The sequence below is a fragment of the Anas platyrhynchos genome, chromosome 20 (assembly GCF_047663525.1).
Source record: "Anas platyrhynchos isolate ZD024472 breed Pekin duck chromosome 20, IASCAAS_PekinDuck_T2T, whole genome shotgun sequence".
NCBI classification, from domain to species: domain Eukaryota; kingdom Metazoa; phylum Chordata; class Aves; order Anseriformes; family Anatidae; genus Anas; species Anas platyrhynchos.
In genome coordinates, this window is record NC_092606.1 from 7420281 (window position 1) to 7926509 (window position 506229).

The 506229-nt window shown below is 48.3% G+C and overlaps 13 protein-coding genes and 4 long non-coding RNA genes across 43 annotated transcripts; 5 read left to right on the forward strand and 12 right to left on the reverse strand.

Moving 5' to 3' along the window:
* Window positions 1-9489: 9489 nt before the first annotated feature.
* LOC101794290 (3 beta-hydroxysteroid dehydrogenase type 7) lies at window positions 9490-27306 on the reverse strand. 3 transcript variants are annotated; one of them, XM_013107521.5, is made up of 6 exons: window positions 27063-27306; window positions 23460-23615; window positions 20072-20180; window positions 16038-16137; window positions 15043-15205; window positions 9490-14026 (listed from the first exon to the last, which is right to left on the reverse strand). In XM_013107521.5, exons 1-6 carry the CDS (start codon window positions 27217-27219, stop codon window positions 13590-13592), a joined length of 1122 nt encoding a protein of 373 aa, XP_012962975.4. In that variant the 5' UTR covers window positions 27220-27306; the 3' UTR covers window positions 9490-13589. The 3 variants fall into 3 exon arrangements, with proteins under 3 accessions (XP_012962975.4, XP_012962977.4, XP_027301770.3); XM_013107523.5 differs by lacking the exon at window positions 27063-27306 and adding an exon at window positions 24848-24972; XM_027445969.3 differs by lacking the exon at window positions 27063-27306 and adding an exon at window positions 23701-23862.
* A 1871-nt stretch (window positions 27307-29177) lies between these two features.
* Window positions 29178-216971, reverse strand: COL26A1 (collagen type XXVI alpha 1 chain). Of its 11 annotated transcripts, XM_072026079.1 has the most exons (19): window positions 216832-216971; window positions 216107-216285; window positions 205583-205667; window positions 204034-204372; window positions 178829-178951; window positions 169124-169221; window positions 89242-89283; window positions 74852-74913; window positions 62036-62189; window positions 59246-59290; window positions 55974-56090; window positions 54407-54559; window positions 48487-48579; window positions 46920-46981; window positions 44441-44503; window positions 40667-40711; window positions 38904-38948; window positions 37764-37848; window positions 29178-34321 (listed from the first exon to the last, which is right to left on the reverse strand). In XM_072026079.1, exons 4-19 carry the CDS (start codon window positions 204069-204071, stop codon window positions 34149-34151), a joined length of 1398 nt encoding a protein of 465 aa, XP_071882180.1. In that variant the 5' UTR covers window positions 204072-204372; window positions 205583-205667; window positions 216107-216285; window positions 216832-216971; the 3' UTR covers window positions 29178-34148. The 11 variants fall into 11 exon arrangements, with proteins under 11 accessions (XP_071882180.1, XP_038021676.1, XP_071882181.1 ...); XM_038165748.2 differs by lacking the exons at window positions 205583-205667; window positions 216107-216285; window positions 216832-216971 and having other exon boundaries at window positions 169124-169227; window positions 204034-204086; XM_072026080.1 differs by lacking the exons at window positions 205583-205667; window positions 216107-216285; window positions 216832-216971 and having other exon boundaries at window positions 203938-204077.
* Window positions 216972-217059: 88 nt separating this feature from the next.
* On the forward strand, window positions 217060-220578 carry IFT22 (intraflagellar transport 22). 2 transcript variants are annotated; one of them, XM_027445936.3, is made up of 5 exons: window positions 217060-217193; window positions 217445-217524; window positions 217614-217703; window positions 218394-218596; window positions 219500-220578. In XM_027445936.3, exons 1-5 carry the CDS (start codon window positions 217155-217157, stop codon window positions 219646-219648), a joined length of 561 nt encoding a protein of 186 aa, XP_027301737.1. In that variant the 5' UTR covers window positions 217060-217154; the 3' UTR covers window positions 219649-220578. The 2 variants fall into 2 exon arrangements, with proteins under 2 accessions (XP_027301737.1, XP_027301735.3); XM_027445934.3 differs by having other exon boundaries at window positions 217098-217244.
* A 3217-nt stretch (window positions 220579-223795) lies between these two features.
* Window positions 223796-233418, reverse strand: LOC139999142 (uncharacterized). Its single transcript, XR_011804248.1, has 4 exons — window positions 231665-233418; window positions 231047-231098; window positions 226527-226653; window positions 223796-225317 (listed from the first exon to the last, which is right to left on the reverse strand). It is a non-coding gene; the product is annotated as an uncharacterized lncRNA (long non-coding RNA).
* A 6782-nt stretch (window positions 233419-240200) lies between these two features.
* Window positions 240201-292419, forward strand: RABEP1 (rabaptin, RAB GTPase binding effector protein 1). The gene is made up of 18 exons (XM_027445874.3): window positions 240201-240550; window positions 258781-258909; window positions 261022-261225; window positions 262275-262435; window positions 268720-268839; window positions 272115-272250; window positions 273066-273244; window positions 274206-274331; window positions 276898-277365; window positions 279325-279429; window positions 280183-280299; window positions 281460-281558; window positions 282991-283131; window positions 283894-284083; window positions 284319-284374; window positions 285328-285426; window positions 286041-286157; window positions 288294-292419. Exons 1-18 carry the CDS (start codon window positions 240517-240519, stop codon window positions 288393-288395), a joined length of 2583 nt encoding a protein of 860 aa, XP_027301675.1. The 5' UTR covers window positions 240201-240516; the 3' UTR covers window positions 288396-292419.
* LOC139999143 (uncharacterized) lies at window positions 269645-276958 on the reverse strand. Its single transcript, XR_011804249.1, has 3 exons — window positions 276416-276958; window positions 270085-270157; window positions 269645-269955 (listed from the first exon to the last, which is right to left on the reverse strand). It is a non-coding gene; the product is annotated as an uncharacterized lncRNA (long non-coding RNA).
* Window positions 292420-292661: 242 nt separating the features above from the next.
* Window positions 292662-302862, reverse strand: NUP88 (nucleoporin 88). The gene is made up of 17 exons (XM_038165959.2): window positions 302562-302862; window positions 301857-302026; window positions 301573-301698; window positions 301320-301406; window positions 300603-300779; window positions 300118-300301; window positions 299575-299725; window positions 298459-298557; window positions 298202-298292; window positions 296508-296609; window positions 295739-295897; window positions 295213-295338; window positions 294666-294731; window positions 294358-294438; window positions 293889-294015; window positions 293307-293425; window positions 292662-292882 (listed from the first exon to the last, which is right to left on the reverse strand). The coding sequence occupies exons 1-17, from the start codon at window positions 302814-302816 to the stop codon at window positions 292819-292821; spliced, it is 2184 nt and encodes a 727-aa protein (XP_038021887.1). The 5' UTR covers window positions 302817-302862; the 3' UTR covers window positions 292662-292818.
* Window positions 302863-302902: 40 nt separating this feature from the next.
* Window positions 302903-307028, forward strand: RPAIN (RPA interacting protein). Of its 2 annotated transcripts, none has more exons than XM_072026081.1 (7): window positions 302903-303057; window positions 303161-303322; window positions 303658-303721; window positions 304220-304334; window positions 304505-304568; window positions 304678-304812; window positions 306472-307028. In XM_072026081.1, exons 1-7 carry the CDS (start codon window positions 302974-302976, stop codon window positions 306511-306513), a joined length of 666 nt encoding a protein of 221 aa, XP_071882182.1. In that variant the 5' UTR covers window positions 302903-302973; the 3' UTR covers window positions 306514-307028. The 2 variants fall into 2 exon arrangements, with proteins under 2 accessions (XP_071882182.1, XP_027301682.1); XM_027445881.3 differs by lacking the exon at window positions 306472-307028 and adding an exon at window positions 305222-305438.
* Window positions 307029-307272: 244 nt separating this feature from the next.
* Window positions 307273-311567, reverse strand: C1QBP (complement C1q binding protein). Its single transcript, XM_027445876.2, has 6 exons — window positions 311284-311567; window positions 310974-311124; window positions 310646-310733; window positions 310028-310123; window positions 308983-309105; window positions 307273-307716 (listed from the first exon to the last, which is right to left on the reverse strand). The coding sequence occupies exons 1-6, from the start codon at window positions 311522-311524 to the stop codon at window positions 307567-307569; spliced, it is 849 nt and encodes a 282-aa protein (XP_027301677.1). The 5' UTR covers window positions 311525-311567; the 3' UTR covers window positions 307273-307566.
* An 816-nt stretch (window positions 311568-312383) lies between these two features.
* On the reverse strand, window positions 312384-324348 carry DHX33 (DEAH-box helicase 33). Its single transcript, XM_038165960.2, has 12 exons — window positions 324191-324348; window positions 323483-323643; window positions 322547-322774; window positions 321697-321867; window positions 320587-320772; window positions 319825-319936; window positions 319301-319460; window positions 318449-318537; window positions 317784-317911; window positions 317015-317218; window positions 316176-316262; window positions 312384-314905 (listed from the first exon to the last, which is right to left on the reverse strand). The coding sequence occupies exons 1-12, from the start codon at window positions 324309-324311 to the stop codon at window positions 314597-314599; spliced, it is 1956 nt and encodes a 651-aa protein (XP_038021888.1). The 5' UTR covers window positions 324312-324348; the 3' UTR covers window positions 312384-314596.
* Window positions 324349-325149: 801 nt separating this feature from the next.
* Window positions 325150-330625, reverse strand: DERL2 (derlin 2). The gene is made up of 7 exons (XM_038165962.2): window positions 330488-330625; window positions 330234-330299; window positions 329863-329936; window positions 329327-329420; window positions 328608-328803; window positions 327947-328037; window positions 325150-326083 (listed from the first exon to the last, which is right to left on the reverse strand). The coding sequence occupies exons 1-7, from the start codon at window positions 330578-330580 to the stop codon at window positions 325978-325980; spliced, it is 720 nt and encodes a 239-aa protein (XP_038021890.1). The 5' UTR covers window positions 330581-330625; the 3' UTR covers window positions 325150-325977.
* A 146-nt stretch (window positions 330626-330771) lies between these two features.
* MIS12 (MIS12 kinetochore complex component) lies at window positions 330772-331923 on the forward strand. Its single transcript, XM_005027329.6, has one exon. It carries the CDS (start codon window positions 330918-330920, stop codon window positions 331542-331544), a length of 627 nt encoding a protein of 208 aa, XP_005027386.2. The 5' UTR covers window positions 330772-330917; the 3' UTR covers window positions 331545-331923.
* Window positions 331924-334702: 2779 nt separating this feature from the next.
* CAMKK1 (calcium/calmodulin dependent protein kinase kinase 1) lies at window positions 334703-420649 on the reverse strand. Of its 11 annotated transcripts, XM_072025954.1 has the most exons (18): window positions 420239-420451; window positions 419977-420139; window positions 419374-419461; window positions 385935-386468; window positions 378225-378272; window positions 377109-377162; window positions 372408-372459; window positions 371749-371882; window positions 371167-371203; window positions 369431-369452; window positions 367847-367935; window positions 355248-355447; window positions 354423-354476; window positions 353332-353405; window positions 349548-349635; window positions 346690-346818; window positions 345563-345666; window positions 334703-339396 (listed from the first exon to the last, which is right to left on the reverse strand). In XM_072025954.1, the coding sequence occupies exons 4-18, from the start codon at window positions 386376-386378 to the stop codon at window positions 339324-339326; spliced, it is 1602 nt and encodes a 533-aa protein (XP_071882055.1). In that variant the 5' UTR covers window positions 386379-386468; window positions 419374-419461; window positions 419977-420139; window positions 420239-420451; the 3' UTR covers window positions 334703-339323. The 11 variants fall into 11 exon arrangements, with proteins under 11 accessions (XP_071882055.1, XP_071882053.1, XP_071882054.1 ...); XM_072025952.1 differs by lacking the exons at window positions 419977-420139; window positions 420239-420451 and adding an exon at window positions 420530-420646; XM_072025953.1 differs by lacking the exon at window positions 420239-420451 and having other exon boundaries at window positions 419977-420230.
* Window positions 386349-387770, forward strand: LOC139999118 (uncharacterized). Its single transcript, XR_011804209.1, has 2 exons — window positions 386349-386488; window positions 387593-387770. It is a non-coding gene; the product is annotated as an uncharacterized lncRNA (long non-coding RNA).
* A 6860-nt stretch (window positions 420650-427509) lies between the features above and the next one.
* P2RX1 (purinergic receptor P2X 1) lies at window positions 427510-436845 on the reverse strand. The gene is made up of 13 exons (XM_038165944.2): window positions 436521-436845; window positions 433881-434028; window positions 433343-433414; window positions 432999-433068; window positions 432598-432694; window positions 432151-432231; window positions 430874-431015; window positions 430274-430404; window positions 429868-429958; window positions 429261-429326; window positions 428650-428742; window positions 428267-428314; window positions 427510-428017 (listed from the first exon to the last, which is right to left on the reverse strand). The coding sequence occupies exons 1-12, from the start codon at window positions 436655-436657 to the stop codon at window positions 428270-428272; spliced, it is 1173 nt and encodes a 390-aa protein (XP_038021872.1). The 5' UTR covers window positions 436658-436845; the 3' UTR covers window positions 427510-428017; window positions 428267-428269.
* Window positions 436846-443283: 6438 nt separating this feature from the next.
* Window positions 443284-486947, reverse strand: ATP2A3 (ATPase sarcoplasmic/endoplasmic reticulum Ca2+ transporting 3). 2 transcript variants are annotated; one of them, XM_027445887.3, is made up of 22 exons: window positions 486664-486947; window positions 473573-473590; window positions 472997-473079; window positions 469256-469360; window positions 468748-468886; window positions 466331-466411; window positions 465666-465751; window positions 464378-464842; window positions 459220-459308; window positions 457330-457432; window positions 456853-456984; window positions 455364-455489; window positions 454007-454225; window positions 453195-453530; window positions 452904-453124; window positions 452023-452225; window positions 451849-451934; window positions 451216-451349; window positions 450880-450997; window positions 450199-450316; window positions 448265-448337; window positions 443284-444874 (listed from the first exon to the last, which is right to left on the reverse strand). In XM_027445887.3, exons 1-22 carry the CDS (start codon window positions 486779-486781, stop codon window positions 444799-444801), a joined length of 3129 nt encoding a protein of 1042 aa, XP_027301688.1. In that variant the 5' UTR covers window positions 486782-486947; the 3' UTR covers window positions 443284-444798. The 2 variants fall into 2 exon arrangements, with proteins under 2 accessions (XP_027301688.1, XP_071882128.1); XM_072026027.1 differs by lacking the exon at window positions 448265-448337.
* A 960-nt stretch (window positions 486948-487907) lies between these two features.
* LOC110354081 (uncharacterized) lies at window positions 487908-498483 on the reverse strand. 2 transcript variants are annotated; one of them, XR_002405537.4, is made up of 4 exons: window positions 498413-498483; window positions 492274-492341; window positions 489962-490089; window positions 487908-488849 (listed from the first exon to the last, which is right to left on the reverse strand). It is a non-coding gene; the product is annotated as an uncharacterized lncRNA (long non-coding RNA). The 2 variants fall into 2 exon arrangements; XR_011804317.1 differs by lacking the exon at window positions 492274-492341 and having other exon boundaries at window positions 498413-498480.
* Between the last annotated feature and the right edge of the window lie 7746 nt (window positions 498484-506229).

The window sequence follows — 506229 nt, forward strand, 5'->3', positions numbered from 1 at the left end:
AGCAGCCGGGTAAATTAGCCTGCAGAGGAAATCTGCTGGGTGCTGCTGCAGCTAGCCTGCTTCCAGTACTGGAGTGAGCTTGTTGAAAGCTGGCATGGGCACCTCGGTGCTGCGGTGTAGACATATCCTTTGGGTGTAATAACAATAGAAAGATGAGATACGTCGTTTTCAGAGGTTTTGGAGCAATAGGGTGTTGAGATAATACAGGCAATCAAGCTCAAAATATATCTGGTGGTGGTTTCTAACCCTACTGGTATTTCTCCTCGGGGTTCAGTGTGTTAGAAGAGGCCAAGGGCATGTTTTAAAGTACTCAGAACCCACAACCAGGAGTGAAGATTTCCAAGGATTTTAGCACTCGTTTAGACAAACAAAAATCAGTCTGAGGTACAAAGCTGCTCTGCAAACTGGGGGCTGAACTTGTTTGGAAATTCGGCTTTTAAGTGCTGCCGATTTACTATTCAGCAAGACAAGATCTTTGTATCCTTTTCAGCAAAGCAAATGATATTTAAAGGTGCAAATGCACACATCTTATTAAACAATGTTTCTGTTTTGCCGGGTTTCCTTACTCCAGGATGGAGACGTAGGGCTGCTATCCCTACAGACGACTGACTTCAACCCTCAAAACTGAATCTTAAATAGCAACCTCTTCACTCTTCCCCTTAATCTTGGAGATGCATTAAAATACTCTGAAATAGAAAAAACACATGTGTGTGAGCACTGGAAATCCCAGTGAAGCCTGAATCACCCTGTATAGCAGCACTTTCCAGGGACACTTATTACCTCTCCTCTAATGTCCTAGTACTCAGTAATTGTAGGAGCATAGCATGCTACTGCTAAGTGTTTTTAAATTAGGATTTAAAAACTTCTCCTGTGGCTACCCCTGTTGATTACGAATCTGTTTTTTTTCCCTACCAAGACCCAGAATTTTGGCTCCAGCACCCTCATCAGTTGTAATTACTGTGCCCTTTTACATGGAAAATGTGATCAACTTCAGCTTGTCTGAGCTGCTTCATCCATCTGCACCTGTGGCTATGGAGGGAATGGCTCATGCTGGAAATTCTGACTTTATCAGAGCGGCAATTATTAATCCTAGGGAACTGCATTTAAAAATACCTTCCTTTTATTAGTATTATTAAGAGAAGTCTTGTCCTTGATGACCTGCTAATAGCTTATCCTGTTAATTCCAACATAAAGTATGAAAACCTCTTTAGTTTGAATCAAAATCATGTTTTAAAGACATAGGAGTATAGTTGACAAACGAATCTGGTTCACTGGGGGTAAATATGGCCAAGGTATGTCCTTTGACTGCCTGCTCTCTTTGAATCTTATTTAATTCACAAAGAAAAACAATAGGGTTTTTTTGTTTGTTTGTTTTGTTTTTGTTTTTTTTTTTTTGGAATTCAGTGGACTTCTGATTGTGTTAATCTCAGGTGGTCTTTCTGGTTCTAGGATTCAGAGTGAGCTCGATGGGCTCTTACGAGGTTCGCAGCCATCAGGAACTTGAGCTAACTTTGCCTGCGTGTCCTGCATCTTGCTGCAGCTCAGACCAATGTTGGGATTTAACCTGTGGCTTTGGTTTCAACACAAAAATTTCTTCCAGTCGGGTCAGGAGGAACTACTCCAAGGTCTGATCTTTTAGATGACTGTTCCAGCTGCTGCTTTTTACCACGGATTAATTGAGGTAAAAAGACAAAAGTTCACAGTCTATGCAAATAGGTACAAACACGGGGAGAGAACAGGAACAACTCCCAAGCCCTGCAGCAGCCCTGGAAGGCACTGCATGTCCCCTCCTCCTCTGCAGCACGTGTGCCCCTGCCCTAAAAGACCCGTGCTCAGATTAAACCTGTCCAAGAAGCTAGGGCATCCACCTGCAGCAATCGGGTCGGGCACCAGCTCACACTGCTGGACCCTGATACAGTTCCCACCGTGCTCTGCCCACGTCTGTGCAGCCATCCCAAAGCCTGCAAACATCCTGTGTTTGCAAGCCTCAGAAATCCGCTTGTGCAGGGGAGAGGTGTGGCATGAGTGCTCCTTTTGCAATAACAAGCTTGTCTTTCCACCGATTCTGCCTGGGTGGCACAGTAACCACAGGCTCTCATCATTAGCAACAATTGGTGGGTCCCAGATTTAGCTCTGTCACCACAAACCCTGTCTTTTGCTCGAGCGGTCTCCAGCTTTAGCAAGTGGCAACTCCCTTAATTATACATTTTTATCTCCTCCACCCCAGCTACTGCACTCGGGGCTGGGGGAAGGGAGGAGAGAGCAAAAAAGGAGGAATCAAAGGGGAAAAGTTAAGTACCCAGGTGCAAGGAGCACCGCAGTCCATCTTAGTGGCTATAACTCCATTCCCTGCAGCAGTTTTAGCAAGGGCCTTGGCCAAAAGATTTTTCCTTTCTGGATGTGGGGCCGTAGCTTGGGGTGGTATTTTGGAGCTTTTTCCCCCCTTTTCTTCCAGCTCAGAAAGGCTTTTTTTGCAGCACCTCATCTCTGTCTTGGCTTGGGGTGAACCCAGCTTTGTCCTAAGCCCACCGCCCTCTCCTTGGGCATCCTCCTGCCCCGGCCGGGGTCTCTCCAGGGCTCTCATCCTTCCCTGTTCCTTTCTTTTTCTTTTTCTTTGCTGCCCCCTATCCCCCAGCCTTGCTCTGCCGTCTATCACATGAAGCCATAATTTGCTGCATAGGCATAAAATACTGTGAACTGCTGCACCTTTTGCACATGGATAGGTCAAAAAGAAGTGTAGCAATTTGCTTGAACATGTGCACGGGCAGTATTAATGCAGATCAGTTGCAAGAAATAACGTAATACAGATTTGCCAACGTATGTATTGCATAAATGCTGACAGGTGCTGACAGAAGTGTGTGCGTAAACATTTAATAGCACTGTTAATTCATAGCACAACAGTTGCTGTTGGCATGGTTTGGAATTTATTATATTTTGCTATTTATTCCTAGTCAGCTTGTTGTCCATCATCCTTCCAGATGGCATGTCTACCGCGATTCCTTCCTCCTGAAATTTGCATGATGCTTTTCCTGCGAGAAAGGCAGGGTGGCTGATAGCTCAAGTTGCGCTTGCAGACTCCAAAGCCTCCTTTCTTGTTCGATACGAGCCCACTTCGTGTCTGCAGAGAATTCCCCTAATCTCTTTATATCTTAATTGCTCTCTGTGAATAGGGGGAAATAAATATTTCATTCCCTTATAGATGCATTTCCTTTTTCTGTTTTTCTTTTATAATCTATTCAGATGTACGTGGTGAAAACCTGGCCCCACCAAAGGCAAAGGCAAAATCACCACTGATTTCAGTTCAACAAAGATTCACCTTAACTGACTCTGCCTAAAAGTTAGGTACCTTGTCCAAGATAATCATCTAGGCTCCTTTTATAGTCCCTGTCGAAAGGTACTGGCACCTCCAGCATCAATTCACCCTCCCGTCTCAGATAGCTATCTTGGGATGGGATGGGATGAATGGCCCTCCGTAGGTGCAGTTTCTCTCTCCACTGACTGTGGCGGAGGCTGAAATTTTGAAATTATACATAAGTTTCGAGTGACTATTTTTTTCTTGTCAGTGACAGGGATGACTTCTTGCGATGTGGTGGTACTCCCACGTCCCGGCTGAAGAATGCCAACCTGCTGCAACACTGCCGATGTATTTCTAGCTGGAGCAAACCTTCAGTGTGATTGGCCTCAGGTATTCCTCTGCAAACACTGCTCAGGTGGCCTTGGATTGTGCCTTGCTCTGGCCACCTGCCAGCCCCACTGCATTAAGTCGTGACAAATTTCAGAAGCAGCAGCAGAAGTGTGTGTATGTGTATATATAAAAAATATATATGCTGAGCAGTGCTTTGCTGGTTTTTGCCAAGGGAAAAACTGAAGCAGAAAACTGGAGTGTGGGTTTCAGGTTTTGCTTTTCTCAGTGGAAAAACTGGACACTATCAAATGACACGAACAGCTTTCCAAAAACATTTTCTTTCCAGCAATGAGTGCGAATGGGGCATTTTCACCATTACTGTCTAAAGGTAGACAGTAACTGGGTGGTGTTTCAGGTGGGAGGGACAGTAAATGTCTGCTTGGGGGTCTCAGTGCATCTCTGTTCATGCTGGTCATCCAAAGCAGGGGAGCTTGAATGAACAAGGGTGTGTGGCAGCCACTAAGATAGCTGCCTGATGGGATTTCACCCACGATTGAGGGTGCTGGTTAGGAGGTGCCATTAATGAGGACACTCTCTGAAGAAGCAATTGCCTTAAGGGATTCATTTAATTTCAGCAGGATCCCCATAGGAACTGCAGTGTGGCCTCCTGGCTGCAGGGAGGGAATTGCCACCTGCCAGGTCAGGGTGGCCATGTGTGCTGATTTACGGCCCTACAAGCCACTGGGATGTCCCACTGACAAATGAGAGGGAGAGAAGTTTCTTGGCTTTAACGGAGTCGCCACATAGGAAAAGTCAACATGGAAAAAAAATCAAACCTTTGTTCCTCTGAATTGTGAAAATGATTTCCTCTGGGTGTAAATTGGCGGGGGATATTCTGATTTATCAGGTAAGGAGCTGGTCTAATGGGCAGTAAAAGCTTCAAGTTTTGGCTGTAACTCGGGTTAGTCCTCTAGGTAGTCACACAGGAGGTTTTGCAAGGGGATCAGAAGGTATGGCTCTTGGGAACCCCAGGAAAAATAAACATAACCCAAAAAGCTGTGAGAGATTGTGTGACAGCCTCTGGTGAATGAAAAGTGGCTGAACACCAGGTTTTTCTCTTTCACAGCCATAAAAACCAGGCTAAGGAGGCTGTCCATTACATCTCTTCTATGGTATCACTCCCTGTGTTTGACATAGCTCACATGATCTACGAACTGGAGCCTGGTTTTGATTTAGCACTGTTTATTAACCTAACGGTGCTGACATATTTTAGTGCAACATATAAAATCTAAGGCTTTTTCTTAAGCTGAGGAAATGAGGTTATGTGACATTGATCCAAAATGGAGGGGAGCATTTTAGGTTTCACTTTAACAGACAAGGGGAACGAGGCAAGGGAAGTGTAGTCCTTCTGTCCACCCTGCCAAGTCCTCTGCAAATGGGGCAGAAATACCAAGTTTCGGTAAGTCCTGCACACATTTAAAACCAGCTGTAAATGACTTCAAAATTTTAATTGAGGCAGTAAGAAAATCAAAATAACAGGTAATGCTTCAGATACTCAGCTCACGCCCAGGTCTGAAAACACTTGGACACAGATGCCCTGTGGCTACAGTTAAAGTACAAGACCTCGTCCCTATTTTACCAAAGAGAAAACTGAGGTCAGAAGGTGGGGGAAGGATGATTCTGACCTTATGGTGATTTGGGGGGTAGAAAGGATCTTGGTCTTCTTGATTTTGGGCTTTTGCAGGTCCTTATGGAAAGCCACCAGTGCCTGAAATGTCAGTTAAGGATAACATTACTAGAATTAGGGAACTATAGAGCTTACTGGCGCAAAATAGTGATCTACGGACAGGCAATGACAAGCCATTAATAGACCTAGTAATATGGATTTGCATTAACTGTTTGGAGGTATTTTGTAAGCACCTTGGCCGCGTGTCAAATCACTAAGCCCGTACATTGTTCCGACATCGGAGTTACTGTTGTTGGTGTGAGTCCAGAGCTGCTGTGGTTGTGCAACTCCACCAAGTTCTTGCTTTTCTCCTGGTTAGCTTTTGAATGGAAGTCCTTTCCTTGATTTTGATAGCAGCTATTAAGTTTGGCTGCTCTCACTCAACATTGCCATGCTTCTCGGAAATAGGTCAGTGGTTGTGTAACTTCCATTCATCCGTCCATACAGAGCAGTTAATTTCCATTACTGAGGTTTCCCAACATCACAACAGAGTTGCATTAACGTGGCTTATCTGTGATAACCAGTGCAAACTAGTGCAGGAAAATCCACGAACAGAGCCAGTCCTGTTTAATTCAGCCTGGTGACTGAACATTGCACCATTACACTCCACCAGCGCCGCGTTGGGGTGCAGCCGCGCCATCGCTCAGCTGCCTGCTCCTCCCCACACCATTCCCCTCCTGAGCTATGCTTCAGTGTTCAGCCTCTGCTGGGATGCCCACCGGCTGTATTCTGATCCCAGTAGCTGCTGGGGTTGGCTATCACAAGTTGCCACCATGTTGTAATTTCACCAAATTCCCTCTATTCACACCGTGGCTGTGGTCAGCCAGCTTTGTCCTGCAGCTGGCCCAGGAGCCTGCTGGTGCAGTCCTGCCTTTCCCACCACCCCAATCACCCCGTGAAGAAGGGCTGAAGGAGCTTGCACGTTGCCCTGTGTAATCTTGCTGCTAGCTGACGTTTCTCCTCCTTTTCCTATCATTTATCCCAAATCCCTTCCTTTTCAGATCCCTTCATTTCCTCCTGCTCTGTTTTTAAGCCTTCTCTTATGTGACTTATTGTCTAGAACAGCTTCCCTCTGTGCTTCTCTCCTCTTTCAAATCCTTCGTTAAACCACAGCCGCTTCAGCAAGTCCTCCTTTTCAGAGGCAGTAATCCCCATTTATGCCGTAGCCCACAAACATTATCTGGTGTCATGTCAAGCATGTGCGCAGCCTCTAAGGTAGCCTGGTGAGGTTTCTGAGAGAGAGCAGAGCTTCTAAATCCCTTTGAAATGTAATAGAAATCAGGCACCTAATTCTCATTGGTTTAAAAACCCCAAATCTTCTCCTGGGGCAAGGCGTGCGTATTGATCTAGGTGATGTGCTCCGGTACCACTGCACAATGCTATGTGAGTTTTATATTGAACCATTAATCATCTGAATGCACAGCAACGTACAAGTTAAGAGCATGTGCCCAATATTAAGATGGGCTGATTTAGATGTGTCTCGTGGGGCTGGTTCTTGCTCAATTGCTCATTTCCAGATGTGATTTTTGAGAAAGGCAGAGCTTGCAAGTGCTGTGTCTGTCTTGTGTTAAGGATCCCCCCATCTTCAGGACCTATCCCCGCGTAAGTGGGATTACTCCTGGCGGTGTCAGCAGCAGCAGGACTGTAGACACTTTGCTTCTCACTTACTTGCTCACTGTGAAGCAGGTTTGCTACTAGCCAGAGCAGGTGAGTTCCCTCTGTTCCCACTGAGGCTGTTGCTTCAGAAGCCCTGTACAAAAGGTGACTTTAAGCATCGTGGAAATGTCAGGAATTGTTAGCCAGACATGCTTCTCAGAGGAAAGGAGATCTGAGCTAGGATTTACGAGGAGCGTGGTACAATCATAAATGGGTTTAGGGCTAGGACTAGACTGGAGTGTGCCTACAAGGTAGCCAGGTGAATTGTTGTCTGATGGGCAGAGCAGGTGGGAACAATTTAGGTGGTAACATTTTTGTGGGGAGCCAGTCAGGTCTTAAGTCCTGAGCACTTCTGAGAATTTGCAGCCTCCTGATTTTTGATGCATTACATTTGTTCCTGTTGTTAGCGATTAAATCCCCGGGAGCATCGTTAGAAGTAGTCTGTGGGTAGATGGGACTCTGGCTCTTCCTGGTGCAGCTCCCAGGCGACCTTGGCCTGAAAAAAAGTGCTACCCAAGTAAATTCAAACTGTCAGTCATGGGCAGCCCTTAATGAAGGTTGTGTTAGATTCAGCTCAATTAGAAACCCACTTTGGGGGAAAGAAAAAAAAATCTACCGTGTCAATGTTTATCCAGTAGAGTAAAAGGCGAGTGCTGGGAAGGAGCTGTGGTCTGCAGGCTCATGCTGGGCTCAGCTCCCCCCAAGCCATGGCTGACAGCAGATGCGACGCAGCACGTTCATGGGATGTGTTCTCCTCCATTAAAAAAGATGAAAGGTAAGAGAAGGAGAAGAGGCTAATTCTGATCAATTGCCAAAATCATAAAATGCAGAGAGAGAGGAAGAAACCTGCCGTAAATTACCCCGTGAGTCCATGCTGGAGCTGGGGATTAAACCCAGGTCTGCAAAATTCCAGTCAATTACTGCGAGCATGAGGCCACTTGCATCTGCTGACTCCCTGCTCCAGGTACTCCTCTTCTGAAGCAGCAAAGCTACTGCAAAGTGTGAGAGTGGCAGAATTTGGGCTAGTCAGCACTGCTTTTCTAGGCGATGCAATTCACGCGAGCCCTTGAGTAACTAAGGGGTGGCAGGATCACGTACCCTCCTGCTGCTGGGGCCCTGCAAGGAATCCATCAGCCTCGTGAGTTCTTGGGCAGAAATACTGCACTGGGTTTGCCTGAGTGGGGCTCACTGGTGTCGTTTGTGCAAGCAGGGTGGTGACTGAGTGACTGGAGAGGATGAACGGAAGCGAGGACAAGCTTTCCATTACCAAAGATCTGGATTTATTTCTGTTCAGTTGTTGCAAGTCAGAATCCATTCTTTTCATTTTTATTCTTCCTTGCTGTGACACCTTTAAAATCCACGGTACATTTAACTTTTGATTTTCATTTAATACCCTTTAAAGTGATCTAATGCAGACAGATTACGGATGGTGAGGGATACTGTCCTTTGGTGGAAATACCCTATTTAATAAAATATTGGAAGACAGATTAGCTACTCTGTACATTAAAAAAGAAAGATATCCTAAGTTTACATGCTATCGCAGTAAAACTTTATAGGCCTATCAATTTTAGACAGTCACAGTCACCTGAAGTTTTCAAATCACTTTGCAGAGGTAGCTAGCTATCCTAGTTTTGAAATCAGAAATAGTTGTTGATGCAGTTTGCAGTATTTAATGTAGATCTATGTAAATTGCTAGGGGAGGGGGAGGAGAACAGTTTGATCTTAAAATATAATTTGGACTGTTCTCATCTTCTCTTGTAAATGCTGTTTTGATCATTTGTTGCCACCTCCCAGTTTTCAAACATCTCAAGTCTCTCAAAAAGTTCTGGTACTTTTAAAGATAAGGATCAAATTTTATGTATTTTTGTCTCTTAGTTCTCATGCCTTTGACATTCAGGTTTGCAAACTTTTCCCCCTATCAAAGGGCTTTAACGTCTTTCCTATTTTATTTTTAAATGAAAATTGACATTCTCGTTTGATAATGTGACTCTAAGAGCCAAGACTTTAAGAAAAATGCCAAATACCACAATACTTATGGGAATTTGCAAACTTATTATTAATAATGGGCTTCTCTCTCTTCTCTTAAAGTCTCCTGAGATTTTGATGTTTTATCTAAATCCACCCAGATTCTTGTGACCTTTGAAGGTGGTGAGACAGTGAAGAAGCACTTCCTTGGGAGAGGAACTGGAGTAAAACGTGGATCCAGTTTCCACGTTGGACCTCTTTTAAACATCAAATATTTTCAGGTCTAAGGTTCTGTGGCCTGGAGTCTTGTTTTTCCCCCACTCCTTTTTGCTTTGCTGGTAGAATTAAGAATTTGATTTAACGTTATATGCCTGAAAAAATAAAGCATTTAATTTACATTTTACAAGGCAGTTATTGCAGGTTAATTAAATATCAATTGAGTGTTATAGGCCATATTAAGATTTATTAATAACCCAGGAGATAAATCTCCTTGGAATTCAATTAAATGAAAATCACATAAAAATATATGTGCAATTTTATTCATATAATACATAAAACTTGTGAATTATAGTGTAGCATTGTACAGTAACCTGATTAATGGAAATTAATTGCTGAAATAGAGAAAAATCAATTTAAACTTTCTGTAGCAGATACAGAAAGCAAGGTATACTTCTCCCGTACCCTTGGAAAGCTGAGTTTATTCCTGCAATCACAGTGTCGTGCTCCATACTGCAGGATGAGTCTTGGCCATAACTGGGCTCCCTCTCCTTTCCCCTTCCTTTTCTCAGCGTTTTAGGCTTATGGAAGGGAACAACTCTGTACTGCCACTGTGTTCCCAGTGAGTTAATTGTAAGACTGAAGGTCTGAGAGATGAAAGGCAAGGCAGACCGGCATGCTGGTGGGTATCCCTGGCATGGGAAGTGCACGTGGGTTCGTGCCTTGTGTCATGGGTATGATGGTCTCTGTCTGCAAGGGGAAGGCGTGCAAGTGTGTACCAATGGATGTCTTTTGCCCTCGGTGCTTTTTCAAATCTCTCTTTAAACATTCGTAAGATAGTTACCAGCAGAAACTCTGCTAGCCAAATTGCCTGCAAGCTCAGAAGCACACGGTGCACCGGGCTTTTTCCAGGATTAGTGAGTATATCTAGTCCCGTTGGGGAAAGCGAAGCTTCCGATATCAGAGATGAGGTTGAGAAGCTGGACTTGGAAAATATCTTTCCAATATTTGCTGAACGATTGAGGCCTGGCGTGCTGCCATCTGTTCCCAGCGCATCCTGTGTTAAATACTGTCAATATGAGATTATGTTCCAATTACGGTACCAGACTGACTGGTTTAACTCCTACCATGAATCTATTTTCCTTTATTACTATGTACTAACTATGTGACTGATGTACCAGACACCAAAAGAGATGGTCTCTGCCCAGAGGGCTTTGTCTAAAAGAAACATGCCCGGAGAAGACAGAGCGCAATAGAAAATGCAGATGAATGAGTAACTCGGTTAAGATTTTCTTTTTAATTTGGGAATTCTTTGCTTGTTTGTGTGTTTGGCTTGAGTTTTAATGTTACTAAACTTGCTTCTTTCAGACGTTGCACAAGAACAGAGACTTCCATAGAAACTCAAACAGGGTTAGGCATGCGGCTCTTTGAAGTGTGTGTGTGTGTGTTGGGGGGATGAACGCTCAGTACGCACATGGGAACATCGGCAGGCGGAAAACAGAGGAAAAACCACGTTCCAGCTCAGACAACTCCGCCAGCAGACGCCATGGCTCGCGCTGGGGAAGTTTAGCCAGCTTTAAAAAATAGCAGGTGCCTTTCTGTCAGTGCACTCCCTGCTCATCCTCCCTGCTCCTCCAGCAGAGAAGCATGCATCTGTCTCCTCTGTGCTTCATCTCTGCTTCTCCCTGCAATAGTTGTCAGGGATATTAGCATTAAATACTTACTGCCTGGCTTAACTAAGGGGTAAGATAGGATTTAATTTGTATGGCTGAAATCCAATTATATAATGGAGCCCCTGGGGGAAGCAGTTATACCTGCTGAATCTCTTGGATGAGTAATTGTGCACAAAGGCTCCTTTCCAGAAGTAGAAACAGATCTGAAATATTTTTTTTCCTCTTTTTATTTTTTTTTTCCTACTTCTGCTGCTGTTACATAATAGGGCTGGGACCCTGAAAAGAAAAGCCAATGACAACCCAGTGCAGTAGAAAGAATTAAAGCACTGCCAGGAGAAAACAAGTTATAATCTGATAAAATCAAGGATCTAACAGGAAGTCTGCAGCAGCATTAGCTTGGAGGAGCCAAACTGCAGTGCAGCCAAAGGAAGCTTACTCATCTTTTTGGAAAACAGTACAGAGGCTTTGCTGTCTAACTTTTTCCCCCACTTCTACTATGTGCAGGGAAAGGGAATCCTCTGCTTGCTTTTGTCAAAGCTTGGGAGGTGGGTTGGTGTAAAAAAAAAGCTAAGTAGGTAAATTATTCAAGTCCTTTTGAAAAATGCTGCCATTAACTACCTTTAAAAATGCCTGTTCCTTATCCTGTGTGTCATCTGTATCCTGCTAAGCATCAAAATCATAGGTGATGATGAGCAGGATAGGAAGAAAAGCATGATAAGGTTCCCAGAGAGGTTTCTGAAAGGAGGCGAGCATACATTGGTCTCTAGGGTAGTATTGGGACTTGGCAATTACACCACTCAGTACCTTCAGTAACTCCAGAGCCCACAAAGGAATAAAGCAATGGCTCCAAATGGGACTGACAGCATCAGCTCTTGTACTTAGCCAAGTTTTCTCGAAGGTCAGAGTACCATATTTCATTATATTTTGTAATAAAAAGCAAACTTTTATTCTTTTCTGAGTTACCAGTGGAAAAATAATTTTCTTGGTCTCTTTGATGATACACCTATACGAGGATAAAAAGATGAATGCATCCAGGCAGCAGAGGGAGGTCCAAAACTCCAAATGCCACAAACTGAGGACAAACCTGGATGATCAGGTACCCCCAGCCCATCCGTCAGCCTTGCTTTCTGGGTAGGTCTTCGGATTCTTTTTTAAAATAGCTCAAGCCAAAGCTGTTGCAACACTCGAAATCACACGGCGAAGGTACCTGTCTCACAGACTTGCAGCTCCACCCAGTGGCTCTTTTTTGGCAAGATAAAAACAAGGCTTCAGAAGCATCAAAACCTGTTGCAGTCGACGTTGTCGTACTGCAGAGATGCTCTGGCAAAATGCATGAGAAATTGGGTATATATTTCTTTGTCAAATTCTTAGCAAGCTGTCATTTACCATTTAAATTATAGCAGGAAGCTGCCCAGCTAATTGTTAATGAAATAGAAAACCCAGCAATCTTATTACTCCCTTTCTGAAAAACTTCCCAGCGCAAAGGATTGAGTAAAAAAGTAGGGAGCTGATAACTTACACAGTTCAGCTTCCCACATTCTCTATGAACAGATTGTTTGCCCTAAATTTATTTGTCATTTGAAATTATTCATGAATTACCTGAGCAAATGATTTGAGATCTGTGAGCTCATTTTCCCAAGAATTCTCTTGTGAGTATGAATTTCGGTGAAGTTAACTTGGCAGCTCACACGGTATCGCTTCGCTTTCCTTCCTGAGTAATTGCTATGACTAACAAGAAGCAAATCTTGATCATTTCTATCAAAGATATCATGCTGAAACTTGCTTTTTCCAGGAGGATTAGGGAAGTAATTAAAATAAGCTTTTATTTGTGCATATGTACATTGTAACTGTAGGAAAACTCAGGAGGTGGTTACATGTTCACAGACTACAGGAATACTTCAAACATTCTCAAAACAACAAAACCAATTTTAAATTTTAACCAGTATTGTAAAAATAGCCCATTCCTCCAAGCTCAGGTGAAAACTGAAATCTGTTGTGCTTAATGTAGGTCTGTCAGCCCCTCTGCATGCCTTACAGGTAGAGGAACTGGCAAACTGATCCGACCGCAGGCTTTGCTTTTGTTGTGAATCCTCTGTAAGTGCCCACCCCATCCGTGCTAGGAAAATATCTCTGAAATATTGTTCCCCCACAGACTGTAGCTCCAGTGCCACAGAATGAGTTCAGATGCACTCTTCTGCCCAAAGTTCAGGCGTTATTTAGCATAAATGCAGCCCCCAAGACTTTCACCCAAGTTGCTGTCTGCCTTCTGTGCAGCAGCTGAACACAGCCTTTAATTTGTTTTGCTGCTAGAGTGCTACAAGGTAGGAGCATTTGAGTTACAACCTATGTGTAACCACCTCTAAGCTTGGTCAGGTGTCCAGGCACATGGTTAGGATGTAAGGTAGGCTATTCATTGTCAGTACAAGAGACTGCAGGCTTATTTTATAGGAATAACATTTCAAAACAGATATAATCATTCATATGTTAATAATAACAGGAATAATCCTAAAAAGAGGTAGCATTTTTCCCTTTTCCAGAGCTACCTCTTTTCCATCAAGCCCTAAAACAGAGCAAGAACTTGCTGGGTTTCCTTGCTCTTCCAGAAACTATCAGGGAAGACCCCTTGAGTGTGTGAGTCGGTTACAGACATCCCACCAGCTGCCTGAGACCACAGCGTGTTGTGAAGTTCAGCAATGAGCTCGCTCTCTCTTTACCCAAATGTGCTGCTTTAATTCTCCTTCTCGTGAAGATGGGGACAGGATAGGTTCCCTGCAGCTGCTTTCAGCCACTGCGCCGTTCTCTGCTTGCTCTCCTGCCAGGTGAAGAGGGGTTTGTACCCAAAGTGCCTGAAGGCTTTGTCCGTCTCATAGGAGAAGGTGGTGACTATTGTGTTCAGTAAAGGCAAGTTTAGGAACGGCTGCGGCTTCCAGAAAGGGTACAAGAGGACCTTGATTATCCTGTGCAGGTGTATTATCAACCACATCTTCCAGTAAGGGATGTGCGAGCCCAGCCTTATTGAGGGGTCCATAGAAGACAGGATCTGATGCCTGACCAGAAAACCTTTTCTTGGAGTGTCATCATAGCAATAATACACTTGACCGGCGAGTAAGTCTGGTCTCAGCTGCAGGTGCCTTGCTGCAAGAACATGCATCCATGCAACATTCCCTGGAGAAATAAGAGGGGGAGAGAGACAGGCATTCAGGAGGAGCTAGATTTGCCTGTTTCCTCTTAAAATGAATGAGTGCATTGGGTCTGCCTTCTTCGGTGCTGCGAAACAGGGAAAGCACTCATCGTGTTACTCAGCTGTACTGCCGAGAGACAGAGTAGTTAATCCAGACCTCCAAGAGCCTTTAAACCTTTGGTCTCCCCTTTGTGCTGGACAATTAATGTTCCTTGTGATACCGGTTCACGCGAAGCGAAAGGGCAGTGTTTTGTAGTGAGAGCAGGATGAATGGGAGGCAGAGCTTGAGGGTTTTATTCCTGGCTCTGCTGAGAGCCTTTGAAGAAGTCACTTGATTTATCTAGGCCTGGTTCTTCCATTACAGCATTTTCAAACTACTGTTATCTGCACTTTTGGAAAAAGACATATAAGTGAGCTGCACAGAAATAACTAAAGCCCTGCATGATTTAATGGTGAGTTACACTCCCCTGTAACGCATTCAACACCACAACAAACTATTTCAATAGGTTTCATGTGTAGTCTTTCGTGCTTGCAAGAATCACTTATGTATTACAGTCTTTTTATTTTTTTTCCAAGGAATGTTTTTCCTAAGTTATAAATAGTTAATGTAATTTCTTGTAATGAAAATATGTCTTTTCAAACAACAAAAACATTTTTAAAATATTCCCGAATTTCTGTCTTCCCCAATAAAATCATTGAAAGGTTACCAAAAAAAAGTTCCTATTATTCTTTTCTGCTATTTTTTTTTCTAAACATTTTTCCCTACATTGAGGGGAAGAAAAAAAAGAAAGCCCTTCGCAAGAAAAAAAAATATTAAAAATGTAAACATCTATATTAAAAATTCTTTTAGCAAGACCAAGCTTTGTGGTTATAAAAATATTTGTGTTCAATCCCCATACTCATCTTTCTGTCATCAGGAGTTATGGGTAAGCTGCAATGGAAGATCTCCTGGGACCAGAACAGCCAGGCAGCACCACAAGCAGAGAGATCAGTCACTCACCCACATACGTGGAATTGCGCTCGGTGTTTTCAGGCTCCAGGTAGTTCAACACATCATTCCTGGCTTTGGCAAACAAATACAGGTCTCGCAGAAATGTTGCCTTCTCCCCATATACTGTGTTCGCACGGATGATGCAGGTTGTGAGTTTGCCACCATTGCTCAGCTGAAATATCAGGGAGGGATGTTAGTGAGCAATGGATTCAGAGCTAAAACCTTCCACAGTGATGTTGTGTGTGTCAGATGAAACCAAAAATCTTGGGGAAATTGGGCTAGAGGAGTCAACCTTTACAAACTTTGGCTGGACAGCTAGGGCCTGGTTTGGATCCTTAGAAATGCAATGAGGTGCCCACTTGATTTTATTTATTTTTAACAAAGCACACCTGCATATGGGTGGTGTTCACTCAGAAAGTTCAGGTGGAGGGTGCTAACAGCATTAACTCCTTCTGCAGCTGAGGTGTGAAGGAATATTTGCAACAACCAAAACTGGGCTGACCTCAAACTGTAACCAGGAGAGAGAGCTGCTCCAGGCAGGACAGAAGTTGCATTTTTATGTTCTGCTTCATCCTCTAGAAGGACTCATCTGTGTGCTGACTACTGGGAGTCCGAAACAACTAGGCAGCCAACTTAGGTAGGTGGCTGGGTCTGGGTAATATTAAATAATAAATACTGTTAAATCACTCAGGCATGTCTGAAAACACATTGTTATGTGCAGTATGAACCAGGTGAACCTGGTTTTGTAGGTCTTAAGTTTACACAGTGCTTTTCAAAGCCCCGCTCCTTTTGGTGGAGTTTAAGCATAGGCATGAAGGGCAGCACTCTTTGATCTTGCAAGTGCTTGGCAGGCAGGCTCAGCCTTTGGTAAACTCTGGGGATTTTGGTATGCATATCCAGTCGAGGAAGCAGTTGGATATGAGCTGTGGGACCTTTCTAACCATCTGTCTCCTCCCACTCATCCTGTGCTGCAACACCAGGGGTGCTACCATTGATTTTTGTACCTTTTTTCCATTGGCTTCAAATACAAGTTTTTCTGCCATGGCCTTCGTCTTCCCGTAAGGAAGCTCCACTTCCCCGCTGTATTTGGTGTCCTCGTTTCCTCTGGAATAGATTGCAAGATGCTGGGTGACTGTGGAGGTGGAGCTCGGGGCTGGGAGACGTTTGTCATAGCGTGATTTACTCTGCAGCCCCTGCCCTCCAGGGACTTACCTCTGGTGGGGAATTGTATGGGTCTAAGATCCTTGCTATGGTCTGGGAGAAATAAATACCAGGCAATTCTGCAGGGTTAGGCAAAAGTGGGTTCATAGGGCAGGTTTGCATGATTTGATGTCTGAGAGTTGGATTTGCTTTTGTCTAATACTGTGTGATTGAAGCAAACAATATGCTGGCAGGCAAATTAGAAGGCAGTGCAGTTACCTTTTTAAGCAACTCTCAAGTGGCTGAGCAAGGTGGAAAGAGCACAAGATGATGGAGGGCAGGAAAATGAGAGCAATCCTACTTTTTTTTTTTTTTTTTTTTTTTTTCCATTAGAGGTAGCAAGAAGCCTCTTATGAGCTATAAACTAAAAGAAGCTGCTGCTGCTTAATTTTCTCATATTGTAGATTAGAGTTGGGAGACATTTGCTGGTGATGCAAAAGCTGCTAGTGGGCTTGTGGAAGGTGTGCAATCACCAGATTTGTGCTGAGGTTATTCCTTCATCTTCCCTAGCAGATTGTGCTTGAGGGAAGAGCAAAAATGTAGGTCCACGATCTAGGGCAAGCAGGGCTTGGAGCCATCTGGGGACCCTTGGCTGTGACTGCGGAGGAAGGCAACATGCTCCTCAGCTGGCCGTGCCTCCTAACTTGCAGCAGTGAGGAGGGGAGTCAATGGGATCCATCAAATAACTGCCCTCCCAGGCCTGGAAATAATTCCAAGGAGAACCAAGAAAGCAGCTACCATTTTGTCCAAGTGTTGTAATTAGCACATTAGTCCGTTCTAGGATTTGGTTCAGAATTTGCGTTCTTCTCATTTTTAAATAATTTTCCTCTATATTTTTTCTCTCCTACAGAAACTCACGCTAGGCAAACACCAGGCTTGGGATACCCCCATGCAGGGCAGTGAAGAGCCATCGTGCTCCTGTTGCAGGTGGGCTCAGAGCCACTTCTGGAGAGGCCTGCAACAAGGTCGTGCAGCCAGTCTGCAGCACGGGTCTTTTTGCCAAGCTCTGGGCCTCAGCAAAGCAAACTCTGACTCAGGCTCCCTCTCTGACCTTGGGCAACTTGCTTGCTTTTTTCTGTGCTCAGATCCCCACATGTAAAACCCGGATAATGCTGCTGCCTTTCTTCTGCCTGTTTGGCAGTCTGGTATCTCGTGTGTCAGATATCCCAGCTGAGATCAGGGCCGTCTTGTGCTGCAGCAACAGAAATAAATTAGGAGCTTCAGAAATACAGCCTCCCCGTGCACCCCTGGCTTTTATCACAAAGCCCTCCTCCTCTTCCCTGTGTTTACGGGTGATGAGCAGGAGACAAACCAGAAAACAAGCACGACAAAAGATTGATTGTGCGCGGTTTGTTGTGACCCCAGGAGAGGCTCAAGACAATTAGAGGGGTTATCTAGAAGTTCTAGTTTTAATTGCTTTCTTTTTATATCTGAATTTATTTTTTGCCTTGCAAAGCTTTTAAAAAGCAGCAGCTTCACCAAGGGGCAACCTGCCTGTCATTCCTGGGCTGCAGAGCTCTGCTCGTATTTGCCTTCCCCCACCCCTTTTGAAGCTTAGTAGTAACAAAGAGCTCAGCATAATGCTCTTGCTTTTCAAAACGATCACAGATAACTGAACGCTAATAAGACTGGAGCAGCATTGTCAGAAGGTATCTCAGCGGTGGCTGTCTCAGAGGGATTGAGACTGACAGAGGCATTTTCTATTATTGTAGGATGCTGAGGTGTGAGCATTATCCCTGCACCCATCACCCTGTCCAGACACTAATCATCCTTTGTCTGTGTCAATTCCCCAGCATGTAAAAGTGAGTTAAATAAAATTATACAAGGAACGAGAGAGAAAGGGGACAGAGAAAGAGAAAAAGGAAGTAAGGCAGGCTGGATCATGCTCTGAGAGGGAAAAGAGCAGAACAGATTGGGTGGGGATGGGGAAACAGCACCTGTGCTTTCAGTCTGGACATGGACATATTACATTGCCTTGCAGTCATCACTGGGTTCCCTAGTGGGACAAGTGGCGTAATTTTTATGTGGGTGCCTCTTCTCCCACTTTAATTCCAGGAGCTTAAGGTGAAAATCATCAGAGAACAAGAACCACTCTCAAAAGCAGGCTTTCTCCCAGCACGATGGGAAAACGTGAATGTGTTCTGTAAAATGAGATAAAGGCAGTGATTTTATTTGTGTTTGTGACAGGGAAGGATTGGGAGTTGAGAGGATGGTCAGCTCCGTGAATGAACCTCAGTGTGGATGGGTATCATTACTTGGGCATCATTACAAGGCCAAGGACTGTCCTCTCAAGCAAGATTTGGGGTAGATTTCTCAAATCACCTACTCACATGCATCTCAAATCACAGGGCTAAAAATTCAAACAAGGACATACATTCATTTTTAGAAGTGATTTAGATATGTTAATGACCAAATTCCATAGCCTTTCAATAACACCAGATCATTTTGTACTCATGCTCCCAAGTGGGTTGAGGTTTCCTGCTCTCGGGGATTTTTTTTCCATAAGACATTTATTTCTATGGATTTGGGTGCTTAAATGCTGTTCAGAACTGGGTTATGCCTTAGTTTACTTGCAAGTATGAAATTTAGGCTTGTAGGTCATTTTAAGTTATGTCTTAAGCAGCCTTTTCTAGCTAGGCTCAAATTTCTAGAGCCAAGAGACTGAAGCCAGCTGTGTCTAGACTGGCTGCCTGTAGAGACAAAACTTGGTTTTGAGCCAGTTCCCCTTGCACACAAGTTTCCATGGTTTGAGCAGTCTGTATAGATACAACTGTGCTTGAAATCAGCAAACAGCCTTACAATGGTGTGTATCAGACTTGCCCCTATCTCCACCTGCCTTCAAATGTAATGTGGCTTCAGCTCTTGGTCTTCAGTAATATCAGCCCAGTTCAAGGTGCAAGTCCTCGTGCCCCATGAATACAAGAGGTACCCAGATCCTGAGCAGGAATGTCAGCTGGTTGTGAAAGGCTATTCTGGATATCAAAGAGAAAAAAAAAATACCCACCCCAATATTGGCATCTTCACATTGTTCCAAATCCCACCTTTTGCCCCAGGAGGGCTTCTAAGCTCTACTACATCCTCTGAGTCTGTGGGTTAGTCTTGAAGGAGCCACATGCAGAAGAGGTGGGTTTAGCATGTATCAAAAAGCAGAAAGTCCAGGAGTTAACCCTGGCAAACGCCTCCCAGGGAAAGGTATTTTGAGGGATAGGGTGCCATTACCAGGTCAGAGCCTGGTCACAGAGAGTGCAGCTACACAAGAACACTGCAATTGCACACCAAATGCAGCTGTGGCCCAAGACTATGTTAACAAAGTACCCTCCCTCTGAGGTCATGCTGAAATAGTCCATATGCATTTGATCTCTTGTTACTAGGAGCTTGGTGCAGGTTCACTAGCAATTCACTGTGGAGCTGAAAAAGAGGAAAGTGGGTTGGTGACAGAACACCTGCCCTTTGGGTCAACTCAGTGTGAAGTGAGTGAAAACTCAGACCCAATAGCAGGGTGAAACTCAAGCTTGTCAAACCCTGAGCAGCTCAGATCTAATACCAAAACTGATTTTAGGGCTTAGAGGAGCAGGTCCATAGCACATGGAGGACAGCCTGGAGGTGCAGCTGGGTCCTACATCTCTCAGTCAACTTTCTGGTCAAGTTTTGGCTGGGAAGGGCTGTGATTCTTGAAGATGAAGAGCAAAGAGGGATTTCTAAGGAGGAGTAAAAGAATCAAGAGGAAGAAGAACACATGTTGTCCTTTGGAGACACAGCAAAATTCTTCAGCTGTTTGCAGCTTCGTTGCTGTTTAACTGGAAATCCGGAGTGATTCAAAAGATTTGTTTGGCCTTACCTGCACATGGGCTCACACAAGGTGTTAGGTCCCACCGCAGCGATGGAGCTTGTGTAGACAACATATGGGATGTTCAGGACACAGCAGGCCCTTAACACGTTTTCAGTACCTGAGGACAAACATCATCTGCCTTGCTTTGGTTTCTGTTATGCAAGTCAAATGAGATTTCCAGACTTGAGACTCTGACTTGGACTAGATCCATCCTTTTCATGGCCAAAAAAATGTAAAGCCATAGGTCAAGGTTGCTGCTCCTCAGGTACATTTGCACCGGTATGGATGTTTTATAACATGAGAGCCACAGCTACATCTTTAGCTATAAAGTGGCTTAATCTCTATGGCTATTAGCATCTGACATAACTTTGACTTAATAGTTGTTAAAAAAAGAAGCTGACAGCTTGGCAGAGCAAAATTCCATGTTGTCCATCTTTTTTTGATACATGAACAGACTGTCAAATGGTGAATTGCAGCCTTCTGGCAAAATAATTGGTGTTTTAGTTGCATACATGTATACTGCTCTATGGAAGTGACTGTAGGGTGAAAAAACATTGCAACAGACTCCTCCTGGTAGCTACAAAACATTAAATAAAATAGTAAGTGCAGCTTACAAGTCCACATGAAATCCAGATGAAACTGAAGCATGGTTTGGTTCAAGAAAACCATGGGCAGAAATCTCATAATACATTTCATACAGTCCTAGGCTGAGTCTCCCATGTGAAACAAGGAAGCAACAGAGCAATTTGGTACCAAAAAGCCCCCCTTTTTTTGTCATCTTTGTTCAGATAAAGTATTTATTCCTTTTTAGGAATATAGGAACAGTATCTGTCTAGGGGAATAAGGACAGATTTGACAGTAAAAATAGTAAAATCCAGCATTGATCTTAGCTTGCAATGTTCCGAGTGTCATTAGTTTGCACATGTTATGGACAACCTAGTGACTTGTGTCTTGGTTTTTCAACTTAAAAGAGCTGAGAATTTGCTACTTGAGCGAAAGCTGTAACTGGTTTGCTTCAGGTAGTGTGGTAACCAGACAGCAGTCAGGTTAACTAGTACTGAGGGCAGCATCTATGCTTCTTCTGGCTGAACTTGTGGGTCAGTGTGTGGTTTTGTGTTTTTTTTTTTCTTTTTTTTTTTTTCTCTTAAGTGATTTGCAACTCTTCCAGGGAGGGTTTTGCAATTATGATTCAATCAAGCTGATTCTACAATAGCCTGAATGACAACAACAAACCCATGGATGCATATTGATGGGCCTTCAAATCTGATAAGGCAGATCTTAAAGGAAGCTGCCGATAGAGTTGGTTTCGGGAAGTCTCTGCACTATTCATACCTGGCTAATCAGGATCTGCCCTTGAGCCGTGCTGCGGATCTTGCTCAGGAGGGCTTGCAATTTCTATTCTTGTTCTTAAAGGCATGATCTTAAATTATCAAGGAAATCCTGAGTTTAGGATAATTTCAGAGAGCATGAGTCAATATGAAGACCTGGTAGAAAACAATTTACTTATTCATTGGCCTGTCACTATACAAAGTTTACTGAGAACCCCTGTAGATAAATATCACTGGAAACAGATAAGTTAAAATCCATTCAGCTTAACAAAAAACAGATTAAAGAGACTGACTAGATGGAAAAAGCAATTCTTGTAAGAGAGGGCTCCTCAGTCTAGTCAAGACTGTAACACGATTCAGAAACCAGTGGTTGAAACAGAGAAGGAACAAAGCAGAACAAAGGTGTAAATTTTTGCCAGCACTAGTAATTAGCGGTAGCCACACTAATACTCCTAAGCATCGTTATGGCTTGCTGAAAGACTTGATAGATAGCCCATTAACTTGCTGTCCTTAATTCTAGGCAAAAGTCCTTTGAAAAGGCATAGCCAATTTAGCCACAAATTATTGGGCTTAAGGCAGTAATTGGATGAATTTCTGTGGCCTGAGCTGCACAGAGGAGCCAGCTAAGATAATGTAGTTGACCTGTCCTGACTTTTTTCCCCCCTTCTATGAAGTTTACAGTAGGTGTCAAACACAATTCAGTTTTATTCTTTTACCTGCTACGATTAATGGAAAAGTTCAGGCTAATCTCTGCATTTAAGACTCTGAGCAGTCCTAGTGGAGGCCGCAGCCTGAGTTTGGGGAGGCCCACATGAAGCTATCCAAGGGAAGGCACAAGTGCAGAACAGATCAGCTGCAGGTGAGGCTCCTGCTGAGCCGCCTCCAACTGCTCCCGAAGAGGCGCTCAGCCACCAGTCACGTTGCAGAAACACGGGCTGTGCGGTGTTCTGGTGCTGTCAGAAATATCTGACAGAGGTTTGGTTTGCTGAACAGGGGAGTTGCCCGAGTTCACTGTTATCAGTGGAAACCTCAGTGCACTAAAATACCTTGCTCATAGCAAGCAGACAATGAGGAGGAAGATCTCAGCCATTAAAAGGCAGCAGGAACCCTCAGGCTCTGGGTATTCTTGGTACACACACACAATACAGGCTCTTAAAAGCATCTGGTTTTGAAAACAACTACAGCAATGAATGGATGGAATTTAAATGTTGCCCTTGAATATATCAGAAAGTAGGAGTAGCCCTAAGCAGTAACCAAGTGAGATGTGTGCATGCATGTATATACAGTATGTATGTGTATATACACATATATCTGTAAAATTGTTTCCTTGTGGTTAACAGCTATTCTAGTAGCTAACAGCCTGAGGTGCCATTGGAATTGCTGCTGTAATAGGGATTTCATTATCTTTATAGCCCATACTTATTTCACAGATTTATGATCAAGTTTTCTTTAAGCAGATCTTGCACCTAACATGAAATCAGCTCTTGGTGATAGAAAGAGTCATGGAGATCTTGGCTGTGTGTGGCTTGTAGATATGTAATAGTTGCAACCTCTGTGACTATTAAAAATAACATCACTCCCTTATAGCATGGATGCAGCTCAACTGATAGCTACCCTGTACCCCCACCTGTGCAAGACTATTTTCTGACCCCCAGGGAAGCCACAAAGTATTTAGAACAGGGGTTAATTTTTGATCGCTGTCTTTCTCACATACCTGTAGTGAGAAGAAACTGTTTAGTATGTTCTGAATCAGTATTACTAGTGAAAGTTATACCCCTGATTAGAATAACTTACACAGTATCTGGCTCCACATCTGACTTCATTAGATTTAGCTTTACAGCTGTGCAGAGGAGCAGCACAGCCTGCCCTGAGCAACAGAGGGAAAAAGCAGAAACCCCCCTGCTGGAAGTGCACCTTTCTCATCTCACAGCAGAGTGGTGCTTGTGGCATTCAGGGGACACAGGAGCACGAAGTCAGAGCGGATACATATGTTGTAGCCTCTTGTATGACTCCACACCAAGGCGTGTGAATTTAAGTCTGTATTTAATTGCCTGTTTTAAAGAGCTTACCCCCAACGTTGACAGCTTTCATTTCCCAGAAGGGCACAGTGTTTCTGTAGTCCACAATAGCAGCTGTGTGAATAACCACGTGAACACCCCGCATGGCAGCAAGGAGCAGATTGTAGTCTCGAATGTCTCCTTTCATCACTGTCACATGAGTGGTAGCTGGAGAAGAATAATATAAGCATAAATGCAGGGGGGAAAAAATACAAAACAGCATCCTCACCTTCTTGCAGGATGAAGATCCTACTTGGAAAGCTTTCCTCTCTGCAGGGCAAGCAGCAGCACGCCGACAACTCTGCCATTTGAATACATCACACCAGGGAAAAATACATCCCCGCTTTCTGAACCCCAAGAAACCAGATCTGCATCTGGTTTAATTCAGCACAGCACTTTGCCAGTTTGCACCAACTGCGTGTCAGAATAACTGCAGCTGTCATTGCACATCTCTTACATGCAGACAAGGACAGAGCTGAGCGAGGCTGGGAGACGGCTGGCCCGGAGCTGCAGCTGGCAGCGGGACTGGCTGCTGGACATGTGAACGGGGAGGCTGTCCCACACAATTTCCTGAAGGCAGAAAACTTCTAGAGTGTGGTGGGAATAACACCAAGCAAGCTTGAGGGACATTGCACAAAGCTTTATTTAAATTGCAGATAGTATAGGTGGGAGTGGAAAATAATGTAACAGGTCAGATGAAGTTTCATAGGGAATTCCTCTCTTTGAGCCATTCAGAAAGCTGGTTTGTTGTTTTTTCCTTCTCCTTGTCTCTCAAAATAGCTGCTCCATACACAGCTATTGTTGGCATCTACTACTAGTTTTCATGCTTTGAGATGGTGTTGTAACATCTCAGTGGGATTTTTCCCTTTTTCTGTGGTTGGGAATAGGCCAGCAAGAAGCTGGGTCAGGAAGCTGTGCTCCCCAGGACTTTTGTAACAAGGCAGGCAGCCACAGGGCTGCCTTGGGGCAAAGGTGTCTCCTCTGCCCTGGGCTGGGGGCTTCCAGCAGAGCCCCACACAGCCAGGAATCAGGGTAGTGATTTCTGAAGGATCAAGCACAGGACCAGCTCAGGGAACAGTGTGTGACTCCAGCTATAGAAGTGTTATGACCTGGAAACCCTCAGTGAACTACTGTAAGTACAAGGGGATAAAAGATCTTGTCAATTCAAAGGAGGGTGAAAACTGAGGATGCTGGGTTTGCATTTGCCTAGAAGCATAGGACATAGGGAAAGGCAGAAGTTTAACAAAAGCATTAAGATGATTTCTTAAGTAGCATCACCAAAATTTGGTGAATTAGCCCATAGCAGTAGGATATTTAATATTAACAGAATATTAAATTCAGCACAAATAGAGGGGAAGAGAAGGAAGATATTGCCCATATAGCAGAGAGGATATGCTTGCCTGGAGAGCAGAGGAAGATGCTCCTGCTGAAAGGCTGTGCTGGTGCTGAAGGGGGAGTAGAGTCAGCAGCCTCATGGTGGGGGCAGCTTGCTTCTACTTAGCCATGAGGAAAAGCCTGCTACAAGTTGGGCTGAAGTGTTATATAGCTCCTTTCTAATCACTGTCTTAGGGCAGCTGGTGCAATTAAGACCAAGGAGAGACCAACAAGGGCTCAGCTGTAAGGAGGGAGGTGGCAAGCACCAAGAGAAATTTTCAAATTGATAACACTGGTGAGTGTTATCTGGGACTGCTAACGGGGTAATGGGTGTAATTGCAGCTTTATTGCTCTATCAGATAGTTTGGAGGACTTTTGGAGGAGGTGTTGAAATAGAACAAATGAAACACCTGTGCTTAGAAAGGAGGTAAAGAAGAGCCAGGGAATTATGGAACAGCTTAACTTCAACATGAGGAATTTCAGGACTTAAACAACATGTGTGTAAGCACCAGTGGGATAACCTGGAGAACAGTAGCAAGTGACACAGATCTGGCAAGAATGAATCATGTCAGATAAATCTCCTTTGTTCTTATGACAAGCTAGCAGGCTGTGTGGATGTAGTGGAACAGGTCAACGTCATCTATCTTGATTTTAGAAGGGCTTTGGAAACTCTGTGTCATTCTCATACGCAAGTCAGTCAAACGTGGTCTAAGCAAGCCACACGAGGGTGAGCACAAAGCTGGCTGAGTTACAGCTCCCAGGGAGCTGCCAGCTGTGGGAGGTGGCTGCCCTGAGGCTCTCCAGTGCTTATTGCTGTATTTGGGTCTTTTTATTGTTTTCATCAAGAACCTGGCGTATTTGTTCATTAAATCAGCAGATAACATCAAACTGGGAGGGACTCAAAGTACGCTGGAGGATTAGAGTACAAGCTGATTGTAACTAATGGAGTCTGAAGGAAAAAAAAAAATAAGGGTGAAATATGAAAATATGATAGGGACAAAGAGCAGATACTGGGCTTAGTAGGGAAGAGGCAGCGGGCCCAACCCAATTCATGAAAGGGTTAGGTTGGGCTTGATTGCCTATTGCCACAGTCATGCAGCTGGGCAAAAGGCATAATTGTATCAACAGGCATAAACGGGGAATAGATTGTGGGACAGAAGAAAACTCCTGGCTTCTGTCTTGCCCTTGGTGCCACCTCTCCAGAAGAGAGCAGTGCCCAGAGATACAAAACGGTGAACCACGGAGAAGGAATATCAGCCCTTTTAGCCTAAGGGCTAAAGGCAGGGATTATGGGAGCTCCTTAATGGTTAAACAGCTTTCCCCTTCAGTTTTGGGTAATTTTAATGCAACTGGCTACATGAAGCCCGAGGAAAGCAGTATGGTGATTTCGTCTGTGGAGGAAGTACTTCTGATAGTGACGTTTCCCTGAGAATCTTTTAACTTGCTGAAGTCCCTCTCCTCCTTATCAATACCTCTTATCAGATAGGAGCTCCCATGTCACTTTTTTTTTTTTGTCTCATTCAAAGCAGGCTGAGGGTTTGGGCAGCCCACCACCAACTGCAGAGAACTGTGAGCTGTGTTGGCTTGTTTGGGGTGGATGCTCTCAGATCCAGTAAAACGGGTTGCTTTTCCCCAGCGTATCTCACTGTAATCAGCCCTGCTGAAACTTCAGAAGGCAGCACTCAGGATATGATCAAATGGATTAATTTAGTATCTTGGAGCATATTTACTGAGCCTCACCTCTTCCACTTTTTGCACAGCACAGTCAGACTATAGGTTTCTCTCAATTATTAATTTATTTCACGGTATCTCTAGCAGACACTGAGCTTCTGAGCACTGATTCTATTATTGTAAGGTATTTGGTTGTCGTGTCAGAATTGCTAACTGGTTGGAGCAGGTCAGGAGCATGGGGGTTTGAGTGGGTGAGCAGAACCAACTGGGCAGCCAAGATCCTGTGTGAGGTCCCCAGGGAGTGTTTCTTCTTACAGCTGGTACTTTGTGGGGACTCGTCTCCTCCCTGTGATAGACCGACTGCTGCTGCTCCCTGTGGAGCATTTTGCTTTGATGTGGTGCAGTGCTGAACCCGCTCCCCTCCCCACCCCCCCAAGCTGGAAGTTATGCTCCATGCAGGCTGCTTAATCCAGGTTCCTTCCCCGTAACTGGCATCTCCAGTAAAATACCCGCTGTCTTGAAAGAGGGAGGGTTATGGCTGCTAAATACAAGATGATGCCCTTGCCTTACCTGGGATGAATTTTTCTTCTTCTCTTGCTCCTGAATCAAAAACTCTGACCTCTTTGATGTAGTCTTGTTGAGACAGGAGCTCTACAATCTTTTCACCAATAAAACCACATCCTCCTGTCACCAGGTAGACCTGGGCTCTATCCGTTTCTGAAGACATTTTTGTGGTTGAGGAGTACAGAGAAGATTGCGGCCAAGATCCTATCGTGCGCTGTTGATCCCTGTGTGTTTTCTGAACGAAGTCTGAAGTTTAACCTTCACAAAGTGTAACTGGCTGAACATTAACTCCAACCAGTAAGCCAGGTTTTTGTTGGCACAGTCACACAAGCGCTGCCCCAGACACACTGATGCTATGTACGGGCCAGTTCTGGGCTTTCTGACTCAGCCTTTCCCTTCCACCCTGGTAGCGTGGGATCAGTGGGACACCTCCAGCTTATCTTGGTACGTGGCCAGTCTCAGCCCAAAATAGTGATGCCAGGTGTTCTCCATCCTGGACAGCCCTGGCCCATCATAGCCTAGACCTCTCTGGGGGCTGTGCAAAGGCTGCATGTCCTAGAGATGCACTCAGGGCATTCAGCTTTTAGTATGAAGCTACAAAAAGATCTCACGTGCGTGCACTAATGACTTTGTATAGATGGTGAAACAGCAGCAGATTTAGCCAGTGCTTTGCCACATTGTGAAAAACACAGGCAGGCTCAAGACCAGGCATTTGTAATGTCACAGGCACCAGCTCTGACTTTTTGGTCCTCCAGTATGGCTTCCATGAATTCATTCTCTGAGTTGGACTGTACACACATGATTGCACATTTAAGAGGCGAAAATCCACTTAATTTGAAAATGTCTAGTAGTAAAGGCACTAGCACAGCCTTTGGCAAATTGTTGCAGTAGTTAATCACTGGCATTGATAAAGGAGCGGATGGACTGCTGTGTGTTATCTGCCAGACAGCGGCCAATACGCCTTTGCCTTACTACACTGTAAAGGCTGTGTGCTATCCAGCGTGTCATGTGGATCAAAAAAATGGGATTGGGTTTGTCTAAGGGTGCTTGATCTTATCCTGAAATGGGGGGCAAAACTCTGGCACAGCTGTTGGTCACTTTCCAACTCTTGCACAGAGTCACAGAGGTAGCTAAGTTGGGCCTCATCAGCTGCCAGTCTTTCTTTAAAGCCAAGCAGATTATTTCCTGAAGTCTAGTCAGGTATCTTCCAATCTGTTTTTGAACCAACTTGTCACCTTTTGTTTTTCTGGACTGGGTATACAGTATCCTGAGAGAGGTAGCAAAGGCAATCAGTCATGCAAGCTCCCTACTTACTCTTCCTTTATAATACACACGGGTATTATAACCCAGGGAAGCACTGTATGGGAATGTCTGGCATCAGGTTACCTTGAGCATGTCCTCAGCTGTGTTGCAAAAATACCCTGCATGAGGTGGAGGCCTTGACTCCGTGGGCATTTCCCACTGTTTACAAGACTTAGCTTTTGCTACAGGATTGGCATCTGCATATCTACAGTGTAATCTGATCAGTAGGGAAACAAATTAGCTGCAATTTATGCATCTTGTTTTCTTTAGGATGCAAAAACAAGTTCAGAAACCAGACCTGTCACCTCTGACAGACACAGCCCAGGTCCTTCGCTCACAGGGGAAACCGTCCCTGTGCAGCCAGCCAGGGACTTGCATCTAAATGGGTAGCTGTTCCCAGAGTAGGAAGCATTTTAAAAAAGTTCCCAACCACATCTTTGACTGACGGTCACATGAGGTGAAGAGTCTGGGGTGTGTGTGCATCTGTGTGCGCGTGCCTGAATGAACCCAGAGGCAAATTCAGAGACAGCAGAAAAGCAAAAGCAGCTGGTGATGGAGGAGGCCGATGCCCAGTAGGTACCAGAGGGCTGCAGGGAGGCGGAGGAGGGCAGCTGTTGCTCTTAAATTCAACAATTCGAATTCCTTGAACTGTAAGAAAACAAGGAAGGGAGGCAAGTTGCAAGTAACAACATATTTTTAATGCCTGCTCCTAAGCACTGTACTCTCTCTGGCTGTTTCTCCTGTTCCCCCTGCAGCCCCAGGATGCAGTTCACTTGAACTTGCTGTGAACGCCGTAAATACAGGACACCTGACATCGTATTCATTTACAGTATGTTTATTTCTCAGTGCATTACATGAAAGGTCTTTGGTATTTGTGGGTTCTTGAATACTGTTCCCACTCTGCTCTGTAAGAAAATGCTGAATACAAAACATTCCATATACAGTAACAAAACCCATAGCAAATAAAGAGAAATAGATATCTTGAACAATAACATAGCAATATGAAAACAGATAAGTAACCATGCAAGAGGTGGAACAAACAGGTTGTGTTTACAACAAACATTAGAGCCTGCCATAAATGAATTCATCGTGTCAGAAGAAAGTTATTCTTGCCCTAATTCAGAACGTACACGACTGCAGAATGCTGCATATGGCGTAACGACCAAATGGATGTATAGCTTATTACAATGGGAGAAGCTGGGACCGTTTGCACACATACAAAACACACTGATATAAATAAAAAAATACTGTGTAAAATAACTAGTGAAAAAGTTAACATTTCCTTCTATGGGTGGGAATGTGCTTTGTGGACAATTATAGCACCTTTGAATTGCTTGGTTTCAAAGCAATCACAGAAACGGCAAGTAGTTTAAACCCTATACCAACAAACACCAGAATGGAATGTAGTCTCAAATAACACAGAAGCTGTAAACATGGAAGAGAATGAATTTCCACTAAATTGTATTGAGAAGTAATTCCCGAGGCTGAATGTCTTTTGGAAGCCTTTGTCACAGTGGTTAGGTTCTTACATTAAAATAGTTCATTGCAGGGACTGGGACTGAACCTGAATCCCAGCGCCAAACTTTCAGAAAGCCACCTGTGAGCCATAAGCTCGGCTCCTCTGAAAGCAGCACCCGTTCATGCTACCTGCAGAATTGGATCTGATTTTTACAGCCTGTCCCTGTTCCTGTGGAAGGTGATGGCAAAATTATTGTGGAGTTTGGTGGGAGCAGACGAGGGTTCTTCTATTTTTTTCTTATTTCCCTGGGTCACTATCGATTCTTTACAGTAAGTGCAGGTTGGATACTCTGGAGAGAAGCATTCTCCACCTCCCCCGGAGTACCAGATTGCTGGTGAACATCAGGGTGCACAAACTGCAGCGACTGTCAGTTGTGCAATGTGCTGCTGCTGCTTCTGGTTAGCTCAAGGCAAGGAAAATGCGTTCCTACTACCAGAACTGAGCCAAGTCAAAAACACATTGGAGTTCAAAGAAACATTAAGAATTTCAATGAAGTCTTAGGAAAAAAAAAAAAAAGGAAAACAACACACTATGGTATTGCACAGTATGCATGTAAGATAAAGCACTAAACATTTCATTAAAATATATCTCTAAATGAGCACGCATCTGAAGTAAATCCACTCTCTAAGTTACATAGACATGGCAAGATGCATATATGCCCTGGCTAAAATGAATCTTAGTATCCTGCCTAAGATGGAAAATGTGGTTGGAGTGGTTTGCTTAGGCATGAACATCATTAATGTCAGCATATGAGGCTGTGTTCACCTTTAAAGCGTATTTGAATTGGGACTGCACAAGAGTGTGGTCCAACTGTTGTGTAAGTATCGAGGAATGAAACCCCAGCTGAGAGAGAAAGTCCAGTTGGTGTAATCTAATGTCACCCAAATTAAAGATACAGTACCACATAAAAGAGGGATGTAGCTAAAAAAGCAAGAAGTGTGGGGAGCAAAAAAAATGACATAGCTCATACAGAAAACTGGAAAAATCAATAATTAAAACTGTTGCAACCCAAACCTAACCAATCTTGTGACAGTTAGCTTGGCAGGAATAATTGCAAACAACTTCAATTAAATTTCCCATCATCTTGCCAGTAATTTGTTTTAAATAATTTCTTAATTTAAAAATCCCAAATCCTAGTCACTATGAATGAAGAGAGTACTCATCAACCTAATGCAATAGCTTTGCATTCACGAAGGCAAACTTGGAGGAAGAAAAATTTCTCTTTCAATTCAACATGAAGGCTCCAGAATACCAGGAACATGAAAAAGGCCCCATTGTACTCCTCCAAATTCAACCCTGTAGCTGCAAGAGCAGTGAAACAAATTTTGCTGTTTCCCTGTTTAAAGATTGCTTTGTTTTAATTTAGGTCCTGAAGGGGCCATGAGAAAAGCTTCTTAATGCAGTGAGCACCTCTAGCTTGCACCAACCTGCCCCGCACAGGCATTTACCTTGCACTGTGATTTCTCCTCAGTCTTCAGGGTCTCACCTTCCAATGCCTGCAGGAGGCATAAGGGGATATCTCCCACGTAACGGCCATATGATCAAGACCAAGCTAGTCCCTGTTCAACAAGGAGGTAATCAAGCACTTCTCAGTTCCCACATGGCAATCAGCCTGTAACTGGGGAGACACCTTTTTGTGTGTTTAATTCTTAAATGGGAAGATTATTCCAGGAATGTACCAGTGGCTGCACCAAGTTCAGCTATGCTAAGCAGATGCTCCAAGTCCCCTTCAAACTCTTTCCCACAGGGCAGTGAATGCAGGGATGTGACCTGCTGAACAGCCCCTTCAGTCAGTTGCTGATTGTTGGGAAGTTGAGCTGCTTGTATCTGTGAGCTTGAGGCTGAGACCTGGTTGCCAGCCTTCTCAAAGGCACTGATTAAATTCCACATTGTTTATATACGTGTTGTAATTAGAGGTAGCACTGGACTTAGAGTTACTGCTGGATTTGAAACTCAGACGTGTTCAAGAGACTTTCTCCTCAAAGGATTATGAATACAAGACCACTGCCTGAGCTCAGTAACCTGCTTGACTCAGATGTTTTGACTTGTTTTCTTATCTTCTGACTATATCACACTCAATCTATAATTCAGAGTGCAGGTAGACAAAGGAATACCGGAGCCCAGAGCATCAGCTCTTGGCAAACCTTTGTGTTCACTTCAAAAGTTGGAAGAAAAAAAAAAGTTGGGGAAAGAGAGCACCTGACTATACCTTGCCTTCAACTCCCAAAACTTTTGCAAGGCTTTGGACTTGTTTCTTTGAAATATCCAAAGGAAAACTTGAGTGAGAAACAACGTGAACTACACAGATTTATTGCGAAGCAAGATCCCACCAGTGGCACTGGTCGAGCAGTGTGAGGATTCAAATGCAGGGTAAGTGCATGTACTGCAGCCTTCAAGCCAGCTTATGCCCTGGCTGGTTTTTATTTAGCTGTATAGCAGTAAAAACCTTCTCTATGTGGACAAGTTTCTCTGCTGCCTGCTCAGCATCAACTTGCACCATTTTGCATGTTTTGAGAGGGATGGTTGGATTTCTGAAGAACAGGGCCAAATGAACCCATCTGGTGAATTCACTCATTCAGGAGTAGCCTTTACCCTATTTATTTCTGAAAATATAATGCTCTTCAGAGGAAAGATTTGGATGTTGTGATGTCTTCTGTATATTTACAATGTATACAGAAAGTTAATTTAACGCGTGGCTAATGGGCTGGCAGAGCTCCTTCATTTTAAGGCTCATTTCCAGTGCAGCACGTGCTTCTGTTTTTACCTTAGGATGAGCACTTTGGGCGGTGAGGGTTCCTGAACTCATGGACCATACAGTTGTTGGTCTGCAACAGCTTTTGACAGAAATAATTGTTGGAGTATAGTTCGTCTTTTTCAGCTAGCTGTATCTTGCACTAGGAAGCAGACAGAATGAGACCAATTTACATGACTGACACCATCAAATGAAAACCACAATTTGCTCACTTTTGTTTTGGGTGGAATTTGAAAACTTGGCAGAACAGTTAAAAATATATATACATATAAATAAAGGTAGTACCATCAGTTCTGTTGATTAGTCTTACCCTTTCCAACAAAATTCACTGTCTCCATGAATGACTTGTCCAATTTGGTTTGCACAGCAGGTGCAGTGATTCATTTGTCACTGAAGGGCAGGTCCAGCTTCTTAAACCTGGATGCTGGGACTTTCCCCAAAAACTTGTTATTGCAAAAAGTAAAATGACTTTGTACTTAGCTCCTTAGTGCAAGATAAGCTCTTGACAAGACTAATTCCACAGACTGTGATTTGCTATTACACTGTCTCCACATTCAAATGACAAGGATTTACCCACAGAATAATAAAAAAAAAAAAAAAAGTGAAAATACTTTTCCTTATTGATGTAAAATTAAGAAACTATTGTGAAGTATTTGAAGTATTCTTTTCTGTGAATAGTTATTGCTACGACTTAAATTATTTTTTTCTGGATGTATGCACAAACTGAACACAGTATGGGAAAATTCTTCTGTAATTCCATCATACCTCATACATACTGCTCTAAATTTTCACAGAACAGTCTATACTTATTGAAGATAGAGAGTCAATATACGCCATGAACATTTTCATCAAAAGTCCTTGCTCAGCCTGTCACAAATAAAAATAATGTCATTCACATGCAATCAGCAACATGAAAAGCCAAGATTTTGATGGTAAATTGCAAACAGTAATCTGCATTTTCAGAGTAACAGCTTAAAATGTTCTTTGAATTTTCCAATTTGTTCTTTGCTTAAAAGAAATCCTTGCAGGTGAGACTGCTTTAATGGCCTGTGAAAGTGGTACCTTCAGCTGAAGTCAGCATGACACCACCACATAAAATAAAAGCGGATGCCACCAGCTATACCAACGGACAAGACTAAGGTTTGGCTTCGAGTCTAATGGGATTGAATGTCTCACTCAGTTCAGCAGGGCTTTACTGAAGTGACTTTCAAGGGCTGTGGGGAAACAAGGGGAGGATTAACTGCTGGAGACACAGTCAGGAGGTGTCACTTCTGTAGACAGCTTCTGAGGATACCTGCCACCTGGTATTCCAAAGGCAAAACAACAAAATCAAGAAAAACATTCATAAGACCCTCTCTGAGCTATGGATAAGACATTCCCTGCAATAAGGGCATAGTGTTGGACAGGTAAGGGAATCCAGTTGCCAGCACTACAGCCTCCTACCCACTTCATCTGCACTTAAGCACTGGGATACTGTATCTTTAACTGGTGAACCGGCACGGAGGACACGCAGATGCTCCTACTTCATCCGATTACTTCTCCTTTTGGCTTCACCGTCATCCAGCAGTGAAGAGAGGATCTGGTAGGCTTGTGGCTGCTGGGGTCCTCCACGTTTGATCTTGATGCTGGTTCGCAGAGGGGAGCCCGGGATCACATCTTGTCCAGAGCCTGGCTCAATGGAAGACAAAGAGTCTGTAAGGAGAGAAAGTCACGGGAGAGCACTATTTAAAAGGGGAGGCTAAGGAAAGAGTAAATGGGCCTTTCTGAATGACGCCTCTTCTGGAAGAAGTGTTGTCCCTCCTGGTGTCTTTCCATCCACCAAGGAACTGTGGCTCTACACTTGCTGTCATCATCCTACTCCAATATTAGGCCTTTTCCCTCTGCTCTGTATAAACTCCTCAGGGTAAATACTATTATTGCACACAGCACAGCAGGTCCTGTTCCCGTTTGTCACTCCATTTACAAAGCAGTGTTCTTTTATTGATCATAATCTACCTTGGGCTACAACTACTACTCAGCACTGCCCACAGATTCCTGTTATTGAAGGATAAGGCATTGCCAAGTGGTCACAAGGAAGTGCTGTTCCTGGGGGTGTAAGTACCATTTCACTCCTTGTAAAGGTGCACATTTTGAAAGGCTTGAGCCACCCGAGGCTATAGACAAATTAGCAATAAAACTGGCAATAAATATTAGCTGTCCACTCTCCCAGCATGCCTCGTGTTAACATACACCTCCTCTTTCTACTGCATCCTGCCCTACAAAGCTAAATATACATTTGACTACGGGACACTTTTATTTTCCCAGCAGCTGGCAACAGATGCTGATAGCATGATGCTGCCTCACCCTTTGGAATGCCCCAGTTTCTTTTTCCTTTTGCCTTCAGCACTGGACATGGGTGTGTTTCCCTGCTAAGAGTCCAACCTCACAAGCCAGACACCCAGTTTTGGTTCATTCACATGAGGCAGCATTTCTATTTCAAGGGAGCGCTTGGCTGCAGGAGGATTTGTGCTGTGCTTGCTGGAAATAAACAGTGCCAAACAATCCGGGCTTTCTTGTGTCCTTCTGGGCTGCTCTCTGTAGTTTGCTAGGCCAGATAATCTCAAGCTGCCCCCTCATTGCAGAGCAGAGGTTTGTTTGCTGGTATGTTTTGCCTTGTTGCTTGGGTGGCTGTGGTTTTGGAAACCACGTTGATTGTGAAGTTTCTAGGGAAAATGAGAGCATGCGATTGGCATTTCTGCGTGGGTTTCTAAAGCTGGGTGGAATTGGGCTACCCAGGAACCTGTGGTAAAATTCCTGACACCTATGGTGGGAACCTGACCAGATAGTTGGTGCTGGGTGATTTAAAGTTGTGGTGCTGTTCACTGCAGGGAGGTCTGTGCGCAGGGAAATCCTATTTTGTTATTTTAGATGTTTTCAGTTTTTTATTTATTTTTTAGCCATAGTCACATAAAGGGATGAACACAAGGAAAAAAAAAAAGCCTTACTTTCCGAGTTCTTTTTCTAAGTGGTATTTTTGTAGGGCCTCAATATGTCTTAAGTTAAAGAATGGAACTATTTCAAAAGCACAGAGTAAAAATATAATTACCTATACTGTATTATTGGATAAAAAGGGAACTATTTATATAAAGACATGCAACAGAGGTGCTTAAACATGGCCTAAACTACACTATACAATTAAAGAAACATCCACTTTTTTTGATATACTTACATCAGTATAGAGTATATATATATGGATATAAGTAACTGATCTCCATCCCGAACACTAACAGAAAATACGTATTTGTCAGTAAAAATGGTTTGCTGAAATAGCTGTGTCAAAATAGCAGCACCACATGCCTGGTTGCTGTGGTACTGCCAAATATAATGTATAAAATTGGTAAACAAGGCAGCTCTGCTGGGCAAATTGGTATGTCCCCCAGTTCAAGCCCCAGTGTCTATATAAGCTGCCCAAAGAGCTGGTTTTTTGTTGTTGTTGTTGTTTGGTTGGTTGTTTTTTTTTTTAGTAGTATAAATGAGGTACAAAGAAAAAGACCATGGCGGGCCAGACCCTGGGTCCTGTATCTCTGTGAAATTCACTGACTGTACTTACAGATTAGGTTCCCCTTCCACTCTTACCAGAAGACCATACATGCTGGGCATGGGTTGCTGCCTAGGTAACCTAGTGGGCATCCTCCTGGTACTTCCATCATGTCAAAGCAAACAAGCATAAAAACATCTCTTCCTGCCCTTGGTCTATAAAAATCTGGTGAAAAGCTGAAGCAAACCAGGAGTACTGTAGAGGTAAGGTCAGGGTGACTGCGGTTAAATCATGGGCTCATGATTCATGATTTCCCGAAAAGCTCTTGCTGCTGCTGCCCATTGCTTCTGGAAATAGTACTTTGGGCCTCCAAAAGACACATCTCCATTGAACAATGCAGAGCAGTGCAGAGACACAAGCCAGTTCAGCCACACAGTGTAGCACTCTACAGCAGCACTATTTTCTCTTTCACGTGCCCAATGGCATTTTCATCTGAGCACCGTGCTGGCTCCAGAAGTGGCTGGTGGGCTCTCAAAGCCTGCTGCCTTACTGCACCATAATAGGAGTGCTTTATGGCACTTGCTTAGGAACCTCAGACAGTTTAACTATGAGTTTGCCACATCCATATCCAAAGGCCACTTCGGAATAAAGGTGGATGCTGATCTGAAGGAAGGTGTGGTAGCAACTCGATTTTACAAGCAAGGCCAGGAAGGAGGTTCCACATCTGTTGCAATGTGAAAAGTGCCGTGGGACTTAGTTAGAAATGCTCAGCTTAGTGCCAAAGAACAAGCTTGTTTCTCAAAGGCTGGGATAGTAGCTCCAAGTAGTAGTATTTTGCCACTGCTGTGTTTCTGAAGGGAAGAAATTGGCACAGCAACTTTAGCAGCTGTGCAAGACTTGAACCTCAAGTGGCACGAAGGGAGAAGGCTGACCTGTGATGACTGCATGGCCCCACACTGGTTAAGGGGAGAAAACACTTAAGGGGTGATGCCAAGTCCTGCAGCAGTGATGGGAGAGCAAATAGCCTCAACAGAAAACTTACATTCTATTTGAACAAGGAACGTGTGAGACTTTCTTTAACTGTGATTGAGAAAATAGGTTTTATGTAAGTTGTAATGGCAAGACCTTCACGAATCATTTGTTTTCTGGGTAACCTGCAGCACTGTTAGGGCTTTCTCTGTAAACTACAGAGCTATACCAGGCAAGAGCCTCAGTGGTATTAAGGTGACTTAGAAGACAGTATTAACAGCATTAAAAGATCTTGGCTAACAACCTGAACAAGCACCTCCCTGAGATGCTGGTAGATGATCATGGGTGCAGCATGGATTAAGACACTGTTCACTCTAAACTGTAAATAAAAATTATCACAGGGGAGTCATTTCATCTGCTGGGGTAAAGCCAGAGTAACTCGGGCAGGTGGTGGAGGCTGTAGGTCCTCAACAGTTGCAAGCATCCTTTAAGTCATGCTGGGTACCTAGTTTTGAGAAGGCTGCTTAAATAGATACCAGACAGCTTTTGACATTGACAGAGAGCTTAGGAGACTGGGAGGATCATCATCAAGCAGCTGCCTGAATAGAGTCCCGCTTGTCTCGAAAAGAAAACTTTAGCCATGCTTACCATGAATTCCTATCATGTGCTCAAGAATCAATACCCTCTCAGCTAAAATCTTCAGAGCTTCTCGAAGTTGTTGAACACCTTCCCCCTGCAAGAAGGAAAAGAAAACTAACATCAGTATGTGTGTGCAGAATAGGCTTCTTGTTCATGATGTTGGCTGAGTAACACCAAACTATGCAGTGTGAATGCTTAAAAAAAAAAAAGAGAAGTAGTAAAAAGTGAGATAAGCTGCAAGGATTAAGTTGGAATGCAGGAGAAATTCATATTTATAGAAAATCTCCTCAGTTATACCCCACACTTGCAGAGCCTCTGGCTCAAAGCCAAACTTTTCACTTTGGTTCGTGTTCTTGCAATGGGCCAAACGCAGGGTGTAGATCTGTGTCAAACCATTACACCAGGCAGCTTATGTTAATAACTACCTGGCCGACCAACTGCACTACCTGGAAAACAGGTTTTGCTCTCCTCTGACATTTACTCTGAACGTCAGGGAGTTACTTGGGCTTTCCCTTCATTGGGACACCAGGAAACTGTTTGGCAAGCACCATCCTGTTGTTGCCTTATAAACTGGAACAGTGGCGTGTATGCCCATCCTGACGGGCTTCATGCTGCTCCTCTTCAAGTTCCTAGGTTGGCCACGTGCTGTCTGAGCCTGGTCACTTACTTTTACATATGCTCAAACTGTATTTCATTGCCCATGTTGTCTTAGATATGGGCTTGAAGGGACAGATGGATGCTGGGGAGTATTTTAGGGTGGGAGAGCAGCAATGTGAGAACTCCAACTCTCTGCACATCCAATTTCATCTCTTCTGGGAGGCTGTTGCTGTGCAGTGAAACAGGGCAGCCTTTCCCTACCTTGTAGCAGCTCTGTGTGGGATAACAAGCACTAGAGATTGAGGAGGTGTTCAGCATGCATGGTGAGGAGAGCAGCTGACAATATGGCCAAGCAAACCACAAAGACCTGGCTTTCTAGCATGCAGTAAGGTGAAAGCCAAGGGTCACATAATTTCTGCTGCACTTTTATGACAGGACCCTTGTCCCTCTCAAACCAGCCCAACAGAGGGAATGTGGTTAAAAGACAGTAAAGAGATAAAAAGTTAAAAAAAAAAAAAAAGGCAAAACAAAACAGTAGAAATACATGCTTACATCAGCACCTTTATCCCCTTCCTCACCCTTCTTGCCTGGTTCACCCTAAAAGAAACAAGAAAGAGAAATTTGTCTCCATGTGACTGAGGATGCTGTCCAGGATTACTTGTATCCCTTCCCTCCAAAGGAACAAATTAAAGGCAGAAGAGTTGAAGCAGCAGCAAACAAACTGACTGCCTGGCACTTCATGAGCTCTGTCCTGGCTCCCACCAGCGTCCCAGCAGGTCCCCCCCTATTTCTGACATCGATGAACTTGGCTGGGGGTGGCCAGGCTGCAGGAGGGGCTCACTGCCATGGCCTGGCCCTGCCACAAATCTCAGCGAGCAACGTCTTAGGCCACAACACTGAGATAAAAACACCGTTCCCCTCCCCCAAACATGCATAGGCACATCTTTGATTTAGACCCTAAAAATCCTCCATTCTGCTTTCATTAATTAGTCATATCACTTTCTGCCTCTGAAGATGCTCATTAAGCTTTTCTTGAACAAAGATCCCTACGTGCTGTGAACATCGGGCTGATGTTCCCCCTAACCAGGAAGTTCGTGCGTTTCCCAAAGAACAAAAGACACGAAGAGATTAAACCACAAGCTAAACATAGAGGAAAAGCCTAACAAATTGCTGCATAAAACAGAGTGGAAATGCCTGGGCTCCTCAGACTTGTTTGACATCCTTGAGATATTTGCAAAGCAGGGAGTGGGGATGGGAGGCAGAACTGAAGAAAAGGCTGTGGGAGTTGCACAAAATGATGAGCTGGAATTAAGGAAGGGTGAAGAGAAACCTCACAGCGAAACGAGCAGCTCTCTGGATGCTGCCAGTCAAAACAACCAACTTGCTCTACTTGCTCACTTGCAGCCAACCTTCAACACCACTGGCGTGTTTGCACGCTAGCCACAGGTGCCTGTGCAGACCTCTCCTGCGTGTGTCTGTTCAGCTATCGCCAAGGAATCATTTGGCCAAGTCTCTTAATCTCATTAAAGGATTTCCAGCTCAGCTTGGCAGATCAAGGTGCAAGAGGGCGTTGAGAGCAGCTGATGCACTTTGGGCTAACCGTGCCCACCTTTGGGCTCTGCTACTGCCAGGACCCTCACAGGGCAGGGAGGAGGCTTCTGTCTGCCAAGCTGTGGCTGGAGGGGGATCTGCAAGCACGTCTCTGTTGGTGTGATGCCTTCATGACCACTGCTTTCCACCTCTGGAGAGCAGGACTCGAGTCACCAGTCCTTTCCTCCACTTTATGCCACTGACTGCCCTGTCGACAACATACCACTAGCAGAAGCCAGCCAGGTAAGTCTGCGGAGCAGAGCTGCTAGCTTGCTGTGCGCTGTGCAGTCTCTCTCTAAGAGAGCCTAGAGCCAGCATTCTCCCCACCTAACTAAATCAATGGGAATCTGTCTGCTCTGTCCTCTGTGATGACTTTTTATGACTGACTTCTGGCTCTGGGACCAAGCCCCCAAGCTGGCAGGGCACCAGCTCCATCCCTTGAAGCACCCAAGGTGACGAAACCCATCAGATCGGTCTGATGCACTCTGCATTTCAGTGCTATGCCTAACACACAGGAAGTGTACGTTTCATTTGCAGAGCAACACTAAGGTAAGGCTTCCTATTGAGCAAATCTCTGAGCTGGAGACAGCTGACCTGGTTGTTGTGTCTGAGAGAGCTGGCTGAACCAGCTGCAGTCCAGCTAGGTGGTGTTTATGGTGCCAGGTGTGCCAGGCAGGCACCAAAACCATCTGAGTCTTGCACACACCCGCAAGTGCATCACTTACAGGAAATCCCTTAATGCCCCTCTCTCCAGTCAGACCTGCTTGCCCCTGTTGGAAATAAAGTAAGTGTCATTAGGAGATATTTTGCCATTTGACAAGAACATAGTGTCATTTCTACTAGTGGAATTAAGATGGCTTAATGAAAAACCTTACACTTGGGATAATATGGAAAAAAAAATATCCTTTCCCTTGACATTATCACTTAAAGACAGCAAAAGAGGGTCATGGTTTTCTGTCAAGCATCAGCTCCAAATCCTATCACACTTTGGAGAAGTTTGACTCAATACAGAGCTACTCCGCTCAATACCCTCTCAGTAAGATGATTAGCAATTTTTTTGAACTTTACAGCAGTCAGTTACATTATAGCAGGAAGGAATTTGGCTGGAGATTTGTTTCTTACAACGCTACAGCATTCTTCTCTCTAGTAAAACGGACAGGCTGATGCTGCCCAGACAGCAAACAGAGCCCAGGACTCCCACCGAGCGCTGATTTAATCTGCCTCCTGCTCACACACATCCCCCTGTTAACCCCAGCCGCTACTGATCAAAACACACATAAGGAATTTTGGTTGATTTGTTTCTTTTTTTCTGTTGTGCTAATTTTCACATTGTTCTCAGTGCTTCATCTTCTTTTTCTTTTTGTAAAACTGAAGCACTTTGGAATGGTGTGTGTTGGTGTGGGGTGGGATGAAATGCCATCAAACCGAGCAGCTTTTTTCTCCCTGTTTTCCTCCATAGCTTTAGTTTCCCACCCTGGGGCAGGGCAGAATCACTGACCAGGAGAAGACTTATAGATTATTTTGTGAGAAAGCAGGAGCAGGAGAAGAGGAGGCAAAATTTAAAAGCATCTTTAGAAATCTATTGATGAAACAACCACGTATTTAACCTGGCTCTTCTTCCCTAAACACACACAGAAACAAACCCATCCTTTTGTTCCTAAAAAACTATCTAGCTGGCGGCAGCTTTTTGTAGCATTTGCCAAAAAAGGGAGAGCTGCTTTTTTCTTCTGTCCATCCAACCACTGCTTTGTGTAACACAAATGGGCCTCGGGCATCTCAGAACCATTACCGGGGAGCCCTGTGCAGCACACAGCTACCAGCGCTACACAAAGGCCCACATCGACACCAGGAGCACCAGGAGGAAAGCCCAGTTCCTCAGGTGCTCTGAGCACCTTCAAAGGAAAATGCTCAGATTCTGCACTGGAGGGAGTAAGGGCTGCAGAAAAGCACAGGCAGGCAGCAAAGCACAGAGCGGAGACATAACAACACGCTGAAAATACATAAACAGGCTGTGCTCTGTGTCCAGGAGGAACAGAGAAGGATGTTATCAGCTTAAAGTGGATCAAAGGATATTTAGGCTGAACGTTAGAAATATCTTTCATCCCAGGCCCTCAAGACCTGTACCTCTGAAGACTGCCTGGAGATGATGTGGTGCATCCCTCACTGGCACTGTTTAAGAATACGATGAACAGAGGCTGATCGCAAGCAGCACGCACATAGATGTGCCATCCCGGGGATGTGCTCAGACTGCTTCAGGTCTCTTCTACATCTGTTCTCTCTGAGATTAAGCAGGAAGAATGTATAATAACATTTTCTCATACCTCAATAGATATTGTCAACCCTCCTCTGCTTTTCTTTGCAGCTGCACAGCTCCTCCGCTCTGTGTAAAGCTAGCCCTAATTTGTATCCACCAAACCCAAATTGCAGCATGTAGTTGTCAAAACCAGCATTCAAATCCACACTCACAAAAGACAAAAAGCATACAGAACATCCTACAGAAATTCTGCCAGAAAAAGCTATCAGCTTTGCTTTGCATGCTAACAAAGAAAGGACAGGAAATAGAATTCACTTTTTCTATTTAGCAAGGCATTGTGATACTTGAAAATCTCATTTGTCCCAAACCTAGAAGGAGAGTTACAATTCTGAATATCTACAAGGGGAGAATGAAATCAGAGTCTAAAGCATGCACCTGTACTGAACAGACACAGTGCAACACAGCTTTTGGTTCAAAGGAAGTATAGTGATAGTCCTAGCAATATGGCTGAGCACAAACTAAAGCACAATGTTAAATAAATCACTGAGGAAGAGCTCTTATCAGTTTCCTGGATGGAAACTTGATGCTTTGTCATATACCGTGCTTTTTTCTTTTTCTTCTTTTTTTTTTTTTCTTTTCATTTCTTTCCTTTTTTTTCTTTTTAAATTGAAAATTAGCATCTAATGGTAATGAGCTGTAGTAGCTACCCATTATGAAATCTCATCAGTTAAGGTTTTAGTCTCGGATAGAACCTTAAATTCTTGTTCCAGAATGCATCAGAGACTGATCTATTAGTGAAGCAAATAAATGCCTGAAGTGGATGATCTGCACAAGGAAATTGTTATTAAAATAATACTGTCACTTAAAATGGTCTCTATCTTTCAGGTGGCTGTAGGTGATTTTTTTATGTAAGAGCAGGAACAAAGCACCCCACAAAAATGTGCGAAGATACTCAAATAAAACTGAGCTTTTTGGAAGTCTGTGCACTCCACCCTCAGATATCCACTTCTCCTCGACATGAAGTGCTGCAGGTGAAACAAGCCACCTGGGCCCTGCTCGCCTTGCACACAGCCTGGATGGAGGAATGTAACCTAAGTCTGTCACTAGCTATTCTCATGAATTTGGGAAGTCATCACATTGGAGTTAACCTGTTTGTATTTGCCTTTCTTAGCTCTTTCAGACTTCCCTCTGCCTTTTGAATTGGAAGAACAGAAATGAAGGAGAAAAGGAGACGCTGTCAGATGGGGGAAGCCCATCACCCACAGCCACCCACTGCAGACAGTGACCCCCACACTCACCTCCATCTATTGACGTGGCAGTGAAAGTGGCACTTGGAAGAACGGGGAATTTGTTTCCTACAGCACAAGGCTGTGCCTGTGTAGCCACCGCTCCAGACACATCATTTTACAGGTACCAGCCAACATTTTTATTCTCCATTTTTCTTTAATGCTTTGACTTTGTTCCACACTAGGGTCTTAGCAATGCTCCACAGTCCATCTGTGCCCACTGCTACATTTGGCAGATCTAATTGCTGAATGAGCCTCCACCATGTACTAAGTTCTCAGATGATTTTGTGTGCCTAGTGTTCTGTGAGGCAATTTCAAAGACCATGGCCTTTTGGAGAGTAAGCTTAAAAGAAACAGCTGTAGGCCTAAGCGCCATCTGAAACCCTTCCTGGTGCTGAATGCTGGACTGAGAATCTGACATAGATATATCCTGCTTAGGTTTTTCTCCAGTGTTCCCTAAGCTTCACCTGTTTGGAAATAAATTCAAACAGCCCTTCTTGCTACAGTCATTAGCACTTCAAGGCCCATCAAAGACTGAGGTATAGCACATTTTCTAAACATATTAAGAGCATCATTTAACCTGGGGAATGGCTTTGGTTCAGGAAAAGTCTGATGAGCTTTTACCGTGTTACTGTCACAGATGGAAGAAGTCAGACCATCTAACATACTCCAGACTAAAGAGCTTTGGTTGGCAGAAGAAAGCTGGCTTCTGCCAGGCTGAATATTCCTTGGATTTACTACCTGCATCTCTTTAAGGAACACCAGACTCTGTGCAAGCAATTCAACCTTTTATCTGTTCAGTAACCCCTCATCTTGTTTTTTTCCAGAAGACCTAGAAACTCTGCATTTAGATTTGGCCATGGCTGCAGTCCCATGGAAACTGAAAGACCTGTTGTATGTGATTTCTAAGGCATTAACCCAGATCCTGCTGGGAATCAATCCACTATGTAAAACCTTACTCTCTCTCCTCGGTCTCCTTTGGAGCCTTTTGGCCCGGGTTGTCCTGGAGAGCCTGGTAAGCCCTAGAAGAGATGCAGAACAAGGAGAAATTAACTCATATCATGAATTCTTTATGAAGATGTAGTGAAAACATTTCCCGGTGATCCTCAGCTCCTGAAAACCTCATATACCCTTTAAATGATTGGGCTGGATTCTCTTTTGCCCTCAAGCAGCAACAATGGAAGCTCATTTTGCAGATATTCCGAGCACTATATTTTCTGCATATCCCCTCTCTTTGGGTCTTTTAATGAACTGCATGCTACTGATGTAGCATTTTTTAAGGGGTCAGTGTGACAGGATAGTTCTCGTTCTCAGTGACTGAGAAGAAATTAATAAACAGATGGTATGGTTGGCCTAAAAATCCCCACTACTTTCCTCCTCTTCATAATTGCCTCAGTGGGTGGCATGAGTAAGCATACATACCTGAAAATTAATTGGATTGTGCAGTGGAAATTATTTTGAAGCGATTCACTCACCCTAATAAACAATTTTCAAATTAAGCCCAATCTCTACTAATAATTTTGCTCCCTGGGTTGAATAAATCTATAAAGCAAGTCACCAATGGATAAGAAGGGCATTGTCTCCAGACTTCCACTAATTGAACTGCTTGGCAAAAATATATCCAAATTCTTAAATTACACACCCAGTGAAGCCACGGGTATAAACCAGGCAGGAAGAGCACAACATTGTTTGTTTATATTCTGCATGTCAGTTCCGCATGACCATATGCAAGATGCTTTTTTCCACCTCAAGTGACTTGCACATCTCCTTGGAGACTGCAGCAAAAGAGCCCCATGCTCCACACCAGACAGCTGGCGATTTAAGCCAACCTGCTTAACAACAGCCCCCAGACAGCACCAGCAGCCAGAGAAATGGGCTGTCTAGGCACAGCTGCAAGGAGCCTCATCATCTGGTTATGCAGCTCAACAAGATCAGGGACTAAAGGAGGAGCATTCTCCCAGCTTAGAATCAGAGATTCATAGAATATCCGAGTTGGAAGGGGCCCAAAAAGATCATCAAATTTAGATCCTGGGTCCCCAAAGCATGCAGCTTCAGCTGGGAGGCAGCAGTGCTCCCCATTAACACGTTGCTCCTTGCCTGCAGTCAATCCTCCCCAGAAATTCAAGCCTTGATTTAGGAGGTTAACTAGAGCTGGCAAATGAGATAGGGCACAAACCAGACTTAGCCCCATGCCAAACACAGAGCATGAACAGAGCTCAAGTGCCCATAAGTAACCTTTGCACTTGACAGCTCTCAACACTGAATTTTACTATACATTTACAGAGGGAAGCTCAAGAACACTGAATTAAACAAATCTGTTGTAAAAAATAAAAAAATTATAAAGCATGCTGCATGTGGAAAGCCAGACTCTATTACAGAACCTATTTATGAATTGCGAATTACCTTATATTTAATCACGTTAAACTGCAACCGTCATTTTGCTGCCAATTTTCCCACTGTGTTCATATCTATCTGGAGTTTCTCACCGTTCTCCAGAGCATTCACTAATTGAAATGATTCTGCTACACTGGCAAAATTTCACTAACCTGCTCTCCGTTGCTTCTTCAAAGTGATTAATAAATACATAGTAAAAGTCTCCTTTCTCTAATTTCTAGCAATCCCAAACCTGTCATATCAGGATCTGAGTTACATCCATCGTCTAAATTACTTAACCTTTCCCTCTCTTCTGTTCTCTTCAGTCACTTCATCTCCTTAGTCAGGTCAGATACCTTTGAAATATTTGATGTCACTGGTTTACGTCCACAGTAAGAAACATCCTTCCCCAAACTGGAGTCCCCTTGTATCAGCCAGCCACCATTTGGAGCAGCTTGGCAGTTCATTATTCATCATAATTTCTTTTCTTTTAACCTTTTTTTTCATCCATATGAATACTTTGCCCTTCTATCATAAATTCTTTTTAGTGAGGTTATCACACTCCAAGTTTATCTTCCCCACCACAAATTTTTATCAATATCTAATCAATCAAATTGATCTCAATTTGTGATGTTTTTTATTGGATGGAAAGTGCTATTTCCAAAAAATTAGGCTTAAGAAATTCACTTTGGTGAAATGGCGAATTCTCATTGATACATTTTTATCCTTTTTATGTGTTCCACAGGAAACACAGTATTTTTCTATCACAGTTTTAGTAAAGCCTATGTCAAATCCTTTGCATCAACTCAGGCTACAGTAAAACATTTTGACAGAGTAACAGCAAGATGTGTTGTTATGATTAAGGGAAAGCCTGGGAAGTGCAACCATTTCAACTTCTTATCCTACTTCAGGATGAAAAACAGGTATTAAAATCACAGAATTTCACTGGGACCAAGACATCAGGTCCAAGATTCATAAAGTACTCGCTCTCTTTCAGCGATGAGAGGATTTTTCACACCTAACGCCCCCCTCTCCCCCACAGCCCCAAAGCACTAAAACTCTTACTTGTGATCCAGGGACTCCGATGGGTCCTGGGGGCCCTTTGGGTCCTGATGCGCCTGGCGGCCCTGGTGGGAATCAGCATTTGAGACAAGTTTAAGGAGACTTGGAAGGACCCTGAATTCCAAACACATGCACTGCCTTTCATTGTTCTTCATCTCTCAATGGGTGAGAGCCATTCGTCGGTCACAGGACTACAGCACAAGCGCTTCATCATACACCGGGTTCCTGGACACCCCCATCCTGCTATAATACATCCCTATGCCCTAGGGAAGACCCTAGAGCTCTGGGAAGAAGAAAAGGTGAAAATAGGGCAGGAAGGATGTCAGCAACGTGTTGCATTTCCATTGCTTAAAATAAAAACTCTTTAGAAATCTTAAACCAGACCCATGAAACAGCTCCATCAGAGCAAACTGCTCTAGCTGCTGTTTCTGAAATGGAGGGGGTCCTGTAGGTGGAAAGTCTGCAAGTTGCTGGCTCCCTGGTTTTGTCAGAACGTTGACGATGAACATGAAGGAGCCAGGGTTTGGACACAGCATGAACAGGAGACCAACTGTGGCAAAACAAAGTGCTCTTTTGGTCTTTGCATGCTTACTCCAGTGGCAAGAAATTCATTTTAAATCTGTTCCACAGAAGTGGTTGCTTCCAGGCCATGTCAAACACTGCCTAAACAGGTCAAATTGTTTTATACAGTCATGAAACAGATTCATTCCTTTCGGAAAAACGATTATATTCCAACAGTAGCTGTTAAATTGTACCTGCAAATGGGAGACAGGGTATTTGCTTAGTCTGAACTTAGCAATACTCCTCTCTGCTTTAGCTGTCACAACCCTTGAGATGAAACAATGTGGACATTGCACACAAAGTACAGCTGAATCAGCCTCAATCATTAATGCCCCATACAAACGCTTAAGTCAGAGAATAAAGGATCTGAAGGATAAATGAAAGGCCCTCATAATGAAGGGAAAAGCCTTCTCTGCGACTGATGGGAGTTCACTCCTAAATATGCATCATACAGGGAAGTGCTGATGTTTGCAGGAACATTATCATTTAAGCCACCCATCAGCACTGAGAAACAGAAGACTTGCTGCTAAATTTTCATCCCAGCTTCTGAGCTCAGTTACGCTGGTGCAAATCTGGAATGGCTCAAAACAGATCCAAAGTTTGCATAGATATCACTGAAGACAGCTGCCCAGATCCTGCTCAGTAGAGCTCCACAGCAACAGGACAGGATTGCACCAGCAGTGAGAACAGCTCTGCTCTCACAGAGGAATTCACTGGACAACCCATTCTTAGGGACACTCCAACAATTCCCTTCTCAGGATGTGCCCTGCCAAAGCAGTAAGGAATTGTTATAAAGTTAAAAAAATAGAAAATCTGCTGCTATCCACAGATAAGAACTGGTTACTTCTTGCCACCCTTCCACTCCTGGACCCGTGGCTCCACAGCCCTTCCAGTGTGGACCACTTGCTTTCCCTACAGGCATCCCACAGACCACTTCACTCTCCAGCAGAAAACTCTTTCATTCATCTTCCCCATCAGCACAGCTTTGTGGCTCAATGGAGTGTTTTACCTGGTGGCCCTATGGGCCCTGGGGCTCCCCGCGGTCCTGGCAGGCCAGCCATGATGGTGTCTATGACGGTGGAGGCCAGCTGGGGTTCTCCGTCTGTGTTAAAGAGCAGAACAGTTAGCGGCCCCGCAGCAGGAGCTGCCCCGTCCCAGCAGGCAGGACTTCTCTCCTAAATCCTCTGGCGCCTGTTGCTGGTAAAGGGCAGGCAGTGCTTCTGGATACAAAATCTGGGCTTTTTGCACAATTGTCCTTTTGCTCTCTGAGGGCACAGGCTGCATCCCTCAGACCTCCTCATCTCACCTCTGCTAGCCCCTGGAAAAATTCATCCTTTCTGTCCCCAAATTGGTGTTCACACCCATGCAACCCTACTTTTGAATGCTGAAGCAGTTTAAGAGTAGCTCTGCACTGTACAACAATATCTCACCCCAGATTTGCCATCTCCAAAATGCATCTGGTTTCTGGCTACCTGGGAAATCACACATGGATTTGGAGCTCCCTCACGCCTGGCATCAGTGAACCGCTGAGAAAAGCTGGCAGTCGGCAGCGTGCCCACCAACCCAGCAAGCTCACCCTGCCACACAGCTGCTGGGAGACACCCCGAGGTCTGAGGATGAAGGAAAGCTCAAGGAGAGGCTGTGCTCTGCCCCTTGCACATAAGCAGAAAACTCTCTGGCCAGCCTGTGTAGGTCTCCAGAGCTCTGGGGAACAGGAGGTGGGAGCAGAGCAGGGAGAGGAAAGCCATTAGCAGGAACTGGAGGAACTCTGTGCTTTTCCATGTCTTTCTCAGTCACATCCTGGTAGGAATAAAAATCAGCCTGTAGCTGCCTACATCTTCCCTCATCTTTGAGCCAATGGGGTTACCACTTCAGCTGGTAACTGAATAGAAATGAACAGAACTATATAAAATAAAAACAACCCTTATCACTTACTACAACACCAAACCCACAATCAACAACCCTGTTCCCTGTGGATGTGCTCTGCAGCATGCTGGCAGTCTGTGGGGTACCGTATGGCAGCATCTTGCATCTCAGCATCCCGCGACACTATTTGACAGCTGTGGAAACCAAGGTGCAAAAATTCCACAACTGGCCAAGATGCTAATAACACAAAGCAAGGAAGGGAACCCCCACGTCCTGATGCTACAGAGATTCCCAATCCATCGTCCTGTCGGGGCTATCGGACCCACAGCAGGTTTCCTGGTGCATTCAACCTGGATGAAGATGTTGACTCCCGGTCACTGGAATGGTGAACCCTCGGAAAGTCCCCATTTTCCACAGCGGGAGGCCGCCATACCAGAATAATGCCCATCTCCTCCTGCCCATGACCTCAAACATACTGGTGTTCCCTTTCACCCACCCCTTCAACTCATAATGCTTAAATTTAGGGAACTCTTTGCAGGTGTAAAAGACTGCAAATGGCTCGCTGCTGCACTGGTGTGAGGATCAGCTAACACCAGCAGGATCAGAGTGATGTTTGCTTACTCTGCAGAGTCCAGCCCCAACGACAGAAGGTGAAACCTCCAGAAATGTTAGCAGACACATCGTGAAGCCTTTTCAATTTCTGGAGTGCTGGCAATGATAGAGAAGACTTTCAAGCGCGGTGTTTGAAAGCAGCTCCTAGGGAAAACTGTGAAATCTCTTTACCTGCCAGGGATGACAGAACATCTCTGCAACATCTTCCTGGCAGCAGAACAGCACGAGATCTAACCCAGATCCCTCTGAGAACCAAATTTCAAACCTAAAGCCTGAATGCAAACAGGTATTTCTTTGACTATTGTTTCCAGACCCATCCATCTTCCCTTCTTTACAGCCCTGTAAAAAAACAACTGAGACTGTTTTCATGTTCAGAAGGGAAGGTACCCAAGTGAAGTGTGTAATCCAATTAATTTGAGTTTTATTTGACCATGTCAAAATCCATCACAGCTTTGGAGCGAGATGAAATTGGGAAATGAGCACTGAACAGCAATTGCAGAGTCTTTTGTTTTTCAGAGAACAAGTGGTCAACAAAACCAAACGCATGTCCGCTGAGGGGGAGAGAGGATGGGCTACAAACAGGATTTAATCACTTCTGGAGGTAAACTGGGGATAAAGGTTGGGTTTCAAAACATTCCAGCTAAACAATACATTATTGCGCCGACAGAGTTATTTCCCACAAATCCACCCATCCTGACATTAGACCTATTAGACTCAAGTTATTTATGGAAGGTGATTCAGTAACTGTGACACTGAAGGGAGCTCTGCTCAGCAGCCCCTGAGCTCAGCGGCTTCTGATTTGCACAGAAGCATGGACACGTGGGAGACCAGAGAGGCTCCTTCCTAAGCTGTCTGGCCATGCAGAACTCACCAGGATTAAAGTTTTCTTCCAGGAGCTCTGAATGAAACATACTGTGAATGAAATGGGATTAAAGCATGTTAAAACACAACCCTCACGTGTTTAAGGGACTCTCTCCATATTCTCACAGAGCTGCAGGAAAAAAAGCTCTCTGGTCTTCCCATCTCCCTACACGCACGGGGAGATTCTGGGGCTCACTGGTGCTGATCCCTTTTCTACACCTATTTCATCAATGGCACGTTGGGCACACAGGCAAGCCTGCTGCGCTCCAGCTTCCCCTTGTAAAATAGGTTAACGTTACCTCTGTGTCCTTTGCAAACTGAAATCTTTGTGATATAAAAAAACACAGCCCTCAAAGATCTGTTCCTTTTTCTTCCTTTTTCATGAAAACCATCTCAGCTTTAACACCGAGCTGACTCTGGACCACATACCTGAGCCACTCATTGCCAAGTGGCAGAGAAAGAAGCGATGCTTGCAGCAGCCCCAGCAGCGGGGCAGGGCAGGCCAGTCTCTGGCCAATATCTCGTGTTTCTGACTCAGGGATAAATTCCCCCATTATAGGCTTGATTTGCTGAGACAGGATGGAAATGAAGTAATCCTGTCCTAATTTCTTTCTGCTACCTGATCTGGAGGGAGACAACTGGGACCAATTTCTTCACCACAGCACAATGAAACTGTGAGAAAACGTCTCCCCATTTTGGGCTTCTGCCTGCTGATAAACACTGCCAACAGGAACTTGTTGTGATTAATAAAGGCACACGCATTAACCATGTTCAGGCGGAACCAAACGCCGTGCTGCTGCTAATAATCCAATACAGCTTTCTCACATCTCTGTGGGTGCACATGCCCATTACAAGGAATATGCTTCCCTCTGCTGTCAGCAGCTGGAATCTTGTGTTTATAGTTTTCAGATGTGCTCCATTAAAAATAATAAAAAAAATAAAAACAAAGAAAAACCTACCCAGGATTTACAAGGCTAAGCTTTATTGGTTGTTGAGGATCAGCTTTCCACCAACCCCTGGTAGGCAAAATCAGCCAGCGTGTAAGGAAAATGGTAAGTTTTGTAAGAAAAATGGTCTCAGTATTGCAGTAACTTTACCATGACCAGGCAGATGACTTAAACAGGCAGGGAGACTTGTATAAGACATTATTTTTAAACAAGAGGACTTGCTATAGATTTTGGGCTTAGAGACCCAACGTTAGTACATCAACAAAGCCAGCTTGCTCCTGCACGCGTCAGTGCAATCTTTGCTGTACACATCTAGAGGAGATTTCATCTCCATGGACCACTGCAGAGTCCTGCCTCACACATCCCATGCCCTGGAAGAAACTGGATGAATAATGTGACCCCAGTGGGCAGCTCTGGTGCTTGCTACTAAACCCCAAACTTCGGTGATGACCAGTGAGAAGAGCTGACACTGCCCGGCTTGCTCAGCCACCCACCAGGACCCATGGGAGGGGGCAGAGGAGACCCTGGGAGCTGTGGGAGGGACAAAGATTTCTAAATTTGTCAGATGTGAGGCTTAGGATAAAGCTGTTGGTGGCTGGCAGAAGGCATGGCAGCTGCATACAGGGAAAGACCAGCGCTGTCTTCTCTGCCCAAGCACCAGTTCGCGTGTAACACTCATTTATTTAGTCAGACCTCTGCTACAGACACCACCAGGGAGCACACAGCTTTCTGCTTCTTACATGACCTGGGTTATAAATCCAGGAGACAGAGAGCTTGAGAGCTCCATCAGGGCCAGTCTCTGTAACAGCAATATTTTAATTCCACACAGGATTAGGCCTTAACTTGGAAACCTCTACACCATCAGCTCCCTAGTTCTTCCGAGAGCAGATAAATCAAGCCTCAGCAGCACACACTGCTGCGACGGGGTCCTGGCTTCTCCTGCATACCAAGAAATCCCCCACAGGTAGAGAAGCACAGGGCTGCCCTAAGGATGGAGCAGTCACCATCTACTCACAGACTCAAGTCCTTGGGAGCCTGCTGCTGCCCGGTGTGGCTGAGTTAATGCAGGTATTTATCCACTCATTTATCTGCTTCCCATCTGGGAATAACACAGAGGTTTCCCTTCTCACACATCAGCTGGGAAGGCCATGGAATCTCTGCCTTTGCATACTTGTAAGTCTATCCAATACCTTGTAAGAAAGAGTTGAATTTAAAGGGTAAAAAAAAAAAAAAAAAGGTACCTGGGGGGTACCAAAGCCACCCTCCAGGATGCTTGGAATAAAAGGCTGAACATAGAGGGGCACCAAACAATGCAGCCACTGCTTGGTGTAAGGCAGGGAGGTGGCTAACAAAAAACTTCCCTGTTATAAGGTTTGTGAACGCAGCAGCTCAGTCTGTGTTTTGGGAAAAACCTTCACACTGAACCACAATTAATTTAATCTTGCCCATACGCGTTAAGTAACTGAATATGAAATAGAGCTGTTAAAGTTCTTCCCTCATTAAAAATACATCTGTTCACTTTCAGGAAAAAGAATCTGGAGAGGGGAGTGGGTGGAAGGAAAAGGAAAGCTCTAGAAAACTGTCAGACACAGGGAGACTTACTAATCCTTGGCTGCAAGCAATACAACTGAGCTTTGAAGCTGGACATGAGCAGAAGAGCTGGGGGAAAGGCACAGCTGAAGTCTGGGGGAGTGGAGATGGGAGACCAGGCAGAGCTGGGGCTCCAGGGGTTTACAAGCCAAGCAGAGATACATCTGAGTCCTGCTTTATCATTATTAGATGCCAGGAATACAACACCAGATCAGAAGAAATCAGATCAAGCCCAGGTAGGATTGCTCAGATAAGAGCGCATGATGTGCATTTCCAAGAAAGCCTTTTCTTGCCACACACAACACAAATCAAGTAAATATATTTTTAAATCACCATAGGCTCAAAGAAACCCTGACCTTCCAGCCATAGGGAAGAGATAAATTACAGTGCTGGTCTGGGCTTTTGAGCCCGCAGTTCCGTGTTTTGCATGGATGTGGGATAAAGTTGCTGTGCCAGAAACACCGGTGGGGAGACGTGTCTGCGGGGGCAGGAAAAGAGCTGCACTTAACAGATGTCCCTGTTACGTTATATAATTTCAGAGCTGCAAACATTTAGTAGTTGTGCATTTCTGAGCATCCCTGAGCACCATAACGCTTCAACAGCAGCACCAAGAGGCCTTACAGCTATGCAGGGTCATTGCACCAGCACCTCGCTGGGCAGACACGCTGTATGTCTCTCCCCATGTGTCTCTCACATGATGCTACCTGAATGAAGCTTAAAGGACACTGAGTTGCCTCCTCAAAGCTATGATAAACCCAGAAAACCAGGCACAGGGAACAAACATGAGCCCCCCAAGCCCTATACTCTGATGTTTGTAGAAGAGCAACAACTTAGCTCCTCACTATGGTGAACCCACCTAACTTTTGACATGCTTTGCATTTAGCAGGAACGCCCAAGAGACCCACACAACAGAGGCAGCTCATCTTTCTGCTCCCAGGGAAGGCAGGGCTATGGCAGAGCCCAACAGGGAGGTGGGAGGAAGATCTGAGCTGCTCCAAGCCTGTCTGTTCTGCTGATGTACCAGAAAAAATGGGAACAGTGAAAGAAACTTACTTTCTTTTTCAGCCGTGGGCTGAAGTGAGTAGAGAACCCCTTGTTGGAAGGTAAGAGGGAGGCTTGGGGTGGCTGGTGGCCCTGGAGGCCCCGGGGGACCTGGGATCCCAGTTTCTCCTGGAAGTCCTCTTGGTCCTTGAGGTCCCAATAGCCCTGTGCAGAGGCAGGAGAGGATCTGTTAGTGCATTTGAAGATGTGCTGATGGATGCTACCATGTAAAAAGCAGCAACAAGCCCATTCACTCCTGGAAAGAAGAGAGTCTAGATGGTGGCGATTCCTCCAGGACAGCGGTGAAATGCTACCTGAAAATAACTATCACTTCCAGACATGATGGAGGTGTAAAACATGCAGAGAAATGAGAAAGGAATGACAATTCAGTCTTGGGGTTGTTTCCATTAAGCAGCAGATATCCTCTCATCCAGTCCCACCATGGCCTGAGATTACCACAGCATATTCTTGCCCTATTAGTAAACGGAAGCTTTCTGTTCTGACCTGCAATTGTGTGAGTTAGAGAAAAAAAAAAAAAGGAAAATTGGGAAGCTGTTGCTAATTCCCTTTGGCTTCTTCCTCTGCAAAGCAGACGGCCTTGCTTGGCTCAAAGGTGCCGCAAAGTTTAATTCCTCAAAGAGTAAAATCTCCCCTCTCCCTGAGGCTCAGCAAGAAACTAAAGGCAGCAAGGCCTGAAAGCAAGCACAACTCTTTCTCTTCCCCTGCACGTACACCTGTATGTCACCTTACCACCAGGAAAAGCACAGAACGAACACCAGAAACTCAGTCAGTCCAGCAGCAAATCTGTTCTGCTTCCTTTGGGACTGGAAGGCTCTCGCTGCAAATGGAGAAACCAAAAAGCAGACACATCCTTGGCCAGACTTGAGCCATTGATGGGTTGCCAGAAAATGCCAAAAAACTGTTCAAGGCTGCTCTCACATTTTTAGGCATGCTCCAAGTTTCAAATCTTTCCTGAGCTCAGATTTACAAGGCACAGCCTTTGAAACGCATGCAAAGCTCAGAGGCTGAGGTCTGGCACCTATTGTGCAGTATCACCTTCATCAAAAGATTTAGGAACATTTTGGGGACGTAGAAAGTCTCCGAGCTCAGTAATGGAGCATACTGTGAAAAAATGGCCTCATAACCTTTTCCCTTAACGTACAATAGCATCATTAGTTTGACATTCTGGCATCTGACAGCTTGACACAAATGGTAGAGAAAAAAGGCAGTTAAAACAGGCACACAGCGAGGAGGTTGAACAGGCAATGTTCTTCTCCGAAGGCCGACAGATCAGAGACGGGTTTACACAGCTCCCGAGCAGGATGAGGAAACATGATCCTGATATTCTGCTTTCTGGGAAATCCCAGGGACCATCATAGGTCTGCATGCAGCTGCTTACCCACTGTAAGGGCTGCTGGCTGAGTTCAGTGCCCAGGGGACTTGCAGGAATGGATTTAATATAAACCAAAGATGCTCAATATTGTGTGTTTCCCAGCCTTTTGTGATCTATTTGCAGAGACAATTTGCACAAAGTGAAATACATCCCAGCACGCTGGCACTGCCTTCCCCTGGGACTTACCTGGTGGCCCTGCTGGGCCCCTCTCTCCGGGTTGTCCCTTCTCGCCTTTTGGTCCCGGCGGTCCTGGAAGCCCAGTTGGTCCAACCGGGCCTGGAGGACCAACCTGTCCTGGCAGCCCTGAAAACGTTCAGAGAGGAAATTAGTTGGAGGCTAGGACACTACTGAGGTTGGAAGGTCTTTAGCAACCTGCAAAGGGTGCTAAAAAAAAAGGCGAGGGACTCACAGATGCAATGGGGAGCAATGCAGCTTGGTGCAGATAACGCAGATGGGGTGTTTCTGGTGGCAGGAGCCAGCCAGTATATAGGGGAGAAAAGCCAGATAGGACCTTGCTTCTCTTCTTCCTCCAGTCTTCAGAGGCACAGGAGCATCCCCACACCCAAGGTCCAACCCCACCAGCCAGCAGGACACGCTCCTCCAGCTGGGTCCAAGCTGACCTGAGCCCACAGCTGCCCCTTCACCAGGTCAGAGCAACTCTGGGCTGGCCGGTCCCTGAAGCTCCCCTCTGCAAGTGCCATCCAGAAGTGCCTGTCAGCTCCACAGTAGTCCCAAAGTATCAAAATACACCAAATATATTCACAAAAGCAAATCAAGCCCTGTTTCCCTTTTGTTCTGGCTCTTACACAGGGACCGCCCCGAGATTCTGCATCACAGATGTCTCCTTGTTTTCCCCTATTTTCATTTATCTATTGAGTGCACCACGCTGCGCACAAACATTTTTTCATTCCCAACAGAAACGAATGCACCCACGCTTTTGAAGTAACGAGATGTTATTAATTTATACCGATAAGCAGGGTGCTGAGCAATCCCACCTGGAAATATCACTTACAGTAAGTGCAGCCCCTTGGCACGGCTGCTCAGACCCCCTGTAAGCCTGAGAGAGGTGCAGGCAGTGTTTGTAACCTGCAAGTGACTATTTCTGGTGGCAATAAATAAACCCTTAGTGCTGCTTCCTTTGCACTATCAAAATAGAAACAACACTTGGCAATTTTACAGTATTTTTCAGAAAAACACTCTGTGTCTTTTGCTCACAGAGGCAGTAGCTGCCTTACAAAGATAAACTTAAATACTGGGCAAACATCACTAAAGCCTTTAATACCTCAGAGAGGTGTGCGAGTTATTCCGTCTACTCCGATTAGGTGGTTAATGGTTACAATAAAGACATTAGCTGACAGAGTTGGGAGAGTCACAGGTTCCTGGTTTCTGGTCTAGCTCTGAGTATTTGACAGTGGTGGCAGACATAAGCTCCATAGCCAGAGGAAGACCTGAATTTTTTTGGTGCATTCAGATTTCAAGTTTTAGTCTCTGTGTTATGTACGAGCATAACCCAGCAGAGCACAGATTAAATTTTGATTTATTTTTAGTCGGCATCCTTCCCCAGCCCTGGTAATGAGAAGAGGTACTGGCCCCTCCAAGACCAGAACCAGGAGAATCCGTGGCAAATGGGGAGTGGAGAGGGTGGATGGGAATGGAAGGAGAGAAGGAGAAAAGGAAGCAAGCTGCCAGCTAGCTCCTCCATGGCTGCCCCAAAGGGAACAAGGCTACATAATAAAAAATAAGGCTCACAGGATTTGCAGCTCCAACATTTGGAGTTTCCATGCAGTTTCCAACCTAGGTGTGGGATAGCCGCCTTGGGGCACAAAACTGTGTTTCCCCAGACATTTATCCAAACCGTCTGCATTTCTCAGAGCAAAGCAAAAATCCCAAATACCAGACCCCTGGAAAGAGTCCCCTTCCTCTCTTCTTTTATTGCCATTCTGGAGAGATGGCTAAAATATATTTTTCTTACAAAAATTAAATCTATCCATCTCTAATCCATGGTGGAACCTGACAGACTGAAGAAAGGAGATTTCAAAGGTTATGTGTGGGAGCACATTCCTGTACTTTTGTTTTATTCTGTTATCAATGAAGGTCTAATTTAATACAAGTACTGAACAAAGAATTAAGGTAAGGTTTTCATTTGCATCAGTTTGCTTACCCACGGGACACAAACTGCAGACTCTTCTGTGAATAGAGAGGCTCTTTTAATGGATCTGGGTTAAAATCCCACCCAACACAGCAGATGCTGTACTTGGCAAGCTCAGGCAGGTGATCAGGAGCCCATTTAACAGAGCAAGACCATTAGCTGAGAGAAGTGTGAACAGCTTCTTCCACCCTACCAAAACCCCCAAACTTTAGCACAGCGAATCCTTCCCAGCACAGAGGGAAGAACAGCAGAAACAGTGCTCTGCAAGCGAGACACACTGGGGTGCTGAGCAGGGGTCAGAACGTTTCCTCAGTCGTGTAAGTCAGACTCAATCCTTCAGTTCAACCTTTATAAATCAATCCTGTGAACCTCTGCAGACCAGGAGCAATCGTTTGCTGCTAGCATCCTCAATCATGCTGCAGCAGCGGAGCTTTAAAGGAGCTGGCACTCACTTCCCTGAAGGTGGAAAGTGCTAAAGGAAAGGCTGGGAGAAGCAGCGCTGAGTAACGTGTCAGGCAAATGCTCATACTGGTGACAAATGGTGTTACCAGCATGAAAGAGACAAGTGCAAAATGGAGAAGAAAGAGGGATGGATTCGGGGAAAAGTGGTAGGAAAACCGAACAGGCCAAATCTTCAGCTGGCATAAATCAGCTCTGCTGCAGTGACATTCATTGCTTTCAGAGAGCTGGAGCCCCTGGAAAGCATTCATTTCCCAAAATAAATGAAAGAAAAACCCAAGGGGAAAAAAAAAAAAGGTCGAGGGTAAGCATGCTACTGCTCGTGACCAAATAAGATGTGCAGAGACCTGGATTTTCTTCCCAGCCCTGTCATTAACCTGCAACACAACACCTGTTCCCCTTCTTTCCCCGAGGTCTTGTCTATACGGACAGGAGCACATTATTATCCAAACAGAGCTCAGCAAATCAATACCCTGACCATCACCAGCAGCTTTCAGTGCCCCTGGCAGGCGATCCCAGTGATAATAGTGGTGCTCTCACCCTACACTCAGTGTGCCCCATTTGCTCTTGCCATGTGTCCCTCACTGAACTGCCTCTCCCTCGGGCAGCGCTTCCCAGCCTTCGTGTGCCAGGGGAACCAAACGTCTCCACGAGGATAAACCTGGTGTTCTGCCTCCCGTGATCAAATAAAACCTGAAGAAGAAATCCAGCCCCTGTATCTGTGAGGTGCCAAATACCTGAGGACTCCTGGCCACAGGACACTTCTGGTTTTGGGATATATTACATACGGGACCGGGCACAGCAACATTTTGTGCTTTGAAAAAGGAAATAGCAGAAACCATTCACTTACCCTGCGGTATTAGCTGCTCCTCTGCACCTCTGTGTCCTTTAGGCTCTAATTAAGATGGTGAGGGTTAAAAAAGAAAAATAAAAAATTAGGTCTTTTGCTGCCAACTGGCTCAGGCAGAGCATATATATTTTCTTAATTCTCAGTAAAACGTATCCTGTTGATTAACAAGCTGATCAGAAAGGCCAGCGGTGCAGCTGTCTCAACAGCTCTGATTGCTTTTAAATGATTGTCTGTTCTCGGCCCTGCCACTCACAAAAGAAACAGCTACCCCAAGAAACAGTAGCAAGTTTTCCTGGACCTCAGCCTGGAGAGGCATCAGCCAACTCGGAGCTGTAAGGTCATCCAGAAACACTCTCATTGTTCAAAGCAGCCAGTCCGTATCACCCGTCTTTGTGCTAGGCACCAAGATCCTGCCCTCAGTCCATCGGGTTTAGAAATTTGGCAGCACACAGGCTGGGACTTGGATTTGCTTTGGCTGAAAGAGTAGAAGCAGGGCAAAGCAGGCGGTATTTCACAAAACATGCTGGGGAAGGGGATGGGAGGGACAGAAGCATAGCTTTCCACAACCCCAAATCACACAGGGCACTCGAGTTTGACTTCCACCTAATCTACGATCACACGTAGTGAAAGATCTCCTGAGGTCTGCAATCACTGCAAGTGAACCTGGGGTGAGCCTGAAGCAGCAAGTGACAGAACCATGCTGAAATCATGAAAAAAGGGGCAGTCCCACCCTACACCAACTGCATGAAATTCCCTACATTTCACCAGAATCCCCAGTGCATTTTTTGGCTGGCTTTGAATTGTAGATGCAAACTGATGTTGGGAGGGAAGGAAGCCAAGTGTGAACCCTGATCCGTGAAACATCCCCACAGCTCCTTAGCAAAGCAAGCACTTCAAGTCCACAGAGCTCAGCTGGGGCACTGAGGAGGCAATTACATGTCAATAAGCAACTTAACTGATTACTTCTAATTGCTGAAAGACATCGCCCTGACCTGAAATGCCTCAGTGCATGCCTGATTCCCAGTTATTATGCTGGAGTTGTTATTCCACGCTAGGTTAAATAAATCAAGGCTAGAAAAACACAGGGCAACAATGAGTAAGGACTACACCTGGTGGAAGCAGGCAGGCAGGGCTGTAACGCCTGCAGCTGGCTGTGCACCCAGCCTGGCAGCCTGGCTGAGGAGACAGAGCACTCACGTACAGCTCAGACAACAGCATTGTGGCTTTTGGAGGTGCTCACTAGCAACCTGGATTTACTGCCGGGGTACAGGGTGCTGATATTGGGCCATGGAGGCAACCCGATGCAAGTGCTACAAGAGATTGTTGTGTTCTGCAGCGCTGCCAAAAGTCTGGGGGAATGGCATCCATCGCTGCTCGCTGAGCAGGAGGAGGTTATCGCCTGTACAGAGCCTCGGAGAGGAAAGGACTTCGAGTGGAAGGGACAGAGCCGTCAGTGCTTCTGCGAGACTGACTTCAGTACAGCGAACTGCAGGTGCAGAGATACTGCAAGAGCAGAAATAAATGACATGGAGGAGGCAGAACGAGCACATAATGGACACTGGGGGAAACTGCTTTAATTCAGTTCCTGGCAGCCGTCGCTGTGGTTCTGAAAATACTTTGCAGAACATATTGTTAGTGAACCTCCCTCCATGTTGTGGCATCCTGTCAAATTATAAACATGGACGACATCTGGTCTATGTTGGTTGCTCCAAGTCTGCTGCAGTCATGAAGGGCTGCCATAATAAACTGCTCTGACAAAATAAAGGGGGAAAAAGAAAAAAAAAAAAAAAAAAAGGAAAGTAGGCCCTACAGAGGATAAAGAACTGCTCAGGGAGCAAGCAAAGCAACTGACAGACAGGGCTTTGGAAGCAGAGAGCAGGGATCTTGAATTGAGAATGCCAAGGTCAAGGAAATTCAATGCGTAGTGATCTGTCTAGCCAAGTGGGCTCAGAGGGAGATTTCTTGTAAGTGTATTTTTTTTTCATGCCACAAGAGGGATCATAAAACAGCCCATTGTGTTTATGGCAAATTTAAAAAATATAATGCAGAGTGCAACTGATGTTGCTATTCATGGGAAAGTTTTTCCTCCTAATAAAAGCAAGAATTACCCCTGGCCCAGTCCTCTGCCGCCCCACACAACTCCCCATGGGGAAACACTGCATTTAGTGCTCGGGAGGTGAACACAAACGATCCCCCTGTTCCCCTGCTGGCTCTCTGGAGTTTCCTCTGGAATGTTTCAATCTGTCCAGGCCTCCAGATCCACAGGGACACAGGCATTGTTAAACCCTCAGACTGAACAGCCCCTGCTTTGGAGGAACCGTGACTCTGGGGCTAACTAACGATGGTTCTGACCCTAATGCTGAGGATGAAAGCTCTCTCACTGCCTCTCCACAAGGTGCTTTTCCTGCTGAGCACAATCCCACCTTGCAGCAAGCACTTGCAGCCTGGCCAAAGGTACAATGGTGAGGGTGCAAAGCAAACAGCAGGTTGAGCCACCTGTGTCAGCAAGGCTGCCCGCCCGTACTCATCCCACAGCACCAACAGCTCCCTGTTGGGTCACACCAATGACAGCAAACATTCCCCCCCAAAAAAATAAAAAAATCCCATTAGTAAACCTTAGAGTTAGAAAACCTTTACAGGGCTGAGGGAAGGCACTGGCAGACTTTCCCTCTGACCCCTCTCCTGTGAAGCTTCCACCACTATGTCAGATCAGCACGGGCTATTTCATAGGCACCCTACAGGAACCGTAGGGTGGGCTGACCAACTTAGCAGAGAGCAGGTCGTGCTTACCAGCAGGTCCCACTGTTTTCCTCAGGACGGTCCCGGGATTTAGCAGGGGAAAGGCGTCTGGCAGCAAGTCATCGTACCAGGTGGCTGTCGTCCCCGTGATTGGCAGGTTGTTTTCTAACGGGGGGCTTCGCTCCGCCGCCTCGAGCAGGAGGATCTGGGTAGGGGATGCAGAGAAGTCAGACAAGGTCAGTGAGATGGTTTCACTCACGGTCTCAGTTCTGAGAGGTCTTGAAACTCCTCTCCTTGCCAGCAGGAGCTGTGGATAACTCTACAGCACAGACTGCAGGGTTTTGGTGTTAAAGCTCCATTGGTTTTCTGAAAGAGGCAAGAATTACCCCAGAAATGAGCTGGGTGACATTGCAAGAGGTTCCTTAGAGAGGGCTTTGCTGCTTGCAGAGATTCAGCCTCCAGTGCGGCTGTGTCCCCGGCAAGGACCGGGAACCCAGGGAACAGAGCTGGGGTGAGGACACAGCCTCTCACTGCTAGGTTGAGGTCGGGTCAGAAATCACCGAGCTGGGACAATGTGAGGGGCCGTGGGATGTCCTGGGTGGCAGCCTGAGGTGCCTCAGGACAGCTGCTGGCTGCAGGCCACAGGACAAACGCTTAATGAATTAAACGAAACAGAGAATGTGAAGCTTTTAAAGAGCTGAAGTGCTTTAATTTGGGAGCAAATAAAACAGAGGCAATTTCCTCAAAAAGCTCTGCTTAGCAGTAGTAGGATATTATTAAAACTCACAACTGCTTCTATACCTTGTAAACACACTACCTTCAAATAAATCCCCATCCCAACGTGCGTCCCTGAGCTCCTTGGGCCATTTACAACCTGAGCTCCTTGGCAAAGCGATCCCGTTTTCCCCGTACAATTCAGACGGCTGTTCAGCGAGCTGAGCTCCCCCAGCCACTGGTGGCCCGTATGAAACTGGAAATGAGGTTTTAGCGTGGCTGCAAAATCCTCCACGTCCCCAAGAAGTGGAGGGAGGGAAGATGCAGGTGGACTCTGCCCGCTGACAACCTCAGTTAAAGTGAAGCCCGCGGGAGCCATCACTGCCATCTGTAATCAACGTTTTTATTAGAGCTTTCTCAAAATGCGATTCTTTATAAAGTATTTTTTCTATTTTAATCTGTATGCTTCCCAGCCACTAATCAAGGACGGCATAACGAGGCAGTCTGCAGATGTCATTTGCAAAAGCAAAACTATTCCTTCAACTACCAACCCACTGAGACCAGTGGCCTGGATTGCCAAGCCCCCACGCTCTGCTGCAAATGAGTTTTGTCCCAGTTGCTAGACATCACCTAGCTGCTAGACATCATCACCCCATCAGCAGCGCTTGGGATGCAGCAGCAGCCCTGCTGCCTGCCCAGAACGGGTGCAGGATGCCCATCCTGGAGCAGGGCTGAGGCTCCCAGAACCAGAGTTTTGCTGCAGACATCCCACCTAACCAGCAAACTCACCGGGAACCGGTGATTAGTTATTGCACTGTTTCTTCCTGTTTGGAAACCACCTAACCAAATACTGATTTACGGATAAGGGAAATAAGAGAGAAATCAGCTCAAACTTTCCACTAAATCCCTAGAAGTTTCAGCTTTTACACGCTGCGCTCATCTTTACATAATGAAGTCACACTGCAATTATAAATGAGAGTGACTTGGCTCCACTCATTTGTTTTTAACTTGCAATTATTGCAGGGTTTATCACTTATTTATTACAAGGCCTGGTGAGAGCCAGTATTACAGCAATGCCAGGAATGATGAACTTCCTGCAGAATGCACTGGCCTGACAGGGGTGAATCAGAAACTAATTAAACTGGGAGCTAGCTTAAGTGCAGGGGAGCTGTACCTCAGCTGCTGCAAACAAACAAAATTCCTCCTCTTTATTAATGGGTCCAGAGACTCACTTTAGTAGTAATAAGAAGGCAAAGAGGAATTAGGCCACCCCACGAGCCCTGCTTCCATCCAACAGGCTTCTCTGATGCCAGGCAAGGCAGGAATCGGTTCGGTGTCTCTCACACACCGCTGTGCTTCTGCCCAGTGATTCACTGCTCAGGCTTTGAAGGAGACGTGCTATCAGTTCAAGGAACACTCAGCCATGTGCCTTACCACGAGCGTGCTTAATTCCCATTGACGTGGGACTCAAGTGAGCATTAAAGACGTTCTCCGAATCAGTTTGTCCTGTTATATTGCTCTCCTGCTTCCCCAGCAACATACCTGGATGCCGCTGCCAAAGTACACTCAGCAAGAGAGGCAAAACTACGCCTTGGGGTGGTGCGTGAGAGGGGCCAGAGCCAGGCCAGGGTTAAGGTGCTCCTGCTGGGGGGAAGAGACCAACATGGGCTGTCTTGGGCAGTATTTTATCGTGGCCCAGCGGTGCTGCAGGAAGAGGTGCCCTGAAAGTGACAGCAGCACTGGGCAGAGACCCGCAGGCTGCGGGGGTGCGCGGCCCTCGGGGGCAGCGTGAGCGGAGCTAGCACAGCTCGGCCGAAGGTTGCATCTGGAGTGGAACAGCTCCAAATCATTTTTATGGGTGATAATAAAAACGTGTTACCACATAATCAACACTAAACAGTGGCAACGGTATTCTTTTCATTAAAAAAACATGGCTTAAATGAGCGCTGTGCTGATAAACGCCGGAAAAGATTTAAAGGCGTGCACAGAGTAATGTAGTGTGATCTTTTATATGCTGACTGTGTGTACTTCATGGTCATCGGGGCTCGAGCCATCGTAACAAGTTTATTTTCCCAGGGCACAAAGTGATAGAGGTTGGGAAGTCTCTGGACTTGAAATTGCTGAGAAATTCTAGTTTTTATGACCAGGACTGAAAATGTGCCCAGAAGATGTAAAACAGCAAGAGGACAGCTCACATCGTGAGATCCAGGGAGCCAAAGCGAAGGAGGAGAAGCACGAGGGATTTAGTCACACTCAGAATCTCAAAGCATACACACTTCTTTCAGCAAGGAGTGTCCTTTTATAAGCTAGCACAGCACACAGCACAACCGGGGTCCTTCGGCGTTATTACAATAGCGTTGGAGCCATTCATCTATTCTCTGTCACGTTCTGTTTTTCTTAAAGCTGCCATTGCCATAGTCAAGGGACTCGAGGAGAATTCCCACTTTCATTAAACAAAAAAAGAAAGTTTCTAGCCCTCTGAGTAAACTGCTGGAAAATGATACCACAGGGGCTCACAGCCAGAAAGCAAATTAGCAAAATGTGCAATGTATTAAAGGCCCAGCAGTAAAGTCTTGGTGTTTGCTCATCAGTAGGGTTGAGGTGGACAGAAGGCTAACACCAACTGAAGAAGGCACAGCTTTGCTTGGGAATCCTCACTGCAAGCAGTGCCCATGTCTGTTACTATTACTACTTGCAATGCAAATGTTATTACAAAAAAAAAAGGGAGTGGAGGCAGAAAACACCCCAATGACACCAAAACTTGTATCTTGATGCCAAGGATCACGACAGTTGACACGACAGTCCACCCAACCGAGCAGAAGCGGGTACAGGGAACTTCCCGAGGAGCAGCACCTGTGGTGGCAGGGGGGCAGATCGCTGCAGGAGACACGAAGACCTTTCCTCCCAGTTTGCACGGCATTGCGCAAGGGGGAAGGATGGCCTCGAGTCAGCAAAGCACTCAGGCTTTTGTCTTTTTGCACGTACAGAAGCGAAAAGTCAAATCTGAGCCGAAATGGACGTGTTGAACCGGAGCCTCTGGCAGCAGAGGTCCCACCAGCATGAGACGAGGGCTCGCCTCTGGTTTCCAGACCCCACCTCTCAGATGCAGCTGAACTGGGTCAGAAAGCTGGAAGGATCTGAAACGCTGGGGACGCGTCCCCTGCCAGCACCGCAGCGGGAGACGGGCCCGACGCAGGAGCCGGCGTGCGAAGGCGAAGGGAGCGCGGGAGGGATGACGCACTGCCCTGGCCCAGGAGCTCGCAGGCCAGCGCCAGAGGCAGAGGTTATTGCCTGCAAAAGTCACCCCTGGGCTTTCCGAGCCCCGCAGAGCCACCGGGCTCACCTCTGTACAGCGTCTGGCGCTCGCCCTTCTCCCGCGGCTCGAAGCCTGGCTCTCCTCTGCGTAGGGCCCTCAGCAGGGACGTTAGTGTTACGTGCCTGAAGCTCGGTCCCAGCTTACTCAACCCAACTCCCCCTCTTCTATTTGCCAGCATAAACTTTCTAAACTTCAGACACATACCACATTTCTTGCGTCAGATCAAAAGCTCAGCCCAGGGACAATGGAAATGGGAGGAAGGTTTTCATCTTCTTGAGATGTTCAGTGTCTGAGGATTTTTTTGGCTTGCAGTGGCTGTCGAGAACCCTATTTTGGTTGTTCCCACACATCAAAAGAAGATTTCACAAAAACAGCCTCCTCCCATCATCTGTCCTCTGCTTGCATTCCTGATGTCCTGTAACTAGTAGGTGCTAGAAATGAGGAAAGAACAGCCGGGCGTCCAACGATTTCAAAATTGATACAACAGGGCTCAGAATGTTTTTCTTTGGATAAAAACCCATGGAAATGCAGGGGGATCGTTTGACACAATCCAGATGGATATTATTAATTAATAAACAGGGGATATTTGCTTTCTTGAAGCATTGACAGAATGAACTCCCCTCCATCTCTTTCTGAAAAGGAGGGAAAAAAACGTGCACGAATCTAGCTCATCAGCTAAAAATTCCAGTGTAAAATAAGATTCTCTTGATCTTGTAAAGACACAAGCTGATTAATAATGGTAATTGCATAACTTGTTGGACATATCTTTCTTTATAGCAAATTATTTGGCAAAATGTAGGAGTTTTTTAATCATTCATCCAGACACAGAGCTAAACAGGGAGTTTTACAAAGCCTGATGGAGAACGGTATCTCTCTTGCAGCATTATGAAACCTGTGAACGCAAGGCTCCAATGCAGACACAGTTGTTTGGTTTCAGAAGCCAAGAGACATTCGGTAAGAGTTCGCTACAATCTGATGAACCGGGTACCCAGAGAGAATCTGGGTGACTTCATCCTTATAGCATCTTAGAGACTACAGCCAAAGGGGACAAGATAATTAGTGCATGGAGGAGTTCTCGGGATATTGATAAATTATGTAGGGAGCAATAGCTGATGTCACTGGACTGACCCAGCGTAGACCAAAAGGTAAGCTTGATATCATCAGCTATTGCACTGAAGATGGAAATTTGGACCAAGGGCTTCTGCCAATCCATAGGTGATGCAGCCCATGCTCTTTCTGTGGAGGCATTTGATTTCTTTGTACAGTTCTACCAGACTTACAAAAACAGAGGATGCAAAAAGTGACTGTTTCAGCAGCAGGTATCTCCTATGGGGGAATCACAGCAGAGACAACACACGAGCACGAGCTAACCTACTAGTTCAGGTGAAACCAAGGCAAAGTCCATCAGACCATGGAGGCTTTGCCCCTCAGGCTGCAGCAGGACAAGGATTGGCACTCACTCACCAGGTCACTGCCCTCAGAGGCACCCAGGGAGCTTCTCTGCTGCCACCACCACCTGGGGGTTCACCTTCGCTGCTGTACGGCCGTGCAGCTGGCCATCGCTGGCACCCCTACGCCTGAGAGCCAGGGGAAGGAGGTGGATGTGGAAAGGATCCAGCAATCCTCCCAGTGCCGTGCTAAGAGCTCGTTGCAGAGTGAAGTACACAAAGGAGCTCAGAGTGAAATCGGATTCCCCACCATTACTTTAAAACACCTGATAAAAATAAACTGCAGCTATAACCTTCCACCCTCAAAATCACATCATTCTTCTCTGCCCAATTTATTGCTTGTCACCTGCTGGGGATGTAGCACTGTTACGGACGTGGAGCCAGGCCAGCCTGAGATGAAGTCAGTCTCCAGAAAGTAACATCTGTTCTCAGCAATGGCTTTGAGATCAGCTCTCTGCTTCTCGTCAGGTGAGAAGCCCTCGGCTCTGCCTGAGACGTTCACATCAGCCAGCTCCAGCGGGCCGAGATGCCTCCTGCACTCTCCTCCTGCGCTGGGCTCCACGTGAAAAGCTGCTAGAAGAGAGCAGCACAACTGGAAGAAGTCAGAGGTTTGGGCCTTTCCTTGTTTGCCTTGGTGCAGGATGAGAAAAGGACCTTAAGCCACTTTTCACTAACAATCAGATTTTCGTTATGAAGCTCCACCAGAATTCCTGGGTTATTCCTGACTGGTTCCTAGCAGGGTTAGCAAATGATCCGAGCACTTATACAGCCTTTGCTGTTACCTACTTTTTGGCCACAAGAGTATTTCACATGAAAAACAAAGCTTGCAGATGTAATACCCTCAGGTAGTAAATATACTCAAAGTATTTCTTAATGCAGATGTAGGATTCACTTGGCAAATTAAGTTGCATGTTAAAGGACAATGGAATTTTTCAAAGTTATTTTATGAAAATGTCAAACATATTTGATTAAAAATGCCAAACCTGTAACTAAAAAACTTTCCAGGAGGGGGTGGTGGAGAGGGAGGTCTTTGAAGCCTTTTTGTGGTTCTGGCAAATGATTTACAGCATTTGCCAAACACATGGAACAGCCTTAGGGGACCAATTTCTCCTTTAATCCAACAGTGATAAGAAATAAGATCCAACAATTACCAGGCTTGAGAATGAAAGGATTTTAACTGTCATTCTGGAAGACGGAAGCATGCCCAAGTCAGAGAAAGGTCAGTATCTGAACTGCCTCAAGTGTCCTTGGCAGAAGCGTGATGATTGCTTGCTAGAAAAATGCCAAGGAGATAGATGTGAAGCTCAGAGATGACCTTTGATACAAAGTTTGGTTTATCCACTAGATTTTGTTTCATCATCTCCCCTTCTTAAGCATCAGTTTGAAGATGTGTTTTAGTCTTAAGGACAAAACCTGACCTACAGAAACTCACCAATTAACTTAAGCATTTTACAGGGAGTGATTTAAGTTTGCTCGTGCTACAGCTACCTGCAAATTAACCTAAATACTCCCTGAATTCAATGCATTGTTGGAACTGGAAAAGCAGATTCTGCACAGGGTCACCAGGAAACCTCAGAGATTTCCTAAGCTACTTTCAATAACTGCTAGTGGCAATCAAATATACAACGTGGAATATTCATGAAAGTCCTTGAAATACCAAGCAAGCGTTACTGTCCGCTCTTTGGGAGCAGCAGCAGCCTCACGGCCAAGCAACTCGGGTTTTGCTCCTGGAGTTTCTCCCAGCTATGCTACAGTACCTTAAAACATCTTCTGTTTTGCAAATATTTCTGCACTACAGCAGGAGATTGTTTCACATCTATCAGAGAAGGAAAAGACAAACCCCACAAAACATCACAGACAGCTGCTTGGAGAAACAGGCAGATATAAAATCATTTCATACAATGATTTCAGCAAAAAATTCCAAGTAATGGTGCTTTGTAATCAAAAGACATGGGTCGTGAAGGTGCTGTGTGGAAACCTGAGCTACATAAATGGGGTGATTTCAGAGAAATAGCAACGGATCGATTAAACCTCTGTGTACAGTACAAAGATTTTCTTTAAAACCTTTCAGAAATTCCTACGTGGGGAATCACATTACAAGGACTGTTTTCATGCAAGAAATACGCATGTCATTTATCAATCACACAATGAATCAATCAGACACTAGATATGTAATGCTATCTCCTGCTTTAAAGCTGTGAGTGAAATGCCACGATCCTCTCAAAAGCGGTGTCAGGAGATAAGGCTGGCTTATATCAACGCAGATCAAATGCTGTGCTCGAGCTCCAGCCGAAAGTTGGGATTAATATCACACTGCCCATAACTCCACGGTGCGGTTTATTAAAAGAAACTGGGGGTTGTGGAGAACAAAATGAGCAGAAAGCTTTAGGCAGCTGCCTGCTTTCCTGCTAGCACTGCTCACAGTGGGAGCAGTGCTGCAGCGCTCTTGAGTTTCAGCACAATTTGTCAGGGCTTTGTCCTGTGTCACAGGAGGGCAGCATCAGGCTCAGGACGGCCAGAAAGAAAGGACTGTACCCTCTTCCTACTTAGAAACTGGGCTGGTGTAAGGAGAAGCCTTGTATTTGAAATGAAAATGGGTTGTGGGAGGCTGTAATCATGTTGTATAGGATGTCACGGGAGAGAAGTAAGGTTTGGCATAGCGGGGAGGGGAAGCTTTTCCCCTTCCTTGCATACTTTCTTGCCCTTTGCCCCATCCTCAGCACCATCTTCCCTGATGTAGATTCCCCAAGCTTGTGGATTTCAAGCTCAGCACCATCAAGCAAACTTTCAAACCTGTGGCACCAAAATGGGTCTGGTATCAAGCAAATGGAGCGTGCCAAATCCATCCCATGTTGATGATGGGGTAACTCGAAATGGGAGAGATGAGAAGGGATCCAGACTCATCTCCCTTCACCTCCTTTTATGCAGCAACATCTCACGCAGCCCCAAGGACAACCTACAGCAGTGTTAAGGAGGGCACAAGGCACGTGAGGACTTTGTTCTGTCCCTAATGAGTCATTTTTTCATTCTGTTTTCTCACGTCTCATTTCTATTCCAACTTTCACATTACAAAAATAGGAGGGCTCCTTTTATTACCTCATTTGGACACTGACCTTGCAAGTTGGATGAACCAACTCATCCTTGCATTAAGAAAGATGAGAGCTGTTCTCGTTACAGCCCCATTTTTATGGGGACAGCTGTGGTAGCCTGCAGAAGAGGAGGAGGGAAAGAAGAAACAACAGACTTGCAGCCTCTTCTTCCACGGCTGAGCTCATTTCACATACACTTGCCCTTCACAGCCACCGGAGGACAAACACACATTTAACATGTCCTCACACATACTGGGAAGGGCTCTTGGCTCCTCCTCCGCTTTGCAGAGGTGTGAAGAAGAGCCTGTTTTTCACTTGTGCCTAGCCTGCTCTATTAAAGCAGCATTAAATTCCTATTATATTCCTATCTATTAAATTCTGGGTTGAAATTCAAAAGGGCAAAAGCAGCAAAGTCATCCATGGGTGACCTTTTCTGATTTACACTCCGCAGTTGCAAGTCCCCCCCTCACACTGCTGGAATGCAGACTCCCCGTCCATTTGGGATTGTCATAAATAACCCAGAGATTATCTCCAAGTTTCCCACACAGGGTATTCCAGCCACAGCCCGTGCACAGCAAAGGAGCTCTGTATTTTCTCATACCCAGTGAGACATTTCTGCATCCCTTCAGAACTGAAAGCTTCCAGGGGGCAGCTATCCTCCGGGTATCCTGTGGCCACTTTCACTGATGGCGTATTCAGATACCATGGACTTCCTTCTACTTACTTCAATACAAGTGCAAATGGGCCAACAGGCAAAAAACAACACAAACAAATAAACAAAACAGCAAAAAACAAGAATCCATCTTTGTGTTTTCTCCTCCCACTTGTACTCTTACCTTGCTGTAAAAGCAAGGAGAGAAAGAAGGCTGTGGAGGGAAATCCTGCCCCAGAACTGGCTCTTTCCCACCTTGGAAATGTAAGAATTAGAAGGAAACGTCTTTCTCTGAATGTGAACCTTCCATATCACAGAAATACTCTGTGGCTGCTCATATGGCTTCTACTCTGGCATCTTCAGGTCCTGACATTACTGAGCATAAGTTGTTTCAAAACAAGCATCTTTCTCCAAAACCCAGAGCAGGAATAGAAGCAATACTAAATGCATGTAAGCACCTTTTTCAAGGGCGCTGGCACTTACTGCATTACAACAACTGAGGTCACTACATGGCTGTGTAGATCAAACTGAACTTAAATTAACATGGAAGAAAGAGTGAATCAGCACATTTCTCCTGTGTACGGCCTCTGTGCTCATATAATGTTGCTTCACTCTGCTTTTAACTGCTACACGCCACCAGTTTTTGCACAGCACCCACAGCTTATCAAACAAAGTGGAAGCCCGAAGATGAAAACATCCTTCCTAGGCTGTGCTGCAGAATATACTCTCCTAGCAGATACACGATTTTAGCTCACCACAATACAAACAGACAACTCATTGCCCTCCATAAAAGTAAACCTCTTGATGAGCTTTGCTCCCAGCTTGGGTCTCTGTGGGAACACAGCAGGGTCAGAAGGAAACCCATCACCGCAACAACACGAATTGCCTCATTAGCTCCCCAGAGCTAAGGTGTTTTCCTTGCCTTTGGAACTGGGTAAAAAAATCAATGAATATAATTAGCTAGAGAAAGGTCAAATCGGAAACACAAGTTTTTCAAGCTATAACTTTTTAAACTTCTATGAGGATGAGGTGTCACACACAAATGCTCACATTTAGCATGGCTAAAATAGAGCATGAAGCACTCTTCCTGCAAGCCAGACAAGCCCCAAGCAGCAGCACTTGCTTAGCATTACGAGGTGTCTGGGACTGCAGAGTGCTGCAGCACTAAAATACACAGACACGATGCACCATGCCCAAGACAGCTGATGGAGCTGATCAACCCCGCTGAGGTGCTCCTCGTCTGCTGAGCTCAGGCTCCACCAGCTGATCGTGTCCGTGATTCTGCAGACTTCCAGCTACCTGGAGACTTGGAGGGCCACGGCATTCATGAGGTCCTTCTGGCAGGAGCCTGTCACTCCGCAACCTGTGAGTCTGAGTCATCCAAAGTGCTCAGGGAGGCAGGAGAAGGAGTTGGACTCGATGATCCTTATGGGTCCCTTTCAATTCGGGGTATTTTGTGACTCTGTGACTCTAAGGTGCTCTTTGCTTGTCCATGGCTGGAACGAAGCCAGTACCTAAACCCTTCACAAGTCCATCTGGTAACACCTTGGCACTGGGCTTTGCACGCATCTGCCTCGCTGATGCTCATGTCAAAGGGTTTGCAGGACTGCAGAGCCTTCAGCTGTCGACAGCACTTGTTGGCTGCCAGCTCGGTGCTCCCTCCTGAACACAGGGCAGGTTGCAGCGTGGTGGCTGCCAACACCCAAAGCATTTCCTAGAGACCAGCACGCCGGATTTGCCAGCCAGGGGACAAATGCCAGTTGCTGCACAAGTGCCCTAGGTCATGTTGCTGCCTTCACTAGAGCTCCCATGCACAAGGCGAGCAGGCAGCACTTCCCAAATACCAGGGGCATCAGGCAGGTGGTGCCCACACCAGAAAGCGGATTGCTTTTAGGTGACAAGAACCTAAAATCACCTGTTTTAAACCAGCTGCATACCTGCATAACAAACCCACTGACCTGGGGGCACTTTTACTGGCAGCCAAAGACTTCTCAAGGGGGTTTTGGGCAGGTGGGAGCTGCCTCCTCCTCTGCCAAGTCCTGCCAGGGCCCTGGCTGAGGCTGGCCTTTGTCTCTTAGGCTTTGTCACCCGGCACAAGTGCTGAGCAGCACAAGCCAGCAGGGCGCAGGTGCTCTGATGTCAGGACTTCAGAACAAGTCTTCGGTTATGAATTTCCAGGGAGTCAAATACAGAAAGTCCTGGAAAGCGAAGGAAGGTAAAGCTGGCTACAGGCTGAGCATGGGAGGGCTGATTTACATCTCTCTGAGGCTGGTCCATGTCTTACTTGGACTCGAGACTACATGCAGAGGTCGGTCACCAGCCCCTCTCTGCTCTCTGAACGCCTCCAGCTCGCTGCTGCCAAAGAACACCCACCTGCCAGGTCCCGCTGCTCCGAGAAACAGCCCAGCTCGTCTTTGTCCTTTGCACTACAACAGTTGTTTCCACTCGAACAATACAGAATTCCCCACATCTTCATCCCCCCTCCCCTTTCATTTTCCCCGAAGTGAAATATAACTGCGAAGGCTTTGAGGAAGTTCCAGACAACATTGCTCACTTCATTTCAGCTCAGACAATTCCCAAATTACCAGAATCTCATGCACTGGCCTCAAAATCACCACACATCCAACCTCCCCCCACCAAAGGTTTCTCCCCAAATTCTTTTATGTCACTGATAGCCACATGTTAATGAATAATAAGAGCAGCACTTGCTTAAAGCAACCAAAGCATCGCATCTAACAGCCAGGATTGGGCTGGCACAGGGACACCACAGATCAAAGGGGACCAGCTCAGCTTTTTTGTTACTAGACTGGAACAAGTCATCTGAATCCCAGTAGGTAGAAATTAAAACAATTTGCAGGGAAAAAAAAAGAAAAAAGAACAACAACAAAAAAACACAACAAAGTGAAGGTCTGCCCTTAATATTTTTCTCCACTGAAGTATGCACAAAAGCTTCCCATCCTTCAGAAGAGGAATAAAAACACAGGAATGGATAAGAATTGAACAGCTGGCTGAACAACTGTCCTTAGAAAATTCTGCATGTCCTTACTGCTCTGTTTTGTGCCCTACAAGGGTCAGGTTCCACAAGGCATTGGAGTGAGCAAGACCAGAACTGGAGTCTGCTCTTTCCCTAGCCAGGGGAATCGCTGCTCTATGTCCCCGTGGTATCAAGCAGCTGAAAGCAAGACATTTATCACACAGCTCCATCCGCCCGCTGTTCCTGGAGCAAAACCTGAGTGCTATTCAGGAGGAGCTGAATTAATGCTCACACAGACCCATCTTTCACCAGCCGCCAGCAGTACAGACGGGGCTGAGTGCCTGTATCTGCTTCAAGTGTTTTGTCCTGCACCACCCAGGCACCTCCCTTTGGGCTTGTTTGAGGCAGACACATGGAGCACTTGCTGCAAAGCAAATGGAAACAGCACGAGCAGCCTCTCTGGTTATTAATCCCAAGAGCTGAGCTGAGCGAAGGAGATGAGCAGCTCTCTCCTTGCACACCACTTGGTGTCACACCAGCTGAGCTCTGCTGTCCCTGCTTGCTGTGCAGACGGACAGACACCTCCCCTCTCCAGGGCTGCTGACTCAACTTTTTCACTGGCAACGCTTGGAAAATTTTGCCAAACGGAAGAATAAAGACAATAAAATCCTTACCTTGGCCTCAAGCGTGTTTAGCCTCTCGGTCATATCTGCTAGTCTCGTGCAGTTCATGCATTCTGGAAAGAACAAAACAGAATGATGTAAAATCTCTGGGTACTTTGCATTCTAATCCATGGCTTTCACTCTGCGGGCCCTGATCCCTTTTTGATCCAAGGCACACTGGAAAGTGCTTCAAGATAATAAGTTATTGGGGGTGAGGGGTGGAATAAACATTCGACATTATTATGCAGGTAAGCAGCCACAGCCACATTATGAATGTTGTTCGGGGACATCCGGTGGTGCAGTGTGAAATCAAGTTACCAGCTGGTAGAAGGTAGGCAAAGAAATTTTTAGTTTTAAGACTTTTCCTGGTGCCAACCAGCACGACCAGCTGTCACCAGCAGAGACATGGTCTGTCACTGGTACAAGCCGGCGTGGCACGTACCACCTCGCAGACCCCGGCTGCACAGCTGCTGCTCCCACTTAGCTCGGTGCTCTTCTCTCCTCTGCTCTCAATCCTGGTCAAATCCCGAAGAGAGCAATGAATGCACAGAACACCCGTCTCTGCGGAGCCCTGCTCCATCCCCAGGCCCTGTAACCACTCCCACAACAAATCATCAGTCCCAGCAACAGCGAGAAAAAACAAAAGTGACCCCAGGGCTGACGCAGAGCAGACCTGCAGCACGAAGTGGTTTCCATCTCACTTTGCCGCATAGAAGCAACAGATCGGCAGCAAGCACCAAAGGGGTCTTGACAGGATGCCTTACCGAGAACAAACGTTAGCTTAATGGGCTCTGAGTGCAGTTTAAAATGATTGCTTGGTACAAAGGACATCACTTATCTAAACAGGAGGCCTGCTGCTTTGCCTCTGTTTTCATTTCAGCAGTTTTAAAGTGAGTGAAGGAGGATAAAGCCCTGAGCAGAGATTTAATCAACAAGCACTTTCCCAGCACGTCACAGCCGTGTTGAACGGCCTGTTCCCAGCTCGCAGAGAAGCGTTCCAGCCTGGCCCGCTCACCTATCACAACTGCTCAAGTGCAATGGTTTTTAAAAAGGGAAAATGACTCACAGCATGAAGTCTGACAGAGAACAAACCAGCCTTACTCAGGTGACACATCGTGGGACACAGCTCATGTCCCACAGAGGAGAATCCCTGGGTGCATTTCTGGGCTCCTTGAGGACCAGGGCCAGTTCACAGCGATGACCACTGATGCAGGATTTATGCCTGGTATTTCCATAGGGCTGGGGAGATTGACCCCTAAGTCTTGAGCCACTAACAAACCATGCAGGTGTGGCTCAGGCTGAGGGTGCACTGGGGATTTGTGTAAGCCCAGTACCTACCGATGGAGAGCAATGGGTGAACCAACATCCCCAGGACACCTGGGACTCAGTTCTCATCCCTAACGAGTGTCCCCTTTTTGCATGAGGACCCCTGAGGAACCTCTCAAATCTTCACCCACGAACACTTTCCAGTTTATGAAGCACATGGTATGCGCCGATGGCTCTCAGCCACGCTACGATTTTAATACGTGGCTCGGAGGGCCAGGAAGTTTGGCTGTTCCCCTTCAGTGATTTACAGCCCGAGCAGATTGTCTGAGTACTAACAGCATCCAATCACCCACTGCAGAAACCTTCCAAAGAAATTCTCTCCTTGACCCCCTGGGGGCACAGAAAATCTCCGTGGGGAGCTGAGCACCTTCCCAAAGGAGGCAGACACGCAGCCTCCATCTGGTGGGCCCTTACCTTTCGCAAACAAAGCATGTGATGGTTTGGACACACTGCGATCGAGGGCTTTCCTTGCAGGTCAAGACTGACACGGACCGTCTTCGGACTAACAGCATTTGTTTATTTTTATTCTCTGCAATCAATTTTGGGGATCAATATTTTTGGCCTGAACTGGCCCGTGAACACACGAGTGCCACAGGCACACTGTCCCCGGGGAAGGAAGCGGGTGGGGCTGGTTTGGTCTGCATCTGCTTGTGGTGTGCAAAATGGGGAATTATGTTCTGTTTGTAACCGGCTTCATGCTTTTGATCTTGCTCATCCCCATCGAAAGATAAGACTGAATAAATCCAGAGCTCCCAAGAGCCAAAAGGCGTACCAGATGTGTTACAGAGCAAATAAAATATGGAGTCCTAGTCTCCCTTCTGCTGGCTTGCACATATTAATAACCCCCATAGGTTTCAGAGAGACTAACTTGACCCGTCTGAAAACCATCTCTGGGGCAGATTTTGAGATGAATTGGTAAGTTAAATTCTATTTGGAGAGCTCAGCTTACAGAAAAGACTTGTACTACCCCTCTGCACAGGGGCGAATCAACCAACTCAGATGAGAAGCAGCTCTGATCATCTCTGCTGCACACTGGTCCAGCAGCCCCTCTGCTCTTGAAGAGCATCTCAAGCAGTACTCTTATGTGCATTTGCTGGACAAAACGTTAGATTTAAATAAGCAAAATAACAGAACTCTGATCCTGTCCTTCTCAAAGCACCTGGAAACCCGGATCCACACCCAAAGTACTTAGCCTGGACCCAAAAGACATTTAACTAATCCAGTAAGTGGAAGTCCTAGTGCAAAAAATCTTCTCACTGAGGAAAAAGAGTCCTGCCAACAAATCCTTGTGTAATTTATCTAGCTAACTGGCAGATGGACAATGCTTACAAACACGAAGAGTGAGATAAATGCTTGGTACTTCTGATACAGAAACTACAGTCAAAGCTTGCTTGCAACACACCAGGGACCAGCCTGCTTCAAGATCTGGGGGTCATTATTTGTCCTTGTAGAGAAGTCTGAGGATGATGGTGACAAATCAAGCTAACAAATTATCTTCCCTTACTACTATGCACTTAAGTATTTACTTTCTAATCCTAATGGCTGGTGGTTCCAAGGGCTTGCACTGCAAAGTCAAAGCATTCTGCTTTAGTAAAGCTAGCCTGAGAATCTCACATCATTATTCCACAGACAATGAATACAACGTTGGGGCAAATACACACGCTCTCTGACCTGAAACTCCAGAGCAGACGCTATCCATATCTGCAGAAATCCATCACTTGTTGCTACACAGAACCACAGTTTATTTCCCCCAGATTCCTAGCTGGCAGATTTGTATTTTTCCAGCTAAACTCTGAGAAAGGAGTTGTGATTTCACTCTATGAAGCCCAACCTTAAAACACATGGTAGGATTTGTTTTAGAAATATTCCAGCAGGGAGGATAAATAATTGAGATAATAAGTGTAAGACTGTACCAGCATATCGTGTGACACCCAGTCTGTCTCCACAACATCTTGCTGTCCCTGTCCTAGCACACCTCTGCCTTCCTGCCCTCCTGTTCCCCCCCTCTGGCTGCGTGGATGAAGCAGTACAACTGGAGGGAAAGGAAAGATGTAACATATCAGAGATGGGATAGACTCAGCGTGCTGGCAGATAGCAGGTCACATACCTTGTGTCAGTGGTGACCTATTTAACTCTGACCCAAAGGCTGCTGCATTTGATCGGTCTTCAATTAAAGGCTGAGAGCTGGCACCTCCTGCGCTGCACAAACAGGCACCGGGCTCTGGACGTGCTCCTACGACAAGTGACTGACAACGGTGAATGTCTTCCTCCAGGTGCTTGCTACGCTTGGCATTTCCACATTGCTTGAGCAGCATGAACACAATATCATGATTAAATAGGTGCATATTTTGCCTGCTCGAGGCTGAAAGCCCCACAAGTCTTCCAGCTCCTCACTCAAATCGAGATTAACCAAAAAGGCATGATAACGGCTTTATACCGATAGGGCTCTAATGATTTCAGCATAATTATCACAGTGGTACTGAAGCGAGTAAAAAAATCAGGCCAACTTTCACCATGGGGCCGCAGGTCAGAGAGTTCTGCGAAACGGCAAAGAAACCTCTTGGCACCTCTGCCCCATTTCTCAGCCCTGACAGCCCGCGCTCATTTGTATACCCAGAGTCTCTGCAGAATATTAAAAGGGCTTTTGGTTTCCCTACAGCCAGATGCTCAGTAGATATAAATTGCACAGCTCAACTGAAGTCAAGGGATCAAGGCTCTGTCTCTCTTTTTCTTGATAGATTACTCCAGAATTCATATTTCAGAGAGGAGGCGGAGGAGGTCGTTTATAGCATATGAAAGGGGAGAGAATTCTGGAATCACAAAGCCTTTGTTTAAACAAATAAAACCTTTGCAGCCAGCTTTTTCAAGGTCATATTTTGCCATTACTAGAAAGTCGAACCCTGCAATGCAGTGGGGTGGTTTGGAGTATACTGCGCTACAAATCTGTAACACACAAGCTGAGTAGGTCCAGTTTGGAGAAAATGTTGTTCAGTATTCTCTGAACAAATCTGGAAGAGCATCAGTGAAGTCAGCTAAATTAATCCAGGCAACTGTTTCTTTGCAAGGAGAAAAGAATGAAGCTCAAAGCTCCTGAGGGGAGCAGAAAGCATGGCTAACTTTACAGTAAACTCTGTGAGCAGATAGGGAATGAGAAGTGACAAAGACATCCAGGATCCAGCAGCGATGCAGCAATGTGTTTCACTCAGGTGACAACAGCATTGTCACCATGCCCAGGCTGTCCAAGTCCCATTATCAGGCTCAGCATGAAACACCCACCAGAGGTGTTGTACTTGGACACTTCAAGATAAACCACTGGACCACTGCCCCTTCCATCCACTTGTTCCCACACACACGCATACGGCCTAGCCAAAAAAGAAAAAAACAAGCAGTGATATTTGCAGGCACCAGAAGAAATCTCAAGTCAAATTCCACAGTAGAAATATGAAGACAGACCCCCTGCGCCTACCTAGGTGGCCCTCGGTGGGGGACAGCCAGCCTGGGCTTGCATCTCCACCCCTCTTTAATTTGTCTGGTTTGACCCTTCCAGCCTTTTTACATGGATACTGAGTTTCCCTAAGTAGTTTATGTTCTGGCCCTTTGCAAAAGCTTTCGCCAGTGCTTGTGAAGGATAGCAGGCCCAAGCCATAAATCACAGCCAACCTGGGATCTGTTTTTTCAACACGTTTCCTCTAATGAGAGTCAGATGTTGGCTAGATAGACTTTATTAATTGTACTTGTTTGGTATCAGTCATGTCTTTAGCTCTGTAACAGAGCTGGAGCAAGCGAAAGGCTGACAGCAACCGTGGAGAGGAGGAGGAGCGCTCGCGTGGCCCGGTAGCCTCTGGTTTGAAGAAAAAATGGGAATCAAAGGTCGGGGGAGCTACAGGAGGGATGGGACCCTGACATGATGGTGCAGGCCCGGCCACCACACAGCCAGCAGAACCAGCCCACGAGGCTGGAGCAAGGCCTGCTCGCCACAGTCAGCACCCCGGGTTTTGTTTAACGCAACATCCATAGGACCCAGCTGCCACAATGTCTTTGTTTACTGCCATGGCATTTACTCGTTGTATACGTCATGAATTTACACCTTTTGGCAAAGGCAGTGGTTGGGAAGGGGCCGCAGTGGCTGGGGTCCCACATAGCAGTGGGGCTGGGATCCGGCTGAGGCAACCGATGGGGAAGAGCCGAGCTCACCACATCCCTCCTCTTCCCATCGCTTCACATCAAGGCCGTCTGTCCTCTCACCCCCTCTCTGGGGCCGATAGCTACCCAACACCACGAGCCTCTCATTCCAACAAACAATTCCTCTGACCCCATGTTCAACACCAGCACCACCAGCCCCACAGCACTGCCGCTGAGCAGGGCCCTGAACGTAATTAAAGCACTTCACAGGTAACGAGCCTCAGGCCAAGGAGGCTCAGAGAAGTTTAAAGATGATCTCATTGACCAAATAACGATGTTTTGTTCTCTCCCACAGTTTTCACGTCAGGATTTTACAGGATGCAAAGCTTTAGTTTCACTCATAAATTGTAAATTATTAGGCTGCCTATCAATATGAAACAGAACATCTATAGAATATTTCTGCAATTTTAGCATCATTACGGATAATTCATTGTCCCTACCAGGAGACCCTTATCACTGCCAAAATTTCTCCATTTGTGATCTCTCTCTCTCCATTTAATATATATATCTATCTATTTTAATAACCCTTACCCTTAACTTTACTGGCTATCTTTAAAAAGCAGCTCAAATTTCCCTTCTTATGAGAACTGCTATCTGATCTTTTTCTGCTTGTAAAATATTCATACTTAATTTTCATGTCTACTTTTTTCTACCTTCTTAAACAGGAAAGGGACTTTTTTGTTCCCCAAAAAGCAATAAATATTTCTTTTATCATGAAATTCTGTGATTTTGAAGGCTCTGTAATAATAAATAAATAAATAAATATAAGAGCAAAACCGAGTGAAAAGGAAATTTACCACAAAATGTACTTTTGGAATAACAACTACTATTTGAGAACCCAGATAAAATCTGGTATATAGCTTCAAGTGGAAAAAAATGGGGTGTACTTTGCAAAAAATTTCTGCAGTACTTTCTCTAGATTTTTTTTAACTGATTTTCAGTTTCTTAGTGACGTTTTGGTCTTTGGTCTCAAAATGGTATTTATTTCAAAACTCACCTAAATTAAAAATGAAATTAACTGATTAAATAGTCTTAGTGAAACTAACTGGTTCACTCTGGGTCAAATGAAATAATTTAGGTTGACCCAACACCATATTTTAGTAATTATGTTGTGTCAAAAAGAAACCCTAAATATTTCCATTTCAGTTTGTCCCAAATCATTTTTCTTTCCAATTTTTGGTTTGGCAAATAAACCCAAAAAAATCTCCATTATTCACCCAGGTCTATTCTTAAACAGCTCACATCACTCACATTGTTTTATTTAAAATTTCACACATGCACACTCCCACACCACTAACTAATTTTATACATAATTGCTCTCAGCCTGGGGATTTGTGCTCTTTCACAGTGCCAAAGATCTATTTTGCTGGTTAGGCCTGTGCTCTGTTAGCATATGGAATTAGATCATGATCATTTATTCATAGGCAACCATGAGCTGTGAGCTCCGTGTTCAATCCATCTTTATCTGTCAGAGGAAAGTTTAGCAGGGAAAGGCTGGCTTTTGGGGCAACACGTTTTGCTAGAAATGTATTATCTATTATTTTTAGAAACACCAAGGACATTTTACTAATATAGCCTGAAGACTGAAATGACCCCGACGAGGAGGAATTTTCCCTATCCAGCACGGGTTTGTTAAAGCCTTGCTGTGTGTGAGCTGCAGAAGATGCACTCCCAGACGATGCTGATGGCAGCGTGGTGCTCAGGGCTTCTTGGTGCCGCACCAAACCTCCCTCCTGGCAGCTCCCCCACTGGCCGTCACTGCCTGGCTGTAAAATTCACCAAAGCAAATAAAATGCCAGAAAACAGGCATGTAGATAGCATCAATAACATGTATGGACAAACCTCTCACAGCAAGATGTGGCTGTATATGAGTGCCCCTGACCTAAAAGGAAGGAGCCCACAAGCTTTCCTGCCAAGGCAGCTGAGTGCACCTGAGCCCCCAGGGGCTGGGGCTTTGTCCTGGGTGAAAAAACCCTCCTGGAGATGCTCCACTCCGCACTGCAGCCAAAACGCAGTGTCCCATCCCCACAGTCATCGCATCAAACTCATTCCTTTGGCACTGCATGTTGCAGATCAGGGAGTGATAGTTCATGGGACCTGGATAACTCATCCGACCCCAGCCCAAGCGTGCATGGGAACCACACTGTGCCTCAAAGTTCACCTCAAAGTGAGATGGTCCCACATCCCTTCCAGAGGAGACTGCTTTTTCCTGCTGGGAGAAGTGATCAGGGGAAAAACGCGCTCAAAACACGGCATAACGTAACACAAAGTAAGGAAGCAGACAGGACGAAAGGAATCAAGGCTCACCATAAACTCTGGAGGGACTCCTATAATATCAGCTCTGCACCTGCGTATCACAGGTCAGAGAATCTCTCACAGTCTTGAGCCAAACAATGTGTGCTAACTGGACTATGTCTCTCAGAAAGACACTCTAGAGCCAGACAACCTAGGTTTCTTTAGCAAACTGCATCCAAGGCTAACCCCTGTGTTAAAAATACGCATCCTGTTGCCAGTTTGGATTTCTGACATCAAATTCTACCCCTGCTTTGTTTTATCACACTTCAGACTGCAAGGACTAAAGACACCTCTAAGGTTAGATGCCTTCTCTCCGCGGAAAGTCCCTGTAACCCATAAACATGTTACATTTAGGATGCTCCATCAAGCACTGGTGTTTCTTCATCCAGAACATTAGCACTGCCTTCCTTTAGCCAAGACAAAAATTAGCTGAAAGACCAATAAGGAAAGCGTAGCTTAAGCTGCTGAAAAGAATGGTCTGAATTCAGAAGAACTTTTCTCCCTGAAAATCAAAACTCCACATTTGCCCACACTTACTATGGAGAACGCACTCTGATTATTCCTGTTATCAGCCCCAGGGGCACTTTTGCAAAGCCTCTATTTCCCTGATCAACATTTCAGCTTCAGGCTCGAGCCAGCGTGCTTCATCCATTCTGCCATGCCTGTCGCCCAGCGCTGCAGGGACAGGATGCAGTCCAACAGGATGCTCAGCCTCTTGAGGATCATTACTCTGCCTGATTCTGCTAATTACCTTTTGCTAGCTTTTGTCTAAATCCCTCTGAGCTCTGCTATGGTCCTCAGAGATCTGAGAAGAAAGAGGAATCCCTTCCACATCTCCCTGCAGCTGCAACTTCGCTCTCTGGGACACCAGGGAGAAGCAGACCCAGCAAATCCCTGATATCATCTGGTCCCCATAACGGGAAGAACAAGGTAACAGTTGCATCAGATTAGTGATTAGCGCAAGGCTGTGCAAAGGAATTATTTTTTTTTGGTTTTGTTTCCATGTTAACTTCTGGATGAAGAAAAATTAGCAAAGGAAATATCCAGCTGGGGTCAGCCAGGCATGTTTCATTTTCAGTTTCAGATTTTTAACTCTTCGAAATAGCTGCACCAGACTACTTTTCTAACTCATTTTAGGATGAAGAAATCAGAAGATATCCATCATACTGTGCTGAATCAAAATGTTTTCCAGAATTCCTTCATCCTGTTATTTTAACCCAAAACTTACCAAATGCTTCCCACAACTGGGGACCCAATAATTTCCTGGTGGAACCAAGATTGTCCTCACCATTTGTGCTTCCTCTCAGTTATGACACCTACACAATAACAAGTACCATCACATCTCCTCCAAGACATCGTGCTAGTGGTAATTAGAAGAGCTTCATTTTGAGGCTCTAGTTGCCCCCGCCTCGAAGTTCTCCTACAAAATGCCTTAAATGGCACATTTAGACTCAGGAATGAAGGCCCAGCATCAGGGGAGATCTCTCCCGGAACACGGCGAGCACTGGGTAAGGCTGCACGTCAGCCAACCTTCTCTCCCACGCCATTCACCCCACGCACTCAGCCCCAATATTACGTTTCTCTTACAGCTGTGGAGGATTTGACAATGAATTCTGAACCTCCCTGAGCACTGATGGGGAACGGGGAGAACAGCCAGAGCCTCCGAGTCCAAAATGGACAAATGTGGAGTGGTGCAATTTGTCTGCAATGCACTGAGCAGGAATCGGAGATCTCTGGAGAACCTTCCTCCCGCCCCAGCCCCATACCTTCTTCTTACAACAGAATCGGTGATTATTCCTAGGCAACAATACACTGGCAAATAAGCTCAGACCAGGGCTTTAAAACTGCACAGCTGGAGGACTGGGAGGCTCAGTGCACATTCACTGGTGCCCACTGCCACGTGATGCCTCTGGCAGCAGGGCTGATGTTGGCACTTCTCAGTTTCACACAAGTACAAATGTTCTGGGGTGAAAAGAGCTCCCGGACTTCATAGCCACCGAGAGCTTAGCCCCAACAGCATAATCAGGAAACTTGAGGGTACTTAAACAAACCAAATCTCTTAACTGGTTCAGTTTATCCTTCTCCATGAAAGGTATCTGGAAGACACTCTCAAGCACTTCACCGAAGCTGATTGCTCGAACCCAAACCATCACATGCCACAAATCCTTTAAACTTTGAACAGCTGCCAGGCACTCGTTTGCTCGCAGCCATGGAACAGCTTTCTTATCAATAAATGAGGATTCCTGTGTATGCAACACCCAGTAATGGCAATGGAAATGACTCGGTCAAATGCCTCTGCTTTGAGATTAGGAAATGCCCAAAAGGTTTTAGGCAGCAAAAAAGTGCTAAGTGCAGCTACAGTACAAGCAAGATGCACATTCAAAATAAACAATGGAGCAGTCCCCTTCCAGAAGTGTGAGGACAGCCAGTGTGGGGTATGCTATAAAAACGTCGACATTTGCTATAAATTGTTGTGCTTTGAGACCCAAGATGCTACAGCACTCCTCAATAGGAAATAACTGGGATATCTCCAAAAGCTGTTGGTAAATGAGGACTTTAATGGTGACAATTGCATCAGAATAAGAGCAATCTCCTATTTTAGCCCAATTAGTGCTGTGCTAAATCATCAGCCAAGGCCCTGCCTTTTGCAGTTGAAAGAGACACATCTGTGAGGCTCTTCTGTCGCATGTGTTTTATATTATACTCTAGCACAATATGTATAAACTAACGCTATTCTACACTTACACAGCACCTCATCTGGAAATCTGAAAGCGATTTATGAATGGTGGGCATCTGTGACATTTTACAGATGGAAATTGAGGCACGGAGGGATTCAGTAATTAGCCCCAGACTTGCACAATGAGTCAGCTGCAGAGCAGAGCCTATTATTTGTTGTGTGGTAACATCTAGTGTCCAAACACACAGGGACAAAAGTCTTTTTCCCCAAATAAAGCATGCAGACATGCCCAAAAATGCCACCCAGGTCTGCATTCAGACCTAAGTTCTTGCTGAATACTCAGTCTGAACACATATCCCAAAGCACAGCCTCCCCTGGCAGACAGATCCCTCTGTTCCCGAAGCACAAATGCAGACCAGAAGAAGGGTTAATATGCCTGAAAGTTTGTCTGCTTTTTCCACATCAGTTGATCTAATAAAAAAGATTGATTCTCCCTGCAAATCTGGCCTCGCTTTAACAAATCATTTGATTTGACACAAAGGACTATATTCAGATAGTTTAAATTCCACTTCAGTCCCTGGAAGTGCACTTTCTGATGGACTGAACGCTTGGAGACAGCCAATGGGAAGCACCAGGCAGAGACACCCACCTCGGGTAGGGTTTACATTGTCTGAGTGTGGCCAGAAGCATCTGCAGATCTCTCCGTGCTGTAGTGCTTATGAGCCTACTAGGAACGTCACGGTGTTAGAGAAAACAGACAGCCCTTCCTATACCTCCTAGAAAGACAGCAGCAACTCACATTGCTGAAGCACTTCCAGCATGTGAGCGTAACACCACGTTACCTTCCCACCTTGCCCAAGGCAGCGGGCAAGATGCCTGGAGTGACACTCCCAAGGTGTGGGGCTGCAGATCACCAAGGGGGAGAAGAAGCCCATTAAAAATCCAAGCAATCCAGACACTTGGGTTAGAAAAACTTCAATTGCTTTAGTTTGAAAAGACAGGAAAGCATCTGCAGCCAGATCTCTGCTGCAATTTAAAACAGATCTAATTTGCAGCTCCCCATTATTCCCTCTAGGTACTGCCTGTATCAAAGTTAATGGATGTTGAAGTTGGAAGGAGCTGGTTTTAGTGCTCCTGTCCTCGGTATACCTGTTCTCTACTTATCTGGCACGTTTCCTTCTAGAAAGAAGAAGAGCAAGTCTTCATGTGGTGTGGTGCCACACACAGCCTACACTGCCCAGGGAAGCTGCAGAATACCTCCTGCATGTTTCATTGTCCCTTTCAGAGCAGTCATCTCCCGCCCCAGACCTTGCTGAGCGAGTCCCAGACCCGCTAGGAGCCGTACATCCCTGCCTTGCTGTCTGCCCATACTCCCAAAGTGTTTAGCCTACCCAAAAACTCAGTGCATCATTAGGAGGCTAAATGACTAAGAGAAAACAATAGAAGGAAACATCTTCAAACACAGGATGTCTGGAGGAATCCTAGGCCAAATTGCTGATAAGGAGGATTTCTTGCACAGAGGAAAAATATATATGTATATATATCCCTCCAAAAACACAGCCAATATCCTCCAACCCCCATTGTCAGGCTATCAGAAGAATAATAGTATCAATTAGATTTTGCCTGGAAGAGAGCAACGAGGTAAGCCACATTTTAAATAATTTAGTAACTAGTCTCCTTCGGGGTCCCAGATGTGCTGTGGGCAGGACCGTTCCTGCCTCATATGGCCACAGAACAGGGCAGGTGTTGAAAAGTATACGGCTGCCTCGAGGGAGGAATCAAAGCACAACGTGGAGACACCAAGGAACTGAAGCAGCAGCCCCAGACAACAACTGCAGGGGAAGAGGAGTAAAAATCCTTCACCTGAACCAGGGTTTGCCAAAGATACCTTAGAGGGGATTCTACACACCAGAAAGGTTCTTTAACTTCTTTAACTTAGCAGTGAACACCTAGAAAAGGTGCCATTCTTGGCAGGTAGAAGTCACCATCACCTCACTGACTGCAATGAAGCTGCAGATGACTTCCACCAGCTCAGGACCAGCCACAGGTGGCTCTGGGGGTTCATCAGGCCCCTGGATGCTCATTTCGTTTTTGCCAAGCTCTAGAAATGTCCCTTTGGGATCCCACAGGAGAGATGTCAACCTCCTGTTGCTCCTGGGTGAACAAGCTGTGAACTCCCATGTTTGGGACAACGAAGCAAAGGATGAGGTGGGAATCCCCAGGCAGAGAAGGCTGAATTGTCTCAGGGCAGTGGGAAACCAGATAGTGCACAGTCACCTCCAGGTTTATTTAATATTTAATAAACTCTTCTGCAGGGCTTGTTATGAAATAAGGTAAAAAGCGCTATTGGACAGATGATAGCAACACACTGCCTGAGATGATAAAAGCCAAGAAGGGATCACAGCAGGTAAGGACTTGGCAGTAAAGTCACTTACAAAAGACAATCCAGAAACAAGATTAGCCTGTAGTGGGACCAATAATAAGGAATTCTGAAGATTTAGATATAAACCCTGCTGACACAACACTTTTCCCATGTCCTTGGACAAATTTAGTTCCTTCACATGGGAGCACCAATTCGAGGGTCGGTGTGATTCATGGTGCATTCATGGGCCTGGACAGAGCCAAGTTACAGAGGGGAGAAGAACCGGATCAAGGATAGAGGCAAGAACTGAAGGATCCTTCTCTCCCAGAAGGGCTGGGGCTGACTTCTCTATTCAGACATTTATTTTTTTCCTGATACAATGAGAACTAAGAATTCCAGGGAAGGACCTGATGCTATCGGCAGCCAGCAAGGAATGGCTGTTGGGCACCTTCAGCCTCGGGGTCCCACCCCAGGGATGAGGCACTGCAGGTTTGGAGGCGCAGCCTTCCCAGGCTGCCATCCCTGCCCTACCTGGCCAGCACCACTCCAGCTTGTGCTGAACAGCCACGGTTAACAAGGAATCAGGCCTGTTCTGTCCCATCCATGAGCACAGCACACAAAGAAAGAGGAACTACAGTTGGAGCACAAAGCACATCTCCAGTAGAGGTGGGAGCAGGAAGACAGAAGCTTGGCCTCATTTAAGGTTTCATTGGTGCTTATGGGCTCTGGGACACTTATTTTTTCTGCTGAGTGCACGTTCAGGGAGGAGAGCAAAGAGGCAGATCAGCATGAGCTCTTCTTCCCCTTGCCACACTGCTGCTTTCATAAAACCAGCCTTGTTGGAGTGGTTCGTCTGCTCAGCACATGTGCTGCTCCTGAGCTGGCGCGATTTTCATTGCCCACAGAACCTGCACACAGCTATCACGTACAAAGGCTCCTGCATCAATCCCTGCTGCTTTTTGATTAACCATGGATGGAGATTGACAGTCGAGTTTAAAACCTCAGTTGGACTTTCACACGTGCACCACAGCACTTTTACACTACTTTTCCTGCCGGCTCGGAGGCACGCAGTCCACACAGCACAAAAAACACAGCGATGCTTTGTTGCTGGCCCCCTTCAGCCTTGAAAACCACCTCAGTTTTATCAGGAGATGCTGCTCAGAGGCACCAATGTGAGTGTCACCAAGAGACGTGGATGTGAGGAGACAGCAGGCTGCTGATGACTGATGAGCCTGTCCCCTTACAGGAGAGCCTGCGGTTACAAACAAGGTCATGGCCATATTCCCTCTGAGAGCTCTGCAGGCTGACCCCACTCCTTGTGGCACCTCTCAAAATACCACCACCAAAGGTGAACAAGGAGCACGATGAGGTCTGTGAAAACAGGACGGAGAGCTTTCATTGCAAGGAAGAGTGCACACAACAGGCAGAGCCCCACAGACACCCCACCAGTGCTTCCCCAACAAGCAAAGGGCATCCCTGGCTGCACAGCCCCCTGCCCGGCCGTGCACCCGCTGTGCTCTTAGGCTCTGCTTTTCCCTTGTGTTCAAGTTGCCCACTTACGGTCCTGGTTGTAAAAGTAACAGTGCTGGCAGCCAGATGAACCTGCGGGGGGGAGACAAGGCAATTATCACCGGGAACATGTCAAACCCTTGCCCTGCGCAGCATCGGTTCTGCAGAGAAGAAGTTTACTCAGCTTGCGGAGAAAAACTTGGTAAGGAATGAAAGCGCCTTCGCTCTCCCCGCTCGGCTCGTTTGCGCTCGTGCCAGCATTTCCCCCCCTTCCCACCCACAGCAAGACATGCAGGCACAGACACACACACTCGTGCTCTCGAAGTGCTGAAATAAGCCTGTAAAAGAGCCCCATGCCTCTGCTGGAAACGATGCTTCCAAAAAATGCAACCACAGAAAAACCTACTGAATGGAACAGGCTGCAGCAAGCCGTTCTGGTCAGATGTACGAGGGCCTTGGGGTTTGTTTTGGTTTTTGTTTTGTTTTGAGGATTGCATGCTCTGGGGAAAAACTGCCCCAGGTTCAAGGAGGGAGAGCAGCAGTCGGTGTTTTGGCTGAGCCATGGGGAGAAGAGCCCAGCACCTTCCCAGCTGCTGCAGTGGGTGCTAAAAAACAGATTTGTGGCAGAGAAAAGGGAAGGAACCAAGTCGGGAGGGGAAAGGGATGACAGCACAGCAGCATCTCCTACTGTCCAGAAAACCCAGGGACACTTCAGAGAAGTGGGTTTGCCCATGAGGTTACCTCGCTTCTAGAGATTTTTCTATCTCCACATGTAAAACCAGAGATGCCGACTCCAACCGCCTTTGTAACCACTCTGAGGTCTGTGAAGACCTAATTATTTAAGTCTGTGAGCCACAAAGCACTTTCATCTGGAAAGCACAATAGATGAGCACATCAGCATCTATGTATTCCTACACAGAAGGGTAAAAAAAGGAAAAAGAAAAACGCTAAACAAGCTGAGGAAATAATTGTCTTGGTACCAAAAGTTTCCCACAGCCCTGGCGGATGACGGTCACACTGGAGCGACGTGCATTAGTCATGATCAGCACACACAAAGTCGTCTTGAAGATACTAACTACAAACAACTGTTACAAGATTTTACAAGAGTGTGTTTGTTGTACCAGTGTCTAGAAACATCACATTAAAAACAAACAAACAAGATCAGATAATTGCTTCGAGTATGGTTTTGGTTAGGTTGGGGTCCTGGATCTTTTTGCACATGTGCCTGGAAAGCCGAGCGGCAGGCTTGCTGACTGCCCTGCTCCGATATCCACCGGCAGGACTTGGAGACGTTGGTGCAATTCCACCCGTGCAAATCTGGACAAAGCCAGAAGGCCCTTAAGACCCTCAAATACCCAACTAATACCCACACAGTTCCCCTTGGAGGGCCGGTGCTTTATACCAGTGTTACATTCCTCCAAAATCTACCTTTTGAGGGAAGGAAATGCAGACTTGGCTGCTGCTGTCACTCTCAGCAGCCACTTCCATAATGCTGGGGCAAGCATGGGAGACACAAATGAACAGAAAACTGCCCTGAATGAAAACCAGCCCTATTCTGTTTCTTTTTTCTTAAAGAAATTCTGTCTCAGAGGAGACAGAAGTCCCTCACAGGCTGCCCAGTGGAAGGAATCTTTTCACCTGGTTTAATCCAAGATGCAGGGTTCAAGTCACACTTACTGTGCACAGAGATGGCAAATCAGATCAGGAACCCAAGGGGATGCTCCCAACGTGACCACAGCACGTGCTGCACCACTCACATCACTTCCAGTCCCACCTGCTCAAGCCCTGGCAGCTGGGAGGAGATAACTTCTGCTGAAAAACCCCGTACAGAGAAGATGGACCCTCCTGCGAGCATTTGTGATGCCAGCACGTGTTGCAAGCTCATCTCTGGCTGCAGAGGAGAGAGTAGGATCGAGGACATACCCTAAGCTAGGGCAGCAACCGGGCTGGACCAGAGAATTTCTTAAAACACGACAGAGACACAGTGCTTAACCAGGCAAGACTTTTCCTGCTGCATGGAGAGGGGCAGTTTTGCCTCTACGTGAGCAGCAGTTGTAATCTTCCACTGATGTGGAAGAGAAAATTAATCTAGCCATCGAGTGCCAATGCCAGCTTTGAGGACCTAACATATGAGCAACCAAATGAGGTTTTCATGAGATTTCTGGGAACTGGTACGCGCAGAAAATGGGCATGAGATGGAGTGAACAAGGCACTTTGCTACAGAAAGCCTTGCATCAGCACAGAGTGTTCAAGGTGCAAGCCAGAACAAAATCCGCACAATGACATAGTTTTGCATTCTTAACAGAGTGATACAATAACCAATATGTAAGAAATTTTCTTTCATTATTCTACTATTAACAGAAACTACAAACCACCATGTTCTACTTCGAGGGGCAGATAATGATTCCAGTTCAGTCCCTTCCAGTTAAAATTAGATAGATGTTTTATGCCTTCTGCAAGATCTGCAGAGTCAACAGAACCACCAAGGGCCAGCTCCAGAGGTGTCCTGTTACTGACTGAAGACCCAGCAGAGTTGAACCACATCCCCGGAGCAGCATAGGAAGCATCTCTCTTTGCACAGCAGTGCCAGGCTGAGATCAATGACATCAAAAAATGTGTACATGATCTTTTCTGTAACAGCAACAAGAAAGAGCAAACTAAATCACAGGAACTGCAGAAAGAAAGGCCACTCAAAGGTAGAAATCTATTCCACAGCCCTGTGCAGGGAATCCATTTCTGGAGAGCTGCCTAAAACTCTGCATCCGCCTTGTGCTGGCTCAACCCCCACTGCTCTTGGCAGGTGAGATAGAAAATTGGTTATAAAATGAGCCCTATATTTTATAAGTTTCATAAACATTTTTTTAAAAAACTGGAATATGAGGTATTCTCAGGGATCCCGTGCCAGAGAGTAATGTGGTCTAACTTGGAAACAGAGTTACCACCTGTTCATGGCAACTACTCTTTTAATCTTCATTTCTGTTTTATGAGCTGACCAACACTATTTTATTAGCTGACAATTAGTTTAGGTTGATTTAATTAAACTGAGTTGATTACAAGCCCTCTTCCTTCCAGGGCAAACTTCCTGCAGGACTGGGGGCTGGAACAACCTTGACCCTGTATCAGTAAAGCTGTATTCCAGATCTCCTTGTCAAAAGCGGTCACACGACAATTCAGGTCAATGTATGTCGGTGGGCACAGAGACATTTGAGGTATTGGGTAGGAAAAAAAAGGCAGGATCTGGCTTCCTTAAGCTTAACTGGTGTAAAAACTTGCCGCCAGTTTCATACTGAGTGCATGCATACCACACAGATGGACAGTAAACCAGATGGGGAAAGAGAGATGAAAAATAACCCAATTTAAATACCCCTCATATTTATTATTTTACAGGAAGATCAATTATTTAAAGCATGTGGCTGCAGAGATGCCTGAGTCAGTGGAACAGCAAGGGCAGAGCAGGGGAGGGAGGAATGGCAGGCACGGTATGGGGGGTGCGTCTTAAGCAAATACTGCTACTGCAGAGTGGTTCATTTAACTAAGTGCAGAGATAAACACACGGTCATAAATGAGTTACTGCTTGATCTAAAGCTTGAAGTTGATGACAAAAATCTGTTGACATCAACAGGCCAACACGTCATGGGCATCTTGAGTGGACACCTCTGAAATAGATGTTGCATATTAGGGAAAGAAAGGTTTTGGTAAGCATTTACTCTTCTGTGAACACATACATTAATACATCAGCATTCAGCATAAAGTTTTGCATCTGCAAAAGTCTGGTCTACAGTGAAAAAGGTAGGTTTGTGGGTAGCTTTACTCACACAGGGAATGGCTTTACCTGCAAGTCAGGTAACAGACGGACTGAGAAGAGAGAGCATCCATCCATTCATCCAGACGGGCTGTATAGTTATATCTAGCTTGTTTTAAAGATTCAAAGCAATAATTACCCACTATCAGCAGCATTAACAGCCTTCTGAGTATTGGCCCTTACCAAGCTGAGCTTGAGTGAAATGTTCAGGACGAACTTCACGTCACGGTTTCACAAGGCCCATTTTGCAACAAGGCAGAACCCAGTAGTTAATTATACCTCAGAGCTTGCAGTAGAGGTTGTGGCAACAACTCAACCTTGGAGAATGGATAAAAATGACTGTAACAGTAGTAGGCATTTGGGTGCAGTTAAGCACAGACAATGTTGTAGTCAAATGGCCATCCTGCATGATATATGTTGCCTTTGACACTTACTGAACCTTGAAAAGTGAAACGCCACTACTAGTTACAACTCCCTGGCAACAGGAGCCCTAATAATTCTGACTAATTGTCATGGAAAGTTACTCTGATTGCAAATTTGACAGTTATAAAAATCCAATTTTGGAATTCCAAACAGGCCAGGAACATAATTAGGCTCCACATTTTAACACCCTCTTGATCAATGGTGGGGTAATGGAGACTCTTCCAAGAGCTTTGTTTTGAAATGAATGGCGCCATATTGATGAAACAACTTGGACAGAAACCAGAAATTAAATTGAAAGTTTAAACAATGCAGCTGTATTTTATCATCCTGTATTGTCAAGCTTTAACGAAAATAGCTCCTAAACAGAGCCACATGTTTTGCCTGTTGCCCAAAAACTGAAGGTGAATTTTAAAACCCTTTCCTAAACTGCAGGATGCCAAGATTTTTCAGCTAGAAGTTATTATTAGGACGCTACAGTATTTCATAGAAGTCTTGACAACAGTTTTGCATGGTTTCTGTAAAAGCAACTTCATTTTTTAAATCAGAGATGGCTTAGATGAGTGACGCTTCAAAAAAATGGAACCTCTGTTGTACATTTCTTTTTGTTCCCTATACATACGGTACTAGCAAAAATAAAATCTAATAATTATCAGTAGAACAATCAATATAGGGAATATAAAAACGATTTCCCCCCTCATCCTACGTGTCATTAATAACATTGTCAGCTGCCTTCTAATCTCAAGACCTGGAAAGAGATCAAGTGTGGGTGTATCATGTGTTTAAGTGTCACTGAGAAAACTGCAGTCAACTCTTAGTCTGAGAGTATCTCTTGCCTTTGAGGATTGAGATAGGATGAAGAAAACCATCACTGTTACTTACAACGCTCTGAGAACCAGATCTTTGATAACTCTAATGAATTGGTCAAGATACAACAGACAGAAAATGTATAACAAGACAGTCTTTTTAATATCCAAGCTGGATTTGTACAGCTGGAAAATTAGGAAGAAAGTTCTGTTTTTTGGCTTTTCATCTGCTCAAATAGCCTAGCGGATTTTAGAGGTGTGCAACACATAGAAATTAAATGGTATTCTACCACGTTTATTTACTGCAGGTATGGTATCATGTTGCAAGACTCAGTTCCATGTTGTGTGAAAACCTATTGAAAAACCAACACCACATTAAGTTCTTCCAGCCTTCCCTGTAAACATCTAAATGTTCAATCTCAGGTTTGAATCCCTGTAATCCCAGAACCAGGACAGAAAAAAAGCTCTAGGATTGCAACCCTCCAGCTGAATAGGTTCAATGGCTCAACTCTCACATGTGCTACAAGAATGAGGTATTTTAATTGGATCTATCAGGAAGCTTGCAGAGGGGTGCATGCGACTTTCATCTCAGTCCACCGGATGAAGGAAGGGAGAGGAGACGTAAAGAGATAAAAAAGCTGAGAACAAAGAAGTCCGCACGGTGTCACTCAGCCTCTCTCATGCTGGATAAACATGTCTGTCAGATCCTGACAAAGAGAGGTCAGGCTAAAACCTCCGAAAATGGTGGTCTGTGAGGCTGAGTGGCTTTTATCTTCCTGTGTGTTACAGGCTTCCCAACAGCACACGGAACGACTCAGTTGGATAGCTTCCATGTATTTCTGCACGCTGCTTTTTGCTTGTGTGCTCCTCTGTGTAATGTGCAAGCAATGCACATAGGTATTATATGTTTTCGTCAGTGTGACACCTGAAAAGCTGGGACCAAGCAGCTTCAGAAGGATTAAAGCTAACAAGGCAGACAAAAACCCAAAGCAAGTTAAATCCCACTGATGATAATCTACGTGCTATCCAGTCACTTGTAACACTTCAGTAAGCAGAATGCAGCCAAGCACCCTGCGTCGCAGCATTTCCAAGGTGACTTCAGGCCTTCAGAATGTCACCTACTCTTCCCCACAGTGTGTTTCACCCATCCACACACTCACATGCAGCGATACGGAGACCACTCCTGCTGGAAGACCTGCCCATTGCTCACTGCACGCCTGCTGCCTGGCAGCACAGAAAACAGAGCATGGTGGGGAGGGTTACGGGCAGGCCACTACGCTGAGATACGACTGTTGTGACAATGTCAGCAGAGCAGCCTTCTAATTTAGATCCCTGTCTACTAAATGCAAAGGTGATGCATCCTTTCTTTGTGCATATTTAGTATGTTAACTGTACTACAGAGGCTGACAAAGTCGCTGTGGTTATGGAGGTCACATGTTCCTTGGGCAGACCATGAAAAATGAGCTTGTGTTCATTAAATGGTATCTAAAATGTCGGAACTAGGAGATGGTTTTTAATGAGGTTGCTACTCCCATTCATCTGCCACTGTTCAATATCTCATAGCTTTTTATCTCTCTTAGCAGACTAACAAGTCTGTAAAAGCAGCAAGATAAATGCCAGCCAAATAGCTTAGCTGCTGTAGCCAAGTATGTGAACATGGACTTCAGAAGTGCACCAAACTTTACAGCCTAGGGCTTTGCTCAAGTGGCTCAAAGGAGGGCTCGGAGGAGGAAGCACCTACCTGTACTGGTCTGTGCTGCAGCAAGTTTTTTCTGCAGTCCTTTCATGGCTAATGAACAGCCAACAACGCTTGATAAAAACAGTGTCTGCTACTGATCAAGTACTGGTTGCTTTGTATCACACTTGAATCTAACAGGAAGAAATGTCCAAGAAGATGTATTGTCTAAGTTCAACGTTTTATCAGAACCATATGAGCACACAGAGCCCAAGGTCCTGGTCAAAAGCCAAAACATACAAGCAGGAAACTGCAAACGGGTAAAATGTGACACTCAAAAAAGGGGTAGTTACCCTTATGCCAAAAACAAAGGCATTTTTACCATGATGGTGGTGTATCTGGAACACCTCTGCCTCCTGAAACAGAACACAGTGGCTGCTTCAGGGCCTGTGTGCCAGGCCCTGCCTAATGGAAACCCTCGCTCAGACCACCTCGGGGTGATGGACTCCAGTGCCTTTTCTTTACACATTCATTTACACAGATGCATACACATGTGCACATACCCTCGTGTCTGCGCCGAGAGGAAAACCGCTTCCATCACAGCTATTTTTACGCTCTTCAGACTACCGCTGAGAGCTTTCTGAATGATTTCCTTCATGATATGGACTTGGGCTTCAGTGAAGAACCTTGTCTGGTGTTCTCCTTAAAGACATGCCCTCGTGCCAGAAAAAAAAACCCTGCGGGGCAGAGCGGTTTCACACTGACTTTCCAATCACCCCTCCACCTTTGCTGTCCTCTCTCTTAGCCGCACTCTCTCTTGGCCAGTCATTTTCAGTCCGAGTCTCTGGTTTTCAATGAGGCCAACTTTGGAGTCAAGATGCAGAGCAATGGAACCGTGTTCCACCTAAAATGGATGTGGCTTTTCCGAAGCAAAACCCTAGCTTCTTCTACAGTTTCATCAGCTCCCAGCTGCTAAGAAAACAAGAGTTTCAGCAGCACTTACTGAACCCACATTTAACTCCCAGGACAGCCAGCTCAAAGTACCCGCTGGCTTGTGGGCTTCGGATACCTGCCACATGCACTTACGCAAAGAGTGTCTAAACTGTCTGTGACAAGAACATGAGGGGAATATAATGCACTAACCATCACTAAGCTACGCTAGCACATTTTTTTATGTGCTAAATTGTTGTTTCCAATTAACTTTTAGCAAGAAAACATATCCTGAGTGAGCCTGTCACATTCCTGCTAAGGCACAATCCACCACTGCCCACAGTGAGAAACACTGCAGGGCATCAGGAAATGCCTCCAAATCCCCCCCAGTTCCTCACTCCCTAACCCCCCAGCACACACAGCACTATCCCAGCACAGCCCTGCAAAACTTATTTGCATTCTGCACCTTGAAAAATAGCAGCAGAAGATTCCTGCTGGTCCCTGATCATTTTAAGTTGTGTGTCCAGTCAAGGTAGGAAGTCTTACGGCAAAGGCACTGCCACTTCCACTGCCACGTATGCAGAGGCCACAGTTCCCTCAATACCATGCCCCCCATTGCTGAAAAGTAACATAGCTGTTGGAAAGAACTGGAAAATAGTTTTTAAGCTTCATTAAAATATTTCAAAAAGTTACTTTGATTTAAAAACCCACCTTAATAAAGCCATATTTATAGTTTCTTTCCACAGTCTTCATCCATTTATACAGCTGCAGTTCCTCTAAAAGACAGTTCAAAGAAATGCAGCTCCAGGCACCCAGTCAGAGCCTAAAAATCCATTGCTGAGTTGCCCAAGATTTTACTAATAAAATTTGTCTTCAGCAATATAAATTGAAAAGTCAAAACAGAAACCTGCTCACAATCTACTGCAGTGGGTTTTTCAATCCGCAACTCGACTCCGTGAAAAAAAGGTGTTCCACATGCCCTCTGATTGCTGGGGGGAGATAAGGAAAAAGCCCGGTGAGTAGGTGCTGAAACCTCCCAGAAACCCGACCATACCCTGGGGTATTGTCCTCTGCTCAAAGAAGCAGGCACTCTGCTTGTGACCCCAGATCAGCGTAACCTCTTCGTGATTTGTAGGAGAGCAGGCCAGCTTGCAGAGTCTCCTTTCACTGTCATTCTCTGAGTTAAAGTTCTCACACAAGCCCTCTTTTTCTACCAAAAAAAAAAAAAAAAAGATTTCGCTTCCCCTTATCGAGGTACAAGATGCCCCAAAGAGAGACAGCAATCTGCGAGAGCCCAGCACACCAAGGGCAGCTCTCCTGGAGCTGCTCCAGGCAGCGGCAGGGAGATCTGTGGCAGCTTCGTGGGGTAATGAAAAGCACAAATAATATTTCCTACTAGTACTTGGGACACAGCCTTCTGGCTCACCCAGTGAACTACAGGTCAGAACATAAGGCTGAAAATAGTAAAAAAGGGTTGGAATTGCTAGACTCATCTCTCCTAATAACCAAAAGCAACAAGTGTTATACTCTGCAACTACATTATTACAGAGGGTGCTCAGAGCATTTAAAAGAAGGTATTTATTTCCCTACATTGCTATCCTTCAGCTACAGAAGACTCAAAGGCTTTACAAACTGTTTTCCGAGTGAGAGAAATACACTGCACAGAATGTGGGGAAGCCATCAGGCAATTCCCGACCTCTCGTTAAGAAAGCCCCCCCAAAGGCAGCCCTGAGTTCAGAGAAGCAAGTCGGCCCCATGCCCAACCAGAGCAGGGCAATCCCCAGCCAGGAGGTCTGGAACAGCCACGCCAGCTTGCATCTCATCACCAAGCCCTCAAGCCACATTTCATCCCTCTCTTCCAGTCTTTTGGGACAGCTCCTCCCGTGCCTTCAGTGCAGCAGGCACACGGTGCCAGGGCCATGCACACTAGGCAGGAACTCTCCCTGAGACGCGTGGTAAAAAATAGGCAGAGCTCCAGGAAGACACAGCTGATCTCAGAAAACACCGTTTGGGTAGCCCTGCTCTAGAGAGGAGAAATAAACCAGGGAGAGAAAAATTTTCTGCCGTTAGTAACTGTTCCTTGCATAAGACGCGTTTTGCCAAATCCATCAGTGCAGCACTTCTTCAAGGCCTCCGTTATTCCCATACAAAACCGGGAATGCTCGGGGCCACAGACCTGCATCTGGCAGCTCCCGCTGTGCCGGAGCTCGTTCAGCACTTGCACGGGGCCCTGGCCCGAGTGCTCTCCTGGTGCTACTGGAGCACTGCTGCTGAATAGCAGCGCGCTGCTTAGCTTGCAAAGCCAAGCAGTGCACGAGCAAAGCAGGGCTTGTGTGTTGTTTGTTTTTTTATTTTAAAACCGTACAAGCTTATTGAAGGGCCAACATATGACAAATAGGACAGGCTTGTCAAGAGTGCTACCAGAGAATGGGGACAAGCAAATCATTCTGAGCTGGCAATGCAGCCTGCTGACTGCGAAATGCTGGAACTGGACTGCTCAGCAAATGCCCGTCAGACCAGCAAGGCTGATGAGAACAGCAGGACTGGGGACAGCAGGGCCGTATCTTTAACGTCCAGACTTTACAACCTAAAATTCTTTAATTTCAGTTACTATGAAATTCCAGCGCTCCCTGATAACATCTAGAAGGCAAACGTTGCCACAGCACAATCTCCAAGGAAGCAAATTTTAAAACTGAAATGACCTTTGAAATATTTGCCTACATTGCTTTTGCCAAGAAACCTGGGGCAGTTTCATCTTTCATCATTGCTGATTCCCAGCTTTTGGCAAATAGCACACGTTAGGTTGTTATTAATAGTAGTATTTTTAAATTAGTGTCTAAGAATCCATTTGTGTCCTCTGGTAGCGAAGGAATTTGAAAGAAAAATAAATAAATAAATAAATAATACCCCCATCTCGGAAATTAGAGTTCGCTAGCAAGCATGCCTGGATTCAATCTATAGCTCCTCAGAAATCACAAGCCAGTGGAAGATTAACCCAAAATCATAGGATGGGAATGCACATGGATTTCTCATTCTGCTTACAGGAGGGTAAATTACATTTTTTCATCTCCGAAGCTTGGTTGATGTTTCAGTTGGTCCGTGGTTGAAAGGCATCTGCCCAGCCACCTCCCATTGCCATTCGGACAGGACAGATCGCTCCGTTTGCGTTTCCCTTCACATAAGATAATGTGTCCTCAGCTCCCTCCCATTCACAGCACAGGCAGCAAAATCCTCTGCCTCAACACCAACACTGTCCATGCTTTTCAAAAGTGAAGGCACCTTCCCTGCTGCTTTCCCTGAATAAAAACCATTACTGACAGGGTTACAGTTCCTCAGGGACACAGACAATTGCTTTCCTATTTCTCACCTCTTGGATATATGCATCTAACACCAGATGTCTATGGAATACTTCACTCTATAGAGGGCTACCAATTCCCCTCATCATTTTTCAATTAACAAGCAAGTAGGTTTAGCACTGGCCGGGACATGGGGTGTTCTGAGCACGCCGCAAAAAAAATTCAGAAGGAAAGTTGTGCAATGAAGTCACACCTCATAAGATAACATGAACAGGAACCTTAAATGCCATCATTTTCAGAACATTTTTTGTGATGACATTTCCCCCACATGAACCAAGACAACCTCAGGTTCAGACAAAGCACAAAACGTTGCCCAAGCTGTGAGCACTTGGCTAGCAAAATACAATGTACCACTCCCCCGGAGAACTTGGCCTTGCCTATCCTGGTCCAGCTGTTTTATTTTGTGAATTAGAATCTAAATGCGTAAGCAAAAGAACCACACGAGTTTAGGTTTGCTGATGCACAAGGGGATTTTCTCTAATAATCCCATACATCATTACGGAAGCTAGATGTGTGAACGATGATCCCCTAATATCCTCTGGGGAGAGCTAGGAGTCTCGTATTCAGCAGGCCATTCAGGGGGGTGCATCTGTGGATATCAGAAATATGATTAAGTGCCTTAACTAGAGGAAACTGTGTTTTCTTTCTTGCCTTTTAATGAACAGCTCAGAGTCCGGAACATGGGGAAGAGATAAAATGCCTGAAAATAGTCAACAATGCACCAAACGAACCTGGAAATTTCAATTTGAGTTTCTTCCAGCTACTTGCTGCCTATAAGGCTAACAACAAATTTACATCCTCCCTCTCGTACCTTAACCTGAAGGGCTAATGGGAGAAGGTCACACCTCACAGAACTGAGACTCTCCTAGCCAGGACATAACCATGCAAAAGGGTAGTGAATATTTTGACATATCAAAGGTGGATCCATGACAACTTACACCAAAGCAGAACCCACACCTTTTACCATCAACTCAACAGACAATTCTCCCATTCTATGCATACAAACATAAAGTCTTACGTTAACCGAGTTAATGATGTCATGGCTAGTAACTCTTCCCTCCTGACTTCCAGTTATTTCTCCGTGTTTTTCACAGATCATAAATTGCAAGTTCACTAACCACCACTGGTAACTGTATGGAGTTTTTCCCTTTTCTTTCTTCTTCCCACTTTTTTTTTCTTCCCGTAAAGAGCTTTAGTTACATGAAAAAAACTTACACTGATTGTGACTGAACGTAAGATGGCCATGGGGACACTCCAGAGTTGTGTAACCTCTCTATAATGGGTTCACCCACAGCCTTGAGACATTCAAGACCGGTGACTCAGAGCACAGAGCTGGTACTGAGAAACATTATGATGAGGGATCTGATAAAAACAACATGAAAGATGAAGCAGAAAATCTGCTTGCATTTTTTTTTTAATTGGTGTGGAAGGACAGATCACAGTAAGCATCGAGGCCAGAGGACAGGCAACCAACAGCTCAACTTCTGCGAAACAGGCACCAGTTCTGCCACTCTGACTTGGTTCTCCGGTAAAACATGCAGATCAAAGAGACAACTTGTGGAGTTTCTCTCTCTCACGGCCTACATTAATTATTACTTAATGAAATGTAACATTTTTCCCATTGTGTTCTAAAGAAAGCCAAGCAACACTGGAATACAGTTCTCATGGCAAGGCTACTTGGCTATATTGCATATTCTACATATGTCATCATATAGATTTAACATATGGGTCATTCTAACAGTGTAAATCGGGAGTAACTTCGCTGGAGCCAACAGAATTACACTGCCATATAGTCAGCGTGAGACAAGAAATGGGCCTGCTGCCTTTGAAGCTCAGCTATCTGACTGGAACACTGGATTATGTAATGGGGAAGGCTCTTTTTAAGACCAGAAGAGGTGAGAAGGAAAAGCAATGTAATAGAATGCAAAAAGTTTGCATTTCTTGACTTTGACCTCATTGCCTACTTGTGCAAGCCACAGAAGTTACTTCAGAAACTCTGGGAGATACTGGAGTTGGACGGTGCTTTTCTCTCACGCTTTGTCCTTACAAAGGTGAAAGGGAGATGCAATGGCATGGCCTCTATGCTTTACTCCTTTTTGCTAGCTAAAGAGTCTACAGCACGTAGCATAATTCCTGTTACAGGAAGGAGAAGTTAACGCTGAATCTGGAGAAGCCAGGGAAGTATCAAGAGATTTCCAACAGCTGACGGCTGCTCTGGAGAAAAATCCAGCTGCTCCTTTCCGTGCTGTGACCTGTTAAAGTTGGAACAGCAAATTTCCAAACCAGTCTGTAGCCATGCCTGGAACAATGAAGCGTAAATAAATTAAATTCTTATCTCGGAAAAGCTTATGAGTGTCTCACTCCGTATGCAAGCTTTTCAGGAAATGGGGGAGGGGGAGAAAAGCTTCCAAAAATTCAGCACTACAATTATTTATACTTTCTGCAGTCAGAGAAAGGGAAAGGGAAAAAATGAAAAAAGAGAATAGAAACCTTGTGACGGACAGAACAAGCACCACTGTCTCTAGGGGAGCAGGAGAAGGCCTTTGGATTCTGGCACAAGCCCTCACCGAAGGTAAGAGGAACTCAGCCACGTGTGCAGCCGTGAGTGGCACAGACTTTCTGTGTGAGCTCTGCCAACAATTCCCCCACAGAAAAATCCACTGAAGGGTATCTAGTTCTGGAAATAACAGTGCATAGCCTGCACACATGGTCTCAAAACAATATGTGCACAAAGCAGTGCCAATTCCAACCCCAAAAGCTTATATTCCCCCCAGCCACGGGAACGGGCTGGCAGGAGAGAGGCAGGACAGGAGGTCACTCAGCAGCGTGCTTGCTCTGCATCAGAGCTGGACTTCCATAAACTGCAGTCTCTTGCCTTCTCCTCTGAAAGGACGTAACTTGCCAACAAGTGTTAAGGCCTGAACGATCTTTCCAATGCTTTCACGTTTTACGTGGTTGCTGAGCGGTCGCAGTGGCTCCAGGTTATGGAACGGGAACATCAAGCAAGCTTGCGGCAACGTGAGGCAGCTACACGTGTTGGGCAAACACCTGAACGAAAACCTGGAGGGCTACTGCAAACTGCTTACACTACGGCTATTGGAAAGCTATCTTCTTGCAGACCAGAGCAAAACCAACGTTAAGCCTGCTGCTTTTACCTGGGGATAAACTTTACCACATGAAAATGGAGTGCAAGATGTATAGACAAAGAGCAGTTATGAAACGAAACAAATGTCTCCTGAATTCAGTCATTTCCCAGAGGGAGCAAAAGTTAATCACATAACCTAAAGACCAGGCAACTGCATTTAAAAGTAATGATGCAAACCATTCTTGAAAAATAAAAACTAGATCTTTGCCTGTCCTTAGATTTTGACATTAAGACCATTATTGCAGCTTGACCTCTGTGTCACCTGAGAGAAAAAAAATAACCCTCGCTATCATAAAACAATACTGCTACAGACACTTGTATTATATTTATCTTATAGTTTTGTGAAAATATTTCTCCCAAGAACTCTGTTCAATATCTAGTGCTTCCTTAACTAACCAGAGATTCTCAGTCAAAAGGAAGATCAAAACTTCCAATCCAAAATTCTTGATTCTGGACTAAGCTTTCAGAAGAAAACTATGGAAAAAAAAAAGGCAATTCAGTAACTTTTTAAATTTAGACTAAATGTCAGTTCTCTGCCTTAAAAACGTCAAAGGCAAATGTTCAAACATCCTCCCTAATGCTAATTTTATTAATACTGTCAGCAGTTCTCGGTATCTCAATCTAGGACAGTGAGTCAGGCAGCAAATCAATCCAATTGCCAAATCTCCAGAGAGAAAGAAACAACAGAGGAAGCAGGCCAGAGAGATTGCTGATAACAGATATTTAGTCTCCATGTGGGACAAATACTTTGCTACTTCCTCACACTCCTTTTGCTCTGTTACACGGGGGGCACCCACTTAGTTGTGGCTTAAATGCCTAAATTTAGATTACGCTGCCTGGAATCGTTATATGGGAAGAATTTTTGCCTTCCACTCCTCGAGCTGGTTCTCAGCTGACTCGTGGGACATCTCACCACGTTGGGGGCTGCGACTTTCCTTACTGGAAAGGATGATGCTGTCTCTATGGTAAGCAAACACAAGAATTAGTTCAGATAACACAGTCCTTCTGAACCTTTATTTCTCCTGCAGCCCGTTCAGTGCAAGCATACCTCTGTACCCACACCTGCAGGTCCCCATTACAACAAAGAACAATTCCACACACAACAAGATTCAGCAATTTCTTGGCAGATCACAGTGACGCTGAGAAAGATGAGAAAGATGAGACCTGAGACCAGGTCTCATTTTTCAACTGTTTGAGCCACTCAGACAATTTGGCTATGAAAACTCGGCTTTCCCCTTTGCTCTTGTTGGTAGAAAAAGAGCCAGAGGAAGGTTTTGCATTCTGGACACAGAGATCTTGCCCAGCACCCCAGGGCTTTTAGACCTGTTCCCGACAGTTCTGATTTTATCAGCTTGGCAGGACACGATGGCATACACTGACATCCTACTTCCCCCAGACAGACGTACTGCCCTGAAATCAACCCCTGCCTACATTGCAAATGCAGGATTTGTTTGCACTAATTTGGGCACCTGAAAGCTAGACACGTAAATCCGAGCTAGCTACCCTGGCCTCTCTTCAAGCTCAAAGGCAGAGAGCAGGTACTGCCCATCTCCCTGCGCCAGACCTCCCAGCCAGCTCACACAGGTGGAGGCACCGATTTTTCTGCATGGACTGTGCGAGGAGCGTAGCGTGAACTCCAGCGTTCACACTTCACCCAAGGAGCTCGCAGCCTTACGTGATATATGTTAACCTTTGCTTTTTATGTTCACTGCTACCAACTTTTTATGCATGCCTGCAGCCCGTAAAAGATTTTCAGCTCTTAAAGCAAACAGGCAGCAAGGACTGCCGATGCAGCATTAACAAAAAAAAAGCAACGCAGAAGAGTTTGAGACCTGCTGGGCACTGTGTGCCTAATAAACATACTTGCATCTTCTTGTCAGCATTATTTTGCCTGCTTGGTTATGTTTAGCTAAGGGACTAACGAGAAGCTTCTACACATGCCTGCATGGGGAGGTTTTATTTCCTTTTCATGTGCGAACGGAGCTCATGTTTGATTTGCGCTGACCCTCCTTCCCACACAATGCCAGAGCTCCATCGCCTTGGCTGCGGGCCACACGCTGCGGTTGGAGACGCGGTCCCTCAGGTAATTATCTGAGGAACATTTACATGGAAATCGATGGTACAAACTCACAGCTGTCTGCCGGGCTCCGAGTTTGGCTGAGCCAGAAAGGGATTCAAAGAGAAAAACCAGTTTCTAAATATAAATTATAATTTTATTATTAATATTATTATTGTTATTATTACTAATTTTATTTTCCTTATTTTTTCTAGGCAAAGAAGTGAGAGAAAGGTGGAAAGTGGTTCTTGGTGAGACAAACCTTAGATTCCTCAAGATGTCTGGATATTTTGATCAAATTACTTTGTGCCTTCAGCTGTTATCATGCAGGACTGGGCACTCTTTCAAAGGGAAATTGCACAGAGACTAAAGCATACGCTCATTGGCACAAAAGATCAACTCATCTGTTAAAAGAATTTGGACCTCTTTGAGAAAGTTAAAACGTTTTGCACCAGTTATTGTGTTAAAGCGCTACAGTAAAAAGAATCCAGTAAACCCAAACACAAAGTGCAAAATTAATAGGTAGGATATCCGCTGACTCATTGTGATTTTTTAGCAAGGCCTCCAGTACATACAGCCCAGGGGCTTTCCCTTGCCATACTTGGGCTGACTTCAGTCAGTGTCCTTAAGATCCTCTTTCCAGTTTCCCAGGTTCTTATGTGCTTTCTTCCAGGGAGGGGGGGAAAGTTGGTATGGCCTCACCCAGCTGGGACGCTGAGTTTCTGGGTACAATCAAGGCAGTATTGTAAACTAAAAAAAAGAAAGTTTTCCTTGTTTTAACGTGACACTTTGCAATGTGTCCCTCACAAACTTGCTATTCAGAGGACAAAATCTTGTTAGAAATCACCTTGGTAAGTGAATAATTAAGATTCTGATTACAGTACCTTTGAGGGCACTTAGAGAATCTCCTGCTGAGCCACTGATGGTCAAGTTCAAGAATTTTTGGAGGACAATGGGAGACCAGAAGCCTGGGCAGAAGGAAGTGTGATGCTTATGTTTAAAAATGGAAAAGAGAAGCCATTTCTATACCAATATGCAGAAAAATACAACACTAAATTATCAGACTATTTATAAGCACCTGGAAGATAACAATCAAATCACATAACAACCAACACACATCTGTCGAGAACAAATTGTGTCAAACTAACTTAATTTCCTTCCCTGATGAAATACCTGGCCCCTTGAGGACAGAGACAAAACAGTAGTTTGCACATATCTTCATTCTGGTGTGGTTTTAGCCCTAGGTTGTTGTTTTTTTTTGTGGCATCTTCATAAGGCAAGTAAGGATACAGAGCCTGCACGAGTCTGCTACAGGGGATGTGGGCAAGCAGCAGAGAATCACCCAGCAGTGAGCAACATTTCCCTGCCAAAGGGACAGGATGCAGTGAAGGAGGCTCCACAGGGCTCTGCCCCACTGCAGGTCTGCTTCATCTTCTAGTAATAGTGAGAAAAAGAACAAACCTGATCAAAAATGGAAAGCTTACTAAGGTAGATTAGTTGACACCATGTTAATAACCAAGCATTAACGATTAATGATTGCGTCGGCAAAACAAACCCAGTGAGAAAGAATCCAAAGCATAATCTGAAACAAAAATTGAGATTTTGTAAACAATATAAGTGAAAATTATCTACCTGCAAGGATGCTTATTATTTGTACATTACACAAAGACTGGACTACAAATGCACTGACAGAGAAAACTGAGGACAACTCTAACAAATTAGTGAAGTTGCCTGAATAAAAAGAATAAAATTCAAACTGAGCCAGTAGTACCCATTGTCTGTTCACAGGATGAAGAAAGCCTGGCTTAGCACTGGTTCTGATAAAAGGCCCTCGACAAATTAAACATCAGACTCCCACACCACACCATCAGAGACTACAGTGAGCCCCAGACAGGGCTGGACAACAGGCATTTAGACTGCAGAAAGGAGGCTTCTGCTCTCCTTAGCAGAGATAAAGCCTCAGTTATATGCAGCTCGGGTATTTCACCCCATATAAAAACGAATTCCTTTTGGTTTTGTGTGAAACAGAAAATAAATCAGCACCTGTTTAGAGAGACACCACTGCAGCAGCAACAGCAAGCCTGGGAGAGGCGAGTTGTCCGACCATAGGGCAGGGACCTCAGCAGTGCTGCTCAGCCTACTCGATTTGTTTGTCCCTTACCTCTCCAGCAACCCTATTTTAGACCATTGCCTACACACGCCCTCAGTTACCTCCTGACTTTTTGCTAACGAACCAGGACTACAAAGGGGCTGTCGGGCAGAAGCCGCGGGCTGATGGCTTCCCTTACTCATGGCTGCAGGCTGGGGAAGCGCGGGCAGGCGGCTCATCAGCCGGCACATCCCAAAGGAAGCCCCATCAGTGCAGAGCTTCCTGACAGCTCCTGGCCTCTCTCTGGAATGTGTTTAATTTAAAAGAGAAAAAGAGGGAAAGAGGTGGGAGCAGGGGGGGAAGAAAGGAAGAAAGATTCCAGGCCTAAGATTTATGGAGAGCCAAGGCAGTGGGAAGAGGGAATTAATAACTAAGGGTTATAGGGTTTTGTGTGCAGATGATGATAACACACTGGGCTTTACTTGGAAATTCACAAGATATAACCAGAACGGGGAATGAACACGAAGCAACCAAACCCATCTGCATGGCTGGATCCAAAACTGAGGCTCGCTGGTTCCCCAGTACGTCCGTGTGCCTTTTCCCTGCTTCTTTTCAGAGGGAGATGTGTTTGAGGTTGTTTGGGGACTGGGAGCTGTAATCTGCTCCTCCAGTATTTTCCTAGGGGCCGATCTGGGAAGGAGCAAAGACTACTCAGGTACTACCCGTAATTCTAAATGACTTCGTTTTTCAAGTGATCAGATCTGCAACAACAAGGGCTTCAAATAACGTGATTATAGTAACCAAGGGCATGACACAAAGGTAAACAAGAACACTTCACATGGCTTTTATATCCACATTCCCAAATCTTTATCTCAAACAGGAGCAAGAAGAGCCAGCTGTAACCTCCACCTCCTGTTATCACAGTAGATCAGACAGAAGAAACGCAGAGCTGAAAAGAATCAGTGGCAGAGCTGGCCCATCACCTGCACTATCAGAGCTCTCCAGTTCAGGTTTCACAGCCTGCAGGCATTTGCCTGTGCTCCTGTTTAGAAACTCCTCATCAGCCACCCATTTCCACTGTTACAGGACATTACGGGACAGAAAGTCCGGTGTTGTAAATGGTTTTAGTCCCACAGTGTGGCCACCGACTCTCCGGGCCAGGCTGAAGCACGAACCACGGCTCAGGGGGCGCACTCCCAGCCCTCGATAAATGGCTTAAGAGGAATGCAAGGGATTTACAGTCACTGATTGCCTATAAATCAATTAAATGATCTAATTTCAGTCACAAGTACAGAGCGCGGTGAGGTTACACATGGAAAGGAGCAGGAACGCCTTCTCCTTCTTACAGAAAGCGGGATGCGGGAATAAAGCGACTCTTTCAGTTCTGCTCTGCGAGAACGGCGCAGGCAGGGCAAGAGCCTCACGTTTCACAGCACGAATTCTTGAAGCATTTTTTCGGAACTCATTAACAACCCACTGAAATAAGGGAAAGCACTTCATTTTGAAACCATTTCACTGAGCATCACCCTCCCCAAGGAACGCTCCATCAGCCGGGACAGGCCCGACACCATCAGGGCATCTCTTCCCCTCCTCCTCCTCCTTTTCTGCTTTCTGGAGATAAGCATTACTGTCTGAGCCAGCCAAGGAAAGGAAAGGCATCCAGGCTCTTTAAACAGTCAAACACCAGACTTTTCTTTTTTTTTTTTCAGCCCCTTTATGGAAGGATCTTCAGTTTGAATGCGATGAGGACAACAACGTATTCTTGCTGAACTCAGGAACTCTCTGGTGGCCCTGCCTTTCATTGAAGAGCCTCAGAGCTAAAAGCTCACGTTACTTGAAGATGATCTCAATTGAAGTATTTTCTGCTGCGTGCGTTAGCAGCTGTCAAGCACCCTGCTCACAAAGCCAATACGTAATATTCCACCGCAGTTTTTATTAATGGTATCTCATGAAAGGTACAATAGCATCTCGTAGCTGAAACGCTGGAAAACACACCTTAAGGGACAGTCTGGCAGAAACGTTGGGAATGGCAAAGAGAGATCTGAATATATATTTTTTTTCTTTTCTTTATGATAAAAAACTAGATTACAGAGATTACAATGTCATTTTAAGGCTTGGCCTGATGGGACCCAGAAAGGAATTGGATTAAGAACAGATTGTTTAATTCATTATGTTTAATTCATTAACCTATAAATATTATTCTCCCAATTCTCTGTGAAATGGGAATACATAAACTCCCTTTAATATACAAGAAAACAAGATGTCTCGACCGAGATCAGGGTCTGTGGAAGAAAATTGCTTCTTCACATAACATATAGTTAAACTGTGTAACAGCTCGCCACGGATGGACTGCAATGCCGTGCCGAGGATGTTGCACTTGACTGCATTTTTCACGGATTCAGAAAGGGTTGGACCAAGTCACAGAAAAATCCAGGAAGGCTGCAAAATGGAAAGAAAGTGCTAAATGGAAAGAAAGTGCATGTCACCAAGTGATAAGATGAGGGGAAATGGCCTCAAGTTGCGCAAGGAGAGGTTTAGGTTGGATATTAGGAGAAATTTCTTTACTGAAAGATTTGTGCAGTGTTGGAATGGGCTGCCCAGGGAAGTGGTTGAGTCACCATCCCTGGAGGTCTTCAAGAAAAGTGTAAATTTAGAAGTTAGTAGCATGGTTTAGCAGTGGGCTTGCGTGGGTTAAAGGTTGGACCAGATGATCTTCGAGGTTTTTTCCAGCCTGAATGGTTCTGTGACTACGAAATCAGCTCAGAGCTAAGGACGTGATTGAAACATCACATGTTGGATGCAGGCTGGCAGAGCAGTGCGAAGTACTGCTATGCACTTGCCTTTTTACTCACATTTTTCCATTGGTATCAGCTCCTGGCCACTGTCAAAGTCAAGAACCGAGGTTGTAAAGATATTTGATTTGATACGATGTGACCAATGTGATCCTCCTATCTTTATTCTCCATCTACTATCTTTAGCTTCCAAGATAAGAATAATGGATATGGAATTTCTGTTCTTTAACACAAATTTCTGAAGAACAAAATGCTTTATGTGGTTGTTTTTTATGTCTCCCGAGACTCTTTTAGGGACATCAGCACACTGAGGCTGCCAGCACAAAGGGAAAGGAGAGAGGAGTAGGATGCAAGTGTTGCACCTTACCAGTGACCTCTTGGACCCTCACAGGAGGGTCCTAAAACATGCAGCTTTTGAGGAGACAGCTGCTAAGGATTTTGCAACAAACAAATCCCATTTTAATTCTATCGTGATTTCCCTGCTCTTTGGGATAAGGAAGACAAAAAGAGGGATCAAGGAAAAAGTACCTGGGAAGTGTCTGCTCTAGCAGGACTAAACCTCTGTTGCTCTCTTTCTAGCCTGTAATGCCGGGGGCAGAGTGCCAAGTGGCATCATGTCAAATCCTCGTTGTAGGCACCTGGTGGAAGCTCCACGAGCAGCTGCTCCAGGAGGATGGGCTCAAAAACCATCAGGGACTGGGACTATGGCCAAGCCTTAACGTTGTGCTGCTTCCTTTGATCTGTTTAGACAGTGCTTTCTAGACGGCAGATGATGCCTGGAACAGACCCTCTCCGCCTGTGCACAAAGTCACCAAATCTTCCAATTTATACTTAAGTTCTGCAGAGATTCAGACTGAGGGGGAGAGAAGCAGCATTTACCTTCCAGCTAAAAGCAGCTAGCTGTAGGGCTGAGGGATGAACCTGCTCAGGGAGGAAATGTGTAAATAGCACGGACACGAGTTACTGAAGGAAGCACAGTGCTGCAGGAGGCAGAGGCTCGGGGAAAAAGGGCAGTGCCTGCTGAGCAAAGGGAGAGCAGCTGTTGAGCAGGGGCTGTGTGTGGTGAAGGGTGAGACCAAGACCTGCCGGACTCTCCTAGCAGATGCAGACTGTCTGCCTCAGGCCCAGTAATGCTCAAAAGTGGTTGACAGTGAGGAAACTGCAGTTTAACTGAATAAAACAAGGTTTATGGGTGTCCAAGAGTGTACCTGAACCCACACTTGCTATAATAACTCCAAACACCACGCAGATGCGTCACCAACTGCAGAATAAGGATGGACAAGTACACGCAGGCTCACCCAACAGATAACTGCTTTTCAACAGGGGCTTGAACATGTGTGGTATATGAAGGAAGACACCACTAACAAACTCGTGGCTCTAGTTTTGGGGCAGGAAGACCTTGAATGGGTTGCTGGTGGCTACACACCAGCCACTCAGCTCTTCCCCTGCCATTACTGCAACATTTCTCAAGCAAGATGCAGAAAGGCAGGCAAGCAGATACATATGGCCTGGCTAAAGAGAGTTTACGAATTTGAAAATCACCTGGGCAAATCCAGACAAAGATCGCTGCAGGAGCACTCCTTGTGCAGTTACCGAATTACAGGCAGGAACAGCAGGACCACAGAGGCCGCTCTCAGCTGAGCCGTGCACAGGCTGGGGCTGCTTCAGACAGCGAGGCTTTCAAAGGCAGCAGTAGCTTCAGCTGATTCTGAATGACCCCAGGAGTTACTGGGCTAACACATGCCTTCACCTAAACTGGGAAGAAAAATAAATGCAGCACAACAAGGAAGGCTGGAAGGTTTGGTCAGGGGAAAACACATTTTTGCTCCAGGTAAGGGATTACCAGTCTCTCAGGAAGGCCTTGTGGGATTTCCAGAAAATTTCACTGTAGCAGTAAGAAGCAATTCAGTTCCAGTAGGAAAGGCTACAGCTACAGGGCAGATAGAGCTACATGTGTTTAGTCTTCAAAGGTTTAGTAATTTCAGCCACTTGGCCAGGCTCGCTTTCTCATGTTGTTTATCCTAAATGATTGTTTGGAGATGCATCCAAAAAAAAAAAAATCAGAAACAGAGTGGTCTGGCGTAGACAGTCATGGAAAGGCTCCGTTCCTGAGTAAGCTGTAAATAGACTCCTGCCTTAGTAATTCATTATGAAAGAACTCATTTTCGCCAGGACTCCAGGTTAGGGGTCAGCTTCTGGGGCCTGAAGGGCTCAGCAGGTTAGCCACAGACTCCTTGCCTCCAAGAAGAAATGCCAAGTAATTTATTTATTTATTTATTTTTCTTACTACTTTTTTCATGCTTTCTCACCCTTGGTCAGAGGCTTCCAGAGAAGAAGCAATCAAAATGAAGAAAGCAATATGTAGTGCCTTTGATAAATTACAGTGCTGGTGAGCAGCTTCACCAGACAGGGCTTGGAAGATGAAATTAAATTCAACGCTGTCTCAAATTACTGACTAAATGAGGCAGCCTGGGAAACAAGCACACTGGATGGACTTAATTCATAAACCACATTTTTTTTTCTTAGTGCCCAGGAGTCAAAACTTACGGCTGTGTTGAAAATCCCAGCTGCTCTTTGAAGTTTTCCTGGGCTGCCCACAGTAAGTACCAGGTATCGGTCACTGGCAGCCCCCAGAACTGCTTGCTGACATCAGACACAATGAAAAATATGAACTATGTACCCAGAGGCATTAAAACGTCTTTAGAGACCCGGTCATCTTTTTCATGGCAATATTAAAGATGATATTTGTTTGGTAAGGCCTAGATGCAGAAATCTGCCCAAGAAAAACCCTTTCATGAAAATTTGTCCTGTTTTTAACTAGCTGGGCTTATTTAGGGTTTGAGCTCTTTTTTAATACGATGATGGAAGAAACACGGATTCCCATGCCACGTTCCCTGTTATGATCTACTCAGAGAAACATCCCAATATTAATGTCTACATCCCAATATTAATGTCTACATCCCAATATTAATGTCTACTCAAGTTCACCAATTACCGAGAATGCCAGAAATCATTTATTTTAAATGAAATTAAAAAAAACAACGCACTCAAGCATTTCTTTTTTTACTTTTTCTAAACGTGGACCTCAAAAGAAATAGAAAAGCCCTTTAAAAGGACCTTCCTCTAAACTTCCCCAGGAGGAATCCCTCGCCCTCTCTTTAGGGGCACCCACTCTGCAATTCTGCGAGCGAGCTGACTGAGAGGGGCTAAAGCTGGGCTGGTGGCACGGAGCCTCCCCCCATGAGGCTGCACATGCCTGGGCTGAACACGATCCTCTCAGCATAGGTGGCTGCTTCCTGGGCTTCGAGGAAACTCTTCTGCATCCCAGCAGAGCAAAGGAAGCCAAAAAGAAAGACACATTCCAAGCTTTCCTCTTCATCTGCTGCTTTTCACCGAAGTAGCTTGGTGGTGGCCGGGGGCTGTGACATGGAGCGAGTAAAGCAAAAAAAAACAAAACAACAAAAAAAAAAAAACAACCAAACAAAAAAAAAAACAACCCACAAAAACAAAAAACAGCCTCCAAACGCAGAGGAAACAAGGAAACAAAACACTGAAAACAACACTCAAAGAAAATTACAAAGAGCATCTTGCATTTGTTGATCTTTCCTAAGGTTCACTGACTTCAGAGTTTCCTGTCTGCAGACTTAGAAATAACACAACTTTTGTAATTTGTCTTAGTCACTCAGCATAGGGCCTCTGTTCTCAGCTTGTACTTCAAATCTGCTCTGCAATATATACCACATGAGTCAACTGTGTGCGAATAGCAGGCGCTTCCCAAGAGAGCACGTGTGTGTGTTTTGGGCTGAAAGTCACCAGGATATTTAAATAACTTGGTAAGTATGCACAAACATCGGTAATTCTAGTGTAGCCATAAAAATTACACAGTATGGAAATATACTGAAAATGAAAATTGGTACCTTAGCCATAAAACCTTAAACTAGCCACGAGTTTGATTTTAGGAGACCAAAGGTATCTTTAAAAAAAACCATCAGCTTGTTGGAATAAACTTTGCTGCGAACCGCAGGAGAATGTTACAACTCAGCTCGCCCCGTGATTTTTTTTATTTTAATGCTGAGTTAGAACAGATATAACCTCAAAGTTACTGAGCCACCGCTCCCCAACTGCTACCATACTGCTTTCCTGTTGTTTCCTTTTCCACCCTTTTTTTTTTTTTTACTAAACCCTTCTCCTTTCATATAATATTTCCTACCTATGCAGTCTGCGCTGCCAATGTATCAACAAGCTCCTTTTGTTCAGATCACTTCTTGCTATCGATGCTTAAAACTCACATCACACTTTAGAGAAGCTGCAAAGCCATTACCCTGAATCTCAGATCTGCGACTCCCCAATCCCTGCCCTTCGGTATTCAACTCGTGCTGCTACGGCACGTCCCTTTTGGCACAAGCCAAATTAAAACCCCAGCAAGAGCAACGCTGCTGGGGGCCAGATGGGTTGGACCCTCCCAAAAAGACCTTCCCCTTGCTGTGTCACCCCACTGTCTTTAAAACCAAGACTTCAGAAGGAATATGTATTTTTAGCCTTTATTCTCAAAGCTGCATCTCTCAGCAAAGCCTAATCCAACCCCATCCCTCTACAGCTCTGACCCGCACATCCACCCTAAGCTGGGGATGGCCACAGCCCATTTTCGGAGATCCCAAAGCACGCTCCGCCTTCCTCTGCTTTGTGTCCTCAGCCTGGGAAAGGGCAGTCACGTACTAAAGGAACGTGGGACCGATGGTGACTGCGAGGCTTTACAAATTCAGGGCCACGCTCACCACTTGAAAGTGGCTGCTCTCAAAGACCCCGCTCAGAAATTCCTTCGCTAACTGGAACCGCAGGGGAAGCTTGGGATGGGCAGGATTTCATCTCGTGAGAGCATCTGGCTGAGACCAACATCAAGGCTGACCATTTTGCCAAAAGCACTGGGAAGACTAAGTCACTGCAAAAATAAAGATTAAATCTCACAGTTAATGAAACGAAACCTCAGCACGGCACAAGGCAGTGACAAGTTCTCTCCACCCCAGCCCACTTCTCCTTGGCGTAGCTGATGGGAACCTTGCCCCGTCGCGAGGCTGGGAACATTGCTCACACCAAGCACTGACGTGCCTTTAAACCCCAAATATTCACCTGCAGACCCACAACTGAGCCCAGCGATGGCTGATAGAGGGCTCCTGCCTCTGCCTGTGGAGGGGGAGCAGAGGGGAAGCACCCTGCAGGCAGTTCTCAAGAGGAGGAAAACCCCCAGGCGATTCTCCCTGCCTCCACCCGAAGGATTGCTTTCTGCTACCAGTCACTGTAGGAAAAGCTCCACAGGGGAATCCCCACACCACGAAGCTCCTCGGGACCTTTGTCCTTGCTTGGGCAGGGCAGCAGAGCTGCCCAGAAAGCAGGTTTGCTCCCCAGCTCCCAGATGACCTCCTTTATGACCAGGGCTTTCTGTGCCACAGTTTTTCTAGCCGTAAGACGGGAACAGCAATGCCATCTTTCGCAGTTCAGGGATTCCCAAAACCCTGTGTACGGGTGAGGTATTCCTGTTATAATTCAGACCTGCTGACAAACACTGAAGCTTTACCATGACGGATGCCTGCCTGGGTACGTGGTGTAGCCATTCTTCATCGAGCTGCTTGCGAAGTCCACGGACCCAGCTGCGTTCAATTTGATGCTTACACTTATCCAAGGCTATTTATACATCGTGGCATTCTTAACCTCAGTGGCTTTGCATCTCCCCACATCTTTCAATCGCGTAATTGAGCTGATGAAAAGGTCCCTGGTGTATTTATTTCACGATACCATTATCAAAACTGTACAGCACAGATACCCAGCGCTGGTAAAGCTTTGGAAAGGGAACTGCAAACACCAGGCGACAGCAGTGCTCCAGCCAAAGTCATCTACTGTTGCCATTCACACGGTGAATGACAAACACAGAGGATGAATTAGGCGCACAGCACACTGTTCAATTAGCCAGGCCAAGAGCTTTGCAATAGCTTTCAGTGCTGACAGCTCAGTGATAATGAAGCTTAGTTACTCGCTGCACTGCAAAATGCAAAGCAGAACATCCAACCTGGAGGAGGGAAAGAATAATGTTTGTCTAATTTATCATGTTTCCAACTGACAAATAACTTCGGCTCATAAAAATAAAAAGGAAGTGAAGCTTTAATCCCCTCTCCTTTCCTGCTCGGTGGAACGTTTTTAAAGCATCTCTCCGCGTTCTGGACCACGGATCGCTGATCCTCCTAAACGCCGCAGCGTATTAGTGGTTTCACACACTGGCCCAGCCCTGTTCCAGCATATTCAAACCATAAGGCAAGCAGAAACGGGGCATTTGGGAGGAAGGGAGACGCAGGAAATACCCTTGAAAGCAAGGGAGATGGGGATTTTATCCCACTTCATAACACAGCAGAGAATGGAATTAAACAGGCTGACCACATAATGAGGAGCAGTTCTTAAAAAAGAGAGCAAATCCTTCTCCTAAGCAAGAGCATTTGTATCGCATAACCTTGGGACACAGCCTACACGTCTATGTTTGGTCTGGTCTCCCTAGGTTGCCTGTGATCAATGGACAGACGAGTGAAATCACCTTCTGGATCTTTATCAGCTCCTGTTCTGAACGGACCCCCAGGGAAACCTTTCCTCCTGCTCTGATTAGAAAGGGAGCCGTTGCAGACAGGTCTGGTCACTCACGCCGACGTTCCTGACGGGAGGGCTGCGAGTCCTTCCCGGCAGCGGCCGAGAGGCTGGGGCAGGCAGCCCACATGCTTCTGCGAGAACAGGATTTATCCACACGTGCTTCATTCGCTGGGATTTTTGTTCAGCTTTTTGATTCGAGGATCCAAGGGTCAGCATGAGAAACAGGAGGGTGATGCTGGCAATCGCTGCCACCAGTGTGCACAATCTTAATGCTCACTCAGAACAAAGATCCGCAGCTTCTAGGGTTCAGCACACTTGAGATAAACAAAGGTTTTTGCCTTATTGATCCCTTTTATACAGGCAATGCTCTGCTGAAACAATGCTCCCTGCCCTGATCCCGCAGACACAGACCCTCCCTGGATCTCCCTGTGCATTTCATGCACTGAACTCAAAGCATTTTTTTCTTACACGCAGTCAATTTCTATGGTTTGAACTACTGGAAGCTAAAAATCATCACTTGTTTCACGAGCAGCTACTCAAAAATAAAAGTGCCGTCAGTGACTTGCAAAAGATGCCATGGTAAGGGCAGTGATGGGGCAAAGCAACCTCTGGAGTCTGGTGTCCCTGTGGTATTACATAGGATGCTGTTGGCATGGTTTTGGTACCAGGCACTCAGCGATTCTTCCAGGTGTTAAGAAAAAATACACATCGCTCAGTGGCACTGCCTGGCAGCCCCTCTGGTGAGGCAAGGCTGGTGATATCCTGCTGCAAAAGTGGGGGGTGGTATCCTCTGTTTTGAGCAGTCACAGGTAAAGACTAAGCTACTTTCACAGGCTAGCAAATAAAGAACTTCTTTAAGTTTTTGTTTGTTTGTTTGTTTTTTTGTTTTAATTCTCATAGAGTTATGCTGAAGATTTAAAAAACTCAAAGCTCTGCAAAACAGCACTCTTAATTACAAGGTAGGATTTGGGTCCTGCTCTTCTGAGATACTCAGTTCAATGCAGACAATGCCAAAAGTCAATGCTCACCCTTTAAAACCACTCTTCTCTGTCCACCTCTGCCTTCCCCTCCTCTGTGTTCATGCTGAAAACATAAAATAAATGCAGAGTGGAAGAGGGAGGCAAACTTATTTCAAAAGTCTGCAAGTAGTCTGCTGTGATGTAGGTGGGATCTTGATGACACCAGTTACAATTTCTTCAAACTACTGCAGAGAAGTATTCCCATACATCAGGTGTATTTTCTTACTCCTGTATTGCTCTGTTAAACTATAAGTACCTGTCAGTCACTGAAGAGCTGAATCTAACCACGCACAAAGGCAAAGGCAGACAAAACCAGGAACGGTGTGTCTGAAAGGTGTGTCTGAGGAACTTCACGGCCAGGCGATGCAGGTGGACGCTCATCTCTGTCACAGAGCAGGCAGCGATGCAGAGGGTCATTTCGGATGCACATGGCAAAGCCTGAGATTAATCCCTGGCTCTTCTCACCACCATCTAGCAGCTTAGCCAAAATGTCTTCCCAAAATCCTGCAGCACTCAGCTGCTAACAGATGCAGCAACTCCATTTATGAGCCCCTGGACAGAGGAACATGGGTGGCAGGACCGAGCAGGACAGCCTGGGGCATCGAGCACAACTGCAAACCTTACATACCACATTCTTCCTCCCTGAAATCTTCCTGAGGAACTTCTGCAGCTTCTTAAGAATGCTTCTAAACATGGCAATTTTCAGCAGAGCTCGCTGAAGGCTATTGCCCCACAGCCTTGTCCCAGCATCCTCCCTCCCGTCAGAGCAGGGAGGACCCAGGCACAGCAGCCATGTGGGGCACAGCACCCGTAATTCTGAGTTGTGTTTGCTCCCGTGTGTACAGATTCTCACTGATGCAGCAGATAACTTCAACAACCTCCGCAGAGCTAGAAGTGATCTACCTATAAACACGTAATGCGGGAGCACAGAGACAGAAGTGGCTTAAAATCTCATACAACCTCCAACAACACCAGGTCCTCCTCACTGCTCCATGCTCTCACCTATGAGAAAAACACACGGAAAAGGGCCACAGTCTCCTGCTGTAGCTTTTTTTGCTCTGACAGACAGTGGCCAAAGGAAATTACAAGAGCTTAGATGAGTTACTAATGTCAAAATTACTAATACCACTGTGATCAGAATGGAAATTTTCACTGGGCTGTGGAGGGTGGGGAATGAAGACTCGCACGGACTGGAATCCTACAAGAGGCAAGAGATGAAATTCAAGCCTGACCTCAATCAAAGTCTGCATAGTCCAGAAAACGCCACTAGGACTTTCTCCAGAAATGAACAGCAACGAAGAAGAGCTGTTTGGAATGGAACATTATTAAATCATTTCTGGCAGCATTTTGGAAAGAATTACTTGCATGTTGGCACTTTTACACCTCTGCTCACGGTTCTGGTAAAGGTTTTTGGAGCCCACAGGCTCTATCTGGAAATTATTGCTTATATGATCTTTGATATTTCCTCAATCAGCCAGCCAGCTGGAAGGTGGGTACGTACACCCACACTCTAAATCTGAAGCGACTGTACCTTGCTGCTGAATTAATTGCCTGAGCTGCTCTCACTGCAGGAGCAAGTCTTGTTATAGGGATTTATAGGGCTTCTGCTGCTCTCGCTTCCTGTCAATGGGACAAAGCACGCACGGTGAACGCTTGTTGCTGAATTGAGATTTAATCAATAACTCTCCTGTGTTAACTTCGGTCTGACTTCTGAACTCTTCCTTTGTAAGAATCTTAAAGGAAAAAAAAAAAAAAAATCAAAAAAAAACAGCTCAAAGCCTTCCCTTCCTAAGCCACATACAGCTTTGCTTTGCACTGTGATGGTACTGAAGAATCTGCCAACAGGCAGAGTTGGAAATCAAAATGGATTGAAAATAATTGCAGTAAACTTCTGTGACAAAGCAGGTGTCGCTCATGGCACGCCAAGAAGCAGAGCTGGTGTGCTGCCTGTCCTGCCTCCAAGTGCAGGTGCCACAGGACACGTACATGCAAGCCTTCAACATTGAGACAAATGTGTTAAAAAGAAAAAAAAAAGAAAAAAAAAGAAAAGAGGATTGTCTGGACAACAAAATACTCAAGAAAAACAGCAACAGGCCTGGGACTGCAGTACCAGAAGATGCTGACCTTCCTGAAGCTCCCAGCGAACCCTTCCCATGGCTGCAGGCAGCAAGTCGCCGGCCACAAAACCTCTGAGAGCAGAAGGGAGGTGCTCCAAGCGCGGTGGGAGTGGGAGATGACAGTGGGGCCGGGCACGTGCGTGGGTGGGCCCCAGGTCAACCCAATGACATCAACGTCCCCAGCCCCTGCTGGCTCCCTGCCCTGCAGCTGGGAGCTGGGGCTCGCCAGCAGCTCCCTCCCCAGCACGCCCCGCTGCCCGTCCTGCAGCTCGCGAGCCTCTTCCACGATGTTTTTAGGCTGAGCGTGGCTTCAACACCTCCCGAGGGCTGCGCTGCAGCTCCAGGCATGGTCCTGGTCCTGTGGGGACAGCTCAGCCAAGCAAGTTCTCCGCTCCCAGCGAGGAGACTCCAAAACGCCGTCCTAAGCAAAGCTGGGGACGAGAGCTGAAGGGAAAGGCACCCCACGTACCTATCACCTATTTAGCTTCTGCTGAATAAGCCTTTTCGTCCACATTGCCCAACTGAGAGGAATGGAGGCTCTTCTGAGTGTAACTCAATAAATTTGAGAGGAGGGAATGCCAACACACACTTCCAACTCCAACCGCTAAATAAGGAAACATACGTGGAAATTACAGATGAACAAATTCTAAACAGACCTGGGGGAGTTTTCTCCTTTTCATCCAAAAAGCCATAAATGTCACAGGGCCGAGCAGCAAATCATTCAAAACAATGTAGCTTACCAAGCACGCTGTCAAAGCAAAAATCTGAGTCACTTAAACAACTGGATGCTATTTCAGGACTTTTTTTTTTTTTTTTTAAAGGCTCAAATTCCTCTTTTGTACTTGCTAATAACGGGCGTGTTTCTTGGCTAGAGCTGATCTGCAGAGGTCTGATTTGTCTTTTATTTCATTCTGAAATGCCTCCCTGACCTCCAGCCGTGGGGCCAGGACCCTGGGAGGCCATCTGCCCAGCCTCTCCTCCCAAGGCAGCATCAGTTGTGCTCTTATCATTCCTGACATGTTTGCCTAAGTGGTTCTTAAAGATTTCCAACGCTGGAGGCTCCACGACCACTTCAGGCAATCTGTGTGTGTTTTATATAAATCAGCAGCTCATCTCAAATTGAATGCTACATTTAATTTTGCTCGCTTAGGTCCAACAAAAACGTTTAAAACATGCATGCTAACATTGAAAGATTGGAGAGCACATGCACATAAGTGCCCGCCGCCTACGCCGTGCTCCCCAGAGCTCCCCAGGATCACAGCACGATGCTCCTGCTGTTACAAACCAAGGACAAGTCAAAGGACCCCGAGAAGTACTCGGACCAGGCAGGTACACGGGTTAATGACTGCAAACTGTGCTGTGGCTGAATCACCCAAAGCTACAATTACGCAGAGTTTCCCTCGGCTGGGGAACCTGCTGCACTGCGGACCACAAAACCTGGGGGGATCCCAGCGCTTCTCCAAATCTCTACCTCATTCCACATAAACATTTGTATTTTTATCGTGCTGCCAATACAAATTCTACTCTCTGTAGTTTGACTTGAGAATATAAAACCCAACGCTATTCGTACAGCTGTTTGACCAGTGCCTTAAGGAATGTGCAATCACTTTATCTGCCTGGTTCATCAGTTCCTTTCCCACTGTTTCCAGTCATTGAGCACTTCACTGAATCCAGTCACTGGCCAGGCAATGATTTCCTTTACAGTTCGCTCCTGCAAGCCCATGGGTTGCACTGCTCAACCCCAGCAAGCCCTGGGGGGCTCCTCTGCACCCTGAGCCCTTTCACACCAGCCCATCAAACAGGGCTACACTCATGGCTGGGTTTGGTCATTTTTCTCCAAAGAATGTATTCCTTGTTTCTAACAAGCGCAAACTCTGTCTGCCAATATCTTCTTTCTTTAATAAAAAATAATTGATTTTCTTTCAAGATCATCATTTTCTTTCATATATCTGGGTATTTGGTCAAAAAGTAAAAAACACGTAAATAAAAGCAGCACAAAAACCTTCGTATTATGGGAATCACTGCCAGACTCAGTGTCAGAAATCGTTAAGCATCCCTCAGAAATTGCTTTTTGCTAGCTATTCTTCCCCAAAATTATCAATCTATTTGGCAACTTAAATATTATTCCTTACCATTTTGATTATGATTTTTTTTTTGTTTACCTTGCATTTGTTGTACATTCAATTATATACGCAGTAGATCTGGGCAACGCTTTCTCTGAATTGATTTATATACAGCAAAATCCTTTTTTTAGCCTCTGTTGGTTTATTTAGTTACTTCCATTCTAATCCCAGGTTGAGTTCCAATCTGACAGCATATTTTTTCTATTTAACGTAAAACACCATTTGCAGTAAGCATTTCCTTCTAATCGTAAAAACACATTCTCGTGATAGAGCAGCAGTTGTGCCAGACTAGAACCGCTTGGCTGACAAATTAATTCGGGAGGTTTCTATTTACAGCCTTTTGCAGAGATTTCTGATCTCTAAGTTTCAGCCACTAATGATGTGTTAATTACTAAAAGCATTGATTAAAACATTGTCTGATACTAATCAGAAGAAAACAGTGTGAGATGCAAGACATTTGGTGAATGACAAGGCTCTGCCACTTATCACAGTTCCCCCAGTGATGCAATGAGAGGGACTTAAGTTAGACAAGGAGGGTGAGATTTTGGGGAATTCTCGGGGTTTTTGAATCCCAGTGAATTTGGTAAGGGCTGCACATGCTCAGCAATCTCCAAAAAGTCAGGCAACAAACCAGAAACAACAAAATCCACAGATTTTCATGCCAAAGGGGGACTCATCCTTTCCTGGAAAGTTTTGCTGCTCTCGAGTGAGAACCAAATTATGGATTGCAAATGACTTTTCTTCCACATCGCCCTAAATAGATATATATTTGTCTCTATCTATAAAAAGGAGCTAAATGAACCAGGAAACTGCAGACTGCCAAGTTTTAGATGAAAGAGGTACTGCACATCAAACAGCGACCCAAGCAGACTGTCCAAGAGGGGGTGAGTGACGCCTGTTCTTCCACGCGCTGCAGTTACATGGCATATTGCACCCAAAGCTGCTTCCAGCATCTGCGATGGCACACAACAGCCTGTCGCTTGCCTGCTCGCTTCCTATTCATCTGCACAGGAATCAAGGGCAGGCGGCAGGGGAGCTGGCAGGGTGGCAGGGTGTATGCTGTTCTTGTGGACGTTATACGCAGCTGGGATGGTAATTTAGAGCCTTTCTACAAAGAACTGTGATGGGAAGGTAACTGTTTTTCCTTCCATGCCAGATGAAAATCTAAGCTTCCTCTAAAACATGCTGAGTCAATGTGGAGTACGGAAAAGGAGCGATATACTGTCCAGACTTGCACAAGGGATTTCCTTGTCCTTGGGCAAGCAGAACGGGAGACTGGCAGAGCGCAGTCCTCCTGCCCAGTTCGTGCACAGTCTGAATTTGTTCCAGACATCTGGGCTGCGGGATGTACATTTGGACACAGGTCAAGGACAGCTTGGAAAGAAAGGTGCTCCAAAAAAAAGAGACCACACATCCAAACCCAAAACTGCGATAGAAGGGAAAATTTACTGTCTGGAAAAAACTCAGCTGTGCTTTATACATCTGGTACATGAGATACACTTTATGACAGACTGAACTGTATCTTCTGGATTAAGGCTTGCCATGTAACTTAAAGTACTTGGGTTGGTTTGGTAAGCCTCACCTGGGTCTGCCTCAAATCACCACCAGTGCACTCAAGCATTGTGACATTTTCTTCAGGCTGCTTCCACTCTGCAGCTCCTCCAACACGTCGTTGTCTTTCATCTTACAGCACCTAAAGCAGGGCTATTTTGAAGGTATGCGAGCAACACACATAAGACCCCAGGTTTAGCACCTTGAGTTACTTAAGGTTACACAAATGATCCTCCTGCATTCTGTCTGCATAACAATCTTCGTATAATAAGTCACACAAAGAACCTGGTTCGTAGTGAAGAGGAAGAACTGCAATGGGGAATAGGAGGCAATCGTTGACAAAGAAGTGCTGCCTGCAAACATGTCAAAACATGGGAATGTTCAGGAAGAGATAACTGAGTGCCAGCAACACCTTAATTTGATTTGGTGAACAAGAAAAGAGGGGTTCAAACAAACTCCAGGACTCATACTAAGGCTTAAGTTGACCATGGCTGGACTGAGGGAATAAGGAATGGCTCAGTGTGCCACCTGCTAGCTGAGATGCCAGCCACAGTAAATATAACACAGCTGCCTCTGTGAGGAACCGAACACATAAAACATCACTGTAAGAATATAACCTAAAATGGGCAGACCCATGCTGCAGCTTTCCTAGAAGCCCAGTTTCTATAGCAGGCAATAGCCACTGCCTGTAGGAACGTGTAAGAGGACAAGCACATAGTGATACTTGCACTGGGAACCCTCCCAGCCTCCACTGGTTTGTGGTTCAGCAACTTCCCTCGACTGAGCTCAGCGACACGGTCCAGCCTGTGCTCCCACCCAAGCATGCACTCCCTGAACAGGCCAGCAGTTTTTTCTGCTTTGGTTGCACTGCATTCACTGTTTGACAGTATTTTTCATGAAAGCAACTGCAAATCTTCCACAAAAATTGAATGCTTGCAGTGTGAGACAGATGGGAAGTGCCAACGTGCTAGGTGCCTAGGGCCATTCTCCAAAAAGGTGTAACACCGCGCCACCCCTCCTGGGATCCCACCTCATGGACTGCAGAGACCCCCCAAAGAAGGAAGGGCAGCGACGGACTGCTGCTGGAGACACAGACGGGAGAGCAGAATCCACAGAGGAAGGGCAGGGGCTGGAAAAATTTACTTCTGACATTTTTTGGGGTAAAGATTCGGGGTACTAAATTTGAGCTAAAGATTAGAGATGTTGCCACACATCGTAAAAAGAAAAAAAGAAAAAAAAAACAGAGGAGAAAGCCAGGGTCTGATCATTCCCAAATTCCAATGACTCAGATGCGGGTTGGGATGACACTAATGGCACAGCAAGGCAGGGGTGAGCATGTGTCAGGAGAAGAGGAACTCCCTAGTGCGACTTGCAGAGCAGCCAACATGAGCAAACACTTGTGTTCCTAATCTTCAGAATCATGCTAGGCATAATTACGTCCATCAGATGTTTGGAGGCATTCTGGTCTTATCAGCAGATCTGAGGAACTCACGACGAGATAGTATGCACTTGAGATAGGAGCATAGAGGCTTTTGTGTTATTTTTTTCCCCCTTTTGAGCTGCTAGATTCAAAGTCCCTTGGAGAATATTGATGAGGAATTCACAGCATGTCTTGCATTAACCGAAGAAAAGCAGGAAATCCTCCAGGAACAGCTAGAACAGCTAAAACTGAAATCCAGGCAGGTGCAGGAACCAAGTCAGGAAGGCAGAGCTCCACCAGATCACTGTGGCTGCAGAGGAGCAGGATGCTGTACGGTCATGAAAGTTGCCCATGTTCACCTTTAACAAGGTATCCACAATCAGGCTCATCACAGGAGCAAACAGGAGATCTCTGCGAGAAGCAGGAGGGGTAAACATCCACGAGCAAAGCTCTAGCCCTGAGCCTGGAACAGCCTGCACTTTGGGTGTTGTGGCAGTAGGACCTATGAAGGAAAGGCACCCAGAAGGGTTGGAGTTCAGCTACAGAGCTAGGCAGAAGTTTGGTGTTTGGGAAATGAGACCAAACAAACTGAAGGTATCTGTGCTTATTTGGTTTGCTTATGAGTGCAGTGCACACACAAGCGATAATATTGGCCAGGAGAAGAATAGCCAAGAAGTTACAGAAAAGGAACTGAACACACTCGGTGCTGGCAAATAAACCATCAGCTCTGGTGAACTGACAGGAAGAACCCAGTCCCACGGGGTGAGAAATCGCTCAGTTTCTACTGACATCTGCTGACTGCTAGCTCAGGGTTCTCACCGTAACTGGATCCCATCCTCCACGAAGTAAATGACTCAACACCTTCGAGGAAGGATCCTATACACAGCAGTGCAGCCAGAATCAGGTGTCTGGCCCCCAGGGCACAGCTAACACGAGGAAGAGCTACAACAGCCTCTGCTCTTACACTGCACACATCCTCACACATCAGAGCACCTTCAGCAGCACCATTCTGACTCGCCTTTGTTTTCTTAGTCTATTTCTAGACAAGAAGCAAAGGGGCAAGATCAGTGCCTGTACATCACCACAAATCTCCACTTCATACTTCCACATTCCTGGATACTCAGGCAATTCTCCATCAGGCAGTAAGAAATGGTTTGTTCCAACACAGCATTTAAGATATTCTCATCTTGTATTAACGGGGCAGCCAACTCACCTGCAGCCTTTCCAAGTCTCTTGTGCACCCAAGTGAGTTCTCCCTATGGGTGTGAATCCAGTCAGTGAAACCAGTGCATAGCACGTGTGGTCAGCATTGGACCCCAGCCTCTTGAGGTTTTAAAACCTTAAGCTTTATAACTGTTTTTAAATACATTAAAAACAGAAACGATCCAATGGAAAAAGGAGATCCTATAATTGAGTTTGAGACCAACAGGCATGCTTCTGAATAATCAGAGGATGTAATGTGAAAGCAGTCAGAAGATTCTCAGATAAAACTACGATGTATGGAGCTTATTCAGCCAAGTACATCTTTACTAATCATTTCCCCCTATCTTAATTCAGGCTGATAATTTGCAATTACAGTTCTGAAGGGCTCCAAGTGAAAAGCCCTTTTATCAGATGTTTCTGCTGTTAGTCAACTTTCCAAGAGGGAATCAGATCCAGATGAAGGTACAGAAAAGTCCAAATCAATCAGCCTTTGACAAGAATTGTAGCCCTCCAGCAAATCCAAATAAAGCATCTTGATTTGGGAAGACATGAATGCAATTAACTGAGGAATCCACATTCATTTACTTCCCTTTGTAAATATTGTTTATTTCCTTAACAGGTTACAAAAATGGTGACACACTGAAAATTCAACAGCCCTAATCACTGGGCTAACAAGATCTAAATGATTCCAGGTCCCCCAAAGGGAAGTCAGCTACTCTCAGATACCCACGGACTGATTGTCCCTGTCAGAGAAGTATTGGCTAAGGTTTATTAACCCATAAAAACCACTGTCTGAAAGGGGCATTGAAAGTAAAAAACCTTGGCCCTCCAAAGTTTACATTTTTCCTATGTGAAGCATGCCAGCTCTTTGATTAGCAGCCAAGAAAACGGACTCCATTCCATTCCAAGTCTTAAAAAATTGTATGAAACAAAACATTAGCGAAGTGATTTTTCCTTGTTTTAATGTGGTTTTCAACATTAGGTTTATTGTTTTGTGGTTTTCTGCATGGAGAGCATATGCTTGCAATATGTTTATGATATTCTGGGTTTTTAAAGCTACAGTATAGCCATTTAAAGAGAGAAGATCCTGCAATTTTAGGAATCCTCTAATTAGACAACAGCTGATGCTTTCACTGTCCTAAGTGCCTTTGCAGGAGGTAAGACTAAAGGTAAAACAGATTCCCTGTTCCTGGCTGGTCAGTCAAGTACTTTCTCTGCTTTTGAGATCATGTTGTAGAAGCATTCTGGCTCTTTTACAAGTTAGCAATAATCATTTGTCCACCTGTTAGAAGGCACTCACCCTTTAGGTCTCAGTTAATTCAATAAAATAGCCACCTCGTTAGGTCTTTCAATACAAGGACAGCACAAGTCCTCTTAGGGTTGGGATGATCACAAGTGGATCTCTGATGGATCGGACCCAACGGCAATAAAACCAGAGAAAACGTTTTGGTTCTATCTCTCCATCTGCGCTTGCTCTTGGTATTTGCTTAATAACAGTCAAACCCAAGGAATGGAGAATCTCAGCACGTGGGCTACAGATATACCTAATGGTGTAAACCATCATACTGCAGAGAACTGGACTTTCTGAGAGATCAAGTCTTCTGCCTTACACACATACCAATTAAAAAAAAATACAAACCTATCTGCCACAAGTACTAAACATGACACAAAGATTTAGGTTGGATGGAACCTGTGCCTTCAGACTAAATCAGGAGAGTTGTCCACATACAGATTCAAAATAAAATTTACACGTGGACCCGTGTGATTCCCATGAGTTTTTGTGCTTGGGGTATTCAGCACACCACCTAACTCCACACCAAAACACAATGCCAAAATTTCCGAGTGAAAATAAAGGAAATAAATATCAACTGTAGAACCTTGGGGTACAGACAGAATCAGCCGCAAGAGGAAGAACAAGAGCCAACAACTCCTGAAACGTTGGCTCCAGAGGTGAGTGAAGGAAAACAGCTCGTGGAGGAGTAGTTACTCCATCTCAGAACGACACCACGAAGGCAATCAACACGGAGTTTGGAAGACAGTCCCATACGAGGAACGGATAGCATTTATCTGCCTGTAGGCTAGGTGGCCTGGGCAGGTGGAGGTGCCCACGGTCTGGTTCCATTCCCTGCAAAAGGAAGCGGCCGTGCTTAAGGTTATCTGCTGAAGTCTGACACCCAAAACCAACAGCACAAAGCCAGTGCTTGCTTTGGGAAGTTTGGCTGCGAGCTGTCTTCAGTTTGACGGAGAAGAGCACTGTAACCTAGCAAGTAGCAATGGTATTCATGGTACAACCACACACAAAAGGGAGACAACCACATAAAACGGAGGTAGCATTGTATCTATCCACTACAACCAACCCAAAGTTGTGGAGTGACAGCCAACCCTGTCTGCAACGTGAAGGCACTAAGCACAGCTAGCAGGTTCCTTCACGTCCTTGTGTCCCCTAAGCTCTGATCCGAAATAAGCAGATGGGGGAGAAACTGCTGACATGACACTCTGTGCACAGCCACACACCCTTCCCTCACACCTCCCCCAGATAGCCTGGCTCCAAGGGCTAGCGTCAGAAAAGGAAAGAAGCATTTAATTTTATAATTTCTGTTCCAGTGATTCACGAGGTGCTTTTGCAAATTGCAAGAAAACACCCTATGAATCAGTCAGTGACAAAAATAAGTTACATTAATCCATAGTAGTAATATGCTCGGAGTGCTAGAGTTTCAGTAGAAATGAGCTCATTTGTTAAGCTGCCTGCTCAAAGCATATAGGATGGCTTTGTGCCGTAACATTGTCCCATAAGACAAAGGCCCACTTTCCTGCTGGAAGAGACCACATATCACACACCAGATCTCTATATTCAATTTGAGACATTGCAGAGTGGCATCCTACTATTCAGCCGCCCTCCCAACTTCTTCATGCCAACAGCAATCTCTCGCCTACTAATTGTGGCGTTTGTTCTACATCAAAAACACTGAATTAGTCAGCTAGAAATGGGCCAAGATCCAAACCCCATAACCAAGGGCAGTGGTCATGGCTGCACAGGAAACTCTTACACTTCAGGATGAAGAGAATCAAGCCACTGATTCTAAAGGTGAAGGTGAACTCTTTAATTGCAAGTCAAAATTCAAGAGCAAGACAATCATCACATCTGGCTTTGCAAAAGCTAACAGCAGCCCTAGCCAAAATGACATATGAACGTTAGAAAACTGGAGTCTGGAGTCTGGGGCTCTTTGTGCAAGCAGCGATCTAGACTGAAGTGCTGAAATAATGATTCTCAGGGCGTCTTGCTTCGCTTCACTGCTCTTGTCCCAACAGCTGAGCCCAAAAAACACAAAGGTATGAGCTGCAAACAGACATGCCCGCGGAGATTAGGGAGGCTGCTCCCTGTCTTCATTTCAAGCACCTACTGTCAATTCTGAATGACTTAAAAAACAATCTATCCGATCCCTCAGAAAGCTTGCTTCAAAATTCTACAAAACACTTCAAATTTGAAAGAAAGAAAGAAAAAAAAAAGCTTTGGAAATGTCCAAAAATTTGAAGGGATCCCGACACTGAGTTCTGTGCCTTCCCCCTTCCTATCCTATTTAAATAAGACTCTGTAAAACAACTGGTACCTGTAAGAAATAGCACTGGCAACCTGAATACAAGCGCTGCTTCCAAGTCTTCTCTGAAGCATGACTTGACATTAAACAACTTGCACCTCAATTTCCAACAACAGCTTCATTTTAAAGAACTGCTGGAAAATTCATGATCAGGTCTATGAAAAATTACAGTAACTACTATGAACACATTCCCAAATGAAATGATGGTCTCAGGCCAACTCCACAGTCTTCGCCTTTGCCCTGACCACAAGTGAGGAATGGTGCAGCCAGTGTCGGATTCTGCTGCGTTTTTTCTATCTGCTGCAGCTCGGTAACCATAGGACGACCTGAATTTTCCCCCTTCTAGGTAGATGTGGGGATCATCACAACCTAATGACTAAAAAAAAATAAAAATCCTCCTTTCAGGTATCTAATATCTGATGCTTCAGGTATTCTGCAGTTACTGCTGCAATAAAATCTGGTTTTAGAACAGCAGACAAGCGAACGCAGGAAAAAACGCATACAAGCAAGTGGTCATACAATGCTCTATTGTGAAGACTGACTTGCAATTTTTTAAAAATAATGCTGTTTTATGAACTGTTTGGGACAGCATACCATAAACTAGGATTGGCTCCCCTTCTCCCTAGCGTCTTCATAGCATCGTGTCTGTATTAAAGCAGAGACCGAGAGGCCAGGTGCAATCTGTATGGTACGGCTCCGTGCTCCTCCCCCGTCCCGCACAGCACCCGGCTGAACTCAAAATCTGTCTCGTAACAGAGAGAACATAATTTCAACAATGAAAACAACACTTCGAGCAATAATTCGGATCCAGTCACATTATTAAAACGTAGACTTTTAGAAAGCATTCCCATCTCCACGTTTATTACGCTGCGTGGTTTCAGATTTTGCTTCCCTCTGAAAGGCGGCTGGTGCTGGCTGCCAGCTCCCAGCCTGCTTCACCGAACGGGTCCTACAAAATGTGGGAGCACCTGGGATGTAAAGGATACCACGCTCTGTAATGTAAAGGATACCATGCTTTGTACTGCACACACTCCTTTTGGTTGAGGAAAAACATTTCTCTTGGTAGGACATTTTTCAGAGTGAAAAAAAGAAGTTCGCCTAAATCCAAGTCTGAGAGAAATGTGGCGTGATGTTTTTGTGAGAACACGGGCCCTAAATTTGGGGTGAAATCTGACCTTAGATTGTTCTTCTACGTCTGCAGATTATTTTGACTGCGTGGACTATTTTTCCCATTTTGCTGGGTAGCATTTTCTCGTTAGCTTTTCAAATGTTGCTCAGCTTCTGACAGTTAAATGCCAATCCTGCAATTCTTCAGAAAAGCAGTTCTACGTATAGAGACCAGGTTCACTACTTCATCCCAACTTCTGCAATTTAAGGCTATATCCTACTTAAAAGCAGTGGTTAAAAGCCTGTGATCCTTAGACCACTAGAGGTCCATAGAGCTGTTTCTGCTAAAGCTGTGAAGAATGCACGACTTAAACAATAGTTTTATTCCTCTGGCCTTGCAAGTTTCAAGTGTCTCATTTTAAGGGTTGAACTTCTCTGCACACATCTGGATGGTTGGATTATTACATGTAAAGTTTTAATAAGCCTCTTATTTTGAGGCGTGTTACACTGGTATAATCTCAACCATACACAAGTTTACAGATGATACCTAGGACAACGAAAAATGAAAAAAAAAAAAAAAAAAAAAAAGAAAGCACACTGCAAAGTAACCTGCAGATATTACAAAAGGCAACTGAGCCAGATTTCTTTGTTCATTAGCTGAGCAAAATTTCTTTTGATGTGAATGGAAGATTAGCACTATTTGGTACCAAAGTATTCAGGTCACAAAGATGAGAATCGATGCTAATATCCACAAAATGTCTAATCCAAGAAAGCAAAACTAGCCCAAATACACAACAGAATGGAAGCAATCAAAAAGCCATAGCCTTTTCACTACGGAGATCTTTTTTGTTCAGACTCCTTCAGTCTCCTGCAGTTATTTTAATGAGAAAAAGCTCTACAGTTTTGCATGGAAGAGGTGCGGGGCTGTAGCAGGTGGGAAGGAGAAGAGCTGTCCCCAAGAGGATAGCTCATGGTAAGCCCATACTACAAAGAGTAACTAGGTCTCAAGAGACAACACAGAGTTCAAAGGATGTTAAACATTGTCTGAAAACACATCCTGCACTGCGGCCATCCTTCTTACATTTCACTATTTCGCAGGGTGTTTGCAGGACAGCATTCTCCAGTTTTTCTCCCTGTTCCATGTCCTTCCCACCTGGAGCTCCACCACGCTGTGCAAGCTGTCCCAGTGGGGTGCTGTGAAGGGGCTGACACTGTCACAACTCTCACAGCCTTACTCCAGGTTAGAACAAAGAGCAGGAGCAGATCTTGTCAGAGCCTCTTCCTTAGCAATGGAGAAAGCAGAAAGAAATTGGAACTAGCTGGCAAGAAGAAGGTTCCCGTTCTCTATTAAAGCGCCTGAAGACTTGCGTGACAGTCCATCCCTGTAATGCTACCATGCCAAAGATAAGCTAAAGATCATATGTGAACTCATGCGCAACTTGTCAAAAGGTGCAGAAAAGATAAAACAGGTTTAATTTTATGCTACAGGGCAAAAGTAAAGGAAAACACATACATATCATAGGTCTCTTCTTACTTTCTCCCTCTGGTGCCCTTCTGGCATAAAAATGGACCCTTCAGTCTCTAATTCCTCTCTTACTGAGACCTTATCATTAGCTTACTCATATATTTCCCACATAATTATAACTGTAGTATTTAGGGTAAGAAGCACTCATAAAATCCCTATTAGCAAGGAGTGTTTATCTTTTGCACTCACAAAGCATCTCCCAAGTATCAGAAGAGTTAATGCTTTCCCTCTGTGCCTTCAGTAAAAACCAGGTTATTTTCTACAGCTGCACTGGTTACAGAGCAGCTACAGCGAATGCCTCGGTCTTTTTATGTCTCCAGCAGCTCTTTAGGCACTATTATAATTAAAGGGAAAACAGCACAACTCTCCTTTGAACATAACTTTTCCACAGGTAAGCTTTTGTTGTTGCTCTGAAGTTTAGAAGCTGCAACTCCCGCTGAAATGCGCTGCTGGGTTTTATGAAATCAGCAATATTTGCTTGCCAATGCAAAGATCATAGGACTGTCCTGGAGCATGAGAACTGAAAACGAAACAACGTAAATAAGGAAAATATCTGATCCTGTGTAGCCTTCCCACAAGTAACTTTTCTCGATGGAAGACAAAAGCAGTGCTTACTGTAAAATCTGGCTGAAATAGGGACCTTTCATCATCCAGCTGGGAAATTCAAGTGGCAGCAAACAAAAAATCAATAGCAATAATTAAATTGTTTAAAAAACAAGTCACCTCCCAATGTTACAAAACAACTTTGGATTATTAAAAGCAGAGGAGGCTTAAAATAAGAAGTTGTTTGACACCATCCCTTTTTTTTTTTTAAAGAACAAATATTCTCATCTGCTCTCTATATGCTAACCTATGGTTTCAGTAACGTCTGTTCCTTCCAAGGTAGAGGTTAATGACAATGTCTGAAATGTGGTAATCGGACAATCTAAAAGTTTGGCTTCGTACATGAAGGATAAATGGCAGGAAACTGGAGGAAGAATAGTTTTAGCCAAAACTGGATGACTGAAGACCAAAAATACTACCGTAAATAATTCACAAAGGAACACAGCCAGGGTATAACTATGTAAAGGCTTAGATCTTTTGCAGGATAATAAATTAAATGGAGATGTCTCTGATAGCTTGAACAGCGCAGCACAGATCACTAATTGCAAGTGTTTGCAAAAGGCTGAGCACTGAAACACAAGCATATGGTTGGAAGGGTGGTCTGATGACTGCAGCGAAGGTCTCAGTTTCTATTCCCCACTCTGCGACCAGCATCTTTGGCAGACCATAAAAACATCTTTTAATTTATCTGTCGTATTCACTGAAAAGAAAGACTGAAACGCGCGTTCTTCACCTAGCTGTCTGGGACGTTAGCAGGCTTTGTATTTGAGAAGTTTTGAGCGTGATAAAATATCAGAAATTTTCAACATCTTTTAGTTCAATTTCTTCTTTTTTCCTTATTTTTCTTTTGAATTTTGAAGAAAAAAAAAAAAAAAAAAAAAAAGAATGCTGCTTCAAGGCTCTAGGCCTCTTGACAAACCTCAGGAGACAAATCACACAATAAAACCCAGCCGCTCAGGCAGCTGAACTCCAGGCAATTCCATCACCCAGGCAGACAAGAGAAAAACACCCCTGGGCTCCCCAGAGGCTCTCCCTCCTCCCTCCCCCAGCCCGAGATGCTGCATCTACCTTAAACCGTGCCAAGAGCAATTAAGATAGTGCTGCCCCATATCAAGGTAAGGGATAAATCCTAACATCAAGGGCCCAGAGAGTAAGCAGTATGCCAGCAAAACATTTTAAAAATGAGATGACCTGCCATATATCCACCTGGCAAGGATGCAACTACCCCGAGTACAATCCACCCATGAGAACTTCACTCTTACAGCTGCAGCTCAGCACTGCCACATCCCACAGGCACAAACCCCATCTCCAGCACTCAGTGTTGGTGCTGTTCCATAAGGTCTAGCATCAACCCCACTTTAAAGCAGCTGTGGAGACCAGCTGGATGTCCCCACTGCAGTTTTAGCTAGTAGCTGACTAGGGGGTCTGGATGGAAAATGGCAAAAGATTAATTTATTACAATTTAGTAAGTTCCATACTCAGCACCCAAAGCTGTGCTGTTCGTCTGCACTGTCTCATGTTTATATCAAAACATCAGACTTGGTGTTTGCAGCAGGCAGAGAGGGTACAAAAAGCCAACTGGGTAAATCAATGAGCTGCAACTCACTAAGCTGCAGTGATGATAACAGTTGCCCAACTATACTCCTGATGTAATTCCAAAAAAAGCATACTCGTTTTTTAGCTGCCTTGCAAGAACCCCTGCTTCAAGCTGCTAACAAGATGTGCACCGTGTAGACACTGATTAGGGGGAAGGGCACGACAGTGTTGTACAGAGAAAGGCCTTGATCTAAGCTTTTTCAAGGTTGCAAAGGAGAATACCATTGTGCCTTTAAGTTGTTTTATATTTAAGGAAATTTTCAGAAGTAAAAGGAAACTTGGAGGAAGTTTTTTTGTTTGTTTGGTTGGTTGGTTGTTTTTGTTGTGTTTTTTTTTTTGGGGGGGGGAGGGTGTTAATTTCTTTTTTCACCTCTGTTAGACCATCTAGAGACTATCCAGTATAACATCTTCGGCACAGCCTGCTTGTGAGGGGGACTTCTGAAGGGGCTTCTGGCAGGAGGGGGTAAGCCAAAAAAAAAAAAAAAAAAAAAAAGAAAGAAGGAAAGAGCTCTATCTGATCACCCAGCCTGGAAATCACTGTGCCTGCACAGCCCTGTTTCAAACCTAATTATCATAAAAGCTTTGGGGAACATTATTTTCAAAATGAAATCTTCTGTCAAAACTTTCATTAATAAGTTATATTTTTTAGTATATTTCTTAGGGTATCATTTTACATAGAGTGCCCAGAGATCTTGCAATGTGGAACAGATTCTTTTTAGATGAAGTACAGTATATTGTTTTAGGATTGTGGTAACTTAACATTTTACTTATGTTTTTGAACCAGAAAAGTTCTCAAACTTTACATATACGTATCTGAGAAATGCATTTCTCTTGGGCAAGCTTACGAACAGCTTTCTTTGGGGCTGAGAACCCAGAAGAGGAAACAGTAAAAGCAGAAGTTAGCAGATTAATAGGAGAAGAGAAAAGAGGAAGAAAGGGAAAAAATATGTATTTGCCGTAAGGAAGATCACAGTTAGTATCCATAAGCTTTTTTGCCAACTCAAACTCACAACGGCATTAGCAATCTTTCCTTTCTCTCTGGGTCCGTCCTCCCCACCCCCCCAAAACAAAACAAAACCAAACAACACGCATTACCACCATGCTGTAATGCCATAGCAGGACTCAGGCACCCAATCTGGGAACACGAAACGCATCACGGGAGCAGTCCTACGCAGTAAATAGCAAACAGTGGAAGTAATTGGCTCATTTGTCTTACTCCGTCCTCACTCACTAACCAGACTGAAGAAGGATTTGGGTTTCACAGACAACTCCAAATTGCCAATATTTGGGTGGTTGTGCCGCAGAAGAAAGAAAACCGCTGACATTGCAGAGCTCCCGGTGGCGTGGATGCTCCCACAAGGATGCCCCGCAGCATGCCCAACCTTGCCTGCCCCAGGGCGCTGCAGCAGCTGGCAAATCAGGCATTTGGCTGACGGATGGCTGTCCTGCTCAACCCTGGCTCGAGCGAGGAGATCAAGCAGCTGGGAGGCTGGTCACCAGCATCACTTTTGACTGTCTGGATCCCATCAACAGTTTTGACAGGTCTCCCACAACAACAACGAGATCCCGTGGAGTCAGCGCTTTCTCATAGCAAACAGCTCTGTTGGGAAACTCTTGTCCAGCTCTAGATGCAAGATGAATTGTGGAAGGCTCAGAACTATTTGTACCCTCAGGATAAATCTATATTTAAAAAAAAAAAAAAAAAAAAGACCAGATGCTATCCACCATGAAAGCCATAAAATCCCCCATCATCCAGGGCACATTCATCAGGTGGCACAAACGCAGCTGAATGAAATGTGGCCATGATTAAGCCGCATTTTTTTTAGTTGTGCTGTGGTTCAGGACAGCTTCCTTTGCACAGTGCAGATCCAACAGTATCAGAACAAAGCATATGAAAGGCTGGGGCAGAAATTTCTCAGCTGCAGAGATCAAGATGTGGAATAAACATTTAGAAGATGGAGGGGAATCAAGAGGGTTGGGATTTAGACCCAGGACACAGTGCTTTATCAAAAAGAATGTTTCTGCAGAGTTTCTTAAAGCTTTTCAGACATAATTAGAACAGAAGTTCCTTTCTTTTCCATCCCCCAAAGACCCTATTCTATACAATGAGATTTTTTTTACAGCGTGGAAGACTACTAGAGAGTTCCCTGCAGACAACAGACTTTAACATCTCAAATTAGGAATCAATAGCTGGGCACTGCTCTGAAACTCAATACATGCAGGTTTTGTGCACAAATGAAGTGATTTCTATAGATAATACACCTGCATCCCACAAAGAGACCAGAACCCTTCATGTCATTGAAGCCTTGCAGAATTATGGATGCCTAATTATCCCCAAGCAATGAATGCATTTTTGCGTGTTTGGACACGTGAATGAAATATCCTCACCAAAAAAGAGCCCGTTTGGGGCCTGAAATTGGTAAGTCTTCCTTATGGTTCCACAAGGTTGCCTTAAAGTATATCTTAAAAGTACAGAGTAGGCAGGTTTGCTTTGGATCAAGAAGCTGATCTCTGTCCCAAGGGCACCAAACTGTGCAGTAGTTGCTATGGTACTGCAAGTATTTTTGTTTGTTAAACAGTAGATTAAATAGTCACATAAAATGATTAGACTGCACGTTGGATCATTCCCTGGGAAGGCTTAAGTTACAAACTGGCTTTCTGGGGAAATTATTTAAGCTTTTCACTTTTAAAAAAAATGTTTTTTTCAATCTTAGGATGGTGTGTTTAAGAGACTCCATTCCCTACTTCGATTTAAGCTTATTTGTGCAGGCAGGTAATATAACAAGGCACTTTTATACCTATTAAAAACATTGCTGCATCTGTTGGCTGCACGCAGTGAGCTCTTTAATAGCTCCGGTATTATCATTACTATCATGAATGGTCAGGGCTTGGATTACAATTCCTTTGCAAGATGCACGGATGTCTTGCCTTGGGTCATAACAGTGCTGCAGTAGAAATTAAGGATGAAGTGCGAGTCTGCATTACCAGACAGAACAACAGATTCCCTTAAAAGGCCGAGTGCACATGCATTGTCTCCAAAATAAGCTTATTTGGTTACAGAAGTTACTGGGAGATATAAAAACTTTTGCTTATTTCCTTTACCTGCTTTGGCATTGATATTGCTCTCCCTTCATGAGATCCAAGCACTACTATGAGAGAGATCCAAAACTAAGCAGAAGTATTTAATGGATGATAAACGAGCCCTGGACTAATTGCTCAGGTGACGTAAAGGACTTGGGAGCAGACGGTCACCTAGCATAAGTCAGCACAAATGTCAGCGAAAGATGTGATGGTTACACAAATGGACAATCTGTCCCTCTATCTCACGAATTATTACCTTTTCTGAACAGTTTACCTGAGCTGCCAGCCTGGCCTGGCAAAGCACTGCCAGATGTAAAGAAACATGTTGTAACTTCTAAAGCTGACTAACAAAGAGCATCCAAATATCTTCAGAAACTGTAAGAGGTGGCTGATGGCTTGGTCCAGACGGTAACTTGGGAAGAACACAGACAATTAGTATTAAAGACCCAGTCCTGATGCAATAGAAGTGAATCATACATATAAATATCAACAGAGATAACCTCTGGTTGCTGAACAAAGATGTCTGATTTCAGAGGACTCCATGGCTTTTTTCCTCTCTCTCTCAAGAAAGGTCAATCTAAGCAAAATAATATTAACATTAAGCAAGTACAGCTGTAGATATCAGATAAGAGGAGTTCTGAGGATAATATTTGGCATATATTACACTGTTTCATCTGTTTTTCCTGTACCCCCATAAATGATGACAGAACTCTCTTCTCTGCAAGAGTTCCCACAACCAAAGGCATTGATCACTGGAGCTTCCAAAAGAAAGGCAAGAGGAGCCAATACAGGCTCCAAAGAAAACAAAACATGTACCAAACTCACAAGAAAGAAGTCATAAAATTCCCATCAAAAATGCCAGTAGGACTGAAGCAGATCAACTGCAGACAGACCTGGAAAGTTTACTGCTGAGTTCCCTTCTCGAGCACGGGTGTAACAAACCAGACGCTGAACAGCTAAAGTTACAGAACCAAACACTCGAGGCAGGAGACAGGAATAGCTCGGGCGTTTATCACAGCTAGAAAATGCAAATTAAAATGCCCTTTCCCCAAAAGCTACAGCTTTCTGCCTTGCTTCAGCCACCTGGGTCCATGGTCACCATTCAAAGCCCCAGTCCCCGCTGTAGCTTTGCCAACATCCTCCTGGGGTTATTGCTTTGGAGTAACCTCACACTGCCGTTTCCTTGGGACGAACACCATCCTGCTCAAATTCAATACTCCCCATCCAGCCTCCCCCGGAGAACAGGGCTGTTCCAGATGACTGCACGGATGTGAAAAATAAACTGGAGAACGGGAACACCCATGTTCAGAGAGGACAAGACTCGCAGGAGTCTGACAAGAAGCGCTCTAAATAAGTTCAAAACAGATATTTACACAGCATCTTGGCCTCCCATAGAGAAAGGGCCATCATGAAAGTCTTGGCACCAGATTTCTGAAGTCTGCTTCACAACTAAGTTTCCTTGGAGGAAGCTAACTTTGCAAACATCATTTTCTTACAGCAGCTAGCGGGGATAGGCAATTTGTTGTAACATTCTTATTTCACAGAAGAAGAAACAGACAAAGATGAAAGTCAACATTTTCTGGTGTGGAAAATGAACTTGGGAACTGCAGAGTTTGGGTGTCTTTGCTCGGGATGCCTGAGCAGCAGCGGCAGCAGGGGGTGGCGTGTGTTTGTTTGTTTAAGGCTCTCTCTACCCCAAACCACTGATGGAAACTGCTTGGAGTTGGCTACTCCCAAACCAGACATCCCAAAGTTATTAGCTGCTTTTGAAATGCTGGCCTGAGCACTTTGGTCCACAGCACACGCAGGAGTTGGTCACAGAGCCACAAAGCAGAGCTGAGGAGCCTCCGCTTCACAGCTTGCTCGCAGCCCTGGGTCGCAGTGTATTCAAAACGCACACAAGCCAGCTCTTGGATGGCTTCTGAGGAGCTCTGAGAGCAGGCAACAACTTTCAGCTCCATTTCAAGTTTTCCAGCCTAACTGGACCCTTTCCCTCTTCTTCCATTTTTCTCTTTGAAAAGATGAATTCCTCCACTTAGTTTTAATCCTATTTCTCTTCCAGAGCTGCCAAAACACCCAACCCGGCTCACCTCAGCCAGCAGTTCATTTCTTTGGGGGGCGAACAAGCAACCGAACCGAAACCCCTCCTGCCCTGTGTCACCTCCCAGAGCCATTCAGACACAGCTGGGCCAGCGCTGGAGGCGTCCATCCTGCGGCCAAGAGCTGGCGGCGCAGCCAGGCCTGCGCACCACCACCAGGCCCGGCTCAGCTCGGCGGCCCCGGAGAGCAGCCCAGCAGCTCCTTTATTTACAACCTGCTGACAACGGAGTGGAAATTGATAGAAGCTGCAGGCAGCGAGTGACTCCCTGTCTGTCAGCACCGAAGGGCAGCTCCTCTGCTTACTCCTCCGGACAGAGCTCGTTAACTCCTTTTCCCTCACGCAGCCCGGGACTCCCAGGGGTGCTGTGGGCCGGCACCGTGCCCCCAGCCATGCCAGCCTTACGCTCGTGTTCTCCAACCACCTCCACCTGAGCTGTTCCTGGGGCAGAGAGGTGACAACACGCCAGGTCCCCCCGTTTTGACATGCAGCACACAGGTGTGTTTGTAGGGCGGGTGCTATACCTTCCGATTTTATGCACGTACCAACACAGAGCACAGTTGAACAACCTCACCGTACTCAGGTGGAAGAAATAAATCGATGCTCCTAAAAGCAAGGGGCTTGTCTGCACACACAGGCTCAGAAAACACTATCTGCATTAACTACGAAGTCTGACCCTAAAAAGTGAATTAGCTGAACCACACTGAACCCTATATAGGCATCTTTTTCCCAGTTAAGTAGCCGTCATTCCGTTTTAGTTAGTTCCAAAGAAAATCAAATTAAGGTTGATTCAATTCTGAATAAGTGTTTATGCAATTCTCTTCAAACTCGTATCTTCAATTAATGCAGATTATGTAGACAAGGCTTCTTATAAAATTCAATAGTTATGATTTCAAATACATCAATATTGTTATTTTCAGTCCTAAGGGGGAGAGAATGGAGAAAAAAATTACATTAACTCTAAAGACTGCAGGCTAAATAAAAGTTACCTAAATATGTGTAAAAATCCTTAATTCTCATACATACACAAAGGAATCAAACACGAAATCTGAGTTAAAATCAGAATTTCTCTAAACTGAATTTTAAACCAGACCACCCGTTTCCACCAAAAATGTGCTAAACAAGGGAAACAAGCTTTCCTCCCCACCCTAAAAATCATTAGTGTGGTTTGAAGTCTTTCAGTCCTCTCCCTGTCCCACTGCCAACATAACGCTGCTAAACGACTCTCGCTTGTACTTCTGTGCATCAGGAGGCATTTCTGCAGGGTTAGCAGAGGTGCCTGGCACACCCGGCTCACCTCCTGTCCTGACCACTGCGTACCAGCCCATGTTCCCCAGCTCCCTGCCATCCCTCCCTGATTTGGGGTGCAGTGCCTACCCCACGTTATCCAACCTTGGTGCTTCTGAGGCGTGGAGCTGAGAGAAGAGATGGTGCTGGAGACCACAGTGCCCCAAAGCAAGCCTGTGCTCCATCACCACATGCAGCACCACGGGTCTGCCAAGTAGGAAGCAAGGTACCTAGAAGGGGGTGATACACCCTCTAATCCACCTACGCTACTCATGAATTTGGTCCAATCTCAGCTTTTATATGCAGCTGAAAGATACACACCCAAGCGTGCCATCCAACCACCTACATACACACAGGCTTCTACTGTTGAGCTCTGAGGCCTGAACTGGCCTCCAGGTGCTCCAGAAAGACATGATGTCCCTAGATTACATCAACCGGCCACTGGATCATAACCACCAGTCCTCTGCAGTCATCTCAGGCACCCAAGGGCATCTGAAACTGGCACTGCCTACCTCCATTAGGGAAAACAAATCGCTTTCACTTTGGCTCTTGGACACGCATCTTAAAAACAAAACAGTACTTGGCAGGGTGTTTTTCTTCCCATGACCATGTTCAATCCCTAGCTCTGATCCTTCTCATGCAGGTCAAGTGAGCAACCAAGTCCTGAAAAGACCATTAAGCCCTGACATTTTCAGGACTTGTTCCTACAAGAATACTGTGAGAGTCCCAGTTCACCCAGGAGATGCACCAGCTTTGTGCCAATGTAACTTCTCTGAAATCAGATTACACACATACAGCCTCCAAAAGCAGACAAAGTGAATATAAACACAAGATACAACTCCGTGGTAAAGTGGAGTAATTCTGAAGTAAATGGTTTTAGGTAATCTTTTGTCCCCTGTGGGTACGTGCTGTGAGATGAGCCATTGCAGCCACAATAGCATCGCTGTCTCAGTGAGGAGACATGTAATAAGAAAACTGGACAAACACCAAACTCCTCAGCAGCAGCAGCAGCCTCTGCTCGCTCTAAAGGCAGGCACTGAACAGCACCAGAAGATCTGTGCTGAAGACCTGCCTGTGTACGGGACCTGTGGCAATCAGTCTCAAACAGAAGTGAATCCCATAAATTAATCCCATTCACTCAGCCTTCTGTTGCCATGAACAAAATCACGACTTACCCCCCAATAAAATCAAACCTGCTGTATGACTACACTGGGTCCAACGGGACATGAGAAATGCAGAAAGCGCCTTGTAAAAAGAGCTCCTCTTGTTTAACCAGACTTGTCCAAGTCACAGAGCAGTTGGGTCAGGTTTGAGCTGTTCGGAAAGGTACAAGCAGCATTTTTAAGTCCCATTTGATGATTCTCAAGATGCTAATCAGAACAAACAGACCTTGATTTATGAATCTTGCATTAAATCCATTGCAACTGATGAGATGCTCACCCTGAAAAGATGAGCTGCGCTCTGCAGGACATGCAGTCCCAAAGTAATTTTTCAAATCAGCTGAACTAAGACAGATTAAAGCTCCATATGCCATTAAAAAAAAGTTAACGTTTATGGAGCAAACACAAATTTTCCACTGGACAGCTGTTTCCCTGCTTGGGGAAAATATATGTTACTAATAGGAATTATATCCTGTTTCCTCTCTACTGCATAAAACATACAAACAAATTATATTTCAGCCTAAAGACATATTATTCATAGACCTTTTACTTCACTGGAATATACAGTTCAATTCCAAACCTGTAATTTTAAATGTTGGCTGTTTTTCTAAGTAATTCACCAGAAGGGGGTCCCAAGTCCCCTTGTTCCTCCTGCCAGTAAGAAAAAAAAAAATCCCTGCCAACTTCTACATAAATTGGTGTAAATCAGAAGCCACACCACTGAAGTGCCCAGGCCTGACTATTCCTTTCACATTGGAACTGAGCAAAAGTAAGGAAAAAAAATTAATAATGCAGGCACATATTGCACGGAGCCTTTCCTCCTCCAGGGTCACACAGCTGGTGCTAAACTGGTGGTAGCAGAGTGTGGAGGCCAAAAACACCAAATGCAGCATCCAGCAACTAGGGAAAATATTACTAATGATACAGCATTCGAAGGGAGAGAAAATCTGCTACCAGGGCATTACTGCACGAGCCCTCTGCTGAGCAGGGCACAGGGCACGACTCAGCGCGCATCAGCTAGGACAGGATGACTTCTCAGCTGCAGTAAGTGGTGGCATGGGACCCCAGGGCCGCACGCCCATATTCCTGTCCCCCAGGCTGGTTCTCAGCTCGATTCCTCTTCCTTGGCAGCTTGCAGGAACAGATGCATGGAGACAGAGCTCGATCCGAGAGGTCTCGTTGTCAGAAGCTCCAGTCGAGTCCAGGGGAGTATTTCGCTCTCACCCTCTCGAGGTCACGGGGGCTGCTTCCTTGCTCTGCATTATGTCAGTATATTTTATAGCAAGGAAGGGTGGAAATAAATACCATCAAACTAGCCCTGCCTTTCCTCCCCCACGCTCCACACAAGAAAATCCCTCAATCCCTACAAAACAAGCGGAGCCTTATGCCAAGCCCAACAGAGCTCACACAGACATTGTTATCTTTTGAAATGACACCTTCAATTTAATTATCTGAGATTAAATCATCTCTAAGCTATTAAGCAAAATAACTCAGTGGTGCCAAAACACTGCATCACTCCATGACTTCTCCTCTCTCCTAACCCCCTTTAAACCTCCCCTCTGCCGGGATATAGCCTGGATATCCAGCACGGCAGAAGTGCCCAGATCTGCAGTCATGCCCAGCCTCCCCAGCTCCAATTCCTGCCCACACTACTTGCTAAGTTTCCTATCTTCTTCATGTCTGACCTTAGCTCCACTGGTACCAATTCAGAGCAGTTCCTGGGGCTTCAGGGGTAGCAGCAAGCCAAATATAACACGCTGGATCATAGGATGTGCAAGCAAGAGTACCTGAAAGTGTACCAACTTCAGCTGAGAAAGTGCAACAGGAAAAGCAATGTTCAAGGCATTTTAAGAGGCTGCAGCCTTGGTTGCTTCCCAACACGCATGTCCTGCTCCCCACTGCATGCTGCACTTCCCCATATAACTCCATACCATCTGATGCCTACTATGGTTTATTATACACACTTCTTAACATATTTCCTGCATCCTACAGTGCTCTTGGAAGCCACGTCACCAGCAACATCGTTTCTGACCAGCCCAGAGATCAACACGGGAATGGCACATTTTAACTCTCATTGAATTTGGGACTCTGTAACCAAAATAAAAGCATTTTTCTCCCTTCCAACACCACAGATACCTGCTTCTGTACTGACAGAGAGGGATGTAGCAGAGTGGCCCAGCGCCCAGCACTGCCACCGAGAGCAAGGACAGAGATCTCCTTGGTCTCACCACACAGCTCCGGATCACGGGAGGTATTTGCCAGGAAAGAAACGATTATTCCAGCCAAGCTTGTTAGAGCTAGAGTCCTTCGCCACATGAAGGCATGCAGAGCCACATAACACTCTCTGAAAGGGCAATAAACAACTGCAATCTTCTGCCCACAGGGAGGAGCACGTACAGCCCAGGCAGTGGTTCACTTGGCTCTTCGATTCACTTGGCTCTTATAAGCTGCCAAATCAGAGTTTGGTTCTCTAAAAGTGATCTTAGAGGAAGGACAGTCACCGGACAGACAAAGGACTGGATGTGAACCATACGCCAGTTCTGTCTGGACCCCAGGAAGGCCAATGAATTCAGAAGCCAAAAGTTTGGGACAACAGCTACACACATACAGAGCGGAAGGGCACACAAGCCTACGCCAGGTGTACCACATTAAATTATCAGTAGTACTCCACAAAGTTGGCTTGATCTAGTAGAAAAAGGTCGGGAGGGATAATTTCATGGGAACAAAGCAGCCTACAGTGTTCAGAAATTTACCCTTTCTGTTCCAAGGGAAGAAAAGACAAACTAGATTAAGAAACTGGTTTTCCATCAGTATCTTCAGCTGATGGCCTGTTTGCTAACCAAAGGCAAGGCTTTGGAGGCACGGTACCCCTCGCTGTCCCGATCCGTACAGCACATAAAACATGCTGGAGCTTGCTTTTCCTGCCTCTTCTGGTACAGGCACACACCCTCCTCCGAAAGATCTCAAGTTGTTCATCATAGCAGGACAAAAGGGCGGCCACCTAGGCTCAAAGCATCTACCTGCTGCAGGCACCAGCCTCTGCAGGATAAGTGCCAGGGAGGATGAATTTTTGGAAGGGGATGGGATCAATTGCTTTGAAAGGAAAGGGGAAACCTCACTACATTTTTGTGATCTTTTAATTAAAGCAGATAGTAGTGTTTTTGGGTTGGAGACCCTGTTCTGCATGTATAGCACAACACAGACGCAATGCCGTTATTCACAATGCAGATAACTCTGCTTTCTCTTCTTCTTATCTTCCAGCATTTCCTATGTCTCAACAAGAAAATTAATTACTTGACTGGCGTCTCTGCTGTTTGCTCTTTCATATTCCCCCCTATCTCTTCTTACAGAAGAAAGGTGCTGAGCTGTTTGGAGATGGGTAAGAGCTTGTCATTTCTACAACAGTTTTCCTTTTTAAAATGTTTAATATTCATTTTTCTGGAAAAAAAGAGGTCCTGGCACAAGAGGCCTGTGTGTTAACTGCATGACACTGAATTGGATTTAACTGAACTACAACCCTATGAATGAGCGTGCCTGCAAGTGAGAGGCAACTGATGGGGGGCAGAGTGGGAGGAAAGGAGCAAAACATGATGTCAAGCCTAAGAACTCACCCGTCTGAGTTATCAGGCTGCTCCAAGTCAGCAATTTATTTTATTAACATTATTCCCTCTGGTCTTACATCTTGGTTACCCTGGCAACACATTCCCAAACTCCCTGTACTATTCACGTGCTTAAAACCAGCACATACTAAAGAAAAAGTACTGATAAAGCAAGAAGCTCGGGGCTCCAGCTAATGCTGTCATTACTCGCTTCCACTTCTCAAGCCTCAAGATCAATGCCTCCAAAACCAGACACAAACCAGACAGAATGGGGTACAACACAGGGAAGCTGGGACACCACAAGGTAAGTTGTCTCCTATGAGATCCTGTGATGAATAAAAGAAAGAGGAGGAAAAACAATTTTTTGCCAAGATACTTTCTCTTTAAAACATTTCCACAGGTTTAGCACCACAGTTGGTCTATCCTAAAACTCGAAGGCCATGCTCAGGGTGTTCCTTGCTCCCTGCAGAAGCTGGGCCAGGCTACGGTTGTAACATCCTACCTCACTGCACAGTTCACACTTGGCACAGGCCGAAGCTGACATTTGGATAACGCAGCGCTGAGGGTATGTAGGACTGGGCTGCCATCATTCTGGGTGGGATTTTAAAAACATGGCTGAGAGAGAAGCAAAAGGAACAGACTCCTGCTGAAGCTATCAGGCAAGTAGCCACTGCCAATTCCTCCCCACACAATCATACCGCAATCAAAAAATACCGCCAACCTCCCCAGCTTTCAACAAGCTTTGTGTCCCTGCTTCCCTCATCACCTGTGAATGTCATCTGCTGCTCAAAGCCCATTAATATCACCAAACAGGAAAAAGCCAGTTAAGGGGTTTTCATTCTTTCACTTAGGGCTGGCACAGAGTTTTGGTACAATCAGATAAAGAGGCTCCAGCAGCAGCCCTCTATTTCCCTGGAAAAGGAGAGGTGCATCAGTGACAGCTACTTCTCAACATATTTCCTGAGAACTATGAGTGTCATCTTACATAAGCACTCAAGGATAGGCTCGTACAGTGGGCCACTACTTCTGTCAGGTTTCCTAAACAAACCAAGGGTGTAAGAGATGCAGCCTGCTGTACCAGCATCCAGAGCGCCTGATGACCTTGTAGCTCACCTAGGACTACAGATAAGTTGTTTTTCTTCCTGTAAGTCTTCTTGCTTTTTCTGCCCATCAAATCTGCAGAGACTAACCTGTGTGCAGAGCATGACAACCAGCGCACAGAACATTTTCAGAAAAGTTCAGGATACGTTGTGTGGTGTCCAGTTCCAAAATGGCATAAATTACATCCTGGAACGCATTATGTCCTGCTAAGTTAGACAAGAGGAAATGTGGTATACAATGAAATAAAAGACATCCTGGAACCTATTACATACTCAAAAGACAAAAGAAAGGACATTATAGGATCGACGTGGCTAATAAATGATGTGTTGGCATCTCTTTTCTACCAAGATGTGGATTAACAACAGATGTATTACACTAATGTCTATTTGTACACTAATCTAAAACAACTGCATTGCTGTTGCAGACAGGAATTTGATAAATGCAGCCCCCATTCCAGCTCCATGAGTGCCGCTGAGCTTTAGGAAAGGTGGGGAGGGCAACGAGCCCCTCCCAGAGCTTCCCTTTGCAGAGCTCAGGCCCTTGCTCTCACCTCCTCCTCCTGCTGTCTTGGTCCCTGCTGATCTCCCACCTGCAAATCAGGATCTGAAGGATGCTGCGAAGGACAGGGGTTGCCTTGCAGCTCAGCTGCAGGAGACTTTGGAAGTTAGGACTACTTGGCTTGTTGAAGGGGAGTCTGCTTCTGAACTCTAGAAGCTACAGGGTTAAATCGTAGAGCCTCACAACTTCCAAAGTATCACTTTCCCCCTCACAAGCCAGCAGGCCTCCTGCATTTACATAAAGCCCTCCAGGGAAGGCAGCTGCAGAAAGCATGCACAGAAGATGCCTTCCTCAGGTGGCTGAGGCACAGGACAGCAGATCCTGCTCATTCGCCCTCTCATTCCACAAGGAGCAGCTGGAGAAGAGGTAGAGGCAGAGCCTCCAGCCCACTAGGACAGCTACAACCGCTTGCTCACCTTCCTTCAGCCTCAGTGGACAAGCACAGGAGAGCAGCCTCTGCACTTCTGGAAACCTGGAGGGAGGTGCTGAGAATGATGGTGATGCTTAGCCAACCGTCCTCGCAGTGCAGGTGAAACTCCATCTAGTGCCAGCTGCAGAAGAGGCTTCTCCAGGCACCGCTGCTCTCCTGCAGCATGGCAGGACACGAGACTGCCCGCAGCACATGAGCTCTGAGGGGTCACAGTCCTGGGAGAATAAAGTCACCTCCAGTTCCCTCTGATCATTCCCTATTAATGGTCCAGAAGGGAACAAACAGGTGTAGGGTACAAGTGGAGGAGCTTGGCATACCTGACCCTACAGACAGGGACATCTTACTGGTACCCAGAAGCAGCTGGGAACGATGGCACCAGTGGGAGCTGCTGAGAGCCAGCAAAGACTGGGCAGAGAAAAGCAGCTGAGGCTGGGAATTGGGAACCCACATCAGCACCACCACCCCAAAACTGCATGGTTTGCCTGTTCCTGACCCAGGCTGTGCCTTAACCAATGTAAGGGAACAGGAACAATGGGTCAGGGGGAGGGGGGAAGAAAAGAGAAGAAACAGAAGCGTAAAAGTGAAGCAGAGAAAGGAATGCAAAGCTGGCTAGATGAGAAAACCTAGGTGAATATATCTGATCCTTCCTCCCCAGCCAGCAGAGGCTTGCTCTGTAAAAAAGATTTTCTCTGAAATAATTTGCATTTGCTTCCAACCTTAGTGCTGATCTGTCACCAGTCACTCAAAGCTGCACTTCAGAGCTCAGATGGAGATTATGAAAAAATGTGATAGGGTCTGTTCCCACCGCTCATAGCCTGGCTTATGGTACAGCTAAATGCACTGTTTGGGGAACAGGACTGCCCTATAGAGCCACATGGTTACATGGCTCAAAATGCCAACACGGGTCATCAGGTATCATACAAATAAAGAACGTGAAAATCTCTAAGCAAAAACACAAGAAAAACGAGTGTATCCACATATCCGTATACATTTTTCTACGTATATTTCCCATTTTATACCAACAGAAGTCACTGTTCTGTGTCAATCAATCCAACCATCTCCTTAAGGTCAGCATCACTATGGGTTTTACGCTATGCTCCATTTACAGCTTTACTTTTCCCCACAGCTTCCTTTTTTTCCCCCTGAAAGAGACTATTTCTACTAAAATTAAACACAACCCTCCATGCAGAACTCCTAGTGAAGATGTTGACAGAGATGAGGTTAAGATCTTATTGATGTGAAGCAGAACTTCCTACCTTAAGAGGTTATCTGTGCACACACAACTAAACGCCATCTCTGAACAGAAGGTTGCAGAATAGGTGTGTTCTCCCCAGAGATCATATTGCTTCCTTTTCCCATAAAAATCCTACTAAAAAATGAGGCCAAAGAGAATCTCATTCCAGGCCATGGTCTCTGGCTAAATAGCTCTGGTTCCCATTTTCATTTTTTGCATTTCTCCCACTTTCCCTTCCCTGGATGTACGTCAATGCCCTTAAGGTGCTGAAAAAACTAAGTTACTCCACATGGAGCAGAAGTAGGAAAGCTCTCCAGCTTCCACACAACTCAACGTCCCAGAACAATCTGAAATTTTGCTTCCTACATCACTTGCAGGAAGCAAGCACTTGCAGTGCTTTGGAGCAAGTTAATTTTCCCTAGGGCAACAGGGTTTGCAAACTTCCATGTTCTGAAACTTGTTGGAAGGAGGCTGACGCTGACACTGAAGGATGTACGTGACACTAATTGTACGTGAGAAGCACACGTGGTGGTCTCACCAAACGCCTCTCCTTGTTGGCACGTGGTCAGCACAGGGACAAGTCTCTGCTGGCAGCCTTATTCATGAGGCGATGGTTGATTCACGAGCTCACAATGGGGCCAGTAGTCAGGATTCTCACTGATGGGACAGGCAGCCTAAAGGCTGCACTACCACATCCTATGCTAGGTAAGGCTCAGAAGGTTTGCTTCTGTCTTGCAGGCATTTGAAGGAGACACCAGGAACAGAGGATGGCTTTTACAGCAGGTTCAGAATCCTTTATCCAAAGAAACCATTCCTCTGCTGCAGTATGCTTCCTAGAAAAGATAGAATAGGGTGGCAAGAAGACTCTTGCCTGAAGCAGCCTTTCTCCATACACCTCTTCCAGCCCCTGTACAACGCCTGCCTCCGCTCCCTGTCCCCATCAGCCTAGGGAGGTGACCAGTGCCAGCCAAGTCTCAGCTTTCTGCCTTTGGAGCTGCCCCAGAGGGACATATCCCTATATTCCTGGAAAGGGAGCAAACTCTACCCGGGCAAACAGGAACATGAAACCAGGCTGCAGAATTGGAAAGATGGGATGAAAGGGAAGGTGTGGTGGGAAAAAAAAATAGAAAAAAAAAAGTAAAAGGCATAGGGACAGCAGGGGGGACAACACATGGAGGAATCTATTGCATCCTGCCCCATGCTACACAGTTCTGGCTGTAGCCCTGTCCCTAAGCGTCAATTACTTCATGTGAATGAAGACCCTGGCCAGGGTGCTGCTATAGAGCTGGATCTCTGCTGCTTTCCATCTGCTTGCACTTGAACTGGTCAAGAGTCTCACACAGGAAAAAGCACCTCCAAAAAGCCATGAGCATGGGAAAGCTGGGACAGAACAAGTGGATATCCTAGAAGCGTGAGTGAGGACAAACTTTGGCTGACAGAGTATTTAGAGCTGTATTAACACTCTCCTCCTAGTTTAATAGCTAAAAAAAAAAAAAAAAAAAAAAAAAGTCTATGTAGAAAAACAATCACTCCATTAAAACTGAAAGAGGGCCCTGAGGCCACCTCAGCCTGTGTAATCTGTTGGAAGGGTGCAGAGTCTGGAAGTTTTAATTCCTTGAGTACTCCTAATACACCAAAGTGTTTTGGTGGAAGCATCTACTTCATGGGCTCGCTGTGCACAATCATCTTGTTTATTGATCTCTGAAGATGTTATAACTGTTTGTGGTGCAGTTCATTCAGAAGTACCACAAGGCTTGTCACCTAACTGCACGCTGCATTAACCACTAAGGACATCGGGTGCCTTGCAAGTTGCATGCAAAATTCACCTTTGCAGACAACAACACAGCTGGCTGCAAATGCAGAAAAGCAGTTAATGCAGTAAAAAGGTGAATCCCTTCTGGGAGAGGCAAAGAGGCCAGAAAAAAACAATTTATATAAATACAGCCAAACAAAAACAAGTCTTGATGTGATTCCGAGAAGCAGAAAAGCAAAGAGACCCCAGGCAAATTGAGACTTTCTGATCGCAAACATCAGGCCAGGACAGGAAAGTTCCAGAAGAGATCTGACATTTAGGGAAGGCAGGGAGGTTGACTTGGTCACTGTGTGTGTGTGCTATCCAAAAGACAAGCAAGTGGGAGTGCCCTGAGGCTTATGGCTCGTCCACCTAAGCTTGTAGATGCCAAAGAAGTCTCTCCTTTGCAGCAAACGGGGACACGTCATGTTAACGAGATGCACACATGTACACCCCCTTGGAAACCAGAGTGTTGCTGCATGCACTGAAAACAGGGTAAAACTGGTCTTCGATATACATCAAAACCTGTCTCTATGGCAGCACGCAGAGAACAAGCTCTATACCACCAACCGCCACCACTGCTCGCCGAGCATTAGAAATCATCTCCAGAGAGCTGCAGTGCAGACAGCTTCCAGGAAATGAACTAATGTGATTATGGGAGAAGAAAGATCGTGAGAGGCCCAGGTACGATAACAGAGATCCAGACACAGCTACCGGCCTGAAGCAGAAGCCTTACCCTCAGGGGGACATGCAGATGGCGGAGCAGCTCCCTGGGGAGAGTGAGGTGTGCTTCAAGCAAGAGCAGGCGTAGGATTTGGACCTGTGAGCAAAATCCCCAACTGCTATCTACGTGGAGAGAGAAAAGAATCTCTAGACAGCAGCTTGCCGTAATGGAGATGACTGACACAGCTTACCAAGAGAACTTGAGCCCAAAGACCAGTTAAAAAGGAAGAATGCTCTTGCCAAATTCCTTCACTTGAGGACTGTGTAATTAGGCCAGGAAAAGCACAACAGAATATGCTACAGAGAATAGTCCTGTACTGGCTGCTTAGCCCAACAGGCCTCTTCCATCTCCAGAGTCTGCATTTCATAGCAGGTGCCCAAAGGGTATAGATTACACCAAGTGGTAAGCCAGCAATTCCAATCCCATCATGAAATTAAGTGCAGGCCAAGTGTGGGGAAATATATATTAAAATTTAAGCTAATAGACTAAGCTAAGCCTTTTTTAACATGGGAAGACTCCCCGTGAAGTCACTGGAATTCTGCCCAAATAACTGATGGTGGATGGGACATGGGACTTCTGCACGTGCTTTCTTGTGCAGCACCTGCAAGAGCCATCCCCTGGGCTTGCAAGGCCCTAGTCCCCAGCTAAGGACTGCCCAGAACATCTTATCTACACTCCACCATTCACGTGCAGAGCTCGTGATACTCCAAACAGAAGTTCAACTTGCATAACCAAATAGGCAAGTCTGCTGTAAATACAGCCCAACTCACTCTTAAATACAAGGCCCAGGCAATGCCACCAGTGACATCAGTTGCTGAGGCCAGAAGCAGTGAATACTTCTGCAAATCAACTATCTGGGCACCACAGTGGAGTTTCTCTCTTTCCTCCACCACCCCATAAAACAAATCTATCCAAAATAGTGAGCTTGATTTTGAAAAGGCTGCCATATATCACCCCTTGTGTGACCTTGGCTGAGTCATGACTGGACCCACGAGTCTTCCTCTCTAGTTCTCTGCTCTAGGTAGACGGCTACACTGCTTCCCCTGAGACCCGGAGAGGCAGAAATAGGAAATGAAATGGAGAACAGGGAGGAAATTCCATCTCCCAACACAAAAAAATTAAGAGGCAGTCACAGAATTCTCCTGGTAAGAGGTAAAGAAATACGTATGCAAGAGTGAAGGCTAGAGACACAGAAATATCTTGTTAAATTTTTACAGTTTAACCACTGAACAAGCTACTTTCTCTCCATAATTTATACCTGAATTGTGTGTCTAGACATGACATCATTTTAAGGTATGCCTTGTGTTCTGTGGTAAGTTTACAATAACCAGAACTTATAATTGCCGTGGTTCAGGTCAGCAAAAGAGGAAAAAATATCCAAAGCCCCTTCTAAGCAGCTGTTCCTGGTAATCATTTTAGTCTGTTGTTTTCTGTCAAGAAGACAAGGCCTATCAAATGCTAAAAGCCAACGTTAAACCAACTCCCCTTCCTAAAAGTGACGAATACCATAGATAATCTTCAATTCTCAGGCAGCTTTATTTGGTATGGTTCGTATTAAAAGAGCGAAGGACAGCCAGATAAGCAAGGGCAATATAAACATCTACTGCCTGCCTAGGGAGATGGATGGCTCCAGGCACACCAGACCCTGCTGTATGCCCACAGGATAAACCAGTCATTTCAACGCAGGGAAATAAGCCGGGGGGTCTCAGGTGGGATAACGACAAATACCGGCGCAATCTCACTACTGAGACACAAATCCTGAGGCTACGAGGGCTGGAACCACAGCACAGCTTACACGTATCAGCAGCGAGCCCCGCGGTGATAAGGGCTGCTGGCCAAGGGACTCGAGTCACATGAGGAGCTGCAATCACTGCCCTGGAGAGAGTGGCCTGAAGCGTCCTATATTGCATCAGTAAAGTGGAATTTAAACAGTAGAATGCAGGGAGAACAGCCTAACCTGAATGCTAATTGTCATTTTGGTCCTGGTTTATTTTTTAAACTGTCATAGTAAGCACAGACATGCTAGGTGTCAGAGCCTTCCAAGGAGGGGCAGGAGCTAGAATCAAAGCACTCAGGATGCTGTCACATCCAAGACAGCCCAAAGGTCCTAACGAGATGAGAAAAATGAAGCATCATGCACCTGTAGATCCGGGGTGTCCAATAAGTGGAACTCAGTCTAGAATATGCATCTCAAAACGTACAAGTATGTCACGTGATTTTTTGTTTGTTTTTGAAAGCACAAACATGAAGATTCGTAAGAGTGAAAGATGCATGAAGGTTACAACACACCATTCCTTTTCCTGTTATCTCAGTAAGACAAATTATAGCCCGGGAGGTATCAAAATAAGGTCAAAGATTTAGCTCTTCTAAGACCCACTCAGGAACAGGGAAACGCTTCAGCTAATAGCAAACAGGAGAGAGCTTGTGGTACTGCACTAATAGGACTAAATAAGAGGCTGATTACAGTACCCAGACTGAAGCTAGCTTCTACTCAGCTAGCTCGCGCAAATGCAGAGCTATCACATCCCTGCCTGGACCAATCTACGTGGATCTGATGCCAGGTCACACAAGAATCTGTGCCAGAGCAAGGCTTGTGGCTCCCAATGGTCCAGGCACCTTTTAAGTCATCTGCACAGCATGGACTCACACTTGGACCTACAAACCCCATACAGCATCACAACGTGGGGCACGTGCAGAGCAAGGAGCAGCCCACACTGTGCCACACTGCTTAGGGCCATGGCAAGAGCTGGAGAGCAAAGGAAAATATTGACAGGCACTGGTAACGGCTGCCCTGAGATACCTGATGCTCATGAGCAGTGCTGAAAAGGAGAAAGCAGCCATGGCTTTTCAGAGCTAGGTAAGTAGAGAACAGTGGTGAGAACACCATTGCTCACAGGATTCCAAGGGAGCAGGCACATCCCCGCCCAAATGGTGCAGCTGACCCATTAAATCCTTCTTGTCCCAACCTGAGTGTACATTAGGGTCTACAGGTGGCTTATAATGAAAATCTGAAGTCAGCAGGGCTGTTCTGGCTCCAGTTTTTGTTAAAGATGTTGAACATCAGCCCAGGTTTGGTCAATAGGTTACGCAGGTTTTCAAATCGTTTCAGCTTGCAGTGACCAAAGGCTGACTTAACTTTACCAGAGTGTATTCACGTTGACAGTTCCACAAGCTGCCATAAAAAGCCAGGTAAAGATCTGAGTTTCTGCTGATTTGAAATTTAAGGAATAAGCAAGGTACAAAAACACATGGATTGAAAGAGAGATACTCACTCACTCCAGGATCAGCACAACTCCTAGGCTGAAGGATTGATCATCTTCTTTTGATATACTTCAGGAGAGTGGTCTTCTTCCTCTTATCAGCTTTCAGCGAGTTAGAAGAGTGAAACTTACTTTAACTCTTTCTCTCATGCTTAAATCAACAAAGATCAAAGCTTACAGGCAGGCTTCTACCACAAATCATATTCTGCAACCAAGTTTCATATTCCAGAGTTGACACTATTCACATTTGTCCAGGTCTGGGAGACCAGTGCTGAATGTCAAGGGACACTCATTTTAGAAGAAAATCTGCCACTACTCATTAAGAGACATCTAAATCTTCATTCAGATTACCTTTTATGTGCATGAAGGATCTTGTTACTTACACAGTTCTGTAAAGACCATAGACTTTTAAGGTTATCTTCCTAATTACTACTTCCAGTAGGCATCCTGCTTCCCTAGGACAAGTACAGGGCAAGAATGATACCTATTTACACACACATCATACTATGTATGAACTATTCACATGGTAAGAAGAAGGGTTTATTTTCCTGTGTAGCTAATAAAAAGCTGCTGTCTTGCTGTATGAGTGCTATTAAAAAAAACAAGAATCTTGGTGCTTATGTTAGACAAACCAATATCCACCCTCTCCATCTCACCCAATCTAGATGCAGTAGACATAACTTATTTATGTTTCCACAAGGACTACCCAGCACACAGGGAAAGGACCACGTTCAAGGCATCTCTGTGAAACCACAGTGGGAGACGCACTTAGCAGATAACAGAACTGGAGCTTGCTGGCAAAGCCACTGTTTGCTTAATCACTTGAGGGTAAGTTTGAAAAGATCAAATAAGCCAAGTTTAGGACTAGCTTGTTCCCCCTATATAATGGGCTGTAATGTTTTACAGTGCAAAGCCCTGCAGCAATACAACTAGCTGCAGCGTTCGGAGCCATCGCTACACAAGCAGTGGGAGCCATATGGATTTAACGACTCTCACCACCAGTAAAGAGAAAACCAGAACCTTGGTTGTTTAAGCACGAACTTCCACTATTTAAGTTAAAAAACAACACTGGCTGACAACAGCAACAGGTTTGTATCTGTCACCCAAACTGGCCACTGGAGAAGTACTAATTAATCAAGATACTTCCCAATTTCCATCAGCATCTCACTGGTACCACAGCAGTTTCTAATGCTTGGGCTGTAGACACACTTCTTTTGCAGGAGAACAAGGCCTGCCACCTCTGACAGAAGCTCTGGCACTTGACCTAGGAACCCACATTTGGCACCATCACTGGCAGCAGGAAACAGCCCAGTTAAGATCCCACTGCCACAAGCAGGCTGGCTGGGATCAGCATTCCCCAAGGTTTGTAAAACGAAGGACTACCCAGTAATCAGCAAAGGCCCCTGCACTTTCTGTAGAGGATACCCATGAAGGACAGCTTGGGCATTACTACCACAGAAGTTTCCATTTACAAACAAAAAGCCACTGAATTTTAAATCCTCAGTTACTGGCTCTGTATTCTTCTTTTCTGCTTGTGTCTATATGAATACATTCCTCGTTACATTTACAGGAAAAGAAAAAAAAATCAGGAATTTCTTCAACCTTCCCTTGGTATCTCCACAACCAGGTAAAGACTAGGACCTCTTCGAGCCCCATATTTCTTCCAATCCTGCTGAGTTTCTCAGCATTGCTCTCCAGATGAATGCCAGTCAGTGCCGTGGGCAATCCCGCACCCTGCTCGTTACCGTAATGTTCTTCTGTCAGATCTGCCTTCGGTAGGGGCAGCAGCCACCCGTGGCACTGGGTGAACAACAAGTAAAAGTCACAAGCATAATTAATTTTTGCATTATTCATTTGATGGTACTAGCAACGAGAAAACCGCAAGTGTTATAAGAATTTTTCCTGTCAAGAACGAACACATGTAAGATGTGGTTGCATCTGTAGTATGACCCTGATGTTGCCTTTCCTATAGGCTGCACCCATTGCTACGCATCTTGAAACATCTGTGCCTTTCCAGTGACTGATTATCCAGAGACACGCAACAGTGCTCGGTATCTGTAAGAGGCCGGGGACTGAACCCTGACTTTATTACAGAAAAGAGCTGGAGCAAGCTGCTTGCCAAAAATCCAAACTGTAGCCAACAAGTCCCTCCAGGCTCACTTGGAAAGGTCTTGTAACCTCATTGCCGTATGCCTGCTGGGCTCAAAATGAAATGCAAACTTGCATGTTACTTGTGGATTTGGATGCATTATCCAAAGAGACAAATCAGGAGGCCGGGCAAGAAGCATGTTATTAAGAGTCCAGAAAAAAAAAAAGAAATTACCACAGTCTTTAATGAACTTCATCATATGGGATTTTTGCAATGCCATTCCTTAACGTCTTTCCTGCTCTGGTGTTGAGGAACCAAGTATGACCTTTCCAAATGGGGGTTTTACACATTCAAGCATTCTGATGAAGTCCTTTAAATGTTGTTTGAAAACTAGTTTTGGGGTATGTAGAAGCAGAGCTGATGTCTTCAGAAAGTTCACCAGCAAGCTCTACCCAGCCTTCACTTACTCTGGAGCTTTCATTTATTTAAGAACTGCAAAGTTTCAGCAAACACATACAAGTGCTCCTCGTACTGCAGTGACGACCAGGATGTCCAGCAATGCTACGCTCGTTAGGGAACTGATTAAATGTTTCCTACTGTTCGTAATCATGTGCATGCAGTCATTAGAACAAGTCTATGCCTACTTCTTGTCCAGTTTTTGGGGAGAAAAAAAAAAGACAAAAGTTAATATAATTGGTAGCCAGGAAGGGCTACTTCTAAGTAAGCTGATTTGTTCTGATGCTATTTTTAGTTTCATATGTAACAGGCACCTACCAACACCTCTAGCTGGTAATTAAAGCTACCCAGTTATTTAACAGCATGGCACCTTCAAACATTAACTAGGAAGGGCATACTCCTTTCCTAACCAAATACTTTCCTTTACAAATGCAACAGGCCTCTTGCAGTATTTATAGTGCAACACCAATTAGGACCAACTTTCTAACTAATTGAGCGTTCACAAGGCTGGAGTTATTGTAAGCGCTGAAACCTGACCCCTCTGAGGAACGCTGACACGTGCAGATACCCCTGGTCCATAGCATACCTAACATTTTAAATGCTGTGTGTCAGGTGGCTTCATGGATGCCTTAGTTGTAAGCATTACATGTAGTCAGAGTACTGGTAGCACCAGGCTCCAGCATGGCGTTTCTTCTCTTGAGTTGACAGCAGAGCTTTATTTCACCTTCTTCTACATCTGGGATCCTGCTGTCTTCCAAGTCTCCATCCATTCAGAATCTGTGAACTCATTATTCCTGCCTTTGTGACTGTCCTTGACTGAATCTCACTTTATGGATTTTTGCTCAACTCCACAGCTTATGATCAAGGTTTGACTGCGCATTTTAATCCTAGTCTACTGCATATTCCTGGTACTGCTCAGCCTGCAACACACAGAACTGATTAGAGGTTCTCTCCATTCCTCACACCAACTTTTAAATGAAATATCAAACCACACCGGACTGAGAACAGTCCCATTTGACACCTCCACCCAAACTGACACAGTCTGAACTGTTACCAATTACACTGCAGTTTCTTCTGAGTGAGCTGTGTATTTTGAAGTCGCTCCATCCAACACACATTCCCGTAGCTTCCCAGATGGAGCTGCACTAGCTTTGCTGCTTTTATGCTGCTAACTAGCTCACAGAGAGAAGACATTACCTCGGAATGACATGCAATGAGCAAGCTTTTGTCTCACACTTTTTAGTAGTAAATTGAAATTCAAGTCTACTAGAAATTATTCTTCAGATGGACATCTTTGGTTCCCCTTTCATTAACAAGGTCTTGAGGAAAGAGTACAGTCTGGGATTCAGCAACATGGGACGGTGATGCCTACCTCTTGTGCTTTCACTTCAAAGTCTTACAGAAAAGATGAAATCATGCAACCCCAAACTTTTCTGGCAAATTCATCTCTGTTCCTATTCCTGGGCTTGCAATCCCATTTCCAGCTGCAAGTCCCACTTCTGCAAGCGAATTTCCACTGTTCGTGAATTTTGTCATAAGGTGCTACGTGTGCAGCCTTTATGTGAGGTGACACCTGGTGAAACTTCTCACTCATCACACATACCACTGCAGATAAAACAAGATGCTCCAGGCTGCTGGAAGGAGCTGCAGGTCCTGGCTTCTGACTGGGTCTGCCTGCCTCCTTGTTCAGCCAGACCCCCAGTTCATTAACTTTTCCAACAAAAGGCCATCTTTCATTATGACTTTTGTGACTGGAGGAGACAAATACAAAATCTCCTGTGGCTGACATGTTACAGTTCTAGCTTGTAGGACTGGCAGAACAGAATCTTGATTTTTTCCCCTGAATCCCCACTGAATGACAGCAGTATATCCTCTCCGGCAATGTGTAGAGATGGATTTGTAAAAACATATTTCAAGGCACCAGACACCTATACATTGTAGCTTTTAATCATCACTGTTAGGTGATACCTAAAACTCCAAGCAAACCACTAGGTCAAAATGCTTCTCTCGCTGTCAGGTCTTACACCTCGGTAGTGCAGAACACCAGCTTAACACATGCCCAGAACCGCAGCAGGAAGGCAGAAATGCTGGGCAGGTCCATGGAGTTCAACCTCTTGGAGAGAGCACCAGATCGGATGCGTGCTGTCACACAAAACTTGCTGCAACGTCCCTGTTTAGAAGAGCTCTTAAAACTATAAGCTCTACTGCAGAAACACAGCACTTAGCCCCTCCATACATCCCTTTCAGAAGGTTATTCCTTCCCAATTACCACAGCACACTCACAAGTCTCCTGTACCAGGCCTGATGCAATCATCATGCTCTTGGATTAGGTTTCTAAGGCATACACACAATATATCCCTTTCTCTCAAGTTGCAGATAGTACAGCTTTGAGGATGGGGCAGAAAGTAATACCTGATTCATCTTCTGAGGACTCTCAGAAGAAAATAATTTTCAGCATGGTTCCCTTTGAAAAAGAGTGAATCTGGTAGACGACCAAATTGTGTTCAGGAGCTCCCGATGTCCTTTGAGAGCTACCCCCGGAAAAAGATATATTTTATTTATATCTGTCAATGAAACAACTGGCACAACTGAAACCAGAAGAGCAGAAGTGTCAGCTTCTCAAGGGACTACAATAGAGGTGGCCCACCAACGTAAAACATGTCCTAAACCAGAAACTTCTCCATGCCATTCGGTTCAAAGAGTTAAACAATCAGAGGCATGAAACAGTGCAAAAAAAAAAAAATTACTTTAAAAACTAGTTTCAAATATTTAACTTGCATTACAAAAAACATGGTGTTGCTTGCATAGCAAAGCATCCCAAAATAGCTGCAACAATTCAGGTCCCCTTTAAATGTTTTCTGCCTGAAGGTTTGTGTGGATGAGGCTAAACCTGCTCAGGTGCCACACTTGCACACACTCACCAGTATCTCGACGTTTTCAAACAACTGAGAACTGAAAATAGTTACCACAGAAAAGACACAAACGCTATTGTACTGATTGCTTTAATTCATTTAGTGAAAAACCTACTTTAAAAAAAAAAAAAAGAATCCCTAAGGTAGAAACAGCAAGATCCCCAAAGACCAGCTCCAGTCCAGCTTGCTACCAACTCCCTCTGTGCTACGGCCTTCTTAAGGCTTTCTGCTCTGTAGTGCAACACCTGTACCCTTCTGACCATTTACACGTGAGAACAGCTCGCACTGGCAACAGCTTTGTTTAAAGTTACTAGAAAACATGAAAAGAGTGCATTGGCCTTGAGAGGACACAGTGGATGATCTAATATGTCCCGTCCATCTGCCCTCTGTGGAATCCTGGCAACGAAGCCCCCTCTTGTCTCAAGGAATTTCCCTTACTCTCATGTCTTTAACCTCAGCAGCACGAGATACTCCTCCATCACTCACACAAAGTGACAGCTCAATATTAGAACAGCTTTGCACAGGAATCCAAAAACTCTGGTGCAAAACATGTTCTCATTTGTCCTGCAGTATTTGACAAGACAGAAGTAAGGGATGGCAGCACGACACTGAACACAGTCACACCTAGAGGTGAAGCTTACATACAGGGATAAAAGCCAGGAACATTCCCCTCATCTCCCCCTTAATCTCACATGCAGGATAACGAGGTAAGTTAGTTACTGGACTTGTAAGAAAAGAGATGGCACTCTGCATGTCAGGCGTTACTTGGCCCCTCAAGTATTCTCTTGGAAGAAATCCAACAAGTCCTTCCTCAAGGAGCCATCCCATTCAACACTCTGACAGCAGCATTAAGTCCACACATTTCATAACTATTCTCTTGAAAAGCAGTGGGGAGGGAGCTGTAATTTCTTAAGTGTTTAATTTTTGAGCGCAACACAAACCAGCTGGTTAAATGGGCAATGGTTGTGGAAAGTCACTGAAAGAAGACCCTGTTCTTTGTTGCCACCCCTTCCAACTGTAGGCACTTCATATTGACGGCCTAAGCCTCATTTCCCATTCCTGATAAAAACAAACAAGTTATTGCAGCAGCAAAGAAGCTCAGATACTGCTTCAGCGGGTGGTTTTAATTCTCCTTCATTGTTATCTACTTTTTACTTGAAAGGCATCAAAACAAACAGTGGACACCAATTAGGAACCATTCCTCTCTTTTAGCACTTCCATATGCAACGGGTAGCGTGGTGTGTGCTACAAAAACCGCTGCTGTAAACACACCCCACCCTTCCTCCACCACCTCGGACAGGAATTTCTGCAACCGAGAGAAACAGGGTGGAGATTTGGGGGGATAATGTTTTTATGATTTTTGTACTCACCACATTCACAGGACTGACAGCATTACATGTCACGGCCTCCTCTTTTCCAAAAGGAGGACAACGCTGGCAGCAACATCGTGAACTTCCCAGCACGCTCCACATCAGTCCAAAGTCTCCTTGTCCTGGACAGAAGCGATGGCTTAGCTAAGTCCTACGGCCTTCTGGCTTCTTCACCTGGCTCTGAACAATAGCAACCTGCTCTGTTTACACAAAAATGCTTCCTCAGGCTCATCCTTCCTCTATTAATGAGCCAATGACATCAACACATCCCACTGGAGGGGGATGGGAAGGAAGGCAAGTTGCAAGAAGTAGCAGCCATCAGAAGATGTCTCCAGATTTGGGTACTGGCAGTCAAAAGGACCCAGCCCTTACACAGAGCCCACCGCCTGCAGAAGCAGCAAATATGCCACATGGGACATCTCCCCAAGCTCTCAATGCCCTCGTTAGCACGCTCGTACCTTTTAAACCTCAGACTTCTCCAAAACAGCAGGAGCACGTTTTACACAACGCTTACGTTAGGATAACCTCTATGAACTGGTCTCCAAGGCAGATAGATCATCCTGAAATCTGCAGTTTATGAAGATGGAATATTTAAAAAGAAAATAGAAAAAAGGAACATCTACTGGATAAATTACTGTATCCTAAAACACATACGATTGAAGAAGGAAATTACAATGAAGACAGCACTATCCAGACCTTGCATGGACTCTCCAGAAATCAGGCCTCAAGTTTTATTCCTAAGTAATTCAAAAGCTTATCCAGGTATAAAAGTTACAATGGGTAACCGATCAACTAGAGATGTGTTTATGACTGCTTATACAAATCTAACAATATTTCTTAAAGGATTTTAAGTCCACTATCACTGAATCTTTGGTCACAAAAAACAAACGAAAAAACCATACAGGACCCAAAGTCTCCATGCTTCTGCTCTGCTGGCTGTTCAAATTGCTCCAGTCAGGAAGTCCTAAACTTTCTCCCACTGCACCCACCTGTCCCTAGAGAAGAAGCCTATTAGTCATACCTGCACCCACAGGCAAGCAGAAGTTGGTAAAGAAGCCCCACATGCTTGTCTCTTTTTAGACAAAAATTAGCAGAAACCTGCCAGCACAGTGAGAAAGGATCCAGGCAGGGAAGAGAGAGCCTCGCAGCCTGGTCCCGTACTAGCCCTATCCATGGTAGGGTTACGTTCACTCCCGAGTAGAAGTAATGAATAGGAAAGCATTAGGTATAAATAGATGTGTCTGTCATTTGTGAGTTAAGAAATACATAGTGCTAAGAGGAACAGAAAATATCTGTTATGTTTGAGAAAGCAAGCAAATAACTTATCAAACTAAAAAAAATAAAAAGATTCTTTCCACACCACAGTAATTTGATGGGAACTAAAAAATGGGACAACGCAACAGTACGGCATACAGCTTTTCTAATTATGTTAAAATAACATCTGTAGATATTTAGCACTCCAAATATTTTGACATTAGGTGCTGAATAAAATTCTCCCTGTTCAGATTAAAAAGGTCCAAAAAACATTAAACGACTCAGATGCTGGAATGCAGTGTCAATGTCTTTGGAAATCTGTCAGGGATTTTATTTTATTTTATTTTTGACTGTATATCGAAAGAGAAGATGAACATTTAGAAATTGTTTAAGTAGTCACACAGCACTGATGCCAGAAAGCTCTCTCAGCAGGCTGCATATTCTTCCAACTGTGACCACACACTCCAGGAACTCCTCAGAAAATTTGATCAAGGGTGACACATGTTCTGCCTGCAGCCAGAGGTTGCTGCATGGTCAGCAGGCATGGGAGTGGATCAGAATCGGGTGACACACTACACAGTCAGGAGACTTCTGGTGGCCCTTCTGCGTTATACTGAAGAGGAAACCAGGAACACAAGCATCTGGAGGTATATTATATGGAGGAGTAGGAAATATATGCTATTGAGGAAAATATTAGTAGATATTATCCAGCCCCAATGTATTGCAGGTACGCAAATACCATTCCTCAGAAAGCCACCTTGATGCATCAGCAATTCCATCAAGGATGATCAACGTGTTTTGATGCTTTTTTTCCACAAAGAAAAATCTTTGAAGATAAGTCTACAGAGTTAGTTACCACATTTTACTACCTACTTACCTCTTTATTAATTAGATGATTACTAGGAAGTGCAGGTTGTAGTCAGAACATTCACAGAGCAAACGTAGCTAACAAACATTAAACTTGAGATGAAAAGGTATTTCCAGAAGTAGGTTTACTACGAGGAAACACATTTTTCTCTCATATTGAGACCTTTCTTTCAGACACATTTCACTAACGGAATTAAAGCCATTCCCTAGCAGAGAAATACACACACATGCAAGAATATGTGCTAGATCCAGACTTGAAAGGAAGCAGCCTCAGTTTGCAATGCATTTGCAGCATTAACTGCCCTGTTAACCAGACAGCACTATGCTGATAACCTCTGGGAAGATTTCCCCATTTAAATAAAGTTTTCGCTTTATGGCAGCAATAGACAGACTCCATCGCTTCCAAATGGCGGTGGCTAGAACCAAGAGGGAGTAACAGGAAGGAACTGATGTACTGGAAAAGAGAAAACTCACAAGCTCAGCTCCTGAACAGAACTACTGTGATGGTCAGTGTTACTCCACAGTCACCATGTTGTGCTTTCACAGACTGACAGGTCTGTGTTTAACAATCCACAGGGAGCAAAGTAAGACCTGAGTAATGAGGTCCCACCAACGCCACACTCAACATTAAAATTAAAGACCTAAAAGTTTGAAAGCCCATGAAAGTGCTCTAAAAGCTTTAAGTCTCACAGTCTCTTCAAATTTTGTTATAACTGCGTTTGCTAGCCTAAGATTTTCCCAGCAGTTTTGTTCCACATTTCTCCTCCTGAATCCAAAAAACTTTCTGAAGAGGCAGCAGAAGGGTTTTGTGCTCTCTCATACCAAGAGGAAAGGTCCTATTTTCTTATGCTGCTTTGAAAACTGTAAGCCCATGGGAAATTAACAGGTTTGGAAAATATCAGGATAAGATACAAACAATAGTTTTAATTAAAAAGTAGATTAAGAAATCCAAGAACTGGAAGAGGTGTGGGAAGGAGTAAATTCTCAAATTAAAACATTACTTGAACAAGACTGCTCAAATTTCCTATCCTCCTTGTATTCCTATGGTGTTTTACCAAAAAAAAAAGAAAAATAAAACACCACATACTGAACCCACAACCAAAAAGAAACATCAAAACGAAAGCTTGGAGTCCTAATGGAATCACTTTAGAGGTGCCAAGGTTAGTCTGGAGCTGCTTCTTGCCCAAATAGCTAAGCTGTCTCCCATCAATCTACTTCTGGGGTAAATAGGATACTGGCTACTATCCCAAACTCAAGCAATGCAAACAATCAAGAAAGAAATCTATGCGATATTCATAAAGTAAAATAAGATATTGCCTAGCTGGAGAGCTCTAAGGCTTTGCTGAGCCCCTGAACTTCTTAGGGACACTTTTCCTCTCCCAAGAGATTACACTTGCCTTTGAACTTTCAGCCATATAGAAAAAAGGCTGAGTTGAAATGTCAGCATCATCTTGGATTCAAATCAATCAGCTTGATGCATGATTGCAATAGCTAAACCACTTCACCTCTGCACTGCCCTCGTCCATATGTTCTTTATATCAGCAGTCAGCAGACTGGGTGGCTCAGTGGATTCATTTCCTGTCCTAGGCTTGGGCTCCAGTTTAAACAAAACAAAACAAAAAAAAGGAAAACTGAAAAATAAAAATTAGCATCTACTGACAGTTAAATTCACCAGACTTGTTTGCATCAAGTCTTTCTCTGTCCAAGACAGTTGAAACAAACCCTTCAGTATGTCCTGGTACAGCTGATGAGTTAGTCAAAAATCTGTTCAACTAGCTGGTCACAGCTCTACAAAAACAGCAAAAGAACTAGAAACCTTTCAGATGTTGACATACCCTTGGGTGAGAAGGCGGCAGCAAAGGGACAGGGGGAGAGCCCTGAACAATGTTGGCTTTAAAAAGAAAGCAGATTACCAAGGTGGGGATGGCTGCTTCTAAATTAATAGCCCACTGAGAAGCAAAATCTCCACCCACTCTCAGGGCTGGGCTTCCTCCAGATGATGCTCTTCTTCAGCTCCAGTGCAAGAGTTAAATTCCCAAGATAATGTAAATCTAAACAACGTGCAACCTTCAGCATTAACATAGGTGCCTGCCAGCTGGTGACAGTTAAGTGGTTACTTTCTCAAGCTAAACTTATTAGCTAAGGGTCAGGACACTTTGTAGTGCTCGAATTGCTCTATTGGCATGCAGTCTGTTACCAGGGAAGGAGAGATTTCTTATTGTGGGTGTGTTACAGCAAACCAGTCACATCAGGAGTCTGCCATCATCTGGGGCTGGCCATCCCCACTGTACTGTCACGTTTGGAAATATCTGCACTACAGCGTTTGAGTGATTGCAAGTTCTTTGACTGTTTCCTTGCTTTGTCCTCCCACCACCTTATCTTCCTCCATAAAATGCTAAATGAAGTAAAACAAAGAAAAAGGGCAATGAAGGCCTCCTAAAAAGACAGCTAGTAAAAATAATCCATCTTCCAGATAGGCTACAGTGGCTCCCCCAAAGACACTGTTACAGAACAGGACAAAAAAGGATGAAGCATCAGCCCCGCTCCCTGGGGATTAAAGCAGCAGGCAATGGCTGGGATGCCTCAAGCTGCAAAAGGCACTGCCAGTCCACAGGGACCCCATAGCTGTGCCCACGCACATACAGCTCTCCAAACTACTCTGTGCTTGATCAGTCCATTATCTCCTGGCTTAAGCTGCCCTGTTCACAAAGATGCAACCTTTCTACTTCAGAGAGCACTGGAAAAGCAAACGTCTTCTTTCTGTCTCTGGAAATAGGCAGCATCTCGACGCAGAAGTGCAAAGCCATTGTGGTTGCCATTCTGTTGACAGTGGAGACAGTGGCTGTCAGAAAATCAGAGCATTTGCTACACAGCAAGAACACAAGTCAAAAATAATGAGGGCCCAATCTGCCTTTAATCGCATCTACCTCACAACAACTTCAAAAGCTCCAGCTGCACAAATGAAATATTGAGATGAAATCTAATTGATACCCAAAACGTGACAATATTTTGAGACTCTACCCCGCTAATTTGCTGCAGCTTCACGATTGCACTGTTCTTGTATTGTTTGTGTGGCTCTGGTTTTTGTCTGCTGTTTGCAGTAAGACCCACACTGATGTAAGCACCCTACCCTCTCACCATTCACAGTGGGAGAGAGTGCAGAAAGGAACGAGTACAAAACGCTTTGCAACAGGTTGCCAAATGTACCAACTAGTACTGCCAAAAGGCCCTAAAGAAGTCTTTTCATCCTCTTCTACTTACAGTTCCAGGTGACACTACCATTAAGGACTTGTATAAGGATCAAGTTAAGCACTTTGATTTTAAAACTGCTGCCTCTGGACATTCACTAGAATCAATATTGCTGCTAGAAAGTAAAGTGGCACAACTCTGCTCTACTAGAAAGGGCTCTTTTTTCTTTCTTTCAAGAGTATGGGACTGTCAGTAGCTCCAGATGTTTTATGGAGGGGAAAAAGTAAAAAATAAAAGCTAAAAAAGAGCTCCTACATGAAAGTGCGAGCTTGCTACTGGCTTTCTGCTCGCACTCCGCAGCCCGTATCTGAGCCCAAATGCACAGTTCCACCTTGAAAGCCGGCCGTGTAAAATTGTCACCTCGTTCCACAGCCCTGCTCCTGCGAGATCACTGCTGACTTTCTCAAACAAGCTTATGTTGGCTTTTTATTTCCACTGAACTCTGCTGAGACAGATCTGGCACAGCGGGAGGGAGCTGGATTCTCTCCTTTACACCGGCAGCACCACTGCGCTGTAATCGCTCACACCTGTCCAAACCCACAGGCAGGACTGGGCTGCACACACGGGCTTCTCGGGTCCCTGGTCAGGTCCTCAGGCAGGCTGAGCCCCAGCTACCTGGGGAATAACAATTCTGCCCCCATCTTGAGCATCCCTCTCCCCTGCCGCGACAGGTAAAAAGCCAAGCTGAACGCAGCGAGTTCTTTCCCAAGCTCACTTCTTTCAGCAGTGTGAAATGTTGAATTTCAGCTAAAACACAAAGCTCTCCCCTGCACCCTTCAATTTAGGGCAGCTCTGCCACACCTTAGACTTCTCTCGAGCTTCTGGGAAGCTATTGTTTCCTCAACAGCCTGAAGGGAGCTGCTGTCTGTAACCATCTTTGCAACTGTAACAAGACAACTTCCTACTTGGAGATCTGCCTGAATTGTGTGATGAGCACAATGAAAATAAGCTGTAGCTACAAGCTGCAGTCTTATGAGATGTTCTGTGCTCCCGGTGACCCCTCGCCAGCTAGCAGGGGCTGGCAGCAGGGACCTGATGCAAACGAGCAGAAAACCTCAAGCCTGTTTCTCTCCCATCCATAAACCATGAGCAGAGACTCAGCTGATGCTTTGTGCCTACAAATGAATTTTGGTGGAGAAGCAGATCTTGTTTCTAAGTCCCAGAAGCAACAGTTAAAGCAGAGAACAGCAGGAAGGAAAATATAAAAACATGCCCTTATTATGCATCATGATGAAACAGGGAAAAGATTTTCCCTTCTAGCTCTGGAAAGAGCCCTGTGTTTTCTTCTACGTGAAGGAACAGGCACCAAACCCAAAGCTGTGTTTTATATCCACTGTGCAACCTGAACGCTGTACCAAAAAGGCAGGGAGAGGGTGAGAAGAAGGAGGTGCCTCGTTTAATTCAGTCCTCTGGAAACACATACCGTGTCTGGACCTTACAAGCATAAATCTTACAGGCAGCCATTCAAGGACCAGCTTTCATCAGCTACAGCAACTGATGGTGATGACAGCGGACGTGGAAAAGACACAACATTGACACGGTGAAGGCACATTTCCTGAAGTCGGGACACCAAATACAGACACATCTATAAGGAGGGCACCCCTGAGTATCCATTTATTTATTTTTCTTCTTCAGGCTTATTTGCAAGCATTTAGCATAGACTTATTTCCAAGATCACCCTTTGGACCTTGTGTGCATGCCCTCAGATAATGAGGAGGAGTGAAGAGAATAGGCAATTTGCTCCTGTGTTTGAGAGGCACGAAGCAAATGAACAAACCCAGCTCAACCCATACTGTCGATCCACACGTGCCCCTTTGTGCTCTGTAAGAGCCGATGCGTTGCTGGATGACTTACCCTCTTCGCAGTTGCTCCCCGTGAAGCCAGGACAGCACCTCCACTCCAGCGTGGTCACAGTTCGGTAGGACATTTTGTACGTGGGCCTGATAAGAGTCCTGTAACTAACACAAGCAAGCAGTCAGTAGGATGCACTTTTCTACCATGTCACAGCACATCTTCCTTCCCAGAACATCCTCAGCGCACCCAGTCACCCCCAGCTGCAGGAAAGAAAAAAAAAAAAAAAAAAAAAAGACGCTTAAACTAACAGAACAAGTGTTTACTACAGCATGGATATGATTCTCCAGCCCTTATTTTTCTCCTTAAGCCCTCATACTCTTGGCCCTTCTTCTCCCCTCTCCCCCAGGTAACACCAGTGTGCTTTATGGTGCTCTCATCACTAGGAAGTTCTTTCAAGTAGCAGAGATGATGACTCATTTCCCTTGCTCTATCTCCATGTGGATTCTCTGATGTTTAGCCTTTCTTTGCTAAGTACTCAGAGTTTCCAAGACATTATTTCCACAAAAATTGCATAAATCTGTCAAATGTCTTCCTTTCTCCCACCCTTGCCATTTAGACCTGGGGTCTACTAACACACCTGCATGCCACATCATGCCACAACACCACAGCAGCGATCTGCATGCAGCCTTTTCCCAGTTAGCTAACCCACGTCTCTGTTTTCTCTGTCTGAAATAGGGTCACACTCTTCCTCAGCACAGCCGAGGTTCTGCAGGACACCTTCTGCTCTGCGGACAGCACACAGCATCCTCGGGGTTCCATTTAAAGCCATGCCCCACTGGAAACCAGAAGGCTGTCTGCAGACATGAGCAGATCATTGCAAGGCACCAGCTTTGCCTTCTGGAGTCAATGCAAGACTGACAGTCGCATAAGATCCAGCTTTTGTTTTAAAACACTGGCCCTTCAAAGCTGACAAATCGGAGTTTTTCCCACACGCGGCCAGACAAGTCACTGCTGCTATTCATGCAGTTGAAAGAAAGCACAGAAGTTGTACTCTACAAGTTCCCCTCAAAATTCCTACTCGTACTTAACGGCCAAAGGAATTTGGCAGGCACAGGGAGAGGCTGAAGCACTGGGATTACGGCGCTGCAGACTGCAGCTTTCTGCTTCTCTCTCAAGGCAGGGCAAACGCAAGCCCAGAGCCTCCAGGTCTCCACAGAGAAGAGCATCCCCAAGCAGCACCGAGAGCCTCCAGGTACACGGTCACAGCCTGCCCTGCCTACAGCTCTGCCCCAGCTCAGCTGTGCAGAAGGCCAAGCCAGGGCTAGATGTCTCATGAACCTAACCTAAACGCCTCTGGGAAGCGCAGCAGGCACGTGTACATCCGAGACAGCACAGCAGTGACAGCAGTGCTGCTAATCTGAAGAGCAGTAACATGCACTTACCAGGAGAGGCTGCCCATGTATGGCTTGGAAAACAGGCAGCATCTCACTCGTGGGTAACAGGCTTTGGGGAACTCATTTCTCAGGAAGCTGTGGCTGATTATTTATGCCAGCTGCCAAACACAGAAACCAACTTCTCCCATAGCCACTGGATAAGAGGATCTGCACGAGCTTCTTCCTGAGCACGCAGCTGCCTGCGCTGGGAACAGCATTGCCCAGGGATGGGAGAGCAGTGCTGTCTCCCTTGAACGTTGTCTTCACCCTCCAAGTTGCCAAGAAGCACACCAGTTACTGCTAATTCCAGCAACTGTGATCCAGGCACTTGTCTAATAAGGGCTGGACAGAGCCAGCTCATTCCACTTAGCACTTCTCATCCCTGTATTCAGTGGCATTCAGGAGTCTGCAGCCACAAGCAACCCCAAGGACTTGGCACCGTGTTGGTGTACGTGGTGTGTTTTGCATTTGTTTGGGTTTTGCTTTTAAAACAGAAGGACCTAAGTCACAGAGGCTTGAAATCTCTTTCTGAGCATCTCTCAGAACAGCTCTGGCAAACTTCAGGAGCTGAACCCAAGTCTCCCAACTCCCAGTCTTGGAGTTGGACTTGAGACGTCTTTCCACACTTAAGCCCCGAACCATCAGTCAGAAGTTCATGACTTTGTCACTAACACCACAGTTGGATTTGACCTTGAGATGAAAGTCTCCAGTCCTGTTACCAATGTCTGGAGCCAGCCAGTCTCCAACCACACCGTGATTTTAAAACCATGTTTCTGCCAACACCAAGATGTTAAAGCTCTCTCAAACTTCATTATGAAGTGTGGAGAGTAGCTTGAGCCAGACTGGAATCTTGGCAGCAGTTCTGTGATGGGGAAGTAGCTGTAGTTTTAATCCTCAAACGAGAGAGGACTTCTCAGGGCATGACAAACTTAGAGCTCAAGCATCACAGCCTACCACCCACCCTGAATTTCCTGGAAGAGTCCTGCCGTTTGCAGCTCTGTTCAGCATTGTGCAAGTCAGGCACGTGAAGGAGTCCCAGCTTGCTACCTCCACTTTGCTTTCACGTTGCTCTCCTCTTCAGAGCATCATTTGGTGACATGGCACCAAGGTCTGCTATGACAATCTCACCACATCACACCATGGATATTTCTAGCTGCTGTTTGAGGAGGGGAGTAAAGAAAACTCCTCTAACAAAGCATAACCTGTGCTTCTGATAACCAAAGTATTCCTTTCACATTTATGTTGCTCTTGCACTCAAAGGAGAGGAAAAGCCATGCAAAAAGAAAAGAGGGTGCCTTTGAAAGATAAGCCTCAGAATGAAAATGTGTGGAAAACATAATGGGTAGGAAAAGGGGCTGGTAGGGGAATAGGAAAGCCTGTCCCTTGGATGCCACCTGGGCCACAAACACTGGCACAGAAATACTGCAAAACCACGGTAAGAGAGGAGGTTAGGACAAGCTACGACCTGCACTTCTTTTGTTCCCAGGGAGCTGAAGGGCATGCTCAGCACACGCAGTCCCATTCAGCAGAAGACCTCTAAGCACAGAGAAGCGAGCTACCAACACCACTGCAAGAACACACATCATTTACCAGCACTCTTGCTGAGGCTCACAGCCAAATCCCAGGGATCAGGGCAGCATGGGAGGAGGAACCCAAAAATCTCAACCAGCAGCCATCATCATTACTAGATCAGAAAGGATTGGGAAAGCCAGGACTCCAAGCGTCCACCTTCCCCTGCAACTATTCCCATGGCAATGAGGTATCAACCCAGTAGATCCAACCCTGTCTGTGGTTATATAGCTATCATCTTTTGAGCATTGAAAGTCCTTCTGAGTTAATAAATAAATAAAGTGCTAACTCTGCATTAAAAGATCAGAACAAAAAACTTTTGGTACTTCTCCTAATATCTGGGGCACATGGCCTGATTTACGGACATGCCAAAAAAACTGAAACGCCTTGTGGAAAATCAGCACGTTCTGAAGTCACACTTCCAATTTGTCAGGCTGCATACTCATATCCTGAAATGCTTGGCTGCCCTGGAGAGATGGGAGGTTGGGAAGGGTTGGGCAAGTGTTGACATAGAAAAGAGTATCCTGTGGGTATATCCCCGCAACATATCCAAGGAATTCATTTCCCCAAGAAGCTAGTAAGAACACATCCGATTCCCAACACCATCCCACTCCAGGCAGACCATGATAACTACCCCCTAAAGCCTACCAGGCACTGGTTACACCAGGTAGCTTCTCTACAGATCACCCACAGGATACCTTCACCCCAAACCAGAGCCACAGCAGACACAGGGGCAGGGAGTGCCTTTATCATCATCTTGGTACTTACAAGCATGGCAGAGACTACTACACTCTGAATTTTTTGTTCCCTGCAGTCCTGCCAGCCTTCCCAGCACAAAGCCTGCAGATCCCCAGGTAAGAACATAACCAGGGTTTCAAATACGCTCCTTCAGACACCAGACAAAAACCCCAACCTGCAGCTGCAGGACTGCTGGAGGCCATTGCACATGCCAAGCCTTTGCCAAAGGGGAGGAAGGGAACTTGTTTTCAGTTTGCTCTTTTCTGGTTTGAAGAACTTATCAACAGCCTAAAACCCAGAAAGCTGGCACCTATATGCCTCCCATCTCATGCTAGGCAAAGCACTGACCCTGTAGCAATTGAGCCTTCAAAAGCAGAGCAGACTGAAATGGATGATCCTGCAGAATTCCTTCTTTATTATTCAGCAAACCAGCTTGTAAAATACCCCAAGGAGCAGAAATGCGCTCAGTTTAAATAAAAGTTTAAACTTTTTTTAAACTACATCCAAAAATATGGAACAGCAAGAACAATCCAGGCAAGACATTAAAAATACCATCAAAAGCACATACCTGTGATAAGCCACACCACATAGAATACCAAGGGGTGAAAAAGATGCAATGGCTGGCAGTCAGCAAGGCACTGTAGCTCATGGGGATTGTCTTTACTGCAAGAACACTCTCCCCTTCCACCTCTGCCCATCTCTGAGCAATGTTCAAAGACGACTGGTAAGAAACTTGTTTGAGGTTTCAATGGCTCTTGCTGAAGCATGAGAGCCAGGTAAGACCATCCCTGTACAAGTCAGCTATGGGTTTCCAGAAAAGCGTCCAGATTCTCTGAAGCCAGGCATTGCTACGGAGAGTGGATGTTCAAAGGCTAGAGTGAAATGGAGCTATATGACCACTAAGCAAAGCAAAAAATAGATAAAAACCTCACACAGCCTTGCTGGGAACAATCATTCTTCTAGGATGAATCAAGTAAGAGGAGTCAGAATATCCTACCATAATCTGAAGAAGCAGGCTTCTGGATTTGATATATTGATTTTCATAGAAACAGTTTGTAGAGGTAAATTTTTGCCTTCCAAAGGTAGTGCATGAGCTGTCAGGCTGTTCTCACATGCTCTTAATTCCAGAGATACTATTTTACTGTCCACAATAGTCACACACACAGGCTCTAAACAAAATTGGGCTCATTTTGCCCCATCAGGGCAAGAAATTGTCCTGCTCTCAAAGTCATAAGCCATAGTAAGGCAAAGGAAACACTAACTCATAATATTTTCTCATCTCTCAGGAGAGGTAACATCACTTGACCAAAGGCACAGGAAGACATAAAACCTCCTGCAACTAAACCCAGGTCTTAAATCCGTGCCTAGTCTATGAAACCATCATTCTCCATGAGCCTCAGGGAGGGCTGAGTCCCCAGTATGGTAGAATTGTGCGTTAGCCTACAGGTGCTGCAACAGAAGGACTGCTCAGAAGAAGGGTTACCATTCGGGTGCCTGGGTTTACCGGCAGCTGGGTGCAACCATGAAGGCAGACTCCCAGCGATTAGGTTGCCACTGAAACACCAAGCAAGAGACTTTATCCCTTCCTTCAGACAGATGAATAGCATGCAACTTTTCTAAGTACATTAGGAGCTTCAGCCAGACTGCTGGAAAGCTGCCTGTTCGCTTCGTAGTGTGACAAAGCAAAGGCATATCCTACGGCACGCAGAAGCTGAAGCCTTCACAACACAAATGGAGAGAGTTCAAGAGCAGAAATCTGCTGAAGGAAAGCCTCCAGCCAAGACCACTCCAAAGCAACTCAGCACCCAAGCTAAATAAAGAGTCTGGGGTGGGGGGCAAGAAGAGAGCAGCTCATCCCATCCCCGCCAAGATGACGACACTCCTGCAAAAGAAGCACAGCTGCCAGCTTCCCAAGAGCAAGTGAACAGACAGCGAGGACATGGCGCAACCAAAGCTGCTGGGCTGGGGATCTCACAGATACTCCCCTGTCAAATGCCTGACCCTCAGCGGCAGTTTGTGCAATGAGGAAAAGAAACATAGCACGAATGAATGGGAGACAGGAAATTGACTAAATCCGTGTCTGGCCACGCTGATGTCTGCTTGTAAGCAGCGTCTCTCTACCAGAGAGCCCCTCTCAGCTGTCACCGTGCAGTTGAGAGATGCCTTTTTTTTTTGGCTGGCGTCCCTTTTGCTAGTGAGCAGCCTGATAACGGGTGCTGGCAGAATGAAGGCTCTCCCTGATACGGTTGACTCCCTGCAAACAAGGAGATGAAAACAGTTTATTTCAAGTCACAGCTGGGAAAAATACTATAAAGCCAAAAATAATGCCAATAGCTTACTGACAATTTGCTCCCAATCAAGCATAACACCGCGTGAATCTGCCTGTGCATCCCTTTCAAGCGCAGGCACCAGAAATCTTGCTGATAGAAGAACAGAAGGGCCAGAAGATCATTAAGTCTGTCCTTTAGGCAAAAGGGAAACTTATCTATGTAGTACCTGAGCGACCACAGGGACACAGAGAGCGAGATCACATCTAGCCATGGACAGACTTTGAGTAAGCCTGACACACCCCAGAGACCAGACTTGCAGAAAGCTGAAGCCACAGAGGTGCTGATACAGAGTAGGAAAAGAGGAAACAAGTTATTTGATGGGAACAAAGCATTGGTTGGGTAAAGTACTCTTGCTGGAGCTGTCTTCTAGTGCAGATACATGCAAGTTTATGGCAGCACTGAGAGCTGTAGATAAAATAGAGAAATTCCTTCATATTACAGGAACAAACTTGAGGACTGGTGAGCTACAGAAGGCAATAGGTAATAGGTTTAGTGACACAACACATTTTTCGGTTCCCTACCCGTGAAGCACATGCAGGTTTCCTCCTGAGGTTTGTGATAGTGTCCTGTCCTCACACTTCCCATTTGATACCATTTACTGCTTTCCTCTGTTGAATGTATCTGAGAATATCCTTGGTACCAGGAATTGAACCATTCTGGAATTCAATTCTGCAGTGCCAGTATTAGATGAAACATGAGCACGGGTGACCTTTGCCATTAGAGGCTAAAGGCACATGGTGGCTAAGTGGACAGCCCACAACTGTTATACCACTTCTCTCATTCTTTTTTGGGGAAAGAGTTGGTTTGAAACACAAAAAGAGGCAGTATTTGCCCTGACTGCAGTGCCAATAGTCACAGATGCTTTTGCCCTGCACAACAGACTCATCAAAGGAAAGAAAAAAATGAAAAAAAGACTCCTAAAAGCAGGGCAGCAGTGTCACCCAAAGCTTTCAGACATGTGAAGGTAGCTTCTGGGATTTGGGATAGTTCTTTGTTTTGAAAAACTAAGTATAGAATGACTCTCAAGCCCAGTAGTTACTGCAGAAACTGACACAGGACACCTGAATTTAATTTTCTGCTCTGAGGAGTATTCTGTTCATCTTCAATGTGAGCTTTCAGAGACTTCTCCTAGGAAGTCCCGCAGCTTGGAGGCTGGTATAAGCTTGCCTTTCTCTTCAAAGTCAATTTCCATGGAAAAAGAAGGAAACCACATAGAACTTCTCCACTGTTAAGGGAACTTCACTAACAAGTGAGGTGCTGAATAGAATAGGCACTCAACTGCCCTGCAACTTCAGGGAATTTCTCATTGCTATCCTTAGGAGTTTTCATCTGAAGATAGAAGATAGGTTTCACCTGAAACAGGAGAGAGAAAAGGGTTTGTTTTTTTTAAAAGACACAGTATTCATTTTATTGAAGGTGATGAGAAGTTTAGCTGTTAAAAAATAATAATTTCAGCTTGACTCCTAGACTAGAGAAAGCCAGTTATTCTCACATCCCTAGGTGCTGGCAGTGTGACACAGGCAGGCAACAGCACAGACCCACGAAGTAAGACTTCAACCAAAAATTTGCATGCACAAGTTGCACACCACAACATCCATCAGTTTCAGTGACTGTTTTTCATTCTATCAGAAGTCAGATGCCAAAAAGAAGCAACCACCTATAAAAGATGTCTAGGATTAGGATAATTTATTTGACAAGCCACTAAACTCTCGGGATGCCTGTGGCTTTGACTTCATTGCCATTTGTTCCTGGGGCTTGCTGTCTCTTACAGAGAGAGCAAGTAAATGATAAGGAGCTGGCATGTGCTGCTCCAGCTTTACCTTTGTTGATAACTGGGTGGGCTCCAGCACTTGCCAGCAGCCTTCTGGAGGTTATTGGGAATGAGAGGTGCAGGGTCTCTCTCTTTTTTATGTGTCACATGATGCATAATTAGGACAAATTATATACTCATACCCTCAGAAGGGTGCTGTTGGCTCTGGGTCCTCCCGCTTGTAAAGGGAGCAGAGCATTAGCATCTTCCCATCTCTTCTGGAAGGTTTCTTCCAGTGATCATCTTCCAGAAATGCAGCTCCCATCAGCTGAGGTTTCATCAGCTAAGAACTTAAATATTAATAACTCCAGCTTCCTTGTGTTATTTTTCACATAGAAAGAAAAATTGAGAAGTCTGCTGCCATTCTGCATTGTTTCCAAACAATTGGACTCGTCAAGCAAATGAACCAAGCTACATTTCAAACTGAAAACATTTTGTGAATAACAATGTCACAATGGCAGACAACTCCTAAAGTCTCGGGGTTAATAATGTAAGAAACAATGTATAAGAGTAACTGCAGGAGCCCGCAAAAAGGATTTTTACCAGTAACATGATCAATTGTTTAGTACTCGTGAAACTGCAGTTATATTAACAAGGAAAAATATGCAAGATTTTTGGCAAGTTTGGGAGACAAGGTGAAAGCTCACAAGTTTCTAATGACAATTATGTGTGTAAAACGTCTGGGAAATTAAAAAGCTTCAACAGAAGTTTGGCCATGACAGTGTAAAATATTAAGTGTTTCAACCACAGCCTTGCATAAAACAAGACCAAAGAGACACCAAAGCAGATATATTACAAGTGAAAAAACTTAGACTGACCAGTGGCCAAATAGAAACTAGATAACCAACTGTGGTAACTGCCACATGGAAAATGTGAATTCCAGATGAAAAGAGTCTCAGGAGCAGATCAGCGCATGCAGGAGGCACATAGCCCAAGAAGATGGATCTCTGGGTATTTCTGTTGGTAGTTCAGCCATGTGCTGGCTAGGTTGTTGACTAAGAAGACCTCAAGCTGTGGCTGAACTGGAAACAACAGCAACAAAATTACTAGATTATAAGCTCGACTATATGGGAAATTCATGTGGAAGTGAGGTGTACATCTAGAGGACAATGACTTCTCTGTGCCAGCTCCCAGATGGGTGGGTAACGTTATTCTGCTCTGAGGATACCTTCAGAGAAGGCAGGACCCAACACCACAGACACTGTACACGGGAAGGTAGCAGCTCAGGATAGCTATTGCACTTTTTTTTGTTGTTTAAATATGGATCCTAAGACTGTAAAGGATTGAAAGACCAAAGTAGGCTAACAGCAGACTACACAGAAGTTGACAAGCCACTATCTCCAAGCTTTGTTTCTCATCTAGGGAGAGATGACATTGTGCTTTCATGCATGTCTCTAAAGGATATGGAGACACAGGAGTAAGAGGTGCTGGATGGGAATTCCTCACTGAGAGGATGCTGCCTTTGTCCAGCACTACCTGCAAGGACTTTGAGCAGAGCTTTCCAGTATATGTAATCTACATCCCCCTTAAAGACTTAGTTACGAGGACTTGATACCACCCAGTGCCATCGGGACAGTATCCCCGCTAACCCTGTTCAGTCACACTGCACTCTGATGGACTTTGTTTTGCTTCATGCCTAACAGCAGCCTCCTGCATGTGGATGTACAAGCTGGCATTACAACGTAAGTTAGAACTGTTTCACATGGCTTGCCTCTAATACTGCACTTGCTTACATGCATACAATGGGCATTCCTTAGTTCTACCATCATGATGTAGAAGATTGTCTGACCCACAGAGCCCACTGTACAGTACTTAAAAACCTAGGCAATTTGAGGAGAAGTGCAGGGAAGCGTGTACAGGCAACGTGAGACATGAAGATTTTTACCTCACTAAGTTGGCACAAGGTCCAGGCCACCGGCAGCTCTGATAAACTCGCTGGATCACCGTTTCTGAACCATTCTGCACTTGGCAGGAAACTGTCCGTGTGACCGTGTAGTGACACCAATGCCTGTGGAAAGAAAGGACAATGTTAGCTCCAGTAAGACAGCAAGCTAAACCAACGTATTTAAGACTGCTTAACTAACTTAGTTCCCTTTTACAACAAGATTACCCAACCAGTAGGCCAAGGGAAGCCAGTAGATGCGATTTCCCTTTTACTTGAGCAAAGCTTTCAATACTGTCTCTCACGGTATCCTTCTGGACAAAATGTCCAGCACACAGCTTGACAAGTTCATAACACGATGGGTGAGCAATTGGCTGATGGGTCAGGCTCAAAGGGTTACAGTAAATGGGGTGACATCAGGCTTGTGGCCAGTCCCAGTGGGGTTCAACTGGGCTAAATGATTTGGATGAAGAAGCCAAATCCTAAGTTTTTGGATGATACTAAATTAGGGGAATCTGTTGACTCCTTGAGGGCAGAGAGGCCTGGCAGAGAAATCTTCACGAGTTAGAGGGCTGGGCAATCACCAACCACATGAAATTTAATAGGAGCAAAAGGCACATTCTGCACCTGGGACAGGGCAACCCTGGATATATGTACAGACTGAGGGATGAGAGGCTGGAGAACAGCCCCACACAAAGGCATCTGAGGGTTTTGGTTGACAAGTTGAATACAAGTCAGTGTGCCCTGGCAGCCAAAAGGATCAATGGTGCCCTGGGATGATGCATCCAGCACAGCACTGCTAGCTGGTCGAGGGAAGGGATTGTCCCACTCTGCACTGCTGCAGCTTCACCTTGAACACCTTGTGCAGTTCTGGGTGCCACAAGAGAAGGACATAAACTATTAGAGTGTCTGAAGGAGGCCAAAGATGGTGAAACAACTGGAGAGGAAGATGTAGAAGTGGCTGAGGTCCCTTCGTTTGTTCAGCCCAGAGCAGGCCGAGGGGAGGCCTCATGGCGGCCTGCAGCTCCCTCACGAGGGGAGCGGAGGGGCAGGCACTGAGCTCTGCTCTCTGGGGACAGTGACAGGACCCAAGGGGATGGCATGGAGCTGGGACAGGGGAGGGTCAGGCTGGGGGTTGGGGAAAGGTTCTGCACCCAGAGGTGGTCGGGCACTGGGACAGGCTCTTCAGGTGAGCAGTCACAGCACAGTGCCCACCAGAACTCAAGAAGCAGTTGGACAACGCTCTCAGACATATGGTTTAATTTTTAGGTAGTCCTGTGCAGAGCCAGGAAACGGACTCAAAGATCCTTGTGGGTCCCTTCCAGCTCGGGATATTCTACGATTCTATGACTGCAGTAAAAACAAAGTAACTGGGGGTGGGGTTGCTGCTTCTGCCAGCCATAATGAGCCCAACTTGCAGTCTTCCTTTCCCACCCCACCTCCTCCTCCCCATAGCTGCAGAAAGATTCCCTGCTTCTGCCAACCTGAACCACAAGAGATCCAGTAATGCCTCTTGCTTGGTCCTCAGAGGCCAGGGTTTTACAGTACATAATTTAGTTCTGTAATTTATCATAAACAATAGGATTTTAGAGGGGAAAAAAGGAAAAAAAGTCTTCCAAATCTCCTGATAGTCAGCTCCCATTGTACTGGTCTTAATTTCATCCTGCTCGTTATGGTATCGCTCCCCAGCCTCCTAGCACTCCGAGCAACATCTGAGCTGGAAACTTCTGCTGCTGGTGCGGCGGGGTTCACTGTCAGCAGGGCTCGAACAAATGGGCTGCACTGGAGAGGTTGCAGCCTAAAAACAGGCAAGACAAAGTACAGGGGAGGGAGGGACTGGAGTACTGTCTTGGCTCATAAGGGAAGAAAATAAGAGCAAGAACTCCACCACAAAGCATGGGAGAAGGCAGCAACTGCAGTGCCAGCCCTGGGAATCAGCACCTATTCAATCCTTCCACCTTCTCTTAAAGACCTTTTTAGGTTCAAATGTTGTGCTTGGGGAGTGCAGGGGAGGAATAGGGCACTTGTATTTTCCCCTTGTAAACATCACTCATACTCGCCCAATTCTGGTTCATACTTTTGCCTCTGTAACTGCAGAGGTAGCAGCTTTGAGAGCCACCTTGCCACTGCTTGCACAGGGGCAATAGGCACATCCCCTCCTCCTCCCCCATCCCACCTCCCCAGTGGTGGTCCATTTTCATTACTATTCATCCTATTTGCTGTGTTTCCCCCCTCCTTTTTGGATCCCCCCCCTCTCTGCAGGAGGCTCCCCACTCCATCCCCATGAATAGGAGGCAGGGCTGCCAGCAGCCCAGCCACAATGGGCCGGCCGGGGCCAGCGGGCAGCTCACCCACACCTCGGCTACAGGCAGAGGGGCGAGCGGGGGCACCCGGCCCGAGGGGGGCTTCCACCCAACACCATCAGGCCCAGCAGAAGCACCAGGGCACAGCCACAGAGCTTTTCTTGCTGGTGCTGCTCCTGCTTGCTGAAAATCCACTTGCGGTCCTCTGCTTCTCAAGAGCTTCCCAGACTCGTAAACTGAGGTCGTAGAGAGCCCCTTCTGTCAGCTTTATTGAGGGTCTGTGGTAGGTTTAGGAGCAGTCCCTAAAACCCTAAGTGGAAAACAGCATTAAATATTTGTTGCCATGTGCTGCATGGGACCAAAGATTTCACTGCAATATGGCAGGGCAACCAGAGCAATACCTTCTCCCCACCCCAGATGTTATATCAAACATTTAAGGAATGAGAAGTGCTTCCGCCACCAGATTGCTCCCAGTACAGATGGAAAGTGACAGCTGCTGCGCTCAGGGTACAAACCCTGGACTAGCAGAGGTGTCTCTGCTAACATCTACAGCAAGGAGCCAGCGGGCAGTGTTACTTCACGATTAGTCCAAAAATCAGATGAACGAAGCCTCGGCTCACAGGATGACAGCAGGTATTTGAACAGGCTCGGCACAAGGCTTAGTGGGCAAAACCAGGAGACACACAAAGACAGGAAGAGGAGATTGGAAATGCAGTAACTCAAAATAAGTTGTTATTGCTGATGGTTTTCCTTTCAAGCATGTGGTGCAATTGGCCTTCATTTCATCTCCCTGAGCCCTACCCACAGGGTTTGTTCAGAGGGGCACTGCTGGCTGAGAGCTGCCCACGCCCTGGGAACAGCCGTGTGAGTATGGAGGAGAAGAGCAGCCAGAAGGGGCGAGTACGAGAGGGGCCAAGGAAACCACAGCTCTATACAATTAACTCAAGTACATGCTTTTAGCACAGCGCTTACAGCTGTCAGAGGGACAGCACAAGCCTTCTGCACAAGCCTCAGGACAAAAGCATTTCACGTCAGGCAAAACAAATTGCGCACACACAGAACCAGACAGGATAACGACAGGAGCACACGTCCTGAAATTACGAAAACCAGAACTTCTCACCAGCATGCAAAGAGGAAAAGAACTGGTCCAGCCACAGGGGAAGAAGGAAGCGGCATTTCACACACTGACAATGTGCACCAGAGCAAGGAGGGCCACAGATACTGACAAATTCAGCACACAGTTACTGCTTCCTGAAACACAGCACAGCTATCGAGGACTCCGGGGCCTTTCCGCACATTAAAAGCATTTTTCTGCCTTGCCAATGAAATCCAAATAAGTCAAGTATTTATTTATACACACTATGCTTTAGCTGTTTTGTAGCTTGTGTACATGTGCCCCTCTGGCCTTCTCCCATCACCGAGTTCCATTTGGGAAAAAAACAACGCTGTTCCTGCCAGGCCTTTCATTAAGCGGGTGCTGCCGGCATGCACGCAGATTTCCTTTCTGAAATGGCCCAGAACTGCTGGGGTCTCTCGCGCCTTTGTTCTACCTGGTCCTTGGAATAAGCTGCTGAGGAACAAACAGGTCACACAAATCTGGCGGTCGTGCTGCCGCTGCTGCTTTGGAGAAGCCTTTCCTTGAGCTGAGACTCACCAGACACCTCGTTACAGCCTCATGGCAGAGCCAGGGGCAGCAGAGGGAGGTGTAAAGGCTGCTCCCTCCCTTCAGAGTGTAACAGAGGGCTGCACGTTGGCAGGGGAAGACACCGTGTTCCCAGGTTCATTTCCTTGGCTGAACTATCAGGGGCCTGTTAGAAAAGGAAGGAATGGGGGAACTGCAGGCAGTGAGAACCTTCCCCGAGGCTCCCTGTTCCTTTGCTGCAGCCATCACCTGGGCTGACCAGGACTGGCAGCCCACGACAAAAACACATCCTTCCCTTGGGGCCTGGAACAGCCTTCCACGGTCTTCAGAGCACGATAACAGTGACAGAGAAATGCAACCCAGGGACTCTTCCCTCAAGCAGAACCACCAAACAAAACGGCCAAACCCCACAGACACTCGTGGTCTGACCTGAACACAGATTTCTCTCATTTCTTTGCTCTTCACTTCCCATAAATAGCATCACTTTCCTACAAATGCACCTTACAGGGGTTTGGTTTCTATACTGGCATAGAAGCAGGGGAGACAGAACAGGAGCACAGTAAATCATGATATGCATTTGGAATATAGAACTCAGGACTCAGTGTAGATACAATAGCACAGTGACTATGAGACAGACAGACAGACAAACCTACCCTGAGATTTCTCTTCACAAGCCAGAAGTCCGCAAGAGCAGCCTCCAGAACGCAAGCAGGCTTCAGACCAAGTGACGAAAGGCCCCATCATGGCTTACAGAGATTATAAATGACCCTTTATATTATATACAGATGCTAGCAAGAAAGGTTTAGGACTTTTACTGGCACGCATCCAGGATGGCAGAGAATATATTACTGCTTATTCAAAAAGAATATTCCAACCAAGCAAACTAAATGATCCAAACAGCAGCTCATTTAGGGCTGGGGCTGCTGGATCTCATGCAAGCTCATCACCAACATATTTAGCACAATGCCCTGCAGTGCCTCATGGAATTGGTCTTCCACCGCTCTGCTTGGAGAGGAGAGTCTCACAGTTGCTCTGCTTTCCCCAGCCATTTCCAAATGGACACCATCCTTTCACAGCCTATTTAATCCTTGGAAGACTTTCACAGACAATTGAAGATCTGCAGATCGTGGCCTGTGAGCTCCCAATTGAGCAAGTTTCGGTCCAGGACTAGACCAATATCTCATGTCTTGATCACGGCTGACAGCATGCTGCTCCGGAGGGAACACAAGGGCTGATGCCAGCAGATATCCAACTGTATTCGCTGCAGAGGTTCAGGATGTAGACGTTTCAGGCTAACTAAACATTCAGTGGCTTGCTTCTATTTGAGGCTACTCTGGAAATTCTTATTCTGAGCTTAACTAGACTCTCAGGAGATGCTGGAAGGAAGTTGCCCACTCTGCTGGCTCGGTAGAACCACTGACACGTGGCTTTAGGCACCAAAGAGGCAGGAAAGACCAGCCTCCCATGGCACGCACAGAGCAGGCTAAGAGACTCTCCCAGGGCTGCTGGACTCACCGGAGGCTTGAGCTGCATTTTGCTTCTGTGGGCAGACACCAGGGAGGAGGCTGTGTTCTGCACCCCAGCAGCTTTCTGGGCTCTGCCCCCTCTCAGCAGAAGCCTCATTTGGACACCCAGTTCTTCCCCTGGAGACTCTAATCCTACAGCACGAAAGAAAAGGGACTGCAGAAGGTGGAGCAGCAGAAGGTAATGAATTAGCTAAAATACTGAAGCTCCTGAAGAGCCATATACTCACAGATCCAAGCTTAACTCCAGGCTAGCATGACTGAATTAGCTTAGAGCACTCATTTTACGGACGGGAAGCCACCAGACAGCAAGCCTCCTCCTCCCCCATCTGGCCATCTGCATTTGCACAGCGCTGTTTGCTAAGGCCACCACCCGAAGGATGCAGAAGGGATGCTCCCACCCTCTCGCCCCCTGTAAACGCCTAAAGATTTGCACTACAGCAAGCTGACAGCCCCATCCCCAAAAGCAACGTCTGTTTCTTCCCCAGCCCAAGTGGCTGGCTTTGATCCAATCTCCTCGGACTCCTGGGGGTCCCCGGGGGGCCTTCCAAGGGGCTTGCGAAAGAAAAGGCAACGGGTTGTTCGGAGGCTTCGTTTCACCGGACAGGCGAGCACAAGCTGAACGATGTCAGGAACCAGCAGGCTGAACTGATCGGGACTCAGCAAGCAGCCTGCTTAATCAAGAGCATGCAGCTCGAAAATGAGAGCAGCTACATTCCTGCCTAATCACTTGACAGTTCGGCTCCGCACACAGCTGACTCGTTGCTGCGCCCCGTTAGGGACAGACCTACAGCAGGCAGCGATGCCACACACAGGACCTGCTGGCTGACGTGGTCGCTGGAGGGAAGGACAGGGTTACAGCTCCCGAAAACCACGGCCCCGTGGCACAGCATGCTCTGAGCAGCACGATGTGCTGTGCTTTCAGCGGAGAACGCTCAGACTCCAAACAGAGCCCCTTACGCTGGTTTCGAGCTAACAAAGATGGAGATTTCACGTCTTTTTAGGGCTTCTGATAAAAACACATGCCATAAAGCACCACACAAAAGCTCAGATCATCAAGCCTTAACCAGCCAAGAAGAAAGCAAGGTATTTCTGGAGAAATAAATATCTTTCTATGCACAATTATTTCATCAGCACCTGTTGCATGCATTTGGGCATGAATCTACCCTCCCCATTTCCAATAAATCCTATAGATGTCTCTCAACAAGCTTGGCATTTCTGATGCCTGCGATTTGCCCTACAGCTCTGTGCTGTGTAAACAACTGCACTGAATTATCTTTCTGTTTCCATAAGGATAACACACTGTGTGTTATACTTAGCAGAGATCAACATTTAGGGCACAGAAAACAGTAGGAGTGTTTTGATAGCTAGATAGATTTCCCCGAGTTTCCTCATAACATTTTTCACTGGAGCTATCAGTTTCCCTGCAATCATGGAGAGGAATTTCAATAAAATCAGAAGGTCACCGACTTTCACTGGGAAAAAAGTTGCCGTTCTGACTCGATGAAAGCAAACCGTGCCCTTTTCTCTGTGTAAATAGTACAGCATCCTCCCTTGCCAGGACAGCAATCTGTCTGTTGTGTGCTGGAGCCCATCGTTAGGAGGGGTTCGTTACTTAGATACTCCACCGAGGCCCGGAGCTTAGGTTGCCCTGTGCATGCCAAGAAAACTAGCATTCAAAGGCTGCCAGGCTCTCCGTGGCATCTCTTCCTGAACCATCCAGTTTCGCATAGCCGCATTATTCCTTTCTTATTCACAAACACACACCTCCCTCACCACGCTTTGGTTCCCATTGGGATCAAGTTGACCAGCTGCCTGTGACCAGATCGCTCCCTGCTGCCGTGATCCAGCTAAGGAGGAGACAATCCCATCGCACACCACTGGAGAGCTCAGATAAAAATCAAGCTGGGTTCAAGCATCTCCTGTTCTCAGCCATATCTGAGCTCTCCCTGGGTAACTAGCTTTGAGGATCCAAGGCTGTCATTCGTCCTGCCATCCAGAGAAAAGCCAGCTGCAGAATTCAGCTGTGGGCACCAGTGTCTGTGAAACGAGGATGTTTGGAGTCAAGGGACAGAGTCAGGTCTGCAGACTGATGGACCACTGCTAAGAAATCCACAGAAGGCTACCTGGCAAGTGTGGCAGGGGCCGCATACAAGCATATAATGGCAAGGTTTAGTTCAAAGCAGAGTCTGCTCTTCCTTTACAAAGTTTCCAGGGGTCTGCAAATCAGAAGACATGACAAGCCACAGTAATCTCGTTGTCAATATTGATGTTTTACGCATGCCTTACTCCCACTGAATGCTTCAGGCATTAATAGAGGTTACCCTGACTCCTGTGAAAAAAAGGAGAAAATTTTTGTAACAGCCTATTCATTTTGGGAAACGAATAAAACTGGAGGAATGCTAGTGCTTCTGAAGCCAGACAGCAGCAGCCATCTGAAGTAACATAGAGCCAGAGACTCAAACAGGAATAAGAGAAGTTCCAGGTCTCCCACTCTGCTGCATCGGTCAGACAAAGACTGGAAGGAGCTCCAATCTTTCTGCCCCCAAGTAAGTCTGAAAAAGAGACTATAAAAATCAGTTCTGCCTAGCAGAGTCAGATTGGACAATTTATCTAGGTACCTCCCAATAGCATAACCCTTCCCCAGGGGCCAATATGTTCTGTGCTCAGAGCACTTCAAATACTCAGTTGCCAATAACAGTCTTAAGTTCTCCCACACAAAGTGGATTATCAGAGACTGCTGGAGGGAGTTCAGTCCTAGAGGAATCTTTACCTTAGGAGGAAAACGCAATTCAGTCTGCACAACAGCTTTAATCTTCAGCAAGTTCTGCAGCCAAGCGCATTTAACTGTGCTTTCCTTCCTTTGTTGTGTGCATGGTTGACCTTCCAAAACAGCATTACCTCGAGGGCTGAACTCGCTTCAATTCATAGGAAACTGCACAAAGTTTTGCCTTATCCTTCTGCAGCCATTGAAGTTACAGGGGCTGAGGGAAAAACCTCTCCCTGCCGGAATTACTGAAAGCCTAGAAACTGAATAGCCAAACAGCACAGAGCCGTGGGTGCAACTCTGTTTTGAAACAGCGAGAGAACCCAGCTCCCCCAAGCAACGTACAGCTTCCTCAGCCGTGAGGCCATCCCTCTCCTCTTCCAGTCCCACCTCATTCAGCAGGCACCTTCCAGCTGCTGTAACAAAGCGGGGCTCAGAAGGTGATGGCCCTCCTGTTACACACGGCATTCATTCCTGCAGCTGATCCACCCTCTCCATCAGCGCTCACAGAGATTAAAACAGCCACAGATGGGGACCTGGAAAAGGTTGAGCAGGCAGTATGAGAAATAAAGCCAAGTCTCACAGACTGCGATCAATACCCACACTTCTGTGCCCATGTATGTCTACGGGCACACACAGGAAAGGGCTCAAGGAGGATTTCTCTAGCATGAAGTCCCTGTGCGTTATATCCACCACCCAGCTCCTCTCAAATTGCTAGTGGCACGTTCTGCCTGAACCAAACAAATATGGTTGACCCAAAACATAATTATCCTCATCAGGAAAATGAAAGAGGTTAGCCCATGACTGAGTGCTCAGAAATAAAAGGGGGGTTCGCTCCTTTGAAGCGCTTTGCTTTAACAGGCATTCTTTATGCTCTTGACTGTTTTGTGGCTCCCTCCCCCAGGCTTATCACAATCGATGAGAAGACAGTAGTTTCCAGTGCTCACAGAGGGAGGGAAGAGGAAACGTACAGAAATATCTGTGGAATCTGTCTTTGTTAAATTAGACTGACTCAATGGAATTTGGCATTTGATATCCGTGCAGCGTGGAAATAATGCACAATTACAACCTAGTATGTCATTTTAGCAACATAAAAGCTCCTTGAAATAGAGCTTTTGAAAAGAAGAACCTGAGCCTAAGCATTTTTGCGCAGCTGGATATCACAGCTGTAGACAGGTCTCCTGCCTTCCAACATGCTCGCTGCTCTGGTCCGGTCATTCCTAGAAAGCTTAGCCTGGGAGGGAAGGATGAAGTTAAGGGAAAAAAACTCCATAAGACATTGATTAGAGGTACAAAGCTGGCACGTAAAATACCAAATACTGGTCTGAAATATACCTGTGTTTATAAAGAGCACAGTTGCCATTTGTCTGTGTGCCCTCCTCTGAAAATCTGATCCAGAGCTGCTAATGCTGAAGACAGCAGCCCTGATCTTCATTACAGCGTAAAACCAGTTTTTAATCCAAGTCAGTACCTCTAAATTGCACCAACAAATTCATTCAGAATTAAACATCAACTTTGAAGTAGCAGGAGATGGAAGGAGTGCGAGTGACAATGCAGGACAGACTTATGCCAGCTTGCCTTTAAAATCTTTGGAGAGAGAAAAACATCAAGAAAACCAGCATAACGAGTCAGCAACCCAGTAACAATGTCCCATGCTTTATGAATGCTCCTGTTGTGGCTACAGAGCCTCCTCCACCACCCATAAAGCTCCAACCCCTGGCTGTCAGAGTCCCCTTGCTATGTTACATCACAACAAAACAATACTTTGCACAATGTGCATCCACCAAAAAGGCTAGATCAGTCCCCTGCATTTACGGGCTGTACTAGCTGCTTTTCAGCATCTCCTCCAAACCAAATACCTGAGCATGCAGGGCACGCATACATCTGCATGCCTCAACAGCTAGTCCATGTGGATTGAGGAGGGTCTGCTCCTGAATCTATTTTTTTTTTTTGCTTATATAGCTCCAAGCAGGCAACAGCACATCTTTGTCCCTCAAATTCAGCCTTCTGTTGCCAAACTCACAGCACTTACCAGCAGCAATGAAAGCCACATGCATGACAGGAACACAGGGACTCAGCCTAGACGAAGCAGTGTTTTTCATTAGCATTATACTGGCACCAAAAACCGCAAATTACAATGAGAACAAAAGGCAGTGTCAAAAGGAGAGCACCGAGTGTATCAGAGGAGAAAAAAATAAGGTGGTACAAACAAGTTGTTGCTCCGTATCAACTGCACCGTGTTCATCTGCCCATTTAACGTGCACGTTCCAGGTTCTTCCTGGGGCTGAACAGTAGGGATAGGACTGTCAGCAAGGAAAAATACACTCTTTGGAAAGCTAAAGAGAAAGCTATATTGCAGGAGACCCCACAAAGCATTGCTTTTTCTCTTTAAGGGGGATACAGATTTGTTTCCCTGAGCTGTTTCTATCCTCAGAGCACTGCCCTGTGATCTCACAGCACGACAGGCTCAAAAAGGCATCAAAAAGCAGAGCACCAGCTTCAGACTCACGGACGTTAGGGTGCAACTGGAAGCGTCTGCACAGGTAAACAGCATCAGGTAAACAGAGCCCAAAGCACTTCTAGCAGCACTTCCTCCACCTGCCATCTCTCCTCTTTGCCTGCACTGTTACAACCACTTCACTCAGTCTCGGTCCCCAGTTTGTTCAGCAACACTCAAAATGCTCCGTGGGCCCTGGTACAGAGGAGACTACACGGCAGACCTTTCTAGAAGAGCAGTTTGATGAGTGTCTGCCCATCACTGTGGGGAGCTAGGTTTAATGAACCAAGGGAGCCTCCCCCAGGCTAGCATGAAGTTGCACTGAGTGTGCAGGCTCAGCTTTTTTCCCCCCACCTCTTCTGTTTCAGGTGGCTGCCATACAAAGAGCCAGACATAACATCCTCATTGGAAGGGCCAAAGAAACAGCACCAGCCACAGCCTTTCCTTCAATGCAAACTGTAAGAAAACCCTACAACTCCCTAAGGTTTCCTCTGCTGGCAGAGAAAGTTAGCAGTAAGACAGTCTAGACAACTCCATCTACTCGTACTGCGTCAAGACCAACAACCCTGCTTCCCCTTTGATTTGCCAGCTCAGTCACTCCAGTCTAGGCAAGCTACTGAAGTTCAGGTGCCCATCAGCCAGCGTCTGCATTAGACCTGAGACAGGGGTACTGATGATGCTTCTGGAAAGTATTTGTGGGGCAGCTGTACCCAACAAACATGTTTGTACTGCAAGAACTAAACCCCTTTCTTCAATAACTGCTCTGTGGATACACCAGGTCATCCTGACTAACAGATGGGGTAGGTGAAGCCGGGGGGCTTTTGCTTGCCCAGCTCAGAGCCTCCAGAGCTGAGCCAGGCGAGGCCCCACTTCGGAGAAGCAAAGCCTCGCAAAATGCTCTCTGGCTGGGCATTCACAGCGTTAATCAGTCTGAAAAACAAAACCCAAAGCCTGCGTGTTAATTTGCTATTTAAATTGAAAACTTTTTCTTCCATGTCTGCCATGTCTGGCACAAGGCTGTCCTGGGCGTTACTACAATAAAAAATAATTTGGAAAATAATCCTATTGTTCCAGTCACACCCAGGGGAGTTTCATGTGTAGGGAAGTAGGAACATCAAAACTGAGATCTGCTGCGTGATCAGAGAGCTGAGCTTGCCCTTTACAGCAGTTCGTTTTGAATCCAGTGCATGCTGGGGAGCGATCCCAGCGAGCTGGGGCTGGAGGATGTCTCCATGGCTTTACGGTTACTGATTCCTACTCGCACAACCAAAAGCTTTCAAAAGACATCTCTAGTGCAGCAAAGTATCAATACTCTTTGCAAGCACGTGTCCACCCCCACGGTCAGTTCAGTGACCCTGTCCTTCCCTCCACTCGTTCCCAGTGCCCATCTAAACAGGCAGTGTTTAAAGAAAAAAAGAAACCCAGGTGCCAGTCACGAATGTTTTCACCATGCAAAGTGGAAACCATGCCCGGCGCTTCATGTGAACGTGGATGCAGTACTTACAGGCACAGGATATTCAGCCACAGCAGCAGCCTCTGCTCACCTTGTGCCAGGCTCCCCCGCTTACACTTGGCCCACTGCGTTGGTCCGGCACCGTAAAAAGTAACTGCAGAGCATTTGCTGCAGCTCAGCTCTTCACAGTCATCCCAAACCCCTGCAAGCAAGGGCTCTGCTCTGCCTCAGTGGGTTTTAAACTCCCTCTTATCCAGATGGTGCACGTTAAAGCACACAGCCTGCTGCACGTAGATGGCTACAGACAGACTGTACGAAGGCATCTCGAAACAAAGTGCTTTAATATATTTTCAGTTAAGAAGGATCTTCTACCTTTGACACATCTTTCTAAGTTTTTACAGGTTTTTGAAGTAGGCTCCATATCTCCCTTCCAGCCAAGAATAATTATTAGCTCTTTTTTGTGCAACCAGGTTTGTTCACTAGAAAAAAAGTCTTTAAAAAAAAGTCCTCCTCTCGTGAACAGAAACACTAACACCTTTCCCTGTTATTAAAAAATTCTTGAGCAATCTAAGAAACCGCTTCAGTGCCTCAGCACTTTGGAAACCTCTATTTGGAAGGGAGATGGTCTTGAGGGAGGAGATCTACATTTCGGTATCCAGGTGGAAAATGGGTTTGATTTGGCCAAGTAATAACAGACGAAAAAAAATCCTATAGCCTGTGCACGCACGGTAGATTCCTTCGGAATGATAACAGTGCCTTAAGCACTCCCCAGGACGCACACGGGAAAGGGGATGGGGAGAAAGCAGCACCGAGGCAGAGCAAGGTGACAGCAGGAGCCCTGCAAGGGACACAGAGGGTTGGGCAGGGAAAAGCCCTGCCTGCTGCGTGGGGAGCTGCAGGAGTGGCACGTTGCGTTAGATGGGGGCTGTAGGGGTTTGCTGCTGTTGGAGTTTAGAGTTACCTGCCAACGCAAAGAGGCAGGACAAGCCAGCTGTCTTCTCCAAGGCAGGGGAAAACCCCACAGTGTACTTTCAGCCAGGAACTGGGAAGGGTGTGGAGCGAGGCATGCAAAGGACGCGTGCTCCTAAAGCAAAGGCCTCACCGGCTGCTGGGACTGGAAGCATCTGGAGCTACTGGAGAGAGAAGTGAGAGAAGCCTCGCTCTGCGGCAGCTGACAGGACACACACACACACATCCCACTTTAAACACACACTATCCAAAACTTGGGATCGACTTGAAGCAAAGCCAAAGACAGCCTGCCTTCCTCCCCCTCCACACAGACCTGTACAGAAGGAGACATCTGGTGACACAAAGGTGTGGAAGATTATTTGAAGAAAAAACAGTTATGACCTCAATTTGATTGATGGGTCACAGGTATTTCATATTTTTACCATTTTTCCTTCATCATTTGGAAAGAACAGCATCCTGCTGCTTTACTTACTGCAGGCAGACCAGCAAACCCATGAAAGACACACGGCTGCTCAGCAAGTGCCCAGCCTACAGCTTATTATCATGCCTGAGCACACACGCGAGCAGCCTTTGCACACCACAGCTGAGATTTCCTTATGCTTTTTCTCCCGCATGCACACACACATGGCAGATTCCCTTTACACCTCTCAGTGCAGCTCGGGGGAACTATTTACATGGAGCATTCCAAGTAGAAGAAGACAACACGTGTCACTTCTTGTAGCAGAAAAAAATGGGATGAGTTTGGATTGAGAGCACTCCCACGTGTACAAGTCAAAAAGGTTGGTTGAACCCGAGAGCATGGAACAGGGCGAGATGACAGAACAACTACTGAGCCATTTCCTCTTGCAGTCAACGTGTCCGTAGAAACACCCTTCAATTTTTCAGTCATTACTGGCAAAATCTGAGCCTCGAATTCTGTGGGCTGTGTGCAACTCCAGACAAATGCCTTTGTTTTGAAACACACAAAAATACACAACGGAGCTCATGGTGGCACCCCGCAAAGCGAACCTTGCCTCCTTAAGGCACAGAGACGCTTACATGCACATCAGTAACCCAGGCGTGGGCAGCACGAGGCGCCTCCCTGAGTCCACCAAGAGATCAGGTGAAGCACCCTTTCCAAACCCATCTGTTTTTTAGCTGTATTCAGCTCCAAAGCCAAGTAGCCCCAATCATATCCCACCACATCAACTTTCCCACCGCTTCCCCCTGTTCCCACCCACCACAGACAGTCACAGCTCCGTCCTCACCTTCCCAGACGCCCAGCAGCGACTCCTCCAAAAGGTACCTGGGTGCTGGAAGTCTGTTTGCAGTGAAGTTGTGTGGTGGTTTCAAGAAGCTGCTTTGCAAACCTTAGTGCAGATGCCTTTAACCACTTGGCAGGGGCTGCCAGACAATTAGAGCTTGATTGTTTCAAAGGCCATTACCCAAGAAGATGAACGTGTTGCTGCAGTCCTTGCAATAAGTTTCCAATGGCTTTGGTTGCAGAGGTTTTGAAAGGGTTTTAGCAGACTTTCAGCTACACTATCAGGACTCAAGCGTTTTTCTGGTGCTTGGCAAAACAGGATCTTATTATTTCTGCAACACGCACTCAAAGCTTATCCGCAGGCCTATAGACTAATTCCTGCAACTTCGTAATCCAAAATTTTTGTATCATTTGTGATATACATTAGCGACTTCCAGTAACAGTGGCCCGAGAGACAGCGTTTTACTATGCGATAGTTCAAACCATTTGGCTCCGTGCTGCAGCCCGAAATACACTGCAGGGAGGCTATATATTTTGCTTCAGGTTATGCTGATTTACAACAGCTCCAGGCCAAGTGCTGCAGCATCCTACAGAGCCAATTTGCCTCTTTCGCTCTCATACGTAAGAGGCAGCATGGGACCAGAGAAAGCTTGCAGCATCACAGCCCAGAGCTGCCTTTGCCCAAAGGCTGGTGCTGCTTGGTAGCACCAGCTGCCACAGGGCTTTCATCGCATGCCCAAGGGTCACCGCTGCTTCCACCGGTGCGTAATTAATTCAGCCTCCAAAGCTCTCTCTGGAGATGGGGAGAGGAAGCACCACAGCCTGTGCCACTGCTGCTCACCCCAGCCCCGCTCAGCACCTCCCTCCCCAGCCCCCAAACCAACCTCTTTGTGTACGCCAGGCACAGACCAACTCCCAAAGAGTAATTTCAGTCATCTGGGCTCTGAGAGGTGCATTAAACAAGGAGCACGACGACCTCCATTCTGTAAGAGTGGAAGTTTACACAAGTGCCAAGTATTATCATGGATAGCTTTTATTATAAACTTCTACATGCATTCACATACAATACGTTGGATTTTGCAGCTTTCCATCTAAGATCTAACCACACCCTCATGAAGTACTCCCCAGAGCCTTCCTTTACATGAAGGGAAATATTACTATTCCCTTTTTAGTCAGGGGAAAGAAAAAAGTCAGAAAGAGGAAACGTACAAGTCTCGGTTCCCAGACTCTGTGCTGCTCTATAGAATACACTGAGCATTGAAGGGAATGGTCTTTTTCTTGGGAAACAGGGTTGAAAACAAAGCCTTATGAATCAGCCAGCTGATAATTAAAAGCAACCAAATCCAGATCACTTTAAGCTGCACATGAGAATCTGGACTCCTCAGATGCCGAATTCCTCTGCCGACCAGAAAAGCCAGGGTCACTTGCCCAGCTGGTCACCATTGTTCTGTCCAATAAAGTTCTGGCAGGAATGCATGTTTAACAAAATACAGAGATTAGGCATAACAAAGAATGCGGCTCCCCCCTCTCTGTTTAGGTTAGTTGGGTTTGCCATGTTGAAATACTGAGGCTTACACATATCAGATTTTCTCTGTCCTGTACTGCTAGCGCCAGTGACAGACACAAGCTGACAGCCCGGTTCTCAGGATCGACACTATTTTAGCTTTGAGTTCATTAAAAGCAGCATAAAAAGCTTGCCTCAAAGCTGCAATGACCGTTAAATCAGTGTTTTCTTGGGGCCGTAAAGTACCAAAAAAAGAAAAGCTCCCATTACCTCCAACACACCAGAAACAGCAAGTTAGACCAAGCCGAAGAATCAAGGTGACAGATTTCGAGTACCTTGCAACAGGGCAGCTCATCTTCAATTTGCACAGATTTCCCACAAGAAACCCAGCATCCAACAGGCAAATGCAGCATCAGGAAGGCAAGGATCTTCCTAACACCTGACTCAGCTCCTGACAGTAACCAAGACCTTTCGTTCGATCTCCAACCAGGCATGCGAGATTAGCCAGATGCCAAAACGTCACAAAACCAAGTCACACAGGGAATCTTACAGAGATCTTCAGAAATCTTGTAAGTCTTGTCGGGATGCAGCTTTTACCAAGTCAGACACCATGTGCAAGGCAGCTCTGGTACCTCACAGGGCCAGCAATTTCTCAAAGTAATATTAGGTGGACAGAAATTTGTGATCCATAAGTAGATTCTCAAAGGATATAGCCCTTGGAGAGCTGTGTGCAAGAGGCCAGAAACAGCCTGGTTGCACCTTAGTTATCTCGAGGATAACATCAAGGATTTCTGAGCTGCCGTGTGGGGTGGGTATGACAGCTTGCACTGCACCAAGTGCACTTTATAGGTAGGGAGCGTCTAAAAGCCTCTTACAATGGCAGTCTCTCCTCCCTTTCTGCCTTCATAAAAAGTTGGAAAATAATTTTCTGTGAGAGCCACACATTAAACTGGAACAGGTATGGCTGAGATACGGAGCTACCAACAGCCTGATTCAGGGTTTTTCTTCTAGGAGAGCCTTTTTAGTCATCCTAGCACAGCACCAGAAATCACGTTTTAGCTGGTGTCCCTTTCACTGCCACCTGAAAATGAAAACAACTCCAGGTTTGTACAAGGTAGCAGTGATGAGATGAGCAGCCAGACAGCCCACCCTGAGCAGGGCGGCAAAAAATAGACCAGGAAAGCAAAAGAGAATCAGGCCAGAGGAGAGCCTGGAAGCCAAGCAACCTAAAGGAAGAGGAAGAGAAGTGGCAACAGATGAAAAAGCCTTTTCCTGTAGAGCAGATGAGCAGCATTTCCCTCGCGGTGGAAGGGGGCGTTCACGCCAAGCCCTTCACACACCGAGGCACGCTGGAGAGCTGCTGGTGGAGCTGTCACCCACTGCTGCCTCGAACAAGGATTGGAAAAAGCTCCCTGTGCTCTACTGTGTTTACAGCAATAATGAGAGCCTGGAGGAAGGGGTTAGGAACATCTGAGTTTAATAAGGGCTGAGCAGCACACAGCAAAGAGAAACGGCTGCCCTTCCGTTCAGGGCTACCACACCCCACCAAGCTCCGCAGCACCCCGCCAATGGCAGGCTCGGTGCGGAGACGTTATGTCATCCCAGCAGCCGCGGCAGCCCATCTGCCCCAAGCCTTTTCGTGATGAGAAGAAGCATTTTGAACCAAGCTGAGAGCTCCCCGCACCACTCTTTTGAAGGGCTAAATAAGCACAGCCCTGGGGGGGGAAGAGCAGATGGAGACTGACCCCGGGCACAAGAGAAGCCAAGAAGAGAAGGGAAGTTTTTGTGCCTTAACCGAGCAACTCCATCTCACAAGGTCATCGCAACTGGGCAAAATGGAGATCTAGCTCATTTAGCACCACACTGCTTCCTCTTCTTAGTCATAAAGAGCTCCAACATCCCAACAGCTCAGCAGCATCCTGCTCTATATGACAAACTGCAATAGAAGACCAGTCATTTAGTATGCAGCTTCTGTGGTCATACTTGCTGCACGCCCTCTCTCACAGCCTGTCTCCAGAACTGTCCTCCTGTGACGCAGGTATCTTTCCTAAAATGCCTTTGTCTCCAGTGTCTGCGTGATACTCTTTTCCCACCTCATGTATATGAGGTTTTTTGTTTGGTTTGGTTTTCTAACCTATTTTCAAGTATTACGTTGCGAAGCGGAAAGCAGGAATTGAGGATTGTCCATCTGCAGAGTCAAGAACAATTTACTCAGTAGACCTTGGTTACAGGACCGTGTCCGTGGGGATATTTCCCTACCCCATGACTTCACTACGCTGGCGTTTCTGAGATGCTCTGTGCAAACACGTGCCTGTATCTAGTGCAAGTACTGCAAGGAAGATCACTTCCATCCAGTTCCTAGGGGCAGAAAAAGTTGGAAGCAATTAAAAGGACGTCTGACTCCATAACCTGATGTCAAGATTGGACATGAACAGATGCGTTTCTAGGCAGTGGTACCTCGCATTGTAGTTGAAGTTAATGTTTTGACAAATGACTTACTTGCTCAGCACAAAGCTGTATCGCCGCGTACCGACAGCCCCAATCAGCCCTCGCAGGACAGACAGGAGACACGCGGCACAGAGGTAATGGGAAGAGTCCTACATGAAAGAAGCTCACAGATACCTTCTCTTCTCAGCTTCAAAGAGGTTTCAAGATCAACTGCTATAATTGTCAGAGGCAGATTCTCTTTTCCAGATAAACCACACAGATATGAAGGAGTAGATTGATCTGTCCCAAATGCTACATGTCTGGAAGCTGCCTTCCACTTTCATCTCAACAGCATCCACACCGCGGGCCTGAGTGAAAGCCATTTCTAAACACATAGGAGAGGTTTCTCCTTTGCCAGAGCTATGATTTCCCTGCTTTGGAAGCTGAAAATGAGCCTTAAACCTGAAATTGCCTCCCTTGTCCTTCCCTCTCAAAAATACATGATTATTTCCAAATAGCGTTACAAGAAATGCTTCCACCCAAGCACACTCTTTACATATTCATCCGTTCATTTCCAAAAGGAGAAAGTTAAAGACATCCAAAAAAAGCCAGAACATCTCAACCAGATTATTCCACATAATAAACCGCAAGTTAACAAATAATTGTTTCTTCCTAAAAAGGGAATAAGGAACAAAACCCATATGAACCAACATCACCTTTCCCTCCTTTGTTCCTTTCTGTAACGCTACCTAAGGACTCTGGTTCAGATCAGTGCCACTTTGTGCACAAATACACTGAGAAGGAGCTTAAATGTTATTCAATTATATGAAAAGTTGAAAATTCACAAGACAGTAACCCAATTAGTAACATTTCATTATTTAATTTTTGCAGCTATAACCCTTAATAGAATCTTTGCGATAGCTTTGGCACAGGCTAGCTTTAAGCTCAAAGCTTCAAAATAAACATTACGCTTCAATGGAAGCAAATTTAAGCACTGCCTACATCTAATTAAAAGTGAATTGAGAGCTTTGAGCGTATTGCAGAAATGAGGTCCAATGAATTTTAACTCCACACTACAGGAGAGGCAGCCTACGCTTTCCAAAACAATCACGTTTCCAGACTTGCTAGGTCTAAAGCAAGGAAGCTAACCCATTATTCTAACTCTTTAGACCTAAAGCACTCAGTGCTTTCAGTTTTTCATCATTTTTTAAAGACATTCATATTTTTTCCCCTTTATCAAGGCACAGCCCAGTAAGATAAAGCAGACGTGAGCTAGGATCCAAGATTCAAGAACCCCAAGCAAAGCTGTGAAGTTTCTAACCTGACATGTTTCAACTAGGATTTTAATGCACTAACAAGCTCAGCTTTGAGAAACTGAACAAATAAGGGTTATTGAAAGAGACACGTTTGTTAATTTATCCGAGGGGAGCACAAGTTCACTGCCACCCATTGCTTTGCCTCTCCGCTGCCTTTTCCTTCCTCGAGCTGGAAAATGAAGCATACATGAGAGGAAATGATTCACACAAGCATCTGGAAAGGCAAGACAGTAGGAGATTTCCTAAATGAATACAATTTACTGCAGTAACTACAGTCACGTCTGGTATTTCAAAGCCATTCCAGTGTTGCTAAGTCCTTACACTTCCATCAGCTTTGCTGTTTTAATTGCTTTGCAAAGCTCCAGCACTGAACCCCGCAAATCAGATGAAGATCAGATGGCTGCAGAGTCCAGGAAACAAACACCGGATGGTTCAAGGGTTTGGTGATGAGCTCAGGACCTTCTGACCTCTTGGTTACCTGGGTAGGGCACTTCAAAGGGGAATTAGCGCCGAGGACTCAGCATGACACAAATCCCAGTTTGTTTGCTTGACATCCCCACACAGTCTGTGGCAAACCATAGAAAACCAGCGACCCCAGGCAATGAACGGGCTATTAGGTGATGGAGGGAATGACTCAGAGAGCAAGATTCTCTCAGAATAGGGAAAAAAAAAAACACATTTCTCCAATATGTATACTCCACACCCACTTAAGAGCCACAAGAGGTTCAGAATGTGGGGCTGAAATTAGGTTCAAACAACTTTTCTCTGGGAAAGGGAATTAACAGAGAGCCATCAGGAAAACTGCAGAGATAGCGTCCTCAAAGTGCTCTGAGAGACTACATAAATCAGGACACTCGTTTATAGGTCACCTTTTAATGTCAAGAACAGGCTTCTATCGCAGGAAGACACCCACACTTACTTGAAAGCACAAAAACCTCACCTAAGAGGCTGCATTTCTTTATGTTACAGCTTAGTTGTGCAGTCCTTTAGATAGGGCTGGGGAAGGCCAACCCCATTCCTAGCAAGTGTGGTTGTAGGACCACGCACAACACTGGCAGGCATTTTGAAAAGAGCAGACCTACGGCAGGTCCACCCAAACACCTTGACCTTGAAAGCCAGCCATTCAAGTGTCCTGTTAGGAGACTGCCCGATTCAACGGGAATTTCAAACAAAATAGCCAGGCTGCTGCACTATACAAGGCCAACAAGCACTGCTGCTCGGACTTCAGGCATCAGTACTTGTGCATCCCCTGCAGAACTTGACAGCAATTCAAGCACGTGCCAAGATAGACTGCAAGCATCTTAACCAATAACCAAGATCTGACACTAAATCCAAACAGAAAAAAAAAAAAAAGAGACAAACAAGCAACATTTCCACCAGAACATTTCCATAATTTCATTCTGAAGGACGTGAATACGCCTTCTGCTTCCCCCTCCATATTTCCCCTACACACACCAGAGGCTTTTCACATTGCTCAGGGCCTCAGCAAAAGCATCCAGCAGTCCTCAGAGCCTTGGGAGCCCATCTCCAAGACAGCCTGCAACCTGGATACCAAGGCCTAAATCAGCTCTCAAGCTTGGAACGGTTTCCTACAAAGACAGGATATTCCAGCAAAATTGTTGCTGTTGTTTGTTTTTTTCCCTTGGAGAGATCCAACTTTCTTGACAAATCAACTTTTAAAAAAGTGACCTCAGATTGCCAAACAGCTCAATCATGTCTTCACTTGCTGATTAAGGACAAAAAGACAACTGTGGGAACAGGGAGGGTCTCGCATCAGGAGCCATCAGCTGCAGAGCATCACATCGGTACGACCGGGAGCTGCAGCAGGACCCTTTGGTGCTCTGGCCTGCCGGTGGGCATCCAGGAGGCACGCCAGAAGTCACTGGACAAAGCCCGAATGGGAGGTTTGCCAAAATTGAGTCTGCAGAAAGGAGGTGAGAGTGGCTGCTGTTGCCTAATGGCAGGCAGGTGCTGTAAGGTCACCCATTTGGATGGCAAAGGGGGCACTGAACAGTGCAAAGAGCAGTTTGTACCGGCCAGACTCAGTCCCCTGAAAAAAAAAGTCTTCACATCCACATAGATCAATGTCAAATTTTAGAGCAAAAAGCCTCGTCCTTCATCCAGCACCACATTCAATCCAGACAAGCACAGCTACCCCCACCTGAAGCTGTGCCCTGCGGGAGGCTCCCCACCAAGGTCCAGCTCTGTGGCTGGGTACAGCTTTCCCACAGGGACTTTCCCAGCAGAAAGTGAAGCTGTTAGACATTTGCCAACAACAAAACTCCACCACTCAATGGGAAATTCAAGCACGCAAAGATTGCTTCAACGTGTGATACTTGACTAAGTACTCCAATTTTTTATTTCAAAACATCCACCAGTGATTTTTCCCTCCCTTCAATTTATTTCCCCCCCTGCTTTAAACCAGAACGGGAGATACTCGCGTGGCAGAGTTCCACCGGACCAAAAAAAAAAAAAAAAACACAAAAAAAAGTAAGAGATTTCCCAACATCATTGTTTAAATTAGCCTTAGATGGTTTTATACAGCCCTTTATAGACTTGGAGAGGGATGTGATCCCCCGGCAAAGGGTCGGCTATCCAAACAACTGAGGCCTGGGAAAATCAAGCAGGAGTGTGAATTGGGGAAGGCTTTTGGTGAGCAGCGACACAGTCCTCGCTCATGTAAGCGTGGTAGCTCTGAACAAAGATCTGCAGGCTAATAGATATGTAAGACAAATGACATGTGGTTCTCATTGCAGCTCATGCTCGGGGAAGGGGGTACCTTGGAACGGCTCCAGCTGGGATAGGTTTATCCCATTACTCTCCTATAATTTTCTGCTGTTTCAAACCCTTTGACAGTTACTGTAGTTTAACATCACACCCCCTACAGACTGAGGCCTGTTTGACAGGCCAGCAAACAAAACCACCCCCACTTGGAGAAGAAATACGCACCATATGTGCGGGCTGTGCGAGGCTAGCACCCACTCTCGTGCTCGTGACACGGCGATCGATGCAAATTGCCGCGCAGGAGCCCCAACCCTGTGCCTACCCCAAAAAGCCAGGGCCAGCAAACCTCCTGCACGGCAGCAGGACTCCACACACCGGCTATTAATGAGGGGAGGGGGAAGGGGGGTGAGACAGGATGGACGAGCCCTGAATATTAAATTCCCAAGTTCCCATTTAAGGGAATTGCAGGAAAAAAACAGTGAAATTCAAGAACAACTGGAATCAGGTTAAGCCACTCTCCCGCTTCATACAGTGCGGCTCATTCATGTGAACAGCTGTTTCACCTCCAGAGAAATACCCAGAGAAAACAGAGGGGAGGGGGAGAAGACTAAATTGTTTGCTCTACTGAAGCAGCAAGATACAGTAAATCAAGGCTGATTTATATTGTCTACGAGAAACCGGCTGGGGAAGGGGAGGGGAGAGAAGCGTGAGCTTTGGTTTTAAACAGCTATTTGAGAGCTGGGGCTCTGGAGGACAGCTCTGTAATTAAGCTCTTTCCTTTGTTGAGCTGACCAAGTTGTTGCAGCTGAGGGCGAGCACGGTTCCCTCTGCCGGCACCCACCGTGGCAGGGGGCTGCGGGGACACGCTGCCCACCGCCCCCCAGCCCTCCCCGGCAGAGGGGCAGGCAGGAGGGCGGCTTTGGGCCAAAATTCAGCTTTCACTCACCGCTGCTGCTCCGTGCCCCGGCAGGTAGGGAGCCTGTCCACGCAGCCAGGATGGAGCAGAGCAGCCCGGCACCCCCTCAGCCCCAAAAAAACCCCTCCGCTGCTACTCACCGGCGACTGGCGAAGCCGCTGCCCGGCGAGCCGGAGCTCTGCTCGGGGTAGTTGTGCTGCAGGCTGGACGCCGGGAATTGATAGAGGAAGCCCGTTCCCAGCGCGCATCCGTGCAGGCAGCAGCACCAGGACAAGAAGAGAGCGAACCGCATTTTTGCACCGCCGGGGGGGCTCCTCCTGCTGTCCCCGCTTTGCTCCTGGGGCGCTGCGGGGGGCACCGGGGACCCCGCTCCCTGCCCCAGCCCAGCCGAGCCCGGCGGCTGCTGCCCGCGCGGGGTCCGGGGCTGCTCGGGGCGCCCAGGGCGCACTCCCAGCCCCCGGCTGCCTTTTCAAATTTGGCGAGGTTGGCCCCATTCCGTCAAAGGGGGCGTGGGGCTTCGGCGTTAACCCTTGGCAGGCCTCGCAGCAAAGCCCGCAGCCGAGGGGAGGCACCGGCGGCACCCCCGGCACCCGGGCACGGGCAGCGCCTGCCCGGTAGCGCAGCCGAAGCGCTGCCCCCGGCTTCCCTGGCTCACCCCAAGCCCCTTCTGGGGAACCCCCGGCACTGGGGTGCGGGAAGAAAGCTGCCCCGACACAGCCAGGCCGGTGCCTGCTGCCACACTGGGGCAACGGGGTTACACAGGTGATGTGGGAAACAAAATCCTGGAGTCGTTAGGGTTGGAAATGCCCTCCAGGGTCATCTGGTCCAACCATCCCCTACCACCAGTGTCACCACCCAACCACGTCCCACCTCTCCTTGAACACCCCCAGGGATGGTGACACCACCACCTCCCTGGGCAACCCGTCCCAGTGCCTGACTGCTCTTTCTGAGCAGAAATGTCTCCTCATTTCCAACCTGAACCTCCCCTGGCACAACCTGAGGCCATTCCCTCTGGTCCCATCACCAGTTACCTGTGAGAAGAGGCCGACCCCAGCTCCCCACAGCTTCCTTTCAGGGAGTTGCAGAGAGCAATGAGGCCTTCCCTGTGCCTCTCCTCTTCTCCAGACCAAACACCCCCAGTTCCCAAACAGGTATTTTGATCCCACGGAGATAATATGAAAACAGCTGGGCTCATCTCCTCCCTGGGTGAGCACCTACCCCTTCCCCCACAGTGCCCACCTCCAGAGCCTGCACAGAGATAAATAGCCCCTGGCTGGAGCCTGTAACCAGACAAGTTTAGACTGCAAATGAGGCACCAGGTTTTTAAACAGCCACTGTCATTAATCACTAGAGCAAATCACACAAAAAGGAAGGGGTAAAGCTGCAGGGCAGCTCAGCACAGCCTCCCTGGGCTTAGCCCACAGCTGGTCTCGAGGAGTCCCAGCCCAAAGCAGAGGATGGATCAGCACCCTCTGGGCTCAGAGAAAGCTCAATGGGTCCAGCCCAGCAGTTTGTGAGCTCAGCACAAGCACTATTTATTTGCAAAAATCCCCCAGTACCTGGGGCTGGGACATAGCAGGACCATTCGTCCCCAGCCCTGGCTCAGAACCACCACAGAACCTTTCTCTACTTCAGTTCCCCTCAGCAAGGGGAACTTCTCTTCCCTTCCACTCTAAAAAAAAGCTTGCCCAAGGGCGTTCAGCCACTCTGAGCCATTTTGCTCAGAGCCAACCCATAGGAAACCTCTGTTCAAATTGGCAGGGCAGTGAAAAAGGAACCTTAGCCAATCTCCCCTCTCAGTAGGGGAGCAAACTGCTCCCAAACTCACCTTTCTCTTATGTGCACACTCAGGAGCTGCTGCATTTCCAGGACGCTACACAACTCTGAGACTCCTCTACCCGTTAGGCAGGGTGGCCATCCTCACCTGTGAGTGACCGCCCTCAGCTGCAGGCACACAGCCATCCTGGGGGCAGCTGTGCCAAGCCCCCACTCCAGCAGATTACCACAGCTCCAGGCTGTGTGCTGAGGGCCCGTTTCATCCTCTTGACCCAAGTGCACTCAGTTTCCTGCCCTGACAGGCTGGGATCAATCATTTATTGGGATTTAGCTGAATAGCACCAGTGGTTTTGTGACCCATTCTCCTGGCTTGGGTTAGTCCCTTCAAAAGCTTTTAGCAGCCTTCATGTTTTAACTGTCCAAAAAGGTTTTATTTCTGGTTGTGTGCAAAATTTGCCGCTTCAGCCTTCACTGACTTTGCAAGACCCTAGGAAGAGATATTAAACACAGGTGATTAGATAAGATATGATTCTGGCAAATTGTTAGAGACATCTGTAGGAAGGTAATACTCTTCCTACTTCATGAACTGAGACACTGGAGACCAGAGGTCAAATGACTTTGCTGAAGGCTGCAAAGAGCAAATGACAGCGCCAGAAATAGAGTTCAGATCTCCAGGCTCCCATTTCTCGTGCCCTCTCCCTAACGCACACTTGCCTCTATTTTGTGTGGCTGATTTAAGATGAAAATGAAGAATTAACTTCCAAGCTGTTTTTGGAAAGAGAGAAGAAAGGGTGATATTGTCTACTGTAAGGGGAGAATTAAAGATGACATTTCATTTTTAGTCCTTTGGATATGCATAATATAATCAAACACGATAGCAGTAATAAATGGATATTTTTTCTCCCCACGGTGCTTATGAGTGCAACATATTCGAACAATTTCTCAAAACTATGTTCATAAATTGGAAACGCAGTGATGGAGGTAACAAAGACAGCCAACAAAAACATAATTCATTCAATTTATCAGAGGGACTAGTTTTGAGAAGAGAACCCTTGAAATATGAACGACCCTATTCTTACAAACCAGAGATACTATATTTCAAAAGATAAAGCTACACTTTTTAGACCTGTGCATAAGCATGTTAATTAAAGATTTGCCTAGACAATCAGGACTAAATAAATTACTTGGAAGTATTTCACCAACTCAATTCAAGATAGAAGGGGCAGGGATGCATGCTGGAAAGCCAAAATGGATGGAAGCATAGGAGGAAATGGAAAGAGGCAAAGGCCAGGTTTTCAAAAAGCAGCCCCAGGAGGGCCTTCCTCTTGCACGCTGCTCACTTTCTATGCAGGAGACAGTCTTGAACCACTGTGTCAGAGAACTAATCTATTGGACATGTGGGCACATGAGGTTCCACATGGTCTGGAGCGTTTTTCAGCTCCTTAGTCCATTTGGCATACCTGGGACATAAAACATCACAAAATGTTCTGTGAAAATATCTATAATCTCTTTAAAGATATACACCACATGCAAGCCAGACAACAAATGAAGTGGGGACAATAAAAGGAACACTCAGTGTTTAGTCTGATTTTTGTTCAGTTTAGAATGAAAAAGCAGTGAAATGATACAGCAAAAGAGGAATTTCTTTTCTACAAGGTCTTAAGGTGGCATAGAAAGGTAGCAAAACACTGTCATACCTGTAAGAGCAAAGCCCAGCCCAGAACTGTAATGTCATCTCAACTGTTCAGTGTCATTCACAGTATTGCCAAAGTCAATAACAAGCTGGAAAAAAAGAGTTAGATTATTGTTAGAGAACAAAAGAATCGTGGCAAATAAATTTTGAGGCCCATCCCTTGCATTTTGTGAGTGCACTTTTCATGTGTATACTAAGATGAGACCAAAGCAAAAGCAGCTTTGTTCTACTTGATAAAACCTTGTGAAGTTTTACAATTATTAAATGTCCTTTTGATGTTCGATAGAAGTCAGCGATTAAGACCATCTAAACCCAAACATCATTTGGATAAAACCCTTGCAGCTTCCTAAGGAAGCTAGATTATTTCCTTGTGATCTAACAAAGCAATCAAGGAACTTTGGAAAATCAAAAGAGATGGGTAAGAGCTTAGTGACAGTAAGAGTTAAACATCTCTATTATAAGTTAAATTATGAGATTACTGAGTTTATTGTAAAACGTCTATTACTGAGGCGTCAAACCAAACCTGAACCAAACTGAAAATCTAGAGGACTGTGTATTTTTTCTAAGCTAGGAGGAAGGCAGTGTGTTTTTTCCTCAAGATTTCTTGAATCTGACCTGGCATAAATCAATCAAAATGCAATAGACCTGAAAACAGTCACACAAGCAGTTGGGCATATGGTAAACAGAATATCCAGTGGTATTGTATGAAGCACAAGAATTGATCCAGAAGTCATGACTTTGGCAAAATTAATTGACCTTAGAGAAGAATTTTGCCTGAGTGAAGCACTTGTGTGGGTATTATAAAGCAATATAGTGGATAAAATATCTTAGATTGAAACATAATTCAGCAGATGGAAAATTATTGATTTAAAAGATCAGCGAGACAATGCCAACATGGAGTGGATTTACACATATTCTGAGTATTATTGTGTCCTGGGATGAAAAAATTATGTGATCTTTGATGTCAGGCAAAAAATCCCCCAACTGGCCATGCAGTGACGCTCTGACCTGCACGTGCACAAGGACTCTGACACACCCCTGACGTTCAGGATTCACCAAGAAAGCTCTAAAGCAGGGAGTCCCACAGGTGTGGTAAAGCCAATGCACAGCAGCACCAGGACTATTGCGCTCAAACCTGCCACAGCGGAGACACAAATAGAAGCCAGGAAAGACTGGAAGTTGATTAATGCCTCTTCCTTCTCCCTGCTAGAAGGCAGGATCTATTACACATAGATTACTCTTGGCACAAATTTGTCTGCCTTGTTCTGAAAGGCCTCAAGACAGAAACTCCCCATGCTCTTCTGACAACATATTCCAGTGCTTCCCTCTTTGTACGGGTAGTTTTTCTTAACATCCAGCCTCAGTCTGTTTTGTTGTAATTTAAGCTCTCAATGTCTTACTTTCTCCATTATGGACATAAAAAATGATCCTGTCTCTCTTTGAGCAGACTTTTAATTCCTCAAAGTACTTTTCAAAACGTTTGAACACCTCTCCTTGCCTTCTAGAAGCAAAACAATCCAAACTTCTTAAGACTTTCCCTGTAGGTCATATGTTATATTCTTCTGATCCTTTTTTGTTATTTTCCCCTAGTCTTTCAAGCTGGTCTACATCTACCTCATAGCACAGCACCTGTAACCTATACCTCTGTGCAATATCTTTTCTGCACAGCCCTGTTGAGGATTTGCTTTTTTGGCATCTGTACATCATTGTTAATCCATGTTTAATTTGGGATCCTCTACCTTTTTCTGAAGAACTGCTGGCCTGATTTTCCCCATCCTTTATTTGCTAGTTAAAACTATTTCTGCCAAAGTGCAGTGCCCTGCAGTTGTCCTTAATGAGTTTCATCTTATTCTATTCAGATCACATCACCAATTTATCAAGACCATTTAAAATTTTAATCCTGCCTTCCAGTGTTCTTGCTTTCAGTCCCAGCTTCACCTCATCTGCAGATTTAATAAGCGTTTTCCCTCTCCCATCACTGAGATCACTAAAGAAAACATTGGGAGGTCTGTCTTCATGTCGATATCTTCAAATTATGTTCCTGATCATTAACGGTTCATTAAGCATTATTCAGTCCCAGAGGGCTGCCTGCTTCCTTGGTGCTGTACAGGACATAAATACCAAACTTACAAACTCTCCAAGCCATGGACAATCCTGAACTTCTACCACGAAACAAAGCACTTTATAACACGTGGTGCAAGAAGCTACCAGATGGCAAGTCTGCAGTTTTCAGTGGAGTCACTGACAGCAAGATATCCAAATCCAGTGCTATCCAGACACTTATCTGATTTGAAAATCTATCTTGACTCATGGATTCTCTCTGAATCCCAGAGAAGCAGGGACTTTCATGAAGAAAGAATGTTTCGGTTTTGGACTCTGGCCCTGAAATCCTCCTCCCTATGGATCCAGACTGTCTGACTTGAGCACCCCACCATGACTGGGAGTCCAACATCCCTTTCGTATTGCGCAAGTGACTTAAACGGGTGTGGGCTGACCCCTTTCCTAACGAAAATAAAGGCAAACAAAACACGAAAGTGCATCTGGAGAGGAGTACCCTCCTCCCAGCCCCTGTACACCCCAAAAACCTAAAATGACCTAAAGTTTCACCCTAGGTGTCTGCAGGTAAGGTGGATTAGTACCAGGCTCATGCTTTCTCCCTCTTCTCTCCTTTGCCTTATTCCACAGATTCCTCACCTGACAGCCATCTGTCCTTGCTCACCAAACTTTTTGCCAGTCAGTGCCTTCCTGCGCTATCTTTGCCTCTGGTGGACCTCACCACCCATGTTGTAGGGCCTTCTGCTGCCTCGGTGCTGCAGGTGTTTCCGAGCTTGCCCTGGCATGGCTTTCAGCATTTTATATGTTACTGGTAAACAGACAACCACAATCCGCTATCATACGCGTATTTTCCTTACAGATCTACCCTCACCTTATTATGCTCTAAAGCTTCTAGTTTCAAGGGACCCCACCAGTAACTGACATTACATATTTCTTGAAGCATTCACATGAGCCTCTCCCTTCTCTGTCCTCATTCTTTTCCCAAGATTCTGTTTTTTAAATTAAGTCTCCTTGTTTTCATAGACTTTGTCTGTTTCAACGTGATTAATCCTCTTCATTATTTTAAAATCATTGACTGAATCACAGAAAGATCTCTTTTTAAACAAGATAATACCAAAGCTCTTCAGTCTTGCTTTATAACTTAGACCTGAAAGGCACAGTATTATTTTCATTCTCCCTGCTTTATCCCCTTAATCATATCCTTCTTAGGTAGAGTGAGCACTACTGAAAAGAGCACTCTGAACAAGAACTCACCAGTGTTTTATGTAATAACAGTAACACCTCTTTTGATATATACTCTGTTCTTACCGTAATGCAACCCAACATCCTGTTCAGTGGTTGGGGTCTTTTTTCTACAGCTGTGTGTTAGGCTGAGAGCTCTGGGGATTATTTAAAGAGAATATTCTCCAGATTTATCAATTTACCATTATGAATATTTTGCTCCATTCATCCTGAGGTAAGTAAACCCCAACGCTGCTCAGTGGCACTGCCTTGCTCTTTAGCTGGCTCTCTACCTAATCTCCTCTCTTGAATCTTACAGATTCCTCCATGGAAGCAATAAAATGGCCACTAAGGTGCTAAATGCAAAAGAATCATTGTAGGCATTAAAGGCTAAAGTCACTGCAAGGCAACTGGATCCAAGTATTTCTTGGCTATGCACGTATACACTAATGCTAGCTTAGGTGTTCACAGAATGCTCTATTGTCACTAATGGATACCACACCTAAAGGGCCTGGTATTCAGAATCCAGCCCTCTCCCAGGGCCCCTGAGTGGCTATGTCAAACCAGCTTTAGTCTGAGCACCTTCCTGAACCAGTTGCATACAGATTGCCCTCCCCTCCTGGCTTCCATTTCTAGACAACCCAAACTGGAACTTCTGAAGTGTGCTTTGCAACTATTCGGCTCCTCACACAGACTGCAGGTCTCTTTTTCACCACAGGAAAAGCTTCATCTCTCTCTGCTTTCTCTTCTGCCTAAGAGAGATCAATCTCTCTACAGATGCAAAACCAATCCCTAAGTAATCCTCTGGGTTTACACAGGCGCGTAGCCCCTCATACCACCAGGTCCCAGGCAGGTTGGATACACAGGCTACGAGCAAAAGGAATCTGGTTCAACTCCCTGACCTACAAGAGCTCTCTGTCAGTGCCTCTCTAAAACTAGGTTTTAGTGCTTTGTTGCATATCATGGCTATTGTAAGGATAATAGGAATGGAATAAAAAACAGCATGGTATAAAATAGTAGAAATCATTAAAGAAAAGAAGAAAACAAATAAAGGAAACAAGATGAGACATAATCTAAAGAGATAGATAAATTGTTCTTTTCTTGGCAGAAAGGAAATGATGAAGTCTATAAGACGCTATAAAATGTTTAGGCTGATTGTTGCCTGAAAAAAAAAAAAAAAGAAAAAAAAAGAAGTAAAATCTTTCAACCAGACTAAGGAGAATTTTGGTGTGCAGTGGAATGGTAGGACGAGACTATCAGCCTCACTGTGTGCCTGGAAAGAAGTGTCTCACAGCAAATATGGTTTGGCTCAATTCACATCTTTTGTATTTAACTCTAAGATTGTTGTGAAAAAGCCACTGCAGTGCCCCAACCAAAGGGTGATGCACTATTTTGCATTGAAAACAGGTGTTCAGCTGGCTGGCTTTCTAGCAGAGCACAGCAGATTTGTCCCAGATTTTCCGTACATGATCTCTAGGTAATACTTGCCTTTTCTTCACATGTTTCAAGAAAATTAGATAATTACTTTCCATGTTCTGAGACTTCCCTGAACTGACTGACAATAGATTTGCAGAGCTAAGCTGTACATTGGGTGGAGAGGGAGTCTGGCCAGCTTACAGAGGAGGCGAGTGGACTTTGGAAAACGCAGTGCTGCACTTCTGGAGCATCTCTGAGAACAGCCACAGCTTGTAAGACGTGCCCAGGCTCACTGCAGTTACACCAGTGACCTGCTGAGGCGCAGTCTCTGGCTGGGGAAGACAAGGACAAGCAGTCTTGATAACCCAAGCACTCATGTCCTTAATTTTGAAGCTGTGTTACATAAGGAACTACATTTACTGAAACTTCCCTCTGTGTTTATTCATTTTAAATGGCTTTGAGACATAGTTTCTTCAAAAGACCATGCATAATCAATCTCCATTGTTCTGTATATATTTGCAGAAGATAACGACTTCATTAAAATATGGCGGGCTATTAACAGCAGTAAATATCCAGTGCTAAACCTTAAGATGTAATGCAATTAAAGAAGAAATACGAACCTAAGGAGGTTAAGTGCAATCTACCATTGACAGTTACATTTGATTTGAATTAAAAAACACACACAGAGGGTAATAAAGGGCCTCCGTACATACTTGGATAACAGGAAATCCCCTGGATGTAAAAATAGTGAATTTAAGAATGGAGAGTATAAAGGTCTAGTTCAAATTAAAGATTTTATGACTGAGGACTCCATTAAATCTTTGAACACTTACAGTAAAGAGTCTGGAACACTTCCAGTCCAATTCTTTATGTTCTCACAAGTGACAGATTATACTTCTGAACTTATACAGCAAAAGAAAGAAAGAGTGATTGTATTAATCCATCTAAATCTGAAGCTTGTTAATTAAGATGAAAACTATAAAAACCTGTGCTTAGGTGAAGAATAGTATTTTTATAACCCAGCTCATGATAACCTTGCTAGCTAAGCCAAAAGTAAAAGATTTTAATTCTCAAATTATTGAGAACAGTAAAATAATGAACCACTTAATACTACGTGATCAACAATCTGTACTAAATAGGAACTCTTTGGTACTCCTCAGTCTATTTCGCTTTCTGTACTTCCAAGTCATTCCTCATGGTGTTTAAAACACACAGTACAACATGCTTCTTCTAACTCCACTCCCATCTGCAGAAATGCAAGGATCCTCAACTGCAGCAAGTCCACAGTGGCAGGCCATGATCATGTTGAAGTGCCAGTCTCACATAACTGGGTATTTATAACTCTAAGATATTAGGGAGGACCTTGCAAGTGAGTCACACTGGAAAATAATGTACTACCTTTCCCAGGTTTCGAAGGGAATTGAGACAAAATTATCAACGCTTTTTTTTTTTTTTTTTTTTTTTTTAGTTGAAGGTGTAGGGTTAAGCATTCATCACTGCATTAAGCAAAGCAGCAAGGATTTGAGATCTTGTTTCAGACTCCTCAAAACATACTAATTACTGGTATAAATCTGCTGTCTCTAATGGCAGCCTGCCAAGGGTTAATTGAGCCTTAAATGAAAATGAATGTGAGATATCTGAAAAGACAGCTGATGTGGCCCAGAATGTTAGCAGAAACAAAATGCCTGGAAGGACTGTGGGGTTAAGAAACTCCTGGGTTTGGCCATAAGCTCCAAAGCAACTCACAAGTCAAACAGAGAATAAAAATGAGAGAAAACAAAGTCTTCCTGTTGGGAGGATGTGTTCTCCTTTAGGACCACATGGCAGTCCCTCTAAAAAGGAATCCACCCTTTATTTGCTTGCTTCCTTGAAGTTGTTGAGGATCTGGCCTAGGGTGAATAAATAGAACAGACAATGTTAATAAATGCAGACTCTTTCCAGACCAACAGGGGTGGCAGACACCACAGCTGTCAATGGAAACAACATTTACTTTGAAATTTTTGTATTGAAAACAAAAAGCATATGGGTCTAATAGAAAAGGTTGCAAGAGCTCCTGCGAATCACAGTTATCCCCTTATTGTCTTGTCTTAGCCATCCAGCACCCACTACTCTACCACCTAGGAAATGTTTTTTACCACGTATACAGTGAGGTTTTTCACCCAGCCCACCAGGGCTGCCGTGCCCTCTTCTAAGAGCAAAGGGTGCCCAACACATCCCTGCACAATATTCCTCACCATCAGGCTCTGTTTTTCTTTGACTGCTTTCACCAAGAGGTACTGAGAACACCCAATGTAAGAGCTCTCACTAATGGTACACCCATATATATGCCCAGCACGTATCTGCACAGTAGCTGAAGGAAATAGCCCCATTCTTTTCCCATTTAGCCATACCTCCACTGGTCCTTGTTCCCTTTTCTCTGTTAGTAGCACCAGGCAGTTGATTCAACTGAAAACTATTCTCTCTCCTTTCTTTTTTTTTGTTTTTTGGGGGTGGGATAGGGGATGGGGTTTTTCAGCTGAATTCAATTCCCTCTAAACTGGTAACTGGAGCAGGACTAAACAGATTTGCGGATGTGAACGGAGGCAATTCTATTACTTTGGGCGGGTGGTGATACAAGTTTATGCCAGATGTAAAAGACTACGTATCCACAGCACAAATTAAGAGTCCAAGCTCTGTCAACAGGCAATGAAGATTCTCCTAAACAAATGTTTCTGAAGGGTAATTCAGAATACCTAAACCAGAAGCCTAAACCAGAAGATTAGGCAGTATGAATGTGACAAGACCGTAATGTCTTAGTACTGTAATTCCCACAAGGAATTGAAGCTCTGTTTACTAATGCAAATGATCTGGGTTAAAGCAGAAATACTTTCACTTAATGTTTTTTTCCATGGAAAAATTGAAACTTTCCCCTGCTAGGGGGAGAGAAGACCCTCTGAAGGGCTCTCCTGCTAACACAATAAACATCTGCGGGTTCTTTCCTCTCAAACGCTATTTTTCTAGGGTGTCCCCCTCTGATGAAATAGCAGTCCCGGTAGATCATGGCAAACAATCCTGCATACCACATCTTAAGCAATGGTACTGTTCAGAACAGATCCATTTGGTCTGCCTTAATGCAGGCAAGTTAACACCACGTTATTAAATGCACCGAGGTCACCAACCTCCATCAGATGATCTGCTTGATCCTTTTCTAGACAAAAAAGAAAAAGAAAAAGAAAAAAAGTTTGGATTCCATACAGAAATCTGAGTCCTCCAAGCTGGAAGTAGTAGGCCTGGCCACTCACAGCCCACCCACCTACAGATCAAGATGGACTGGAACAACCTCCTCCAAGAGCCAGAAAAGTGAAGGGGGCTGGGAGGTGGGAGGAAGAGTTTCGTATTTCATCTACCACTTCTAATAGAAAACAGAGCGTGGTGGGGGGTTGAAAGGAAAATGGCAAATCCCTGGAGATCCTAAGTGCTGGCCTCTCAAGTCAAAGCTGTCAATCACACCACGTCCCCTCCGACTCGTGCTTCTGGCAGGGAGGGAACAAAAGGAGGCAATGGACTGGCACGTTCAGCCACTAGGTGTTACTGTTGCTCCACAGAAGGGGATCGGAGCAACCAGAATAAGCAGAATGAAACCTATCAGAGGCATCTGAAACAGCTTTAGCTTAAGAGGTAAGCCATCAGAGCTAAATCTTTAGCTTCACGTACCGTGAACCAGAAAAATTAGAGCATTTTGGTGTGTTGTCTTGGAGGGGTCATGGAGGTAGACTGCTGCTCCCTGGGTGTTGTTTACACATCATTGCGTAAATGCAGCAAGTCAAATTCATGCTTGGGAACAACCACTGGCTTTGATGAAGGAACAGAGGGAGAATTGGGCCCCTAGAGATGTGGCTGATTTCATGTCCACTGGTCAGAAAAATACATTGGTTACTGAGTTGTCTGCTTGCCTGCCTCTTCTGTGAACAGCCACAACCTGCCTGAAAAAAACTTTGCACTGAAACTGAAACACATCTTAACCAAGCTAGCTCTGCTGTCAGCCAGGTGGGCTCCTCAGGCAAGTCATTTAAATTTTTTATGCTTTAATTTCTCCATCTGTGAAGATCCTGATCTCCTCTGGAGAGGACTTTGAGATAACAGATAAATCAGAGCTGGTACTGTTCCTCTTAATGTAGTCTTTGATAATCTGTTAGTATGAACCAAGCAACGGTTTTGCACAAGCCTTTTCAACTGCTTCCAGAATAGGTTTTCAGAAAGAGAAATACTGAACTGATCACTTATACCTCCCTGGTAGCCACTTCTAAGTGAAACAGTCTCATGATAAAGAGCAGCACCCCACCGCACCCCTGTCCATGTACCTTAATGTCCTGTTCCTGTTTGGTCCTTTTACATAGCTCTACTGAAACTCTATTATTTTTAGGATAAAATAAAATTATTTTATATATTTTATTAGATTTAGGACAGCCACATTTCATACAACCCTTCAGCAGCCTACCTCAGTTCACCTGCTTAATCAATTAGGCGTTGAATGTTGGATGGATATCACTTCCCTGAGCTTCTTCAGCAACGTGCTTCCAGTTTACAACAATACTGTTTTTATTGTTAAGTTTTAATAACAAGCTTCAGCACACATGAATTGGTGTTTCTTTTTTTTTTTTTTCATTCTATGGCTTGCCCCCAAAATGATTGGTATAAACAAACAGGATATATAATGCAGGTCTCCACCTGCATCCATTAGAAAGCTGTTTCTGCACACACACACACAGTGTCATGCAACACACAGCAAACAGGCAGAGCGTTTATTCTCATGGTAAGTCTTGCCATGTGGTTGTACTTCTAACCAAGGCATTATTTTCACACACAACTTGACTGCTCCAGGGTATGTTTCCCAAAGCTTGGAAATATTGTTACAGTGCATTAAACAAAGTACCAGTACTGAACCACAAACTTATGAAAGATTTTTTGAGTTGTTTTCATAGGAAAAAATTTATATGCCACATTAAACAAAATATAATGCAAACTTAAAATACTGTTCTCCAAAAGACTGAATGATTTGCAAACACTAAAGTATTCTCTGAAAGGTGACTGGCACTGCATTTTACTGCTGCTTCCAGTAAAACCTGTGGGCCTCTAACTTGGAGGCAAAGTCCTCTTATCTGCAGTTCAGGCAACAAGCATCACATGCCACAATAAGGCAATCAATGTGTCTTAGTTTGAATTCTCACAGAGATTTCTAGAGTGAAGAATAGTTTAGTGAAATATTATTGATAGCCTGCAATTGTTTCTGGCTGTTGAAGGAAGAAGGAGGATCTGTCCACAGAGAATCATCTGGAGATGATCATTTTTGCTTGCTACCAAACATTATGGTGGAAAAACTGCCATCTAATAAATGCAAGACTTATAGACCATTACCAGTATGGTCTGGAAGTAGTTCACTTACAGCTGGAGTTTTCTCTCTTCTGTAGTCTAACAAAGAGTTTGAAATAAGTGAAACAAAATGGCCTTGCCGATTTGCACACGTGTAGTCTCGGCAAACAATACATCAGTAACTAACATAACTTTACTCAGGCCTACGGCAGATGCTGATAACATCAAATGTACTTGACTTAGATGCCTTTCAAAATGTCACCCTGAGTGGCTTGGCAGCTTAATTCCCACTTTCTAAAGTGACTTAAAACCCTAAATCACATGGATAAATCTGAAAATTGCAGCCTTAGACAGCTGTGCTCTCCTTACTCTTCAGTGGCTAACATAAACACACAAAGATGCTATCTGACACCTCATCTAAAAATTAATCCTAATTGCTTTCTGGGCAGCTGCACAAACAGCCAGTTTTACCTCATTTCACTCTTACCTCTTGTTCATTATTTTCCTCTTCTGCTTTGCTGTCCAAAATAGGTTTCTTTATATCACATTTCTCTTCACATGCTTGTGGACATGGCATTTAATGGCATGCGCCAGCTAATAAGAGAAATGTGTTAATTTCTTCTCTCTGGGTCACCCTTTCTGTTTTTTCTTCAGAAATTACTATGCCTGAAATATGGAAAACAACACAGCAGCAGAAAACTACAAAATGTCTTATTTAATTGTGAATTTGGTCCTGACTCACAGGACGATCTTCACAAACAGAAAACACCCAGTCAGCTACGACAGAATCATCTCCACTGCTAGGACCAACCACCTCCTTTTGCATCGTCTTTGTCCAACCAGCCTGAAAACTATGGCCTGTCTGAAGTTTATAATCCCACAAGAAGCGCGATGCCACTGCCACGCTGAACAGCCATCAACTACCCCATGAAAGCAGTGAAAGAGCCAAATCAGCCAACAGTGCGATAGAAAAGGCTCTACCCCTCAGTGAGGGCGCAGAGCTATTCTGGTTCACATTTATTGGTAGTACTAGTAATAAACATTTACATTATGGTAGCGCCTAAAGGCCCTATTTGAAAGCTCATCTAAAACTGTTATTGTACCTGGGCACTAAACAGCTCTGAAGCAGCACATCTGTCTGCCAGATGGGTGTTTGCTGGGTTTTGTTTTTTTTAACTGAGGATTTGCCTCTTAAAAAAGCCTCACGCTTACCTAAGAAAACTTAATAAGAAGTTTCAAGAGATTGCTGCGCTGTTCACTCAGGGAGAACCCGCAGCTAAATCTGCTGCGAAACTCCAGGCTGGGACAGCGCCTCCTCACACGAGCGAGGGACACCACAGCCCCACTCGGGGGACACCGAACCTGCGGTCCCCCGGCTCACAGCGCCTCAAATCCGGCACGGGAGCACCTCAAGGACCAAGCCAGCCTCCACACGGGGAGCTCCGTCACGAAACGGCAGCGAGAGGCCGCCTCCATCCCCCCGCGGGGCTCCCCCTCACGGCGGCGGCGCCAACGGCAGCGCGGCCGCGGCCGCCATGTTGAAGGCGAAGGTGCTGCTGGTGGGGCCCCGCGAGGTGAGCGAGCCCCCGGCTCGGCCGCCCCCCGCCGCTTGTCCCCGGGTCTCGGTGTGAATCTGGAGCGGCCTCGCCGGGCCCTGAGGGTCGCAATCCCTCAGGGCTGCCCCGAAACGCGGAGGCTGCGGCCGGGCAGTGGTGGGAGGGGAGGGCGGGGGTAGGGTCGCGGTGAGCTGAGGTGAACGCGTTTGGTTGTTGTGGCTGAGGCGTGCTAAGCTCACAGGTGTTTTTCTCGCTCTCCTTTCTGCCAGGCTGGAAAATCCGTGCTAGCAAATTTTGTCTCGGAGAGCATAGAAGGGATCGGCAGCTACGTCCCGACGCAAGGAGTGAGGTGAGCAGACCCTGTGCGCTGCTGCCCTGGCAGCCCGGCCGTGTTCCTGTCGCCGTGACCATTTGTGGGGTGGCTTCTTGCTTCCACAGGATCCTGGAGTACGAGAAGCCCAACTTAAACGGTAACAGCAAGGGAGCTGCGTGTCGTTTGGAGCTGTGGGATTGCAGCGGCGATCAGAAGTAAGTCCTGTATTGCTGCTGCTTCCTCCAGGTTACTCAATTCCTAATGATTCTGCTTACACAACGTTCTCCTGCTTAAGGCCTAAAACCAGTGATCATTTTGAGTTGAGGAATATCCCAGCCTCTTTACCCTATTATATTTTTTTATAGCTTTCTCCTGTAGAGCATCTGATGCTTCCAGCTGACGTTGCAGTTTGTTTTGGATAAGGACTTAGCATAACAGTGATGTCCATAGCTCCTAGAATGGAGTATGGGTACAGCAGACAGACAGAGGCCCAGTCTGCCACAGACTGCCTTTCTCTGTTTGAAATTATTACCTGATGGACTTCAAACAATGTATTTATATGGTTGAAGCCCTAATTGCTAACTGATACAACTGAGAACTGGACAGATCTGTCTTTAGAGAAAAAAAAATATATATATGCATTTGACCAACCACTGCATTGTCACCAAATCATGGCACCAACTAACATGATAGGTTAACAAAAATATTTAGGATGTCATAGATCACTGGAAAGATTACTAACTAAAGTAACTAACTAAAATAAAAGTATTAACTAAAGAAAAAGTACTGTAATGTGTTCTTGCGGAGAACTTTTTCTCTTAAGGAATGAAAAAAACCTTAAGTTTGAGTATGTTTCCATTTTCCAGCTATTAATCTTACCATTTTCTGTGCACCTGTTTTTCAAGGTTTGAAACATGCTGGCCAGCTCTGATGAAGGACTCTCACGGCGTAATAATAATCTTCAATCCTGACATGCCCAGTCACCTGAAAGAAATTGAAATGTGGTACTCCTGTTTTGTGCAGCAGCAGCCACTGCTTGATAGTCAGTGTCTCCTGGTTGCACATCACAAGCCAGGCAGTACAGAGGACACAGAAAATCTATCCTTAGGTAAGAAGATGGAAAACACGATGTACCAGTCAGATGAGTTTTTTATTGATCTCTTTATCTTTAAAATTGGTGATACCTTATAGCTTGCATTTTTCATGATGATCTTCCAATCTAAGAACTCTATTAGAGTGCTTTGCAAAAACAAAAGTATTGAACCTCAAAAGCCAGCTAGAAGGTGAGCAATATCCATGTTTCCCAAAAGGAAAAATAAAGACAAGCAACATTTGAGTGACTTCCCTAATGCCATATAGTGAGTATGCAGCTGAGCCAGGAATTGGAATTCCTGATATCTGTAGCCATAAATCATCACTAGCAGTTTTTCTTGCATTGAATTTTACATTCTGTTTACTGACACGTTTAAGCCTGCATTTTATTGATCAAAATAACTTTTTGAAATAAAAGGTTAATGAGCTTCCTCTTAAAATTAGTATAGGTATGTTATTATATATGGCAGAATTACTTGTGGCTGTCTTTACATATGAGAATACATATTTCCTCTGAATAGCCTATTCCAGTGCTCAAACAGTGTTCAAAATTTGTTAAAAGTATTAATGTATTAATATATATTAAGCTTAACATGTATCGTACCATAATTTTGAAGTAGTCAAAGACTATCAATTCAATAGTAAAATCGCAATTCAGTGCTGAATTGTTCAACTCTGCCTAATCAAATGTGAGACCAAAACCAATACTTTAAACCTTAGTGATAGTTGCATTTGTTGTAATACCAACAAGTTTTGATACATTTCTTCCTCGCATTGTTTGATACCTGGGGTATCAAACATTGGATACTACCAGATTCCAGCAGACTCCTTCAGCATGAGCTGTCCCTTGACCTTGATCGTAAATGCTCCTTTTCTAAAAGGAATACATCTTAACTATTTTTTTTTTTCACCTTCAAAGCTCACCCACTGAACAAGCTGAAACTAGTACATTCCAACTTAGAAGAAGATCCTGAAGATGTTCGGATGGAATTTATGAAATACTTCAGAAGCATTATCAACATAATAAATGAGAACAGAGAGAAGGAAGAAATGTCAATTATCTCATAACGTTAAAAGAAAGGGTTGTTTTCACTTTGTAAGCCATGCTAGCCTGTGAAAAGGTTCTCACAACAAGAATTTACCAGTCTATAAATGCTTCAGAGAAAACACTGCACAATTTATGACTTAACCAAAAGAACCAAGTGCTGACATCAGATGAACTGTGGTGCCAAATAGATGGCTGCACATCTAGGAATTTGGGTAACTTTAGCTGCGCTTTGGTTCCATTTGGCATCAGAGGTACAGGAAGGTATTTTTTAATGTGTTATTGTAGACCAAAAGAAAAGGGTTTTTGTCATCTCCTCACTTAAGAATGCCTTTTTGTAAAGGTACTAGGAGAACAAAGCCTGACAGAACATAAGATTTGTGGAGTTCTGTTGAAGCATCTGAGTAAAGTGTTCATGTTAGCTGTGTTCCTGGAGAAGTTATGCTTTTGGAAGTCAGTTGAAACTGACTGGAGTGGAGATCTGAGAAGCAGTTGTGCTATGGAATCTAAATTTTAATGTTCCAAATTCTCCTTATCTTTCTGTAAAGCATCTGAGGAGAACACATTTCATATCTATTGCCTTGGCAAGGCAGAGTACTTTGCAGTCTTTCTCATGACTAGGCTTTTCTCCTATTCCAACAAAATTATCCTTGTTTGGGACAATGTATAGGACACTCTGGGAGGGAAAGAATCGAGGTCTCAGTGTAGTGGAATTACTTTGACCTATGCCAGGAGCTCCAATAGAGGGGAAAAAAGTGCTGCACTCTCCAGAGGAGGAAAAGCTGTTTCCAAACTAATATTACTGTTCCCTATTGCACTAAAATAAGTGGTTTCATAGATGATTTACTTTCTGGTTTGTTTGGTTTGCACTCATCCCTATTCTTAGTGTGTTTTGTTGTGGAAGACATTTTTTGTAATATAATACTAAAGCAATAAAAACACTTTAAAATGTGTCCTTTTTGCTCTCAAAGGGAAAGTTAATTATGTTTTATGGAATTCTTATCAACTTGTTCAATTTTTAGTGAGAAGAACTGTGTTAAGTTTGCAATATATTTCACACTAATTAGATCTAACAGGAGAAGTTTGAAAAAAACTTGTCACAGACCCAAATAGATGAAGAAATGATGAATGAAAAACAGAAGCATCTATCAATGCTGTTGCCCTTTTTTATTTTTCAAGAAGAGAACTTAAAGGAGAGAGGGCCTGGGAGCAGGAACTGCAGGAATCTCTCAGAAGTATCCACTTTTCCCTTGTACGGTAACTCACCTTGTGAGGTGTTGGATCAATGGCTTGTCAGAACTACATCTGACCCACTGCACCAATTTTTACTGGTTGTTTTGTTGTATGTTGCATGTCACCCAGCTGTATTTGAGCTGCAGCTGTTACAGCCTTTGTTCTCTCACTAACGTCTTTTAGTTAACATCCATTACAGAAAGTATGTTAAAAAACGAACTACTTAATGCATTTTATTTCAAGACAACAGGAGTAAGAGTTACTTGTTTTTTTTCAGTGATACAAGTTAATCAGTCCACTATTCCTATTTTCATAGTTCTTTCTCTTCTGAGTTATAAATAGTCTGTTCTTTTGCAAATACTCTCAATTTACCAAGATAGCGAGAAGACATGCCTCAAAAATCTACTCATTTACACATCTTTCTCCTGGCCTTAGCATGTGATCAGGGCTTTCTCTAGCAAACTTCAGTGAGCAGTTGGAGTGTTAAGCCCTGTCACAAACGCGTTAGCAGTAGCTCAGGTCTTTTCCTGGCCAGCTCAAAAAGTCTGCAGCACTTCAGGCAAAAAATCGTCATTCCCTTTCTTTTGTGAACTCAGCCCACTTCAGTGGGATTTACTGCAGTAGTCTAACAAAGATTTGACTGTAGCAGCTCAAAATAAGTTATTTTTATTGCTTTCAGGTAGGAGATGATTTTTCATTTTTTCATATACCACTTGAAGATTTCTACATTATGCTCAAAATCAACAAGCACATGGAGTCTGAAAGCCTCTTTGTTCCAGTTGTATGTTTTGCTCCCCCAGGTATTTTTTTTGCTGATAATTAAGCTCTTTATTTCAAACAAAGGCAAGGGAGTCAAAGGATTAAAAGAAGATCTTTTAAACAACTGTAAAATGAATGCAGCAAAGCCTACTGAGCTAAGCTTCAGAGAATTTAAATTTCAATGATATTCTGGTTTGCTCAGATTGGTAGCAAGCATGTGGCTCATGAAGTTGGTACTGGTAACTCACACCATTCTTTTACTTTGTGCTTGGTGTGTTCACAGTATTTGCTGCCCCAGCCTCTTTTAATTGTCAGATAGCTCTTTCTGTGCTGCTAAAGCTAAAAGCTCCACTTCGTTCTGATGTGAAAATGAGGGGTACTGAAAAAAAACACCAGTGAGAGGAAGGATACCGTGAAAGAAAAAAGTGAAATAAGCAGTAAGAGATGAAAAGGTTGGAGTCAAATAGTGGGAGGTTGGCATTTCAACATCTACATTTTATTTATATGACTTTTGAAACGGCTTTATATGTTTGCAATCAGTGTCATAGGGTGGTCTATTGGAGACAGTTATTGGAAAATTCACAGTCTAACTAGAGAACAAGTCTTTTATATGCTGCCTTAGATTATTTTTTTTGTTGCCAGCTGTGTGGCGTTGGAGCCAATTTTAAAAATATACTGCCTGAATACAGCTTCTCCCAACAGCAGCATTTGGATAAGGCTGTTGTGAAACCCAGCAAATCTAATTGGACTTGAAATGTAAACCAGTGCTTGAGTGAGGCCAGGGTTAAAAAGTCAATGATCTATTCACCACCTTGCTTCACATAAAATGTAAACCATGATCTTCATAGATTCATAGAATCATCTGGGTTGGAAAAGACCTTCAAGATCACCAGGCCTGACCATCACCCTGACCTCCCAAGTCCTATCACTAAACCACGTCCCTTGGTGCCATATCCACATGTCTCTTAAATATGTTTAGGCATGGGGACTTCCACGGGCAGCCTGTTCTAATGCTTGACCACCCTCTCTGTGAAGAAATTCTTCCTAATATCCAATCTAAACCTCTCCTGGTGCAACTTGAAAACGTTTCCTTGTGCCCTATCCCTTGTCACCTAAGAAAGGAGACCCACACCCTCCTCACTGGAACACCCCTTCAGGTGGCTGTAGAGAGCAGAGGTCTTCCCTCAGCCTCCTCCTCTACAGATTAAACAACCCCATTTGCCTCAGGCACTCCTCCTAAGTATTTATTCAGAAATGTAGTTCATTAATGATTTATGAAAGGGGTCCACAGAGACACCCAGTTAGAAGAGGGGTAGGAGAATGTCAGATGCAGGACAGACATCTGTTAGTCTCTGTGCACTCTGCACGCCGCCGTTCCACTGCTATCAGTAGGTCTGCAGAGCTTCAAAACATTCCCACAGCACGACATTAGCCAGACTGGAGCTGTGCAGCCTTATTTGTTTGCCTGAAGCGATGCGGTTAGCAAGTGGCTCCATCCATACTTCTGCTTGTGAGAGCAAAGAATTACCCAGGCAAGTTTAAGGAAACCAGGAACATGAGGTAATCAGCCACAAGTTACACAGAAAACAGTTAGTTGGCAAGCCACAGGTTTAACTAGGAGTAGGAGCAACTTAGGAACAAAAGAGCAAGCTTGCAGCAAAAGCACTATATTTTAACCCTTCCACACTGAGGATCTTACCACCATGCCTGGAAGTTTGGAAAGGCATTTTGGATGACCTTTCCAAGAAGCGGAAGGGTAGGTAGAGAATCCATGAGGTCTTGTCAGTTCCACCAGACAAGTGCAGCCTTCTCTAGCTGTCCTCAGTCCCTTACAGCAAACAGTTTGTCTCCCCTTCTTGTTCATGCCAGCAGCCACGCACACCCAAGCCCTTACTTTGTATGAACTGTGCATAAACTGGAAGCCTCTGAGTTTCTTTCCCTTTGTGTGTTTTCTTGTCCATGCTGGAATATAGTGGCTGTTTTTTCCTGTAGCTTTGCTGGGATCACCTGCATTGACATGGTCTGGGCAACTGTGGGTGGATCAGGACATACAACTGAGCCATCATGAGCCATCTTAAGCCATTAATGAACAGAATATTTTAAATATTAATTCACTCAAATAGGCACAGTGTCCGCATTGTGGCATCCAAAGACCCCAGGATATGACGTTCTAAACGTGAAGTAAGAAAACAACCTGTTACTTACACAGGGGTTATTCTGGTGCAACATTATTTTGTCACTTGGCATTAAATATGGATTATCCTGAAAGCTTAAATCACTATATTTGTGGTGTACAGAAATGATTTTCAAGGCTTTACTGCTGTGTAGCTACAAACAAGTTTATACCTAGAGGTGAGCTCTACTGAAGTTCACACTCATCTACCATTAAAGTAGCCAGTACATCGTTGGTTTGGGCAGTTGACCTGTCTGGAAAAAAAGTCAGTATGGAAATTTGATGGGGAACAGTCAGACTCAGAATAATTCTGCAGGATGCAAAAAGCAGAATTTTAAGACGTTGGAAACATGCATAGAAGGTTGATGGCTGTGGCTATCATGAAGACTTTACTTAAAACATTTAAGTTTTTCAATTATAAAATAGAGTCTGTTCAATTTGCCTCTTACAAGCTGATTCTACACACGCAGAATATTATGAAGCCCAAAACTACTGTGATGATGAATACAGTCACAGGCACTGCAATCCAGATGTGTGGCTTCCAGGGCAAAAATCCTACTTGTTTACAACCAAACTTTGGGAGCAGTGGCAAAGTCGAATGAAATACATTTGGACCTTACCAAAAAAATGTTGCTTTCCTTTCAAGTTCTGTATTTTGAAGGCCAGGCCTTTGGTCTCAGTTGTTCTCAGCAGTATTGTTCTAATGGACACAATAGACATAAGAAACCCTATGTTCCTATTTGTGTTATTGAACTGCCAAGTGACTCTGAGGAAGTCGTGTAGGCCAGCACATTCAAGAGTGCCCATCCATACTGAATTTTTGTATGCTCAGCTAGAATTATGAAGGGAGTCGATGTGCAGACGCTTGAGGAAGCAACTTCTAGAAGGTACCCAGGCCCTTTTAAAATCAGATCTTGAAACTACTCAATTTCTCAACTTGCTTTGTACCTTGCTTTGAAGGTCACTTGCAAGTATTTCCTCTATCCCCTTTCTAGAAGTCTTCACTGCTAGAGTACTTCAGTGGTACAGCAAAGGTTCCTCAAAAGATCCATTTACTTTTTTGAGAAGTTGCTTTTCCTGAGATGCTAGAAGAATACTCTGCCAGTAACTCACATAACTGTAGTCAGTACTCCTCCTGCACACACAGACACTATTCCACTTGTGAGTAAAAGATACCATATGCTACTAGGCCAAGCAGCTCAGGGAGATAATTCATGTGTAGGAAGCAGGCCAGTGGTAAGGTCAGGTGTATATTTGCATTGCCCCAGCTTATGTTACTTACTTAGCACGAGATTCCCCCTTGAGTGACTGAGATTTACATAACTAGATGTATCATGAAGGTGCCCACTTAGAATTTGCTGAGAATTCATCCTCAGAAAATCAGTCCTCTTCAAAAGCAGCATTATCTGGAATCCTCTTACCACTTCTTGTAATCACCAGCTGAAGGAACTGGCTCCGTGCAGTGTACTGTTTTGGCCACTCATGCTTGGAAAGCTACGATGAATGAGAAAAGGGCCACCTGCGTGGCTGAAGAAGAAAGAAACAATTGCATGAGAAGTATTTGGTGGTTTTTTGTTTGTTTGCTTGTTTTTCATTCTAGCAACATAGGGAGAGAGATAGTACTTGCTCAATATCTGTAAATATTTCACAAAGAGAGAAAATTGACTATTTACCTGACATGAGATAACACAATCATCAGAGCAGGGCAACTGTTGTTGAAAGTCTGGACCATTCTAAGTGACACAAACTGAAATATAAAGTACTTTCTTATCATCTGCTCCTTTAGCTAATTCCTCCCACCTCTCCCTGAATTGTAGGAGGAAATAATTTGACCTTGAATGTAAGATAACCTTATGTTTACGCTTTTTTTTTTTCTTGACAGAGACAAAAACAAAACAAAACAAAACAGGAGAAACCTAATATTCAGGATCACATTACATTTGAGCATTATTTTAACTAAAAACAGTTTTTGCACAAGAATATACATGGAAAAACTAGTCACTATTCAAGTCTGGTCTGGAAATTGAAGAAGGTTTCTAACAGAGTATCTCAGTAAGAGATGGGAAAACACCTGGTTTCAGAGTAGCAGTTAATTAATAACTTGATAAACTAGGACTGATCCTTCCAGCAGCTCTCTTATGAAACCAAGGGGCTTATTTCTTTTTTACTAATGCAAGCATTTTTTATTTATGAGGGTATTTTCCACAGAGGTGACAGTGAACCGACCATCAGCTCCGAAGTTCGTTGAACCTTGAGAAGCTTGGGTTCTGATTCATATGCTCCAACTGGAAATCAGAGGTTGTATTTATACATATGCAGAAGAAGTAAAGCAATTTTATCAACTCATAGTAGAAGAAAGATAATGCAAATTTTCTCATGAGTCTCACTTCAGAGTCTGCTGTCTGAGGATGGGCACTAGAGTTTGCTTGCATAACCCTTAGACAGGAACACAAAAAAGCCATATGTTTTGCTGAGTTCCATTGTCTCTGCCTTCCTTTGTAAGGAAACGGGAGCCTATTTCTCTACTAGTTTCATGAAATCTAACTGAATCCTGGTAACATGTCTCTGAGAATTCGCTCAGAGGGACTACTAGACGAGGACACACCCTCCACTGCTATGTTGCTGTTACATGAGTTCCAGACAAAAGCATTTATTGTGGTTTGGCAGCAACCATCTATTCCTAAAACCCCGGGACTGCATTGTTCTTTGCTTGTCAAAAGCTGATTTAGTACCTACAGGCACAGAGTGCAGGGTTCATCTTTTTAGGAAGGATCTTCATGCTCCCAGCCAGTAAGACAACTTGGAGGAGTCACACCAATGTCGACGGTGAAGACCAGGCCCTCAGTGGAGCAAAAGATCAGCCCTGCAATTAATATTGAAGGATTTTTAGTCTGACCCTAGGTTAAGTGGTAATACTTCAGAAACTGAGTAACCAACTGCCAGTCCCATAATCATAATTCTGAGTCATTAAATAAAGATATGTCTTGGGGAAAAAATATTGCTTAGGCCCCAAAATTGTTATGTTGCATTTGGAATCCTAATAATGGCAGAGGTTTGACTGACGCTCCTAACGATACCAGGATCTTGCAATCTTATCTGTAGCTAAGATAATGAGCCTGGGACCTACACAAAGGTATTAGGAGGCCCTTCTTCTGCTCAGAATGGCATATCTTGACTTTTAAAGCAGATCATTAAAAGTAATATCTAATGAAAGCTCCATCTGTTTTCCATTGAGCATACACATGGAAGCATTGGCTCTCACCCCCCAAGGCTGCATGTCGTTTTGCAGCACACAGTGCTGACACCTTCACAACGTAACAAGCCAACCCAACCCTTGATGCAGTTCCGTTGCCCACAGAAGTTAAATATTTGGTATATCTGGATCTGTTAGAATAAAGCTGAACTTCTGGACCTTAAATTTCTCCAGCAACTGGAGAGAGGTGCAAAACTTAGGTCATACAGACCTGCATAGGTCTGAGTTTGCAAACCATAAAGGTTATTTTACAGAGCACTAGCAACAAAAGCTAAAACTTGCACTCCGTGCACCCTTCCCTACTCAGCTAAATGGGAATTTCCATGGCCTGTTAAGATATGGGGTCTATGACACAAACCTGGGCCATTCTGATCCTATCTGTTAATGCCCTTTAGACATTGCTACAGTTTTCACTACCATGAGTTCACGGAGGCCAAACAGACACACACACATTTTCTATTACTAAATAATTTGTTTGCCATCCACATAAAAACCTAGCAGTATTAGATAAACATTTTATCCTAAGTGCCATTGAAGACTAGTCTGTCTTAAGAATTTACCCAAGTGTAGGTTTTCTGCCCTCCTAGACAGGTCTTCCTCCCTTATTCTCTATACAGACATGGCTACCTTACACAAGAGTTTTTTAGGAATTTCGTAACTTCAAGACTTATTCTGTGAGATGGGGTTGAAAATAATAAGAAGGGACAAGTGAGATAAACAACCAAACACACAGCTAGAGAGCACATTCTTATAGCCAGGCTAACAGTCAAAGTTAAGTATGAAGGTGGAATCACACGACAATGAGATCATTAACAACACTCGTGTGGTGATCAAGAATGCGTGTACACTTCTGGTGATATGAGTGCCTGTGGTTGCTCTTTCTTATGTCATTTGCTGAAGTCTAATATTAAAAACAAAAACAAAACAAAACAAAAAAACAACTTTGGGACATTTATTCTCAATCGTCTGCAGTTTCTGTTAGACTCCGGAGACTCCATCTGATATTTTCTTTTTCTTTTACACCCAGACATGGCTGGCCAATATCCACCATCTTTCCAGTTAACAAAGACTTGGAAGACTTCGTCAGAAGTTGTGGGTCATCTGGCTTCCTTTTGTCAGCCCTGAAAGGGGCCAGAAAACAGGAAAGATCCCTTCCAACCTCAATCTGCCAGGCACAGGGGAGGTTCCTGGGTGAGAGCTGGCCACCACGCACACCCTTGCAGCCCCCTGGGACAGGGTGAGGCTCGGAGGAGGCAGGGAACTGATGTGGAAGATGAGTTTAGCTGCATTCCACTCCAGTTATCTTTGGCTGCCGATATGTTTGGGGAACAAGGATGAGCAATGTTCAGAAATCACTCATCTGAAGAATTTGAAGGACGTCTCTGCACCACTGTCTGAGAGAGCTGCACGTGGTGTCCGAGCGTGGCTGCTCAGCACTGAAATATGGTAATGGGGGGTTTAAAATTTCCATTGCTGTCCTTCTTAGGACCCTCCAGATTCAACTCAGAATCAAAGGCTTAATCTGCCACCATCTAATCTAATGAAGAAATCTGGCTACTTTGCAATGGAAGATGAGTGAGCCCTGATCTCCATCTCTTGTTCTCTTTCCATGTTAGCTCCTCTTTAATCATAAACAGATGCTACCTTTTATATTGGCACAACAAACATATCACATTCATGTCTGATCTGCTTCTTGCCTTCTTGTCTGATCTATTTCTCTTACCTCTGAATTATTGCTCTCCTTTTTCATTTTTAAGTTAATTTACATTAAGCAAACTAACCTTGCAGAAGGTTAAAAAAACACAGTGAGAGAGACTTCCAGAGCTGTCTGGCCTACAGGGCTGTTCTCAAGTTGAATGCAAAAAATTGGATACGTGCCTTTTTTCTTCACTCTTTGTGACTTTAATGTATCAAGAAGGTTTGAAAGAAGCCACTGTGATTTTTTAAAGCTTTTTTTCTTAGATCCTACTCACTTTTTCTAATAGTAATGGAATCATTTTTTTCTATAGGAGAAAGAGAAGTTATATTTCCATTGTAAAAAATAAGCAGGCAGTTTGAAGAGCTAGTAGGGTTATTAATTGGAAAGATAATTAGAAAGTTAATCAAAGTTATGCAAGTAAAATGAATAAAATCAAGATGGACTCTTCTCATCTCTGAGAAGGACTTGAAAGAAAGGTTTTGTGCTGAAACTCAAGGAAGCCTACGGTTTTGCAGATCAGGCCACAAGAAACCCCTGTTGAACCTTATGACCAGATGCTACCAACATTTGAAAGATCAACATGGAAGAAACAGGGAAAGATTTCAGGGCTCTTATTTTGTACAAACAAGCTAAAATGGCTGTGACCTCCTCACTTTTTTCATGGTGTCCATAACTTTTATATGACCCCCTTAGGCTGTGCAAAAGATCATTCTTTTATAGTCAGTGAAACTGCTGCTAACCTTCCCGTTGCCATTCTCAGTTCTTCTATTATCTTGGAAGCTTGACCAGTTCCTCTAATTATCTATGATTCACAAGAACTTTCTCCTTGCTTAATATGACATATCATGACGTAACGACATAAATGTACCATGTTGCACATTTAATGACATAAAATGCTAAGCATACACTGTTGATAAGAATTTGCTCTAAACAGCTAAGGAAGGAAACAAGTGAAGGCTGGCTTCAAAGACAAGCTCCTGCCTCCTTTACTGAACTTGGCACAGCAGACCATGTGCACAGCTTCACTGTAGTTCTATGGAGAAGAAAAGAACTAATGAGCCTAAGGGATGTTCCTGGAATAAGAACAAACGTGCATAAATTGACCATGGAAATTAGCAGGTTTCTTCCTATCAAAACTAGGAGATTCTGGAGCAGTCTCCCAAGTAAAGTAGGTAACTGGGAGGATAGGAGACACATCAAGGAGGAAAGAGTACATTTTTTGAATAGCACAATCTGTTTATGAAAAGGATTGGGAACTTGGCTCCCTGCAGAAGCACAAGACTGGACTCAGCAACCCAAAAGGTCATTTTCAGTTCTATGTTTCCTTCCTTCCTTTCCAAACCAGAACTGGAGAGGTCTGATTCTAAATGAACAATGATGTATTCTTCATCTGCACTCACCTGTGCAAACATGGAAGTTAAAATGTATGGCACCTCTTCTCCATGTCCAACAAGGAAAAAATAAATCTAATCTCATCTGGCCAATACCAAGAATAAATTAAAGATGCTTTAATATGCATTCAGTGAAGCAAAAAATACTGCATTTCGTAGAGGTTTACAAATAAAACATATCCTATATGATTGGTCATAAATAAGTAATACCTAAGGACATAATACTCAAAAAATACATTCTTACATTTTGTTTTTGTAAGAAAACAAGATTCACATTGATATTTGTTTACATCGGTCAGCCCCAAATAACCCTAGAACTTGTCCATAAATCCCAGTCAACTTTCACAGAGGGCATTGAAAATACTTAATTCAGCAAATTTTGTGAAAATAGATGGCCAAATGAAGAAGACAGATTATTCATCCCTCACTGAAGAAATAGGCTAAGCATGAACTCAATCCCCATTAAACACCAGAGAATTCTTGCCAAAATGCAATCCAAGATATAAATCCATAAGAAAAAAAGGTTTCACTGTTTACAGAACTACTTGTATTGGATGAGACCACAGAGAGATAACATCAGTATGACAGAAACTAATCACCACTCAACAAACCTTTTGGAAACAAGTCAGCAAACACATCTGCTTCAACAGAACCAGAGCCTCATGTGACAGGAAGCTTATTAGAGACCCTGTCTCTCATTATTTTGTTTTTGCTTATAACTTTCCCAGCATGAATATTCAATATTGCAAAATAAAGTGGTTTCCTTCACAGACCATCCAGAATGGAGAAAGAAATGGGGCCAGACATTCCAGATCCTGAAGAAATTGGTGCCTGTGGAGCTATGGATTTCTACCAGCAAAACATCTGGCACAAAGTAACATTAAACATGAATAACTTGCTTCTTTCCTCTTACCATTGGTGTGAGGCAAGAATGACTCCACTGAAGTTCGTTTGATGTATGAAGCCTGCAAAGAGGAGAAAAGAGAAGAAAGTCAGCCCTTTAAGCCTAGCAAGACATCTTAAAGGAATGTAATTCAAAATATTTTATTTCCTCAATAGCATAAAATTGTGAGCTGTTTTTCCTGGTTACTACACGTGAAAGGGTTGCTTTGTAATATTATAAAAACAGTTTAGGAATTCCCATTTGATGCTCCTTCATGGCTTCGGTCATAGGTCAGGTAAATTCTGGGGATCTTTAACACCACTGATCTGAAAATCTGGCCTGGTGTGGAGCCAAGGCCCAGGAAGGGTCATGGGAGCCCCATGTGCTCAGCCTTTCTTAGCTTTTCTTTAAACACTTCCTTAAGTGAAAGGAGTTAATCTCGAACACCTCTAAAGTAGATGGTCTGTATTGGTCTGCCCTCAGTGTGCCTCTGTTACCTCAGTTATTAGAGCGAAAAGCATGTAGGCCTCCTCTTCACCGTGCCCAGTGGCTCATGATTTGGAAGGCTGGGGCTGAGGCACAGGCATGTCCATTTGTTGTATGGCATCGGTCATACAAATGACAACAGCTCCCATTTCCCCTTCTTACTCTTCAACTCTGCAGGACTTCCTCACACAGAAAGCAGGACTGGCATTGGGGCCTGGCAGTGCTGAGCAGTGGGATACCATTCATCCCCCCCGGCCAGCGAGGTCTTGCATGGATGTATCTGCACTGGGACCCTGCAGGAGCAGAGAGGTTTTATACAGAAAACAAAACAAAACAAAACAAAACCTCGCCAACAGCTACACTTTGCAGAGACATCAGGCAGTACCTTCCCTCAGTGTCTGGGTGACCGCTTCTCCCTTCTCCATCACCTTGTGGGCAGATAAAAAGCCTTTCAGGGACACTTTAAGTCAGCCTTGCCATTTCAACCCAACAGATGCCAAAGTGATTTTTATACTCTTCTGCTCAACTAATTGCCAAGCTCCAACAAAGGGACTTTAATGGGTTGCACCAGGCAATAAACCATCTTCTACTGGCACCAGAAACAGGAAAGTAAGAGAGGGAATGTAAAGCTGGAACAAGGCACAGACCCAGAGCAGGTCCAAATACTTGCAGGAACTGATTTATTCGAAGATTTGATACCAGATGTTCTATTCAGACAACTTTAACAAAGCTCCACAGAACATTAAATGCTTCTCATGTTTTCAGCATTCAAGCCACTCCATCTGGGCACTTCTGCCACAGGGCACAAACAAAACACTGTTTAATATTAATCAAAGAAGTGAGTCTTGCTCTGCAAGTCCAATATAAAAAGGGTAAGAGCAAACACATGCTAAGCTGTTCCTGGGAATGCTGAACACAACGGAGGGGCTGTCTTGGATTATAGTATTTCTAACTTATGCCAGCTCAAAGTCTGGTTTTAGGGAGGATATATTACTGATATGTTACTGCAAACACTGTGCTAAACTGGAGCAGTCTGCATCTTTGATTAATAAATATACTGTTAATAGTATATCCAAAATTCCTGCTTCCTTGTTTACTTAGGTTTTCAATAGACCGTTGCACAACTACTATTCCACAAATAAATTGCACGTTTTTACTTGGACATTTATTTGGATGTCACTTCTTCACAGATAATGTTAATTGTTGCCTTTTCCTCAGACTTCTGACCATTTTTAGCCTTGCAGTCTCCTTGTTCTCCTATTTGCTCCTTCTCTCTGGCCTCCCCAAATCCTACAGCCATTTGTGATAAGAACTGCAGCTCATTGCACCTTTCTGTGCAAAATCTTTTTCTGAATCATTTTAATTCTTAAAACCCAGGGGTACCTACATTTGTCAAGCTATATACAAGGCTGTCAAGACTGAGCAGGGGCAGCTGAAGTCACTCCTCCCTTACTTTCTGAGCTGCCAGTGCAACATCCCAGCCCCTTGGCTGATTTCTCTCTACAAAGGGGAAGGATTACAGGATAAGGATCTGGCCCAATTTTCTCGTTCTGGCATGCCTCATTCCCTTCGTAAAATCAATTTGTTTACTATATTCTTGCCCAACCCCCATTTATTGCTACCTCCACCTTGTCCTGCTTGTGTCCTTTACTCTCTCAATCATCAATAAATCCAGCTCTTTTTTTTAGAAGTTGTGACCTTCCAGTTGTCTCATGTTTTCGTGACAGGCTGACAGCTTTGCCAGTCTTCCTTCAGAAGTCCCTTCTGTAACAGACTCTAGCCTCTTTCTATTTAGATCGCCATGGGCCCCACCAAGTGTAGCTTGACTATGGGATAGGCAGAGATGCTTTTGTATCAACGACATTGAAATTTTATGTATTTACTCTGATTAGACACTGGATGGTGCTCTTTGCACTTTCATGCCAGCAAAAGCACTTTAAAAGTAAGCGAACGCCCTCTTCTCATGAGAATTGTAAAAATTCCCCAGGGTCAGATACAGTTATACATCTAAGCCTCTAAATCCTGTGGGAAGAGCATGTTTTGACTACATAAAATGTAGCTCAAGCTGCCGTGGAAGAAGCTCAGTTAGGTAAGGACAAATGCCAAATAAAATGTCACTGCCTATTACACACAAATCCACCAAGTAGCGGTTTTCACATTCCTCCTCAAATATTTTATTTGCTAATTGGTTCCTTATCAATGTTCCCCATAGCAACAAGAGAAACCTAAGTGGCACAAAGTGGGCTGAATGACATTATGTCTGCATGTAAATGTAACTTGGATTTTGCATGGAGGAGATGATCTGAAGGAGGTTAACAACATAATGTGAAACCTCCTGTGGTCTCAGAGGAGAAGAGAGCTCCTTAATGCTGTGTGAGTGGTGAAAGAGAAAGGCAGGAAAGCATATCCCAGCAGCAAACATTTTTGAAAGAATCAAACAGAGTTTTTGTAGAAAATGAGTCCATTTGATCTCTTTAAGTGTTAAGAAATATTCATTTTACAACAGATGTTTGTCTTCAGCTATTTTCAAAGGTGGGAAGCTTTTTAAATGTGTAATGAATAAGTAAAGGGAAGAAATATATTTTATGGAGGAAAAAAAAAAAAAAACACTATAGGGAGATAGGAGATATAAGTTCTATTTTTTTCCTACTGTGCTGAACTTCTGTGTATCCCTGGGCAAATCATGCTATCTCTCTGGGTCTTAGCTTCCCAACCTTCGAACCTGAGATAATTCCTTCTCTTCTCTTAGTACACTAGAAGAATCTTTCCCCAGTGAAAGGAACCGTAAAAGTACAAAATATTTGGTGTGTTGGCATATAAGGGACACAGCTCTGGAAAGGACACCCTACTAAAATGAAGAGACAAGTAAGAGAAACCATTGTAACTCCAAGGAGAAATCAAGGAAAATAGGACATATAAGGTTCATAATGATGGGATGGCATAGATGAGAAACAGTTGGACTAGCTGGGTCTACCCTCTCACCTACATGTGTGATTTAAGTTTGTACTGACAAGTATTTAGGTAAATCCATCTCTGGACATACAGACACAGGCAGAGCCACAAAAAAGGCTCAGGAATCACTGAAAAGTCCTACTTGGAAGGAGGTCAAGCTAGACTTTTGGAGCATCCAGAAATCCTATCTGGACCAAATTGTTCAGAACGGTGGACTTATTCAGCTGAAGGATTTGCAGGGATTTGGTAATTCTGTGAAACCCTATCACATCTCTTCAGCTTCAAGGTCCACTGCTTCTGCAAAGCCTGCTCAGACTTCTTGGATAACACGTTCTAAATATCTCCAGTGACTGTTCTCAGGGAGACATAGTGAGAGTTAACAGTGGTTGGATTAATAAAACGCTCCAAAGCAAGCACTGCTGTTGAAGTCTTAACACGGAAATCTTTTGGCCACACCATTTAATACAACACACATGGGACAATGAATTTTATGGTACTTGCAACATTCCCTCCTTCTCTTGGCAAGTGGGCAAGGCAATCATTAGAATTTATGGGATATCTGATCTGCTTGTGCCTTAGAGAGAGAAATTGGGATAAAAGGCCCAATCTTGAAGATCTGAGAAGACTCACTGATGTTAATGAACTGGTCTTCTCAAGATCAGGAAGTTGAATGAATGAGATGTTAACATGGTCTGTTGTTTTGAAAAACACTGCTACATGTGATACTTGCCACACTGCCACTTTAGTGTTCCCAATTCCAACACATCTATCTTAAACAGCCTCAAAAAGCAGAACCCTCTATTGTTATTTTAGCTTTATGAAGAAAAGTATAATCCCTTGGAAATTGAGACAGACAACAGAGTTCTCTCTGGGGTTCCATTACCCTTGTTGTCCCCACTGCTGGATCTTGTTGGGCTTTGCTGGGTGAGGTCCGATGAGCATGTGGTGACTGACATGGGCCTTGCTGGTGCCTGCTCTCTTTTGTTAGAAATTCCTGCTACAACAACAGGGCTGGCAAGAGGGACTACAAGTGTTCAGCCTCCAACTACTGCAAAATGAGGTAGAATATCTCCACTTAAATCACTGGTGAAGGCAGATCTGGGCTCAGGATAAACATAAGCACAGTCCTGCTCTTCTCCCTCTGTTCCACTCCAACAGTTCTCTCTATTACAAGGGCAGAGCAAGCTACATAGCACCAGCAGTTTAAACCACCATGGGAAGGTTTGCCAGGATTGCCTGAACCCCTTTGCATCCTTCTCTGGGTGTCTGTAGACAGATTCAGATGACTGTGTTAATACAGACATGAGTCTGAATGGTTTATGGCATATTTTTAGATTTTTCAATGAAGCAGCATGGAAGCACAAAGTGGTGTTTTTGTGCCTCCCTGCAATGACAACTCTAATGAAGTATTGCTGAGCAAAGTTACCCAAAAGACTATGCTCTTAATGTGTCGTTTGTTATGCACACGTAATGAGTTTCTGATTCCTTGGTTATTTTGCAATAAGAAAAATTGTTTAGTTTCACGGTGCATCACAGTATTCAATGAGCTTGCCCCTTGGGAACCCAGAGAGCTTTTGAATCTTAATATAGACATCTTTCAAATAAGATCATTAATGTGCATATATCTAGATTTAGAGCCAGTGCAAGCACTTCAGTTTTTGCCTGCCATATTTTCTTTTCTGGCTTCTTTGCTTCCCATATATTCAAAGAACTTTACCACATGGAATCCTTTAAACGATCGATGGGATAACATAATTTTTCAATTGCTCTTGAAAAGGTTTTTAACCACATAAACTATTCTAGGGTTTGCTAAGAAGTTACCATTGCAAATAATGTAATTGTTCCAGACTACATTCCTTGCATTGCAGTATAACTTTTGAAGGAAAGAGCATGACTGGTTTGGGATTTTTAACCAACCTCTTTATGGTAATACTTAGATGAATGTAAATTTTCTCCAAAAGCTTTGCATTAAAGAGAAAGAACCAAAGCCTACAAACACTCATGTCTGCAGGACTAATACCTAATGCTAATGAGCCATCAATCTCAACAAGAGGAAAATAAATATTTAAACACTGGGAAACTCAGGGCACTTTTTTATTTAAGCTTTTTTATTTGCTTAAATAAAAAAAGGAAAAAAAAAACAGTTGACAAATTCTGGCAAACCTAGAAACATTTAAAGTACAAGCAATAACTTCTGGTTTCCCTCTTTTCTTTTCCTAGAAGGCCAAGTCTGTTACTTGCCTGTTGAATGAACCCAAGGCTTGCTGCTGGGAACGGCTGAGTGCTTCCTCAGAAATGTGTGCAGTTTCTGTTCTCTCGGGCTTCACCTGCAATAAGAACAATTTATTTTTTTTTTCTGGTCATATGTTTACTTTCTCCATCCAAACCATATCAGGTCTTTATTGTTGCATTAATCTAAAGGCAATGTCTTTTTGCGGTTTGTCCAGTGAAGGAGACCAAAACCTTCACTGTGTAATGCCTGCTGGTTGAGTCACCTGGGATACAAGCTGTTGCTCCAAAGTTAGCTCTCCTAGTTGCTCAGGCAGACAGTCCTCACTTCTGCAATTTTCTTCACTGTGGAATGGCTGCGGAGTCTAGCTTGGCAAGCAGCTTCCCAAATCTACCTTGTTACTCAGCTTTCTTGGATGAATTGAATTAAACAGTGGGTGGTTTATGAGATGAACTACATTGGGGAGCAGGGCCTGTAATTCGCTGCATACTCCTACCATGCAGGGCACAATGGAATCAGACTAATTTGTGGCCAGCAGGCCAGCACAGCAATATAAATAGGAAACAGCACACTTTGCTGGAACTTTTTGATCCCTGTTTTAATTCTGTTCTACAAGCCAGCTTCTCATTTGCCACACATCAGCCCCTTTCCACTGAATTCACACCAGATGTAGACTTGGCCTTGCAAGTCAAGAACTTCAGTTTCTCTTTTTAAAGTCTGTGCTTTTTGTAGAATCGGCTTAGTTACGGTACAAAACAACGGTATCTTGTACCATTTGAAAGCAAAGGAATTAGCTCTGTATTTTATTAGCTTTGCTTCCCAGTAAAACAAAGCCGCTGTGATCATACTCCTCACTGGCCTGATCACAGTCCCAGTCCCCTGATCACCCACATGGAGGGACTGGCTGTGACTTCTTCCTAAGCTGTGTACTTTGCTTCAAGTGGATGTAAAGCATATGTAATTGGGTCTTCTCCTGACACAGAGTTGGGACATAGCCAAGGTAACTCAACCGGACCTAGGATTTGGGGCTAGTTACACAGATAAAGGCAGCAATCATTACATTCTTCAAAGCATAATGAAAATACATACTTCGGTTGAGATTAAAGTGCTGCAATGAAAGAAAAAGGGATAAAGCAAAGCCACAGAAAAAGATCTTTTTACAAGTTCAAAAAAGTAGGAAAAGTTTTAATTTTGAACTTAAGTGTTCAAAAGGACTGAAGGCAGTCAACCAGAAGACACAGATCTATCAGGAAAACAGATTTAATTAGCTCTTCTGCTATTTATTTATTTATTAGGGGAAAAAAAAAAAAAAAAAGAAAATGCTTCTCTCCTGGATGTGTTATGTAAATGGGTTCACTATGCCCTACCCAACCAAATTACCACGGTCCCCTTCAGTTTACTCTGGGTCTCCAGACAACCACGGACTGTACACACTTGCTGCCTGTCACTGGATGTTACTGTTTAAACAAAAGCTGCCAACTTATCTTCTGCAGTAAGCCTGCAAGATTAAATTTCAGGCAGAGTGCAAGGTGACAGCTCCTCCTGCAGCTTGCTCTAATGAGCACACACCTTTCTGCCTGCTGCTTGTGGTACTAATGCTGAAAACGCCTGTGCTAGACTTTTAGGCCAAATATATTTGATAAAAGTGCATGTAATTCTAGGAGCTTAATTATCGCTGGAGAAAATTATTCTGATGAATGAACAAGTCTCTGCCCACCTGCAGCTCTCTGGAACTAACTCAAGTGTCATTGATTCATTAACACAGCACTTGTCTAACATTTACAGCATGGAGATTGGGATTTGGGCCTTTTGGTCTCTGCTGGTTCTGCCACTGCAAGAGGCCTGTTTCCATGACTGCAAACTGCTGTTAGACTTCGCTTTGTGCTTTTCAGGTTTAGCTGAGTCATGTTGGAAAAGCCTTTGAGACCAAGACTATAAGGACTACAAGTGATTAGCACTAAATAGTACATTTTGGGAGGCACAAAGGAAGTTACCCAGTTGTCCCAGGTTTCAAGACATTGTGAATAGATACTCCATACACCTTTGGATTTGTCAAGTCCAATTGCCATCCAGAAAAAGGAAGAAAGATTAAGTAAGAACTATACCGATAAAACTAGTACATTGGAGAACAGGAGCGGAAAAAAATATATATGAGCTCCTTGAGGAGTTATCTGTCCTTCTTCAAAATTCTGTATAAAACCCATTTAATATTTAAACTTGGGAGTTTTGATGCAGATTTTGTAATGTTTTGATTCCAACAGTCAATATTTTTGTGGTGGAAGTGACGGAAGGGATATGCCATTTATCCTTTCATAAGTGTTTGTAGGTAGACAGTTATCAAGCTTGATATTATCTTACTCTCTTTGCAGCAGGGAGTGATGCTTAAGGGTTTGATCCCTGACCAATTGGCACGAGCAGTTTTGCCTGGACACCAAGATGAAAGTAGCTGTTAATATGGGTGGTTGGGGGCACTCATTGTAACACACACAAGGATAAAGTTCCCAGACTTCAGTTCCCACAGTTAGGACTGGATTTTCTAAATGATTTATTGTGCTGAATGCTTATAATATCCAGCTACTTCTAAAAGAGCATACGCAGGAGCCAAGAAATTTTTGAAATGGAGCTCAAGTGATAGAAACTCAGTCCTTTGAGCATTTTGTCACTAAGCCAGCAATTCTGTGACCATTTGTCAATTCCAAGTTCTCCAATGAAAAGAAAAGCCTCACATCTCACACTGGAAACATGGATTAAGTAAGTCTTTACTTCGGGACCACTTTTTACAACAGCAAAAACTGAGAAGATTTAATTCAACTTGGGCAAAATAAGTAACTTAATCAAAATTGGCAAAATGTATAGGAATAATTGTTAAAGACTCCCTCTATTTCACTTTTGTATTTAAGTGAAAATGTAATATGAAATGCAGAATGTAATATGTCTTGCCGTAACAAATTGTTTGATAGCAAGGCCTAAAGAAAGGTGGCTAAAAGCAAGGGGTAGGAATGAAGCCCTGTGAGCCCCAGCTTAAAAATGTCTGATTTTTTTATGTGCAATCTGTAAGACAACCAGAAAGATCTTGATCTTGGCAGGATTTGTTATAATACTATCCACTGCAGTGTTGTTTTCTGTGGGTTTATATGCCCCTGAAGGATGCACATGTCTTTCTGTATTGAAAAAGGCTGGGTTTGAGGTGTATTTTCCCCGTCAGGTGGAAGGATTCACACAATGTCAACACAGACCAAGGCCTGACTTGGGGAGGGGAAGAGCTCCCGTGACTGGACTCCAGACTCCATCTCCCCAGCCCACGCCTGCATCCCTCTCCGCATTAAACACCAGAAGAGCATTTCGTTGGTGCTAAAAGCTAAAACACTTTTACAGGAGCGGCCCCAGGGATATTCCCCGGGCCGGGCAACCCCGGAGCCCTTCTCTGGAGGCCACTCGGGGCCGGCAGAAGCCGGGCGGGAGCCTCCAGAGGGCCGGGCGCGGCCCTTCCCTTCCCGCCCTGCCGGCCGTGAGGTGACAAAGCACCGGGCACGGGGCCGGGGGGAGGCGGCCGTACCCCGGCCCTCACGGCCCCGGTGGCGGCGGCCGGTGCCGTGGTGGCACCGCGGGCGCCTGCGCGGCGCTCCTCCTCCTCCTCCTTCTCCTCCTCCTCCTCCTCCTCCTCCTCCTCCTCCCGCCGGCGGCGGCCGCTGTCAGGATGAGGCGGAGGAGGCGGAGGCCCAGGCCGGCAGCTCCCGTCTCTCGCCGGGGCCCCCTGGCGTAGCGGTTCCCGCTCCGACGCCGCGGCTGGAGGCGGAGGAGGCCGCGGCGGCGCCGCCCGCCCGCCGGAGCCATGGCCCAGCCGGGCCCGAGCCCCCCGACGGACGGTAAAAGGGGGGGGACGCGGCCTCGCTGCGCTGCTCCGGGCCGGGCCGCCGCGGCCTGCCCAGCCCCGGGCTCGCCTGCGGAGCTCCGCCGGCCTGGGTGGCGGCTGCGGGGAGCCCCGCAACCGGGGGGGGGGGGAGGCGGCCGGGAGAGGCCCTGTGGGGACGGAGGGGCCCGGCTGGGGGCTGGGAGGCCGTGGTGGGGTAGGGGCGGCTCCCCCAGCGTGGTGGGGCCGGGGGAGGCCCGGCGGGGGGAGGTTGGTAGGGCCGGGGGGTGCTGCCGGGCAGGGCTGGCGCGGTGCTGTGGCCGCAGCAGGTGCTCGGGGGCTGGCCTGGCGCTGGGCGTGCAGCCACCAGGAGCCCCAGAAGGCTGAGGTCGGGATCCCGGCGGGGAGAGTTGGCTCCTGTGCTGGAGGAGACAAAGGAAATGACAGCTCGCCCCTCGGGAGGAGCCCTGGCTACCTGTGTAGGAGCACGATAAGCTGTCCTGGAGGTTTTTGTCAGCAGGAGGTTATTTGTTTTGGGAGGGATTACAGACAAGGAAATATGATTTTTTTTTTTTTTTTTCCATGGATTAGGTTACAGAGCTGTGTATGGATCAGAAGAGCTGTAATCAGTGCTTGGTTTGGAGATGGGATTGAAGGGACAAGTCCATCTGGGCATCCCAGAGCGTGTGGATGTGTGGGGAAAGGGCAGGAGAGCAAGAAACTGAAATTGAAGCTGGTCATGCTGGAGGAGGGCTGGGGAGAGATGCACAGAGCCTTGAAGGATAGGTGCTTACCCGGGCATGGCGCTATGCCAGAGCTCTCTCTTTTTTTTTTTTTCTTTTTTCTTTTTAGAGAGCAGATGAGTTTCCCTGGGAAAGTACTGTTAGAAAAGGGCAATCATGTATTCTTAATTATGCATATCTAGGGAATTGTGTGGGCTTTTTTTTTTCTTGGTGCCGTTACACAAGAAAGTGCTAATAATCTATGGGGATTTCGGTCTACCTTGTCAAAGTGTTAATGATGGAGGTGCTTGGATTTTTTTTATTTTTTACTTATATTTTTCTCCATTAAGGTCAATAATTGCATGGTCGTCCTGTGAGAGCACTAGGGGGAAGGTGAATTTACTTGCTGTCGTGACTGTAAGGTTGCTCTTGGTATGGGTTACTCGTGTGCTTTGTGGCAAATAACCATTGTTTATTGTTCTTTAGCCTTTTCTTGTGAGAGCTACAGAACAGCTTGCGACGATTTTTCTTCTTGGCTCTTGCAGAGAATCTGGCTGTAGGTGTGCAGTGGAACTGAGCAAATGTTTGCTGCTTCTTGACCAGGAAAGGTAGTTGTATGTTAGCTGTGTGTTAGAAGTTACAAGTTGGATAGAATTTTGTTCTTGCTGTTGTTTAAAAAGACACAAAGGTGCGAGTAAAACTTAGTAATTTGGTAGGTTGATGAAGTCTGTCTTGTAAGAGGTATGGGTTGCTGTCCTTCTCATGTCTTTCATCTGTGGAAAGATGAGGATACTGTAAATAAGACCCATGGTTGGGAGGGAAGTGGCTGGAAGTTGGATGGATTCTGAAAGTTGTTGCTGTGTCCTCGCACTGATGAACTTAGAGCTTCTAAAATGGCTCCTCTCCCCCATCCTTTGGCAGTGATAGGCCCAGTTTTTGGTTTTCTTTTCATCCACTTTTATCACTCTACTGCAGTTCTCAAGCCTGACGGGCTTTTTTTTTCTTTTGTGTAACTTGCAAAAAGTGTGCCTTGAAACTTCTCCGTTGTGTTTTAATATGGAGAAAAAGTAGAAGTGATTTATTCAGTGTTTTTGGCCGTCCGCATTGAATTTATTGCTCAGAGGAGCAATGTAATTTCTGTTTTAAGGTTACATGTGACAAACCAGCACTGGATTAGTATGGCCCTTCAAGAAAAAGTTACAGCTTTTGTATAATTACTGACATTGGTTGTAAATACTGTGCGCATTCTTTACCTGTGCAAGACGCATTGGCTACATTTTTTTGTTGTTGAAAGCAAGTATAAAAGAGTCTCATTAAAAAAATAATAATGAAACAATGTGAGAGGAATATTATATTAGAATATATATTCAATTCTAAAGCCCATACTGAAATGAAAATGGTACCAAAAGAGAGGTAGAGTAACACAAAGAAAGAGGAGAAGAATGGATGTTGGGTCCTACCCTGTTTTTGTACTTTGGCTTAGTATAGAAGTTAATAACCCTCTAATTCTTTTGTATGGGGTAATAGAGTTTCCATATGATAACAATCGCAAAAGGCTAAGTGCAGAGTCCTCTGGCTGCTCATGTGGCTTGGTGCACTGTGCTGTTAACTCTTAGCTGATTGTGGCAACCTCTGCTGCAAGTAGGTGTGTGCTCATTGATCCTGGTCAAGGTGGCTTTTTTGTGGATTTCTTTTATTAACATGTGTCATCTAGGTGATATGACTGGAATGGTAATGCCTGATTTGTAAAATAAATAAATAAATAAAATAATAAATCATATTTTTAAGGTGGGCAGCTTCCTTGGGCTTATTTCAGATCTGGATGCTTGCCATCTCTGAAAATAAGGTTACCAAATAAAATGTTTTGACATAGTTTTTCCCTGTCAGATTGTTTGGGGTTTGATGTCTCTCCTTCTTATATCTGGAAGATGCTTCAGTGAGGGAGCTGCTACTACATAAAGCGCTAATTCTTCAAGACTTAATTTGCATATCCTTGCTGTTATTATTTGCAAATTATTGAACTCTCCTTACCGCACTAGTGAACTTAAACTGTTCGTACGCTCAGGCTGGTAAATAGTAACCGCTGATATTCTGTGATAAGGGAAACCCTTAGTGGCATGGTCTGTTGAACACTAGAAGAAAAAATCACCAGCCAGGTGATCGGAGTCACTTTTTCTTACTCCTGTGCTCAGGCCAGTAAAAATGCTGTCTCTTTTTTGTGGTCAGAGTCAGATGGCAGCTGTCAGCGCAGAGAAGCGCTCAGCTGCATGCAGGAGGTTGGAAGACATTGCCATCTTGGGTTTAGTACCACTGGCAGCACCGGGGGCTGTGCTGCTGCCTCGTACCAGTACCGTGGGATCCTCCCGACAGGAGCAGAGATCTTGCTGTCGCTGTACTTCTCACTTGCCTCAGAGGTTGGCCACTGCCAGTGGAGGGGTCTGGAATGTCACATAGACGATGAACTAACGAAACTTAAGCCTTAGCCACTTACTATGGTTCTAGTTATTTTCCTTACACATATCACTTTTAAAATGAAGTTGAAGTATCTAAATATGCTATTACTCATCTCAAAAGCTAGGTGTGGTTGGTAAGGGACTGATTTTGAGCACTGCAGTTTAGCTCTGTGTTGTTGATGTAACTGTCAAAAGTTAAACTCTTGTCTCTTGGGTACTAACTGCAGAATTGCTGGTACTTTCCAAGAGCCCCCAAATTCCTTCCCTTTCATTTTGCTTGCTTTTAATTTAGCATGCTATTTAACAGTTATTAAACAAACATGTTCAATTGAAAAAAAAAATCAACACAAATGAACACATCTCTTTTTCAGTTGTAGATTTTTCTGTTTGTTCAGTGGACCCATCTGGAATTTGGCTTCAGAAGTGAGGCAGACACCTCGAACATACACCTCTTAGAATTTCTGAGGAAGTTTTGATCAGCTCGGCAGGTCGGTTTGCTCTGGAGTGGAAATATGCACATTCAGGGTGTCTGCTTTCCATATGAAGCCAAGTCCCAAATCTCTCTCTCAATTTTGAGAAATGTTGTGACCCTGTTTGTTAAAATTAGCTATTGACTTGCCTGAAGGCAGAGTGAATATACTTTATGACATGGACTGTCTGTCTCTCTCTTGTATTTTAAGCACTGGAAAATAAAAATTCTCTGCCCGGTTTTATTGCTTCTTGGCCAGTTCACCACCATCATTGACAAGATGGCCTTCCGAAATGTTTTCTGTCCTTTCTGGCCTGCTGCCTCAAGATGCTTAGCTGCTTTCCCATAGCCCTTTGTGGGTGGAGCGGATTCCCACTGCGGAACTAGTTTGTGTGTGCTCCCTTGGAAGTGATTGAGGAAGGAATTTTGTTTTAAAACTTTTAAGAAGCTAAAACAAACAATGTCTCCCAGCGTGGGAGTGGACCAGATCCCATTGGCTTCATAACGGGAGATGGTTGAATGGCAGGCTTTCGCTGCAGGCACTTTATTAAAAAATTCTTCTAAGATGTGAAGTTTTCTATATTAGATATATATATATGTATGTATATAATTCTGTTTAAATAAAGGTTTGTATTTAAAACAAAAAGCATGAGGTTATGGCTTTGCTCTGACTGAAGTCTTCCAAGATAAGCACTGATAGCACTGATAAGCAGCACTTACCAAGCAGACTTCCAAACTGTACCTGACAACAAGGCTGGGGTGGGAAAGAAAAACAAGACAAGGAGTAGCTGTAAATGCCATTCTGTGTGTGTTTAAGAGTAACATCTTTCTTTCCAAAGGTCTAGTGCTTCTGAGTGGTTCGTAGTCGTTACTTGCAGAGTTGTTTCCAGTACCTGCGCCAGTGGAGTCTGAGTTACTGGTGCTAGTCTCTGCAAGTTACTCTATAAATAGGATAAGTGTTGTGTAATTTTAGTCATGGTATAGTCAGTTAAGCATGATGATGAATTATCTCTGGAAAAATGTAAATCATTTGACATCTTTATATAAATTGGCATAGGAGGAACATGTGAGGAGTGTACCCTGAGGTAGGATTTCTGTATTTTTCAGGAAATACAGGGTTGCTTTTGAGTACTTTGCTGAAATATCCCTGGTGCTTGAGAAAAACGCTGGCTTGTTGTGTCTCATTATTAATGGTGCGTATCGTACCTTCAGAGTGCAGAACTGCAGCACATCCGTTAATGTAATGATGTCTTTCATTTGCATAGTAGCTTGTAAGTACAAAATGAAGATGGATGGCCTGACTGATGTATTTTCTTTCTAACCCAGCAGCATTTCAGCCCGTGGCCTTCAGACCCCTGTCACTCAGGTGCTCCTTCTGTGCTGCCTTCCACAAACCCCTTAAAAAGTAACTCTGTTGTGAGAAGGCTTTAAGTCTGTTTTTTTTTTTTATAAAGGAGGCCTGGGGGGTTCTAGGAAAACAAAACAAAACAAAAGGACTGAAAAACCACTGATTTCACCTGTCAGAACAGAGGAAACCTCCCTAGGTATCCTTGACACCAGGAGGGCCACTTGATGTCTGTCTCTGTAACTGCTTTCTTCTTAGCTTATAGTGTGCCCAAGTCAGTTATTGAGAAAACTTCACAAATTGCTGTGTTTTGTTTTGTTCCTGTTTTCCTTTTTTCCTACTCATGTCTGCTTCTTTCAGCCACGACTTCTGTTGGCAGCCAGCTGCCTTGCGGTGCCTCTGTTCTCCCTCCTGTCCTCATCCCGTGCTCATCTTCTGTGGTCAAGCCCCTCCACATACAACAGAGAATAAAATGAAAGCTTTCATGTCACCCTTCACATCTGTTTCCGTCTCCCCTGGCAATTTCTGTTTCCACACAGCTAAGTGACTGGTTAATTCCTCTGAAACATCGCCTTGCGTGACCTTTGGATGCTTCCCCTCCAAGGCCAAGCGGCTGTTTGACCGTCCTGGACAACTGCTGCTGCTCAGCTCATCCTCTGGTTTCCTCAGGGCTCCTTCCCACCCACCATCACCTCCTCTTCCTTAAACACTGCTCTCCCTCCTGCAGGCCTTTTGCTGCCTCCCGTCTGTGGACAACCCCTGTTTCTGCTCCAGCCTTTGTTTGCTCTGCTCTCTGGTTGGGATGTCCTCAGTATCCTTCCTCCATGCCTCCATTCTGCTGCTGGAGAAAATTGTAGGAGTGCACTTTCTTCATGAAAAATTTCTTCTTTTCTTTTCCAGGCAGCACTGCTTGCCAGCTATGCTGATTCTTAGCTTGTTTGCTGTTCTGTTGTGGACTTTTTTTTTTCTTTTTAAGATCTTACCAGCTTTTATTAAAAAGAGAAGGTCTTCTCTTGCTTTCCTCTTGGTACAGAGCAGGTACTCACCTGCTTTTTAGCCCCACTGCCTTATGCATCTCATGCAGATTCAGTGTTTTCTCCGAACCAGCTGTAGAGTTTGGCAGGCGTTGGACCTCAGCTACTCACCTATTTATCATGAGATTGGCTGACATCTGATTCTTTATTACCTTGGTTTCTTTATTTGTAAACCAAAGCGGTTATATGCATCACGGATTGCAGAAATTAATTGCTGGAGGTTAACTGCTGTTCTCCTTTGGAACGGTAGAGAAACACAAGAGCCCCAAACCTCACCACCAGAGCAGTTCTGAAGACGTGGCTTGGGTAGGGAGCAGGGCAGGCAGCCCGCTGTGTGACTCCTCACATCGTGCTGCAGGCTGCTAGAGCCCTGTGTTGCCTCGTGTCCCCACCATAACTGCAAAATAGATCTTAAGAGCTTAAAACAAACAAACAAAAAGTCTACCAAGCCTGATTTAATAAAGAAGAGAGGCTTGTTGTGCTGTGGTGCTTCACACCAAGGGAAGAAATTTAAATTTAGGTGGGAATTTTTTTGTGTTCTTCTCCTTGTTTTGTGGCTTCTGAAAATAACCTTTCCAATAAAATTGTTATGTCATTTGTGTTCTGTAGAAATTATACATGGCAAAGAAAATCAGAATCAATAATTGAAAGACAGCAGAATTGTTTCTGTGGATGCTCCTGAGGGTATGGCTTGTAGGTGAGAGGAAGCGATTAACCAAGGATGAGACCAACCCAGCTTTGTTGATTGAGCAGTGTTGCCAAGGCTTTAAGAAAGTATCCCGAATAGACTGCGTGATTTGTGTTGCTGCTTTTGTTGATGCATGTTTTTAATTTCCAGCCAGTTGCAACAAGGCTTGAAACGCTATTTAAATGGCAAAAAAAAAGAGAAAAATATGCAAAATTGTAAAGAAGAAAGATCATTCTTTCACCTTCCTAAATTTTTGTCTAAATGCTTCCATGCAGAACTGTTTACCCACCGCACCCATGCCTTGGCAGGGTAACGTTGTATTTGCACGTGTGGTTACCATTGCAATGTTCCTCAGCAAGAGATCTTTGTGCCATGTGTTAAGTGCTGCTACAGCAGTGCTCTGTGAAATGATTGGGTTGGCAACGGGGTTGGTTACGTTAAAGAAAGAAACACAGAATCAAGTAACTTGCAAACACTAACTTGTCTACAAACACAGAATATAGAAATATTCCTGACATCTGTATTTGCACTGGCTTAATCTATAGAGGGAAGAAGCACAGATGAGTGCTAGAAGTTACTGTTCAAGCAGCTGATTATCTTAACCATCCCTATAAAGGTCAGTGTCTGGTGTCCCTTCAGAAAATCGTATTTCCTAAGGCCTGCTGAAGATGTCCTAGACTCCCATTGACTACAGACACGAGGGTTGGAACACCCATCTTACATTAGCGGTGGGCTGTGCCAAGATCCCTGATGTAACTGAGCTGTGCTGTTACTTGCTTTATTTTGGTGGAATATGAAACTCGAGTTTGGCTCTGTTCATTCAAAGCACCTCATAAACTGACATCTTTATGTCATCTGTTACATTTTCTTTTAGGGATGATTAATTGGTTTCACGTAATACTTTCTTAATTGTCAGCTCACAATGCCTGTTTACATTTTTTCTTTGTGTGTGTCTAGAGACGTGTACTAAATTAATGGGAAAGCAATTAGCCAGACTCCAGATTCAGTGCTTGACTGACACCTCTAACTGTGAGCATTACAGCTGTCTGCCTGGTCTGCACAGCTCCTGCCTGACTTCTAGATGAAACCAGGGATGAAGATGCTAAATCCCTCCATAGTGTAGAAAACCCTGGTGGATTCGCTGGAGGCACGGAGGCTAACATTTACCTGATGATATGCAGGAGGGGTTGTGATGGCTCGTTATAGGGTCTGATTTAGCTGCAGTTTTGCACTCGTGTCCTTGCTTTCAAATAGAAGTAAATGTGAGCCTAACCTGGCTGTGGCATTGAGCTGTTTTCCCATATGTTTTTCCCTCCAGCTCGGTTTTGTACCAGTCTGAATGCGCTTACATGGGAGACACCAGTTCAGTTGGGTTTGTTCAAACTGTGTGTGTAGAAACATGGGTGGGAAATGTGAGCTTTGGAGCTGGTGTTCTGGCACAGGTTATGTTGCAACTGCCCCTAGATGGCCTGAATGGAAATCAGGATTTGGAGAAGGCCATTTATCGCTTTTATGACAGCCATAAAGTCTTGTAAAGAAAGAAAAAGGGGAAAAACCCAACCCTACCCTACACTGAGCTCGGTCGCCAGAAGGGAGCGCAGGGCAGAAGGCAAGCCAGGCTCCCAGAGTCGTGTTCCCTCCTCACCTTTGTGCCTGCTTGACACGTGGGAGCCGCTGCTGGGCCACTTCGGCTCAGCCACCCGGTGGAGAGCCGCTCGCTGCTGGATTAATGAGTTAATTGATTCAGTGAGTATTAGAGCTGGCACAAAGGAAGGGGTGGGGACCTCCCGGCGGCGATACGGATGTGTTGTGCAGACTCCTGTTCATGGTTTGAAGCAGCCTGCAGCCTCGCTGCCGTGTTTGTGGTGGTTCTGGTACGTGTCAGCCACGTGACGAGCGTGGGCAGGGTCCCGATGGGCTGAAAGTAAGTGGTTTGACACCTCTCCGTCCCCAGCTTTGTGCTGTATCACCTCGCTGCACAGCCCCACGGGTCCTCGTACTGTGCTGGGGCTAACCCGGGGTGAGGTGGGGGCCTGGGTTACCCAAAAAGGTTAACACCAGGGCTTCAGCTTACTTCAAATGATCATAATAACTGCAGGTTTAGTTAAGTCCTCATGTTGTTTTGCTTATTCCCCAGGCATATATATATATTGAAATGTTGCAGTGTAAATGAAAACTTCATGCTGGAGGAGGAATTTCTTCCTTTTTAACTGCTCAGAAATGCGTTTAGTGACAAGTGGTAGCAAAAAGTAGAAATATATAGACTGATGGCAGTGCTTCCTGTCAAGAAATAGATTATGGAGACTTGGGGGAGTAGGAGGCTGTTGTTCTCAGGGAAACTATTAAATTGCTGCAGAAACCTTACTCCCAATGATAGGGACTGTATCCTGTTCCTTATCAAATAAAGATGTTAATCATCTTTTATTAGTTGTCATACTGTACTTATCACCACGGTGTCTCCATAAATACATCTGGCAGCCGCATTTTCCAGGCCATTTATCAAGATTTATATCCTGGAAGTGGTTACTCTGAGGCACCATGTGTTCATGCCTGCAAGGGGCTCTTCTCACAGCTAACACTTCTGAAATGACTCTGCCTTGAAACCGGGTCCTAGCCTGGTCCTGTCCTCAGTTCGTTCTCTGGCTACCCGTTTGGGCTGCCAAATGTTCTAGGAAGGGGCAGGGAGCCATGGAGAGAAAGGAACTTGATATTAACCCCTCTTATGGTGCTTGTTCACAGTCCTCACACGGGACCCAAGAGTCCCGTGTGAGGTCCTGCTGTCTTAGAAGCTTTTGTGGTACCTGTAACCATATGTGGGTGCTGTCTGGTAGCTGCAGGGGTGGGAAGCGTTTGTGTGCTGTTCCTGACCATGTTGGTTTTGAAATTGTGCAGAGGCTGACTTGCTTTCGGTGGTGCTCTCCTCACACCTGTAGAAATGGTAGAGGAGCTTTTTGGTTTTCTCATTGTCTTCTGTTGGTCTGCCTGTGTGTTTCTCTCCCCAGTCAGATATTTCAATTTTGTTATCTTTCTTGGAGTTTCTCGCTCTGCTGGGTCATGGTTAGTTTGTTCCTTCTGCACAGAGATGGGGTGGCAGGGTGTTGGGATGGTACGTAGCCTGAAGGCTCCCAAAGCCACACCACAATTAATCAGCCCTACGGCAAATGGCAGCACAGCGTGAGGTCTTGCAGGAGTGGTATCTGGAAGAATTTGGAATTAATGGGAACGGGTATGTTTTATACATTCACTTACTTCATCGCAGCGAACAATGCAGTGGGGTTGTTTTGTTGCTCTGGGAGCTGAGTCACACTTTATTCACTTTTTTTTTTCCCTAAAAGAGGACAGCCATTAATAAATCTGTGAGCGATGTGACAAACATGTTAGAAGGAGTCAAAGGGATTTTTTCTCCTCCCACTGCAGATGAGTCAGCAATTACAGTATTGTGAAAGAAAATCAGCACCGAGTTTGTTGTCTGGGCATGGTAAACGTTTACATCTTAAAAACCATTTATACTAGCGGTGTTCTGAGTGCTGGCTTCTGTAAGTGGTCTCCTGCATAGTGGAGTGAGTGTCAGAAGCTTTCCCCAAATGCCCGTCCATCTGAAATGAGAATATTTGATCAGCACAGCAGATTTCTGGTGGTTTACTCAAACAGGTATTAAGCACTGTTTCCATTATGTCTTTTTGCAAGGTAAGATCCTCTGAAGACCTCTGTCAGGGGTAATTGCCACGTGAAGTAGCGTTGTCCCATTTTGAACTTTGGCTGTTTTGTACACGTGATGGTTAGATCTGGGAGCGTGGCAAGGCTTGGCAGAAGCCTTCCTGCACAAACATGAAGGCTCATTCATATTCTCAATGTTACTTTGGTGAAGAAGAATGGAGCTGCCTGGCTGTTTATTGGGACTTCAAAATACTACAGGAGGGGAGTAGCTGGCGCTGCTGGAGGGTTTTATTTAGGGGCTGAAGGAACCTCCTCTGTCTGCTTGAAACACCTTTCTGCTGCCTGCCTAGCTTACTGGTTAGTGAGATAGGACAGCCTGATGAAATAAAAGGAGTGGCAACGTGCACGTGAACGCTGACGTGTTTGACAGGTGCATTGTTTAAGCGTAGACACCGTACTAAATGCTTCAAAAGCTTTGCCAAAGGATCAAGTTGGACTGTGACTGCAGGGTATGTAGATCCAGACTAGCTTTAAGCTGATAGTGGTATAATCGTAGCAGCAATGACACTCAGCACAAGCTGTGAATCCTTTTAGAGAAACCTGACCAATACTTGGATGCTTAACCTTTGCTGTGGTTTGTGCTGTCATCACCATGCTCGCTTGTTTGCTCAAGCAGTGGCTGGCCTGGGTAAATGTACACAGCCTGTAGAGTAAATAAACCCTCCATAAACCCAAGAAGTCATTGAATTTTATTTCTGCCAAGACTTTTTTTTTTTTTTAAATGAGCCTCTTATAAGGAAAGGTTATAAAAATGAAAAATTGTCAGTGTTACAGCAAGGGAGAATAAGATAGAAGCACAGAGAGATCAAGGAACATGCTGGTGACTGAGATGAGAGTAATAACTCAGTTCTCTCTTTTTTTTTTTTGTCTCTATAGGTGAATTCAGTGTCTCTGTTCACTAAGCTGTAACTTGCTTGCTGTTGGTTTACAGGGAACTCAAACTCATTGTGTTTCTGAGCAGATTCAGTGATGGTGGCAGTAGGATGACCACGTGCAGCCAAAATCCTTTCTCTGGCTCACCATCCATCATGATGTCTAGCTGACTTTTCCTACACCGTGATTGATCCACTGCTGCCCTATTTAAATTACCATTTAATTGATGGGGCAGAGAGGGTGGTGTTACTCTTGAAAAAATACTGATAGTGTTTTCCAGAAGCTTTGAGGGATTGTACTCCTCACCTTCCAAAGTCTCAATGGCAGGAATTAATTAGAGGAAAAACTAAGGACAACAAAACCCCACGTTCATTGGCTTGAAACTTGCATGGAGAAGGTCAAGTGTGTGCACAAAACGGCAAAAGGTTGGTTAAAGGGTAAAGGAAAAGGACCTGCTACTGTGGTGAGGGGTGCAGGAAAAAACAGGCTACTGATGGAGGTAGGGGACTGCCCTTGGGAGTTGAAGGTGCTTTTGGCAAATGTAAAATAAATTACTGGGGAAAAGAGTCCAAGCCCACTTCTGTGCATACAACCCTATGTAAATAGCTGCATTCCCGTGATACCTGATGCGAGTGACCGCTGTTCCATTGCATTCTGATTTAAATAATGTTTAGCTAAGCATAAACTTAAAACTAGACTTAAATTACCTGGGGCCAGAATGACTAAATGTGTGGAAGAGGTGGGGAGCATTACTCACCACGTGAATCGGCCTTATCAAGATTGGGAGGAGGTAAGTTGTGATTCCCCTTCACCGAGGGCGACGGGAGCATCGGGGATTTGGACTCCAGAACAGCAGCTGCCCGGTTTCGTGTCTGAGAAGAAAGGCGAAGGAGGCAGTAACAAAGCAAGGAAGTAGTTAATGTATTGTGTGCCCCATAGGAAGGAGAGAAAAAGAGGGAAGTGGTAGTGGAGAAAAACGGAGAAGGAGAAACAATGTCTTCGCTTCTTTTTCCCCTTATAATTCTATGTGACAACATTCACTGTGTAATCATGCTTCCAGGACAATTTGGGTAAAAATGGTTGCACATGGAAGACAGAGGACAACAAGTTGCCTTACTAGCAAGTACTACATGGCATTTTTGGTAATGAGCATTTGACCTGAACCTGGAAACGCTTTCAGCGTTGTTTGCTGGCTGTGCACCTGGACGCTGATGTAGAACAGCAGTGCCAGCTGTCGCTGCGCTCAGGGTGGCAGCCACCCCAACCCCAGCTGGTGGGAGCAGGAGCGGGTTCCTCGGGGACACCTGCAGCATGCAAGCAACTCGCTTCAAATGCCGTGGAGATGGTCATACAAACGGCTGCGTGGGTTTTTACAGTACCACATCGAAAGTTATCTACTTGTTAATTAATCTTTGGATAGCTAGAAGTCACGCAAAGGACCCTTGTTTTCTCTAGAAGAGACTTCTTCCCATCTCGCCTTCTCCATTTCTTTAGACTTTAATTATTTAAGTGTTGTGTTTCTTTGAGGTCCTTACTGTAGCATGTCATACAGTGCTTAAAGCAAGGAAAATAAAGAATAGGAACAGGCATTACTGAGACTACAAGTTACAGTGGAAAAGTTAGATACTATTTTCATAGCATAATGCCAGCTGCTCTGCTTGATGTTACGTATTTATAATGTGGTTAGATGTTTAATGTGCAGTGCTCAGTTGAATGTTTTTGATACTGCAATTGTTGATTTACTGCAATAAAAAGTTATTATAACTGATATGCTGCAGCAGGGCTTAGTTCAGCATCTTAAATGATACGTGCATTTGATTCCACCACCAAGTTTTAATGAACGTAGCATTAAATTTGTACTGGATTCTTGCTTGCAAATGTTTAGTTGGTACAGAAGGAATTAGGGATGTCAAATAACCTTCAGCTGTACCATAAGCTATAAGTTGTTGGGCAGATATAACAAGGTCTCTGAAAGCCACAGTGCCCAAAATACGGAACTGCCTAAAAGTTACTTCTGCAGAATTGCTGGTAATGATATTGGCAAGCAGCAGCGCGTCTCCCGTAGCACAGCTGCAGGATCGCCGTCTTTCCTTCTCTTTCTGGAGCCTGGCTGTCAGCACTGCGTGTAGTGACGTCCTCAGGAAAGGAGATCTGTGACAATGCAAAGGGTTTTGTTGCCTCTGAAAATGAGTTCTCTGTCCTTAAATAAAACTAAACGAGTGTATGCTGACCAATAAGCTATAGACGTTTGTCCAGAAGAGGTAAATGAAATGCTTGATGCTTACAAATGCAAGTTTGGGAAAGCAAATAATTCTTTTTTTCCTTCTACACCACTCCCACCCCCTTTTATTCTCCCCTTCAGTTTGGTGTGCTGTTGTTCAAGTGTGTAAAGGAAAGCTTTGCTCCTTGAAGAGAACACCACTTCAATTTCATAAATCGGGAATTATTTCTGTTCAACTCACTTACTAAAAAAAAAACCTACTTTCGGGTGCCACTTACCAAACAACTGCATTCTTTGGAGTATGTTTTGCAAGTTGTTTGTTTTAATCAAATCTTTAAAGAAAATAAAACTAAGAAAAGCTGTCTGCAGTCAAAATACATGTACTGGTGGCAGACTTCTAGACTGCAAATTTATGTAGCACTGTAAATGTGGCTCCAGTATGGCATTGTGGTGGATAAAATTTAGGGCTGTTAGGAAATAAGCATGAAGAAAAAAACGGTTGAGACAGAGGTATGGAAAAAATAAAAAGATATGGCTGCCCAATCATAACAGGAAAAGGAAGAGGTGGAAAGTGACACGAGTGACTTATGTCTAGCAAATATTTTGGAGGCAAGTAGTTTGTTTCTGATCTGTTTTTCAGATTTCAGCTGTAGGACTGAACTCTTGATGTCATGTTTGACATCCTAAATATCAAGTGGAAAGCTTTGTGGTATTAATTTTATAAATAGACCTAGTACTCAAAAATAAACTTGGCGATAATCGGCTTTGTCTGTCTTAATTCAGGAATGGTCACTACATGTTTGCATAACTGGGAACTGTCATAGATAAAATTTAATCCTTTTGGGAGCTGATCTGTGAAGCAGCGTTTAAGTAACTAGTCACATACAGGATGTGTGCTTGTTCGTGTACTTGCCTTACATTGAAACCTTGCCGTGTGTTGGTTTAAGAGAAAGTTTGGTCTTTTTTTCACTGTAGTTTCTTGTTACGTGCTCCAATAGTCTCGTAGCCTTCTCGTAAATGGATGACTCCACTCATAAGTGGATTTTGCTGCCCTTCTTTTGAGTTCTTCCACCTGGTCAAGCCATGTAATAGCGTGCAGTGTGTTTTATAACGTTAAACAGGTAGATGGTGATCCCTGCTCTTCACATGAAGTACCTATACAACATCCGTGTAGTTCATTAGAAACAAAGCTAGTAATGCCATTGGTTTGTCTGGCTGCCATCAGTAGTCCCCGATACCCTAAAAAAAGCCTTATTTGTAGAGTAATGGTTGGCCACAGTAATTTCTTGTTTCATTTGCTTGCTTCATTTTCAGTTCAGCCCATCAATTTTAAACTCTTATCAGTGCTGTTTTGTGAGTTACCAAGTGGGTCTGTAGGGTTTTTGTTTGCTTCTTAAAGAGTTAGGGCCCAAATTGGGGAGTTAGGCCTCCCACACTGCCTCTCTTAGGGCATACAGAGTGCTCCCTGCCTCCTGGGGGCCGGCATGTAATGGCGGCTCCTGTCATAGAGCTGTTTGCTGTGTGCTTCATTGATGTCCTCAGCCACTGATGGCTGCCTTTCTGTGTACGGTGCTCCCATTCATGAACAATTCCAAAATGAACAGTTTTTGGTGTTTTGTTTGTTTTTTTGTTTTTTGTTTTTTTTTCTTTTTTTTTCAGCTTTAACCAAGCCAGCCTATGATGGCAAATAAAAACTTTTCTTTCTCAGCGCTTTTACAGAACTGAGATGATTTGGGCCTAACTTCAGAGCAAGACTTCAGCTATAAATGACATTGATCTAATTGAAAATCTCTGAATGTCCCTTTCCTGCCAGTGACTTCAGTGCTTTTCCAGGCAGGCTTTAATCTGTGTAATGTGTCCTGCGTCTACCTGCATCTGGCAGTTCGAATTTGGGTTCGTTCTAGAAAGTGGAGCATCTGTTTTGCTGTCGTACAAACCATATCCACTGAAAAGACAATCTTTTTGTGAAAATATAACCATTTTCACTTAGTAGAAAGAAGGTAGTTGTGATGATGTCTTAAAAATAACCTGCTTTTCTTTTTACACATACGCATTTCTGGGGGTTGACATATAATATGATTTATTTTCCTCGGGTGCATGCATCTTGTGTTAGTGAAACGTGGATAACGCTGGTGTGGGGAAACTCCTGTCTGTGGAACGTCAGGATCTGTCCTGAACGTACCTCATATAGGTGGTAAAAACACTTTGAGCCTAGTACGTGAATGAAAGCAATAATGCTAACACAGTTGTGCCGATGTGTGGCCTGCAGATCTCACCTGTCACCGTTTGCTCTTCCCAGGGCCTACAGCTGGCCTGGCAGCAGACAGCGCGCTGTTGTGCCAGGTTATTCACTTTTTTCTTTTTACATGCAACTGGCATGCTGGAGAGAAAGGCCACACTGTAAAAACAAAAGCACTTTAAGTTTCATTTCCATTTCCTGCTTGGTGACCCTGCCACCCCTCTCTGCTTGGGCGGGAGGGTTTAGGAAGGCCGAATCTCTTGTTTCCTCAGCATAAAGTATCTGCTCTTGTGGTGTCCTCTGCCCTCCATCCTCGGCAGAAGCAAGTCTCCTCTTCAGAAGAAATGTAATTTGGTTGTTTTGCACAGCCAAAGTTCTCTTTCTGATGGGAGCAGTAGCACAGCCGCTGTTGTGAGGTCTTCAAAATGTCGGTCATACAGCGAGCGATGCCTAGGTTCCTTTTTGCTTTTTTTTCAACTTGTGTGTATGGCTCTGGGCACCTGCCCGGCTGTGGCACAATCCAGCCTCCCCTAGGTGTTAGAGCCTGTCATCGCGTCCCTTCAAGAGCCGAAGCCATGGCACCAGAAGCGCCTCCTCCGAGCCTGGCCTCGCCTGGCTCTGAGGCGGCGGCGTGGTGGCTGTGGGGGCTCCGCCAGGTGCCTCCCAGCCCTGCCGCCCAGCTGCCTTGGCTTCCAGCATCGATCTCTGGAGCCAGCGGGGAGTGGAAGCGTAGGCTTACCCTTCTGCAAGAGATCGAAGGCAGCTCTTTAGCCTTGGGAAGTGCTGTCGAGCCTGGGCCTGGCTCCACGCATGCTGTTTCAGTCCTGGTTTTGATCCAGGCGCTTTCTGAGCTCCTTTGAAGCTTTCCTCTCAGTGAGCTGTCTTTGCTGCAGGTTTCTTTTGCATTCTGGAGAGTTCCCCTGTGCAGTTTGCCTTGCAGAATCCCAATAAGAGAGGGTGGCCAGGAAAGCTGATGTCTTAATACTGAAAGTTCAATTGAAAAAGCAAAACTAAAAGTACTTTGGTTCTGTAGCTACACATACCTTTTATCCAGCATGGAGTTGAGCAGATAATTTAAGCACTATGTTTTATAATACCATAGGCCCTCATAAACAGCAATCAGTAAAACATACCAGTGCTTTTAAAAGATCCTTTTGTTCATGCCTGCAGTTACTCTAAGTCATCTGGTACTAAAAATAAACATAACACACACAGCCTCAATGGCGTTCACCAGCCAGCATTTTACCACTGTAAGCTGTAGATCTGCTGCCACCACTTTGCAAGTCTAAATGTTTGCTGCTGCTGAAGTTGTGTGGCCACTGTACTACGTTTTCTGTACTTGGTTTTAGTGGTATGTGTTTTGGGTGGGCTATGAAAGCGCGTCTGATGGATCAATATTTTGTGTATGTAGTCTGTGCTGTGTAGGGACTATAACTGAAACAAAGTGATTCAGCTTTTCTACCAGACGGAGTTGGAACATGTCCATAAAATGCTTTTGCAGAACAGATAGAGGATTGCTTAGAGGAACGCTGTTTGCTCAGTGCATTGCCGCATGGAGGTGGGTTTTGTTTGAGCTCATCTGCCTCTTGTTTCTATTTTGAATTTGAGTTCTGAGGTGTACAGTAGGAAACCCTCTGGCACCTAAAGCAGGCCTGTGCTTCTTGAGGTGCGAAGTAGTTAATATTGCACATAAAGATCAGTATTATAGGGGTGGCGGTTGTGCTTCTCACTCTTTATAGTGTCATGTAGCGTTGTGGTGATCATGTTGTAACAGTCTTCAGTGCCTTGTGGACTTAATACTATTCCTTTTGTTTGCCATACCACCAGGTCATCTGCTAATGCAGTAAATACTGGAAAATGCTGATATATATGTGCTCACTTACGGATTTTTACCTGTTGGAAACAGGAAGCGTTTGATCTGATGATCAGTTATTTCTCCATAGATTGTGGTCATCTTCTGGCAGTTTGGTTGAATGTAGTCTGAAAAACGTGCTAGTGGAAGTGCAGAACTGAAGGCAAGAGACATCAAGGCATCATGTTTTAGTTTATGATTATTATTTTTTTTTGTCTGTAGTTGTTAGCTCAGCGGCTGTCGTTGAGTTTTCTTCAACCTCAGCCTTTGAGAACTTGGTGCTTCGATGCTCGGCCTTCACGGGCTTTTTGTTTGTTTGTTTTTTCCCAATTGCTTCCTTCGGTGTATTTACAGAAGTATGATTTTCTTTGGGGGAATTGTTTTCTATAGAATTCCCTGCCACGTGCCCAAATAGCTGTGGAGATACCTACTGCGATTTGACGCTGCAGTCTAAGAGAACTTACCTTCCCTCTGTGCTTAAAGGACTCTCACTGGTTGTTCTGATGTATTGTGGGGCAACAGTTGAACTAATTAATAAATATACTTCAAAAAGCAAAAGCCTCAAACCTCTAAGTTGCAGAATGGGATGCCTTAACTGTTAGTGACGTACCTTATCTTCTGTTTTATTTTTAGTTGCTCTTCTACAACGGGTGGCAGAATTGGAAAAGGTCAATGCAGAATTTCTGCGCACAAAGCAGCAACTCGAGCAAGAATTTAATCAAAAGAGAGCGAAATTTAAGGAGCTGTACTTGGCTAAGGAAGGTAAGTTCTCTATTTTCTGGATTGTTTGAAAGTTTAATTAAACTTTAGCTGTACATAAAGCCTATATGAAGAATAACCTTTGTAATGCCAACTACTGCTTCCCATTTGCACATGCACACCACAAATTTTTTTTTCCTCCGGTTAAGGATAATCCTAGTTAGGATTTAAGAGAATTTTCTTCCAATACTGGGATATTGGCTACATATCCATTATGAGATAACACATTGCTTTTGATTTGCCAAAAATGAAAAAGTAAGGTCTTAAACACTTATAGTAAGAATGTAAGAGATGAGCAGGGAGTAAAATTCAGTTGGTGGCTCTTTAGCTTACAGGAACAAATTTTTGGAATTAATTTAAAAATTTGGCTGCACAGACGGGAGTCAGCCGAGCAACTTGTTGTACATCCAGACACATCACCCCTGAATTTAATACTAACTCTAAAGTCAGTGTGCTCATTCTCTCTGAACAGCAGCTGAAGCAGAAAGATGTAGTCTAGATGATGTGCTTTTCATGCTTTGTGGCTAGCTTCTTTCATACAGTATTAATTTGTCTTACTTTTCAATCTGAGCTAGAATGTAAGCAAGAAAACATTGTAAAAATTTTAATACTAGCCAAGGGCATTTATTTCAATAGCACGCTGTAGGAAAATTTGAACCATATGAGCTCAAATATCCAATGAAGACTTGGAGAGTAGTGATAGTTGCTGTTCTGAGAGCCAAATTGGTTTACTTCTAATTCTGATGATTTTCTGTCCTTAACATATGAAAGCAAACCCAAAAAATAATGCATTAGGACTGCAGCTGCTTGTATTAGCTTATGAGAGCAGAAATACAACAGGCATAATGAAGATCAGATCATACAGAAGGCCTATTTCTTTGTGTTTCTAGCAGCTGGATGAAAGGAAATTTGAGATACAAGATGCTGCTGATGAGATCAGCAGTACTTCTCTCAGTACTTCTCTCTTTTCCAAACAGTCAAAAAATAGAAAATTATGATGGTTAAAAAAAACAACTTTCATATATACCAGAGTGAAAGGATACCAGAGAAGAATATACAAGCAATTACTTCTCCCCCTCCACCAAAGCTTTTTCCCCCTCTTTGTACTCTGAGACCCTTTCCTAAAAATACATGTGGGACAGTGGCAGGCTATCTTTAACACTGTCATTTAGGAACTAAATAACATAGATGCTATAGGATTTTGTGGTGGTGGTGGTTGTTGTTGTTTTAATTCAAGGATTAATGTCCTTTTTAGTACTCAATTAGCTTAGAGTTTCATATTCTTTTTCAAGTAGTAAGGTCTTGGGCACCAGGCTTGATTAATAGAGATAGCTTGTTGGTTTTGTATGCTGGCCAGATGTTTCTGCTAAAAGTTACTGCCGTTGAAATAGGCTACATGGGCATAAAACTATATTTTCTGTTAGTAGTTTTAGAATGAATTGTATAATATATAGCACTTAAAGCTTTTGAGGTTTCAGTTAATCTGAAGCAAGAGGATAATATGAAATTAGTTTAATCTCTGCTTCTGGTTGCAACAATTAGGGAAGTAGTGGACATTCAGTTGAATGCATCTCTTTTTCTAGTGGAAACAGGCACAATAAATAGCAAACTTGGCTGCTCAGTTTTCATATATGGGCTCCAGGTAGTGTTCACAGAGTGGACAGAACACTTTGTATTCTAGACTAGAAACAAATTTGGACCAAGTTGGTGCCAAAAATGGGGAAGAACTGTCTTCTCTGTTGGTTTTATCTTTTCCAAATTCATTACCAGAATGAATTAAATAATACTGAACTAATTAAAAGCACAGTTCACCTTCACAAGGCATGTTCATTCATAGGTTATAGCTACACTGTCTGATTTGTGGCTGCATCAGCAAAAAAAGAGTCACTTTTCAAGTAAAAGTCAAATAAAAGACAAGGGCAAATGAATTCAAGAAACAATGTTCCCCAAAGATACCTGCTAACATTTGTTCAGTTGTTATAGGTAGATGCTGTAATATCAGCGCTTCCCTCCCTGCCCTTGTTAGAGCACTGCTCTTTGTCATAGCAACTGTGGATACTTTTCAGATTGAATTTATTTTTAATCAAGCTAAATGGAAATAATAATACTTTTCAGAGGACCTGAAAAGACAAAATGCAGTGCTTCAAGCAGCCCAAGATGATCTGGGACAATTGCGGACACAGCTGATGGAAGCTCATGCTGAAATGGAGAACATCAAAGCTATAGCCACTGTCTCTGAGAATACAAAGCAGGAAGCTATCGATGAGGTGAAGAGACAGTGGCAAGAAGAAGTGGCCTCACTGCAAGCTGTAATGAAAGGTAACAACCTGACAAGCCACTGCCACTGAGATCAGACACCTCCTTGGCATGCATTCTGTGATTTATGTATGCTCTCGTACAGAATATGGAGAGTTGTTCTTCGTGTCTTGGCAAAACTGAGCTACAGAATGGGCAGATCAAGCATAATTTCTAGGCTTGGCAAAAGGAGCTTGGTTCTTCTTTTCTGGTAATATGGAGATAAAAGTTAGAAGGATTCATGGCAGTGGGAATTTCCACATGTATACAAAACATTTCTGAGGAACTAGGAATGTGATACTTCATCCTTCATGAAGATAAGTATAATACATGTGATTTGGCAAGACTGAAAACAGCTTTAGGCTGACAGCATGATTCTCTTCTCTCCTGTGTAAACACAGTTCTGCTGTCAGACATTTGTGTCCCTCCAATATCATCACATGGACTTTTCCCCAGGCTAGTTACTGCATGTGTTGCTGGTTTTCAGCTGTGGGTCTTCGTGTTTTGTTTTTTTTTTGTGTGTTTTTTTTTCTAGATGCTTCTGAGCTATTCTTTATTATCTTTGCATGTTGCAAAACTGTTCTAATTTCTGAGACAAACTATGTTCAAGGAATAAAATATAGGATGTAAACTGGGGACAGATTGTTGCCATAACTGGCTGTTTTCTTCAAGGTTCACAAACAAGATCATAATATCCTGAGTCTACAGTCTATAGTTGCATTTTAGAGTGAGGAAGTAGGATTTCAGTAGTTTGTCTGGATAATGTGCTGAAATGTGCAAAACATATTGCTAAATAGGATGTTAGATAGGTATGCTGTTTTGAAATTAGGGACTGTACAGTTTGGAGGGCTGGTTTGTTTGTATTCTAGCAATGGCCCAAACTGAAATGTAGTTTCTTAGTATCTTTTGCTTTTCTGGGGTAAGAGTCAAAGGGAAGAGAGGGGAAGGAAGACTTAACTGTTGTCCTACTTTTGGTCAACTATGATAAATCATTGGCTGGCTGGAGATGAAGTTCATAAAGCTCTGTTGTGTATCTTGCATTGAAAGTAAGTTTTGGAAATGCTGTTTTATAGAGACTGTTCGTGACTATGAGCTCCAGTATCATCACAGGTTGGAGCAGGAACGAGCTCAGTGGAATCAGTATCGAGAAAATGTGGAACGGGAAATAGCAGAGTTAAGAAGGCGTCTGTCTGAAGGTCAAGAGGAGGAAAATCTAGAAAATGAAATGAAAAAGGTATGTTGAGATCTAGCTCTTCAGTTACAGTTTCAAGATGTATTTGTGTTATGTGTGGGTTCATTCCTACACCCTGCTGTAATTCCCCATAAGTACACACAGCCCAGTTCTGCCAACTTTCAGCTCTTTGTTCATGGAAGTCGTCATGATCTTGCTTTTGAATCCACAGAGGTGTTGTATCTGATGATATATATTCAGTAAGATGGTTCAACTTGAGAAGATGGTAAGGTTTGGTTTTCAGTTGGTAAAAGCAAGAGGCCTTGTAAAGTCTTTTGTTGTTCTGTCAATTGAACTCAAGTAAAGCCTCCCTTAGATTTTTCTGGAGTGACTGCAGATTTGTAAAGCTTCCTTTACTTCCTGCACCTTTGTTTTTTCTCTCATATCTCATTACTACTGAGGTTTTTAATGGGCACTATTTCTAAAATGTCTTTGGCCTTTGTTATGAGGTTAGCCATCTTTGTGCAACACCATTCTGCTGTTTTCCTAGAAAATACTGAACCTTGATGCCATAAAACAATAGGCTTTTGTCCTGGTTTCAGTTAGGACAGAGCTAATTTTCCTCCTAGTAGATGGTGAAAGGTAATTGCCCTGGAGTTTGGAAAGGTTTTGTTGTTGTTCAAAGATCTGTGACTTTGAACATTTCCTGGAAATAAGTTGAGGTGCCTTGGAGTATGTTTGGATTTTCTTGTTGCATTTGAAAATTTAGTCTATATGCTCTCCTTCAGGTGGGAAGGAGAATGAACTGGTCCTGATAGATAGGTTTTGAATCTTTGTACACATCGTATTATTAACAACTCGTGTTTAAGTGAACCTGTCTTCTCAGCATGCTTACTGTAGTCTTTAAGGTATTCTAGGATCTTAAAATGTAATAAATAGTCCTGTGTTGGATGAAGAATAGTCTAACATCTGATAATGTGCAACGTCACTGCATTTCCATGTTTCTGCTTGCTGTCAGGAGAAGTGGAGTATTGAATATCACAAACATGCTAAATATGTTACCTAGTCCTACTGTATAGTAACAAGCAATCAGTATTACTGTTTCAAAATGGAATTTCCTTTCTAAAAACTATAAAAGAGATTCTCAAATATTGCTAGTTTTTGTTGAATGTTTGCTATTCAGTAACACTGTTCTTCATGTAGTCCTTGATTTATAAAGGTGGAAGTCTGAGTAAAGCCCATTTGACAGTGTTATATTTGCAGAACTACTGCTTCTGGATTTAAGACATCACCTTGTTTAGAGAAGGTTTTAGCCCTAATAGGGGAAAAAAGATTTTGATTTAACGCTGGAGGAATTTGATCAGTGTGGTGGGTCCCTTACCAACAAACCCAGAAAATGCAGAGCTCATAGTGTAAAAGTCCTATCAGTGCATTACCAACAAACTGCCAGTAACAACTTTCAGAAAATAATCTCTCCACTGAAAGTCTTCTGGTAACTAAAACCTCAGCAATTTCTCTTTTTTTTTTTTTTCCTAGCTGGCGTGGTGATCATATAACAGTTAGAGCTGCAAGTTGCTCAGGTGGCAGCTCACTGAGGCTCAGTAGCTTTGCTGTGAGCCAGTTAGCACTGAAAAGTTTGGGACAGCAGATAAATAATGATTTCAGCGGCACTTCTTCAAAGGTGGTATCAATGTTTCCTGTGATCCTGAAGGAAAAGGTGATTGGCTTATTAATCTGTGATTAATATGAGCTTGGAAAGGTTTATAAGCCTGTAGAGGAACATACACTTTATGTAATAAGAGGGGGAGGGGGAAAGCTGGTCTTCAGAGTGCAGCTTGAAATAATTGCTTAAACTGCTTTGCATGGGGCTTTTTAATCTTCTTTCTCATTAAACCCGTGAGGTTTTTCCTCAAGGAGACTAAGAATTAGATCAAAATCAGGAAAAGGACGTTCAATTTCACCTAATAACAAACAAGCAAATCCCAAGCCCCCCAAAAGCTGTGTTTGACTAGCAAAATAATGAATATTCATGCCACAGCAGTCAGTGAGGAAGGATGAATTTTCTCGATCGTTTGGGTGTACTGTTTGAATACTTGGAATCAATTCCTCATGCAAAATGGTATTGCCATCCAACGGGGAGGTATTTATCCTTTGTCCTTATAAGGATGAGGGATTATAAAGATGGATTTATTTTATGCTAAGGCATGAATTTATAAAGAGTTTCTTTAATAATTTCATCTTCAGCTCCAAGGAATCTCCAAACATCACAAAAATTTTAAAAATGTTGCTTTGTGTTGTAAATAGGCCCTATACCAGCATATAAAATACAACAGCTCTTAAAACCAGGAGAAAACAACACCATTGTCTAGCATTGACAATGTGAGGTGAGAAGAATGGACATTGCAGAGACAAGGTCACAAGTGTTGTGTTTCAGTCCAGGACATCAGCCTTGTTGGCTCTCTTGACTTGGTAATATCTCAGTTCAGCTGTGTTTACTTCAGTTATAAAATCCATTTTAAACAACAGAGAACCTATGAAATTCAATATTGCACCCACATACTTGATAAAGGTTATGCTTGTTGTCTGCATGATTTTCGCCTTAAGGAGATAAAGGGTAGATAACAAATGTTGCTCCAAATCCTGAAATCATCTCTTTGAATTTAACGCCTATTTATTCGGACGAATGTACAGATCTGATCTGTGTGCTATCAGGCTTGCAATGTGCTTGGTTTTCGTCACGGTTTGGGAGCGCTCAGGTCAGGTGGGTAATGTTTTGATAAAAGTCTAATTTGAGCTGTATTTACTAGGTTGTGACTGCCTTGCAGGCAGTCTCCAAGTCTTGTCTGCAAACCTGGAGTTTGGCATTCTTGAGCGTCTCCTTGTCAGAAAGAGCGTGTCTGGTGGAGCACAGGCTGTTGTCTGGAAGCAGCTGTTCTGCTTCTCCATGTAAATATATTTCAAGCTGCAAATTGCCGAATGTCTGGAGGAAACCTAGGTATTTTGTGATTTTTATGATAAAGCAACAGTTTCTAGGAAATCTCTGCTGAAAACTGTGTGCATGGTCTATAGATCTCCGTTCCCAACTCAGAAAAAGTAAATACCGTTCTGTAACAATAATGTGCCTACCTGGTGATTAATCTTTGAGAAAATGGATTATTGATTGATAAAAATCTCTCTTCCTGTTGCTTTGTGATCCCAGGTAGGTTCTTTCAGGTAGCACAGAAGCTGGAAGAGGTCTGTCCGTAGCAGCGTGTGCTTCCATTAGGCTCTCTGCTCAGCAGTGACTGGGCTCCTTCTGGAACATGGCTCGGTGGGGAGGCATCCTGCAGGCTGCCAAGCTTTGGCTAGTCCATTTTCCTCAGACCTCATCTTCCATCCAGGCAAGGGGCTGGTTTTGTCGTTGGAGCTGTGATGAATCTAAAGGCCATTCCTGGTACAGCTCTGTCACTCTGGGAGCAGCAGAAGTCCACAGAACAAGCAGGTGCTTTGTGTATCGAGTGAGTGAGAAGGAACAGACCTGTCCCAAAGTGTGCTTGTTGGGCAGGATAGGGGAGATAGGAAGGGGAGGGTAATTTGATTTCTGTGGCAGAAGTGGCCATAAAATCTGCCGTTCAATTCTGCTTTCATTGTTCGTGATAACACTGGAATAAATTTAGGTGAACTGTAAATATTAGTCCTGCTTTAAGGAGAGATTCTCAGATTGTCTGTGTATCTGTAGGGAGCAGTCAGGTATGCTACTTCCCTGAGATTTCTCCAGCTGAAAATGTTGGTTTTAGTAGCAGTAAAGCGCATGCAAGATCGCTGTGTTGAGCTGCCAGATGAATGATGCAATGTTCGGGGTGTTGGCTTGGGCTCCTTTTTTAGGGTGTTCTGTCTGTGGGGTCATCCTCGTGCTGTGGTCTGCAGATCCTCTGTGCCAGGCTGGGGGACAGGACAGCAGGCTGCTCTGGTTTGGGGAGGGGTTGAGGATTGGTTGCAGAGGCAGTTTGGGTTCTGGTTGGTTGGTTTTCATCAGGTGATGAATAAATACAAGGTGGTAATATGTGAAAACTAGGTCTGTGGCAGTCAATTTTGGAGGAAAAAGAAAAGGAAGTGCACATTTTAATGATGATACCTCTGGAGGAGACTGAATGGCTCCTTTTCACAGAGGCAACGTGATACTGTGACACCTCTTGCCACGTGACGGCATGGTTTATGAGACTGTTCAGTGACAGCTCCAAGTAGGTTAAACTCTGCGTGTGCTGTTGTTACATGGAGTAAAAAATAATGACATGGCATGTTTCATTCAAACCTGACTTTCAAAAGCATACTTACCAAGCAAGACTCCTATTGCTTAGCAGAGAGAGGCTGTTTGGAGTATTTATCTTAGTATCACACTGACCTTTTATGTGAATCCTTCCCCATATTTTTTAAGTAAATATTTCCAATATGATGCAAGGACAGTGTCAAACTTCATTAAGTACATTAAGTAAAAACTAGAGTACTTTTTCTATCACATGGAATTTGATACAATTTTGTCTTTCTAGTTACTTGCTGCTGAGCAGTCTGATCTTGTTTTAGGAGGATTTTCTGCCTGTTTCTCCAACTGGTTGGTTCCACCATGGACATGTTTGTTGCTTTATATTCAGCATTGAACAGTGTGAAATCAGACTGGTGACAAAATGTTCCTGTAGTTATCGTGAGTAATTAGGAAAAAGCTTATTCAACAGTCCTCAAAAAGTTGGGCTGTCTATGTGAGCCTGCTATAGGTAGCTTCAAGTGAAAGAATTGATGGAATAAATGAAATATTGAAAAAGAAAAATCTGTGAAGTTGAACTTCTGCTCCCATCTGTTCAAAAAATGTGACTGATGAGTTAGTTGCTGGCTGCTAGTGACGGGATATGTATGTTTGTGTGACACTGTCACATGTCCCCAGTATTGAATTCACTGGGTCAGGTGATGTCCCTTGCTTTTCCTCGCAGATTTTATTTGTGTGCCTTGGACAAACAAACCAGCAGTGACAAAATATAGCAGAAGTGAAAGAAACAGGAAGAAATTTAGTTTTGTTTTGCCTGTAGAATTTTATTTGTAGCTTTTTTGACCCCACAGGCCTGGTAACATTTGTATGATTGCTATGTATGCAATAGTGTTTTATGTATTCATTTTAATTCATCTCTAAAACATCAAAGCTTTCCATTGTCTGCTCTTCTTAAAAGCCTTATTTAGTATACAGTTGTCAATAAGCTTACCAGGAAATGAAAATCCAGTGAGTAGCCTCTGAAACCTACGTTCTAGTCTAGATTTAAAACAAGACATGAATATTTTTTTCTAGCAGTTACCACATTTGATCAGGCTGGGAGAAGTGTCATCCTTAGGAGGCTCTGCTTTAGGACACTGTTCTCTGCCCTCCCCCTGTCCCTTCCTGAACTCCTCCAGTAGAAGGCAGAGAAAAGCTGAGCGTTCTCAGCCTCCATACATAAAACCAACCCAAATCAGGTGGTTTAAATTTTTCCTGGCATGAAGAATTTTACTGCGGTGAATATTTGAGTCTCCTTTTTTTTCCTGAGTGTTCTGCTTGTGGAGTCTGTGGGAGCTGTCGCTCTCACTTTGAAAAGCTTTGCTGGATACATGAAAGGAAGCCTGCACACTGGATGCTATTTCTCATTTTAATTCTTGCTATTTTAACCTCGTTCTTTCTCTATTCCCCCTCATCAGTCTCCTCAATCTGTTGACCTGGCTTTGATCTTTGCAGAACTGTTTTCTTGAATATATCACGGGTTTTGATGGATGGTCTGTATGTGGTTTTGAAATACTCTAGTATGGTAACACCAAAAACGGATGCTGCATCAGTAGTAATTTTAAACTGAAGAATAATCTTCCAGAACAGAACAAAGCTGCACTATGTGTTAGTGTGCAGATCCTTTTCCTTTTAACTGCATAAGTAAGTAAATGAATGGTCAATCACTCACCATGAAGTTCTCGTGATACACTTTTTTTTTTTTTTTGTGAGCCATGTGGCAGCAGGCCACAGGACAGCTAGGCCTTTAGTAACAGAAAAGGATACACATTTTGAAATGCATGTGCCTCAAGATTTGAGAGTATTGAGATTTAAAAGCAGATAACTCGTGGCCCAAATCCGTAAGTGGATTCAAAATTTAGTTGCTTTTTCTGAAGGGAATAACATCTGCCTGTTGTCATAGAGGCGATAGCTGAACTAAATAAGGAGTATTAAGACAAGTGTTGAAAGTGGAAGTTTAGTCAGCAGTTTTTACTGTCATGGAAACTTCCTCCAAATGTCTCGCAAAATGGAAAAATTGTGGTGAAAACTATGATAATGTGTTATTCATAATTTATTGCATTAATTTCAGGCTCAGGAAGATGCTGAGAAGCTTCGTTCGGTTGTGATGCCTATGGAGAAAGAGATTGCAGCACTAAAAGAGAAATTGACAGAAGCTGAAGAAAAAATAAAGGAGTTAGAAGCATCAAAGGTGAGGAGGAATTGTAACTGTATCCTGATTTGTGTCTTGCATCCTACTAGTTTGATGCAGATAAATAATGGCAAATGTTGTAAGAGATAAAAAGGTATACTTTTCTACTGCTTTGCAGATAACATTTTTGACCTCTATACGTTTTTCCTATCTTTCTGTTTTCAGGGTTGTTTTATATTCGTGTGTCATCTCTGTTTAGATATAACTGCTAAAGTTCAGCTCTATTGAAAATGGAAAAAAAAAAAAGCTCTAGAAAAATAGCTGCTTTGCACCTCTCCGACAGCCTGGCCTTTAGATTACTGTCATGCTTAAAGCCCCCAAAAGATTTGCATTTGGCAGATTTTTTTTTTAATCTACTACCACCTAGCATCTGCTATATTTCATCTTCTAATCCTGGGCATAAAGCTGAGGCAATAGCACCAGAATTCTTGTATCTTAAGCTTTAAGCAAAGCTCAGATTCATAGAAAGGAATACCAGATCTTGCTGATAAAAAAAAAAAAAAAAATCAGTATGAGCAATTTCCCCAATGTGCCTGTATTCTTCAGAACCTGCACTGAGCTTTCTCATCAGCTGTGGTGGTAAATAATAGCTACATCACATTAAGATAGTTGCATATAATGTACTGTCTTATACAGGCATGAAAATGTCTTCTGTAACAAGTATTTCTATTTTTGAAGTCAAATAGGCTGAAACTGCAAAATAACCTACAATTTGGATGTTTCTAAAACATCCAAACACCTTCCTTGTGCTCTTCTGGATCATGTTCATTGAAAATCATCCCAGTAGGTGCTCAGCACCTTGAGGTCTGTCTTTGATTTGAGGAAGTGGTGTAATTCATTTAACACTATTAATTGTACTAGATTGATTGCGAGTCCATATAGAGATTTTTTTTTCTTCATAGATTCTTTATGCAAATTGCTTTATAGGTCACATTTTGAGACCGAAATGTTGCCTAGGAATAATAGTTCTCCAGGTAGTTCTGTTTGTTCTCTTGATGCAAATAATATTTTTCTTTTCATTGCCAAGGTGACAAAGTGGGAACTTTCTCTTTTCTTGCATGCTCTCAAAACATGAGCACAGTGCTCTACAGGATGAGTAAAATGCAAGCACATCTTCTGAAAAAAAAAAAAAAAAGAGAAAAATGAGTTTATCCGTGCTTATAGTTTATTGGGGTATTTTTTTTAAAAGAATTCTCCCTTTAAATGGTAATTCTTACAAAAAATCATTTAGGCCTTAATTCTTACCTGTGGTCAATTCAACTTCATTATTCCTTCAGTCTGAAGTTCCCAGTAATCCTGTTTCAAGCACCTTTTCACCCTAAACAGAGAGCATTGCTGTTTCGTATATAGCAAGGAGGGGTTTAAACATAGACATAGGAAGTTGTTAAAGTACTTTAATCTACAGTGCTATAAAAATACAAGGCATTTATTTGCATGATTTGTATTACGAGACTGGTGTGAGAACTGGCAGGTTGTGCAGAATGAGCAGTGCAGTTGGCTTTTCCATTGCTCGTGGTGAAATCCCTGAAGTCTGCTTTAAGTAACGGTATTTTTTCAGTGTCAGGTACTTAACTGGATTGGTGAAACAATGCTGCTTTTTTTTTTTTCCACTGTTCTGCCCTTCCCAATGGCTATTCTACAGATTTCTCCATTTCAAAGGCTTGCAGAGAGAAAACTTCTGTCCTAGGGCAGGAGAAGCTGTCCCCACCATTAATGGAAATTAGAAGTAGAAGGGCTTTGTTCAACTCTTGAGTCATTGCCTGTGGCTCCTCTACTGCATTGAGGAAGATGATGAACAACTCTGTAGTGAGTCAGGAACTGCCTGAAGGCTTTTGTTGCTTTTGATATAAAAACTCTGTGATTCCTGACTCAGAAAACCATAAAACCCTATAGGGCCATAAAGAGATCTTTCAGCCCACTCCCTGCTGCAAGATGGGATCTGTTTCTACATGCATCAAGTTTGGCAGATATTTATGTAGCCCTATCTTAAAAGGCTCTCACTGGAGGTTCTGCAGTCTCTGTGGGACATTCGTTTCAGTTTTTTGTTAGCCTTTTCTGTTTAAAAAAAAAAACAAAAACAAAAAAACTAACGTATTTCTTCAGTCTTTCTTGTTGTAATTGTTTTTCATCCCATCCAAACAGATTTTCCTTCCTCTTTAAAGCAGGCCTTCGTGGGTTTGAATGGTTGTTTTTTCTGCCCATTCCTAAGTTTTCTCTCTTCTGAGGTTTCGTCCAATCTTGCCTCATAGTCATATTTTCTGACTACTATCTTTACGCTATTTTGAATTGTCTCCACATCTTTCTTTGGGTGTGAAACCCCAAACCAGATGCAGGGTCAGCAGTGAATGCTTGCAGCCCAGAAAGCCAACCATATCCTGGGCTGCACCTCGAGCAGCACGGCCAGCAGTGCAAGGGAGGGGATTGTCTCCCTCTGCTCTGCTCTTGTGAGCCCCCACCTGGAGCCCTGCACCCAGCTCTGGGGCCACCAGCACAAGGAGGACAGGGAGCTGTTAGAGTCAGTCCAGGGGAGGCCATGAAAATGATCAAGGGGTTGGAGCACCTCTCCTATGAATACAGGCTGAGGGAGTTGGGGTTCTTCAGCCTGGAGAAGAGAAGAACGCTCTGGGGACACCTTGCAGCAGCCTCCGTGTACCTAAAGGGGGCCTACAAGAAAGCAGAGAGGGTCTTCTTACAAGGGTCTGTAGAGATAGGACAAGGGGTAATGGCTTTAAAGTGAAAGAGGGTAGATTTAGATTAGATATTAGGAGTAAATTCTTTACTCAGAGGGTGGTGAGGCACTGGCATAGGCTGCCCAGAGAAGCTGTGGATGCCCGAGCTCTGGAAGTGCTCAAGGCCAGGCTGGATGGGGCTTTGGGCAACCTGCTCTAGTGAAGGTGTCCCTGACAGTGGTCAGAGGTTGGAACTAGATGATCTTTAACGTCCCTTCCAACCCAAACCACTGTATGATTCTCTGTGCTGTTTGCCTCTCTACCACTTCTCAGTGGGATCACCTCACTGTTGGGATCCATCTGTGGAAACTCTAATCAAGTCACTTAAATGTTTCATTTTGTGGAATTTTATAAGTAAATGATTTATTCAGAAAAAAAAAATGCTACTTGCATACTGATAGTTGAATACTTTTGATTTCTAGGAATAAACTGCTGTCTTCAGCAGCTGTATGTTACTGAAACAGGTGACACGATGACTTCTAACAAAAAGGAAATGCCTGAGAGTGTTGCTTCACTGAGATGGTGGATTTCCCTCTTTTTATTCAGGTTAAAGAACTGAACCATTATTTGGAAGCTGAGAAGTCATGTAGGACTGACTTAGAGATGTACGTGGCTGTTCTCAACACACAAAAATCAGTACTGCAAGAAGATGCAGAAAAGCTGCGGAAAGAACTGCACGAAGGTACCTATGTGCTGATAATCCTTTTGACTCTTCTATGTAAGGATGTTACACAAAACAAAATAAACAGTATAGCTGTTACTTCTCTTCTGATCTTGTATCTGAGTTGTATTTGGGGGAAAAAAAATGGGATGGAGAGGAAGCAGTGTGTTTATATGTGAAAGCCCCTGAAATGTTTATAAAAGAGTTGACTTTGGAGACCTCTTATGATGGAGAGAAATAATATCCACTCAGTCGCTCTGGGGATGCTGTTATGCAGTTGAATTTGTGTTAGATTCTCATAGTATTGCAAGCTTCATTCTTACTAAAGTGATTTTACTGGTGTCTTTTATTTGTGTAGAATTATGAGCATTATTTCCATAATGCAATAATCTATTGATACATCTCTCTGAGGTATGCCAATTCTGAACGCCTGGTGGTGGAATAGATGTGTGAATGTACGTCCATGGCAGTACAGCGCAGAGTCACTGTAGAGGAATGTAAAGCTGAACCTTCTGTTGAAATAAATAGGGGCTTAGAAGACAGTCTTTTAAAACCAGCACTAAAAAAAAGAAAGTATGAGAACTCATGAATGAAGTTAAGATAATAGTTTTCTAATTGGGAAATCTTGCATTTTCAGTGATACATTCCTAGTCTCAAGACAGCTTTAGGAATTAGGAATTTAGAAAATGTCTTATTTCTTTCTACATAGTTGTTGAACAAAGCTATGTTGACTTTGATTAGAACAATAATTACTTTTATTCATGAGAATGCCTTGTTTAAGAAGACAGGTTAAAAAAAAATGCTGGTTCAGAACAACTCTTTCTATTTTTGAATAGTCTGCCATCTCTTAGAGCAAGAGCGACAACAGCACAACCAGTTGAAACACACATGGCAGAAAGCCAATGACCAGTTCTTGGAGTCTCAGCGTTTGTTGATGAGAGACATGCAACGTATGGAAATTGTTCTGACCTCTGAGCAGCTTCGACAAGTTGAAGAACTGAAAAAAAAGGATCAGGTTACTTGCTGCTTACCTCTTTTTATTTTATTATTTTTTAATTACAGTACTGTAACTTTAATGTGGTACGGAAAAGTACGGAAAACACGTTGGAAGCAGAAGTTATTTGTGTGCTAATATTTCCAAAAAATGACAGCAGTCAGCTTTAATAATTTTCCATTTAAATGACAGCTGAGAGTTGTAACAAACTCTCCATTTATGTGAATGTTTTAATACTGTTACCTATAGTAACTTTAAAAGTAATGTTGCCAGTATTATTAAGTGAAAAGGTATTAATATCAAGAGGTTAACCTAGTTGTTTTCCATCACAGATGACAGTTTCTTACTCCAAGATTAAGGATGTTAAGATAGCAAGATTCACTTCCTTCTAGTTGTTTATTTTATTTATTTAAGACAGAACCTAGTTCAGGCATAAATTTAAGAGCTTCATTTTGAATTCTCTGATGCAAGTGATTGTGTTCATGCTTTATGGCTTAGTGTTCTGTGAGGTCCTTATTTGATTCTTTTTGTATATATTATTGCATTGTTTGTGATCAAAGCACTTGTTTTCACATTTATCTTGGAGGTTTTTGCTTGTATACCGGCCATTAGATGAGTGCATGTTATCAGGTTCTGTACAATAGCCACTAACAGCTATTTTTATTGTTCCTTATTTGGTAATTCCTATAAGAATTTGGATCTAAATAATACATTCTATGGATAATTTTTTTTCTAGAATGTATGTTGGACACTGAACATGAAAAATAAGTCAGTTTGGGTGCCTTTTGAAATGAACACTAGATTTTTTTAAATGAAAATAACCCTTATGAGACAAATAGAGGAGTATTTAGCCAAAAGAGAAAAAGTCTTTCTGGTGCTGTCTTCCTTTGTAGTTCAGTGTATGATGAAAGCTAATGTTATGACTACAGTGGCAAAATTAAATCCTGTTTATATGCATTCACTATTGACCATTGATTTCTAGGAAGATGATGATCAGCAGAGACTTAGCAAGAGGAAGGAGCAGAAGCAAAAAGATTCAGATGATGAAACGAAAGCTTCATGTTCTCTAGCCCATGAGGAATCCCTTACCCAGCTCTCTAATGAAGAGGTAAAACAACTGAGTAGTTCAAAGCAACTTCAAGTTCTTTTGCATTCCTCAGGGTGATTACAAATAGAAATGCAAACGTAGTGACTTCGTTCTCTGTCACTTATAATTCTTAATAAGCGGTGTAAAATCTTTGGAGATGCACTTGAATATATAAATTCAAATAAAGATTGGAAGACAATACTGTAAAATCCTCTGAGAGATGCTGTTAAAACTGTAATTTACCTTTTGCATTCCAGCTGTTAAATTCTCTTTGGATTTATATCCATGTTCTAACACATTTTCAGAATTAAATTCTAATTAAATTCAGAATTGAAATCTAAATTTTCAGAATGAAACCAATTAAATCTGAACAGTAAGCAAACATTTTGTAGCTAATTTGCTAACCTGCTTCTTCAGTTGAGTGCGTGCCTATGTGTGTTTTAAGATACTTCCAACTGTGTAAACTGAGGGTTTTGACCACATCTGTTCTACAGCTGAAAATTAGGGTTTTTTGTTTGTTTGCTTGTTTTTAATCCAAGCTGGTAGATGGATCTTAGCACCAAGTTTTCGCTGAAGCTGCTTGAGCTACATTAGTAGCTTTGTTAGACAGCTGGACAAAGTGATACTACAAGATGTCATTGGTTAGCAAGTCGTTTTGGTGTTGTAGGAAGTCATACACTGGGACAAGCTGAAATAGTATTTGAGATTTGCTTAAACTTTTCTTTTGTGAAGAAACAAGTCCAAGGAGCACACAGATTGGAACTTAGAAACCAAATACCAGAATGGGTAATTATTTCTCCTTTTCCAATGTATTTTGCTTGCTTAGCTGATAACCCTAACAGGTTCCATTTTGTTTTTTTTAAGTCAAAGTAAGGACAAAATAATATAAAGACTGTGTTTTGCACTATAGAAGCTTGTTTAAGCCCCAAGAGACTTGAGAATTCTCAATGTGAACTGATATTTTGTTCATTTTATTTATCCTTTTTAAAGAGAGAAAATGTATATATTCCAGGGTCTGCCATTCATTGTTTATCAGTGTTTTGTAACAGTTCACAATGCAGAAAGATGTTCAAAATCATAACATCTAAATGGAGCAGAGGTACCCTTTATAATACACCAAGGATACGTTTTTTTTCTGTTTCATATACAGTGTTCAATACTAACATTTCTTTATCGAGATAGGTAAATGAGAACAATTGATGACAAACAAAGGTTTTGTCTTCTGATGTTTTCTGTATAATTTCAGTTCTTGGGATACATTTTAGTCCATTAAGTACTGCATTTATTTTGTTCTAGGAATTATATGCAATGGGAAATCTTGTATTTTGGGGAAGGATATGGTTTCCAAAGTCATTTAGGATTTGTTTTCAATTGCTATTTATGGATTTGTTTTCTATTGCTTCTTAGAGCCTTTTTAGCTGCACAGAAAGTGTTTTACAAGTGGCAATAAATTGTATTATCAGTCATGTCTTATATCTCTGAATTTAAATTCTGAGCTCCTCTCTGTTGAGCATTTAAAAGGCTTTTCAGCTTGCAATACAAAAAAACAATTTAACTATATCATCAATCAGTTGTCTGATGATGCGATTTTATATAAGTCTATACTCTCTTGACTTTTTTTCATGAATTTCAACTCGTATATTTGCATTTTAAAGTAAATACATAATGTAAACACATGGAAGTAGCAGCACCCTACTAGTCCATGCTGGACTTATTTTGGAATTCAGTATTTTTCTCAATAGATTTATTTTCAGTGGTGCTTCCTTTACATGTCTAATGGCAAAGAAGAAGTGCACTGGAATGGATGGTATTTTGAAAACAGTCATGCTTCTTAAATAAAGCATTGCTGCTCTCTCTTTTCAGTGCTACAAACAAAAATAGATCAAGAGACTTAATGTTCCTTGTACAGGTCACAGGACAGTTACTGTGGCTTTTGGTATTGACATTCCCCAGGATGCCTTTCTGTTTAATCCCAGCCTTTTGCCTTTTCATTTTTTTATTTTATTTGCAAAGAATATTTTAAGTATCATAAGAAAATATTTTCCTCTTGCAATATTTTATGAGACGCTCAAAGTAGAAAAAAGAAATAGAGGAAAAATACTCACTTGTCACTACAGAGTAGATTTTAAATACATCATTCTCCACTCTTATGTTGGTGTTAAGTCTTTTCATTTTCACATGGACAGACTTCTGAACTTAGTTGTGGAAGAGGAATAGGATACTTGTGTTCTGTTCTAGAAGTGTTCTAGAAGTTCTAGAAGTGACATTGCAAGTGTCTCCCTTTAATGGAAGAAGTGCCTTGTTTCAAATACTGGAAGATATAAGGTGACTGTGTCCTTGCTAAGAGCTGGCAGGAAGACAGATTCTTACAAAAGCACTCTTAACAGAAGACTTTTTAATTGCAGCTGGTACATTTCAGCTCTATATCCTTTTTTCTTCAGTCTTAAGCTTGTTGATCAGATGTTCTTGCCAAAGCCAACTTAAACCTCCCTTTGCTGTGTATATATGTATATACTTGCCGTCCAGCATTCCCCTTGTACTGTGCTCCTAGAATGTTAACTTTTTCTTTCTTGTTTTCCAATTCCAGGTGCATTTAAATAGCACCCATGGCTCAGTCCATTCGTTGGACGCAGACTTGCTTCTGTCTTCTGGTGAATCCTTCAATAAATCAGAAAATGATATGTTTAAAGATGGACTACGGAGAGCACAGTCAACAGACAGTCTGGGGACATCTGGATCTTTACAGTCCAAAGCTTTAGGATACAACAACAAAGCAAAATCTGCTGGGAATCTGGATGAGTCAGATTTTGGACCACTTGTTGGAGCAGATTCCGTCTCTGAGAACTTTGATACAGCTTCCCTTGGGTCTCTGCAAATGCCAAGTGGGTTTATGTTAACCAAAGATCAGGAAAAAGCAATCAAAGCAATGACGCCAGAGCAAGAAGAGACTGCTTCGCTTCTTTCCAGCGTTACACAAGGGGTAGAAAGCGCTTACGTGTCTCCTAGCGGGTACCGCTTGGTGAGCGAGACAGAGTGGAATCTTCTGCAGAAAGAGGTGAGTGAGTGCCCGCCCTGCTGCCACCTGTGTCGTGGGCTGCCTGCCGGGGGAAGGCTGTTCAGCTCCTGCTGCTTTGCTTTCCTTGGAGGGCAGTCATGGAAGAAAACACGCAGCATCATAGGTAGCTACTCGCTTCTCTCTGGAATATTTCTCTTGTTAAAGCAGATTTAATGTAAGGGGTATCAACTGACTGCTCATGGTGAAGTCAGCTTTATTCAATGCAGAGCATTTTTAGGGGAGGCTTTGGCAGAGGTTGCTGTTGATTTCATGTGAGGGGGGAGCTGGGGGGTGACTGGGAAAGGACAAAGACTTAACAAAAGGATCAGGGCTAACAGTGCTGCTTTGTATGCCAAGGATATTTACTGAGAATTACGCATGGAGTGCGACTTAGAAAGGAGCAACCGAGATATGCATAACACACACAGCTACCACAAAGGAAGCTTCAGAAAATTGTCAGGGATTTGCATCATCAGAAACTAATTTTGGTGAGCAATGAGCAGCAGATTAGGCTTAACGCTGTGCCAATTTCAGTATGGGTGACCAAGGAAATATTGCTTCTGGGTGTTCTGCCTGGCAGGTTTTCAGCAGCTTTATACGATGCCAGTTTAAAGCCTGTGTTTGGTTTCCTGCTGAAAAGAGGAATATTATTGGGGCCTGGATTTCAGAAGGAGGGAGGCCAAGTAATAATGCTGTAGGGGGAAGAAAGGGAGGCAGAAGAGATGAGTCAGAAATGGGTGAAGATGATGCTGGGGGAGGGAAAACGAATGTAAGAATGCAGGTGGAAGAGGCCAGGCAAAGGACAGATAAGGTGAAGAAGTGTTGATATTTTATTTCCTCAACTTAATGGAATTCAGCTTATCTGCAAATCGTTACTTAGGGGGTCTTAGGTTTAGACCTATTGTAAAATTGCTGGGTTTTATGTTGCTGCTAGTTTACAATGACATAGTTTCTCCCTCTAGATCCTACAGTCTCAGAGCTGACTTCAGTCCTTTACTTTGAGTATTTCCTTGCCCCGATGACATTTTACTCCAATCCTGTCTTAGAATTAAGGGATAAATACCCTGCTTCCCACGTATTTCTGGAGGCAGGAGCACTGGTGGGGCTTGTGAATGCTGCCCCGTGTGGGAGGGACGTGAAGCAGCAAACACAAATCAGACTTCAGCCCCGACGTGACTTGCAGTAGGAGCTTTGAGAAAACTCCCATTTGTCCCCTCAGCCAAAACGGCAAATAAATTCCTTGTTTCCTTGCTGCGTACCCTAATACTTTTCCCCTTCCCATTTTTTGGAAGTCTTTCTGTTTGTTTTAAACTTTTCTTCTACTTGCTTCTTTCCCAGCTGTTCCTTTAGCTGATTACTCAGTCTCTGATACTGAGCTATGTTCAAGGAGGATATTAAAAAATAAATAAATCTGGATGGCTGTTGTAGCACCATTAGTATATGCTGTTGCAAAAATACTCAAATCCCAGTTTCAGGGAGAAAAAGATTAAAGGAAACCCTAACCCAATGAACTGACTTGCTTTTTAGTTGGCTTGTGTTCATTTAATTAAAAACAAGCAAAAAAATGTAGTGTCATGTTTATAATTTGATTTGTAACACAATGTAATTGCATGAAAAAAGGCTAAAGGCTGTTAAAATCTGTTCTCCAAAATGTCTGTTTCTATGCAGGTAATTATGTGATAAAATTCAGAAGGACACACTAAATGACCTGATAAACTCTTGCATGTCATGGCTTATTGCTCTTCACTAATAGTGGGATTTGTGCCAGGAAAATCTATGTACAGCAGCTGATTTGTTATCCTTTACCTCTAGAGCAATTTAATCTTGCTGTTACATGATTCTGCTGCTGTCTTTTATCAGTAATATTTTGTGAACACACAACACACCTGAGAGTATGTATCACTCCTGCATTCCTTGCATTTTATAGCCTGTATTGGAGGTGATAACTCTGTCCTCTAGGTGCAGAATGCAGGGAACAAGCTGGGCAGACGCTGTGATATGTGCTCCAATTATGAGAAGCAGTTGCAAGGCATCCAGATTCAGGAGGCTGAGACAAGAGACCAGGTAAGGTTTTTCTTCTAGCTTTAGCAAGATTTTTGCAGCTGCTCTAGGAATGAATAAGTGTGCAATGATGAACCACTTGCTGTTTTATTCATTGTTTTTAGTTGAGCCAGTGCCAGCACACTTGAAATTTAATTAATTTATGTAATTTTATTAACACAACCTAATCTGTTACTGGTGTGTGGCCATGAACACCAAATATATGTATTTCTTAAATATTTACCTCGGAGAACCACTTTACCCAGTGCCGTAAAATCATGAGGTAAAGTCACCGTTCTATAAAAAGTGTTGTGCTCATGCTGAAGCCAGTGTCTTTCATAATTTATATTCTAAAATGCTTTTCATGCATTAAATTATATTATCTTTGATACTGCAAGAGTTCTTAACAGAGAGGACCTCATCCTAGCAGCATAAAATGACCGTAAAGTACTGGAAGAGGTTTGTTTCCTAGCATATTCTGAAGAACAATTTTCAGATGGGTACAGAAGGCATGAGTCATGTTCTGCTTTGAAATAAGTGTCTGAAGTCATTACGTGGCAAAGGTCCAGTGCAGCTCGATGTCCCATGTTTCCTTATAGGTGTAATCTCTGGTGCTTGGTATTTCAGAGCAGCACAGGAACTTCTGAGTTGCATAGGATTTTTGAGGGATTTGTTTTGTTTTCTGGGAGTGTGATGAGTCAAGTTATATATGTGTTCAGAGAATAAAAATTCCCCAAAATAATGTAAAATTAAATTTTTTTTGTTGTAATGACACAGGTGAAAAAGCTGCAGGTGATGCTGAGGCAAGCCAATGACCAGCTGGAAAAGACTATGAAAGATAAACAAGAATTGGAGGAATATATGAAACAAAGTGCTGAAGACTCTGGTAATCAGGTACAATCACTTCATAATAAAGTTGCTAGGAATGAAGAAACATTATTCAATAGTATATAGCAAGAACTCATCTCCTCTTGGATAAGGGTGAACTACCTGCAGCAGAGGCAACAAAAGCGAGAGGTTCTAGGGTTAGTTATGCTCCATCTGAGCCTGCCCTTGGTTCTAGCCAAGTCTGACATGTTACCCAATCTTGGTCCTAAGGTTTCATCCCCAATCTTGAAATCCCTTACAGAGGTGATCACTGGAATTTGAGTAGTGTTTGAATTTGTAACCTGTCTATGAAATCACTCAAACATGCAAAAGTAACCGCGTGTTCTTTGTGCGTGTAGAGTAGAACTATGATACCACACACTTGACACACAGTTCATAGACTTGTGGTGAAGGCATGCAGTTGCTGAGTCTGAGATGTGTACAGATGGATATTTGGCATACTGAAGCCAAATAGAATGTGTGGTAGTCATAGCTGTAAAATATAAAAATAAAATCTTGAGCATATTAAAGGCTATGATATTAGGTAGATACCATATACAAGCCATTGGGTTGGCTTCTCTTGAGTTGTAAGACTTTCCCTCTTTCATCCCACCCAATGTTTTAATTTTTTTTCTTATTAAGGAAATAGCAGTCATTAGATGAAGTCTGTCCTAGATGACATGAATATGTTTTTCTTTTTGATGTACCAAAAGTAATCATAACTAAGTAGCGTTTCATCTTACTTCACTCTACAATTAAGTTATTTTACAGCAGCACATGCTTAACAGTATTTGGAGATCTGTGCTTTCAGAGAAGGGTATATTTTTAAAAACCATTACCATAAAGGAAATTTTAAAAACTTCATAGCTCTGCAGTTTCCCTTCAGTGTCTATGAAGTGTCTTACATTGAGGCTTGATGAGAATTAACTGTTTTGTTGTTGTTTAGAGTTTGGTAAATAGAATATAAGCTTACTATTGTTGTAAAAGCATAGCATCACTTCTGATTTGAACTGTGTTACTATTTTACTGAGTAAGCAATTAACAAAAACTTCAGTAGATTAGTTTGAAATTTAGAAGTGTATGTTATCAGTGATAACAGGGAAGAGAACTTCAGAGCCTATTTCTTCTTTAAAATTTTTCATGCTTTATATCTGTCTGTATGTTGTCTTTGTTTCTTTGTTTTTCAGATCTCTTTGCTTATGGTTAAGTGTCAGAAGTCGGAGAATTTCCTCAGTGAACTGCAGCAGGCGTTTTCACAAGCAAAGAGAAGTGTCCAGGAGCAAATGGTAAGACAGCTCAAGTCAAGAGATCATTTGAACAATGCTGTTTGTCTAGCCCTTGGGCCTCAGAGTGTTTGTAAAAGACTGTTTGTCTTGCTGTCCAACTAAGCTTGGCTGGAGAGAGCTGTGAATCTTAACATGTAAAGATAGTGACCAAGGGAGCTCCGATATGGGTGCTGACCCTCGAACAGTCTGTAGGGTCAGTCAGTCACACTTTGTGTGTATATCCGTGTAGATTAATAGGGAGCTGACTAGACAATTGTGGGTTTTTTTCCTCATTTATTATGTATATTTAATGACCATTTAGTATCTTATTTCACGTCAAATCTAAAGACAGTATATTTTTCTCAAGACATTTTTTTTTTAGGATTCCTCACAAGTAGCATTACTGGTGAATATTTTCTTCAGTTTGAGATGAATGCTCAGTGTTCTTACAGGTCAGACTTAAAATACCAGCCCTAACACCCAGAAAGAGATATGTATGGGAACTTTTTTAAAACTATTTTGAGCATCTTGTAGGAATTATGCCAGAGGACAGGAATAGGACCTCATTTTCTAGGGCAGAACAAAGTCTGACTTCCTTAGAGCAATCCATTCCCTTTTGTATTAGAATCAAGTTTCTTATTTTTTCCTCCCTTATGCAGCAGTGCTGGGAGGAAAGCATTCATTCTCCTGAATCCCAGTATTGCACTTCTGGCATCCAGGATTGCCTGCAGTACACTGGGAGTACACTTGCAGAACCGTTCTGTGTGCTCTTCTTTGTGAGACCATGCCTAATGGAGATGCAGAAGATTCAGAAAATGTATTGATCTGGGTTTACTTTTCAGAAATACTCACCTATAATGCAAAGGGCAGCATTTGTCAAAGTTTAAGTCTCCGTGCATCCAAACTAAGATTTTTTTTTTAAAAAAAAAAAAGTTCACTGGATGTATTTCTTCTGTAATGCAAGCAAAACTGTGTTTTCTTAATCCTTGTTCTTTGCAAGGGATAAGCTCTTCTGATGGCTTCCTAAAAGATGGTGGGAGGCAGACAAGTACCACTGAGAATTTTAGGTTGAATATTTAATTTTTCAGTATCTTACAGCTGAGTTGCTAGATGGTTTTAATAAACACCTCTGCCAGTTTCTGGAACCATATTTGATTTTATTTTTTTCCCTGCCTGAATAAGCACAGCTAGCAAACCGGATAAATACGGAAGAAAACTGGGAGATTTAGCAGTGCTGCTTGCTTCCTCTCATCTGCCTGCACAGTTAAGATTGATCTTGCTTTCATTTCTGGTGCAGAGGCTAGGCAAAAGAGAGGACTGATTATGCTGATCCATTTTGTTTCCCTTCTTTACAACAAATTCAGTCTTTTGAAAGCAGTGATAGTAAATGGGGCATGAAGAGATGTGAGCATGACCCTAACTGAGATTTTTTTTTTTTTTTTTTTTTTGGAAGGCTGTCCTGACACAGTCAAGGGAGCAGGTTTCAGAAGAGTTGGTGAGACTGCAAAAAGATAATGAAAGTCTTCAAGGAAAACATAGCTTGCATGTGTCTTTACAACAAGCTGAAGATTTCATTCTGCCAGAAGCAGCAGAGGTAAAACACTTTGAAATCATTTAACACAATCAGTGCACAGAACTTCATGTCATTGAAAGAAGCTTCTTTATCAAAAAGCTGCCTCAGAACAGCACACTGAACAATAATTTGGATTTAAACCCCATAGTCTGTGATGTACAAAATCATCTGATCACAACTGGTGCTTGCGAGCTGTTCCCTGAGCAAGCTTCTGAGTGTAGGTAGATAGATAATAATTTAGTTAACTGCGGCCTGACAGCTGCTTTGTTGTCGGAAATGTTCAGGTGTATCCTGGTTCAGCTAGTTTAATCTGTGTTGTGTGCACACCTGCCCAGTCACCATGACTCCATGAGCAAGTATTGTCATGTCACCATGACACCATGACTCCAGAGCAAGTATTGATTCACCAAGTAAAGCTAAGTCAATCCTTTTAATTTCTGTCGAGGCATTAAGGTTAAAACCAGTAATAGTCCTGAGCCTTGAAGAAGTGTGAGCCATCCTGGCCATGCTCACTCACACTCGAGCACATCGAGTTTAAAAGATAAGGTCGGTCAGGAAATGAAAAGCAGTGGTAGACGGTTGTAAATAATCCTGTGGAGACAGTAATGTTTACAAGCTTCTTATTTCCAAGTCCAAGCAAACTGTTTGCAGTTTTGTTTTAATGTGTTGCATTCTGGTATGGCAGAACAAACCTTGGGGTAGTACTACTTTGTGCTGGCTATAAATATGGTACTTTGTGTGTCTGAAGATCATAATACAACCCCTTGCTAATCATTGATTCAGGAGCTTCGGGAGATGGTTTTAAAATATCGTGAAGACATAATTAGCGTGCGGACAACAGCAGATCACCTTGAGGAGAAACTTAAGGCAGAGATTTTATTCTTAAAAGAACAGATTCAAGCTGAACAATATTTGAAAGAAAACATAGAAGAAACTCTACAGCTGGAAATAGAGAATTGCAAGGAGGAAATAGGTGAGCAAGGATAAAACAATGTCAAAATGAGTAATTGAAGACTTGATTTTGTGATAGAATATACTTAACCTGAATTTTTAAAACTTCCATGTCTGATAGAGTATTAACCCAAGCTGTGCAGCTGAAAAACAGTGCACGCTTAAATCTCCGTTGAATATTAACAGAAAGAAACAGGAGCTGTCCAATTTCTTCTGCGTTTTTTTTGCACTCAAGCTTTAATGTTACTGTTTTTCAGCTTCCATTTCCAGTTTAAAAGCTGAATTGGAAAGAATAAAAGTGGAGAAGGAACAGGTAAGGAGTCCTTTCACTGTGGGGTGGTTTTTTTGTTTGTTTGTTTGTTTGTTTTGTTTTTTTTTGCGTGTATACGTGTATTTAAACAAAGAGAATAAGATTTTTTTTTTTCTGCTAGTTCTATCAGGACTTTGAAAGTGACACTGTCTTGGTGTCTTTGTTGCTATCAACGTCTTTATATCTGAGAAAATGAACTTTTTTCCCAACTGCCTAAGAGGTGTCAGTAACACTTCAGATATATTTTTGTGTGTGATGTTTAGTATGCCTAGCATTGGGGAAGAGAGAGGGCTGAACTAAGGAGAGAGTTCTGAAATATTTAACGTTATTGTTCCTTCATCTCAGCTTGGTTGTGGGCTGGTGGAGGGCTGGCTTATTTGTGTATGTAACCTTTCCTTTCTGTACTAAGGAACATCAGTTTATGCATTTACAAATATTCTTTCTGAAAGGACTGACATTGTACTAGACGTTCTCAAACTATTTCAGCTTTTGATATCAGCTAAGAATGTACGTGCACCTGTGCTCTAGGTAGTTTCTGTGACCTCCTCAAAGGAAACACATAAGGTCATGCCTGGAACTTTGAGGGACGGAATTGCTCTATTGATGCCAGTGTGGGATAGGGACACATTCATAGTTCTGTTACTTAAAATGTGTTCTGTCTGTTTATTAATCTGCAAATGAAGTATTAACATATCTAATTCCTAGCTAATGTTAGGTTATCCAATTAATAACCCAAATATCAACCCTGGTCAGTTCTCTCCAGCTCCAAAAGGAAGATTGGGGGGGGAGAGAGAGATTATTTTCTATCTTCATACAAGAAATTATTTAGGTTTATTTCTGAATCCCCGGGAGACACTTGGACTGTATTTCCTATATGGAGGGACTATGAGAAATTGAAGTGTCAGGAATTCTAGTTCTAATCTTTTGTGTTGTGCTTTTGTTTTTTATTTGTATAGTTGGAAAGTTCTTCACAGGAAAACCTGCAGCAGCTGGAGAGTCTGCAGGAAGCAAAAAACACTCTCGAAGAACAGTTGAAGAAGGAGACGGCAGCAAAGGTAGCTATGTCTGGGTGTGAAGTATATGTGCATCTTATTTGATGATATACCTGTGGGCAGAGCTTATATTACAACAAAAGAACAGAAGAGGAAGTTTTTGAATGTTAAGATTGTCAGTGAAATCAACTCCATTGGGTGCAGTCTAAATCTTCATTCCAATCACTTTGCACTTAGATTTTTGAAGCACTGCATCTGAATTGTTGCTGATTTGCAGCAATTCAGATTTGGGGTGTTTTCCAAAACTAAAGACAGTAAGAGAATAATATTTTCACCAGCAGATTACTGCCTTTCCTCTACAGTACGTTTTCATTAGAACTCAGAAACCTGCTCTTTCATCTTGAGGTCCCTGGACATAGTGCTGTGAAAAGATGTGAGGCTTTTCCATGTTTTAACCAATCTGATAATGAGTAAATTTATCTGATTGGTACTAGCTCCATATTTCATAGCTCAAAAAATTGAGGTGTGGAAAGAATGATAGGATTAATTTCTTGCCAGGACTCTGAGATTAGCCATGCTTCCTTGCTCTAGTGTAATGTTCTATTCAGTTTATACAAGTTTCTCCTTTTTTTTTTAAATTCTTTATGTTATACTTAAACTGAATTATTTGTTTTTAGGCAAACCTTGAACAGCTGGTGTTTGAAGAGAAGAATAAAGCTCAGCGGTTGCAGACTGAATTAGATGTCAGTGAGCAAGTGCAAAGAGATTTTGTAAAGCTTTCTCAGACGCTTCAGGTAAGGGAAGTGCAATTCATAAGGTGCTACTTCTGTTTCTTTACTTGTCCAGGGCTGATTAAAATAAGAAATAGCAGTTGTAAAATTTCCTTCTGTTGGTATTAATGAATGATTTTTTAATTACCAGTGTAGTAAACTGACCAAGTATTCCTAGGGTTATATTAGTATTTTATTCTAATTAGGCATTCTATTAGGGATTTTATTCTGATTACTTAATCCCAGCATGTTGTTATCAGCAAAGGTACATGTTTATTGTGCTACATTAAACTGTAAAGAGCCATAAGTGATGATAAGTTTAGGCCCTAGCATTTCATTGTCCATCTCCTGACATTTTTCTGTATGTTACATTCCATAGCAATTTAAGGTGTGTATATTTGAGGATAAAATCAGGAACTTGTACTGTTGGATCTGAATATATGGAATTGTTCCTCTTCCTGCTATACTTACTGCTTTCTGTTTAAACTATCTAAAAGTCTTATCCTTGTTGTTGTTTGCGTTTCTATCCTCCCATTTCCTCCGAAAAGTAGAATCTGTGGTGTGTGATGAGATATCAAGAGGTGGCTGCAGGAAAGTTTTGGCAGGAGCGTTCCTGGAGACTAATTCCAGTTTCAGTTTAATCACTTTTAATGCCAACTGTAGAGCCAAGGGTCCTGCAGTTGTAGTGTTTGCAGGGTGGCTGTAACCTCAGAGAGCCAGGTTAAATAGGTTTCACTTTAAGTGTCTGGTTTGGGAATTTATCCCCCTAACACTGCTAAAGTCACTGTCCAGCTTACTAGAAATCTTGCTCACAAGTGGTATACTGAAGTTCAGCACTGTCTCCCCTTTGGGTTCTTGCCCAGTTCACTCAGTGAAATTCAGCAGAATTAGAGATACAGATTATTTTGAGTCAAGTGTTCAGGTTTATTTGGAAAACAAAAGCAGGAATATTGGAGACTGTCCATCCAGCTCAGCTCTGCCTAGTAAACAATAGGGAACTGTCCTCTTGTTCTGGCTGTTTCTGGAGGAGTAGGTAGTACAAGGGAGGCTATTGAGTTGCCCTGGCTGGTGAAATTGTTTCTTGCTTGTCATCATCCTGCCTCTCTCTCTCTTCTTAAAAGTACTGAATAGACTGGTTTATGCAGTTCTTAGAGCAAAAACATACATGCCACTTTGAAGATATGTGGTGCTCTTCCAAAACTTGCAGGTAGTGTGGTAGGCCTTCCTTCAGTGATGAGCTCAGTGAGTGTTAGAGCTCTGTCTTTTGTCTCTTCTTTCTGCCCTTAAGTAGTTATTACATGTTATTTTATTATTATTATTATTTATTTTTTTTTAGCACTTAGCAAGTCTTTATGCTAAGAAAAAGCAACGGTTTGTGCTGTCTCTAGTGTCCATAGCACAAGGTCTGCTGCATTACACAGGAACACAAGAGGAGAGGTTACTGCTGGATGAGGATTTGGGTTTCTTGCTGTCATTTGTGTGTGAGGTGTCAACTGGCTGAGTTTAGGTATCAGCAATGGAGAATAAGAGCTAAGAATCAAGTAACCAATAGCTGGGAATTTACAAAAGAAAACCTAGATGCTGATACAAAGAGCACAGAAAGCTGAATGACTGCCTGTGCACCTCCACCTCCTTCCTCTCAAAAAATATTGTGATCTCTTTGCATTCATTTACATGCGGTTCTTTCTGGTGCACTTCTTCAGTGTGAAGTGGCTTATCAGACAAGCAAGTGACAGGATTATACTTGGATGTAGGAACATTTCATCCAAAAGCTTTTCAGCTTTAATCTTGAGAGGTTTGAAAGCATGTGCCAGGCAGGTCTGTATTTCCTTTACATTCTTTCTGTGAATGTTGTGGCTTTACACAGCTCCTCTGGTTTGCCTGGCCAGGATACTAACAGTGGCTGGTCATTAGGCAAAACACAGTGACAATGAGGGCTTGCTTGGGCCCCCCAGAGAGTGTCTTTTATTTTGAAAGCAAAACTGTGTTATATGTTGCGTCGTCCCCCCCCGTCCATTCTTGATTCTAAATTAAGTTTGTGTTCCTTCAAGCCTTGTGTCTTTCAGCCAATGATACGTCATTGGCTCAGCTCTGGTTATGAACCTCTGGTCTTGCTCCGGCACGTTTTACTAGCTTGTTGTGTCTGTTGGTTTTCTGTAGGTGCAGCTGGAGAGGATCCGGCAGGCAGATTCCCTGGAGAGAATCCGTGCAATCCTGAATGACACAAAACTGACGGACATTAATCAGCTACCTGAAACATGACACCCTGATGAGCGGGCTCCAAGGCTGCATTTGGGGTTTTTAACTCATCTTTATAGCAACATTAATTATTATTTAACTCTAACCGAAAGAGCAGAAGACAACAGAGGGGAGCAATGACTAAGTTTTGTTTCTAGAGGGGAAAAGGTTTCATACTGGGCAGGAAGAGAGCTCGAGAGTGACTTGCTGTGTAGGAAGGAGAATTTTCTAATGGAAACACTAATGAGTGTGGTGTTTCGTGTTCCACTGAGTGGGATCAGTCCTTACATTCTGAAAAACTTCCCCTCTTTCAGCCAACTTTGTAACCTAATATAGATTTTTTGGAACATTTACCCCCCTGTTTTTCCCTTTTTTTTTCCTTTTCCCCCATTACTGTGATCAAAGTAGCTGCTGGAAACCATATTGTCCCTCCAAAACATCAAAGAGCAAAGTGGTTGAAGTTTTTCTGTTTGACTAGTCAGTAACAGTATTCAGCTAGCAGAGAGAATGAGGTGTAGAGTATGCTGTATGAATATTTTATATTAAAATATGACTTTATTAGCAGGACACTGGATATTGATCTTATTTTATAACTCAGTGCTTTTTTTTTTTTAAACCATTGATTTTGTGTTGTAGAATCTGAATGCTGCTGAAATGTGGTGGACATGAGTGAGCTGTGTGTCTCCTGAACAAAAGAATGCCAATCCAAAAAAAAACCAACAAACACAACAACAAACAAACAACCAAAACCCTGAAAAAAACTGTACTGAGAACTTAGCTCCTTGAAATATTTCCTTTGAATTCTGATCCTTTGGAGAAAAAAAAAGCACAAGACATGTACTGTTTTGTTATATCTTCTCACCAGTGTAAGTTAAAACATGGAATTACAGCTAGTTCTTTCTCATCTCTAAAGCTGAACAGTACGTTGGCTTGGGGTTTCTACAGGTCTGTTTTGCTCTAGTGGGTGGCTATAGATGTGAAGTCACTAGCTTTCACTGAAAATGGTCAAGGTAAGATGCTGAAGGAAGCAAAGTCAGCTTGACCCACCTCTCCTGGGTCAGCAAAACAGTGACTGCACTTGGTCACAGAGCACAAATGCATGGCAACTGCATTGTTCTCCTGGTTCAAGTTTGAAAGGTACAGTGCATCTCTTACAAGTATGGTATCATGTTACTGCTCTGAGTTGATTCATACACTGTCCTGTATTTCTATAAGCATACATTTAAATTACACAACAGCAGAGGTAAAAAAAAAAAAAAAAAAAGTTGTGATCAATCAGGCTTTAGGTTTGAGTTTCTTATTATATAAATAATATGGTGGTACCACCAGCATTACTCCTTTTTTCTTCTTTTATTGGAGATTCATGCATGCAGTTGGATAGCAACGGTTTTATGTATGGCTGTGGGTGTTGGAAATGGACATGGAGTTCTTGGACTGGTAGTCCCTTGTTAGGACTCAAAAGAAAGGAGGCTGAGAGAGCAGCCTTGTTTTTGTCCAAAATTTATAACTTAAGCTTGCCTCTGTTGTTTACTGTGTTTTCTTTACATACTTGGTCACAGATCTGATGGTGATGAAGAAAGACAGAAGTGACAGAAAATGCTCCAAGCTGTAATGCACATGACTGTATTTTTAGCAGTGTATATCCTGCTACTAACATAAAATTGGAAGGAACTGGTGATTTCAAAGAGGGTTGCCTTAAAAAAAACAGCCAAAAAGCAGCATACAAGCTCAATTGCTTGTAATTTATTGCAAGAATTAAAGCATTTTATTCATCCTAGAAATTAATTCCTTTCATAATCCTGACACCCAACATTTTTCCTACGTTGGTAACAACTAGACTAGTAGACGGCGGAGTTATCATCTTCCAGGTGACACCTTATGTCACATAGCAGATGTTGAAATGTGGCTTAGGTTCTTTATTAATTGGCTATTGCCAGATTTTGGGTTTGTTAACCTCTCAATTTGCTGAACAGCAAAAAAAGAAAAAAAACAAAACAAAACAAAAAACAGGTGACAGCAGCTGCCTTCTGATGCATAAATCTAATACCAGATGTTTTGTGTTCAGTTTTCCAACGGTTAGCATACTGTTCTGTTGAATAAATTCTTGGGAGCATGGGGGGGGAACAGGCCTTTGCTAAAGAGCTGCAGAATGAAGAACATTTTCCTGTGTTCCCTTCCTTCCTGAAGATTAACTCTAACTGGTTACTGACACTTAACCTGTGCAGCAGTGCTTCAAGGAAGCCTGTTGTTTTGTGGCTAATCTCAGCAAGCTGAACACTTGAGGAATTGCACCTGAAGATCTATGCAGAAAAAGACTTTTTAGTTGAGTTTATGGACTGTTGTCTTAATGCAAGAGCTGCTAATGGCATTCCAACACCCCGTTCTGGTCCAGCTCTCAGTGCCCCTTCTCAGCAGCCCTACCTTCCTGTCTGTTCCTGCCTTACACTTAAACAACCCTGGCCTTAGCTGACCGGTTTAAGTTGTTTTGATTAGCGCAGGGTTGGTGTGGCTTTTCCCTAGCGTATTTTTACAGATTGTTGCCCTGGCTTTATGTAGGTGTGGTACGTTGCAGGTGATGGCTGCCTTTCCCAGTCTGCAGAGGGACAGGTGAGTGGCACCTCAGTCTGTGATCGTTCAGAAGCACAGTAACAAACACATCAGCCGCAGAAGTTGTGCATGTGTGTCCGTATACATGCCTGGGTGTTTTTCTCAGTGGACAGCGATGGTGTGTAGGGCTGGTCTGAAGAGGCTGGAAGCACATGCAGTAGGGCACAAAGGGGGCTGATGAGAACTCACCTGAAAGGAGTGGTGCTGGCTGCTGAGTTCCTTGCTTGTAAACCAGGCACTGCATGAGTCAGTGGGGTAACTTCCTTTGGTTTGGAGAGGAGGGGTCTACGGTTACTGTGTGGTGGTTTTCCTTCTTAACCACTTCACACCATCATGCACCCTTAGTCCTGTTTAAGTTCTAGCTATGACCATTTTCCTAGTTGGAAGGTAAATGACTTCTTTTTTCCACCAGCCACTGATAAAAATGTATTTTTAAATTCGAAGCCTGACTAGCCACAGGAGTGTAGATGTGCTCACTACAAGCAGCTGTCCTGCTAACCCTGAGGGGAACTCACTCCTTGGGAAGGAAAACACAGCTTCAGAAGCAGTAACTCAAGCTTCTGCTGAACTCAAATTTAAGAAATATAAAGCAGCCTTTTAAAAAAGTGTGCCAAATTTGCAGAGCAAATTTAAACCACTGTCAATTAAGTGTAGTTAAAAGCTTTTTCTGTATTCACTCAACGGATTCTGGTGTCTCTGAAAACATCAGCAAGTAAATGCTTTTCCCTCCAATTCCTGGCGTCCTGGAGCTCAATTTGAATGGGGTGGTAGGTTTGCCTCACACAATAAATTTTTGTGGTTTTTTTTTTTTCCTCCTTTTTTTTGTAACAGGCACTACTTCTAACCTGGCAGGTCAGCTCTGATGCACAGGGTGAGTGGACTAGAAAGCCGGATTCTGTTTGTGCAGACTGTAAAAGGGATGAGAGCAAGTTTTGTATGCATTCCTATACTTGTATAGTCTTAATCTGTACAAAAAAAAAGCAACAAAAAACAAGTGTTCTTGCAGCATGTCTGGTAACCTCGTTACCTAACAGGTAATAACAGCCCTCCTTTCCTTACAGCTTTATTTGGCACCTCTTGCTGTGCCACTTTTGTAGCAGTGCAGTACTACTTTTCAAAACTGAGCTTGACCACGTCACCTTTTCTAAGGGGAACTGGGGGGGCAGAGACAACAATTATTTATTGTCCGCTAAAGTTTGTCTACAGCAGATAATTGGTCTTTTAATGTTAAGACGGACTTCAGAGCCACCTTTTGATGAAGGCAAACAGTGTTTGGAAGTTAATACTGCATTCCAGTGAACCAAGCCATTGGTGTCCTGTGCAATTGTGGATGTAGAATTCTGCTGTCTACAGGATTCAAGTGTAACCATTTGTTAACTGTACTGAAGGTGTGTCCTTTATGAAGAAAGTGTTCCAAATTAAAAAAAGCTGCTGAAGTGTGTGCGCTTCTCTTGTCTTTCTACTCTGCCTTCTGCCACAGGCCTCCACTGCAGTAACTGTGCCACGGACCCAGGGTAGGGGATGCTTCCCAGAGTAAACCCAGGGAGTTTTCTGCAGGAAGCAGCCATGCTTTTCCACACTACTGAGCTAGCTGTGAGTATTACACTGTAATAACTTCAGGTTTAAAAGAACCTACTGCACAATCTCCTTCCAGGAGAAAAGCAAGAAACACAGCATGTAGGGTATCTTATCAAAAGTACTTTAATTCTTAGTTATCTTTACAAAATAATAAAGAAAAGGCATATTGTCCATCTTACAAATGTTAAATATACAAGGGGAATTACCAGAGAAAATTAAAGCTCATCCAGCTTTTCATTGTAGGTTCATCTTCCTGGACATGTTAGAAGTTCACGTGGCTTCTGATGTCATTAATCTGTTTTACCATTTCCCTTATGTGTTCTCCCCTTCAAGAAAAGTAAATTCAAGTCAAAAAGCTGTAAAGTCATTTTTGTTCGAGACCACTTAGGAAGAAAAATAATTCATGTGGTAGATAGAAGCAGAGCATGGAAACACTTGCAGCTGATTTTGTTAATTATAGGCATCATACAGAGCGCCACAAGATCCTCAGACAAAAAGCAGGCATAAAAGCAGACTTAGTTTAGTAGTAGCACAAGATGGACCAGTACCATTGTCATAAGCTGGCATGCTTTATGCTTTAGGCTCTCTCTACAAACTCCAGCTGGTGCAGCAGTCAGCCCCCTGCCCCCATGCAGTTAAACTATAAAACTATAAACTATAAAGTTAAACTATACCCTACAACCGTGACTAGGACAGCCTATATAAGTGCCAGGGCTTGAATTCTACAGGAGGATCCAAGCTTTAACTTACTCTTCTTTAAGAACGGTTTGGATGCACTTGCTCTGGTAGGCACTGAGGGTGATGCTGGGTTTTCGTGGGCTAGTACCTTTTTCCATCTTTTTCTGCTGGTATTCCTTCTTCATTTTAACCTAGAAGTCACACACAAAAAGACCCGCAGTCAGCATTGGTTCTGCCTGCCACAGTGAAAGCCAATTATAGCTACAAACAGGTGTCACAGTGCAGTAAATTCTGATTCTGTGTGGGTTAAAATCAGCTTGCTTTTGCATTCTTCCACAACGTGGAAGGAGGTAGGAGCATGGTTGCACCTGGTCTGGGAGGTCTTTTCCAACCTTAATGATTCCTTGAGTCTACAAAGAGAAAATTAGTGCTAGGACTGAGGAACGGTGTGGAGACTTTCTTAGGGTTTACACAGGGTTCCAGAGGCTGGTTCTATCTGTATTAGTAATAAGGTTCAGAAGTTATTTCTGCATGATGTTGCTAATTTAATGAAGGCATGAAGCTGCTCTGTGCGGAAGGACTGTATTCTAATTCAGCACAATTACTGTGGATGAAGTGTTACCAATAACCTACCAGCCAGATATTTTATCTCACCTGTCTGATTGCATTGCTCAAGTGCTGCAGCTGGTCATGTATTGTCTGCAGTTCCTTCTTCATATCTTTTTCGCTGTCTGATAGAACAGGAAGCTGAGAGTGGAAGCTACGAAGTACTTTCTTCATCCTTCATATACAAAGCAAGAAATGTTGCTTAATTAACTCATCTGTTAAGAATAATTACACTCAGACTCCACCAGTCTTCTAACTGCGAAGCATCATTTGTCATTCTTCCTAAGTCTTAGAGGTTCAAGACTCTACTCTCCTCTTTCAGCTAGCCTCACGCAGCATTTCTAAACTGCAAGCGGGCTCAATACTGAAAGTCACCATTGAGCAAAGGGAATTTCAGAAGCTCAGACTTCCACCAAACCAGTGAGGCACTTTCCCACCTACTGTGTTCTTCTACCATGCTGACAAACATCTGTTAACAGTAAGTAATCTGTGATGAAACAGAGTAGTTTGCACTCACCTATTCATAATATCTTCTTGTTTCTCTTTGGCTTCCTCATACTTGTCAGCCAACCGTTCAGCCATTTCCCGCAAACTTTTCCTTTATGCAATTGAGAAACATTTGTTTATTTCTTACTTACATGGAAATTAGTCCATATGTAAAAACAAGCAGAGCCTGAAAAAACGGGAGTTGGGAATGCCTAATTAAAGCCAGAAGTGCCTTCCCTTCTCAGATAGTTTCATACAGGGCCCTACATAAAGTACCTTTTGCATGAAGTTGCATCATTCTGGATTTTGACTTGATAGATGTAGACAGATTATACTCACTTTTCTTCTCGACAGTAATTAAGATCTTCTAGTTGCTTCTTTTTCTGTCCCAACAGCAGCTTCACTCTTAAAGATAAATATATACATAAAATCGAGCCACCCATAACAACAATCCAGCTGAATCTGTATTTAGGCCATATAGAGAACACACAGAAATAATCACTACTCCTGTAGTATGGAGACCTAAAGCCACTGAGACAGGGGCAGTGTTAAGAACTAACTCTACTATTTTGGCCCAACTTTAAATAAATCAACAACTATAATTGAAAAAAGCAGAGATTTGTTTAATGCATTTTTTCCTTTTAGCAATTTTGTCAGGATTATTGCTGAGGTCAAGGGATTTCCTCTGCCATGCCCAAGCACAGACACACTGACTTCACTCATCCACACCAAAAGAGCAGTAGTTCATCTCTTTTTACTTTTTTTTTTAAACACATTTTCCTCCATTATAGTGGTTAGTCCAGCAAAGGAGGGTTAGTGCTAGGTATTTCGTGTCATTGTTCCACCAAACATTGTACAGCACTTTTTATGAGGGACTTTTTCTTACCTTTGCTGAATTTCCTCTTTTGCCAAATCTTGTTTCAGTATATATTCTTCTCTGAACACTTGTGTGGCTCTGCTAAGAAGCTGAAGGCATTCTTCAGGGGGAGGAGCAGCATCTTTATCACCAGATCTGAATAAACAAGAGAGTTTTTTCTTCAATCCTACTCTTCCACGTTCCTTGGAAAGGTTAAATTAGAGCACTTACAGTAAGGGCTTTGGGGGCTCAGATATGGAAATGAGGGGCACAAGTAAATTTCCCAATGAGGAAATCACGAGCTCTCTAAAAATGCTCAAAACCCACTGGGACAGCCCTGAACAACCTAATGTAGCACTGCGGTTAGCCCAGCACTGAGCGAGGTGTTTCCCCTTCCAGCCTGAAGGGCTACGTTATTTGATGCCATGCCTGTACTGTGGCACAAATCTACAGAAGCTGCATCCCTGTTACTGCTGTTCAGTCAGGAGCTGATGGTGAATGTGGTATTCCTAGAGTCCTCCCTCTTCACCTTCCCTAGGGCATGGTTTTTACTTACTTCAGGAGCAAGGGATTGGCAGTACTCCGCTGCAGGATGCTTCGGATGTGCTTCTCAAACGAATGCTGTGAGTCAGCCAGGATCCGGAGAGGGGAAACGGCAACATCTTTGTCTTCCCTGGTACATAGTAGAGGAGGGGATGCAGGATGGACTGTACTTCTGCCAGAGAACAGCAAATACAGAACACTCGTAAGGCTTACACTACACCAGAGTTTAAACAGTAGTTAAAGTAAGGAACTCATCCACTGTGGGATTAACATATTACAGCAGCAAGTCAGAAGTGGTCCAAGAGGAAATATTTCAATTATGTGATAAATCCAGGTTGGAGCTCAAATCCACACATCTTTGGTCATAGCTGAAAAGGTCAAGAATCACAAATATCTTACTTAAAAGTAAAAAAATAACAAGGCAAGCAAGGATTCAAACGGCAACATGACCCAATCTCTGAAGAGTTTCAGATTTGCAGAATCCTCATCTAAAAGTAAGTAAGAAGACTACAAGGTCAACAACTTTTTGACACAGTGTTTGTCTGAATCCTCATTAGTAGTGATACAGATCAGTTATATCCCCTCTGACCACCTTATCAGTAGTAAGCAACTACCCTGAGAACACTTAAGTGCTCTGCCAGGGATTGTTCAGCAGGTAAACTGCATTGTGCTTCATTGTGCAGAAGTCCAGGGTGAAAGGATCAAAAGAATAAATGGGGGAAAAAAATCCTGACTTTTTTATAGGACAGTCATGGGCTTCAGCCCAATTAAGACCCACGTACAAGAGCGGCCTTGTAATACACTCGTAGGTATTTGTGATGCAGATCATCGTAGGCCCCAGGATGTCAGAGACAATCCAAAATCCTCTGATTGGAGCAGGTTGCCTGAAGGGAAGAAAACACAAGCATTACTCATTCAAGAAAAAACATTCTTTGTTCCTGAAAGTTGTTGTGCAAGTTCTTTTGGAGAAGCTCTATTTATAGCAATCAACTTAAGCCAGACCCATGTCACAAAGCAAAGAACCACTCTTCTGAAGGAGTCCTGCAAAATAATTATTCTCATGCCATGCAGTCTGACTGAGTCAGATGTTACCCAGCAAAAAGTCATCCACCCTGAGAGAGGGAGCACCCGTACAACTTGGCTGTGAATCAGAAGCTAAAATCTGCTGTGACCCAGGAAACTTTACCCCCTTCTAGTGCAGGGCACAGACTTCCTCAGGAAAAGACTGCTTCTGCCCATACACAGGTGCTCTGCATACCACCTCGTCTGCTCCAAACGCCACTTCCTCAGGTGAAAACTCACACCGCTGGATATTTGTCACCTGTACTAACTTAGGGAGCCCTTTAGATTAGATGACTGATGTCTACTGTCCTGGTTTCAGTTAGAACAGAATTAATTTTCTTCCTAGTAGCTGGTGGAATGCTGTGTTTTGGCTTAGGATGAGAAGAGTGCTGATAACACCCCGATGTTTTAATTGTTGCAGAGCAGTGCTTACACTAAGCCAAGGACATCTCAGCCTTTTGCTCTGTCCTGCCAGCGGGCAGGCTGGGGGTGCAGTAAGAGCTGGGAGGGGACAGACCCAGGACAGGTGACCCAAACTAGCCAAAGGGGTATTCCATACCATCTGACGTCATGCTAAACAATATATAGGGGTGGCTAGCTGGGGGGAGGGGGCCGGACTGCTCGGGGTTAGGCTGGGCATCGGTCAGCGAGTGGTGAGCAATTGCATTGTGCATCACTTGTTTGTACATACTATTATTAGTAGTACTATTATCACCATTGTATTATTATTATTATTTTATTATTATTGTTATTATTATTTTCCTGTCTTATTAAACTGTCTTTATCTCAACTCACGGGCTTCACTTTCCATTTCTCTCCCCCGTCCCAGAGAGGGAGGGGGAGGGGGAGCGAACGGCTGCGTGGTGTTTAGCTGCCGGCCGGGTTAAACCACGACATCTACTAATAGAGTATTTTTTTGTATCTTCAATATTTTTAATACACAGCATTCCACAGAAGCGATCAGGCTGTATTAAAGTGAGATGACACAGCCAACACAAATATCACATTTCCCAGCCAACGATGCCTCTTAACCCTGATTAGGGTACCTTACCAGCTAAAAAAAAAACAAGCTGTTCTATCAAGGCACAGCTTTGTCTTTTAACCTGTGGGTAAAAGGAACACATCAGTGTTCAAGACTCTCAGATTAATTGAGCCCCAGAGTTTTACTGGGACGGGTAAATGGAAGCAAAAGTTTCTGCTGGTTTGAAAGGTAATTTTCAGACACAAAAATTTAGCTCATGTATCTAACTGTGCATTAAGAAGCTTGATGCATGAAATGCTTATTTATATTTATTTGAATTCTGTTATGGTGATTTCATTATTTTTAATAAGAATGCAGCAGAAGACAGCTAATCATAAATACTTTTCCAGAAAAACTCACTGATTTGGAAGCAACAGAAAGTTGTTTTTTTACCTGCATGGCAATGGTTTCGTACAAAGAATATGTTCAACAAAGCACTTCTGTTCTGCACCCAGCTCCTGTAAACTGTCTTTATCTTCTTCATCTACAAAGAGATTTGTCTGAATGCAATATCCACTGTGTAGGGTAAGGTATTCTCAGTATTACTCACACGTTCCCCAGCTTGTTACTAGCAAAACGAAGCTGTTCAGACAGTACAAACAGTAATCCCTTTCCCTCTTTCCTCTATGTGCAACAGTCTTGCCACTCACCTGAACCAAGGAATTTGTGCAGTTTGTTGATCCACGTCAACCCCACGCTGTGGACACCAGCTTCATGTGTGCAGTGGTATCTAGAGGGACATTTTGGATCTGAAATTTAAACAGCGAATGTAGTAGATGGCACTGAACGAAGAAAATCTCATTCTGCAGCTGTGTGCTGTTGAACACGTGTATTGACCTCTTGTCCAGCCAGCATTAACATCTCCTTGCAAGTACTGACTAGTGCCTATCCACAAAATGAGCTAGGGGCATCAGCCACGTTGTTAGAATTCTGCATATAAACCAATTACTCTTGCAACACCTGTTACTAACCCGTTGGTGCATTGTTTAGAACTACTTGTATTAGACGACATCTCTGTCCACCAAACTTTCCAGGGCAGATCAGTCAATGGCAGCCGACCAGCTTTCAGACAGGCTTCTTGTTCAGAAGGACCCAAACCCTTTGTCCTGCCCAACCTCCTGCCCCAGGTGACAGGCTGATGAACAGACACAAACTCCTCCTTCAGGATTCATCCTCACAGTATATCACTTGTTTACACACATAGAACAGAACAAGCACAACAACTTCTGCTTTCTAATCCACAGCTGAAATAATTTAGTGTTTTGTAAACATCAGTAATCCGCCCATGAGTAAACAATAAAGCACATCCCAGCCTTGCTCTTTCTTTTAGTGATCTGCAGTATTTGCCATACTCTGCAAGATCCTATTTACAAAACAAAGATCTACCAAATGGCTTTTCACACATCAGTGGAGAAGCCCCCTCGTAGATACACTTTACAACAGAAAGGACCATCAAACACCCGTTACCTTTCTGCCATTCATTTTAATACAGCAAGTGGATAATAAAAATGATACCAAAAAACCCCAATGGTGATAATAGGTACTGAATGTTCAAACCTGCTTCAGAAGCAAGGTTCAGAGGTTCCTAAGTTCTTTTATGGCAACTTCCCTTTTACTCTGCAGATTTTCCACAGCTTTATTGAAGACATCATGCAAATGCTTTTTGTAATGCTGCTGTTTGAGACCAATGGTAATTTAAAAATAACTTGATCCTAAATTCATTAAATAAAGCAAGCAAAAGACAACAACCTGAACCACCACCCTACCTTGATGCAGTTTGATTGGGCAAGAGAAATCAGACTCCAAAGGCTCTTCCTCATCTCCTGATGCCAGTTTCAGTGCAAGTTCCAGCTCAACACATTCAAACACGTACAGGGAAGGAATAAGATCAGATCTTGGGTCCCATGACTTTTCCGACTGTAAAGAGCATTGAATTCTTCTATGAGTCAGCACTTAAATAGAAATACCAAAGCAAATAGCAGTAGGAAAGTGTTACGTAATATAGGCATGTGTAGTAATCGTTACAGTAATTAGTTTAAGTCCCCTTATGTTTTTCCACTTAAAAAGCTTCTCTCTGACACATGATTTCTTCAGAAGATCCTCTTTAAAATAGCTCACAGCAAGTTTGATTGAAAACTTCTATATTTACAGGATTCACACAAGCGATATTTAAAACAAAAGTGAAAGAGGATTACGGGGAATGGCTGTAGGAGGACGACTCACTACTTGGTTACAGAAGAACACAGCACCTGGCATTCACTGCTGTCTTGAGCTGTGACTGGGGAAGCAAAACAAATGAGACAAGGTACCTGCTCGTCATCCTCTTCTGCATCCAGTACCACACAGTGATAAAGCATTCCCGATTCAGTGGCAATCACCAGGATGTTTGGAACACAAGGCAGGCAAAGGACAGCACAGGCATCGTAGCCGTAATTATCTTCTGCAGCAGGGTGCATGGGCAAAGGGCCGAGCAACTTGCCAAGATTCCCAGTGCTGGAATAAAGAAGATGTGCTCACAACACTAGGTGTAGAAGGAGAGTTCCCCACGACTGCCTGCAGGAGTCTGCTGAATAATAACTATAGAATAAGGATGATTAAAATAAAGAACAAACACGATGGAGTTCTAACACACTGTTCTTGGAGTTATGACTACTAGCACTGCCACAAAGAAATGACACAGAATGGAATACAAGAAAAATCAGCCCAGCATCCATTACAGAGTCCCAGCCAGGTGAAGAGATGGCTCTCCAATGTACAGGAACCCCATGAAACATGAGGATGAACCCAAGCCTACCTCTGTATCAGGCTGATGTACGTGAGGAATGTCTCCCCATTTTCATATAAGATGTACAGCGGGTAAGCCAGCACCTCGTCGCTCCCTCGCTGTCCAAGTACATTCTTTGGGACTGGCACCAGTGGGCCAAAGTCAAACGCCACCGCAGTCTCTCCCAGTGACGCTGTGTAGGCTCTCCTAGGGACAGGTCAGAACAAAGCCTGGAGTCAGCAGTGACTGGGAGAAGTACGTCGAATTACTTCTGAACACCTGTCCATCGGTCCTTGATATATGCTGCTTGCAGCAGCAAAGGCACGCAGGTAACATCCTTCTTAAAAGGCCTCATTTCTGAAATGCACCCACCAGCCAGCCCAGTTTCACTGAGCAAGAGGCCCTCAAGTTTCTCCTTCCCAGTTAGGCCAAGGAGGAAATAAAAAGATCTGTTTTCTGCATTCCCCACTCAAAAAGCCCTTCTTAATCCTTAAAGATAATGCCTATTTTTCAAATGACTATTCTGATAAACACTGACTGTACAGTTTGTTCCTTCTTTTAGAAAGATCAGGAAAATAGTGCAGCTACTGCACTAGAAAGAAGTTCTAGCACAGAAGTCTGTGATCAGAAGTCATGAGAAAATTCGTATCAGAATTTAAGGTGGATTTATCACTCATTAAGGACACGACAAAGAATGCAGAGCTTATTCCGTCAAAAGCATTTCAAAATACAAGAAGCCACACAAACCCTTTGTTGATTGTAAGAGTCTCCTCCTCTGAATCTGAAAGAGTAATCACTTTGATGGGCGTCTGAGGTATCTTCAGGCTGTAAATCCTAGAGGAAAGAAAGAGCAGTAATGTTCATGCAGGAACACCAGCTGATAGGGGTCAAAAAATCCTCCCATCCTATCTTATATTGCTGCTTCTTGTAAGAAGGACAAAGCACAAATACCTAGTGAAAAACCAGGCACGCCCCAAACGAGAGCACAAGCAGCTTTTACCTTATCGTGTTATCTGAAGTCAAGAGCACGATGTGGGGCTCCAGCGTCTCGCAGGGATACCACGCGGCGTGCTTCAGAGTCAGAGACGGCGAGCTTGTGAAGAACCTTTCAGCGATGGGAATGGTGCTGAAACAGAGAGCAGACACAGGCCCAGTGACAAGAGCTACCTCTTCGGGTGGGGGCAAGAGGGGCTGTGCAAACAACCAAAAGGCTCCAGCAGCGTTAGCAGGAGGCGTTAAAGCTGGGCCCTCCCTGCAGCATGCTGCCAGTGGGCGCCAACCCACCTGCAGTTCACCGTCTCCTTCCCACCCTCGAACTCGGAGCTCTTGCCCCAGCGTTTGGGCAGCTCCAGGACCGTGAGCCCCCTGGTGCCAACGAGCGCCACATGGTGCTGCGTGGGGCTCAGCAGGGTCTGGTACACCTCGAACAGTGGTGGGTTTATGCACAGCAGCGTCTGAGGAGAGAAACGGGGGTCAGTCAGTGCCAGAGGGGGGTCTGTGCTGGGTGGGGGTGTCTGTCAGTCAGTCAGTGCTGGGTGGGGGTGCCCACCTCACAAACAACCTCCTCGTCTCACCTTCCAACCCATGCCCCTCTACGTACCTCAAAGCCCCCCCACTCCACCTCACAGCCCCACTCCCAGCCTCAAGGACCCACCCTTCAGCCTCACAGCCCCTCTTCCCACCCCACAGACCCCTCAATTCCCTTCCCACCCTAACACCCCCCACCCCTCACAGAACCCCTCTCCCCTGATAACCCCAAATCCCCCTCCCAACCCCACAGCCCCCCCCTCACCTCAGGGACCCCCCCCACCCATATTTCAACCCTCCCTCACCCCACAGACCCCTCAACCCCCTTTTTCACCTCAAAACCCCCCTCACACCTCACAGACCCCCCCCTCCCCGGCCTCCCCGACCCCTCACCCCCCCCCTCCCCTCAAACCCCCCCAAACACCTCAGAGACCCCCCCCACCTCACACCCCCCCTCCCCACCTGATAATCGCTCAGCCCCGGCTCGGGGCCACCGAGGCGGCGGAGGCTGACGGCGTGCAGGGCGCTGCAGTCCCCGTCCCACAGCAGCAGGTCCCCGTCCAGCCCCAGCAGCAGGTTGCGGCTCAGCGCCGCCCTGGGACCGGCCCCGGGCCGTGAGGGGCCGGCGGCGGCCGCGCGCTCGCGGAGGCGTCCGAGCACTGCGTGCTGCGGCAGGGCCGCGCGCCACTGCTCCGCCGGGCCCCACTCGGCCGCCATCGCCCCGCGCACGCAGCCGCCTCCCTCCCCTCCGCCGCCTCGCAGCCAATCGGCGCCGCCACCGCCCCCCGTGACGTCAGCGCGCGCCGCCGCTCCGGACTACAAGTCCCGGCGTGCCGCGCGGCGGCGGGCAGAGTGAGGCGGGCGGCGGGCGGTGATGGAGGAGCCGCTGCGCGGGCACCGCGAGCTGTACAAGGCGCCGGGCCTGGCAGCGCCGCACTGGAAGGAGGCGTACCGCCGGGTGGGTGAGCGCTCACGGGGGTACCGCGGGGCCCTCCCCGCCCCTCACGGGTCCCTCGGGCGCTGCCTGACGCCCCCTCCCTGTGCTCCGCTCCCCCCCGCAGCGCTGCGCTGAGAGGCTGAGGAGCGGCCGCGCCAAGCTGCTGGAGCGCTACCGCCGGGCCGGGGATGGGGGCGGCACCGGGCCGGGGGCGCTGCTGGTGCCGGAGGTGATGGAGATGGAGTGGCGCAGCCTGCAGGCGGCCAGGCGAGGCGACGCGGCGCAGGTCAGTGCTTGGGGTCAGCCCCTCTCGGCCCCCCCCCCCCTCCCCGACCTCCTCTGGTATTTCTTGACCTTGCCCCAGTGGGGCCGGAGCCGCCTCCCGCAGGGTGGTGAGTTCGGGGGGCTGCTCCGGGCCCGCTGGGGCGGTCTGTGGTGTGTCCGGCTTTCCCCACTGCATGTCTGTGCAAATAGAGGCTTACCAACCAGGAAACTGAGCAGAGTGGACTTCCACTCACAGCAACGGGTGGAAGAAGTGAGAATGTGGGGTGGAAGCAACGGGTGGAAGTTATATGAGAATGTGGGCACTATGGGAGAACTACTGACTGCTGTGCCTTTCAGATGCTAGAGGACCCCTATGAGCTAGCTGTGCTGGATGAAATCCAACAGGAGTTGATCTTGCAAGGTAACTTCTCAGCACATCTTCTGGCTCCTGTTTGAGTTGCACAACTCCTTTCTGGTAGTTCCTTGAGACTGCACTTTTCAGTTCTCATAGACCACGTGACAGAGGGGAAGAGCTGCCTTAGAAGTCTCTGTAGCCTCTCTAATGCACTGAGACCTTGTTGGAGAGCTCTAAGAGTTACACAGCATTCTAAAGACTGTGAGGAACTATCAAGAGGCTAGCAGAGACAGCACTGTGGCGGCTGCGACCTGTAGGTGCCTGTATAAATAAACTCAGAATACTTCTAAATGGTTGGCTGGAAAGTGTTACAGTCACCTAGTTGAGATCAGATAAAGGATGAACCATAGGAAAAAACAGGCTAACAACAACAGCTGCCTCAAGCATAGAAATCTGATGCAAAGAAAGAAAAGTTCAGAACAGCCAGCAGCTACGTGCATGCGTCACTGCTGTCAAGAGTTTGTTACAGACACCTGAGGATATATACACGTATATCTCTTTCAGAACAACTGGTTATAGAAGAGTATGAGCGAAGTCTGCAGTTTGATGAAGAATGTCTCAATGCAATGCTCGATGGCTTGGATGCCAGCAACAAGATCATCTGCCCGGTGTGCAGAAAGTAAGAAAGCCCTCAGCATTGGAGCAAAATTCTGCACTCCTACAGCAGTTTGTGCTCAGAAACAGGCAAATAGCAGTAGGCAAACAGGCTGCTCTTGGTGTGAATTTCAACAAAACAGAAAAACGAGCAATGTTCTGGCTGTTCAGGTGCTCACTGTACGCTCTTTCTAGGAACACCCTGACTGTGAGTTGTCACTCCATTTTCTGCCAGTGTGGCTTGTACATCCTCACACGGGTAAGCTGTGCTGGGAGTGATGTCTTAAGTCTGCTGCAAAGAGGCAGCTTTAAGTAAGCTACAGACAAGAACTTACGTATAAAATCTATTCTTAACCCATTTTTTCCAGGGTATGACGGAACAGAAGCTTCGGGCACTTCTAGAAAACACTTTAACAGAACACAGCTACAGGTGTTTGCACAACCCGGAGTTCACAGTTACCGGTGGGATGGAGGAGGAAATGAGTCTCCTCATGACCTGTCCGGTGAGTCAAGTGTCAGGCTCCTGTCTGACACCACGCCTTTCTGCCTGGGTCCATTTCTTGATTGCAAGGGTAGCCACAAGTCCAGTGATCCTGGGAGTTGTGTTGCTGTTGTCCCCCCAAACTTTCTTGGAAGTGGTTTTACATCTGACCACCAGTAACTGTAAAAGAGCTGCCTACCACAGCTTACCTTCCCTGCTGAATTAGGGGACCTTTCAACAAGGCTCCCTCTAGCTCAAGCTCACGACTTCTTACAGCTCTGCTGCAGAAGTTGAATCCCTGTGCACACAGCATGTGTACCTGCATGGTGGGCACAGGGTTAGGAGCAGAGCATTTCAAATGGTTTTGAACGTTAGTAACTGGCTTTGTACGTTACCATAGCTTGTCTAACTTAACCTTACCTTCTGTAAAGGTCTGTGACTCCTGGACAGTTCTCCTGTAGGCTGTTTCAGCTGCTGCTTTTTCACTGGAAGGACTTCAAGAATAATAACCCACTCAGAGCTGCTACTATCTCTTAATGTATACACTTGTATGTGCTGTGTCAAAATACTTAACAAGGCAGTGCTACTGCCTTAACCTGCACTTTTGATGGCACAGCACATGTTTTATAATAAATGTACTTATTTTCAGGCTTCTTGTCATTTTTAACGGTGGTGTTTTCATTGGTGATCTCACAGCTTGCATGGGACTTGAGGTTCAGGTTTTGGTTGGTAACAGCATTTTTGCTGTATCCTTTTGTTGTAAGGAACAGGTAACTGCCTACAGGCTTAACTGTGGTTGTATACTTCACCCTGGACTATTGAAATATTTCATTGGAACAGCTTCTGTAAAATATGCAGTTTCTAACTAAATATCTGTGGGGACTTATCCACCCAGGGAGGAATGGATTCTGATTGCTGCTTATCCTTGCTAGGCTTCCCCTTTGCCTTGTCTTCTCCAGTGTACCAAAACTCAGTTCTGTCTGAGTCAAAGTTTCCTCTAAGACAATGGGGTTGCAAAGATAAAACTTCTTGAATGTGACATCTATTTAGATGTTGTTGTAAGTAGCAAAGACAAGTGTGTTTGCTAATCTAAGTACGTAACTTGGATACATGTATTTTGAGGCAAAAACTATCAAAACCCTGTAACCAAGGCTGGCTGATAGGTGAGGGGGGATGGCTTACCTGCAAGGCTTCATTTTGGGGTAGGAGGGACCTTTAAAGGGATGTTTAGTTCAGCCCTATTCCACAGGCATATGCCCTAGAGTAGCTTGCTCACAGCCCCACCACCCTCATAGGGAAGAACTTCTTCCATAAGTCTCCCCTCTTCCCATTCAAAGGCTTCCTGATAAAGAACCTCCCCCGTCTCTCCTGTAGCCCTCTTTAGATCCTGTGACGCTGCTGTAAGGTCAGGGAGCTGTCCCTTTTCCAGGCTGACCAACCCCAGCTCCCAGCCCCTCTCCATAGCTGACCAGCCCCATGCCCTCCTCTGGCCTTGCTCTGGCAGCTCCCTGGCCTTGTGGGGGGGAGTGGAAGGCAGTGCTCCTGTGGGGGGGTCTCACAGGAGTGGTACAGGGGGCAGAATCACCTCCCAGCATGACCAGAACCCTGCTCCTACAGCCAAGGTGCCCAGGCAGGTCCTGCCCCTTCCTTTCCACTTACCAGAAACTTGGTTCTTTTTCAGCCACCCCTCCTTCCTCCCCAGCCTCCCGCACAGCTCTGCTGAGCCTTACCAGCTGAGCAACACCCTTCCAGCCTAAAAGGTAATCCTGGACAAAAGTAACAAGAAACAACCCCTGGAGAGGTACAAGTCAGGTGCCATCAGGTGTTCTGACAGTCTCTTATCATTTTGTTCATGGATGTGCTCAAGCCTAATTAGAAGCAGCTCTTCACTGCACTGCCAGCTGGCGTGGACATGGCAGAGCACCTTCTGCAGTTCTGCTCTGCCAGAAGGACTTCCTGGGACCTTGAGGCAACAACTGGAGACACCAGTTTGAGCAGAAGGCCACAGCTGCTGCCCTGCAGCAATGCTTTTGCCATGAGCAGCCACAGAATTTGAATCATTCTGCTGGAACTGAAGCATTCCAACCTTCCTGTGGTATTTTTCTGCAGCAGATGTATTAATACTGATCTAGCAGGTTATTGCAGCACGTTCCTGTTTGAAACAACTCAAAGTCAGTGTTTGAGAGCCTGAATTCTGCTCTACAGCACAGGCAGCCAAGACTTCAGTCATACCCCACCATAACCGAGATTTACAAACATCGTTAGCGCAGCTTGGCCAGCAAAATTCCTCCTACAGCCACAACTATGCTGGCAGAAAGGCACGCTGTGTGTTTGAAGGTGCTGGAGTAGCTCTCCTTGGAGAAAACAGGGACAGCACGCACCAGCTCTGCAGGAAGCTTTATTAACACCATCATGGGCCTGGACACACGAACATCATCATTATGGCAACTCTCTGGTCAGCACAAAGAAGAGAGACCACCCCTTTTCAGTGACTCGTTGAACAGACTTTATTCTTCACATTCATTCTTAATTGTATGAAAACCACCAGGCAGGGTGAGGCAATTCTACACAGTAATGTTTGAGAACTTGATCTGGGCAGCAACATAAATACAAAACCCAAAATACAAGTGAGATTCCTCACTCTCCCATGATGCGCACTTCCAAACTCAAAGGTACTTACTCTCCGTAGCTGTCGTGAAGATACATTTGGGCGTTATTGCTGGCTGGAGCACTGCAGTGTAATGCCCACAGCTGAAGATTAGTTTCCTAGCCTAACTTACTGACATTTGACAAAGCTTTTAAGGTCTTCCAGGAATTTAATGTACTCCTGGTGCTCCAGTGCAGTGCTGAGCTCAATTAACTCATCAGCAAACGCGTTGTCCACTCCTCGGTCAGCCAGGAAATCCATCAGGTGATCATACAGAGCCTGCAAAAGAGCGACAGAAAACGTCCTTAGCAGAGCACACCTGGATACGGGTTGCTGTTGGAATGTCCCAACAGGCAGGGAGACCTCTGCCACCTCCCCATCCCCTCCTCAGCAGGGTGAGAGGCCTGGAGGAAGGGCACAAGTCATCAAACCTTGGGCGTATAAACCCAAAGCCAGCACACACAGGCTGCGCCCTGAGGTTGATGAACAGCCTGCAGGGCCAGGAGATAAAGGCTGTCAAGGGCAACGCATCCGCAGTGCATCCACATCCGCAGTGCATCCGCAGTACCGAGCTCTGCCTCTCCCCTCTGCACAATGCAGTGGCCTTGGGGGTAAATTGCTCTAGCAGTATCTGAAAGTGTCGTATTGGATGTAACAATGGGTTTGAGAGACTAAATCTTTTACCATCACCAAATCATTTTTTGGGGGTTTTAATCCTACCTAACTATTGCAACTGCAGCACCTTGTTTCAGAACTAAGGTTCCTCCCTTGCTCCTCACAAGAACTGCTGCTGTTCTGTGCAGTGCAGTACTGCTAACGGCTGCCATACTGCCTTTAAACAGAGAGCAAATCACTCCTTTAGCGAGCAAATCATTCCTTTCGGTCTTCTGCAATCTGAGTAGATAGTAAATCATACAGACTCCTAAATTAATTTGCTGTCTCAAGTCAGACAGAGGGGAAAACAGTAGCGTGGAATATTCTAGAGCACGCTGACCAATTTGAATATGAATGCCTCCCAAAGAGATGCACCCGAGGAGTAAAGCTTTCATCATATCACATGTGGCCTCCAACTCAGCTGTAACCTTTTGGAAGCCTGGCATTACGAACAGGTAAGCAGATGCCAGATAGCTGGATGTTTGTTCTTAGTGTCACTACTATGAAATCATACACAAAGAACCTAGAAAACCAAGACATCTACACCTGGAATCTGTAAGCAACACTGTTCAAATCACAGATGAAAGCAGATTTGACCGAGTATCAAAGCACCTCTAAAATATGTTACAACTGCTAGGAAATGATCAGCTCACAAAACCTGGCAGAGAATTAGCTTCAGCTTATCGGTCCCAGTGCTGTGTGACTGCTGGGACCACGTAATAATCCCCAGCTTGCAGGGGAACTACTGCCTCGTGGCAAGCTGGGAGAAAGCAGGGGAATCTCCAGGGTGACACATCCAGGACAGGACTCATTGGTAAATCAGCAGCAGGAGGAGGCCAGGCAAGAGCAGCTGGAGTGCCCCCTGCAGCCTTCGGCCATGTCAGCACTTACCCAGTCAAGGGAATCTGTATTGAGGGTGTAATTGGTGTCCTTCCAATCTGCTTCTCCCGTGGGCTGAAAGCTGACCTCCCTGATTGTGAAGATGTCGCTTTCCTCCTCTCCCTCCTGCCCAACCTGAAACAGGAAATGAGATGCAAGACATTCATTAGCTCTAATTACAGGGCACCATCAACCATTGTATCCTGAAGCCTAGAAATACGACACTGCAGGCAAAACCAGGCAAAACCTCAAGACCGGTACTGAGGCCACTCCTCTCCCCTCAGTGTGTGCCTGAAGACGAGCACACACGTGCCCAAGAACAGAGGAAATCCCACAGGAGGCAGCCTGCCAGCTGCTGCTGCCAGAGACACCTGAGGAAAACCAGCAGCCCAACTATACAGAGATGTACGACTATACAGAGATGTACGAGTCTCTTCTGCGTGGTTCTAAACCAGTCTTCAGAAGTTTGCCTAGCCTTTGTCAGCTAACGCTGCTTGCACAAGAGATCTGTTAAGGTTTACAAAAGAAACCACAGAGGTCAGTCTGAAGCCAAACTCAATTCAAATTTCTCCCTCCCCCTTTTTAAATCTCTGCCTCTCTTTGTCATAATGTATTGTACCAGTAAGATTTGCATGTTACTGCTGCGTTGTATTAAATCTAACTCGTTTGGGCCATTCCTGTTTGCCCCTCTCAATGTGTCACTCTGTTAAAGAAGCCATGCTTCCCTTCTCTAATTTCACTCAATAAGCTGGCCTACAAGCAGCTGATCAGAAAGGCAGGTCAGGACGTAAGGAATGCAATGGAACATCTCCCCATCCCCAGGGTTTATCCTTGCAAAGATAAAGCCTCCGAGTTAAAAAAAAAACAAACAAAAAACAAACAACAAACAGGTAAAAGGAGACTGCATTTTCTGTAGATTCAGGAAAACCAAGAAAACTATAACCAGTAGTTAGACCCAACAGTGGCAGAATTAATTACACTGCAGTAAGAAGCAGGAAATGCCCGTGCAGCGAGCCACAGCTGGCTACAGCCGACACAGGACCAGCTCGATACTCACCTCGTCTTCGGGATAATGGCAGTCAAGAACAAGGGTCTGTTTTGTATCATCTTTAACTACTTCCACAACAAAGTTTGGAGTTGATGTAATATCAGGCTAAATAAGAAAAAAGTTGCATCAGCACTGGAGTCTGAACAAGAGCCCAAGTGACCACAGCCCAGCCCAGCACCACCGCATCCCCCTCTTCCCCACATCCCTTCAGCCTCCTTCCCCAGCCTCGCCAGGGTCCAGCACGGCCTCCCCTCCCCGAGGTCTCTCAGCTCTTTCTCTGCTCTGCATCTGGTCACAGAGGGAGAAGTCACTGGTCACAGTGCTCGCTCAGCACCAGTCACTGCAGACCAAGCCACCTGCCTCGAATTCCACCACTCCTTCACAGTTTTTAGCAGGACTTTGACTAAAAGTCTAACTAAACCAGACTGAGATCCTTCTGCCCAACACCACCATGCAAGGGCTACTGAAAAACAAATCTGCCTTTTGCAACTTGATACTCCCAAACATCAAGGGGGGGGGGACGTGACTTAACACTTTCTAGCGTTCTACTTTCTAGTTCTGCCTTCTAGTGTTCTGCCTTCCCCCTGTGCTCGAACCCACCAGGAAAGCTCCCACCGCCACCTTTACCTCCTGCTCATCGGGTTTCTGATCTTCTTGCGTTTCTTCATCCACCGAGGGTGGGATGCTGTTGTTGATGTTGAACGTAACCGTTATCCTTCAAAAGAAACAGCAGTAAGGACCTTAAACACACACAAACACCCATTGTGTTTCTCTGATTTAAAAAGTTTGCCTCAGGCACAGAATTAGCGCTGACGAATCCGCACGCCCTGAACAAGGCTGTACTACAGAGACGCTCCGTAACGAAGTGGACTCTGATTGCTCTTGTGAGCATTTTTTAGGTTTTATGAGGCCGAATTTGCTGGTTTTAGGGCCGGGGGGAGGCCACGGCGCTCACCTCTCGCCGGCCACCTTGCGGAGCAGCTTGGCCTCCGTGCCGTGCACCTCCAGCTCCCAGCCCCCGGACACCTGGGGCAGCGCCTTGTGCTTCTGGATCTTCTTCTCCTCCTTGATCTCATCCGCCAGGAACTGCGCGAAGGCTTTGTCCCCTGCCCACGGGACGAGAAGAGAGAGAGAGAGAGAGAGATAATGTCACCGCCAGGGGACAGCCCCGGGACACCCCCCCCTCCCCTCCACGTGCAGCCCGGCCGCGTGTCCTCCCTCCCCGGTGTCCCCTCACGGTGTCCCCGTCCCCTTTCCCCCCTCACCCTCCGTGTGGAGGCCGCCGCAGCCGCAGGAGACGCCGCCGGCCGAGCCCCGGTGCGGGCGGAGCAGCGCGGCCCGGCCCCCGCCGCCCCCCAGCTGCCAGAGGGAGCGGGACGGGGCCGGGGCCGGGGCCGGGAGCGCGGGGCCGGGCCGGGGGGCACGGGGCGGGAGCGCGGCCGCCAGCAGCGGGCGAGGAGCGGGGAGGGCGGCGGCGGCGGCGCGCAGGGCCCGTGCGAGCAGCATGGCGGGGACAGGCACGGGGAGAAGGGGAAGGGGAAAGGGAGGAGGCGGCCCCGGAACTGGAAGCGGGGACCGCGGTTCGAGACCGCCCCCGGCGAATCGGGCGGGAAGAGGGGGAAATAAATTGAAAGTACCACAAAAAATGGGACAGGAGGGAATGAGCGAACCGAAAGCAGATGAATTGTCACCACAGTGAGGGTGGGGCGCTGCTGCTGGCACTGGGAAGCGAGGATGGGGCAGCCCGCCACAACGCCCCATGCCCACGCTCCCACAGCAGAACCCAGAGGAGGGCTCATAGGGGGTCAGAGGCCCACTCTCGGCAGATCCGGAGAAGGAAAAAATTAAAAAGTACCACAAAAAACACCACAAAAACAAACAAGCAAAACCAAAAAAACACCCTAGTGAGGATGTTGAGGATGTGCCACTGCTGTTGGCACTTGGAAGCAAGGACAGGGCAGGCTGGCGCGGTGCCCAGTGGTGTGAGGAGAACATGGACACCACACACCGAAGCACCCTGCACTGCCCCTCGCTGTGGTAAAAGCCAGCTTTTGGGCAGCCCCTCACCCATTTACTCAGAGCACCACCATTGTTTGTCCCAAGGAGGCTGGGCCAAGGCCCTGTGCCCCCCCTTTGGCAGCTGGCCTGCTTGCCCCCTGGTGAGGCGGCCCCAGCATGAGGCCACAGGCGAGGCTCAGGCTCATGGCCCCGCGCTAACTTCACACCCCCGGCTCCACGCTGCCCGGCATCGCCACCCCTGGCTGCTTGGAGCCAAGGCAAAGCCACAGGAGCAGGTACGACAGGGGCCTGTCCTGCCTCTTCTAGGCAAGCACCTTCCCCCGCCTCACAAAACACTCCCAGGACCTGGATTTTTGCCATCACTCTTTATTAAGGGAAAAATATACAAACCAGTTACTTCTAAATCAACTCCCATCCCCTCCCTCAGGCTGTTTAATTAAGACTGTCCAAACAAAATGTGCTTTTACTCCATTTTTCCATAGAGATGCAAAGTCTGTAAAACCATGGAATAGATACAGAGTGCTTTGATAATTCCCTGCAGTTTGTGTGAGTTACAACAACTGAAGTAACAGCTTACTCCTGAAATACCAACCCAAAGTGTCATGCACACAGAAGTGACAAGTGTTGTCTGTGTCCCACAGTCCTTTTTTTTTTTTTTTTTTTAAGTACCAAAGAACAATACTGCAAACATTCAGTATCACCCTCTCCAGGAGCAGGCTGAGCCGAGACACTCCAGGTACGCCAGGTACCTACTTAGTTAACTACCACTTTGGGAGACAATTTGAAGATCAGCACAACTCAAATTCCAGTTTTAAAAAGAGGTATTTGTCCCAGCTTTTAAAGAAACAACCAAGGTAGGTCCATACTGGGAGACCAAAGAGAAGGCATATTACAAAGTACTGTGTGACCATGATGCATGTAACCAGAAGGACATACCATGACATGCAAAATGCAGTTTGTCCCCGCAGATCACAAGCAAAGCCAGCAGCTTTCCCCAGAAAAATACTGTCAAGGGCTTGCCAATATAATAGCCAATATGACTGCATCCCTGCGCAGCCTCATTAATATGTTATGAGCTTGTATATTTGATATTTGAGGGATACAAGGACTAACCACCACTTTAGTCAGAAGAAAATCCTATCATAGCCTGTATGAACTAATCCCCCTATAGTACAAAATGACACTGCATGTACAGAACAGTTTCCTCCCCCATCCCTTCAGACACCTAATCTTCTTTAGTTCAACTCATCCAAAAATCTGCATAAATTAACAAGCTATATCAACAGACTCTGTTGAAACTGTAAATTACCTCTCCCAGAGAGGTTATTCTACAAGTATATCCTTTAAAAACAATTTATTTTTTATCCCACAACAGCACACAGTGAGAATATAACACAAACACTTTCCCTCAGATTAAAGAGGAAGTTTGCCCTTTGGAGTGGTTCTAGATCTTAAATTCTAGAATTAAGCAATAAGTTTCATATTGTCAGTTTTCTACAACTGAAAAAAAAAAAAAAGAAAAAAAGGTAGATGCCAAAAGGATATGGAAGAAAATACAAATAAGAGGTACTAATGGCAGAACTATGATTGTTGACAATACCATGCTCCAAACTTCTAAGGGAGGTTGAAGAGGGGAGAAGCACTGGAGCCTGAGCAGAAGACAGGAATGTTTGCTGAATCAAGGGCTTTTAATGAAGTCCAGTCTCTAAACCACATTTTCATTCTTGTTTTGCTGAATTTGCCTCAAATTGGCCTGATTAGCTACTGTGGACGGGGAGCCAACTCCAAAGCTAGAAGCAAATGGACAAGAGCGAGTCAAGACAGAAGTGTCTGCTGAGGAATCACATGCCCCAACAGCAAAGGGGAGAACAAAGAGGACGTCCAATGCACAGGTGGCTGGACAGCCCCTCCAAGGCTTAGAAACAAACAGTGAAGACCTCTCTGGGGTCTATCCTCATTAGTGGCCTTCACACGATCCCAAATAGGTGGTGAACATGACATGTGGGCAGAAAGATGTGTGATGAGGTAAGACAGTAGCACCTCCCTTCTAGAAATAGTAAAAGGAAAAAACGTCATTTTTCCCCCTATATATAGGGATTTAAAAGTAGACATTTAAAATTTTCTCCTTTTTTTTGGCAATAAAACCTGCTAAAGATACAAGCACAATCATCAAAAAATACCCAGTCTGCTCAGAAGAGCTCTTAGGATTTCATTTCCTCTTATACAACCTGTTAAATGTCAGTAAGTGTTAAAAACAGGAGTCTGAGAACAGCTCCCCTTTCCGCCCCCCGCAGTAGGGATTTATCAAACGCATGTACACACACGCACAGAGAACACACTACATTCCCCTCTCACAGATTAACTGTGAAAAGGACGATTGTTCTAAACCACGGAAACGTGTGAGGTCTGGCTCTCACAGAGAAGCCATTTTCCTCGAAGGCTTTTACCTGATTGGCAAGGCCAAGCTCTACCGTTCCTGTACATTCATTACAAAACGAGAAACAGTCTTACAGGGTGAGCCTAAAAACGGTGCACGCCTGGTGGTCCCAGACCTCCAGCTCAGTTCTTGGCCGTTCTCAGCCTCCTGCGGAAGTAGTCGGGCGCCGCATCGTACAGCCAGTCTGCGTCCACCACGCACAGGTCCCGCATGTAGCACTTGTTGGTGTGAAGCAGCCCGTTGTACACCACGCAGGCTGGCTTGCAGTGGAAGAGCACGGAGGAGGGGTGGATGGCCACCAGCTGGTGAGAGTCCACGGTGCTGTAGGTGCCGTCCGGCTGCAGCTCAGCGGCGTTCATGAAGAGGCTGTGAGCCAAGCAGCGGCGGATGTTCCCGGTGTCCCCGCGGGAGGACTCCATTGGGATCGAGAGCTGGTCAGCAGCGGGAGAGAGAAAATGTGGCTGGTAACGCCTTACAGAGCAGCTCAGGGACCCCTCACATCACACCCAGTAGGGCCAGCCAGCAAGCCGGGGCTCCAGCTCCAGCTTATGCATCACTTCCTGATACTTCTTCTGAAGGCTTCAACCCAGAAAGAGGGGATTTAGATCCCACAGAGCTGGCTGAGGTGCTGCCCTAACCTCACCCGCAGGCTTTCAGGGAACCCTTTCTGCCCAGAAGCGCTGTGTGGAAAGGACAGGCTGTGCCTGCTGCTCCCTCTGGGCCGGCATCCACGTTCTGCAGAGAAACAGCAGCCTTGGCAAGGTCTGAGTGCTCCTAACCCTCCAAAGCTACTGGGCCCATCCAACCCGCCCCAAAAGTCCTCCCTCCCTCCTCAGCAGCTTGGAGGAGAGCTGGAGGCCATGGCATCATGTGCTGCAGGGACCTTTGCCACCTAGTGCAAGGAAATGCTCGCTGCCAAGCATTACTTGCTCTCGCTTCCCGTACAGATCTGCTTGCCCAGGACTCCAGCTGGGAGTTATTCTCACAGAGCGTGCTTGTGCTGACGAGTAAGCAAGCGTGTATGGGCACCCTCGTGGGGAAGCACAGCCCTGTTCTAATGGGCTCCTGAGATCAGGAGAGACTGTGTCATAAATCCAGCTGGGGTGTGAAATACAAAAGGCCCGCTGGGAATTCAGCCCAGGTAGCCGTTAAGCTAATCCAGGCTAATAGCAGAGAGATGAATCACAAAACAGGTCGAGACTCTCCGCCTCTAGGAGCGAGTTTCAGGCCAACCAGCATCTGCAGCAGGATGGGGAGCCGAATGGCAGCTCCCACGCTGTGCCTTGTGCTGCGTGGCTGGCAGGAACGGTGCTGGAGTGCGAGCTGCTGCTACCCCGACTGCCTGACTCCATGGAGAAGCCAGTCAGTGGGGGCTGCAGAGCCCAGCATCACTCCGGGGCACATGCAGCACAGCCCCGTCATGTTACAGCAGCAAAATTCATGAGGAATAACCACCCTCTGAGAAGCCTTCCTAGAGCTCCGCTTCTCCTTTCACCTCTCCTTGGCACTCTGAGCCCTGCAGCTCCAAGATTTTGGGGCACAGCTGCACAGTCAGGAATTCTACATGACTACTCATGAGAAACTGAAAATACCACCATGTTTTCTTGCTTCTGGGACTTGGTGCACCAAGAAATCAGTTTGGGGACAAAGAGAAGGATACAAACAGATGAAACAGGCAAACACAATATGGCAACAAGTTACCTTTACACAAATGTCCCTGAGTTGAGCTCTGATGTCTGACACAAGCATCATGTTCCTGCTGTTGACAAAGTTCTCTTTGCACCATTCCTGCAGCAGAAGCAGAAGGAGTTAGGAGGAGCCATTTCTTCACCCAAGAACAACAACAGTCTTTGGACCTTAGGCAAAGCAGAATCCTCCAAACATGGACTCTCACAGAAAAAAGCTGCTAACCCGTTTCCTTGTCAGATTTCCACCCCTGACTACCTCCCTTTGTCTGCACTCCTTCCCACAGCACCAAGAGACCGACTGCTGTTCTCTTCCTAGTAAGGGCTGCTCTGCAAGGTCACTGTGTTCTGCAAACCAGCACTTGATATCCCACAGGTGGTGAAAACAAATTATCCAAGAGTAGCAGACGTTGCACAGAATGGGGTGTGCTAGCCTACAGATCTACAAATCAAACTAAGAAGTTTAGAGAGCAGGATAAATCAACATCTGTTTTTAAATATAGTCAGTGTTTGTGCAATTACAGGGGTATATTCAGGTATTTATCAGTCACGATGCTCTCCCACTCCCTCCTGTTTCCAGCTGTAAGCAGGTAAGGAAGAAATCCAGCTCTGTTAGTACAGAACGGGTCTCACACAACTCTGATCATCAGATCTGCTGCAGCCTTCTGGGGAGAGACAGTGCCCGAACAGCTTTCTCCCACTACCCAAGTGTAAAGTACGAGCGAGAGCTTCCTTCTCACAGGTGCTTTGGAAGGATGCATTTTGTATCAGCTCTGAAGGATGCAGGCGTCACTGCTGCATGCCAAAAGAACCCCTCACCGCCACGACCCCTGACAGCACCTCAGAGCACCCTACCTTGTTGCCACTGACGTTTTTGAAGGCCCTGTACACGTTGAGCAGGGTAAGATGATCGCCCTCACTGGAGATGAATTTCTTCCTGACAGACTGCACTTCTTCCCGCCGGGCTGGGGGGTTGTAAAGGACGCTGTCCACCGAATACAGCGCTATGATGGTCAGAATCTCTTCTGTGCAGTGGAACTTCGGGGCCAGAAGGATGGTCTGCAAACCACAGAAGAAAACTGATTGACCAAATGCACCCCAGATGGGCACTTTTCTGCTCACTGACAGCCGAAAGAACTTTACCAAGCACCGTTTAAGGCAATTCCATAAACATTTGGACTTAAGGACAACTGTAAGTCTTCTTCGGGGCCTGCCAAGCACCTTTAACAGAAATTGCTATGCTCTTTTTTGAGACCAACCAGCTCAGATTCAGTACAAACACTGTGACTAAAACCCACGACAGTATCAGACACTTCATGAAACTGTCAAACAGTGCTACCAGCAATCCCGGAAACTGCAAGAGAATTGACCTTGTTTCAGCTTCAGAGGTGCCAAAGGAAATAAAATAGCTTTTAAAAATCTCCTTTATGTAAGCAACAAATGACAGGCAAACCAGCACAGCTGCTGCAAAGAAAGCTGTGCTCATTAATGTACCACAAATACACCAGTACAGCTGCAGTCGCCCCAAATTCAAGACCTCGTTTTAGGGGTTTGAAAGAGAAATGTTAATGGTACTGGGAGAAGCACATGAAATCAAAGTGAGCTGGGTTTTCTGCAGCGTTACTTTTGAGAACTTTGGTTCCAGCGGGAAGGCAGCCATCTTCTTTCCCATGGGAGTCAGGACAAGATGATCTTCCTTTCGCTCCACAGCCCCCAGCAGGTCCAGCTGCTCGATTGCTGCTTGAATAGCATCTGTCAGAACAAGACGGTTCAGGCTGTGAGATCACATCCCTGCCAGTGCCAACCAGAGGGATCAGCAGCTACCATCACCACCCTTTTCCCCTGAGCAGAGGGACAAGCACTTTCAGTTTATCAGTTTAGAGAAATGAGCACCCCAGTGATCCAGCAGAACAATCACCTCTTCCTATTTAAGTAGCAAGAACAGAGGCAGACCTAAAGCTGCTGTCTGCAGCTTTGAGCAGAGGCCCTGGGAGATTCTCCCTGGCAGTCAAGGCCAAGTCCTTTATGATCCAAAACTGCTCCTTGCTCTGTTTGCAGGCTGGGCTCTCCAACTCTGCCATAACCATGGCTGCTCTGATGAGACTGAGCACAAGTGATGAATGAATCAAGATTTTGGGACCACCAGGAGCAGATGCACAGAGAGAGACAGCTCCCTTTTCACAGCCCTGGCCTTCTACACTCCATCTTCTCAGGCTGGCACAAAGACGTTACTTTTAAGCAATCCCTTAGTGACTCATTTTTTCCAAAACTGCTTTTATAAGCACTTACCAGGAGATGGTTTGGACATGAAGTCAAAGGTGAGTACATTGGGAATTCTCAAAGCCAGGAGCTGAAGCATCACGCTGGCCAGGTTACACCTGCACGGGCAAAAAACAACAGAGATTATCTCAGTTTACAGGCAAAGAACAGTGAAGGAAAAAAATAATGAGAGAAAGAACAGAATCCTCAGATCTATTCAGATCTGTGCTGTAACTTGACAGAGACCAGTCCAAAGCTGGCTGGTGAAGCCTGACTTCCTGAACAGCCATCCCCTAGACCCAGTTTTGCTGTCGAGTTTTTACACAGCTCCATCTGTAGCAGTACAGAGAAGAGGTGTGGCAAGAAGTGGGACAGCATCAGGGTTCTGTTTGTCAGGGAATATCAGGACTCCAAGCACGTAATGTCATGCAAGCACAATTTAGGACGGGTCAGACAGAAGGTTTATTACCTATGGTTGTAGTGAGAGAACTACAATCATCCCCCCCTCTGCCCATGTTCTCTCTTGATGACTATGAAGACCAGACTTAAATATTGCTTCAAATGAAAGCAGCAAGGGAAATAATTCTAATGTTAACAAAGCCAGGTGTGCATTCTTTAGGCAGGATGGACTCCAGATAATAATGTATATGTTAATAAGATCAAGTACTCGCCTGGAGATGGACTCAATCAGCCTGTTAACGGCCTGATTTGACAACATGGAGATGACTCCTGGTGGAGCCTGTAGGAGTGGCACACCCAGCATTATCTTCACTGGGAAGTAGGGGATGAATAATCAGGCTGCCAGCTTTGGTTGAAATTAACAACTTCCCAGCCAGACCTCTCAAATCTTTGATATTAGTAATTTTACCACCACGTTCTCACCTCTGTATCTCAGGTACTGTCATTTTGTCAAACTTCTCAAACTCGTCCTCTGTGTAGAGCCGGTAACAGATCCCGCTGTCCTCCCGCCCTGCTCTCCCTGTTCGTTGCCAGGCCTGGGCCTTGGACACCCGCTGGACTGCCAACACTTCCAGACCAATTTCTGAGTGTGGAAAAGAATTGTTTCAGTCAACATTTGCATAACACAGAGCTCTGAAAAAACACAACCTTGTGGAATTAACAACAAAACATCCCAGGAGTCTCCCATACAACTGCTGCTCAAACTTTTCTTGATGTAGCACCCTGAAGCAAAGCTCATTATCATGCACTGTGTCTGTGAAGACTCATATTTGATAGAATTTACCCCCACATGGCTGGTACTCCATAAAAACACACATCTAACACCTGGGATGTTAATTTAAACAGTGCAGAGGGTGCTTTGTATCAGCTGCCAGTGGGGTATGTTGCCTCAAATAACTTCTACAATACTGCAAACAATCTCTCCATTGTCCCTAGAAGTTCCTCACCTGGGTTGTACTTCTTTGCTTTGACCATGCCTGTGTCCACAACATATTTTATTCCTGAAATGGTGATGGAGGTCTCTGCAATGTTGGTGGAGAGGATCACTTTGCGGCAGCCCTACAAGGAAGAACAAACTAAAACCAGTCAAAAGCCATCTCTGGTTAACTGCCATGGGAGATTCCACTAGTTTCAGCCAGTGTGGGTCAAGCCTCCATATCACTATAGCACACTACAACCACACACCATGTTTGTTATGCCAGCTCTTGTAAATAAAGATAACCACTAGTTCCTAATCAGTTTTTAAAATATGTACCTACAAGTCTTGCAACAAAGCACACCAAACAGAACAGTTATCAAATACGGCTTTACAACATTTTGGTTTAATTTATTGCACAAGCAGGGAATCTGAATTCCTGTTTATCTGCTGAATAGGAAACAAAAGGCCCAAGGCCACAAATTTCCTCTTCTTATGGTCCTGCCAAATACGCCCAGGTGTTTAGCTTTCTTAGCATTTGGCTGGCGTATTAACTGCCACAGCTTTTTATGCGATATAAAGTCATATGAAATGGGGCAAATTTCAATTCCTCTGCCCCTTTTTTCCTCTCCCTAATCATTCCCTCTTTTCATAATCCCAGACAAGTTACTGTACACCTCTGTTAACACCACCCCAGTTGCATTGCCTTACATCACACTGGAACCATTCGGCCTGAAGTAAACAATCATGCAAGCAAATAAACTCACCCTGTTAACCCATCACATTGCCTCACCTTGGGCGCAGCCTGAAAGACTCGGAGCTGTTGAGAGTAGGGCAGAGAAGCATAAAGAGGCATCACCGTCATCTGCGGGCAGCCATCAGGGAGGTGCTTGGAAATGTCTCGACAGGTTTTGGTCATCGCTTCAATCTCTTCCTGACCAGTCAGAAACACGAGGATGTCCTGAGAGGAGGGTGCTTCCTGGAGCCAGAGGAAAAAGCAAGTGAGAAGTTACAGCAGATTGGAGAGGGAGGGAGAACTGAGGTTGTACTGACAGCAAGTCTTCCAAGATGGCCAGAGAGCAGGTCATTGAAGCACGTACAGAAGAAAGACATAGAATGTGTGAGCTGTGGATCAGCCTTGAGATCCCAAAGGATTCATCAGAGGCGAAGGGAACAGCATTTTGCAGGGTTCTGTCTGAAAAGGATGGAGGAAACACTCGTATTCACGTATCTATTTCATTAACTGTCCAGGACATGTAAGGGGTAGCGCCACCAGGCACAAGACAGAAAGCTCAGGTGAGAGGAACAGGTAGGTATTAGGCAGGAACGAACATCAGAGAGCTTTGCATTGCAATCTGCTTTCAACTCCAGCCTTGATGTACAAGCCCCAGAATCCTACCAAGATCACCTTCAAAGCATTAGATGCAGGGTAATAAACAGATTGATTAAACGATTTAACTGCCTACCTGGCAGTTGTGTGTTCAAACACCCTGTCACAAAATGCCCGAGTTGTCATTTTAATACATCCCTGCTTGCTCTGTACGTGCAGTAAATTGGAATTTGCCAGTAAGTTAGGATTGTCTTCATGCCACTGCTCGTTTATGCCCGAATTTCCCTCCACAACCCAAGGCTCTTTATAATTGTCACAAAACTACAGGTTACATCTTTTCATGTATTTATACACCCACTTGCCATGTTTTCTGCTGATGTGAGGGCTTCTCTCCATCTCCCACATTTGCTCTGTGGTCGGGGCTGCTCTAGAAGACCCACACCCACCTCAAGGACACCTCTGATTTAGCAGAAGCAAGCCCAAGCCTCTCAGGGACACCTCAGTGCCTCCACCACAGCAAACTGCGAGCCCCCACGGCCCCAGGGGGGCACAAACTTGATGAGAACACCATACCTGGTGGATCTGGAAGACTGACACCAGTGCTGCTTGGAGGTAATCGCTCTGAGGCTGTTTGGTGTAAAAAACCTGAATGGGATGCTGCCTGCCCTCTAAATAGAGAACGGGAGCTCCGTTGAAGTACTGGGAGAACTCGTCAACATCCATCGTAGCCGACATGATGATCACCTACAGTAAGAGCAAAAACGGGTTAGCGCTGCAGCTTGGGCCCAGCAGAACACCTACCAGTCGAGGACTAACCAAAAGCCAGCTTCCTGAGACTGCGATACAGGCTCAGAACAGCAGAAGCACAGAGTTTGGGACAGAAGAGAACAATCTTTCCATGTTACAGCCATCAGCTTTGGTATGACACAAGTGTAACATGTTGGTACGATAAAATGAGTGGAGTCACGTTAAAATTCTCTTCTGACATTTAATAAACAGAGCTGAGCACCCAGAATGCTGGGCTGCACAAGAGTCTTTTGAAAGAAATTGTACTGGGAACCTACAAAGTCCCTTATACGCCCTCCTCATCAAAGCCAACATGCACTCACACGCTTCATTGTGTACTTGCACCCATCTTCACTAGATAAAAAACATCTGCTTGCTCCAAATTATGACCAGACACATGTGCAACCTCCCTCCCCAGTATAACCATGCCATACAGCTGCAGTAAAAGAAAGGTCCTGTATCCAGTGCACACTCAGGAACACACCATAAGTTGGCCACTCTAAACTATTCGGATTTAAAAGAACTGGAAAATATTCAAGACTGAAATTTCAAGCACAATGGAAAAGCCCAGCAGCTACTCAGAGCACAGAGGCCAAACCCCATCCCCGCCTCTCGCTGCCATCCCAGCCAAACATACTTTTAGTGGCAGTTTGCCCAATTCCTTTCGTTTCTTTTGGGCGGCTTTCACCACTCCGAAGAGCACATCCGTGTGGATCGTCCTCTCGTGGGCCTCGTCCAGGATGACGACGCTGTACTTGCGCAGCAGAGGATCCCCGATGGCCTCGCGCAGCAGCATCCCGTCCGTTAGGAACTTGATTTTTGTCTCATCAGATGTCAGGTCATCGAAACGCACCGTGTAGCCCACCTAAGGAAGCAACCATAACAGAAGCATAAATACGACGGGATTTACGTTTCTCACTGCTGTTGTACCTCACAGCAGGACCACAAAGCATTCTGGTCAACACGTCAGCCAAGCCAGGACTGTGGGAGAATTTCAGAAAGCCTACAGCACATCCGCAGACTGTGAGCAGTTTGTCTGGTAAATCTAACGCTCCACACAAAGGAGGGTCCCAACACCGCAACCTAGCCACTTATTACACCAGTGAGCTTTTTCCCAACTGGAAGTTCATCATAAACGCTCCACGTTTCCTCTCTTCCCTCCCCCTGCTAGGAACTACTGCATGCTCTCTGAACGCTTTTATTTAGAGGAAGTCCTCCTCCTCTCTCCCACAGATCTGCACGGATTTGGCACTCTGCTCTCCTCGACTTTTGGCACAGGGAGCAATAGGAGAGGCCTAGGAGGGGAATGCAGTTTTTCTATTTGTTTTATTCACATACCAGATTTTTTTCAAACAGGAACACAGTTAGTAACCAAGAAGTAAAATACTGAAATCAAATACAGGTTCCCTTGAGCAACAGAAACAGGCAAAAAGCTACTTTTTTGTAATTCAAGCATATTATTACACATAGACTACCTACCAGCCCCGTGTCTCTAGCATTTTTACCATACCCATGCCATTCATGACACTTCAGTGCCAAAGCAGCCCTCTACAGCCCCCGGGAGGGCACCCACCAGCTTCCCCAGCTCCGTCCTCTTCTCATCCGAGACTCGGGTGGCCAAGGAGATGGCAGCCACTCTGCGGGGCTGCGTCACCGCGATGACGCCTTGGCGGCCGATTCCTGCTTCGTAGAGGTACTGAGGGATCTGGGTGGTCTTCCCGGAGCCTGTTTCTCCTGAAGAACACCAAGCGAATAGAGATTGTCCATCAAACAAGAGGTCCCAGTTCAACTTTTGGGTTAACTTTTAGGTGTTTCAGCATGGGGAGAAGGCAAGTGGAGCCCACAGATAAGCAGCAGCAGGGCAGGGGAGGAATCCAACGCCTCGTCCCCTGCCCAGATCTCGTTATTTCACCCAGGCTCCCCCCAGCCCCCCGGGTTACGCCGCACACCCCACACCTGCCTGTGGGGTGCCTGAGGTGATGGCTGCGTGCACAGAGCGCTGTGTCTGTGTGCGTGTCCTCGCCCCCCCCCCAGCAACTCCCAAAGCAAAGCAGTAATCAAATCCAAGCTGTAATTAATGACAATTTAAGGCTGTCACAGCACCAGCGAGTTAGGGCTTGGCACCCTCTGCCCCCCCGAGCCCTGAGGCAGCGCCCCAGCCCCCCCCCCACACCCCCAACCCCTCACACACCCCCTCAGCCCCCCACACACCCCCTTTAGCCCCCCTCACACCCCCCCAACGCCCTCCCCCACGCCCCCCGGCCCCCCCCCGGCGCCCCACCGATGAGCACGGCGCTGTGCAGGCCCCGCAGCTGGCCGAGCAGCGCGGCCCGGGCCCTGCAGATGGGCAGCGAGCGGCGGGCGGGGGCCAGGCCCGGCCCGGGGGGGGCGGCGGGCAGCATGGCGGGGCCGCGGGGCCGGAGGGGGGGGGGGAGGGAGAAGGGAGGGGTCACGTGGTGCGGCGCGGGGCATTGTGGGAGTTGTAGTCCGCTGCTCTGAGGTAACTGAGCTGAGGGGGGGGGGGCGGGGCAATGCCCTGACCCCACAGCAGCCCCACACGGTGCCCAAAATGGTGTAATTCTGTAAGTTTAAGGTCTGTTTAGGAACAAACCAACCACAACGCTCCCTCGTGTATCCGTGAGCTTTAATGGAGAATCCAGGGACAAAGCACTCCTGGTTCTGTGTGCCCTGCCTCACAGCCCGCCTATGGGCAAAGCATCGCCTCACACGACCCCATCGCTCTCTGGCACTACAAGCAGCCCTAACCTTGTTCTTAACAGCAAGAACAGCGAAAATCTGCAACTAAGCAAGATCAGGTGTAAAGGGGGAGCCTCTCCTCCTGCATTGGGAAGCTGCAGATCAAACTCATATTTTAATCTGTCCCAATATGATCAGAGCTACTCAGCACAGCCAAGTCTAAGAGTGACCGGACCCCACAAGCTGACCTGTGCTCTGAATGCCCCGCGTGGCTCCTCACACAGGTATTTGTAACTCAGCACAGCTCCAAGCTAGATCCCACTCAGTGTCACCGACTCACAGTGGACAGATGCTCCTACCACAAGCTTCATGCAGGGACTACACGTTGAACACACTGAACAAACGATCCTTTGTCTTGGCAGTTCGTAGAGGCACTCCTAGGGACAGCTTGCATTAATGTTCTCTTCAGGGGCCTGCTTTTCCACCTCTGCTTTTTCACCATCTGCCTCAAGACTACAGGATTATCATACAAGAGTAACAAAAAAGCATCCACAAGACATTTTATTCAACTCATCATCTGAGATATTTGAGCAGTTCCAACTCCAGACAAGCTCTCTTCCCTAGTGCTCCAAGTAATAAAATGACTGCTGGAAGTGTGCACGTGTGAGGGAGGGCTGGATTTTGTAGAACTACCTCTTTAGACAAACCAGTAAGACTCAGACCTGGTTATCAGAACACACAGTCTTTGGGGGAAAACCATCAAACTGTAGTCTCAGCCTGCAAGTGTGTTCACAGAGAGGCACGTTCCAGAAATAACTGGCAAAATAAAAAGCCTGTATGCTTTATGCTGAATGCTGTATTTCTTACAACTCAAACAAGGCTGGAGACGTTAACATCCCAGACTAAGAAACTTTTGCCATTGAAACAGGGACTTACACTTCCAACCATCTTGTAGCTGTTTTATCCAAGAATAAAAAAGTTAAAAAATATGTTTTGTTTTTTTTGTCCCCTGCAAAGTTTCCCATATAGTTTCCTGTATCAAATAACTTGAAAAAATGCTTTAGAAATCACTTCAAACAAGTACTTATGGTCTTGTTAATTGAAGTTGACAGGAAATGGTTTCCAGTTTTAGTTTTTTTGGCTCCACTGGATTAATATTTGCATTACCAGCACAATAAATTCCCCGACAAGGGAAGACACTGGTAGCCTGGAAGCGTCTTGGATTAGACTGCCATTTCATAAAGTGCTTGTATTCAAAACCATAGAGCTGTTGAAAAGTGTTCTTTCCACAACGGGGAACGAGGTTCTCCCCGGTACAGAACGTCAGGTCAGTCTCTGCCAGCTGTCGCTGGGGTTTGGCACAGCCCCCTGCTAGCCTCCAAGGCGTTGACCTTCTCCCCACGCAAATCCTCCTGGCCGTTCTTCTGGCAAGGGGTTGTAATTAGGATCGTCTTCTGGCGTATCAAATATTGCTTTCCTGGAAAATATATTTTTTTTCTTTAGAATACACATTTCACAATAAAATCCAGACTGCTCAAATTCTACACGCGTACGCTGCCCTCCCTCAGAAGCTGCCTGCCAGAGCACCGCTGATTTATACCCAAGTCACACGTGCTCTCCAATTAGGAGCCATCTGGAAGGAGGTCTAGAATTATGTGGCTAAATCAACCGAGACTGATGAGATTTAACTGGAAGTTAAAACTTCCATCTCCAGTGTAAGGCAGAATTTCATACAGCTAGAATGTTTCCTCAAGACTGGCTAAGAGAGAAAAACATGAACAGAATATTGAAGTACTCTTTATGCCTTAAGAGGCAGACAAAGTAAGAGTCAAAACCAGTCGGTATTATCTCAATTTCACAGATAGGACGCAGGCACTGACAGGCAGACTTGAAATCCACAGAATATTGTATGTTTGAGACAGCGTTAGAGACCAGGAGTTTCCAATTTACAAAAACATAATATTCATGCTTTATCTTGTATGTTATTTTAACCCTCATAACTAGTTTCATATTCCTTCCTCTCTTCATAGTTTTTTTTTTTTTTTTTTTTTTTTTTTGTCCAGAAACAACAGTGTAGTGGGTGCTTTCAAACCAAATCAGGAAAAAAAAATAAATCACAGGCTGTGTAAGAACAACTATCATATCCACGACATCTGAAAAGTAATGTTTAAGACAGTCCTTAGAGTAGCTGAGGGGATTATTTCTCTTCACAGGAGTGACAGGCCGTTTCAGAGGTATTTTCAGAGTAGGGAAAATGGAAAATACCAAGAGTATTAGAGGATTACAGCTGACACATCAAAGAAAATTAATGAATCTGGGAAAAAAGTCCACAAATCTGGACCCAGGCGAGTAATGAGCAGCCTTCTGAACACACACATAAAGGGATTTAACTGGCACCCTGAGAGCAGGGTGACACTTTTTCCACAGAGGAAGAAAGCCACCGAGGCAGCATGCACTGCTCTGGCAGCTTGGCGATTCCTCCTGCACACAGCTGGGTGTGAATATGGGAAAAGAGAAACCTCAAGCACTCTCCCATTACAAACCTGCAATTGGGCTCCTCATTTGCCTGAGGCTGCATTTTCGGGCAGGCAGCCTGCACCACGCACAGCCTGCAGCCAGCCAAGAGAAGCACAGAGCTACCAAAAGAGACCGGCGCAGCTGTTCCAGGACAGCTCCTGCTGCATGATTGCCCAGAACAGCTGCTGAAGGCAAAGCCCTACTGAACAAGGAACTCTCCCTGCACGTGTACTCGACCAATCAGTTAAATGAGCCTAAATATGGCACTTTAATTACTGAGAAGAGAATCAGCTCAGCTCCATTCCAAGAGCCTCACAGACCCCGCCTTCTGATGTCAGCTACATCAGCTTCCAGTTGCAGCCCTTTGTGCAAGAGGCAGCTGAACAGTGCTCGGTGCTATAAACACCGACACCTTCTGCAAAGGTTGTGAAAGGAGGTTGATTTACAGACAGCAAACATTAGCTGCACCGCATTTCACAATCGCCCTGCTCATACCTAACTGGACTTGCTCCTCACAGCCCAGTGAGACGCATCTCTGGTGCCACCAAGAGGCAGAGCTCAGCAAAGCCTACCGAGTGTTACCAAAGACATCGGGGGTTGCAGGAACCCTTCAGCCCTTCCCCTCAGGCTACCAGCCACCTACACACCTGTGCGCCATCCCCTCCTCTGTTTGGCAACAGGAGATAAATAAAACAGTGAGTGCATCATTCCGCAATTCTGTCTCAAGCTGCCTTCTTTACCAGGAGTCAGCTGGACTGAATTACGAAGAGCTTTCACGCCAGCCCTGTTTTATACCCGTTCCAAATGAGAAACCAGTACTTACAGGACAGATGGTGTTCTCAGGAGCCTTCCTCCACCAGGCTGATTGGGAAAGACATCCTCTAAGAAAAAATATATATGCCCAACTGCAATGCCTAATAAAGAAATATCAAATGGTTATTTCTCCAGTGCTTCTTTATGACTTACAAGAGCTTCACAAGAGTCTTCAGGAAAAATAAACAAAAAAACATTGATTCCTTCACAGGAAATATTAAAATATAGAAACACAAAAAACAAGGAAGCACGTTGACATCAGATGATAAGCTAAGCTTCCACAAGGAAAGCATCTGTCACTGTAAAACATCCTGACATTAAGGTGTTAATAGAGTTATTACGACTAGCAATTATAAGAGGTTCTATACCAAAAGTCTCGCATCAATAATTAGATTGTGCATCTGTGCTGATATTATTCCTTCAGCTTCAGACTTCACTGATTCCTAGCAGTAAGGAGCCAAAGCCTCAGAAGCTCTTTTAATCCTTGTTACAGAAAAAAAAAAGTGCTGCAACGTTTAGAAATCAGAGAAGCCTGGTATAAATACACTAATATTACATCAGACTAATGGTAAGCCACGAGAAAGCATTTAGCCCCAGGTTTTTTCCCCATGCTCCTTGTTTCATGTAAAACATCGGCAGGACCAGATCCTTGTGATTGAACAACTCCTTACCCAGAAGATCCACGATGATGGAGTTCCCCAAAAGCAGTGAAAAGCCCATCAATACCCACGGTAGAAACGGGGCTTGGAAAATGAGCAGACCAAAGAAGTTCATGCGGACGTAGGGGTTCCTGCGGCTCCAGACATACACCAGCATTATCGTGAACGCCTGGCCCAAGAACACCAGGTTTACAAACAGGCCAAAAAGCTGAGGGGTGGTTAAAGGAAACAGTTCACCAAGTCGTTGTTCTCAAGTGAAGCACAGAAAGAATTCATCAGCTTGATCTGTAATCCCACGTTTTCCATACAATTCTCCCTTCTACATTCCCAGGTTCAAGTATGTTGGATCTATGGTCAAATTCAACACTTACATCAGGATTCAGTGCCCACAGCATGAATAATCTCTTTAAAATAGAGTTTATTGTGAAATCACTGAAGCAATAGCATTGCTTAGGTAACCTGGGCACAATTATGCACTTGAGCAGCGCCATCCTCTGAGGATCTCATTTCTGTAATCGTGCTGAGCAGCAGAAGGTAGAAGACCAGACCAGTAATTAACAGCATTAAATGTTAATTAAATTAAATGACAACCAATAAGCATTAAAAAACACTTTAAGAAGTACTACTGTTCCGCAAGCTACAAGACAAACATGCTGTCATCTGAGAACTAAGAGAAATTAACAGCGTGGTAGATTTCCTGAAGTAGCTTGGAATAAAACCAGGAAGGATACAGTCATTAAAAGTCCTCCAAAAAGGAACATAAATACAAAATCTGCCGTCCGACCTCGGAAAGAGCCTTCTTCAAGCATTCGGCAGTAACGGTATCTGAAATCGCAGGTCAGGAAAATTTGATAGCAAGTGAATTTAAAGAGAGAAGGTTTCAATTATGCAAAACACGCACCTAAGCTCAGGCATCAACTCAGTCCATTAGTTGGCTCTCTCTGGACACCTCAGCAACGAGATCAGACCCGGGAGTAAAATGTTACAGGGGAGAAAATTCCCAGTTTCAGAGCCAACTCGCTGCAAAACCCATGAAGGATCAGGCTTGTACAACAAAGCCTTGATGCTACAGAAATAAATGGCAGGCCTCTTGGCTAGTTACAGAGATGTTGCTGATGTCCATGACACGGGTGATGTCAGCAGTGCTGAGCTCCCGGCAAGTCCAGCGGAGCAGAACTGAGCCTTTGGCTACCCGCACACACAGTGACACACCTACACTCCGGAGCTGTGCTTTCTAAGGAGAGGACACAAACCCGATGAAGGATACAAAAAGATCATGTTAAATAAAAAATTAAAGCCAACTGGTCCAAAGAATAAGTAGTTTGTGATTAACCTCCATACCTGGAAACAAGACAGAAACAAGGTATTTAGACATGACATCTCATTTTTACATCCTAAATAAAAAGAAAAGTAACGGTGCAACTGAAACATTCATTACAGTAAATGAGATTAAGGCTCGGGCTCCCATCCACCGATCTCTCTTCATTAGCGTTTTTAGTTTTTAACGTACACCTCTGACAGGAGGAGCCAGCGCGGTTTGTGAGCCTCCATCCCCCAGCAGACAACCCCGACCAACGGGCACCTTTAACCCCCTGCCCCCCTGCCCCCCTGCCCCCCCCCCCCCCAGGGAACGCTCACCTGAAAGTGCTTAAATATGAGCTCGGGGTTGAAATACAGCTGGAAGGGCGTGATCAGCTCCAGCTGCTGCAAGGGAAGAGCAGAGAGAGGCGCAGTGAGCGCCCCGGGAAGCTGACACGGCCCCCACAGAGCACCCCCCACTCCCCTCACAGCCCCCTCAGGGCCCCCCCCAACCCCTCAGGGACCCCTCAGGGCCCCCACATCCCCCTCACGGCCTCCCCAGCCCCCTTAGAGACCCCCCCGGCCCCACGCACCACAGCGGCGGTGGTGAGCACGCAGGCCGTGGTGTAGGCCCTTGTGACGGGCGGCACCTGCAGGTACTCCTGCCGGAACGTCTGGTACGCCATCTTGGCGCCCCCCGCCCCGCCGCCGCCACTTCCGCTTCCGGCCCCGCCCCTTCCCCCCTCCCCTCCCCCTTCCGCCCCAACCTCCTCGCGCCGCGCTCCCATTGGCCGAGCCCCGAGCCCGCCCGCCCCGTCCCCGCCTTTCCCGCCCAGGAGAGCCGCAGCGGGCGGGGATTGGGCGGCGCGGCCGGGTGCTGCTCGCTGATTGGCGGAGCCGAGCGAGGCGGGAAGCGGCGCCTGAGGCGTCCCTCAGAGCCCCCTCAGCGCCCGTCAGAGCCGCCCGCGGCCCCTCAGGCTCCCCTCAGAGCTCCCTCAAGGCCCCCCGCGGCCCCCCGGCGCCATGTCGGTCAGCCCCATGGCCTACGAGGCGCAGTTCTTCGGGTTCACGCCGCAGACCTGCATGCTGCGCATCTACCTGGCGTTCCAGGACTACCTGCTGGAGATGATGGCGGTGGTGGAGGGCGTGGTGCTGAAGAAGCTGGAGGCCTCGCCGGGCGGCAGGGTGAGCCGGCTGGACGTCAGGAAGAGCACGGAGAAGTTCCTGCGCTTCATGAAGGAGCACTTCGACCAGCTCTTCGGCAAGATGGAGGAGGTGCTGCTGCAGCTGGTGCTCAGCATCCCCCCACATGTGCTGCTGCCCGAGGACAGGGTGCACCGGCAGTACCCCTACAGCCGGGAGCAGTTCCAGGCGCTCCAGGACGAGGCCTCTCACCTGCAGCAGCGGTGCAGGGCCGAGGCGGCCGCCGGGCAGGCGCTGCGAGCCGAGCTGCAGGAGCAGAAGGCCGTCCAGGCCGAGCTGGAGAGGATCCTGCAGTGGTTCGAGGGGCTGGAGAACACCTGCAGGGAGCACGGCACCAGCAACGTCAGGGAGAGCTTCACCTTCCTGACACAGAACTCGAAGAAGCTGCAGGACGTGCTGAGAGAGGTCAAGGAGAAAAGCAAGAAGATAAAGAGGGGAGATGAGTGACTGGGATGGACGCTCCGAAAAGGAGGCAAAAAACGTGCAGACAGCTCGCCTGTAACGATAGCGGCTTAGCTTCCTGCAAGCATTGCCCCGATGCCTTTGCTCCTCTGATCCTGCCAGCACCTGGACTGAAAGCTGCTGTGCTTCTGCTGACCTCTGTCAGTGTGTGCCGACTCGGCAAGTACGGGAGTAGGGAGCGGAACAAAGCCTTGGTTTTCTGCCGAGTGTAGCTCTGAGAGTAGTGACTGAAAATGAATTTTTGGTGGGATGACTTGACAGAGGGTATCTTTGCGGCCTTAATGTTAACTTTGAACACAATGTAGCATTTGTTTATTTTAATATTTACTAAAAAAATAAATAAATATAGCCATAAGAATGTCAAAGTGTGATTTGCAGCTGACAGCCGTTCAGGTCAAGATCTGATGTGAAAGATGAAGGGCACGGAGCTGGGACAGCCCAAGGACAGGCCCCGGGCACATCGGGCTCTGGCAGCACCAACCCCACACCCCTCTGCAGACGCCTTTCCCTTTCTGCTCCCTACAATGACATCAGTTTTGTGTTTTTTTTTTTTTTTTTATTTTTCACATTTTAACAAAAGCTTTCTGCATCCCAAACAAGTCATCTTACCTGCTGCCATCCTGAGGTAATGGCCTGGGATCCTCTGCATGCACGCGCACCAACCCCTCCTCCTGGTGTAAATATCTTGAGGTGGAAACATCGGCAGCGAGGTCCCTGGGGGACTCACATGCATGGGACGGGGAAATTCTTCGCAGCGAGGTGCAAAGGGGGAAAAAAAGGAGGAAAAAGATCCCTCCTAGTCCCCATCCTGCAGCAGGGCTGAAGGGACAAACAGGACAAGGAGGAGCTGTCCGCAGGATGTGCCCTCACACCCTGCTGTGACCATGGCGAGCCCCCCGCTCTGCCAAACGTTCTGGGTTTTGGCCAGCGTGGGACAAGAGAGAGCAGCCCTGCTCCAAACAGCCCTGAGAAGGTCCCGCTGCTGGAACAAAATCAGACCCAGAGCAGAGAGGACAGACAGCGTGACGGGGTCTCCCTCTCTGTGTGGCTGCACTGCTCACCCTCCCTGGCTTCCTCCTGAAGGCAGTAAAAGAAATGGGGCGCAGAGAATGCGCGTTCGGATCGCGTTAGCGGCCAAGCGTCCGATTCACTCGAGTGAAGAAACTCGGTCAGAGCTCAGTGCCGGAGGCTCCTGGCGCTTGCTGCTGCGCTGCGGAGCCTCCCTGGGAATTGCTTTAGAAAAGGAAACGATGAGCAGCTTTCCCCTGCTCTGCTGTACTCTAGGCAAAGAAAAAAAATCCTTAAAATACGTGGGAACAAAGGGAAGGCTTTCACTTGTAAGCTCTTCTTTTTTCCCCATGGTTAAACAACAGGGAAGAGGAGCGAGATTAAGCAGCCTTTGCCAGGGGGAAGCCTTGGAGGCAGCTTGGAGGGTGGGGAGCAGCACAAACCCCAAGGAGAGCGCTTTGACAAGCGGATTTTGGCAGGCTGGAGCTGCGCGAGGTGTGCGGGCCCCTTGGTGGACCTGCACTGGTCTGGGGGCAGTGGGCATGGGGAGCCCTCTCCGCGGACAGCCCGTGCTCCCCGTGCTATCGGCGGGGATTTTCTCTCTCATTTCCCTGCAGAAAGGAAATTCCCCCGCTGCCCTGCTCTGCATGGCCCCAGCCTGTCATTCTTCCTGCTACTCCGATTATTATTCCTTCATGTCACCTTAATTTCTAATAATTAGTATTCGGCACAGCGCTGGGGGAGAAGTCAGTTCTTAACGAACATGGTCATAGGCGTGACGTTATAATTTACTGCTCGGGCAAGCCATTTGGAAACACAGTCTGAGAGGAAACAAGGAGGAGCAGCTTTCAGGCCGTTACCCTGCCCCGATTAAACCCAGTCCGAGACCCCAGCGAGATCCTAAAATTAACAGAGTACAGTGGGGAGAGGACAGCGAGCACGGCCAGTGACCGGCCCGGGGGAGCTGATGCAGCAGAGGGGCCCGGGCAGCAGCTGAAATCCTTGTGCATTAACAGGGTCTTGGTGTCATTCTCTCACACCTCTGTCCCCATCACGGGGCATTTCTGCTTCCCAAGGCGTGTCCCCGATCCCACACCACACCCCCGGCGCAGCCCTTACCTCCTCCGGCTGGTCGCGATGGCCGCAGCCCCGCACGCCCCTGCCCCAAGCTGGTTTCAGCCCTTCAGCTGCTCCCTTGGGCTTTGGTGTGCTGGAAACACGCTAGAAAACCCAACTGGGGGAAAAACGGGGATAAAAGTTGAAAGGGCTGGTCCGTGGCTGCCTTGAGCACAAAGGAGCGAAGCAGCGCGTCCCCTGGCCTGGGGAGAGCTGCAGCCATCCTCGCTGACACCCCGGGGAGGGGCTGGCCCGTAACGAGAGCGCAGAGACTGGACACGTCCAAAAACGCACCCCTGTGGGAGACATCAACACACGTGGCTTATAAAATCCACCCAACCCCCGATTTTATTTTATTTTTTTAATTAGGGCTGCATCTAGAAGGTGATGCTGGCTACGTCCCTGGTTGCATGTAAGGTTTTTGTGAAGTTTCCATAATAACCAGCGGGTTTTGCTTGCCGAGGAGCAGCGGGGACGTGTCCTAGCTGGGAGGTTTGGGTCTCCCCGCTCCTGTCACCAGCCGTGGCTTGGCGCGAGGGGACAGGGAGCGGGGTCTGCAGCGTGCACGGTTCGTCCTGTGCAGCTTGCTGGGACCTGGCTGCGAAGGCGTCAGGAAGGCGAACACAGCCCAGGGCATCGCGGCACACGGACAAAACTTGATCAAACCCGTGCAGGTCAGCTCACTACGCCCAATTTGTGACTTGCATCCTTCTACATTCAGGCTCACGAGGTGCTGCCAATTTACAGACCGATAAATTAACGTGCTTACAATTAGCCGTTGGGTCTCTCCAGGCAGAATGGTACTGGCAGAGCCCCGCTCTCCTGCAGAGCACGTGGCAGGAGGCGCTGGAAGCGAACACCTGAGGCAAAACAACTCCATCCAGGGAGGGGACAAGGCCGGAGAGGAGCGGCAGGAGGCTGGGGGCAGCTCTGCCCTGCAGCTGCCGAGAGGCCTCTAACGCCAGAGAGCAGCAGCCGCCTGCGCACTGCCCCCTCAGGAACCACGCGCACACCAAGCCTCCTTTCTACAGCCTTTATTGTCAGTTTCTTCTTGGTTCTAGAGTACAAAAGCATGCAAAAAATAGCCTCTCTATTCATGGTACATATTTACAGTGTGACGGCCACGCGCCATCGGGGTGCCGGGTGCAGGTACCTCATGCTGGAGTCAGAGCGGAGCACGAACAGAGCCAAGGAGTTAACACCGAGGGGAAGGAGAGACTCAAACACCAACAGGCCAGGCGTAGGAACCAGGTGCACAGCAGCGAGGTTACGGCACAGAGGATCGGAATTACATCCCGAAAGGTCCCAGTTTGTCTTTTTGCTTGAATTTACAGAGCTTTCTGGAACACTTGGTGTGCTACCAACGTCTGCGGTCACTGCCTGAGGGCCCGGGTGTCTCAGCAAACACCACAGCACGCACACCCTGGTAAGGGGGGGAAGTTTGGTACCCAGAGCAGGTTAAATATACACAGGAAATAATCTGTTACCAGCCTCCAGACCCCCTGCCAGACATGGCAGGGCTCCACACCACCGCCTGCAGCCCTCCTTCCTCGGCAGACGCCCTCCTGTTCACCCAGCTCCTGCCCTTCCTCTGCCAGCACCGCCCCACACCGCTGAGATCGCCTCTCCCAAAGCAGGACCCCCTGTTACTGCAGCAGGACCCCCTGGTAATGCAGCAGGACCCCCTGGTAATGCAGCAGGACAGCCACACCAAGCAGAACGATGGTGAAAACAGCGAAGATGTGGGCTCTGCTCCTGGAAATCCCCGGTGGAGGTGCTGAGCACCATAAATAATCCATTTAACTCGCACAGCCAGGCTGCTCAGCACGTACCACAGGGACATGCATGGAGAAGATACACAAACTGCCATGGTGTCCATGGCCAAAAAAAACCCAACCCCAACCTCTCTCTGCATCGAGGACAGTGCCACAACCCCCGGTGATGCCCCAGGCAGGTCCCATCCCCGGCTGGACCCGCAGCAGCGCCCTGCACCGCTTCCTCAGTGCCAGCTTCCCACTGAGCTCTCCTCTTTCAAACCCCAGCGTGTCTCTGATCTGCAGCGTGGATTAGGACACACTGCTGATGCCACCAGTGTGGGACACACCTGGCCTGACCCACCCTCTGCGTTACAGCAATGGGAACCTGGCAGAGACGTTTGTGGCACTTGGCTGTCCAGAAAACCCAGCTGCCGTGCGGATTGCTTCTTGTATCTCAAGGCACTGGAAAAAAAAAAAAGCACACGCGTGGTGCTGCGGGTGATTTTGTTTCCCTCGTGCCTGGAGGTGTGCACTTGCTCCAGAAGAGAAATCTCCCTCGCAGTGTCTCGATGCAGGCCCAGCAATGCTGCCCGGGGCCGGGTGTGCCCTCGGGAAGAGGAGCCCTCTGCACACCCCAGCTGCTCAGAGCAGTCAGGAGCTGGGTCTCACGGGCACAGCACAAACGTTGGATGTGGAGAGGAACAAAAGGATTGTTTGCTTTTTTAAAGCATCAGCGAGTGCCTCCAGCAGCTCCTCACACTGCTCACAGGAGCCCTGCCACGCCGAATCCTATCCCTTGCTCACAGAGAACTGAGACAAATGTTCAGACAGCCATATTCACACATTCAGACACCCGTATTCAAATATTCGGGCACCCAGCTAATGCTGCTCCTGCCTGCCCTGTGCAGCTCTCAGGCTGCCGCCCGCAACGCACCTTCTGGAGGTATAAAGGGAAAACCCCCACGGCTGGCAGATTTGCTGGAGAAGCAAGGGTCTGACAAAAGCTCAGCTGGTTAATTCATTTTGTTTCCTGTGGGAATGCCTCCAGAAGGAGGCATTTTCACCAAAAAGGGAAATGATAATCACAAAAACACACCCGTTCTCCCCCATAACCCTCCAAAACTAAAGCAGTGCTCTAGTTACCGCCAGAACAGGACACAGCCGAACTGTAATTGATGGCTTGGTTGGTCTCACTGAGGCTGAGAACAGCCTCCTGCAGCCTCACCCCATTACCACACCCCGTGGGCATTTTTAGAGTAACCCCAACAACCAGCTGGGTCAGCAAAGCTCTCCCCCTTCCCGAATTATTCTTACTGTCTGTTAAAAACAATAAATAAAACCACACTTGCAGCCTTGGAGCTCTTTGAGCAGCACCGAAGTATTTCTTACACCTCAGCAGACCCACATTGGGGAGAGAACTCCCTTTGCTCCTGGGGCCGTGCTCCTGCCTCTGGGGCCAGTCCCCAGGGACCTGGTTAGAGATCCCATTTCTCTGCAGCCCGCAGAAACAAGCAGCGTGGTCCTGCTGTGCACCTGGGGCCAAGCTGGTGGCACCCTCATGATTTATCCCCAGTGCAGACCCTCTTTGCCCCCAGACTGGGACGGCCACACACACTCACTCCAGGCGCAGTGTCCCCTCCACGAAGGCAGCTCAGGCCGTCCTGACTCGTCCCTCCTGCGTTTCAGAGCCCCCGGTTCCCTCTCAGACCTGCTGAGGCTCCATCTCAGTCTTCCTTCCCTCTCCCCAGGTGCTTCAATCTTCGTTAGGAGCCAACATGGCTCAAGCACGTGCTCAAGCGCTCCGATGTGTGGGGACGTTGCGCGGCGCTCAGCGGGAGCAGAGCCACAGCCCCCGGAGGCTGCTGAGCGTAGGAGCATGCAGAGGTGCACATCCAGGCTTCATTTAGTGCCTGGATGCGATGAATCCAGCCCCAGAGCAGCAACACCTACAGGATCTAATCCTGCTGCTTGATTTTAAAATTGAAGGTCTCCTTGATGAAATGCCTTACCTACAATGCTACTTCCCAAACCGCAGGGCTCGGCCGATATTTACAGGCAGGACGTGGGGCAGAGCCCAGGCTGGTGACAGCTCCTGGGCTCCCTGCTGGCACTGCGAGGCTGCTGGGGAGGAGCTGAGGGGAGGGTGGGGAGGTGGCAGGCTGGGGACAGCAAGCAGAAGGCACTGGGAGCGAAGCTCAGCTGCAACGATGTTGGGGAACAGACTTACAGCAAACAGAACGGGAAAACTGCTATACACTGCTAATCCTTGTGCACATATCCCCTGGCACAAAAAAATAGGGAACTAAAAGTCCCAAGCCCTCACAGTTCACCTAAAAAAAAGGTCTGTAAGATGATTATGCAGGAACCAAATTTAATCGTGGCCTTTAAGTACAAGAAGAATTCAGTCCCATTGGCTTTCCAGGGCACGTTCAGACCCTCTAAAGCTCCAGGAAAAATATTGACGTGTCTCTTGATGGATGGATGTCACTGGCTTTTACTCTTGGAGTGCAAGAGTGAAATTCCTGATTATGCACAGTCTGTATAGTCAGCAGCCACTGCAGTGACTGCATTTGCCCTTTGAGTGCCATCTCTCATCTGTTGTCAAAATGTAGAGATGAAGCTTCTAATCCCAAGGTTAGAAGCAAACTATGGATAAAACAGCAGCATCAGCACGTGCATAACAATCAGTCCTAAAATAAAATTAAATCTAACGCCTTAAGAAACAAGACCAAGGTTTGAATTGATCTCATTTGCGTTCTGTAGCTTCCCTTACTCTAAAAACCCTCCACCAACGTTTTCCATCCTGGAGAGCTCTCCCAGTGTGGGCCGTTTATCAGGAAATCAGTTTAAAAGCATCAGGTACGCAATTTTAAAGGAGCTAGGAGATGAGTGAGAAAGGAATTCACCCCTAAATGACACAAACGCCAAACCTGCCACTTTTCAGCATTCAGTACACGCACACTCACAGGCCTGGCTGCAGCTGATGGAGTGACCTCGTGGCTCTTTGGGAAGAGCCATTTCATCAGCAGATGTCCCCAGCACATGAAGCCTTTATGTGTAAAAGCACATCCCGGTGCTCCAGATCTCTACAGCATCCAGAGGCTCCTTGCACGTTCCAGGGAATATCAGGTAAGTTCTCGTCCTTTACAATGCTGCCCTGAACAAAGTGATCAGTGTTGTCAGGATTTACACCGTGCAAAAATTCAGGGATGAAAGGGGAAGGAAAAAAGAAAGGAAAGGAAGAAAAAAAAAGAAAGGCAGAGAGATCGACAGTGCAAACTCCAAAAGGAAGATCTCATCTCCGTTCAACTGCTGTCAACAGATATTCTGCCACCAACTCCAACAGGAGCAGGACCGTGTCCTGGTATACACAAGTGCTTTACCTGTGCATTAACTACAACAGTCGCCCTCTGATGTAAGACCTGACATCGATGTCATTTTTTTTCCTGATCTTTGAAATAGAGAATGCAAAAAAAGCAAGAAAAAGATCTCCAGGGCAAACAACCCCAGAGACAACGTTTGGTTTTGTTGCGTTACAAATAAAACCACATTCATTCGTCAAGACACCCATCTACAAAGCTGACACGTGAAGCACAAGTGGAGAGCAAGGCACACATGGAGGAGCGCACGGACACCTCGCGGGAGGAACGCAGCTGCCCACGAGGCCGAGCCAGCCCTCCGCCAGCTGAGCTACCCCAGGATCCACTCTTTTCTTTATTGCTGCTCTTTTCCTCCTGTTGGCTTTGCTAGGTTGGTTGGTCAGGTTTGTTTTTTGCTTTGCAGGCCCCAGACTTGGCGATGAGGGCGGATGCGTGCTAGACAACACCGTGATGGGCACAACAGCAGCAGCACGGGAGCGAGCAGCCTGCGGCGCCACGTGGCTTCAGGACGTCGCTTCATCTTCACACACGTCAGGCAGCTCCGGGTCCCTGCCTCCTTCTCTGCTCCCTTGTTTTCTACATGAACAGCACAGAAACAGAGAGGTTAGAGGCACGCATCACTGGAAAAAAACTAAAACATGAAGCTGGCTGTGTTTTTTCCACCCGGCTCAGCATTAATACTAGGAGGGAATAGCAATGAGCCAGCCCGGTGTGCTGGTGCCGTGCAACCAGCTCAGCAATACTGCAGCTTGAGGCACTGCAGCGCTACAGGACTTTGCACTTCACTTGCTTGGTCTCCATGCCCTGGGCACAGAGCTTTATACTTCCCTGGATAGGCCCGTGCCAGTTTTCTAAAAGAAAGAAACCAACAAAAGCCTCTGACAGCCCTGGGACAGAGCTGTCCCCACATTCAGAGTGTGCAGCATTTCCCTGCCGGGAGGCCGAGTAATGCCCTGTCTGCAGTGTTTTTAAATGGTTTGCTGTAGCTTGTGTTGGAGGTTATTTTGCTATTTATCAGAGTTAATTGGATGGACTGCTAATAGAAGGGTCTATGTAACTGGTCTGAAAAATGATCTTATAAGAAGCCCTGGCTGAGGCTGGGTGGCTGGTCATGCAGAATGAGTGGTTTTGGTCAGCCCAGAGCCGTCACAGGGTGAAGCTGCAGAGCAGCTCCACTGAACCACCAGATTCAGCCTGAGCCCAAACTCCAAGGTTCAGTCTCAGCCTTTCCAAAACCCTTCTGTTACTGCTCCTTGTACGTGGGTCTGAGCAATCCTGCTTAAACCCAACTGTTTTCTGCTTCTCTCACGCCTCCCTCCCAAAAGGAGGAGGAGACACCAAAGAACAAGAAATGGCAATAATAAAAAGTATGCATAAGCATTAGTGTCACACACACACAGAGCTACTGCAGTAAAATTGCTCCTACAGGAAGGAAGGATGGAGCCAAACGCTCTCACTACTGCACAAATCACACAGGCTGAAGGGAGGACACATATTTCTACAGCACCTAGGGGAAACACAAACACTGAATTACCTTAAAGATGGATGCAAATATATAGATGTGTTTAAGAGGAATCTGTCCCTGAGAGCAAAACAATGAGACAAAGGAAGAAAGTGATCATGAAGATGATGGCAGCAGGCAAACGAGCTTGTATTTCTGCACCTAACGAGCCTAGGAAGCAGAGTGAAACAGCGGATGGAGCAGCAGTCATGTTCACTCGCAGCCCACAGGAGAGATGAGGATGGGCACTGGCAGCACTGGAACAAATCCGCTCCAGCTCCCACCACTGCTGAACGCTCCTGGCGTCTTTGCCAGAGCAAAATCCCATGCCTCAGTCCTCAGTCAGACCCCAATAACACCTACCTGCACTGCGGGGCACAGCTCTTCCACAAGGTGCAGTTGTCTCTTTAGAGTGAAAACTGATGTGGCTTTTGGTTGGGTTTGACTGTTCTGACAGAATCCACGCGTCACCTACCTGAAACCTTCTGGGGACTACAGAGCCTGACACCAGGCACCAGCTGCTGTCTTAAGTGGAGACGCCTGACAAATTCAAACACAGCCTGTGGCCATTTCCTTGTTAAAGCTGATGCTGAAAGCCTGGCTGGCCTAGTGGGATCTTTGCAGTGTGTTTTTGACCTGCCCTGTGTCAGCAAGCCCCAGGACCTTCTCAGCACAAAGCTCCCACGATGAAGGTACCTCTGTGCTGCTTTGGGAGAAGCTACTCCTGGGCCTGAGACCTGGATCAGCTGTCAGCCACATTTTAACCACTTTTCCCTCCTGTCTTGTTCCTACCCTACGTGGTCACAAAGTCCCTATAGGTAGTGACGACTCTCTCACCCTTTTGGGGAAGCCTGGAAGCAGGACAGGCTTTTAAATAGAGCCTGATCACCCATGCAACCACCCTTCATCAATAGCAGTAGCAGCCGTAACAGGAAAGTGAATTGGGTCTGTCAAAACACCGCAATTAATTTGATAGGTAGTAGTTGCAATAAATGAGCATAATAAAATGTAGTGAAGCCAGCGCTGACTCGATTAGGAGAAATCTGGAGCAGGCAGAAGAAATACGGCGAACACTAACAGAAACCTAGAACTCAGTGTTGGACACCAAACCGCTGGCTTAAAAAATACCTCTGTATTCTGCAACTGGGGAAATTAATAAACGACAGGTATCTTCCACAGACACTGGGCAGAACCTGGCCCTGCTCTGCAGATCTGCAAGGCACGATGAATGGACGTGCCTTTTGGGAGTGTCCTGGATGTGCCCTGTGCCTTTTGGGAGATGCTGCACGCCAGGCAGGGCTGGGGGGGGCTGCCCCATCCCAGTGCTGCCCGGACACCCAGCCCCAGCCAGCCCTAAAGTGAGAGCTGGCAGCACGCACACAGCCGGTAGGTGTGCAGGGGTGCTCCTGGGGGAGAGGCAGATCTTGTAAAAGAGCTTTTGAAAGGGGGCACCTTCCTTTTAGTTCCCTTCTGGCTCTCTGGTCTATATGCCTGCCATTCCACCAGCTGCCTTTTAACTTTTCAGTGCTGCTAAACACAGCTGTGAACAACACCCAGCAGAGCACTGCCTCCTCCAGCTCTGAGGAGAGCTGAAAAAGCTTCCTCTCCTGACAGTAATTATTCAAAAACTATTTCAAATCTCTGATGTCTTAATCGTGTCCTCTAAGGAAACAAAGGCTGTGACAAACGTGGAAGACCTCCTTCCTTGCTGAGACTTCTGCCCATGCAACTTCTGCGTGAAGCATTTCCGAGAACGGAGCCTGGCACACGCCTCATGGGTAGTGCAGAGATCAGGCAGAAACTAAGGAAAATTCAACCAAGGCATTTACTGTTTGTTTCCTCCTCTCTGAGTCCTCAAGAGTGAGGCGTTCAATGGGCTCCTTTTTCTTCCTATCTTCTTAAAAGTTAGATCCATTTTAAGGAACACACATAGTAGGCATCAGGCACCAGAAAGCAGACTCAGCTGTCACAGGATTTCCTGCAAAATGTATTCTCAATACGGGCACAGCTGCAAGACACTTGATGTGCCAGTGAGCAGGGCTCAGACAATTTCACATGCAGCCTAATTAAATAAATTGAATGTGAAACTGGAGAGATTTTCTAATTACTTTTGTTTTTTCTTACACAGAAACACAAAGAAGTCATTTTCTACCTGTAAGTGGAAGGAGCTGCAATATTACAAGAGCTGATTCACCTCTCTAGAGACTGTGTCGCTGGGGAGGAGAAGCCCTGTGGTGGAGATACTGGGAACCCAGAAAGCAGCTGGGTGGAACTCCGTGTGGACAGGAGAGCAGCATGGCTGTGATGCTGCCATTCTTCTCGGGGTGGGGTTCAACTAAACCAGGATGCCAAATGCGGTGATATCAAAGCAACCAGGAGAAACTGCACCCTCTGCTTGGCCTTCCCCACCAGTGAGGGATAGCAAAGACCTGTAGCATCCAGCACGGCTTTGGCACGCTGCAGCCATCCAGCTGAGTGCGGTGTTTCTGATAAACGTGTGGGTACCGGTCAGAAACAGCAGGGCTCCAGAGGGGGTTCAGAACCTGCCCTGCTATGTGCGTGGAAACAGTGCCTGACATGCAGTAACTGCAGAGCCTACACGCTACAGCAATATTATCTGCTCCTGCTTGGTCCTGGAAATGTAGAGCCATCCAGACTTACAGTGCTGTGTTCATTGAAATAAGTTATTTGTAACATTTGCACTGATATTAGATTTTATATGAGTAGTAGGGGTGATTTAACTACACAACAAGCCACTCTGAATTAAGAACTTGATGGCATGGGGAACGACCTCAGCGTCTAGCTCGGTCTGCCCCTGTGGAAGTAACACTAATCACGAGAAATCACCGAACAATGAACATTCCCATTTAGACACAATTCACTTTAAATCAATTTCACTAGGTTCAACAAACCTATTTATATCTAATTCACCTTAATTAGATTGAGCCAGTCTAGGATTTTTCAAGGTTTGAAATAATAATCCACATTCCTTAAAAAAACCATCCCTGCTGTAGCATTTAATAACCGACACTATTTGTTGAAGAGCCCCAGCCAAGGCCTTGCTGTTAAACAGAAGGGTTTGGAGATGGGCTCTCAAAGCTCCAGTTGTGCGTGAATTAATTTAGGATCAAGTCAATTGTTACTGACAAAAACTGGCTCTGGTTGCATGAGGCTGAGAATTAGGTACAGGGGTTAGTGCAGCAGAGAACTGGAACATTCAGAGTGTTCATTAGTTTTTTTTCTTTAAAAACAAACAAACAAACAAACAAACAAAAAAAAACATTAGTTTTTTTTCAGAGCAGCTCTAAGCATTTATCCTGCTGGGCAGAGGCCAGCCTGGCACGACCGCAGACCAGTGCCTAACCTGATGTGTTCTGGTAAACCAAGGGCACTTGACACAGCAGCACAACAGGGGAAATTAGATACGGTTTTCAGAAGCCTTTTGGAACTGTCCTGCACAAGGAGACTGAAACCAAACAATGAGTAGAGATGGGGAAAGACGCTAGTTTTGCGTGAGCTGAAAGGAATTGAACTGTTATCCTCAGAAAGGATACAAAAGACAAAATGGAGGCATACAGCTTGTCTTGAAGGTCAAAAAAAGATTTTTAAAAATGATTTGATCTTGATAATGTAGCTAACCAAAAGCTTCACAGCTACATTTGATCAAATGAACTTTACTTGTTCAGAGCAGATAATGCAGTGCCCTTCTCTCTCCACGCAGGAACCAGCCATAGCGTGGCAGGGCTAAGTTTTCCCAACAGCTTTCAAGCACCTCAGATGAAGGTGGAAGGAAACATTTCTTTTTTGGAAACAGACTCAAGTTTCTAGACCAGCCAGCCTTGAAATATCAATTCAGGCATCAGTTTGAAAAGAAATCCTGCCTAGTTCTGAACTAGAGCTGGCCTGGATAGGGGTTGGCATACAACATGTTTTTCTTCGAACTTAGTAAGCGTTTCTTCATCTCAAAGCAATGCAATGCACTGACCAGGGATGACAGTGAAGATATGGTCAGGGACTGGTGTCAAATTAGCGATAACTACGCTGGAAGGCAATGAGCCAAAGGAAATAAAGAGAGGACAAATCCCTTATGCTAAGCTTGTAAGGGAGCTGTCAATGTGGTGCTTTTCTTACATGCCCCGCAGTGGCAGGCAAGGTATGGGGTGGTGCTTTAACTACTGAACTGGTGTTTGGTATTAACTGCTCCTGGAGACTAAGGGCAAAGCCTTTACTGGAGTCTTCAATACACAGCTGGGCCGTTAAATCCCTACACACCAGGGAGAGAGACTCAGATAGATCTGCATTGCCTAAGGTACAGCGAGGCACTTAATACAGCCTCATGGGAGCCTGCTGGGGGTGCTGGGATGATTTGGAGTGGAAAAGAATTGTTGTGGGACAACACAGCCTTGTTAACTGCAGTTAACAGATTCTTACAGATTCTACAGGGTGAGAACACAAAAATAATTGTCCCAGGTGAGGCTGACGGCCCAGCTGTCGCTCATTGGACTGGTGGCCCAGAATCCTAACTCTGAATATGATGGAGAAAGAGCAAGAACTGAGTAAAAGACAGCAAAATCCTTCCCCTCCTGAGCTTCTGGACCATTGAGTTTAAAACTTGTTGATGAATCTAACAGACATCAGTCTACTCCCTTTTTAATTTCAATACAGCCATTAATATCCAATGTCCCGTTGCAATGTGTCCCACCATTTCGTAACTGGCTGTGTGAAAAAACACTTCACGTTTCCTCAAAGAAAGAAGCAATGTGAAAGTGTTCTCCACTGTCTGCCCATGCGTCTCCAGGGTGTCTCTGCCAGTCCAGACACCCAGACTCAGGCCCCAGACACACCACATCATCTCATTTCTAGCTTATAAAACACAAGCTGCTCATCTGGTGCCTTTTCTATTATCCGTAAAAAGGAGAAGAATTAAACCATCCAGAATATATCCAGACTAGACTCTAACCTTATTTTAGCTCTCCAGTCTCTGACTGATCTTTGATCACAGCGCTTAGGCCAAACACATAGATGTAGAACTACATCTATGAAGAGGGCCTTTAGCCTGATTTACTGCATTGTATTTTAACTGTAGAGGACTCAAAGCAGAATTTATCCTCAGTATTTGATTCAGGAGTAAGTTTTGTCCTTAAATGTTATGGAAAATATTAGTAAATGGCTTCCCTTGTCCTCCCCATGCACCTTTAACCTGCATTTGTGGCAGAGCCAGGCACGGCTTTATATACATACATTAGTAAGTTCCCTGGAGCAGACATGGACCTCTCCTCCCGTCTGGTCTGGACCTCGAACGGATTTCCAAAGGAACGTTTTCGTAGCATGGCCTTCACTAGGATCTTTGAGGAAGAAGAACAGAGCAGTGAGAGCAGCAGCACTGACATATCACCCCCTTGAAGTTAGTTCAGAAGAGTCTAACAACAACTGCCTTAATAATTCAACAGACATTTATCAGTGTTACAGCTAGGGCATGAACCAGAGAAACCCACAGAACGGCTACTTCCCAGGAGTGTCCACATCATCCCCTTTAGCAGGGAGCTCAGAGCCCTGGACACAAACCATTGCTGACAAGAGTTGAAGCAGCTGCTGCTGCTGCCTGACATTCCTGGTGGTCCAAGCCCGGAAGGAGGCAGCACCAGAGCTCTCCTGGGGTGGCACTGCAAGGTGAGTCCTGCCAGCTGCCACGTGTTCCAACACACAGGGTCTGCTGCCAGGGGGAAAGGATGGTTTTCATTGGGTTTTCACTGCCCCAGCCAGTTACCTTCATGCCACACCACCAGAGCTGTGAAAATGGGTGCTCATTGTGCTCAACACCTTTCTCCCTATCCCAAGGAACTCCAGGTCTCCCCACAAAGGCACCTTAACCACAGGCAGCTCCCCCGACCAGCCCCCCAGCTGGTTACCCACAAACTGCCAGAAGAGCCTTAAGCACCCACGGATGGTGCCCAGGGCTGGCAGGTAAGGGCCAGCTCTGTACTCTGTCAGTAGATGTCTTCTCCCTGCTTCTCTGGCCAGCTCACCTCCAGGTTTGGAGCCTGTGTTTGGAGGCTCCAAATGAGCTGTCTTAAATCCTCTAGATAATGAAACAAACCACACCTGGGATAATTCTGGTGTTCTGGGATGTCTGATGCCAGACATGTTGGGTGTGTGACCCTACAGCTCTAGAGAGAGCAGACAGGCAGGCTGAAAACACGACTGCTCACATGGTCCAAGACCCAGAAAGCTCACAGGGAGTTGAAACTCAAGTTTTCTCATGCCAGTAGCACATGTGTACCCTCCAAAACTCCTTCACCAGCTGAGAGCTTCAGCAAGGCATCGTACTCTAGACTTAGACAGAGGAAGTGGTTGTGGTTTATACATACCACAGCTGGCAAACTCGGGATGGTCTTCACTGAGTTTTTCACCTCCTCCTCCGTCACCTCCACCACGGTACAGTGCTCTTCTTCCAGCGGCAGGGGCTCCTCCCCACTCTTGGTTAGCCAGGGATGCACCTACATGGGGAGGGACACAGACAGTTCTGAGTCTTCCCTCCGGAGCAGAGAGTGACAATGTTGGTGAGGAGAGGGTAAAGGACACAGCACTGCCGACGGGGGCAGTTTGCCTGTTGGTTGTGCTCCATTTTCCACTCAGAGTGATGCATCCCAGCTCCCTTGGAAATTGCTGCAAGATGGTGCTGGCCAGACAGCATCCCCTGAAGCACAGCATTGTCACATCCAGTGCCACTGTGCCAGCGTCCTCTGCGGCAAGTCTGAAATGCTTTGAAAATGGGAGCTATCCAGAACCTTTTCATCTTTCTCTCTCATGTGTACCCATTTCATCTAGGTCTGTGTGTGCTCCCTACCTGGGGTAACCAGAACCATTTATGCATCCGCACAAAAAAGGATTGCAGTGCCTAAAATGGAGCACCCAGGTCTGGATGCTGCTGCCGTGCTCGCCTGCCTACACGAGTAGTAACGTGGCCAGCACGTAGACCTCAACACACCTGCACCAAGGAGGCAGGGAAGTTCCCCACCAGCTCTCCCTGTTCCCCCAGCGCTGCCCGACGGCACTCACTGCCTAGTGCCCTTCATGTGAGTTGCACGCAGGTGTCCAGCACCTTCTCCAAGGGCTCAGCACTGAGCTTCTCTGTGGTGCTTAAGTTGTGTTTTCCAAAGATCATTAATTGTGCTCATAACAACTCCCTTCAAAGGCACAACATCGCATTCAGCCTTAAGCAAAACCTCTGCACTAAGCCCATATGCCCAGCCGTATGATCGATGTTCCTCATATGAACAATTTGCTTGAGATATTTGGATGTTGAACAGCAGAGCAGTCAGGGTATCTGTCCCCGCCTAACTCCCTACAGAATCCTACCATCGCCTTCTGGCTTTTGCTGTGTTTATTTTCAATGTGGACATCAGAAATTTATCAACTATAAATGATTATATATGAGGAGCAACACAGGGCTAATGCCCAGCTACACCAACATGTTTGCAGTCCCGTCAGTATTTTCTGTTACATGTAAGCAAGGTGAAAGGGAGAGAGGAGGAGGAGAAGAGCGTGAAAACAGGAAAAGGAGAAGGGAAGAAACTTGGGGATGAGGAGGAAGATGAAGAGGAGGCTTGGAGCAGCTTTTTGAAAACATCTGATGGTTCGTGGAGCCAAGACTGGAGCCCTGATGCCAGGTGGCTTGGCTGTGTGCTACTTCACAGCAAAGAAGCTCCTTGGGGTTGGTCTGTGAATATGAACATGGAGGGAGCCTGTCATCTTGTCTGCATTGCAGCAGCTGCACGCAGCCTCTCCTGTACTCTCTGGGTTGAACCCCACCAGCCAGGGCCTTCAGTGATGGCAGCAGTTTGGCAACTGTGCTGCTGAAGGTTGGTGGCCAGCTTGTGGCCAGGTGGCACAGCTACGCCACTGGGCCTGAGCCACCAAGCTGCAGGAATAACCTCTCCCAGAGGGCCTGACCTGTAAACAAGGAAGCAACCAGAAAATATTCCTCTATCAAAAAATTGACCGAGTATGCAAACTGGCTGATTTTTTTTTTTTAAAGTTCCTTCCCAAGACACATCACATGATTTTTTTTTTCACCTGGACTCATGTAGCACTTCAGCCCTTTTACCTTCTCCATGCTCTCCTGAAAAGCTCCCCTCACTCCAAAGCCTCCTCTGCCACAAAACTGCTTGGCCATCGTCCTACATGAGGGAATGGCACAGAACAGCTGCCCTCTCTCCACTGCCTCTCACGGGATGATTTCCTTGGTGGTGAACATGAGAAAAGCAGTGCTCGAGGCACTGAGCACAGAGCCCAGCCTGGCACTACGGACACGTGCTCTTTCAGCATCAAACACAAGTCCTCAAGCACACCAAGCGCCTTCCCTGCACAGCTGGGATAAGATGCAGCACTCTGCTCCGTTCTTCTCCCCGAGGGTTTTTATGGGGCTTTGGTTCCACATGAAGAGCCTGCAAGGGCTGCCAAGTAAAATTGCTTCATGCAGCTCCAAAGCACTTCCCGTCAGCTCTGGCTGCGGCCTCCTGGGCACAGAGAGAAGAGATGTCAGCTTTCTGCTCAAAGTTCAACCTTCCTACCCTCATCTTTAGAGGCAGACGTGCTGGTGCTGGCCTGAGACAAAGCAGAAGGGTTTTGTGCCCAGCAGGGGATGCTGAAGGATTCCTGCAAAAATCTCACGGTGTTGAGCAGGTCCAAGGCTGCGCTGAGGGGTGACAGGAGGACAGAAAGCACGTGCAAAGGCAGAATGAACCAAACCCTACAGTGCACTGTGCTCTACCCAGGCCTATTCATCCTCTGTGCTAATAAGCTTCCTCCGAGTAATGCTGATGGAAACAAACATGTGTGTGTGTGCCTTGAGGCTGCTGCCACGAGTAACAGTGCAGGAGGGCACTGCCAGCCCCTTAGCACTGGTCTAATGCTCACAGTGAGGCCTCTGCCGCTCGCAGTTCCCATGACAATGCTAATTCTCCTGGGGATTTGCTGAAGATCATGCAGCTTTAGAGTAATTTTAATTTAAATAAGTAAACAAGAGGGCTTTTGTCAATATTCCCCAAGCAAGCAGCAGTGACAGAACAGTGACGCCGTAGAACGAGCGCGCTGCCTTTTCAAGGCAGTTTGCCAGAAAGAGCTCCCAAAACAAACACCAGGAGTGGCCCTGGCTCATTAGGAGGTGCCAAAGGAACAAAAAATCAGCTGAAACAAAAGGCTGTAATATTGATGTCCAATTTACCTTAATTTCAGGGACTGTTATCCTCGTTTCTGGATTTTTATCCAGCATGCGTAGGATCAGATCCTTGAGCTCATCGCTTATCTGTGCTCTGAGAAAAGAAAACAGCAACGTACAGTTATAAGAGAACTTTAAACGCTTAGGGTATGCACAGCCCTTCCTGCAGTTACTTGTTAGACAGTCTGCTCTGATCAGAAGGTATTTTCTCTGCAAACTGGCCCAGGAAAGGAAGGTCTAGGTGGCTTGGTTCCTTCTCAGGCATGATGGTCACTGCTAAGGGGTTCAGGTCTCCTGTTCTGTCTGCTAACACAGCTGCAGGCTCTCAAAGGGCAGGGCAAGGGATCAGGCAAATGGATTTAAGGACATTTTTAAAGACAGCACATTATTGGGGAATTTCAGAGGACAGATTCTGTGAAAACAAAGTGCTGTGGAAGGCAGAGCTGGAGCTGGGTTCCGTGATACCAGGGGGGGCAGAACCTGATGTGCAGAACCTGCACCATGAGCTGTAACGTGCTGGGACCGGAATCTCAAATGGGGACCTTTCTGCCCAGCTAAGCGTGCAGGTTGTTGGTGAAACTGATTCCACAAACACTGGCGGCAGCCAGTTTGTAACTCAGTATTTCCTACCTTATAGCTCAGCCTTGGGATATCAAAATAGGGAATGAACAGATGTGACGAAGAGAGAGAAATGCATCTGAGTTTTTAGGACCATTTCTAAGACTAAATGAGTGCCTGAACCCAGAAGCCACCCCTATTCTCCTAAAGCCCTTGGCCCTGCTGGCTCTCCTGCAGTCTTTCTTATCCAAAGACTTCGCTGACTTCTGCTGTTAGTGATGCAGGCGACGTCCTTAAACACACTCGGTCTGTATGATCAAAGTGCTGCTGACATAAAGTGCCAGCGTACGACAGGAGTGCGTTAGGTGCTGAAGGTCTGTATCACAAATGACTTGCAGGGAGATGGGATCTGGCAGCACGAATGCCATTCCCCAGCAGGGCTGCATTTCCGCGCTGCCCTCAGATTCAAAACACTGCTGAGAACCTGGTGCTGTGCCCACCTCCTCCCTGCCTTCCCCGAGAAGAAGAAAGAATAAACTACCATAAACCTGAATGAGGGATATTTTAGGGAAACAGAGCTGCTGTTCAATAATTTATGAATACTTTATGTGCACTTGGGCTATGGGATCCTTAACAAACAATCCCAAGGGAACGCTGCTTGTTCGGGGGGAAAGAGCAGAAGGTGGGTACAATACAGCCCAAACAAGGAGAGTGGCAGGATGAGCCCCCAGAGACTTGAGGCTGTACCCCAAGTGACATTTTAGGTGGGAATGGGAAGGATTGTGCTGCTCGAGATGAGATCCAGGCACAGAGGAGCAGCCATGGAGGGCGGCAGTGCCTGCAGCAGGTCGGACCAAACAGGCTCTGCACGGAGACAGCAGCACAACGAGGTTTGTGAAACACAGCAGCAGACCTGTGCCAGAACAGCAACAGCTTAACAGCAGGGCAAGGCTGTATTTTAAGATTATATCATCAGCTAACGAGTTTGGTTACCAGACTGATTTCTACGCAACAGGACTGATGCCACAAGGAAAAGCCCCGTGAACAAGATCACCGAGTCCCAGGTGGGTTCCAGGTCGGTAACACCTTGAGCTGCCTTACCCTGCTTCTGTTTTCCCTTCTCTCCGTTTTGCCAGGGTGCACATTGTACCCGACAGCATTTTTCCCTTGAAAAGCCTGTGTTATCTGGAATTTGTCAGAATTTGTCCTGTAACAGCTCTCAGGAAGATGCCAGGCACCACAGAGCTCAGCACCTAGCTGGGAGGGCTGCCAACCCCATACAACATTTTACAGGGTGCCCACGGACACCGAGGGCAGAGAACATTGCCCTGAACTTCAGCTCCTCACCAGCAGGAACGAGGCACAGCTTCTGGCTCTCTCGATACATGCCTGGACAGAAACTTCTCCAGCTTGCTGTTAGTGGTGCCAGGATCATCGGGGTGTGAGCTGTAGCTAACCCCACTCACCCTGTGTCATGCCGAGGGCTGACAGAAGTGAATGAGAACTGTGGAGCAATAAATATTTATCCCCGTGTCTCTAAGGGAAGGGACGGGACGACAGCGCAAGTACAGTCAGCTTCATCTCTGTCCTGCGGGTTGTCAGGAAACAGGCAATGAATTTCCATGGGCTGTCTGCACAAAGGAACGTGGCTTTCGTAGCCATGGTGAAATAAATCGCAACCAAAATATTCCCAACCGTAACGAGGTGCTAGTTCCACGGGAGGTCAGGCTGGATTCAGGCCAGTGCATTCCAGCCCTGCGCGCCTCCGCGTCGCTGCCTTTATCTAACAAATAGACCCGGCTCAGACAGGCGACAACACCCAGCAACTCTGCTACCCAGCAGCCTAACGGGGGTGGAGTTTGGTTTTAGACGGAGAGCAGGTCGCCGAGAAATCCAAATAAATCACACGGCTGGAGAAAACGTCTGAATGAAGAAAGTGCTCTTAGCACAGCCCCGTTAGCCCATTAAACGTTAATAGCTTGCTGCACAGACAGATGGGCACGGTCGCTTGTGAGCTGGCTGCGAACCCGAACACACGACGCTGAGGACGGGCACCCCGCCAGCACCCCAGCAAGCAGAGAGAGGGCTGCCAGAGAAACAAACATTTTTTTTTTTTTTTTGGTGCTACTGCTGTTAAGACAAAGGGCAGCCCTGGCTGCAGACCAACCGGTGGGAGACCAACGATGCAGCACAGCTCGCCTTCGTGCCCTCGGTGCCTGGTTTCCTGCAAAATCTCCCCAACAGCACCAGGCTGCCAGAATTGCTCCGTACCAATGACTGGGGCTTGTGTTTGCCAAGATACAAGTGGCCACAGGTCCTTTGGGGCAGAGGGGTACTGCCCATTGCTCACCGTGCCCCTATCTGCCTGAGTGGAGATGGCTCCCCCGAGCTACCCGCAGCGCCCGTGCCTCACAGTCAGCGCGGAGGTAATTAACACAGACCTGGGCTGTGAGTCAGCCAGCCAGAGCAGATGGCTAAAATAGGACAGCCTACATGGCCATTTCCCTCTGCACGCTCAGAAGGGAACCTGGGATTGCTGAGGCAGAGGCCCAGCCCCTCACTGTAGGTGTCTTAAAATTCAGCGAGCATCTTGCAAATCATTCACGTAACAGTTATGATAACAGTGGTTATTTGCACATTATCTGGGGCTGTCTGGAAATATCCCTCCCTCCCTCTCTAATACCAGATGTGCCTTTCATTAGGGTCTTAATTCCTTGATGCTTGTTTTAAATTAAGTAATTTTATCTCTGTTTTTTTTATTAGAATGAACTCTTAGGTCAAGAAGGGTCAAATTTTCTTTGCCTGACTACTGTGCTGACTTGGGAAGGAAGACAAGAACTCCAGCGTTGGCTGCTTCATCTGATAGCGAGCAGCAGAAGCAAATTAATCACTATCAGAGTGCCCAGCGATGGAGGAAATGCCGAGGAGCAGCCAAAGCATTCAGAGGAAGGTTTGGTGTCGCAGCGGCATGGACTGAGCACACACCAAGCGTAGCCACCTCCTGCCAGGCTCACCTGGCAAGACCCCAAACGCTCTCCCCTCGCTGTCTGTAATGCTGTAGGGCTTTGACAGCAGCGGTGGCACAGAACTCATGTGAAGGACCCAGGAGAACACAAAGAACCTCACCTGCCTTCATCTGCCCCTCTGCGGTGACCCACCGGTCACCTGCTTCATGCTGCACAGTGAGCAAGGCTGAAGTTTATTTTACAGCACCTGAGGAAAGTTTACTTACTCTTCTGGAAACTCCACAGGCTTGTTCTTGATCCTGTTATGAAGACCTAGAATATATTCGTCGATAAAAGGGCACTGCAAAACAAACAAAAGATTTTCCTGTTGTCACAGGTCTTGGCACCACTTCAGTGTTTGTCGTTCAAGCAGCACAAGTGCACTCTGTGTGCGCTATCTGGACTTCACACAGAGATGGAAATGAGTAAAACCTCTCCTTGCACAAATTGATTTCTTCGTTTTTTAAAAAAAAAGAAAAAAACAAACAAACAATGCAGAAGAACAGCAGAGGGACCTAACAGATCCAGAACCCAACTGTGACACCCCTCAGCTCATAGGTAAGTAATATAATCACAAGATTATATCAGAATATAAAAACAATGTTTGCACCTCAGGATTTGGCCCAAGTAAGACATTACAGACACAGCTCAGAGACCGTTTTCCACCCCGGCTTAGTTCAGCAGTACCACACCAGCAATGGAGATAGTTCTGCTTCTGCTGCCTTCTCCAGGCACTTTTACCCCTGAGCTGAAGGCTTTATGCCCGTGTGCTGTGATCCTTGCTGGGACAGGAGGTTCAGCAACACACCTGCATACGGGCACCACACACACCTGCCTTGCTGCTCGTCCTGGGAGCGAGTGGGTGGGATTGGGAGCTTGTGACCACCGGCGAGGGGAAGGCCATGACAGGACACGCAATTTGCCAAAGCCAAGCCGGGCTCCATCTGGCCCAACACAGCTCTGGCAGACAAAGCTTCCTGTAATCTGTTTTGCTGAAGCGCTCTGCAGTGGCTTGGGATTAAATTTATGCCTCCCTCCAAGCTTTTTCTGGCTTGTTTCTGAACACAGGCAATCCAGACAGCCCCCCACAAGCCGCTGTTTGTGCTACCAGTGCTGCTCTGGGCTTGTAGCATGAACAACTGCTGAGTTAAGGGGGCTAGAAACCCTTTCTCACAGGCAGGGCGATTTGGGATAACTGGAGCTTGCAGAAAGTAGGGCTTTGCTTCTAACATTTGCCTTTATTTGGAAAGGAATGAGTCAAAAGACAGGCGGGCAGGCACTGCCAGGCAGGGCCAAGAGCATCTGAGAGCCAGCTTACCTTCCCGTAAACAAAGCAGTACAGGGTGATCCCCATGGCCCATACATCAAGTGCCTGAAAGAGAACAAGGGCAGGCAGTAAATTAGATGCAAGCCAGAGATGATCTGAACGGGCTGGATTTTCCCACTGACTCACGGAAGATTATTTGTACACGTTTAACTTTTACTATGCTTAATTTTATTGCAGAGTCTCTCTGAAATTGGGCTCCTAAAGGCAGCTATAACCGTCCTGGGGGAAGGGCACTGTGCCAGGCCACACGCTGCCACCCCTGTCCTCACCACAAGGGCAGCAACAAGCTAGCAGCCCCTTGTTCTTACAGGATAAAATGGTTCAAGGCCGGACCTCAATGAGGAGCTGAACCTCAAGCCTTCTTCTGAGAAAAAAATAAAAAAATAAAAAAAAGCCCCAAATCAAACCACTGGCCCCTATTCCCACGCCTGCATCACAGCATTCACCGGTGCTCCTCACTTTCAGGGTACCATGACATGATGTTGGTGACCAGCTCTCCCCTTTGAATCTTGACTGTTTTGGTAAGGAACGGGGAGTTTTGGCCTTTCCTCTTTGGGCAGGGGAAGGGTCCTGCTGGACTCAAACCTGCCTCCTGTCTCAACAAGGGCCTGCAAAGTCCATCTACCCGCTGCACAGAACAACTGATGGGAGTTTTGCCTAACCTGAGCACAGAATTAGAGCTTTGATTTACTTAATAACAACCCCAGTCTGCAGCACAGTGCCCGGGTGGACAACACAAAGGGTGCAGGCGTGGTGCTGCCCTCTGTGCTGTGTCTGAGGGGTCCTGGGCAACTCTGGCTGTGACTAGACACCTACCTTTCCACTGAAACTTTTGCCAGTGTCAGAAATGGCCTCTGGTGCCATGAAGGCTGGCGTCCCTGCTGTGCTGGAGAGCTGGGCGTCGTTCCCTTCAAACTGGTTACTGACTCCAAAATCCGCGATTTTGACGTGCCCATCGTCTCCTAAGAGCAAGTTGGAAGGCTTGATGTCCCGGTGAATGATCTTCTGGTAGTGCACTAAAAAAAAAGACAGCAGAATGGGCTGCGGCAGGAAACACACCCACAGGACACCTTGCCAGGGGGATGCAAATAGCAGTGCAGGCCCACACATCCCTGAAAGGTGCTGCTGTGTAGGCACGTAGAATGGAGCACAGGTGCCATTTGCTCGAGTTATTCCTTTCTAGTGCCTCGCTGGGATGTTCACCAGAGCATAACGCTCAGAGGAATACATCTGTCACCAGCAATTGCACAAAAAACCCACGCGTGAGCCCAGAAACAACCCAAGCAGTGCAGAGCAGTCAGAGAAGCGAATCGTTCAAACCTTGCAGATTTGTGTGGCTTCATTGGACCAGATGATGGGCCAGGCAGCCTGCAGTATTAAAGACTGATGGGCTCCAGGTAGAGAGGCTAATTTTCAGTTCACTTAATTCAAAGCTGTGGTGCCGTAAAGCTAAGCAAAAGGAGCAGAACCACAGGCAAAATGAAACAGGCCCGGAGGAGATATTTAGGCAAAATGTGACAATGTGACAAACGAGGCTGGACAACTCAGAAATCACGGGGTGCTTCCAGGTCGAAAGACACCTCTGAGCATGGAGCAATCCTCAGCTGCTTGGTTCCAGCATGCCAGAAAAGGCAGGTTCTCCCCAGCCATATATCGTAATGAGGTGAGCAAATAAGCTTAATTATTTTTTTTTTGCATCATCCCAAATCTCCACTACTGCTCTCTGGCCCCTTTTCACCCAGATCCATGTCCAAACCTCTGCCCCGGAGCCCTTGCTAAGCACAGGCTGTTCCCACACGTGCCTCTCGCTCTGCGGGGCTGCCTCAAAGCCTCCAGCTCTGTCCCAGCTCCAGGAGGTCAACTGCAGGCACCAGCGGAACTGCTTGTACATCCAAAATGAAATAAACCCCTGCAAAGAGCTTGGAGGCCGAGACACACTGAAAATGAAAAAAAATAATAAAAATCCCTCTCCTTACAAGCTATCTGTGAAGCAATATTGCAGCTGCAATAAAGCCGTCGGTGGGAAGATGCAGCGGGGAGTTGTAGGGAAGTGGCTGACTTCTCATGAACACGGAGAGAAAATTTACACCAAAAAACTCTTTCAGAACATGAAATGGCCCCAAAAGCAGAAGCGCAGAGAACACAGGAGACTTTACGGAACAGGAAAAGAAATGCTCTGATCTTCACCACCTTTCCCAGACTTCTGCAAGGACCTCTTCAGATTCTGAAGCACTGCTGATAGGTGCCACCCCTGGCACATGACAAAAAGCCTCAAAGCCAGGCAGAGACCTAGGCTCACCTTCACATAACTCATCCTGGCAGCACACCGAGGCTGGATGGGTGAAGTTTTTGGGCCAGCAGCACAAACCCACAGGTTCAGTGGGATGCTCCATCCCTAAGAGCTGAGCTCGAGCCACAGCAGAAAAAAGCTGGCTGGAGAGCCTCAGCTAACAGCTCTGGTGGCTACAGCCTCTTCCAGATGTGCAGCAGCTCTGTGCTCGTGCCGTGAGGCAGTTAGCGTTGTACCAGCCCGGCTAGACAGTCAGGATAAACAGCGAACACCCTGTAACAGCAGCAATTACGAGCAGACATCTGCTGTGCAGCACGGCTGGTGGCAGGCTGACATTTCCTCATGGTAATTGAGGGAGAAAAAAAAAAAATCATGGCAAAAAAGGAGAAAACGAGGAGGGGGGAGAAGCGACATTTCCCTTCAGGAAGTGGTGAGCTGCCTCTATGCAGGTGTCTGGGTGAAGGCTGCTGAGGAACACGCCTGGCATCACAGAGCTGAGCTCCCCAACACCTCCAAATACACAGAGCACAAAAACGCATGGACCACAGAAGCTCACCCCTGGTCTGAACACGGAAGGATTCACACAAGGGAAGCAGCTACTCTGAAATTTGTATTGTTTTCCTCCCCCCCCGGACTATTTAGCTCATAAAACGCCCTCCCTGCCTTTGTGCAGCCCCGTGCACACAGGAGCTGTGGGGTCCTGCCGGCTGCTCCGTGCTTGTTCAGCGCCCACCTCGGTCCGGGCACTGCAGCAACACGGACGTGGAGTGAACAGCTGGGAACCCAACCTCGCTAAAACCACAGCCGAACACGAGGGGCAGTGACCATTTGTGCCTTCAGGACAGGACCTCCACGTGCTTGTCGTGAGCTTTAGGGACAGGGACAGTCTGGCCTTACAGGAGCAGAGCCCAGCCCAACGCACCCCGCGCTGCTTTGCCGTGAGGTGTGGGTGACAGCAACGCAGCTCTTGTGCCAGCTGGCCTGAAAAACTTGAGCTATCCCCGGAGCCTCGCTGCTGCCTGCCCGCCTTGTGCAGGGGAAGAGCCGTGAAGAGAGAGGGACAGGAATTGGGCACCGAGCTCCAGCTGTAAGTGAGTGAGTGAGGCTCCATCACAGCTACTAACATGAACAACATCAGCTCACATCTGCCAGGAAATGATTTGGTATGGAGCTGCTAACCTGATGAAGGCAACTTAAAATCCCTTTTCTGCTCTGAGGAAGCACAATTCTTAAAGTCCCTGGCAGCTTACAGCAGGGCTGGGAGGAGGCAGAGCAGCCACGCCGTGGGACATCCCTGCGGGGACACAGGCACTGCTGCCACGCGATGTGAGAGGAGCCAGCAGGTCCTTATTAAACCGGTGAGATCCGTGTTTCCAGTACAGCATGCAGAGGAAACGGTGCTGTTATCCCTGCAGAAATGCAGAGGGAGAGCTACGCACCTCAGAAATAAAACCCAAGCACTAACAGTGCCCTCCAGACTGCCAGGAACAGCACAGGAGGGACAACGCTGCGAGGAGCTCACAGCTCGCTGAGCCACCCTCGGGCAGCTGAAAGCCACAGACAGTCAAAACAGAATGAGAAGCAACCCCCAGCACACACCAACCTGCTCATTTCACCAGCCCAAGGTGTCTGGGAGCAACTTTCGCCCCCTGCAGATTAAGAACAACAGGGCTGAAAGGCAGCCTCATTAAAACCACTGCTTAGTGTCACTGGAGGGCAGGACAGAGACCCCAGGAGCACACCGCTTGTCCTGGTCCTCAGCACTAAGGGCATGTTTGGACATCGCTGCAAGCAAGCAGGAGCTGGGCTGCATCGGGCTCAGTGCGGAAGAGAAAGCAATTTCAACATCTACATAAAAACCCCAAATGTGCTTCAAAGAAATGTAACTTTCATTATCAGCTTTGCTGCTATCTGTACTGCTGCACCTCAACCTGTTCCATGAGAGCTTGGGGATTTCTTTTTATTTCTTTTTTTTTTAAATCAGCCCAGGACCTCCCCTTAGTGCCCTCCTTGGGTGCTGTGTAAGGAGCATCCCGTTGCTGCTCCCCACCTCGCCACATACCATGCACAAGGGGGGCACCAACAGCCAAAACACAGCGGTTCCCATGTACAGGTCCTTGTCTGCATCCTTCCCAAAGCTGAAATCGATGCAGAACTGCTGAAAGCAGAGCTGGCGAAAGCAGAGAGCTTCGCTGAAGTCGCTTCGACACACTGCTGAAACCGTCCCTGTCGTTGCTGTTGTCTGGAAATGATTTTGCCCTTAAAAGCAGAGGCCAGCAGCTCGCTGTGCCGACTTCCCTAGGCCCCAGGCTGCCCTGCACTGGCTGTGCTGACAGACCCAGTTCAGGGAAATCAATACTGCTCCATAATGAAAACGAAGCCGTGTAAGATATTACCGAGCCCTCAGGCCAGAGGCTGATTCTGGAGCACTCTGATAAATCTGGTTTTATTAGAGCCATCCTTCACTTCTGTGGAAAGGTAACGGTATTGCAGGCCTATCTGCATCTGGAGAGCTATCCCATGGATTTGTAGGGCATCTCCTAGGCAAAGACCCCAAAGTGCACCAGAAATACCTCTCTGCTGAGCCTCACAGAGCAGGCACGACAGGGGAGGGCGCATGTGCTATGCTTCCACCATGACTTGTGTTAGCGAGGCTGCCCACAACCCAAAGCTGGACTTGGTCAAACCCTAAAGGCCAAGGGGGAGCTCAAAGGTTACAGAAATCACCCCTAAAAGTCAAGCCTGGAAAGCAGAAGCAGTAAAAAAGCAGCTGGGGCTTCCTGAGAAGGTGCCTGTGACCTGTGGCTGGTCCCAGGATGGATTCCCTGCAAGCCTCTCCAGCTGCACCTGCATCACTCAAAGCCTCCCAACAGCTCCAGCCAGCCTGCACCCACTTCTCCCTTATTTATATCAGCCCCACAAACACAGTATCTCACCTCGGTCCTGTACCACAAGGAGGAATTCCTTCAAGAGGCTGCTGCAGCTGCCTGGCTGTGCTCTGCCATCAGAGGGCTCCAAGCCTGCAAGCACTCCGGGTGCTGAACCTCTGGGAGGGAATCTGTAGTTCGGGCTACACAACATGCCCTCGTAGGGCACACTTTTGGCACTTGCTGAACGTCATCTCCATGAAAAGCCAGCGGGTGATGTGGGAACGGTGGTAAAGGCAAGCACAGGCTCTGAACTGGGTGGGCAGCCCTGCAGCACCACTGCTGCTCACTCCTCTTGGTGGGACACGCCAGCTTTTTCTGCAGCATGCAAGAAATTCTCCTTGTTTCCAGATACCACAGGCAATTCAGAGATGGAACAGGCTGCCCTTTTCATTCCGAAGCAAATACCTGGGACCTGCCTGCCTATAAACAGCCAGAGAAGACCAGGGGGAAGCAGAGACAGCAGTGCTGGGAGAAGAGAAATAAGAGATTGTCCCCTGGCCCTTTTCAAAAAGGTGCCTTTCACTGCATTTCCTTCTGCAAACCTCAGGGCTCCAGCACATTAATACTAAGTTGCTAAAAGCCCATTTTAAAATTATATATATAAAACTTTGCAATGCACTGACACATCCTGCAATTTGCTGAGGCTGATGCTGAATTATACTTGATTAGAAACAGAATCCTGTTCCCATCCAAGGGCAAAAGCAACCCATATGGTGCTACTGCAGAATCTGCTTAGTATTACGCTCACATCACTCCTGTAGCAAAGAAATGATTTAACACCCTCCCAAGGAAGCTGCTGCAGGATCCAGAGTCTAAACCAGAGGCTGCTCTTCGAGGCGAGCCTCCCGGCTTGTCTGCAGAGCTCCGCACAGAGCCAGGGGAATGGATGCAGTTGGGTGTTTCCTTCCCCCACTCCGCTCATTTCAGGGGTCCTGTTTGTGGGCTCAGGTGGGGATCCTGGGCCTGATTTTCCCTATTCACCACTTTGCCACTGGCCTCTTGCTGCACCCATCAAACCTCTGTCACTTCAATGTGTTGCTGACCAAGGCCTTTAAAGTAGAGCCTGATGGATGAGTCCCACTGCCCTGCTGGTTTGAGGGAGGGATCCTCAGCCCTCCCAGCTGGGACAGCGTGTTATGGAGTCACTCGGGCTGCCTTTACACCTCTCCTCTAACCACATCAGCACGTTTGTATCTAGACAGAGCTGCCCTGTCCGTGACAAAACACAAACCTGTCCCCCTCCTGGTGGTGTCACTCACAACACCCAGCTCCCCGCAGCTCAGAAGCTGCCCCTCGACACGCTGGGTGTGAAGGGGGCACCAACCTGTGCAGGCACCACACAGGGACGGGGAGGGAGCAGGTCCCCAGCTCACCCAGGAAGGAGGCACAGCTGGGTTAAGGAGCTCGCTGGGAGGTCACAGGAGAGCACAGCAGGCTGGGAACCCACCTGATCTCCATCATGGGTTGGTGATGGAACAAATCTCTGCTGGGCCTTGCCAACACAAGGCCTGAGGAGCTCACCCCTGCCAAGAGCCAAACAGCCCAAACCCACCTACAGCACTGCCGCCGGATAGCCCCCACCTCTGGCTCACGTTGCAGTCGATATCCTTCAGAAGCCAGAAGCCTGTGTTTACTTGGCTGTTGATTTATTTGCTTAACTTTCCTTTTAAGATAATGGAAATTAGACTCACAGATTGATGACTGAGTAGATTAAGTCTTATCTCAGGACAGGTGGCTTTGATCAGCATGTCAGGCGTCTCGTTATTGCTCCAGGCTTAGCACACCAGGACCAGAGCTTCCCAGGCATTTGTATGGGTGTGCAGCAGAGAACTGATCCTGGAAAGGTAACTTCCCGATGCCTCTAGCTGTGTATGCAACCCTCCCTTGAACCCATACAAGCATTCCTCTGCACACAGGACCAGAACTGCTACCCTTAGCATCCCTAGGCACAGTGGCAGCAGGGAAATTGTGCTTTTTCTACAGAACGTGGGAGAAAATATTTTTTTCTTCCCCTTAGCCACGCTGACAGCAATTGCTTCAGCATCTCATGAGCCAGACGGAGTAATTAGCTTGCAGCTAAATAGCAGAAGGGATGGCCTCTGTGCTTCATCTTGACTATGCGAGTCAGCAGGGTTTTCCCCTGGGTCAAGCTTGCGTGCTTGCTCTGCGCTAAGTGGCTGCTCCTGGTTACTGTCAGGGCTGGGCTCAGACCTTCCGTTTGCTTATTCTTATGCCTTACTAAACAAAAGGCTCTTACTAAATAAAACTACTCCTGTCCCAGTCCTGAACCCAAACTAGGATACCCCTGGCACACCCCTCATCACTTCTCCCCCGTACCTCAGCGTCCACCTCCCACCGCTGGAGAAGAGTTTCAGGTGTCTGCTCCTCCTGTTGAACCAACTGCCTGCTCACAACAAAAAAAAACATTTCTTGCCAGCAGACAGCAGCCTAACAATGGCAGAAAACCCTCCCATTACACGTTTCACCTGTACTTCCACTGGTCAGCTGCCAGAGCACAGCGGCGTCACGCCAAACACGCCGGCACTTCAGCAAACTCACCGTGGGGTTCTTAAATATCAGCCCAGAAGGAAACTTCACTGCCTTCAAGAAGTCCAGCCTGTATTTGGCTATCACCACAGCCAAGGTATCAGGAGCAAAGCAGTAAGCAGAGCACAGCAGGAGACCTGTCCTTCTCTGGAGAAACTGCAGGCTTTAATGGGGGGAGGGAGACAGTAAATCCTACAGTTAGCATTTTCAGCCACATTTACTGTAGAAAACAACTCTGAAATTCCGTAGTGCTGTCATTAATAAGGCCTGGGGGGCTCAGAATCGCTAGCTTTTCCTAATGGATGCTCAAGGGCTGGCAGGACACTTGGCTTTGCAACATTGGTTAAAGAGATGAAGACTCTGCAGCCTCCAAAAGACACCCCTGACGCAAGATGTGATGGAGGTTTATAAAACCAGGGGGGGCATGGGCAGGGCGAGATTCTTTCTGTTCACTCCTGGTACCGGCTGAAACCTGCAGGAGCAGACTCAGCCCCAGGAAGGGGCTGCTTCCCGCAGCGTGTAAGCAGGTAGCAGATGCTGGAGATTTACACAAGCTTAAAAAGGGACCGAACACATTAGTGGAAAAAAAAAAACAAACATCACAGGCTGTTAGATAAAAAAAACAATCTCTGGCTGAGGAAATGCCCGAGCCACGGGTGCTGGGAGCCCAGCTGTGGCTGAGCACGGGTCTGGGTGCAAGGCACCTCGGCTGACCCCATACAGCTGCCCGGCCCTGCAGAGCTCCCCGCTCACCATCCAGCCTTTGGGATCAACTCCTGCTGTGGCTGTGACTCCTCCAGGGACTCCTCCCCTCCCAGCACATCCATTCCTGCTGAGCGTCATTAGGAATGCGAAATTTGCCTTTCCAGGAGGGAGACTGAAGCTTAAAGAACCCCAGACAAGCACTGCGAGAGGCAAGTTACAAGAGGGAAGGGAGGCAACTGCACGGAGCCCCAATTCAGAGCCACTTAGGCACCCGCTGTACTTAACGACACGGATAATCCAGCAAAACTTTTCTACCCAAAACACTTAAGTACGTTGTTTAATTACCACTCCAGGGGCACTTACAGCACACTGCCTCCACGCTTCACGAGGGTGCCTTCAGCACCATTGGTACTGGGGAAGTCTTGCAAGCAGGAGGAGGAGCACTTTCCTTTTTGGCCCCATCACTAGGATGTGAATTAAAGCGTGCACGTGCCTAAATGACTCCTGAAGCAGTCTGCACAGAGCACAGGTTTAGGACATGCACAAAACCACAGCAGGCGAACTGGCAACGTTACCACACTTCAGCTAAAATATTTTCCCAGCAGCTAAGGGACCGGAGGAAGGGACACTGACCTGGGCACACCTCCCCTCCTCTCACACCTTGATGGTTCAATGAGGCTGAGACCGTGTTTATAAGCAGAGTGCACTTCCTAGCATGAAACTTACTACAAATAGAAGCTCAGCTGACAAAGCAAGGTGGCCCTGTGCCATCCCAGGCTGAGGGGCTTTCCCAAGAAGCCTGGCTCTGCTTGGGGCATCCCTCCCTGCCTCTCAGGAGCCTACAACCCACAGACTTCCCACCTGCTCTCATCACACTGACCAGTCTCCTCCAGATGCTTCTCCCCAGGGCTGCTGAACCAACAGACAAGCGTCGTGAGCAGCCTGCTCCCTGCAGACAGGCAGTGACTATGCACCACCCCCTGCACTTGTGAAGTCCAGCGCACATTTCCCACCTGCCTGGCCTCTGCAGCCACCTCCCTGCACCGCACACGGCCTGGATTAATGCAGGCTCCGACAGGAAGCCACTTTGCAGCTGCTAATTTAATAAAAACCCAGCCAGCAAGGCTGCATTTGCTGCTGTGACGCCTGCGAGCTTCTAGCAGCTGCATGGTTATCGACTCCCCCAAATTACCTAACAATTATGTATGCTTACATTAAAATTACCTTGCAATCTCTAGATTGCCTGGCAACACTTCTCCTTCAGCGTGCACAAACGGTGCACTTTCCCCCTGTAATTACACAGTAATTGCCGTGCATTTACCCACCAGTTCTGAGACAACACCATTTTTAACTTTCATTTGCTAATAAAGTAAGTGCTTACTCAATAGCCCCAAACGAAGCATCCCATTGTTCCCGTTGCTGTGAGTGCTTGGGCATCCTATAATTTATTGCCCAGATCCATCCTCCCTGCCTAAGGAAACACAAACTTTTTTTTTGGCTTGTCTTCTAAACTAAACTTTCTTCTGGTGCCTACTGCAGCGCCAGCAGCATCCAGCACAGCACAGCCTGGATCTCCCTGCCGAGGCACACAGGTTCTGCTATAGCGTGAATACTGATGAGAATCAAAAAGCTGTAGTCCTTGCCCTTCAAACTCTACTGCAAAGCAGTCCTGAGCTCCCCATTCCCATTCATATATGCATTTCCACTGACTTCCAGGGGTGACCTGACTGTTTATGGCAGCTTTCAGCAGATGGAAGCTTCTGGCCTGTCACAGGAGAGCAGTGACTGCATTCCCAGCCACCTCGCGGTGAGGTCAGACAAGCCAGGTGAGGTGGTGCTGCATCTCGGTGTGGGGATGGAGCAGCGCACTGCAAACTGCCCTCCTCTGCTTTGGCAAGGTCCGTCATGCTCGTCTTGCTCCCTGCAGGTGTTTGAAACCTGCTGAAAACTTGAATGAAAGCCTTGGGAAAGCGAGGGGCTGGCTCTGACTCTGGGGAGCTGCTGAGCTTGCAGGGGCCACCTGAGATTTGGCAGAACGAAAGCAGACATGGCCCAAGGCACGACAGCAGCACGAACTGTTCCTTTCATGTTCGACGCAGCCGCATGCTGGCTCTTTGAAAGCACATTTGAAATAATTCCCTCTCGTTTGTGAGAGAAACAAGCATTTACGGAGGTTGAGCCAGCTGAAGAACCTCTCACCTCGAAGCACACCAGGATGCAGCACAGCTCTCCGGCTCACAGGCGGCTGGCCTTTCACGCTTCACATGCTGCTCAGTGACTGGGGATGACACCTGCTTGATTAAACGGCCTCGGCCCGCCCTGCTGGCTGCCCTGACTTCAGATTTGCCTCCAGAATCATGCAAGTAAGCCAGATATTTTAAAAGTCGCCACGCCTGAGAGATGCCAAGCTGACCTAGGTCAGCCTCAGGGAGCTGGGCACAGCACAATTACCCCACAATTAACCCTAGGGTGAGCGCAGCCATAACCTGTGCATGGTGTAGAGAAGCTGCTGGAGGAGAGCTGAGGATGCAGCCCCCTAAAGCAGGGGCCCACCCACCCCAACACCCACCCCAACACCCACCCCAACACCCAGTCTCCTGCCAGGGTCAGTAGCCGGGGGAAGAGCTTTATGAAGACAGATGCAACACGTACAGTACCCGCGTTGCCAGTGGCAAACCGCCTGCCTTCTCCCATGGAACAGCCCTCGATTCTCCTTTCTCCTACAGAGCTGTCTCATCTCGTCTGAGCCTGTTCCGTTCTGGCACTTGCCGTCTCATCTAGCAATAAATGTCAGGGTTTAATTACCTGCTGTATGAAAGTAATTCCTTCTGTTTTCAACTTGCTGCCTAATTATTTTGTTTGCTACCCCTCGGTTCTTTCGTCAGAGAAGATTCATTCCGTGTTCACCTCTTCCCTGACACAGAGGGTTTTATAAGCCTCTCCCGTACGTATCCTGTGATAATTTTTAAAACTGAAGTTCTTTAATCTCACCCCTCTGTATGGGATCATCCCGATCACCCCTTCTGTGCTATTCTTAGCTCTAGAGAGCGGTTTCTGAGACAGGCTGAGCACAACTGCACACAGCATTCACGGTATTCCCTGCTCGTGTCTAAGAGCTCTTACACATCCAAACAACTGCATAATGATATTTTCTGTTTTCTTCTTTATTTCATTCCCAATAATTCCCCAAATCCTGCTAGCTCTGTTGACTGTCACTAAGTAATGGGCTGGCATTTTGAAGAGAACTCTCCCAAATGAAGACCGAGTGAGAACAGCTCATTTGGAGCCCGTCACGATGTACATATTTTTAGTGCTGTTTCTCCCCCTCAGACATTACCCTGCATTCAGCAGCATGGATTTGTATCTGCCATTTTACCGTACCAGCACTCAGTACCACGGCATCCTCCCGCCAGTCAGCTCTAACAATGACTATCCTCAAGGAGGTATCGCCACCAGCCTCCCATATTGCACTCCATCCTATTTCTGGTCGTTAGGAACATATTGAACAGCCCAGGCCACGTTACGGATTCCAGTTGAACTGCACTAGTGACCTCTCTCCACTGTGTACCTACTTGCCTGATCATCTGACTAGTTATTAATCCAGAAGAGGTCAGCCAGCCAAGACGACTTAGTTTCTCCTGATTGGATCTGTTAGCAGAAGCTCATAAAGCTGCTTGGTTGTTCACGTGTGTTGTAGTGACAGGATCACCTTATCTATGTTTTTGCTGACTCCTCTGGAAAGCTAACAGATTTGTGAGGCAAGAGTTCCCTCTGAAAAAGTTCTATTGGCTCTTCCTCCTCCCACTCAGCCATCCAACCATGGCCAATTCTTTAGTCCATCAATGTTCAGAGAAACCAGTCAATGGTGAGATCACCAAACACTGTGGAAAGCCAGGAGCTACAACAAAGACAGGAGAATCAAAAAATGCCAAGTGCTGTTCACCAGCACCACAACGTGCCCAGCGGGTACACGAGCTGTGGCTGCAGCCCAGACAACTCGTGGTTACATCTCTCACACGAGGCTGTGCTACACGGGGACCTTCTTCTGGAAGAGAAGGTTTAGGCGAGTGTGGGTGACCAGTGGAGGATCAGAGCTGTACCTTCTGGCCTGCACACAATGCCGGTACTGAGGCTCGGAAGGAGTGAGAATGTGCAGTGCAATGTTTAGAAGCAGCAAGGGAGTAACGCCAGCAGTCAGACCACAAAGCACCACGCTCTGTGACCCTCAACCCCATGGGTGCTACGGACGTGTCCTGCACCCATAACTGCCCAGCTCTGCTGCACGTGTTACTCTCAGAGGCCTATTAATAGAAAAGAAAGCACCCGGGCAACTTAATGGGCATCCTCCCACTGCAGGCACAGGTCATAAGAGAAGGCCAGACATGAAACCCTAATGATTTTCCAACCCTAATGATTCTATGAAACCTGCAGCACAAGGTTTGCAGCTCAGCAGTGAGCAAAAGGCACCACCCAGCAGCCTCGCAGCCCTTGCTGCAGAGCGTGAGGGGTTACACGGACACAGCAGCTCTGTCAGGGTGCACGAGGGAAGCACCAGCCAACTCTCACTGCTGCTGCTGGGACTGCTGCCCCTGCCAAGCTGGAGACAGCGATTTGTCCCGGCTGAAGCTCCTGACTCAGTCCACGTCACTACAAACGCCTCTTTCCTAGCTTTGCCATTGCTTTCAAAGTCTATCTCCAAAAAGAGATAAGAAAAAAGCAAGCCACTGTTTTCCCAAAGTCCTTTCCAAGGAGTGCGTGATCCTGGCATCGGCGTTACAGCCTGACAAACCCGAGCTGAGCACAGCCACCAGCTGGCACCTGCAGTCAGGGGGGACCTCGCTGGCTCGTTTGCCAGCCCCCTGCTGCTGAGGGGTTTCTCCCTGGCCCACCAGGAGGCTGACCCACGCGCTCTGTGGAGGGCCATCAGTGGTGGAGGTACTCACAGTACTCGATGCCCAGGACGATGTCTCGGAAGTAGAGCCGGGCCTGGTCCTCGCTGAAGGGCTGCTCGCTGGGCACCTCCATCACAGGCCTGTTGGGAGGAGGGAGGGCAGTAAGTCCTTTGCAAAATGGCAGCAACACTCACTGCTGGGGTTTTAGGCTCATTCTGCATCATTTCGGCCCCAGCAGTGAGGGGTGGGCTCCCAGCAGGTCCAGGACCAAGGTCCAGGAGCGGTCCCTCTGCTTCAGACCCTCAGGGAGCTCCGAGGGCTCCTGGGACTCAGAGAGGCCGTGGGGTTTTGCCCCGCACTGCCCTGTGAGGTGTGAGCCACAAGGTCCTCACTAACACCAGGATTAACTGCAGGTCAGCAGCTTCTCCCCTTCCCTTTGGGTGTCCCCGCATCAGCATCTTGTGCTCCTCAGCATCTTGTTCAGCATCTCGTGCCCCCCAGCAGACGAGCAGCAGGAGCTCAGGGCTTCGCTGCGCCGTGGGGTTAATTCTGCTCAGCAGCTTGACCCCGAACCTTGCATTTGGACACACACCCACTGAGCAGGCTAGGTTTAAATGAGTGCTCCTCAGACACCGTCCCTGCACGTCAAACCCTGGCCAAGAAGAACCCATCACCAAAACCCGGCTCTGGGGCTCTTCCCCTCAGCGAGCAGCAGCAGAACCTGCAGGCAGCGTTCCCCTCTGCCCCCCTGCTGCCTTTGGCAGACGACCATCTCCCATTCACTTTTCTCTAACCACTGCCTTCCCTCCCTCCTCCTGCACATTTTTCTGCTGATGATGTGAGTGAGGACTGGCAGAGCTGCTAATGGGGTCTAATTGCCTTCTGCTAGGGGCGGGCAGGCTGTGCATGGCCAGGCAGCACGTTCCCTGGCCCCGGCTGATTACAGGAGGTTTTTTCTCCCCCTCTCCTCCTGGAGAGTCAGCAGCCCGGTCACCAGGGAGACTGGGAGCCTCTCACCAGCAACCTGCCGGAGCTGGCGGCGTGCAGGAGGCTCGTTCACGGGGCTAGAGAGAGAAGCAAGCCCTTGGGGGATCTCCCCCACCCTACGCTCAGCTCTCCCAACCTTGCTGTGAGCGCAGAGCTGCAGACCCAGCCCAGGTGCAGCAAGAGGTGGTGAGGGGACTCCCGCTGCCTTATCCCTGCTCCTGCTGGGGAAATGTGCCACCAAAACAGCCTCCTGTGATATATTAATGCTGGGGGCAAAGTGAGGCAGGGGGCAAGTGAACGCTGATGGAACTTCTGAGCCCTACATCAGAGGAAGCTACAACGGGGCTGCTACCCCAGTGCTGCATGCCCTAAAAAAGCTTTTCTCCCAGGCATCTAATAGGGGTGTGGCACCACCTTTGTGTTCTGGAGCAAAGCCTGACAGCAGGGCATTTCCTCCCAGCCCATTACATCCCACAGCATCCCCCCCGGCTGGAAGGGTGCGAAGGCAACTGCAGCTGGAGCTCTGCTCTCACCTGCCTGCAGCCAGCGCTGTGCCCCACTGTGCACATGGAAATCCCCATTTCACCCAGGAAGCTAACAGTCAACACCAGAAATTTCAACAAAAGCGTTCCCAGGAGGACTACTTACCCTTTCCTTAGGAGGTCAAACACTGCAAGGAAGGAAATCAAACCATGAATGAATCGCAGAAGAGAGAACCAGGCTTATTCATATTTTAGCACCTATAAAACACATCCCTTCCCCTACCTGCTAAATCAATTTATCTCCCTCACCTTTCTTTCTTCCCACATGACAAGGACACCAGGGGATGCAAAATGAAAATATTCATCTCTTCAAAGACAAATCTCCCCACCTCCTGCCAGGGAGGCAGCGGGTGCTAATTTACCAACCACACTTCTGCTGTTCCCGGTGTCAGCCCTGGCTGGTTTGAGCCCTGCCTCGTTCAGTACCTCCGGGGAGGGTGTTTGGTGTGAGATTTCTGCTAAATTGCTGATACCAAAGGAGATGCTGTGAGAACACATTGCTCCATTTCAGCTGTGTCACTCAGCAGCACAGCTACACCACTATCAGAGAGGTAAATGCTCCCTGGCAGGGGCAATTGCAGAGGGTTTATTGGCATCAGTTGAGGCTTGTAGGGCATGTGGGTTTGTGTGTCTGAGCAGGGGTTAAATGGGGACTTGCCCCAGCCCTGGGTTTTTTTCTGGTCCTGTGGCAGCAGTTACTGGGGTTTTACCAAGTACTGCTTGGTAGCAATGCTAGGATATGAAGCAACTTGCAGAAAACCAAGGAAGATGTTTGAAGTCTCCTAGACCCAGGCTGGGCCCCTTGGCTCCCTCGGAAGGGAAACGTTCCTCTGCAGCCCCTGCCCCGCTCAACTCCCAAAAAGCTGGGGTACAAAACCACAGGGAGCATGACAGCAGCGGTGAGGGGAACACTGCCTTGGGAGCCAGCTGCAGGCTAGCTGAGGAAGTTCTGCCTCCTTCTACAAACTAAAGCAGACATTTAGTGTCACCCAGCTCCTGCCCTGCAGAAGCCAAAAGCACCCAGCACTACGCTAGGGCTATGGGGCTCCACACTAGGCCCACGGGGCTCTGACAGCAGCAAGGCTGGCCCTTCAGAGGCAAACGGCTTCACTTGCTAGGCAGAGATGCCTTGCAGAAGCAGCTTAAAAAGCATCCCATAATTATTTCACGAGAAGCAGCCTTTAAGCCTGTCTCATCAGGGAACACTACCAGTGAGCAGAGATTTAACAAGGGCAGACGTCTCCATCTCAGCAGCTCTGCACCCTAGATCTTCCCAGGCCTGTCCCTGGGGGTTTTGCCCAAATTGGGGCACCCCCAAGGTTTTAGGGAGAGGAAGACAGGATGGAGGGCACTTTCCCACCCCTGGCATAAATGCAGAGTCAGCTGCGACCTTCCATCGGGACACCAAGGTAAGGATTAGGCTAAGAAGGTCTCAAGGCTCATCAGGAGGTGAGCGTGTCTGCAGGGGGCACAGGGAACATCCTGAGACAGCTTTCTTCAGTCACCACCAATATCCACAGCGTTCGGAGAGATGGACCTCAGACTGAGAGAACAAGAAGCTCTCCTGCACCTTTCCCTTCTCTCCTGGCTCTGGCATACACAGAGGGGAGGGCAGAGCTGCGGTCACACCTTTGTAGTGCCATTATGTTAAGGGGACGCGTGCAGCTCTGTAGCCCTGCCAGTTCAGCTGCCCTTACAGGTGTTTAACTGTTCAGAAGAAATACCTCTGCTCAAGTTGGTACAAGTTTCCTCCTGGTACTGACCCCGAGTCCCAGCACGAGTTACTTGCACCACTAGGTCTAAAGCCCGGACGGTTCTGTTAGCGTGTAAGGACTCACGTACCCATGTACAAGTTGTCCTCTGCAGGATCATCGAGGACCTGCAATTGATAACAGAGAGATAAGGGGAGAGGGGAGTAAGAAAACAGCACGGAAAGAGTTGTTTTTAATCAAACAACATCTTACTGCTCCCTGTGTGCTGTGCTGAGCTGCAGAGCATTAAGAAAGACTTGTGCTGATATTTAGAGATTCCTGAGAGGGGGGCAGGGTGTTGGAGGACACGAATTTTCCTGTCACCAGGAAAAAAGGGTTTCTGCCTATATTTGTAGAAACTGCTTATCCTGGTCTGAGTTCAGCCATTATCAAAACCAGAAACGAAGCGTGGCATGTGTGCACCTTCCCAGGCCTGCTCAGAGCTTGCTGCTGTTTCCACCAGCACACCCAGCTGCCTTCACTCAGCACAGCACCAAAGTGTGTCAGTTTGTCATACACGACTCTGTGATCTTACTCAAAATCACCAACCTAGCTGTTGAACGCCTGTTTTAAAACAATTTTGGCTGCAGTAGGAGCAGTTGGAGAAGTGTCCTCCTGCCACAAGACAAACCAGATCTGTTTCAGTGCGGCGTAGGCTGCAGCAGTAGCTCACCTCTATCAGCTTAACGATGTTGACGTGGTCCAGTTTCTTTAATATGGCTATTTCCTGATAGACTCTGTCCAGCGGTGCCATCGGCTTTGGCTGCTCTCCAGTGGATGCTTTAGACCCTCTAGGAGGAGGCCGACCTGCAGATGTGAGAACAGAGTCAGGAAGTCACTTGGCATGCAGGAGAGAGCAGCTGCTGCCCCCCTGCAGGATTCCCCAGCTGCGGGGGAAGATCTCATCACCCTATTACCACCCCAAAGCATTGCAGTCCCCACCCTGAAGAGGGATTGCCAAGCCACACTGAGACCAGCTCCTGCTGGCTGCCCAGCCTGCTCTGTCTGCCACCGGGGCTGGGTGCTAAGGGGGCAGAAGAGCCCCTGGGAGGAGGGGGCCTGCCCTGCCCTGCCCTGCCCAGCTCCCAGCACTTTGTCAGGCTTCAGAGGTAGCGAATGGGATGAGCCAGCACTTCAAAGACTCCAAAAATCAAAGCCAGGAACCTAATTACTGAGTGCTTTGAATTTATCCATGCCTGGCTTTTCACTACTGCACTTTAAGCAGCCCCCAGCTCCCCGGGGAGCTTTCGTCCCGCAGCCCCGGCAGGCAGCGCTGTGAGGCAGGGGTGTGCCTGGCTGGGGACAGCAGGCCTCCAAGGGTGAGATACCCACGTGGAAATCCGTACTGCTTCAGGAGCTTCTTCTTGGAGAGGACTTTCATAGCCTGGAGGAAGAGGAAAAAGCAGTGTTAAAACCAGCTGAGAGCCCCAACACTCGGTGCTGTGAGGCCGGGGCTGGCTCGGCTCGGCTCAGGGCAGGAGGCTCCTGGTTAGAGACGGCCACCACGGGCACACCCTGCCACAGGCCTTCCGAAATGGAGCAAACAGCAGCGCCTTTATCTTTTTCCCATGGAAAAAATAACTGGGTTTGATTTATTTTAAATTGGACAGAAGAAAATGAGCCCGATTTCCGCACTCCAGGCCACAGCTTAAGGGAAGAGGTGGGCTCCTCTAGCAGAGCTTTACAGACCTTGCTTTTTGGATGGTGTGATGGCCGTGCTGCAGGTTGGAGCAGCTTCCAGGCTACTCCACCTGATGTTTTGCTTTGCCAGAAGGTCTACGAAGCCAAAGAGCTGGAGGATCACAGCCACGCCACTACCATCCCTTCAACCTACACCACACGCCCGGGGTAGGTGAGGACACAGCCCCCAGCCCAGCTCTGAGTGGGGCCTCGTGCTTTCTCACAGACCTTTTTTTGCCCCGTAAGGCCTTTCTCACTGTCCCAGAGCCATGCAGGGGACGTGCAGTGTGCCCCACCGCTGTGCCCCCAGCTCCCTGAGCACTAACAACCTTTCCGAGGGCTGCTCCCAAAGCCCTGCGGTGCCCAGGAGAGCAGCACGTCAGGGGACGGCTCCATCCCCTCGCAGGGGTGATTACTCCCGTTAATTAAGCATCCAAACCTCTCGTTCCCAGCAGGGTGAGCCCGGTGAGATACAATTAGCTAAGGACTCCCATGGGACACGGTCAAATGCCAAGGACTTGTGCACGAATGCCACGGGGGCAGGCTGCGTGCGCTGCCCCTATTTAATGCACGCAGCAGGGGCAGGTCAGCGAGATGTTTTGGGGAGCTCCCTGGAGCTGCTCTTGCTGCCCTGGCCACCTGGGTCTTGTCTGCCCTCTGGCAACAGAGTTCAGAGAAACAAGAACCCCAAGACGCAGTTTGCTGCAGGAAGCTCCCGGCTGCACCACTCTGTGGGGAATCCAGCCCCAGGAGCTGAACTAACGCCCGGCTACGGCTGCATCAGCCCTGGGGCAGGCTCTGGGAAGGGGGGAAGGAAGCATAAGGGACAGAGAGGAGCTCTAATGACGACACAAACTGCTTTTGTGGCCAGAAACAGAGGGCACAAGAGCTCTGGACGTGCTCACACCACCTCCAAAGCCTGGGTAGCTGCCACCACGCGAGCAGGGCTGGCTCAGAGGAGGAACTGCCCCCTGCACTCCCAGACAGAAACAAACCTGGTCGTGCTGCAGGCCAGAGGCACTGAACTGTCAGAGGAGCAGAGATGAGCGCACACGGCAGAGGAGCTTCACTAATTACAGCAGGAGCTGGTGGGATGAGGCTTCCCTGCTAATTGTGGCTGCATGAACAGGCACAGGGCTGCTCCGCAAACCGCCCCTCTGGGCTCCCAGCCTCAAAGTGCCAGCGACATTTCCACTGGCAGGCAGAGCTAATTACTCAGCTGATGCCTTCCTGATAAAGAATCAGCTCAGAGCCAGGCCAAGGGATGTTCCCTTCGCACTGGTAAGCATTGCTTCGGCTTCCTCAGGAAAACAGGGAGCCTCGGAGACTTCCCTACACGTGCCCTGTGCCCACTCTCCTTCTGAGTGCCACATGGACACAGCCCGTGGCATCGCCCTCTGAGAGGCAGCAGGAACCCCGTGCCCTTCTCTACGTGCCTTTCTTAGCTCAGGCTCCTGCTCTCCCTCCTAGCACCCCGCAGCTTGAAGCTCACAAGAGAGATGCTGTGTGGGTAAAGAAAAGCCTAAACCAGACAGGCTCAGCCGCCCAAAATCTGGCTCCCCCTTTAACCCTGGGCGATCCAGCTCCTTGCTACTGGAGGGCACGGGCTGTGAGAGTGAGCCAGAAATGATTTCCCTGGTCCTGAGCGCACTGCAGCAGAGCTGGCAGGTATGTGACGGGGTGAGGAAGGCAGGAGCTGTGCCTTCCCGTCCTCCCCGTCCCAGCTCTCTGGGAACTGGCAGGGTTCAAGGCTTGCTGCTGGCCACTCTTCCTCGGCAGTAGCACTTCGTTCAGCTCTCTGGGCTCATCAGCCTGGGAGGAACTTGTCCCCAGCATTGCCACTTGGTAGGAAAGAGCCTTCGATGCAAAGGTTGGGAGGTGGAGGCAGGCAGAGCACACCACATAAATCTTGTTTCTTAGGAAACCGGATTAAAAGAGGAAAAAAATGGAAACTCCCTGACAACCTCCCATGCTATTGCTTTTGTCCAGAACCAGCGTAACAAATGTCCATCATAACCACTCTGCTCTGCAAGCTGATTTAGAGATTGGAAAGAGGAAGGAGCCATGACCTGAGGCATGGTAGAATCAAATTCCATCAGCACAATGACTCCGAACTCCCTCTCCGCCTGGACACGTTTGCCTTTGCTTTTTATTTGCTGCTCTTTCGCAGAGCTTGGCTTTTTTTTTTTTTTGGCCTTTTTTCCCCTACTCACTGTCAAAGCATCTCCTGCAAACTGTGACACCGAAACCTTTCCAGCTGTGACGAGCTCCTTGGCAGAGCCTTGCAGGTGCTGCTGTGACTCCTTCACACTCCCCAGCAGCCAGAATCCAGCGCCGTGGCGGGGGCTCTGCTCCGGGAGCCAGCTCTACCGCCCAGGGGGCTCCTCCTCGAAGGGGGCAGCGGTCACATACCCAGTGCTGGCTGCTCCATTTCCCCAGGCTGTGTTCCCTGCATCCGCTGGTGTAAATCAGCAGCTTCGCAGCAGCTCCTGGAAGCACTTTCTCATGGTTAACGGAAGGTCAGACAGCCCACAGGATAAATGCAGCCCATCTACGTTTTTCCCAGATGTGGCAATCGGAGTTTTTCCTAGTTCTAGGCCAGACCCAAAACACATTAAAGCAAGAGAAATCTTTCCACTCACTTCGTCAGGAGCTAAATTCAATCCATGGTACCTCCAAGTTCTGCAGTTAAGCAAAGAACTAGCAAAGGGCCCTGTGCCCCAGCACGGATCGGGTTGTCACGCTCTGAATTACACCCCAGAATCATTTATTCAGCTTTAAAGTTTGGCTCCTTTTTATCTCAGCACGCTTGCTTGGAAAATAAAGCAGGCAGCAGCGTCCTGGCCTTGTGCCACGTGAATCAACCAGTGGGGCTGCTGACCAAATGCCAGCCGAGGCCGGATCTCCTCTCGTTAGCTGTTACTGCCTTCCAGCACTGCCCCAGCTGAAAGATGGGCACACACACGGAATTCAGGCGTCAGCATCACAGCCTGTCCCCTGCAGGGCAGCCGTCTGCCCTCTCCCCTCCCTTCTGCTTACGTGCACAGCAACGAAATGCAGGTGGCTGCAGGTCCCTGCTGCAGGCTGCCCCAGTCCCTGCCTCGACCCCACAAGAAGAGGGTTGGGGTGGATCACAGGGCACATTCCTGCGGTGCTGGGCAGCAAACCGGGCAGTGAGGTTGACACAGAAGCATCCTGACACGGGAGGCACTGCGGCTGCAGTAGCCTTGGAGTGTGTGTCGAGATTAGAAGAAGAAATGGAGATTAAGCAGGGATTAACTAACACACATCAGGCTAGTCTGGACGCAGGCTTTCACTTTTGGCTTTGATTTGAGCAGCTCCATCTACATCCCCGGCATTAACCAGCATCCAAACCACAGGGAGAGGCAGAGCCCACGCTCCCCTCCTGCAGTGGGAGGGCTGCCCTGCCCCTCTCAGCAGCACTGCGACTCCCACCATAAAACTCAGTGCCAAAACACACAGGTCACGATTTTCCAAGAAAAAAAGGTGATCACAGCAATAAAGGGGACGTGATGAGCTGCTCCGTGCTGCTGACCCTGGGCAGGCCGAGGGCGCAGACAGAAGCAGGGCAAAGCCGTGTCACTCCAGGCACCAGAGGGAGCAGTGGGAGGGCAGCAGAGGAAGGGAGCTGGTGGAAACAGCAGTGCTCCAGGGCGCTGGGTGAGTCAGCCTGGAAGGCACCGGGGATGGAAAGAATCACGGAGCCTTCCTTTGCTGGGCCAGCTTCAGGGCACCCCTTCCAGATTTTTGTCTCATCTCTTCCATCCCTCATTTCACGGTGTTCCTCCTGCAGTGTCACGCCTGATGCTAGCACAGAAGGGCTACAGACAGGCACACAACTGCCCCCCAGGAGCAGTGGGGAGGCATCCTGCAAGGGGGTAAGACCCCGCAGAGCCAGGCACTGCTCGGCATCATTCTGCTGAACCCTCCGGTGTCCTCAGGAGACAGGCGAGCTCGCTGCAGGCTGAGCCTCCGACACACAGCAGGTGCTGCACCCCACTGCCCACACACGCCTCTGCTTCCAGGTGACCTGCTTCACAGCCAGAAATGTCAGCACAGCTCAGCAGCACGCTTCTGCAGCCTGCCTCCGAGGTCCCTGCGTGTTGCATAACGCAGCCCACCCCGTTTTCCTCTCCCCGTGTGTGCATGCAGGCAGGTGCGCAGCCAGCAGCACGTTGCTCCATGCCCCACGGGGAGGTTTGGTGCCTTGGGTGCTGCCCAGATGAGAAATGCATCTGCTAAAAGCAGCGCAAGGGGGATGTGGCCCTCAGGGGTGCAGCAGGGAATGAGGAGCAGTGGCAGCAGCAGTGAGCAAAGCAGAGAGACACTTACGTAGTACTTGTCATCGTTCTCGTTGTAGGCCAGCTTTACGACACCGTAGGAACCCTAGAAACAAAAACACGTGGCACCGTCAGCTCAGCACCTTGCCTCCTTGCTGCTCGAGGCTGGCACAGCACCACCTGGCATGTCACAGCAGCCCTGGTGGCACCACGGGCACTTGCTGAGGATCAATAATGCCCGGAGGAGGAGGGGTGCGATAGCTCATTGCCTCCTGCCCGTCTCAAGTCAAAAACAGGGAGGGAGGGAGGAGATCGAATCATTTCAGCTGACGATTTCTGGTGCAAGGTTGGAAACTTTGCCTGGACAGCTTTCCGGCACAAGTCCATTTTCAGCAGGAGACTGTGGCAAGGTCTCACCCCGACAGCTGCCCGTAGGATAAAGCAGTGGGACGACCACCACAGCCCTCACAACACCGCTCCTGACTTCACGGAGCGCTGGGACGAAGGTCCAGGCCCCACGGGAGGTGGACAAGCTGCCCAGCTGATCCAGGCCAGCAGGTCCAGCAGGGCCCTGCTAACCTCAGGGTGCAGGGAAGGGGGCAGGAGCACGCCTGCTGCTGGGGGAACACCTCGCACTCCTTCAGTCAGGCTGAAGGAGTCTGGGGTCTTCAGGGGTCTGAGCTGCTCACCAGCCCAAACCTCCAAATAACTTTGGAGGAATCTCATCTGAGCCCTTCTGCGTCTTTGAAGCAAGGACTACAACTAAACCAGCAGCTTGTTCACAGAATTAAAAACTTAAACCAGTCCTGGCGGGGACCAAACACCTGCCCTGATTTTTTTTTTATTTTTCCCCCTTGTTGGGCTGTATTTATGCCTCACAAGCACTTAGTGTCACATTCGGTAAGCAAATCCCTTGGAAGAAAGCCAACTTAACCACCTCCAGAGGGAAGGAAAACAAATGCAGGTTCAGAGGAAGTGGTTCCACTTCGACCTTGAACAAAACCTGCTGGAACCAACAAGGCAAACAGACAAACATAAAAGCCCCAAAGAAATCAAACACGGGTTTCCGAAGGCCTGACCAGTAAGATCCCTGGGGCTGGTGCAGACTTTCCACCCGTACCTATGTGTGCATGCAGGTCCCTGCGAGAAGCAGGCTCCAGGAACGTACCTTGCCGATTTCACTCTGCAGCTTGTACTGGTTTAACTGCACGCAGTCCTGCGGATCAAAAGGAGAAGAAAATTAGGGTATCGGTAAAAGAAAATGACAGAGTTGGATTCGGTACCAAGCAGAGGCAGCGTGCTGAACAATGGAAGACTGAGGCTCACTCCAACTGTTCCCTGTTCTGCTACCAGCACGGCTGAGGACAGAGCTGCCACGGCTGAGCTCCAGCTCCTGGGAGCAGCACCTCCGGCAGCACCTCAGCCCCAAGGGCACCAGCGGTGCGCCAAGCTCAGTCCCACGAACCCTGGCCCTTTACAGTCCCCAACCACATCCGACAGCAGCTTTTGTACCACGGGGACAGACACACAGCACAGCCTGGCTGCACACGGAGGGCCCAGGTGAATCGGGGGCTGCTCTTTGAGGGAAAAACGCAGTCACAGTCCTCTGCAACACAACTCAAGAACAACAGATTGCCCTCAGCTGACAGTACTGAAATAAAAGCACCCCAAAGCAGGCCTGGTCTCGGTTTGCAAGCCACAGAGCTCCACAGCTCCAGGAGCTGACGGGTGGTGGGTGCAGGCTGATGGCCTTGGCGGGGTTGTAATTAATGCGCTGCTAAAAATTGATGCACGTGCTAAATCCACGGCTCCCTTTAGCACTGCACCACCTAAAGGAAGATGCTTTTTTGTCCACCGAGGTAGCGAGAGCTCTGCAGCTTCATTGTGCTTGGGGCTGACCCCTCTGTCCTCATTAAGTACAAGAAGGAAATCAGGCTTTGTGCTGGTGCTGGGTGACCCCCTGCAGCTCCCTGCTGCACGACGCTGCGGCAGCTGAGACATGAAGGAGTTAAAAAGCACCACCAGCGGGGAGATCAGCCATGGGCTAATCCCTACGCTGAAGCCAAGGTGCCAACCAGCTCCTGGCACTGGAGGCCACAGAGCTCAGCCCACCGGGTGCTGAGGAGTCAGTCCAGGCCAGGAGCTTGCTCTGTGTCTGCTCGGCTCCATCTATTTCCTTCAAGCATCTCCTCCTGCTACCTGCTTGTCGGCAGCCGGGGTGTGCCTTGGCACCGTTTAGCTGAGCCCACGGGGCTATATTCTGTGGATACAACCAAAGCCCTGACACACGCGTTGGTAATAAAGGCTCAATTTCCCCTGCCTTCCCTGGCTCTGAAGGTCAGGCTGCCCTTTCAGCAGCTCGTAGCGGAAGGAGGAGATGTTGAGGAACAGAATTATTTATGGCACCGCCACGTTGCTGTGGGTTTGTCGGCCTCACAGAAAAACAAGAAAAGAAACCATGTGAAATCCATCGCGCCCCGGCAGAGCTCCTCCCAAAATTCAGGTGAGATCCCGTTCTGCTGGAGCCCAAGCACCTGTATTTCCACAAGCCTGCCCCACAAAGGGCACACAGCAGCACGGAGCCCACAGCCAGGGCACTGGGCACTGAGGAGCGGGGCCCAGGGGGTGCAGAGGCTTCGCCCCTCATCCCCCGGAGCACCACCAAGCCCCGTCCCTCAGGAGAGGGGAGAACAGATGCTGCAGGCTCACCCTTCTGCAAACGTTCAGCCAAGATGTGGGGACGCTGCAGAGGTTTTTGCCTTGGTCCTGAGTTACCCCAGCACTCAGCGAGGGGACAGCCCTAAGTGCCACGGAGGGAAGGGAGGGGAAGTTTCCGAGCGGTGTGCGGGGTGTGTGCTGCTTTGGGCCACGCTGCCCCAGTGTGTTTAGAAACCACAGCTCTCTGGGACTGCCAAGCATTAAAGCAGGCTGGCAACCCACTCCTAGCCCCCACGCCTGGCACCTTGTGCACAGACAGGTTGCTCGGACCTTTTGTAAGCCTCAAGATACCCCTGGAGCCTACAGCAGCAGCAGCGGGACAGCAGCAGGGGTGCCAGGCACCCCCAGCACACATCAGAAGGGGCAGGTGGCACAGCCCTGTGCCCTCCACCACCACCACCCCGCTCTGTTGCGGGTGCAGCAGGCAGCAATTGGGGCATTTCCCTCCCACGAAGCACAAAGCACTTCCAGAGCAAGCCATCATCGCAGTGAAGGAGAATGAAGAACCGGGGAAATGATGACTTTCTAAGCTTGCAAGCAGCGCCTTGTCGGGAATACAGGCAGTGATTTAAATCTTCATCTTGTTTCCAGCGAAGGAAGTTTTTTTTCCACCGCCCTGACAGGGAGAAAGAGCCAGCAGTGAGTAATGGAGCCACAGCAGTGCATTAACTCCACCGCTAGCAAAGCTTATAAAATCTTTCCAAAGGCAAAACCCAATCCATCAGAACTTGAAGCAGCAAGAGGGGAGACCAGCAGAAGACAAGGCGCAAAGCACAACGCCAACGCCACCGAGACGTGAGAAGCAGGAAAGACCCGGTGAATTTTAGGGGCCTGCCCTCCCCAGAGGGACGCAGCACCCCAGGTAGGGACACGCAGGGGACAGCTGCCCCAGGCAGCAGATTCACCTCCCGGCCTGGGGCTGTGCTTGGTGCTGGGATGATTTTCACCCTCTAAGCAGCAGCAGTTTCTGGTGACGGCTCCCAGCCTGTTTGCCCCATGCTCAGCCTCATCCAAGGGCAGGCTGCTGGCAGGACACGGCCCTGCAGCACGGCCCCCGAGCTCTGCAGCAGTCCCCAGCCAGACCCACAGCTTCTGCCAGGCTCTGGGCACTTGGAGCTCCACTCAGCAAAACCCAAACCACATTACAGCTGCTTTTTACCTTTTTTTTATTTTATGTCCTTCTCGCAGGAAGCCCATAGCTGACAGCTCTGGTGACTCCTGCCATGTGTCACTGCGGACTGGCAGTGTTGTTACTGGTGTCTGGGCTCCTGCAGGGAGCAGGACAGTTGTATGATGCCTTCATCAGACATCAACTCCTACCTCTGGGCCAAGTGTCCCTAGAGAGAACATCGTATGGCCCAAGCATGTCCAAGGTATTGCTCAGGAGAAGGAGGGGAGGTCAAAGCTACAGAGAAGACAAAAATCAATCACAAAGTCACAAAGCAAGGTAAAGGCCAGAGTTTGGGCCTAATCCATGAATCCGCTGTTGCCAGAGCTGTGACAAACCCCAAGAAACAGAACTGAGCCTTCGCTGCCCACTGAGGGGGGAGGGAGTGGGAAGGAAGAGGCAGGGCTAATGCCCAAAGGACGGCATCTTCAGAAAGGGTTAGGCTGGCCACACATACAGATACCGGGAAAAAAGTCTGTCCTTAAAGGAAGCCAAATTCAAGTAGCTGAGTTCCATCGAGACACGCTTCAGAGAGAAACACGGGAAGGAAAACTGGGAACTACGAGCCGCTAATGATGACAATGCGGCTTTAAAATCATCCCGGCTGGAGGAGGAAGCGAAAGCAGTCCTAAAACCAGCCGAGGTGAAAACACAAGGCAGACGGGGGCACTGGGGGCAGCAACCAAGACAAATCAGAAAGCTGCTAAGGGACAGAGCAGGATGCACGGGGAGCCTGGTGCCCATGGAGGTGGGAAAGGCAGGTTTGAAACGTGCCCCAAAAGAAACACAGGGGCTGTGCAGGCAGCACGATGCCAAAGCTCAGCACCAGGCTGGGCTCAGCCTCCTGGCAGCTGAGCTTCCCCAGCCCCTGTGAGCCCAGCGGGACAGAGGCGGCCCCGCCGCAGCTCTGCCTTCGGGCTTTCTCCTCCTCTCCACCCTACACCCTTAAGACCGAGCTTCAGGTAAATTGGAAATGTAACTTTTAAATAAAGGTTAATTAGTCCTAGGAAAAGCAATTAGCAGCATCCGGGGGGGATTCTCCTTTGAAGGAAGGTTCCCCAAGTGCCTTCATCTTTTTGAGAGAACCACAGCTTGAGCCCCACAGCCAGACCTCTACGAGAAACGGGGCCGGGGACTTGTGGGGCTGCACAGGGAGGCCAGCAGTGCCGAAACCCTGGCCCTACGGCTGTCCCAGCCCCTCGGGGGGTTATCTAGGTGCCCAGCAAGGAAATCACAACCTGGTGGAGAAAACCTGGCTGCTCCCGGGACTTGAGGGAAGGCCTGGGTGAGTCAGCCAAGCAGGCAGCAGGCCCACAAAAAAAAAAGTGGAAAGGCAAGGGAAGGAAGGACGGGGCAGTGATTTATGTTCTGTGCCTCTGGGGCGAGCTGTGGACTTGGAGTGTAGGAAAATTCCCTTTTTGTGCTCTGCGCTCCTGCTTGAGGACACGGGGCCACCAGCACAGCGGGGAGCTGCAGGAGGAGCTGCTGAGCCCCGGCACAGACACCGCCGGGCTGCCAGGGCTGCCAGGACCACGCCGGGCTGCCAGGATGGATCCAGGGGAGAGAAGGGAACGTGTAGAAGAGAGGAAAGAGAGCTCAGCAGAGACTGGAGGAGGATAAAGCAACTGACAGTGTAGGCAGGTCTAGGGAGAAAGTCTGAAAAAAGACATTTCTAGCTCTGGCTGGCTGCTCACCAAATGGAAGTTCTCTCAGCTGCCTCAGAAGGTGGGTTTGGGATGGCCAAATAAAATAGCAGCACTGCACCTGCCAACACACGCTCCCAGCAGGCAGCACCCAAACCTACCCCAGGTGGGCCACGCTCTGTCAGACGGGGTGATGGGGTCACAGGGGGACCTACGATGAGATCCCGTAGGGCTGTATGATCTCATTGGCAGGCTCTCTCCTTTTCCTGGGACACAGGAGGGCCGGGCTCATCCGAGCAGTGAAGCCAAAGGTACGTTTTGCAGCCCTGTGGAAAGGCTGCGATGCTCTTCTGCCACGCTGCCAGCACCACAGCTGGGCAGAGGCAGCACGGGCCGGCGACCTAAATTCTGGGCCCTGTGCTTGAGCTGTGCAGAGAGATGTGCCTTTAATAGCTTCAGCCGACTGACTGTGTGCCACAGCTAAAGGCAGAGCCGCTCCCTTGGTGGAGCGAAACACAGAGAAGAAAAGCAAGGAAAAATCCTGCCGGCCTCACGGGCACTCCCCGCAGGAGCATGGGGCTGGGGGGACCTTCAGGGGATGGGCCACAGAGCCTATGAGGGGAGCGAACCAAGCAGGGAAGCTGCCTCACGCCCCGTGCTTTGAAAATTGCGGCTCCATTTTCAGAGAGCTGGGGCAGATTGGGTTAATTAATGCACAGCCCCGCTGCCGGGACAGCAGGACGAGTTCTTTCCCTCACCGAGTTCCTACGGCAGCTGCAGGCTCGTCAGCAGCAGCTGCAAGAAACCAGCAGCTGCCAACACCTCGTCCCGGGGCAATTAGCTAATTGGTGGCTCTGCTTGGCGGAGCATGAGCTGTCTGTACCAGGTAACGAGCCCTGGGCCTGCTTCAAGCCCACCAGCCCCGACACAAGCAGCCCCCCTGAGGTTGGGGCTGGCAGCAGGGGACAGGGACAGAGCCCACTTCGGCTCCAGAAGCTGGGAGCCACCGGGAAGGCTGCTCTGAGTGCAAGGACAAAGCAGGCACCCAAAGGGCCCTGCGCAGCTGGGAGATGGACTGGGGTACCAACAGGGTGCTTGCCTCGAGCCAGGTGAGCAAAGGGGTCACTGGCAGGGAGGGCAGCGGCAATGCAGGCACGGGCGAGGTGTCAGCAACCTGCCAGCCGCCCTCCTCGCTGGGGGTCTGTGCAGCAAAACCATCAAGGGATGGCAGAGTCACGGTGTGCTTAGCAGCAGCTGCTGTTGTTACTCACCGCAGGGTTATTTTATTCCCCATAGGGCCGAAAGCCCCAACGCTTTGTCCCCAGTGGCTCTCACAAGCTCTGCTCCATCTCCTGGCTCTGCTTGTTCCTCCCAGCTCACGTGCGAGGCTCCGCTCACGGCTCGCAACCAAGGCACCAAATAAATGCATGGAGCAACCTAAAATCTGCTCCTTGTTTCTCTTCCGAGTTCCTGCTGCATCTCGACCAGCCGTGCAGCTCGTGTTTGGACTGCCAGGGGCCCCCCCAGCCCCAGAACGGGCACCGCGCTCTCAGCAGCACCTGGCGGGTGGCACAGCGGCTGCTGGAGCTGGGCTGCACACAGGCTGGGTGCTGCTCTTGCAGTCACGAATTTCATGCTTATTTTTCACTAGTGAGTGGTCAGCCTCAGACTTCTGAACCTTCTAACCAAGTGTGCATCTTCCCAGTCCTCTTGCTGTTTCTCACAGGGCACAGATCCCAGCCCCACAAGCTGCTCCTGAGGGCCCTGCTGGGGGAGCGAGTGCCACCTCGCACCGTTCTTGCCCAGCCTCCCCTCCGCCCGCTGCCGCAGCGCTCCCCGTTAGCAGGAGTGATGGCTTCTGACAAGCACGGCACTGCTGAGCATCTGCTCTGCACTGGAGCAAGGCTCCAAATAGTCACAGCAAAGTGACCTTTAAAAGCAGAGCTGCCTGACTGCTGGAGGATGCAGGCTCCGCACCCACATTTCTAACCGAGCATCCCCGTCCCAAGGCAGCAATGATTGCTCCCTGAGATGTGAATGCCGTGCAAGGAGATGGAGAATTTTCGATTTCCTTTCAGCCTGGAGCATGCTAGACTCGCCCTGGACTGCAGATACTTGGAAGCAGATCTTGGACAAGCCCCGCTCCCGGCACAGCCAAGCACCGCAGCAGGGGAGCTCCAGCACAGCGCTCACGGCCGCTCCCAGGAGCTGGCTCCTCACCCTCCCGTCCCTTTTATTAAAGCTCAGGGCTGTCGTCAGAGGAGCTGCAATCTCTGCAGCTCATCTCAGGCAGAAATCCACTTCCCAGCCATCACCCACCTCCCAGCTACTGTGACTTGCAAACGGTCCCAGTGGGCAGTGGCTGATTTGCTGGTGCACAGCACTGTCCTCTCAGATGCACAGAGAAAACACCTGCCTGCAGGAAGGAAGCACTAAGCCACCTGTGTTAGGCTCCGGGTCTCAATTCCGGTGATTTTGGCTGCTGAGGACACAGGGCAGGACCCGCAGTGGGATTTAGGCATCACAGGGGGGGCATCGCAGCACCCACAAGCACTGCAGCGGTGTGGCAGCACCCGAGAGCGACGCTGGGCACCAGGCTGCACATTCCCTATGTAAAAAATCCTCCCAACTGGTACAACTTAACATTTTTGCTTCAAGTAACGCCCATTTTCTCCAGTTCTATCACCCCTGAGTTCCCAAGGAAGCCATGCTGAAGTTTCAGTTCCATCTGCAGGACAGGGCCAGGAGGGGCTGCAGCCAGCACAGCAACCCCTCGGAGGGACGGGGCCACGGCCCACAGCTGCCTCTGCTCTTACAAAGCCGTGCGAACGCTTCCAGACAAGAGAAAATCCTGACAGGAGCAGGAAACACCAGTGCATTTAAGCTCTTTATAAAATTAAATCAGGCACTCAATAATGGCAAAACATAATAGGAGATACATAATCTCCAGAAGCTTAAATCCATAAAATACCAGCGGCAAAGCTGCCTTGACTGATAAACCCCCAAAGGGCGCGCGCTGCAGGGACACAAAGCAAATCCGTTTGGCCACAGCCCTTTCTCTGAGCAGCCTCCCGGGGCTCCTGCACACTACTGCTACACAGCAGAGGGCCCGGCCCCTCACACCGGGGGTCCCAGCCCCACGAGGGCCGAAGAAGCCACGTGTGAGGTGTGGGGATGGATGTAAAGGTGTCCAGCCGTTTCAAGCCAGCATAATCCCTGCTTTCAGGGATTTTTTCCCCTTAGAATAAAGGCTGCTCTCAGATTTCCTGCTTCAAAAGACTACAGGCTGCTGTGATCAGTTACAGCTTCCCCCAGCAGCAGTTAGGGGCAGAACACGCAACGTGCCTACCTCAGCATCCGAGATGGAGACGCGGTTGGACTCGATCGTTGGTCTCCTCATTATCCGCGGTGATGGCCCCGTGGCATAAGCACCGAAACCCGGGGAGTTGCTTGATGCCAAATAACCTCCCGACGATCTTTCCTGGAGAGACAGCTTCCTGCTGGAGAGGACAGGTCTAGCCAGAGGTCTCTTGGAACCATGCCTCCAGTGAGCATCGTCTGGCCGTTGGGAGGGCAGGAACTCCTTCGCGCCCACGTCAGCGCTGACTCCGTTTCTCTGGATGTCTTTCATGTTTTCAGCGAAGACCGTGTCGTTTTCTTCGCCGTTGTCCTCACCGTTTTGGTTACTTCTATCTGGGCTAACGGCCACAGCGATGGCTGCGACGCGCTCTGCCAGCTCCAGCTGCGTGTCCGGGCAGTGCGTGCCCGTGCCCCTGGTTGGGGAGTCCCCCATCGCCAGGCCCGGCTCAGGCAGCGCTGCGCAGAGCAGTGACACCAGCGCTCACCGGCAGCATGCGGCACGAGGAGCAGCTCCACGAGACACCTGGAAGGAAGCACAGAGAGGTAACGGTGCTAATGGTGCTCAGCAGACACAGCCGAGGCAGCTCCTGGCTCCTTCCCCCAGCAGGACAGGCGAGGTGTGAGCGGTGTCACCCAGGAGAGGCAGGGCTGAGCACTGCGCTGCCTGCAGGAACTTCCACGAGCGATAAGGCTGAGATTTTATCTGTGTGACACGCAGGCAGAGAGAACTTCTGCAGCTCCAGCGGGGCAGCCCACGTTTACAGTAAGGGGAAGTGCGGCTTCTCCCCAGCCAAGGGGAAAGGGTCAGCCTGATGGCCTCTTCAATTCTTACTTACAGGGGACAAGAGCTGCTGGTACGCGGCCAAAGGCAGCACGCAGCACACCCAGTCCACAGCCATGTAGGGCTCCCCAGCAGGCTCCGTTGCCCTGCATGGCCCCACGGTGTCACAGAGCTGCCTGGAAGCCAAGCCACGGCCACCGACTCGCTCCCCAGCAGCCAGTTCCCCTGTGCAGCTCCCTCACCAGCCGAGGTGGGATTTAAAAGCGGGTCTGTGGGTCTGGGGTCTGCTCTGGCCCCCGTGGCTGCAGCCTATGTGCAAACACCCTGCAGTTTCAGTGCTCACCATACATAAAAGCTGCCCGGAGCTGCAGCTCACCAGAGCTTTGTGCTCGTCGGCACGTGGGCTCTGTCCTGGCCTTTGGAAGAGGCCTGCAACCTCTGGTTTGTGTGCATAAATACCCACACAGGGCAGGGAACACTCACAGGGCCCTGCTTTTACGCTGGCCACGCTCAGTTTACTCAGGGAAGGGGAGGCCAGGCGAGTTCAGGAGGCTGCAGGCAGCCACCAGGCTGGGAACACCGGCAGGCTCCCCAGGCAGGGGCAGGGAGCAGAGGTCGAGCCCGGCCTGGAGCTGCCCAGCGACGCTCGGGTGAACATCTCCCGCTGGGTGCTGCTGCAGGGAACGACCTCTGAGTGCCCTGCAGACGCACAGCAGCCAAACTCCAGCAAATCTTCCATAGCAATACAGAAACTGGAGGACAATTTGGATGACAGGCATAGCCCCGGGTTGCATGCCAACCACGCCATGCACCGAGTGTCACAGGGAGGAAAAATCCACCCCCAACACGATCTTTCTTCCCCACAGGCCCGCTGCTCACCTCCCTCCTCTCCGTCTCCATCCCGGAATAATCTTCCCCCCTTCTCCTGTCTTTTCTGCAGCGTGTTTGAAACAAATTGACAGGAACGTCAGTCACTTGGAGCAGTAATGAAACGGTGAAATCAGCTTTAAAAGCTTCTATTAAAACTATATTTAAACCCTTCAATCCCTGAGCACAAATCCTTTCAGAGCAGGAGGCAGGCAGCGGGGGGTGGCAGCAGCAGCAGGGGAAGGGGCGCTGGGCTCCAGCAGCCCCCAACCCCACAGAAAAACCAGTGTGCCAGCCCCTTTGCAGGACCTCCCCTCTCCTCTCCAGCCTACCCCCACTCCAGGTTCCCCCACAGCCCCTGTTCCCAGCCCCATGCCCCCTAACTTGTCCTTATTACCAGGCTGCTCCAGAGCCAGCTGCAGCCCCGAGCTGGCTCAGCACCGATCCCGTCCTTCAAAACGCACCCGTGTGAAACCTGCCGTGCTCTGCTGCCAGCTGAGCTCTGCACTTGGAGAGCTTCTGGCCTGACACAGGGCCAGCAGGTCAGGGCAAATGGCCAGCCTGCAGCTGCCCCACTGCCTCCCAAGCCGCCTTCCTTGTGCTCCACCTGCAGGGCTGGGCTGTGTCGCTCCCATTCCTTCTGGTCACTCCCCAGACAAACGTCTGTAACTGGGGACCAGGGAAGCACCAAGCGAGGGGGCAGCACACAGCTCACCTGCTGGCCTCCCAAAGCTTCAGTGAATCCTCGGGTAATTCCCAGCTTCACACCAACCCCATAACCAGTCCACCAGATCAAACCGAACAGATCCATCCAGCATCGCAGCACGACACAGCGCTGCTGGAAGTATTCTGCAAGAAATCCAGCGAGGCTTCGAGAGAGCCATTGTTCATCTGTTCAGTTGGGCTTGGTTTGGATTCTACTGGTTTGAAGGATTCCTTTCCACAGCTAAATCCTCCAGCAGGCTATCAGAAAAGAACGGGTTGTGAGCGAGCAGATCCGTCACACCCAGAGCAGCCTCACCACGCAGGATGCCCTGGACAAAAGGCAATCACTTCTCCCAAACAGCGATCTGCTGCTGCAGAGCTGGGCACTGTGCTCCAGACAGGAACTGAAGCTGCAAACAAGCTTATATGAGCAGAATTAATTCACTTACACATACCTTATTTACTGGGTCTCCCTCCAGCTATTCCTCTCCTGCAGGCAGACAGCCGCCTCGCCGGTGTTTTCCGCAGCGTATTTATCAAGCGGCTGCACGTTTCCCTCACAGGCACCGAGCAGAGCACGGCAGAAGACAAGCTTTTAGAGGGAATCTGATTCTGGAGAAATGTCTCTGTATTGTACGTGGGAGCAGGAGATGAGCAAACGTAATTAATTTTGCTGCTCCATAACGTATTTCCAAGCACTGTCTGAAAAAGGAGAGGTGGTAGAGCTGGTTTGCTGCTTGGTGTTTCCATTTGGCTAACGGGAAACGTTCTCACAGGAGGGACGGGGAGGTTACAGTGCCCTGGGCTCAGCATCTCCAGCTTCATTTCCTGATTTTGCTACAGGCTGCCCAGGAAAATGACTTGAGAGCTTCACGTGCCACAGTTCCCATGCTCAGAGGAACGACGCCGCGCTCAGCCCGCCCCGTCCCGCTTCCCCTTTCTGTCCCTGAGCACACACTCGCCCCGTGCTCAGGCACCGGGAGCCAGACCTGCAGTTTGCAGGGGAAGCAGCCAGGCAGCAATCCTGCCCCTGCTCAGAGCCAGAGACCCCCTCAGGTGCCCGCAGTGCCCTCCCCAACAGCCTGGGGACCGGAGGCACAGCGTGGGGCACGTCACACCGCAGCACTGCTTGGAGGCCGACCCCATTTGGTGCCTCTTGACTATGCAAGACCCAGAGGCAAAAGAGAGGTCCCAAAGAGCACGGAGGGCTTTGTCTGCTCCTTTGGTATGCAGCAGCAAGGTCAGGGGGCAGGGCAAGTTTTCCAGCCAGCCACGTACTGGGATGACCTGCAGACGGATGCCACCGCCAGCACCAGCACCCTTCAGGGCAGTCCCCCAGCCCTAGGCACGCCCAGCCCTCCCTGCCTCACCTGCTGCTTGGTTTCCTCCCAATGCTCCCCCGCAGCAGCACAGCACGGATTAATTATCTGCTCTGGTGCTGTCAGCCAGCACCAGAAACTCCCTTTAAGGAGAGAAGCGGCGAGTCCGAGGCTGGGCAGCCAAGCCCTGAAGTGCTCCTCAGATGACATTTTTGAAATATTAGGTCAGCGAGTCCCTTTCAGAGCCCGGGCTGTCTCTCCACACCAAACACCGCAGCCTATGGCTATTTCCATCCCGGAGTGTCTCCTGAGCTCCCCTTTCTGCAGCTGGGTCTGCAGGACTTTGGGCACTCCTGACACGAGGGAGATGCACGTGCATCACCCCGATGCCAACAACCTCGTACACACACCCAAATCCCAACCAACCTGACCAGACATCTGCAGGACGTAGGAGCTGATGGGGGATTTGCCTCTCATGCACCAGGACAACAGCCGAGCTGCCACGAGCCCCATGTGAGACACCAAGAACCAGGGAGGTTGTTTCATGTACCTACAAAGCCAAAAAGAGAGCACGACCCTGCAGAGATATCAGGGCAGCCGGACAGCAGAGCAGCCCACGTGCCTGGCAGAAGGGTAACCTGCTTCAGGTACAGGCCCCTGACTAAAACCAGGAGAAATTCCCACAAACCAAAGACTAAACAGGAAAGCAGTGTTTGTGCTTTTCGCACACACCATCCACGTGCTTTTCAAGGCCCTCGTTGCAGAGCCCAGCCATGTCTTGCTGAGAATCACTCCGTCCTGCTCTGACCGTTCACGTCTTTTTTCCTCTCCCCAGTCCTTGGCAGTGAGCCTGGCTGTTGTGCCACAGCTGAAAATTAGATCATAAAAGAGAGGCCCTTTGATTGCTCCTGTGAAGCTCCTAGCACAGCTTTAAAAGCAACCACTGAATGACAAGAAACGGCATTTCTGTGATTCCAGCTCGTGTGAGACACCTGAAAAGCAGGGCTCAGGCCCCTGCCCCATTTCCTGAATGACAACAAACATGTCCCGGCCACTTTTCTTTACCTGGGAAATGTGTCATTTCTGCCTCCTTTTGCTTACTGTCTACGTGTCTTAGCAAGGCAGGGGGGTTGAAAAGGCGTTTTAGGGCTAGCCCGGTCCCCGAGCCACAAAGGACAAGCACCCTGAGGACACATTATTCCATCCTCGCCCTCCTCTCCCTCACTGTCCCCTCGGTGATGAAGCCAGCTCTGTGCTTTCCTGGTCCTGGGGCAAGGCATGCATGCAGAGGTGAGACGGCGGGGTTGAGCTCGGCAGTGGGCTCCTGATATCATCATATAAAAAAAAAAATTAAGTCTTTACACCATGGAGGGTGTTATTCCAACTCTGGAGTAACTGCTGGCACGCTGAGCTGTGTTTTGGAGCTGCCTGGATGCTGAACCAAACCCTCCAGCCCACGGCAGGAGCGCTAACAGGCACCCTGCGCACGGCGCGCTGAGCTCAGGGAGCTTCACAAAAGCTTCCCCGACTGCATTCTACCTCCTCGCCCCACGTTCTAATTATACGATTCAATACATTTGCATAATCAGATGCAATTAGACTAATTGCACATGTAAGCAATAATCAACCAAAAATTACTCCGAAGGAAAAAGTTTCTGCTTCAGGAAATTCCCGTGGCAAGGCCGCCCTGAGGACTGGCGGCTCCACCTGGCAGTGACGCTCAGCACATGGACACAGCCACCGAGAGCCCCAGGTAAGGGGGTAAAACAGGAGCCCTTCACTCCACGGGGTGCCTTTGGGGTGTGTTAGTTTGCAAGTTACAGCCCAAGAGGCACGGGAATGGCCAGTGGGAGGCACTGAGCCTGCACAGCATCACTGCGAGCAAAATGTGTGCAAGAAATGCTTCCCCTCACCCCTACCATACCTGGGAGCCGGCACAGCCCAACAGCACTCCTGCCACTGACCTCAGATTAAAACAAATCCCGTTTGCCCTTGGGACAAGAGACAAAAGCCTTGCAGGGTGAGGAGCCCGGCCGCTGTATGGGACTGACATTAGCCCCAGACACTGCAGACGGGAGGATCAGGGAGGTTGGTGTGAGATGAGAGCACTGAGCCTGGTCGTGCTGCCTGACCGTGCCACGTGGGATCTTTTGCCCTACCTCCACGAGACCCTGTGGGCAGTAATAGGGAGGAGTTGGGCCAGGTGACAGGCACACAGCTGAAGGATACGCACATCATTCACGGTTTGGTATCTGAAGAGTAAGAAAGGAGAGCCTGGCTTCAGAGCTGCTCGTTCTTGCTCCTGTCTGTTTCTATCCCGACTGACCTGGACCTCAGAACCTGCACTCCAAACCTCCTCTTCCAAAAGCCATCAGGAGTGCAGGAAATACCCCAAACACGACTTGTAGCTTGCACAGGCAAAGCTGAACCCCATAACCCCTAGGAAAAAAGCCTTTTGGCCAGCACCACCAAAAGCTCACCCTGCTACAGCCTGAGCACCGTGTCCTCGCAGCACGGGGGCTGCCTGCAGGGTCGGGGCACGATCTGTACACCGAGGGAGCGGACCCGGAGGCGAAGCTGAGCAGGGAGGAGGAGAAGTGGCCCAGTTACTGGCACCTGCTGAGCTGAGAGGCAGCGCGAGTCCCTGGAGAGGGGCAGCCGTGGCAGGGAGCAGCTTGCTGGGGGTGGCACTGAAACAGCCGGCGAGGGGGTGCTTCAAAAAACACCCGAGAACGTCAGAGTACATGAAGTTTGAGAGGGCTGGATTGTTTTAAAGGTATTAATGAGCAGGACAGCAGCCAGACCCAATCGATTCACAAGCAAAATAACCACCTCAGAGTCAGGAGTCTAATATTTAGGGTCTTCATTGCTTTTCAAATGTCTGTGCCATGCGAAGGTAAATGGCAGAGCAAAAAGCTGCCTGATGGAAAGGGATTTGTCTCAGATGAGCCACCTGCTGCTGCATCCGTAACGATACCTGGGAACTGGCACAGAGAAGTTGCAGCGATGAGCAAACTGAAACCAACAACTCAAGGGGAGCCGAAAGGCGTGCTGGTCCTCACCTCCACGGGTACATCTAACCCCGTCACCTCCTGCAGCACGGAGAGAAAGGGAGGAGGAGAATAAGGGAGAGACAGAACAGAAGGCACAAGGCACGGCGCTGAGCGAGGCAGCACACCAACAGCTCCGCAGGGGCAGACAACAGCGGGCATCTGCCCCCTGCTTCTAGCGTGAGGTCCGGCTTTCACTCCTGAGGAGCTGAGCTGCCAGGAAGGGCTTCGGGAACCAGGGGACCTCCAGCCAGGCAACCAGATCCCTCACTCTAAAAAGGGACCCTGAAGAATGGGAAAACAGCATAGGCTGAGGTCCGGGACCGTTCCCTGCTGGGGCTGTGTGCTGGCCTGCACGAGCAGGAGCCTGCGGCGCTGTGCAGGAGGTGTTGGTTTGCGCAGGTGAAAGCACAGAGCAGGAGCCACAGGCACCACACACTGCGCCTGGCTGTGCCTACCTCCTGCTGACCGTCAGGAAGAGCCTTCCTGCTCCCCTTCCAAGGCAAATTTGCTCAATGATTTTACTGTTGCACAGTGAACAGCATTTTTTTTTCTTTTTAAAGGGAGTTTTCTGTATCGCAGCTTGTGCCCGTTGCCTCCTGTCTATTCCTCGGGCACCGCAGAGGTGAATCTGGCTCTGGCCTCTTTCCTGTCTCCTCCTGTCAGGCTCGTACACACAAAGCCTTCCCAAGGCACACAGAGCTCCCGGACTCCAGCCCCAAAGCAGAAGTGATCCCTGTCCCCTGGGCTGTGCGGCAGGGCAGCAGGTTCCCCCGAAGCAAAGATTTCCCCTGCCAAGGGGAAAGGCACGGGTCCTCCTGCCAGGCCTGAGGTTGCTTTTCCCAGTGAGCTGTCAAATCTGGCTAGGTTTCCTTTTGGAGAAGGGATGTGTAAACAGGTGGTTGTGCAAGCAAAGTAACCAAGGTAGCTCGTTTGCCTCCGGGCTTTTCTCTCACCTTGATGGAGGCCAAAGAAGAGGAGCACACGTCCCTCAGAGTGCCAGTGGGGCTGGGGCTTCTCCTGCCTGCTGCCAGCAGTCACCAGACCTGCTGGCACCTCAGGTCTGAGCGTTCCCCCTCTGCCCGGCTGGACTGAAAAGCTGCAGAGAGCAGCAGCAGGGAGACAAACACGCCGCCCTCCTCCTGCAGGTAGGAGTTTACAGAAGTCTTGGTCAGGAAACAGGTTGCGTGGCATTGCTGTCAGCTCTCCGCATCGCGCCTGCTCGGGTTACAGGCAGAGGGGTTCCCAACACTGCTCCCAGCTCACCCGCACGCTGCTGAAGTAAAGAAACAGGGAGGAGGGAAGCAGCAACCCATGGTCGTGCAGACAGGCTTCTTTTCCAACAGCAGTGTCTCTGCACGCTGGCACCCAGCCTGCTTCCAGCTTCCAGGCTGCTGCTTTCCTCCCCTCTCCAATTTATTTGCCTCACCAGCATTTTTCCTCAGGCTCCTGCCTTGCCTCCTCCCCAGCAGCCCCGTCCCGTCCCAGCTGCTGGTTTCCTCTGCTCCTGAGGTGCTGGCAGAGCTCAGATCCCCTGGTGCTGCACAATATGGGAGGGTTTAATGGTATGAAAGCAAATCGCTGCAGAACAAGGCCGGGGTAGTTTAGGAGCAGCAAAGTGGGACTGGGGAGGATGTACACAAACACAGCTCGGCAGCACAAACCTTCGGCAGCCTCAGATCTCCCAGCACAGACAGCTGCTGAAGTCAGTGCTGTCTGAGGAGCATCCACACTAAACGGAACAAGCCGCCAGACAGAACAAGCTCACATTTAGACATGTTGGGCTTAGAGGTTTATCTCCCTCCCAGATAAGGAAAAAGCTTTCAGCTGCCTGTGAGAGATGCGGAGGTATTGCAGGGGCTATAACTAAGTCGCTCAGTTCTGTGAAAGGCCGCAGTGAGAAGTCTCTCCAGCATTTTAAAAACATTAATTTCCAGCGGTTGCAGGATTGCCAATCTCCGATAAAAACGCCCAGCACAGAGCACAGCAGGCTTCCTTCTTCCCAGCGGTTCAAATATGAGTGCAGCTTTCCATTCAAGGTGATCTCTGCAAAGAGTTTTAATCAGGGAAATAATCCCAGCACCCATCTCTAAGCACCCACGTGCTGAAGGTCTGCAGCATGCCCCCAGACGAGAGGTGAGTCGGGGAAGAGCTACACGGAGCGATACAAAAGCAGCGGCAGCTATAAGACAAATGGACTTCAAATTCAAACCCAGAGCTCAAATTATTTGCTGGATTTCCACATGAGTAACTCCCACCTTTTGATAACCCTCACATCTTGAGAAACCCCAGCACGGCCTCAGTTAACCTGCACGAGGCCAAGGGCAGAAGCGGGGAGGCTCCCCGCAAACAGGCTCCAGGGATGAGAGAGAGCGGACAGCCACTGGTTGTCCCCCTGGCTTGGAGATCTGAAGGGTAGCAGGTTTCCCAACTCCTTTGAAGCCTTAAGCTTTAGCTCTCTAAGCCAAAATGCACTTTCAAAGCCCCAAGGTCAATGACTGAAGATTATCCAGTGAGGCACTAGGCAAAAGCTGCGGCACAAAGCTGTTCTCCTCAGCCCCTGTAATGCTATTGCAGAAGTTCGGGCACTTGTCAGAGCACAAGAAGTCCTCGCAGCCTACCCGAGACATTCTCCAGGTGCAGCTTTACCTGGAAAAACACATGAAAACACCACCCTGGGGCTCCCGCTTTGCACTCCTGTGTTTCTGGCTCTGCGCAGCAAGCCCAAGAGCAACAGGCAGCCACGGCTGGGGTGCCGGCAGCCCTGGGACCCCACGGCAGTGTCCCCATTTTCTGTGGCTCAGGACAAGCACCACAAGCTGTACCCGACAAGCCAGATGCTTTCTGAGGCATCTGCAGAAGATGTGAGCCATCCCTCAGCTGTGTCAGCTCCACAGAGCTGCAAAGGAGAAGAAAAAAAGGCACATTTGGGGCCAGCAGGTGCCAGAGGAGGAAGAGGAACAAACCTGCTGGTACGAAGACGTGCCTTTGCTGAGGGAGGTGTGCTTTGGATGGCAGCACAGGATGCCAGCCTGCTGCACCCGCTGGGCTGCCACAGCTGTACCTTGTTCTCCCGAGAGCTCAGCAGCCTGGATGTCTGAGCTGATCCCGCCTGTAAATCACATCAAAGCCTGCGGCTGGGCTCAGGGCAGCCCGAGACACTCGGGGCTCTGAGGAGGCTGCCCTGCAGACAGCCTGCCGCCCCTCTGCTCCCGGGGGAAGGCTGCAGAGAGCCAGCAGCCTGCAGTCTTTCCCAGCCAGCACAGCCCGTCCTCGGGGGAACAGGGTAGAGAAGTCAGCCAGCACCCCCTGCTCCACCCTGCCCCGAGCCAAGAAGTGGGGGAACCCTTTCACCTCCTGCTGGCAGCTGGAGGGAGGAGGAGAGCCCCGCTCCCAGCTCAGAGAAGCACACTGAGCTACCAAGGAGCTGCCAGAGCCCAAAAAGCAGGGACAGAGCCGACAGCGATGGCAGAACGCAGGGAGCTGCCCCTTTGCAGAGTTAAAACCTCCTTCCTGGTCTCCAGCTGGGGCTGTAACACTTCTGATGCACACAGCAGGCAAAGCTAAAGAGCACCACCCTAAAAACCCCACGAGCAAACAGACCCCAGCCCCCCTGTCTAGAGCACTGCAGACAGTGCCACTTCGAACCACAACCTGAATTTCGCAGTTTGCCTCCAAAAATCACTGAGGCAGGGGAACACAAATCCAGGTTAAGAGGGAGGGAGGGAGGGAAACAACCACAGTCTGTGCAGTTTAACAGCAAGCAGAGACGTGGAAACCTGGCACGTGGATTGCAAACGCACTCTGAGCACTGCTCGTGCAGCGTGGCCTGCCCCATGCCCGGCAGAAAAGCACAGAAAAGGAAAAGAAAACCTAAAGCCAATGGACTCGGACATCGGCAACAATACCTGCTCCAGCAGCCGTCCCAGGAGACATCCCCGTGGCGCAGGTCGGCGTGTCGCTGGGAGATGAGTTACACAGCGCTAGCTACTCAGATATCCTCCTGGTTGCCAGGGGGAGAGAAATCAAAGAACAAAACTGCTAACAGCGCGGAGAAAAGGGAAAGCATGCGTTTAAAAGCCTTGCTGGCTCCTCGCCAGGGTGCTCAGCACCTTCCAGGACGCGTCTCGGAGCAATTAGTCTGGGTGCAGGCACCGAGTTTCGGCGCACGCTGCTCGTCTCTGCGCTGCAGATGTCGGCTCCGCTCCAGCAGAACACTTAAGCACACACTTGAACTTCAACTACAGGCCCAGGCCGTCAGGAGGGACAGCGTTCCCGTGCTGAAGTGTGAACAGCACTGAAAAACGCAGCCTCAGAAATGAAGAACTAAATTCATGTGAGCAGCTGGGTGACCACGTGTCACACATGTGGGACAGGAGCTGTCCCAGGGCTCCCGTCCCACAATTGTGCTGGCCTCCCCACTTGCACCCCCAGCTGTGCCTGAGGCCAAAAGAGCACTGGAAATAATTCTCACTACATCCATCCCCTAGGGGGTCCCACCTCTGCCCAGGTTTCTTCCGTCCACCTGCACAAGCTGCTCAAGCAAGATGTGCCCCGTGGCCGGAGCCACCGTGAGCCCGCGCCCTGGGGACATGCAGATGCTCCAGCAGTGCCAGGACGCAGCTCCTGCTCGGTTCCTCTCCCACCACCCCGCTCAGCCCCAAACCTGCGGTCCCTGCAAGGGAAGCAACCTCACCTGGAAGGTTTCTGACCAGCAACACCACCAAATCACTAACATTTGCCTCTGGTATTATTATTATTACATATCGTGGATATAATCACCTACCGCTTTGAGGTTCAGCAGCAGTTTTGCAAATTAGGTAGGCTGTAAACAGAACACAAAGACACTTCTTTTGAAATTAATAAAAGCCAAACGAACTGGGAAGCTTGTTGAGGAAGCGATAACTTCCTCTGTACCTGAATTCTCCAAGACAGGTTGCTGGGCAGGTCAGCCACGCTTGTGGCCCAGGAGATCTAGCTTAGACAGTCACAGAGACCTTAAAGCCCACAAGCCTGTGAATCACTCCCAGTACCTCCCACAGGACACTCAAAGAAAACTATTTGTGGCTTTCCTTTCACCAGTTCTGTCTAACAATAAACCCCATTCCTCTGCTTCCTGCTTTTGGAACGGAGGCCCAGCACATTTCCCTGGGCATTTCCCATTTCCATGCTATCTGCACCTGTCCTGACCCACCTCCAGACACTGCCCGGTCCCCTGGGGTGGGACAGCAGGAGAGGTCGGGGTGAAATGGTCTGGGTGAGATGGCTCTGCAAAGGTTGCTGAGAGAAGCCCCAAATTCTCATTTCTGACTTCTGGCTCCTTTATTTGCCTCTGTACTGCTCCTCTAACTGGACACGCTGTTGGAATAGGTCTAATGCCAGCGTCATTTGTTACGCCCCCATATCACTTTGCTTGCTGATGTATAATCCACTGCCAGGTTTATCTAAAGCCATTTGTCATTGTTCCCCCGGGTTCTCAGGTATCCTATCCACTTGTTGGAACACGTGCACGTTTCTGAACAAGCAGGTTTCAAGTTAACCTCTTCAATAGCCTTGTAATGGAAAAAGGCAGTTACAAATACAGGTTGAGAACAGCAGAGTTTATTTGCACAGCAATCTGCAGAGCGGTTCAGGGGCCAGCTCCCATCCAAACAAGCTTTCATGTGCTGCTGGTGGCACGGGGGAATAGGCTCAGACTTGTACTTACAATGGGGACTCGCTCAAGTGCCCTGAGAACAAAGCCTGAGAAGTCTGACTGGAGGCATGAGCTCACGCTGCCTGGCTGGGAAACCAAGACCCAAATTCGAGCACTGCTACAAAACTCGGGCTCAGTTCCTGGGATGCACCTTGCTTGGCAGAGAGCTCTTTCAGCTTCTGTCTCACAAACCATCCCATCACGTTCTTTCCCATGGCCTTGATGTAATTGCATTATCTTTTCTCCCACAATCACTCTTTTTTTAGATACTTTATAAAAATACCAAAGGGAGGGGTGGAAATTTTAAGCGCATTGCTACCCCTGCCATTCTGGAAGCACCCACAAGGAGAAGCACTTCATTCTCAAGTGAGTAAGGCGTGAGTCAGCTGATGAATAAGCACATCAGCTCTCCAAGTCTCACTCAATTCATGACCAAATAAAATCGTTTCATTACCTAAATCACTTGTCCACCTCGTATGGTAATGCCGCAGCACTCTGAGGTCCTGCAGGGGCTCCCATTTCCGAGCAGGTAATTGCTGCTGATCTCGTCACGCTACAGCAGGCAGCGCACTGCCAGGAAACCCTGCGCCGGGGAGTCAAGGAAAGCCAGGTCATGAGCTCGCATTTTAAAGAGCTCTGAAAGTCCACTCCTGAGACACCTCCAACCTCAGCTAACGCCTGGATTAAACGTGCACAGGCTGCTGGTATCAGCCTCTTGCTCGGCTCAGCACCCTGCAGCCCCAGCCTCTGGAGGCAGTGGGGCTCTGTGCAGGCAGGTGCCAAGGCTCTTCTGACATCCCTCTGTTGTTCTTGCACAGCTCTTATACGAAGCTGCAAAAGCATCAACTTAAAATGGTGCCTGAACATCCCGCCAGTCCTGAGGAAACTCAGCACCTCCCAAAATTAACGTCACATCCTCACCAACACCTTGTGGGGTGCATCCACGGACAGGGAAACAGAGCACTGGGGCACAGGTACTGTGGAGATGTGAGCTTAAGATCAGAAGTGGGCCTAGCTCTCTCCCCAGAGGCCCTGGCACAGCTGGGCCACCACCAGGGAGTAAGCAAAGTGTGCAAAACGTGCCCCAAAAGCCCGGGTGACCCATGCTGGCAGAAACAACTGGGCTGTCGGATCCGTTTTACAGTCCAGCCTTTCTACGGGGCTGCTCATTGCTCCACATTCAATTAGCGCAGCACAAAAACCTTCAAAAAGTGGAATAACTTCACAGAAATAATTGAAATTGGTCTGTCAAACTAAAGGCCATGACCAAGGGCTTGGCACCACACGGCTGCAGCTCTGCTGCCATTGAGGGACACACAAAATTCAGGTTCTGTGAAGCTCTCAGCAGACACCCGGATGAACACAGCAGGGTTTTCACAGAACCGGCCAGCCCTGCCTTTAGACATAAAGGAATAGAAAAGAAGAGAGATTTCTCACCAGGGAGAGAGCTCACAGTTTGCCTGTGCCAGGCTAATGATGTTAACGGCCCTCAGCCCCACCGGCTGTCCTCCGCGGAGCCGAGGCTGCTTCGTCTTCATCATTCCCTTTGGCACAGAGGAAACCTCGCAACAAGCTGGTGCTAAATCCAGCGGCATCCACCGTGAGGTCTGCCTGCTCCCGGCTGGGATAACCTCTCTGCCTGCCTGTCCCCCTCCGAGCCACTCTCCCGAGCACGGAGGAGGCAGCGAGACCTCGCCAGCAGCCCCCAGCTCCCCCAAAGGCGCTCAGTGGCTGCCAGAGGGCTGCGGGCTGCATCACCACCTCTGTGCTGCCAGCACCTAGCTCTGGCTGTGCAGGCAAGCAGCCCAAAGGCAGCCAGATCCGCTCAGCAGGCCAGTGGCTGCACCTGGGGAGAGGGAGGTAGGGAGAAAGGAGCTTACTTTTATCAGGACACCTCAATCCCTTTCCCTGGGAGCGCGCTGCGGAGGTCCAAGGGCAGCCTCACCCCTGCTGTGCTCCCTCGGCTGCCTGCACCCGGCCGGGCCGCTGCCAGGGCCACCCTCACGCACAGCTGCTGCTCCTGCCTGGTGCTGAGCTCCGAGGGGACCAGGGAGAGGACATGATCTGTAGGAAACCACCCAGAACCAAGCGGTTCATGGAGACCCAGCCCTCCCAAACCCATGGTTTCAGGCTGAGGGTTTCGCCCTGCTCCAGCTGGAAATCTGCGGTGAGGTTTTGCTGACCTCTGCACTGCGGCAGCACAAGGCCCAGGGAGGCTGCCCACTTCACACGGGTTTCTCACCCCTGGAAGGCTCCTGCACGATACCAAAGTCAGTAGTGACAAAACTCCCCGAGGATCAGCTGGGAGCAGCTGCCACTGCCCTGGATCTGCTCCACGCAGTGCTGCCGGCTGCAGCCAAGGCAACTTCATCGCCTCTCCGTCCTTAAACAGCCTGAGCTCTCCGAAGTCATACACTCACAAACATTTCAGCTCTGTTGAGGGAGCTCCGTTTCTACAAGCATTCACATGAAAAGCAATCACTGCGTGCATTGAAGAAGAGGTGAAATGAAGAGAGGAAGGAGCCTGTGCAGTAAATAATGGAACATTTCTCTGACGGCACACGGGGCAGCCTGGTTCTTGTGCCATGCTGCCTTCAGGCCCTGTTACTGTGAACATCTGCACCTTTGTTTGCAGTGCCTGGCTTCCCCGTGCTGCTGTTGCATTTTTCAGAAAGCCCAAGCCAGGCACAGCACTGGTGGCCTGCCCATGGGACACAAGTGACCGGTGAACCATTTACACTCTGTCCTTGCTCCTCTTTCCTGCTTCCCCACCACAGGGCTGCTAATTCCTGCCCTCCCCTGGCTATCTCTCGACCTTTAGAGAGGGCTTCAAGTCAGGCTGTCATTGACTCTGTCTTGGTACAGCACTGGTGCAGTGGGACTTGCCCTGCCATCCCTGTGATAGGAACCACAAATGAAATGCAAAATCCTACTCGCACAGGGTCTGGTTCAGAGCTGCATGGAAAGCTGCCTCACTTCAGCAGCATGCGGAGCAGAGCCATAACCAGCACGAGCAGAAGAGAGCTATTTGCACAGCTATTTGGGGAACACAGCCGTGCAAAAGCACAACTCTCCAGCCGAGTGTCTTCGCAGCTTCCACCAGCCCAAAAAAGCGCACACACGTGTACGTGTGCATCAATCGAGGGGCTCTGGCACAGGATGCACCCCAGTGCCATGGTGACGGCTGCTCCTGCAAAGCTGTAACAGAAGGGACAGAGCCGGAGCCAGGCAGGGCAGCGGCAGCTCAGGCTCACAGCACCCAGCGCGCTCTGAATTGAATGGACAGGGCCAAGAGGAAGAATCTGGCTGGAAGTTACACAGCAGCCAAACAAAGCTCTTCTTGTCCCTTTTAACAAGAGAGCCAGCAGCCCCTCCTGGCTGGGTGGTTGAGGTGCACTTGGGAGGAACGAGCCACCGGGGGACTCAAAGGCAGAAGGCTCCTGCCCACCATGCACAGAAGAACAATGAAGGAGGAAATCAAACCCAAGCGCAGCCACAGCAAACCAGCTGAAGAGAACCAAGCCGAAGGCACCCCGACGCAGCTCCCAGCAGCTGCGGGGGCTGATGGAGCCCCTCCAGTGCTGCTGGCTCTGGGAGGCTGCAGGGAAACCTTGTGGTGGACAGGCAGAGGGCCCCCAGGGGGAGAGGGCTCCCCAGGAACCTCACTGACAGGTAAACGCTGGGTGGAAACAGCAACCTGACAGAGACAGCAGCCTGCTCTCCTCGCTGGGTGTCAATCACACGTTCCCCCAAACCCCAAAATTAGAGTTAAATACAACACCGCCGCCTCTGCACCAAAAATTATTCAGTCCATAAAAAGCATTTTCCTACGTCTCCCTCTCTCATGACTCGCCGCAGGCCCCCTCATTCCTCTCCCCCCAGAGGAGCAGTTGGGTTATGGAAATGTTCCGATGGCAGCAGTCTGCAAAGTTGTTTGCAGGGTAATTGAACGACCCCCTCGGCTGGATGCTGCAGGAAGGGGCCTGCCTCAGGCTGTTAGAGCAACGTGAGGGGAAGGGGACTCTTCCCAATGCCACCGAGCACAGCACCAGCTCAGGTGCCTCATGAAACTGCACGGAGCTGAGGAGGTTTCCCCGGCACACGCTGGGAACTGGGCAGGAGGGAGATGGTGCTGAAGCACCTCCTGCAATATCTAACGATGGCTCCAGGAGGATGTGGAGCTGGCTGCGTGGCACGCCCTGCGAGCCCATGGATTCAGAGCCATCTCTGAGGAGGGGGCAGGTCACTCACCTCCTTTTTTCCTGCTCTGCGCTTTTCCACTCCGCTCTGGAGGAGGAATCGGCGCTGGAGAGACAGGGAGCTGGAGCACTGCCAGCAGCCTGCCGCCTGGCAGTCACGTTGTACTCCTGACTGGCACCACCTCACCACACAGACGCGCTGATCTCTCCCCACAGCAAGGCCAGCAGTCCCACGGCCGGGGCTCGGCGGGCTGAGCATCACCAAGCATCTCACTGTCCTGCCCCCGTGCAGACCTCACTCCCCTGCACCCGGGGCCACGCTGTCACGTCCCACCTCTCAGAGCCCCCAGCTCCCAGATCCCACCGGCAGCACCTTCACCTGCAGCAAGGTTTAACCAAGACACGTCCCGGCACACGCCTGGCTGGAGCACTGCTGAGAGCCTCAGAGCTGTGACACCAACCCCAACGTTTCAAGTGGTTCTTAATCAGCTACAATAATAAATAATACATAGGCTTTCAAGTGCTTGCTCATTTCTGAACGTCTCCCATAAATACCTGGCCAGCAAGGCAGCCTTCGAACAGCGGCGCCGGTAGCGTTTCCCTGCTAACCCTGTGCTATTTACTTAAAATAGAAATTCAGGAGGAGAAACCTGGGTTGAAAGGCAACGGGATCGTTGAAGTATTTTAAGTAGTCAGACCTGCTCTGAACAACAAATACTTAATACAAGTGTTTACTCGTTTCTCCATTTCTCTTTTATTTTAAAGAGAAATCTTTTATATCCCGGTTTTAATCCCTTCAGCCAGCCGGGCTGCTGCTGAGCAGCCTTGGTACCAAACACAGCTCACTGGGCAGGCTTCATCCCGCCAGGGCAGAGGCTCAGCGCTGGGGCACGCAGCCTCATGGAAAGCAGCACCAAGATGAAAGCCTGGCCTCAAAACCCAGCCTGAAGTGGCCTTCACTGAAGTACAAGAGCTTTGTTTTCAATGTAGGTGGGATTTCTAGTACAGGGTTTTGAAAGCAAGAGTTGTATTTAGAAAATAAATAAAAATCAGTGCAAATCTCACCCAAAAACCACAGCAGAGTTGCCAAGACCATTGGAATAGCACCGTGCCCTCCAGGGCCTCCAGCACCTGCTGCAGAACAGGCTGGGGATGGTCGGTGCCGTTCGGCTCTTCGGGAGGATTAGAGGAGCTCCAGTCCTTCAGGGGGTGACCGCGCAGGCTGACCGGGCTCCTTTACAGCCCTGAGCCCTGGCCCCCAGCTGAACACCCCAGTGTAGGGGACGTGCAGCCCTCCTGGGGACACTCCTCAGTGCCCCTGGTCTTATGCTGGCCTCTGCAGCGCAGCGAGTGCCCTCCTCCCGGGTACACCCAGCAGCACCCACCCTTCCCATCAGGGCCAACCGGGCCTTTAAAGCTCCGCATTTAGAAGGAAGGTGCAAAAAACCTACCTCAATATTCCTGCTGGTACCTAATCCCTTCAACTCTCCCGGAGAGGTGCTTTTCATTTCCAAGGAAAAGTGAGTTAATGTTCTTGCCAGCGCTGTTAATCAGAGCAGCAAAGCCTCTTTTCATCGTGCAGGGCCCAGGTGACTGTTTCCAAGGGATTAGCTGTTACCACTTTTAGTTCAGTAAAGGGTTTATCTCCGCCACGTTCACAGAGGCCGGCTATGAAGACATTCGCCTGCCGAATTCCCACAGGCTGACACCTCTGAGCGGCCGTGGGGCGCAGAGCACAGGCGCGGAAGGCATGAAATAATTGCTAGGAGCAGGCAGTGCTCCCACCGGGCTGGGGCACCAGAAGGCAGACAGCTCTCGTGGAGGGATGCAGCCACCAGGAGAGATGGGGCAGGCATGGGCAGATTTTCAGAGGCCCTTCCAGGGCACGCAGCAAGCCTCTCAGACATCTGTCTGCTCGTGGCTGCAGCAGCTGCTGGAGGGGATATCTGGGTGCCAAACCACGTATTGCAGAGACCCTCTGAAAATTGGAGGGGCCGAAACCACTTTTTTGGACTTTTGCCACCAGCTTTAACGTAGAGCACAATAAGACTGCTGAGCAGCGCGAGGCAGAGCAGTGCTAAAAGCAGCACCGCTGCGGCCACCTTGCAACGAAGACAACCGGTGAACATCCAGGCTCTGCTCAAGCCAGCAGAAAGCAATCACGTTTGAAATCTAGATTTCTGTGCACTATTGTTCCCTCTGGCATTGATCAGGCATTTCAGTTCCTAACTAAATTTCCCTCTCTGCCTGCTCCATCCTCGTGAGCAATGACTCAGGTTTTTGTCTGTGCCAAGAAGAAACGCTGCAGCTTTGGGGCTGCCACCTAAACTTTTCTGCAGACTGAAGGGAAATTCATATTTTCCTCTTGCTCATCAAGAAAGCAGGCTGGGTTGGGGCTGGAAGGGCTTGTAAAGCCCCGGACACCCAAGGACAAGAAATTCCACTGGAAGCTGCCTCCCCTGCTGCCCCCAGACTCACAGGAGGCTCCGCTGGCATCCTGTACCAGCTGCCCAAGGCTACACAGGAGTGCCTGCAGCCCCAAGAGCTTTTTGGACAGCAGTGTCAAGTGGCTGAGTGAAGAAGCAGCAGAAAAGGGCTCGAAGGAGAATGCCTGAAGGTCCCGGCGAGCAGGACATCCATCACCAGATGTTTAGCAGAATAACAATGGCAGTTTTCACAAAGAGGGGGGGTGGAACAAAGGAGAAATGAGACGGACGGGTGCAACCAATTTCCTGGTGTTTGGCATGCTCTAAAATTAGTGCTGTAATGGATCTCATCAGCCAGTATTTAGTTCCCATCCTAAAGACACGAATTCCAATAGGCAAGCTGCAGGGAGAGGAGCGCTGGCTTGGCTGAACAGCCAACCCCTAACGCCAGCAGCGATGCAGATGCGAATCCAGCAGCCCCACTCCTGCAGCCCCTCGCTGCGGGTTCCCCTACGAGCCAGCTCCATTTGCACACCTGCTTTGCTCCGCCACACTTCACCCCCACCAGCCCGTGCAGCAGGGCTGCCCCAGAGGCTGGCTGCATTTCTACAACCTCCCAGGACAACCTGGGGAGCGCAGATGTTCCTCATCCCGAGGGATCTCACTCCCCGAGGAACAAGCCCGGCTCACCTGGCACCGACCACCCGATGCAGCTCGGAAGCAGGCAGGGCACCAGCACTGCCCGGGTACCTGCAGGAGGGTCCCGGGCGCAGGCAGGAGCGCTGGCGTGACGCACCCACTGACCTTTCAGAGTTTCAGAACAAATCCCCGATGGTGGAGGAGAGCTGGCAGCTTCGCTCGGCTGCAAGGCGTCAGAGATATTTCAGGCAGCCAGATATTCCCATGCAGAAACCTAGAAAAAGTCACCTCCTCGCTCCCCCAGCTGCCTCTCCTTGCATTATTACTGACATGGATGTGACTCACTGGAGCTGGGTTTATATTAAACTCCTGAAACAGATTGTTTGGCTGTTATGTAAATCCAGTAAATGTTAAAATACTAGAATAAATCAGTCAAGCAGCTACTGTAGCCAGCTCTCCAGAGACATCTGAGAGAAAATTTCTTTTTTTAAAACAAGGGAGAGGTGGAAGAAGATGATAAAAAAATCACAGTAGCCTTTCAGGAAAGGCAGAGGCGAGCTGGTGGCTGCAGGCCCCCCGTCGGTGCTGCCACCAGTGCCCTGTTGAGGTCGGGGCTTCAGCCATAGGGAGCTCTAAAATCCAATAAACCCAAAACTGGACATGAAGGTGCCACTTCCCACTCCGCTGTGGGAAGAGGGCTCTGCTTTAGGGCTGCCCCTCTGCTGCAGAGCCGGGGACATCTGCCACAGGAGAGCAGCCCCCTGCTAGCGGTGACGTCCGCGCACAGGAACAGACTCTAAAATTTGCAAACACCAGTATTTCTACCAGAAACCTGATTCTGGGATTTCAGACTAGAGGCCAAGGCGTTAGTCACAAAAATTATCTGGCAAATAATCTGCGATGATAAGCAAAACCAGAGCGTATCACCATCTGCTCACAGAAATCTCCCGAGGCAGAAGCAAGGAACCTCCAAACTGAAGCTTCCCTTTGCGCCTCACTGCTGATAACCGAGCCATCGTGCTCTGAACGCTCCTATCCCTGCACTAGCCTCAAAAAGAAAGTCAGAGCTTAGGATCCCAAATTTATTTGTAGCTAAAGGCACTTTAGTTGGGCTGCCACTTGAACAGGGCACATAGTTTGGCCCAGGTACCTGCTTGATTTCAGAGTCTGGCCCAAGGGCTGCGTTCCCCACAGGTATTGGGAGCAGAGGGGACCCGCGGGTCCCACCGGGAGCCCCCGGTGTTAGCACAATGCCAGGTCCCTCACCTGGCTGAGCATGGGCAAAGCACACACAGAGCACGCTCAGCACATGCAGAGCACACTCAGCACACGCAGAGCACGCTCAGCACACGCTCCACATCTGGCTGCTGCGGGGATGAGAGCACAGAGCGATGCAGTCACAGCACTGAAATGAAGCGGAAGCGATCTCGGAGCTCTGTTTAATTAAATATAGTCTGGGAAAGTCTCTGCTTTTGTTAAACACTACCTCAAAAGCACAGAGCGCTGAGTAATCCGCTAATGGGGAAAAACATACTCTTTAGCTACAAGGTGTTATTATTATAGGCTTAATATCAAAAGGGCTTGTTCGGCTTAGAACACGGGGCTGGAGGAAACGCTCGCAGGCTTGGCAAGACTCAGCAACACGACAGGGCTACACTACAGACCCACAGGGGCGTGGAGGTTCGTGGGGAGAGGGAGGTCGTTAATTGCAACAAGCTCCTGTGGCATGAGGAAGCTCGTGGCTGGCACTACAGTGTGTGTGAGCTGGGCACGGCTGGATGCATGGGGACAGATCCTCTGCACAGCCCAGAGCAAACTGGGGCATCCATGGGACAGAGGTGGCAGGCGTGTCCTGTGCTGTCCCAGGCACCTGCAGGGACAGCCGCCAGCCCCACAGTGAGGCCAGGGAGACCAGCAGCAGGTGATGCCCTCAGCTGGGACCAGAAGTATTACATACAGGTGGCCACACATCCTCCAGACATAGATGAAGCAAGCCCAGGCTGTCAGTGAAACGCTCCCCTGGTGCCCCAAATACCAAGGGCACCTTCACCAGCACCCCACATCCCACACCCAACTCCTACCCTCGCTGCGTAGCCCTGGTTACTGCTCGCTCCCATCCCCTTCTGCAGGGCAGAGGTGATGGCACACACACCCTTAGGGAAAAGGCTCTGGAGCAGCAGGCTAAGCAGCATCACTGCCCAGCCTGCCCTCGGCAGCACCCCCAGGAGGCTCCGTGCCACCGCAGCACAGCTCCCCCAGCACGCTCAGCACCCCGCGGGCACAGCCAGCCACAAGCAGGCAGCTGGCTCCCACCTGCAGCCCCCAAAGCACTCCCAGTCACACCAGTCCGGGACTGCTGAGAACCCACGGCACGTACGGCTGCTTTGGAGAGCACTCAGTGAAGAAGAATCTCTCACTCGAAGTTGAAAAACAAACCCCTTCCATCTTTTATTTGCTAATTAAACGCATTCATTGTAGTTAGAACTCATTTTTTTGTGCGTAATGTTTTGCCCATCTGGTTGATTAAAAAAAGAGCCCAGGCACCCGGCTTCATTAAGCTAATTGAGTGCATTCAGCTATTGGTTAATATTCTGAAGCACTTCACAATTATTCTCCCCAGTTATTAAATCTCCTCCGAGGGTTTTATTCCCCGTGCTACACTCGTTGTTAGCCAGCACCCAAGTGGAACTGCAGTCGCCCAGCCCATGAGCACACCCGAAGGTCCTGCTGGCTCCCTCAGATCCGGACCACGGGCAGAATGCCTGCGCCCAGCTGAAGATTGGGGGATTATTTGTATTTTAGGGATTTTTCTTTGCTATATGAACCGTCAGTATGAACTCTGAAAGGGGAAAAATGGTCTCAGGATCTGCAGTCAGGTGCAGGTTGACCCCAGCTGAACTGGTGCAGTGGCACACCGCCCAGCCTTGCTGGCAGGAGTCATCCTGAGCCACGATTCCTGCACCAGGCTGTGGGCAGGCTACCTGTGCCCTGGACCTCCCTCCCACCCTGCTGCTCTTCCCGAGCTCTCTGCTTCTCTGCAGAGGAGGTGCAGCAGCTCTGCAGGTGTCCCCACAGCCCAGGCCGCAGGCAGCGCTGCCTCCTCAGCCCTGAACCACGGGAGGGCTGCCAGCCCCAGGGGGTCCCACCAGGAGCCTTCAGGGCCCAGCAGCGCAGGCTGATGGAAATGAGGGCAGCAGGCAAGAGACCGAAGATGAGAGAAGCAGCACCAAGTCACCATGTGCTGGGAAGAGCAGGACTAATTAACACAGCCCCTCACCACAACGTCCTCCCTGTCTGTGCAGCCAAGAGTTTCCCTGGCAGCTTGTGACACGGCTTTGAAGCCTTAACCAGCGCCAGACGCTCGAGTTCAGGAGAACAAAGATCTGGAAGCTGCTGTGTGGCAGGGTAGGAGACAGGAACGACAGACACATGGCATATGCGTGGCTCATCTTCCCCACAGGGTCTGGTTTCAGAAGGAAAGTAGGTTAAAAACCAGAATATGCTTTCATTTATAAAGCAAGTGCTGATTTACATGGCTCTAGTCCCACCTCACGGCCCCAGCTGATGCCAAAATCTCCCATCTCAGGAAGGAGCTGCAAGGGAGAACAACAAAACACACGCGTGTTGTGGACTCAGGGCTGCTCTTGCTTCCTGAACAAGCACTGAGTTTGAGATGTGGGTCAGGAGCATCTGGAAGAGCTGACAGGTGATTTACAGGACAAGCCCGACTGAGCCAGGGCACCTATCTACTCCACTGGGGGCTAGTAGCACATGCTGGAGGCAAGGTGGTACAGACATAAACAGCTTAAAAATGAGCTCTGCAGCGTGACACACATTGCACAGAGCGCACTATGTGCTGTATGTGATGGCCACACAGAAGTTCAGGCATCTCCCCCACCCGTCCTGCAGTGTTGGAAAGGATAAACCCCCAACAACCCCACTGCCCCATGGCAGACCCCAATGCAGAGCCCCCAGGAAGCAAACACAGGAGCTCTGCACAGAGCAAGAAGGAAAAGCAAGGCGAGAAACTGTCCTAGTTGCTTCGTCAGTCCCAGCCCCACCTCTCTTATTTGGATTTAGAGGAAACAGCCAGAATTCACTCTCCTGGTATAAAAGGTGGTTACACTTCCAAGAAAACACTTGGTGGTAATTTAAATTGAAGGAGGAAGAAATTAAGAGGTTGATACAGCTGTGATTTGACACAGGCTGACCTGGGGCCTGAGGAGAACCTTAATGACATTTCCTTTAGGCCAGCCTGCTCTCCTGGTTTCACACTATAATTAGTTTCCCCTTCCTGACAGCCAGGCAGAGAGCCTAGACCAGCACTTGAAAATTTGGCCAGTGAGTACAACTTCTCAATAGCGTGGCAACAGCACCAATTAGTGCAGAGCTCGCTGCCCCACTGTGCTCCGAGCTGCAGGACATGCCGACAGGCACGCGCCAGCTCTCAGAGCTTATCAGCAAGGCAGGCACTTCAATAAAGCTCAAGAAATTGTCCCTAAAAGGCCAGTGCTTTAGGGGGTGCTGAATTCCCTGGAAGTCTAGCCCCAGCTGGCACCTGCATGAACAAACCTACCAAGTCTGTGCTAGCTTTAAGGAGCAGCAGCACAGAAATCCAATGCAGTGACCCAGGTCCATCATTTTTAAGGTGTGATTGTTCAAGAGCCAGACAATGAGCACCCATGAAAACAGCCCACTTCATAGGCTAATTATACTCCCAAATTCAAAAATGGTATTTTGCTCCTTCCTTTGTACTCCAAGTTCAAGGTTTCTACCATCTCTGTGACCCCGAGGCATTCCTTCCATGCCTTTTTTAAGCCACAAGGTGAGTGTCACCCAGTTACAGGTCTCCAGCAGGTCTCAGAGGTTCCCAAATGTCACACACACCACAGCTGACTCAGAAGGGCTCAAGGCACTGGCCGCACACACAGCTCCTCACCCAGCTCACCCTGCGATCCCTGTGCTTCGAAAGCATCACAGGTCCCAGCAGGACAAGAGCCATGGCTGCAGATTTCCAAAGGGACAAACGCCAAGCTTCACTTCCCCAAATTCCCTTTACCCAGGATGAAGCAGGCTCCTGTCACCAACTCCAGTCACTGCCCCAGCACAACAGGGCACGGAAACTGGTCTGTGCCCACAGGGTGGGGATGCACCGTCCCACTCACCCATTTGGGAAGAGAGCAGCAGCATCCCAGGGGAAGCTGTCCCCAACTGTCCCCTACCTCACGTGGGACAACCGAGGCAGCCGCTGCTCCCACCTTCCTACCGCCAGGTGAGCGGGATGCCCCAGGCCATGCTTCGTGCCACAGCCCACAGCAGCACCAGACCTACTGTGTTAGGTCCGCTAGGGATTTACACCCTCCCAGGAAACCACCCCAAAACCAGAAATCCCTTCAGCAGTTTCTTGCCACCAGCCCATGCAGCAGCCAGCACAGGACGCTGCTGCCAGGGAGAGACCTGCAGCAGCACACAAGGGCCCATCAGATGGGACACCGACCCTTCCGTTTGCTTCCCTCGCTCCCAGGCTCCCTTTTTGCTTCCCTTCAGATGTCTGCAGCTAAATGAACCCATTACGGCACAAATTCTGTTCTTAACTCACCCCCCGGGTGTTTTGCTGACCCTACTGAGAACTATATTTAAATGTGCAATTTCCTGGCTGGCTAGGCTCATTTGCAGTCCCTTCCCCCAGATGCCTGTGCACGTCTGGCCCTGAATCCACTTAGCTTCCACCAGCCTTTAAATCAAAGGAATTAAGAAAACCATATAATTAAAACCCTTCACTTTATTTTTCTTGTATCGTTATTATATGCCTAAATACTTCTAATTCTCATGCCCTCTGGTAGGTGAGCTTGAGAAAGGCTAGAAAAATGACAAGTTTCTAAGCAGACAAGAAGGTAGCCAGAACAAACAGCTTGACAGGAGAGAGACTGCTCAGAGCACGTGATTTAATGTGCTGCAGAGCCGGATGCAGGCCCTGCCTGGCACCGAGGGCAGGAGCAGCTGCTGCTCCCAGCATCTGCAGGAGGTGGTGCAGCCCAGCAGCTGCCCGCTTGCTGCGTGAAGGAGCAGCTCCATCCACCCAGCTGTTCTGTGAGGAAGGTCCTTCCGTCAGCACCGGGTGCTCTGTGTGCCCACGAGGCGTTGGGGTTGCTCTTTTCAGAGAGGTCTAAAGACAGGGGGCATCCCCTCATTCTCTTCAGATCCCCCCAGGCAGCCTCTTCCACACCTCCTCCTGCTCAGCAGTCTCTGCTCCAGCCCTTGGCTGCCTGCCTGCATGCAGGGGCTGCTCAGGAAGCCTTCGGCTCTGGTGAGCCTCCAGAGGTCTCTCTAGCTGGATGGCAGCATTGGGAAGGGCAGGAAGAACCAGGCCCTGCGAGGTCAGAGGCCACCAAGACAGTCCTTCAGCCTCAGCTCTGTCTGACTGTAGGTGCCTCCACCTCGACACTGGAGCTCCCTGCTGCCAGCATGGCTCATCCCAGGAGACACCAGGGCTGAGGAAGGGTTCAGAAGGCCTTGGAGAAGACAAATTGATGCTGAAAAGCCACTCCAACAGCAGTAAGCAAGCTGTGGCTGGGATGACCTTGCTACAAGGTGCTCCCTGCAGAGATCCGAGCAGGCTGCTGGCGAGTGCAGGCCCCGTGCCTGCTCCTGCTGCCCTCGGGGCTTCCCTCGGGCCCCCGCAGCAAGGCCAAGCTGCTGGGGCGTGGAGGTGGAAGGGTCCCGGGCTGCCTGGGCACCAAGCAGCCCCCAGAGGGGGCAGACTCTGCAGAGGGCTCAGAGCAGTGCCCTTGTCTGCTGAGACAGCTCCCCCACAGGCAGAGAGCCGGCCAAAATAAACGCATTAAAGCAGAGCAATGCAAGCCTCTTCAGTGCCTCTTCCCCACAGCCTTCCTTCAGAGGGGAGCAGCTACACACGGACAGAGCTCTCTGCTGCCAGACTTGCAAATAGCCATCAGCTAGGAAGGACGCTGTCCCCAGGAGATGAACTGAGCCATCCTCTCCCCTTGCTAGCAGCCGCACTGACAGCTTGCAAAGGAACTGCAGAGCTCCTGAACGGGCTAGAAACCAGTTTAATGGTGAAGTGTCAGCACATTTCTAGGTTAATAAAACTGGGGGCATGGGAAGAGAGGGAAAGGAGACTCGCTGTCTTAGAGGCTGGAATGCATTTCACAGCAAGAGATCGTTTCAAGGCAAGGAAGTATTTCTTCATAGCTGAAGAACTCCAAATATGAAGGATTCTGAGAGGTTTCCTTTCCTCCACTAGCTCCTAATGGACTTAGCACTTTGCCAAAGCCACAACACACCTCAGTGAATCCAGGTATTAGTACCCAGCTCACACCAGAAATGCAAAAACACCTCGGCACTGCAGCCACACCGCTGATTTCTGCTTTTCCACTCTGACCTGCCTCGGCCTTGGGAGCTGCAAGGGCCAGGCCCCCTCCGGGAGCAGAGGGAAGGGGCATCCCGGGGAGCTGGGCAGGCGCTGAGCCAAGCAGCCCAGCAACACGCTGCCCTGGGGCCAAACCGGACACATTACCGCTAACAACCAGCCCCAGGCCCCGTGTCCTTAGAGCACACGGGTCATTAGCTCGGATTTGGAGGCTGGTTCCACTGCTGGGGCATTTCAAGCCCAGTTACACCTCTGCCTCATGCTCTACCAAGACAACGCTGGTCCCCACAGGGCTCTTAGCACTGGTCCCTTTATGCTCCTAGCACAAGAAGCCACGAGGCAAGCAGACAGGTGCTTGAAGAGCATGGAGAAAGCAGCACTGGCTTTACTCACTCATCCGGTGGCCAGGAGCAGGTGCTACAGCAGAACCAGCTCCCCCAGGTGAGGTGTGATCACACACTGCCCTTCCCCACCTGCAATTATCGTTCTGGATGGCCACTTTTCTGTTCCTTTGAAGCAGCAAAGCGAAGGCTCAGATCCCTACAAAGAAGGCCAGCCCCGCTCTGCAGCCTGACTTCAATCAGCCCATCTGGCAGTAAGGAATGAACTCCTGCAATCGCTATGAATAAGTCATGCCTCTTCACTACTGCTTCAAGGCAAATTGCAAGCACTGCTCCCATCAATACTGCATGAGAAAGGAAAAGGCAGAAGCCTGATTAGAGTATGGAAACATGCGGGAAGAGATGCCTGATCTCTGATGTGTGGTGCACAGCAGTGACGTGGCCTGATTTGCCAGCTGAAAGCACCGAGGCTCACGAACACCACCACACAACAAAGGCAGGCAAAGCCCACACAGCACCTTTACATGCTCTGGGCTGACCTGCACTTCCAGAGGGAAAGCTGCAGCCCTCCCACGTTTGCATGAAGCCTTCCCCTCTCCTCATATGCTCCCACTTCCCCAGTCTCTCCTCAGCCAGCGCTGTGCACGAGGCAAGCCGAGCCAGAGGTGTTCTCACAGCTCCACCAAGTGCACCCAACACGTGCAGTGACCCCAGAACCCCATCCGCAGGCAGAGGCACACGTTCCTGGTCCCTCTGCATTCAGCAAGGCCCAAAGCATCCCATCAGCCACAGGAAAACATCAAGAGCTCAGTGGATGAGCCTTCTGATTGCTGAGCCCATCAGAGCAGCAGGGCAGGCTAAGCCCGGTGATGTCCCTGTGTTGCCACTGCCATGGTGAGGAAGCACAAAGGCAGGAGCTAGTTTGGAGCACGTTAACAGAGCTGGACACAGCAGCAGAACAGCATGGGGCTGGTAACACAGCCAGCTGCAGGGGAGTGCACACACACACAGCGCTCTGCAAAGACACGCGGGCACATTTTTCCCTGCTGCTGCCCCATTCCTCTGCTTTAGCTATTGCAGCTGTGACAACCTGCAACTGGGGGCTTCAGCAGGCTGTGCCCAAGCTACCTGCATAAAAGCAGGTGGAAAACCTGTCCTCACCAGCTCTGCCATGTTTTTAGGGCTCAATTCTGTTCTTTAGAACAGGAACCCAGCCACTACCTAGGGGTGGGAGAGGGATGGGGACACCCGTGGTAAAGTCTTTCCTTATCACGACTAGGAGGGCTCAACAGTCCAAGTTGCTAAATATGCCACAAAAAACGCAGGGCAAAACCAAACTAAACTATAGGGTTACTCATCCCTTTGCTGCGCTCACCAGACTGCAAGGTAAAGTTGTGAATGAGCTCTGCACCACAGGTACAATCACAGCCCAGCAGCAGCTGACTGCTGAGCACTGCTCCAATGCAGCACCAAGCTGCAGGTGCAGGGACTGCAGCCCAGGGCACAATCTGACCCTCCTGGGTATGACTGACTGGCCCCACAGCCACCAGCAGTTGTGAATCCAGCACTAACACATCCTCAGAAGGTGTTATTCAGCCTGGGCCTCCACAGCACATCTTTATTCCTTGTTCCCACCCCAGCTGAGCCCCTCATGCCCGCTCCGTTTAACACCCTTGCTATGTACTCGGCGTTCGGGTCTATCTGTGAGCTGGGGCTTTGTGTTACCAGGGAAATCTGCAGCAAAGAGAAACCGATTCAGTCTTCTGTGTTAATTTAATATCCTACGAACCAGACCAGCCCTCTCCAGTTCAGAGCTTTGTGGATCTGCAGGACTTGCTTTTATTTAGCATACCTAGAGCTCAACAGCCGCAGCAGAAATCAGCGTAAAGCAAAAGCACCAGAGGCAAGAATTTTTTCCCTCTGAAGCTGAAGAAAATGTTATCTGCACAGCTATGCAGAGCCAGGAGTCTTGCCGTGTACAGTTTAAGACAGACCAAACAGTCCTCCAAAACATGCCATCAGTGCTTTGTCAAACACTTATGGAGTCACTCAGCTGAAAACACCAGCCAGCCAAACCCAGAAACATGCACAGAAGGGTTCTGGAGCTGTCCTCATCCTCCCACCTCGGCACACAGCTCTGTGCTTCCCACCACTAAAGGTACTTCTACCCCACCCCACCCCACAGCAAGGGCTCCTGCTGAGAGCCCAGGCTCTGCTGCCAGCCGAAAAGGATGGGACGGGATCCTCCTGGCTGACAGGAATGAGAGCAAGCGGAGGATGCCAGGGAAGGCGACTGCAGAAGGGAGCAAAGAAATTAGGCAGTGAGTTTGGCACAGTGCTGCCACTGAGCTCTAGGATCAGCAGAACTGAGGGCTCGGTTTCTGGGCGTCCCCGCTTGGACGCTGCTGTGCTGAGAGCACAGCTTGGGACCAGGAGGGAGGGGAAGGATGCCTCCGTCTCCAAAACGCATCGATTGAAGCGCTGCTCCAGCAGAGCGGCACATCACAGCCTCACTGTTTATACTCACACCAGAATAATTAGAGCAGTCACTGTTAACTAGCTAACAACTTCACCATGAACTCCGAACAATGCTGAAGAATTAATCGCAACACTTCAGAGCCTTCCCTGCACACAGCCACCAGCCTGCAGAAAACACTGAAACTACCCCAGAGACAAGCAGGCTAAATTAATCCCACATGGCTTCTGGCAAAAAAAAGAGATACGTAGCTCTCTCAGAGGTACTCACCCTAAAATAATGCCTGCTCAGGGCAGCCACCCAACAGAAACAAGTCCTCAAGCAGCCACACCTTTATCACAAGGCATGACTCAGCTCATGAGCTGGCTTCCATCAAGGAATAAAATACAGGGATTTATTTTCAGCCAGGTCCACTCCCTAACCCAGCAGGTTTCTGCGATGCGAAGCTCCCAGCTGCCCTGGGACAGCCCTCCCTCTCAGGCTGTGCCCTCAGAAGGTTTAGACCTTTCAGGAGAACTTCCCCATCCAGGGACACGAGCACATGGAAGCAATGAAATCATCTTCCAGTGTCGTGTACTTGACACTTATGACAAATATTTATACTTCTCCATCTGTTTCTGCCCATATCACTTATGCTAAAAATAAAGCTGAAGACTGTAATGGAACAGAAGAATGTTTCTTGTCTTGACCCACTAAGAAATGCAACCACCAAGTCCAGCCTGCAAAGCCCTAAGCGAGTTATGGATGCAAGTTATGAAGTGCTTGGTTGCACCCTGTCATTAATGGTAAACACTGGGAGATGACTGGATTTTTATAGGGTACAGGACAAACAGGCTGGAAAACACCACCTCAGCTGCTGAAAACCAGGAAAATGGTAAAGTCTGTCAGACTTTCGGATGGATTTTTTGATAGCCTGAAGTTTAATTCTGGAAAAAAAAGAAGTTACCCCTGTTAATTCATAGCAGCCCTGGAAGCAAGGCAGAAGCCTTCCCCAGCAGCCTTCAGGGTCCTCCTGCTTTCCCACACCTCTGGTGTCATCTCCTCCACCCTGTGCCTGTCACCTGCTGACTTCTCCCCCAGCCCAGCAGCAGGGCCCCCAGCTGCAGGACGGGCAGCTCCGGGGCTGAAGCCCGATGCACCTGGTGGCACAGGGCAGGATGCACAGCTCCATTTCTTGATCATTCTGCAATAAATTCCAAAGCATCCTGCTCTGGTGCAAGTGTTCCTCACTGGACACATCCTTCTGTGACCAAAGACTCAACCCCTAAAACCACCACCCGTGGCTAACCACACAAGTCTCCTGGGTGCTGGCACACACCCGCATGCCTACTGACACCGCACGGAGCAGCACAGACCGCCCTCCCACGCACCTCTGAAGTCACTGCAGTGCCTTTCCACTGTTACCCTTCAGAACGATGTCCTATCCCCATTTATCAGGATTTTCTTTTGAGCACTTCAGATGGTTTTCTCCAGACATGCTAAGCTTAACCGGCCTTAATTAAAGCAGCACGCTTGATGATGTGACTGTTTGGTACCCCTCATTTCTCCACTGCAGCCAGAGCTTTGGTGCTTTAGCTGCTGGGCTTCAGCTCTGCCACAAGGACGGAGTTATGTCAGCAGCTGCTCCTGCACGCTCCTCTCATCCTCACCACGTTTACAGCCGGATACTCCTCTCGTTTAACTGCAGGTTTGCTGCTGGTCATTCCCTGCACGTTGGAACAACTGGCCTTGAGAAGCAAGCGATGTCCTGCACCAAAAAAGGACTGGAAATCAGAGAAGAGGGATGTGAAGCCATGAAGAAAAAAAGGTAAGTGGAAGGATTTGGGTGAGGGCTACTGCTACTTTTCCCAAGACACATCTGCTTTCCTATCTGTTAAGACACACGCCAAGAACATTTTGCCTTACACCAGATTTCTATTCCACTTTTACACTGCCGACCCGAGCCTTGCTTTTGGCCTGTGCCTGATTGGGTAAGTTGCCTCCTCACAGCCCCTCAGGAAAAGCACAGACCCCGCTACCAGACTTGGGCACCACGGGTAGCGCTGGGTGGCAGCAGCCAGCAGCTGCCAGAGGGACACCACAAGTCACACACCCCACAAGCTAAAGGGCACCAAAAACTACCCAGAAGCAGCATTTGCTCATCTGCCCTCACAGGCGTCAGGAAAGCTGCTACAACAGCCTGGTGCTGCCCAAAGCCAGCCTCAGGCACACTCTCTGCCCTCCTGCCCCTTGCCTGCTCCCCCTGCTCGGCTCTGTCTGCGTGCACAGTGGGGCTGTGCCACCTCACACACCAGAGCCTGCCCCCAGCGTTCATCGGGGTTTCCAGCTGTGGAAGGCACCTTCCCAGGGCTGACTAATTGCATGCATCGATTTCAGATGTTACCAAGCAAACTGCCTTGCACACCTCCAGCACAGGAACCATCCTCACACCGAGCTCCCCGCTACCACGTGTCCCTTTCCCCCCACTAGCTCCAAACGCCCTGCTTTGCACCAGATTTATCCTCTCAGAGACACACTCTGGAGACTCAGAGCACCCTGCTAATGGCCCCCAGGAGCCTTCCAGCTCCCCCAGCCTTTGTGGCAGCTTTTCCTGAATCCTCTTACCACAGAAGTTCCTCCTTCCCCTGCTCCAGGTAGCAGTGAGTCTGCAAAGGCTTTTCTACAGTCAGCACTGGTACCTCACAGAAGATTTGGCTGGCAGACAGCGATATTCCTTCCACACAGCTGGGGTAACACGACGTTCAGCAGCCTCAGGACAAGCACCCTGACAGGCAGAACCCCGGCGAGCAGACTCAGCTGAAGCACAGGGGCACACTCAGCACGGTGCCACCTCTTCAAACCCAGCCAGTGTGTAAACCACACAAGCTCTTGCAGTGACTGCTGCCCCGACTTCTTCCTCCAGCAACCACTGCTGCTCTGCTGCCCTTTGCAATACCTCCTCTGCTGCAGCAGGACCGGAGTTATGCCAGGGCTAGCAGGAGCTCTCGAACTGCAAGGGAGACCACCACCCACACAGATGCTGGGGAGAGAAAGGATCTCCACAGCATTTGTCACAGGGCTGCAATGGTGCACTGAGAAGAGGAGATGAGCTGAAAACTCTTCATCTGATGCCTGGGCCAGCACTGCAGTCAGGAACTCCTCAGGTCTGCAGTACTACCCCACTGCTCCCTGTCCAGCTCCAGCAGCTGATGCCAAAGCAAAACACACACACAAAAAACAACAAAACAGATAAGCTGCTCCCCACCCAGAGCCTCCCGTCTCCTTACGCAGAGAAGTTGAAGAGTGTCAGACCGTGCACAGACAGGCACTGCCTGTGCTGCTACTGCTGGCGTGCTGAGAAGGACAAGAATTGCTTCTGCATCTGGTGTACAACGCTTATCGATGAAGACACACGTCCCACAGCTTTCTCAAGAAAAATGAAACCTCTTGAGGACCCCCCCACCCCACAGCATATCACAGATGTTCTTCCTCTTAGAGGAAAGGGGGTGTTTGGTTGAGGTTTGTGGACACACAGCCAGAATTCAATATGCTTGCACTCACCGAGCTGGCAGCTGCTGCAGACCGTACTCGCTGCAGGGTGGCACGCAGCCTCGCGGGGACCCCTCCTCCGCCGTTCTCTCATCCAGACCTAAAGAAAAACAACCTGAGACCCGTCCTTTGATCTCTGCAGAAGCATTTCGTTCAGAGATACAGGAGCTTGATAATATTTTATTAGCCTAGAGGACCAAAATAAAAAGACAGCTTCTGCGGGAGGAGGAAGCCCCCAGCCAAGCCCTGCACTGCAGGCTGAGATTCCCACTGTAGCTCTCCCACAAGAGCCCCTGGGGAAGAGAAATCCCCTAAACCCTTCCCAGCAAAGTAAAATTGGGCTTTAAAAAGCTGGTTAGCACAGGAACATTGTGACAGGCCAAGACATTAAGGGCTTAATGAACTCCTAAGTTAGGAAGGCACTGGCTCTGAAACCCACAGCAGAAGTAAGGCACAAACGAGTTCTGTGAAGCAGTGGGAGCGCCTCACCATCCTCTGGGGCAATGCTGGGGCAGGCAGACACCGCTGCCCTGAGGGGTGTCCCAGAAGGGCTGGGCGAGGCTGGGGAGCAGCTCTGCAGGGCCAGGAGCTGTCCTGCAAGATGTGTGTGTGTACCTGTGCCCAGCACGAAGCACACCAGCTCGTCAAGGAGACATCCCAAAAGCAAAGAGAAGAAACAGCCGGAGACAGCTCCAGAACAGAAACACCACAAGGCAGGGAACGCAGCTTGTCCCAAAACTCTGACCGCCGGGACCCAGCAAAGGCCTCGGGCTCTGCTCTTCAGGCAGAAGAGATAACAGCAGATAAGGGCTCGCCTTATCTGGCAACAAGCCGCCCCACAGCCCGGCTGCGAGACCCCGGTGCCACCCCCCTTTACCTCAGGAGCCCCCCTCAGAGCCCCCCCGCCGCCCTCCACAGCCCCCCGCTGAGGAGACCCGCGGCTGCCCGCCTTCCCCCGGCCTCTGGGGAGGGAAAAAAACCCCGAGGGGCTGCGGCTGGGGCTGAGGGGAGGCGGCCGGGGCGGCCCGAAGCGGCGACAACAGCGACGGCGACAGCAGCCCCGTCCCCTCCCGCGGGGCCCCTCAGCCCCGCCTGACAGGAGAGGGGAGAGCCCGCGCCAGGCGCGTGCCCGCCCTTCCCGCCCAGCCTCGTGCACGCGCGCGCTCACCTGCCCGCCGCAGCCCGGCGCCGCCCGCAGCTGCCGCCCGCAGCCCCCCGCCGGCACCGCGCCGCCCGCGCGCCCGCTCCCATTGGCTGGCGGCGGCCGCGCCTCCCGCCGGCCGTTGGCGGCGCCCTGAGGTGAGGCGAGGCGGGGCCGCCGGCCGCCCCGCACGGCTGGGGAGTTTGAGGCAAAAGCATTCGTTTTTTGGTCCCTCCTCCTTTATTTTGATTTTTTTGAAGTGTGGTGGACGACCAGAAGCACGCCTGGGGTGGGGGGTGAGGACACCGGGTGGGGGAAGCCTGGCAGGGAGCGCATGGTCCCCATGACCTGGGGGTCCTTCTTGCTCCAGGCTGAGGGACGGGCTGTGAGGGGGCAGAGCTGTGTGATTAATTAGTTAATTAAACGGTCTTCGTGTGGATTCTGACTCTGTGTGCTAATTGGCGGGGCGCACCGGGCACAAACCTGCAGACAGCAGTGGGGACAGCTGGGTGGCTGCTCCCCGTGCTGGGTGCTCACAAAGGCGGGCTGTCACCCCAGGGTGCTGCCACAGGGACGCTGCCCCCCTCGTCCCACAGTGTCCCTACGGCCACATGTCCCCTCAGCCAGGCTCCAGAGCGCTAGCAGCCAGCCCTGACCACGTATGCGCTTTCTGAAGTTTTATGGCATCGGATAGAAACGCTCACTGCACATCAACAGATTCCACTCGAGGAGTCCCTGCAGGCAGACGCCCTCATTTCATGACTCACGTTTTGGCTCTATTTTCATCCCCACACAGCTCTCTCTTACCTACTTGGCCCTGAGAGCCTGGGTCGAGGGGTTCCCCCTGCAGCCAGCCACGAGGTGCGATTCTTGCAGGACTGGTGACACCGAAACTGTGCCCAGTGACTCGTGGCTGGGCTCTGCTGTGACCCCATTCACAGCCAGTGTCCCCACCAGGGATCTTGGCTTCAGCCTGAGAGCAGCAGTTGGATTAAATCCTCGCCCTGACTCAACCTGCAGCACACTGCTGCTCCTTCCTGCTGTGACAAGCGGATGGAAAAGTCCTGCCCTTACTTCCAGCGGGTTTCAAATAACCCTCTGCTTTGGAAACAAATTAACTTATTAACAAGTATTTCATATCGCAAAATAACTCAACATGTTAATAATACAGCTTGTGGTTTACTATAAACTTTTTGTTTCCCATTCCAAAAAGACCTTGGTCAGGTTGTCTTCACAGTGTTTAGAGAAGTACCAACATGTAATTAAGGCACAAAATCACTAAAACACCAAAATTCTCTGCAAGTTGTGCAAAGACCATGAACTTTTTCCCTTACTCATTCTGTGGATACATGTCTGTTAGTCAGACATACCCTATAGCAACTTACTGTATGCATCGAAGTCTTGCATTTTCTGCAGAAATGTGCTTTGTCACCCTGGTAGACCATGTGCAGCTGAGCAGAGAACTACGGATGAATATGTTTGTCTGGGGTTAATGCCCTTTCACTTTATTACCTAAAATATTTATCAGATCTGCTAATATGCAGTCAAAATATTTTGAGCTGAAATGTTTTGATTTTCCCTTGGAACCTCAGAGAGCTTATTTGCCTACTATTAATCTTTAAATTGGCTTGTTGGCAATTTTAATGGATCCCATTATATGACCACAACTTTCTCTGCCCTCTTATTTATTTTGAAAAACAAACAAAACCAGTCTGTTTTCTCTTTATCCAGCCAGCTAGAAGGTGAGTGCATGCGTGGTTGTAAGCTTGATTATTAGAGAATTGATACATTCAGCTAAATGATCCCTGTGTTAGAAACCTAGGAAGGATCATCAGGGAGAAAACCCAGTGGAGCTGATTCCCCATGAGCCAGAAACACTGGGGCAGAGAAGGGCTTTGGGATCTCGTGGACAGCAGCGTAATGTGAATGAGAGGAAGGTGGTAGGGCTGACATTTTACAGTGACCAACAAATATCTTTTTGATTTTGCAAGTTTTTACTATTGGCAATTTGAGGGTTCATCCCTTTCAAGGTATTTTATTTATAGTTCTGCCGGTGTTTCTGTGGTTTAGTGTCTTTAAGTATTATTGGGTCCAGTCTTGCATTTCAGGTACACAATTCCTTTCTACAGCAAACACAACAAAGAAACAGAACCAAAAATATAAACGATGCATCGAGGGAATGGTTACCGAAGGAAAGCAGTAGGGACAGTTTCTCCACCCTTGGATAGATCACTAGCATCTGGAAATACATTTTCTTTTCCTTTTCCATGCAGAAAGCCCATCTGACAGAAATAAGGAAGCAAGACAATTCTAGGACCTGCTTTCAACAGCAAAGCCTGGCACAAAAGGCTGCCAGCATTTTGTGCTTCCCTCCCAGGCCATGTTTGCTCTCTGCATGGGGCAGTGGAGCCTCATTTTGGGTAAAACCAGAAGCCCTGACTGATTCTGTGGTGGTCTTGAGCAGAAGGTGCTCAAGGTCATGTCCAACAGGAGCCGTGCGGGGCAGCACAGACCCACTGTAAGGGGGTGCAGCAGCCTGCAGGGTTTTGCCAAGATGCCAGCTGGGCGCCAGGGTCAGGGTAGGAAAAAAGGCATCCTTGTAGCATTTTGGGGTCCAGGTATGTGTTCGTGGTGCTGTGCCCTTTGAGGAAGGCAGCAGTTTCAGGATCACACTGAAGAGCATTATCAGTCCCTCAGCGCCTCAGGTCTGTCCTTGCACAAAGAGCAGAGGCAGCGCTCATGGGGCTGCCTGGGGACAAAGCCTCACTGGCTTCACATCCAAATCCTGGCACTTTCTTGTTCCAAATCACCTAGAAGTATGAAAAAGGCCGATACAGTGATGGCATCCACCTCTCGTAAGGCCTTGCAGGGTCCCATGCACACAGTCACACAGCTGGGTTTTATCCCTGGCATCCCGCTCTGATGGGACAAAGCCCCACGAGGCACCTGGCCAGGGCCCTGCTGAGTCCTGGAGCCTGAAATCCCCACACAGTGCACCCCCTGTGCCCCAGGCAAAGGCTGATCTCTGCTTTTCCTGAGCAATGAAACTTTCAGCCTCCGGCTCTTCTTGTCATAAGCAGTGCCAAGAAGTGTTTTTGGGGGTTTCAGAGGTCATTTGGGCTGCTTCACTTCTGGCTTCGAGATGTCAGGATGATGATGTTAGGGAAGTGCTGAGGATCGTCCCCTAAAGACCTGTCTCCTTTAACATCAGTCAGCTTAAATCACCAGGGATGTCTGAAACAGTTTTAGCACCAACATCAGGGGTTGAAACTATTGCCTCTGGCAAAGACTGCCAGCACTTGACCTGATGCAGTAACCTGGTTAACAAACCTCAGTCCCAGGCTGCTGATTCTCCCAGAAAACAAAACCCACGTGCCTCAGTTTCCTTTCCATAAGAGACAAGTGATTGCACTGCATGGCCAGTGCAAAAGAGTCCTAAGTAACGTTTATCTGATGCTTACACCAGGATGGCTGTAACAAGGTTAAAATAAAACTTTGGTATTTCTGCTCAATAGTGTCTGGGGGTGGACGGTTGGCATTTAGTATTTCCTACGTGTTTTTGGGGTGCGGGGCCTGGAGGGGTGGTTAACCTGTCCTTGAGCTGCAGACACAAGAGGGAGACTTTACATTTCCCCAGACATTTCACAGGTGAGCTTAGGTAGAAAAAAATGTTGCATTTCTTTTAAGAACAGCTTGGGCCAAATGTCTTCGCGGTGCCGCAGCAGTGAACAGGATCCGTGCTGGTGCCAGCAGCAGAGCTCTGAGAGCTGCAGCCATCCTGATGCACCGCTGCTAAAGAGCTGCTCAGTCGACTTCACGGTTGCTATATTCAGAATCCATTTGGCCACTTTTGACTTTTACGCTTTCTAAAAGAAGGCAATAAAGCAATTAGGAATAGATAAGAGAAGGAGAGAGCACTCCACCAAAGAAAGCGAAAGAAAATAGCGTGGCGTAATTAGTGCAGCGGAGCTGGCAGCGGTGAAAATGAGCTGTAATAACTGTCGTGTGGCTGGCAGTGGGGCTGCAGGCTGCCCTGCACGTGTCCAACGTGGTGATGGCAGAGAGGGACCTTTCCCCACACAGCATAATCTGGCCTGAGAACATGTGTCATTGGGACAGAGGGAAATAAAATCATCAGTTAGTGCTGTCAGTCCTGTGCTTCTGTCAGCCGGGGGATTTATCCAGCTGAAAACACTCTCCCAAATCAAGAGGGAATGGGAATTAGTGTAACCAGAAAGGCAGGTGTGTGTTTTTTTTTTTAGGGAAAAATTCAAGAATGTCTTATCTGGAGGGCTAGGTTAAAAATAAACAGGAGCCCACTCTGCCAGAGAAGGAATGAGCGGGCTTAGAGATAGGGGGGATTGTGGAAGAAGGGGCCGCCTCTTTCTTTAGTGTTAATCATTTTTAATTTGCATCGTTATGGTGTCTAGAAGCACCAGGTGGAAATCGGGGCCTCATTGTGCTGGGAATTGTGCGCAAACATCATGATTAAATGTTGCCAGCTCTGCAGAGGTTGCAATACCGTCCCTCATCTCTGCAGAATCACTAACCAGCACAATTATTGCAGAATAAGTTTTTCTGCAATTTCCCTTCCAGAATAGCTGTGCCACTTGATTTATGTCAGAGTAACCAAGCCCAAGGGGAGGAAAAGATAAATTTGTTGCAGGTCCAACCTGGTAACCTTCACCAGTAATAATAACCGCTCGGAGGCAGAAGCTGCTCACCACGTCTCTGCTCACATTCAGAAATTATTTGCTTGCGTCTCGGTTTCCCTTTCTGTAACACGGGAGCAGCAGCACTGCCCTCCTGGCTCAGGGGAGGCAGTGCTTAATTTGCCAAGGGTTACTTTTCTATTAGGACTTTTCTAATAGGTAAATGATGCTGTAAAAGCCCAAACTCAATTAAATAGAGTTTTAAATCAAACAAGCAAACACGCTCAATTGTCACAGCATAATTAGGAAGCAACACAACAGGCATTGAGGGGTCTTCGCACGATGACCAAGTCCCGTTGGGTTTCTGTGATGCTGTGCTCACTGCTCAGAGGTCAGAGATCTGCATGAGGCACTGGGCACGTTTTTACAGCTTCAAATGGCCAAATGTATGCCAAGCACGGGAACTTTCATAAGAGCACCAGCAGGTCAGAACCGAGGGGCGAGGATGGTCCTGCCCCTGCTGGGGTCTGCGCTGAAACACCTCCGTGACCGGAGCTGCCAGCACACCGCAGGGAACTGCTTTCACAGGACAACCTGAAACCTCTCATCACATCCATTTCTCAGCACTTAACGTCTGCAGACCTTTAACTGTTCCCTACAATCCTGCATTCAGCAATTTGCCATGGGTTTTACCAAACTGAAAGGCAATGGGAGAAGGGGCTGGGAGCTGCAGTGCTCAGCAGAGCACCGTGCCAGCCTTTCCTCCATGCTCTCCCCGCTGAGCACCAGCTCCAGCCTCTCCTGCACCAGGCAGGGCCCCAGCAGTTGCCGTGGGCTTTCCCAACCTTTTCACACCGCACAGGGGGCTGGTTTCCATTCACAGCAGACATTTGTTCATTTCCTCCAGGCTCTGCATGGTCTCCACCTGAAAGCCGCAGGCCCTGGGGTCACTGGCTTGGATGAGGAGCTTGTGTTGGTGAAAGAATTCGAATTACAGCCTCTTGTCCTGCTGGAGGTGGTTGATGAGGAAAAGGCAAAGGCAAGGATTCCCAAATCGTGTATCTTACAAAGCAAGCATGGAAAATAAACCCTCCCATGGTGTTTAAAGCAGTCTTGGGACTTTCAGGGATCCCAGCTCAGAGGTTTTGAATAGCAACTGCAGGGAATCATTTACAAGTAGCATTTCTCCTAATTTCCTATTCTGCCTTTTAATACTTCCTTGGGAAAGAACGGAGGCTTTGCATTACAAGCAGCTAGAAATATAAAGCAGCCAAAACCAATGCCCTGCTCCACCCGCAGCCCTGCCCTGGCTATTTTCAGTTTTGCCTGCAGATCGACCCCGTTTAAGCGGGTGCGAGAGGTGAACCCGAACGCTGTCGCTGCGCTGCCTCTGATCCTCGTGGATGTGAGAAGCGGTCTGCCAGTCCCCTCTGCTGGCTGCGCCTTGCTGGGGAGAGCTGCACCACTGCACAACCAGACAGCTCCCAGCAGGAGAATGGGTGAAAAAAACAAAGCAACAAACCCAACCTTAAAAATAGCCTTAAAAATATATATATTTTTTGAAAGTTGAGGCATCCTTCTGAGAGCAAATCACCTCCCCGTGGGGGATGGACAGCTTGATGTTAACTGCTGCTGACCTCATGGCCAAATTTCAGCTGCTTGCAGCCCATGTCCCATAGGACTCGGGACACCGTGTGCACCCTGCGTGCTGCTGGTGCCCGCTCCCGTCCTGCAGCGGGTGCAGCATCCCCACGGCCCTCTGCTGACTTCCCCAAGGCAGCTGCAATCCAGTTCTGAAGTGACCGAGATAAAATTTTAGCTTCTGCAAAGTTTCGAAATGTCAGCTTCTCCAAAAAAGTGGGCAGAAGAGAGAGCGCAGCAGGTCTGAGCTGGTGCACCCCGACAGCCCCGGGCAGAGCCAGCAGCGTGGGACAGGGGCTGCTCAGGGCCGTTTTGCAGCTGGGGGCAAAGAGCCCAGAGGGGCAGGGGTTCCTCGGGGTGCTTTGGTAGCTGGAGGGAAGGAGCTGAGCGGGGCAGCGCTGCTTGCCCTGCTGGCGTGGGCAGCAGCAGGCAGAGCTGGCGCAGGGCAGCAGCTCCTCGTGGCTCCCCGCCAGCCGGCCTGTCTGAGACGGAAACCCAAGTGACGATGCTGATAAGAAGCCGTGCTCGTGGCCAGAGGCCCAGGGGCCCCGCACGGGAGGGCAGAGCCCGGGGGAGCCTCCGCCAGCTCCATCGCAGAGGCTCGGTGCTCCAGCCCGCTTTGCAGGGCTGTCCTGCGTGCACAGACTCCCCAGTGCTGAAAACCACCGCGTACCCCACATCCTGCCCAGGGCAAGCATGGGCGCTGCAAAAAGATGTAGTAGAAAAACTAAAGGTTTATTTTTCTAATAAAATACATTCTCACAAAATAACCCTTTCTTTCCCATGCTGGGGGACTGGGGCATGGTTCTTGCCAGCTCTCCTTCCACTCCCCTCTCCTCAATCCGGAGCCACTCAGGGGCACTGCTGGGGAAGGGAAGGCAGCGATGCTCTCCTGTAAGGGCTCGGGGTGCAGGATACCCCAGCACGGCCCTGGCACCCCAGGCAGGGCTGGTGGAGGTCCTGTGGGTGCTGTAGCAAGTGTAGGGCCCCTGTGCCCCGTGCAGGTGTCACCCACCCCGGCATCACAGCAAGCCTTGCCAGATGCAGGGCGCTGGGCCGGCCAGATCCTGCCCTGGCTGCAGGGTGCTGCGTTCACGTGAGCTGGCGTTGGATGCTGCTCCTGCTGGCCTTGGGGCCGGGGCTGGGGATGACGGCTGTGTTTTGGGAGAGGAAGAGGAGGAGGAGGAGGAGGAAGGTGCAGGTTTGTCGGTCAGCGTGGATGCTGGAGAGAAAGAGGTGCACGGTGGCTTCGGTGTCCTGCCCCCAACTCGCCTCCTGGAGAGATGCTGCTGCCTAAAACCCTAAAACCCCACGTCCATCCCACATCCCCACCCTGCCTGCCCCGGGAAGCATAGATGCCACATCAGACATTACAGCCCACTGCTGTTTCCCACCCCGTGCCCTTCCAGGGCCTTAGGAACCCCTGAGACCCATAACCATACACCAGCTGGGCTGGGGAAACCCCGCTCACCTCTCACTGCGTGTTGTCCAGCTCCTTCCCTTTCTTATGTGACTTTGACTGGGGGTTAAAGAAGAGAAAACAATAGTTCTTTTACAGACCTGCCCCCTGCTAACACCAGGGGAACAAGCAGCTGGGAAGCACCAGCTCCTAACCCCCAGCATGCGAGCTTATTCTCAGGTGAATTTGAGGGAACCTGCTTTCACATCCTATGGAAGGACAGCAAACATCCTGTGGTCACAGGGATGGTCTCAGAAAGTGAGTGAGTCATGCAGAAAGTAATTTTGGAGGGGAGACTCACGGCTCCCAGCCTCGGACAGCCCCAGGGGCTCGGGGCACGCACCCACGTTCACCCACCGAGAGCCTCTGGCAGGGAGGGATGTGCCGGTACTCACAGGCTCCTGTTCCGCGTACTTGAATTTCTTCTGCTTGTAGTAGTCCCGGCCTTGGAGGAAATGCAGCAGGAGCAGGTCGCAGAGCACAGAGGCCTTGAATCAAAGCACAAGCAGGGTTGGGGCTGCCCTTCCAGCTCGCCTGTGCCCTCTTGTGCTCCCAGTTTGTCCGGGTTTGTCCCACAAACTGGGGTCACTTCTGCTTCAGCCCACTGCGTGGAGCTGCTGAAGAGCGTGAATCCTCCAAAAGTCCATTTAGGGCAGAAAAGAAGCTTGCTGGGACTGACACCGGGCAATTTCAACAGAAATTAAATGCTTCCCCTTTGGGTACACGCAGTGCACGCACCCTTTGAGTCGTGCCAAAGTCTTTAAGCATCATAACGAAACAGGATCTCGGGGCTGCGCCTTGCTGCTCACCACCTCCCAGACCCCCTTAGCAATGCATCCAACATGCGGCTGTCAGGAGGGCTGCCCAGCAGGACATCGGATCCCTTCAGCCCATGGCCACGGGTCCCTGCTCCCCACGTTAACGGGGCACTGGGCATCTCCTTCCCGCTCCTGCTCATCACCAGGGCACTAATCAGACACAAAATAGGGGCTGAAACCAAACTTACCACTCCAAAAATACCAATTCCAGAGCCGATTGTGGTCATGGTGGGGATGATGTCAAATTTGCCTGCCTGTAAAAAGTCAGAGGGAAGTGGTGAGATGCTGCAACGAGCTCACGGCAGGAGAAGGCTGCGATAGCCACAGGTAGGGCTCAGCTGAGGAGCCTGGCAGCAGCTCCAGCCACGACATTTCCCACAACCCAGAGAAACAGAAGCTGGTTAAGAGCTGGTTTTAAACTCATTCGTCAAACAGAAAAATATGGTTGTTTTGGGTTTGTTGAAATTATTTTGCTTCCTGTATTTCTAACTAAAAAAAAGAGAACGCATACCCTTTAAATATTGCCAGTGGGAGTGCCACAGGGAAAGCTTTCTTTCCCAGTGGGAAGAAAGAGAGGGGAAAATAAAATAAATAAATAAAGATAAACACAAGTGTTCTGGAAATGTCAGTGAAAGGTTTCAGCTTTCCATGGTCCTCCCAAACCCCTGAAGTGGGTTTGTTCTGGGACAAAACCAGAGGCTGAACTGCAGCTGATAGATGTGGTCCATACAACGGCCCCATGAGACCCGGCGCTGCATTACGGTGCTGCTGACACCCTTGCCCACCTGCCCTTACCTTGCCGTTCACCAGGATGTCGAACCGGATCCCGAACACCTTGTACAGGGTCCTCTTGTCTGTCCCATCTTCTTTGTAGTATTTGGCGTACCTGTGCCATGAGATAGGGAGCGTTAATGGCTTGTTAATGGGTGTCTGCCACCCCCTGCCACCTCACAGCACTGGGACGTTGGTGGGATGCAGAGCAGGATGGGGTCTGAGAATGCTCCTGACCCTCTTCTAACCCCCAGAGGGACTGGGTTATTGCTTCCCTGTCCCATTCCATCAAGCACTGCTGTCTGGCATTGCAAAACCAGCACCTACGTTGGAGGACAGTCCTGGATTTACTGCCGCCCACCGAGTGCTGTGGCATCCCCCAAACCCCCACCTTCAGACCTTGCCTGGGGAGGCAGCGGGGTGCCTTCACCTGAAGTTGAAGCCTGGCGAGACGTTACTATCGTCATTGTAGAGGCCATGGAACTGGTAAACAGGCTTGCAGTGCCGGACAGGCCAGTCGAGGTCGCAGTTCCAGTCGATGGTGATGCCCACCACTCCGCCCTGCAGCAGGGACAGCAGCACCGGGTGACGCGGAGACACCCCGGCCCTCCTCCTAGGTGGCCCCCCTGGGTGCTACAGGGTGTCCCGGCTCTCCAGCAGGCTGCATGCCCTATGCTGAGACTCTTCTTTTGGCCCTAAATGCTGGATGTATGACGAAGTTCGTGCCCTCTTGCTCCTGAGCACCATGCATGGTTGGTCCTGAGCAACGATGATCTCTGTGGACCTTCCTTGCCTGATTTTGCCCATGAGTTTTGCTGCCCCATGGCTTAACACATCAATCACTAGACCCTTTCAATCATTACACCAGAAAAGGCCACATCTGAGGAGATTCATTATCTTTAAGAGATTTAATTCTGCCACTGCCATGCAAGGCCCTGGGAAATCCCACCCCTGGTTGCAGCAGTGGCAGTTTGGCCAGTCCTCTGCCCCCCTCCCTGTGTCCCAAGGCACGTCGCTGAACATCCAGTACCTTAACGGCCAGGACAGTGAAATTCTGGCCCGATTCCTTCACCACGTAGCCCAGGCCAAACACGGGGCACAGGGAGTCGGTGACTTTGTGGTACGTGCACTTCTTCAGGTAATCCTTGGTGACGCTCTCCACCAAGTTGCGCCTGCGCATGAAAGCGGAGCGGGAAAGGCCCTGAAGAGCCGAACAGTTTGGGTGGGGAAGGAGCTGTGTGCGACCCCGCTCCAACGCCTTGCCCAAAGCTGGGACACTTCCGAGCTGGGTCAGGCTGCACAAGGCCTCGTCCTCCATCCCACACGGAGCACAGACCCTCTCCTCCTGCTTCCCCCACCCCAGGGCCCTGTTCCTCCTGAAGCTCCCTGTGTGGAGGAGGCCTCCCTGCTGTTTGCTCTCCCACAGGTGTCTCCACGTCAGCTTTGGGTTCACTGCTCTGCCTGCAGCCCCTCCCCACGTTTCAGCACAGATCCACCACCCTCACTTCTTTTTGCAGCCCCTGCTTCGTCCCCCAGCCCTCCCGCGGCCTCCACCACCCCTCCCAGCCGCCTCTCCTCCACGAGCAATGCTCTCAGCACAGTTTCCATCTGGGACAAATCACCAACAGTGCATCCCACAGCACCCACACTCAGCCTTTTTTTTTTTTTTTTTTGCCATCTCCCCCAGAAAGGGTGAAAAGGGTGAAAAGGGACAGATGACGTCTGGCCTGCCACCCGGCTCTGCCCTTTCTCCTAAAAATAGCCTTTCCCCGAAGCCTCCCTGCCCCTGATGGTTTTGCAAACCCCGTGCCCTGGTCAGTCCCATCCCAGCCCTTCTGCTCGGCAGTTCATTAACAGCAGCGATCAAAGGCAGGAAATCCCCCCTGACCCCAGCTGGCTCTGGCCACCCTCTCCTCCCAGGCCCTGCTGTCCCCCGCCATGTCCCCCCTGCAGCCCCCGTCACCACCTCGCCCCGCTGCCGGTGAGGGTCCCACCACCCCTTGTGGGGCAGCCCCACACATGCTGGGGCGTTTAACCTCGGCTGCAGAGCGGTGATGCGACTGGATTAGCAAGGAATCCACCATGCTCAGCACAAATAGCTGCTCCTAATTTGCCCCAAATCAGCTATGGGACTGGCGGTGTCATAAATCTTAGCACACTCAGCTGGTGGTGGAGGGGGCAGCAGCTGGGCCAGTGCTGGGCTCGCTGGTGAGGGATGACAGACCCATATTGTGCACCCAGCTCTGCCCCCGATTTCCCCTCCAGGCCATGGCCAAGCAGAAGTCCTCCCCCCAGCGCTCCCCGTACCTGGACACCTTGAACCTGGGGAAGGTGATGCTGTTCTTGATGAACAAGGTGAACTTCTCCGCTTCTGACAGGAGGGCAGGGCTGAAAAACAAGCGGTGGCACGTGTCCATGGCAAGGAGGAAAGGACTTGGCATATGCCAAGAGGTGCTTCACAGCCGTCCATGGAGGCTGGAAATGGAGAACAGCTCGTGGGCAGAGAACGGCTGCTCTGAGGGTGGCTGGGACACACGTGGAGAACCCAGCAGAGAAGGGGAGAGCCACCAGGAGCAAACCAGGCCGGGAGGGACACAACCCCCTGGGGACACCAGGCAGCATCTAAAGCCACAGGGTCTGCACCAACCCGGGCTGTCCTGGCAGCAACCTGCAGAGTCCAGGCTTGCTCTGCCCTACACCGACTGCTTCTGGTCCCAGCCAGGTGAAAAATGGGGTGACAGCATCTCTGCTTACTTGGGAACGTGGTAGTCAACTTCAACAGGGCACCAGCCAAAGATCTCGCAGGTCTTCACTGAGCTGTTGAAATTCACACACCTGCCCGTCCTGAGCCCTGCGGAGCAGAGAGAGCTGCTCGCATCCCTGGGTCCTGGGAAAACCCAGCTCAACACCGGGATCTGGGGGACCTGGATGGGGTTCCAGCCCTGCCACGGCCATCCAAAGCACCAAACAGTGCCCCTTTATTAGAAGGGTAATTAACTGTGGCCAATTAGCTGTTAGAAAGCTGTAAGTCTGGGGGAAGTGTTTAATTTCCTTCCTGATTAAAGGGTAATCAAGGTGGTTTTTTTTCAGCTCAGACATCATTTGGAAGAGGAGAGCAGGGCCAGCCCAGGTAGGACCCTCTTTTGTTACCGTACCTTGTCCCTCGCGGCTGTAGGTCCCCTTGCTGCAGTTGCTGTCCCTCGTGCAACTCCCGGCATCCGGCAGCTGTTTGGGGAAAGCCGCTCAGCTCTGTGTCCCACCAGCACCCCCCAGGGCTTCTGTCTGTCCCCCCATGGGGCAACAGCCTCCTCCATACACCGCTTCCAGCCATGGGCATCCGAATTCGGCAGGGGAAAGGGTGAGGGGTTTCTTTTTTAAGCTTTAAGGCTCACGCTTTTACTAAACTTCTCGCTCTCAGGAGAATTGCTCCATCGGTGCCACCACCTCAGCCCCCCGAGTTACAGACACCGTGACTGCTGAAGGGAGCCAGGGCTCTTACCTCCGGGCAGGTTCCTTGTTTCTGTCCAGGGGTGATAATGAAGTTGGTCATCACCACGAAAGAGTTGTCCCCCTGTGGAGACACAGCCAAGGAGCTGACAGCCAGCACGGCGTTTTTGGGGAGCAGAAGAGCCCCTTCCCCGTGGGACCCCAAAACCACCAGAACATGGCTGGGTGGGTGGCTCCTTTCTACCCTGAATTTGTGTCCTTGGGTCCCACCTTGGGAAGCTGGTGGTGGCCTTGGAAGCCATGGTGTCACCAGTCCCCTCTTGCTGCCCACATCTGGAGGCACCGGAGGAGCCTTCAGCCTTGTGGGGGCAGCATCAAATGTGCCCCACCAACCAGGGGGGGGTCCCAAGCATCGGGCACTCCCCGGGGATGACATGGGGAAAGGTTTGTGGCAGGAGCCCCCTGCTCTCCACCGGGGAGAAGCTGTGCCATGGGTGGCCCCATGGAAAGCTGGCACCGAGGACCCCACCAGGCCCTGCTGTATGGGGTCGGGGTGGGAGCAGCCCCCCCAGCCCCTCCTGCCTCCTTACCTGCGGTGGGAAAACGTAATCCACCACGTCCCAGATGTGCGGGCCCAGGACGCTCTCGTTGGTCAGCGTTATGCCTTTGAGCTTCACCGACACCGAGCTGACGATGCTGTCCTGCGACTGGTAGCCCTTCTCGTAGAGGAAAACCCACCTGGGAGAGGAAGGTGAGGGGTGAGCGCAGCGGGGACAGGACGGGACGGGGTGGGACAGGGCAGATGCAGCGAGGACTTCCCTGTGCTCCAAGGCATCTGCAATTACCTCCCAAATTTCCTCTTGCTAGAGGGCCTGGGGACGTGTTGCTGAACTCTCCCACTCCATGCTCACGGTGTGTGGGAGCTGCAGGACCTGCCCTCACTGCAGGCTCAATTATTTGGGAGTTTGGGATGCATTTGGTGGCTGAGGGCAGGCGAAGGCAGGTAGAGCCGGGTCTGGAGGGCATTTAGGATTGAAGCCTTGCTGGACTCAGCAGCCCACCTAGTCCCTTCTGATCCCCTGCAATAATATTCTCCCCAAATTGCTGCCTCTGGGGTTGGGACATGGGTAAGCCAAGGGCCCCTCCAGGGCCACCATTTCCCCATCCAGCCCAGGGAGCTGCAGTGCCAGGGGCTGCGGGCAGCATCCCTCGTGCTGCATCGCCCAGCTCGCTGGGGCCAGCTCCTGGCACTTTTTAACCCAGGGCATAAAGAAGCTGCCGCTGGATGAAGTCTGACTCGGGGAGCCTATAAACACGGCTGAGTGACCATGTCGGGTAGCGCTCCCAGCACTAAAAAAGGAGCGCTCTGCTCTTTGTCCCTGCCTGGAGCTCTGCCCTGCAGCTGCCGGACCTTTCGGGGACGGTGCTTTGGGGTCTGCAGCCCCATGGGTGTCCCGAGCCAAGGGAATAGCACCCTGGGCTGAGGGCAGAAACTGGGGCACTGCTGCAGAACTCGCCTTTTTCCACCTTAAACCTGTACTGGGTTATACTGGGAGGACAGGGTGCGGCCCCATCCCAGCCGCCGAGCCCCGGCAGCAGGGCAGCATCTCCCCATGCTGCCGGCACCTCCTTGCGCCCCACCGAGGGGACAGAAATCCCCCGGTGGTGTCACCCAGCCTCCTGCCCCATCCTGCCATCATCTCAGCCTCCTTGCATGCAAACATTTCAGGAAGCCAAAGCCACAAGGCGCAGCCCGCCGGGCTGGCAGCGATAGCGCCTTATCGCAGCGCTGTCTGCAGCGAGGGGCCGCTCCTTCCTCCGCGCTCATGTCCCCGCTGCCACCACATGGTCATGCATCCTGTGCCTCCTGCCAGGGGCACGGAGCTGAGATAACTGCAAATAAATCAATATCTGCCTGCTGAGCTTGCTTTCGAGGAAGAGCTAATCTCAAAGAGTACGGCTCGGGGCAGGCAGCAGTGACATGCAAGCAGCCGGGGTCCAGCAGGACATCCCGACCCCACCAAGGCAGCAAAAATATCAGAGTTATGGCAACACCTCCTCCTCTGCCCCTGCTCATCACCCCTTCAGGTTTTTCTGCTGATGTCTCCTTGCTGCCTGGCCCGTTTTAGCCGGGTTACTTAAGCCACGGTTCCCTCGGAAATCCTGCTGCAAGCAACTGCCCCTGCCTGTTCCCCCTTCGCAGGAGCGGTTTGGGCTGAGAGCGCCCTGGTGAGCAGGGCAGGGGCGATGTGGGGTCCCAGCGCCATGGTGCAGCCCCTGGGATGCTTGTCCCCCCTTCTAGAGGAGATGGGGTGAAGCTGGGATTGCCCCCACAGCTGCCAGGGGCTCGCTCGGAGCCCCAGGTGCGACCACGTCTCTGCTGTGCTGTGCCAGCCACCCTGTGCTCCCCAAATACCCATTTTTTCCCCCAGTTCTTGCTCTGCTCTACCCGCAGCAGCCGGGCACCCCTTCTCTGTGCAAACCTCCTACCATGGGTCCTTCCTGGCCACCAGGTGCTGCTCTCCAGCCCGTTGGGCACAGTGACAATTTCTGCATCATTCCCAGCCCCATAACGCGGCACCCTGTGCCCCACCACCTCTCACTACCACATCCCCAGTGCCTTCTCCCGCTACAAGAAGGATCCCAAGGGCTAAAGTCAGCTCTGAGCAGCCCTGTGAGCCCCAGGGCACCTGAGGACACATGCCCTCGTGCAGCTCCAGCCCTCCTGCCCAGCTCGCTGCCCTTTTTTTGAGCTGCTCTTGGGGCTGCCTCGTACAAGCAAAGCAAAACAGGGCTTTGGAGCGCGGCCGTGTCCCGGCCCCACGGCAGCCGGGGAGGGGACAGGGAAATTTATGGCCCTGTCTGCAGCCGCCTGGGTCTCACAAATCACCGTGCTGGCCCCAGCTGCCTCTTATTTCATATAAAGAAAAATAAAAATAACAACAGATTCTCAGGCTGCTGGCCAGCAGCTGGAGCAGCAGCTGGAGGCGGCTCAGCGAGCGCTGGGGCTGGGCAGGGCTCGTGCCTCCGAGCAGCCGGGATGGGGAAGACACAGGGCTTAGCCCCACAGCGGGACACAGGATGGGGTTCCCACAGACAGGGGATGCGATACCATCGGCAAAACCCCCTCGTGTTGAGATACAGGGGAGACAGGAGCCCCTTCCTCCCCGTTCCTTTCTAATGTGGCGGCCAAGCGCTAATTTGGGAAAGCGTGCCCCGGCGAGCCTTACCCGATGATGTACGCCAGGACGATGAGCTGGATCAGCCGGAAGGTCAGTCCCACCTTCTTGTTCCTCACCAGCACCATCCGAGGGGTGTCGTACTCGAAGAGGAAGGAGGACACCTTCTCCATGCATTTCTGCCCCATGGCTGCACTGGGGCTGTGCCACCACCGGCCCCGCTGCTCGCCGCGGCGCGGGTTGGGCCGTGCCTGCCGTCGCTCCTCTGTTTGCAGAGAGATAAAATAAATAAATATAAATAATAATAAAAATGCTATCGGTGCTGCTCCGTGCTCGGCCGGGCTGTCGGGCTTCCTCCTCTGCGTGGGGACGGGGTTTCCTGTTCCTATAAGCGCTGGGCTGGGTGCAGCGGTGCCCTACATGGAGCGGGGGTGGGACGGGTGCGGGAGGGTGCAGGGGCCCTCCCTGGGGACAGGGAGGGAGCAGGGAGCAGAGGGGGTCTGGGCAAGGACACAGGGGTCCAGGGGAGGATTTTAGGCAGTGCGATCAGGGCATCACCTTTCTGCCCCCTTGATTTTTGGGGTTGCGCATCTCCCATCCTTGTCCCTAACCCATGTCCTGCTTCATCCCCCCCAGACCCCACCCGGACCCCCAAGTGGGGGCACTGAACCCCAGAACTGGGGAGCCAAGACCACGGGGCAGCCAGACCCCTGGCTTGGCCCCCTCCCACAACGAGGTCGCCCTGCTGGGGCTTGGCTGCTTCCCAGCGCTCGCCCAGGGGCTGATCCAGGCACATTTTGAAGCATTTTCAGCATTTCCAGCATTTCCTGAAAGGCCCCTGGGAGCGGGGCTGGCGGGCACACCCTACAGCGAGGGATGGATGCTGCAGCACCGTGGTACGTGGCCAGCACAGAACAGGGCTGGAGCTGAGTGTGCCAGGCTGAAATTTGGGGCCTGACATCGCCGCAGTGAGGTTTGGGCTCAGCGCTGGGCAAAGCACAGAGCTTGTGGGTACGGGACCCCTGGGGACGGGGCACTGGTGGGGGATTCCTTTGTTGGGGAGCACTGGGACCGGCTGGGCGGAAGGGGGGATGCTCTCCCCAAAATCCAGACCACGTCTGCTGACACCACCTGTCACAGCCCAGGGCCCTTGGCACGGCGTCGCCCCATCGGCACAGCCCCGACCAGCGTGAAAGCAGCAGAACGAATCCCTTGCAGTGCTGGGCCATGGGGAGCGTGGTGGGGAGGCAGGCCAGCCATTAATCCGCGGCCTCTGGGCACCCCAAGGAGCTCGGGTCTCCAATTCCTGCGCTCCCACGTTTCCAGTGGCACGGCCCCATCCCAGCTCCCCACCGCGGGGCTACGCGGGAAGCTGTCAGATGGGCAGCCAAAAGCAAAGGCTGATGCTAATCGTGGCAGATTGAAGGCTGATCCTGCTATTGAGCGGAGCAGACAAACCTTATAAGCTTAGATATCTGTCAGGAGAGCAGCAAATAACTTACTGTATGAAACGAGGCCTTTTAGGGAAGGCTGCTCACCCTTGCCAAGGCCATGGGGATAATGAAAATAGGACAGCTAAATTTAACAGCAAAATGACTTGTAAAAGAGTCACTTCTAACCTTCCTCTGGTAGTTGGAGTCAATAAAATGGTTAGAGCATGGATTTAGCTAAAATAGTTTCCATCGGGGGACAACGGGCATCTCCCAGTTTAGTCCCTCCTGGAGCCGTGGCGCAGACCCCGTGGCGGTGCCGGCGCTGGGCATCACCCGCCCGTGAAACCCCAACATTTGCAAACCAGCTCCGAAACCTCATCTGCTGCGCCCAGCTCACGTCACCACCGCGCACACTTCGCCCCCGGCTGCTCCCTCCCTGGGTTTAATGCTCACTAAATTGCTTTACAGCAGGGGTTTAATGGCCGGGGGCTGGCATTGCGACGTGGCACAGGCGGTGCCAGCTGGCCGGCAGGCCCCGGTGCCATCCTTCCCCTATTTGCAGTGACGTTTCCCCCCATGCTAATGCCGTGATCTCTTATCAACGCCCTGTTTGCAAGGTGCTGACCACAGGGAAGTGGTGTGCCCTGTCCATAAATTAAATGGTGATGGTGTGGGACCTACCCGCCCAGGGAAGGCACTCACCTGCAGAAAGATGCTGAGTTCACGGGACCGTGGTGCTGTGCAGGTGCTGGGGTGTCCCCATGCCGGGGGAGGACTTTTGTCTCCTCTCCTGTGGCTAATATCTTACTGCGAGGGTTAGCAAAAGATTTACAAGAATAAATCAGTGGAAATGGTGCTTTGTGGGTAAGGTGCAGCCCGGGGGTTGTGGGGACCTCGGGTGGCTCTGCAGCTTCTGCAGTGCCCGGCCACTTCCTTCTGCACCAAGCTGGGCTTCGTGCTGGCAGCACCCAAAATTGGGACCAAGCAGGGCAGGAGAGGGACACCGTGGGGGCAGATGGCACAGCCAGGTATTGAGGAGGGTGAGCTGCGCTTCGGGAGGTGAAGTGCACACAGCAGGAACGCATGCAGCCTCGGTGACCCTACATCAGCACCCAGCACCAGGCCTGAACGCTGCCCGTGGTTGGTGCTGCCCAGCCCCAGCACCGTGCTCGGCCACATCCAGTGCCCCCAGCAGCTCCCCTGGGCCAGAGCTGGGGGCATCGAGGGCTGGAGGCTGACCTGAGGGCATTGCTGGCCATGCTGCTCCTCCGTCCCTATTCCTTAAACTCTGCCTCTGTTGGGGCTGCCTAGAGAAAAATACAAAATGAAATAATAATTAAAAAAAAAAAAGGTATTTTTAAATTTTTAACAGACATTTGGAAATGTGAGGGCACCCTCACTTCAAGCTGGGACCCCGGTGCAGGGGATGGAGAGCCGCCGGGGCACAAAGGGGGGGGTCTGAAAGCCTCCGTGCGGGGCACGAGCCCACCCACACCCCAAAAAGCAAAGCCAGGGTCAGAGCTCCCAGGGCTTTCCAGGCTCTCAGGCGCTGCTTTTTGAAAAAAAAAAAAAAAAAAAATCATGGGGGGGGTTGGAGTGGAGAGGGGGGAATAATAATAGATGAAGCTCATTACACAATCCAGACTCACGCTTGGCAGCTTCCAGCACGGAGCTCCGAATTTCAGCACAAAAAATGCACAGCACGCTGCAAATCTGGGGGCCGGGGGGGAAGGGGGAGAGAAACACGGTGGCGAGTAGATGTAAAATATGGTGGTGGGTGCAAAGGGGACCTGCGTTGGCCAGGTCACCGGGAAGAGCCCCCGCGCGCTGGAGGCCGTTCCCAGCGATTTTGGCTGCCGCGGCCCCCTTTGCCCCTGCCAGCTGGAGGAGATGCTCCCACCGCCCCGCCGCCGATGGGGAGGGCGGGGAAAGAAAAACCAAAAACTGGCAGATGTGAGCGAGCGAGGGCTACGAAACGGCATGTTCAGCTTTCTTTCCAATTTTAACTTGTCCTTGACCTCCCTTCGCTCCTTCCCAGCAGCGTTGGCTCCTCTCCGCGCCCGCCCCATGACGCCCCGGTGCGGACGGATGTTTTCGGTGGTGCTCAGCCCGCGGCAGCGGCGTTTGCATCCCCGGTTGCCGTGACAACCCGCATCCCTGGCCGTGGGTTTGGCAGCTCCAAGGAAATCGGATGATGCTGGGATGCTGTGGGTACCGGCGGGTTTGGCGCACCCCTTCCCATCGTAGCCACGGGCGCACGCTCAGCCACATGGGGTATGGAGAGCCATGGGGTTATTTTGGGGGTAAAACCTGTTTTGGGACTCACCTCCAGCGACATGCACGACCCCATTGGTGAAAGGTCCAGGGATGGGTTCAATGCAAAGAGGGGGATTTGGGGGATTTTGTGCTCACCGGTGTGCGCCGAGGGGATGCCGCAGCCTCAGGAGCAGGCGGCACGAGGGCTACACCCAGCACAGCTGTGGTGGTGCTGGTCTGTGCTGGGCTGGGGACTGCACGTCTGGGGGGATGATGCCAACCAAGGTCCTCTTCCAAAATCCAGCCTTCATGGTGCTCCACGTCTTGGGACCCCATCAGCACCGTGGCACCTTTCTCCTGCTTGCAGCCTTTGGAAGGGGCACACGGGGCCACAATCCCCCAAAAATGCATGGGGACGGATGCCAGCATGAGCCCGGATTTGCTCCGAAGCACGACCCCGGCTGTGGCAGGAGTTTCCATTCAAAACACGACCACGGGGAGAGCCGTGGGTGATCTGGAGATGGAAACACATGGCCCCGAGCGTCCTGTTCCGCTCCCCAGAGGAGGCCGATCGCTTTAATTATCCTTTCCTTATTAATTATTTCTTTCGGAGATGATGGCAGGGCTTATTCAAACCTACGCAGCCGGGGGGAGCTAAGGTGAGGACTATTCTGGATGCAGTCAAAATTAGCACTGTTATTTGTATTCTTGTGCCCCACGAACGATTTAGCTGGTACTTTAAACATTCCCCACAGTCGTATCATGCCACTCCTTCCATCTCGCCTTTGTCGTCCGATGCCAGAGACAAGCTCAGCTCCATTTCTAGTTTGGCTGCTCTGAAAACCCACAAGAAATCCCGATCTGGTGAGCACAGCTCCTTTTAGGGCTGAAGAATGCCCTCAGGCACCGCGCGCAGCTCCGCGGGCTCCCGGCCGCCCCCCAAATCTGCCACGAGCGGGCAGGGGGGGAAACAGCAGCACCACCAAGCACCAACCAAACAGCAAACAACAACAGGAAACCCAGAGTCGTCCGGTAAAATCGCTTTTATTTCTGGTATTTCCGAAGTATAAAACACATCAGCCCAATATTGTACGGACAGAGGGGCCGGTGTGTGTGGCTGCGGCAAGCCTGACCGCGGCCTCCCGGCACACCTGGCTGGCCACGGGGCACGGCTTGGGAAGGGGAAATTTAGTGGAAAAATATCTCTCGTATAACAAAATAGGAAACCTCGTTTTTCTCAGTTCTATCCCCTCCTCCCTCCCACCCCAGATCGAATGCTTTACCTTTTGCTATGAAGCACGAGCTCATTTTTCTACGCCGCGCTGTTCAGGCAGCCCATAACCAACCCAGAGGCACGTTCCCAGCCCGAAGCCACCCAGCGAGGGCTTGCTGTTGCCTCCCCTGGGCCCCACGTGCCCGCACGGACCCAGCAGTGCCCACAGCTGGGACAGGAGCCCGCGGGACCTGAGCCCCCATCACTGCTGGTCCGTGCAGATTTTAGCTCATTTAACGCCCTGCTCCTACCAAAAGCTGAGTGGCACCAAGAAGGCAGGTCCAGGGAGCACAGCTGCCCCCCTGCATCCCCTTCCTCGCTGCAGACACTAACCCAAAAAGCCCCCGTGAGCTCTGCACGGGGTGAAGCCCTGCTCCATCATCCCACACACCCCAACACAAAGTGCCACTGCACGGGGGGAAAGAAAAAAATCCCAGGTGGGACCGAGCAGGGACATCCAACCCTCCGGCACCTCAGATAAAGGACAGTGGCCACGCCAGGACCAAAAACCACAGTAACACCCAGAGGTGGTGCTGGGAACGGCTGTGCTGGAGCACCAGGAGCGATGTGATGCTAAGGGGGCTAAACTCAGCACCACCTCCCACCAGCAGGGCCACCGCCACCCGGCATCGGGCTCGTGCACCCACCGAGGAGCTCCGAAATCACACAGGGTCGGTATCCAGACCCTGAGCAGAAGATGCAAGGTGCTGAGCCTCTCGCTGATGCTTTTTCCCTTCCTGCTGCACCCCCTGCCAGCACCACCAGCTCCTCCAGCCACGCTGAGAATTCATCCCCTGCCTGCCCTCGGCTGCTTGCTGCACCTAGCAGCAGAAGGAAGCACTGCCCTGCTGCTGGTCCTGCTCCTTCCCCAAGCAGAAAGGAGATGTGAGCAGGTCTGTGGGTATTTATCACCACAGCTGACCCCTGAGCCTCTTACCATGGGGTGGAAGCTGGCCCCAGGGGATGAGCAATTAAAGGGTGGGGGAAGAGAGAGATGTGGTTCAGCTGGGGGGAAGGGAAGCGGGATGCCTGCTCCACCACCTGATTTTCAGATGGATTTAGAGGTTTACGAGGAAAAAGCAAACACGGTTTGCTACTGCTGGGAGAAGCCTTGCCTGGGCCACAGCTCTGCTTTCTCACCCGTGATGGTTGGGGTTTGGTACCTTGTGGCACAGCCAGTGATGCTAAAATAACCCAAGGCTGGCTGCTCTGCTAACAGTAAAATAACCCAAACACGACCTCTCTTCCCATTGCCTTTCTGCTAATGGGTTCGGGGATGTCTGCTCCAATCACCCCCCTCTCTCTGGTGTCAGAGGAGACCAGATGAAAACCACCTACAGGAGTTTAACAACGAGTTAAAATTTCACCATTTCATCTCTCTGACCTGAACCAGAGCTCCCGAGAGAGCCTGAGGCAGAAACCCCCGCAGACACGTCCCAGGGAGAGGCCAGCGGGCAGCTGAAAGCCCCACTGGGAGCAAATGGACGGGGCTGGGGTGCTCTAAATTGGATCCAGCCTCTCCCAAATTAATTTCCAGCCCCAGGGAAACACAAAAACAAACCTCTTCTGAACTCCCTGAGCCGGTACCAGTTGGGTCCTGGGTGAAATTCCTGCTGGTTATTTCCCCGAACAGAGGGGTGGAGGTGATCTGTACCAAACCAAGGTGAAATCCACCCATTTGGGGAAGGGAAAATCCACATTTACTTACTAAAGCCTTGTTTTGAAGGTTTAGGCAGTACCTGGGGCATGCCCCGCGCCCCTGTGCCAGGCTGAGTCTCGTTCATGGGAAAATCGCCTTTAAAAAGGAATTGGTTGCCCCCATGGGATCACCAATGAACTCAATTAGACATCGTATGTTTGAAAAATAAAACTTCTTCAAGACAAAGTATAATAATATTTTTAAAAAATCAGCAACAACCTTCTTCTAACCACAGAGTAACTATAAAGACCTTTTTTAAAGAGCTCCATATTAAAATTTCTTGAATACATTATATATTAAATACAGTAACAACATTTCATGCAAGGTTTTCTGTACAAGTAGATCAGCTCAGTAGTATAACAATTCTGTACATTCCCATTGGTCTGGGGGCTCTGCTCATCTTCGTCAATGCTGGTGATGGAGAAAAGAAAGGAAGGATGACTTTTGGCACGTACTGTCCAGAGAACGATGCACTCTTGCCCACGTGAAAGAGGAACAAGAAAAGCGCTGGAAGCTTTTAAGAGGCAAAAAAAAAAAAAGTAAAATAAAAACCCCAAGAGCAAAGAGCAAAATGCTATCCCGAAACCTGGCTCTAGTGCTGCCGCATCCTCCAAGCTGGGATTTAAGAGGAAGCTCAGGCAGGAGGCCGGCTGGCCCGACACCGTCAGGAGGGGTCGTGGGGAGAAGTGAGGACGGCAGGAGGGAGCCCTCGGGGGCTGGAGAAGAAACCACCCCCAGTGGCTTCCCCCCTGGGTGCCCTCCTGGCCCCCAGCAGCAAAATCCCAGCAGCAAAATCCCAGGAAACTCTGCTGCTGGTGCCCTACAAAAGGGATGCCACGAGAACACCGCTCCCGGAGGAGGACCATGGGGGGCCTTGGGGGTGCTTGGGGGCACTGCTGGCTTGGGGGCAGCTCACTGCTGTCAGGGCTGTGCTGTCCCCCGAAGATCTTACACTCTACACACTACTCCTGCCAGGAAAATAGCTGAAAATCAACCGAGTGAAGGAGCGAGGGGCAGATATGAGGAAGGCCACGGGGCTCATCCCCTGTGCCTGGAGCGGGCACCTTTGCGCGAGCCTGGCTGTGATTTAGCCACTACAGGAGGGACCTCAGGGGGCATCGGGCAGAGGACGGGCAAGCCACCACCTCGCTTTGGTGTGGGATGAACCTGAGAAGGAGCAGGGCTTTCCACGGCACGGGGATCACACCAGGGAGCCCTCCAGCCTCCACCGAACACGTGGCTGTGAGTGCCTCAAGGCCACCGGCACCTGGCCTCGCGGCTACCTTCAGGCCACCACCGTGTGCCCCCCCACCCGTCCCTCCAGCCGGACCCCACGGCACCCTGGCGACCCCCCGTGAAGGACACCTTGACCAAGCTTGCTCCACCAGGGCAAAGATTTGAAAAAAGGGGGTCTCCAATTCTGCAGGAAGAAATCCCCAAGGAAGAGCGTTGCGATGACCCTGTGGCCCGTGTACAGCTCCATCCCCAAACCCTATGCCAGATGTCCAGTAATTGCACTGTTATGTACAGGAAAAAGAAAGCTACGAAACAAAACAAAACAAAACAAAAAATCGGTATTTTTCTTTTCGACGATTCACCCGCTTTTGTCTGGTAGTCGGACACATGCATGTCCTGCTGGCTTCTAGCGATGGTCACGCATGCAAGACTTCAGTCCGAGTTACAAGTTAGGGGTCCTTTAGCTAGGAGTGCCTCCTTCGTGTCGTTCACTTCTTGTCCTCTTCTCCTAAAATGAAGGAAAATGAGAAAAAGTATTGGCGGGGGGCTGGAAGCAGAGCAGCTCCCCGCTTCTGGCATCAGGAGAGGGTCCTTCCTGCTCGGGCTGGGTGAGGAGGAGGAGGATGGTCCCTGGGGGAGGAAGGGCTCAGCATAGGGAAAAAGGACGAGCCAGAGGCAGGCAGCTGGGAACGGGATGGGACGGGATGGGATGGACAGGATCCCTCGGTCTTGCCCCCAGGGAAAGCAGAGCAGGAGGCTCTGCTCTGCCTCCCCCGCTGCGTCCCACTGCTCGTCCCGATGGACGGATGGGTGCTGCTCAGCGGATAGGCACACGCACTGAGCATTTACACCCACGTACAGCTCCGGGACAATGAGCAAGGACCGAGCTACCCATAGCACTTCTTGGGGTTTTGCAGGTGCAGCTCTGTGATGCTAAATCAATCCATTTTCCTGCTTGGGAAACTGAGGCACGGCCAGCAGGTGAGACGGCTCCAGTCCGTGAACACTTAGCAGAAAGCAAAGGAGCAAACCCAAAGCTTGGGACTGCCACAGCCCCAGGGCTGCCCTTCTTCAGCCTGAGCTCGTGGGAGCAGGCTGCAGACCTCAACTCACACCCACCTGATCCCTGATTTTCAAGCAGCCAAGAGCAGATTATGGAGGTGGGAGAAAACCAGCTGCAAAGTCTGTGCAGCAGAGCTACTTGCATTTATTTCCTTTTTCTTATTTCTTTATTTATTTTTTAAAGACAGCACTTCCTGAGAAGAATTATACAATCCCTGCCTATAAATCTTTGGGCTGTATCCCTGTATCTCTCACCCCTGTATCACTGATCCTATCTCTGGTGGGCTGCTGCCACTGTGCCCTTGCCAACACAGGTGCTGCCTGAGCTTACGGCCAGGGAAGTGAATAAATAACAGTGGAGAAAGAAGGAAAAAACAGAACAACAGAAAATAAACTTTTCCCCAACTTCTGCCAGAATACCTTCCCAGAGCTGGCTGCAGGATTCCTGCCCGAGAAGACACGGATCCCACCAGCAGCATCCCCTGGGTTGACCCAGCACTGTGTGGAGCACGCCGGGGATGCTGCTGGAGCCCAGGGCTTGTGCTAAAACTTCATTGCAAAACCTCCAAGCCCTCTGCTCCGAGCTGCAGGGGCATTTCAGGCAGCCGGGTAGCTTGCCAGCCACATGGCTTCCCCCACATGCTTTATGTCACAGCACAGGGTGTGCAAGGAGGCAGGCGCGGGGCAGGGATGGGGACAGGAAGGGGACCCAGCTGCGGTGCCAGCAGCGACCGTTTAACCACAGCCTCGGGCCCCCAAACCTCGGCGGATGCTCTGGGAAATGTTCCTGCAAGCAACAGAGCCAGCACGCAGCGTTTCTGTAAGAACTGAAGCCAGGAATGGGTCTGGCACCTGCACAGGGTCAGCGGGACCCCGTCCCTCGCTGTGGGCTCTGCCCCAGGGACACGCTGTGGGGGCTCAGGACCACTCACATGGGGTGGTCACAATGTGCTCACACCCCTCTGGATCCTGCCTCTCACCCCCACGTCCTTAAACTCCTGCAAATCTGCATCCAGCCTCCGGCAGCCCGGCTCCTCCGAGATCTGCTCTGCACCAGGCGAGGCTCTGGGATCGTCCCCTCGTTTTTGGCTTTAGTTTTAGTGTGCTACTGGAAGGGGTGATGCTGGAGGGATGCAGCCCAGCACCAATCCCTCCCTCCACCCAGGGAACTGCTGCAGCCGTAGGGCTCTAAAAATCTCACAGACCCTGCTGCAGTGGGGAAACCCACAGCAGAGACCCCAGGAGAAAGGGAACCCCCCCGTCCCCCATCCCCTTTTGCAATGCCGGGGCAGCGGCACCGCGTGCTTCCCTCCGCTCTTCCGTTTCTAAAGTGTGTGCACACATGCCAAAAAAAAATGGGAAAAGAAACCAAAGCAAGGCAACAGAGCTGTAAAACCCCATCCAGAGAGACTCACACACTGAAAGGTGCAGCACATCCCGTGCACACACACACTACCCTACAAGGGCACGCCGGGATGCTCGGGGCGCTCGCTGCGCTCCCGCAGCAGGGACAGCTCCAGGGAAAATGGGGCTGGGGCAGCCCCTGGGCTCCTGAGGGAGTTTTAGGGACTGCGACTGTCCCCAGGGTGGGTCCACGGGGGGTCTTGCTGTGGCTTTTTTGTGAGCAGACACGGAGATTTCAGTCCCTGCAGGTTTTAGGCTGGCTCTGGTTCAGGCTGGGATGCGGAGCCTGGGTGGCAGGGACAGCGGCACGCTCACAGCACGGCCTCCTCTGCCAAGCGCCCTCCTCTCGGAGCACTCAGAGCACAAGGATGCCCCGGGCTTTGCAGATACGAGGGGCCCAAATCTCCCGTGGAGGTGGTGGGGACACTCACACAGCTGCAATCCCAGCTGCTGTGGCAGGAGGCTGCGGAGCGTGGTGTCACTGCCGGGGAGGGGACAGGCACCAGTGGCACGGCCACCACCTTGCAAATCCTGAGAAATCAGCCAGGAGCAAAGCCAAAGAGCTACAGAAGTGCTACAAAAATAGCCAAGGTGCTCCTCGGGCAGGGCATCACCTCGCTGCCTCGGCAGAACTGTCCCCAGAAGCACTGCTGGGGCGTTGGGGTTTTCAGGAGCAGCACCACTGCCACGGGCAGCTGCCAGGGGAAGCACCCACTTCTCGACTGCCCCGGCTTTTATCATGGCACAGAGGAGCCCCTGCCGTGGCTGTGCTTCCAGGCTTGGAGCCAGCGCCTGCAGTTTGTACCTCCTGAAACCCACTGAGGCAAGAGACTACTGCAAGATCCAGGCACAGATGGCTGGAAACTTCCCTTCTGCACACCGCAGGGCTCACAAAGAGCAACACGCTTAAGAAACAAATACCAAAAACATTGGGGCAAGAGGGGGTGCCACGTCCCGGTGCCAGGAGCAGAAACCTGCGAGGGCCAGAGGTGGATGTGGGCAGCGACCCCGCGCCCTGCCTGCGAGATGGAAGCGACCTGGGGCTGGGGAGAGGAACACAAAACACAGAGACCACGGTGAAAGCCACGAGCCTCAGCTTCCTGCAGCTCCAAGGACGAGGAAACCCAGCGTAATGGAAACGCTGCTTATCTCAGGCTGATCAAAGGAGAAACTTTTCCATGCAAAACCCGAATCAGCAGAACCCACAGCTAAATATTTGCACCTGCCAAGTGACCGCCCTTGGCCACCCCTCGGGTTTTGGCCTCTCTGCTGGCAGCTGCAGGAGGTCCCAGGTTGGAGACCGTCCCCGAGCCCTGCCCTGCACAGGGCTCAGACTGGCCCAAACTCCTCGCCACCTTCACCCAGACGTGCTCTGGGTCCCCCCCGACACGACCAAGGCTTGGCAGGGGATCAGACCCCAGGGGACGCCCACCCTTGCTCTGGAGTCCTGCAGGTTTTCAACTGGTGCTCCCCGCTCCACGTGTTTCTTACCGTCCTGAGAATGCCTGGTAAAAAAACCACAACACCACATTTAAAAGTGGCTTTAAAAAAAATAATTAAAAAATGCATCTGCCCAGAGAAACTAGGATGATGTGAGATTTTAATGATTTCTTTCAAATGTGATGATTTAAGCATGATTCTTCCCCGTAGCCATGACTGAGTAGCTGCATCCAAACCCTTGTGGGATGAGACAGAGTGAACCACGAGCATGCACATGCTGTGACCGAGGGGATCAGGGTGCTCGGAGGAACCAGCACTGCAGGAGCAAGGCCTGGGGGGGACAGAAGCAGGGAATACTCCAGGCTGCTGTGACAGGCTTCAAAATGATCACACCTTCTCCAGAAACCGCCTCCAGACACCCCGCTATGCTCGGAGCTGGGCTGCCAGAGCCGATGCAAAGCCCTTCCTCCAACAGCGCTGGGTTGTTATGAAGGAACACAAAGTGTGGGAGCAAGAAACACTCATCCCCGGCTCACAGATGGTGGAGCGAGGACCAGGGGCATGCAGGGATGAGGCAGCCAAGAACTGAAGCAGCTCTCCTACGTCCCAGCCCAGCGCCACGCCGTCATCGCTGCTACACGACAACACATGCCTGGCTGGTGCAAAGCATCTAGCAGCCCATCAAGAGGGGCAACAATTGAGTAAAAATAACCCAGAAACGCTTTCCATCTGGTCGGTAAAGGCAAGAGCACCTCCAGCTCTCAGCAGAGCCTGGCAGGATGCTGCTGTGGGCACCCCCAGGGGCGCGGTGTTTTCCTGCCTGCAGTCATTCCCCATCCATCCTCTAAAATGCCCCAGATCCCTCCCTGGCAGGGCTGACTGCACCTGCCTTTAGCCCCAAAATGCAAAAGCAGCTTTGGACAGTTTGCACGGGTCACTGGTAGAAGGTGAAGGCAAAAGGAAGGGATTGCTAGGATGATGGTTGCTTAAGGGGTGGCAAAAAGCCTTGGAGCAAGGTGACGATGTGGAAGGACCTCCAGCCCCTGCCCAGGTTGCTCATCTCTCCCCTGGCTACTACCCTCACCCCACAGGCAAGGATGGGGTTTTCCTGCCTTTCTCCCCACTGCTATACCCTATCAGGTAGGAAAAGGTGGGGGACTGTAAAAAACACCTTTAAAAATGAAAAAAAAGAGTCTGGTTTCGTAGCAAGAGGCCACCCTGTAGCAGGCACAGCGCTGCTCAGCAGCCCCATGGCCCTGAAGGTTTAGCTCAACCCAGAAATGACCCACAGCAGCATCTTCTGCAAGAATTTTTGCAAGAAATGAAAGAAGAGGATGATATCATCCTCTCAGCAGGCTGTCTAAACACATGCTGTGATTTATGGTGCGTGGGAACCACTACCCCGGTGCAAACGGGCTCCCATTGTGCGTGCCCTGTGCCAGACCCCAGTGGCAGTCCCATTAAAACCAGTTTGCACAGTGCCACAGCTCCCATTTGGTCTTAAAATAGACGTGGCAACATAAGGCAGGGACAGCCACGGAAGAGTGGAAAAATCAAGGGGAAAAAAGGAAGGATTCCTGTTGGAAACCAGTATTGGACTCCTTTTGCTTTAAAGGAAGGGATCCAGTTCCCCGAGGTTCAAGAGGAGCTGGATAAACACGCATGGCAGATTTATCTGTTGTTCCAGCTCCCGGGGAGCATTTCCAGCAGACCTGAGCATCAACTGCTCTGCCTGGCGTGGCAGCTGGGGAGGAAGGGGGTCGGAGGAAAAGGCCCTTTTTGGCAGCGGGGAAAGCGGGGCGCAGGGACGTGCAGGCACAGACACCACATCAGCAGGGGGCACGGGTGAGGTGCCCACCAGGCCATCGCCCGCCCAAGCAAAGCACCACGGAGCCAGCAGCCAAGCACCCTGCAGCCCCTGCTCACCGTCCAGGTGGTTGCGGGACAGGTACTTGAGTCCTTCGTCGAGCAGGATAACAGGCAGGGAGATTTTCAGCACCACCACCCACTGCGGCCAGCTCAGGGGGGTGACCTGGAAGATGAGCTGCGAGGCAGAAAAGGATTTGACGTGTTAATAGGGAAGGAGACAGGATTTCCTTTTGTTTAAAAGATGAGCTTCTATCGCATGACACAGATTGAGAAAAAAATTTGTCCCAGGTACAAGGAGGGATTTCCTCAAGGTTTGTCATGATCCCAAGAAGGGTCAAAAATGGTGCCCCTCACTTCTCCCTCCGATGGGAAAAGTGAAGCACAAGCTAGGACTGGGTGCACATGGTCACGGAGGTGCTCAGCAGCAGCACGAGGGAGAACAGCAGCTCCTGGGATCAGTGACCCTCTTGATGCCACACACCCTTGGGAATTAATCATGACTGGACTGCAAAGGGAGACGATGCCCCCAAAAGGGGCTGAGCCTGGAGGCAGCTACACGGCTTTGCCTTGAGGAGAGGGTCTGACTTGTCGGGCCATGGTGACTCCCGGGCCCTGTGCTGGTTTGAGTCACAGGACCTGGCCCTGAGGGCACTCCAGACCCCAAGGTTGCCCCAGGAGATGTCCTCGCCCACAAGCGGAGCCCCCAGGCTGCACAAAGAGTTGGCACAGGGCACTCACGGGCATGGGCTTGACGTAGAGGATGAAGAAGTGCAGAGCCATGGACATGACGATGGCCCCCAGCAGCCAGATGTTGAGCCATGGGGGCATCCGCAGCAGCGACTGGTTCTCGGAGACACTGCGAAAGCAAGGGGACAGCGTCAGTGCAAAAAGCCTCCTGGTGCCCACACAGCCCAGCTCCAGGCTGTTCAGCTTCAGGCTTTGCCATCATTTGGATCCAGACACCCAGCAGAATGGCTCTGCTGAGCCAAAACAAAGCCCTTGGCCACTGACAGATCCCCCGAGAGACCCTACAAGAAATGGGTTGTGTGCAGGACGATCCTGTAGCCTCCCCACCTGTTCAGAGCGTTGCACATCTCGATCGTCACCAGCACGGACAGAGCCATCGTGGTCGGGTATCGGGACTCGAAGATTTCGCAGTCAACTCCTTCAAAGATGGGGTTGTCCTCGGTGCACCTCATGAAGTTCCTCTGCCAGCACAGGAAACTGCTCGTAAGAAGCTCGTGGTAGGGGAAGGCAGGGAAGGGGAGGAAGGAGGCAAGTGCTTCGGGGCAGCTGGGGAACCTTATCAGGGCCACCAAACATCCAACAGCTCGGAACAATTGACAAAAATGTCCTCAGCTTCTGTATCGTGGCTTAGAGATTTTCATGGGTGGTTAATAGGGTGCTTGAGCATAAACAGATCTCCAGCAAAAAATCCTTTTCCACTGCATGCCACACTGGGGTGAGGTGGCACACGGTTCCCCAGCATTCAGAGACAGCAATGCAATAATTGACCCCATTCAGCGTGGGTTTGGGACCACTTTCAGCTTCTTGGGATCAACTCCCCCCCATGCTAGTTGCTACCAGAATTGAGGCTGGAAACAAGGCCCCGAGGGGGTGAATTTGTTTCCTGAACACCTTTTCCATCAGGAAGGTGGGAACGTCACAACCACAGATGAACAGAGGCAGGGGCAGACCCCGACTCACCAGCTGATGAAAGGAAACCTGCGGCCCCTCGGCGTCGTACAGGAACCACCAGGTAGCTGCGCCCACCGTGGCCAGCCCCACGTACACTGCAGCCAAGACAGAGATCCCTCAGTTGCAGCCCCCACCACGGCCCCCCACGCCCCCTGCCTCATCCCCCTGCCCACCAGGGCTCACCTCCGATGGCCAGGTAGCGAAAAAAGAGCCAGCCGCTGATGAGGGGCTCCTTGGGGTTGCGGGGCAGCTTGTCCATGATGTCCAGGTCCGGGGGGTTGAAGCCCAGCGCGGTGGCCGGCAGCCCGTCCGTCACCAGGTTCACCCACAGCAGCTGCACGGGGATGAGGGCCTCGGGCAGGCCCAAGATAGCCGTCAGGAAGATGCTGCGGGGGGAAAGCACCAGAAGCTGAGTTAGACGAGCTCCGGGGGCAGCCAGAGAAAGTGTGTGGTGTAAGGGGGGAGCAAGCAGGAACACTGAGTCCAAATGAACATTCGAGCAAAGCTCTGCGGATGAACTTGTGGCCCCCAAGCCAGCAGCCTGCAAGCCTGGGCTGAGTTTTGCAGCTATGATTATTTTTGCTGGTAAAACGTGCTCTGCAGCTGGAAGGAAACCACTGAGCTCGTTCCCAGCACGAACACACCCAACACACACTCAGAGGTTGGTGAGGCACTGGAGCAGGCTGCCCAGAGAGCCTGGGGATGCCCCATCCCTGGAGGTGCTCAAGGCCAGGTTAGACGAGGCCCTGGGCAACCTGATCTGGTGGGTGGCATCCCTGCCTATGGCATGGGGTTGGAACTAGAGGATTTTTGAGGTCCCTTCCAACCCAGGCTGTTCTATGTTTCTATGAAATGCAAGGGCAAAAGATGCTCGAGCTCTCCCTGCCCTCTGCAGGGCTGCAAACGCGCTGCAGGGGATGGCAGGGAATGGCCGGCAGGGACAGGGACAGGACCTGGTGAGGAGGGCATCGGTGCCACCTGTTGCCACCACCCCACACACAAACACCCACCTCAGGTGCCCAAACCCACGTCCCCACCGCTGCTCCCCGGGACGCGGTGCTCACCAAACGACCTCGCCAACGTTGGAGGAGATGAGATAGCGGATGAACTGCTTCATGTTGTTGTAGATGGCCCTGCCCTCCTCCACGGCCGACACGATGGTGGAGAAGTTGTCGTCCGACAGCACCATCTCAGCAGCCGACTTGGCAACGGCCGTGCCGGACCCCATGGCGATGCCGATCTCGGCTTTCTTCAGGGCTGGGGCATCGTTGACGCCGTCGCCCGTCTGCACGGAGCCATAATTAAAGGGGTGCGAGGGGAAGGGCCGGGCAGGGAGGAGGAGGCCGGGGACTCACCATGGCGGTGATCTCGTTGAAGGACTGCAGGTACTCGACGATGCGGGACTTGTGCGCTGGCTCCACGCGGGCGAAGCAGCGGGCGTCACGGCACGCCTGCCGCTGGGCCTCGGGGGACAGCTCGTCGAACTCCCGGCCTGTGTAGGCCTTGCCGGCCACGTCCTCGTTCTCTGAGAAGATGCCAATGCGGCGGCAGATGGCCACCGCCGTGCCCTTGTTGTCGCCGGTGATCATGATGACGCGGATGCCGGCCTTGCGGCACATCTCGATGGAGGAGGTGACCTCCTTGCGGGGGGGGTCCAGCATCCCCACGCAGCCCACAAAGGTCAGGTTGGTCTGGGGGGGGGGGCAGCACAGACCACGTTAAACCCTGAGAGAACGCAGCCACGTCCCTCTGCACCATGAAACTGTCCCAGGTACAGCGATCCCAGGGCACTTGGGGACTTCTCAGGGGAGGAAACCCTTGGGACATGGCCTGTCAATGGACGCACCCCGTGATCCCAATGCAAGGGGATGCTCCCACCCCCTCCAGTGCTCCTCACACGTTTCTACTCTGCTCCCATCCCTCCTGGAGGTCCCCAGATCCCTCTCAGCAACCACCCCATATGGATGGGACAGCATCATTGGCTTTGGGATCAGCCTCACTGCACACAGCTCTGCAGTGGGGTCTGCAGAGAAATTGCTGAGCTACCACACCACCTGGCACCACTGGGGAAACCAAGGGAGAAAACGCTGCTGGGGCAGTGGGAAGGGGGTGGGAGAACTTTGGGAATAAGGAGAAAAGCCCCTGGTGCCGGCCGGGCACTGCCTACCTCGTAGTGGACGAAGGCGGCGGAGTCGTGGAGCTGCATGGTCTCCCTGCGGACGGGGGAGTCGTGGGTGGCCAGGGCCAGGCAGCGCAGCGTGTCGATGCCCATGCCCCAGTCCCGGATCCGACTCAGGATCTTCTCCCGCACCGGGGCCGTCAGCGGGACCCGGGCCGTGCCCACGCGGACGTGGGTGCAGCGCTCAATCACGCTCTCCGGGGCGCCCTGAGGAGGAGCAGGGGGCTCAGGAGATGCCTGCAGGGGGGTCACTGCTGGTCCCCCACCCTCATCACCCTGGCACAAAGCAATTCTGTGCACAGGGGATAAATCCTGCCACAGGCAGAGCATCACCCCCCGAGTGTGAGCCTGGGAGTGAAGACTGAGAAAGGGATGGACATGACAGGAACACGAGCCCAGAGATGGAGCATCTCCTGCCAGCACTGTGCCGTGGGGTGGGGAGGCACAACGGTTGGGAAAAAGAAGGAAATCTCCCCAAATCTGAGCGCACACACATCCTGGCGGCACGGCGCACTAGATGGCAGCCTCGACTCGAGCACACGGCCAGGAAGGATGAAGCTGCATCGGGTCAGAAGGCATGGGATGTGCTGTGCGGGCATCAGCCTCGCTCCCTCCAGCCCAGGCTGCCCACTATGCTCCCAACCCCCTGTCCCCAAAGGGGCAAGGGCCGAGGAGGCTGCCAAAAATACACACTTCCCACAGGATGCTCAGCGTGTGCTTGCAATGCCTTTGTGATTTAGGGAAACACACATCTCACCCTGTCCTTTTTTGACTCTTTCTGAAAAGAGTTTCATCTGAAAAGTTTCCCTTTCAGATGAAACCTGCAATCCTTCCATTGCGCCCCTTAAAACAGTGGGGCAGGACGGTGGCTCCACTCAGCCCCAACCTGACCCGGAGGGCAGAGATGACCCCAAATATCTCCGTATGGGAACACCAGGACACAAAGCTGCTCAGGGGCAGCGCAGTGTAATTCCTGCTGCACCTCCTCTGCTCCTTTCTCTTGGGAAGGAAATGCCCTTTAAGTACTATTTTATTTGTGGTTCCAGTGGAAAGCTGAACCCTTTGGGCATTGTTGGTGTCCGCAGGGTCCAGGCATAAAAGCAAGAGCTGACTTTTGGGCTGGGGAATCTCCCCTGCCCTCTGGAACCAGGATGCTCAGAGGTTTTCCTCCCTCTAAACCCATTTTTCTTCGTTCTTTTCTTTTTTTTCCCCCATTGTTTCTGCAAAGACTCCCCCCTCCCTGGCCACACCACTTTACCTGCTGGTTAAACACACAGCAAGGCAAGAAACAACCCCCAGAAAGCACCGAAACCTGCTGGGGTGAGCACGGGGACCCTGTCCCTACCTTGACGAACATCTTGCTGCCGGCAGAGTTGTGGCCAGGGCTGGTGGGCGTGCAGTACACCGACATGGACTTGCGGTCGCGGGAGAACTCCAGGGTGCACTCCTTCCTCATCAGCTGCTTGATCACCTGCGGGGACAGAGTGGGGCTGAGCCAGGGCGGCTGGGGGGCTGCCACAAAGCAGAGAGGTGGGGGCCCTTCCCCACCCACCAGGTGGAAAATCCCTCACCCGAGCGGTACCTCGAGGTCTGCACGGTGAGGGCTGTGTCAGCAGGCAAGGCAGGGTGCACACACACATGGGAAGGGGCACGCCAACTGGCTTGTGCACCCCAACACCCCAAAAGCCAGGCCAACGTTATTATTATTGTTGTTGTTGTTATTATTATTATTATTATTATTGCCAACATTATTAATTTCAGAAGCCAAACACACAACGAGACAGCAGCCAGTCCTCGTCAGACCGATCCCCTTCATGCACCAACATCAGCATCACGGCAGCTGAGCCAGCTCCTGGAAGGATGCTCCCAAAAAAGCCATTTACAGGGCATTCGAGGCCAATTTGAGCTATTTTCCAGTAAGGGGAGCTGGGATGCTGATGCCTACCTTGCTCACTGGACTCTCTGCATGGCTGCACTGTTTGTGCAATTATTATTTTGTGTTGCTAGGAGGGTGTCGTTTGCGACTGGACACAAACAGCTGTTTGCACAGGACTTTTACAGCTACTTAAATCTCGATAAATCAGCAAAGGGGACAAAAAAAGAGCTGCTTTTGTGGCAAAACCTTGCAAGTTCAAAGTTAAAAGGGCACAGCCCTCCTCACGACGCTGTGCGCAGGAGCGAGGTGGGCACAGAGATGTGCAGGGAGATGTGCTGAGGTTTATCATGCACGAAGGGGGATGCTGGCACCTGCATTTGCTGTCTGTGGATACAGCAGGCAGGCAGCGAGGCCAAAAAAACAGTGCAGGAGCAAACGGGGATGAACACAGCAAGCACACGAGGCCGGGAGAGGCAGAGCGACAGCGCCGTGTAACAAAGCAGCTGCCGGACTGCCAACAGAAGGGAAACTCCATTTTCCTCCTCAAAAAGCAGTCCAGGGATTTATGACAACCTGCTTGGACCTATCCACGGGACAAGCGGCACAACCGAGCGCCCTTCCTTTGAGCAAGCAAAGACGTGGAGAGGCCTAGCGGCACGACACCAAATCCAGCTGGGAAACCAAGGGCGTCTTCACAGGAGCACGGGGAGACCCCAGCGAACCAGCAGCCAGAACAGGGGATTCACATGAAAACCAGAGGCGTTTCCCAGAGCAAGTCCCAGGAGTGGAACTGGGGTTTGGGTCGAGACCCCGGGGTCAGTACAAACCGGGCACCTGAGGATTTACTGAGGCTCGTCCCCCCGTCAGCCCAGCAATGGCACCCTTGTGCCCGATCTGCCCTTTTTTCAACCCAAGTGGCCGTGGCTCGTCCCCAAGCCCTCCCTCCCTCCCCGCTCACCGAATTGCAGGCGTTGGCTCGCTCCACCTTGGAGAGTTTGCTGGTGTCGGTGTCAAAGACGTTCATCTTTTCCACCAGGCACGTCAGGGCTGTTTCGGTGGCTTCCCCCACCTTCTCGTAGACTTTTTTTGACTAGAGAGCAGGGAAAAAAACGAGCAGAGCTCAAGCTTTGGAGCACAGCCCCATAACACATCTCCAGCCCAGGATGCTGATGCTAGCTGGGTCATCCCGGAGCATGGTCCCCATGCAGGGGGACAGGCTGAATCCAGGCGGGGGCTGTGGGTAATCCCCAGGGATGGAGACCAGGAGGTGCCACATCACGTTGGCAGCATCCCTGCTAAGGATGGGCTGCGCTTGAGGGAGTGAAACCCTTGGGCATCCATCACAAGAGGCCAATCTCCACTGATTTTACCCCAAAAAGGCCCGAAGGGAAGGGAAAAGCATGTCAGGAGCCCGTAGCGACCTGACCCCACGCACCTCGTTGTAGTCCAGCGAGGAATCGTTGCAGAGCGCGCAGATGGTGGCCAGCTCCACCAGCCCGTCGTACTGCCCGCACCGCACCGGCTGCTCGTCCTTCAGGCTGCGGGGGGAAAGCAATGGCTCAGAGCCCGACGCTTCGCCCAGCCACACCATAAATACTGCTTAGCTTCTCCCCACGGAGCCCGGGGAAAATATTCTGCAGAGAGGGGGAAAGAGCCTGCGTAAGGCTCAGGGCACGGCGATAAACGCTTGGGCTCTCGTTTTGTGCTTTAAGAAGTGGGGCAGGACTACGTGCCAATGGATACACCGAGCAAATCACCTCCTGAAGTGCCCCAGAATAAAAGGGGCTGCGGAGGAATGGTAAGGACTGACAGCAGCCTCTTACAGCTCCCCCGGGTCACTGGCTGGCTGTGAAGGTGATGGACCAGAAAAGAGGAAAAAGCACCCCGGGGTCTCCAAGTGTTCGGTGTCCAGAGGAGCTGCGGGACCTGCAGCGTGTCCCTTCTCCTCCCTGCTCCATGGAGGGCACCCGAGGGAGACAAATTTCACAGCGGCATCGCTGGGGCTGTTTCTGAGCAGGCAGCAAAATGTTGCCTCGGGTGAGGACTTTCAGAAGCTGCAGCCCTGTGCTATGTACAGGAGCACAAATGTGCCTGGAAGCGAGGCAGCACCGAAGTTGGATGCTCCTCCTCGCCTGCCTGCTGCCCAATGGTGGAAACAGCCGCAGAGATTTTCAGGGGAAGCGAAAAATGATCCGGGCTCCAGGAGAGGTAACTGCAGGTTAGGGCTGTGCAAACCCAGCCGCTCGCCCGCTCGCTGGAAAAATAATTTGTCAGGCATTTATTAGGATCAGTTTATTCCACTGCTGGTTCCCAATGGAAAGAACATTTTGGAGCCCTTCTTACAGCTCGGGAGCGGAAAACAGGGAGCGGCCAAGAAAATCTGAAAAATCTGTTTGCACAGGGACGAAAGCACTTTGGGCTGCATTTTGGTGTTTGAGAAAGCAGAAACATTTGGGATGGTTTTTGTGGTGTGTGATGCCCTGGAGAGAGCTGGGAAGGGACAGGGGAACATGCCCGTTGCTGGCTGTCCTCGCCTGGAACCGGGTTGGATCATGCTGAGAAAGGCGGTGGCCAAAGTGCTGCTGCCCCAGTGCTGTGAAAGAACCCAAAAAAGGGACACTGCAGCTGCAGAGGGGACCTGACCCCAGCACGGCTCCTTGATCCTTATTTAACCAAAATGCAATGATTAATACCAGCTTATGACCTGGCTCGCATTTTAATGGAGATTCTTACTGGAGGATCAAATTGGCTTTATAAATATTCATGAAATTAAGTCTGAGGATGGGATGAAGTGCAGCCTCTGCATGGCTCAGCGGAGGGGAGCGTGGCAAGGATGCGTCAGGAGGCATCTCCCCACGCCAGGGGGCATCTCCCCATGCCGGGGAGAAAACCTGGGAAGCTTTTTGCCTCCCCCAGATCCTCCCTGGATTCCCTGCACTGATTTCATCTTCTTCTGGGAAAAATAACCATGCTCCCTAAAATGTATAGCTCCTTCCCGGAGGGATGCAGCGGGGGCAGAAGGGTGCCCTGTTTGACCCAAGGACAGGCTCAAAACAGGCTGGGAAAGCTCTGCTGAGAGAGGCAGCAGCTGAAAACGGCTTCTCCCAGCTGCCACCAAAAGTGAGGAGCACGAGGAGCAGCCACCCAATGCTTGCAACCCCAACCAGTGCCCAGGTGGGGTTTCCGTGTGCGGTTCTCAGTGTGGCTGAGAAATGAGAGCAAAAGCCCAGATTGCTCCCAGCCACAGGGGGTGAGGCTGGGTCCCCCCCGGCGTGGCCCCCAGCTCAGCCCTGCCCCGTGTCCCCACGGCGGGGACCGTACTCACATCTGTCCCTCGGGGGCGTAGGTGGAGCCGGTGATGCTGAACTCGTGCAGGCTGCACTGGGTGCCCTCCACCTTCTCCATAATGAACATCTGCGAGGGGGACAGGCAGACACGCAGCGTTAGGCGGCGATTTTTGGGTGCCCACCGCTCCCCGAATCCTCCCAGCTTTCATACCCGCCTCCTCCAGCGATTCCTGCCCGTCACAGAGGAGCGGGGCCCAGCCAGCTTCTAAGCAGCCGCCTCTGCTTTTCTCGGAGCAGGGGTCACGTCCCTGCTCCTGCTCCAGGAAAGGAAGGGAAGGGAAGGATCCGGCCAGCTGTGAGCTTTGGGACCGGGCTCCCCGTGCCGCCCCTCTCCAGCCAGCTCCCGGCCACCGGCTCGCCCGGTGCACTTCTGGGGTTACGGCCCGGTTAATAAAGCCCCAGGGAGATGTAAAAGTCCCACACGCTCTAATTTTAGTGATTTTTGCCTTTCAAATGCCTTCCAGACACTCCCTTGCCATTACAGTGAGAGCAATGAAAAAAATAAAAAATGAAAATGTCATAAAAACCCGCCTGTCCCCAAACTCTCCCCAAACTCCCCTCGGCTCCGTCCCAGCACATCCCATGCTGTGGGGCAGCTCCCGGCACCAGCAGCACCCGACCCAGCCAGGGCAATGGCTCAGCACCACTGCTGCCTGCCTGATTGGTATTTGTGTCCCACGCTGGAGCCAAAAACTAACATAATTAGCAAAGAGAACTGGTTTGATGAATGCATGTCCCCAGCCATGGGGGAGCAATGCCCTCCTTGATCTGCTTGGTGGCTTGTGAAAGTGGTGCAGGGACAATTGTCCTTCATCTCCAGATGATTTAATTAAACCCGTCCCACGACCCATCATTAAGGCACAGCTGCATTTAGGACACCGCCTGCTGTGATGCTTGCCCCGTGGCTGAGCACTAGCAGGCACCCATCTCCCCGGGAACAGCATCTCCACATCATCCAAGGCACTGAAAATCTCTCTTTTTGGTTTTTAATCCCTGAGGAGAAAATACCTTCCTGGATGGCCACACTACCACGGTGCAGTCACACCTCATCGGTTCAGCAAACTCAAAAAATGGCATTTCATCAGAGGATGCAGAGGTGGTGGGCTGAGGAAACCTTGCACGTGGAAACCTTCGCAAGCTGCCGCACGTCCCACACGGCAAATCAAATATTTTGGCTCCGCTCCGTGCTGCAGTGAGCGTGGGGCCAGGTGGGACCTCGTGCTGCCAGCACGGTACTGCTACGGGCACCCCGGGCACCACTCGTGTCCAAATTTAGGGTGCTCCCCGTCAAATTTAGGGTGCTCCCCATTTATTTTCCTCTGCTCATCCTCAGCACCAGCAGTGCAGCAGCTCCACATGCCACCCACGCTCCCTCCGGCAACCAACAAAGGTTAATTCACTGTTATTATTATTAATTATTGTTGCTATGATTTTTAAGGCTCCATTTCTGAAATGGCATTTTAAATCAGCCAGGAGGAATTCACCTGGGCCTGAACTTCCCCCAGACTGGAAGCCCCAAAATGTTAACCAGCCGGTGGTTAATGGGGAGCTGGGCTGGGGTCTCAGCCCTCACGTCTTGGTCACTGCATCCCTGCTCCACCCTGGGATGAAGGCAAACCCCCAGTGTCACAGAGAGGGGTTTTGTGGATGAGGCTGGTGCCCAGGCACACTCACATCCAAAATGAGCCACAGTCGGCACAGGGCACTCCGTGTTCAAAATGTGCATCCCACCTCCTAGGGGAACCCTTCCGAACCCAGCCCAGCCTCCACAGCAGACTGTCCTTTCCCTGAGCCTGTCCTCGAGGCCTCTCAGCATCCCTGAGGGGTTCTGAAGAAAATCACGAGGCAAAGGGTGGCAGAAGAGAGCTGGGACTCCACGGGTCCTCCACCCAGGAGGCCAAGATAATGAACATCAGAAACAGAGGCAGAATGGCTGAAATTTCCCAAATCAGAGGCTTCGGCAATGCAGCACCTGCTCTGAGACAACACCAAAAGCGATTTTTGAAGGGGGAGCATCCTTTGTGCATTTTTGAGATGTCCAATGACATCAGCCTTCAGCTGAGCCAAAATCTCGTGGGCCCTTCAGAAAATAGATTCCCATGCTCAGAAACACAGACTGGACTCTCATTTATTAAAAAACCTGAAAACATCCACCCCAGCCACTGGTGTTTTTGCCTGATAGGAGCTCTTTTGTTTTCAAGCACAGCCACAAAACAATCAGCACTTCCACAATAGCAACTTTCTTAATAGAAAAGGAAAAAAAAAAATCATTCCATGCCCTTTATTTTTCCGTGCCTATTTAAAAGAGGTGCCGTGAAACCCACGGCAACCAAAGGTTACATCAGATTTCCTGCCTGCTCCCAGCTTGTACAGCCCTTGGAGTGGCAAGCTGGAGCTGAGGGGGAGGCGGGCAGTTTTTGGGTAGGTTTTGTCAAATTTCCAGGTTGAAAAGCGGGTAAGGCGTGAGTGATACATGCCCGCATTTACGTATTTTCTGTGGCATCTTTAAAAAAAGCACTCGTCAAAAGGCAGATGAGGTAGGAGAGCTGTCTGGAATAGTAGAAGGTTGTAATCAGCATCATTCACCCATCTGCCAGCCCACGGAGCAGCGTCATTTTCCTCCCACGCTGGAGGTGGCCCCAGCTGACAGCGCCCACCCAACGCCAGCACGGCACAGCCGGCGATGCTGGGAAACCCCCGAGCACGACAGGCACCAAGTCATAACCACCCGGGGCTGTTCAGACAGACGAAGCTGCTGAATCAAGGCACAGCAGCACATCCGAACCTGTGCAGCATCTCTGCCTCACTTCCTAACTTCCAAACACCGTCCTTGGGCTCCTTGACAATTTAGTCGTGGTGCGTAAGAGCGTGCTGTAAGTTTTAGGTGAGTATGATGGAGAGTAGAGTAGAGTAGAGTAGAGTAGAGTAGAGTAGAGTAGAGTAGAGTAGAGTAGAGTAGAGTAGAGTAGAGTAGAGTAGAGGAGTTTCAGTTGGAAGAGCCCCACAAGGATCACCGAGACATACCATACCCTCTTCTGGATGTGCTCAAGCACCTCGTGGACCTTTTTATACCGGGGGGCCCAGCACCACACATGATGCTCAGGGCAGCCCCCCCAGCCCTTGCCCCCTGGCTGTGCCCATGCCCAGCCCTGCTCCGTCCCAGGGCAGCACCCGGCGTTCCCTGTGCTCAGCTTCATTCCCCTGCTCATCGCCCGCTGCCCCGACCTGGCCAGATCCCCCTGCAAGGCCTCTCGTCTCTTGAGGGTAAACAGTACCACCAACAAACTTGCCAAGGGTGAACCCCGGCCCTGCACCCGGATCAATGACCATGACATAGAAAAATCCAGCCCCAAAGCCAATCCCTGGGGAACGCAGCCAGGCAGACACAGCCACCACAACCCTACCAGTCCACCAGCTCTTCACCCAGCATCGCATGAACCCACTCATCTCGCCGTTGGGCATTTTGTCCAGAAGGGCACCATGAGGGATGGCACCAAAAGCCTTGCTAAAATCCAGAAAAACGGCGTCCCTTCACCCACAGAGCAGGCGCTCCGGTCACAGAGGGCTATCAACTATCAGACGCCAGAGAGCCCAAGCCGACCGTAAGGTGAGCGATGCAAACCACAGCTTCCAGCTGACACACGGAGTGGGTTTGTGGCTTGACTGCCTCACCGCAGCGCTGTCAGCTCCAGCAGGTTTGGGGCTGGTGTCTGGTGCACCGAGACCTGACCGCCCCGTGCACGGAGCACGTACGAGCATGTGGGATTAACGTGCTGCGTCCCGCTGAGCTGCTCTGCTGGCACCTTGGCCGCAAGCACCCCTTGGTTAAACACCGATGGGTGCTTCTCGTGCGCTGAAGCCAGCCTGGCTGTCAGTACTGCGTCCTGCGATGCAGAATTCAGCCAAACAAGTAAAAGGGATATCAGAAATGTGGCAGGGAGCAGGATGCTTTGAATTTTAATTTTATTATTTTTATTTATTGCAAATGAACTCTTCTGGGCAAATTGATAGCAAGCTTGGGCTGAGCTCAACAACAACTGATGCTAAACCCACCTCATCGCATTGCCCTGCTCTGCCTCCCCCTCCCAGGCACTGCGGCTGCATCCAGCTGCACCCCCACCCAAGCCCAAGGAGCAGGGTCCAGCTGTGGGAAGGGGCTGGGGGGCAGCACTGCCACATCCTACCTGCCCTGCTGCAGAACCCCCAGATGCTGGGGGTGTCCTTCATTATCTATTTGTATTTATTATTTTATTAATTATTTGCTTAGAGCTGATGGGAACCTCCTCCTCCTGCATGGGCAGCCCCTCACTCCAATGGGGTTTCCTTTTAAATCCCTTACAGGGCAGAAACATCAGATGTTTCCAGCCAGTTGGAGTTTGTGCTGAGCAAACCAAAGCTTGTGGTCGGTTGCTGCTGCACTACCCAAAATTCAGAGAGCAGGGACAGTGGCCAGGGCCATTTTTCCCCTTGGCGACACATTTTCCAAGGTTCTCCTATAAAACTGACGTGCCAAAACCATGAAAAAAGCTTTCCTGAGGAATAATGGGGAAACTGAGAAGCACTGGGATGGCCCAGTCTTTCCTAACAAACCACCACGGACAGCTGGACCCAGGCCTTGCACTGACCTTGCACATTTTGGCCTCACAGATCCAGACTTCCTAATTTTGCAGTCCAGAATTTCTCACTGGCTTGGTCAAAAACAGAGGGAAAATGGGCAAGAGAGCAGAAGCGGTGCAGAAAACGCTGGCTTCTCCAGGAGCTCTGCCTTAATACCGAAACCCAGCCAGAAGCGATGCTCTGTGGAGTGGGAGCCATGAAATAAGCCAACAAAACTGCACTTCCATGCTGGTGCTGATGAAAAAGTGAGTTTTATATTCAGACCCCACCACAGTAAGCCATAAACCTCACCCTAAGTTGGGTAGGAAGGAAACGCGTGGCTCCTTCCACCATCCAACAAAACATCTTCCAAGCACACCTTGAAATTCCTACTGAACAAAGCACAACGTTTGCACAGGGACAAAACAATCCTGAGCTTTGCAACCGGCTGGTGGAGACATCAAGCCCCTTAATCCCGGGATGGGGACGGGGCCATGCTCCAGCACCCCCCTCGCACCCCAAAATACCACCGGCACTCACCCGGCAGACGGACATCTGGTTGGTGGTGAGGGTGCCGGTCTTGTCGGAGCAGATGACGGAGGTGCAGCCCAGGGTCTCCACGGAGGGCAGGCTGCGCACGATGGCATTTTTCTTGGCCATGCGGCGCGTGCCCAGCGCCAGGCACGTGGTGATGACGGCCGGGAGGCCCTCGGGGATGGCGGCCACCGCCAGGGCCACCGAGGTCTTGAAGTAGTAGATGGCCCCTCGAAACCAGGAGCCACCGTGGACGGGGTCGCTGAAGTGGCTGATGTTGATGACCCAGACGGCGATGCACACCAGGAAAATCACTTTGGAGAGCTGCTGGCTGAACTCATCCAGCTTCTGCTGCAAGGGGGTCTTCTCGGGTTCTGTCTCCACCATCTGGTTTCGGATCTTCCCGATCTCCGTGTACACCCCTGTTGCAATGACGACCCCCACGGCCTTCCCAGCGGCAATGTTGGTGCCCTGGAAGGGATGGAAGGGAACGGAGTAAATACATGGGCATGAAACCTCCCAGCCTGAGCAGGGAAATATGTGGCTTCTTGTGAAGGGAGAATACGAGATCTTAGGGAAGGAGAAAATGAGACACCAGGCCCCACAAGTTCTCCATCTGCTAAAACGTGGGACAAATCTTTGTCCATCCTAAACCCACACACAGTCCCTGCCATTGCTCGGTTACAGAGGAGTGAACTTCATCTCCTAATTTCTTTCAGCCATAATGAGCCTGGATGATTTACGTTGAATGGCACGAGTCCCACCAGCATCAAGCAAGGGGGAATCCAGCTCTTCAGGAACCCCAAAGCACCCAGGGCAACCTGCCCGTTTCCCAATCCATGCCAGGAGGAGTTTCTATTTCACGTGGTTCATGGCTGTTTGGGACTCTACAAAAAAACACCCCGAAGCAGCAGGTGACTCCTGAGAGCACTCTCATCCCTCCCATGCTTGACTTCTGTCCAAGGGGCATGAGCAAGGAGGAGACCCAAACCTGCAACAGCCCCAGGTTCAACCACAAACCTTCTCTCCTTCTTAGGGTAATACACCCTAATAATACACCCTACAAGACGAAAAAACAGCTGAGACTGCTCAAGGTGTTTCAGGGAACCACATGCCACAACCCAACTGAAGTCCTGTGGAAGCAGGTCCCCATTTTTACGGATCCGGGACCCTTTCTATGGATCTGGGTCTTGCACATGCAGCTTCTACTGCACCCAGCCCAGAGACCTCCTGTGTCCATGGGGCTCTTTGCCCATCATCTCTTTGAAAAACCACGAGTGAGGCGGTGACTTACAGAGAACAGCATGTTCTTCTTGTCCTGGTTGACAGCGCGCAGGTCGGGGATGGGGTCCGCGTGTTTGATCACCGACATGGACTCCCCTGCCGAGACAAGAGCGGGGAGATGAACTGCTCAACGCCTCCATCACAACCCCCACAGCAGCACTCAGCCACAAAACCATCAGAACATCCACCACGGGGATGGCAGAGCGCTCTGAAGATGAGGGCTGAGGAACAAAGACCTCTTTATCTCCAGGATGAGGAGCTAAGGACTGAGAGAGGAGCCTTCATAATGCCCCGCTTGATAATTTTTGAAATATTATGGGGTTATCAGCTTTAAGGGCTTTTCCACTGCTTATCACAAAGATAATGTAATTAAAAGAAAGCCCAGTGGTGTCACATCTCCCTAATGCCATGAGGTCTCGTGCACCAGCGGCTCTTATGGGATGGCTGCACGGGGGGATGGGAACCCCTGGTTAAGCAGCACATGGGAACACCTGGGAACCCCCCTCGCTTTGTATTTAGCTTTAGGTGAGGTGCTGAGTCCTCCCCAAGCCCCAAATCTTCTTTTTCCACTTGTTTCTCACTCCAGCAAAGTGCTCAGTTCAGTGTCAGCCCCCAAAATTTGCTCTTGGCAGAGGACAGGGGGGCAAAGCGCCTTCAGCACCCACCCCAACGCACCTGTGAGGATGGACTGGTCGACCCGCAGTGTGGTGGAGCGGATTTCGATGATGCGGATGTCTGCGGGCACCTTGTCACCGACTGCAAGGAAAAGAGCAGGGCAGCTCAGGCAGAGGCCAGGAAGGGGCACGGCGAGGCCCTGGAGGTGCTGCAGAGGCACCAGCCCGGCCAGCAGCTCTCCAGGACCTTTTGAGGCCAAGCCAAACAGCCGCCCGTGGCTTCCCCGGTGCGGCGGTCGCGGGTGAAAGCAGCCTGGCCGCCTGACAGCCATTGTTTGCTGCCCACCGAAGCGCACGTTAGCGAACAAAACAAAACCAAAAAAAAAAAAAAGAAGTGTTGAAAGCTGCTTTTCCTGCTGGGTTTCCTCCTCCCGGCTTCTTGGCATGTCACGGCTCTTCCTCGTGCTCCCTTATCGCCTGAACGCAACTGCTTTTCGGAAACACTGAGGTCAGCAGAGCCCTCGCTCGCAAGGACTTACATCACACCGCGCAGCGCCTGGCCGTGAGCGAACAGCTCCGGTCCCGGATTTCAAGGAGCAGCTCCTCACAGGGCTCATAAACCCTGCCGAGCTCAGGGCCGGGCTGCCCTGGCACCGCTCCACGCTGCAGCTGTTTATCCCAGCTGTGCATCCCCGCACTTTTGGATGCCAAACGGGGACCCGCAGACTCCCCCAGACCCATCAGGCGCAGGCTTTGGAGATGCTCGAGGGAGCCAGAGCCACTCAGAAGGGGCAAAGGGCTCGTCCTCCCCCGTGGGAAGGGCAGAGAGGGTTTGCAAAACCTGAGCTGGACGTGCAGGCTGATGATCTGCTGATGGCATCTCAGGAGACCACATCGAGCCCTGGTGCTATAGGGGTGGCTCCCACTCCAGGGCAGGTAGCATGAAAACCTCGCACAGCAGGGCACCCCGTACCGACCCAGCAGCTGCTGTCTGGGGGATTATCAGAGATGTGCTATGCTGAAAGCCAAGGGAAGGGGAAGGAAACAGGAGCAAACACTGGTTTCTTTAAATGCTGTTCAGCTGTGATGAGTTTAACCCATCTGCAGCTGCCTGCACAACGACTTGCTTCAATTGGCTTATTATGGGCAAAGTTGGCTTGTTTTAAATTAATTGCCAGTTTTTCAAACCAAGAAAGCCTCCTTGCCACTGCCCAGCCCTGCTTGTCTTAGTTTCCAGCTTTGCCAGCTGTCTGTCCCCTGCAGCCAGGAAGCCTCCCCTGCCTCACACACCACACGCCTGTGTCTGGGGATGTACGGGCACATCATTGGCACAAATCTATCTGGAGCTCGTGGCCATGGTTAGGAGCAGGACATGTTGTGTCCCTGGGGGGCAGGAATACCTACCCACCTCTCCCACCAGGCAGGCTGGCAGCCTCCTTGCCCCGTGCTATAAACCTGCTAAACCAAAACTTGCCAATTAATTTGCTATTAATCAGCAACCCCCTCCAGAGGCCAGCTCAGCTCTTTCCTTCCCAGTCATGACCCAGACAGTGCCATCAAAAAGAAATGCTCAGCAGCTGATGGGCGCAAGTCCCTGTGCTGTTTGCAGTGTTATTTCTCCCCTGGCTTGGTGAACTGGAAGAAATTGGGCCTGGGAGAGCTTGTGAGAGACACCCGGAGCCAGTCCCCAGGTGCCACAGGTCTGTCCCGTGTCCCTCAGAGCTTTTTCAGACCCCGGGGCCAGGTCAGCAGCTGGAGCCCGTGGCTGGAGGCGCTGCTCCGCTCCAGCCTCCGCACAGTTTTTATGTGCATCTCCCAGCTGAAGCACAACTGGGAGACATAAATAACAACGAGCTGGCTCGGGGCGGGAGGGATTGCAGCTTGTTTCCACTAGCAGGGCCACGAGGAGGAAAGGGGAGGATTAATACAGGGGCTCTGGGGGTTTACAGCATAGTTTAACGCACAAACAACGGCGGATAACTGGGACGCATCGCTTCCTAACTGGTGGGGCAGGTAGGAGATGCTGAGGCACCCTAAACCAAGGGCAAAGCCCAGGCAGGAAAGCCGGAGGGGTCCTGCCATGCCAAAATCCAGGTGATAAGCTTGATGGGCAACGCGGGGGGAAGTCTCTTTTCCCAGAAGCCCCCCTGAGACCAGTACCTGTGCCTGAAACCCCCTCTTTGTTGCTGCTCTTTAATCAATCCGCACCCTGCAGATGGGGTGAAGCCCCAGCAGGTTGATAAGCCCCGATTTTGGCCCAAATGTGTAGCTGGATTTGACAGCAGCAACTAAAACCTCAAGTGTGCAAAACCAAGGGGACTCAGCAGCTGGGCCACCCCGTGTCTCCCAAGGGTGCTGCTGCTCTCACCCTGCTATGACAAGGAGCCATGGGGCGCAAGGTGCCACCATCCCCCGGCCAGCATTCCCATCCCATCCCCAGCTCCCTCCCCTCCGTGCCGCTGGGTGACAGAGCCCTACCTGCCACCTCCACGATGTCCCCAGGGACGATGTCCCGGGCGCGGATCCTCTGCACCCCGCTGCGGTCGGCGCGGATCACCTTCCCCATCTCGGGCTCGTACTCCTTCAAGGCCTCGATGGCGCTCTCGGCGTTCCTCTCCTGCAAGAAGCAGAGGAGCAGAGCTGCAGCAGGGGAGGCTCCTTCAAGCTGCAGAGATGGGTGCACCCCGACCCCAACCCCACCTTCAGCACCCATTGGCACCACGGCTGGGGAACGGGCTATGCCTTCCCAAGCTGCCCCTGCTTGCTCTGAAATGATCTCTGCTAGGTTAAATCACAACAGTTCCTGGACACCACCTGGATCTTTGGCTCTGGTTTTCTCCCTCTTGGTTTGGGAAGCAGTATTTCCCACCTAGATGTATTTTTCACCAGCCGGCAACGTACTTTATCGCCTCCAGGAGCCCCGCTTCAGATAAGGTGTGGATAAATAATCCCCCACGCAGAGCAGAGACACGGGGCTGTCCCTTACCTGCCACACGCCCACCACGGCGTTGGCGATCAGGATCATGATGATGACGATGGGCTCCACGAAGGCCGTCATGCTCTCCTCTCCTTCTTCAAACCAGGCCAGGATCTGGTAGCAGAAGGGAAGGAGAGCAGAGCAGTTGAAAGAACAAGCACCAACATTTTAAGAGATACTCAGAAAAGGCAGCTAACACGTGGCAGGGACCGACCCTGCGGCTCCTTACTGGTGAGATCATCCCACTAAGACCCAAGGGAAGAGACACGAAGCGTGCACACACCAACATTTTCACTCCATTTAACTGCTTGCCAACCCCTGCTGTGTCAATACAACGCCACCAGGCTGCTCGGCTGCAGCGAGCACCGGCACAAAAACCTTTGCCATGTGTGTGCTCTGAGAGCTGAGCCACGCCAGGAGACTCAGCCATCGAGCAGATCACCAGCAAATATGTCACCATGTGCTATTGTGGGAATGTATTTTTATCTTGCAGGGGTCCAGCCTCCCTCCTTACCTCCCCACAAGTCCTACCCCCGCCGTTCACTTTTCCCATGGGTGCCCTACCAGCTGGGTGCCCTACCACCCAGTGCTTTCAGACCAGTGGGACGTACAATGCCGGCGCTAAAACCTTTATTCAAAATGTCATGACTACATGAGGTGGGATCCCGAAATAAGTGTCGCACGACTTAGTCCAGCAGGAGACAGTTCGTGCTGCCAGCACCAGCACTGCCCCCGCTCTGGGCTCAATCACAGCCCCATGGGAGAACCACCAGTGGTGGTGACATCTGAAGGGCGCGCTGTGATGTGTCACTGCAGGTTAGCCCAAACACACCCCTGCACAGCCTCGAGGGGATTTGGGAAACCTCCCCATGTCCCTTGTGCCCCATTAGCTCCAGTGTTTCACTGCCAGGGATTCCTTGATTGGGAATTGTAAAAGCATCTTCTCATATTCACCTAGAAAAAATCTCGGTTCTGTGCCTCTCCTCCATGCACATGCCAAGGAGAGGGCGAGCATTTCAGCTCTTCCTCCAACAGAGACAGTAACGTGGCCTCCCTTTCCTGGGAAGCTTAAAGGAATCACCTTTTTTAATTAAATATAATTAAATTAAATTATTAAAATGAAATTGGTCAGCTGGTTGCTAAGTTAGCCAAGAGGAGGAGACACGAGACACGTTTTGTCGTCCCACTGCCTTAGGTGGCAGCACCCAAACCCCACAAATTCCTCCAGCAGCTCGGTGGGAAACATCTCCCCACCGAGCTGCTCCCAAGGTAAATTGTGAGCAAAACCGAGCTAACAGCAACCCCTGGGGAGAGGTTTCCATGAGCTGATTTCACAGCAAAGGAAGCAGTGCAACCTCATCCAGGCACAGCCCCGCCAGGAACTGTTCCCTAGTTCAGCTCATGGGGCGCAATGCTCGGGCACCACAAAAAAAAGGACTAAAATCAGCCAAAAAAAGGATGCTCGGGGTGGAGGTGGTGAGGCTGGGAGCATCTCCCCCAGAAGAGGTGGGGGAAGAGCCCTGCTGAAGCCGTGCTGCTGGAGAAGGCACCATCTGGGGACAAGTGACAGCACCGTGTGCTGCCGTGGGGCTGAACGCTACCAGAAGCTGCTCCCGGTGACATTCCCAAAAGCAGAGGTTTAAAGGAAAGCTGTACCCCATGCATCATGTCTGCCCATAGCCCTGCCCCTTGGATCTGTCTCGGGATGCCCAAACCCTCCTGGCCGTGCCAGCAGGACGGGAAGGACGCGAGCAGCAGCAAGAGGCAGCTCCCATGCGAGCAGCCGAAACGCTGCCAGACCAGAGGAAGAATAAAAAAAAAATTAAAATTAAACAACAGATTGGATTTTCATTTCGAATCCAAAATCTGAATGCCTCCACGCAGCAGCAGAAGGGCTTCAGGAGGGAGACGGTACTCCCAGGAGAGAAGCCACAGAGGGCTGGAAATGCTCCCAGCCCCTCCTGGCCTCGGCACGTGCATCAGCCCAGTGCCCATCGCTGCTGGCAGCACCCGAACACGGCACAGGGAATTTCGGGGCTCACCTCACATATCCGTGCTGCTGCCCCGTGGACAGACATCTCTGCAGACCCTTCGCCTTCTCTCCTGCCCTCCAAACCCTCACTCCATCCTGCAGCACCATTTTTTGCCAGAGAAAAGGCGCCATCCTACCTGACCCCAGCAGCACAGCGACGGCTTCCAAGCCATGGCCAGGCTCCAAGGCAGGTGCTGCACACACCCCTTGGGATGTTTTTGTTCTGCCAGTCCTTACTTTCCAAAGCTCCCAAAGAAAAGATGCAAAGGGAAGTGATTTTCCCTAACTATTTAATCTCCATGAGGCACAGAGGCACAGCACACGTTGTGCTCGATGAAAAGTAGTGTTGAAAAGAAATTGGGAAGAATTAGGAGCAGGGAAGGGACACCAAAAGAGGCTCTTTGGGCCTAAATCAATGCAAACATTTAGCACAATGCTAACAAAGTAGGGGGAAGAAGTCTGAAACCCTGAAAAACATCAGTGAATGCGTCACAGATTCACGCGGGGTGACAAATGGGGAAATCAAAATGCTTCCCTCAGCCTAGGAAATTCAGGAAAAAGGGCTGATGCACGTTCTGACCTGACAACGAGAACACACACAGCCCATACTGCTCATCAAATTAGGGTCAGACAATACAGACAGATCACATGAAAAAGTTTTGGGGCCATCTCATTTCCCCTGGCAGCTCCTTCCCAACCCACTCCCACTGGGGTTCTGCCCCAAGCCCCAGCCCTACAACCCCAGCACCGCAGCCTTCTGGTAGCCCCAGGGGGGCACGACAGCAGCTTCCAGAAGAACACGGTCTGCTCTGCAGCTGCAAACACACAACGGGATCTCCTTGCCCAGGTCTGAGGCAGGAAATAGCGCCAGGGCTCAGCAGGCAGCGCAGCAGAGCCAGGTGTGATTACTGCCAGGGTAGCGAAGGGCTCGATCCACCTCTGTCAGGTCTCCACCATCGGAGATCCCCATCAGAAGTTTTGAAAGACACTCAGGATGGGTAGCTCTGACGCTTCCCTTGGGCTAGGAGTTATCTCCAGATCTCCCCTGCCCATCCTTGGTGTTATTTAGTTGGGCTCTAGGTCGTGTCACAAGTCCCAAGCTGGATGAACGGGTGGGGACAGAGCATCTTCCAAAGGAGCTGAGAAAAACCATCCAGCTGTGCCTTCTTCAACAGCTTGACATGAATTTTTCAGCACGGATTACTTGAATGAAAGGAGTCAAGGCTGCCAAGATATCATTAAACTGTGGCAGAAGAATCTGGCAGTGGCAAAGCTTCAAGGCACGCAGATGACTCCAGGGCCTCTAATTTAATTCACGCTATTGGCATTAACTCTAAGCAGCAACGCTGGGATCAGCTGATGGAACCGTGCCCCTGGGCCCCTTTCTGCCTGTATGGTCTTAGGGAAATGTAAGGAAGGTTGGAGAGCTGTGGGATATCGCTGTTGGGTGGCTCAGCAGTGCTGAGAAGTCCTCCAGCCTCACCTACGCACGTGCGGTGCCAGCGCTACGATCGCTGTGCCCGGCACAACCACATCCCCTCCACCCAGCACCTGCATCCCTCTGGCCTCTTTACTCCCCCTAAAAATAAAAACCCCGTCCTATTTCACCAGTGCTGTTGGAAATGCGATGCTCTGTTTAAACACGGCTCCTTTTAAGCCCCCCTCACCCCAGCTCCCACCAGCACCCAGGGGTGCCGCAGCCCGCCCGCAGTACTCACGAAGGAGAGGAAAGCGGCCATCAGGAGGATGCGAACCAGGAGATCTTCGAACTGCTCCAGCACCAGCTCCCAGAGGGACTTTCCTAGGGGGAAAACACACAAGCTCAAGCACCGGCGGTGCCCAAAATGCCCCAGAAGGCAGGGAATTTGGAGGCCAGTAGGGCCCACAGAGCCTGCAGCATCGCTGCTCTGGGCACTAGAGGGGACACCCGGTGCCAGGGGCAGCGTTGAATCAAATGAGAGTAAACATTCATGTCCTGGATCTGCAGCTGGCATCACCAGCTCCACCTGCAGCAGGGAGGGATTTTTCTCTCTAATACAAAATGCCTTCCTTCCTGGCATTGCCCTGTTTCTACTACACTTGTTTTTAACTAAAGAAACCAAATCCTCTGTGTTCCCACTCCCACCTGGTAGCCTTTCCGTCAGAGGAAGGCCCTGTTCTCAGCCCAGCTGTCTCTGGGATTAAAATTGAGATTAGAAGAGATGACCCCGCACACTCCCCTTCCTCCAGCAGCCTCATCCCCAGCTTTCACCCCCCCGTCCCACCCACACCTCCGGGCACGCACCCCCACTTACCTTCTTCTGCAGGGAGCTCTGGGGGTTTCCATCCATACCCCAACCAGCAGAAAGGGAAAAAAATTGGAAGAGAAAAAAAATATATATTAATTTGGGAACAGCGTAGCAATCCCTTATACCCCAGCAGTTCACCGAGTACCCCAAACGCAGCTCGTGCTGCACATATTGCCACGGGAAGGCTGCTTGTGATCAGACTTCAACGCCTGGCATCAGGCAGGCAGCGCCGGGTGCTCCCCATGCCAGGAAATGTCATTTCCCTGCTGCAGCCGGGGCGCGGCAGCATCCAGCCCTGCGCTCAGCCTGCCTAAAAACGCTCGCCTCCAAAGAGCCCAGCACCCTCGGGAGCTGCCCTCTCCGATCCTGGGGCAGAAAGCTCTGAGCATCCCATAAAACGCGCTGCCAGGGAGCAGTAGGGACCTGCTGGGGCCTGTAACTTCCCCACCACATTTCCTATTATCCCCTTGTGTTTCACAGCCTGCAACACGCTGGGAAGGAAATCCAAAGGCGATGCTGTGCTGGTCCAAGCCGTGCTCCTGCCACACTGCTCCCAGCAAGCCGAGCCCAAAACGGCACCAAAACACCCCAATAGCTCCATGCACCCGTCACAGCCCACCTGTCCAGTAAGGGTTTGCCTCATCCTATACCAATAAGATTCCTGCAGCTGTCTAGCAAACCGAGGCATTCCTCCTGCTCCTTGGGATTTCATGGAAATAGGGGGACGAGGGCAGACGCGGGGTGCCTCCGGCCGCCCCAAGCCCCCCGTGCAGAGCCCTACGTGTGAGAGCAGGAAGCGAAACCAGCTCGGTTGTTTTCCACCCTCTATTTTCATTCAGAGAAATGAGAAAGGAAAAAAAAAAAAAAAGAAACACACAACAAAAAGCCCCAGCAGCAACCTTCACTGAGCAAAACGGTGAAAACAAGCACCCTGCGTGTTCACCCCTCAACTGCTGGCAGAGGCGCTCGCTGGGAGGTTTTTTAAGCCTGAGTCCCTCCAAAAATCCTAAATAATGATGCTCCAAAGCCCTGCCACCATGAGGAGGGCACAGACCACAACGTAACACCCGTAGTTACTCTCACAGTGAAAAAAAAATGAAATTCTTGGAAGGGCTTCACCATTTTGGCGTGTTCTACAGAGCACCAGAAGGAAAGCTGCTCTTCTCCCTTTTGCAAGCAGCTTCCTCCCCGCCCGCAGCTTCCTCTCCCCAACCCCAAAACGAAGGGCAGGGGGCACCCGGGGCCGTTTTCCCCATCCAGGCTGGGTTTTTAGGGGTGCGACCACACAAGGTGACAGACCAAGGGGCACCTGGTGCTCGGCCAGGTCCCAGCTCTGCCGTGGCACCCCGTGGTGACGCTGCACCCCAAGCAGCCGTGCGTAACGCCGCCGGCCCGTTGTGCCTCTGCCGGGCATCGTTTGCATGAGGAGTCGCGGCGAGGCTGTTTGCAGAGCGGGGACTTTGCATGAGCTCCGCGGAGGGGGCAGGAAAATGGGTTACCGTGAACTCAGGAGGAAGCCAACACCCCGCCGGCAGCACGGGTCTCACTGCCACCGGGGTGACACCATGACACTGCTGCCACCAAACCCCAACCAGCTGCAGTGCTGTTGCAGCTACTTCCCCCCCAAAAAAAAAGCTGATTTTGAGCATACTGGGAACTAGGCAAACCTCCTCTGGGTGGTGCCCCTTTCCACCTCCCTTCATGTGACAGCTCAGCACCCACTTTGCACCCTGCAAAAAAGGGCCGAAAGCCAAAATGCACTGACATTTTCGGGTCTGCATCCACCTAAAACCACCGGAAAATGAGCAAGTTTGGGGTTGAAGCCCCCTTCTCTCACTTCCAGCACCCCACTAGAAATAAGAGGATTCGCCCTGCTCTCCAAACCCCAGGTTTTATTGGGTCAGCCCCGTGGTACCAGGCAGCGCAGCGCAGCCGGTGCCGCATCACAACAAAACCCAACACAGAGCAGCAAAAACCCAAATCCACAAGTCCCGTGCGACAGCACAGTGAGTGCAGACAGGCTGAAATGGGAATCCCAGCTGCCAGACTATATGGGTGTGGGATGCTCCAAGGGCAGGCACGAGGCAGAGGTGGGGCGGGCAGGGGGCCGCTATCGCCAACTCAAACAGTGCAGCAGGGCTGGCACCGGTGACGTGGAGGGCACGGTGAGCAGGTGACAGCGAGGCAAAGCAGCCCAGGTACCACCTGCTGGCAGCACGGTGCCAGCTGAGCGCCCTTGGGGAGATCCGGCCCCGTTTTCCGGGTCAGAGCAAACAAATAAAACACGGCAGGGTGGCACGGGAGGCACTGCAAGGAAAGTTTCAGGTGCACGCTCAGACCCGGAGCGTGTCCCCTGACAGTGAGCATCTGAACACCCTTTTCCCAATGTTTCAGTAGCTTCCCCAGAATAAAGTCAGATTTCCCGTATGGGAAACAAGCCTGCTACCGAGCAGGGAGGGAAGGGTGATGCCCCAGAGCCAGGCAATGCGAGCACCGTGCATCCCCCTGAGCGCAACAGGGACCAGGTGGGACCAGGACCCGGCTCGCCCTGCCCGAAAAAGCACAGCACCCAGCCTGGGACTAAGGACCAGCATCACCCCCACCCTCTGCTCCAAAACTTCCTTCAGGCTGTATTTCTATGCTGTAAATTCTTTTTTTTTTTTTTTTTTTTTTTTTCCCTTCCTCTAATTTATTTTTCCGTACGCAGTGAAGCAGAAATGGAGGGGTAAAACAAGCAACGCATCCAATTCCCAGACTTTGCCAACAGGCAGGAAAAAAGTGGTGTAAAGAGTAAAAAAAATAAAATAAAATAAAACATCCCCAGCTGGGACAGCAGCCTCCCAGTGACACAATGCAGGACTTGCTCTGGGATCCTTCACCCCGCAGAACAAATTGTTATTTCCAGCAGCACCACAAGGCCCCGCTCCCTGCCCCGGTGGCGGCCGGCACCGTGCGGGGTTTTGCAGCCCCCAAACCCCTCTGCTGGGTTTCCCCATCCCCTGCTCGGTGGGAATCCCACCTGGGGACGGGTGCTCAGCTGCTTTTTCACCACCACCCTTGAGTTGCAAGAGCACAAAGCGACGTGTTTGGAGGCTGAGCCGTTGTGTTTTAGTGTTATCATGGATGATTGTGCGATGCTCGCAGGGGACAACGCGGAGTTACCCCATTCGGCTTTCCTTCCACGTGCAGCTTCGTGCTGGAGCCTCCCGAGCACGTAACAGCACCCAGCCCGCTCCCAGGTGCCACCCTCCCCACGGGGACAGCCCTAAAAGCTTTGCCACCCGTTCTCCCCCCCTCCCTATAAGCAAAGCCCTGGGTGCGCCGTGCCGGGGGGAGCCTGATTTGCCTACCGCACCGCACCTGCCTCCTGCACCCCCAGCACCCGCCTGGTGGAGCAGGCACTGAGATAAAAGGGCCAAGGGATGAGCACCCCTCCCACGGCAAACACCCCGGGATCGCTGCTCTGGCAGCGTCCCCGAGCTCTGCAGGATCCCGGCATCCTGCCTGGAGGGGCGATGGCAGCCCCAAAATAAGGAAAAAAAATAAATAAATAAGGAAGTGTTCAGGGCAGGTTCAAGCAGCGAGGGTGGCCCCACAGTCCCAAGAGCTCAGCAGAAGGCATTAGGAAAAACCTGCCTGTCCCACCCCAAACTCCCCTTCCTTTGCTCCTGGGAATGGCTCATCCCCAAAATGTTGCCTGAGCATCCTGCAAAGGGCAGCTCCCCTCCAACACCGTGCACGGGAATCCTGCCATGGGGCCACAAAGCCCCAAGCATCCTCCTCCATGGAGGAAAGTAAATTATTTTGTACGGAAAACCCACATGCAAGCCCATTCTCCTCCCCCTCTCAATGCTAAGAGAACAAGGGGAGAATATTTCACCCATTTCCCCTGAAAATTCAAGTCCCCAGTCAGGCCAGCAGCCTTATTTGCAAAACTGAAGTCCCTTTAAAAATGCCTGGGGAAATTTTGGGGAAAAACATGGGGAAATGGGACTCCCCAGCCTGGGGCCGCACCCGGTGGCCTTGTCCCCCCGGTGGTCCCTGCTGGTCCCTGGGGGACAGGGGGTGCGTGGCAGAGGGAGCGCACAGCCCTGGCCTCAGACGGGCGATGTGAGCAGCCTAAAGGCAGGTTTTGTTCCCTCCTGCACCAAGGCAGTGGAAAGAATTTCCAGCTCTGGCTCCTGGGTGGAAAAGCTAAAAATCTGCATTTAAATAGTAACAGCTTCGGGGGCATTTAAAAATAAAATAAATTAAAATAAAGGCAGGGGAACAAAACAAAGCTTAAGATGGGGCTTTTTTCACCTGATTGCACCCCAAACCTTGAGGGGACAATCCCCACAGCCAGCCACAGCTTCCCCTGCCCAGCTCAGCCTCACCCACGGGCTCGGTGAGGGAGCCCCACTGCCTCCTGCGAGCCCAGCAGCACTCTGCGATCCTCTTCTTGCAGGTTTCATTTTTTTGCCCTACAACTATTTTTTTTTTCCCCAGGATTTCCCCCTGATGCTCCAGTGCTTGCTTTTACCTCAGTCGTTCTGTTGGCACAGAAATGGATTTCCATCCCTGTGGGCTCTGCCCTTGGCCACCATCACCATCAGCGTGATGCCTCCACTAAAATCTTTTTTTTGGGGGAGCCAAAATCTCCCCAAACCAGCAAATGTTCAGAAACCAAAGCCCCATCCATGCCAAGGCAAGCAAAACACCGACTTTGCAACACTTCTGGGACTGCCACACCATGCTGCAAGGCAGCCAGCGAGTCAAACACCCAGCGGCATAAAATTTAATAATGTTTAGGATTAAATAATGCTAACATAACAGCTTAGCAAACCAAACACACCAAGCTGCAGAGGCGGCGGTGCCCGAGCCCTCACGATGCTGGCTCAGCCCCTGCAGGCTTTAAATATCCCCGGGGAGGGCATTTGGTGCTGCAATTGCACTGCTGCCTTTAGGCTGAGTGCTGTGAGATCTGGGGAAGAGCCGGGCAGAAACGTGCTCATGGCTTTTTTTTCTTAAAAAACAGGAGAAATGGCTTAGTGGGCTGCAAAGGTAAGAAAACCAGGCAGGAAAATGAGAGCAGGGCGCACAGCCAGAACTGGGTGCACTTGCTCCTGGCAGAGCGATGTCGCTCAGCACGCAGCGAGGGGCTGCTGCGGCGTGGGGCAGGGGGACAGAGGCAGAATGAGACCAAGCTTCCCCCCTCACAAGGGGCTCTTTGCAGCACTCTCGCCCACCCAAACAACCCATTTGCTTTTCCACATTTTTTTGCTTGACCTCTGGCACACCGCAGGCTTGGGACTGAATCACAACCAGCGTGGATGCAGCACTACCAAACCAGGGGGGGACGTTTGCAAGGTGTAACCCCCCAAAAGCAAAGCCAGCAACCTCAGTAAACACCTAAAGCCCTGAAATATATTATTTTTCAACCCAAACACTGCTCGTTCCCTTCTTTGTCAAGAGAAAACCCTGGCTGAAACTGTGGGGCTGACCCCATCCCAATACACACATGCTCGGCTGGGGTAGGGTGTGGGTTTTGTTTTTGTTGTTCTCCATTTGTTTGTTTTCTGGAGGAAACGCCTCCCACTCCTGAAAGCGTTTGTGAAATCCGACAGCCGGGATATTCCCATCTCCAGGCGACTCCCATCTGCTGGCAGAGCCAGGCGGGCTGGCAACGCGCGGCCAGGCTACGGCAGCACAGCGCCCACCGGCCCTGCCCCGCACCGCAGCTAATGAGCTGCTTTTAAACTCAATTAACCTCAATTAACTTCAGCACAGATTATTATTATGTTTTGCTTTTTTAATTTTTTTTTTTATTTTTTTCCAGAACTCCTTGCCCCAGCCAACCCCGCTCCCCAAACACACGCTGGCTTTTCCTGCCCCCCGCTCTCTCTGGGCTATTTTCAGCGATCGCCTTAGATGGGCGTTCGTGGCAAATGAAGTATGCACAGCACTGAGTTTAGATTATATCAGAAGAAAAAATAAAATATATATATGGTGCAGAATAGAAAAAAAAAGTCTTTCTGGATGGGAAAAAGGGATGAGCTGGGCAATTCATACTTTCAGGGATGAACTCTCCGGGGATCACGCATCCCTGGGTAGTTGAGCCCCTTCCCTTCCCACAAGGAGGCAGCTTGCTGGAAGAGTGGGGCCCATTTAATCTTATTTCCGTGACCTTCTTCCCATTGTGTATGATGTGTGCATGTAAGGGATGGAATTTTATTTTCATAGATACACACATGTGTATGATATATACATATATCTACAGATACAGATGCGTATGGAGTAGACTGGTTCAGTTGGAATGGACCTACGAAGACACAGATACCTACGCAGAGACCTATAAAGGTACCAACAAACAAGTTTAAGAAGACTTAGTGTTGAGAAGACAAGTGTCAAGAAGAGGTGAGAAAGGGAAAAACCATGCAGAAGTGCAGAAAAGCAGCAAAACCCAAACCACGCGGAGCCCTGGGGAGCGCCGTCCTCCACGGAGCGAGCGGGAGGCTCGGGGCCGCCTCTCCCCTGCAACTCTGTTTTCCTTTTTCCACTCGCTCACCACATTTTCCTTATTTTAGCGGGTTTTGTTGACTTGGAGGTTGCAAAATGGAAAAAAAAAAAAAAAAGAAGGGAGCGCAGGCAGGTAACGGCGCCGGGCAGCATGAGGGGTGTCCCCACCTCGGATGCTGGCTCCATCGGTCCAGCTTGGCCAAGGGTAAGCGTGGGCAACCAAGCCAATGGTTTTGGGGCAAAACCCGGGGGATTTGGCTTCCCTGGGCAGGCAGAGGGGACCGAGTCACTGCTGCCCGAGTTCCTCCTCGCAGCTCTGCACTTTGCTCCCCGCAGCTAAGGAAGAGAAGAGAATCTCCCCCGCCCACGCACCCCTCCCAAAAAGGAACCAACCGATTTTTATCAGCCACAAGTGCAAAAAAAAAAGTTTCCAAAGCAGAAATAATAACGATTAAAAAATAAAAATTAAAAGGTGGGCACAGCGCTGCACAGGCTGGGGTGAAGGGGGTGATGGCAGTGGGATGTGGGGGCATCTGAGGCATTTTAGAAAGGAAAAAACAGGATAAAAACATGGGGAGGGGGAACCACAACCAACCATCACCCAGCCTTAGCTCCTCATATTTGGCTGTACCAGGGGCAGCCCTGCCCTGCGGCCCACAGTAACACCCATCCCTTCTCCTCCTCCCCCCCCAGAGCTGGTTTAAAATACACCTGGTCTAAATAGCAGGAAACACCCGATGCCAAAACACCGCGGACAGGAACCCCGGGGCGAAGGGGAGGCGCAAGAGCAAGGAGCGGATTTCCTCCCCAAAACGTCGCAGCGCCGATGGTGCCCCCGGTGTGCAGGGCATGCACCCTCCGAGCCCCAGCCGGGCACGGGCACAGCAGCTCTGGCTAGGAAAGAGGTCTTTTTTTTATTGCCCCTGGGTTGTTTCCCCTCCGTTAGGGGATCTTTGAGCCAAAAGGCCACGGTGATTTGCAAACGCAGCCCAGGCGTGCAGGGGGGGGATGAAATAATCAAATGGGGTGACCTGCGTCAGCATATCCAGCTGCACGGGCAGCAGGTATTGGAAAATTTAAATTGTAGGAGGGTTGCTGTGAGCACAGCGGGGGCACCTATGTTTTGGGGTGCACGAGGTTCAGACCTCCCCAGAGAGGCTGGGGCTGGCGTTTCACCCCAAAGAAGCACGGTGCTGGTGACTGCACCCAAGCGCACAGCCCACGGGGATGTGCCCGAGCCCGGGGGTGCTGCAGGTAACAGCAATGGCAGGGAAATAAATAGGCAATAAAATGAAATAAATAGAGAGAAAGGGCTTTTATAGGATGATAGCAGCCCGACCTCAGCGCTGGGAGGTTCCCACAAACACCAGCTACAGGCACGAGGTGAATCGCTGGCGAGGATTCATTCAACACACAAAAATCCCAACAAAAGAGCGAAATTCAGGACGCGACCCCTCTCCCCTTTCCCCCACGGGCTGCAGAAGGTGAGCAGCACCCCCTCAACCACGGCTTCAAGCCCCCGGAAAATATCCATTAGCACTAATTGCATTAATCCCAAGGGGAGCGGGGAGCCTCCCGCCCCGTCGCCCATCGCAGCAGCCCTGCCTGCAGCCGGTTAACCCGCGGGGTTCGACGCCCACGGAGGCGGCGCGCTCACGTCATGGAAACACTCAAGTAACCACAATTTTCTCTATTGCTTTTTGGCTCCAGCCCCTCAGCACTTCCAGCCTTCTCCCGCTACCTGTTTTACAGCGCGATAATCGCTGCAGACGCTTCGCTGCGGCGCTTGGCAATTTTATTTTAGTTTCTTTTTTTTTTTTTTTCTTAATGTAGGTTACTGTTATAAGTTCTGCCTCCGATACTACAGCACTGAGATGTTGGAAAAAAAAAAAAAAAAAAAAGATTGTGAGTCATGATACCAACAGCGTGGCACACACACAGTAATAGAAGTCGGTGGGGACGGGGTGCCTGGGGGGCTCAATGTGCTGCCCCATGGACCCCCCGAGGGGGTGCTCCCTGTCCAGCACCCAGCTGGGTGACAGGCATGGTGTGCCCGTGCTGAGCTTTGGGATGATGGTTTGCAATGAATTATCCTTAAAATAGATAAATAAATAAATAAATAAATAAATGACATTTTGGTTGGGCATCACCATCCCACCCAGGTCTGCAAACGCTGCACGTGGGAGAAAAATCGAAGCTGGTGCCCGCAGAGGTTTGAGCATATGAAAAAGCACCAAAAAAAAATAAAATTTCTTTTAGAAGCAGATGAATGAATGCATCACAGGGCAGAGAACCAGCTGGATGGGAGGTCACCCAACATGCCACGTACACGTGGTCCCAGGGGACCTGTGTGGATAAAGGGCTCCGCAAGCCCGGTGCTAGCAGCACGTTGCAGTGGTCGTGCAAGCGGTGATGCCGGCCACACGCGTGTGCAGGGCAAGGATTTGGCAGCACAGAGCGAACCACAGGACAGGGAGCCGCATCGGCAGCACGGGGCCCTGCTCTCCCACCAGCAGCAGGAGAGAAAGCACGAAGCGAAAACGCAGCGGTACGCACGCTCCTCCGGCAGAGAAAATCTCTCTGGTAGCAAGAAATCCAAAGCAACAAAATTGTTTTGTGTTCGAGCAAGGAGAAAAGTGAAAATATTTAAACTAACTTGCAACCTAAACATCAACAACGTTTTTTAAGGCTGAGCTGTGAGAGATGATTTGATTGTAGAACAGCGACTCGGTGGCTCAGAACTGGATCTGGTGACTGCAAGAGGCTGAAACAGGCACAGACCGAGCTGCAAGGGGGGGAGAGCAAGCAGGCTGGGGGCTGTACGGCACAAACGGCACCGAACAGGCCAAAATCACTCAGCTCTGTTAAAACAGACACCTGAAATACCGGGACAAGGGGATCCGTGTGCGTGGGGTGCACTTTTGGGAAGCCGTAGCGCACCCCGCTCCGTGCTCTGCAGCACAGCAGTGAGCAGCCCCCAAACCAGCAGGAAAATACAAATATTAAAGAAATAACACTGGTGCAAGAAGTTCGGGGGGAAACCCCAAGGGTAAACCCCTAGGTAAAGGCAAGGCCCGTGGGTGCACCTGCACAAAAACCCCTTCCACACCAGCGCTGCCCCTGCCTCTGCTCGCCCTGGATGGGTTAAACTGCTGCAGGAGGCAGGCAGGACAGGGTGGATGGGAGGTTTTCTGAATGTTGCTCCTTATTCACTGGTTTTTGTTTTTTTCCTCAGCAAAAAGGTAGGTATGGAATTGGGTAACCCCAGAGGAAGGTGTGGGGCTCAAACCCCAAATTTCCTATCGTCCAGTTAGGAAAATTACGTGGTCTCTCCACAACCCTGAAGGTGCTCACACTGTTTGAGTGCATCAGCATTTCTCCTAAGGGAAAGGATTTGGAGGAGGAGAAAAAAAAAGAAAAAAAAAGAAAAAAAAAGAAAAAAACACACAAAAAACCACGTAGCGTGTTTATGAATCAGACTGCTAAGCGTGTGTTTCGGGGGTGGAAAAGGTGGGCGATGCGCAGAGGAACAGAGAGCAGAGTGAGATGAGTCAGAAAATGCTGCTTTTCCCCTCCTTGCCGGCACCTCAAACGTTTCAGCACCAAACAGAAATTTCTCTCTTTCTTTTTTAAAACTGTCAGGAGCGAGCCGGAGCGATAACCCGGGCTGGGAGGCAGCCGGGGTGTTTCCCTGGTGCTGGAGCCGGCTCTTAATAATAATCTTTTAATGATTATAACCCTTAGGACAGCCAGCAGGTAATGCCATCACTGTCGCATCTCGCAACGGGGCGCACGAGGCTCTGGAGGCCACCAGGCAGGGTTTTGGGGTGACCCCAGGCACAGCTGGGGTCCCGCAGGGGATGGGTGAAAGGCCGAGGAGAAGGGCCTGATCCTGCCCGCTGCCACCGCCACTGCAGGAGGGATTTTGCTTTGGAGCTGGAGGAGGTGGCACGCAAAGAGATAAATGCCCCTATGCTGCAAACATCCCGGTGCTTGACTCCGCTGACATTCACAGCCCATTTAGGTTACTGATGAGGCAAATAAAATTATGCATATGCATTAACGTTGGCAATACCGTGCCCGAAATGTGCGCTCATTTACACATGGAAATCCATTTAGGAAGAGAAATCACGGCTATATTTAAATCAGAAAAATCACTCGGCTGGCCGCGGGGCAGCTCCTGCTTACATCTGTCACTCCTCAGCAGAGCTGGAATCATTTCAGAGCAAATTCAGCCTTTGTTTTTTTAAGTTCAGAAAGAAAAGGAAAAAAACACATTGGCACTCCCGTACCCTCCAGCCCTGTCTATTATAAAATTGAAAAAAAAAAAAAACTGAAATAAGAAGGCAGAGCTCTTGTTTCAGGTGGCCTGAAAGCAGCTGCAGCGCGGAGCTCGAGGGCTCGGGAGCCTTTTGCCAGTGGCCACGGTGAGACCTCAGCGCGCCGCGGCTCCTCCAGCTCCCCTGGCAAACGAAATCGCCGCGCTGCCAGCGCCAATGACAGATTTGAAACTCGAACATGAGCCCTTCCGAACAGAGAAATATCTTCTCCAAGCCCAGTAATCTATAGCGCGCTGCTCGGCTGCCAAGCCGCTAATTGGAGATATTAAATAATCAGCATTGTGCTCTGCTTCCTCCTACAAAGGGAGCTGCGAGCGCTGGAACTGAAAAGCTCCTAAAGAATGTGCCCCCCCAAAAAAAATACATATACACAAATAAAGGTGTCCCCCCAAAATACCTACACACACTTAAATAAAGCATGCCAGAGGCCACTGCTTCTCGCTCAGTGGTGCAGCTCGCTGCAGCTCTGATTTCTGAAATGCACCAACCCAATCAGAAATAAAATAAAATAAAATGAAGAAGGCAGCTCCCCAACGTATGTCAGGAGAAGTTTTTACGGAAGATGCTGTATTTCGGGCCGTGATTCACACCGCCACTGGCAGTTGGATTTCAGGTGTGGAAGGAAATGAATGAACGTGAGCCGGGAGGGTGCGAAAATGAAACCCGCCGGAGCCGCGGGGCTGCTCCGCGCTGCAAGAGACGCGAGATTTGAATTTTCTTCCCCCTTCTGAGCTCTGTGCGAGCTCAAGCGAGACGCCAAACTGCCCCGCACTTCCGCTGCCAAAATTTAATTTAAGCTTAAATTAAAATGCAATTTAATACGAGCCACCTTCGAGCCCACCGTGCTGCCCCACGCTGCTCCCGCAGCAGACTGGGTACCCAGGGCGCGCAGGTGCCGGCTCCTGCGGCCAGAACACAGCCTGCAAGCCCTCACCGCGCTGGAAAAAAGGCCCTTTGCTTAAAAATGAGCTTTTAAAACAAAAAGAACGAGCCACACAGGGTCCCATTCTTCACCATTTTAACACAAAAGCGGTCACACCTGAGCCACACACAAGAAAAACCCAAGATTTGCACAAAAGCGCAAAAAGCCATTATTTTTTGAAGCCTTCCGCCACATTTGCACCCATGCTGCTGCCCGCACGTTGCACTGGGCAGCAGGCACAGGGCTGTGCTGTGAAGGCGACAGCCACGGGACACCCCCAGGCGAGAGGCTCTCACGGATCACCACTTTGCAAGAAATTTGTGGTCGGGAGCAAAATTTGCTGCACCCCAGATGGAGGAGGCGAGCGCACGGCCACTGCTTGAGGGAGGTGGGGGGGTGAAAAAGAAACAAATTCAAAGAGAAAAATTTATTGCCACTGCTAAGCCTTCGCTTGGCACCTACGCCACACGCTCGAGGCACCTCTCCGGAGGCAGAGAGCCCGGTGCCACCGAGCAGCCTGACTCAGGGAGGATGATTCACTTGGGCAAACAGGAGCAGGCACCGCCAGCCCCGCAGCAGCCAGGCCTGCAGGTGACACTGCCCCATGGCACGGAGCGCCCTGGGGCCACCCTGGGGCCGGGGGGAATTTGGGGAGTGAGTGTAGCCTGGGATCAGAACCGGCAATTTTGGGGGGTTCTGCCCCCAAAGCAGGCAGCGGGTGGAAGGCTCCGATCCCTGCGGCTGGGGGGGCTCAGGGCTGGTGCTGCCGGGCAGGATGGGACCCCCTGGGGCTGGGGTGCTACCCAAGACCCTGTCCCCACTCAACGGGCTGGGGGAGCCCAGTGGGTCCCCAGGCTGGTGGTAGTGCTGAGAGCTTGCAGAGAGATGCTGCCCTTCGCTGCTCGCCCCAAAGGAGCCGCAGCAGCACCCGATGGCCACGCAGGGACCCAAGCCCTGCTGCCACCCCACACCTTGCTGCCACCCTGTGTCCCACCGCCACCCTGCTGCCACCCCACACCCCACTGCCACCCTGCTGCCACCCCATGTCCTTCTGCAACCCCACTGCCACCCCGCTGCCACCCCACATCAAGCCAGCAGCGGGCCCTCTCCGGACCAATTTTGGGGCACTCCCCGCACCCCGGCCAGGACAAAAACTTCCCCCAGAGCCCCCCCAGCCCCCTCCACACCCACCCCAAACCTCCCCCCAGCCCTAGCACAGCGCTCGGTGCCCCCGGCCCCCCCCATGCCCACCACCGGGCGTCCCTCGGGGTGCCCCCGCGCATCTTCCCACCGCACCCCACAACCCCCCACCCCATACCGCCGCACCCCACACTCACCATTAGGGCCGTACTTCTCCCGGCTCCTCCGGACCTGCTCGGGGCTGAGCCCGCAGCTCTCGGCCACGCCGAAGCGGCGCAGCACGTCGAGCACGGGCAGGCTGTGCGCCGCCTCCATGCCCCCAACAACGGCCCGGGGAGGGGAAGGGGGGGTCCGGGGATGGGGAGAGGAGGGGAGGGGGCTCAGGGACCGGCCGCCGGGCTCCCGGGGCCGCGCACGGAGCGCACTCGGGGGCCGCCGCCGCTCGCCCTCCGCCGGCACCTCGGGGAGCGGAGCCGCCGCCCGGCCCCTCCTCCCGGCCCTCCCCGCCCCTCCCCGCCTCCCCCGGCCCCCCCCGGACCGTGCCCGGGTCGGCCCGGGACAGCGCTGCCCGGCCCCGGGGCCGTGCCCGTGGTGCCCCCCCCCCGCCCCCTTCACAACCGGCCCGGGGGTCCCCGCTCCCTGCTCCAAATGTCCCCCTGTGCCGGGGGGGCTGCGCTGCTGGCAATGCTCTGCCAGAGTGAGGGGTGCTTGCAGCCAGACGTCAGCTTCTGGTAGCCAAATGTCAGCTTCTAGTAGCCTAATGTCAGTTTCTGGCAGCCAGGCATCAGCTTCTAGTAGCCAAACGCCAGCTTCTAGTGGCCAAATGCCAATATCTGGCAGCCAAAAGTCAGCTTCTAGTAGCCAAATGTCAGGTTCTAATAGCCAGACATCAGTTTCTAGTGGCCAAAATTCAGTACTAGAAAGTAGCCAAACATCATCTTCTAGTAGCCAGGCATCAGCTTCTAGTAGCCAGGCATCAGTTTCTAGTAGCCAAATGTCAATTTCTAGCAGCCAAACATGACTTTCTGGCACCCAAATGTCACTTCCTGGTACCCAAAGTCACTTTCTGGCACCCGAACGTCCCTTCAGCAGCCCTCCATGTGCACAGGACGAGCTCCCCTTGCCCACACACACGAGGCTGCCCCAACCCCTGGGTACAACCAGCCGAGGCCAGCGGCCAGCCCGCACCCGTGGTGGCCCAAACCCCGTGCCCCAGCGGTGTCCCCGTGCCCCGGCCAAGGTGGGCTTCCAGCAGCCTCCCCCAGCCTCTACAGGAGGGGGCTGGTGGCAACAGGGGCTGGTGGGCGATGGAGCCGAGCCCCACACAACCCCAGCCCCACACAGCCCCAGCCCCACACAGCCCCAGCGGGCGGCGGGCAGGAGGAAGTGGCGGCGCGCAGCGCAGGGAGGAGCTCGGGTTATTTATTTATCGGTGCGTTTATTTATGGAAAGCCTTTCGCCGATCCCACCGGCGTGGAGGTCCTGGAGGAAGCGCGGCTTTTCGCGTTTCTCAGCCCGCTAAATTAAGTTTTCCGGCGGGGTGGGAGGCGCAGGGCTGCGCGCCGCGGCCGGGCCCCCCCTGCGGCCCTGCTGCAGGAAACGCGGCTCCGAGCCCTGCGGCCTGGCCTGGCTTCAAGCGGTCGCCTGCCTCTCGTTTGGGGGAGAAAGTAGTGTTTGGGTGATTTTTTTTCTCCGTGTCGCTTGCCCTGCCCTCGCCGTGCTCTCCCCTCCCCTGAGGGTGCCAATAAATAGAGCGTGGCAAGGGGCTCCCCCCGCCTCATCCCGCTGCTCCAGGGCACAGTTTTTGGGAAGGGGAGATCTCGATGTCCTCATGGACACAATTTAGGGATGCTCCCACACCACCAGGGACCAGCATCACCTTTCCTGCACCCGCCAAGGCCCGGTTTGGTGCTGGGGGCACAGCGGGGGTGTGGAGAGGCAGAGCCCCCCGGGGCCATGCGGGTACAGGCAGGAGACCCCCGCTCCCTTCGCCAACATCCCCCCGGGATTTACCAGCCGAGGCGTGGACACCAAGCCCCTACCCCGGTATTTTCCACCAGCACGTGCCCTTGCAGCTCCTTGTGCTTTCCATACCTGCTGCGTTTTGTTTGGGACCACCAGAGGATCCCCCCTAAACCCTCATCTTGGCAGCCCCTGGGGTGAGAGCATCGCGGATCTGCTGGGCACAGCACCCAGACCATGCTGGGGCTCCGGGCTCCTTCCAGTTTCACCAGCTGCTGCCAGTCCCGGTGCTGGAAGCCAGCAGGAAGGCGATGTCCGGGCCCCAAAGGTTAAAGTTTCACCGAGTGGCAAGCAAGCGAAAATAGATTTACCCGGGGAACCAGCTGGCAGCCCTGCTGAACGGCAGCACCACCGACCCCACCTGTAATTAAGCAATTCCTGAGAGTTATTAGCAGCTTGGAGCAATAAATTAGTCCCGTAATGAGCAATGAGGGAAAATGATCTGGAGGGAAAACAGCCTCAAAGTGGCCAAGGAAGGGCCTGGGGGCGCTTGAGCAAGACCGTGGGGTGGGGGACGGAGCCCCCTGGTTTGGGATTCCCCCCTGCAGCACATCAGCCCCATGTTTCATCGCCTTCAAAACAAAAGGCAAACCTCCTTATTTGTCCTGGCTTCCCCCTGGTAGTAAATTTTGGAGGTAGAAAAGCTTAATGGGGTCATTAAAACCCCTAAATTAACAGCGTGATTTTAACACCCCCAATCTCGTGAAGCCCTTCAGCCAACACAGCACCAACGCTCAGCCAGGGCCTGGAAACCTGCCCGTGGTTTTGATTTCCCTCCTGGTTCTACAAAGGGAAACCGGGAGGAACTCTACCAAAACCCTGGGATTTGCAGTGCTGGAGCCAGCTCCTGATCCCATTAGATGTTGCAGGATTTTTTGCGATCTGCGGGAGATTCTGCATTTATCCTCACGCTGCTCCCAGAAAATGGGGAAAAAACGAGGTTTTCTGGCAAGGCCAAGAGCAGCCGGTGCCGGTGCCAAGCCAAGGGCTTTGGAGGCAGGGGCTGGCAGCAGGGCTGGAGGACGAGGACAGCACGGGCCATACTTCACCCGTGTCACTTCTGCAGCATCACACCCGAGGGGCTGTCCCTGTGTCATCCCACCAAAAGGAATTATTCCACACCAGGAGGTGACGGGGCCACGTCTCCCACCCCGCTCCCAGCCCACCATGTCCCCTCTCCCCATTCCACGAGCCCCCATCCACAGGGGAAGGCCGGGAATGGCTTTTTTTTTTTTTTTTCCACAGGAGCTTTGATATTTGCTTTTCCTATGGAGAAAAAAAAAATAAAAACCACCTTGAAATAACAGTTTGAGGCTCTTCTAAATGTTACGCAGCGGCCGACCTTTCGGAGCCAGGCTTCGGGTGTTATTTTTAATCCCCCAGCCAGGACTCCCAGCAGCTGTGGGTTCTGCTCCCAGGGGGCTGGGTCCCAAAAAACACTGAAAGGCACTCAAAAATGGTGTCAGCCCTCACCTCGGCCATGCTCAGGGCTGCAGCTTGGGTATTTCCATCCCTGCTGGAGACATATCCTCGCATCCCATGCTGTCAACACGTGCAATTCAAGGGGTCATAGGAGCATGGGTATCATCAGGATTTGGCTTCTTGGATAAAAAAAAATGGATATAAATACATATAATATATGATATAATACATTATTACCTTACAGAATAAATTTGGCTTCTTGGATAATAAATTGGATATAAATAAATATAAGATATAATGAATTAGTCTCTTGGATAATAAATTTGGCTTCTTGGATAATAAATTGGATGGGGCAGGGCAGGATTCTCCAGCTGTAAGCCACGTGCTTTTTTCTGGGATTAAGTTGAAAGTGGGGTTTTCCTCTGCCCTGATCGGGGCAGATCTGGAGCACCCAGCCGAGCCCGGAGGCTGTTTCCCGGTGGGAAGCTCCCCAGGGCTGGCGTGGAGCGAGGATCCCGTGTCCTGGCCGAATTTCCTGGCATTTGCCCTGAACCCAGCAGCAGCACTTCACTTAGGAGTGTCTGTTTACAACTCCAGACCTATATTGGGCCATAATTATTGTTTTTTTCTACACCGTATTCCGATCTCTCTCAAAGGTAGGAAAACCCATTAATATCCATTGAGGGGGAGCTCCGTGACACTCGCCCTGACGCTCTAATGCTTTTTTCCCCTGCCGTAAAATACCTCCTGGAAAAAAAACAAAACAAAACAAACCCCAAACCTGCCTTTCTGGCGTGCCATTCCCAGCGGTTTTTGCTGGAGTTTAGGAAGCAGCAAAAGCAAACAGCCTCGAGGAGGCTCCAAGGTGGCGGTGAGCCCTGCAGGGCTGCTGCACGGGGAGGTTCCCGCAGCCCCCTCACTGCTCCAAGCCTTCCCTCCGTGTCCTCCTCCAGGGAAAAATTCCCAGTTTTGGGCTGGGTGAGAAATTTGGGCTCTCCATGGAGATGTGATGTGCGGAGGGTGGGTAAGGGCTGCCTCCTGCTTCCTTTGCAGCTGTGCTGCTGCCCTCCCTGCAAGCGAGTGGGACCAAAAACCACGCACCAAAAACCATCCGGGATCCCATGGATGGACGATGTGCTGTGCCCTCATCTCCTGGGGGTTTGAGCAGCCACCCCAGCACGGAGTGACCCTTTTGGTGGCAGGATGGCCGTGGTTGTTGCCTCATTGTTAAGGGCTCGCAGGCAAAATGGGTGCAGGGAGAGATGCGATCTGCAAGGAGCCCAGCGCCCTGCTTGCACCACGGGGCCGGGACAAGTGACCTTTCACGAGCACGGGAACCCCGGCCGAGCCCACACTGCTATTTTTAACCCCGCATCAGGCCAGGCGATGGCGGGTTTCCTTCCTCTTTCTCTTTCGTGCGCGCCGAACAAAGGAAAACCAGATAAACCTCCGCTCCGAGGCAGGGAAGCCCATGAGAAAAAATAAAAATAAAGAAAAAAAAAAAAAGCGATGGGCAAAGCACGCTTCGGTGCAGCTTCAGGGTGGAGGGGGCAGGCTGTGTGCTAGGGGAGTGCAGGGGTCAGGAGAGCACGGCCAGGGCTCTGCCGCTGCCTCCTGAGCAGAAAATGCACCCAGGGGTAAGAGGGTTGGGTTGGGTTTGGGGTGGGGCTGGTGGGGGCAGGCACTGCAGGTGGAAGTAAAAAAACAGCAGCAGAATTTTTTTTCCAGCGGTCCAAGGATCTTGTTCCAACCCTTCCTAAATTAATGAGCGGGAATTTTTCACTCTCAAGACACGCAGATTAAGCTCTGTTTAGGAAGGGTAGGGATCCAACGTGGTAAAAATTAGAAGTTGTGTTTGGTGTAACTCCTTTTCCTGAAGTTTTTGCCTTATTTTTCATTCTGAGAGTAGAAACCAAAGCAACCCCACACCACTCTGATGCCTGCCGTTCCCCCAGCAAGTTTCTCTCCACACTTCGTGCTTCCTAGAATTCCCTAAATACCTGCTGAAAAATCCATCCCACATTACCAGCATGCATCTACAACCCCAGAACCTTCCTCTTAGTGAAGATGAAGGTTCTGGGGTTGTTTTGATATCCCAAAGCACAGGGGTCATATCCCCCCACCAGCTGGGACAGACGGGACCCAAACCCCATCGGTTTTCCCTGGAAAATACAAAGTTTTGTACCAAAAAGCTTTAGAGAATTGCCTGTCAGTCAGTGGTATGATTCCTGCATTTACGGCTTGTGATAGTGTCTGTGTTTTGCAGGTAGTCTGCAGAAAAAAAAAAGTGGAAACATGACAAGGAGGGAGATATCTATGTATTTATCTATATATAGCGCACAGATACAGCCAGAGCTACCTACGCGCAGCACAAAAGGAGCTGTTTGCCAAATACTTCATGGGCTGCTGTTGCTTTCCCCAATCCTTCTCCCTGGGAAAAAAAAAAAAAAAAAAAAAAAGAAAAAAAGAAAAACACACAACTTCTGTTGATCAGCGAGCAAATACATATCGTTAGCTGTATAGGGCTACAGGAACAGATCTGGGCTCGGCACAGGCGGCACACGCGCGACTGCTCAGTTGGCGTCGCTTTGGATGATGCCAGGGCCCTGCACATGGCAGGCTGCGGAGGGGAAGCTTTTTTACACCATTTTTGGCCTCCCCGTTTCCAGCTGGAGGAAGCAGTGGTGTTTCCAGCCATCGCCCCAGCACCCCTCCGAGGCAGGGGCAGAGGGAGCTCTGGGGGTCCCCGGGCTGCGGGTAAGTGGGTCCAGGCTGTGCCTGCGCCTCCCCCAGCAGCCAGGGGAGAAGGAGGTGGAAAATAAAGATGATGCCCCAAAAAAACAGCTCATGGCTTTGCACAGCTGGGCTTGGCGAACATATCCCCCAGATGTATGGGGAATCCTGAGAAATGGCACCGCTGTTACCAAGAGGCTGATATCAGGGGCTGTAGCAGAGCTCTGGGGGACCAGCCAGCTTTCTGTAGCACAGACCTGATCCCATTTCTGCTGAATTTCTGCTGGGCCTGCCCATGGGACAGATCCCAAACCCAGGAGGAGTGCAGGTGTCCACCAGCAGCATCACAGCCTGGTGCTCACCATCCCTAGGCCAGGGCTCTGCACAGACCCAAACCTCTCATGGAGCTGTTGGGGCTTTACCGAAGGGAACCACCACATCCCATCCTAATAAATCGGGATGCATCACCCCCTCAGGAGGCTGTTCCCCCAAGGCTGGCTTTTCCTGGGGGATGGTGAACGCTGCAGGTGAAATCGTTCAGCCCCAAAACACAAGAGGAAAGCCCACATACGTTCCTGTCCATGTCCCCAGCTGCAAAGTGCCTCCTGCCTGCCTTCAGGCTTTCCCACTGACCTGCCGGCCAGGAGCTCTCGCTGTCTGCTCAACCTGAATGTCACAACCACAAAAGTCCCTAGGAGCACGTTAAGTAAAACACAAAAGAGACGAATTCACTTTCCAAAAGCAGGCATCCCGAGATGCACAAACCCCAAGGCAGCTCCTGAGCTGCCCAGCTCTCACCCCCGAAGACCAAGACGAATTGAACCCCTCTTCTCCTCATCAGAAGCCTGTGATAAAGCCAGAAAAGGATGAAAAAAAATAAGATCGGGAGAACATTTGCTGCTGGAAACTGCTGAGGGGAACGGCGCGATGTCTGGGAGGCGTCTGAGCACGCAGCGTGCCTCTGGGCGCTCGCCAAGGACGGGACGAGAAGCAATGGCACAGAGCCCCGGGGGAATTTGGGGCCACCCCAGGCCCCCTGAGCCCCCTGCACCCCAATTCTTCGTAAGAGAACCCTCCCGGGGAATGTAATTTTAACGGGGTGAGTGGGAGGCTGTCTGCAGATGGCATCACTAGCAGACCCGCTGCCAGCTCGCGGTGTGTCATCGCTGCCGCGCAGCCCTGAGGGATGCAAATATAGCAAACAATGTCATTGTTGCTAGGATTTTCGGGCTCTGGCTGCCTGGCCAGCCTGAGAGCGGGTGGTGATGCTCGGGGAAGGACGGCCACGAGGAATGATGTTGTTCCAGATGAAGAGGGAGATGAGTAACGTTTCTCATCCGGGGTGCGAATCCATTTTTAGGCAGCTCGGCTCTCAGGTGTTGGTAGCTCTGGTGCTGCAAAAAGCTGTGGGTTCCCCTCCATAACCCCAAAGCAGACACAAGTAGCTGGCTGGAGCACTGTTTTTTAGCAGCCACAAGCAGTGGATTCCCCCTGACCCCACAAAGCACAGAGCTGGGTGCTAGTGCCCACAGGGCTGGAGTTTGGGGATGTTTGGGTACCACGAGGCTCACCGTGCTCCCGGTGCTCCAGCACCTAAAGCAGCCACACAGGCTCCCAAAGGAGATCAGAGAGTTTTTGGAGACTCTTCCAAGCCCCTATTTGGTGGGGGGGGGGGGGTGGGGGTAACACCATCACTTATTCAGAAGTGGGATTTGTTTTAAATTCAGCAGGAAAAGCAGCACCCAGAGAGCACTGACCCCAAAAGCACTCGGATGGGACGCGTCTCCTGGAGGCGATGCCCCCTCTTCTGCACTCCCCAGGTGCCCGACCCCACCGCAGGGCTGGGGCAGGTGTAAAACAATTAATTCCCACCCAATTAATAGCAGAGCCCTTTACAGAACCAGGGAACAACAACGAGAGGCCGGTTTGGGAACCGATTCACTCCTGCCACCAGCAGCAGGACAGCGGTGCTGGGCGGGGAGGGACGGGGCCGGCCTCGTGCAGGGAAGGAGTCCAAATATCTGACATCCAGCCCCAGCCCCACCGGCTTTTTCTTCTCGAAAGTACACAATCCTGACCTATTTCCAGCACCGTTTAAACAAACCCCTGATAAATGAATGCGAGAAACCATTTCCTCCCTATTTCCTTCCATTAGAAACGAAACACGGCCATTAATCACCAATAAAGAAATAAACCCCCTAAACGATCTGCGAGGGACTGCGTTCGCCTGAGCCCGCTCCTCCCAGTGCTGCAGCACCCGGCTGAGCCTGGGAGCAGCGGGGCCAGTGCTTGCCCTGCTGGGCTGGCCCCCGGCTCTCCCCCACCGCCCCTCTTGGTGGGAACACAGCGAGGATGCTCCGCTGGGTGAGGGTGGTGCTGGGTTAGCCGGTGCTCAGCCCCTGCACGCCCTCCTTCATTCCTCCCATCAGCATCCGAATTGTTTTCGTTCTGTGTGCCAGAGCCCTCTAGGAAAAGAAAATAATAAATAATCATCAGCAGGCTTTGCATCGATACCAGGGATGTTAATGAGAGCTGCTGCTCTGCAAGCTGTGCTGCAGCTGGAGGCACAGCCGGGCCCTAAGGACTGCTCGCTCCTCCAAAAGCCTGTCCCCAGCCCGAGGTGGCCACGCCAGCAGGGAGCAATTCTTGTCCCCGAGATGTCACGGTGGTGACGTGGGACACACATCCCAGCTGAGGGCTCTCCGCAGCAGCTTGCTGGTAGATGGAGCAGCTTTCCCCAGCCTGTAAATCTCCCCCGTCCAAAACTGGCCATCGGTGGTGATGCTGAGCACAGGGAGGTGTCCTTGCAGCCCATCCCTTCCCCCTGCCTCCTCCAGCACCCCCCGATCACACGGTACCCACACCACACACCAAGCCCTGGGGATGTCCCCACTGTCCCCACCCCACTGTGGAGCTCCCAGGGCACTGCCCTGCCCCGCTGGGGAGCCGAGCAGGATCTGCACCACGCTCTGCACCAGCACAGCCCCAGCAGCTTCCTGCCCCGGGCTTATCTCCGCACCCAGGCGGCCCCGAGGAAGCCCAGCACCCTCGTGCCATCGCTCCGTGCATGCACAGACACCGCAGGCTGGGGCTGGGCATTTCGGGGGCGATGCCAGTCCCCAGCTGGAGTATTGCAGGGCAGCATCACAGGGCAGCAGCCTGACCTCCCCCCATGCACAGCGTGGGTGTCATGATGCAGACTGGAGATAAATATGTTGGGCTTTATCTCGCTGGTGTATCGTGCAGATCGGCGGGGACACGTCCTCGCTGCTCACCCGGCGATGCCGAGTGCCCTGAAATAGCCTGAGAAAGGCAGAGGAGCTGTCGGCCTCCTCCCAGGCTCCTGGGGCACTGCGGGTCCTGCAGAGGGACAGCAGCACGAATTTTGGAGGGAACGGGATGCGTGCGCCCTGGCGTGGGTCTCTCTGGGGACCCCACGGCCACCCGGGACAGGGTGGTGGCAGCGTCTGCAAGCAGCTGTGAGCGAGAGGAGAGCATGAACCTCTCAGCAAGCCTTGGCTGGCAGCTCACGGACAGAAATAGCATGGGATTTGCTACATGAGTTGTGCAGGAGGCACTTATCTCTGCGGAAATACCCACAGGCAGGGTGCACAGCCCCGTTTGGGGACAGCCCTGTGTCCCCAGGGACGCACCAAAGCCAACGCACACTCCGTACTCACACTCCGTACTCAGGGCTATAGAGCGGGTCTGCATCTTTCAGATGCTTTGCAAAGCAATGGAAATGATCCCCAAAACCCGCGGGCAGCTGGGGGAGGATCAGGCAGAGCCCGTGGCAGCGATTCACCGCGCAGCACAGCCCTGTGCCCACCGGCTCCATCACTTCTTTGCCCGCTATCTGCCCTGCCAGCACGCAGCAGAAGCCAACAGATAGAATAAAAAAAGCTTTTGGAAAAACACCTGGAGCCTCTGCTGGCATCTTCCTCTCCAGATTAATGGGAGGGGAAAAAATAAATAAATAAAAAAGAGGAAAAGAGGAAAAGCAACCCCCATCACAGAGCACCACCAGCTTTGCAATTCTCCAACGAGTCTGACATCCACTTCCAGGGCGGGGAAACCCTGACCCCGCGGGCTCTTTCCTCACGGCACAGCTCCGGGGGGTTACGCAGGCAGGTGCTGGGGCTGCCACCCCGTGCCCTTGGGGACACAACCTCACTGCAAACAGCTCCCAGCCCCAGCCCCAGCCCCAGGCTGAGCGCGGCTTCGCTCTCCCCTTGCACAAGGGCAGCGGCGCTCTGAGCCGCACGCTTTGCGCCCTGCAACCGCCCCGGGGCACGAGGAGGTGCCAAGAGCATGCAGGGCCCCGATAAGGGCGGCGGGTAGGAAACGGGGCTGAAATCCTTGGGTTTCATAAGTCGTGTGACAATAGCGCGAGGCGCTGCCAACTTTCCTCTCGCGCACGGAGCGACAAGTGCTCGGAAACGGCAGAGCCCCGCGAGGAAAAGAGCAGAAAAGGCAAAGAAACCCTGCCAAAGGGGAGCGCCTGGGCACCGTGCCTTTTTCTGCCATTCAGGTCCCTCTCTTGCCCGAGCTGGGACTGTCCCCGCTCACGGGAAATAAATGCCTTGAGCCTCAGGAGCTGGGGGAAACACGAGCTGCCTGCACAAACCCTGAGGCTGAGCTCCGAGCTCCCCGCTGCAGCTCTGCACCCGCTCTGGGCGACTTTTGCATGTCAAAGTCAGGATTTTCAATGCAAATGCTGCTGAGCCCCAGCCCCGTGAAGCTCAGGTGCCAGCACAGACTTGGCCCCGCTGGCTGCAAGCCGCACGTTTATCTGGGGGTGAATCCTTGGACAACAAGGGGCAGGCTTGGGGTTTGGGACAGTGCAAAAGTTCCTTGGGGTCCGCTTGGGCAGAGCCAATTCTTGGCCCTGGGGATGCTCACAGAGGTTGTGCTGCAAGGAAAAGGCAACTTCTGCCCACAAAACACGCATCCAGCAGCAGAAATGGGCTAAAAAAAAGCCTCTTTGGGAGTGGAGCCGTGCAGCAGGACTGTGCCCCAGGAGTGAGGCCGGCACCCACAGGCCACATCCTGCCCCTTCCCGGGGCAAACGGCATCCCCAGAGGCAGCGATCACCATCTGCACGGGGCTTGCAAAGTGCTTTGGCTTCACATTTGCCTAAAATCAAGTGCTAGGGAAATGAAGGCACCCACCCCGGTCCCTCGGCACAGCCCCACAAGAGCGCCGCGGCAGCTGCAGGGAGCAGGAGGAGCAGGGCTGCGACCTGCAGGGCGCTGGGGACAGCTCAGAGCTGGTCAAGCTTCATCCTCCCCGCTTCGGCACGGGATTTGTATATGGAAAAAAACCTGCCAGGAGAAGGACAGCAGCCCCGCTCCGTCTGGATAAATAGTTAACCGAGCAGTCAAAATAGCCGGTGCTACGAAACAGCTGCTGGGACAGGAGGCAGGCGCCGAGGGGAAGCATCGCTGTCAGAGCGGGATGGGAGGAAGGACAAATTTGGGAACAGGGGTGGCAGAAGGGGCACAGCCCCCAGGTGGTCCCTGTGTCGGCCTCTTCCCATGAGAAGCCCAGAAGCAGGTGCTGGAGAGGGCGTCCTACCCAGGTGCTGGTCCCCAGCTCACGCTGCTGGTGTGGGGTGCCCCATTGTGCCCCCCCAGGAGCTCAGCAGTGGGGGCTCACAGGGGGATCAGTGCTGGGTACAGCTGCATCATGACCCCAGGACCCTTTTTGGGGCCTTCAGCATCCCCAAAAACCTGCATGAAGGACCTAGGGTGCATCAAAGAAGCTCACCATGGATCTGGAAGCAGCAAGATGAGGCAACACAGGACCCATCACCACACACCCTCCTTGGGGACATTCCAGGGGGCAGCCAGACCCTGTGAAGGGCTTTTAAAGCCAGGAATCCCCTTCTCCACCCCTGCTGAATGGGCAGGGCTTTGCCCTAAGTCAGGCACCTGAGCCAGAGACCCACAGCTGAAGGCTGTGAGCAGCTCCCCCCACCCAGCACAAGGACACATGTTACCCCCAAAGGCAATTTTCCAGCACAAAGCTCACCCCTACCCATGCAGGATCCAACCCGACCCCAATGCCCCGGGCCATGTGTGCATCGAAATGTCTTTCAATAACAGCAGGAGAGACTTTTGGGTGGGAAGAGGTTGGGTGTGCAGGAGCCTGAGGGAGTCTCTGCCCTGGGGACGGATGAATTTGGGGCTGCAGCACTCACACCCTCCTTGCTGCATCCCGGGGTCAGGACGTGGGAAGCCACCTCCCAGCCTAAAACCCTGGGCTGGGATTCAGACTTTGCCACGACGAGACCCCACTGGAGCCACTTCGTGTGTCACCATGGCATTCGTCTCTCCATTTCACCCAAATAATGAAGTCTATTCTTAGTCTATAGCCCTAACTGCGCTAATTACCCCAACCCCCAAATTGCTCCCATCCTCCCCCGGGCCAGGAAAATCATTGCTGCGACTCCCACACCTGGCAGGACGGCGCAGCACCTGCGGGGGGATGCACACACGCTCCCCAAACCCGCTGCTTGGATTTGCAATCGGGAAAGATTTCCTATTTAAACCGTGCGCTCTCCAGGCCCTACCTGCAGCGCTCCCTCCTTGCTGGCTGGTGAGCTATTTTAATGAATTCCCGAAATGCCACCCAGCCAGGAGCAGCATATGCTCCGGGTGGGTTTGAGCACAACGGGAGGAAGCGGTACAGATGGCTCCGGGCCGGAGAAACCGGCAGCGAAACTGCCTGGCGGCCGCCAGCATTGATTAAGCTCCTCTGAAAGCCGTCATTAAACCCCGGAGAATTGCCATCGGTCCTACAAGACGCAGCCGGGCAGCTGGGGGCTGGAGGCTGCGCTGAGATTTCGGCTTTGGAAAAGGCCCCGAAATGTCAACTTTCCCAGGGAAAAATCACAGAAAAAGAAAAAAAAAAAAAAAAGTCATTCTGCTTCGGCCAGAACATTGTATTTCTGCAAAATCACTTTGTTTTCCTTGTGGTTTTTTTAAAGTGTGGTAACGGAGTGCAAATAAAACAAACGTTTTCAAAACATGGGTAACTTTACAACAAAAAATGTAAATATTTGTCCTGACAGAGTGACACAGGCTGCTCCGACATTGTCAAGACCTTTTCTCACCCCTGTTTTCCCCCCAAGTGTGTTTTGCTTTAGTTTTTATGAGAAATCAACAGTTTTAGAAAGCTTTTGGATTTTCCAGTGGAAAAGAGCTCGAGGGAAGCTTTTTCAACAAGTTCCGCCAATTAGCTCTTGGCTGCCGGGCCCCGAGGCTGCTGTGAATTTTCCATTACTGGAAATCTTAAATATCAAAACTGGATGTTTTTCTACAAGATAAATGGGGCTGCGGGGCAAGCCGGCAGCTGCGGCTGCACGGCGCGTCGGCCCGCTCGCTCGCCGCTCCCTTCAGCCCTCGCTGCTTACAGGAACACTAAAACAAGAGTGCCCAATTTCTTGCAAAAAGCTTGGTTTTGGTGTTTTCTTTCGCCTGAGATACACACGGTGAGCGTGTGCAGGAGCGCTGGGGCAGTGCTGACAGCTCCCAGCTGTTCCCACCTCCTGCCTGGGCTGTGCACCCCAAACCTCTCCGTGCAGCCCGCAGCAGCTGCCCAGACGTGCAGCTGTGCTCCAGATGTGCAGCGCCCCCGAGCAATTCCCCACGGGCAGCAGGTCCCGAGCAGCCAGAGTTTCAGCCAGCTTGCTCAGAGGCTCAGGATGGATGCTGAGCGTGGGGCTGGATGAGCTGTGGGACCCCCCCGGCATGGTGAAACCCGTGGTGTTTCGTGAGGATCGTGGCAGGTTTTTATTTCTGCCAGCGGTAATGCGCACCGTGCACATCGCACGCCACGTTCATCAAAAAATACAATTTCAAAGGCATGAAATATTTAGAAGCAGCAAAGCAGCGGGACATTAAGTAGCAGTAATATTCGTGGGAAATAAGGAGGAGGTTTGGTTTAATTATTGCATTCCCAGCTCGCACCTTTTTGGCAAAAGGGCAGCCGAATCCTGGCATCCTGCGCCTGCCTCCAGCCCGTGCCCGGCTGTGGGGCCACGACGCCTCGGGGCTGGGGCTGTGTGTCCGTCAGAGGCTTCTCCCCTCTCCTTTTTAGCATCCTTTTGGGGCTCGGCTAGAAGGACAGAGCCCGGGGGTGGATTTCTCTGCCGGCTCCGGAGGTTTCTGTGCGATCTCAGCGCTGGTGTGACTCAGCCTGACTCAGCCTCGCCGAGCTGCGGCGCGGAGCGGGGAAGGCAGAGGCTGGCGGCTCGTGGAAGTGCTTTCAAGGGCCCTGCCTGAAGCTGCTGTGTATTCGGATGCTGGGTTTGGGGGGGGATTTTTTAATGTTCCTAAAGGATGACGCCGAGCTCTGGGAAGGATCCTGGTGTTGGGGCCAGCACAGGACCGGGTGCCCAGTGGGAAAGTTGTGCGGTGCCACCAAAATCAGGAGCTGGGGCAGATCCTGGGCAGCTTGGGGCTGACGTCCCCAAAGCACCAGTTTTGGGATCATTGTGCAGAAGGAGAAAAAAACATTCCACGAGAAAACCTTACAGTGCAGCTGCACAATCCCTGCTCCACTGCTATCCCCTGACCTTTCCAAAGGGGACCTCGGCCTGCCTGGGGACCTCACTGCAACCACGACATCCTCAGCCCCGTGCCACCACGAACACAGCACTTTTAAGGGTGAAAACCAGAAATAACGAGAGCTGTGCCGAGGGCAGCCCGCCGAGCAGGCTGTTTTGCCTGCACAAAACAAGTCCCCGGGGAGCTGGGAGTTTCCTTAGGCGGGAAGGGCCATGAGAGCCACCGCGCAGGGCCAGGGCAGGGCTTTTCTCATTATTTTTATTTAGGTGGCAGAGAAATCTGACGGCAATAGAAAGGAGCTGGAAAAACAAACAGGTGTGTCCGGCACCGGAGGGGCCGTAGCTATAGCAATGGGACAGCCCTGTTGACAAAAGGCTGCACAAAAGACCTTCTTTATGGATTAAAAGTGGCTCAGGAGCCGGCCACACAGGGCTGGGGAGCCAAAAAAGCAGCACCGGGCGAGCGAGCGCCGGGTGCCAACCCACTGCGCCCGGCATCCCCCGGTGGCATTTCTCTGAGGTCCATGGAAATGGGGCATTTGTGCAGGGGGGGCTCTCCCATCGCTGCAGGGGGGTCCCAGCTCTGCAGCAGGCAGGGAAGGAGTTATTTGGGGTGCCCCCAGGCACTGCTCTTCCGCTTCCTCCTCTTGTGGTTGCAACCTGGGGTGAGCGCTCGCAGGCTTTTTGAGCTCTCCAGATCCTCGGCACAAGAGGATTCGCATTCGGGGCGAGCTTTGCCACAGACGAGGGCTCGTGAATAATGAACCGAGCCGCTCGCGGGCTGGGGCTGAGCCGCAATTCTCCATTTTGACTTATCTGAGCCTTGCCCGACGACGGGCTCGTAATTAAAGCCATAGATCAGCGCTGACATCTGCGTGACTCCGCATACAGGCGCTCGACACCGCTGGAGCAGGGCTGAGAGGAGCCCAGCCCTCGCTATTCAGAAAATTTGGGGTGGTGGGGGGGATATTTGAGAAAATGAGCAAGTGGCAGTGCCTCTCCCTCGGGCCCTGGCAGCCTGGAGGGCAGTGGCTCCGTGCTGGTAGGAAAGGCTGCGTAGGTGACCACAGAAAGGAGGAGGGAGCCGGTCCCCACAGAGCAGGAGGATCCTGCCCACAGGAGGCTGCCTCCCCCAGCAGCCCCTACACGGCCTCGGGAAAAGGGGGAGGTGGAAATCAGGAGCTGGAAGTCACCTTGGGCTGGTCCCCCAGGGCTGTGCCAGCAGTGTCGCGTGTCCCTCATCTCCTTCAGCTGTGCTGAAATGGTGCGAGGTGAGGGGAGAGCGGCGGTTCCCCAAAATCCTCATGGGAGGAAAGGGGCAGGAGCTGGGGGGTGCCCCAGGGGGTGCCTCGGGGCATCGAACCTCGAGTCCTGGGAGCCACATCCCGGGGGGGACACAAACCTGGCCCAAGCCCAGGTAGCACCAGCACAGCTGGGGCAAGAAGAGGGGAATTTCCCTCATTTCAGGGGGAAAATCAAGGCTTTGCCCCACCACATTGCTCAGGAGCCAAGAAATCAAACACGGATGGCGAAGCCGTCCGAGCGGTGACACCGGGGGGTTACAGCACTGATAAACCACAGATCCCGGGGATGCTCCTTGCTCCCAGTGCCGCCGGCAGCTGCTCCGGGGGCGTGCAGCCCCGCGGGGCCGTATGCTGCACCGGGAACAGGCGCTTCCCGGGCCCGCGGGGACAGGCTGTTCCCAGCCAGAGAGCCCCAGCGCTCGGCTGCCTGGCGAGCACTCTGGGTGCTCGCAGGAACAAGCTGGGAAGAAACTGTGTGATTTTTTTTAATTATTTTTTGCAGGAGAAACCTTCTGACAGCAGCAGCCGGTGGTAGCACCGGCAGCTCCTGCACCCCGTGCAAGCTGTGCTGGCCCTGAGGGCACAAAGGGGCACCGAGCACCGTACAGAAAGTGGGTGAGAACCCAGAAGGAACAGAAAGGATCTGTCTTGTGTGCTTCTGGCACCGATTCTGGCTGCACAGAGCAGAGCAGTGCCTCTACCTCCTGCCATCCATGTGGTGGGGCCAGGCTGGGCAGGCGGTGGCGGTGCCACCACGCGGGGACCTCCTGGGCACCGACCCCTCACCCATGGGCAGCCCCTCTGGGCGCTGTGCAAATCTAATTAAAGCAAAGCTATCGTCCGTCAGCAGCCTTAAGCATCATCAGAGCAAAATTGGCCAGTGAGTTCATGGTAAATAAGCAGCTATTTTAGGCTCCCTGGGTCCTGCCCCTGTGGGAGGTTTGCTTCCCCCAGTGGGATGGAAACGCAGGAACCTCAGGGCGAGCAAGGAGCACGGCCTCAGAAACACCAACAGCACTGAGGAAGCTGAGCCCCCTTCTAGCAAGCGAGGAGCCAAAGCTCAAACTCATCTTGGTGTACTTGGGGCCTGGCAAACGAGTGGAGGAAAATGCTTCTTCAAAGCAAGGCGAGAAGGGTGGCTACTGGGGGCAAAGCCACGTTTAAAACCCAGCAGCGTATCCTGAATTGACCAACAGGGTACGAAACACTCTCTTCTCTTTAAATATTAACGCTCACAGTAAGAAGGAACGAAAACATTTAAGAAAGAAAAATGACAATTGTTAGGAAGAAAAAAGCCTGGCCTGCCACTCACAGGAATGTGAAACCCGGGGTCTGAGTGGGAAGCCGGCTGTGAAACCATTGACATTTTTGATTAATGAGCTTTCTGTGGGTGGTTTATGTAAAGGAGAAGGGTAAGAAACGCAGACACGACTTGTCTGAAGCAAGCTGATGAACAAGAGGTCCCCTAGCTCGAGAACTCATCCTGCCTTTTTTTTCCTGCCTTTGTGGCCCTGGCTGGGTGCAAGAGCAAGTCCCACAGGCTGTGAGCTTCCTATCAACTGCTCTGCTCGGGTTTCAGGGCAACAGGAGCAATTTAAAGCCTACCTTTGATCACTTAACTACATGTACTTAAGATTGTGCCTTGATTCCTTGCTTAATTCAGTGTAAAATAAGTGTGAGGAGGGATTGAAGCCCTACTTAATGCTCACCTTTACACGCACGGTGAAGTCCCCTCCTGCGCCCATCGCAGGGCTGAGACTCCTGCGTGGAGAGAGAAAAACCTCTGTGGGGTGGTTTCATGGATTAGAAAGCGTAAGGTCAGAAGGGGAAGCGTTTCCTGCGGTTCCTCAGGCACCGACGTGGGATCTTTCACCCCAAAACCCCAACAGAGCCTCAGCAGCCCGGGGGCAGGAACAGCACAGCAAGCCACCGCCCCTGAACCCACTGGCAGAGGAAGTTTCACTGGGTCTGGCTGAAAATGCAGGGGAACACATTTAACCAAAATAATTCCCAGCATGGCACGAAGCCCAGCACACCACCTTGTCTCTCCCTTCTGCATCCTTTTTGCTTTTGCCCACACGCATGGTGCTGGCACCAGAGGAGCACAGCAGCAGCAGCAGCTCCTTTGGGTGCTTCCCCAAGCTGCCCCATGGCCATGTGCATCGAGGAGGCCAAAACCTGCGGGTGCCACAGCCCCAGGAAGGCAGTGAGGTGGAAATTTGTGCCCTCAGCACCACCACAGCAGCTCCTTAATGGTGATAACTCGTTATAAAGAGCTAGAAGCCCTTTGCAGGGCAGACATTCGGGACAGCACAGCAATAAGGGGGTGGGTGCTGTGCTCCGAAGCCCAGCACGGCTCTGCCACCTGAACCTCGGGCCCTGGGAAGTGCCAAAGTCCTGGAAAGCAGCCTGCACAAGAGTGCAGACACTTTAATTTTATATTTCTCTAGACTTTTTTTGTGCAATGCAAGCTCACGTATTGCATAGTTGCAGTACTTATAGGGAATGATGCAAGAGACCAGCTTCAAAAAATCATGCAAATTGCCAGCTGAACACCAAGAGGAGAAGCTCCCCAGCACAACACCCGGCTCAGGGGTGGAAAGACCCCGTCTGTGATGGTCCTGGAGGCAGAAGGGGAGAGCTGCTGTGTGCGAGGTGCTGCTGAGGGCAGGGGCAGAGCAGCTCTGGTGCCCTGACTGTGCCCTGGGGGTCTGGTGGGCCAGGAGCCCTGCGCCTTTGGTGCACCCCACAACACCACCCAGGGAACCCCACGGCCCTCTGAGTGGCACAGCAAGGCCTACTTTCAATTTGAATTTTGATTTTCAGTCCTTTTTCCACGTGTTTTCATGCCCATCCTAAATCTAAACGCGCCTCCCAGCCCATGAACCCAAAGGGAACACAGCTCTAAATGCATAGGGCTGCTACAAAACTATGAGATTTCCATCTCTTTGTCAGGAATGCTTATTGATGGTTCTGGGTAGAGGAAGGGAGATTTTTTGTTTTTTAAATGTATATTCTTCCCTGGGTTGCATACTCGCTTATGAGCCCCAGCACGGTGCTGCAGCCTGGCTTTGAGGCGGGTGGCAGCTTTTCATTATTTGTGCTTCCTTCGGTAGAAGGACCTAAATAAATCAGACCCGACCATCATGGAAAGAATGAGCTTTAATCTGATTTCCTTCACCTCTTGTTTAACTCCTTTCCTATTCACAGCAGCTCTCCCTTGTTCACCGGGCTGGGAAATGCCTTCTTGGCTCTCACCCCGGGGCGGGTCGTGCTCCTTTCCCCCAGAGCCCCGCAGCTCCTGCTGGATGCGGCCCGATGCCCTGTGCACCCCCGGGGTGGCTGCAGGAGGTGCCAAGCACCCTATTTACGGCCTTACACCGCTTTCCCCTATTCCCCTATTTACCTAAGGGCCAGTGGCTGCCTCAGCAGGGACCCAGCATCACTCACTCCTGTGTAAGCAGAGTGTGGCCGGCTCCTGAAGGCAGGTTGACAAATCTCCCCGTGTAAGCTGGCTGACAGCCTGAGCTGGAGCTTTGGGGAGGAAAATGGTTTTGATTCAGGGCATCTGAACAACAGCTCCCAGCCCTTTTGGTTGTGAGCTTTGTTACATTCTAGGGGCTGGGACCACACGGGCTGTAGCTGCAGAGGGAGCCGAATCTGTTCCCCTCGTAACCTTGCTGACAGCACCTGAAACCTCAGACCTGGCT

Excerpts from the sequence above, each read along its gene's own strand:
- LOC101794290 (XM_013107521.5), bottom strand. The coding sequence starts at position 27,219 with ATGTCTTCAGAAACGGATAGAGCCCAGGTCTACCTGGTGACAGGAGGA. Across the intron at positions 20,181-23,459 it reads GAAAGCTGTCAACGTTGGGG|GTACTGAAAACGTGTTAAGG; the intron begins GTAAGCTCTTTA and ends GTTTGTCCTCAG. Across the intron at positions 15,206-16,037 it reads TTGAAGCCAATGGAAAAAAG|CTGAGCAATGGTGGCAAACT; the intron begins GTACAAAAATCA and ends CTGATATTTCAG.
- COL26A1 (XM_038165744.2), bottom strand. The coding sequence starts at position 202,401 with ATGCGGTTCGCTCTCTTCTTGTCCTGGTGCTGCTGCCTGCACGGATGC. Across the intron at positions 169,228-178,828 it reads CCTTGTGCCAACTTAGTGAG|TTACAGGACTCTTATCAGGC; the intron begins GTAAAAATCTTC and ends TGCTTGTGTTAG. Across the intron at positions 46,982-48,486 it reads AGGGCCCATAGGGCCACCAG|GGCCGCCAGGCGCATCAGGA; the intron begins GTAAAACACTCC and ends GATTCCCACCAG.
- IFT22 (XM_027445934.3), top strand. The coding sequence starts at position 217,155 with ATGTTGAAGGCGAAGGTGCTGCTGGTGGGGCCCCGCGAGGTGAGCGAG. Across the intron at positions 217,245-217,444 it reads CCGCTTGTCCCCGGGTCTCG|GCTGGAAAATCCGTGCTAGC; the intron begins GTGTGAATCTGG and ends CCTTTCTGCCAG. Across the intron at positions 218,597-219,499 it reads CACAGAAAATCTATCCTTAG|CTCACCCACTGAACAAGCTG; the intron begins GTAAGAAGATGG and ends TCACCTTCAAAG.
- RABEP1 (XM_027445874.3), top strand. The coding sequence starts at position 240,517 with ATGGCCCAGCCGGGCCCGAGCCCCCCGACGGACG. Across the intron at positions 258,910-261,021 it reads GCTGTACTTGGCTAAGGAAG|AGGACCTGAAAAGACAAAAT; the intron begins GTAAGTTCTCTA and ends AATACTTTTCAG. Across the intron at positions 268,840-272,114 it reads AGGAGTTAGAAGCATCAAAG|GTTAAAGAACTGAACCATTA; the intron begins GTGAGGAGGAAT and ends CTTTTTATTCAG.
- NUP88 (XM_038165959.2), bottom strand. The coding sequence starts at position 302,816 with ATGGCGGCCGAGTGGGGCCCGGCGGAGCAGTGGCGCGCGGCCCTGCCG. Across the intron at positions 300,780-301,319 it reads ACTCTTACAATCAACAAAGG|GAGAGCCTACACAGCGTCAC; the intron begins GTTTGTGTGGCT and ends ACCTGTCCCTAG. Across the intron at positions 296,610-298,201 it reads ACGAAACCATTGCCATGCAG|GCAACCTGCTCCAATCAGAG; the intron begins GTAAAAAAACAA and ends TCTTCCCTTCAG.
- RPAIN (XM_072026081.1), top strand. The coding sequence starts at position 302,974 with ATGGAGGAGCCGCTGCGCGGGCACCGCGAGCTGTACAAGGCGCCGGGC. Across the intron at positions 303,058-303,160 it reads GGAAGGAGGCGTACCGCCGG|CGCTGCGCTGAGAGGCTGAG; the intron begins GTGGGTGAGCGC and ends TCCCCCCCGCAG. Across the intron at positions 304,335-304,504 it reads ATCTGCCCGGTGTGCAGAAA|GAACACCCTGACTGTGAGTT; the intron begins GTAAGAAAGCCC and ends CGCTCTTTCTAG.
- C1QBP (XM_027445876.2), bottom strand. The coding sequence starts at position 311,524 with ATGCTGCTCGCACGGGCCCTGCGCGCCGCCGCCGCCGCCCTCCCCGCT. Across the intron at positions 311,125-311,283 it reads CGGCGGCCTCCACACGGAGG|GGGACAAAGCCTTCGCGCAG; the intron begins GTGAGGGGGGAA and ends TCCCGTGGGCAG. Across the intron at positions 310,734-310,973 it reads CGCAAGGTGGCCGGCGAGAG|GATAACGGTTACGTTCAACA; the intron begins GTGAGCGCCGTG and ends TTTCTTTTGAAG.
- DHX33 (XM_038165960.2), bottom strand. The coding sequence starts at position 324,311 with ATGCTGCCCGCCGCCCCCCCCGGGCCGGGCCTGGCCCCCGCCCGCCGC. Across the intron at positions 317,912-318,448 it reads CATGTCCAAACCATCTCCTG|ATGCTATTCAAGCAGCAATC; the intron begins GTAAGTGCTTAT and ends TTGTTCTGACAG. Across the intron at positions 314,906-316,175 it reads TCAGGGACATTTGTGTAAAG|CTCTCGATCCCAATGGAGTC; the intron begins GTAACTTGTTGC and ends GCTGCTGACCAG.
- DERL2 (XM_038165962.2), bottom strand. The coding sequence starts at position 330,580 with ATGGCGTACCAGACGTTCCGGCAGGAGTACCTGCAGGTGCCGCCCGTC. Across the intron at positions 329,421-329,862 it reads TTATTTAACATGATCTTTTT|ATACCGTTACTGCCGAATGC; the intron begins GTATCCTTCATC and ends CTGCGATTTCAG. Across the intron at positions 326,084-327,946 it reads CTGAGAACACCATCTGTCCT|GAAAGCAATATTTGATACGC; the intron begins GTAAGTACTGGT and ends TATATTTTCCAG.
- MIS12 (XM_005027329.6), top strand. The coding sequence starts at position 330,918 with ATGTCGGTCAGCCCCATGGCCTACGAGGCGCAGTTCTTCGGGTTCACG.
- CAMKK1 (XM_072025952.1), bottom strand. The coding sequence starts at position 386,378 with ATGGGGGACTCCCCAACCAGGGGCACGGGCACGCACTGCCCGGACACG. Across the intron at positions 354,477-355,247 it reads GCAAAAGTTTCAGTGGAAAG|GCACTTGATGTATGGGCCAT; the intron begins GTAGGTGTCTAG and ends GTTCTCTTTCAG. Across the intron at positions 353,406-354,422 it reads ACTGCTTTGTTTACGGGAAG|TGCCCTTTTATCGACGAATA; the intron begins GTAAGCTGGCTC and ends TTTGTTTTGCAG.
- P2RX1 (XM_038165944.2), bottom strand. The coding sequence starts at position 436,657 with ATGGGGCAGAAATGCATGGAGAAGGTGTCCTCCTTCCTCTTCGAGTAC. Across the intron at positions 433,415-433,880 it reads ATTACGTTTTCCCACCGCAG|GGGGACAACTCTTTCGTGGT; the intron begins GTAAGGAGGCAG and ends GTGTCTCCACAG. Across the intron at positions 432,695-432,998 it reads CTACAGCCGCGAGGGACAAG|GGCTCAGGACGGGCAGGTGT; the intron begins GTACGGTAACAA and ends TCTGCTCCGCAG.
- ATP2A3 (XM_027445887.3), bottom strand. The coding sequence starts at position 486,781 with ATGGAGGCGGCGCACAGCCTGCCCGTGCTCGACGTGCTGCGCCGCTTC. Across the intron at positions 451,935-452,022 it reads TCGCTACCTGGCCATCGGAG|TGTACGTGGGGCTGGCCACG; the intron begins GTGAGCCCTGGT and ends TCTTGGCTGCAG. Across the intron at positions 450,317-450,879 it reads TCTACGTCAAGCCCATGCCC|CTCATCTTCCAGGTCACCCC; the intron begins GTGAGTGCCCTG and ends TCTGCCTCGCAG.